The 460,756-nt window shown below is 43.5% G+C and overlaps 17 protein-coding genes and 2 pseudogenes across 47 annotated transcripts; 12 read left to right on the top strand and 7 right to left on the bottom strand.

Annotated features, from left to right (window-relative positions):
* The first annotated feature begins 16,680 nt into the window (after positions 1-16,680).
* LOC124036042 (forkhead box protein N4-like) lies at positions 16,681-36,615 on the top strand. Of its 2 annotated transcripts, none has more exons than XM_046350130.1 (10): positions 16,681-16,882; positions 20,096-20,196; positions 24,661-24,848; positions 28,988-29,100; positions 29,227-29,337; positions 30,234-30,361; positions 30,582-30,678; positions 31,131-31,338; positions 34,694-35,077; positions 35,498-36,615. In XM_046350130.1, the coding sequence occupies exons 2-10, from the start codon at positions 20,117-20,119 to the stop codon at positions 35,752-35,754; spliced, it is 1,566 nt and encodes a 521-aa protein (XP_046206086.1). In that variant the 5' UTR covers positions 16,681-16,882; positions 20,096-20,116; the 3' UTR covers positions 35,755-36,615. The 2 variants fall into 2 exon arrangements, with proteins under 2 accessions (XP_046206086.1, XP_046206085.1); XM_046350129.1 differs by lacking the exon at positions 16,681-16,882 and adding an exon at positions 19,365-19,471.
* A 2,451-nt stretch (positions 36,616-39,066) lies between these two features.
* On the bottom strand, positions 39,067-88,808 carry LOC124036038 (acetyl-CoA carboxylase 2-like). 10 transcript variants are annotated; one of them, XM_046350118.1, is made up of 54 exons: positions 88,716-88,808; positions 83,610-84,267; positions 77,860-77,992; positions 74,842-74,980; positions 74,523-74,632; positions 74,247-74,328; positions 74,002-74,100; positions 67,971-68,080; positions 67,565-67,675; positions 67,139-67,348; positions 66,744-66,914; positions 66,348-66,509; positions 66,077-66,240; positions 65,600-65,750; positions 65,377-65,480; positions 61,167-61,248; positions 60,830-60,975; positions 60,543-60,693; positions 60,157-60,291; positions 59,240-59,386; positions 57,812-58,000; positions 57,017-57,117; positions 56,826-56,914; positions 56,571-56,695; positions 56,115-56,228; positions 55,818-55,931; positions 55,632-55,721; positions 55,431-55,549; positions 54,236-54,259; positions 53,507-53,647; positions 53,008-53,107; positions 52,587-52,694; positions 52,296-52,352; positions 51,764-51,805; positions 51,424-51,639; positions 51,064-51,219; positions 50,551-50,754; positions 50,132-50,287; positions 49,896-50,018; positions 49,468-49,737; positions 48,739-48,836; positions 48,304-48,424; positions 48,019-48,129; positions 46,618-46,761; positions 46,209-46,329; positions 45,899-45,995; positions 44,360-44,456; positions 43,988-44,123; positions 43,483-43,660; positions 43,220-43,344; positions 42,188-42,342; positions 40,888-41,058; positions 40,496-40,632; positions 39,067-40,339 (listed from the first exon to the last, which is right to left on the bottom strand). In XM_046350118.1, the coding sequence occupies exons 2-54, from the start codon at positions 84,245-84,247 to the stop codon at positions 40,213-40,215; spliced, it is 7,401 nt and encodes a 2,466-aa protein (XP_046206074.1). In that variant the 5' UTR covers positions 84,248-84,267; positions 88,716-88,808; the 3' UTR covers positions 39,067-40,212. The 10 variants fall into 10 exon arrangements, with proteins under 10 accessions (XP_046206074.1, XP_046206073.1, XP_046206076.1 ...); XM_046350117.1 differs by lacking the exon at positions 88,716-88,808 and adding an exon at positions 87,815-87,955; XM_046350120.1 differs by lacking the exon at positions 88,716-88,808 and adding an exon at positions 87,815-87,955 and having other exon boundaries at positions 43,232-43,344.
* Positions 75,640-77,457, bottom strand: LOC124036040 (annotated as a pseudogene).
* Positions 78,148-117,096, top strand: pole (polymerase (DNA directed), epsilon). The gene is made up of 48 exons (XM_046350128.1): positions 78,148-78,402; positions 89,259-89,339; positions 91,344-91,479; positions 91,993-92,073; positions 92,180-92,224; positions 92,322-92,414; positions 93,613-93,767; positions 94,124-94,268; positions 94,485-94,565; positions 94,802-94,909; positions 95,930-96,040; positions 96,154-96,239; positions 96,391-96,510; positions 96,723-96,855; positions 97,166-97,279; positions 97,371-97,583; positions 97,681-97,788; positions 98,162-98,290; positions 98,427-98,529; positions 100,127-100,273; positions 100,377-100,522; positions 100,774-100,922; positions 101,086-101,178; positions 102,822-103,124; positions 103,695-103,890; positions 104,131-104,345; positions 104,502-104,604; positions 104,764-104,844; positions 105,055-105,177; positions 105,271-105,699; positions 106,036-106,179; positions 106,427-106,567; positions 106,818-106,971; positions 107,244-107,350; positions 107,546-107,722; positions 108,042-108,265; positions 108,473-108,693; positions 109,845-110,049; positions 110,281-110,454; positions 110,647-110,772; positions 111,189-111,321; positions 111,476-111,674; positions 111,819-111,950; positions 112,272-112,465; positions 112,728-112,928; positions 115,940-116,065; positions 116,306-116,395; positions 116,517-117,096. Exons 2-48 carry the CDS (start codon positions 89,272-89,274, stop codon positions 116,625-116,627), a joined length of 6,873 nt encoding a protein of 2,290 aa, XP_046206084.1. The 5' UTR covers positions 78,148-78,402; positions 89,259-89,271; the 3' UTR covers positions 116,628-117,096.
* Positions 117,097-120,340: 3,244 nt separating this feature from the next.
* p2rx2 (purinergic receptor P2X, ligand-gated ion channel, 2) lies at positions 120,341-124,756 on the bottom strand. The gene is made up of 12 exons (XM_046348568.1): positions 124,617-124,756; positions 123,688-123,823; positions 123,291-123,362; positions 122,936-123,011; positions 122,726-122,822; positions 122,516-122,596; positions 122,247-122,394; positions 121,790-121,920; positions 121,420-121,510; positions 121,221-121,286; positions 121,034-121,111; positions 120,341-120,588 (listed from the first exon to the last, which is right to left on the bottom strand). The coding sequence occupies exons 1-12, from the start codon at positions 124,754-124,756 to the stop codon at positions 120,484-120,486; spliced, it is 1,221 nt and encodes a 406-aa protein (XP_046204524.1). The 3' UTR covers positions 120,341-120,483.
* A 2,837-nt stretch (positions 124,757-127,593) lies between these two features.
* On the top strand, positions 127,594-143,646 carry pes (pescadillo). The gene is made up of 15 exons (XM_046350116.1): positions 127,594-127,752; positions 128,318-128,397; positions 128,652-128,805; positions 128,949-129,058; positions 131,704-131,875; positions 134,423-134,512; positions 137,226-137,342; positions 137,665-137,742; positions 137,942-138,031; positions 138,526-138,656; positions 138,830-138,955; positions 139,713-139,897; positions 141,039-141,181; positions 141,668-141,853; positions 143,071-143,646. Exons 1-15 carry the CDS (start codon positions 127,729-127,731, stop codon positions 143,152-143,154), a joined length of 1,770 nt encoding a protein of 589 aa, XP_046206072.1. The 5' UTR covers positions 127,594-127,728; the 3' UTR covers positions 143,155-143,646.
* A 2,037-nt stretch (positions 143,647-145,683) lies between these two features.
* On the top strand, positions 145,684-163,807 carry gal3st1a (galactose-3-O-sulfotransferase 1a). Of its 3 annotated transcripts, none has more exons than XM_046350115.1 (3): positions 145,684-145,804; positions 159,078-159,225; positions 160,491-163,807. In XM_046350115.1, the coding sequence occupies exons 2-3, from the start codon at positions 159,098-159,100 to the stop codon at positions 161,644-161,646; spliced, it is 1,284 nt and encodes a 427-aa protein (XP_046206071.1). In that variant the 5' UTR covers positions 145,684-145,804; positions 159,078-159,097; the 3' UTR covers positions 161,647-163,807. The 3 variants fall into 3 exon arrangements, with proteins under 3 accessions (XP_046206071.1, XP_046206070.1, XP_046206069.1); XM_046350114.1 differs by lacking the exon at positions 145,684-145,804 and adding an exon at positions 145,836-147,050 and having other exon boundaries at positions 159,082-159,225; XM_046350113.1 differs by lacking the exon at positions 145,684-145,804 and adding an exon at positions 145,838-147,050.
* Positions 163,808-165,854: 2,047 nt separating this feature from the next.
* Positions 165,855-178,498, top strand: lztr1 (leucine-zipper-like transcription regulator 1). The gene is given in 21 exon segments (XM_046350112.1): positions 165,855-166,484; positions 166,628-166,690; positions 166,793-166,849; positions 168,822-168,901; positions 168,992-169,100; positions 169,196-169,279; positions 169,373-169,430; positions 171,204-171,343; positions 171,505-171,706; positions 172,683-172,727; positions 173,501-173,611; positions 173,798-173,890; positions 174,222-174,317; positions 174,733-174,931; positions 175,245-175,414; positions 175,536-175,673; positions 175,675-175,820; positions 176,111-176,260; positions 176,446-176,551; positions 176,665-176,745; positions 177,245-178,498. Coding segments are annotated over 21 exon segments (2,535 nt in total). The 5' UTR covers positions 165,855-166,194; the 3' UTR covers positions 177,362-178,498.
* A 417-nt stretch (positions 178,499-178,915) lies between these two features.
* Positions 178,916-182,788, top strand: LOC124036035 (annotated as a pseudogene).
* A 1,012-nt stretch (positions 182,789-183,800) lies between these two features.
* LOC124036032 (apoptosis-inducing factor 3) lies at positions 183,801-234,280 on the top strand. Of its 9 annotated transcripts, none has more exons than XM_046350108.1 (22): positions 183,801-184,606; positions 184,754-184,816; positions 218,834-218,905; positions 219,114-219,337; positions 224,564-224,780; positions 225,022-225,131; positions 225,267-225,376; positions 225,487-225,531; positions 225,623-225,719; positions 226,944-227,056; positions 227,550-227,636; positions 227,841-227,932; positions 228,071-228,201; positions 228,377-228,492; positions 229,023-229,094; positions 229,580-229,643; positions 229,821-229,897; positions 230,694-230,811; positions 231,204-231,302; positions 231,688-231,763; positions 231,971-232,075; positions 232,640-234,280. In XM_046350108.1, the coding sequence occupies exons 4-22, from the start codon at positions 219,307-219,309 to the stop codon at positions 232,680-232,682; spliced, it is 1,803 nt and encodes a 600-aa protein (XP_046206064.1). In that variant the 5' UTR covers positions 183,801-184,606; positions 184,754-184,816; positions 218,834-218,905; positions 219,114-219,306; the 3' UTR covers positions 232,683-234,280. The 9 variants fall into 9 exon arrangements, with proteins under 9 accessions (XP_046206064.1, XP_046206063.1, XP_046206059.1 ...); XM_046350107.1 differs by having other exon boundaries at positions 184,754-185,088; XM_046350103.1 differs by having other exon boundaries at positions 184,751-184,816.
* Positions 234,281-236,071: 1,791 nt separating this feature from the next.
* On the bottom strand, positions 236,072-253,439 carry si:dkey-98f17.5 (uncharacterized protein LOC569123 homolog). The gene is made up of 12 exons (XM_046350101.1): positions 253,092-253,439; positions 251,688-251,799; positions 251,025-251,118; positions 248,553-248,607; positions 243,735-243,875; positions 243,105-243,265; positions 240,425-240,523; positions 239,277-239,422; positions 238,863-239,034; positions 238,546-238,658; positions 238,319-238,406; positions 236,072-238,170 (listed from the first exon to the last, which is right to left on the bottom strand). Exons 1-12 carry the CDS (start codon positions 253,231-253,233, stop codon positions 238,117-238,119), a joined length of 1,377 nt encoding a protein of 458 aa, XP_046206057.1. The 5' UTR covers positions 253,234-253,439; the 3' UTR covers positions 236,072-238,116.
* Positions 253,440-255,898: 2,459 nt separating this feature from the next.
* Positions 255,899-269,104, top strand: slc2a11b (solute carrier family 2 member 11b). Of its 2 annotated transcripts, none has more exons than XM_046348567.1 (12): positions 255,899-255,999; positions 257,031-257,129; positions 257,970-258,130; positions 258,303-258,427; positions 258,581-258,710; positions 258,824-258,972; positions 259,543-259,730; positions 265,226-265,336; positions 267,370-267,471; positions 268,135-268,210; positions 268,342-268,469; positions 268,887-269,104. In XM_046348567.1, exons 1-12 carry the CDS (start codon positions 255,961-255,963, stop codon positions 269,082-269,084), a joined length of 1,506 nt encoding a protein of 501 aa, XP_046204523.1. In that variant the 5' UTR covers positions 255,899-255,960; the 3' UTR covers positions 269,085-269,104. The 2 variants fall into 2 exon arrangements, with proteins under 2 accessions (XP_046204523.1, XP_046204522.1); XM_046348566.1 differs by lacking the exon at positions 255,899-255,999 and adding an exon at positions 256,227-256,494.
* Positions 269,105-276,102: 6,998 nt separating this feature from the next.
* Positions 276,103-278,681, top strand: gstt2 (glutathione S-transferase theta 2). The gene is made up of 5 exons (XM_046350100.1): positions 276,103-276,294; positions 277,285-277,372; positions 277,466-277,616; positions 277,796-277,972; positions 278,173-278,681. The coding sequence occupies exons 1-5, from the start codon at positions 276,165-276,167 to the stop codon at positions 278,317-278,319; spliced, it is 693 nt and encodes a 230-aa protein (XP_046206056.1). The 5' UTR covers positions 276,103-276,164; the 3' UTR covers positions 278,320-278,681.
* A 222-nt stretch (positions 278,682-278,903) lies between these two features.
* On the bottom strand, positions 278,904-287,534 carry chek2 (checkpoint kinase 2). Of its 3 annotated transcripts, none has more exons than XM_046350096.1 (15): positions 287,437-287,534; positions 285,690-285,935; positions 284,027-284,151; positions 283,781-283,913; positions 283,489-283,579; positions 283,256-283,355; positions 283,120-283,173; positions 282,280-282,344; positions 281,995-282,094; positions 281,713-281,799; positions 281,376-281,539; positions 281,018-281,136; positions 280,753-280,838; positions 280,506-280,607; positions 278,904-280,296 (listed from the first exon to the last, which is right to left on the bottom strand). In XM_046350096.1, exons 2-15 carry the CDS (start codon positions 285,907-285,909, stop codon positions 280,210-280,212), a joined length of 1,533 nt encoding a protein of 510 aa, XP_046206052.1. In that variant the 5' UTR covers positions 285,910-285,935; positions 287,437-287,534; the 3' UTR covers positions 278,904-280,209. The 3 variants fall into 3 exon arrangements, with proteins under 3 accessions (XP_046206052.1, XP_046206054.1, XP_046206055.1); XM_046350098.1 differs by having other exon boundaries at positions 287,331-287,469; XM_046350099.1 differs by lacking the exon at positions 287,437-287,534 and adding an exon at positions 287,191-287,324.
* Positions 287,535-287,555: 21 nt separating this feature from the next.
* On the top strand, positions 287,556-292,205 carry entr1 (endosome associated trafficking regulator 1). The gene is made up of 8 exons (XM_046350095.1): positions 287,556-287,884; positions 288,461-288,582; positions 288,783-289,208; positions 289,313-289,386; positions 291,050-291,161; positions 291,347-291,409; positions 291,499-291,638; positions 291,814-292,205. The coding sequence occupies exons 1-8, from the start codon at positions 287,839-287,841 to the stop codon at positions 291,902-291,904; spliced, it is 1,074 nt and encodes a 357-aa protein (XP_046206051.1). The 5' UTR covers positions 287,556-287,838; the 3' UTR covers positions 291,905-292,205.
* An 8,605-nt stretch (positions 292,206-300,810) lies between these two features.
* Positions 300,811-320,691, top strand: snapc4 (small nuclear RNA activating complex, polypeptide 4). Of its 2 annotated transcripts, none has more exons than XM_046350094.1 (25): positions 300,811-300,972; positions 301,316-301,450; positions 303,597-303,637; positions 303,719-303,824; positions 303,943-303,974; positions 304,097-304,237; positions 304,341-304,466; positions 306,110-306,188; positions 306,315-306,396; positions 308,963-309,064; positions 309,279-309,351; positions 309,445-309,609; positions 309,888-310,038; positions 310,322-310,428; positions 312,197-312,291; positions 312,612-312,703; positions 312,806-312,891; positions 312,981-313,442; positions 313,834-313,923; positions 314,325-314,505; positions 314,648-314,718; positions 316,740-316,796; positions 316,944-316,983; positions 317,464-319,106; positions 319,199-320,691. In XM_046350094.1, exons 2-25 carry the CDS (start codon positions 301,330-301,332, stop codon positions 319,298-319,300), a joined length of 4,245 nt encoding a protein of 1,414 aa, XP_046206050.1. In that variant the 5' UTR covers positions 300,811-300,972; positions 301,316-301,329; the 3' UTR covers positions 319,301-320,691. The 2 variants fall into 2 exon arrangements, with proteins under 2 accessions (XP_046206050.1, XP_046206049.1); XM_046350093.1 differs by having other exon boundaries at positions 313,834-313,935.
* A 2,536-nt stretch (positions 320,692-323,227) lies between these two features.
* On the top strand, positions 323,228-328,874 carry LOC124035146 (caspase recruitment domain-containing protein 9-like). The gene is made up of 11 exons (XM_046348565.1): positions 323,228-323,512; positions 323,752-323,889; positions 324,246-324,571; positions 324,742-324,912; positions 325,285-325,437; positions 325,772-325,897; positions 326,701-326,889; positions 327,248-327,293; positions 327,473-327,582; positions 327,763-327,836; positions 328,003-328,874. The coding sequence occupies exons 1-11, from the start codon at positions 323,341-323,343 to the stop codon at positions 328,100-328,102; spliced, it is 1,605 nt and encodes a 534-aa protein (XP_046204521.1). The 5' UTR covers positions 323,228-323,340; the 3' UTR covers positions 328,103-328,874.
* A 17,198-nt stretch (positions 328,875-346,072) lies between these two features.
* Positions 346,073-363,426, bottom strand: pomt1 (protein-O-mannosyltransferase 1). 3 transcript variants are annotated; one of them, XM_046348564.1, is made up of 20 exons: positions 363,261-363,426; positions 362,648-362,774; positions 362,176-362,282; positions 358,053-358,103; positions 357,791-357,937; positions 357,549-357,657; positions 357,289-357,348; positions 356,998-357,091; positions 356,729-356,884; positions 356,433-356,563; positions 356,209-356,304; positions 356,010-356,102; positions 355,775-355,871; positions 348,131-348,223; positions 347,917-348,037; positions 347,568-347,665; positions 347,358-347,471; positions 347,053-347,179; positions 346,778-346,955; positions 346,073-346,678 (listed from the first exon to the last, which is right to left on the bottom strand). In XM_046348564.1, the coding sequence occupies exons 2-20, from the start codon at positions 362,767-362,769 to the stop codon at positions 346,504-346,506; spliced, it is 2,169 nt and encodes a 722-aa protein (XP_046204520.1). In that variant the 5' UTR covers positions 362,770-362,774; positions 363,261-363,426; the 3' UTR covers positions 346,073-346,503. The 3 variants fall into 3 exon arrangements, with proteins under 3 accessions (XP_046204520.1, XP_046204519.1, XP_046204518.1); XM_046348563.1 differs by having other exon boundaries at positions 362,648-362,799; positions 363,151-363,425; XM_046348562.1 differs by having other exon boundaries at positions 362,648-362,799; positions 363,261-363,425.
* Positions 363,427-370,088: 6,662 nt separating this feature from the next.
* Positions 370,089-417,035, bottom strand: LOC124036026 (rap guanine nucleotide exchange factor 1-like). 5 transcript variants are annotated; one of them, XM_046350086.1, is made up of 26 exons: positions 416,827-417,035; positions 397,694-397,839; positions 397,304-397,482; positions 396,954-397,110; positions 396,670-396,758; positions 396,388-396,543; positions 392,723-392,849; positions 392,421-392,598; positions 390,965-391,519; positions 385,982-386,184; positions 384,045-384,203; positions 382,664-382,918; positions 382,191-382,283; positions 378,432-378,508; positions 378,136-378,241; positions 377,570-377,645; positions 377,113-377,197; positions 376,166-376,258; positions 375,729-375,914; positions 375,435-375,519; positions 375,249-375,343; positions 375,020-375,098; positions 374,795-374,896; positions 374,538-374,635; positions 374,259-374,387; positions 370,089-372,227 (listed from the first exon to the last, which is right to left on the bottom strand). In XM_046350086.1, the coding sequence occupies exons 1-26, from the start codon at positions 416,852-416,854 to the stop codon at positions 372,077-372,079; spliced, it is 3,687 nt and encodes a 1,228-aa protein (XP_046206042.1). In that variant the 5' UTR covers positions 416,855-417,035; the 3' UTR covers positions 370,089-372,076. The 5 variants fall into 5 exon arrangements, with proteins under 5 accessions (XP_046206042.1, XP_046206045.1, XP_046206046.1 ...); XM_046350089.1 differs by having other exon boundaries at positions 382,664-382,804; positions 416,827-417,034; XM_046350090.1 differs by lacking the exons at positions 382,191-382,283; positions 382,664-382,918 and having other exon boundaries at positions 416,827-417,031.
* Between the last annotated feature and the right edge of the window lie 43,721 nt (positions 417,036-460,756).

The raw sequence follows: 460,756 nt of genomic DNA, 5'->3' as shown, positions 1-460,756 counted from the left end.
TGATAATGATTAAAAATTATTTGCCAGTAGATTGTCAACTTGATTCATGATGATGACTGCTAGCTAAGACTTTGAAAGTAAGATGTTGACATGATCAGTCCAATCAAAGCAATCAAAGCTGTGACCAATGACCTTAAGCCTTCTTGGATGGGCACTTGTAATATAATTCTATGGCAGGATCCAAAGGGCTGAAATTTGGGATGCCTACCCTTACAAAGCACTTAAACTTGGTGATGACGTACTGTCCCCATGAGTGACAGAACACTGAGCAAATCACGGCGCAATGCTCCTATTTTTTCCTGGCTCACCCCCCCACCACAACAGAAAGCACTGAGCTAGGCAGAAACACCCTGTATTTTGGAGCTGCCTGACTCAACAAAACAAAAAAGAGACCATGTGTATGCAGCTTTATTAACTGAATTAAATATTTTTTTACATTGTTTGCAAACTGACAGGTGACTTATATTTATTTATTCATTTTTGCAAAAAAGGTGGGGCTCAAAACAGGTGGGGCTACCTGCCCTGAATGACAGGTCACCACTGCATGAGCTATGAGCCACTGTCAAATGTATGAATAGAAACACCATAATATTAATCAATTTAATTAAGCTAAAAATAATCATACATAATAAAGGCCAGTATCATCTTTTTTTGATAAAGAAATTGAATAAATAATCTCAAACTGCAGCGGCAACTGATTTGTGCACAGAAGCAAGCACCAACAAGATTCCTAAACAGAAAAACACACATGTGAAAGCTTAATTACATAAAGGAATATTAGTGGGAAAATACCCAGAATATAAACAGGAGAATGGAATATATTGAAAAGTCTAAAATTAAAAAATACATTGAGATGAAGCTGCCACCATGTGTGGATCGCTAGTTCCAAAATAATCTGATCTTTTTTAGTGTCTATTGTTAAAAAAAAATTTTTGATTTGATTGGCAAATTACAAATTATTACAAACCTTGACATCATCAAAATCATAGCATAACAAGTCACATTTGTAGGAAGTAGGCTATTCATTGCCTTTCTTTCCTATTGGTCCTCTGTAGCTCAGTTGGTAGAGCATGGCGCTTGTAACGCCAGGGTAGTGGGTTCAATCCCGGGACCACCCATACGTAGAATGTATGCACACCTCCGCATATATTATATATATATTATCCCGCTCCTCCCCTCCGATTGCCGGTAAACTCACCAATGGTCCTGGGATCCATCATTACGCACACCTGGCTTCAATCATTATGCAGTACCTGCACATCATCATCAGTCACACCTGGACTCCATTACCTCACTTATTACCTCCCCTATATCTGGCACTCCCTTATGTTCTTTCCCCAGGCAGTATTGACTGTGTGTTTCATGTCTATATGCTACTCGTGTTTGTTATATTGTTCGATGTTCCGTTTATTATTAAACTCACCACCTGCACTTGCTTTCTGACTCCCAGCATATTTGAGTTACACTCGTGTAGTCCCTCACAATTCATAATAAAAACGTGAGTATTATAGTGTTGTATAATAATAATAATATACAATTAAATATATTTAAAATTAAATAGAACATACTTTTCCATAAATGTATATGAGTAGAATGCATGTAAGAGGTGCGAACTGGTGGCAAGGAAGTCAAACGCAGGAGAGCAGAACTTGTTGAATAGCCGGAGCAGTTTAATATATAAAACTAACGGCATACATAACAACAAACACATGGGTACAAATTCCATAGAGCACAAGTAACAGATAGCACAAATACTTACAAATAAACAATTCCCGACAAGGACATGGGGGAAACAGAGGGAAAATATACAACATGTAATTAGGGCATTGAAACCAGGTGAGTGTGAAAACAAGACAAAACAATTGGAACATGAAAAATGGATCGACGTTGGCTAGAAGACCTGTGATGTCGACCGCCAAACAAACAAAGAGAGGAACCGACTTTGGCTGAAGTCGTGACAGTACCCCTCCTTGACACACGGCTCCAGCCGCGCGCCAACACCGGCCTCGGGGAGGAACCGGAGGGCGAGGTGCAGGGCGATCTGGACGGAGATGGTGGAAGTCCCGCAGCATAGAAGGATCCAACACGTCCTCCTCCGGAACCCAGCATCTCTCCTCTGGACCGTACCCCTCCCAGTCCACGAGGTACTGAATGCCCTTCGCCCGACATCTCGAATCCAGGATGGATCAAACGGTGTACGCCGGGGTCCCCTCGATGTGCAGAGGGGGCAGAGGAACCTCCCGCAACTCTGATTCCTGGAGCAGGCCAGCCACCACCGGCCTGAGGAGAGACACATGGAACGAGGGGTTAATGCGGGGGGAAGCTGTAACCTATTACATACCTCATTCACTCTCCTCAGGAATTTAAATGGCCCCACAAACTGCGGACCCAGCTTCCGACAGGGCAGGCAGCGGGGCAGGTTTCTGCTCGAGAGCCAGACCCGGTCCCCCGGTGCAAAAACCGGGGCCTCACTGCGGTGATGGTCTGCGCCAACTTTCTGGAGCAGCACGGCATGCTGAAGAAAGACATGGGCGGCGTCACATGTATCCTCAGGGCGCCAGAACCAGTCATCCACCGTAGGAGCCCCGGTCTAACTCTGATGCTAAGGAGCCAGAACCGGCTGATACCCCAATACACACTGGAAGGGAGAGAGGTTAGTGGAGGAGTGGCAGTGTCATGTTTGTCATTTATTATCATGTCTTGTCCCTGTGCTCCCCATTCTATTCGTTTCCCTCTGCTGGTCTTATTAGGTTCTTTCCCTCTTTCTATCCCTCTCTCTCCCCCTCCCTCTCTCACTCTCTCGCTCTCTCTTCTCTCTATCGTTCCGTTCCTGCTCCCAGCTGTTCCTATTCCCCTAATCATCATTTAGTCTTCCCACACCTGTTCCCGATCCTTTCCCCTGATTAGAGTCCCTATTTCTTCCTTTGTGTTCCGTCCCTGTCCTGTCGGTTCCTTGTTTAGAATTCACCGTGCTGTGATTGTGTATCGCCCTGTCCTGTCGTGTTTTTGCCTTCATCAGATGCTGCGTGTGAACAGGTGTCTCTGTCAGCTACGGCCTGCGCCTACCCGAAGCGACCTGCAGTCTGTGGCCGCTTCTCCTGTTATTCCCCTCTACAGACTAGAGGATTTCTGTTATTCCCTGTTTGGACATTTCCTGTTAAGGATTCAGGATTTGTCGTTTTCTGTTTGGACTTGAATAAACTCTGTTTCTGTTAAGTCGCTTTTGGGTCCTCTTTCACCTGCATGACAGAAGGAACCGACCAAGGAATGGACCCAGCGACTTCAGACGCTCGTTACACTGCCGTCAAGATCCAAGGAGCCATGCTCGGCAGACACGAGCAGGAATTGTCTGCTGCTCGCCATGCCGTGGAGAACCTGGCCGCTCAGGTTTCCGACCTCTCTGGACAGTTCCAGAGTCTACGTCTCGTGCCACCTGTTACTTCCTGGCCTGCCGAGCCTCCAGAACCTAGGGTTAATAACCCACCTTGCTACTCCGGGCAGCCCACTGAGTGCCGCTCCTTTCTCACGCAGTGTGAGATTGTGTTCTCTCTCCAACCCAACACATACTCTAGAGAGAGAGCTCGGGTTGCTTACGTCATTTCACTCCTTACTGGCCGGGCTCGAGAATGGGGCACAGCTATCTGGGAGGCAAGGGCTGATTGCTCTAACAAGTTCCAGAACTTTAAAGAGGAGATGATTCGGGTTTTTGACCGTTCAGTTTTTGGTAGGGAGGCTTCTAGGGCCCTGGCTTCCTTATGCCAAGGTGAACGGTCCATAACGGATTATTCTATTGAGTTTCGCACTCTTGCTGCCTCTAGTGAGTGGAACGAGCCGGCGCTGCTCGCTCGTTTTCTGGAGGGACTCCACGCAGTGGTTAAGGATGAGATTCTCTCCCGGGAGGTTCCTTCAGATGTGGACTCTTTGATTGCTCTCGCCATCCGCATAGAACGACGGGTAGATCTTCGTCACCGGGCTCGTGGAAGAGAGCTCGCATCAACAGTGTTTCCCTGCTCCGCATCGCAACCATCTCCCTCCTCTGGCTTTGAGACTGAGCCCATGCAGCTGGGAGGGATTCGCATCTCGACTAAGGAGAGGGAACGGAGGATCACCAACCGCCTGTGCCTCTATTGCGGAGTTGCTGGACATTTTGTTAATTCATGTCCAGTAAGAGGCCAGAGCCCATCAGTAAGCGGAGGGCTACTGGTGAGCGCTACTACTCAGGTCTCTTCATCTAGATCTTGTACTACTATGTCGGTCCATCTACGCTGGACCGGTTCGGGTGCTACATGCAGTGCCTTGATTGACTCTGGGGCTGAGGGTTGTTTCATGGACGAAGCATGGGTTCGGAAACATAACATTCCTTTCAGACCGTTAGACAAGCCTACGCCCATGTTTGCCTTAGATGGTAGTCATCTTCCCAGTATCAAATTTGAGACACTACCTTTAACTCTCACAGTATCTGGTAACCACAGTGAGACTATTTCTTTTTGATTTTCCGTTCACCGTTTACACCTGTTGTTTTGGGTCATCCCTGGCTAGTATGTCATAATCCTTCTATTAATTGGTCTAGTAATTCTATCCTATCCTGGAACGTTTCTTGTCATGTGAAGTGTTTAATGTCTGCCATCCCTCCCGTTTCTTCTGTCCCTACTTCTCAGGAGGAACCTGGCGATTTGACAGGAGTGCCGGAGGAATATCATGATCTGCGCACGGTCTTCAGTCGGTCCCGAGCCAACTCCCTTCCTCCTCACCGGTCGTATGATTGTAGTATTGATCTCCTTCCGGGGACCACTCCTCCTCGAGGTAGACTATACTCTCTGTCGGCTCCCGAACGTAAGGCTCTCGAGGATTATTTGTCTGTGTCTCTTGACGCCGGTACCATAGTGCCTTCTTCTTCTCCGGCCGGGGCGGGGTTCTTTTTGTTAAGAAGAAGGACGGTACTCTGCGCCCCTGCGTGGATTATCGAGGGCTGAATGACATAACGGTTAAGAATCGTTATCCGCTTCCCCTTATGTCATCAGCCTTCGAGATTCTGCAGGGAGCCAGGTGCTTTACTAAGTTGGACCTTCGTAACGCTTACCATCTCGTGCGCATCAGAGAGGGGGACGAGTGGAAAACGGCGTTTAACACTCCGTTAGGGCATTTTGAGTACCGGGTTCTGCCGTTCGGTCTCGCCAATGCGCCAGCTGTTTTTCAGGCATTAGTTAATGATGTTCTGAGAGACATGCTGAACATCTTTGTTTTTGTCTATCTTGACGATATCCTGATTTTTTCTCCGTCACTCGAGATTCATGTTCAGCACGTTCGACGTGTTCTACAGCGCCTTTTAGAGAATTGTCTCTACGTAAAGGCTGAGAAGTGCTCTTTTCATGTCTCCTCCGTTACTTTTCTCGGTTCCGTTATTTCCGCTGAAGGCATTCAGATGGATTCCGCTAAGGTCCAAGCTGTCAGTGATTGGCCCGTTCCAAGGTCACGTGTCGAGTTGCAGCGCTTTTAGGTTTCGCTAATTTCTATCGGCGTTTCATTCGTAATTTCGGTCAAGTTGCTGCCCCTCTCACAGCTCTTACTTCTGTCAAGACGTGTTTTAAGTGGTCCGGTTCCGCCCAGGGAGCTTTTGATCTTCTAAAAGAACGTTTTACGTCCGCTCCTATCCTCGTTACTCCTGACGTCACTAGACAATTCATTGTCGAGGTTGACGCTTCAGAGGTAGGCGTGGGAGCCATTCTATCCCAGCGCTTCCAGTCTGACGATAAGGTTCATCCTTGCGCTTATTTTTCTCATCGCCTGTCGCCATCTGAGCGCAACTATGATGTGGGTAACCGTGAACTGCTCGCCATCCGCTTAGCCCTAGGCGAATGGCGACAGTGGTTGGAGGGGGCGACCGTTCCTTTTGTCGTTTGGACAGACCATAAGAACCTTGAGTACATCCGTTCTGCCAAACGACTTAATGCCCGTCAAGCTCGTTGGGCGTTGTTTTCGCTCGTTTCGAGTTTGTGATTTCTTACCGTCCGGGTAGCAAGAACACCAAGCCTGATGCCTTATCCCGTCTGTTTAGTTCTTCTGTGGCTTCTACTGATCCCGAGGGGATTCTTCCTTATGGGCGTGTTGTCGGGTTAACAGTCTGGGGAATTGAAAGACAGGTTAAGCAAGCACTCACGCACACTGCGTCGCCGCGCGCTTGTCCTAGTAACCTCCTTTTCGTTCCTGTTTCCACTCGTCTGGCTGTTCTTCAGTGGGCTCACTCTGCCAAGTTAGCTGGTCATCCCGGTGTTCGAGGCACTCTTGCGTCTATTCGCCAGCGCTTTTGGTGGCCGACTCAGGAGCGTGACACGCGCCGTTTCGTGGCCGCTTGTTCGGACTGCGCGCAGACTAAGTCGGGTAACTCTCCTCCTGCCGGTCGTCTCAGACCGCTCCCCATTCCTTCTCGACCATGGTCTCACATCGCCTTAGACTTCATTACCGGTCTGCCTTTGTCTGCGGGGAAGACTGTGAGAGCCGCCAATAAACGCAGGATTAAGAGTCCAAGGTATTGTTGCGGCCAGAGAGTGTGGCTTTCCACTCGCAACCTTCCTCTTACGACAGCTTCTCGTAAGTTGACTCCGCGGTTCATTGGTCCGTTCCGTGTCTCCCAGGTCGTCAATCCTGTCGCTGTGCGACTGCTTCTTCCGCGACATCTTCGTCGCGTCCATCCTGTCTTCCATGTCTCCTGTGTTAAGCCCTTTCTTCGCACCCCCGTTCGTCTTCCCTCCCCCTCCCGTCCTTGTCGAGAGCGCACCTATTTACAAGGTACATAAGATCATGGACATGCGTTCTCGGGGACGGGGTCACCAATACTTAGTGGATTGGGAGGGTTACGGTCCTGAGGAGAGGAGTTGGGTTCCGTCTCGGGACGTGCTGGACCGTTCACTCATCGATGATTTCCTCCGTTGCCGCCAGGATTCCTCCTCGAGTGCGCCAGGAGGCGCTCGGTGAGTGGGGGGTACTGTCATGTTTGTCATTTATTATCATGTCTTGTCCCTGTGCTCCCCATTCTATTCGTTTCCCTCTGCTGGTCTTATTAGGTTCTTTCCCTCTTTCTATCCCTCTCTCTCCCCCTCCCTCTCTCACTCTCTCGCTCTCTCTTCTCTCTATCGTTCCGTTCCTGCTCCCAGCTGTTCCTATTCCCCTAATCATCATTTAGTCTTCCCACACCTGTTCCCGATCCTTTCCCCTGATTAGAGTCCCTATTTCTTCCTTTGTGTTCCATCCCTGTCCTGTCGGTTCCTTGTTTAGAATTCACCGTGCTGTGATTGTGTATCGCCCTGTCCTGTCGTGTTTTTGCCTTCATCAGATGCTGCGTGTGAACAGGTGTCTCTGTCAGCTACGGCCTGCGCCTACCCGAAGCGACCTGCAGTCTGTGGCCGCTTCTCCTGTTATTCCCCTCTACAGACTAGAGGATTTCTGTTATTCCCTGTTTGGACATTTCCTGTTAAGGATTCAGGATTTGTCGTTTTCTGTTTGGACTTGAATAAACTCTGTTTCTGTTAAGTCGCTTTTGGGTCCTCTTTCACCTGCATGACAGGCAGAGCGAGTTCTGGGCCATCTCTGCCCAGGGCACGAACGCCGCCCACTCCCCTGGCCGGTCCTGGAAATAAGACCTCAGAAACCTACTCACATCCTGGTTAGCCACCTGCCCGTTACTCTCAGGGTGAAAACCTGAGGTAAGGCTGACCGAGACAGATGTTCCATGAACGCTCTCCAGACCCTCAACGTGAACTGGGGACCCCGATCAGACACTATATCCTCAGGCACCCCATAGGGCCGGAAGACGCAGTCTGTAGGGCCGTAGGGAGAACGGGCAAAGGGAGGAGACAACAGGACTTAGATAAACGATCCCCAACTACCAGGATCGTGGTGTTACCCTGTGAAGGTGGAAGATTGGTTATGAAATCCACCGACAGGTGCGTTGTGGAATGGGTAAGGGTTGTAACTTACCTCTGGGCAGGTGCCTAGGAGCCTTACACTGGGTGCACACCGAGCAGGAGGAAACATAAACCCTCACATCCTTAGCCAAAGTGGGCCACCAGTACTTCCCACTAAGACAGCGCACCGTCCGACTGATCCCAGGATGACCAGAACAGGGTGACTTGTGGGCCCAATAGATCAGGCGTACAGACGCCCAGCTGGACACTGAGGGGGAGCTGGCTCTGCACTTGACGCCCGCTCAATGTCCGCGTCCAGCTCCCACACTACTGGCACCACCAAGCAAGAGGCGGGGAGTATGGGAGTGGGATCCATGGGCCGCTCCTCTGTGTCATACTGCCGGGACAGTGCTTCTGCCTTAACGTTCTGGGGACCTGGTCTGTACGAAAGGGTGAAAAACATGGTCCACCTTGCCTGGCGAGGGTTCAGTCTCCTTGCTGCCCAGATGTACTCCAGATTGCGGTGGTCAGTCCAGATGAGAAAAGGGTGTTTAGCCCCCTCAAGCCAATGTCTCCACACCTTCAAGGCCTTGACGACAGTCAACAGCTCCTGGTCCCCCACGTCATAGTTTTGCTCCGCCGGGCTGAGCCTCTTCGAGAAGAAGGCACAGGGGCGGAGCTTCGGTTGCGTACCCGAGCGCTGAGAGAGCACCGCTTATATCCCAGCCTCGGACGCGTCCACCTCCACTATGAACGCCAACGAGGGATCTTGATGGGCCAGAATGGGCGCCGAGGTAAACAGAGCCCTTAGTTGCTCAAAAGCCCTGTCTGCCTCAACTGACCACTGCAGACGTACAGGACCACCATTCAGCAGTGAAGTAATGGGAGCAACCACCTGACCAAAACCCCGGATAAACCTCTGGTAGTAATACCTAAAAAAATCGCTGCACCTCCTTTACCGTGGTGGGAGTCGGCCAATTACGGTGCGGTGCGGTCACAAATGCGGTCACTCTCCATCTCCACCCCTGATGTGGAAATGTGATACCCTAGGAAGGAGAAGGCTTGCTGAAAGAACAGGCATTTCTCAGCCTTGACGTACAGGTCATGCTCCAACAGTCGTCCAAGTACCCTGCGCACCAAAGAGACATGCTCGGCGTGTGTAGCGGAGTATATCAGAATGTCATCAATATACACCACTACACCCTGCCCGTGCAGGTCCCTGTAAATCTTGTCTACAAAGGATTGGAAGACTGATGGAACATTCATCAACCCGTACAGCATGACGAGGTACTCATAATGCCCTGAGGTGGTACTAAACGTTGTCTTGCACTCGTCTCCCTTCCGGATACGCACCAGGTGGTATGCGCACCTGAGATCCAGTTTTGTGAAGAAGCGCGCCCCGTGCATTGACCCAATCGCTGTTGCATGAGAGGTAGCGGGTAACTGTACCTCACCGTGATTTGTTTGAGAAGTGGAGTGGAGGCCCGAATGTACCCCTGACGCAGGGATTTGGAGACATATGTCTCCATAGCCACTGTCTCCGCTTGCGACAGGGGATACACGTGACTCCAGGGAAGTGCAGCGTCTACAAGGAGATTTATCTCACAATCCCCCCGTCGATGCGTAAACAAATGAGGCCTAATTAGACAAAATAACAGTTGTGTTTTCAAAAATTACTAAGTCGTTCAAACCAAATACTAAGTTGTTCGAATGAGATATTAAGTCATCCAGATGAGGTACTGTAAGTCCAAGAGTCTATTTTTTTTGTTGTTGCCTTGGGCTTCAGGGTTTCCGTAGCTAACAGATGACTGCCTGTCTTAGAGCAGTTCAAAGTCAAAAGTTTATGGCAGTCGTTAGCTGTCCTCCAGAGCATACCCCAGGAGAACTTCATTGACGGTCCTGAAGGAGTATATCTTTGCTCTCTCTAGACCATTTTAGAACTATACAAAAATATGTGTTTTTATTGTCACATAAACCGGGTAGGTGCAGTGAAATAGTGGTTAGAGCGTTGGACCAGTAACCGGAAGGTTGCAAGTTCAAACCCCCCGAGCTGACAAGGTACAAATCTGTCGTTCTGCCCCTGAACAGGCAGTTAACCCACTGTTCCTAGGCCGTCATTGAAAATAAGAATTTGTTCTTAACTGACTTGCTAGCAAAATAAAGGTTAAAAAACATTTTTTTTAAATAATGTGTTGTTTTACAGGGTCAGGCATTGTAGTAAGGCGCCCCTGGTACATCGACTGATTTTTCACCTTGTCGGTTTGGGTGTTCAAGCCAACGACCTTTCGGTTCTAACCACGAGGTTACCTGCCTCCGCAAAATATAGAGAATATAAAATATAGAATGGATGGACTAGTGGCAGTCACTTTTTTGTAACTCTTTTTGGTGTTTTTGTCTTTTTTATAATGGAGAATGAATATAATTTCAGAATAGCATCTTGTAATGTCTGATTGTCCACAAATGCTTATTTGGGTGTACTGCTGGAGTCTAGAGACCATGTCCGGTTACCCCTCACTTTTTTCACCTTAAATGGTCAGAGCTGACACTGATGTCGACCTACTGGAGTGTTCAGGATTATTAAGAGACTGTCCATACATCAACAAATGTGTAAACTTGTCATGTTTGTCATTTATTGTCATGTCTTGTCCCTGTGCTCCCCATGCTATTCGTTTCCCTCTGCTGGTCTTGTTTGGTTCTATCCCTCTCTCTCCCCCTCCCTCTCTCACTCTCTCGCTCTCTCTTCTCTCTGTCGTTCCGTTCCTGCTCCCAGCTGTTCCTATTCCCCTAATCATCATTTAGTCTTCCCACACCTGTTCCCGATCCTTTCCCCTGATTAGAGTCCCTATTTATTCCTTTATGATCCGTTCCTGTCCCGTCGGTTCCTTGTATTGTATTCACCATGCCGTGATTGCGTTTCGCCCTGTCCTGTCGTGTTTTTGCCGTGATTGTGTATCACCCTGTCCTGTCGTGTTTTGTGCCTTCATCAGATGCTGCGTGTGAGCAGGTGTCTCAGTCGACTACGGCCTGCGCCTACCCGAAGCGACCTGCAGTCTGTGGCCGCTTCTCCAGTTGTTTCCCCTCTACAAGTCTAGAGGAATTCTGTTATTCCGTTTTGGACTTTAATAAACTCTGTTTCTGTTAAGTCGCTTTTGGGTCCTCTTTTACCTGCATGACAGAAGGAACCGACCAAGGAATGGACCCAGCGACTTCAGACGCTCGTTACACTGCCGTCGAGATCCAAGGAGCCATGCTCGGCAGACACGAGCAGGAATTGTCTGCTGCTCGCCATGCCGTGGAGAACCTGGCCGCTCAGGTTTCCGACCTCTCTGGACAGTTCCAGAGTCTACGTCTCGTGCCACCTGTTACTCCCTGGCCTGCCGAGCCTCCAGAACCCAGGGTTAATAACCCACCTTGCTACTCCGGGCAGCCCACTGAGTGCCGCTCCTTTCTCACGCAGTGTGAGATTGTGTTCTCTCTCCAACCCCACACATACTCTAGAGAGAGAGCTCGGGTTGCTTACGTCATTTCACTCCTTACTGGCCGGGCTCGAGAATGGGGCACAGCTATCTGGGAGGCAAGGGCTGATTGCTCTAACAAATTCCAGAACTTTAAAGAGGAGATGATTCGGGTTTTTGACCGTTCAGTTTTTGGTGGGGAGGCTTCTAGGGCCCTGGCTTCCTTATGCCAAGGTGAACGGTCCATAACGGATTATTCCATTGAGTTTCGCACTCTTGCTGCCTCTAGTGAGTGGAACGAGCCGGCGCTGCTCGCTCGTTTTCTGGAGGGACTCCACGCAGTGGTTAAGGATGAGATTCTCTCCCGGGAGGTTCCTTCAGATGTGGACTCTTTGATTGCTCTCGCCATCCGCATAGAACGACGGGTAGATCTTCGTCACCGGGCTCGTGGAAGAGAGCTCGCATCAACGGTGTTTCCCTGCTCCGCATCGCAACCATCTCCCTCCTCTGGCTTTGAGACTGAGCCCATGCAGCTGGGAGGGATTCGCATCTCGAATAAGGAGAGGGAACGGAGGATCACCAACCGCCTGTGCCTCTATTGCGGAGTTGCTGGACATTTTGTTAATTCATGTCCAGTAAGAGGCCAGAGCCCATCAGTAAGCGGAGGGCTACTGGTGAGCGCTACTACTCAGGTCCCTTCATCTAGATCTTGTACTACTATGTCGGTCCATCTACGCTGGACCGGTTCGGGTGCTACATGCAGTGCTTTGATTGACTCTGGGGCTGAGGGTTGTTTCATGGACGAAGCATGGGCTCGGAAACATAACATTCCTTTCAGACCGTTAGACAGGCCTACGCCCATGTTTGCCTTAGATGGTAGTCATCTTCCCAGTATCAAATTTGAGACACTACCTTTAACTCTCACAGTATCTGGTAACCACAGTGAGACTATTTCTTTTTTGATTTTCCGTTCACCGTTTACACCTGTTGTTTTGGGTCACCCCTGGCTTGTATGTCATAATCCTTCTATTAATTGGTCTAGTAATTCTATCCTATCCTGGAACGTTTCTTGTCATGTGAAGTGTTTAATGTCTGCCATCCCTCCCATTTCTTCTGTCCCTACTTCTCAGGAGGAACCTGGCGATTTGACAGGAGTGCCGGAGGAATATCATGATCTGCGCACGGTCTTCAGTCGGTCCCGAGCCAACTCCCTTCCTCCTCACCGGTCGTATGATTGTAGTATTGATCTCCTTCCGGGGACCACTCCTCCTCGAGGTAGACTATACTCTCTGTCGGCTCCCGAACGTAAGGCTCTCGAGGATTATTTGTCTGTGTCTCTTGGCGCCGGTACCATAGTGCCTTCTTCTTCTCCGGCCGGGGCGGGGTTCTTTTTGTTAAAAGAAGGACGGTACTCTGCGCCCCTGCGTGGATTATCGAGGGCTGAATGACATAACGGTTAAGAATCGTTATCCGCTTCCCCTTATGTCATCAGCCTTCGAGATTCTGCAGGGAGCCAGGTGCTTTACTAAGTTGGACCTTCGTAACGCTTACCATCTCGTGCGCATCAGAGAGGGGGACGAGTGGAAAACGGCGTTTAACACTCCGTTAGGGCATTTTGAGTACCGGGTTCTGCCGTTCGGTCTCGCCAATGCGCCAGCTGTTTTTCAGGCATTAGTTAATGATGTTCTGAGAGACATGCTGAACATTTTTGTTTTTGTCTATCTTGACGATATCCTGATTTTTTCTCCGTCACTCGAGATTCATGTTCAGCACGTTCGACGTGTTCTACAGCGCCTTTTAGAGAATTGTCTCTACGTAAAGGCTGAGAAGTGCTCTTTTCATGTCTCCTCCGTTACTTTTCTCGGTTCCGTTATTTCCGCTGAAGGCATTCAGATGGATTCCGCTAAGGTCCAAGCTGTCAGTGATTGGCCCGTTCCAAGGTCACGTGTCGAGTTGCAGCGCTTTTTAGGTTTCGCTAATTTCTATCGGCGTTTCATTCGTAATTTCGGTCAAGTTGCTGCCCCTCTCACAGCTCTTACTTCTGTCAAGACGTGTTTTAAGTGGTCCGGTTCCGCCCAGGGAGCTTTTGATCTTCTAAAAGAACGTTTTACGTCCGCTCCTATCCTCGTTACTCCTGACGTCACTAGACAATTCATTGTCGAGGTTGACGCTTCAGAGGTAGGCGTGGGAGCCATCCTATCCCAGCGCTTCCAGTCTGACGATAAGGTTCATCCTTGCGCTTATTTTTCTCATCGCCTGTCGCCATCTGAGCGCAACTATGATGTGGGTAACCGTGAACTGCTCGCCATCCGCTTAGCCCTAGGCGAATGGCGACAGTGGTTGGAGGGGGCGACCGTTCCTTTTGTCGTTTGGACAGACCATAAGAACCTTGAGTACATCCGTTCTGCCAAACGACTTAATGCCCGTCAAGCTCGTTGGGCGTTGTTTTTCGCTCGTTTCGAGTTTGTGATTTCTTACCGTCCGGGTAGCAAGAACACCAAGCCTGATGCCTTATCCCGTCTGTTTAGTTCTTCTGTGGCTTCTACTGATCCCGAGGGGATTCTTCCTTATGGGCGTGTTGTCGGGTTAACAGTCTGGGGAATTGAAAGACAGGTTAAGCAAGCACTCACGCACACTGCGTCGCCGCGCGCTTGTCCTAGTAACCTCCTTTTCGTTCCTGTTTCCACTCGTCTGGCTGTTCTTCAGTGGGCTCACTCTGCCAAGTTAGCTGGTCATCCCGGTGTTCGAGGCACTCTTGCGTCTATTCGCCAGCGCTTTTGGTGGCCGACTCAGGAGCGTGACACGCGCCGTTTCGTGGCTGCTTGTTCGGACTGCGCGCAGACTAAGTCGGGTAACTCTCCTCCTGCCGGTCGTCTCAGACCGCTCCCCATTCCTTCTCGACCATGGTCTCACATTGCCTTAGACTTCATTACCGGTCTGCCTTTGTCTGCGGGGAAGACTGTGATTCTGACGGTTGTCGATAGGTTCTCTAAGGCGGCACATTTCATTCCCCTCGCTAAACTTCCTTCCGCTAAGGAGACGGCACAAATCATTATTGAGAATGTATTCAGAATTCATGGCCTCCCGTTAGACGCCGTTTCAGACAGAGGCCCGCAATTCACGTCACAGTTTTGGAGGGAGTTCTGTCGTTTGATTGGTGCGTCCGTCAGTCTCTCTTCCGGGTTTCATCCCCAGTCTAACGGTCAAGCAGAGAGGGCCAATCAGACGATTGGTCGCATACTACGCAGCCTTTCTTTCAGAAACCCTGCGTCTTGGGCAGAACAGCTCCCCTGGGCAGAATACGCTCACAATTCGCTTCCTTCGTCTGCTACCGGGTTATCTCCGTTTCAGAGTAGTCTGGGTTACCAGCCTCCTCTGTTCTCATCCCAGCTTGCCGAGTCCAGCGTTCCCTCCGCTCAAGCGTTTGTCCAACGTTGTGAGCGCACCTGGAGGAGGGTGAGGTCTGCACTTTGCCGTTACAGGGCACAGACGGTGAGAGCCGCCAATAAACGCAGGATTAAGAGTCCAAGGTATTGTTGCGGCCAGAGAGTGTGGCTTTCCACTCGCAACCTTCCTCTTACGACAGCTTCTCGTAAGTTGACTCCGCGGTTCATTGGTCCGTTCCGTGTCTCCCAGGTCGTCAATCCTGTCGCTGTGCGACTGCTTCTTCCGCGACATCTTCGTCGCGTCCATCCTGTCTTCCATGTCTCCTGTGTTAAGCCCTTTCTTCGCACCCCCGTTCGTCTTCCCTCCCCCCTCCCGTCCTTGTCGAGCGCACCTATTTACAAGGTACATAAGATTATGGACATGCGTTCTCGGGGACGGGGTCACCAATACCTAGTGGATTGGGAGGGTTACGGTCCTGAGGAGAGGAGTTGGGTTCCGTCTCGGGACGTGCTGGACCGTTCGCTCATCGATGATTTCCTCCGTTGCCGCCAGGATTCCTCCTCGAGTGCGCCAGGAGGCGCTCGGTGAGTGGGGGGTACTGTCATGTTTGTCATTTATTGTCATGTCTTGTCCCTGTGCTCCCCATGCTATTCGTTTCCCTCTGCTGGTCTTGTTTGGTTCTATCCTCTCTCTCCCCCTCCCTCTCTCACTCTCTCGCTCTCTCTTCTCTCTGTCGTTCCGTTCCTGCTCCCAGCTGTTCCTATTCCCCTAATCATCATTTAGTCTTCCCACACCTGTTCCCGATCCTTTCCCCTGATTAGAGTCCCTATTTATTCCTTTATGATCCGTTCCTGTCCCGTCGGTTCCTTGTATTGTATTCACCATGCCGTGATTGCGTTTCGCCCTGTCCTGTCGTGTTTTTGCCGTGATTGTGTATCACCCTGTCCTGTCGTGTTTTGTGCCTTCATCAGATGCTGCGTGTGAGCAGGTGTCTCAGTCGACTACGGCCTGCGCCTACCCGAAGCGACCTGCAGTCTGTGGCCGCTTCTCCAGTTGTTTCCCCTCTACAAGTCTAGAGGAATTCTGTTATTCCGTTTTGGACTTTAATAAACTCTGTTTCTGTTAAGTCGCTTTTGGGTCCTCTTTTACCTGCATGACAAAACTTCCATATGGGTTGGTTCAGTGGTCACTTCTACACTTCTGAAACACCCCTTGAATGAAATAAATCCATGTCCTGATCACCAACTTCTTATTAGGTAGAAATTGGCAGCAACTGCCAAAAGCAACAAGGCCTTTGGTCCGAATGACCCCAAGTCTGAGCACAGCCCATCAGGTCAACCCTGGCCTAATCAGGAACAGAAAGGCTTTGGCTGCATGCTGAACTCTCCTGCTGCACTTTGGTTAAGCACTGCTGACAGCTAGCTTCCTTTTCCTGGCCATGAGGTCACCCTGGGTGATGTGTCATTCCGGGGGACACTCCGGCTCTGGCTCTCTGGCTGGGGCGCCTATTAGAAGTGTCCAAAGGACAGACAGGGGTGTTTTGGTAAGCACTTAGGTGGAAGACAAAAACAGAGCCACCAAACACTGGTTGTTGCTCCTTTTAGAGAGGGAATCCCGTTGTTCCCCCTGTTATTCCTGAGAGAGCGGAATGTCATCACTGTGTTCACTGAACCGCAGGGAGTCGTTTACGGGGACTTCCTTGACTGATGCAAACAGTGGTGACATTACTTGTTTAAGGGGGATCTGGTGATCGGGCCATATTAATAAATCATCTCCGAGCAGGAGAGCTGAACTATGAGAAGGTCCCCCCTTGTCCATGATGCCTACGCTGAGTCTTTATGAATATGGGCCCAAGGCCTCTTTCCCAGTTGTGATGTAACTTAAACATTATGATGATCATGCCAGATACTTCGTTATTTACGAGGGAACTTTTTAAAAAGTGTTTCCCAAACAAGCGCGTAGAGAGAGAACGTTCGTGATGCTAAGTTCATTGTTAGAACATGTGTTGATACTGATAGGATCGAAAGAAAAGCAAGGGCCGAAGATGTAACGTGCATTTCCCAAAACACCACACAGGGAGAAGGTATCGACGTGCGTCGTTGGGACATACAGTATGTGTCGATACTTAAAGGATCGAAAGTGAGTGCTGCTCTTGTAAAATCTTTCTCCATTGAAATCGTAACATTGTAATTGTTTCACAATAGGCCCACTGACGACGGATCAGCTCCTATAGAGATATTACCACCTACTGCTGCAAATATTGAGGCGACTTATTTTAATACTTTCCCTATAATAGTACACTAAATCAATATTTGGCACATCATTGCGCACGTTAGGCTACACATTCGGAAATATATTGAGGCAACAACTTTGACAGTAGCCAAATAACAAAATCAAACTACATTCAAAGAGCATGAAATTGTATTTCAATTTTATTGAAATATACTGTATACACCTATAGCCTATACTGTAGGTAGGCTATTTATCTTGTAAATGCAATCAACTTGTTTTTCATTTTAAGCATATTTATAGCATTCGCTTGTTTGTAACAATTGCAAAGACATTGGCAACTGTGTATTTAAAATGAACTTAGTTGTGAAGTTATCGGCGGTCACAGAGATGAATAAACACTGTGATTCTGTGTTTAGCAGATAACTTTTGTGTAAAAAGTTATGCAAAAAAAACATTTAACGACGGCACTTAGCTATTCTACGAGTGGTTTGAGGCAGGCGTTAGATTGTGAGAGTTTTCAAGTGGGTTAGTTTTCAAGTGCAACAAAACATTGTTAAAAACAATGTTTTTTTGGAAACAGCTCAGCGATTTAATAATGCTCCTACGAAGGTTCTAAAGATGAACTTCGCCTTAAAATGCTATTGGGAAACCGGACACTGGTTGATTGTCTTGGCTGTAGACAGTGTCTGTATGTCACACACTCCAATCCTTTACCAGTATAATTTAACTAATGTAACCACTTGTGAAATCATTTGAGAGTGCAAAGGGCACAGTCAAAAGGACACCAGACTGTATTAAACACACAAGCAGAACTCGAAATATTTAGTTACAATCCCATAGTTTCTCTGTCAACATATTTGTTTCTCTCTCTTAACAGCAACAATATTATAAAATAGAATGTAGTGATAAATAAACCATTATAATTTTACATATCTATGGGAGATCCCTATAAATACAATAGACATGCATGAATCAGTGAAGGGGTTTGTGTTCCTCGGTAAAAAATCTAACTGAAGCCATGTGAAGAATACAGTGGAAGTCCACAGGCTCTAGGACCTAAGCGTTCAGAGTCTTTGATGGTCTTATTTTGTCCGTTACGTTCATGCATGTAATCGTTGATTGTTTCTATTGTGACAGCGCAATTTACCATCTGTGGTGTCCCATGGGGTTGACACTGTCATTGGCTCTATCCCCACAGACTTAGAGGAATTTATGTTAATTTCCCGTTGTGAATTGTACTTTTAGAGGTCTTTCCAATTCTATTTGTGTATGTGAACGTGGTCAACAGATTTTAAATTTGGTAAACCCACAAAATAAGGGAAGTAAAAAAAATTTTTTTTTAAAGTAGCCTATAGGCCTAAACAAGGAAAACTTTTACTCCTTTTCTTAATAACAGTCTTTACTCCATTTCTGGGTGCTTATAGCCCATAAGAGTCTATTGGTACTATTTATTCTCGCTTGAAGACTTGTCGAAATACTGTCTGTGTTCCATAACACAGGTTGACCTCACCAGCGCAAATCTCCTCTGACAACTGTCAACCTTTTCAGCCTTGAGGTTTCCTGGGCTCCTACCTCCCATGCGCGCCTCTCAGGCTATTTTTTCCCGCTTTTGTGCAGAGAAAGACGCGGGTGCAGCGGCGGGGAAACTATTGTCTGCAAACACTCGCCTAAAATGTACATTCATTTAGACGCTCACAAGTAGCGAGACACCATCACAGTCGAGGGTCTCTATTTGTTGGAATACTTAAAAAATGGAACTTATGGAGATGGACTGGACATGAAGTTATAGAAGGAAAATTGTATAGGCTAAAAATAGGCTATAACATTTTACTTGATCAATTATTCCGCTTACTTCTTAGTATAGATATATATATATATATGTGTGTGTGTGTGTGTGTGTGCTTTTTTTTTTTACAATCTAGTGCTGATTTTCAATTAAGGCTTGACAGAGTGATGAAGTGTTTTGTAGCCTATTGTAGTCTAGCGACGCATCTAAAGTGCACCTGCGCATCGGTCATGACCAAAACAATTTATTTTAGCAGACCAACAAAAAGTATCACACATATAGGTTATCATCTGCCATCTTACTATGACAATTGTCAACAATATTGGATAAAGTCTCAGTGGCTGCAGCTATTGAGCGCAATATCTACAGTTTATCCAGGAACTGCGCACAATCACAATAATTAAAGGAAGAACTAGCATATAGGCCTAAATACAAAAAGTAAGCACAGACTGCAGATCTGTTTAGACTGTGCGGATGGTGTGCTTGCTGTCTTCCACGGGACTGTCACAAGTTGTTACATTGGCAGCAGGCCCCTTGAGCAACAATAGGCTCCGTTGAGGTAGACCTACTGCGCATGACAGTCTGCTGGACAGTTCCAGAGAGGGAAATTTAAAAACTGTTTTTGGGAAACAAGTGCAGCACAGTGAAAATACAGTAGGCTACACGGGGCTCATCGCCAGCTCAAATTTGCTGCAGATTATTCTAAACAGGTAAGATTCTCATTTTATTTCTCAGAATTACGAGAACGACTATCAGCAAATAGTTGTAGGCCTAAGACTTTGAGTGAGGGGATAATTTCAATTGGAGGACAATTGATATGTCAGTAAGGGTGGGAAACGCGGCGATATTTTGGGATTGCACATCAAGTATAAATTTTTTAAACAGTCGTTAATAAATAGCCTTGTGAACTGAAATGAAATAAAAAGCCATTATTTGCTAAATCAATCAATTGATTTACACCATCATTTTTACACCAAAAAGGTGTTGTTTTCTATGTTAATATTAAATTGTTATGTTTTTGCCATAAGAGGTGATATGATTGTCATTAGTTTATAACAGTAGGTCCCATCATTAACTGGTCATAATCTGATTCAGATTGTTTTCTATATACATTCATTGTAGCTTGTATGATTAAATAAATACTAGAAAATGCTAATATTTTATTTATCTAAATGCCAGTATAATAACATATATAATGAGTTGCTAAAACAAGGAAACAAAGGAATTCAAATTGTTGTTTCAGTTTTGAAAACAGAAATAGACCCAGGCCTAAATTCAATGAAAGCACTGTAGCCTAGATGTCTTACGCAGTTGCACTTTTTCCCTTGTTGCAGCATTATCAAACATCCCGGGAAATGATAGAAAGTAGAATTACGACCAGCATGTCAGGAATTCTCGAAAATTCAGGTCATCATCCCTCTCCACAAGACTACAGGTAAGACTGGATTTATAACATTCAGTTACTTTAAAGACAGCCTTTGAATGATTTTAACCAGACTAAATCCTAACCACCGATATAAGGTTTTTGATACATCTTGTATTTTGTAAAGTTGGCAACGCTTGAACACTGAAAATATGGTTCAAAATGTTCAGGCATAAGGATAATTCCAAGATGTATTTTCCAAAATATCCCTATATGTTTCATCTAAATGTAGATGGACAGCTCTTTCAGTGAAGGGAGGGGGCTTATGAAAAAGTGGAAAGAAAAAACAACAACCTTAGAATGAACGATTTTCAGTCTGAATGGATCTGTCAGAAAGCATCAGCTCTGTTAACACTCCCGCTGTCTGCACACGGAGAGACTGAGCCTCTTGGCCCGCCGGCTCCGAGGGGGAGATGGGGCTCTCCGGGTGACTACTGCAGAGAAGTGGCTCCCAATTAGGAGGAGGAGGCGGAGGGAATAAGAGGGGGAGCGGGGTGAGCTGCAGTGTTGAACGTGTGCGACTGGTGCTAGATGGGGGACACCATAGCCCAACATGCCTTGCCTCGCTGAACATCCACTTTGTCGTGGGTTAAGTGTGTGGGAGGGAGGAGGGGTCTAGAGATGTTTGTGAGATTTTCAGACAAGCGTTAAGAATGGGACCTCCTTGCACAGTTCTCATTCGTTTAACACGTTAAGAATGGGACCTCCTTGCACAGTTCTCATTCGTTTAACACGTTAAGAATGGGACCTCCTTGCACAGTTCTCATTCGTTTAACACGTTAAGAATGGGACCTCCTTGCACAGTTCTCATTCGTTTAACACGTTAAGAATGGGACCTCCTTGCACAGTTCTCATTCGTTTAACACGTTAAGAATGGGACCTCCTTGCACAGTTCTCATTCGTTTAACACGTTAAGAATGGGACCTCCTTGCACAGTTCTCATTCGTTTAACACGTTAAGAATGGGACCTCCTTGCACAGTTCTCATTCGTTTAACACGTTAAGAATGGGACCTCCTTGCACAGTTCTCATTCGTTTAACACGTTAAGAATGGGACCTCCTTGCACAGTTCTCATTCGTTTAACACGTTAAGAATGGGACCTCCTTGCACAGTTCTCATTCGTTTAACACGTTAAGAATGGGACCTCCTTGCACAGTTCTCATTCGTTTAACACGTTAAGAATGGGACCTCCTTGCACAGTTCTCATTCGTTTAACACGTTAAGAATGGGACCTCCTTGCACAGTTCTCATTCGTTTAACACGTTAAGTATGAGTCATAGGCGAGGACTGTTTCCAATCGAGTTGAAATACTTTGTTCAAATCCCACTAATCGTTAAAGGGATGTTCATGTTTTACTCAAAACACAACCTAACATGATTTTTGTACCTCTTTCATTTGGAAGAAAAAGGTCCAAAACACCTTACAAATCATGTCTGCATTTGATGCATCTCAATGTCATGTCTGCATTTGATGCATCTCAATAACAACATTCAAAAGTAGATTGAACCACCATAAACGTCAGACGTCCTTGAGAGAGGGATACTTGTGTAATATGAGTTGGCTTGGTGTGCTTGTAAGGTGCTTTAGACCTGACTTTATTTCAGAAAGAATTACATTCCTATGTAAATTAAACAAAATACATTTCCCAATAACTGTATTGGGGATCCAACTACAGCCAAGGTAAGTGGAAAAATTCTGTGAAGTTGCATTGAGTTGAAAGAATAAAAAAAGCTTCTTAAATGTATAACCAGTCTTAAATGTATAACCAGTCTTAAATGTATAACCACTCTTAAATGTATAACCACTCTTAAATGTATAACCACTCTTTAATGTATAACCACTCTTAAATGTATAACCACTCTTTAATGTATAACCACTCTTAAATGTATAACCACTCTTAAATGTATAACCACTCTTTAATGTATAACCACTCTTAAATGTATAACCACTCTTAAATGTATAACCACTCTTAAATGTATAACCACTCTTAAATGTATAACCAGTCTTAAATGTATAACCACTCTTAAATGTATAACCACTCTTTAATGTATAACCACTCTTAAATGTATAACCACTCTTTAATGTATAACCACTCTTAAATGTATAACCACTCTTAAATGTATAACCACTCTTAAATGTATAACCACTCTTAAATGTATAACCACTCTTTAATGTATAACCACTCTTAAATGTATAACCACTCTTAAATGTATAACCACTTAAATGTATAACCAGTCTTAAATGTATAACCACTCTTAAATGTATAACCACTCTTTAATGTATAACCACTCTTAAATGTATAACCACTCTTAAATGTATAACCACTCTTAAATGTATAACCACTCTTAAATGTATAACCACTCTTAAATGTATAACCACTCTTTAATGTATAACCACTCTTAAATGTATAACCACTCTTTAATGTATAACCACTCTTAAATGTATAACCACTCTTAAATGTATAACCACTCTTTAATGTATAACCACTCTTAAATGTATAACCACTCTTAAATGTATAACCACTCTTAAATGTATAACCACTCTTAAATGTATAACCACTCTTAAATGTATAACCACTCTTAAATGTATAACCAGTCTTAAATGTATAACCACTCTTAAATGTATAACCAGTCTTAAATGTATAACCACTCTTTAATGTATAACCACTCTTAAATGTATAGACAAACAGAGCTATTGAGGAAAGGACTGATCATCCAAGATATCCAAATTATATTTTCAAGCATCTTTGAGGCTTTACAGTGTTTGTTTACATTTACGATGTTTACAAACAGAGTAAAACAAGCTTATATTTTGTATTCTGATGGGGTACAACAACTGAACTAAACTCATGAGGCATTTTTCTAAGTTATATTCTTCAAGAAACAATTGTTATTGTTATTAATTTGTTGAGAGAGAGAGAGAGAGAGAGAGAGAGAGAGAGAGAGAGAGAGAGAGAGAGAGAGAGAGAGAGAGAGAGAGAGAGAGAGAGAGAGAGAGAGAGAGAATGTATGTGGCGGATGTACATGTGTCTTTGGGGGGGGGGTAGAGGAAGCTCATACTTCAAAGCTCAAGATGAAATAGGTGTTGTCTGTGGTGTAAAGTTTCACAGGAGCTTGTCACTCTGCTTTGAAAGAGACGGTTATTCACAAGCCTTTACTGGCACACGCAGTCAAGGTGTCCAAAGCCCTGGTGAAATGATGTCATTTATTCAGGTGACAGGTTGAGTGAGCAGTGTGGCCTGACCTCCAACCCCTCACCCCCACCTTCCCCCAGGGCCTTGTCTACTGCCCTTCTGGAGGGAGGGGGGCATGGAGGGGAGAGGCTGGAAAGGGACAGGGAAGCAGATGGCATCCTACTTGTCTCTTGTGTGAGAGCTGTCATTCCAACAGATTAATGCAGGGACTGTTTTTTTTTTTAAACGGCAAAGACAATCAAGGAAGGGTCTGGGGGGGAACAATAGAGCCACGTGCCACTGGGCAGAATTGTCGTTTGGGACACAATCACTTTTCAATAGACAAGGCCAACTGTTACAGAGCAACATGTGCCGTTCTCCCATGTTTTCAAATGATCTCATGCGCTGTGTACGTATGATTCAGCCAATGGTTAGAGGGAGACTGTGGTCACCTGACATAGGGGTGATTTTGCTTGCAGTTGGGGTTGGGTTAGGGTCCTACGGTGTCCAGACCCACAAAGAAACTGAATAGTGAGTGTTGTCATAGTGACCCCAATTACTGAACTCTTCTACAGTAAGTGTGTGCAAAGACGACTGGAGAGGATTCAAGAGGATTCATCTCTTTTCTTCCCGCAGAGCCCTACTTTCTTTTAAAGAAATAATGATAAAAAGCTGAGAGGCAGGCCCATGCCCCGATTAAGCAAAAATGATACAGTAAATCCTAATTCATGTCAATGTACGCTGGTAAGGAAATTAATTTTAGACAAGGTTGTGGTTGTGTAGTTAATCTAGTGGGGTTTTTTTGTACAGTATTTCCCAAAACTGGGGAAGTAAACATTAAAATGTCTAATGTTGATGAGGAAGTTCACAAGCAAATTTGAAGAGGGATTAATAATGTTGAGAATCTTGGCTAGTGTCCATAATGTTACTATTGCAGTAATGACCTAATTAAATAGCACTCTATAATCTACTTGTGGTAAATCCCAGATAAAACGATACTCCTGAATAATGACTTGTTCTCACTTCTCCGCCTCCAGTATTGAATGTATTACTTTACAATAACTCGCTGTTCAGTCAGTGTATTTTATATTTGCCCTAGATATAACCAGACCTGGGTTCGAATACTATTTCTAAAATGTTACTTTCTCATTTGTTTAAGAGTTTGCACTTTTGGGACTTTTGGTATTGGTTCCATCGCAACAATGCTTTCAACTAGTATTTGAACCCAGGTCTGGATATAATGAACAGTTGTAATCTAGGCTGTGTATCTGAGTGGTTGTGTTGCTTGTGTCCCGCCTCTGCAGACTTCTGACCACAGACCCCTCCCAGCTCCGAGAGGAGGATCTCCCCGGGGACCTGCAGTCTTTGTCGTGGCTCACCTCTGTAGACGTTCCCCGGCTTCAGCAGATGGCCGATGGTCGCAGTGGTGGCGAAGGAGACTTCAACGGGCCTTCCCAGGGGCTGGGGGCCAGCCTGCTGGAGCAGCAGACAGGTTTATTTTCATATTTTTTTTTTTTCACTTTTATTTAACCAGGTAGGCCCGTTGAGAACAAGTTCTCATTTACAACTGCAACCTGGCCAAGATAAAGCAAAGCAGTGCGACACAAACAACACAGAGTTACACATGGGATAAACAAACATACGGTCAATAACACAATAGAAAAATCTTTATACAGTGTGTGCAAATGTAGTAAGATTAGGGAGGTAAGGCAATAAATAGGCCACAGTGGCAAAGTAATTAAAATGTATCAATTAACACTGGAGTGATAGATGTGCAGAATATGAATGTGCAAGTAGAGATACTGGGGTGCAAAGGAGCAAAAAGAAAATAACAATACGGGGATGAGGTAGTTGGGTGGGCTATTTACAGATGGGCTGTGTACAGGTGCAATGATCGGTAAGCTGGTCTGATAGCTGATGCTTAAAGTTAGTGAGGGAGAAATAAGGCTCCAGCTTCAGTGATTTTTGCAATTTGTTCCAGTCATTGGCAGCAGAGAACTGGAAGGAAAGGCGACCAAAAGAGGAGCTTTGGGGATGACCAGCGAAATTTACCTGCTGGAGCGTGTCCTACGGGTGGGTTCTGCTATGGTGACCAGTGAGCTGAGATAAGGCGGGGATTTACCTAGCAAAGACTTATAGATGACCTGGAGCCATTGGGTTTAGCGAATATGAAGCGAGGGTCAGCCAACGAGAGCATACAGGTCACAGTGGTGGGTGGTATATGGGGCTTTGGTGACAAAACGGATGGCACTGTGATAGACTATATCCAATTTGCTGAGTAGCGTGTTGGAGGCTATTTTGTAAATGACGTCGTTGAAGTCAAGGATTGGTAGGATAGTCAGTTGTACAAGAGTATGTTTGGCAGCATGATTGAAGGATGCTTTGTTGCGAAATAGGAAGCCGATTCTAGATTTAATTTTGGATTGGATATGCTTAATGTGAGTCTGGAAGGAGAGTTTACAGTCTAACCAGACACCTAGGTATTTGTAGCTGTTCACATATTCTAAGTCAGAACTGTCCTGAGTAGTGATGCTAGACGGGCGGGCGGGTGCAGCGAACGGTTGAGGAGCATGCATTCAGTTTTGCTTGCATTTAAGAGCAGTTGGAGGCCACGGAAGGAGCATTGTATGGCGTTGAAGCTCATCTGTAGGTTTGTTGACACAGTGTCCAAAGTGCCAGAAGAATACAGAATGGTGTCGTCTGCGTAGAGGTGGATCAGAGAATCACCAGCAGCGAGAGCGACATCATTGATGTAAACATAGAGAAGAGTCGGCCTGAGAATTGAACCCTGTGGCACCCCCATAGAGACTGCCAGAGGACCGGACAACAGGTCCTCCGATTAGACACACTGAACTCTATCTGAGAAATAGTTGGTGAACCAGGCGAGGCAGTCATTTGAGAAACCAAGGCTGTTGAGTCTGCCGATAAGAATGAGGTGATTGACAGAGTCGAAAGCCTTGGCCAGGTCGATGAAGACGGCTGCACAGTACTGTCTAATATCGATGGCATTTTAATATCGTTTAGGACCTTGAGCGTGGCTGAGGTGCACCCATGACCAGCTCGGAAACCAGATTGCATAGCAGAGAAGGTACGGTCGGATTCTAAATGTTTGGTGATCTGTTTGTTAACTTGGCTTTTGAAGACTTTAGAAAGGCAGGGTAGGATAGATATAGGTCTGTAACTGTTTGGGTTTAGAGTTTCTCCCCCTTTGAAGAGAGGGATGACCGTGGCAGCTTTCTTTAGGGATCTCAGACGATATGAAAGAGAGGTTGAACAGGCTAGTAATAGGGGTTGCAACAATTGCAACAACATGGTTATTTAAGATGGAAAGCACTTTTAAAGAATAACCAGGCATCCTCTACTGACGGAATGAGGTCAATATCCTTCCAGGATACCTGGGCCAAGTTGATTAGAAAGGCCTGCTCGCTGAAGTGTTTTAGGGAGCGTTTGACAGTGATGAGGGGTGGTCGTTTGACCGCGGACCCATTACGGACGCAGACAATGAGGCAGTGATCTCTGAGATCCTGGTTGAAGACAACAGAGGTGTATTTAGAGGGCAGGTTGGTCAGGATGATATCTATGAGGGTATCCCATATCCCAGTTTAGGTCACCTAACAGTACAAACTCTGAAGATAAATGGGGGGGGAATTAATTCACATATGGTGTCCAGGGCAGAGCTGGGGGCTGAGGTGTGGTCTATAACAAGCGTCAACAGTGATATTTCTAGAAAGGTGGATTTTTAAAAGTAGGTCTGTTTGGGCATAGACCTGGATAGCATGACAGAACTCTGCAGGCTATCTCTGCAGTAGACAGAGATACAACTCCCCTTTGGCAGTTCTATCTTGGTGGAAAATGTTGTAGTTGGTGATGGAAATTTCAGAATTTTACGTGGCCTTCCTAAACCAGGATTCGGACACGGCCAGGACATCAGGGTTGGCGGAGTGTGCTAAAGCAGTGAATAAAACAAACTTAGGGAGGAGGCTTCTGATGTTAACATTCTTGAAACCAAGGCTTTTACGGTTACAGAAGTCAACAAATGATAGTGCCTGGGGAATAGGAGTGGGACTGGGGGCTACAGGGCCTGGGTTGACCTCTACAGTTACATTTACATTTAAGTCATTTAGCAGACGCTCTTATCCAGAGGAACAGAGGAGGAGTAGGAAATAGGATTAGGCTATAAGAACTGGTCGTCTAGTGCGTTGGGGACACAGAATAAAAGGAGCAGATTTCTGGGCGTGGTAGAATAGTTTCAGGGCATAATACAGACAATGGTATGGTAAGATGTGAGTACAGTGGAGGTAAACCTAGGCATTGAGTGACGATGATAGAGGTTTCATCTCTGGAGGCACTAGTTAAGCCAGATGAGGTCTCCGCATTTGTGCGGGGTAGGACAAAAGAGCTATCTGAGACATGCTGAGCAGAACTGAGGGCTCTACAGTGAAATAAAACAATAAGAACTAGCCAAGACAGCAGTAGATGAAGCATAATGACATTGAGAGAGAGGTATAAAGCAATCACAGGCATTGATCAGGAGAGCTAAGACAACAACGGGTAAATGGCGATGAATGGGCAGAGCGGGTCAGTTAGGTACATACAGGACCTGAGTTCGAGGCTGGGGCCGACAGGTAAACAAAATGAGGTACCGTGTTATTGAAACAGCCCAAGGGGCATAATAAAGGGTCCAGGCCAATTGGCAAAGGAGGTGTTGTAGCCCTAGAATTAGCTGGTATATGGGCCTAGCTCAAAGCTAGCTGGTGCTTGCTTCGGGACAGAGGTGTTAGCTAACAGTAGCCACTCGTGTGCAGCTAACTAGCTGCGATGATCCGGTATAATGATCCAGAGCGGCAGGAATCCAGTGATGTGGTAGAGAGAAGCAGTCTGATATGCTCTGGGTTGATATCATGTTGTGCAGACTGGCAGGTGTTGTCTGAACTAAGGCTGGCTGGTGACCGAGAAAAAGGTGAAGACCGCTAGCCGTGGCTAACAAAGACTAGTAGCTAGTTAGCTGGCTAGCTCCTGATGGAAGTTCCAGTTAAAAGGAATAAAAAAATAGCAGACCCGTACCACATTGGGTGAGGCGGGTTGCAGGAAAGTATATTTAGTTGGTAGATAGAAAGTGAGATTAAGATATATACGAAAAAGACTGGTTATTGACACGGGATAAGACAAAGACAAACACACACGTCCTGCTGCTATGCTATCTTGGATTCAAGGTGAGGCGCACACACACTCCACGTCGGTGGGGCAGCGCCATTTCAAATCCACACACATACGCTTTGATTGGATAGTTCAGGAGTACAGCTCGGCCCGGATGTTGAGGAGGACAAATTAGCCAAAGACATTACAGTTGGAAACAAGCTATAACTGCCAACCTGGTTAATAAGACTTACAAGACAAATCAAATCGTTAAAGTATAAGGGGGTATAGACTCGGGCCTGTGCTATATCTTGATAGGGCCATGGGCCCTATTTGAATACTTTGCAAATGCATCCTCCTTGAAGTACAATCACAGATCTGAATGGTTGGATTAGTGAAAGGAACTTATCCCATCACCTATATATCTACACAGGGCCGATGTGTGGAGATTGATTGGAGACTGACCTGGATGTTGTACTTCTTCCTTCCTCACAGCTCAGATGAACAACATAACCATGGCAGGGGGACAGGGAGCCATGATCCACCTACAGAGCAACATGCAGCACAGCCCCCTGGGAATTAATGTCATCACCACCCAAAGCGGAAGTGTACGTTTTGCTTCCCCACCAATTATTTATCAACACATTTAAAAAAAAAATCAGTGCTTATACTCTAGGACAATAAAGTATAGGAAAAACTTAATATACTAAACTTGTCCTCGGTTTACTCCACAGATGTCTCCATTCTCCATGAATGGACAGCCCTCCCCAGGGTACCAATGCCCTGCCTCTGTCTACCAACCTACACCCCAACAAGTGTTCACTCTGACCCAGACTAGCCAGCAGGTAACTACATCATCCCTGCAACTGGGCTGTGGATACAGTTTGTTAATTACAGATTAATTGTTACATACACTGAGTGTATAAAGCATTAGAAACACCTGCTTTTTGCATGACATAGACTGATCAGGTGAATCCCAGTGAAAATGATGATCCCTTATTGATGTCGCCTGTTAAATCCACTTCAATCAGTGTAAATGAAGGGAAGGAGACAGGTTAAATAATGATTTTTAAGCCTTGAGACAATTGAGACATGGATTGTGTGTGTGTGCCATACAGAGGATGAATGGGCAAGGCGAAGTGCCTTTGAACGGGGTATGGTAGAAAGTGCCAGGCGCCCCGGTTTGAGTGTGTCAAGAACTGCAACGCTGCTGGGTTCTTCACGCTCAACCGTTTCCCATGTGTATCAAGAATGGTCCAAAGGTCATCCAGACATCTTGACACAACTGTGGGAAGCATCGGAGTCAACATGGGCCAGCATCCCCGTGGAACGCTTTCAACACCTTGTAGAGTCCATGCCCCAACGAATTGAGTCTGTTCTGAGGAGGTGCAAACTCAATATTAGGAAGCTGTGACTAATATTTTGTACACAGAAAAGTTTGAGTATTTAGTGTTACTAAAATAGTTATAAGAGCTGTCCAGTGGATAACTAAGTTACAATGTAAACCTGTTAATATAGTATTGTTACTAGAGTAATTACAGTGTTATTACATGGGTATAAGAGCAACGTTCGTTAGAGATTACTCTACCAGTTTACCGCCTGCTGCTGATTAAGGGTTTGATATTTAGATGCCATTCATTCAAACAACAAGAAATATGTTTTTGAAATAAGTTGAAAATAATACACAATAAAGATTTTCTAGATTGTTCACTAATTTCTCATTGCCCTCTCTCCCTCTCAGTGTACTCCTGCTGGGCTCTATGGAAATGTCTCGTTCAACAACCAAAGCCTGTTCACACAGCCGCGCCTGGCTCCACAAAACCAGGACCTGCAGCCCAAGACTTTCCCCAAGCCCATCTACTCCTACAGGTGAGCTTCCCCCTGGGCCAAGTGGCATTATAGTATTATTGTATTGCCTGAGTCGTGTTCATTAGGGCACACAATGGAAAAAGGACAAATTCAGGTAGTCCTTTCCTGTTTCAGTCAGTTTTCTTCCCTTTGATGCCCAGTGAACACGAACCTGGTCTAATTATCAACAGTATGTGTAGCCTAATGCACTTATTGCCTCGCTACTTTGGTCCATCCTCAGCTGTTTGATCTCTATGGCTCTGAAGAACAGCAAGACAGGCAGTCTCCCAGTCAGCGAGATCTACACCTTCATGAAGGAACATTTCCCCTACTTTAAGGTATGACTCGATCGGATCCTCTCAGGCACGTGTGAAACTCATTCCACAGAGGGCTGAGTGTCTGCGGGTTTTCGCTCCTACCTTGTACTTGATTTATGAATTAAGGTCACTAATTAGTAAGGAACTCCCCACACCTGGTTGTCTAGGGTTTAATTGAAAGGAAAAAACAAAAAACTGCAGACACTAGGCACTCCATGGAATGAGATTGACACCTCAGCTCTAAGGGCTGGTTTCCCAGACTCGGATTAAGCCTAGCGATGGACTAAAAAGCATGCTCAATAAAGAATCTCCATTGAGTATGCTTTTTAGTCCAGGACTAGGCTTAATCTGGGCCTGAGAAACTGGCCTAATATTCAATAGGGATTGGGGAAGCAGATATTTTAGGTAAGCATTGTGCTAAGTCAGTCGTTTAAATGTCTCCTTCCTCTTCCTGGGTTTTCATCCGCCTGAAGACAGCACCAGATGGATGGAAGAACTCAGTCCGACACAACCTGTCGCTAAACAAGTGCTTTGAGAAGGTGGAGAACAAGACGAGTGGGTCGTCTCGTAAGGGCTGCCTCTGGGCCCTGAACCCGGTCAAGATCGACAAGATGGAGGAGGAGATGCAGAAGTGGAAGCGTAAGGACCTCCCAGCGATCCGCCGCAGCATGGCCAACCCAGGTGAGACCACAGGACCAACTGAGGCCCATTCACACATAACCTGGGTCCTGTTCACCAGGCACAAAATGAAAGAAAAGGGAAGGAAACCAGGAGGGACAACCTTTTCCATTGCATAATGTTTAAAAACGTTTTCCTTTGTGTACTAGAATGAACATAGCCCATCAATGAAGAACACTCACCACCACCAATTATGATGATTATGCCCATTCAGATTTATATGTCAGTGTGGCAAAGTGTCATGGCTACAGTTGGCTATGTTACAATTGATGACAACATTCTAATTCAAGAATAAACGAAAGAGGTTATCCATTTGTCACATTTGGTGGACTGCTATAAACAGGGCTGGATTAAGAAATCATAGTCACACCATCATTTTCGGTAAACAAATCTGCACCGAGATGCAATTGGATGCGTGGTAAATTTGATGTTAAAGAACAACAAGAACCCTTACAATAAAGCCATAATAACATCAATTTTAGCAAATGTATAAAACACAAAAACATAAATACCTTATTTACATGACTATTCAGACCCTTTGCTATGAGACTTACATTAGAATTGAGCTCATGTAACAGATGTGAAACGGCTAGCTTAGTTAGCGGTGCGCGCTAAATAGCGTTTCAATCGGTGACGGCACTTGCTCTGAGATCTTGAAGTAGTGGTTCCCCTTGCTCTGCAAGGGCTGCAGCTTTTGTGGAGTGATGGGTAACGATGCTTCGTGGGTGACTGTTGTTGATGTGTGCAGAGGGTCCCTGGTTCGCGCCCGGTTATGGGCGAGGGGACGGTCTAAAGTTATACTGTTACACGCAGGTGCATATTTTTTCCATTGATCATCCTTAAGATGTTTCTACAAATTGATTGGACTCCACCTGTGATAAATTCAATTGATTGGACTTGATTTGGAAAGGCACAAACCTGTCTATTTAAGGTCCCACAGTTGACTGTTCATGTCAGAGCAAAAACCAAGCCATGAGGTCGAAGGAATTATCCTTTGAGCTCCGAGACAGGACTGAGTCGAGGCACAGATCTGGGGAAGGGTACAAAAAAAATGTCTGCAGCATTGAAGGTCCCCAAGAACACAATGGCCTCCATCATTCTTAAACAGAAGAAGTTTGGAACCACAAGGACTCTGGCCGACTCAGCCAAACTGAGCAATTGGGTGAGAAGGGCCTTGGTCAGGGAGGTGACCAAGAACCTGATGGTCACTCTGACAGAGCTCCAGAGTTCCTCTATGGAGATGGGAGAACCTTCTAGAAGGAAGCAGCACTCCACCAATCAGGCCTTTATGGTAGATTGGCCAGACGGAAGCCACTCCTCAGTAAAAGGCACACGCTTGGAGTTGACCAAAAAGGCACCTACTGTAAAGACTCTCAGACCATGAGAAACAAGATTCTCTGGTCTGATTCTTTGGCCTGAATGCCAAGCGTTACGTCTGGAGGAAAACTGGCACCATCCCTACGGTGATGCATGGTGGTGGCAGCATCATGCTGTGGGGATGTTTTTCAGTGGCAAGGACTGGGAGACTTGTCAGGATTGAGGGAAAGATAAATGGAGCAAAGTACAGAGGTATCATAGATGAAAACTTGCTCCAGAGCGCTCAGGACCTCAGACTGGGGTGGGGGTTTACCTTCCAACAGGACAACAACCCTAAGCACACAGCCAAGACAACGTAGGAGTGGCTTCGGGACAAGTCTCTGAATGTCCTTAAGTGGCCCAGCCAGAGCCCGGACTTGAACCCGATCGAACATCTCTGGAGAGACCTGAAAATAGCTTTGCAGCAACGCTCCCCATCCAACCTGACAGAGCTTGATAGGATCTGCAGAAAATAATGGGAGAAACTCCCCAAATACAGGTGTGCCAAGCGTCATACCCAAGAAGACTCGAAGCTGTAATAGTTGCCAAAGGTGCTTTAACAGAGTACTGAGTAAAGGGTCTGAATACTTATGTAAATGTAATATTTCAGTTTTAAAAACCTGTTTTTGCTTTGTCATGATGGGGCACTATATACTGAACAAAAATATAAACACAACATGTAAAGTGTTGGTCCCATGTTTCATGAGCTGAAATAAATGATTCCATTCATTTTCTATACTCACAAAAAGCTTATTTCTCTACAATTTTGTACACAAATTTGTTTACATCCCTGTTAGTGAGCATTTCTCATTTGCCAAGATAATCCATCCACCTGACAGGTGTAGCATATCAAGAAGCTGATTAAACAGAATTATCATTACACGGGGGCATCTTGTGCTTTGGACAATAAAACATCACTCTTAAATGTGCAGTTTTGTCACAAAACACAATGCCACAGATGCCTCAAATTTTAAGGGAGCGTGCAATTGGCAACGTCGTTTAGAGAACTTGGCAGTACGACCAACCGGCTTCACAACCGCAGACCACATGTAACCACGCCAGCCCAGGACCTTCACATCCGGCTTGTTCACTTGCGGGATCGTTTGAGACCAGCCACCCGGAGAGCTGATGAAACTGAGAAGTATTTCTGCCTGTAATAAAGCCCTTTTTGTAGGGCTAGGGTTAGGGTTAGCTGGCCAAATTGTGGCCTTCCCGACTGCAGGCAACCAGTAACTTCCAAAGTAAATGAAACACTTGAGTAAATGAGGGATACAAATAATAAAATGTGGGAGTGGGAAGCATTTTCCTGGCATGGTTTAGGTCCAGTTGTAGAATCGATGCCAAGGTGCAGCTCGTGTTGGCCTTAAGACACCATGTTGGTTTTTCCTTTATTTTGACATTTTACCTGTATTGTATGTGCTTGTGCTAAAATGTAATCCACTGTTATTTTAGAGAAACTATTGATCCTCTGTGGCTAAATGATGCTCTCTGGTGCATCTTGAACATTGAGAGCGGGCTCCTGTAGTTGGATAAACAAATGCAATTATTATTTTTCTTTTGCCTCTTGTGCCCAGCCCCCGACTCACATAATTGACCAGTCACATCAATTTATTATGCAGTTCATTTTTTATTAATCAGTTACCCAATCAAGGCATGTACCCCCCTACCTCCTCTCCTTCCCCCATCTGACAACTGACAATTAGCAGAGCAGCAGCAGGGAGCAGTAGGCTGTCTACTCTCATTGAGAGCGGGCTCCTGAATCCTCCTCTGGTTGACGGTTGTAGTAAAATAATAAAATATATATATATATATGGTAAATATAATCTATACTGTATATATTTACTTTATTATTATTTATTTTTTTTTAAATAGCTGCCTCTTGGGCCCTGGTAAGCCGGCCCTTGTGATAAGCAGCATCACAGAGAAAGAATCTGCTTTGTTTTTTAAATTTTTAAGGGAGTCATCAGTCGCTGAACTGGTCTGCTCCCTCTTTCCCTGTCAGATGAGTTGGACAGGTTGATCACGGACCGGCCGGAGAGTTGCAGACGGAAGCCCATGGACCCTGGGATGACCCGTCTGCCTATCTGTCCATCTGGCCTATCCCTGCCTGTCCCGGGCCAGATGAAACCCCAGCCCATGGTCACCCTGTCTCTGCAGTGCCTGCCCATGCACCAGCACCACCAGCTCCATGCCCAGGCCAGGCTGGCTCCGGTGTCCCCCCCCCCTGCCCAAACGCCCCCGCTCCACACCGTTCCTGACCTCTCCAACAGCCTCCTCTCTATCCAGCATCCCGGCAAGCAGCCGCACGAGTTCTACAGTCTCCATGGTGAGGTCAACGCAGAGGTGGACACACTGGACACCAGCATCATGGACTTCGCCCTACAAGGTGGGCAGCTATAGTACTAGTCACAACAACATTGTATACCGTCTTAAAACTCCAGTGCAATCAAAAATGTGATTTCCTGTGATTTATATACATTTCCACACTGTGAGGTTGGAATAATATTGTGATTTTCTTCTATTATGATAATGCCCTTTTAGTGTAAGATTCGTTTGAAAAGACCACCTGAAAACCAGATGTTTTGGCCTGCCTCACATCACCAGGCAGTAAATTGGTTAATAGAACAACCTGAGTCCCAAACCTCTGCCAATAAAATTACTCTTGCCAAAAAAAACTGTTTCTTTTTCACCATTGGGCCTTTAACAATCTGCATACCAACGTGACTTTGAACGGCAGTTGGGACATTTTCTTGGCTTTCAGAAGCAGTGATGACCAGTGACGTGACACGATTACCTCCTTCCCCAGGTAACCTGTGGGAGATGAAAGACGACAGCTTTAACCTGGAGGCTTTGGGCACCTTCAGTAACTCTCCCCTGCGTTTGTCTGACTGTGACATCGGCACCATGACGGGCAGCCTCCCCCCAGTCTACAGCGGGGTCAGCATGCCCTTCTCAGACCTACAGGTGACGGGCATGTACACCTCCTACGCCGCCCTGGACACCCTCTCCTCCCAATACATGGGCACGCCAGGCAACAGCAAGCCCATCACTGCCCTGCTTTAATGAAAACATCCCCTGCACCACAAGGGGAGAGCTGCAACGAGGCATCACCAACAATACAAACACTTTTTTTATTTGTTGCTATGGCTCTACTTGTCAATCACACTCCTGGCACCAAAAAGCCCCCAACATCCTCCACTGAAAAGCCTGAATCCTCATTGCTTTTCTCTATCCCCGATGACAGAGCAACTTGTGTTGCCATACCTAAAGCCACTACTTCAGATGAGAGAAAGAAGTCTGCTCGGGTGATTTGATCAAAGTCATTGCTTTTTTTACCTGTGTGGTTTTACAATGGGAGTAACCAATGAGGAAAACTGAAATTCGGGAGGAAATTGACTAAAATATAGTGATGTCTCTGGGGGGGGGGGGCTTTGCCAAGCAAAGACCCCAGAGCTGTCCTACACTGTTCATACACAAACCTAGCAGGCAACAGGAACCTTCTCTGCCAGTTTTGTACAATGTTGAGTTCCCTGTGTTTGTAAGCCTTACCATGGCACTGTTAGTTCCCTGTTATTTAGCTATTGTGTGTATTGTGCTAGGCAGTATTACTGTGATGTTTTATTTATTAAATGGCAGCTGGAGAAGGGGAGGAATTTATCGAACACCGTTTACTGTATATTTGTGTTTTAAATCCCTGTGATCTCCACTGAAAAGCTTGTTTCTTAAACAGTATTTATCCATACATTCCAAAACCTGTCTAATAATAGCATTTGTAGACCATTTGACAAATTTCAGCATTTGAAAATATGCTAAAATATGCTAAAGTCCAAATTCATAATATTCATCGAATTATTCACAACTTTTGGGAGGATGTCAGGCTACATGTACTGTTAAATCACAATGGATAAATAAAAAGTTACTTGCTGAAAACAGATTCATTCCATTTATTTACAGATACTATACATTACTCGAATAAGGGGTAAGTACATGGCAGATATTTTACATATATTATTGACAATTTCAAATGGATATCTGGTATTTTGATGAAGGCAACAGCAGCAGAATGGCTTGGGGACCCATTATACCCTTCTCTGCCCCTGTTCACCTGCGTTTAAGCAACAATCAGCATTATATTAAAAACACATATCACAGACAGTCATATCAATGTCAATTTGTTCCAAATCATTACTATACAAATACTATGGGTGTGAATTTATCCACCTGCATTTATATAGGATTATTCACTCAGACTCCAGCATACACCATCACTGACAACAAAAAAACACAAATGAAATGACTCAGGTGTATTTGTTATTCAGTCAAAAAAACATTAATACAAAGAAAGAAATTCAAGGGCACACAAATAAACACTGGTTAATAAAAACTAAACAATATTACCTGACTTTCAAATTGTACAGGTTAGTCTTAAGGGCAATACTGACATATCCCATTTTTGGAGGGGAAAAATTAAATTTTCCTACTAGACCATTGTCACAAATGATTTCAAATTAATTTAATTAAATGTAATTTAATGTCACTGAAATTAAGTCTTTTTTGGGGTCAATATTTTATCTTATCCTTATTTAAACTAGCAAGTCAGTTAAGAACAAATTCTTATTTTCAATGACGGCCTAGGAACATACTGAAGTAAAGGTTACACATCACCCAACCACCAGACAGGCTTGTGTATTGTCTTTGCACTGGCACATAAAAAATAAAGTATTTTACATGGTACACAAATGAGGGCTTTGTTCGGCCCCTGGCTGGCGTACATTCAAAGGTCGGCACACATTCTCCCAGATGTGAACAGAATGATCAACACACCAGAGCAAAAACCCTGGTCACCCCTGTTGTAAAATGCCAGTGTACAGCATTAGCAATGAGAAGCTTGATAGAATACTGATGAAAAGGCACACGGTCCAATCCATTCAATTCATGTTTTTAAATCCTATTGATGAAGTGAATCAGAAATGCTAAAGAGTAGTGGTGGTTCCCTCTGATCATAGCAATGTTAAAACTACATGAAACCAGACCCGAGTTCAAATACTTTGACCATTTACTTGAACCTGCCTGTCGTGTCAGGTGGGCGGGGGGGGGGGGTTGTACTTTTCATAATTAGGTGTGATTAATGAAAATGGTTTACTCTTAAAAAATTTTTTAAATTATTATTATTCCACTGGAACCTGTAGTGCCAAAACCGTAAAAGCTACCAACACCAAAATCAGCCCTTTCCCAATGCATTTCAATGGCGATAGACTAGAATGTTAAAAATGTAGCCTATAACTAGTCTTATACCGTTTAAGATAGAAACACATTTCAAACTTAAAAATATGTAGACCAGTCTGGATTAGGTTGCTTGTTCACAGCTTTTTGATAACTTTTATACTTTTTAAATGTGCATAAAAGCTCCATATGCTTTGATTTGGAAGTATTTGGATTCACCACTGCTCTTGAACCGCTAAAGCTACAATACCACACCAATGTTGACATGTACAGCGCATTCAGAAAGTATTCAGAACCCAAGACTTTTTCCACATTTTGTTACATTAGTCTTATTCTAATATGTATTAAATAAATCTACACACAATACCCCATAATGAAAAAGCGAAAACAGGTTTTTAGACATTTTTGAAAATGTATATAAAAACACCTTATTTACGTAAGTATTCAGACTCTTTGCTATGAGACCCAACATTGAGCTCAGGTGCATCCTGTTTCCATTGATCATGCTTGATATGTTTCTACAACTTAGGAGTCCACCTGTGGTAAATTCAATTGATTGGACATGATTTGGAAATGTACACCTGTCTATTTAAAAAGGTCTCACAGTTGACAGTGCAGGTCAGAGCAAAAACCAAACCATGAGGTCAAAGGAATTGTCCCTTGAGCTCCGAGACAGGATTGTGTCGAAGCACAGATCTGGGAAAGGGTACCAAAACATTTCTGCAGCATTGAAGGTCCCCAAGAACACGGTGGCCATCATTCTTAAACGGAAGAAGTTTGGAACCACCAAGACTCTTCCTACAGCTGGCCGCCCGATCAAACTGAGCAATCAGGGGAGAAAGGCCTTGGTCAGGGAGGTGACCCAAGAGTCACTGACAGAGCTCCAGAGTTCCCCTGTGGAGATGGGAGAACCTTCCAGAAGGGCCACCATCTCTGCAGCCCTCCACCAATCAGGCCTTTATGGTAGAGTGGCCAGACGGAAGCCACTCCTCAGCACAAGGCAAATGACAGCCTGCTTGGAGTTTGCCAAAAGGCACCTAAAGGATGAAACCAAGATTGAACTCTTTGGCCTGAATGCCAAATGTGACATCTGGAAGAAACCTGGCACCATCCCTACGGTAAAGCATGGTGGTGACAGCATCATGCCGTGAGGATGTTTTTTCAGGGACTGGGAGACTAGTCAGGATCGAGGGAAAGATGAACAAAGCAAAGTAACAGAGAGATTCTTGATGAAGTCCTGAGCACTCTGGAGCAGGTTCTCAGACTGGGGTGAAGGTTCCAACAGAGCAAAGACCCTAAGCATATAGCAAAGACAATGCAGGAGTGGCTTCGGGACAAGTCTCTGGATGTCCTTGAGTGGCCCAGGCAGAGCCCGGAATTGAACCCGATCAAACATCTCTGGAGAGACCTGAAAATAGCTGTGCAGCGACGCTCCCAGTCCAACCTGACAGAGCTTGAGATGATCTGCAGAGAAGAATGGGAGAAATCCCAAAATACTGGTGTGCAAAGTTTGGAGCATTTATTTTTGTATAAATTTAGAAAACAATCCCCAAATCTGTTTTTGCTTTGTCATTATGGGGTAGTGTGTGCAGATTGATGAGGGGGAAAAACAAATTAATCCATTTTAGAATAAGGCTGTAACGTAAGAAAATCTGGAAAAAGTCAAGGGGTCTGAATACTTACCGAAACCCCCGGGCGATTTTATTTGGCACCCCAAGCTGAAGATTTAAAAAAATATATTTCATTTGTTGAACATAAGACTAAAATCACTAGGAAATCAGCTAAAAGGGATTTTAATTTAGGGAATCTGTTCCCAAGTATTCCCACGCATAAGTAGAGAGGCATAAGTGATCGTATCCCAGTAAAATCAAGGTTTAAAATTACTGTTTTTGTCAAATACTATGTTTTGGATTCTTGCGGTCAATTTGCAGTGTACAAACAATTTATAACTATGTTCCGGCCCCCCGACCATCCGAGGAAAGAAAAATAAATCTACCCAAAGCAGGGACCCTTGATCTAGTGCATGTGTAGTGTATAGTGCTGCATGGTTATAGCGTATGAGCAGCCCGAACTAGCTCTAACCCTGAGAATTAGACACGTTTTGGCTTCTTTGGCGTCTTAGCTTTATTGTCTCAACTCAACAATAGAAAGTAGGCGGCACCGATGGGGAGATAGTGCATGTGTCCCCCTGCCCTGGGTCCACATCCCACAGACCTACTTATCTATTCTCTCCCCGATGCTAGAACTTCAGGGATTTCCTGTGTAAGGCATTGGGCAGCTCAGCCTCAGATCTCGAGTTTAACTGGGCGCGGTGCCGTCCATCGTGGCCAGCAGGTGGGAGATCTTGGCCCTCTGGGATGGAGTGATGGACTGGCTCATGTGGATGATGCAGTCCATGGTCACCTCAGGGTTGGCCAGCACAATGCTGGGATAACACACACAGTACGTACATTGGATTATATGCACACAGTACTTTCAAGTGTAGCAATGTGTGTGTGTGTGTGTGTGTGTGTGTGTGTGTGTGTGTGTGTGTGTGTGTGTGTGTGTGTGTGTGTGTGTGTGTGTGTGTGTGTGTGTGTACCTGCGGATGTGTTTCACGGCGTGGTCCCTCTTCAGGTACTTGATGTTCTCTCTGATGGCGGATCGTGTGCCGTCCTCTTTGGCCAAATGCTTCTCCAGCCACTCCACCACCGCTTTGTTATTGTCCCAAAGGTACGCCTGGAAATTAAGCACAGAACCGAACTCTAAAAACACTTCTACACACCATGGATTGTAATAGATTGTGTAACCAGTGGGATTCGAACCTGGGTCCCCCACGCAGTAACCCAACATCTTAAACACTGGACCAAAAATAACTAAAATGTTCCGAGGGTGACAATTGGGATTACATGTTTCAGACAGGGGTACTCCATTACAATAGGATAACCTTGCTTGTATCACATGAACAGAGCAATTACGTTGCGACATCCATACCTGGACCGTGCCTTCGGTCTCCACAAACCAGCGCCGCAGCATGGACTGGATGTGTCCGTCACTCAGCTCTGGGTTGGCCTGCAGGACCTCGCACTTCACCACGCCCTCAAGCAGGAGGCGCCGCAGACGCCAGTAGAAGAAGCTCCGCACATTCTTCCAGTCCAGGATGTCCTGCATGTGACCACCAGGTTACATAGACCATAGAGTGAGGGACACTAATGCCCCATGGCAGGTGTGGAGAATGGGACCAGGCATCACATATTCATCTCCTGTCTGCCCATTGAGGTCTCATTGAAATGTATTTTGCTTTCCAGGGTTTGTTCTGGCACCTTCCATTGTTTGATTGACTATCACAACTGGGGGTTGGAACCAGTTCAGGGAACAGAACCAAAAAATATCGGAATCCTTCAAGGAACAGAATCAGAACGAAAGTGATCTACACTGTTCTGGAACAGAACTGTCATTTTAAAAGAATAGCAACCGGTAAATAAAGTTATTTTATGTTCTGGCTTTTTTTTCCAGTACCAAAAAAAAATGCAACAAAACACCTATGCAAAGCCCTCACGCTGTGCCTCAGAAATGTATTCCACTGGTCTGCCTGCCAGATGTGGCTACCTGCCCCTCCCCCTCCGAAGCATAGGCTACTGTAGTCTATCGACATTACAAACGTGATTCAGAAATTAGGGAGAGATTTTTTAATTAGAGAAGAATGGATTAACTTTTTCAATACTAGTTAAGGTTACTATAGTTATCACATTCCACATTGGATTTATTAACATTAAAAAAAGGTTAGGCAGCTAGCCCTGGTCCAACGCTAAGCCAACTCTTGGAAGTTCAAGGACATTCAAAGTTCATTCATAAAAGCCGCTCTTCTGTTGGTATAATTTTGTGTAACTAATTCAGATAATGCATGTCATAACAAGATGCTCAGAGCCTCAAGCCAAGCCTCCCCCACCATCTCGCACTCCCCACCCGCAAAATTTCAGTCGCATCTCGCTATAGTTGCATGTAAACAACTATAGCTTGCCCACTCCATAGCAAGCTGCTCTATCCGCACTGATTGGTGAAGTAATTTTATGTTGAGCTAAATGTTAAAAAATATAACAGACAGGAACGATATAAACCATAACTTTTTTTGTTTTCAAACTGGTTCAGAACTTTATTTTGCTAGTCGGAACAGTGGAAAGGAATTTAAATGTGGGTTCCATTCAGAAAGAAACTATTTGAATTTTTGGGGGTTCCAACCCCAATTATAACACAGTGTTTTTGTGTTTTACAACAAGGGAGGATTTTTTTTTACCGTGATGGCACCCTTCTCGTGCATTCTACCAGGGGTGTCGTGGAGGTCCACAAACTGCACTGCCACTTGGTGGTAGATGGGCAGCAGGAACTCCTCTCTGGCCCTCAGCTTGGCTTCCAGGTCCTTCCGCTGTTTGTCTGTCAGCTCCGGTGTACCTGGCCAGTCAAAAGGATTTATTAACCAATGTCTCCTCTCTGTTCATTAGGACACAGAATTAAAGAGGTTTAAAAACATCTTGCAATAAAAAGCGGAAAATGTGCATTTCTTATTGGCCAAGACCAGGATGTCTTTCCCCGTTTCAGTCCCTGTTCATTAGGACACCGAATTAAAGATGTTTAAAAACATTTTGCAATGGAAAGCAGAAAATTAGCATTAGCAAGTCTTGCCCTGTTCCCTTTCGTTTGGTGCCTAATGAACACGACCCCGCTGTTTTCTGAATGGTTGTCGAACCCCTGCGACTCTAGCACTGGTGGAAAATGTACCCACAGTAAAAGTAAAGATAGCTTCCTTTGACTCAAGTAAAAGTCACCCAGTAAAATACTACTTGAGGAAAAGTCTAAAAGTATTTGATTTTAAATATATCAAGTCACATCCCTTATGTTAAGCAAACCAGCTGCCACGTTTTGGCACCAGTAGAGTAGCTATCTAGCTATATAAACCATGCCACTCTGCAAACACATCTTCTCCGATTTTGGTTACAAGGTGGCACTTATTTAAATTAGGCAAGAGAATATCATGTTATCATTGGTGTATTAAAATGAGAGTTAATGTCACCCTATCCCCTTAATAACCCAAGTGTTTGACATGGGGGAGGGGACCAGTAACTTTATGATCACACTTTATCAATGTAGAAGCAACAGACACTTTTCATATTTTGATCTGGTTTCCTTCAAATATCATAACTTCGCAAACACGATTGACTGTTCATGACCTTTAGATTTTTATTTATTTTTATACAATGCTAACTAAAAAGAAAACACGATGCCTATCGTACATATGGGTGGAACGACAGGTACTGTTGTAAGAGTTTACCAGGCTGTTTACCAAGCTGTTCAGCCAGACCGGCGTAGACCGAGTCGATCCGGCGCATGGTTTTCAACAGGTCCTTCCTGCGATACTTGATCTCCACAGTGCCCTCTGCCTCTAGCACACCACCCCTTGACAGGGAGAGTGGTGGAGATGACAACAGGGAAAGGGGGATGAGCGAGAGAAGAAGAGGGAAAGGAGTAAGAGAGCAGCTCATTCACATTGACTCTGGAGAGAAGCCGCCCTGCCATGTTAAAAAAAAGGCCTACCTGCTCTCTCTGTCTGCGTAGAGCTCCATGCACAGAAGGTTAATGGTGGGATCGATCACCACCCAGGATCCCCCCCTCAGCTCAGCGTGCGGCGGGATGTAGATCAACACAGGCTGGCGGAACTCACGCAGGCCGTCCACGATGTAGGCCCCATACTTCAGCACCTGGTCGTACATGTCTGAGAGAAATAAAAACGGACTTGCAGTTGTGGTAACACCAATATTTACAATATTGTTTAGAGATTTAGAAGAAAACGAGAAAAAAAAACGCTGTGTTCTAGTGGGGGTTTTCCAGTCAGTACCAGACTAGGGTTCAAATACTATTTGAAATTTTTCAAATGCGTTGAGCGTTTGCTTTAGTCTGGCTGGAGTGCCAGGTGAGCGTGACTTGCATTTGAGATGTCCTAGTAGTCTTATTGCAACAGGCAAGCTGAATCCAGCACAGATACAAAAATGATTTGAAATTATTTTGAATAGTATTTGATCCCAGGTTGGCCAGTCAGTACCCTTCATTCCCCCGGAGAAGCCTCTCCAGTTGGCGAACACCATCAGAGGCAGCCGCTCACGGTTGAAGTCACGGATGGCCTGGGCCGTCTTGAAGGCAGAGTCCGGAAACCACACCTGGCCGGCCTGCTGCACCAGCTGAGTGAGTGTGTGAGTGAGAGTGAGAGTGACACACACAGAGGGATGTTAAACTCTTGTTGCAGGTGTCAAATGAGTCTGCATTACCTTGTCAGATCATGTGTCCCCTTTTCGAAAATGAGCAAAGGCATCAAAACTTAATTCATGATGGTTGACTAACATGTCGCCTTGGCATACGGCCCAAGCAGGTCCAATACATAATCACAACATATAATGGAGGACACAAAGCCACTCACTCTGGCCTCAGAATCCAAGTTTGCTGGATCGGCCGGGATAGCCACCTCAACGGTGCGTGTTTCCACAGCGATGACGCCAAGGGGAATCCCTCCTAACCTGTGGTGTTGCGTTACAAATTAGTTGGCAGTCTGCCTTCGGAACTGCTACATCTCAGTGATTCCGTATCCTGCAGGTATAACGCTGAACAAGCTGTTATAATCATCTATGAGCCTTCATAATTGTATATAATAATTAAAATGTTATGTCTCTCTCTCTCCATGTATCAACTGACTTGAAATGACTGATATTTAGTAAGGGTCATTATGAGATGATTATAAGACGTAACGGGGTCAAACATGCTCATGACTACCGTAATTGCTGGACTATAAACGCACCTGAATATAAACCGCACCAACTGATAAAAAAGAAAATGTATTTTGTACATAAATAAGCCGCACATGTCTATAAGACGCAGGTGCCTACCGGTACATTGAAAGAAATTAACTTTACACAGCCTTTAAACGAAACACGGCTTGTAACAAAAATTAAACAGTAGCCTACCAGTAAAGTCATTGGTCACCATCTTCCTCCTCCTGTGCACTGAAACCACTGAAGTCATCTCCTTCGGTGTCGGAGTTGAAAAGCCTCAGAATTGCTTAATCCGATGTTGGATCGTTTTCATTGTTGCTCTCGTCACTTTCATCCGGAGGAAAATACCCCGCTGAGCTCATGCTGCCCCTTCAACACGCAGCAGTCCAGCCTTTTGAAACCCGTTGATGATAGTGGATATTTTGACAATGCTCCACGCTGTCAGGACCCACTGGCAGACTTGACCATAAGTTGCTCTTCGCATGCGGCCCGTTTTAGTGAAGGATTTCTCCCCACTTGTCATCCAAGCCTCCCACTGAACAAGGAGCGCCACCTTAAATGCACAATTTACACTGATGTCGAGTGGCTGCAAATACTTTGGGCCATCTGCTTTTCTTCCCTCTGAAAGGTTTGTTGTCTTATTGCACTGAGTCCGTTCCTCACGCTGCTGTTTACAAAGTCTTATAATCGACTCATTAAGGCCAAGCTCCCAAGCAGGAGCTCTATTTCCTTTTCCAACAGCCAGATCGATCGCCTTCAACTTGAAAGCTGCATCATATGCATTTCTCCGTGTCTTTGCCATGATGAGGGTGACACAATTACTACCGTAATCAGAATGATGGGAAGTTTGAGCGCGCTCGATTTACGTCACATTATGTGACGGTGCTCAGTTCTTTGGCGGCTTGAATCTTGTGAAAGCGGGAGAAATCCATAAATTAGCCGTGTCATTGTATAAACCGCGAGGTTCAAAGTGTGGGAATAAAGTAGCGGCTTATAGTCCGGAAATTACGGTAGTGTTAAAATGCATGAATGTATTAAAACTGTATTGTACCTGCAGCTTTTAAGAAATTGTTACCCATATGTCTTTTGTAATCATTTATATTGCGCGCATGTATGTGTGTGTGTGTGTGTGTGTGTGTGTGTGTGTGTGTGTGTGTGTGTGTGTCTGTCTGTCTATACAGTACACTCACCTGGCTCTGCCCACCACTACTGTCTGGGCCCAAGACCCCATCACTTCCATGAACGAGCCATGGTCACAAAATCCACTCTGCCAGGCTCCTTTTACAGCTAAACACAACACACAAAAATAACCTATGACAGCAATAATGTACAGTGTATTGCAAACTTTTTTTTATGCACTTTAAAAAGTTGGATTTGATCTAATTTAATATTCAGTACACTGCACTGGGTGACATAGCCATGTCTGTCAACTCAGGGGCTGGGAGAAATAGAATCTGGGCAGAGTTAAGAGGGTTATGTATGCTGCAGAGTGTGTCTCACTGGGGTGGGGCCTCCCGGCCAGTAGCCAGCGGGGGTCATAGGGAGCCTTCGTGGGGGTGAACTCGATCTCCCTCTCCACTGGGTCCTTGGGTGGGATCACCGGCACCGGAGAGTGCTTGGTCTGAAATAAGAGTAGAACAATGTGCTGACAACTCCTATCTGGGGGTTGGTCGGCTGAGTTTGACCTCTTACGGGACATCTTCAGCCTGCTCTGAGATCTGTTTGGGCTGTCTTGCCAAATTGGCATCTCAGATTTAAAAAGTGCTGATCTAGGATCCATTTTGTCCATCAGATCATAATGAATATGATTACATGGACAGAGGGGATGTGATCCTAGATCAGCGCTCCTTCTCTGAGAATCTTTATGAATATGGGGTCAGAACTGGTCTTCCTCTTTTTCATAATGTACCTTCGGCATATAGGAGAGCCAGCGCAGGATAGTGAAAACGCCCTCAAAGTCATCGGGCACCGTAGTGTGAGTCACTCCGTTGTTGTGCATGATCTGGACGCCTCCCAGCTGGTTGTTGGAGGTGTACACTTCTCGACCCAGAACCTGTAACGGCAACAGCTTCACTGTCAAGGGCAGTGGAAACGGGTCACATATCCAGACGATTATAGGACATTGCAGTTCTAACGATTTAAAATAGGTTTCACTACTTATGAAATATGAGACTCCTTAACCATCATACAACTGACTGGGGTCATTTTGACACAAGAGTCATATTTTTGATCATAGCCCAAAAGGTGATTTATTCAATTCTTCATGACTTTTGTCAATCAATCTAAATAATTGTTTAGTGTTTCTGTATCAATATGGACTTATTCTTTTATTTTTAGAAGACCTTTGGAGTCATTTTGAACCCCCGGCCAAAAACACCTAATCCGTCGGTAGTCATTTGATAAATAGGATTTTTATTTGAATCTAGCTTTCTCTGGAGACATAATTACAAGTTATCCATAGTTATTCTACGGGAAATATTTTATAAATACCCAAATTCCTATAATATCCTCCAATATTCTATACATGCAACTTTTTAATGGTGTTTTGGTTGCTATAACGTTTGGTTTGAAGTGACTGAGGATTTGGGCATGCTTTTAGAAGCTTCCTGCCATAGGCCCTACCACTCCCATTGTTTCACTAGAAGCGATGCTAATGGCTTTGGGGTAAGTAAATACATAAAATAAAGCCATATTTATGGTAATCGTCTCATGATCAATGGATTAAACACTGTAAATACAATGATGTATATTTACATTTTTGGTGTACCGCCCCTTTAAAATGCAGTCGTTTTATTTTTAGCTCATGTCAAAATGAATATTTACCTCAAAATTCTGAAAAACTAAATGATACTACAATCAAATTATGGTAAATCAGCTTTTTAGTACTAATGTGGTTTGTACTTTGGGAAAAACTATGCACATTAATGAAGGTTAACATGAATATATATATATATTTTTAAATAGAATATGCTAATTAACACATTTTGATAAAATAAGACAGTTTGGTATTTTTTTTAAACTGATTACATGATTTATATATGTCTAAATGAGGTCTTGATAATAATTAAGTTAATATTTTGCTATGATTGTTGCTTGTCAAAATGACCTCAGTTGGTAATCCATGTATATAAAATATGTTGGTAGTATGAGGGTTAGAGGGGTATTTTGGTTGAAAAACACAATTTCATATATTATTTTGAACATACGAGCTCCCATAGTTATCCTAACAGTGGGCCTGTGTATACTTCTTATGTAAGTCTCAGAGTTCTAAAACGCATGAAGAATCCAAGCAGACGGGACAGAGACGTACCTTGTTGAGGGCTCCAGCCCCGGTCAGGATGATGTGGGAGTTCTCCACCTGGATGACCCTCTGCCCCAGACGCACTAGATAAGCCCCGATCCCAATGGCACGGCACGTCACCTGCAGTACCCAGGACATACAGTACCATAGCTTCAACATAACCCAGGTCGTTAAGCATAGCATGCCTCGTGGCTTATCTAACACCAGACAAAGAGATGTGTGTGTGTGTGTGTGTGTGTGTGTGTGTGTGTGTGTGTGTGTGTGTGTGTGTGTGTGTGTGTGTGTCCTCCTGACCATGCTGATGGTGATGATCTCGTCGTAGGCCTGGGAAGACTCCCCGGCGATGGTGCCTGATCCTCTCAGGTTCTCCACCCCAAGACCATCTTCGGTCCCTATGATGTCAGTGATGATGTACCTGGAGTCCGGTCGACAGGATGGGGAGAGAGAGAGAGAGAGAGTCAGTGAACCTCTGAGATACCAGACTGTGTATGTTAGCTGTGCTAGTTGATAAGGGTGACTAGCACCAGAGGGGTATACTACAAAGCAGGTTCAAGGAGTTAGCTGGCTGACCTGCCATAACATTGTGATATTTGAAGATAAGCTTGAAAATGGGTATAGATATGTCTTTTGAGCATTTAAAAAAATATGTAATGTCCCAACAAATCAATAGTTAACTAATTGATCCTGCTTTGTAGTACACCCCTCAGGTGACAGGCGTGCGTGTGCCACCTGGACTCTCCGCCCTCCTCCACGTGGTGGCAGTGGACAGCGTTGGTGGAGCTGATGCGGGTGTAGTCCTGGGGTGTCAGGTACAGGTACTTGAAACCCTACAGGTGATGACAAGCAAACAGTCATCAGTTCCAAGAAAGTGGGCAGACACAGAAACAGTGTAGAGTCTGATAAGAGGTCATCAGGATTACACCTTGCCATTATGCCCCACAGAGAACATCAATCACACCCACTCTTCTGATCACCAGTCAGTTTGCCCGACACATTAGACCATGCCGCCAGCACATGTTAACAAATCAGCTTTGCCAGTGTCACAGACAGAAGGAATAACATTAAGTCAGAAAAATAAAAATCTTAAGAAACATCATTTAATTTGCATTGCCGTGACCTCTGCTGCTGCAAATCTATTAACATTTCCAGAGTGCGTTTTTTCCACCTTTCAAATCAAACTTTATTTGTCACATGTGCCGAATACAACAAGTGTAGACTTTAACCTGAAATGCATACTTACAAGCCCTTAACCGACAGTGCAGTTGAAGAAGAGTTGAGAAAATATTTACCAAATAAAGTACATTGTTGCATGGTATGCCCTTACAAATCAAAACCCTTTTTACAAGGCCACTGAAGACAACTCAGTAGCAGGCGCGCTCAACTGAACAGTCCTTGTAAAGAAAAGGTCTTATGTACACTGTAGAATCTACTGTTATGTAGTGACTGGTGATAAGTCACCTTGTAAGGGTCCTGGGGGTCGGTCCAGGCAACCTGGAACATGTGTCGTATCTCCTCGGCCAGGCCGATGCGCGCCCCACTGTTGGCTGAGATGTAGATGCGTGGAATGCCCTCGGCCCGGGCCATCTCCGACGCCCGCAGGAACAGCTGGTCCTCCTGGGGCCCGAACGAGCCAATCATGTAGGTGATGTCGTTGCAGATGACGATGATGTCGCGGCCCTCGGGATACTCTGGAGTCTTCATCCGCATCCGGAAGGCTACAATTCCCACCTGGGAGAGAGGGATAAAGAGCCAAGTAGAGTATTCGGGATTGCCAGGAGGGTTTCGGGACAACATAAGGGGCTTTAAAAGACAGATGGCCTTGGTCGTCTCTGTAACACTAGAATATGTTGTAGTTCCAATCCACGTGAGCACGCTATGTGCTCTACCTCGTTGTCTCCAGGCAGGCGGTTCATCTGCACCAGTCTGTCATGCGGGTCCAGCACCAGCTCGGTGCACATCAGCACGTCTTTAGGGTAGCTGTCCCCCGGACCCCAAAGCTTAAAGAGGGCCTATGAGACACAAAAGGTTAAAAAAACAGATTAAAAAGAAAAAATGTTTAAGTACCTGCAGTTAAAAAGGGTCAAGTGTCAAAAAGGAGAGAGAAAGAGAGAGGAACCCCCACCTGTCGGAACATCTCTGGGAAGTCATAGACGTAGGTGGTGCCCAAAGTCTGGGCCTGGAAGCGTTTGGACTGCAGCAGGTCCTTGGTGACATAGGGATGGTTGATGAGCATGCCGTGCAGAGGGCCTTGCTTGTCCCCGTACGACTGGAACATGATCTAGAGGTCAGAGGGGAGACTGAGGTCAGTTGTCAGCTGCAGATCATTGCATCGAACGGCTAGAGAAACTGAAATAGAGGTGTTTATAACCGATTTGTTAAGCCTCCATATGGTCTTCAGGAATACCCTGTGAAGCGTTTAGCTAAATGTAGACCCTGTTGCACTGCGAATTCAACACTGACTGTGCATCGTGCACCAATCTGTGCCAGTGAGCTGATCCCAGCCTGCGTGCCGGTTTATAGTGCTCTTCCTGATCGGCCTACCTGTCCCGTTGAGGGGTCTGTGACCTCCTTATACAAGCTGATGTCCAAGTAGTAGCCGGACTCGTTGGTGAGGAACAGACGGATGGGGATGGCGGTCCCAGTGGGCGTCAGCCGGATGTTGATCTTGAGCTCGGCCTGGAGCACCCGGAGCTTCCACAGCCTACTGCCGTAACGCATCACCATGGAGCGCACAGACTCCTCAATCTACAGGACACAAGAGAGGCAACACATACTGTAGTTCATTTACACATCATGATATAACACGGATCACTTTAACTAGCTCATGAAACCCCACAATCCTTTGTGTTAGGCAAACAAGCCTTTCCTCGTGTGTATGGGCAGTTGTGCCCCTTCTGTCCAATAAGCTCATTTCTGGGCAATATTTCTGTCCATTTAAGGAACCCTTTTTGTATCAGGAGCCACATCAGCCCCCTTTAAGACGGACTATTACTAAAATGGGATTGTCGTCAAAATCCCTTGTCTCGGAGGAGCCAACAGCACAGGCACACGGACCTTGGAGGGGTCCATGATGACGGTCGGGACAAAGTTCAGGAAGATGTGGTTGCAGTCGGTGCGCCATTTGGTGTTGCTGAAGGCCACCTCCAGCTCATCCATGGCCTCCAGGAGAAGACGCTCGCCCTCGTTTTGTAGGTACTCAAATGACGCTTCCTGGACAGAGAGAAAGGGGTGCCAGCGTTTTGAGAGAAAAGTCATGTTCCAAGCAAGACACAAATGATTTATTTTCAATACAAGGGAGCAAAATCAATACATCTATTTTTAACTCCTGTTTAGAAGAGAGCTTTTGTAAAGGGAAGGAGGCTTCCACCCCTGCACGCTTGCGCTCGTGTGGCATTTATTCCCCTCCCCCCGTACCTTTGTGATGAGGTCAGAGTGGCGCATGATGGCTCGGATGAAGTAGCGGTAGTCTGTGACCTCAGCGCCCTCCTGCACGCGAGCGGCACCCAGGTACTGGTGCATCTTGCTGTTGGCACAGGGCACGGCCGTCAGGTCAAAGTTACGCATGCGGTTCAGCTCCAGCTGGAAGGCCAGAGCAGGCTCCAGGTTCCTGTAGATACGGTCCTCCTGAAACTGGGAGAGAGACACACACAGGTGGAGAGAGAGTGGGTGGTGTTTTAAAGCTGTTCGTGTATAAAAAATGTCTAGTTATTGTTAAAAATAAATAAAAAAACTGTAGAGAAGTTTTTTTTTTTACCCCGTCTCTGGCTCTGAAAGTGAAGAACTTGGGAAATTCCCTCTGGTAAAAATCAAAGAGGAAAATTAGATTCATCTTGGTCGTATTCATTAGGCACCAAAAGGAAGAAAATTGACGGAAACAGGGAGGGACTACCTGAAGTTGTCCAATAAGAAATGCTCGTTTTCGTTTTCTGTTGCAAAACGCTTTGCTGCGGTGTGCACTAATGGAAACGACCCTGCTTTTATTAGCCATAGTTTAATAGTAAGTTAATATTAAGTTAATAGTATATTAATAGTAAATCCAAAGTAGATTAAAATTAAGTTAATAGTAAGTAAAATCAGATTAATAAGAAGAGATGACGGAGCACTATTAACAGTCGTATTCAACAGCAGCAAAGGGATATTTCAAAATGTAGCCTCGTACGACCATCTCGATCTCGCGAGCTTACAATCCGTTTTGCTACGCGGATTCCGTGCAACAGAACGGAAGCTTGCGAGATCAGGATGGCCGTACGAGGCCATTTCAAAATGGTCTCGTAGAAACATCTTACCCTCTGTGCGACTAAAAACGTGATCCTTCGGATGCCGTGCTCAAAGAGTAAAACCTTCTGTAATAAGAAATCATCATATCAAGTATAATCATAGGAGACACCCAGGATAACAATGAAGAAGGATCCTAACTTCCACTTTCGTTCAAACATTCATTTAATCCTGTGTTGATGTCAACGGGAGACGAAGTTGGAATTCAACGTGAGCAGAATCTAGGATTCACCCCTATGAGGGAAAAAAGCCCCAACATAATTATACCGTGAGAGTTTGGTGGGATGAACCGTGCTGCTGACCTTAGACTGGGCGAAGGCAGCGAAGGCTGTGACCAAGGTATCGTCATCCTCTGTGTCCGCCGACTTGATGGACACATTGATGATGTGGATGGGGTTCTCCTTCATGTTCTGCTGGAGCGCACGGGGAAATAATCACAGCTTAGTGAGAAATGTCAGCCTTTACCTCGTATACCAAAAAAAAAAGAAATCAGATTGTCGCTGTATAGTTCATATGCAAAGATATCAATATTATATGATATCCATTCCTTATCTAATGAAACAAATGTGTTTTAAGCAAAAAAACATATTTTTGTTGTTGTTCTAATGAGGTATTTTCCTCGCCAATATTTCTGTCCATTTAGTAGACCCCTTGTGGCTTGAGAGCAACCCCCAGAAGCAACAATTCCATAAAGCCTCTAACACGATCCCATCACACGGTCACCTTGCAGGTATCCTCCTCGTAGAGGCTGGAGCAGGCCTCGGGGAAAAGTGGGCTCTCCAGGAGCGGGTCAGCAAAACTGGAGATCACCTCGTCAAAGTTCCTGCACACAAACCCAGCAGACGGACACACACCCAATATTCCACTTGTTTTGTGTTAACCGCGACTGTTCGCTAAAGTTAGCTAGCAGTCTGAGAAGATTGTGTGCCGCAAACGTAAATGTCTGTTTCGGGTCTAAACTTCCACTAAAAATAATAAAGTGGCCATGTAGACTTTTAACTATTCCTACTAAATATAGTAGAAATAGTTAAGTCATTTACAGTTTGAATATTGTCGCTAGAAAGCCACAGTAATCCAAAAAAAAGTAGCTGTTTGATGTTTCACTGTAACATTTCGGAATGTTCATTCAGAAGCTGAACTCGCCTCAGGTCAGGACAAGCTTATATTACCAGACATCCAGACAAACCAGACATCCAAGAGTAGTTCTCTGTGGGTTTTTTACCTTTTGAAGTCTTCGAAACACTGGAAGGCCACCATGGCTCCCATGCGCTGACATGGGGGAGAGAACGCCCCATCTAGGAAGAGTTCGCTACCCTGCCGCCTCATCTCAAACTGTCCCACACTGTTCAAAGGCATCGTCAACCTGAGGTAAGGGACGACACACTGGTGACACCTGGGTAGGGTTGGGGTGGGCACTGGGAGCAATGGTATAGCATACTGTACCTGTTCTCTTTCCACAAAGCATAACAGACAGCAACATCTACGTTTACTAGACATGTTTTGTTTGATAATACTTTCAAAATTAACTGACTGATTGTGTATAACTGACTATGGTTGATTGAAAGAGGCAGGGCAGATTACTATAGTGGCCTAAGAGGGGTCAAATCTGCAACTGGAGAATACAGAATGCGCTTTTTGTCACAAAAAGAAAAAAAGGTTTTAAAACAAACATTGCAAACAGTAGGTCAGACAAAGTACATATGCTTCTCAAAAGGTACTTATCTCTATGAAAGTTGAGAAAGGCAATAACATTTTTTTTAAAGGGTATAAACTAAGAAGGAGGTGGTGGAGGAGTCCTTCGGCAGAGGTTTATGTTTTTTTTGTGTTTTGTTTTTTTATAAAGATGGGGAAGGGCAAAACAGCGCATTCAGCCATGCATTGCTAGGAGACATACACAGACGGAGCTAGACACAGTGTGGCAGGCTGCCTGGAAGGAGGAGCTGTACTCTACCTGTTCAGAGTAGGGCTGCTCCCTCTGAAATCAGATCATTGACAGGTGAATGTAAGCAGTGGATGATCAACCTTGACCACAATGCATTCTTATTAGTTTCACTTTACGGCATACTCTAGCTTTGCACATTAATAATGACCATGAAAAACCATTCCGAAGTTAAAATGTTAAAAGTAGCAAATGGGTCATTTTATTTTAACTACTGGGTGTGATTGAGATCCCTTGTGATTTATCAAGTTGCAATTACAAAACCTGACATTAACAAAGCAGGATAGAGTAGAGGGGAAAGCCGAAAGTCAATAATTTGCAATTGGGCCTGACTGTCAGCTAATTGAATTTGTGACATTTTTTTTAAACAAAAAAGGAAGTCAGTTTCCTGGTTTGTGGAATTAGAGCTTTGGCATCTTGAGAGTCCATCCCAATAGTTTACTTCTGCCTGGCGGTTTGCCTCAAAATGGCAGTGGAGAAACAATTACATTGAAGGGCTTGTCCCAAAGGGGAGAGGGTTATGGGGGTGTCGGGGGAGGACAAAGATGACCTACTGCTCTACACAAAAGGAAACAGCACACAGACTGTACCATGACCAGGGTTTTACAGGCCCTATTTGTGCTCTCAGTATAGGGACTGAACCACACGTTCTCAGAGATGCTGAGCATGTAGAGTTGAGTGGACTACGTGTTGGCGCACGCCGAGTGAATCACTCGGGTGAATCTTTTGCGTGTTGATGGGGAGAAATGGGAAACAGGAGCAAATCAATGAGAACCAGAGGAATACTGGACTGCAGAGAGACGGTATAAAGACGGACCAAAATAAAATACGATTGGCTCATTCACTAACAAATATACACACAAAAAAAAGATGTCCATTCACATTGCTTGAGAATGATTCAAATCCTTATGAAAAGTAAATTAGCTAACTATATATAACCAACTTGCTTTACATTAACGACACAGTTAGCATAATGGCACAGTTGTAACTTTAGGTTGTAAACTAAACGTCTTTCCTGTCTATTTCAAATTGCAACCACCCTGTCCCTTCTATCTCAACTCAAGACTTTCTTTTTTTTTTTACCGGGGATAGTTGGCAGCTATGGCAGCCGTGTATTGAAAGTGGCAAATCCAGAGTTGGGCCATTGTAGGTTACGTTTGTTGTAGAGCTGCTTTGTGACTGTGGTAGAGAACTGCTGGCTGGGTACCTGTTGGGGTGGGACGACGGCAACATGAACTGGAAGTCTACGGCACACGTCCCGTCCTGCAACTGGTGATGCTGGAGGCTGTTCAGCTCGTAAGCAATGTAGCCCCTTCGCACGTACACCTACAGGTTGGAAAACATTTTGAGCTCAAATCTACATCAGGATGAAACCATGTCAGGTTTATATGCTGTTCACTATGCTCACCTCCAAGGCAGCCATACACACCACCCGGTTAGAGTGGTAGAAGAAATTGGGCAAGACGTCAAAGATGGAGGTCTCAGACAGGATGAGTTTCTGCCCGAGGAGTAAAGAAATATTATCCTTCGGATCTTACGGAAGTACAAAAAAAAAACACAAAAAAAGCTGTTTTGGAGAAATCGTGACGCTCACCTTCAGGTTCTCTGGACAGAACTGGTGTCCATACATGTCGATGGCAGACAGAAAGATGGACTCCACCTGGTTGTGCCTCAGTTCATAAGAGGGCAGATGGGAAGCGATCAAAACCTGAAGAATACACACGCGTCCATCAATATTCAGAATGTTGTTTTGAAGCTACAAAATGTAGTGCCCATCCAAGTGAATAACATCTACCATCTTACCAGACTGACTGGGGGTCTTAGAATATTGACGAGCGGTACACTCCGCTGTGCGAAAACATCATTCAGTACAAACGGTCGCGAAACGTACCTGTCTGGCACGCAGTGCCACCTTTGAGTTCTCCATCTTGTTGAGCTGTGTGAGCTCGTTCAGGATGACCATCAGCTCGTCTGCTAGGGTGGGGTCCCGCCCACACAGCTGATCCTAAACGTCACCAGGGACACACAGCACACTCCCTATTAGCATTGGAGTCTTGAAACATGTCCCCGTCACCATCAATTGCCGATGAAGGAAAACTGCAGTGTTTACACTGAAGAAAATTACACTATTTTAAAAAGAGTGTGGTTTCATTATCCAGTGAAAGTCAATGAGAAAAACAGTTTGCAGGTTGCGTTGGTTGACCCCTTCAAAACAGCAAAAACATTAGCGCAAATGCAGTTTCCTTAATACTGAATTTATGTTTAAGCTTCATTTCATTGTTCTTCATCAAGTGGATGCGAAGCGGTGGGTGTTTAGCAGAGAGAGAGCGAGAGAGAGTAGCCTTACGATGAGTATGGTGACCAGGACGTTCTTCTTGGAGACCTGAGCGTGAGAGAAGATGCTTTCCAGCACAGGGGTCATATCAGGCTTGTACTGCTCCCTCAGGTTGATCACACACTTGTCGTAGTGAGCTGTTCACAAAAAGGGGAGAACATTATTTTTTTTTTTAAGTGGCCATACAATGCATCACCGCGACATGAAACAAGTCATAAAGAGCAGGATATCGTCTCGATTAGATCCACAGTGAAACACCAAAATCACCTTGCTGGAACTGCATCTCCACCTGAAGGTAACACTTGAGCAGATCCAGCACCACAGACTTCATGTATCCTCGGATTCCACTGCGGTACCTGCGGCAAATTCATCCACCCACTATTACAATCCAACATCCTACCTGAAGTCGTACATGTCATGGAGTGATGATTCAGGTCATGAAATAAGAGAAGTGCGACCTCTGCACCAGCTGGACGATACTCTGAGTGTTCATGAAGAACACTTCCCGGTCGGCCTTCTTCTGAAGGGTGGCTGCGTGGCTGTCCAAGATACAGGCAATCTGAAATGGATGGGAAACCAATTCACCAAGTGTACTGTAGAGCAGACCTGGGCTCAAATCAGGGGTTGGAACCAAACTTATTTTCCAATCGTTTCGTTCCACTGTTCTGACCAGCATAATAAAGTTCTGAACCGGTTTGAAACCAGAAGAAAAAGGGTACCCGTTTATATTGTTCCTTTAACTACAAAAAGCAACCCAGTTTTGACATTTAGAGCATTAAATTACTCCACCAATCAGTGGAGATAGAAAACTGCTCTATAGACCAGGAAAGCTAGTTGTTTATTAGCTTGACTCATACAGACAAGTGCTGGGCGTGAGATGCGACTGAAATTCTGCAGGGTGGGGAGAGAGCGAAAGAGACAGACGGGCATGGAGGAGGCTTGGCTTGGCTTGAAGCGCTGGGCATCATGATATGACTTGCATTATAATGTGTTTAGGATATTAGCAGTAGGCCTAACATTACTTTGCTGAATTCCGTAATTATTTATATTACTACTAGATTCCTATATACTAGCGGCTAATACCGAGGAACCTTGTTCCCGGTTTTGTTTCCGTTCTTCAAAAAAAATATTGTTATTTTCCAGCTTCAGGTTCTGTTCCCTGAACCGGTTCCAACCCCTGAATCAAATAAACACATGTAGAAAAGTTTCAGATACTTTGAGCGTTGGCTATAGCTTAAGGCTTAGTCACCCACCCTCTGGCTGGGGAACTGGCAGAGCACCGAGGTGATGTTGCTGGCGTACTGAGCCATGACCTTGCGGATGGCCTTCTCGACGCTGGGCGGGATGCGGCTGGCCACGCTGGTCATTAACTCCTGGAGCTCCAGCAGGGGCAGCGAGGGGTCCCGCAGGGTCTTCATCAGAGTGTCCACCCACCGCTTTACCTGCAGGCAGGAGGAGGAGGGGCATGCTGTCATCACACACCCCAATATCACACCCCCGTCCCACAGCTTGACCGACATCCCTATTCTACAGTGTGCACAAGCCATGCCATTCTATTGCCTGCGTTCCAGACACGTCTTAATATAAATCTTCCAAGAAGTACATGGTTCCGGAGAACTTAAAACACTTCTTTGGGATGTTGTGAGATCGTCTGCTAATAACGACAAACTGGAATAAAGCAGTAAGCCACTGTACTGTCCTCGGATGGGGCCACAGTGTCTCCTGACCCCTCCTGTCTCAGCCTCCAGTATTTATGCTGCAGTAGTTTGTGTCGGGGGGCTAGGGTCAGTTTGTTATATCTGGAGTACTTCTCCTGTCCTATTCGGTGTCCTGTGTGAATCTAAGTGTGCGTTCTCTAATTCTCTCCTTCCCTCTTTCTTTCTCTCTCTCGGAGGACCTGAGCCCTAGGACCATGCCCCAGGACTACCTGACATGATGACTCCTTGCTGTCCCCAGTCCACCTGGCCATGCTGCTGCTCCAGTTTCAACTGGCCTGGGCCCTAGGACCATGTCCCAGGACTACCTGACATGATGACTCCTTGCTGTCCCCAGTCCACCTGGCCATGCTGCTGCTCCAGTTTCAACTGTTCTGCCTTACTATTATTCAACCATGCTGGTCATTTATGAACATTTGAACATCTTGGCCACGTTCTGTTATAATCTCCACCCAGCACAGCCAGAAGAGGACTGGCCACCCCACATATGCTCTCTCTAATTCTCTCTTTCTTTCTCTCTCTCGGAGGACCTGAGCCCTAGGACCGTGCCCCAGGACTACCTGACATGATGGCTCCTTGCTGTCCCCAGTCCACCTGACTGTGCTGCTGCTCCAGTTTCAACTGTTCTGCCTTATTATTATTAGACCATGCTGGTCATTTATGAACATTTGAACATCTTGGTCATGTTCTGTTATAATCTCTACCCGGCACAGCCAGAAGAGGACTGGCCACCCCACATAGCCCGGTTCCTCTCTAGGTTTCTTCCTAGGTTTTGGCCTTTCTAGGGAGTTTTTCCTAGCCACCGTGCTTTTACACCTGCATTGTTTGCTGTTTGGGGTTTTAGGCTGGGTTTCTGTACAGCACTTTGAGATATCAGCTGATGTACGAAGGGCTATATAAATAACATTTGATTTGATTTGATTTACTGGTAAGCGCTGCACAGCTGCAGTGGGTGGAGGCCCTCACCTTGTTGCTGAAGTAGGGCTCGGTGAGGCAGTAGCCGGCCATGACCTTGACCAGGTTCTCCAGGACCATGTGGAAGACCTGGTGGAGCTTCTCCCCCACGATGGGCAGCGGCTGCTGGGCCGGGAAGGAGGCAGTGTTCAGCTCCACCTAGGAGACCCACAGGAAGATAGGGTTCAGATAAAAACAGCCCTCAAATGTGGTCCTGACCACCAAGCCACCCTGCGATTGACTGACTGAAAGTGTGTGATTTACATGACCTGTTTTAGACGTATAGCATTATTTTATGATTTGGATCGTATTACATGATATTTCTTAAAAAAGGCTGCCTCCTATAATAGCTGTATTAAAAAGGCTGCCTCCTATAATAGCTGTATTAAAAAGGCTGCCTCCTATAATAGCTGTATTAAAAAGGCTGCCTCCTATAATAGCTGTATTAAAAAGGCTGCCTCCTATAATAGCTGTATTAAAAGGCTGCCTCCTATAATAGCTGTATTAAAAAGGCTGCCTCCTATAATAGCTGTATTAAAAAGGCTGCCTCCTATAATAGCTGTATTAAAAAGGCTGCCTCCTATAATAGCTGTATTAAAAAGGCTGCCTCCTATAATAGCTGTATTAAAAAGGCTGCCTCCTATAATAGCTGTATTAAAAAGGCTGCCTCCTATAATAGCTGTATTAAAAAGGCTGCCTCCTATAATAGCTGTATTACAAAGGCTGCCTCCTATAATAGCTGTATTAAAAAGGCTGCCTCCTATAATAGCTGTATTAAAAAGGCTGCCTCCTATAATAGCTGTATGAAAAAGGTTGCACCCAAAACGGAACCCTGTTGCCGATATAGGCCATAGTGCAGTATATAGGGGATAGGTTGCCATTTCAGACGCAGCCAGAGTTGTATAGAAGTTGGTGAATGGGTGACTTGCTGGTTGGATGTTGCTGGGATCATCCAGGTCCAATCTAGCCACCACACAGCCAGGCTCCAGCACCGCCCCGTGCCTCTTCACATAGTGGACACAGCCCGACTCCACCACCGTCAGCGTCATCACCATCTTCATCACCTGCACCCGTAACGCAGGCGTCAGTCCGTGTACACACACACACACACACACACACACACACACACACACACACACACACACACACACACACACACACACACACACACACACACACACACACACACACACACACACACACACACACACACACACACACACACACACACACACACACACACACATACACTAATGAGGATCTAATTGTCATACCCAAACTGGTACAGTATGTTCTCATGGAACCCTCTGCTCACCTCGATCTCCGCATACGAGTTCCCGGCGCAGATATGGCCTCCATCCTCCACCAGGTACTGCAGGAGTTTACCAGCAGAGGACGACCTCAGCACCGTGGGGTCCCTCTCCTTCTCAAACACACACGTCTTGTTGCCAACAGTGATGCGGTAGCTAGAGGGTTACAAACGTGTACGTTCACGATGGAGCATCAACTCCCAAGTGAGACAAATGATGACCATTTTGAAAGTATCGACTTCATGGCCAGTCCATCCATCCATTCAGATTTGAGATGGACAGGAAGTCTCACCTGTCCACTTCCTCCTTCATGTAGGTGGTGTAGCTGCTGCCGTTGTAGGAGAGCAGGAGCCCGCCGTCGCTCAGCCGGTGGACGTCGATCTCGATGTCCGAGCCGTTCATGATGATGACGTACGTAGTTGGGGACTGGCGAGCTACCTGTCAGTCATAAAACACAGTTGGGGGTTGAATTGGTTGATAACTTCCTCTTTAGACACATTTTCACTTAGTCATGCACGGACGTCAATGGACGACTAAGTGAAACCTTGACTGGTTAGGATTTGTCCCAGAGAGAATGAGGAAGTTCAGTCACGACAGAGAATGAGAGGTGTAACATCAGGTCCTCCTACCTTGAGGCAGTATTTGACCCCCTCGTAGATCAGGTCCACATCAACAGTATTCAGCAGACTGGCTGCGGGCAACACCTGGCCTCTACAAGAAGACATTTCACATACTGGATTTAGAAAAGTACATAGCACAAGCATTAGACTAATAAGACGGGCTAGGGAGGCATTGAGATTCTATTGCTGCTTACAGAGGTGTTCCCCCCCCCCCCAAAGATTTAAAAGCATAGGATTGGTGTAAGAAATATGGTAGATAGACACTCGATCTAACTAGCTGGCCTAGTTAGATCGAGGCCTAGGCCTAAAAACAAAAAAGACAACAGTTTTAAAAACACAGTGTGTGTGTAAAATATGTACAGTTGAAGTTGGAAGTTTACATGTGCAACTGCAAACCGTATGGCCGTTTTGGAGCAGTGGCTTCCTCCTTGCTGAGCGGCCTTTCAGGTTGTGTCGATATAGGACGCGTTTTACTGTGGATATAGATACGTTACCTGTCTCCTCCAGCATCTTTACAAGGTTGTTTGCCGTTGTTCTGGGATTGATTTGCACTTTTCGCACCAAAGTACATTCATCTCTAGGAGACAGAACACACCTCCTTCCTGAGCGGTATAACGGCTGCGTGGTCCCATGGTGTTAATACTTGCGTACTATTGTTTGTACAGATGAACGTGGTACCTTCACTAAATTTCTACCAAGGATGAACCAGACTTGTGGAGGTCTACAATTTTTTTCTGAGGTCTTGGCTGATTTCTTTTGATTTTCCCATGATGTCAAGCAAAGAGGCAGTGAGTTTGAACGTAGGCCTTGAAATACATCCACAGGTACACTTCCAACTGACTCAAATTATGTCAATTAGCCTATCAGAAGCTTCTAAAGCATGACAATTTTCTGGAATTTCCCAAGCCGTTTAAAAAAGGCAGTCAACTTAAGTGTATGTAAACTTCTGACCCACTGGAATTGTGATAGTGAAATAATCCGTCTGTAAAGAATTGTTGGAAAAATGACTTGTGTCCTGCACAAAGTAGATGTCCTAACTGACTTGCCAAAACCATAGTTCGTTAACAAGAAATTTGTGCAGTTGTTGAAAAACGAGTTTTAATGACTCCAACCTAAGTCTATGTAAACTTCAACTGTACATATTTTGCGGACACAGTATATTTTAAAATGGTTATCTTTTGTTTTTAGTCCTCCAGCTAGTTAGATCAGCCCAGCAGAGGAGTTCATGATGCCATTCTTACACTCCTCAACATGGCCTATAGACATCTAGAAGGTGCCAAATCCCATGTCAGAGTTCCGTTTGTTGACTTTTCTTCTGCCTGGTTTTATGGCTGTTGGACTTCCTGAGCCAGAGGTCACAGCGGGTCAAAGTAGGTCCCCACGTGTCGGACATACGCACCACCATCAAAGGCTCTCCTCAAGGATGTGTTTTGGCCCCACTCCTGTACATTAATAGTTGGACTAGTTACCATCCTGACAGACACCTCGTTAAGTTCACTGATGCATGATGACGGGAAACACCATGGCCCGGTCCTAAACGACTGTAGAGTAGCGTGACGAATCACACTTGGTCCTCAATACCAACAAGACCAAAGAGATGTGCATAGACTTCAGGAAGCGAGCAACACCTACCTCTGCAACATCTATCAGAGGTCAGAACATAGAAAATATAGAGGAATCGAAATATCTGGGTGTCCCCTTGGACAATAAGCTTCAGTGGAGTAAATGTACAGATCTGATATACAAAGAGAGTCAACAGAGACTGTACTTTCTCAAAAAGCTGGGATCTTTCAATGTAGATGACTATACAGACGGTTTTACAAATCTTTCAATGAGAGGGTTTTAACTGTTTGTTTATTGTTTGTTGGTTTGTTAATGCCACTGTCAGCCAGAGAAATATGCTGCCACAGTAAGCAAGGTACATGGAGTTTAACAGACAGGCCTGCAGGAGATTATTTATTTTATCTTTATTTAACTGATGAAATCTCGCGTCTTGTGACGGCCGGCCGCCCAACAACCTGCCCGCTCGACCCTATCCCCTCCTCTCTTCTCCAGACCATTTCCGGAGACCTTCTCTCTTACCTCACCTCGCTCATCAACTTATCCCTGACCGCTGGCTACGTCCCTTCCGTCTTCAAGAGAGCGAGAGTTGCACCCATTCTGAAAAAACTTACACTCGATCCCTCCGATGTCAACAACTACAGACCAGTATCCCTTCCTACTTTTCTCTCCAAAACTCTTGAACGTGTCGTCCTTGGTCAGCTCTCCCGCTATCTCTCTCAGAATGACCTTCTTGATCCAAATCAGTCAGGTTTCAAGACTAGTCATTCAACTGAGAATGCTCTTCTCTGTATCACGGAGGCGCTCCGCACCGCTAAAGCTAACTCTCTCTCCTCTGCTCTCATCCTTCTAGACCTATCGGCTGCCTTCGATACTGTGAACCATCAGATCCTCCTCTCCACCCTCTCCGAGTTGGGCATCTCCGGCGCGGCCCACGCTTGGATTGCGTCCTACCTGACAGGTCGCTCCTACCAGGTGGCGTGGCAAGAATCTGTCTCCTCACCACGCGCTCTCACCACTGGTGTCCCCCAGGGCTCTGTTCTAGGCCCTCTCCTATTCTCGCTATACACCAAGTCACTTGGCTCTGTCATAACCTCACATGGTCTCTCCTATCATTGCTATGCAGACGACACACAATTAATCTTCTCCTTTCCCCTTCTGATGACCAGGTGGCGAATCGCATCTCTGCATGTCTGGCAGACATATCAGTGTGGATGATGGATCACCACCTCAAGCTGAACTTCGGCAAGACGGAGCTGCTCTTCCTCCCGGGAAGGACTGCCCGTTCCATGATCTCGCCATCACGGTTGACAACTCCATTGTGTCCTCCTCCCAGAGCGCTAAGAACCTTGGCGTGATCCTGGACAACACCCTGTCGTTCTCAACTAACATCAAGGCGGTGGCCCGTTCCTGTAGGTTCATGCTCTACAACATCCGCAGAGTACGACCCTGCCTCACACAGGAAGCGGCGCAGGTCCTAATCCAGGCACTTGTCATCTCCCGTCTGGATTACTGCAACTCACTGTTGGCTGGGCTCCCTGTCTGTGCCATTAAACCCCTACAACTCATCCAGAACGCCGCAGCCCGTCTAGTGTTCAACCTTCCCAAGTTCTCTCACGTCACCCCGCTCCTCCGCTCTCTCCACTGGCTTCCAGTTGAAGCTCGCATCTGCTACAAGACCATGGTGCTTGCCTACGGAGCTGTGAGGGGAACGGCACCTCAGTACCTCCAGGCTCTGATCAGGCCCTACACCCAAAGAAGGGCACTGCGTTCATCCACCTCTGGCCTGCTCGCCTCCCTACCACTGAGGAAGTACAGTTCCCGCTCAGCCCAATCAAAACTGTTCGCTGCTCTGGCTCCCCAATGGTGGAACAAACTCCCTCACGACGCCAGGACAGCGGAGTCACCACCTTCCGGAGACACCTGAAACCCCACCTCTTTAAGGAATACTTAGGATAGGATAAAATAATCCTTCTCACCCCCCCCCCTTAAAATATTTAGATGCACTATTGTAAAGTGGCTGTTCCACTGGATGTCATAAGGTGAATGCACCAATTTGTAAGTCGCTCTGGATAAGAGCGTCTGCTAAATGACTTAAATGTAATGTAAATGTAACTAGGCAAGTCAGTTAAGAACAAATTCTAATTTTCAATGACGGCCTAGGAACAGTGGGTTAACTGCCTGTTCAGGGGCAGAACGACAGATTTTGTACCTTGTCAGCTCGGGGGTTTGAACTTGCAACCTTCCGGTTACGAGTCCAACGCTCTAACCACTAGGCTACCCTGCCGTCAGGGCCCTCCGCAAGGCTCACAAAATCGTCTTGCACCCCTCAGCAAGAAAAGCAGAAATAGACCATTTGTGCCAGGTGTGATATCCCTCCTAAATAGCTGGAGCTAATGTTCCTATCCACTCAGTAAGGCCAGCAGGCTAATGTTCCTATCCACTCAGTAAGGCCAGCAGGCTAATGTTCCTATCCACTCAGTAAAGCCAGCAGGCTAATGTTCCTATCCACTCAGTAAGGCCAGCAGGTTAGTCTCTTTTTATTGGTATGTAACTGTTATGAATGTTGTATTGTCAATTTGTTTTGTATTTAAATGCCACTTTAAACTGCGACAAAGTGTCCCCAAGGGGACAATAAAGTCAGTAAAGTAGTACTCGCCTTTCCAGTGAGTGCAGGAAGTCAGACATGCTCTTCCTGAAGCTGGCGTCCGCCACGTGTAACGACCCACAGACAACGCCCAGCGTGGTGTCTGGCCTCTCTGCCTTCGGGGGAAAACACGCCACACACAAGCACGTTAGAATATTTGTTTTTACCAACTGTTAGATTTACAGGATTGAAATGGTTCAGATTCACATTCATACTTCACAAGGGTGCTCCCTACCTGAACTTTATCAGCGATGAGATTATCCAGCCAGCCAGTGTCGATGTCGTTGTTCCTGAAGCTCTCAGTCTCCAGCAGCTTGATGAGGTACTCCACCGTGGTCCTGAAGTCCCCCCGGATACACAGCTCCTTCATGGCCACCACCATGTTCCTGCACCACCACACAGTAACCACCGCCACTATCACCACCCAGGTACAGCAAGACACCAACACACACCATTAACTCATGCTGCATTCCAAACGGAACCGGGCCTAACCCATACACCCTAGTCGCTCCTGTAGATCTGAGGATTGGAAAAGACTTACGATAATAGCTTCACCATGCCTTCTGATTGGCCGGGTGGAATTGTTGATTCCACCTATCCAATCCTCTCAGGTCTCCAGGAGTGGCTTGGAAGTAGGGGCTAGGGGTCGATAGAACCATCATCGGAAGGACTGATAGCCTAGTCTACGGCAGAAGGTAAGGAAAAAACTCACGAAATGGCCTCCTCTCGGTTCTCCCCCCAGGAGAAACAGTGGCCGAACTGGGAGTCAGCAAACTCATGCAGACCCCCAGCAGCCCCCACGCTGAAGTAGCCCCACACGTTTTTACTGCTGCGGAAATTGAGCTCCTGCACCGTGCCCGAGCTGGGCTTGAAGCCCTGCGAGTTACAAGGAGAGAGGACGGGCCAGTTGTGAGCCTACAGAACCCATGCCATCGCTTGTTTAGAATATGGCCGGCCAGCCCTGTAGAATTAAGAATGCACACCTCGTCTGGGTTCTCGCTGGTGATACGGGCCGCGATGACGTGTCCCCGGGGACTGGGGACACAGTCGGGGGCCTCAAAGTTGATGGTGGTGTCCCCCCAAGGAGTCTCTCCATACAGCACGCGGATATCTTTAATCCTGTGGAGGGGGATCCCCATGGCTATCTACAACAAAGAAAATAGACCATGTTGGGTCTAACTGGGTCAATCTCCAATCAGTCCCTAGGGCTTCCAGAACATAACATCTCAACAAGCACATTAATATGACATAGCAATTCTACTGAGACTGCGGAAAGATATAACCTGGAATGCGACCATTGACGAAGTCAAAGGACCAGAGATTAAACCACGAGGCTGTGATAGCTAGGGTGTGACCCCTGACCTCTGGCTGAAGCGTACCTGGAGCTGGGCGGCGGGCAGGTTGACGTCTCCGATCATCTCTGTGCATGGGTGTTCCACCTGCAGACGGGGGTTGAGCTCCAGGAAGTGGAAGCTCCCGTCCTCAGAGAAGAGGTACTCCACAGTGCCTGCACTCACGTAGCCCACCATCTTAGCCAGCCGCACTGCATACTGACATATAGACATATAGAGAGATAGAGAGCTCATGTTCATTAGGCACCAAACGAAAAACAGACTGAAACAGGGATGGGCATGCCATTGTGAAACATTTTCCATTGCATGCCCTAACACTTTTCGTGTTCAAATGGAATATTAAATTGGAGATGGCAGAGAGAAAGGTATCTAAATGTCAAAGTGGAGAATTTAAAGATGAGGAAAGCCCCTCGGTGTCTCACCTGCTCCATGTGCTCGAAGGTGGTGGCAGATGCTATGGTGGCCGGGGCCTCCTCAATGATCTTCTGATGTCTCCGCTGGATGGAGCAGTCTCTGCCAAACAGGGAGATGGCGTTGCCGTACTGGTCGGCGAGGATCTGGACCTCCAGGTGACGGGCATGCAGGGCCAGCTGCATGACGAAGATGGGCGAGCCGGGCACCTCCGCCTGCACCTGTGGATGGGGATCCGTCGCATGATTTTTGTTAGATAAATTACTAAAAACAAGTTCAAACACACACACAAGCAGATACGCTGCGTTAAACATTGTCGAAGACAACACCAAGTCGCACAATTCATTTCCTGATTGTGGTCCTCGGACACTACGTCCCCCAATGAGCAATGAGAATCAGCATACAGGTGTGTTGTGTAACAGTGTGACGACACAAACCTGTCTAAAGAAGCTGGCAAAGTCCTCAGCGTTGTCCACCTTCCGGATGCCCTTGCCCCCTCCTCCTTCTGACGCTTTTATCACCACCGGGTAGCCAATTCTGTCTGCTCCCTTTAAAGGAGAAAGCACATTGAAAATGAAAGGACATTCAGCAACCCTACCCTTGAAATATAATTTTACTGTATAAAACCAACGCATTTCTTCAGTTTTCTCCACTATTCATGAACCTTGGTTTGTAACCGAATAGCAGCCGTATTTTATTTACTCTGGGAAAAGTACATTGAAATATATTGTTTCAGACATCTTAAAAAAAAGGGGCATTATTTCAAACAGAGGGATTGCCTAGAAAAGGTTGTCTCTGTGGTTTCAGCGTTAGTGAGGCGGGTGATGGCGTGGAGCTGCTTACCGCCAGTCCATCGTCAACGTCGCGCACGCAGCCGTGCACGTAGACCTCCGGAGGCACGCTAATCACGTGGCCCAGCCTCTGGTCGTCCTCTGTCCAGTCTACTCTCAGACCTACAGCATAGGCAAGAGAAAAATACATTTACATTTTTTATTTATTTAAAACTAAGCAAGTCAGTTAAGAACAAATTCTTATTTACAATGACGGTCTACCCCGGCCAAACCCGGATGACGCTGGGCCAATTGTCCGCCGCCCTATGGGACTCCCAATCATGGACGGATGTGATACAGAGAGACCTCGCATTATACAAATACACTAATGACAGAGATAAACAATAGGCTGTGTAGGCACATTAGAATAATCGTCAAAACCATGTAAACACACCGCGACACAAATTTCAAATGCAGTAAAGTTGGTCAACCATGGTTTGCCAGTGCTGTAATAAATTAATTATTTTACTATATCTTATGTGCTAGCTAGCCAGCCAATTTTAGAGACATTATTCCATAATTGTTTTAAATAACTACCAATATACCAACATTCCATTCAAACAATGCAGTCAACCCACAGCCATACACTGGTTGAAAACAGCTGATGATAGGACTTAGACAAGTTGTAAATGCAACAAGTACTGACATTGTAATCACATAATAGCACACACAGCTTTTCAAGAAACCACAAATGTAGGCATGCATGCATGGCTGTTTACATACAGTGCCTTCGGAAAGTATTGAGAGTAGAAGTTGACCGATTATGATTTTTCAACGCTGATACCAATTATTGGCTGAGTTATTTGTAATAATGACAATTACAACGATACTGAATGAACACTTATTTTAAATTAATATAATAATTCAATAAAATCTATTTAGCCTCAAATAAATAATGAAACGTGTTCAATTTGGTTTAAATAATTTGTTTTAAATAAATAAGTGTTGGAGAAGAAAGTAAATGTGCAATATGTGCTATGTAAGAAAGCAAACGTTTAAGTTCCTTGCTCAGAACATGAGAACATATGAAAGCTGGTGGTTTCTTTTAACATGAGTCTTCAATATTCCCAGGTAAGAAGTTTTAGGTTGTAGTTATTATAGGACTATTTCCCTCTATACCATTTGTATTTCATTAACCTTTGACTATTGGATGTTCTTATAGGCACTTTAGTATTGCCAGTGTAACAGTATAGTTTCCGTCCCTCTCCTCGCTCCTCCCTGGGCTCGAACCAGGAACACAACGACAACAGCCACCCTCGAAGCAGCGTTACCCATGCAGAGCAAGGGAAACAACCACCAAGGCTCAGAGCGGTGATGTTTGAAACGCTATTAGCGCGCGCTAACTAGCTAGCCATTTCACTTCGGTTACACCAGCCTCATCTCGGGAGTTGATAGGCTTGAAGTCATAAACAGCGCAATGCTTGACGCACAACAAAGAGCTGCTGGCAAAACGCCCGAAAGTGCTGTTTGAATTAATTTTTACACGCCTGATACTTAGATACTTGTATGCTCAGTCAGATTATATGCAACGCAGGAAACGCTAGATAATATCTAGTAATATCATCAACCATGTGTAGTTAACTAGTGATTATGATTGATTGTTTTTTATAAGATAAGTTTAACTAGCTAGCAACTTACCTTGACTTACTGCATTTGCGTAACAGGCAGTCTCCTTGTGGAGTGCAACGAGAGAGAGGCATGTCGTTATTGCGTTGGACTAGTTAACTGTAATGTTGTAAGACTGGATCCCCCGAGCTGACAAGGTGAAAATCTGTCGTTCTGCCCCTGAACGAGGCAGTTAACCCACCGTTCCTAGGCCATCATTGAAAATAAGAATGTGTTCTTAACTGACTTGCCTAGTTAAATAAAGATTAAATAAAGGTGTAAAAAAAAAAATTCAATAAACATAGACAAAATCTGTGTCCAAAAAACTTGAAAATCGGCCCTAATTAAATCGGCAGTTCCGATTAATCGGTCGACCTCTAATTCAGACCCCTTGACTTTCCACATTTTGTTGTTACTTTACAGCCTTATTCTAAAATGGATAAAATTATAATAAATATTCCGCATTCTACACACAATACCCCATAATGACAAAGCCAAAACAGGTTCAGAAATGTTTACAAATTTATAAAAAACAGAAATACCTCATTTACATAAGTATTTAGACCCTTTGCTATGAGACTCGAAATTGAGCTCAGGTGCATCCCGTTTCTACAACATGATTGGAGTTCACCTGTGGTAAAATCTATTGATTGGACAGGATTTGGAAAGCTACACACTGGTCTATATAATGTCCCACAGTTGATTGTGCATATCAGAGCAAAAACCAAGCCATGAGGTCAAAGGAATTGTCCGTAGAGATCCGAGAGAGGATTGTGTCGAGGCACAGATCTGAGGAAGGGTTCCAAAAAATGTCTGCAGCATTGAAGGTCCCCAATAAATGTGGCATACATCATTCTTAATGGAAGAAGTTTGGAACCACCAAGACTCTTCCTAGAGCTGGCCACTCGGCCAAACTGAGCACAATCGGGGGAGAAGGGCCTTGGTCAGGGAGGTGACCAAGAATAAGATGATCACTCTGACAGAGCTCTAGAGTTCATCAGTAAAGATGGGAGAACCTTCCAGAAGGACAACCATCTCTACAGCACTCCACCAATCAGAACTTTATGGTAGAGTGGCCAGACGGAAGTCACTCCTCAGTAAAAGACTATCAGACCATGAGAAACAAGATTCTCTGGTCTGATGAAACCAAGATTGAACTCTTTACCCTGAAACCTGGCACCATTACTACTGTGAAGCATGGTGGTGGCAGCATCATGCTGAAGGGACTTTTTTCAGTGGCAGGGACTGGAGACTAAACAGGATTGAGGCAAAGATGAACGGAGCAGAGAGGTCCTTGATGAAAACCGGCTCCAGAGCGCTCAGGACCTCAAACCGGGGCGATGGTTCACCTTCCAACAGGACAACGACCCTAAGCACACAGCCAAGACAACACAGGAGTGGCTTCGCGACAAGCTTCCAAATGTTCTTGAGTGGCCCAGCCAGAGCTCGGATTTGAACCTGATCGAACATCTCTGAAGAGACCTGAAAATAGCAGTGCAGCAACGCTCTCCATCAAACATGACAGGGCTTGAGAGGATCTGCAGAGAAGAGTGGGAGAAATTCCCCAAATACAGGTGTGCCAAGCTTGTAGTGTCATACCAAGAAGACTCAATGCTGTAATCGCTGCTAAAGGTGCTTCAACGAAGTACTGAGTAAAAAGTGTATGAATGCTTATGTAAATGTGATTTCAGTTTTTATTTCTACTAAATTAGCAAAAATGTCTAAACCCGTTTTTGCTTTGTCATTATGGGGTATTGTGTGTAGATTTATGAGGGGGGAAAAACATTTTTAGAATAGGGCTATAAAGTAACAAAACATGGAGAAAGTCAATGGGTCTGAATACTTTCTGAAGGCACTATCTCTCAGAGCCTATTTATACAGACTATTTGTATAAACCATGTATTAATTGAAATTATGACAATATTTTAGGTTGACAATAATTATATTACACAATTTCTGATATATCATATGCCTTACTCTACTTTTCTGCGTTAAGTAAAATCAGGATTATGCCTCTTACTTCCAATCAGACAGGTTTATATTTCTCCCGGACCAATATGGCTGCCATTTTCACCCCATTCTGGAACTTTTGAGGGTTGATGGCATAGCCACTAGTAATTGAATAGGACATCTATGGGAGGCTCCCTATTCTACTTCAATGGCTTCACCTCATCCCCCTAATTCAAATTGAGATTACACTGCTGCCACATCGGTCACAGTTGGATAACAAAGGCAGAGGCAAAAAGGCCCACGTTTTGCACAACAACGATGCGCAGAGTGTAGGCCTTGGAATTGAGCAAAGGACCAGGCTACAGTCGAAAGGCACTGAGGTTACCGTGTACAGTCGTGGACAAAAGTTGAGAATGACACAAATATTAATTTCCACAAAGTTTGCTGCTTCAGTGTCTTTAGATATTTTTGTCAGATGTTTCACAAGTGTCAAAGGCTTTTATTGACAATTACATGAAGTTGATGCAAAGAGTCAATATTTGCAGTGTTGACCCTTCTTTTTCAAGACCTCTGCAATCTGCCCTGGCATGCTGTCAATTAACTTCTGGGCCACATCCTGACTGATGGCAGCCCATTCTTGCATAATCAATGCTTGGAGTTTGTGGGTTTTTGTTTGTCCACCCGCCTCTTGAGGATTGACCACAAGTTCTCAATGGGATTAAAGTCTCGGGAGTTTCCTGGCCATGGACCCAAAAAAATGTTTTGTACCCCCGAGCCACGTAGTTATCACTTTTGCCTTATGGCAAGGTGCTCCATCATGCATGTTCGTCACAAAACTGTTCCTGGATGGTTGGGAGAAGTTGCTCTCAGAGGATGTGTTGGTGCCATTCTTTATTCATGGCTGTGTTCTTAGGCAAAATTGTGAGTGAGCCCACTCCCTTCGCTGAGAAGCAACCCCATACATGAATGGTCTCAGGATGCTTTAATGTTGGCATGACACAGGACTGATGGTAGCGCTCACCTTGTCTTCTCCGGACAAGCTTTTTTTCCGGATGCCCCAAATAATCGGAAAGGGGATTCAGAGAAAAATGACTTTACCCCAGTCCTCAGCAGTCCAATCCCTGTACCTTTTGCAGAATATCAGTCTGTCCCTGATGTTTTTCCTGGAGAGAAGTGGCTTCTTTGCTGCCCTTCTTGACACCAGGCCATCCTCCAAAAGTCTTCACCTCACTGTGCGTGCAGATGCACTCACACCTGCCTGCTGCCATTCCTGAGCAAGCTTTGTACTGATGGTGCCCCGATCACGCAGCTGAATCAACTTTAGGAGACGGTCCTGGTGCTTGCTGGACTTTCTTGGGCGCCCTAAAGCCGTCACAACAATTGAACCGCTCTCCTTGAAGTTCTTGATGATCCGATAAATGGCTCATTTAGGTGCAATCTTACTGGCAGCAATATCTTTGCCTGTGAAGCCCTTTTTGTGCAAAGCAATGATGACGGCATGTGTTTCCTTGCAAGTAACCATGGTTGACAGAGGAAGTAAAATGATTCCAAGCACCACCCTCCTTTTGAAGCTTCCAGTCTGTTCTTTGAACTCAATCAGCATGACAGAGTGATCTCCAGCCTTGTCCTCGTCAACACGCACACCTGCGTTAACGAGAGAATCACTGACATGATGTCAGCTGGTTCTTTTGTGCGCAGGGCTGAAATGCAGTGGACATGTTTTGGGGGGGATTCAGTTCATTTGCATGGCAAAGAGGGACTTTGCAATTAATTGCAATTCATCTGATCATTCTTCATAACATTCTGGAGTATATGCAAATTGCCATCATACAAACTGAGGCAGCAGACTTTGTGAAAATGAATGTGTCATTCAAAACTTTTGGCCACGACTGTACTTACTAAACCTTAAATTCTATTTTTCCAAAGGACACAGAGGCTGCATTTACACAGGCAGCCCAATTCTGATATTTTTCCCATGAATTGGTCTTTTGACCAATCACATCAGCTCTTTTTCAGTTATTCACATTATTGTATAGTTCCAGGGAGGGGTTTGACTGTCTACTTGACCTCTGATTGGCTGAGTTTGAGATCAGCCCTTCACATTTGAGTCCAAGTGTGAAAGAAGGTGTGGCTGAGTTAGGTTCTCTTCAAAACAAATTGTCAATAAAAGTCTGTACCTTCTTGGTGCAGTCACAAAACCTGTTATCTGATGATTCTGTGTATTGGTTATTGAACTGCAAAATGTATTCATATTGCTAAAGTATTAGCTTTGATGATGTACCACAGACAAGCCATTCTTTCCCAACTCCTTTCAATTCCGGGCCTCGTAATAACCTGACAGTCCCTTACAATCATTAGTCTCAATATACAACCCACTCAGTAACCCAGTCAGAGTCCTAATACTGTATGTTAGGAGTATTATGTAATAGGGGATAGGGAATGTGGCAGGGTTGTCTGAGGGTAAGGGTGCAGGCAGAGAGGTACATCACCTGATCCACTCCAGGGCAGGGTGGGGATGTCTGCGCTCTGGGCCACGATGGAGGAGGCCACCTTATCTCCCAGAGCCCACATGGCCTTACTGGGCGGCCCTGAGACACACACCAACAAATATCAACAATCGATATCTACATCGCAATGAATGGCGCTTGTGTTGTAATGTCATTAAACCTGAAATGACCCATGGGAAATCATTTACAATCCAATAACCCACAAACGGCTTAATGCAGGGCTGTACCTAAGAAAGAGATTCCGTTCTTGTCCAAGAGCTCAGGTAGTTTGGGGTTCTCAGAGGCGTGACCCCACCCGGCCCAGACCCCCTATGAACAATAGAAAAAGCAGAGATCAGAGTCCCAGCCATAAAAATAGAATTACTTGATAAGACCAAAGCCCTAAGAACATGGGAATTTGACTGGAACACTCATGGCTGCCGGTCCACTTATCATCGAACATTGTGACTTGATTTGGGATTGGGAATGTCTCTGTGGGTGAGAGTGGAGGAACACAGTCTGACCTGTACAGGAATCCTCTTGGCGATGTCTACGATCAGCTCTACGTTGGCATAGTTGTTGTTGTTGGCTCCGCCTGGGACGGGTACATAGTGGTCCGCCATCTTGATATACTCTATAGAAGAGCCACACACAGACAGTCACGCCAGTTATTTTTCCAGAGGTTCCAGGGAAATGATTTAGATATTTCCATGGAGTCATTTAATGAAAATAATTTATGCCGTTTCCCGCTGTAGACTTTATCTCCAGATCTGCTGAGTGGCACAATAAGGAACATCCTTCTGGAGCTGCTGCTGATGACCTGCGAAAACCTGTCTCACTGACCTGCGTTGGCTTTCAGGTCCTCAGGGGTGACCATCACCACAAAACGGATGGTCCTCTCATTACGGAACATCTCGTAGGACCAACGGCGGATGGAACGCATACATTTGACCGCTGCTATGCCATTATTAGCTATCAGCACCTTGATAAAGAGAAATAGGTGGAGAGCAAAAGTTAAATGGAGAGAGAGAAAAGAAAAGAGTTTGAGAATAAACGACAATACTCTAGAACAGGGGTGTCAAAGTCAAATGGACGGAGGGCCAAATAAAAAATGTAGCTACAAGCCGAGGGCCGGACTGTTCGAATGTTCATTGAAAAATTTTTAAATGACGCATATAGTCTAGTGAACCTAATTGAACCTACTGAAAACCTAACAAATATATTCCAATATGATCAGATAAATAAAGCAATATTTTCTTATGGCTCTGTCAGTAATCTTTAATTTTCAACAGACACAAAAGACAAATTTCCTTTATATAAAAATCCCCATAACATGAACATTAAATGAAAGAAACCGGTATTCAAGGCACCATCAGTAGCCTATATTTTCTATTTTAGCAAAGTGGGCTAAATTTACTTAAAAGAAAAAAACAATAATAGCAATTTTCTATCATCCACTCAACTGAAATATTTTTAAAATATAATTGGATTGAAATACAATAAAATAAAGTGCAAAAATCTATTAATCAAAAACAACACTTTGTTTAAGGAGAAGTAACATGCAGTGAAAACAAATATTAAACTTTAACTTTTAAACTTGAACTGAGTAAAAACTCTAAATATGTGATTGCACAGTAATGTTCACTTGTTTGAGGTTGAGGGTGATACTTGGTGGTGTCCCATCTTTTCCACAAGTTCATCAATGTTCGGGGTAAGGCTCTGAGCTGAGGAAATCCTCAGAATTGAGTGGAGGTGTTCAGCAGTAAGTCGACTTCTGTGTGATGTTTTGTTCAAGTTCATCAAAGAAAACAGTTGTTCACACAGGTATGTGCTGCCAAACATAGACAACGTTTGAGCAGCCTGGATGCGCAGCTGGGGCATTGTGTCGGGAGGAAACGGGCGAACTCCGCAGCACCCACTGCCGCATATTTTGCCCTCAGTGCATCATTGCATTGGAGGTCAATCAACTCCATTTGGAGGTTTGGTGGTGAGCTTTCCACGTCAACAGCAAATGGGTTACCGAGCAGTTCCAACCTGCTTTTTTGTGCTTCAAAGTCAGCAAATCGGCGTCGAAAGTCAGCGGCAAGCATACCTATTTTATCAGCCAACTGTGCGCTCGGGAACGCACTGGTAGAGAGCTTCTCTTTCATGGTCTGGCAGCTGGGAAAGTGGCTCAAATTTTCTTTCCGCATCTGCGTCTCCCACAGAGTCAGTTTGGTTTTAAATGCCTTCACTGTACTGTACATATCAGAGATGACACGATCCCGACCCTGCAGCTGCAAGTTCATTGCATTCAGATGACTCGTAATGTCACACAGAAAAGCCATTTCACACAGAAACATTTCGTCTCGGAGTTGTGTTGTGTCTTTCCCTTTGCTGTCCAAGAACAGACAAATCTCCTCACGAAGCTCGAAACATCTTTGAAGCACCTTTCCCTGGCTTAGCCATCGCACCTCTGTGTGATAAGGCAAATCACCATGCTCCGTTTCTAACTCCGTCAGAAATGCCTTGAACTGGCGGTGATTCAAACCTTTGGCTCTGATAAAGTTAACTGTGCGCGTGATGATGCTCATTACATGCTCCATTTTCAAGGCTTTACCGCACAACGCTTCCTGGTGTATGATACAATGATAAGCTGTCAGCTCACCTGTCGCGTTTTCCTCTTGCATCTTTTCCCGTATCTTCGCCACCAGTCCGCTCCTGTGTCCACACATCGCAGGTGCTCCGTCGGTTGTCAAACCCACGAGTTTTTCCCAAGGCAGCTCCATCTCATTTACACATCTTGACACCTCTTCATACAAATCATGCCCCGTAGTTGTGCCATGCATAGGACGTAAAGCCAAAAACTCCTCTGTCACGCTTAGGCTGGAGTCCACTCCGCGGATGAAAATTGACAACTGGGCAATGTCAGAAATGTCGGTGCTCTCATCCACAGCCAAGGAATATGCAATGAAATCTTTTCCCTTTTTCACAAGCTGCTCTTTTAGATTGATGGACAACTGGTCTACTCTCTCGGCAATGGTGTTTCTGCTCAGACTCACATTTAAAAAGAGTTGCCTTTTTCTGGGCAAACTTCGTCACAAACTTTAATCATGCAGTTTTTGATGAAATCCCCCTCCGTAAATGGCCGGGCTGATTTAGCGATCTCTTCTGCCAAAATAAAACTGGCCTTGACAGCAGCCTGGCCTTGTGATTTGGCTTTTTTGAACAGAGCCTGTCGAGATTTGAGGCCTCGTTTTAATTCCTCTGCCTTTTGTAGCCTTTGTTCCATGTCCATATTCTTGTTGTTGTCCGCGTGTTTCGTTTCATAATGTCGTCTCAGATTATACTCTTTCAGTACCGCCACACTTTCTCCACACAGAAGACACACAGGTTTTCCAGCTACCTCCGTGAACAAATACTCCGACTCCCACCTTGTTTGAAACCCCGGTTCTCAGTGTCCACCTTCCGTTTTGCCATTTTTGATGGGTATCTGAAAGTTAATTTTACTGTGATGCTGACAACTGCTGTGCCAATAAATATTGAAATGAAGCAGCCTACTGCTCGGTGCGTCACCGTTGCATTGTGGGAAATGTAGTATTGGTGCGTGTAAAAGATCTGCGGGCTGCCGGCTTGCTGCGGTCTGCGGGCCGGTTCTAATAATAAATCAAGATCATCCCAGGGGCCGTAAAAAACCTTCTCGCGGGCCGGATGTGGCCCGCGGGCCTTGACTCTGACATATGTGCTCTAGAACAACGTTGACGCTGTATTTTGGCTGCTTAGTCTGTTGCACGTAGATTGACGAGGAGTTTAGTAAAAAAATTAAAAGTTACAATTTTGCGACACTCATCCAAAAGGCCCAGACAGACAGGGACGTCTTACCTTATTTATGACCCGGTTGCCACCGAAGCGGGTGACAAACTCGGCTGGCGAGGCCACAGTGAAGTCTCTCTGCAGCTCCATTTTCCGGATCTCGCGAACCTTCTTCACCAGGTGTGGGTGAGACATGCTAGGCCTGGAGAAAAACAGACGAGTTGTTGGCGAAGACCACAAATGTGTCAATGCCTCTCCTTTTTTGTCAACATTTCGTGTTGTAACCTACACTTTCATTTTGGATCCTAGTACCAACTCAAGCGAAACATCAAGCAACCGCTCATTTCTGTGACGTGACAAAACGATAATGTAAAGTATGTCCCGGTAAAATTGGACATAGGACTACTCGAAGAACATTCCCGTCCAGCGCTAGCAAGTTACAATATGCTATAGGCTACTTTAATATCCCCAAGTGGAAAACCATTACCGAACTCAGTGACAAAACCCATAACAAGGAGGAAACAGCAGCATCGGTAATCGATGGACCATTACAGCAGTCAATTGCGGACTCTTCAGCGGGTAGCAGCTGTGCTGTTGTTTCTCAGGTCACAAGTAAGTGCCTTACCTTCTCTGTAAAAATCTTGTCAGCTAGGGCAGGGACGACACCAGTAAAGCAATAGTTTTTTCCATGGCAAAAATGAGAACGCAAAGCAAACTCTTTCGTCTTTTAAAAACCTGCTGTATGTAAAATAGTGTGCAACAACAGCTTGGAAAATAAATACACGTGACTCTGGATGACAACAAATGTTTGTTTGCAACATTAGGGCTAATTTTCCTAAAGAAGTTAAATACGCTTCGTTTTATTTCCTTGCCGCAATACCAACGAGTATCACGATACTGGTATCGTCCCGAACCTATCGTCAGCCATATCCTACGCAAGGTATTCAGTCTACCGTGACAAATGTTTAAACTCTGCTACGATCTGACAGTTGTCAACACAACGCATTGCTAATCCTCTCTTAGCTACCTACAGAGGTGTCTCAAAGATAGTGTGGCTCTGGTAATTCAATTCCTGCACACTGCAAGTACGCACGCATAAACAAGACTTCCCAGGCCACAGAGCCAAGCAAAGGTTAACGTGTTATCAGCAAAAAGGACTTGTGTAACTAGGCTATCATTAGCAGAGAATTGTACCATCTCTCCATCGTGCCAAACCACCAATAATATCCACATGAACCAAGTTCACATGAAAAAGATAATGGAAACAATGACAACTTAGTGAGAATTAACCTGGAAATGGATTTCAAATTCTCAGTTTAACATGATCACTTAAATTAGTAGCCAGACTCATTCATAAGTTCACGACAGAGAAAGAGCCAACACTCACCTCTATAGCCTACCAGGGAAGGGAGTAAGAGGAAGTCTGGCACTTCCACTGAACAGTCCATTTGATAAAGCATAAAGAGTGCTTAGGGAGGAATTTCATGTCGTTATTCCCCATTCCAGTGAAGTAGGTTAAAGTGAGTATACATTACATGTGTTCCCTCTTATATGTCAATGTTGTAACCTACAGTATTTCATTTTGTAACCTAGTACCTACTCAAGCGAAACATCAAGCAACTGGCACTCACAGATGTCTGTGTTGTGACAAATCTACGCATGTAAAGTAGGACATAAGACTACTAGAAGAACATTTCTGTCCAGCGCTAACAAGTTACAATATGCTATAACCTACTTTACTGTCCCAAGGGGAAAGCCCATCATCAGACTTTGCGACAAAACCCATAACAAGGAGAAGGAAACAGCGGCGACATTGTTAAAAATCGATGGACCATTGCAGCAGTCAGAAAAAAATGTAGTCTCTAGGTAGGGTAGCGGCAGCTGTGCCGTTGTTGCTCAGGTCACAAGTTCCTTACCTTCTCTGTAAGCCAAAGATCTCGTCAGCCATATTTTACACAGGGTGCTCAGCCTACCTAGACAGACGAATGTTCCAACTCTGCTACAATCAGACAAGATGTCAATAAAACAAAGTACTAATCCTCTCTGTTACAGTCAGGGAGGTGCGTCAGAGATAGTGTGGCTCTGGTAGTCACAGCACGTATAAACAAGACTTCCCAGACCACAGAGCCAATTAAGAGTTCACGTGTAAATCAGCAAAAATGCATAGTCTAATTACACACGCAAGCCCTGGTAATTTTACAATCTCTCCATTGTGCCAAACCACCAGTAATATTAATATGAACCAAGTTCATATGCAAAAGATATGATACAATAACAGGGTTCAACATGATCACGTGGTGTCTTAATAATTAGCCAGACTCCTTCAGAAACTCTGGCCACTTCATTGAAAGCTGACATGCGACATAAAACAATGTACCAGGGAAGGGTTAAGAGGAAGCCTGCCACTCACTTCCACCATTCCAGTGAAGTTGATTCTAGTGGCTATAAATCATGACGATTCAATTATGGATCACTGAGGAAAACAATGTCAAGACCAGAAAGAAATTTGTACTCAGCAGTCTCCTCAATCCATATACAAATGAGAGTTGAAGCTATAGCTAGGCCTAGGGAAATCAAATATTAGGGACAGTTCACCCAAATTACAAAATGTTTAACATTTAAAACATGTAGGCTAAATGTTTTCAAATGTCCTACACAAATTATCTTAAAAGTAACTTCATTGAGATACACAAATCAGACACTTTGGGATGATTTGGACTTTGTCCAGTGTGTCTTCGCTACAATTCCAGGTCATTGAGAAGGTGGAAGTGTGACCAAGAGGAGGAGACAACTGTAAACTCTGCCATAGATAACTCTTCTTGGTTCATACTTTAGGCACCCTACAACCGTTAGGACTTGAGGATTTTGACGAGGGTCATGTTGTAATTCCGATCATCTTAGCTTCACACACACTGCCTCCCTGGTATTAGGGTGTCCTGTATTCATGACAGCCCTAGTGGCCTGATACTTAAACCCAGAAGTATGGGGCCGGTAGGCATTTTTCTGCTTTGTTGTCCTCTCTGAATGTATGGGTTCCTTATACAAACACCACATTCCCTGCGTACATGTGTTTTGTTCGAGTAGAAATACATCCATAACGTTCCGTTCTATCCTGTATTTCTATCTATTGGCCATTTTGGGTATTTTATATTACCACAGGTGTCTGCAATTACCTCTGGCTCACTGCGTGGCTTAGTCTGTCCCACTGTTTGTGGAGATATCCTCTGAAGGTTTGATCGAAAGCTCAACTAGAATGAATTGCTGTTACTCCGGATGATTTTGGACAAATTTAAAACATGCTATTTCAGCCCTCAGGCAACCAGCCTAGCCAAACTTTTGAAAGACATTACATGTGCCTAAATAACAAGTGCGCGTGCAGTGTAAGTCACAATCCTGGCATGGCCAATGAGTAAAATGTTGACAAACATCACTAATGACACGGGGTAGTGTTCACTGGGCGCAACAGCTCATTCTTCCTCCATCCAATCTAAAATGATCCGGAGGATGGAAAAGTTTGGCATCGCAATTCCATTGCTTGGCTTGCCAATGTTCTATTTCAGTAAGGGCTGAAACGGGGGGGGGGGGGTATTCAGTGAGACAATAGCACTGTAGGATTGCAGGAATTAAAGCCAGAAGTCAAAAGAGATACAGTACTTTGGGGTTTCATATTCCTGTGATGAAAGTGCAATTGTCAAGCTCCAGACATTGTTCGGCTAGTTTTGCAGTCTTTCAACTCATCAGAGCCGACATCTGACTGATAATGGACACGATAAGAGTGACGCTGAGACTTTTCACTTTAAAATATGCCAAGCAAAAACTTGATGGCAACAAACCATACACCTATTTGCAGAAGGCTTCTTGTAACAATTGACACAGAACATTTGACTAACAGGTAACAGAATGACAGTAAAATCTCTCACAGTTTATGAGACCAGGGCAGCAGGTAGCCTTGAAGTTAGAGCCGACAAGGTAAAAAAAATCTACTTTTTTTGACCTTAAGCAGGGCACTTGACCCTGATTGCTCCAGGGTCGCTGTCAATGGCTGATGCCTGCCATGACCCCACTCTCCGAGGGTGTCTCAGGAGGAGTTAGGAAACAGGACAAGAATTAAGATTCAAAGATGTCTGCAATGGGGGGGGGGGGTATTCAACAATGGGAAACATTTACTTTGTCCACTGTTCCGCAAAAATAGTTCCCTTCCTCCATTTGGGCTTTTTAGATGTGGTCACCCCAATTCCACCGGTGAAAACATTGCTACTGCAGCATGTTGAAGCTTGGGGTGCCAAACTCATTCCATGGAGGGCCTAGTGTCTTTTTTTCTTTTCAATTAAGACAACCAGGTGAGGGGAGATCCATACTGAAACCAGGTGAAGCTTCCATCTCCCTCCATGGCAGATTGTTTCTGATATGTGAATAGCAGAGTTCAAATCTGAGACCAAAACAATAAGACCTTCACCAATCCCTTCCTCTCAGCTGATCCACAACCTCCCCTCTCCAGTCACACAGGCAGAGCAAAACATTCTTCACCCACAGACTCACATGGAACGGGAACAGAGCACCGCAGTGTTTGTCTGTTTAGACGCGTTTGACAGTCTTGTCTGATCTCTCTCTCACACACACACACACACACACACACACACACACACACACACACACACACACACACACACACACACACACACACACACACACACACACACACACACACACACACACACACACACACACACACGGTGCATCAATTATCATTAAAGTTAAATACAAGTTGTCCCTTCACAAACCACCAAACTAAAGCTTATCATAACCTTCATGCACATTGTAAACAAAAACCTGAAGGTTAATCCTTTCATGTAGCAATTTTGCAAACTGACTGAAATTGCCAAAACATTGTGTAAGCCTACACAGTAGCATGATGTCAGTCAGTGCTATTCATAGGCCTATGCTACTTCTTAATATTAGGAAAAACAAAAGGCTTATTTACAAAAAAAACACAAGTTCTCAGTAAGTTCTTACCTTTCTCCTCTTTCAGCTTCACCTCCATGGTAATTCCTGCACAAGAGGCTCAAGTCTACAAACAAGTGTTTAGTACTTGGCTCAGAGTGGACTGGGGCGGTCAAAGAAGTAGACTTAGATAAGCTTAGCTGACCAACTACCCCAGATATCCATCACGATATCACCAAAAAAGATAAACAATAGCTCCTCGTGGGCTATACCTTAAGGCCACGTACAGCAAGTCAAATGTATTTGCAGAGACCTTTCAAGGGCGGGATTAAGGTTTGTCTAGCTACCATACAATACGTTGTCGTGTGGCCCTTGGGACTTGGACCCAGGTTCTCAAGGTCAGTCAAGAGACATGTTCCATTAATAGTGCAGAGACGTGAGGCATGCGACAATAATACAGTTCACTGTCAGCGGCATGCTGTGGTCAGGTGATCACAGGCAGGCTGGTTGTTTGGAGACGGAACACAAGGCAGCAATCATACCACAATGTGGTTGGCAAAGTTCCACTCAGGCCTGGCCAACACTTGGTCTCGCCTGTTGGGCAACAACGCACTCTACTGTCAGTGAGAGGCTACTGCACTGACAGGTACCCTCACCTCACTAGTCAATGAGATACAAGCTAATTTGCTCAATGGTCCATGTATTTCTTCATACTGGGTTACTGGAGCAGGCACTTGCATTCACCACCAACACATTCTGAACAAAATACATTTCAGATGTCACCCGACTAGAGAAATTGAGGATGTCTAAACCGGTTCTCAATTATGAAAACAAAGTTAACTTGAACTAAGGGGCAAAACAACATTGCATTGGCCTACCTCATGCCAGGGGAGGTGGTGGTTAACGTTACTGATTGAACTTGCTGTGGGGGGGAGAAGGCGGTTGAGGTTGCTGATGCAGTTTGCCGTACAGTGGAGGCGGTGGCCTCAGAGGAACTCGAACCTGTAGGGGGTTTCATGGTCAAAGGCAGCTCGTCATCTGATGAATTATCCTCCGATGCCCCCAGGATGAACTTGAGACAGGCTCGTCGAACCTCGGGGCCTGAGCTGAGCTTGGGCCTGGTCGTTCTACTGGGAGGCTGAGGAACGACGAAGGGAGATGGTTGGGTCTGTGTGTACTGCTCTGTCATCCGCTCTGAAGAGGCCTGAGGAGGCTGGGAACCCCCTGCCCTGGGTATCATGGGTCCCTCAGAGATGTCAATGTGGGTTTGGGGACCGTTGGCCCCACTGTCTGAGGTAGATGATGCAAGAACCATTGGTGTGGAGTGTTCAACAGGAGCAGGGGTGTGTACAGCTGCGGTGGGTCCATCAGCCGCTTGCATCTCCTCTTGTGCTGCAGCTGCAGGGCTTCCACACCCAGTCGGAGTTTCCCCACCTTGGTCCAGCATCATCTTGTCCTTAATCCTCCAGAGTAGCCACAATACGAGCAGAAATCCCGAGAGTAGAAGTGGGAGCATTCACAGACATCCTCTTGAAACTGCAAATCCATGAAAAGAGAGAATTAACCTAAGTATGATTCCAATCCAAATGTTGTCACTGTACCAACAAGGAAATTAATATTGATTCAAAATGAATGTGACTGCCTCAGATGTAAGGAATTCTATCAAGTGAACAATAATTGTTAGTAGAGGTCGATAATTAGGGCAAGATTTCAAGTTTTCATAACAATCGGAAATCTGTATTTTTGGGCGCTGATTTGCCGATAATATATATATATATATAATTACACCTTTATCTAATCTTTTCAACTAGACAAGTCAGTTAAGAACACATTCTTATTTTCAATGACGGCCTAGGAATGGTGGGTTAACTGCCTCATTCAAGGGCAGAACGACAGATTTTCACCTCGTCAGCTCAGGGGATTCAATCTTGCAACCTTACAGTTAACTAGTCCAACACAATAATGACCTGCCTCTCGTTGCACTCCACAAGGAGACTGCCTGTTACGCAAATGCAGTAAGCTAAGGTATGTTGCTAGCTAGCATTAAACTTATCTTATAAAAACAATCAATCATAATCACTAGTTAACTACACATGGTTGATGATATTACTAGATATTATCTAGCGTGTCCTGTGTTGCATATAATCTGACTAAGCATACAAGTATCTAAGTATCTGACTGACCGGTGGTAGGCAGAAACAGGTGCGTAAGCATTCATTCAAACAGCACTTTCAGGCATTTTGCCAGCAGCTCCTCGTTGTGCGTCAAGCACTGCGCTGTTTATGAATTCAAGCCTATCAACTCCCGAGAGGAGGCTGGCGTAACCGAAGTGAAATGGCTAGCTAGTTAGCGTGCGCTAATAGCATTTCAAACGTCACTCGCTCTGAGCCTTGGGGTGGTTGTTTCCCTTGCTCTGCATGGGTAACGCTGCTTCGAGGGTGGCTGTTGTCGTTGTGTTGCTGGTTCGTGTCCAGGGAGGAGCGAGGAGAGGTACGGAAGCTATACTGTTACACTGGCAATACTAAAGTGCCTATAAGAACATCCAATAGTCAAAGGTTAATGAAATACAAATGGTATGGAGGGAAATAGGTCCTATAATTCCTATAATAACTACAACCTAAAACTTCTTACCTGGGAATATTGAAGACTCATGTTAAAAGCTTTCATATGTTCTCATGTTCTGAACAAGGAACTGAAACGGTAGCTTTCTTACATAGCACATATTGCAATTTTACTTTTTTCTCCAGCACTTTTGTTTTTGCATTATTTAAACCAAATTGAACATGTTTCATTATTTACTTGAAGCTAAATTGATTTTATTGATGTATTAAATATTAAGTTAAAATAAGTGTTAATTCAGTATTGTTGTAATTGTCATTATTACAACTAAATATATTTTTTTATGTTGTATTTTTTTTAAATCAGCCGATTTAATCGGGATCGGCATTGAAAAATCATATTCGGTCGACCTCTAGTTGGAACACTGCTGCAGGGACTTGCTTCCATTCAGCCACAAGAGCATCAGTGAGGTTGGGCGTTTACGCCTGGCTCGCAATTGGCGTTCCAATTCATCCCAAAGGTGCTCGATGGGGTTGAGGTCAGGGCTCTGTGCAGGCCAGTCAAGCGCTTCCACACAGATCTCGACAAACCATTTCTGTATGGACCTCGCTTTGTGCATAGGGGCATTGTCATGCTGAAACAGGAAAGGGCCTTCCCTGAACTGTTGCTACAAAGTTGGAAGCACAGAATTGTAATTGTATGCTGTAGGGTTAACATTTCCCTTCACTGGAACTAAGGGGCATAGCTGAACCATGAAAAACAGCCCCAGACCATTATTCTGCTGCTCGGCCATGGAAACCCATTTCCTGAAGCTCCCGACGAACAGTTATTGTGCTGACCTTGCTTCCAGAGGCAGTATGGAACAAGCCTGTTACAACGGAGGAGACCATTTTTACAGGCTACTCGTTTCAGCACCCGGTGGTCCCGTTCTGTGAGCTTGTGTGGCCTATCACTTCATGTCTGAGCCATTGTTGCTCCTATACCTTTCCACTTCACAATAAGAGCAGTTACAGTTGACCAGGGCAGCTTTATCAGGGCAGAACTTATACGAACTGACTTGTTGGAAAGGTGGCATCCTACGACCGTGCCACATAGAAAGTCGCTGAGCTCTTCAGTAAGGCCATTCTACGGGCAATGTTTGTCTATGGAGATTCCATTACTGTCTGCTCGATTTTATACACCTGTCAGCAACGGGTATGTCTGAAATAGCCAAATCCACTAATTTCAAGGGGTGTGCACATAGTGTACCTAGTAGTGTACCTTGTAGAAAATCAGATATACAATCTGAATAGATTAGCCTTTCTCTCAATGCTTTACCAACATTATACAGAGAACTGACTATGTGGAGGTTGCCCCAACCACTGATCAAGGGTCAGTTATCTTCTTAGGTCTTTATCCTGCTAATTGTCAAGGTCAGGGAGTAATGTAATATGATCCTAGTTCTGTGGTAAAGGGCAACTTCTACCTCATAATGAAAAGGACAGTCTAAAAGCACTAGACACAAATAGGCGGTAAAAAAACAAGCGGACAAATATGCTGTCTTGACAGTGCACGAGGTAGCCTGTAAATTACTGTATAATGAACCCAAATGGAATCATTTGCAGAAAAACCCTTTTGCAGTGTTTTCGGGGACTAGGCTACATGGTACGGCAGAGCGAGGCAGGCTTTTCCTTCACTACTACCTTGTGACCAGTAAACAACCGGTCTCTGGCAGCTGAAGAGAGAGAACCAAGTGGGTTTAATTCACGAGTGGGTTTTATTCACACATGAGCACGGCTGACAGCTGTCCTTGTCCCATATGGGGGAAAGGTCAGCTGTGAGGGAATGGAGTGGGGAGGGAGAGGGACAGACAAGTCATGTAAACAACAGTGGTATAGGATGAAGCACAGGACGAAAGGGCCAAATGATACCATGTCACATAAAAATAAAAAGGCATACTCTTCTCTGACAAGTTTGAACTTCGAAGTGAACAGGCTCCTGACTCAATGTTGGAGGGCCATTTATAATATATGCTTTCCTCTGACATGCTTGAGTAGATTGTTATGTGCTCAATGCTCTGCTTTCTAAGTATGCCCATGCAATAGTTTTAGGTTTATCAAACATCAAATAGACTAGGTCAGAAGTGATACTCATCACATCAATATTTCAGATGGGGTAGTCAACAAAAATACTAACGTTAGGTATCTCGGACATTGATTAGAGTAGAGTAGACTATCAATCTCTGGATTTGGTGCAAAAACACTTTCAGGGCCAATTCTACACAATATCACACAAATGTAGATGGATAATCCTGGATCTCAGGCCTAGGCTACATGTCGCATAAAGTTTCAACTCCAATGCTAAAATAGGCAACAATATATAGTAAACATTACTAACCAAACTGGGCATTGACTAGTTGTGTGGAAGCAAGAATAGCAGCGCTAACTAGCTACTCTCTTTACCGCGTTTTTGAAGGCCAACTATTGTCCGATGACTATGGTTAGTTCAGTACTGTAGCTAGTTAACTAATTAGCTGTAGGCTTACCTCTACCGTCCATTGCAGCTTTATTTGGCGTGTTGATGCTAACAATTGTGATGTCGACTAACCACACACGTGCAACAGATTAACCGTTTACCGTTTCGGAACCAAACGGAAGCAAAACAGAGAAACTGGAACGACCGAACGAAACAGGGCGGGACCTACCTGAATTTGTCCAATTGAACCTCTCGTTTTTGTTACAAAACGTTTTTCGGTTTGAGTAAACGGTGTCAAAGAGTACACATCTTACTGTCTATTATTATTATATCTAGCTACATCGCATGCTCACGTTGGCATGATTCGTGTACTCGACAAGAGTATATTTATTTCTAGTGAGTGGGCTAACGTAGGTTCGGGGTCGCGATTGTTGGCATAGTTACTGAGGGGTTTCGATTATCGTTCAGGTCACCGGCCATAGACGGCGACCTGCGGCTCAACATAATCGAATCCGCAACAGCTCGCTATGTGGTGTTGTGCTGCTAAAAATAGTTTTGGTATGTCGCTAAAATAATCCGTTTTTCATTAGTGACTAAATTAAAACCTTGTAGCTATTATGCCAAACAATATTTCCATCAATCAATGATGCAACCTTATTCTAAAGGGGCAGATGTCTGAAGTTGTCTTCATCTAGTATTGCCTGGATGAAATGCATGGATTTTGTGAATTGATTTCGCTACCTGTAAAAAAACAAACAATGGCCCTATTGTGTGAAAATAATTTGCAGGCAGCACGGTTGCGTTCATTACACAAACACGTAATAGAACAAGGAGTGCTGTACTGAACGACCATTTGAAAAGCAGGGAGGGGTTCAGTTGTGGTTTGAAAATGCACCTCTGCCCTTTAAAAAAATACTTAAATCATTGCTCAAGCCAAACCCCAGCACATCCACCGAATGGTGTAAACGTACCTCAAAGTCTGTTCAAGAACGTTTTTGGGGGAAACGTGTCGTCCAGTAACGTAGCAAACGTCCAAGCGAACTGAACGCACCCGAGCTGCTACGTTTCAAAGGGGCGATGAGAGGGAAGGGCTTGCGAAGTACCACCCCAAAGGGCGGGGCATCCACAGAGACATAGCCTTGACCACTCCCAAGACATTCTCGCGGCAAGAGGAGAGAACGCGCCAAATCCTGACTTGCAAAAGAACAACACCGACGTCTGTCAAAGCCTGCTAGGCTAGCTATTTAATGAGAATTTGAACGAGAAAAAGTTTTAGGGTTTCAGTTGGGTGTACGGAGAGAAGTTATTTGCCATATACAAACGTTTGCGAGCAGTTTTATATTTTGTGTTTTCAACACAGTCCAACAGTTTCGCGTGGCAAATAACGACGTTAGCCAACAGTTATCTAGCTAACGTTAGCTGTAGCTTTCACTTGCGAGGTGGATTTGTATATCTCTCACAAACTACTTGTCACTGAATGCAAGTTACCTTTTTTTCGGCCACGTTACCCACAGAATCCCGTCTAAGATGGTTTTACAAAACAGTGGACGGTACAAGTCGGAGAGAGGACAAGGGGGTGACCAGGACCATCAACAGTAAGTCGCTGCATGCAAGTTTCAATTCACATGTCAACAAAACATCTCTGCTTAGCAGGGCTGGGGTTAGCCCAATATTAGACCTCTGATTAATTACTTACTTAAAGAGACAAGATCTAAGGGCATCTATGGCGACAGCGTGCGAGCCTGTACCTTTATACATTGGGGCAAAAAAGTATTTAGTCAGCGACCAATTGTGCAAGTTCTCACAATTAAAAATATGAGAGGCCTGTAATTTTCATCATAGGTACACTTCAACTATGACAGACAAAATGAGGGGAAAAAATCAGAAAATCATATTGTAGGATTTTTAATGAATTTATTTGCAAATTATGGTGGAAAATAAGTATTTGGTCACCTACAAACAAGCACGATTTCTGGCTCTCACAGACCTGTAACTTCTTCAAGAGGCCCCTCTGTCCTCCACTCGTTACCTGTATTAATGGCACCTGTTTGAACTTGTTATCAGTATAAAAGACACCTGTCCACAACCTCACAGTCACACTGCAAACTCCACTATGTCCAAGACCAAAGAGCTGTCAAAGGACACCAGAAACAAAATTGTAGACCTGCACCAGGCTGGGAAGACTGAATCTGCAATAGGTAAGCAGCTTGGTTTGAATAAATCAACTGTGGGAGCAATTATTAGGAAATGAAAGACATACAAGACTACTGATAATCTCCCTCGATCTGGGGCTCCATGCAAGATCTCACCCCATGGGGTCAAAATGATCACAAGAACGGTGAGCAAAAATCCCAGAACCACACAGGGGGACCTAGTGAATGACCTGCAGAGAGCTGGTCAGATGAAACCATAATATAACTTTTTGGTAAAAACTCAATTCGTTGTGTTTGGAGGACAAAGAATGCTGAGTTGCATCCAAAGAACACCGTACCTACTGTGAAGCATAGGGGTGGAAACGTCATGCTTTGGGGCAGTTTTTCTGCAAAGGGACCAGGACGACTGATCCGTGTAAAGAATGAATGGGGCCATGTATCGTGAGATTTTGAGTGAAAACCTCCTTCCATCAGCAAGGGCATTGAAGATGAAACATGGCTGGGTCTTTCAGCATGACAATGATCCCAAACACACCGCCCGGGCAACGAAGGAGTGGCTTCGTAAGAAGCATTTCAAGGTCCTGGAGTGGCCTAGCCAGTCTCCAGATCTCAACCCCATAGAAAATATTTGGAGGGGAGTTGAAAGTCTGTGTTGCCCAGCAACAGCCCCAAGACATCACTGCTCTAGAGGAGATCTGCATGGAGGAATGGGACAAAATACCAGCAACGGTGTGTGAAAACCTTGTGAAGACTTACAGAAAACGTTTGACCTTTGTCATTGCCAACACAGGGTATATAACAAAGTATTGAGATAAACTTTTGTTATTGACCAAATACTTATTTTCCACCATAATTTGCAAATAAATTCATTAAAAATCCTACAATGTGATTTTCTGGAATTTCTTTTTCTCATTTTGTCTGTCATAGTTGAAGTGTACCTATGATGAAAATTATAGACCTCTCATCTTTTTAAGTTGGAGAACTTGCACAATTAGTGGCTGACAATACCTTTTTTGCCCCACTGTATATATAACAACTGGTACCTGATAGCTAGTTTCATGCTGCTAAAGTTACATTCATAAAATTGTAGACGATTCTGACCGGAGAATCACTGAGCAATGTACAATAAACTATTACATCCTTTTTTTAGATGCTAGGCTGGGGTCCAATTGAAATGCTGGTACTCAGTTCATGAATTAAACTTAAATAACTCAAAATTTGGAAAAAAACAAACATTTAATGACTTCTCAAATAACTTAGGAGTAGAAGTTATGTTGAATTAAAATCCCTTCCTGAGTTGACTGCCTTCAATTTGAAGTAACCCCAGCCCTGCTGCGTGGCTAAATGAATAGTTAACTAGTTAGTTAATTACACATACACAAAACAGTCACACTGTTATGTACGGTATGTAGCAGTATTTCTGATGTTATGTATTCTCCTCTGTAGGGATGACCGGTCATCCATGTCGGCTGCTATCCGGCTGGAGCGCAGCCAGTTCACAGACGAGATGGACACCCGCTTTGGGTTTGAGAGGATGAAGGACCCAGGAGAGAAGACTGGCTGGCTCATCAACATGCACCCTGTAGGTCAACCACACAGACCAGAGTGGGCTCTGGAAAGCAGATGATCAGGATGCCCTTAAGTTGGACCTGCTCTCTTTTAGCTTCATGTATTTCATGTGCTATTTTTATGATAGTTTTATTTGTATATATTTGTTTAACCTTTATTTAACTAGGCAAGTCAGTTAAGAACAAATTCTTATTTACACTGACGGCCTATCGGGGAACGTTCTGCCCCTGCCTTGTTCAGGGGCAGAACAACAGATTTGTACCATGTCAGCTCGGGGATTCGATCCACCAACCTTTCGGTTACTGGCCCAACGCTCTAACCACTGCCGCCCCAAATTGGGGATTGCATTGTGGAAGACTCTTTCTTAGGCTGACATAGACAAATAAGGTCACTGTCCTTTATGACACAGTATTTGTAATACAAGTCTGGTTCTTGTGCCGGAATTGAAGAAATGTTTTAGCAAGGTTTGATCATCTCATCTTAATGTGACTATTGTCAATATCTAATCCTCCTGTTGCCATCTCAGACAGAGATTCTGGACGATGACAAACGGATGGTCAGCGCTGTGGACTATTATTTCATCCAGGAAGATGGCAGCAGGTTCAAGGTGAGGATCTGAGCACCTGATATAAACACTAGTGCAAGACTGATCACAATGGCGATGTTCAGCTGCTGCAATCTCATTCTTCTGTTTCACTTTCCTTTTGTTGTAGGTACCCCTCCCCTTTAAGCCCTATTTCTACATAGCCACTAAAAAGGTAAGTCAGGGATGACCAGGTACTCGGTTTTTAAATGAACAGGCTTTATCTCTTCTCATATGAATGACAACGTCGACCACCCGTGTGCCCCATCCAGAACTGTGAGAGAGAAGTCATCTCATTCTTGTCCAAGAAGTTCCAAGGGAAGGTGGCGAAGCTGGAGATGCTCCCTAAGGAGGACCTGGATCTGGTGAGAAACCAAACCATAGCCCATTTAGAAAAAGAAAAGTCACTGAATATTAGACTTATTCAGTCATTGAGCCTGTGATCATTCTTAAAATGTCAAATTGTCTTAACCCTCTTGAGTCTAACACCATGGCTAAACCGGCCCCGCTCGTGCGTTATCATTTTGTCTATCCCCACCAGACGTCATCATGACACGCGTGTTAAGTACCAAAATCAAGTGTGAATCAATTCTATTAATTTCGGGGCAGGTTGAAACACATATGAAAGATTCATGGACATTTAGCTAGCTAGCAGTTGCTACTTAGTTTGTTCTGGATGAACGTCGGGTTGTTATTTTATTTTGCCTGACGTGCATATGGTCCTCTTTTTAGCTGATTCTCTGTAGAATTTTTAACTAGGGGTCATACAAAATCGTGTCTTTCTCTACTCTGACGATTTAGTCCACAGATAAAAAGGGAAACCTAGTTCGTTTTTAGTTAAAACAGTATTGTGATTGGGTCTCTTCTCGTTTGTCTTTCAAGCATCCTCGTGGGTTTGTATCTTTTTGATCTACATTAAGGAGGGGTCTTGCAGCGCGTCGAGCATCTCAAGTAGAACAAAAAAAAGTTACATGTGTTAGTTACCCTGGTCCCAAAAAGCCTATTCATTTTTTCTTTTTTTCTTTTTTTTTTACTGCTCAGTACCAGGCTTACCTTCAGACGAGTCTTGTGAAGGTTGTGGGGTCGTCGTAGAGCAAAAGGGAGAACGCTTTCGTGTTCGTGAATCTTAGCTTTCGATTTTTATTTTGATATTAGTTGGTAGCTCAAACCGCTCAGGCTATTTGTGAGAAGACCTGTTTGGAGTTGGGACGTCGGCAACTTGAGACAAGTCTTGTAAAGTCTGTGGGCGTCGTAGAACAAAACATAAAATGTGTTTGCATTCGTAAGGGTCCAAATAGTTTCTAGCTCAAACTGTTTGGACTTTTCGCCATCCTGCCATCTGACAAACGCAAGGCGCATGTCTACCACACAGGCTAATGGCTAATACCAGCAGATTCAGTCTGTTACACTGCAGCAGGACGTCTCTAGCGTACACACACTTGGTTTTGTATGATAAAACGTGATGACGTCAACAACGTCTACGCCAGCTCAGACATTGACCTCTGGGAGATGGCATCCAGTATTACTGTAGGAGAACCATGTCAACGTGTGTTTTCTCCGTAGCCCAATCACCTGGTGGGACTAAAGAGGATCTACATCAAGCTTTCATTCAACACTGTGGATGACCTCATGAAGGTCAAACGGGAGATCTCGCCGGCGGTGCGCAAGAATCGGGAGAGGGAGAAGTCCAACGATACCTACACCTCCATGTTATCAAGGTACAGTATCTCAGTGACTCGTAGACTGAATGTGTGATTTTGGTAAACATTTTATTTTACAGCCCTATTGCCACTTTTTTTAAAGCAGTATATATGTGAAAATACTTGGTAAAATGTTGTACTTTCTGGTAATCATCTGAAAGTCTTTAAGAGTTAATAACTTTGTGGTAAAAATGGTGTCCTCCTGATATTTGTTACAATATAGTAATTCTTGGGTGTTCGATATGGTGTTCTCGTGTAGTTTCTCGGTTAAAACCTCACAGGCTGTGGAATGAAGTGTTACTGTGATGTGGAGTGCTGTAGTACAGTGTCATCGTGAAATTCGATCTGTTTTTGACGAGCTCTCTGCTCATCAGTGCGTTGGCAGGAGGCAGTGTCTCTGCAGCGGATGAAGATGGCATGTCCAAGAAAACCTCAGACCAGATGGACAACATAGTGGACATGAGAGAGTACGACGTGCCTTACCACGTGCGCCTGTCCATCGACCTTAAGATCCACGTGGTAAGGGCCTTTGACGTTCCTGCTTGGCCAATGGATAGCCCGGGCTCCCAGATCCTTTTTGTGTTATCTCGCCACAATGACCTTTGGAGTTGGCCAGACGGAACAAACCGATCTGGGACCAGGCTAGGCCGTGGGTGCTCTGTGGAATGATGGGCTTTCTCTCCACAGTAATCCCCTATGAAGACTTACCGTTCACATTCTTTGTTTCTTCCCTAGGCTCACTGGTACAACGTTCGCTACAGGGGTAGTGCATACCCTCCAGAGATCATACTGAGAAGCGACCTGGTGGAACGACCAGTAAGAACATGTTTAAGTTTTTGGTTTTTTAACTTATGCCTGATGGCCATCTATCTGATGTTTTAAAATGATTTCCAGTTGTTTGGGATTATCTTTGAGCCATCTAGGTTTTCTTGTTGTTCAGATACACCGGTCTTTCTCTATCTTCATTTTTATCATTTAATTGACCGAACTCACAATCTGACTGACATTCCGAGCAGTGTTTGTAGTCGTGATTTTGTTTCCCTGTTTTTCAGGACCCCGTTGTGCTGGCCTTTGACATAGAGACCACCAAGCTTCCTCTGAAATTCCCTGATGCAGAAACGGACCAAATTATGATGATATCCTACATGATCGATGGACAGGTATGTTGGACCAGCCTGGTCTCAGGATTTGGCAAGACATTCCAAACCGCTATCTTCAGGGATGCAAACTAGTCACCTTTCGTTTAAATTCGCCGGGGAGAGAGAAATGTTGAGCGTTGGCCAACTTATCCGATTAAATAATTTAGTTTATGGTGTGAAAATGAGCTTGTTAATAAAGTATGGCAGCTAAAATTAGCTAGCTAACGTTGCAACATCAGATGAGCTAACATGAGTAACCTAACCAATTCTTTATAGTATTAACTGGTATATGACTCCTTGCCCTTCCTCAAGTTATAACGCAAATACTATAGTTGCTTACTGGACCCTGGCAATCTGTGTGAAATGTTAACTAGCTAACAAACTGAACTAACAGTAATGTTTTCCCTCTACAGTATGTGGTTAATTTTCAGAATGAGAGAATTAGGTCAAAAAATGAGGCATTGCTTGTGGATTCAGGGATCAAGTGTAGCTGGAGCTGGGCCTGGCTTATGCTGGACGACAGTATGGTGAAAGGAACACAACACAATTAACCTTTTTCTCACCTTTTCAATACAGTGGATATAAAGGGGTGTGCACGCATGTAGGCTTGTGCACTTGAACGATGTCTACTATAGTGGCCACTATAATAGAGCAAAAATAGAATGCCTGTTTGTTTCATTCTATTTCTACTTAAGATTTTTTTTTTTTTTCTAAGTGCAGTATTTAGGTGTGTCTGGTCACAAGCGTTCTATTGTAAAGGCTGTCACGGCTAACAGCAATATTAGTGTATTGTTTTTCTTATTTGCAGTAAAGTTGGATTTCTTTTTTTAAATCTGTGAGTTAGGTTCACATGAACCACTTTTTCTTTGACACACAGAGACGGATCATGTAGATCATATTCTTTGTTGTTTAATTGGTTAAAACCTGCATTCCCACCTAGCAGGGATTTTTTTTGCATGTTTCAATCTGGAGCTCTGGATTTCCTGTCTGTTTCCTGTTTGCTTCTTAACTGATGTCTTAACTGTTCATGATTACTGCCAGGGCTACCTGATCACAAACCGAGAGATTGTCTCTGAGGACATTGAGGACTTTGAGTTCACCCCTAAGCCAGAGTACGAGGGACCCTTCACTGTATTCAATGAGCCGGACGAGGTAAGGAGGGGAGCATCAATAACGAAAGACAAGTAAACGCCTACGGGCATACGTAAATACGTACAATATAAAGACCTACATACTTCACGACATGCTGTGTTCTGTGCTTGTAGGCGGGTCTCATTCAGCGATGGTTCGAGCACGTCCAAGAAACCAAGCCCGAAATCTTTGTCACCTACAATGGAGACTTTTTCGATTGGTGAGGCGGTCTGGGGGACCGATCAACTCTTTGATCAACTGAATTTAGTTTGGTTTACTGTGCTCAACTGCCCCCCCCCCCCCCCCCACTTGCCTCATCACTCTCCCCTCATCCTTCTCTCTTTCCCTCTTCCACTTCTCCGCTCCAAAAGGCCCTTTGTGGAGACCAGGGCTGCCCACCACGGCCTGAACATGTACAGAGAGATTGGCTTCCAGAAGGACAACCAGGGCGAGTACAGGGCTAGCCAGGCCATCCACATGGACGCCTTTAGGTAAGGGCCACCATGCATCTTATAACACAGTGCCTCGCTATCTGTGTGGTGTTGTACCTGCACAAATAATGATACGCGCACACTAACACAAACTGTCTAACCCACCTGTGTGTGTGTGTGTGTGTGTGTGTGTGTGTGTGTGTGTGTGTGTGTGTGTGTGTGTGTGTGTGTGTGTGTGTGTGTGTGTGTGTGTGTGTGTGTGTGTGCGCCAGGTGGGTGAAGCGTGACAGCTACCTGCCGGTGGGCAGTCACAACCTGAAGGCAGCGGCCAAGGCCAAGCTGGGCTATGACCCAGTGGAGCTGGACCCGGAGGAGATGTGCCGCATGGCCACAGAGGAGTCACAGGTCAGCTGGTGCATTCTGGGAGACACAAACACAGGCACCGCTTTTAGAAGTGGTGAAATAGGTCCTATCTCAATGTCTTTCTCTGAGTCCTGATATCCGATCTCCTCGGCGCTTTCTCAATCGTGTTGGAGGAGAAGGTCCAAGGTTCCTCCCCTTTTCGAGCCTCTTCTCCAGTGTATTTTGAGAAGGAGGCGTGTAAGAGAGGTTGCAAGGGATAGAGGAAAGGTGAATTGAGAACGAGTTCAAGTTGTGGGTGTAGATGTGATGCAGGTTGGTTGTCTGACTGGTTCTCCCATGGCTGTGTCCCCAGACTCTGGCCACTTACTCTGTGTCGGATGCCGTGGCCACGTATTATCTTTACATGAAGTACGTCCACCCCTTCATCTTTGCTCTTTGCACCATCATCCCTATGGAGCCGGATGAGGTTTGTCTCTATCAGTTTGTCAGTTGAAACATGGACTGTCGGGTGGTGGGATTGGACTATTGCTCACTGGTGTGTGTGGTTGTGTGTGCAGGTGCTGCGTAAGGGTTCGGGGACCCTGTGTGAGGCGCTGCTCATGGTGCAGGCCTACCATGCCAACATTGTCTTCCCCAACAAGCAGGAGCAGGTGTTCAACAAGCTGACAGGCGATGGTCATGTCATGGACTCTGAGACCTACGTGGGGGGTCACGTGGAGGCCCTGGAGTCCGGCGTGTTCCGCAGTGACATCCCCTGCCGCTTCAAAATGGTGTGGCACTACTCGGGGCCCAGTCCGTTATTTGCCTGTGTGGGTATTTAGTTGACGTGTTTTGTTGACACGGTTTTCTTTCTGGTGTGTTGGACAGAATCCGGCGGCATTCGACTTCCTGCTTCAGCGGGTGGAGGAAACTCTGCGTCACGCCATCGAGGAGGAGGAGAAGATTCCCCTGGAGCAAGTCACCAACTTCAACGAGGTTTGATTTGATTTAACGATTTAAAATACAGTACATAAAGAAGCCACGCCAGGCCAACCAATACATGTACCAAAATTGCCGAGGATTATATAGACAAAAAGTTAGACTTGTTTACATTGTGGCCCGCCTATTATCATGCCATCAACCTACATCTCCTTACATTTAAAAACGATGACATCTATAGCGTTACCAACTTCTCTTGATGTACAATCTCGGGCCACAAAACACCATCCACTCTCATTGTCAAAGTAAAAATGTTCCCCCTAAAGAAAGGGGAACATTGGAATTGACCCCCATAGTGTGCGTGTAAATGGGAAATACCTTCTCTCTCTCTTCTGTACTTTCCATGAATCATCATCTGCCCTGTCTGCAGGTGTGTGACGAGATCAAGAAGAAGCTCCTCTCTTTGAAGGAGGTCCCCAACAGGATCGAGTGTCCACTCATCTACCATCTGGACGTGGCGGCCATGTACCCCAACATCATCCTCACCAACCGCCTGCAGGTAAACTACACTGCTGTGTGTATGCGCGCACGTGTCAGCAATGGATGCTCCCTTTTATTGCGTGCATCATTTCGAAGGGCTCGGTCTGGCAACGCTCCAGAAATCAACACTGTTCTGTTCCCTTTCTCTTCCTCAGCCCTCTGCTATGGTTGACGAGGCCACGTGTGCTGCCTGCGATTTCAACAAGCCGGGGGCCAACTGTCAGAGGAAGATGAGTTGGCAATGGAGGGGGGAGATCAGTAAGTTCCTGTAGTGTGTGTGTGTGTGTTGTTAACTTTAAATGACACAACGACAAGGTTCCAGTTTAACAAAGTTTACTATACTATATGAACACACGACATGGTAGCCATTCCACTCCAGGCCTGGTCCATCAACGTCAAGACTCCCTGTGCAGGCGCACTCTTGACTGAGTGATAGCCCCGTAATAACAGAAATATAGGGATACTTAAAACACGAACTTAACATGTGTTGCGGAGGTCAGCTCTTTTTAGACTGGCTTCTGTTTTCTGCTGCTGTACCAGTGTCACCCTAAGCCCTTGCTTTGCTTTAGAGACGGTCTATTTCAGATATGTAACTTGTCACAATGGTATGGCATTGGCTGAAGCTCAATGTTAAATTCATATCTACCTACCATCGTATCAAAGCCAATATGACACCAATGTTGATTGAAAATTAGCAAATCAACTTGATTGGGGGCGGCAGGTAGCCTAGTGGTTAGAGCGTTGGGCCAGCAACTGAAAGGTTGCTAGATCGAATCCTCAAGCTGACAAGGGTAAAAATCTGTTGTTAGCCCACTGTTCCTAGGCCGTCATTGTAAATAAGAATTTGTTCTTAACTGACTTGACACAACAAAACTTTCATCATTAGCTGTCTGGTCGTTACCAAGACCCACATACTGGAATTTTAACACGGTAGTTTTCAGAAAATCAATTTCCACCCACCTAGCTCAAATTCCAGTTGTCGGATTAAAACGAGACTATAGCGTCCGTAAAGTGACCATTTGACATAAAACATGTTGGATCGACTAAATTTGTAGGTGCAATAGTTTCTCACGGGTTGATAATTTATCACTCTCACGTGCCCATTTCTGTCCATTAAGAACCAACGATGTGCTTCCTTTTTGAAGCATTTCCGTCAATGCTAACATATTTTTCATGTCGACCAATTAGATGGCTAGCTAGCCTTACCTAGCTAACATTAGCGTGCGTACCCAAAGTACAGCAGTTAGTCTGTGTAACTAGCTAACACCAGTTATCTGAAAGATGGCTAACAGTTAGCTAACGAACAGGAAGAAATATATTTGGTTATGGAAGGTTTTTACACAAATTACTTAAGCCATTAGCAGCTAGCTGTTTGAGAAGGTTTGAATCCTAAGCAACCTCCATACACATAGTTTGAAGTACAATAGACCAACATAGCTACTGTAACTACTGTAGGTCAAAGCTGTGTGCTGGAAAACCTTGGTAGAACATGGGTGGAGTAGGCATTTTGGTGCTCCATGTGAATTTCTTCTGTTTTTTGGGGGGTGGGGTGCTTCATGCCAAACCGCTTGTCAGAGAGGAAGAAGTGATCTCTCATCTTTGTTGTTGTGAGTGGCAGGGGGAGGGGCTTTGTGTGCGTGCGTGCGAGTAAATGGGAAGAGGTACGCAGCACAGAAGGAGACGAGACCAAAAGGCAACAAGCGGACATAGGCGCTCATAAAAATAAAATAATGATTGAAAGGCATTTGTAATATCGTGCTCAAAATGTTATTTTGATTAATTCAATATATTGCCCTAATTGTAATTGCCTCTTTCTTCCCTTCTCGCTCACCTGCTTGCTCCGCCCTGTCTGCAGTGCCGGCCAGCCGCAGTGAGTTCCACCGCATCCAGCAGCAGCTGGAATCAGAGAAGTTTCCTCCGCTCTTCCCTAACGGCCGGCCGCGGGCCTTCCATGAGCTCAACCTGGAGGAGCAGGCCCGCCACGAGAAGAAACGCCTGGGCGGTGAGCGAGGGAGAAATCATTTTAGATTGGCCCAGAAGTTGTCGGTGAGTTACTGTTGTGCATTTCACTTCATGACATTCGCACGCTGTCTGTTCTGTCCCAGACTACTGCAGGAGAGCCTATAAGAAGGTCCGCCAGACCAAGCTGGAGGAGCGGGTCACCACCATCTGCCAGAGGGAGAACTCCTTCTACGTGGACACTGTGCGAGCCTTCAGAGACCGTCGCTATGAGTTTAAGGGACTGCACAAGGTACTTGCCAAAGAGCTACCATACTTATTTACTCTTCTCCCACTAGAAACTAGCCCCAAAGATGTCATGCATACAACGCACGGTGTGCATTTGACATGGTGAGGAATACCATTTTTACACTCGTGCCAACCCAAACCGTTGTTGTCGCTACATTCTCTTCTTTTTTTTGTCAGCATGATTCCAGGGACTATGCCTGTCCGCAGCATGTTAAGTGTTTCCCTCTCTCCTCTCCGTCCTCTGTGGTACTGCAGGTGTGGAAGAAGAAACTGTCTGCAGCCCAGGAAAGTGGTGACGCTGCCCTCGTGAAGCGCTGTAAGAACATGGAGATCCTCTACGATTCTCTCCAGCTAGCCCACAAGTGCATCCTCAACTCCTTCTATGGCTACGTCATGAGGAAAGGGTAGGTGCAGCGTCCGTCTGCCCCCCCCCCCCCCCAGAGAGGAATATTTACTTTTATCCAGAGAGAGAAAAATGATCTGGGCTGTGTTCAGTTGGTAGAAAATGTTTTTGAAAACTGTTGACAGTGCTGCTGTGTTTGTGTGGTTGCCATGTCTTTCCACTAGGGCCCGCTGGTACTCCATGGAGATGGCTGGCATAGTGTGCTACACCGGAGCCAACATCATCACCCAGGCCAGAGAGCTCGTGGAACAGATCGGGTAACTTAATAATGTTCATCCTCTTACAGAAGGCCTCTCAAATGCTTTCTTTTTTAGCACTCATGTCATAGAGATTTGTCTTTTTAGAGAGACTTGTGTGTAGTGCTGGGTAGCACACGGATCATGGATGAACAGCACTCTGCTTCACCATGGCTGTACATGGCATGGTCACAGGTATTTTTTTGTTACAGTGAATATACCCTGAACAAAAAATATAAACCCAACATGTAAAGTATTGGTCCCATGTTTCATGAGCTGAAATAAAACATCCCAGAAATTGTCCATGTGAACAAAAAGCTTATTTCTCTCAAATTTGTTTACAGTACTCTTAGTGAGAATTTCTCATTTGCCAATGCAATCCATCCACCTGACAGGTGTGGCATATCAAGAGGCCAATTAAACATCTTGATCATTACACAGGTTCACCTTGTTCTGGGAGACAGTAAAAGGCCACTCTAAAATGTGCTGTTTTGTCACTCAACACAATGCCACAGATGTCTCAAGTTTTGAGGGAGCGTGCAATTGGCATGCTGACTGCAGGAATGTCTACCAGAGCTGTTGCCAGAGAATTGAATGTTTAATTTCTCTACTATAAGCCGCCTTCAACATCGTTTTTGAGAATTTGTCAGTACGTTCAACTGGCCTCGCAACCGCAGACCATGTGTGCGGCGTTGTGTGGATGAGCGGATTGCTGATGTCAACGTTGTGAACAGAGTTATCCATGGTGACGGTGTGGTTATGGTATGGGCAGGCGTAAGTTACAGACAACGAACACAATTGCATTTTATCGATGGCAATTTGAATGCACATGAATACCGTGATGAGATCCTGAGGCCCGTTGTCGTGCCATTCATCTGCCACCAACATCACATGTTTCAGCACGATAATGCACAGCCCCATTTCGTGAGGATCTGTGCGCAAATGTCCCAGTTCTTCCATGGCCTGCATACTCACCAGACGTGTCACCCATTGAGAATGTTTCGGAAGGTCTGGATCGACATGTACGAACGCGTGTTCCAGTTCCCGCCAATATCTAGCAACTTCCCACAGCCATTGAAGATGAGTGGGACAACATTCCACAATCAACAGCATGATCAACTCTATGACAAGGAGATGTCACTCTGCATGAAGCAAATGGTGGTCCCACAAGAATACTGACTGGTTTTCTGATCCACGCCCCTACCTTTTTTTAAGGCATCTATGACCAACAGTCTGTATTCCCAGTCTTGTGAAATCCATAGATTAGAGCCTATTGAATTTATTTCAATTGACTGATTTCCTCATATAAACTGTAACTTGGTCAAATCTTTGAAATTGTTGCATGTTGTGTACCAAGCAAAAAGTTAATTTGGTCGAAAAATTGGTTAATGTCATTTTTGCTCCATTAAATACATGCTTAATCATGTGTCCAAGTATCCTGCCTGTATTGTGTTTTGGAGAAAAAGGGGGGTCGTGTTAGCAGTAACTGTATAAAGTTACTGTGAAACCAAGGTAAATTAAAGCAATTGTTCTCAGTTCCAGGCTATGAGCAGTTACTGCCTTTTTGCTTGGTAGGGCAGCATAGTCCCCCCCCAATATATATTTTCTGTTTTCGATGCAAACTCGACCACTTATGTTACTGTGTTTTGTCTGTGGCACTACAGGAGGCCTCTGGAGCTGGACACGGATGGTATCTGGTGCGTCCTGCCCAACACCTTCCCCGAGAACTTTGTGGTGAAGACGAGCAACGAGAAGAAGCCCAAGGTGACCATCTCCTACCCGGGCGCCATGCTCAACATCATGGTGAAGGAAGGCTTCACCAACGACCAGTACCAGGAGCTGGTGGACCCTGCCTCGCTGACCTACGAGACGCGGGCGGAAAACAGCATCTTCTTCGAGGTGGACGGGCCCTACCTGGCCATGATCCTGCCCGCCTCCAAAGAGGAGGGAAAGAAACTGAAGAAAAGGTACATACTGGCTTACTTGCGGGCCCTTCCCAACAATCAGAGAGAGCGAATCCAGCCAATGACATTGATAATCACATGATTGCGACATTCTCCTGATTACACTGATTGCGTCATTCTCCTGATTACACTGATTGTGACATTCTCCTGATTACACTGATTGCGACATTCTCCTGATTACACTGATTGCGACATTCTCCTGATTACACTGATTGCGACATTCTCCTGATTACACTGATTGCGACATTCTCCTGATTACACTGATTGCGACATTCTCCTGATTACACTGATTGTGACATTCTCCTGATTACACTGATTGTGACATTCTCCTGATTACACTGATTGTGACATTCTCCTGATTACACTGATTGTGACATTCTCCTGATTACACTGATTGTGACATTCTCCTGATTACACTGATTGTGACATTCTCCTGATTACACTGATTGTGACATTCTCCTGATTACACTGATTGTGACATTCTCCTGATTACACTGATTGTGACATTACACTGATTACACTGATTGCGACATTACACTGATAACACTGATTACGACATTGCCCTGTGTCCAGGTACGCTGTGTTCAACGAGGACGGCTCGCTGGCCGAGCTTAAGGGCTTCGAGGTGAAGAGGCGAGGCGAGCTGCAGCTCATCAAGATCTTCCAGTCGTCTGTGTTCGAGGCCTTCCTCAAAGGCACCACTCTAGAGGAGGTGTATGACTCGGTGGCCAAGGTGGCTGACTACTGGCTCGACGTGCTCTACAGCAAGGTAACGTGCTTGTTTCCCGGCGCGTGCCTGTGTGTGATAACTTTACATTTGATCAGTTCTTCTTCGTTCATCCATGTACTAAAAGAGCGATCCAACCTGGGCTGTTGTAATAATATTCCCCATCACTGCTTGCATGTTGACAGCCGGACCCCGTTAAGTCGGAGCTACATGTCAAGAGGGCGTGTTTGTTCGCCGTAATCTATTTATATCTGAGCGTTCTACTATTTGTGTTTTGCCCAGGCTGCAAACATGCCAGACGCGGAGCTGTTTGAGCTCATCTCGGAGAACCGCTCCATGTCGCGGAAGCTGGAGGACTATGGCGAGCAGAAGTCCAACACCATCAGCACGGCCAAGCGGCTGGCCGAGTTCCTGGGTGACCAGATGGTGAAGGACGCCGGGCTGAGCTGCCGCTACATCATCTCCCGCAAGCCAGAGGGCACGCCGGTCACGGAGCGGTGAGGCAGACCGACCCACACTCCACGACCACAGACTGACAGTCATGGCTCCTCACTTCACGTTTTGTCTGCAGCTCATTTTAGCGTAGTGTCGCTTATTGCTAATGACGACAGTGGAGAAGTGTTAATTCCTCTCTCTCGTTCTCTCTCTGACAGGGCCATCCCCCTGGCCATCTTCCAAGCTGAACCCAGTGTTAAGAAGCACTTCCTGCGCAAGTGGCTGAAGATGCCCAGCCTCCACGACCTGGACATCCGCTCTGTAAGTCTGGGCAATTTTCACTTCATGGCGCTTCCATATTGGCACGATACAAAGACTGTTGATGTACTGAATGGGAGATTTTTATAAGAGTGACTCAATTCTTATAGCGTTTTAGCTGAGTCACAGTCACTAACGAGTTTAGCCATGGGCTCTCTCCAGATCCTTGACTGGAGCTACTACATTGAGAGATTGGGTAGTGCCATCCAGAAAATCATCACCATTCCAGCTGCCCTGCAACAGGTAAACACACAGCAGCTCTGATCCGTGGCTCTGAGGTGAAGTTGCTCCTAGGTGTAGATCTAGGATCAGCTGGAGGGGTGCAAAACTGATCCAAGACCAGTGCCTAGGTGCAACTTCACCCTACTCCTGATCCATGTAGATTCTTTCTAGTTGTACCTGCTCCGTGCTCGCTGCTCACCCTATCTGGTCCCGTTGTGATCCGGGCTGTAGGTGAAGAACCCCGTGCCCAGAGTGCGCCACCCGGACTGGCTCCACAAGAAGCTGCTGGAGAAGAACGACATCTACAAACAGAAGAAGATCAGCGAGCTGTTCACCAGCGAGGGCAAGAGACAGGTACAGCCGCCTAGCCAACGGTTAGTGCGACACGCACAGAAAGGCGCACACACCCACTCACGCCACTCCCCCTCTCTTGCCTCCCCCTCTCAGGTGGCCCATCATGCCCTGGAGGCAGGGCAGGCGGCTGACATTGAGGACTTTGGGATGCCTGCCCGACCCCTGCAGCCGGCCATACTGATCAGCACGAAGCGCAAGCGGGTGTCGCAGGGAGAGAACAGCCAGGCCGTGGAGTCCCAGGAGATGGAGCTCACCCAGTCCTGGAGGGAGATCCTCGGCCCTCCACCACCCACTGGGGAAACGCAGGAGGCGCGCCTGGTGTGGCTGCGCTACCACAAGAAGAAGTGGGAGCTGCAGCTGCGGCAGAGAAAGGAGCGCCGGAAGCGCCGGCGCCTGCTGGACGGCGAGGTCCAGGCCATGGGGGGAGGGGTGATCCGGGACGCGGGCCCCGCCACAGGCCTGGGTAACTTCCTCCGCCGCACGGCGCGCAGTATCCTGGACATGCCCTGGCAGATCGTACAGGTGGGTTAAGTTAGGCCTACGGGGGGGGGGTGTCAAATAACATTTAGTTAGGCCGGTTTCCGGGACACAGATCAAGCCTTGTGCTGATCTAAAAAGCATGCTGCTGCTCAATGGGGAATCTGTTTAAAGTCTTTTGTACAGGACTAGGCTTAAACTGTGTCCACGCTGACTAAAACTCTAAATACCGTTTTGTTTCAGAATAGTTCATGGGAACTGTACAGAGCAGAAGGAAGACAACTTGTATATATCTTGTGAATGCTCTTCCTAATAAATAGTATGCTTAAACCCAGAAGTCTGTGTGTGACTGGATGTCCTGTCCCTCTCTCTCTCCCCCAGATTGCAGAGACCAGTCACCCTGGGCTGTATAAGCTGTGGGCTGTGATCGACAGTGACCTGCACTGCATGAAGCTCAACATCCCGCGGGTGTTCTACGTCAACCAGAAGGTCCCCAAGCAGGAGGAGGGAGCCACATACAAGAAGGTACTTGTTACTCCCTCCGCTGACCGCTCAAGCCTCCCGACCCTCTCGGGAGCGTCCGTCTACTCTTGAATGATATGTCGGCGGTTTCAAATTGTCTGGCTTTTTTTTGTGTTTTTTTTTGTGTCGCTTAAAAGCTTGTTGAGTTTTTTTATTTATTTTTTGAAATGAAAAGCACTATAAAAGTAAAATTTCTCATTATTACTGTTATTATTTGATGACTGAGCACTCTGGTTTTTGTTCTGTGCAGGTGAACCGCCTTCTGCCGCGCTCCAACGTCGTCTACTACCTGTACCAGTACTCTGTCCCTGAGGACATGTACCAGGAGCACATCAACGAGATCAACGCTGACCTCTCTGCCCCAGACATAGAGGGGGTCTACGAGACACAGGTATCTACCTACGGGTTAGGATAGGACAAGGTCGTGTTCCTCGTGTTGTACTGTATTCCTGAATCCAGTGTTGTGTGTCTTGATTAGGGTTAACATTTCATAGCTAGGGAAATCTAATCAATGGCTGTGTTTTGAGTGTTAGTCTCTGTGTGTGTAGTACACATTTTTTATAAACAGAAAAAGTTTTAATTTGTTTGGTGCCTAATGAACAACTCTCTCTCTCTCTCTCTCTCTCTCTAATTTCCCCCAGGTCCCTCTGCTGTTCCGGGCCCTGGTACAGCTGGGCTGTATGTGCATGGTCAACAAGCAGTTGGTCCGGGACCTGGGTGGCCGGGAGGCTGAGACGTACGACCTGGAGCACCTGGAGATGAGGTCCCTGGCCCAGTTCAGCTACCTGGAGCCTGGTAGGACTATCTCCCACTGACACTGCAGATTCCCTTCACTGTTTTTCTACTGTGTCGTCCATATATTTAACATCTATTTGTAATCTTTCTTTACCAGTCTTTTTTTAATTAGATTTTTTTAAAGTTATTGTGTTAACTGATTTGACATTTACTATGATGTAAATCAAACTGAACCTGGCATTTCTTCCTTTTGGTGCCTAATGAACACGACCCCTTACATGGAACGTGACGACGGGAGCATTGAATCAGTATCGTTGTGTTGTCTTCCCCAGGGAGCGTCCGACACATCTACCTTTACCACCACAGCCAGGGCCACAAAGCCCTGTTCGGCCTGTTCATCCCCTCACAGCGCAAGGCCAGCATCTTTGTCCTGGACACGGTAAGACCACACCTCATCAACTCTTTACCCAAGCACCCTACACATCAGATTTCCCCTTAAAATAGTTGACTTTTCCCTTGTAATGCTTCATTACACAAATGTGACGAGAGAGTGATTTTAAAGTCATTTCCTAGGAAATTGTTGAAGGAAAAAAGACATCAAGTCCCCTTCGTCTTCCTCCCCTTCCTACCTTAGGTTCGCAGTAACCAGATGCCCAACCTGAACACCCTGTATGGGGCAGAGCGTACAGCTCTGCTGGAGAAGACCAGCGAAGAGCTCCTGCCCCCCGAGAAACACACCTTTGAGGTGCGGGCTGAGAACGACGTGAAGGCCATCCACCGAGCCCTGCAGCGCATACTGCTCAACTACAAGGTACCTCCATCCACTGCACCCCTGTCACCTGCATGGTTCTGCCACTCTATTGCTCTCTCCAGCTTGTTCTCGGATGTTTTGTTTAGGCCTTCTCTGTCTCTAAAGTTTTCAGACTTGCTATTGAAGGTGTAAGGTTATATGCTTATCATAGATGAGTAGGATAGAGCAGTGTCGTTTTGCAACTGAAAACGTAAATGAGCATTTCTTATTGGGCAAGTGCATGTCCTCCCTCTGGGTTTCAGTCTAATTTCTTCCGTTTGGTGCATAATGAACACAGCCCTGGTAACACTATTGACCGTTGTCCTCTCGCTGTATTCAGGGGGAGCGCCGCGGGCCCACCCTGATCGCAGTGCAGTCCAACTGGGAGCTGAGGCGGCTGGTGGCGGGCATGCCGGTGCTAGAGGAGTTCCCGGTGGTGCCGGTGCATGTGGTGGACGAGATCAGCTACAACGTGCTGGACTGGCAGCGCCACGGTGCCCGCCGCATGGTCCGCCACTACCTCAACCTGGACAGCTGCCTGTCGCAGGCTTTTGACATGGCCAGGTAGGTAACACAGCACGAGACTAGGTCTGTCTACTGGCTCTGTACACCTAGCACATTCTAAATGGCACAACTGGAATAAGAACCCTAGGGTCTTATCTTCACACTTTACATATTTAGTCTGGGGTTTCAGTTGTGTAATATCATTGACTTTTATGCTCGTTTTGGGCTACTGTCGCTTACTGTTTCCTCTCCTTCATCCCACCTCAGATACTACCACTTGCCGGTGGGGAACCTGCCCCACGACGTGTCCATCTTTGGTTCTGACCTGTTCCTGGCCAGGCACCTGAGGAAACACAACCACCTGCTGTGGCTGTCCCCCACCGCCAGGCCTGACCTGGGGGGCAAGGAGGCCGACGACAGCAGGCTGGTGATGGAGGCTGATGACCGGGGCTCCATGGAGATCAACGCTCAGGGCTGCTACTCAACAGGTAGCCAGCCTTACTCATTCACACACACCAGAGCTGGGCCGTATAGACAAACGGTCAAATCATGATACATTTAAAATTTTGCTTGATAACAATAAATACAAATAATAAAATAAAAAAATACATGAATACGCAGTTGCTTCCCCATAGCGATTTTTGTATTTTTTTATTTGTAATTTTTTTTTTTCTCTTGTGCCAAGTAAGACAACAGATGTCTCTGATTCAAGAAAAAATGTCCATTTCATCCATCATATCCAGGGGATGCATGATTTGATATTTTGATGTGCAACATTTTAAAAATATGATCCAGAATTATCACATTTCTTTTGGCTCTTTTTCTAGATGAATTTGTCAACCCCCCCAAAAAAATTGCAAACTTATCTAGGTTACATCATTCACTGCCGGAGGAAGTGGGAATCCAAAAACACTTCGCTAGATTGCGCTAATTATGATTTTGTTGCTCGATAGCTATGTCATTTTAATGAATGTCCTACTCAAACTTCCCAGCTCCTAGGTGTGGCCTACTTGATGTGTTCACTGCAAAGGCCACGCTCCGTGTGCACACCAAAACCATACGGCTTAGCCAACTGCCGTCGTAAAGTGGTGCCATTTGCTCCATATTGAGAGTTTAGAAATCGATGAGACACGCACAGGAAGCTGAGACACTCTCCCATCTTTTAATGAAAACGACAGTAGTTGTAATTGCATTTTTGAAAGCTTGCACAACGTCAACGGACTGGGTGATGGAGTGGCTCACTCACACAGCATCGAAACCGGGACAGGCGGATACTTTCAGATGTTGTCATAGCAGGAATTCATATAGTTCACATTACCGATGACCAAATAATGGTTTTAGGGACGTTGTGTAGCATAATCACACAAAAATTACTGACAAATGCAAAATTGTAGAAAGAGGTAGGAAAATGATGTTGCCTGTAATTATTGGGGTTATCATCCCCGCTCGAATACAAACATTATGGACAACACTGACACATTGAAGTAGCCCCAACCATTGTCTTGTAGTTAGGAATTAATCAGCTGTGCATAGCAACCGGTGATGTGCTACATTTTAAAACAACTTCATTGGAACAAATGGAAATATGCTTTCAACTAGTTTTCAACCTTCTTTCCCCTGTCGTTCTACTGTGTTTCAGTGTGTGTGGAGCTGGACCTGCAGAGTTTGGCTGTCAACACCATCCTGCAGTCGCAGCATGTCAACGACATGGAGGGAGGAGCCAGCCTGGGCGTCAGCTTTGACGTCATCCAGCAAGCCTCGCTGGAGGAAATGATGTCGGGGAACCAGGGCGCCAGTGCCGTGGCCAGCTACGACGAGACCGCCCTCTGCTCCAACACCTTCAGGTGACCACTTCGTAATAACATGCCACTGCCGCCGACACCTCGAAACACCCCAGATCCCTCAAGCTACCCGTTTCGCCTCTAAACTAACTAGCCTGCGTGTTTGTTTTTTTTGCTGATTTTAAATTAAATGTTTTTTAAAACGTTTCCTTGCACTGTAGCCCAGCACAGGTTAAAATAATGTGCTTTTATATATCAAGTTTGATTTGATTTGGATGTATTGTCTGCGAGCAGGATCCTGAAGAGCATGGTGGTTGGCTGGGTGCGGGAGATCACGCGGTACCACAACGTCTACGCCGACAACCAGGTGATGCACTTCTACCGCTGGCTACGCTCGCCCAGCTCGCTGCTTTACGACCCGGCGCTGCACCGCACCCTACACAACATGATGAAGAAGGTATTCCTCCAGTAAGTGACACTGCCCAACACGCACAACCCTACAACCCTTGGTTGTTTCCATTGGAGTCAACTGTAGACATTTCAAATGCAGCTTTATCTGGGGGGGGGGTTGTATTAATTTATTCTAATTCTAAACGGTCTGTCGTCATGTATTGACGTTGGATGCCTTGATGAATGGCTCTCTCTGCTCTCCTATCTCAGACTGGTGGCAGAGTTCAAGCGGCTGGGCTCCACCGTGGTGTACGGGAACTTTAACCGCATCCTCCTTTGCACTAAGAAGCGGAGGATTGACGACGCCATCGGCTACGTGGAGTACATCACCAACAGGTTGGGTTAGCTAACCTACCCGTAGGGCAGGCCCGGCGTCGTCCCTGGTTAGGGGAGGGTTTGGCCGTCACTGTAAAATAAGAATTTTGTTCATAACTGACTTGCCTAGTTAAATAAAATGAAGGTTAGATGTACTACAATGCCTCTACACAAGTACTTTTTCATTTTATAACGTATCAATATGCTGTCTATCAAACATTTCTAGACCTAATAAACAAACGTTTAATAAATTCAGAGCTAGATCGCATGGGGTGAAGGTTTGTGGGAATTTTGATTTCATGCAGCCAAGCATACCGTCACCCTGTGGGATCAAGCACTAACCATAAATTAGTAGGCAAGGTTTTGTTTTATGAACTTTTCTTTTTTGTTCAACTTGTTCTGACTGAGTTTTTTTTTTTTTTATGTATCTTCCTCAGCATTCACTCGCGGGAAATCTTCCACTCCCTCTCCATCTCCTTCTCCCGCTGCTGGGAGTTCCTTATGTGGATGGATCTGGCCAACTATGGAGGCGTGAAGGGCAAACTGCCCTCCAGCGTCCTATATGGAGAGGTACCTTCTAGTTCTGCTTCTGCTAAATATGTGTATGCGACCAGTACAATTTCATTTAATATTTAACGGATGTGTGTGTTGTTTTTCCTATGTCTCATAACCAATGAAAATATTTGGGGTTGAAATGACACTCAATACCTACATTGACTTTCAGAACGGGACAGCACAGAAGAAGGGGAAGAAGAATGGAGAGGAGGAGGGCAGCGAGGACGAGGAGGAAGCTGACGAGGAGGAGGAGGATGGAGCCGGAGAGGTGGATGAGGTGGAGGAGCTGATCGAGAGCAGCTGGAACATCATGCAGTATCTGCCTCAGACCGCCTCCTGTCAGAAATACTTCCTCATGATCATCTCCGGTAGGCCAGCGCACTATCGCAAGCATCGTCATCATTAGCATAGCACGTGTAGAGTGTTTGATCCAGAATGAAGTTGGAGGGGGTCGGTGGGCACAGCTCCCTGATTTCTGTCTGTCTTTTACAATGTCTCCTCTTTCCTCTCAGCCTATATTGCTGCCATCTACCACAGCATGCAGGAGGAGCTAAGACGCAACGCCCCGGGAGCCACGCCCATTAAGAGGCGGGGCGGAAGCCAGACTTCCCAGCAGGCAGCAGGAGATTCCACAGCACTTCCCGGTAAGTAACGAGAGAGCGGCACCACAACCATACGCAGACATAAACAAAGTTATTTTGGTGTGAACGAGGAGTGACCACCACAGGTGTCTAAGGTGATCTGGTTTGTGTCTAATCTCCAAATAGCTTTTAGATTGCTGTCCACCACTTACTTCCTGTGACTACTAGACAGCTACATTGTTCGATAGTCTCCCCTTAGCTGGCTTACACTGGAAAACCCAGCAATACCTGACTATTAGCCAGCTCAGCTATAACCTTCAATAGTCTCCCCACATATCCAGTCTAGCAGTCTACAGATGAAAATAAGCCGTCTCTCCTCCACAGGTATGATCTCCTTCTCTCAAGAGTATGTGTCCAGCGAGCTGACCCAGAACTTCTTCACCATCACCCAGAAGATCCAGAAGAAGGTGACAGGCACCCGGAGCGTGACCCAGCCCTCGGAAATGTTCCCCGTCCTGCCTGGCTCCCACCTGCCTCTCAGCAACCCAGCCCTTGAATTCATCAAATACGTCTGCCAGGTCAGTGACTGGGAACCAGGGTCATATTTATTAGTGCACACCGTAGCAAAGCATTTTTGCAATGAAAAATTGTAATTTCTTATTGGGTATGTTCAGGTAGTCCCTCCCAGTTTCAACCCGTTTGCTTCCGTTTTGTGCCTAGTGAATTCACGCCAGAGTTGTATTCATTAGTGCACACCATTTCAAAACGGAAAACAAAAATGAGCATTTCAGTTCTGTTTTCTTCCGTTTGGTGCCTAATGAACACAACCTTCCCCTGTAGGTCCTCTCCCTGGATGCCAACATAGTGAACCAGGTGAACAAGCTGAAGAGGGACCTGTTGCGTCTGGTAGATGTGGGTGAGTTCTCGGAGGAAGCCCAGTTCCGCGACCCCTGCAACTCTTACATCCTGCCCGAGGTCATCTGCCACCACTGCAACTTCTGCCGCGACCTCGACCTTTGCAAGGACCCCTCGGTGGCACAGGTCAGTGCCCCCCCCTACAGCTCATCCAATCCGATTTTATGAATTTTAAACACTGATACTGATTATTGGATGACGGGGAAAAAAGCCGATCCCGAATTATTATTTATTATTTATTTATTTATTACATATATATATTTATTATATATATATTTATTACATATTTATATTTATTACACATATATATTTATTACATATATATGTTATATATGTTCTTCCACTAACCTCATTGCAACTCCCCTCCAAGTCTCCGACCACTACCTTGTATCCTTTTCCCTCTCGCTCTCATCCAACACTTCCCACACTGCCCCTACTCGGATGGTATCGCGCCGTCCCAACCTTCGCTCTCTCTCCCCCGCTACTCTCTCCTCTTCCATCCTATCATCTCTTCCCTCTGCTCAAACCTTCTCCAACCTATCTCCTGATTCTGCCTCCTCAACGCTCCTCTCCTCCCTTTCTGCATCCTTTGACTCTCTATGTCCCCTATCTTCCAGGCCGGCTCGGTCCTCCCTCCCGCTCCGTGGCTTGACGACTCATTGCGAGCTCACAGAACAGGGCTCCGGGCAGCCGAGCGGAAATGGAGGAAAACTCGCCTCCCTGCGGACCTGGCATCCTTTCGCTCCCTCCTCTCTACATTTTCCTCCTCTGTCTCTGCTGCTAAAACCACTTTCTACCACTCTAAATTTCAAGCATCTGCCTCTAACCCTAGGAAGCTCTTTGCCACCTTCTCCTCTCTCCTGAATCCTCCTCCCCCTACCCCCCTCCTCCTCTCTGCAGATGAGTCAACCATTTTGAAAAGAAGGTCGACGACATCCGATCCTCGTTTGCTAAGTCAAACGACACTGCTGGTTCTGCTCACACTGCCCTACCCTGTGCTCTGACCTCTTTCTCCCCTCTCTCTCCAGATGAAATCTCGCGTCTTGTGACGGCCGGCCGCCCAACAACCTGCCCGCTCGACCCTATCCCCTCCTCTCTTCTCCAGACCATTTCCGGAGACCTTCTCCCTTACCTCACCTCGCTCATCAACTTATCCCTGACCGCTGGCTACGTCCCTTCCGTCTTCAATAGAGCGAGAGTTGCACCCCTTCTGAAAAAACCTACACTCGATCCCTCCGATGTTAACAACTACAGACCAGTATCCCTTCTTTCTTTTCTCTCCAAAACTCTTGAACGTGCCGTCCTTGGTCAGCTCTCCCGCTATCTCTCTCAGAATGACCTTCTTGATCCAAATCAGTCAGGTTTCAAGACTAGTCATTCAACTGAGACTGCTCTTCTCTGTATCACGGAGGCGCTCCGCACCGCTAAAGCTAACTCTCTCTCCTCTGCTCTCATCCTTCTAGACCTATCGGCTGCCTTCGATACTGTGAACCATCAGATCCTCCTCTCCACCCTCTCCGAGTTGGGCATCTCTGGCGCGGCCCACGCTTGGATTGCGTCCTACCTGACAGGTCGCTCCTACCAGGTGGCGTGGCGAGAATCTGTCTCCTCACCACGCGCTCTCACCACTGGTGTCCCCCAGGGCTCTGTTCTAGGCCCTCTCCTATTCTCGCTATACACCAAGTCACTTGGCTCTGTCATAACCTCACATGGTCTCTCCTATCATTGCTATGCAGACGACACACAATTAATCTTCTCCTTTCCCCCTTCTGATGACCAGGTGGCGAATCGCATCTCTGCATGTCTAGCAGACATATCAGTGTGGATGACGGATCACCATCTCAAGCTGAACTTCGGCAAGACGGAGCTGCTCTTCCTCCCGGGGAAGGACTGCCCGTTCCATGATCTCGCCATCACGGTTGACAACTCCATTGTGTCCTCCTCCCAGAGTGCTAAGAACCTTGGCGTGATCCTGGACAACACCCTGTCGTTCTCAACTAACATCAAGGCGGTGGCCCGTTCCTGTAGGTTCATGCTCTACAACATCCGCAGAGTACGACCTTGCCTCACACAGGAAGCGGCGCAGGTCCTAATCCAGGCACTTGTCATCTCCCGTCTGGATTACTGCAACTCGCTGTTGGCTGGGCTCCCTGCCTGTGCCATTAAACCCCTACAACTCATCCAGAACGCCGCAGCCCGTCTAGTGTTCAACCTTCCCAAGTTCTCTCACGTCACCCCGCTCCTCCGCTCTCTCCACTGGCTTCCAGTTGAAGCTCGCATCCGCTACAAGACCATGGTGCTTGCCTACGGAGCTGTGAGGGGAACGGCACCTCAGTACCTCCAGGCTCTGATCAGGCCCTACACCCAAATAAGGGCACTGCGTTCATCCACCTCTGGCCTGCTCGTCTCCCTACCACTGAGGAAGTACAGTTCCCGCTCAGCCCAGTCAAAACTGTTATGCTCTGGCTCCCCAATGGTGGAACAAACTTCCTCACGACGCCAGGACAGCGGAGTCAATCACCACCTTCCGGAGACACCTGAAACCCCACCTCTTTAAGGAATACTTAGGATAGGATAAAGTAATCCTTCTCACCCCCTCCCCCCTTAAAATATTTAGATGCACTATTGTAAAGTGGCTGTTCCACTGGATGTCATAAGGTGAATGCACCAATTTGTAAGTCGCTCTGGATAAGAGCGTCTGCTAAATGACTTAAATGTAATGTAAATGTATATATACATATTTATTTATTACATATATAATAAATATATATTTTTTAAATATATATTTTTTTTAATTAAAATATATTTATTTATTACATATATATTTATTTATATATTTATTTATTATTATTTTTTATTATTATTTTTATATATATATATATAGATGTATTATATATACACACACACACACACACATGTATATATATTTATTTATTACATATATACACACACACACGTATGTATGTATGTATGTATGTATGTATGTATGTATGTATGTATGTATGTATGTATGTATGTATGTATGTATGTATGTATGTATGTATGTATGTATGTATGTATGTATGTATGTATGTATGTATGTATGTATGTATGCTCCTTCGTGTTCACTATGTAAATCATCTGTTCTGTGCTCACAGGACGGCTCTGTTTTGCCCCAGTGGTTCTGCTCCAACTGCCAGACCCAGTATGAGACTGAGTCCATTGAGATGGCCCTGGTGGAGGCCTTGCAGAAGAAACTCATGAGCTACACTCTGCAGGACCTGGTGAGGAAACAAAACCTCATATCTGACGCATCCTTTGGGATTCATATGACCTGGGTCGTGTTCATTAAGGAAAGCGACAGAATACGTTTTCAAAAGGAGAAGTTCAGGTTGTCTCTGCCTGTTTCTTCAGTTTGGTGCCTAATGAACACAACCCAGGTTCACTACTTAGTAACTACTGTTTTCAGGAATTGTGACCATGTCTCACTGGGAAGTAAAAACGTGTCTTGCGTTCCCTTGCAGGCTTGTGCCAAGTGTAAAGGAGTGAAGGAGGCCAACATGCCTCTTTACTGCACTTGTGCAGGAGACTTTGAACTCACCTTCCCCACCAAGGTTTGTGCTCCTCCAACCATGTGTCCCTAGCCGTGTTAAAACGATGTGCCACCCACTATAATAAAAGATTATGAACCATTGTGTTTTCTCTGATTTTAAAAGGTCTCTTCTCCATCCACAGAGTTTCTCAGAGCAGATCAAAGTGTTCCGGAACATCGCCGCACACTACAACATGAACTTCCTGGAAGAGACCATTGACTGGTTACTGGTCATGAGTCCACAAATAAGCTAGTCTAGATGATGAGCCACAGTCTGAGTCTGTGAGCTAAAACTGGCTTTTGTGGCTGTATCTGGAGATCCTGTCAGTTACCAGGGTTGTGTTCATTAAAGCACACTGCAGGCTTTTTCTTATTGGACAAATTCACCCAGATGTCACCTGCTGGAGATATTTAAATGCAGAATGGGAATATTGCTCACTTTGAGACAGAGCTTTGATGTGACAATACATTATGATAATGCATCTTTAGTCCTCTATGCTTTTCTATACTGTAGCTGTAAAAACAACATAAACATACATTTCTTGACCACCCAAGTACTGGAAATGTAAATGACTTGTCAAGCTTTCCAGTCTCAATTCTAAATTGTAGATCTGGTGTTTTGACTTTGTATAGGAATGCTTATTGATGAAAGTATAGGCCTCTGGTCAAGGGTTTCATATTGTCTTAATATTTTTGTCAATAAATATTTTTTTGTAATGAGTACACAATGGACAGTTTCTTTCGATGCACATTTTCTGAAGGCAGAGTTTGTGAGATCCTCCATCAGTCCCGTTTATCAGTTTCTGTTTACATGGACACATCTGAAATCAGGCTACCTGATGACGCTGATAAATGCAGGAAATCGGCACTCATAATAAACGTTCTTCCACAGCGAACATGTCTTTTTGGGAAGCATATTTTATTCTTAGTTCGGGCAAAGTTTACGTGAACTACTTCGTATACGTTGTTGTTCCGAACTCATTTCACTCACACTAAAGAGGGATGCTCTCGTCCGGTGCTGGCATATGCGCAGATCAAATATACCGCTGGAACGCCGATTTTTAAGGTGATTACTTGTCCTAATAATTCTAAAGATTGCTCAGAAAACCAGTGTTATAATCATAAATATATGCTTATTTGATTTTGACCTTACGCCGATGTAAAATGTTGACATGACAATGGCATAATTGCAATAATCTGTTCAATATCGAATTAATAGTGCCCATTTAAACACTCATTGAGAGCTGCTGCCCAGATCAGGAAACCCCACCATTCCTAATCTTAACATGGTGACTCTCCTTCCTCTAATTGGATGCTGACTCTCCTTCCTCTAATTGGATGCTAATGTGGCTCAGAGGAATAGTGAGTTTTTACTTAATGGAGATTAAAATACAATTATGTGGGGTGGACACAGGGATTGAACCCCAGTCTTCAGGGTCATAGACAATTAGGGGAGATCCATTAGATGTGAGTTTCAGTGTAACCAGAACACAGAAGGCTATCGGAGCCTTCTGCTCCAATACCAACGTATCATTACTATACTGCTGATATTGTGAGGATGATTTGCCTGGAATTGAAATGCCAGTTTAGTGCAGAAGTGCTTGACTTTAGCATTTGTTGGTTTAGCCTATCTGGAGTGAGGATGATGAGGAAGAGTGCACATTCATCCCCGACTCCCTTTGTTGTCATCTGTAAAGAAAACATCTACTCGTGATGGCATATCCCAGTCTAGATTTAAAAAAATATATGATGTTAAGCCATCTACCTCCATCACGATAACCTCATTGTTCCAGAGAACTCACTTTGCTGATGGGCATCTCTCTCAGACCAGTAATCTAATTTCACATCTACACTGGAGCTGAGTCTCACAATTAGATTGGTTGCATTGGTTTGGTTCCCTGCCGACCGACAGTTTGTTTTTAACGATGGAGTGAAATACAGAGCTCAAGATATTTACGACTTCACTTTTTACGCTTTGTTTTCCTATGGAATGTTGCGGGGGGGGGGGGTGCCAATGCAATTGAACGGAGAAGGGTGTCTACTTTGAATGTTCCAAAATGAAATAAATATAGAACTCTGCATTAAAACAGCATTAATAGCATTGTCTTGCTTTTTCTTGTTGCGTCCATGGTATCTGACTCTGTGTGTTCATATCACCTAGTTCCCAAAGTGCCATTGTGGCTGTCGACAGACAACAGCAATCCATCGACTGCGTAAGACACGGACGGAACCATTAGACCTCAGACGTCAGTCCTTTTCACTATCGATGTTTCTATTACTCTCCACGAGTCCAGATGGATGTCCCACAATCTTGTTATAAGAAACCATTTTGTGGGAAATGTAATCATTGATTACTCTCTCTGAGCTCTGAGTGTAGCTCTCCTCTTGGACCTCTGTGCCTTTTTATTCCCGTATATGCTCAGCATCCGTAATCTACATGAACATTGAAGGAGGCAATATGAGTCCCAGAGAATATTGTCTCCCTGAATATAGTATACTGTGTCATCTTGTTTGATTGATCCAATTATTAAAAGTCATGATTAATTGCAACATTTACCTGGAGCTTAACGCTGCAGATAGCACTGCTGGGTTATTTGAAAAGTCCTAGACAGTCGATCAATATTATAGAAATACTTTTAGCAATGATGTTTATCTTTAATTCGCAATCTGTAGAAACGATAGGAATAAAAAGGTTCTGAACTTTTGTGAAGCATCACAGCACAGTTGGAAAAATATATGGCAAATAGAAATCCAATATGAATGGTGTTAAGAGAGAGAGATGGGAGGAGTTGAATGGAGATGGTTGGGACAAATAAGAAGACAACTCGTGTAAAATATACTGTGTCTGTAAAATGAATATAGGTTCAGAACTTTTGTGAAATAGCAGTTAATAAAAATATATGTCAAAATCAAAAATCAAACTGGATGGACACCAGTAATAGATGTTAGAGGAAGGCCAGGACTAAAAACAAACTAAATATAACTACTGTAAAATAGATTGTGTCCGTAAAATGTATTTAGTATGTATAAGTTGGAAGTAGAAGCTTAAGTGTTCTTGTTTATTAGTTTACTCCAATTAGGGGAGGGGTGGTAGGTTTTGTGGGAAATAATAAAGGAAAATGTATTTTAAAAAGATGTCTGTGTGTGTGTATATATATATATGTGTGTGTGTGTGTGTGTGTGTGTGTGTATATATATATACTAAAATGGTCAGCCTTTTGAAATGCATAGTTCTGTGTTTTCAAACCAGAAAAATCCTGTTTTCGTATTCCTTCCAATCTGACATGTACATGATTGACCAGCAGAAATCACGTTACAAGTTGGTTAGACATTTATTGTTATGTTTGCATATATAGATTACAGTATACAGTTATTGACTTGGTTCGGGTTAGACTGTGGAAAGAGGGTTCTCAGTAAAAATTTACTCCAACATGTTTAGCTGTTTGCTGTAAATGATTTGGTTAATTTTTCTTATGTTCAATTCAAACAATTTGCAATCATTTGAGATTGGGTTTAACAGTATAATTTATGTCCCTGTCAATTGAACTGGACATGGAATTTATTTATTGGTGTATAATTCAATTCCTGAACCAACAGGAATTTACATGGAATTGACACTAACCCATCAAGTCTTGGCTGTCTTTCAGTTCAATTCCGCAGAGGTGGACCCATCAGAGTCCTCTCTGCGGACGTCTGGGACCGATTGGGGGAAAGGCCGTCCTGTCTGTCTGTCTGTCTGTCTGTCTGTCTGTCTGTCTGTCTGTCTGTCTGTCTGTCTGTCTGTCTGTCTGTCTGTCTGTCTGTCTGTCTGTCTGTCTGTCTGTCTGTCTGTCTGTCTGTCTGTCTGTCTGTCTGTCTGTCTGTCTGTCTGTCTGTCTGTCTGTCTGTCTGTCTGTCTGTCTGTCTGTCTGTCTGTCTGTCTGTCTGTCTGTCTGTCTGTCTGTCTGTCTGTCTGTCTGTCTGTCTGTCTGTCTGTCTGTCTGTCTGTCTGTCTGTCTGTCTGTCTGTCTGTCTGTCTGTCTGTCTGTCTGTCTGTCTGTCCAACAGTCAGGTGTCTGAGGAATAGCATCCTCCATGCTTGTGGCCAAATAGCACTGTAGCAGCAGGACATCACAGGGCCACTCCCTCTGACAGGTCTGAGTGGTTGGAGCCATAGCTGATGGTGAATTCTGTGGGAACTGTGAGGAGCTGGCTGGGGCTGGGCACTTTACTGTCCTGAAGAAATATACAGTCAGAATAGCATAACATTACTTTAGACCAGGGTTTCCCAAACTCGATCCTGGGGGCCCCCTGGGTGCATGTTTTGGTTTTTGCCCTAGCACTACACTATTCAAATAATCAAAGCTTGATGATGAGTTGGTTATTTGAATCAGCTGTATAGTGCTGGGGGGAAAAACAAAACGTGCACCCAGGATGGGCCCCAGGACTGAGTTCAGGAAACCACGCTAGAACAATATTAACACACAGGTAGGGACTAAGGCTGAACTATTACAATATTATATGAATACTTTTACACAATAGACATACTTTTACACACTACCATATTATTTGGGAACTAAATGACCTAACTGGGTGTGCAATGATAAGTGCTATAGCAGAAAATGGTTAGCAAAAGAAAATATGATCATGAATGCATGGAATCAACTTGTTATTGTCTTACGTCATCAAACTTTCTGTCACTGTAGATATCGTTCTTGTCAATGAACGTGAGCATGATCCAGTCACAGATAATGGAACACTGGAATGAAGAAAAGTAATATATCAATGAATAACTAGGAGATGGTAGGAAACTGGTACAAACAGACGACATCCACACATACCACGGGAGTGCTGAGAATCAAACTCACTATTCCAACAGATGTCATGGCTGTCACTGTGTTGATGATAGTTGGGATGATGCTGAATCGTCCAGCCTGGAGAGGAATTATTGCAGAAAATGAGATTGACAGAGTCCATATCGCTTTATGTCACCGAGTAATCATTCTTAACAACTGGTTAATGGTTAATTGAGTACTGATGAAGGTAGTTGAAGGAGGAACTTCATACATGTCCATGAACTATGACGTCCAGACGAATCCCGAAGGCCTTGATAAGTGTCCGGAACTCTTCTCCGTCCTTACTGTAATACTTGGCAAACCTAGACCATTTTATAAGTCAAGACCTGTATGCCTCTTCATAACCAAGTTACAGCAGAGATCGTCTTGAACGTTACAGTAGGTCATGTCAATGAGATGGCAATAGTAAAGACATTATCGTATGCACTAGGCACCAAACCGAAGAAAATGGACTAAAACAGAGAGAAACCAACCTGGCGAATAAGACACACGTTTCCTGGTTTCTGTTGCGAAACATTTTGCTATCGTGTGCACTAGTGAATACAACCCAGGGGTTCACAAGATGCTATGAAGAGGCTCACCTGAAGTTGTAGCCAGAGCTGGGCAGGTTCTTCCGAAGATCCAGGCGACGGAAGGAGTATGTGGGGGTACACTCTGAGGGGTCCAGATCAAGGTCACACTTCCAGTTGATGAGCACACCAATCACTCCCCCCTGACAGGACACAATTTATGCGCTATCTAATTGAACCAACACAGCCGCTCTATCCAACACATCTTCTCATTCCTCCTTAATGTGGATTGTTTCTATTAGTTTTGATTGCCATTATCTATTTAGCCACTTATTTCCATGATCTGTAAACACCGTCTGATGTTGAAACATCACACACGCACACATATTGTTAGAGATGCTAGACCGAGATCATGTGTTCTGTCGTTCATGTGAGCCCCGAATAATAAGGGTTCTCTATGCTTAATATGATTTGTAAAATGGGATATACAGTGTCACTGTCTGGATGTAGATTGCGGGTGTAAACGTACAGTCCTGCAGAGCTCGCTGAACTTCTCCCTGGCCTGTTCTGCGATGTAGCCCAGCCGGAAGATGGGGCAGTATGGGTGTTCCTTCTCATTGTAATGACACTTATTCAGATATTTCTGGCCATTTCGTTTGTTTGGTTTGATGTTTCCTCTGCGAAAGAGATAAGAGAGAATTGCTTGCAGAAACAGTTGAGGCTGCATATTAACAGGGAAACAGTTCCCTTTACAGCCGTGCGTGCATGCGTGTGTTGTTGAGGGGGTTCATACTATACCTCAGTACTTTAAATTTGGGGAAATGGATGGCATTCTTGATGTAAACAGTGAAATTGATGGCCTCTGCCAATGCCGGCTCCCTGAAGGCCACAACAACAGATTTCTCTTTATTTTATGATTTTACAAGTGACTTATTCCAGACGAGGCAGACAGTCGTTTTGTTTGTGACTGCCTACTATCTAAAATGTCATATTGATATTGACCCTCACCATATTGCGGCATAGTCCTCAATAGGACACCAGGTCTGAATCTCACAGGTCTTGAAAGTCTGGTTGTAGTAGGGAACACAGCGCCCAGTTCTCTGTCCTACAGGAAACACATCAGACTGAATGCATTAGCTGGACCATCTACTGACAGACAGATTCATAGAAGTGGCTTAGTGGGACTTTTCACTTAGTTTCCTCTTTTTCAGTCCGTACCATTGCCATCAAAGTTCACTTCCCCTGAGGTGCAGTCAGCATCCTTTGAGCAGTTGGCACTGGGAACAGTGAAATGCTAAGAAAAGAGGAAAGTATCATTGTTTAGACATTATCAGCTTTTCCCAGGTGTCCTGCTGTGGGGTGGTAGTGGTAATGATATATCTTCATCACATTATCTTACAGGGCTTTTCCAGGAGACAGTGTGAGTTGCAATAGTAGAGTATGGAGCGAGGCACACAACTTAATTTAAAGCCCTAGAATTGATCCATGTAAAATGACTGCAGTATTTTTATTGAGTTGTTTTTTTTGGTTTCAGGAGAACACATGAGTGTGGACAATGGTTGAGACCTCTCACCTCAGCACACGTGCCTTGCCTCTGATTGTGTGTGACCTCTCGTCTCAGTATTGTGCTGATTACGTCACCGCCCTAGAGGTGAAATGCCACAGGGAAAAAAGTACAGCACACAATGGTAACTAATCACATAGGCTACATGTAGAAAACATACAGTATAGCTACATATTACATCATCTTTTTGACACCTATTTTTACCTATGATCCTTGGTTGATGAATAGAGCCAAACGTGCATGTTCAGGATCGACTGCACTGCAGTCGGTGACCGCAGACGGACTGATCTACAAATCATCGTGTTTCCTGAAGGACTCATTATTATTTGTAAATCAGTCCGTTTTCTTAATCAGTGATCGTGCGACTGAGCAAAATGTGCAGTACCAGTCAAAAGTGTGGGCTCACCTCTGAGGGTCGGACGTATTCCACCATGTCCAGGATGTGGTCCCCCTGCAATGCTGTGCCTTTCATCTTAGTGTAGACTGAGCTCTCTGGCCTCGTCTCACTGTCCTGATAGGCTTTCTGACTGATAAAGACATACCTGTAGAAGGGTGATATGACAGCCACAGAGTACCTTCTGTTCTGTGGACAAATCCAGTCTTTCCAAGTGATTTGAATTGCACTTCAATGCACGCCCACACTTGCGCTTATTCAGACAATAAAGATCTCCGTTCATTTCTTTTGGGCTTCGTGACATGCTGATGACTTTGAGGCATACTTAACAATTTGAACCTTGATTTTAAATGTTGGAAAATGTTTGAAAAAGCTGAGATATGATGTTTATGAGTAGACAGACACAAATCTCCGTCAAGGACCATCAGGAAAATGAAAATCGATGAAAATTGGTCAATTTGGATCACATTACACAATGATGGCCAGCGAGACTACAGCTGTCCGTCTTGACCACAGCAATCGTTATGTGCTTACCATCAATTATGCTGTATATTTGTTTGGAGATTTAATTGCGAGTGAAAGGCATTTCCTCACCACAAAGTGGCTATTCTCAGCAAATGATTCATTTCACATCACAGTGTTATGGGTAGTATAGCTATTGAAAGCAAAAAATATGGGTCCACTGACAGAACATTTGATCTGAGCTTGAAAATCAACCAATGTTTTTGTTTAAGTTATCATTCTTTACTTCTTATGCTTTCCAATACCGGACTTAACATTGCCTTGTTAGGCACAGTATCTGCAATATCCAAGGCAGGTCATAGATAATGCAACATAAATACTCAATCACAACAACAAGAAACAGGATAGTTACACACCAAGACAATACTATTTCAAATTGTATATTTTTATGCATGCATAAACAGGAGGCCAGTACTTACCAGATGAAATAGGTGATCACAAGAAACTGAACCCCCCTATATATGACTCCAAGTTTTTTGTTTTTAACCACCATCACCTTGGGGGTCTCATAGTCCCAGAAACCAAGAAAATAATCCTTAATAAACTCAAGCAGTCCCATTGTGATTTCTGAGTTTATTAGCTGTCTGTTCAGATATGAGGTCCCGAGTGACTTGTTCCCAGATACTTCCAAGTTTATCTAATGAGTCAGAGTCAGTCTCACTCTGTCTCTGTCTCGCATTCTCTCTCTCTTTCTCTCTCTCTCTCTCTCTCTCTCTCTCTCTCTCTCTCTCTCTCTCTCTCTCTCTCTCTCTCTCTCTCTCTCTCTCTCTCTCCCTCTCTCTGCCTCACCCCCTGTAGTACTGTTCTCAATAATACATAGCATAAAATTGATTAGGCAGCACAGTTTTATTCCTGATGGTTTATTTCTGTGTGTGTGTGTGTGTGTGTGTGTGTGTGTGTGTGTGTGTGTGTGTGTGTGTGTGTGTGCGTGCGTGCGTGCGTGCGTGCGTGCGTGCATGCGTGTGCAGTACCAGTCAAAAAAAATTGAAACGCCTACTCATTCGAGGGTTTTTCTTTATTTTTACTATTTTCTACATTGTAGAATAATAGTGAAGACATCAAAACTAGGAAATAACACATATGGAATCAGGTAGTAACCAAAAGTTAAATTTGATTTTACATTTTAGATTCTTCAAGTAGCCACCCTTTGCCTTGATGACAGCTTTGCACACTCTTGGCATTCTGTCAACCAGCTTCACCTGGATTGCTTTTCCAACAGTCTTGAAGGAGTTCCCACATATGCTGAGCACTTGTTGGCGGCTTTTCCTTCACTATGCAGTCCAACTCATCCCAAACCATCTAAATTGGGTTGAGGTTGGGTGATTGTGGAGGCCAGGTCATCTGATGCAGCACTACATCACTCTCTTTCTTGGTCAAATAGCCCTTACACAGCCTGGAGGTGTGTTGGGTCATTGTCCTGTCTAAAAACAAATGATGGTGCCACTAAGCGCAATCCAGATGGGATGGCATATCGCTGCAGAATGCTGTGATAACCATGCTGGTTATGTGTGCCTTGATTTCTAAATATATCACTGTTACCAGCAGAACACCCCACACCATCGCACCTCCTCCTCCATGCTTCACGGTGGGAAACACACATGCAGAGATCATCCATTCACCTACTTTGCATCTCACAAACACGTGGCGGTTGGAACCAAAAATCTAAAATTTGGACTCATCAGACCAAAGGACAAATTTCCACCGGTCTAATGTCCATTGCTTGTGTTTCTTGGCCCAAGCAAGTCTCTTCTTACTATAGGTGTCCTTCATTATTGGTTTCTTTGCAACAATTCGACAATGAAGGCCTGATTCAAGCAGTCTCCTCTGAACAGTTGATGTTGAGATGTGGCTGTTACTTGAACTCTGTTAAGCATTAATTTGGGCTGCAATTTCCGAGGCAGGTAACTATAATGAACTTATCCTCTGCAGTAGAGGTAACTCTTGGTCTTCCTTTCCTGTGGCGGTTTTCATGAGAGCCAGTTTCATCATAGCGCTTGATGGGTTTTACGACTGCACTTGAGGAAAAGTTCTTGAAATGTTCCGTATTGACTGACCTTCATGTCTTAAAATAATAATGGACTGTCATTTCTCATTGCTTATTTGAGCTGTTCTTGCCATAATATGGACTTGGTCTTTTACCAAATAGGGCCACCTTCTGTATACCACCCCTACCTTGTCACAACACAACTGATTGGCTCAAATGCATTAAGGATAGAAATTCTACAAATGAACTTTTAGCAAGGCACACCTGTTAATTGAAATGCATTCACGGTGAATACCTCATGAAGCTGGTTGAGAGATGGTCAAGAGTGTGCAAAGCTGTCATCAAGGCAAAGTGTGGCTACTTTGAAGAATATAAAATATATATTGATTTGTTTAACCCTTTTTTGGGTTATTACATGATTCCATATGCGTTGTTTCATAGTTTTGATGTCTTCACTATTATTCTACAATGTAGAATTGGCGGTGGCCCGTTCCTGTAGGTTCATGCTCTACAACATCCGCAGAGTACGACCCTGCCTCACACAGGAAGCGGCGCAGGTCCTAATCCAGGCACTTATCATCTCCCGCCTGGATTACTGCAACTCGCTGTTGGCTGGGCTCCCTGCCTGTGCCATTAAACCCCTACAACTCATCCAGAACGCCGCAGCCCGTCTAGTGTTCAACCTTCCCAAGTTCTCTCACGTCACCCCGCTCCTCCGCTCTCTCCACTGGCTTCCAGTTGAAGCTCGCATCCACTACAAGACCATGGTGCTTGCCTACGGAGCTGTGAGGGGAACGGCACCTCAGTACCTCCAGGCTCTGATCAGGCCCTACACCCAAATAAGGGCACTGCGTTCATCCACCTCTGGCCTGCTCGCCTCCCTACCACTGAGGAAGTACAGTTCCCGCTCAGCCCAGTCAAAACTGTTCGCTGCTCTGGCTCCCCAATGGTGGAACAAACTCCCTCACGACGCCAGGACAGCGGAGTCAATCACCACCTTCCGGAGACACCTGAAACCCCACCTCTTTAAGGAATACTTAGGATAGGATAAAGTAATCCTTCTCACCCCCCCCTTATAATATTTAGATGCACTATTGTAAAGTGGCTGTTCCACTGGATGTCATAAGGTGAATGCACCAATTTGTAAGTCGCTCTGGATAAGAGCGTCTGCTAAATGACTTAAATGTTAAATGTTAAAATGTTAGAATATAGTAAAAAATAAAGAAAAACACTTTTGACTGGTTGTGTGTATTTGAATGATTATTAATGAATTCTTCAAAATCCAATTTACTTCCAATGAATAGATAGACACACATGGGTCATCTAAATTTGACTGATTTACTTTTATGTTTTGGGGTCTTTTATATTCAGGCCTTAAAATGGACAGCTTGAGGTGTCGGGGTCCTGCGAGTTTATTCCGCGCATGTCACACAACACGTGCATCAGCCACGGTATTTTTTCGTGGTGGTTGTGTTTACATGATTGTCGAGAGAAGTAAAGCCAAAAAAAAGTATTTTATTAGAATAACACGAAAATATCTATTGTAAATGGGGGGTCTACAGAAAAAGAAGGTAAGGTTGTCACTGTCTGTCAAATTAATTGTCCAACGATTTTGCTAGCTACGTAAAGCTAAAGTTGGCTACAGTAGTTTCTGAGCACAGTATTAAATAGCTATGATTTTACTTTAGGCCTAACATGTTTAGGTAGCTGTTACTAGTTAGCTGTAAAACTATAATCTTGCTAATAATAACATTTTTGTAATAGATTGCTTGCATGAAACACGTCTTTTGTACTCAACTATTGTAGTTTACGTCGGTCTAGTCTTGTTATATGCCGTTGATGCCGATTGTTTTCAACACTTCTATACTAGCTAGTTAACGTTGGCCTAGCTGCTAACATTAACGTTAGTACGGTACATCTTCACCTGGTGAATTAAAAAAGACAATAGTACTAAATAGTGATAAAAGATGCGCAGAACATTGTCAGCTTCATGCTTTTTGCGAATTAGTGTGGTTACACGTGTTGTAGTAACCATCTAAGAATGACGTCCTCCCTAAAAATCCAGGTTTCTCCAATACCCCACATCTTTTACTGTCTTCATGTCTTGTGAGTAACTGTAAACCCATTTGTATTCAGTATGAGAGGGGCTCTGCCACCAACTACATCACACGGAACAAAGCCCGCAAGAAGCTGCAGCTAAGCCTGGCAGATTTCAGGTACTGGGTAACGTTACTACTGACCCACCACAACTTGGGTGGTATTCATTAGTACACACTGTCGCAAAAGTTTTACAATGGATAATACGTGTTTTGTGAGTTGTAGGCCCTCCTTATTCCAGTTTGTTTTCTTCCCTATAGTGTCTAGTGTAAATAGCCTTGTACTCTGGTTGTGAATGTAATTCCATGGTTGCCTCTGGTATTAGTTTCTGCTATGCCAAATTGAGTCTGCATCTTTGTCCTGTGTTCCACAGACGCCTGTGTATTCTGAAAGGCATCTACCCTCATGAGCCTAAGCACAAGAAGAAGGTGAACAAGGGTTCCACGGCCCCCCGCACATTCTACCTGTTTAAAGACATCCGGTTCCTCCTGCACGAGCCCATCGTTCGAAAGTTCAGAGAGTACAAGGTATTGTTTTATACAAGTGTTTTGGCTACTACACAGACATCTTTGTTTATTGACATTTTTGTACCAGACTGAATTCAGTCCACTATTTTCAAATCAAGGGGCAAATCTAGTAAGGCTGCCTTGTCCTGTTCTATCTCTGGTAGGTGTTTGTGCGTAAACTGAGGAAGGCATATGGAAAGGCGGAATGGACAGGGGTGGAGAGACTGAGAGAAAACAAGCCTGGCTACAAACTGGACCACATCATCAAGGAGAGGTGACGTTTCAATCCACTGCAGTACCAACTGCAAACAGGAGATGGCAATGTTGAGCATACAATTACACACACTGAATGTTAAAAATATTAGGAACATTTGGCTCTTTCCATGAATCCAGGTATAAGCTCTGATCCCATATTGATGTCACCTGTAAAATCCACTTCAATCGATGTAGATGAAGAGACCGGTTAAAACTGCCATTCAGAGGGTGATTTTTTAAAATTGTATTTTACCTTTATTTAACTAGGCAAGTCAGTTAAGAATAAATTCTTATTTTCAATGATGGCCTAGGAACAGTGGGTTAACTGCCTGTTCAGGGGCAGAACGACAGATTTTGTACCTTGTCAGTTCGGGGGTTTGAACTTGCAACCTTCCGGTTACTAGTCCAACGCTCTAAAGACTAGGCTACCCTGCCGCCCCAATGGGCAATACAAAATATTTAAGTGCCTTTTGAACGGGGCATGGTAAAAGGTGCCAGGTGCACCGGTTTGTGTCAATAACTGACACTTCTGGATTTTTCACGCTCAACAGTTTCCCATGTATATCAAGAATGGTCCACCACCCAAAGGACATCCAGTCAACTTGACACAACTGTTAGAAGCATTGTAATCAATCTGGGCCATTATCCCAGTGGAATGCTTCTGACATCTTGTAGAGTTTGTGTCCCGATGAATCGAGGCTGTTCTGAGGGAAAATGGGGGAGCAACTCAATATTAGGAAGGTGCTCAGGGAATAGAAAATAGGCAGTGACTGCCAATACTCACTTTTTGCTCCCGCCTATCTGGAAGCCTTTTCCTCATAGCTAAGGATCTGGATCATGTTCTGTGCATGTTATTTTACGCACACTATGTAGGGCTGGGCGGTATACCATATTTTACGATATACCGGTATTGATGCATGGACCGTTTTGGGTTTTTACATTACCATCTACATCTCTAGTTGCATGTTATATTTTACTCCGCTACTTGAGTTCTCTCTTCGCTCTCTCTCTCCATGCTACTTACCACACAGAACTTGCCTTGCCCATTGTCACTCAAGGAGTGCCCTTTTTGTTGGTCGAGTACAAGGCACTTGCGTTCAGTTTGCCTGGCCAATGCAGCGATGTTGATGACTACAATGCTTTTTAATACAAATCCATAAGCATCCTATAATTGCACGATTTAAATTATTTATCTGCAAAAAAACGCTAGTTTGTTATTTCTTAGCACATTTTGTCTAAGTCGTGTTAGCTGCTAATCGTTAGTAAGCTGGCTAAATGTACTGAGTCAGACTAAACAGAGCTAGCTATAGAGCCTGATAATACCAGTGACGGTGTAGGCCTAAATCAGCATGTTGATTGTGCAACAGTATCTTCTAAATGAAAAGAGGAGTACGCACAGCATAAACATGTTAGCTACATGAAGTAGTGAAGATACCGTTTTAAGATTATAGGGTCCCCTTGGAAGCACTAACCAACACTTTGGTTCCTACCCTGTCACAATAACTCCGGCATTTTCATTTGTCTTGTCAATTAACACTGTATTCAAAGTGCCCACTTATCTTCTAACTGTATAATTATAATAATCATATTTTTTCCCCATGCTTCCAACAGTTCACCCAAGTGTTTTGATCTAAATCGCAATTGAAACATTTTTTTTGCCCCATATCTTTGCAGCCCTACATGGCATTGTGGAAATGATCTTAAATGAGTGCAGAAATGTATGAAAATGCAGGGAATTATTTTTGGTTGAATTGAACAGTATAAAACGATCAGAATGTAGAAAGACCCATTGAAATCACATAGAATGTATGTGTTGCCACCCTAGGGTCACACACTACTCGTAGAAAATGGTTAACTTTTATTATTCAAAATCATAAATACAGTCATACCGTCAATTTCTTTTTAAATACCGTGATAGGATATTTTGGCAATGTCGCCCAGCCCTTACCATATGTAGCTGCTGCTCATGATGAACTGTCGTTTCTCTTTAAGGGCGCTGTACTGCAGCGCCAGCTGTGCCACCAGGCTCTGTCGTAACCAGCCGCGACCGGGAGGTCCATGGGGCGACGCACAATTGGACTAGCGTCGTCCGGGTTAGGGAGGGTTTGGCCCTTAGGAAAATCCTTGTCTCATCACTCACCAGCGACTCCTGTGGCGGGCCGGGTGCAGTGCGCGCTAACCAAGGTTGCCAGGTGCACAGTGTTTCCTCCGACACATTGGTGCGGCTGGCTTCCGGGTTGGATGGCGCTGTGTTAAGAAGCAGTGCGGCTTGGTTGGGTTGTGTATCGGAGGACGCATGACTTTCAACCTTCGTCTCTCCCGAGCCCGTACGGGAGTTGTAGCGATGAGACAAGATAGTAGCTACTAAACAATTGTATACCATGAAATTGGGGAGAAAAAGGGGTAAAATTCAACAACAAAAAAATGATGGGGAAGCAGCACTGGGAGCACTGAGCAGAAGCTATGAATGCAGCAGAGTGGGCAGCAGCTATGTAACAATAAAAATCCTGCACATGCACAGAGATCGCCATATCAATAGCCATGGCAGGTCATAAGATCTCTATGGTGTTGAGCCCTGTTTACGGCTCATGTCAACACATAACATCTGTAAAGGATGTCCTATAATTCTGCTGAGGGTTATGTTCGGGTCTATTTGTGTGCCAGGTACCCCACTTTCATCGATGCCCTCCGTGACATCGACGACGCCCTCTCTATGTGCTTCCTGTTCTCCACATTTGCCCGCACGGGGAAGTGCCACGTCCAGACCATCACGCTGTGCCGACGCCTCACTGTGGAGTGGATGAACTACATAGTCGCATCTCGCTCTCTCAGGAAGGTAGGAAGGACGAGACTGCAGATGTGTCCTCGCAAACATAAATAGTTGGTCCTCAATAAAAATGAGTGTGGGCATGATACTGACTGTTACATGTACAATAGTCTCTGAAATGGATTTAAGTCATGACAATTGTGTATACAGTGCATTCAAAGTTTTCAGACCCCTTGACTTTGGCAAAACATTTCAGTTACAGCCTTATTCTAAAATTGCTTAAATATTTTTTCCCCCTCATCAATCTACACACAGTACCCCATAATGACACAGCAAAAATATTTTTTATCAAAAAATTAAAAACGGAAATATCACATTCAGACCCCTTACTCAGTACTTTGTTGAAAAACCTTTGGCAGCGATTACAGCCTCGAGTCTTCTTGGGTATGAAACTACAAGCTTGGCACACCAGTATTTGGGGAGTTTCTCCCACTCTTCTCTGCAGATCCTCTCAAGCTCTGTCAGGTTGGATAGGACCGCTATTTTCAGTTGTCTCCAGAGATATTCGATTTGGTTCAAGTCCAGGCTTTGGCTAGGCAACTCGAGGACATTCAGAGACTTGTCCCGAAGCCACTCCTGCATTGTTTTGGCTGTGTGCTTAGGGTCGTTGTCTTGTATGAAGGTGAACCTTCGCCCCCAGTCTGAGGTCCTGTGCGCTCTGGAGCAGGTTTTCATCAGGGATCTCACTGTACTTTGCTCCGTTCATCTTTCCCTCAATCATGACTAGTCTCCCAGTCCCTGCCGCTGAAAAACATCCCCATAGCATGATGCTGCCACCACCATGCTTCACCGTAGGGTTGGTGCCAGGTTTCTTCCAGATGTGATGCTTGGCATTCAGACCAGAGAGTTCAATCTTGGTTTCATCAGACCATATAATCTTGTTTCTCATGGTCTGAGAGTCTTTAGGCACCTTTTGGCAAACTCCAAGCAGGCTGTCATGTTCCTTTTACTGGGGAATGGCTTCAGTCTGGCCACTTTACCATAAAGGCGTGATTTGGTGGAGTGCCGCAGAGATGATAGTCCTTCTGGAAGGTTTTCCTATCTACAGAGGATCTCTGGAGCTCTGTCAGAGTGACCATTGGGTTCTTGGTCACCTCCCTGACCAAGGCCCTTCTCCCCCGATTGCTCAGTTTTGCCGGGCGGCCAGCTCTAGGAATAGTCTTGGTGGTTCCAAACTTCTTTTGTTTAAGAATGATGGAGGCCACTGTGTTCTTGGACTTTCAGTGCTGTAGAATTCTTTGGTGTGTCTTTCCCCAGATTGGTGCCATGACACAGTCCTGTCTCAGATCTCTACAGGTAATTCCTTCAACCTCATGGTTTGTTTTTTTCTCTGACATGCACTGTCAACTGTGGGACCTTATATAGACAGACAGGTGTGTGCCTTTCCAAATCATGTCCAATCAATTGAATTTACCACAGGTGGACTCCAATCAAGTTGTAGAAACATCTCAAGGATGATCAGTGGAAAAAGGATGCACCGGAGCTCAATTTCGAGTCTCATAGCAAAGGGTCTGAATACTTGTATAAATTAGGTATTTCTGTTTTTTATTTTTAATACATTTGCCAAAAAAAAATCCAAAACCTGCTTCTGCTTTGTCATTATGGGGTATTGTGTGTAGATTGAGGAAAACCATTTTTGAATGGGGCTGTAATGTAACAAAATGTAGAAAAATTCAAGGGGTCTGAATACTTTCCGTATGTACTGAACATTAATATAAATGCAACATGCAACAATTTCAAAGATTTTACGGAGTTACAGTTCATATAAGGAAATCAGTCAATTTAAAGAAATGTATTAGGCCTAATCTGTGGATTTAACATGACTGGGCAGGGGTACAGTCATGGGTGGGCCCGGGAGGGCTTAGGCCCACCCAATCAGAATTTTTTACACACAAGGGCTTCATTACATACACACACTCCTCGGGACCTCTCCAACGCCTCCTCAACTGATCCTGCAGGTGAGGAAGCCAGATGTGGAGGTCCTGGGCTCGCGTGCTGACACGTGGTCTGCGGTTGTGACGCTGGTTGCCAAATTCTCTAAAATAATAGTGTCAGCTTATGGTAGAGAAATGAACATTAGGTCATTAGCGCTGGTGGACATTCCTGCAGTCAGCATGCCAATTGCACGCTCCCTCAACTTGAGACATCTATGCCATTGGGTTGGTTGACACAACTGCACATTTTAAAGTGGCCTTTTATTGTCCCGGGCACAAGGTGCACCTGTGTAATAATCATGTTTAGTCAGCTTCTTGATATGCCACACCTGTCAGGTGGCTGGATTATCTTGGCAGAGGAGAAATGCCCACTAATGGCGACGTAAACAAATTTGTGCCCAAAATATTATTTTTTTTAGCTCATGACACATGGGACCAACACTTGCCGTTTATGTTTTTGTTCAGTGCACTTAGCAGTGTTAGAAGCCAATTAAGTGTTGTGAAAGCAGTTTTGGAGTGGTTAGTTCACATTGAATTCGTCTGAATGAGATGCATGCTCTATAGCAAAGAGAATAACTAATATTCCGCAGTACACTTGACATGGTTTTGCTCTCCCTGGCAGGTTTTCCTCTCCATCAAGGGGATTTACTATCAGGCAGAGGTCCTTGGACAGCTCATCACCTGGCTCGTGCCCTACCAGTTTGCCCATGATGTAAGTGCTGAGTCACATCACAGCAGTTCAAAGAGACATTTTGTGTGTTTTTATTTTATTTATATACTTTGAATTTTTATAGATTTTGCCACTATGTACAGAAATTCACCATGGTAAAATGTATACAAAAAAATACATGCAAAAGACCGGGGTTCAGGGATACGTTGTGTACAATATTCACATCAACGTACATACAGGTATGTCATAACCCATGCAACAACCCTGTCGTGTGCCCCTTTGAGTTTAATCTTGTTTGTCAAATTCCCATTCACCTTTTATTCCAGCTTTCGGATTCTGATAAATGACTTTGATTCATAGAAATGTCCTATTCCCACAATCAAACGCCTTCTCTGTAACGTTGTTCGTCTGTTGAATGAAGAGAGTCAGACCGAAATGCAGCGTGTAGGTTACTCATGACTTTAATGAAGATAATCGCGGTACATGAAATAACTGAATAAATACAAAAACAACAAACGGAACGTGAAACCTATTACAGCCTATCTGGTGACTACAACACTAAGACAGGAACAAACACCCACAAAATACAACGCGAAAGTCAGGCTGTCTAAATACGGTTCTCAATCAGAGACAACGACAAGCACCTGACTCTGATTGAGAATCGCCCCAGGCAGCCAAGCCTAACTAGACACACCCCTAATCATACACAATCCCAATTACTACAAACCCCAATACGAAACACAACATATAAACCCATGTCACACCCTGGCTTACCCAAACGTATACCAAAAACACAAAATATAATGACCAGGGTGTGACATTCTCTGCATCTAGGCTAACCAACGCTTCACTTTTCTCCAATTTTTGAATAGCATTGATAAAATGTAAAGTCCTTCTAATATTGTCTTGTTTGACAACCCTTAATTAATCCAGTTTGGTCTTAATCAATCATATCTGGCATGAACTTCTCAAATCTCCTGGATATAATTGAGGTATAGAGTTTATAATATACATTTAAAATTGACACGGCAGTAGCTATTACATAATTTCAAATTTTCCGCAAAGGTTTTGTACCACTCTGATAGGAATATGTCGCTCCCAGAATATGTTGTTTTTAACTCTAACTGCACTCACTAGCCCTTCCTCTATAATGGGTGCAGTGAGTGCATCATTCAGTTTTTTTTCCCAATAAATGGCAAATTTAGAGAATTGAGAAACTACTTCATTATATCCTCATCTGCTGTGGGTGTTTGAGTATACATGTTTTTGTAATAGCCCTCAAATATATATGCGCTATCAAATTGTATTTGGCACATGCACCGAATACAACGGGTGTAGACCTTTCCGTGACTTGCTTACTTACAAACCCTTAACCAACAATGCAGTTCAAGAAATGTTTTAGAAAATATATTTTTTCAATCATAATTTAACACGAGAAAATGACATAACAACAATAACGAGTCTATATACCGAGTCAATGTGCGGGGGTACAGGTTAGTCGAGGTTATGTGTTGGTAGGGGTGAAGTGACTATGCATAGATAATAAGCAGCGAGTAGCAGCAGTGTAAAAACAAAATCAAATCAAATTGTCACATGTGCCGAATACAACACCTTGCGGTGAAATGCTTGCTTACATGTATAACAATGATGGAGCAACAATAAAATAACAGTAGCGAGGCTATTTACAGGGGGTTCCGGTACAATGTGCGGGGGCACCGGTTAGTCGAGGTAATTGAGGTATTATGTACGTGTAGGTAGAGGTAAAGTGACTATGCATGGATAATAAACAGTGTCGCAGCAGTGTAAAAATGGGGGGTGGCGTGGGGACAATGCAATTAGTTCTGGGTAGCCATTTGATTAACTGTTCAATGGCTTGGGGGTAGAAGCTGTTAAGAAGCCTTTTGGACCTAGGCTTGTTACTCCGGTACCGCTTGCCGTGCGGTAGCAGAGAGAACGGTGTATGATTTGGGTGACTGGAGTCTATAAACTAATAATAATTGTGACCTTCCTCTGACACTGCCTGGTCTTGACAAAGCAGTATATCCTTTGCGTCGGACTCGTGGTTATGGTCATGGGTCAGTGTTTTAATTTGTCTACTTTGTGGGTCATGGGTCTTATCTTACCAAATACAAAATATATCTGTGTATTCGTCTATCTAGCAGTCTTGTAGCTTTACGGCCTCCCCTCATGAATTCTGTTTAAATTATTGTTACTAAGAATATAATCTATTTATCTCCTTGTTTCTTTAATTTGTTGTGGATCAATGGTGATCTTTTCTTTTTGTTCCATACCTTTCAACTCCTTAATCAAATTCTGATATATAGCCAATCTAGCTTTCTTCTGGAATGTTGTGAGTCTGATTTTAGTTTCGCACAAATGACAACCTTCACTGCATCCCATAGAATATTAGGATTCAACTTATTGTTTTCCTCTATACATCTCCTTGTTTTTATTTGGTTTACCATTTAATGTGAGAATTTTGAACAAGGCCATCTTAGATGTTTAGATGTATGCCCATATAAATTATATTATGGTCTGATACATCAGATATCCCAAACACACATTCCTTCACACTGTGCCTATAGAAAATAATCAATCTGAGAATGGAGTGAGAGACATTGCTTGATGGCAAATTTAAGTTGATGCTGTTAATTGTGGGTAAATTAGAGGAACTTGATAAGCGTACCTGGCTCTCCTCAACATTGACTCTACAATGCAACCTTTCAGGCTTAATTATCTATCCTTTCTCCCCCAGCACCCGACAGATGTGGACTACAGGGTAATGGCCACCTTCACAGAGATGTACACGACCCTCTTTGGCTTCATTAACTTCCGCCTCTACCAGACCCTCAACCTGGTCTACCCGCCCAAGGTAACCCAGTACCTGGACTTAACTTGCATCGTGTTCATTACACAACAAGCGGAAGAAAACGGAAGGAAATGGGGAGGGGCTACCGGAAGTCGAATAAGAAATGCTTGTTTTTGTTTTCCGTTGCAAAACATTTTGCTACAGTGTGCCCTAATGAATACGATCCTGTAGAACCATTTCAGCCATCTCGCGTCACAAGCGGCGCCTTTTTCGTAACCATGTTCTTTTTGTAGATGAACATTATATTGTCTTGTAGTATACATAGGACATTGGCCTGCTATTTGTTGTCTGTCTGCGCTGTGGCTAACTCTACCCGTCTCTCCAGCTGGACAGCAAAGCTGAGTCGGAGTTGAAGGCAGAGCACGAGGAGGACTACGCTATGGACTCAGAGAGCTACTTGGAGGTGGGCCTTTTCATCACTGTTATGGATTGATACAAATCAATGAGTAAACTAAATATTAACTTGAGGATTCCTGTATATGTCGGACAGTACAGCATCTCTTGATCTGGGCTACCAGCCTGTCCTTGATGGTACTCTATCAGTAGAAATGTGTTTTTAAGCTGTGTGTAAACTGAACCTGTGAGTTTCATGCACTCAACAGAAACTGTCAGCCCTGAGTGCCAGCCTGGCACGGGTGGTCGCCACCGCAGAGGAGGAGGAGAACCAGCTGGACCTTTTCCCTACCGAGGGGGTAAGGAGACACTGAGTAAATTAGCTACCAGGTGGTCAGGAGTGTGTTATGACCAATGTCTCCCATGTTCACCTTTCATTCCTTCCATTTAGAAAGCCCTTTCTTTCCCAGGTCTTTGTGGTTGGAGGAACTATTTGTAGTGCACCCTCGTCATAAATTGATATTTCTGATACAAAAGTCTTCCTCGGTATTTGACGTTGATGTTCTTTCTAAATCACTGTTAGGCAATTTGAAGATGGGATAAAAATAACTGATAGAACTAATTGCTCACAGAAAGGCCACACTCTGAAAATCAGTGGGTCTACAGAGAGAGGCTCACGTTATTCCCCGGTGGATTCACCTCATTAGCAGTGTTAGACTGGGCAGCACTCCTCGATGGCTACAAGCTGTTTTATAAACAACATGATGCAACCAAACCACCCCACTAACTGCCTGTGTACCCTTCTAAAAGCTTTTCCTGTCTCCTTTCACCCACCCCTTCTGTCTTTCTTCAGGAGGACCAGGAGAATATGCAGGCCAGAGAGAAGGAGCAGAAAGAGCAGGAGGCCCAGAAAAAGCTTTTTGAAGGGCTCAAGTTCTTCTTGAACAGGGAAGTTCCCAGAGAGTCACTGGCTTTTATCCTGAGGTGAGAACCGCCACAGACATTATGGCACCCTCCCTGGGAAGTGAAATCAAGCCAAAGCTTTTGGGGATGGTTTCCATGCCAAACCGCACCTCAAAGGGGAGCTTTGATCCACCATGAAGTGAACCATTGTTTTTTAAAGTTAAAAAAAATCTCCATCCCTCTCTGTCTGACAGGTGTTTTGGTGCCGAGGTGTCCTGGGACAAGTCCCTCTGCATCGGTGGCACCTATGAAGTGACCGACGAGACAATCACTCATCAGATTGTAGACAGGCCTGACATGGACAAGCAGTACATTAACAGGTGAAGGGAACCCGACGGTTCATATCACTTTATTTGCACTCATTGCAGTCGTTGCCAATGTCTTGCCATTCATTCACAATCTTTGCATGAATGATCTTTGAAAAAAATAATACAACCCCCGCCCCTCGTTCAAATAACAATTTTATTTCAGCCAGGGCTATTTTACAGACCAAGTGTTTTGTTGCCCGGCTGCTAACTGTTGCTCTGGTTGGGGGGTTTCCTTCTCCTTCAGTCCCCCCTCCGAGATGGGCTCAGCTCATCCCCACAATGTCCCCTTTCAAAGGGCCCTTCCTGCTCTGACTGCTCCAAGGCCCCTGTTATCCAGGGCTTCCAGGGGGTGGAGTCTGTGGGCAGAGCCACGTGTGACAGTTCTTGTCCCCTTTATCGCTCTTCGTAGAGCTTAGCTTTAAACAGGGTACATAAATGCTGACACTATGGGCCTACTAACCCTGTCCAGACCTTTATGTCTTCAGCTGTTGCCAATTCAACTTGCCAATGTGTGAATGGTCTCAAATATTTTTGGAATCTTTAAATGTTACATTCACAGGTGGGTTGGGTTGACTGACTGTAGTCCCAAAGGTGCAAACTCCGCCCATCTGGCACTCCAGACCGTCTGGATCAAACACTTAAAGTATTTGAAAGAAGACTGCTATTATTTGAACCCAGTTTGATCCATATCTGTGTAGAAACCTTGGTCGTAAAGGAGGCAGGCAGGTGTGTAACTAACCTTGTGCCTGGTGGTCTTGTCCTGCTCCAGGTACTACATCCAGCCCCAGTGGGTGTTTGACTCCGTCAACGCCCAGATGCGCCTGCCCGTTGAGGACTACTTCCTGGGGACGACGCTGCCGCCCCACCTCTCGCCCTTCGTGGAGGAGAAAGACGGCGACTACGTGCCCCCGGAGAAGTTAAAGCTCATGGCCCTGCAGCGGGGGGAGAAGCCCGGTAAGAAGCGGGGGGAGAAGCCTAGACTCTGGTCAAAAGTAGTGCACTGTAGAAGGGAATAGGGTGCCATTTTCCTATGCAACTTACAGTTAACCGCTAAAATAAAAGACATTTTAACATAGTGTCTTAATAGGGCTTTGGGCTCATTGCTTCAATACATCTTGGCATAGATTCTCAAAGTATCTGGAACTCTATGGGAGGGGTGCGACGCCGTTCTTCCACAAGAGATTACATCATTTGGTGTTTTGAAGTGGAAACCTGTCTCCGGTGCCGCTCTAGAATCTCCCATAGTTGTTCAATTGGGTTGAGATCTGATGACTGAGGCGGCAATAGCATATGGTTTACATCATTTTCATGCTCCTCAAACAATTCAGTGACTACTCGTAGGGGCCAGATCGAACCCAGATTTTAAAACGGAATAAATTGTTTGAACAAAAAAAAAATCATCTAAAATGTTTTGAACTTATTAGAAAATGGATTAATTTGCCCAATATTATTATCATAAGACATTAACAAAATGCATCAGTGATTTGTATTTTCCTTTCTGAACATTCTGCCCATCTCTCTGTGCGCTTTTGTCTGCCACTTTGTAGCCGTTAGCGATGAGTCTTCATGTAATGACAACAGTCTTCTGGTAGATGGAAAAACCTTCTCAATTAAATGTTTACTACAAAGTAGCGTATGCCTACCTGGCAGAATATGATTATTTGCATCAATTCAGTGGCCATTTGTTTAGCAAACTCTGCAATCACATGAGCGCCACAGAAACACCACTAACCAACGGTCTCTGGCTGGTGCGCATTTTAATCCACATTTCTTCTATTTTTACCCTCGGTGTCCTGATGTGGTTTAAGCATTGTTATGGACTTGGAACATCCAATTTTGTGGATGGGGGCGTTGTCATCCTATAGGGGAATAGCCATGGTGGCCAAAATAATGTCCTGCTGAGCATTTTTATACATTACCCTAAGCATGATGGGATTGTAATTCCTTAATTAACTCAGGAACCACACCTGTGTGGAAGCGCATGCTTTCAATATACTTTGTCTGTCTCTGCTCTCTGCTTCACATGATTCTGCACCTGCATGATGTATGTTGCGTTGAACTAAAATGTTCAACCATTTTTTTCTTTAAATATCAGTACAAGAGGATGAAGAGGAGGAGGATGATGATGAGGAGGAGGAGGAGGAGGATGATGAAGAGGAGGAGGATGATGTGGATGATGAAGAGTTGACCGAGGAGAAGAATCTGAAGAAGATGGAGGGTACGCGAGCCCAGGGCAAGGTGAGAGAATCCTAGCAGTCTCTACACCAGGGTTCCACAACTGGTGGCCCACGGGCCAAATTTGGCCTCGGGTGATTTGATCTGCCCCCTCCCAAGTTTTCAACAAAATATATACATTTAAAGTCCGCTACAAGTGGTTTTAATTTTGAAGAAAACAATAATAAATAGTATTATCTCGCATTATACAGGGGGGTATTTGATTGTATAGAAATTTTAAGCGAGGTTTTGAAATTGTTTTAGTCCAATATTATATCAGTTTGGGTTTCTTCCGGTCAATTTGCAGTCTACAAGTTATTTAGAATTATGTTCCTGACCTTCCGCTCAAGAATCTTCCCGTGGCTGAATCTAGATGACCCTTGCTCTCCAGTTTTACCATCTGAATGGCCTGTTTCATCTAACATAAAACATTATCGTAGGGTGTAGTGCACTATAGAATGCCATTTTGGACACACTCTTAGGCGTCTCTTTTCTCTCCTATCCCCGCAGACTTTGGCGGTGAAGGTGACCCCCGGCAAAGTGAAACCCTGGGAAACTGGTTCCGTGGGGAACAAGGTGCGCCTTGAGCAGGAGGAGAAGGCAGAGGAGAAGCGTCTGGCCATCATGATGATGAAGAAGAAGGAGAAGTACCTGTACGACAAGATCATGTTTGGCAAGAAAAGGACGACCCGAGAGGTGAGTTCCCTCCGCTGCGCACCGGCCAAACCGACAAGGCACATCACATGCCATCACTGCGTCCCATTGCCTGTCGATGGAGATAGATATTTACATAAGATACAGGGCTGTGAAAAAGTATTTCCCCTCTTTCTGAATATTCTCTGTTTTAGTGTAATTTTTTTACCTTGAGTTGTCAGATCTTCAACCAAAACCTAATATTAGATAAACCTGAGGGAATAACACAAAAAACTTAAGTGTTTGTTTTGTTTTAAAGTTAAGCATAACACCTAATGCCCCTGTGTGAAAAAGTAATTGCCCCCTTACACTCAATAACTGGTTGTGCCACCTTTAGCTGCAATGACTCCAACCAAACGCTTCCTCTAGTTGTTGATCAGTCTCTCACGTCGCTGTGGAGGAATTTTGTCCCAGTTTTCCACGCAGAGCTTCTTTCACTCAGTGACATTTGGGGGTTTTTCGAGCATAAACTGCACTTTCAGGTCCTGCCACATCTCAATCAAGACAATGATCCAAAACACACAAGCAAGTCTACATCAGAATGGCTGTAAAGCTACACATTTCAAGTTTGAATGGCCAAGTCAAAGTCCAGACCTAAACCTGATTTTGAGATGTTGTGGCAGGACCTGAAATGAGTAGTTTATGCAACAAAAAAAAACAGATTAACTCCGGAACCACATGTGTAAGGGGGCAATTACCTGTTCACATGGGCATTGGTTCCTTTTAAAATTTGTTTACTAAATAAATCAAATATCACAAGTATCACATTTTGTTATTTGTTCATGTTTCCTATCTAATATTAGGTTTTAGTTGAAGGTCTAACAATTGGTGTCAAAAATGGAAAGTCTGAAAGGGGACAAATACTCTTAACGGCACGATAGATCGACGCAGCACATTACTGTGTTAGACCCATCAGTACATTCGCCCCGGGAACAGCTAGTCTCGCAGCCATATTAATATACATGGAGGTAGAGGATCAGGCCTGACATTTTGGGATAACTGGCAGTGTACTTTCCACTAGGCTGCTATCTTTGTACCTAGTACCTACCTATTGAGCTGTAGGGATAATGATTAACAGGGTTTGAATAGCCAGGCCCCGGAAACCTTGCTCGCTAAAACAATAGCCCTGTTAGAGAGCATGTGACCTTGGTTGCACACCCATGAATTCTCGATTTTACTCCACTGTTCATTAACTCATTAACTCTACTTTCCCCTCGCAGGTTAACAAACTGACGGCCAAGAGAAAGGCCCATGAAGACGCCAGCAAGGCTCAGAAGAAGCAGAAAAAAGCCAAGAAGCAGTAGTCGCTTAACTGTGGATATTCACAGTTATACTGTGGATATACTTTTTTTTTCTGTTGTATGGTCGTCAATCATACACGGTTGAAGTCCCATGAAACTCCATAGGTTTATTCAGAATAGGTTGGTCCCATTGAACATGATGAGTGTTAAAACCATGTGGTCACGCATATTGGCAGGTGGAAAAGCTGGAGGAGTCACATTGTGGTTAAATATTATCCACCCTGCCTCAACCATCGCGAGGTGACTGTTTGCTTTGTTCTTATTTGTGTGAACTCAGATATTCTGGTCAGTACTATACCTGAATCCCCCCTCCAATGATTCACCCTATTTTAATCTATGACGTGTAATTAAATGAATACTTTAGTAGAATAACTTGTTGGTGTCATCAGACAAATTTAAATTTGTATGAAACTTCCCTGTGAGAACAATTTGTATGCTTAAAAAAGGTGACTCTTTGCTTGATATGTACTTCAAATAAATTGTTTATGGACTTTTGTTTTTGGTTCAAATTGGCCCACTTCTTTTAACTTGAGGGCGGTGGGTAAGGTGTGGCAGCAATGCACACGGTAGTGCTTAGTTACCCTTGTCAACCTAGCACTGCCTGTCATTTATGTCCAATCTTTCTTTGCTTTACGCGTTAGGGCATGTTAAGACTTTCCTTCATGAAAGTTTCAGTGGTGCGGTTCCTTTGGATTAAGATTCTTGCATCACTGTCCATTGTAATGAATTACTTACCGTTACTTCTAGTCACTGCCACTGACTGCGAGTCATTCTGCTAGGGTTGGCGGGGCTCGAGTAATTTCTTGGTGCCGTGTGACACTGATGGTTTGTCTAGAATTATGGTTTGTTGACAACCGTAGCATGTTAGCTAAGCCTCACCCAGCTATGGACAGAAGTGACTACATAGCAGCTTAGGGCCTAACCCTTTTCCATTCTATCTAAAGATGTCAGCGTTATTTCCGACGCGACAACTAGATGGCGCTGTACTGGTAGCCACAACCATACAAAGCATCAGTCTCGACAATGACTGTCTATGAATTGGACAAACCCATCGATCACGTGGCCCCATTCATTGCTATGTGAAGATAGTGCCTTTTGAAGGCAAGGATGTCAGTTTTAGCAGCTAAGATGGTGTTTCATGGGATAGATTTTCAAGACAACATGTACCGTCCAGGAAGTGACGTTGCAGGCTAGTTTGGTGCTGGCCTCTCTGAGTATCTCCAGTTGAAGGCTGACCGTGGTGCCGCCAGTAGCAACTGAATAATCCTTAACTTCTGTGTGTTATTTTGAAAGAACTGGTTCAAGGACATCCATCTGGTGTAATAGAAGCAATTATTGGTACCCTGATTTTCTTTTTACATGAAGATATTGACACCCAAAGATTTTTCCCCGTTCACTAGAATGGGGATGCTGTTTTTTTTAAACAATGCCAGCAGTACCGCGGTCCGCCTTGACCTTCATGGCTTCAGTGAGAGCGGAGAGTCGTTCTCCCCTGATCTCGAAAAGTCATCAGTGACATAACACTGTCTGTCTGTAAATAGCAGATGGTAGCCTTCTTGGTTTCAGATGTGCCGTTGGGCCAACTCTGATACCAGAGATGTGGAATCTGATGCCGCCTCATGAGGATCGTGGCGTGGAGGTTGCCATGGTTTCACTGTTCGCTTTTCCACACGCGTGAACCGAGCTACCCATCCACCTTTGCTGCTGGAACTGTGATGTGAAAGCACAGAACACTTTGCCCCCCCCCCCCCCTCCTATTTACCAGCATGCCATATCTGCATTCCACACATGCCCGCCTAGTCCGAGTCTCAGCCTGGCACTCGCCAGGACGCACCCCGTTCAACAAAAGACTGAGTGTTGAGGGGGGGAAGGGTTAGAGGCAGGGTGGGATGATCAGCGTGATCCCTATGCTTTCTCCTGGATTGAAAGGATTTAGTGTGTGGAAAGTGAGGGACAGTGCCCACCTCCCTTTACTGTAATAGTCAGTGCTGTATGACAACATATTGTCACGTCCCGCTTCCCAGAGTAAAATGAACTAATCAATCTTTGGCTCGTATGTCTGGATCATTCTCTATTGACACCGTGATACTGCCGTTAAATGGACGGTAGTGGTACCAAATACAGTTGTCCATATTCTCACGAGTCCAAAGAAGTCGGCAAATCTCCATTGAAAGTGCATTTTGGTCCAGGAATATGCTTAATCTCAGTCCGGTAACACGCCTTTATTATGAAACTGAAAATGCAGAATGAATCAAATCAGCTTTTTACGTAAGATTTCCTTGCTGTTCCTCACAATTAGATTAACTAGGATCCCCATTAGCCGACGCCAATGGGCGACAGCTAGTTTTACTGGGATACCAAGACATTACAGACCAAAGACTACAATTGACATACATTTAAAACATTAACATGTCGTGTGTTTGCATCTATCAGTTACACATATATGTCAGTACATACACACAAGTACTGTAGGTCATGTGTGGGAGAGGTGTTGCTTTATTTGTTTCTTGAAACCAGGGTTTGCTTTTCACTTGCGCTTTATGAGGTGGAAGGGAGTCCATGCACCTATGGCTCTGTATAATACTGTACATTTCTTTGAATTTGTTCTGGACCTGGCGACTGTGAAAAGACCACTGGTGTCATGTCTGGTGGGGTAAGTGCTTGTGTCAGTGCTGTGCGTAAGTTGACTATGCAAACAATTTGGAATTTCCAACAAATGAATGTTTCTTACGAAAACAAGACGTCTTTCCTCAACTCTTAGCCAGGAGAGATTGGAATGCATAGTATTAATATTACCCCTCTTGAGTACAATGAAGAGCAAGACATGCCGCTCTGTTCTGGGCCAGCTGCAGCTTAACTTGGTCTTTCTTATTAATGTATTACATATACCTTTGATTCTTAAGTAATATAACTTACAAACTTAGTACAGAATCCATATATCATAACCCAAACAATGTATAGTTTCAAAATACACATAAGCTGTTGGTCCTTCAGTTGAGAACAGCAGAACATTTCTCAAGCCCATCCCTCAAGTTCAGCTGTTTAGTTGAAAAATGAATTGTGGCTATTGTTCTGTAATGTAACTGGGTTCACCACAAAACAAAGTGTACATGAAATGCAATACCCATGTCTTTTCAGTGTATTTATAACCTATTGTTCAGGTTGTGCCCAAGAACATCCCTTAGCCGTGTGTATTTATGATAATCCATGGGTTCTCATGCCTTATTGCTTAATTCATACTTCATTATGTTATTAATCCTATTTTCATTTTGTTTTCAAATGATCTATATGCACAGCTAGTCTTTAGAACAATACGGTCGTGAAACAGAGCAGGCTTGATCAGTTGGCACAATCGTGGGCTTTGTGCATTGGCTCTCTGCATGTTATTTTTAAACAATTTGCTAGCCCTCCTATCAGCTTGCATCTCAGACTTGACTCCAGTGTCTGCTCTCAATAGCCTTCTGTATAAAGACAGAAAAAAGCCCTTCCCCTGTCCCTCTACCCCCTCACTCTCTCTCTCCCTCTCTCTTTCTCTATGTGCCTCTCTCTTTCACACAGTGTCAAGTCCCCTGACAGGGAGCCTGATCACTTTGAGAGTTGAAAGTGGAGGAGGAGGGTGCCAGAGACATCAGGTTTGCATAATATACAGAGAGAGAGAGCACCTGCCAGGTGAATGGGCTTCGGAGCGTTGGGCTGTCATATGTAAGGAAAGTACTGGACCATGTGGTGGGGTTGTGACATCATGTGCGATCCAACGGGAGCAGGAAAAAGGCACCAGTGGACCGGACAGCTCTACTTATACTCACTGCTATACACTCTGAGGAGAAACAACCGTCCTAGGTTTCAACTTCAGTGGCATTTTTAATCTAACTGCAGTTGCTGGATTTATGCACAAAAGGGTAAGTGTTATTTTTCACAAAGAGAATCACAGATTTGTATATTGAAATGTATACTACAAGACTGATTTATGGTTCTAAACAGTGATGTAAAGTACTTCAGTAAAAATACTACTTAAGTAGTTTTGGGGGGTATCTGTACTTTACTGTTTACATTGTTGACAATTTTACTTTCACTCAACTACATTCAAAAATCAAATATGTACTTTTTATTCTATTACATTTTTCCTGGCACCCAAAAGTACTCGTTACATTTCAAATGCTCAGGCTGGACAGCAAAATGGTCCAATTCACACCTATCAATATAATGCGTTGTCATCTCTACTGCCTCTGATCAGGCAGACTCACTAAACACAAATACTGCATATGTAAAAAATTGTGCCATCTGGTTTGCTTAATATAAGGAATTTGATCAGTAGTATGACAATTGATTACTTTTTTCACAACTGTACATAAGTACTTTTTAAACCAAATACTTTTAGACTTTTACTCAAGTAGTATTTTACTGGGTGACTTTCACTTTTACTTAAATCATTTTCTATTAAAGTGTCTTTACTTTTACTCAAGTATGACAATTTAGTACTTTTTCCACCACTGGTTCTAAATACCTATTTTTTTGTCTTATTCTTTGACATAGGTATAATAGAATGATCATAATGTGCAACTAAAATATCTTATCTCAAGTTTGAGTTCTGAAATTTGGGTTGAATATTTTTTTTTCAAATGATAGAGCAGCCAATATGGCCTGTTACAGAACTGATAATACTGTTACACTATACTCACTGGTTCTAGGGGGCCTAGGCTTGCCTAATTGTTCTGTAACCTGACTACCCAGCAAACATGGCCCTATTGGCCCCATTTAGGTATTTGGTGGGCAGGGTGGGCAGGGGCTTAGCATGGGCTTAACATGGGCTAGCCCACAACAACCCCATCAGCCCAAGATGGGCTAGCCCTGCATGGGCTTTCCCCACACCAAGCCCACACCACACAACACAGGCACCAAGCCCAACCTTTTTCAGTTACTGTTCCAAGTTTAGGAGTTAGAACCCAGAATCCATCAAGGTTTAGGTAAAAATTTATGGATTAACTATCTAATGTTAGCTAAATGTAGTAATTAATAAATTGGCTACGTTTCTTTAAATGGACAATTCTGTGAAATGTCTTGTGCAGGTTTTAAATTGATACAATACCTGTTTAGCGAAGGTGTCCGTTAGAGATGACGTGCAGGAGCTTGCAGTGATTTGATGCCTACTTTGATGCTAATTAGTATTTTTGAATATGAGAGTAAATAGAGCCAAATATATTGATATAAGTCTCCTTGTCCGAGAGAGATTTACATGGTTATCAAAATGTCACGCCAGGGTAAGCCTACACGAAACAAAGCCCTTACTTTAAGTGTTTCTAAAATGGGAAAAATGAATGGTGGAAAACCATTTGGAATCATTTTCCTGTTTGACCGCTCGTTTTGATGGGTATTATGACACCTCCACTGTGGGGCTCTATGGCGACAGCTAATCTTCAAGGATACTAAATCGGCAGAGCAAAATGTACTTGGAATAGGGTTAATTATCAGGTATCCTATTGAAATATTGAGTGCTTAGGTTTAGAGGGTCTACACCAGAAGTTAATGGTTATCTGTAGGAGGAAAGTATATGGTGGGGGCAATTAAGCTTGGAATGTATCGAGTGTAGGGAAAACGATCACGTGGCAGGCATTGATAAAGGGAGAGAGCCATGGATTTGTGATGAAGGGGGTCGAGGTCAGGTCACGTTAAGGGAGAAGGAACAGTTTTTAGCTCGCGTCCCTTAATTTCCAGCCTAGTAACAGAGATGTAGTGTTTGGAGAGAAGGAGATTCCACCTCAAATCATATACCACCGCTATTGTGAACATGTTTTTTTTTCCGGTTCAGCTGTTCGATCCTTTGGGGGACGATAAACTTGCTGTAAGCTTTTGTAGTGTCCGTCGAGTTTTTACTCTGATAATTAGAACCTAACAGCCTCGATTCGGCAATCACGTCCAGATCATCATGGCATTTGTAGTTCTTTACGATAGACAAATTAAGAGCTAATTAGCATTTGGGGGTAAATACAGGTGAATACATTGATAAAAGTCACCTTGTCCTAGAGAGATTTACACAGTTATCACAACTCCATGGTTAGCCTACACGAAACACCGTCCTTATTTTAAGTGTTTCTAAAATCCTTTATGGGAAAATGAATGGTTGAAAATACGATTGGAACCATTTCCCTGTTTGACCGCTAGGTTTTATGGGTATTAAGACTCATACTGTGGTACTCTATACGCATCGGCAAACAGGGATCCTAATAAATCAAATCAAACCCTCTCGTGCATTTTAAGCTGTGGAAAGGCCAAATACCGCCTGATTAGGAACTACTGGCCAAGCGGGAACCAGCCCAACATGGGCCAGGACCCCACCAAATCCAACAAGGGCCAGCCCAAACCAAACAAGGGCAAGGGATAGCCCACACCAAGCCCAGTTACTTCATAATGTAGAGGTGGGGACTCATTAGAATATTTGGGGGCATGGTTTGCAAATACCACAATTCATGTTGTTAAGTTTTAAAAAATGCTGACAGAATACATTCAAACTAAATGAGGGTTTGGAACATTAAAGTCAATTATCTTGGAATAATATTTTTTCAGATAGAACCTTATAGTTCTAAGTTCAGAAGACACAGTTGAAGTCGGAAGTTTACATACACCTTAGCCAAATACATTTAAACTCAGTTTTTCACAATTCCTGACATTTAATCCTAGTACAAATTCCCTGTTTTAGGTCAGTTAGGATCACCACTTTATTTTAAGAATTTTGTTTCTTTCAACACATTCCCAGTGGGTCAGACGTTTACAAATACTCAATTAGTATTTGGTAGCATTGCCTTTAAATTGTTTAACTTCGGTCAAACATTTAGGGTAGCCTTCCACAAGCCTCCCACAATAAGTTGGGTGAATTTTGGCCCATTCCACTTGACGGAGCTGGCGTAACTGAGTCAGGTTTGTAGGCCTCCTTGTTCACACATGCTTTTTCAGTTCTTCCCACAAATATGCTATAGGATTGAGGTCAGGGCTTTGTGATGGCCATTCCAATACCTTGACTTTGTCCTTAAGCCATTTTGCCACAACTTTGGAAGTATGCTTGGGGTCATTGTCCATTTGGAAGACCCATTTGCAACCAAGCTTTAACTTCCTGACTGAGATCTTGAGATGTTGCTTCAATATGTCCACATACTTTTCCATTCTTCATGATGCTATCTATTTTGTGAAATGCACCAGTCCCTCCTGCAGCAAAGCACCCCCACAACATGATGCTGCCACCCCCATGCTTCACGGTTGGGATGGTCTTTTTCCTCCAAACAGTTCTATTTTTGTTTCATCAGACCAGAGGACATTTCTCCTAATAGTACGATCTTTGTCCCCATGTGCAGTTGCAAACCGCAGTCTGGATTTTATATGGCGGTTTTGGAGCAGTGGCTTCTTCCTTGCCGAGTAGGCTTTCAGGTTATGTCGATATAGGACTCGTTTTACTGTAGATACTTTTGTACCCGTTTCCTCCAGCATTTTCATAAGGTCCTTTGCTGTTGTTCTGGGATTGAATTGCACTTTTCGCAACAAAGTACGTTTGTCTCTAGGAGACAGAACGAGTCTCCTTCCTGAGCGGTATGACAGCTGCATGGTCCCATGGTGTTTATACATGTGTACTATTGTTTGTAAAGATAAATGTGGTACCTTTAGGCGTTTGGAATTGCACCCAAGGATGAACCAGACTTGTGGAGGTCTACAATGCTATTTCTGAGGTCTTGGCTGATTTTTTGATTTTCCCATGATGTCAAGCAAAGAGGAACTGAGTTTGAAGGTAGGCCTTGAACTACAGCCACACCTCCAATTGCCTCAAATGTCAATTAGCCTATCAGAAGCTTCTAAAGCCATGACATCATTTTTTGGGAATTTTCCATGCTGTTTAAAGGCACAGTCAAGTTAGTGTATGTAAACTTCTGTCTCACTGGAATTGTGTTACAGTGAATGATAAGTGAAATAATTTGTCTGTAAACCTTTGTTGGAATAATTATTTGTGTCATGCACAAAGCAGATATCCTAACCAACTTGCCAAAACTATAGTTCGTTAACAAGAAATTTGTGGAGTGGTTGTGACACGAACCGGCTCAAAGCCCGTAACAAAAGGGAGACAACTTGGAGATAAGGAGTAACAAAATATATATTTATTAAATACAGTAACTAAGTACAATATACAATGGTGTGTAAGTGAGTGTTTTGCATTAATGAATGTGCTAATGCAGGGTGTTGAAAGATGCTAAAGCAAACAACCAAAAAAAAAACCACCAAGAAACACAACAAAATCCATGAAGGTGTCTGCGTGGAGAGAGTCTCCTCCATGAATGGGGATGGGTGTATTTATCATGGGACACACTGGGCCCAGGTGTTTCCCATGTAGCTGACGACTCTCCCAACTCCGCCCACAGGCACCCTAACAGGGAAAACAAGAGCAAAGAGAGAATACGGCAGACAGAGTGGGAGGGTTGAACGCGTTTTAACGACTCTTACCTAAGTGTATGTAAACCTCCGATTTCAACTGTACTTTTGTGTAACTGTTACTGAGAGTGTCGTTCCAGTTTAAGTGTTCTGTTGTGAAGTCAGCAACATCTTTTAATTTAATAATCTTGTTAAATTATGTACAAAACATTATGTACACCTGCTCTTTCCATTGCATAGACTGACTAGGTGAATCCAGGTTAAAGCTATGATCTCTTATTGATGTCACTTGTTAAATCTACCTCAATCAGTGTAGATCAAGGGGAGGAGACAGGTTAAAGAATGATTTTTAAACCTTGAGACAATTCAGACATGGCCATTCAGAGGGTGAATTGGCAAAAAAAAATATTTAAATGCCTTTGAACGGGGTAAGGTAGTAGGTTCCGGGCACACCGATTTGTGTCAAGAACTGCAAGGCTGATGGGTTTTCAGCCCAAAAGTTTCCAGTGTGTATAAAGAATGGACCACCACCCAAAGGACATCCAGCCAACTTAACACAACTGTGGGAAGCATTTTTTATTTTTTTATTTCACCTTTATTTAACCAAGTTCTCATTTACAATTGCGACCTGGCCAAGATAAAGCAAAGCAGTTCGATATATACAACGACACAGAGTTACACATGGAGTAAAACAAACATACAGTCAATAATACAGAATAAACAAGTCTATATACGATGTGAGCAAATGAGGTGAGATAAGGGAGGTAAAGGCAAAAAAAGGCCATGGTGGCAAAGTAAATACAATATAGCAAGTAAAACACTGGAATGGTAGATTTGCAGTGGAAGAATGTGCAAAGTAGAAATAAAAATAATGGGGTGCAAAGGAGCAAAATAAATAAATAAAATAAATAAATACAGTAGGGAAAGAGGTAGTTGTTTGGGCTAAATTATAGGTGGGTTATGTACAGGTGCAGTAATCTGTGAGCTGCTCTGACAGTTGGTGCTTAAAGCTAGTGAGGGAGATAAGTGTTTCCAGTTTCAGAGATTTTTGTAGTTCGTTCCAGTCATTGGCAGCAGAGAACTGGAAGGAGAGGCGGCCGAAAAAAGAATTGGTTTTTGGGGGTGACCAGAGAGATATACCTGCTGGAGCACGTGCTACAGGTGGGTGATGCTATGTTGACTAGCGAGGTGAGATATGGGGGGACTTTACCTAGCAGGGTCTTGTAGATTACATGGAGCCAGTGGGTTTGGCGACCAATATGAAGCGAGGGCTAGCCAACGAGAGCGTACAGGTCGCAATGTTGGGTAGTATAAGGGGCTTTGGTGACAAAACGGATTCCACTGTGATAGACTGCATCCAATTTGTTGAGTAGGGTATTGGAGGCTATTTTATAAATGACATCGCCGAAGTCGAGGATTGGTAGGATGGTCAGTTTTACAAGGGTATGTTTGGCAGCATGAGTGAAGGATGCTTTGTTGCGAAATAGGAGGCCAATTCTAGATTTAACTTTGGATTGGAGATGTTTGATGTGGGTCTGGAAGGAGAGTTTACAGTCTAACCAGACACCTAGGTATTTGTAGATGTCCACGTATTCTAAGCCCGAGCCGTCCAGAGTAGTGATGTTGGACAGGCGGGTAGGTGCAGGCAGCGATCGGTTGAAGAGCATGCATTTAGTTTTACTTGTATTTAAGAGCTATTGGAGGCCACGGAAGGAGAGTTGTATGGCATTGAAGCTTGCCTGGAGGGTTGTTAACACAGTGTCCAAAGAAGGGCCAGAAGTATACAGAATGGTGTCGTCTGCGTAGAGGTGGATCAGAGACTCACCAGCAGCAAGAGCGACATCATTGATGTATACAGAGAAGAGAGTCGGTCCAAGAATTGAACCCTGTGGCACCCCCATAGAGACTGCCAGAGGTCCGGACAGCAGACCCTCCGATTTGACACACTGAACTCTATCAGAGAAGTAGTTGGTGAACCAGGTGAGGCAATCATTTGAGAAACCAAGGCTGTCGAGGATGTGGTGATTGACAGAGTCGAAAGCCTTGGCCAGATCAATGAATACGGCTGCACAGGAATGTTTCTTATCGATGGCGGTTAAGATATCGTTTAGGACCTTGAGCGTGGCTGAGGTGCACCCATGACCAGCTCTGAAACCAGATTGCATAGCAGAGAAGGTATGGTGAGATTCTAAATGGTCGGTAAGCTGTTTGTTGACTTGGCTTTCGAAGACCTTAGAAAGGCAGGGTAGGATAGATAGGTCTGTAGCAGTTTGGGTCAAGAGTGTCCCCCCCCTTTGATGAGGGGGATGACCGCAGCTGCTTTCCAATCTTTGGGAATCTCAGACGACACGAAAGAGAGGTTGAACAGGCTAGTAATAGGGGTGGCAACAATTTCGGCAGATAATTTTAGAAAGAAAGGGTCCAGATTGTCTAGCCCAGCTGATTTGTAGGGGTCCAGATCTTATTGAAATTCTCAATTATTTGAGTCAACATGGGCCAGCATCCCTGTGTAAAGCTTTTTACACCTTGCAGAGTCCATGCCTTAACAATTCGAGGCTGTTCTGAGGGCAAAGGGAGTGGCTAAGTTCTTTCTTTCTTTCTTTTTACCCTTTTCGTGATATCCAATTGGTAGTTACAGTAATATAATAATAATAATAATAATAATAGTCTTGTCCCATCGCTGCAACTCCCATATGGACTCGGGAGAGGCGAAGTTCGTGAGCCCTGCGTCCGCCGAAACACGACCCTGTCCAGCCACACTGCTTTTTGACACACTGCTGGCTTAATCCGGAAGCCAGCTGCACCAATGTGTTGGAGGATATCCCGTCCAACTGGAGACTGTGTCAGCGTGCATGCGCCCGGCCCACCACAGGAGTCTCTAGAGCGCGATCATTTTTCAACCACTCCACAAATTTCTTGATAATGAACTATAGTTTTGGCAAGACAGTTAGGACATCTACTCTGTCCATGACACAAGTCATTTTTCCAAAAATTGTTTACAGACAGATTATATCACTTACAATTAATTCACTGTATCACAATTCCAGTGGGTCAGAAGTTTACATACACTAAATTGACGGTGCATTTAAAAAGCTTGGAAAATTCCAGAAAATGATGTCATGGCTTTAGAAGCTTCTGATAGGCTAATTGACTTCACTTGAGTCAATTGAAGGTGTATTTGTTGATGTATTTCAAGACCTACCTTCAAACTCAGTGCTTCTTTGTATGACATCATGGGAAAATCCAAAAAAATCAGCCAAGACCTCAGAGAAAAAATTGTAGACCTCCACAAGTCTGGTTCGTCCTTGGGAGCAATTTCCAATCGCCTGAAGGTACCACATTCATCTGTACAAACAATAGTACGCAAGTATAAACACCATGGGACCATGCAGCCGTCATACCACCCAGGAAGGAGATGCATTCTGTCTCCTAGAGATGAACGTACTTTGATGCGAAAAGTGCAAATCAATCCCAGAACAACAGCAAAGGACCTTGTGAAGATGCTGGAGGAAACAGGTACAATCATATCTATATCCACAGTAAAATGAGTCCTATATCGACATAACCTGAAAGGCTGCTCAGCAAGGAAGAAGCCACTGCTCTAAAACTGCCATAAAAAAGCCAGACTAAGATTTGCAACTGCACATTGGGGACAAAGGTCATACTTTTTGGAGAAATGTCCTCTGGTCTTATGAAACAAAAATAGAACTGTTTGGCCATAATGTTTGGAGGAAAAAGTGGGATGCTTGCAAGCCGAAGAACACCATCCCAACCATGAAGCACGGGAGTGGCACCATTATGTTATGGGGGTACTTTGCTGCAGGAGTGACTGGTGCACTTCACAAAATAGATGGCATCATGAGGAATGTAAAAGTATGTGGATATATTGAAGCAACATCTCAAGACCTCAGTCATGAAGTTAAAGCTTGGTCGCACATGGGTCTTCCAAATTGACAATGACCCCAAGCATACTTTCAAAGTGGTTGCAAAATGGCTTAAGGACAACAAAGTCAAGGTATTGGAGTGGTCATCACAAAGCCCTGACCTCAATCCCATAGAAAATTTGTGAGCAGAACTGATAAAGCATGTGCGTGCAAGGAGGCCTACAAATCTGACTCAGCTGCACCAGCTCTGTCAGAAGCAATGGGCCAAAATTCACCCAACTTATTGTGGGAAGCTTGTGGAAGGCTAACCGAAATGCTTGACCAATGTTCAACAATTTAAAGGCAATGCTACCAAATACTAATTGAGTGTATGTAAACGTCTGACCCACTGGGAATGTGATGAAAGAAATAAAAGCTGAAATAAATCTTTCTCTCTACTATTATTCTGACATTTCACATTCTTAAAATAAAGTGGTGATCGTAACTAACCTAAATCAGGGAATTCTTACTAGGATTAAATGTCAGGAATTGTGAAAAACTGAGTTTAAATGTATTTGGCTAAGGTGTATGTAAACTTCTGAATACAACTGTACATTGTGGAAACTGAAGAATTGAACTAAAAAAACATAAACTGTCACGCCAAGAGGCTCTATAGCCACCTCTCTCTCTCAAAGATTGACTAAACTCCTAATTGCCCACACCTGCACACTTTACCAATGCTTGACAGAGCATCTGGACCCGGTTGCTGCTGCCCCCTGGAGTGTGGAAGTGGTTGTGCTAGTGTCTAATCATGCTCCTCAGACCTAACCTACCTAACCTATTCCATAGCAGGTTTCATTCAGACATGAGTTATTTGGGCATTGGCAATGACTGTGATGGTGTGCATAGCAACTTAGCCCTCACATTGAATGTTTTCCTGAATGTCTCTGTTTGGGGTTCATTGCCATGAATGTTTTCATGCACAGTATGTCAATATGTGCTTAGGTGACTGAAGATTATGATACTGCTTATGATACTGCTTATACGATTTGTGGATAGAGTGACTTTTACCATTGCCCTTCACCATACAATTCCATTTGAATGGGGTTGTAGACAAACAGAAAGTATTCACACTCCTTTTCCCACATGCTGTTATTACAAAGTGGGATTGGATGTCATTGTCATTGTTTGTCAACCATCTGCACTAAATACTCTGTAATGTCAAAGTGGAAGAAAAATGTGAACATTTGTTTTTTTTATATCATGAAAAATAAAACACTAATATATTGTGATTAGATATCTTGATTAGGTAAGTACTCAACCCCCTGAGTCAATACCGCGATTACAGGTGTGAGACTTTCTGGGTAAGTCTCTAAGAGCTTTCCACACCTGGATTTTGCAAACATTTGCCAATTATTATCCTGAAAAACTCCCCAGTCCTTAACGATTACAAGCATACCCATAGCATGATGCAGCCACCACTATGCTTGAAGATATGGAGAGTGGTACTCAGTAATGTGCTGCATTGGATTTGACCCAAACATAACACTTTGTATTCAGGGCGATATTTTTCTTCTGTACAGTCTTACTTCCTTTCACTCTGTCAATTAGGTTTGTATTGTGGAGTAACTCCAATGTTGTTGATCCATCTTCAGTTTTCTCCTATCACAGCCATTAAACTCTGTAACTGTTTTAAAGTAATCGTTGGATTTATGGTTTAATCCCTGAGCGGTTTCCTTCCTCTCCTTCAACTGAGTTAGGAAGGATGTCTGTATCTTTGTAGTGACTGGGTGTATTGATACACCAGCCAAATTGTAATTATTAACTGCACCATGCTCAAAGGGATATTCAATGTCTGCTTTTTTTTCTCCCATCTACCAATAGGTGTCCTTCTTTGCGAGGTATTGGATAACTTCCCTGTTTAAAATTCACTGCTAAACTGAGGGACCTTAAAGATAATTGTATGTGTGGGGTACAGAGACGAGTTACTCATAAAAAATCATGTTAAACACTATTATTGCCCACAGAGTCCATGCAACTTATTATGTGACTTGTTAAGCAAATTTTCACTCCTGAATTTATTTAGGCTTGCCATAACAAATTATTGAGTACTTATTGACTCAAGACATTTCAGCTTTTAATTTTTAAATATTTAGTATAAATTCCAACTTTGACATTATGGGGTATTGTGTGTAGGCCAGTTACAAAAACATCTCAATTGAATCCATTTTAAATTCAGGCTGTAACACAACATAACGTAGAAAAAGTCAAGGGGTGTGAATACTTTCTAAAGTCACTGTTACTTCTTAGCTCCTACCCATATCAGACAATACTTGGTAGATACAATATACCACATGTAACATTACACAAAAACAGACACCTGCCCAAAAAAGGTGTGCATCCTTCCCAGAGCCAGAGTAAGAGCTCAGCCTAACGAAGCACACATCTTTACCAAGGTCCATCGGCAGGTTAAACAGCTCCATGAAAAGATCCCTGATTCAGGAGGACGAGCGTTTAAATGTCTCTCATATATCCTAGTGCCTGGGCTGACTCTAAGGGCAGGCAGAATGCCCCCTCACATGTCTCTATAATGGCCCCATCATGGAACTCCCAGACAAAGGAGCAGAAGACAATGGCCCCGTTTTCAACTCCATCACTGAGTGACCAGCAGCCACAGAATGTTTTCTTTTCCACCAAAAAAACAACCATTTATCACACAAATGTCTGCAAAATGGGGATGGTGATTCTAGCTGATGTTAGACCTAATTGTTCACGGAAGATTTCAGTATTGAGGAAACGTCAAACTTCAACAAAGCCGTGGGAGCTTTCTGTCAAATAAAGAGCATTTTGATACAGATTTCCCTTGACTTGGTTTTGTCTTTAGTATAGTTGCTCGAGCACGCTCTAGACTGCAACTGGATGACTCACGTTACGTACTTAATGCTGCCAGCTCGTTCTGGGTCACTGTGCAGTCCGATCTGATTTCAGGCTGCAGGTTGAATGGCTGCAGATCCGTACTGGATCACTTTCCAGCCCCGTGCATTATTCATCTAAGGGACAGATGACACAGAACCACAGGGTATATCAGTCCGTGCTGTTGTGTGGCTACGCCGTGCCCGTGTTCAGAGTAGAGGTGTAGCTGCAGCACTATCAAAAGCATGCAGGTACAACGCTTTATAATTGGAAGAATAGGTGTGATCCCTCACAATGTCTTACAATAAGACTTATACAATGTTAAGCCTGTCTTATGTATCAGAATGTCAACTTAAATGAGGATACATTCTTGAGGACAGGTTTAATGATTTGGTGCTGGGACATGTTTCTTCTTTGGACAATTCCCCATTGCACCTTTTTCAAGGAATTGTATGAAGGATGCAGTGTGTGTGTTCAAATGATCTAGGAATGTACATTTCTTGCCATTCGCTCAACATAAACCTAGTAGTTAAACCTAGTAGCACACAATGTGCTCATTGGAAACAACCATTTGACTGAGCTGAGACGTGTGTTCCCAAACAATTAGGAACAGGAGACAGTGGATCCAAGTGACTAACAGACTCCATGTCAATGAAAAAAAAGGGAGTTTGTTGATTTCAGGACTGTCAGCCTATTGTTTTTGTACACTGTGGATAACTTACACGGCTTTTTTGTTTGTTTCAGATAGCCCTCAATTTGGGACCATGGTTGTCAAACAGGGGAGGCAATGGAGGTCGATGTGCAAAGGCCTTGTCCTGGGTACCCTACTTACCAGCTGTATGATCCTGCTCTACTGCCTTTCTGCTCCACAGGTCCACTTCAACCTGCCCGAGTAAGCCCCTTTTAGACACTTTTTACCCGGGGAAGTTGTTGGGCATCATTTGCAGTAAATATTGCATCAACAACATTCAGTAGCAATATATATGGTATACAGATGATACAGATTGCTTTATTTGCCACATGAATGATGGTAATAGGCTACTATGAGAGGCAAAGTTAGTTTTGGGTCCTCTACGTCATTGCATAATGGTAAATCAGATCATATTTGTGATTTGATGTGTTGTGTTGTACACTATCTGTCAAAAGTTTGGACACACCTACTCGTTCAAGGGTTTTTCTTTATTTTGACTATTTTCTACATTGTAGAATAATAGTGAAGATATCACAACTATGAAATAACACATGTGGAATCATGTAGTAACCAAAAAAGAGTTAAACAAAGCAAAATACATTTTATATTTGAGCTTCTTCAAATTAGCCAACCTTGCTGTGATGACAGCTTTGCACACTCTTGGCATTCTCTCAACCAGCTATTCTGAGCACTTGTTGGCTGCTTTTCCTTAACTCTGCGGTCCAACTCATCCCAAACCATCTCAATTGGTTTGAGGTTCGGGGATTGTGGAGGCCAGGTCATCTGATGCAGCACTCCAACATTCTCCTTCTTGGTAAAATAGCACTTACACAGCTTGGAGGTGTCTTTTGAGTCAGTGTACTGCTAAAAAACAGATGATAGTCCCACTGAGCGCAAACCAGATTGGATGGCGTATAGCTGCAGAATGCTGTGGTAGCCATGCTGGATATGTGTGCCTTGAATTCTAAATAAATCACTGACAGTGTCACCAGCTAAACACACCCACACCATCACAATATTATATTAACTTATCCTTAAAGTCTTAAAGTAATGATGAACTGTTGTTTTTCTTTGCTTATTTGAGCTGTTCTTGCCAAAAATATGGACTTGGTTATTTAAGTCGGAAAGAAATTCCACAAATTAAGTTTTTACAAGTCACACCTGTTAATTGAAATGCCTTCCAGGTGAGTTCCACATGAAGCTGGTTGAGAGAATGCCAAGAGTGTGCAAAGCTATCATCAAGGCAAAGGGTGGCTATTTGAAGAATCGCAAATATAAAATATATTTAGATTTGTTTAACACTTTTTTGGTTACTACATGATTCCATATGTGTTATTTCCTAGTTTTGATGTCTTCACTATTATTCTACAATGTAGAAAATAGTAAAAAATAAAGAAAAACCCTTGAATGAGTAGATGTGTCCAAACTTTTGACTGTTACTGTATGTGTACGCTTGCTCTCCATAGGGTGCCAGTGCCTTACTCCTGCGCTCATCGGCCGGCTCAAGCCCACGCCTCACCACTCAGAAATGGCTCCCAGTATGCCACGGGACAGACGGGCCTCTGCACTCCCAAAGTGGATGTCATGTTCATGAAGACCCACAAGACGGCCAGCAGCACGCTCCTCAACATCCTCTTCCGCTTCGGAGAAAAGCACAGGCTCAAGTTTGCCTTTCCAAACAGCCGTAATGACTTCTTCTACCCATCCTCATTCCAACGCTCCCAGGTCAAGGACTACAGGCCTGGCATGTGCTTCAATATCATATGCAACCACATGCGCTTCAATGCACCGGAGGTGGCCAAGGTGCTCCCCACAGACACCTCCTACATCACCGTCCTCAGAGACCCGGCTGAGCTCTTTGAATCCTCCTTCCATTACTTTGGCCGCCTGGTGCCCATGACCTGGAAAATACCAGGCAAGGACAAGGTGGGGGAGTTCCTGCGTGACCCCCGCCACTACTTTGACCCTGATGGCTTCAACTCCTTCTACCTCAAGAATCTTCTGTTCTTCGACTTCGGGCAGGACAACACTCTGGAGCTGGGCGACCCGAGGGTGGAGGAAGGCATCCGGGCCATCGCAGGCTGCTTCCAGCTGGTCATGCTGGTGGAGCACTTTGAGGAGTCCCTCATCCTGCTCATGGACGCCCTCTGTTGGGAGATGGACGACCTGCTCTTCTTCAAGCTCAACGCCCGGAAGGGCTCCACCGTGTCCAAACTGACCCCAGAGTTGAGGGCCAAGGCCCTGGAGTGGAACGCCGTGGACTGGAGGCTTTACCAACACTTCAATGCCACCTTTTGGAGGAAGGTGGAGGCATACGGGCACCAGCGGATGGCTGACGACGTGGCGGAGCTCCGGAGAAGGAATGCAGAGATGGCGGCCGTCTGTATTGAGGGAGGGCATGCTGTGGATGCAGATAACATCCAGGAGACAGTCATGCAGCCCTGGCAGCCCATCGGGGAGAAGTCCATCATGGGCTACAACCTGAAAAAGAACGTGGACAAGGCCCACCTCAAGCTGTGCCGTAAGATGCTCACACCCGAGCTGCAATACCTGACAGAGCTGGGGGTCAACCTGTGGATCACTAAGCTGTGGGGACATGTGAGAGACATGATCAACTGGTGACTGGTTGACTTGTTTGCCTAAATGGAAAACTCCACCCCAAAACTATCTTTTGGTATTTGTTTCATTAGTCCAATGTTGATATTGTCCCAAAACGTTTTGCATGTATGCAGTCAAGTTTTCAGAATTACAGCTAGTATGATGCATTTTGAATCATATGATGCTGTGTTTTGCAGAATATGATGCAAAATGCATCCTACCAGCTGTATTTCTGTATTTTGAAAGTTATATTTCTTGAAAACTTGATCGCTGACAAGCAAAACATTTTGGGACTATATCAACAATGCAGTGCTTAATTTGTAAATTGGTAGGTGCCAGAACAGTGTGCCAGAGAGGGGGGGTGACTTGCGGGGCTCTGGTGTACCAGAATACATGCAGCATTATCATAGCTTTTGCTACTGGCATAGAGCGGTAGAGAAGAAGCGCTTGCATAAATTCTACATATGGGGGAGGGGGAGGGGGGCTTAGTGTCCGTGAAAAATGTGGCCTTTTATTAAAACAATGAATTAAATTAATTCTACATCATATTAGATTAAAAGCATACTATTTTTAATACCTCACGAGTGATCGAAATGACAGGCTACTTTGACACGGACAAACTGAGAATCTGAGATCACTAGAAATTAGTTTGTCTTGAATTCATCAATAGCCTAGGCCTGTGTGTGCGGGGAGACACATAGTATACAATATGAGGAGGAAATTATAGTCCTAAAAAAGCTTTGCAATTTCACTGACTCTCCCAATGGTGCGCTGCTCACTCCCCGGTGATGGCGGATGCGCTCGTGCCAAAAAGCGTATCGCTCTCTTGCTTTACTTTGTAAAACAATGCTGTTGTCTCAATAGGCCTATTTGGAAGTTGATAACAGGTTAGCCTTCTTTTCAGCAGGATCCATTTTCTTTCCAACCTGTGTTTTCCCGCGATTGTATTTGAAATATTGCGAAATGTCTGTTTTGGCTGCATGCTGTTTGTTCACTGAAAGATTTTCCGCGCGTTCCGGACTGTAGGCATGCCTTGCGGTTCGGCTACACACAATCCACACCTAGCCAGTATTTTTTTTATAATCTATTGATCCTCTGTGGGTGAATTATAGTTTTACTCCTGATGTAGTATACAGAATTGTTTCATTTCTTCCTGAACAGACAGCAGTAATTATTCAGCGTTGGCAAATGTAGGCTATTTCAATCTATCAGTGTTGCTGCGGCACCTCCAGCAACCTTCCTGTGGCTATGATTATATAAGGAAATAAATTATGAAGTGCAAAGCTGGAGAGAAGAGAGTTGAAGGTTCATGTCTATCAGAGTAGAAAGAGGGAGATAGAGAGATCATAGAAAGTGAATATCATTTTAGTTATGTAAAGGATACAGTCGTGCTTCCTTCTCTCACCACAGCAATGGTCACGCGTTGGTATAGGGCACAATGTTGGGCAAACCATAAACCCGGGCCAGTCCAACATGGACACATTCTTAGAATATCAGGCACGTTTTCTCATTACGTTTTTTACGGGGCAGGAGAATTACAGAGGAGTCGAAGTTGAATGAACTCAGATTGCTTTTATTATATTTTTTACATTGTAAACAGTGAAAATAATTGTTCATGCCACAAGATGTACTGGATCCTGCCAAATGGGTTCTGGAACGAAAATGTCAAAAACGGAGAAGTGCCAAACCTGTTCCAACAGGACCCGGCTCAAATTAAGCACTGCAGCAATTGACCAATGAAACAAATACCTACATTTATTTTCCCATAAATAAAGTGCATGTTTATGTTTGCAAAATGTAATGTACCCGGTAGGTGCTTGAGAACGGCAACGTTTTCAGTTACAATCTGAAGATATGCATACCATTGTAAAAAACGTCACTCTCCCGCTTTAAAATGTGTTTTTTGTTTATAGGGGGCAAATGGTCCCTTTTATTTCCCCTCTATTTATTTATGGTGAAATTGAATACTATTGAAAACTGACCCGAACCATTTCCCCATTTGTCTATTTGGTTGGTTTCAATGACAACAAGTTCAGATTCCCCTTCATGAAAGACACATATTCAAGAACATATTGAGGGCAAATTTAGGACAATAAAATGAGAATACTGAAACGTCGGATCTAACCCATCAGCCCTGCCAATTTTAGAAAGTGATACTCTTGTATTTTCGAAATAAAGACCAAATGAAAAAGGTGTTTGTTGTATTGCTTTATTATGAACGTTGTTCCCTATGTTAATATTTCAAAAATTACATCTTGATGTGCAGCATTCTGCTTTTCTTTTCGAACCATTTTATCATCCCTATTTTACATCCACTTTACAGTAAAGTCGTGATAGTAACAACGGCTAATGTGTAAACACACATGCGTGTGTGTCATTTTGTCTGTAAGTGTGTAGCTACACATTAACGTAGTTCAGTGTCTCTTGAGTACAAAGATTTTTCGTGAGCGGTAATCAGTGTGGAATTTACAGTGCCTTCAGAAAGTATTCACACTCCTTGACACCCTGAATTTAAAATGGGTTAAACTGAGATTTCGTGTCACTGGTTTACCCCATAACGTCAAGGTGCAATTATGTTTTTCGAAATAGTTTACAAATTAATTCAAAATGAAAAGCTGGAATGTCTTGAGTCAATACGTTTTCAACCTCTTTGTTATGGCAGGTATAAATACGTTCAGGAGTAAAATGTGCTTATCAAGTCACTTAAGGAATTGCATGGACTCACTCTGTGTGCAATAATAGTGTTTAACATGATTTTTGAATGACCACCTCATCTCTGTACCCCACACATACAATTATCTGTAAGGTCTCTCAGTTGACCAGTGAATTTCAAACACCTGAATCAACCACAAAGACCAGGAAGGTTTTCCAATGCCTCACAAAGAAGGGCACCCATTGGTAGATGGGTACAAATAAAAAATAATCTGACATTAAATATTATTTTTTAAATTATTTATCTCGGCAAGTCAGTTAAGAATTCTTATTTACAATGCCGGCCTACACCGGACAAACCCGGCTGGTTGTGAAACAGCCTGGATTTGAACCGGGGTGTCCTGTAGCACTGAGATGCAGTGCCGTAGATCGCTGCGCCACTCGGGAGCCTATGGTGAGCATGGTGAAGTTATTAATTACACTATGGATGGTGTATCAATACACCCAGTCAATACACAGATACAGGGGTCCTTCCTAACTCGGTTGTCAGAGAAGAAGAATACCTCTCATGGATTTCACCATAAGGCTAAAGAAATGGACTTTATGTCATGAATACAAATCATTATGTTTGGGGCAAATCCAACACAACACATCATTGAGTACCACTCTTTGAATTTTCAAGCATGGTGGTGGCTACATCATGTTATGGGTATGCTTGCAATCGTTAATGTCGAGAGAGTTTTATAGAATAAAAAGAAATGGAATAAAGATAGGCACAAGCAAAATCTTAGAGGAGAACCTGGTTCAGTCTGCTTTCCAACAGACACTGGGAGACATATTCACCTTTCAGCAGGACAATAACCTAAAACACAAGGCCAAATATACACGGTAGTTGCTTACTAAGAAGACATTGAATGTTCCTGAGCAGCCTGGTTACAGTTTTAAATTAGTTACAGCCACATGAAAATGGTTGTTTAGCAATGGTCAACAACCAATTTGACAGAGCTTAAAAAAGAAAAAGGTGCAAATATTGTACAATCCCGGTGTGCAAAGCTCTTAAAGACTTATCCAGAAAGACCCACAGCTGTAATCACTGCCATAGGTGATACTAACATGTATTGACTCGGGGGGGGTTATTTTTGTTCCTTTTAAATACATTTGCAAAAATGTTTTAAAAAACAACATGTTTTTGTCTTTAGGAGGTATTGTGTGTAGATGGGTGAGAAAAACATATATTTAATCATTTTTTAATTCAGGTTGTAACACAACAAAATGTGGAAAAAGTCAAGGGGTAGGAATACTTTCTGAAGGCATAGACCAGAGGAACATACTGTATGTACAGTACAGTACTTGAAAAAAAAAACGTATCATTTTCTGGCGACCACACACGATGATGTGCGGATAAATCGAAGAGAAAAGTGAGCAACTCACTTTCTTACTGTGATTGGCTAAATATTCCCCATTGAGAGCCAATGGATGAGACTCTTTGTTGTTCATGGGAAATGATGTTCTAATACATTTCAAGATATATTGAGAACTATAAGAAACTCTATTGTATAAACTACAACTTCCAGCAACAATTTCAGGGGCGTGGGCGATTTGTGACACTTTTTGTTTTGCAGCAAGAAAAACATTACGATTGTTGTAGCTAGTAAATGCCACTTTTTGGTAACATAGATATTAATGGTATATATATTGTTGGAGTATTCTTTTTTTTTTAGATAGAGGGGAACATATTAAAGATTTATCATCCCGATGTATTTATTTGTAACTAGCTGGCTATTCAGTGGCCGTTAACTAGCTAGCTTAGCTAGCTAGCCGGTTCGGGTAACGTTAGCTAAGTCACATCGCCTATTCTTGGTTGCCCTTTCGCCAGTAAAAAGGACGATTTTAAGATGAAAGGAAAGCTTAGCTAACTGAATGACAAACAGTGTATCTGCAAATTCATCTAGTAACTGTATCAGCATAATCCCAGGGTGGGTGGCTTTTGACCTAGAGGGCACAGTCTTGCTATGGACAGCTAAGAAGAGATTGGTTGGATGTGATGGTCATGTAACCATGTCTTGTAAATCCACCAAAGTTGCACCAAGTGTTGATTTCGACCATAGCTGCTCGGACAGTGTGGAATATTTGACACTTAATTTCGGCCCATTCGAGACTGTCCATCGCTGGAGAAGGCTCCCACCGTGTGATGAGTTTGTCGGTGCCAGGTGAGTTGACAACTAATGTCATTATACATTTCTTTGTAGCTAGTGCTGCGGTGCTGACGACAATGTTGTTAGGCTATTCCTTGTGATTGCTGGTGTGACCATTGTGACAGTTGCACATGTAAAACATATTTTCAATTCTGCAGACGCAGCAAGCACACCGTTGTGGCATACAGGGATGCCATATATGTATTCGGGGGAGATAATGGGTAAGACATGTTTGAGTCACATATTCATGTGGTTGCATTGCAATGTTGAGGTCGTGTGGAAATCCTCAATGATCTAACTAAGCCCCTATTGACATCTGTCAGGAAAAACATGCTGAATGACTTGTTGCGCTTCGATGTGAAGGACTGCTCATGGTGCCGGTAAGAATCACCTTCACAAATTCTTTAAATATACCGCGCCTTCTGAAAGTATTCACACCCCTCCACATTTTGTTGTGATAAATTGAAAATGGTTTGAATTGAGATTTTTTTTGTCAATGGCCTGCACACAATGTATGCGCGCACGACTGTATGTCGTTTTGGATAAAAGCTTTTGCTAAATGCCACTTTATTATGATTTTATATATGTAATGTCAAAGTGGTTTTATGTTTTTAGATTTGTTTTCTCAAATTAATTAAAAATGAAAAGCTTAAATGTCTTGAGTCCAAAAGTATTCAACCCCTTCGTTATGGCAAGCCTAAATACATTTGGGAGATAACATTTGCTTAACAAGTCACATAGGGGGATGGTGCCAACAGAGAGGGCTGCCTTTCTTCCAGCTCTTAGGAAACTTTGCAGTATTCTTTTTTTTCTCCCTTTTATTTCTCACATTATTAGCCCAGAGAATGTTTTGTGTTACTACATACAGCCAGGGCATTTTTACAAGCATTTTGTTACACCTGCAATAACATCTGCTAAGCACAGGTATGTGGCCAATAAAATTTGATTTGATAAGTTGCATGGACTCACTCTTGTGCAATAATAGTGTTTAACATAATTTTTGAATGATTATCTCATCTCTGTACCTTAAACATACAATTATTTTTAAGGTCCGTCGGTCGAGCTGTGAATTTCAAACACAGATTCAACCACAATGAGCTTTTCAAATGCCTCGCAAAGTGCACCTATGGAAAAATATATATATATTCATTTGAGCATGGTGAAGTTATTAATTACACTTCGGATGGTGCATCAATACATCCAGTCACTACAAATAAACATGCGTCCTTCTTAACTCAAGGGAAGGAAACTGCTCAGGGATTTCACCATGAGGCCAATGGTGACTTTAAAACAGTTCCAGAGTTGAATGGCTATGACAGGAGAAAACTGAGGATTGATCAACAACCATGTAGCTACTCCAAAATACTAACCTAATTGACTAACCTAATTGAGTGAAAAGAAGGAAGTCTGTACAGAATACAAATATTTCAAAACATGCGTTCTGTTTGGAACAAGGCACTAAAGTAATACTGCAAAGAATGTGGCAAAGCAATTCACTTTTTGTCCTGAATACAAAGTGTTATGTTTGGGGCAAATCCTGAGTGGCTGAGTAACAGTTTTGACTTAAATCTAGTTGAAAATTTATGGCAAGATGTGAAAATGGTTGAATAGCAATGATCAACAACCAATTGGACAGAGCTTGAAGAATTTTGAAAAGAATAATGGGCAAATGTTGCACAATCCAGGTGTACTCAACAGGATTCAACCTGTCTCTAATTATTCTCTCTTGTTTTGGTCTCTCCACAGTAGATATGCTGCCATTCTGTCAGTTAAACCACCTCAAGTGGTAGTTTAGAATTAAACTTCAATCTAAGTTTATATTTTTCCAAAAATTCTTTTAGCAACAGGCTTAAATTTAATCTAGTTTTAAAATGAAAACTAAACTTAGATTAGAGGAATGATTTAATTTAAAACTAGGTTTAAAATTTGGTGCAACAAGATTAATAGATTAACCTTGATTTAACCCAGTTTAAGTGTTAATCCGTTGGTGCAACGCACCCTTAGAGACTTGCCCAGAAAGACTCACAGCTGTAATCACTGCCAATTGTGCTGCTACAAAGTATTGACTCAGGGATGTGAATACTTAGGTAAATTAGATTTCTGTATTTCATTTTCACAACATTTGCAAACATTTCTAAAACCATGTTTTGACTTTGTCGTTGTAGGGTATTGTGTGTAGATGGGGGGGGGGGTGGATTTAATCCATTTTGAATTCAAGCTGTAACACAACAAATGTGGAATAAGTCAAGGGGTTTGAATACTTTCTGATGGCTCTGTACATGACACTGACAACACTGTTCTATAAGATCCATCATACTTGAACTGAAGGCTGATAAACTGAATGTGTTCCAGAGCCTTCACCACCGGCACGCCACCAGCACCCAGGTATCACCATTCTGCCGTGGTGTATGGCAGCAGCATGTTCGTGTTTGGTGAGTTTTTCTTCAATGCCTGCTAGTTTATGTTCATTTAACTTCATGTGTGGTCCGTAATAGCTTTAATCTTGTATTTTAACTTTTCAGGGGGCTACACTGGCGATATCTACTCAAACTCCAATCTTAAAAACAAAAATGACCTTTTTGAGTACAAGTTTGCAACAGGACAGTGGACGGAGTGGAAAGTGGAGGGCAGGTAATTTGTGATATAGGGAAGTACAATATATACATGTGCTAGTCTGTCATATTGCTTCAAGCAGTGGTATAATCATGTCTTTGTTTTTGTTTCAGTTTGCCTGTGGCCAGGTCAGCACATGGTGCCACAGTGTACAGTGATAAGCTATGGATATTTGCTGGCTACGATGGAAATGCCAGGTAGGTTTGTTTGACAATTGTGTCATATTTATTGACAATGTCCTGATGTTTACATAAAAATATAACTGATTTGATGGTTTGCCCTACCTGCAGGTTAAATGACATGTGGACCATCAGTCTTCAGGACCGAGAGCATGCCTGTTGGGAGGAGGTCATTATGCAGAACCTTCTCTTAACGAAGGGACATACACAGGAGAATCTTCAAGCACACTCAAGTTTATAGACATGCAACCAACCACACATAATGCATATACATACAGTGCCTTTGGAAAGTATTCAGACCCCTTGACTTTTTCCACATTTTGTTACGTTTACAGCCTTACTCTAAAATGTATTAAAACATTTTTTTCCCTCAATCTACACACACATAATGACAAAGCAAGAACAGGTTTTTAGAAATTTTTGATCGTTTATTTATATTTATAAATGATAACATTTATATTATAAATGATCACATTTATATTAGTATTCAGACCCTTTATCAGTACTTTGTTGAAGCACCTTTGGCAGCGATTACAGCATACTCTTCTTGGGTATGACGCTTGGCACACCTGTATTTGGGGGAGTTTCTCCCATTCTACTCTGCAGATCCTCAAGCTCTGTCAGGCTGGATGGGGAGTGTTGCTGCACAGCTATTTTCAGGTCTCTCCAGAGATGTTAGATCGGGTTCATTTCCAGACTCTGGCTTGGCCACTCAAGGACATCCAGAGACTTGTCCTGAAACTACTCCTGCGTTGTCTTGGCTGTGTGCTTAGGGTCGTTGTCCTGTTGGAAGGTGAACCGTCGCCCCAGTCTGAGGCCCTGGGCACTCTGGAGCAGATTTTCATCAAGGATCTCTCTGTACTTTGCTCTGTTCATCTCTCCCTCAAGCCTGACCAGTGTCCCAATCCCTTCCCCTGAAAAACATCCCAATAGCATGATGCTGCCACCACCATGCTTCACCGTAGGGATGGTGCCAGGTTTCCTCCAGACGTGATGCTTGGCATTCAGACCAGAGAGTTCAATCTGGGTTTCATCAGACCATATAATCTTGTTTCTCATGGTCTGAGAGTCTAGGTGCCTTTTGACAAACTCCAAGTGGGCTGTCATGTGCCTCTTTACTGAGGAGAGGCTTCCGTTTGGCCACTCTACCATAATGGCGTGATTTGGTGAAGTGTTGCAGAGATGGTTGTCCTTCTGAAAGGTTCTCACATCTCTATAGAGGAACTCTGGAGCTCTGTGAGAGTGACCTTCAGGTTCTTGGTCACCTCACTGACCAAGGCCCGTTTCCCCCGATTCCTCTGTTTGGCCGGGTGGCCAGCTCCAAGAAGAGTCTTGGTGGTTCGATAATTATTCTATTTAAGAATGATGGTGGCCATTGTGTTCTTGGGGATCTTCAATGCTGCAGAAAATGTTTGGTACCCTTCCCCAGATCTGTGCCTCGACACAATCCTGTCTCTGAGCTCTACGGACACTTTCTTCGACCTCATGGCTTGGTTTTTGCTCTGTCAACTGTGGGACCTTTAAATAGACAGGTGTGTGCCTTTCCAAATCATGTCCAATTTAATTTACCACATGTGGACTGCAATCATGTTGTAGAAACATCAAGGTTGATCAATGGAAACAGGATGCACCTGAGCTCAATGTCAAGTCTCATAGCAAAGGGTCTGAATACTTATGTAAATGAGGTATTTCTGTTTTATATTTTTAATACATTTGCAAAAATGTCGAATAACTTGTTTTCGCTTTGTCTTTATGGGATATTGTGTGTGTGAGGATTTAAAAATATATATATAATCCATTTTAGAATAAGGCTGTAACGTTACAAAATGTGTGAAAAGTCAAGGGGTCTGATTATGTTCCGAAGGCACTGTACATGGCAACAACAACAAAAATGCATAGGAAAGCAAATGCTGATGTCATTTCTGATTTTGTGGTGTCTCAGATTGAACAGAGCGGTGAGATCCCTCCCTCCTGCTGCAACTTCCCTGTAGCCGTGTGCAGGGACAAGATGTTTGTGTTCTCCGGCCAGAGTGGAGCCAAGATCACCAACAACCTCTTCCAGTTTGAGTTCAAGGGCCACATGTAAGTAAGCCAGATCAGACTGAACGTTAATAAAGCCATTCTGAACGAGTAGACACAAAAGAGAGGCATTTAATGACACTACGAAGGGAGTGCTTGTGCTGCTGATGTCCGAGGGTCAGATGACCGAGATTCTGTCTTGTCGATCCTCCCGTCACGCCCAGGTGGACGCGCATCCCGACTGAACACCTGCTGCGGGGCTCCCCCCCGCCCCCCCAGAGGCGCTATGGCCACACCATGGTGGCCTTCGACCGTCACCTGTACGTGTTTGGAGGCGCGGCCGACAACACGCTGCCCAACGAGCTGCACTCCTACGACGTGGACTCCCAGACCTGGGAGGTGATCCAGCCCAGCCTAGACAGCGAGGTATGTGCTCAGCAGGTGTCCAACTGGTCACCGAGTAGGGCCCCTAGTTATTAGTACTGATTAGTCTTAAACCCATTCCCAAATCCACTCCTAGCCTCTACCCCTGTGCAGTTGTAGAGAATGTGATTGGTGTAAGCAATTTGGGATTCGTTCCACTTTGCCCTCTGATAGGGGCTAGGTGGAATTTTCTCCATATTGCTTCAACCTATCAAATAATCTCAGATGCCCAGAAGTGCCTAGGGTGGAAGGGCTTTTGGGTTGTAAATGTATTCTCTATACCTGAAAAGAAGTGAAAACGTGGCATGTTTGCATTGTCATTTGATGTCATAGGTACCCATGTGTCTGTGTTGATCGGGCTGCCAATACTACAGAACATTAGAGAGATGAGTTGCGTAGCAAGCATGAAAAAAGACGGTGGCTTCAATATGCTCCCACAGTGATTTATTGAGACACCTAACATACAACTTTGTGTGCGTCCCAATAAATCACGGTGGGAGTGTATCAGAGTTGCAGACATAGCTTCAGATAATTTTTTTCTTATTTTCATCCAGCACCTTAAAGGGAAATTCCACCCCAACACCATCTTTTGGTATTTGTTTCATTAATTAATTGTTGATATTAGTGAACAAAATGTTTTGTACATCAGCAATCAAGTTTTCAAGATGTATATAACTATCAAAATACAGAAATACAGCCTGTATGATGCAAAACACAGCATCATATTGTGCAAAATGTATCATACTGGCTGTATTTCTCTATATTAAAAGTTATATATCTTGAAAACTTGATTGCTGACATACAAAACATTTTGGTACTATATCAACAATGCATAAATAAAACAAATACCAAAAGATAGGTTTTGGGTGGAGTTTTCCCACTAAGATATGTGCATATTTTTGCATGCGATCCATTACATTTGTGCCATTTGATTTACACGTATATGTTTTGAAGTGCCACTGCTCTCTACCTTTTCCAGGATCCCCTTGGAAACGAGATGACCTCATCTCAAGGGTCAATCCTGGTAAAAAAAAAACATCTTTAATCAAATAGAAAAATGTCTCTCTCTGTTTGCTCTCTCTTTCATCTGGTAAGCTGCCCTCGCCTTAGCTTTTCTTCTCCATACAGTTACAGCTCAAAACAAACACAAAAAAACAACCGCTGTTTGATTTAAGCCAATCTGGGTGGTTCTTCTCCTCCTCGCACATACCCTCCCTTCTGAGTACTACAGAAGCAAACCATCTCCAGAGGAAATAGAAAATAAGCTACAGAGTGCAGCTTTAAGAACATCATTGTGTATTTAGTCAGAATGGAATAGCTCAACAAGCCACTGGTTAGGCATGCGCATAATTGGGGAGCAAAATAATAAGGTATGGCCAAAGACCCCATAGACTAATTGATTGTCCACCTTGGATCTTTGTTTGCCTATAGACCTGTGTCTATGCGGTACGAGCCACTAACTGCTGGGTCATATTCATTAGGGCACATAGTCACAAAAATGCTTTAAAATGTTGTGCACAGGAAGAAAAAAAAATTCAGGTCAGGTAGTCCCTCCTTGTTTCATTTAGTTGTCTTCTGTTTGTTGCCTAATGAACACGACCTAGGGGATTTCTAAAACATGGCTGAGGAGGAAAAAGCCATTGCATCTCTTGCCTCTTGTATCACGAACTGACCTCATCCGCTTTCCTCTCTTTCTAGTCATTTTGAAGGGATCTTCTGCTAAACCAGTGGGGGTCTCGTTTGTCCATGTTGCCCTAATCACTCCCTCTTTCTCTCCCATCCTCTCTCTCCCTCTAGATGCCCAGTGGAAGACTTTTCCACGCGGCCGCTGTGATCCAGGATGCCATGTACATCTTCGGGGGAACGGTGGACAATAATGTGCGCAGCGGGGAGATGTACAGATTCCAGGTGGGTGTCTGTGGGAGTTGAAAGGTCAAAACACACAATCAGCTACCCTACGTGTCACTGTGTTGCTCTGCATGGTGGGAACAATCGACGTATTGATTGAAGAAAATGAAATGGGTTAAATAGGACCATTTAGTCGCTCACTACCCATATTAACCCTTATGAACTTTTGTTATTCTTTTCCATCAGTTTTCTTGCTACCCAAAGTGCACACTCCACGAGGACTATGGCAAGCTGTTTGAGAACCGTCAGTTTTGCGATGTGGAGTTCATCCTGGGAGAGGTGGGTCCTCACAGCGAATCTACGTGCTGCTGGGAGACTGAGCTGAGATTCTGTTTTTAAATAGGCACCAAATACATTTTATTTATTTTTTAAACGGACTGAAACAGGGACTTAAGGGTCTTATAAGAAACGCTCATTTTCGTCTTCCTTTGCTAAACGTTTTAAAACGTTTCCTGTTGCATGCCCTAATGAGCACGACCCTGCGTCGTAGAGGACAAAAGTGGATCAGCTGCCTTTTAATAATTAAGGGATTGTTCAGCATTTTGCTTCCCTTCCTCTTTATTATGACCTCTGCTCTCTTTCACACTCCCTTTTCTTTCTCCGACTGCAGAGGGAGGAGAGAGTCCTTGGTCATATTGCCATCGTGACTGCAAGATGCCAGTGGCTGAGAAAGAAGATCCTGCAGGCCCGGGATAGACAGAGACAGGTAAGTGGAGAGAGCTTGGGTCCTCTTCTCACCTTCGTCACGCTTTAGTCGTCAGTCTCCCATGTATAAATGACGTGGTGGAGCAGAGACACACTTACAGAACTGTTAACATTATTCAGTATAATGTGGTCCGTGCAGGAATCGAACCCACATTGCTGGTTTTGCCAGCACCAGCACCATGCCCTTAACCCACTGACCCAATGGAACGACCATTTCCTTATTATTTGAATGGAACCCACATGGGGCTGGTTTCTGTGACTCAGATTGAGCCTAGCTCTGGACTAAAAAGCCCTTTCAATGGAGAACCTCCATTGAAAGGACTTTTTTTGTTGTCCAGGACTAGGGTTAATAATATGTCTGGGAAACTGGCCCATGAAGTAGTGACTGTTAGTAAGTGTCCTATATCTGTGTGCAGAGGATTAAACAACAGGAGAACAGTGAGGAGGGGGGTGAGGAGGGGGCGGGGGCTGGAGGTCCCAGGGATATCCCAGGGGGCACCAGGGCTTCGGGGAACCAGCCCATGCTGGAGGTGCACATCAGAGAGGCCGAGGCCCAGCCCTTCGAGGTGTTGATGCAGTTCCTGTACACAGACAAGATCCAGTACCCGCGCAGAGGTCAGAGTTCACCAACCTCTTCCTCATACCTATTCATAACCAAATCAACCCTTAGCTCCCAGCCCCCAGGGCACCCCTATCAGAAGGCAAGGTGGATATATTACCATATTGCTTGAACCCAGCCACTCCTCTCAGGTCAACAGGAGTGCACAGGGGGTAAGAGCTAGGGGTTCGATTCGGGAAATATTTACCCCCACACATACTGCATATGAAACCTCTTCAAAAGAGCGCATACATTGTACTTGTCTTTCTTGGATAGTGGCGATTTTTAACTTTTGACTAAAATGTCAATGTTTTTCTGGACTCCCCTCAGGTCACGTCCAGGACGTTCTGCTAATCATGGATGTCTACAAGCTGGCGCTAAGTTTCAAGCTGTCGCGGCTGGAGCAGCTGTGTGTGCAGTACATCGAGGCGTCGGTGGACCTTCAGAACGTTCTGAGCGTGTGCGAACAAGCCAACAAGCTGCAGCTGGATCAGCTCAAGGTAGGACGACCCAAAAGAGGGTTTTTGCTAACTCCAGGTTGTAAAATCAAGCATTAGCAAAAAAAAAAAATGATTCTGTCAATCTATCGCTCACACGACCTGTTCTTCTGTCCCACCATAGGAGCACTGTCTTAACTTTGTGGTGAAGGAGACTCACTTTAACCAGGTGATCATGACCAAGGAGTTTGAGCACCTGTCCACCCCTCTGATCGTGGAGATAGTCCGGCGGAAGCAGCAGCCTCCCCCCCAGGGTGTACTCGGATCAGCCCGTGGACATCGGCACCTCCCTGGTGCAGGACATGAAGGCCTACTTGGAGGGCGGCGGCCTGGACTTCTGTGACATCGTCCTGCTATTGGACGGACACCCGCGGCCCGCCCATAAAGCTATACTAGCCGCCCGCTCAAGGTACTGTCACTACAGGGCTGTGATCATTTGTGAGAAACGTCTTGACATGGATGTCCTAACTGATCCCCCCCCCCCCCACCCATTGCAAAACTTTGTTGCGGTAACGTCTCGTGCCCTACTGAACACGACCCAGGTCTATTTGAATCCCACACGTGAACTACCACAACCTCTTGATCAGAAGTTGGGGTTGATTACTCGTGTTGAGTTACTTTCCCTGACTGCTTGTGTGTCCGTTCTGTATGTGTGCAGGCTTGTATATGGGGTTGATGTGTCTCTCTTTCTCTGGGCAGCTACTTTGAGGCGATGTTCCGTTCCTTCATGCCCGAGGACGGCCAGGTGAACATCTCCATCGGGGAGATGGTACCCAGCAAGCAGGCCTTTGAGTCCATGCTCCGCTATATCTACTACGGCGACGTTAACATGCCTCCCGAAGACTCTCTGTATCCTCCCCACTCGGCCCCATACGTGGCTAGCATCTTCCACATTCATTTGTTATTGGGTCCAATACTATGGGGGAGCCATTTTGTATAATGCTACATGCATATTGGGTCATTAGAAGTGGCAGCACTATCACTTGGCAATACTGATCTTTGCGTGCAATGACAGCCTTGACTCTTGATAACAGCTACCTGTTCGCAGCGCCATATTACTATGGTTTCTCCAACAACAGGCTACAGGCCTACTGCAAGCAGAACCTGGAGATGAATGTGACGGTGGAGAACGTCCTCCAGGTATACTGCACACACCGTTAATCCCCGCTCACGTGTTCTAATCTAGCCTGTAGCTGTATCCTGTTAGTGTGTGCAGCATTCATCCCCCTTCAGTTCCGTGTCCTTCTTTTCAGATCCTGGAGGCGGCGGACAAGACCCAGGCCTGGGACATGAAGAAGCACTGCCTGCACATCATCGTCCACCAGTTCATCAAGGTGGGTGGGCTACTGGTGTCCAGAGCCCTGGGGGGGGGTGTTGCCTCCCTCTCCACAGCTAAACTAAGCCCCTGAGGGGAAACTCTGTGGGGAGTCCCCCCCCCCCCCCCCCCCGTTGCCCAACTGGATTACCCCAGTCTTCCTCTACACAGTGGTTAGAGAAGAGACAGTTTACAGCCAAGCACCTTATCCTTCGTGCTTGTCGGCTCTCCTTACAGTGCCATTCGGGAATATCTTTTTGTCTTAACTAACCAAGCAAAATGCTACGTACCTCTTTTTCTACGCCAGGGGCTCAAACTTGCCACCCTCGAGCCAGATGCGGCCCGCAATTGTCTTGGTAATGTCTTACTTGTCAGGGTTTTCAGTTTTGCACTTTGATCCGCTATTGTTTTTCACTCCCTCTTTTGGCTTTGCTCAACAACTTTGCTCTTCCTGAGTCTTTGTTTGATTGTGACAGTTTTTTATTTATTTGTTGCTTCTCCCCCTCCCCCTTCTGAAGGTGTCCAAGCTCCCCAACCTGAGGTCCCTCAGCCAGCTGCTGCTGCTGGACATCATCGAGTCTCTTGCCTCACACATATCAGACAAGCAGTGTGCAGAGATGGGCTCCGACATCTAGGACCAGGCTGCTCACTTCTCCCTACCACCTACCGAAGCCCTCCGTGTCTGCTCCCTCCCTCTTTAGTCATTCCCTTACACCAGTGGAGGCTGGCGGAAGGAAAAGTGGGGAGGATGGACTCCCCTGCCCTTCCCATTTCTCCTTCCACTAGCAGCCACTGCCTTATACGTTACTGTGGGCCTTACATAGCATTTCTTCATCCTTGTCCTAAATGTCAATTTGTATCTATGCTGGGTTACCTTGAATCAGCTCTCTTATTGGAAAATTATCACCTGAATGTGTACATCTGGGCCAGGCTTGAGAATGCTGACCTTCACGATTGTGCTAGCATGAAGTAACCTTCCGTTCATCCTTGTTCAGTTATCCTGATTTCAGTTAGCATGGTTTATAAGTACCCTTTTTCATCTACTTATTTCCTCATTATATTCATCTTCTAATTTCAGAAATGGTGTAAAAAAAAGAAAGTTGAATTCTCCTGCATAGTAAGAGTACATACCACAGGAGATTGGTGGCACCTTAATTGGGGAGAACGAGCTCGTGGTAATGACTGGAGCGGTATCTAATTCATCAAACATGGATTCCATGTCTTTGATTCAATTCCATTCGCTACGTTCCAGCCATTTATTATGAGCTGTCCTCCCCTTTGCAGCCTCCACTGGTACATACTGCATATGTATCTATCATAGAATAATTATTTATGGTTGCACTATTACAAAATACATTTGACAAAGTATTTAAGACATAGTTGCAGTACGTGGTCATTATTCCGAGGGGATTCGGTTTCCCTTAGCAACTAATTCAGTGTGTTCATTGAATGGCTAAGTATTTCCAACCTCTGCTTCGCGGTCAAGATGGTTTCAGATTAGCTATGGCATGTCTAGTACTTGAGTGGTGTTTATCTAAGCTTGGGAGAACCATGTTTAGTTTAACATTGACATTGGAATTGAATGGATATTTAACATTGGCAAACACAGGACCTATATTTCTAAGTCTGAACCAGCAGCGGCTGTACAGTTTGCAGAAATAAGCCCACTCAAATACTCTGTTTTAGGTATGACGACATGCTGCTAAGTCAAATGTTTGTTCACGTTGGTTGCGTGTACTCAAAGCTTTAATAAATGACCTATATGAAGTTCATCAACTAGTCTATGTATACTTAGCATACACCCCATCTTGTCACCCATAATAGGTTAGCTTTGTTTCAATTGATGTTTTGCTGTGAGGGAGATTATCAGCAAATTTTGTGAAGGCTCCCAAAAACCCAATAAGCAACGGATCTAAAAGAGAACACTTTTTGAAGAAGAACATTTATACAGTTTAACTACTAGGTCTCTCTTTCTCCTGCCGTGTACTGTGTCTACCCGTCCCTGACCCAAAACATAATAGTAGACTGACTTGATTCTAGCACAATGTATCTCTTGCTCACCAGCTGCCAGTAGTGTGCAACCAACATTGCCTTTAGCCCAAAGGGAGATACAGAACCCAAGTGCCCAAAACCCTGTTTTAGCATGGGCAGAGCCATTGAGGACACATCATTTTCAAGTAGTCAACTGGATGGGCCTTCTTATGGGTTAAAGTTCACATGATTCTATCCAGGTCATTAGCCAATTAATTAGACTTATGAGCAAAAATTCCATAACTTCAGGTGGCAGTAAATTGACAAACCAGGCTTTATACCTGTTCAAACAACACACTCCAGGTGGCAGTATTCACCATTCCAGTTTGTTTACCAACTCATAGAGGTAGTAGAAGAAAATAGACTACTTCAGCTTTAGCTGTTGGGCTGCAGCAAGCTGGCGTTTAGAAACTTGAAATATTAGACTTTTTGAAATCCAACAGATATTGAATCAGGGGACCACTTGAGGGCAATGGAGCACACCAATGCTGACGGAGACCTTCAAGTCTGCGCAGGTTAACCCTTGACCTTTGTCTAAACAAATTACCAGTGTGTTCCAGTAGTGTCAGGTTCCAATGATATGTGGAAGATAAGCTTGCACCCCCAAAAACTGTATGACATACTAAATTATATTTTGATATTTCTGTATACCGGTAGTCGACCTTACCGAAGGTTGCGAAGGGAGGGTATATCACATGTAAAATATATTGAATAAGATGATTATAAAATGACAAAACATTATATTCAATATAAACCAACTTAGAGAATACCAATAGTTTTTCAGGGTTTCAGCATGAAATATGTCTTCTTTTTTTACAAACTATGTCAATATGTTTAATGTTTTGGCGTAAAACTGGGAAAGGGGGATACCTAGTCAGTTGTTTCAACTGAATGCCTTCAACTGAATCAGACAGGTGTGGGGGGGCTGCCTTAATCGACATCCACCTCTTCCGCGCCCGGGGAACAGTGGGTTAACTGCCTTGCTCAGGGGCAGAACGACAGATCTTTTTCCTTGTTAGCTCGGGGATTTGATCCAACAACCTTTTGGTGGTGGCATTTGTGAAAAAAGGCAATAGTTGGAAGAGTTGGAGTTAATTGAAAATAATGCCATTGTTGATTTCTTTAATTAGGCTATTTTCTCTTGAACCATATGGTCTATTTCAGGGGTGTCAAACTTATTCCACGGAGGGCCGAGTGTCTGCGGGGTTTTTGTTTTTTCCTTTCACTTAAGACCTAGACAAACAGGTGAAGGAAGTTCCTTACAAATTAGTCATCTTAATTCATTAATTGAGTACAATGATGGAGTGAAAACCCACAGACACTAAGCCCTCTGTGGAATGAGTTTGACATGTGGTCTTTCTACTAGAAACTCATGGACACATTAAATGAATACTAAATATGAATACATTTAAAAAAAAGTTAAGTGTAAATTACCAAAATTATGATAGATTGCCATAGACTTTCTGATATTTACTGAAGATTCTAGTAAATTACCGGTAGCTTTGCAACCTTAACCTTACCATTCATTTTGGATTTTTGGATCTGCGTATAGCTGGGTCTACAAAACATGGCCTAGGATGTGGACTGATTTTGACATAAGGCCACTTTTGAGATCTGAAAACATCTGATAAACTTTGATTGGAGTTTAATATCCGTTTTAAGGCTGCGTTGATTTTCAGTGGAATGTGACTCCTTTTCATCTGTTCTCAATTGATTTCATGTTACATCTAAAATACAACGCTTTCCCTAAAGTCAATGAATGAAAGAGTCGAGGGCTTAGTGGCCAGATAGGATTTCATGTTCCCTGCCAGCTACAAACCCAGAGCTCTAAAACCTAAATGAGGACCTCACCAACTGTTGGGCTCTTGTTTAGCCTAAGTAGTTATACATGAGGCAGCAGTAGCCACTTGGAGTCCATTGAATCTGGACACTCTGGACACCCTTGCGAGAGTTTCTGGCCTTTCCTCTTTGTGTTTGTACCCCCATGCCCAACTTGCTCATGTTTCCTTCCTGTGCACACGCTCCATCCCCAGGATCACACTGGACATATCTGGTTTCATCTCAGAACAGTGCTCATTGTTCCCTACAAGGATATTTATCAATACGACAAAAGAGTATGTCTGTTGTATTGCCTCATGACCTGGGATTATCTCCTGGTTATCAGGTGTATTTTATTAAGATGCTGGATGAGGCGGGCTGGCTGAGTCGGTCCGAGTGCTACCACGGGATAGGGTGTCGGGGTGCCCAGTCGCTCACTGGCTGTTCTTTGGCCAATACAAAGAGAGGGACAGAGAGAGTGTGAGGAGAGTAAGCGACGATGACGACTGACAGAAGATGGTGATCCTGACCGCCAAAATCATGGCAGAGAACTGCGCTCTTTGTCACAGTCGGGGGGTCTGGTCACTACTCTTGTAACCACCTTCATCCCCCTGTGGAAGACCTTGAACTCGGACCTGAACTAAGTGGAGAACTAGTAGTCAGGCCTGTGGCACACCTGCATCTTCACAGAGGAGGTTGGGATATAGCCTTTGAATCCCTCACGGCCCTGCCTTTGGACTTGCTGGTCTCCATGGTGCTCATGCTGTTGTCTGGGCACTAGGGCCCTGACCATGGCGGTGGCCTTCCCAGGCCTGAAGGGAGTGGAGCTGGGCTCTCGGGAGGCAGCAGGGTTTGAAGAGGGGCCTCCTCATTGTCAGCGGTGTGCTGTCCTGGGTGTCGGGGCTCACCACCCTGGCCCGTCTCCCTGGTGGCCTACATGACTGTGGTAGACTTATGGGACGAGAACCTGCCCGATGTGGTTTCATGCTGGGAGTTTGGAGAGGCCATGTTCTCTGGCTGGTTCTCGGGCCTCTTCCTGGTCATTGGAGGCTCCCTCTTCTTTGTGGCTGTGTGCATGGCAGACCACAATCTGCAGCAGCGAGTGGCCAGCCTCCCAAACACCCCCCAGGAGAAGCCAAGGGGACAGCACTACTTAAAGACAGGTTTCATAGTCAAACTTTCAGTTGATCAAGTTATCTTTATTGTCCCAATTGGGAAAATTGTTGTGCAGTTGAGGTTCAACAATAAAAAAATCAAAACAGTGACAACTATACAATCGATATAAACATAACATGAAACAATGAGATGGATAAAAAGGAGTAATAATTGTGCAAAAGTGCAGCAATAGAGAGACATTTCATGTGCAGATTCAGAAAGTTAATGGCCTGTGGGATAAAATAGTTATTGTATGTGTTGCTATTGAATTTGGGAAGTCTGAAGGGAGAAGCGCAAAATTGTCAAGGTGGGGGTGACCAGGACAGTCTAGGATACTGTTAGTTCTCCTCACCATTCGCTTTCTGAACGCCACTGAGCTGTGCCTGTTGCATCCCGCTGAAATTGCTGCCCACTTTAACCACCCTGTACAACCTATTTCTGTTGCAAACATTAAGATTGCCAAACCAGGCCACCTTTGAGAACATCAGTACGGATTCAATAAAACAGTGTCATCATTGTCTTGCTGACGTTAAATGAGTTAATCTTTCTCAGATGGTATGTGTTCTCCTCAAACGTCAACTTGTTGTCCAGCACTGTTCCCAGGTACTTGTAGATACTGACCAGCTCAATGTCATGTCCCATGACCACAGTGGGTGTGGGGTTCAGTGGCAGCCTTCTAAAGTCAATGGCCATATCTTTAGTTTGGGAGACATTCAGTGGGAGGAAGCAGTTCTCACACTATGACACAGAGTCATCTACCACAGGCCCATGCTCAGACTCTCCATCCTGTAGTAGACTGACGACGACAGAGTCATCTACCACAGGCCCATGCTCAGACTCTCCATCCTGTAGTAGACTGACGATGACAGAGTCATCTACCACAGGCCCATGCTCAGACTCTCCATCCTGTAGTAGACTGACGATGACAGAGTCATCTACCACAGGCCCATGCTCAGACTCTCCATCCTGTAGTAGACTGACGATGACAGAGTCATCTACCACAGGCCCATGCTCAGACTCTCCATCCTGTAGTAGACTGACGATGACAGAGTCATCTACCACAGGCCCATGCTCAGACTCTCCATCCTGTAGACTGACGATGACAGAGTCATCTACCACAGGCCCATGACAGACTCTCCATCTACCAGAGTCATCTACCACAGGCCCATGCTCAGACTCTCCATCCTGTAGTAGACTGACGACGACAGAGTCATCTACCACAGGCCCATGCTCAGAATCTCCATCCTGTAGTAGACTGACGATGACAGAGTCATCAGCAAACTTGATGATGTGCCTGTTTTCATATTCGCTACGACAGTCGTTAGTGTATAGTATGTATAGGAGAGGAGAGAAGACACAACCTTACCAACCGGTGGAGGAGCAGAGCTGCTTTGACATGACGCCATTTACTCACACTTGTTGGGGCTGGTCGGTAAGGAAGTCCACTATCCAGCCCACAAGGCTCACATCCAGCTTGATGTGGGAGGAGCTTCTCTGCTAGTATGTGAAGCTGGATAGTATTGAAGGGAGATGAGAAGTCCATGAACAGAAGCCTCAAGTGGGGGTTTTCGGCCCTCCAGGTGCTTGTAGAGGTGGTTGAGTAGTGTTGGAGTGGGGTCCTCCATCCCTCGCTTGGCCCTGTAAGCAAACTGCAGGGGTCCAGGGAATACTCAAGAGTTTAGGCACCTTCTGCAGCTTGAGTGAAAATGTGATGAAAAAAATCCACTGAGTTGTTCTGCACATGACAAAAGTACCTGTCCACCATGTCTGGTCCTGGGCACTTTTTAAAACTTTGGTCTGTTTGAATAGGCTGGTGACACTGGATGCAAAATTCCATTTTGGGAGTAGCAATTGTCCTCATACGCATCTGAGTAATTCCTCCACTAACGTTCCAATTGTCAGATCTGAGATAAAACCATTTAGCTCATCAGCCAGTCCTTTGTGTTTAAACGGTATCATCTTGTTTCCCTTGTCTTGTAGCCCAACCACAGTTCTCATTCCATTCAGGCAGCCCTCAGATTGTTGCTACTCCAGATAGCTTTTATTGGTCCAAACCTTCACTTACCACTTTTGCACTTTCTCACTCTTCAGCCCAGTCCTGTAGAGAGGCAGAAGATGCACTGTGTTGTGGTCAGATGAACTCTCGCTTTTGCACTTTCTCACTCTTCAGCCCAGTCCTGTAGAGAGGCAGAAGATGCACTGTGTTGTGGTCAGATGAACTCTCGCTTTTGCACTTTCTCACTCTTCAGCCCAGTCCTGTAGAGAGGCAGAAGATGCACTGTGTTGTGGTCAGATGAACTCTCGCTGTAGACTTGTAGGCCCCTCTGATGGGGCCATAACATAGGTTCAGGGTCTTGTTGAGGTGTGTTGGGAAGGTGACATATTAATCTGTGTTATTCTGAGTTTTCTTCATGTTACAGCGATTTAAAATGTCCTAAAATAATATTGGGGGCATCAGGAGACAGAGGTTGCATTTTGTGTCACAGTATAAATAAGATTAGCAGCATTCTTCGCATTGGCATTACGGTGAATGTAAACAACCATTATAAATATTTGGGGAAACTCTCTTGGGAGATAGAAAGGTGACAGCAGCTCAATATCAGGTAGACATAGTCTCGTAGGACAGTTACATTGTTGCATCATCGGTGATCTATGCACAAGCAGACTCTGCCCCCGTGATTTCCCAGTCGACCTGCTGTCCCCATCCAGTCGGAACAGACACCCGAATCATTTGATCTCCAAAGACGAGTCAGTCAGCCAAGACTCATTAAAAGCCATAAAACAGGTGCCTCTGCACTCCTGAAGATGATTGACCTTTGCCTGCAACTCGTCTGTTTTATTCCTCAAGGATTGCACATTCGCCAGGATAATATAAGGTAAGGGGATGCGTAGCCTGCCGCTAATGTTTCATCCGTAATCGAACGCCATCTCTCCTCCCCCGTTTACGAACACGGCCATCCTTTCCACGTTTCAGAGCATTAAATCTATTCATCGATTGCCAACACTTTCATGTGTTTCAGAAGAGAGTCCACAGACTTGTTAAGGGGTTTATCCACTGAAGCCGGGCCATTGCAGCAGGAACTCCAGTGAGTATCGTTTTGTTTGTTTTGGGAGTGGCAAGAGTTCCCGAAGGCCAATGGAGAGATTCAGTAACGTTATAATCAACCAAACGAGTGAAAAAAGGTATCTCCGTTTTACGAATGATCTCAAACATTTAGAACATTTGCCACATCTAACTGGACAAAAACAGACTTACTTGGGACTTTACAAACAACATTGTAACAGAAAGTGTAACACAAACACCTGCTATCTGGAGCCGCAGCTTTGAATGCCTGATTTGATTGTTTGAATGAGAATGGTAAGAGAAGCTACAGTTGACTGTGTGAAGTTGACTTCAGACTGTGACTACCTGGGTCTATTTTGAGATATTAAAACTAGGGTTGCAAAGCTACTGGTAATTTACCAATGTTACAGTAATCTTCAGTACATTTGGTAATTAATAGAAAATATATGGCAATCTATCATAATCTATCATGGTAATTTATACGTGAATAGTAAAGAAATAGAATCATTTATATCTGTCTATATTGTCCATTAGCTTCTAGTAGATAGACCATATGGTTCAAGAGAGAATTGCCTAATTAATGAAAAAAGCATCTAATGAACAATGGCATTATTTCAATTAACTCTGCAGCTCCTCCAACTAGTGACTTTTTTTCACAACTGTCACCAGTTTGACCACAGAACGAACATTGACAACAAATACATATAGACCATAGTTCATGATGAAACACAATGGTATTCACTAAACTGAAGTTATTTAGGATAATGTTTATAGCATTGTCATTATATTTTCATTTTATTCAATATGTTTGACGTGATAAAGCCACACAGAAGGTCAGAGATTACTACAGACGCCAGTGATAATCTCAAGTACCCAAAAGGGCCACTTGATGTTTTGTGACAGATTACATCAAATCCTTGGTAGTTTACTGGTACATTCTGAACGTTTCCAGGAATATACCCTCCCTTTGCAACCCTAATTAAAACACATTTTTGAAATGTTTGATAGCCACCATTTGTATATTTTGATATTGTTTGACATGGATAAAGTCCCTGTATTTCTGATGGAAAAGTGCAATGAAAGCTTTTGTCGGTAACCCTAACCTGTTTGCACTCATTTTATTAATTGCATCAGCCTCTGGTCATTGTCATTCATGTGCCTGCTTGGTTTCTGCATGTCTGTTCTCTTGATATGGACAATTCCAGAGTAAACGGGATTACGCTGAGAACGGTTTAAAATATATTCCAAACTAAAACCATTGATTTCGAAGTTGAACATACCATATAATTTAACAAGTAAAAAAAATGGATTGTGCAATATTTGCCGATTTTCTTATTTTCCAAATTCTTCAAGCTCTGTAAAATGTGTCATTGATAAGACAAGCATTTTCAAGTCTTAACTTAGAATTTCAAGCAGATGTAAGTCAAAACTGTAACTCGGCCACTCAGGAACATTCACTGTCTCCTTGGTAAGCCATTCCGGGGTAGATTTTGGCCTTGTGTTTTTAGGTTATTGTCCTGCTGAAAGGTGAATTCATCTCCCAGTGTCTGGTGGAAAGCAGATTGAACCAGGTTTTCCTCTAGGATTTTTCCTGTGCTTAGCTCAATTCTGTTTATTTTTTATCCAGGAAAAACTCCCCAGTCCTTAACAATTACAAACATACCCATAACATGATGCAGACACCACTATACTTGAAAATATGAAGAGTGGTACTCAATCCAATCGAGAATCTGTGGAAAGAACTGAAAACTGCTGTTCACAAATGCTCTCCATCCAACATCACTGAGCTCGAGCTGTTTTGCAAGGAGGAATGGGAAAGAATGTCAGTCTCTTGATGTGCAAAACTGATAGAGATCTACCCCAAGCGACTTACAGCTGTAATCGCAGCAAAAGGTGGCGCTACAAAGTATTAACTTAAGGGGGCTGAATCATTTTGCACGCCCAATTTTTCAGTTTTTGATTTGTTAAAAAAGTTAGAAATATCCAATAAATGTCGTTCCACTTCATGATTGTGTCCCACTTGTTGTTGATTCTTCACAAAAAAATACAGTTTTATATCTTTGTTTGAAGCCTGAAATGTGGCAAAAGGTCGCAAAGTTCAAGGGGGCCGAATACTTTCGCAAGGCACTGTATATATATATACAAAAAAGAAAAGATAAGATGGCTTTGAGAAGTGGTTTTCCTCAATTACCTCAACTAACCGGTGCCACCGCACCGGTGAACCTGTATATAGCCTCGCTATTGTTATTTTACTGCTGCTCTTTAATTATTTTATTTTTTAAATGATCTATTTTTTTAACTTGTTTTTTTTCTTAACTGCATTGTTGGTTAAGGGCTTGTTAGTAAGCATTTCACTGTAACCTGTAACCTGTTGTATTTGGCGCATGTGACAAATAAAATGTCATACAATTTGAAATGGTATCTTATTTTTTAGGTTCCCTGATCAATATTACATAACATAAGGGGGAGCTATTTATTTTCTAATGCAAACTCTGCAGTTATTTCTTTAGTGTAATATATTGAAGATCCCTAACGATCCCTAACGACTTTGGATAGTTGGGGCGGCAGGGTAGCCTAGTGGTTAGAGTGTTGGACTAGTACCCGGAAGGTTGCAAATTCAAACCCCCGAGCTGTCGTTCTGCCCCTGAACAGGCAGTTAACCCACTGTTCCCAGGCTGTCATTGAAAATAAGAATTTGTTCTTAACTGACTTGCCTGGTTAAATAAAGGTTTAAAAAAAGTTACGGCGAAGTTAGGCTAACTTCAGCTACCTAAATATCTATGGGAGTGGTGGGGGTCATGTGGTAGCTGTTAATTTATTTTGTTGCCATCAAGCTAAATGATTGAGTTGATTTGGCCATGCCGCATGCCTCTACTACTCCCATTGATTTTAGCTAGTAGTGGCTAAAGTTAGCTGAAGTTTCTACGGGCTGTTTAAAGACAACCGAACCCTGGATTACAGTTAGTCTGGCCACAAAGACTACTTTCAGCACAAGGGACCGTCTAACAAAAAGTGTTGTAAAATACGGAACTTCCCCTTTAAGTATGGCAATTGCTGAGATTCATTGCTACAGGGAAGATAAATGAATTGTAAGCCTCAATAGATACTTCCAATGTTTTTTTTTTGTGCACTTGGCCACACGAGGCAGTCTGAGTTCTTAATGCACATTTTGGCTCAGAAACAAGGAGCTAGACAAAAAAAAAGTTTGTTTGAGGAAAGACTACGTAGTCTACTGTAAATGTAAAAGGGAGAAAGTTCAAACAATCATTTATCACCAAGTAAAGTAAAATGAGTCACTCTCTGTGTCAAAGTCAGTTAAATCAGATGTTTTTCTGTTTACACAGCCTAGTATTGCCCAGAGAGTGGCAGGGGTTAAGCCTACACTTAAAGCTGCTGACATTAACATTTGGAGATCGTAGCTCGTAAATGAGTCACCCATTTGCTAGCCTGTAGTACTTTAATCTGGGTTTTTGGAGTGTGTGGCTGGCTGTCCCTGGGCAAGTGTGCAGATAGGAGTACTACCAGAAATAAATTAAACGGAGTGATGTACCAGTAATGGCATGTTGTGACCCTCCTCCTGCCTTCGGGTCGAGAGATGATCGGTCATCTTGCTTACCTTATAGTAACAATAACACTTGACAGACACACGTGTGCATGCACACACACACACATTCACACACCCAGTGTTGCTGTTCGTTCTCTATGTGACCAGCAGAGGGTATTTTTTAGCAGAGCAACAATACACAAGAGAGCCCAAGTGATTGCTTGTTTGCAGTGGCTGAGCATTACAGGCAAATCGAAACATTTAATTTGCAACGTTATGGTTCAGGTGTCACCTCTGGGTCCAGGTATTTTAATAGTCTTTGTTTTTAATGACCTATATAATATTTTAAATACTTTTTGTTTACTTTCTAGCATTCAAAATAATAGAAAGCTATCTTTTAATTCCCCAAAATCTGTCAATACAACTCACTGGGACAAGCCAATTTTCTTGCCCTTAGTACTTTAAAGACTAGCAGTATAAAGGACTTGCATAAACAGTTCCATATAAACAAAATCATGTATGATGTGTAATTATTTGTCAATTTTAAGTGTTGTTCATGTTACAAAGAGGCTCAAATGCCTATGCAATTCAAGAATAACCCAGCTGTGTGTTGTTGGTGCAGTATTTCCCTAAAATCAATCACTTTACATGAATTATGATATGAGTCCTTTGCCGTTGTCATAAATGACAGAGGGGATCTGACAATCCCACCTGGATAATAATAAATCATTGTAAATGAACAATTCAATCAGAGAAACCAGCACAGCTATGCCCCCTCCCCCAAGAGCTTGTCGAGGATAACAAGGACTGCTTCAGTGTTCCCTTTTCCCACTCTATCCAGCAAGCAGGGGGAAACTATACTTTTCTGGTTGCAAACTGGTTTTCTGTTGATAAATACATAAGATTTCAACCAAGCAAATATGTCTTTTTCCCTAACGTCTTGGAAATATTTCATATATTGGTTATTAACTGGTCAGATTTACAACCAGTAAGAAATGTCTTCTGGTCGCTTCCTGAACTGAAATATAAACGCAACAGGCAACATTTTCAAAGTTTTTACTGGGTTACAGTTCATATAAGGAAATCAGTCAATTGAAATAAATAAAATGGGGCCCTAATCTGTGGCTTTAACATGACTGGGAATACAGATATGCATCATGTATTTGGTCACAAATACCTTATTTTTTTAAAGTACGTGTGTGACCACCATTTGCCTCATGCTGCGTGACACATCTCCTTCACATAGAGTTGAGCAGGCTGTAGATTGTGTCCCACGCCTCTCCAATGGCTGTGCGAAATTGCTGGATGTTGGCAGGAACTGGAACATGCTATCGTACACATCGATCCAGAGCATCCCAAACATGCTCAATGGGTCACATGTCTGGTGAGTATGCAGGTCATGGAAGAAATGGTACATTTTCAGCTTTAAGGACTTGTGTCTAATGTGCATTCAAATTTCCTTTGATAAAATGCAATTGGGTTCGTTGTCTGTAGCTTATCCCTGCCCATACATAACCCCACCGCCACCATGGGGCACTCTGTTCATAATGTTGACGTCAGTAAACCACTTGCTCACTTTACTGCTCTGCCCGGTACAGTTGAAAGCTGGATTCATCCTTGAAGACCACACTTCTCCAGCATGCCAGTGTTGATTGGGCAAATGCTCACCTTTGATGAAGTCGGTGACGACGCCGAACTGCAGTCAAGTCAAGACTCTGGTGAGCTTGACGAGCATGCAGATGAGCTTCCCTGAGACCGTTTCTGACAATTTGTGCAGAACTTCTTCGGCTGTGCAAACCCACAATTTCAACAACTGTCCAGGAGGCTCGTCTGAGAACACCCCGCAGGTTAAAAAGCCAGATGTGGAGGTCCTGGCGTGGTTACACATGGTCTGCGGTTGTGAGGCCGGTTGGAAGTATTTCCAAATCGTCAAAAATGATGTTGGAGGCTGCTTATGGTAGAGAAAGTAACATTTACATTATCTGGAAACAGCTCTGGTGGACATTCCTGCAGTCAGCATGCAATTGCACGCTCCCTAAACTTGAGACATTAGTGGCATTGTGTTGTGTGACAAAACTGCACGTTTTATAGTGGCCTTTTATTGTCCCCAACACACGGTGCACTTGTGTAATGATGATCATGCTCTTTAATCAGCTTCTTGATATGCCACACCTGGCAGGTGGATGTATTATTTTAGCAAAGTAGAAATGCTCACGAACAGAGATGTAAGCAAATTAGTTTACATTTTTGAGAAATAAGCTTCTTGTGCGTATGAAACATTTCTGGGAAATGTTATTTCAGCTCATGAAACATGGGACCAACACGTTACATGTTGCAGTCAGATAGGTATTTACAGTGGGCAGAACATTTCCACACAGACGGGCATGTAAAGTGTCAAGAAAAAGTATGTGAACCCTTTGGAATTACCTGGATTTCTGCATAAATTGGTTGGTTTTCAAATTGGTTTTCAAATTTGATCTGATCTTCATCTAAGTCAAAACATAGTGTGTTTCAATTAACAACACACAAATTATTGTATTTTTCTTGTCTATATTGAATACATAATTTAAACATTCAGTGTAGGTTGGAAAAAGTACAGTTGAATTCGGAAGTTTACATACACCATAGCCAAATACATTTAAACTCAGTTTTTCACAATTCCTGACATTTAATCCTAGTTAACATTCCCTGTCTTAGGTCAATTAATTTAAGAATGTAAAATGTCCGAATAATAGTAGTGATTTATTTCAGCTTTTCTTTCATCACATTCCCAGTGGGTCAGAAATGTACATACACTCAATTAGTATTTGGTAGCATTGCCTTTAAATTGTTTAACTTGGGTCAAACATTTCGGGTAGACACCCACATTAAGTTGTGTGAATTTTGGCCCATTCCTCTTGACAGAGCTGGTGTAAATGAGTCAGGTTTGTAGGCCTCCTTGTTCACACACGCTTTTTCAGTTCTGCCCACAAATTTTCTATGGGATTGAGGTCAGGGCTTCGATGGCCACTCCAATACCCTGACTTTGTTGTCCTTAAGCCATTTTGCCACAACGTTGGAAGTATGCTTGGGGTCATTGTCCATTTGGATTACCCATTTGAGACCAAGCTTTAACTTCCTGACTGATGTCTTGAGATGTTGCTTCAATATATCCACATTATTGTCCTGCCTCATGATGCCATCTACAGTGCCTTGCGAAATTATTCGGCCCCCTTGAACTTTGCGACCTTTTGCCACATTTCAGGCTTCAAACATAAAGATATAAAACTGTATTTTTTTGTGAAGAATCAACAACAAGTGGGACACAATCATGAAGTGGAACGACATTTATTGGATATTTCTAACTTTTTTAACAAATCAAAAACTGAAAAATTGGGCGTGCAAAATTATTCAGCCCCTTTACTTTCAGTGCAGCAAACTCTCTCCAGAAGTTCAGTGAGGATCTCTGAATGATCCAATGTTGACCTAAATGACTAATGATGATAAATTATGTCAATTAGCTAATCAGAAGCTTCTAAAGCCATGACATCATTTTCTGGAATTTTCTAAGCTGTTTAAAGGCACAGTCAACTTGGTGTGTGTAAACTTCTGACCCACTGGAATAGTGATACAGTAAATTATAAGTGAAATAATCTGTCTGTAAACAAATGTGCGAAAAATTACTTGTGTCATGCACAAAGTAGATGTCCTAACCGACTTGCCAAAACTATAGTTTGTTAACAAGAAATGTGTGGAGTGGTTTGAAAACGAGTTTTAATGACTCCAACCTAAGTGTATTTAAATTCCAACTTCAACTGTATGTGAACCCCTAGGCTAATGACTTCTCCAAAAGCTAATTGGAGTCAGGAGTCAGCTAACCTGGAATCCAATCAACGAGATGAGATTGGATATGTTGGTTAGAGCTGCCATGCCCTAAAGTTGGAAAGGGTTACAAAAGTATCTCTAAAAGCCTTGATGTTCATCAGTCCACAAGTAAGACAAATTGTCTATAAATGAAGAAAGTTCAGCACTGTTGCTACTCTCCTTAGGAGTGGCCGTCCTGCAAAGATGCCTGCAAGAGCACAGCGCAGAATGCTCAATGACGTTAAGAAGAATCCTAGAGTATCAGCTAAAGACTTACAGAAATCTCTGGAACATGCTAACATCTCTGACGAGTCTACGATATGTAAAACACAAAATAAGAATGGTGTTCATGGGAGGACATCACGGAAGAAGCCACTGCTGTCGCAAAAAAAAACATTGCTGCACTTCTGAAGTTTGCAAAAGTGCACCTGGATGTTCCACAGCGCTACTGGCAAAATAGCCTGTGGACAGATGAGACCAAAGTTGAGTTGTTTGGACAACACAACACTGTGTGTGGAGAAGAAAAAGGCACAGCACACCAACATTAACCTCATCCCAACCGTAAAGTATGGTGGAGGCAGCATCATGGTTTGGGGCTGCCTCTTGGCCTGGACAGTTTGCTATCATCAACGGAAAAATGAATTCACATGTTTATCAAGACATTTTGCAGGAAAATGTTAGGCAATCTGTCCACCAATTGAAGCTCAACAGAAGTTGGGTGATGCAACAGGACAACGACCCAAAACTCAGAAGTAAATCAATAATAGAATGGCTTCAACAGAAGAAAATAGGCCTTCTGGAGTGGCCCAGTCAGAGTCCTGACCTCAACCCGATTGAGATGCACGACCTCGAGAGCAGTTCACACCAGACATCCCAAGAATATTGCAGTTTAAACAGATTTGTAAAGAGGAATGGTCCAAAATTCCTCCTGACCGTTGTGCAGGTCTGATCCGCAACGACAGAAAACATTTGGTTGAGGTCATTGCTGCCAAAGGAGGGTCAACCAGTTATTACATCCAAGTGTTCACATACTTTAATCACGCTGCACTGTAAATGTTTACACGGTGTGTTCAACAAAGACATGAAAACGTATAATTGTTTGTCTTATTAGTTTAAGCAGACTGTGTTTGTCTATTGTTGTGTCCTAGATGAAGATCAGATCAAATTTTATGACCAATTTATGGAGAAATCCAGCCATTTACAAAGGGTTCACATACTTTTTCTTGCCACTGTAGGTTAGGGTTACGGTTCGGGGAAGGGTTAGCTAACATGCTAACTAGTTGCTAATAGCTATAATGCTAAAGTTTTCAGTGATGATATTTGAGCACACAACCAACATATCATGCTAGGGCATCCCGAATGGCGCAGTGGTTTAAGGCACTGTATCGCAGTGCTGAGGTGTCACTGCAGATCCAGGTTCGATCCCGGGCTGTGTTGCAGCCGGACGTGACTGGGAGGTGGTGCACAATTTGCCCAGAATCGTCTTGGTTAGGGTAGGATTTGGCCAGTTGGGATGTCCTTGTCCCATCAGGAGGGCCGGGTGCATGCATGCTGACACGGTTGCTAGTTGTACAATGTTTCCTCTGACACATTGGTGCGGCTGTCTTCCAGGTTAAGCGAGCAGTGTGCCAAGAATCAGTGCGGCTTGGCACGGTCATGTTTCGGAGGACGCATGGCTGTCAACCTTTGCCTCTCCCGAGTCCGTATGGGAGTTGCAGTGATGGGACAAGACTATAATTCCAATTTAGATATCACGACAAAGGGGTGAAAAGTTTTTTTTAAATAACAAAAATTCAACATCATGCTCATTTCACTGTCCTGGATTTACATTTACTATGTTATGTTTAGTTTATGAGACCTGTCTGATCAAGCAGGCAGAGCAAGCAGGCAGTGCAGGGGGGAGCCCAGGCAGACCAGCCAGTGCAGGGGGGAGCCCAGCCAGTCTTTAAACAGGCTTAACTGGCAGTCAGGTCTTTAGTATCTGAAGGCGATGCTGAAAGGATCTAAGCAGGAGGGGGAGTGTGTGTGTGTGTCTGCGTGTGTGGGAGAGAGTGAAAGAGGAAGGGGGGGAAGAGAGCCGAGCACTGTGAGAATTTGTGCCATGTTAGCATCCACCCAGCAACTCCGTCAATACTGCATACGGCTTGGAAACTGGCAGAGGTCCCTGGTGCTGCATTCGCAGGCTCCGTCAGTGAGAGAGAGCAGCTTCCACGACCCCCCCCCCCCCCCCCCCAATCACTGTGCTCGAGAGGTTTCTCTCAGTGATAGCACATCCACTAGAGCACCGGCCGTTACTGCTGCAGAGGAGGAAGTGGGGACAGGAGGAGAGCTGAACGGGAGATACGGAGTGGGAATACTCTAGAAGAGCGAGCCAATCCCGGAGGGACAGGATTCTCAGAGGACTGGTTTGATAGTATGCCACCGTGCTCCACAGGGAAGGCTGAACATTGGGACGTTTGACAGACAGGCACTCGATAGTGCACCTGCTCCACACTGGATTGTTGGGTAAAATTATTTCCCTCTTTTACAGTCAGCAAGGGCTGATTATAGGATTGTGCTTGTTACTGCTGATATATCTTAGTGTGGTGCTTAGTATAACAAATGGACTATACTACATTCTGTGTTCAGCATTTGGTACAGCACTATGTCCATTAAGCATTATAGAGCCAAGGAAGTACCTTGTTTCTGGGACAGTTCCACATATTTCTGCAGTCCTGCTTAAAGAAGTGGAGAAATGTGGTGCAGTGATATATCAAATACTCTGACACACACTACACCAATAAACACAAGGCACTTCACAAATATGTACAATTATACAGTGGCAAGTGTGTGTTTATGTTCGGGAAATTACAGGAATATTGCCTCAATTAGGAAGTCTTTCATTGAGGGATATTCTGCCCTCAACACAATGAAAGGTCCACTGAGGTAGATAATAATTGTTTCGTTTCATTTTGATATTGTGTGTGTGTGTGTGCGCTCACGTGAGTGTGTGCAATTCATGTGTACCTAGGTGCTGAATGTGTGAAATGCCTGAGAAATTGGTTGTTTCAATCGTTGTTTCTGACCATGGAAACTGGTCCCCTGCAGGAGTGGACACCCCTCTGTAAAATTCTATTCTGGTTTTCCATGACATCACAACTCCTTTGGCCTAATTTGGAGGCAAATGCTGAAAGTAGCACAAATGCCCTGACACTCCATCTCTATAGTGCCGCTGCCAGCTACTCCGCGTTATATATTTTCATTATTTTTTGTTTATCTGCCAACTTCAAAATCAGACTCAATGTTTATGTGCATGTTTTTTTTTTCCCCAGATAGGGGTCTTTTTTTAAATTGAAGTAAATTCAGTTCAGTTTCAAGTTTGGTGTGAAGTTACATGGTTAACACAACTAATTGTAAGCAGATAGAACTTCTCTGGTACCACGTGGTATTCCTGCCTTATCTCACCAAGTGTACTAATGGTTACCCTCTGATTTCCACAACAAGTTCAACAGCCTGACCTCTGCAGCCTGATCATGGAAAAAACGCATTTCAGAGATCATATGTTACATTCCAGACTTAACAACTTTCAGCATCTATTGAATGGCAACTTAACTGTCTTTTGGGCATAGTATCTCCATGGAACCTTGTTCATCTTGGACATATGCATGATTACATGATTTAACTGTGATGGAGTAAACGTAACTGTACAATTATGAACCTTCTGTTTCCACGGGACTGCCATGACCGAAGACACATTTTGCACGCAAAAAGAAACGTTAGATTTTGATCTGACCTTAAATAACTATAGTTTTTGGACAACAAACTTAAACAAGCATGCCAGCATATGCAAGACAAAGGGTGAATGCACTTAGTCACAAATGTAGGATGGTTTCCCATGCTTCTAGAGCCTCTCATTGGGGAATCTGATTAGCTCCAATGCAATGTTTTATAATACATCCAGTGTAAAACTGGTAGCCTCTGGAAATAAACAAAGTCACTCAAGCTTCTTTCCATCCTTTAGCCTAGAGTCGATGAACACGCCCCCATGGAAATCTAATTAGCATAATACACAAATTCTCATTAAAAAATGGGTCAATTTAAACTAGAGATAGTCACACTAAGTGCAAATCACATGGGATGGCGTAGCGCTGCAGAATACTATAGTAGCCTTGCTGGTTAAGCGTGCCTTGAATTCTAAATGAATCACAGACAGTGTCCCCAGCAAAGCACCCCCACACCATCACACCACCTCCTCCATGCTTCACGGTGGGAAGCACACATGCGGAGATCATCCGAGTGACCTACTCTGCATCTCACAAAGACACGGCTGTTGTCGTGGATAATTGTTTCAGAAATATAATACTCTCAGAAGAACTTTGTGAATTCAATGTAGACTTTAATACAAGGTATTAAGAGCCGTGCTGGTCCGCGGAACAGCCGCCCCTTCTTAGCACTGGCTCTGCTTTTATACATACATAGTATTTGTGTACATCACATATGTAAATAAAGTTACTGCCACCATAGTTCGTCTGCCACCATTAAATTCCTATTCTGAGTTATTTGCTTGTTTACGCCCACTAACGCTCATATCTGCTTTTGGTTAGGTTACAACGATGACAGAACTCTTTCCATGTTCTAAAAATAATGTATGTATTGCATGCTTATGTATTACGTGTTAGTCATCAGTTATCTTGCCTACATCTTTCTTCCTGTATCCTGCTGAGCATTGCACATTCAGCTGTCATAAATGCACGTATGGTCTTGGTTAAGGTATTCTTTCTTAAATATAGTATGGTCTGGGTGTCATATGGCCTAGGTATCATCTTCTCTTAATGTGCATGTCCTTGCTACTTCAGCCCAGCAGCCAAACCTATCTATATGTAAAGCTGAGCTTTCCTTAATGGTTCGCTCCAACACTGTTGGAACCAAAAATCTCAAATCTGGACTCATCAGACCAAAGGACAGATTTCCACCGGTCTAACATCCATTGCTTGTATTTCTTGGCCCAAGCAAGTCTCTTCCTATTGGTGTCCTTTAGTAGTGGTTTCTTTGTAGCAATTCGACCATGAAGGCCTGATTCACGCAGTCTCATCTGAACAGTTGATGTTGAGATGTGTCTGTTACTTGAACTCTGAAGCATTTATTTGGGCTACAATTTCTGAGGCTGGTAACTCTAATGAACTTATCCTCTGCAGCAGAGGTAAGTCTGGGTCTTTCTTTCCTGTGGCGGTTGTCATGAGAGCCAGTTTCGTCATAGTGCTTGATGGTGTGGCTGAACTTGAAGAAACTTTCAAAGTTTTTGAAATTTTCCGGGTTGAATGACCATGTCTTAAAGTAATGATGGTGTCACGTTCTGACCTTAGTTCCTTTTTTATGTCTTTGTGTTAGGTTGGTCAGGGCGTGAGTTGGGGTGGGTAGTCTGTTCCTTTTTCTATGTGTTTGGCCTAGTATGGTTCTCAATCAGAGGCAGGTGTCGTTCGTTGTCTCTGATTGAGAATCATACTTTGGTAGCCTGTTTTCCCCATTTTGGTTGTGGGTGATTGTTGTCTGTTTAGTGTCTGTCACCTTACAGAACTGTTTTGTTTCCATTTAATTTTGTTATTTTGGTTTGTGCGTTCAGTCAATACATTATGACGGACACTTACCACGCTGCATATTGGTCCAATATTTCATACTCGTCGCCAGACGACGAAGAGATCCGTTACAGATGGACTGTCATTTCTCTTTGCTTATTTGAGCTGTTCTTGACATAATATGGACTTGGTCTTTTACCAAATAGGGCTATCTTCTGTTTCCCACCCCTACCTTGTCACAACACAACTGATTGGCTCAGATGCATTAAGAAGGAAATAAATTCCACAAATGAACTTTTAACAAGGCACACCTGTTATATGAAATTCATTCCAGGTGAATACCTCATGAAGCTGGTTGAGAGAATGCCAAGAGTGTGGAAAGCTGTCCTCAAGGCAAAGGGAGGCTATTTGTTTAACTCATTTTTAGGTTACTACATGATTTCATATGTGTTATTTCATAGTTTTGATGTCTTTACTATTACTACAATTTTAAGAAAAACCCTTCTGTTCCAGATAGGAGACCTTATTATTTCATGCGTTTGTATGGGCTAATAAATGTTTCATCAAAACATAAAAAGATTTATTGATTTAAAATAGCTAAATTATCCTTGGTATGACCTTAACAATTCTGTGTAGCTTAGTAGAGTCCCCCTTCCCCGGCTTAGACTGTTATGTGTAAACAATTGTTATTATTTCATCAGCTTAAAAAAAAATGTATCAATCAAAGATGCGCAACAAGCTAAGTATTCGATCAGTCGTGCAGGTTTTATAATATATCAAGAATGTTCAAAATGAGTACTTCACAGGCTTGATTAGGTGAGAGGTGTGGTCAAACATGAAGTGTGGTGTTACTTTGTCATGATCGTCTGCCCTCATCAGCCATGGATGAAAGCGAGAGGCCTAATCTTTAACCAAGGCCTGATTTACCTTTTGTAACAGGTGTTAGATGAATGAAATATTAATATAGTAACCAATTGATATGTTAAATAACCAGTCACCCGCGCTTGGGGGACAATTGATCCTGTTCCTTCATCTACAGCATCGAGAAACCACATCCCTACAGAAGGAAAACATACCGTCGCTGTCTGATGAAAACTATCTCCAAAACCTCATCTTTTCAGGAAATGGAAAAAAATTACATTTTCCTATTAACGAACATACAATTAGGAAACTTCTGAAGCTATTTTGAATAAATGCTCTTGGTCCGAGAGTCATAAAATCTTCAGAATACATTAAGGGGAGTGACTGCATTCAATAAATGTAATATAATGTCATTTTTTATTTTACAAGGTTAGACAACGAGGTTAGACACTCTTGCATAGCAGTCTTTTAAATCTACATTTGCATTTGACATTTTAGTCATTTATCAGTTTTCGGGAAGATGGGCAGGGACCATTGGGATACCAGGACAGAGAAAAGCTTTGACTAGCCTGAGCAGGAGCTGACGTGCTGTAGAGGTGGGACAGCCAAGAGATCAGGCGTGGCAGAACGGAGTGCTCAGAGTTGGGATGTAGGGTTTGAGCATAGCCTGAAGGTGGGAAGGGGCAGTTCGCCTTGCTGCTCTCTAGGCAAGCACCATGGTCTTGTAGTGGATGTGAGCTTCGACTGGAAGCCAGTGGAGTGTACGTAGGAGCGGGGTGACGTGGGAGATCTTGGGAAGGTTGAACAGCAGACGGGCTGCGGAGTTTTGGATAAGTTGCAGGGGTTTAATGGCACAAACAGGGAGCCCAGCCAACAGAGAGTTGCAGTAGGCCAGAAGGAATATGAGGAGTGCCTGGATTAAGATTTACGCTGCTTCCTGTGTGAGGAAAGGTCATACTCTATAGATGTTGTAGAGCTTGAACCTGCAAGAGCGAGTCACTTTTTTGATGTTTGCAGAGAACTGTTCAGGGTCTTTCCTAGGTTCTTTGCTCTCTTTGGGGGGGGGGGCACTGGAGTAGTCAACCGTGATGAGAGGAAGAGCAGCTCCATCTTGTCAAGATGAGCTTGAGGTGGTGGGCCGACATTCAAGCAGAGATGTGTGTCGCCACCTGGGTGTCAGAGGGGAATGATAAAGTAGTTGAGTGTTATCTGCATAGCAATGATAAGAGAGACCATGAGAGGATGTGACTTGGTGTAGAGAGCAAAGGAGCTAGAACCAAGCCCTGGGGGATACCAGTAATGGGAGCACGTATTGCAGACACAGATCCTCTCCACGCCACCTGGTAGGATCAAACTGCCAGGTAGGAGGCAATCCAGCAGTGTGCAGAGCTTGAGATGCCCAGCCCTGAGAGGGTGGAGAGGAGGATCTGATGGTTCATGTTGGCTAAGGCAGCAGATAGATTTTGGAGGCTGAGAATAGATGAGAGAGTCGGCTTTGGCGGAGCGGAGAGCCTCTGTAACACAGAGGAGAGCAGTCTCAGTTGAGTGACCCGTCTTGAAGCCTGACTGGTTGGGCTCAAGAAGATCATTCTCAGAGTGATAACAAGAGAGACAGCATGTTCGAGTGTTTTGTAAAGAAAAGAAAGAAGGGGTAGCGATCTTTTGTTATTTTTGACATCAGAGTTTGAGTTTTGGTTTCTTGAGGAAGGGAGTGATTTTGGATGCAGCCAGTGGTCAGTTGCTGATGGAAGAAGGTCTCCAGAGAGATTCTGAAGAGGGGATGGGGTCGAGTGGGCAGGTTGTCGGGCGGCTGGAAATCACTAGTCGCAGGATTTCATCTGGAGAGCGAGGGGATGAGACTCCTGTGATGAGACGCATGTGGCAGGGACTCCAGTAAATGGCATATATTATTATATATTATTATTATTATTCCGGAGATAAAGGGAAAGCCAGACACGATATGGAGTGTTTACGGACATATTCGATCTCTCCCTATCCCAGTCTGTTGTCCCCACTTGCTTCAAGATGTCCATCATTGTTCATGTACCCAAGAAAGCGAAGGTGACTAAACGAAATGTCTACCGCCTCGTAGCGCTGACTTCTGTAATCATAAAGTGCTTTGAAAGGCTAGTGAAGACCCACTACACTTTGCATATTGCCCCAACAGATCCACGGATGCTTCATTGCCATTGCACTGCCCACTGCCCTATTCCACTTGGACAAGAGGAATACCTATGTGAGAATGCTGTTCATCGACTACAGCTCAGCCTTCAACAACAACATTGCCCTCTAAGCTCATCACTAAGCTCAGGGCCCTCGGCCTGTGCTCCTCCCTGTACAACTGGGTCCAAGACTTCCTGACGGCCAACCCCAGGTGGTGATGGTAGGCAACAACACTTCTGCCACGCTGATCCTCAACATGGGGGTCCCACATGGGTGTGTGTTCAGCCCCCTCTTGTACTCCCTGTTAACCCATGACTGCGTGGCTATGCACATCTCCAACTCAATCATCAAGTTTGCTGACAACACATCAGATGTTGTCCTGACTACCAACAACGACGGGACAGCCTACAGGGAAATGAGAGCCCTGGTGGAATGGTGCCAGGAAAAAAACCTCTACCTCAATGTCAACAAAATGAAGAAGATGATCGGGAACTACAGAAAACAGCAGAGAGAGCACAACCCGACCCACATCGACGGGTCAGAGTGTAGAGGGTCAAAAGCAGTTCCTCAACGTGCAAATCACTAATGACTTGAAATGATCCCTCCACACCGACACTGTGATGGTGGCTAAAGAAGAAATTCAGCTGTGTCCCTAAGACCCTTAGCTTCTATCTCCAGGGCATCAAACTGTTTAGGCTGGGTTACTGTACAGCACTTTGTGACATCAGCTGATGTAAGAAGGGCTTTATAAATAAATTTGATTGATTGAACAGTCATCACTACAAGTCGGCTACCGCCCAGTACTCTACTCTGCACCTTGTACAGTCGTGGCCAAAAGTTTTGAGAATGACACAAATATGATTTTTCCAAAGTCTGCTGCCTCAGTTTGTATGATGGCAATTTGCATATACTCCAGAATGTTATGAAGAGTGATCAGATGAATTGCAATTAATTGCAAAGTCCCTTTTTGCCATGCAAATGAACTGAATCCCCAAAAAACATTTCCACTGCATTTCAGCCCTGCCAAAAAAGGGCCAGCTGACATCACGTCAGTGATTCTCTCGTTAACACAGGTGTGAGTGTTGACTAGGACAAGGCTGGAGATCACTCTGTCATGCTGATTGAGTTCAAAGAACAGACTGGACGCTTCAAAAGAAGGGTTGTACTTGGAATCATTGTACTTCCTCTGTCAACCATGGTTACCTGCAAGGAAACACGTGCCGTCATCTTTTCTTTGCACAAAAAGGGCTTCACAGGTAAGGATATTGCTACCAGTAATATTGCACCTCAATTAACCATTTATTGGATCATCAAGAACTTCAAGGAGAGCTGTTCAATTGTTGTGAAGAAGGCTTCAAGGGCACCCAAGAAAGTCCAGCAAGCTCCAGGGCTGTCTCCTAAAGTTGATTCAGCTGCAGGATCGGGGCACCACCAGTACAGAGCTTGCTCAGGAATGGCAGCAGGCAGGTGTTAATGCATCTGCATGCACAGTGAGGTGAAGACCTTTGGAGGATGGCCTGGTGTCAAGAAGGGCAGCAAAGAAGCCACTTCTCTCCAGAAAAAACATCAGGGACAGACTGATATTCTGCAAAAGGTATGGGGATTGGACTGCTGAGGACTGGGGTAAAGTCTCTGATGAATCCCCTTTCTGATTGTCTGGGGCATCCGAAAAAAAGCTTGTCCGGAGAAGACAAGGTGAGCGCTACCATCAGTCCTGTGTCATGCCAATAGTAAAGCATCCTGAGACCATTCATGTGTGGGGTTGCTTCTCAGCCAAGGGAGTGGGCTCACTCACAATTTTGCCTAAGAACACAGCCATGAATAAAGACCGGTACCAACACATCCTCCAAGAGAAACTTCTCCCAACCATCCTGAAACAGTTTGGTGACGAACAATGCATTTTCCAGCATGATGGAGCACCTTGCCATAAGGCAAAAGTGATAACTAAGTGGCTCGGGGAACAAAACATCGATATTTTGGGTCCATGGCCAGGAAACTCCCGAGACTTTAATCCCATTGAGAACTTGTGGTCAATCCTCGAGGCGGGTGGACAAACAAAAACCCACAAATTCTGACAAACTCCAAGCATTGATTATGCAAGAATGAGCTGCCATCAGTCAGGATGTGGCCCAGAAGTTAATTGACAGCATGCCAGGGCAGATTGCAGAGGTCTTGAAAAAGAAGGGTCAACACTGCAAATATTTACTATTTGCATCAACTTCATGTAATTGTCAATAAAAGCCTTTGACACTTATGAAACACTTGTAATTATACTTCAGGTCTCCATAGTAACATCTGACAAAAATATCTAAAGACACCGAAGCAGCAAACATTGTGGAAATTAACATTTGTCATTCTCAAAACTTTTTGCCACAACTGTAGACTGCTGCCATATGCACAGTATATATACACTGGTCACAAATTGTTTCTGTAGTTAAAAACAGTTAAGATTAGCATTCCTGCAACATTATTTTGTTAATTTTATTTGATATCTGAGAAATTAAGCTTAATTTCTAACTTTATAAACTCAGCAAAAAAATAAATGTCCCTTTTTCATGACCTTGTCTTTCGAAGATAATTCATAAAAATCCAAATAACTTCACAGATCTTCATTGTAAAGGCTTTAAACACTGTTTCCCATGCTTGTTCAATGAACCATAAACAAGTAATGAACATGCACCTGTGGAACGGTTGTTAAGACATTAAGACACTAACCGCTTACAGACAGTAGACAATTAAGGTCACAGTTATGAAAACTTAAGGCACTAAAGAGGCCTTTCTACTGACTCTGAAAATCACCAAAAGAAAGATGCCCAGGGTACCTGCTCATCTGTGTACCCTGGGCATGCTGCAAGGAGGCATGAGGACTGCAGATGTGGCCAGGGCAATAAATTGCAATGTCTGTACTGTGAGATGCCTACGACAGCGCTACAGGGAGTCAGGACGGACAGCTGATCATCCTCGCAGTGGCAAACCACGTGTAACGACACCTGCACAGGATCGCTACATCCAAACATCACACCTGCGGGACAGGTACAGGATGGCAACAACAACTGTTCGTGTTACACCAGGAATGCACAATCCCTCCATCAGTGCTGACTGTCCGCAATAGGCTGAGAGAGGCTGGACTGAGGGATTGGAGGCCTGTTGTAAGGCAGGTCCTCACCAGGCAACAACGTCTCCTATGGCCAAAAACCCACCGTTGCTGGACCAGACAGGACTGGCAAAAAGTGCTCTTCACTGATGAGTTGCGGTTTTGTTTCACCAGGGGTGATGGTCGGATTTGCATTTATTGTTGAAGGAATGAGCGTTACACCAAGGCCTGTACTCTGGAGCGGGATTGATTTGGAGGTGGACTGACTGACTGTTACTTTTGATTTTGACCCCCTTTTTTGTTCAGGGATCCATTATTCCATATCTGTTAGTCACATGTCTGTGGAACTTGTTCAGTTTGTATGCTGTTGAATCTTTTTATGTTCATACAAATATCTACACATGTTAAGTTTGCTGAAAATAAACGCAGTTGACAGTGAGGACATTTCGTTTTTTGCGTTTATGTATTAGGTATTCCCACCCCTTGACTTTTTCCACATTTTGTTGTTACAGCCTGACTTTAGATGAAATTGAGTTTTGGAACTGGCCTGCCCAAAGTGGAATTATAGTTTTTTGAATTTCTTAAAAATGTATAAAAAATGAAAAGCTGAAATGTCTTGAATCAGTAAGTATCCAACCCCTTTGTTATGGCCTAAATAAGTTCAGTCGTAAGAATGTGGTTAACAAGTCACATAGGGTGCGTCGACAATAATAGTGTTTAACATGATTTTTGAATGACTACCTCTTCTCTGTACCCCACACATACAATTATCTGTAAGGTCCCTCAGTCAAGTAGTGAATTTCAAACACAGATTCAACCACAAAGACCAGGGAGGTTTTCCAATGCCTCGCGAAGAAGGGCACCTATTGGGGTAGATGGTTATAAACAGACATTGAATATCCCTTTAAGTATGGTGACATTATTAATTACAGTTTGGATGGTGCATCAATACACATTTACATTACATTTACATTTAAGTCATTTAGCAGACGCTCTTATCCAGAGCGACTTACAAATTGGTGCATTCACCTTATGACATCCAGTGGAACAGTCACTTTACAATAGTGCATCTAAATCTTAAGTGGGGGGGGTGAGAGGGATTACTTATCCTATCCTAGGTATTCCTTAAAGAGGTGGGGTTTCAGGTGTCTCCGGAAGGTGGTGATTGACTCCGCTGTCCTGGCGTCGTGAGGGAGTTTGTTCCACCATTGGGGGGGCCAGAGCAGCGAACAGTTTTGACTGGGCTGAGCGGGAGCTGTACTTCCTCAGTGGTAGGGAGGAGAGCAGGCCAGAGGTGGATGAACGCAGTGCCCTTGTTTGGGTGTAGGGCCTGATCAGAGCCTGGAGGTACTGAGGTGCTGTTCCCCTCACAGCTCCGTAGGCAAGCACCATGGTCTTGTAGCGGATGCGAGCTTCAACTGGAAGCCAGTGGAGAGAACGGAGGAGCGGGGTGACGTGAGAACTTGGGAAGGTTGAACACCAGACGGGCTGCGGCGTTCTGGATGAGTTGAAGGGGTTTAATGGCACAGGCAGGGAGCCCAGCCAACAGCGAGTTGCAGTAATCCAGACGGGAGATGACAAGTGCCTGGATTAGGACCTGCGCCGCTTCCTGTGTGAGGCAGGGTCGTACTCTGCGGATGTTGTAGAGCATGAACCTACAGGAACGGGCCACCGCCTTGATGTTGGTTGAGAACGACAGGGGGTTGTCCAGGATCACGCCAAGGTTCTTGGCGCTCTGGGAGGAGGACACAATGAAGTTGTCAACCGTGATGGCGAGATCATGGAACGGGCAGTCCTTCCCCGGGAGGAAGAGCAGCTCCGTCTTGCCGAGGTTCAGCTTGAGGTGGTGATCCGTCATCCACACTGATATGTCTGCCAGACATGCAGAGATGCGATTCGCCACCTGGTCATCAGAAGGGGGAAAGGAGAAGATTAATTGTGTGTCGTCTGCATAGCAATGATAGGAGAGACCATGTGAGGTTATGACAGAGCCAAGTGACTTGGTGTATAGCGAGAATAGGAGAGGACCAAGAACAGAGCCCTGGGGGACACCAGTGGTGAGAGCGCGTGGTGAGGAGACAGATTCTTGCCACACCACCTGGTAGGAGCGACCTGTCAGGTAGGACGCAATCCAAGCGTGGGCCGCGCCGGAGGGTGGAGAGGAGGATCTGATGGTTCACAGTATCGAAGGCAGCCGATAGATCTAGAAGGATGAGAGCAGAGGAGAGAGAGTTAGCTTTAGCAGTGCGGAGCGCCTCCGTGATACAGAGGAGAGCAGTCTCAGTTGAATGACTAGTCTTGAAACCTGACTGATTTGGATCAAGAAGGTCATTCAGAGAGAGATAGCGGGAGAGCTGGCCAAGGACGGCACGTTCAAGAGTTTTGGAGAGAAAAGAAAGAAGGGATACTGGTCTGTAATTGTTGACATCGGAGGGATCGAGTGTAGGTTTTTTCAGAAGGGGTGCAACTCTCGCTCTCTTGAAGACGGAAGGGACGTAGCCAGCGGTCAGGGATGAGTTGATGAGCGATGTAAGGGAGAAGGTCTCCGGAAATGGTCTGGAGAAGAGAGGAGGGGATAGGGTCAAGCGGGCAGGTTGTTGGGCGGCCGGCCGTCACAAGACGCGAGATTTCATCTGGAGAGAGAGGGGAGAAAGAGGTCAGAGCACAGGGTAGGGCAGTGTGAGCAGAACCAGCGGTGTCGTTTGACTTAGCAAACGAGGATCGGATGTCGTCGACCTTCTTTTCAAAATGGTTGACGAAGTCATCTGCAGAGAGGGAGGAGGGGGGAGGAGGAGGATTCAGGAGGGAGGAGAAGGTGGCAAAGAGCTTCCTAGGGTTAGAGGCAGATGCTTGGAATTTAGCGTGGTAGAAAGTGGCTTTAGCAGCAGAGACAGAGGAGGAAAATGTAGAGAGGAGGGAGTGAAAGGATGCCAGGTCCGCAGGAGGCGAGTTTTCCTCCATTTCCGCTCGGCTGCCCGGAGCCCTGTTCTGTGAGCTCGCAATGAGTCATCGAGCCACGGAGCGGGAGGGGAGGACCGAGCCGGCCTGGAGGATAGGGGACATAGAGAGTCAAAGGATGCAGAGAGGGAGGAGAGGAGGGTTGAGGAGGCAGAATCAGGAGATAGGTTGGAGAAGGTTTGAGCGGAGGGAAGCGATGATAGGATGGAAGAGGAGAGAGTAGCGGGGGAGAGAGAGCGAAGGTTGGGACGGCGCGATACCATCCGAGTAGGGGCAGTGTGGGAGGTGTTGGATGAGAGCGAGAGGGAAAAGGATACAAGGTAGTGGTCGGAGACTTGGAGGGGAGTTGCAATGAGGTTAGTGGAAGAACAGCATCTAGTAAAGATGAGGTCGAGCGTATTGCCTGCCTTGTGAGTAGGGGGGGGGAAGGTGAGAGGGTGAGGTCAAAAGAGGAGAGGAGTGGAAATAAGGAGGCAGAGAGGAAAGAGTCAAAGGTAGACGTGGGGAGGTTAAAGTCGCCCAGAACTGTGAGAGGTGAGCCGTCCTCAGGAAAGGAGCTTATCAAGGCATCAAGCTCATTGATGAACTCTCCGAGGGAACCTGTCACTACAAATATACAGGATTCCTTAACTTAGTTGCCAGAGAGGAAGGAAACCGCTCAGGGATGTCACCATGAAAAGAAGGAAGCCTGTACAGAATAAAAAATATTCCAAAACATGCATCCTGTTTGTAACAAGGTACTAATGTAATACTGCAAAAACAGCGGTAAAGCTGTTAACATTTTGTCCTGAATACAAATGTTTGGAGTAAATCCAATACAACACAACAGAGCTAAGCACAGGCAAAATCCTAGAGGAAAACCTGGTTCAGTCTGCTTTCCACCAGACACTGGTGTTTCATTTTCAATACATTTGCAAAAATGTATAAAAACCTGTTTTCACTTTAATTATGAGATATTTTGTATAGATGGGTGAGGGGGACTTTTTTTGGAATCCATTTTGAATTCAGGCTATAACAACAATGTGGAATAAGTCAAGGGGTTGGAATACTTTCTGAAGGCGCTGTACACACTGTATTCTCGACATAGCTCATCCTACTGAAGTACTGCTGTACATATATTTTCCTACTTATATATTGTCCATACTGTCTATACATATTTATATTCTGGACTCTGACATTGCTCGTTCTGATATTGTTTGTTCTGAATTTTTTATAATTTTGTACATTTGGGGGGTGGGTTGGGATTATTTGTGTATTGGTATTCTACTGTTAGACACTTACTGCACCGCTGGAGCTAGAAACATAAGCTTTTCGCTGCATCCGCTTCAACATCTGCTAATCTGTGTACGCAACGAATACAATTGTTAGGGTAGTTTTGTGTAAGTGGGACCAGTGGACTCCATAGGCTGTGTAAATAAGGAGCTCATGTCGTCAACCTTTTTTTTCCAAAGAGAGGGAGGAGGGGAGGAAAAGACTTGCCCAGGGTTGGAGACAGAGGCTTGGAATTTAGAGTGATAGAAAGCAGCTTTAGCAGCAGATGTAGAGAAGGAGTGGAAGGAGGATAGGTCCTCCGGAAGTTCAGATTTCCTCCATTTTCACTCAGCTTTCCACAGCCCTGTTCTATGAGCACGCAGTGAATCTCAATGTTAAATCATTTTTGGGTAACAATTAAGTACCTTACTGGAATAGTTTTCCTTTTAAAATGTTATAATTTTGCTAGGACTGTCTGGAGGTGGTCTGAGTGAAGGGCCCAATTGGACTGCTATGTAACCTGAAAACTAGCTGTTATTGGCAAAGAGGTTTGGAACTCTCTTTGTTATTGGTCTGTTGAAGTATACCGCCTGGTGATGTCAGCAGGCAAGCCAAAACTCCACCCATGCAAAACCTGCTGTTTAGATGATCCTGTTTCAATTGTAATTTCAACCAGCTGGAAATAGCACTAACATTTTTTTTCTTCTAACTTTTACGGTGTTATTTTCATCCGCTGTTGTACAATATGATACAAAGCACAGGGGAAACTGCATTTTGACTGAACTGGGCCTTTAAGGTGAAAATGGCACCCTACTGTATGGTTGCTTGAGGAACCAAAATAATTTCTGATACAGATTTATTGAAGCTACTGTACATCTGACTCTTGATGTCACTGAATGCCCAAGGCAGTTCAGTGCAGCTATAGTCTGTGTGGAGTTTGTTATTGACTCTTTAGGGAAAAGGGTCACTTACTACCTGGCCTGCTGTATCTGTTTGTGTGTGGGCTTCATCATGACCTGGATGGGTCAACATTCTCCTGGTAGTATAAGGTGGAGGTGCAGGTGTGGGAAGTTGTTATATCTGGGAATCATGTTTTTCGCCCCTTATTTTACCTGTGTGTGTGTGTGTGTGATACCAACCCCTCAGGAGTGCCACATCGGTGATCAAGTAAGGTGCTATTGGCTGTGGTGCAGTTAAATATTCATGCAGTTGAAGTCCTTAACTGGAGTCCATTTAGAAATGAAGTATGTTTACGTGGGCTGCTCAAAAAAAGTAAAGTCCCTTTTCTAAGAAATAGAGGCGGCCATCGATTTGAATTTGGCCCTCTGTTTAACATTATTGTCGATTTAATTAAAATAAAATACAAATCTATATCTTTTTTAATTTGGGGGGGTACTGTCTAAGGTTTGAGCCATAATGGCTTATTACCAGCTACATTCCAGTGAAAAATATTACATTTGTGGGAAGAAGTGAGTGAAACTGACAGCTTGTTTGCAGGAAGGATCATTAGCACTGCTTGGTGACAGGCCCAATGGTGAGTGACTGGGATCTGCATCATGTTGTGAGGACCAAATCTGCTTAACCTACTTTGGGTTAGCACTAAATATCTCGGACTTGCTTGAACCTCACAATAGCAGCCTTTCTGGTGCAGTTTTGATGTTCATAAAATATGAATTTGTATGGAATTATTGATATGGACACATGGAAGATATAGTGCTCTTCCCTTACGCACACACACACACACACACTATTTTTTTGTATGTGTGTATATATATATATATAATATAAAATTGTTGTTGTTGAAATTTCAGGCGTGGTTTTTGGACACCTGTGAAGTTTTCCCTTGTGAAAAAATAAATCCCCATGTGATGTTTATTTTTTCTTACTTCCAGCTACAGCTGGTCTCCCATTGAGGGACCGACCAACTATATAGTGGTTGTTTACATCTACTTTGTTTACAAGCATTGGTGTAAACAAGCTTATATTTTGTGTTCTGATGGGATATGAGTTAAGCTAAGCTCATGAGGCATTTATACGTTGTACACCTCCCATTTTGCCCTCAGAACAACCTGAATTCGTCAGGACATGGACTCTACAAGGTGTCTAAAGCATTCCACAGGGATGCTGGTCCATGTTGACTCCAATGCTTCCCACAGTTATGTCAACTTGGCTGGATGTCCTTTGGGTGGTGGACCGTTTTTTGATACACACGGGAAACTGTTGAGCGTGAAACCTAGCAGCGTTGCAGTTCTTGAGACAAACTGGTACGCTTGGCACCTACTACCATACCCTGTTCAAAAGGCATTTACATTTTTTTGCCTTGCCCATTCCCCCTCGGAATTGCACACATACACAATCCATGTCTTCGTTGTCTCAAAGCTTAAAACTCCCTCATTAACCTGTCTCCTCCCCTTCATCTACACTGATTTGAAGTGGATTTAACAGGTGACATCAATAAGGGATCATCGCTTTCACCTGGATTCACCTGGTCAGTCTATGTCATGGAAAGAGCAGTTGTTCTTAATGTTTTGTATAATCAGTGTATTCTTCAAGAATTTATGGGTTCATATTTAAAAGTCCAAAAACTGATGTAGCAACTAAGGATTTGCCCCTTTTTACACGCAGTGACCTTCAGACAGCAGAACTATGTCGCCATTTGAATGTGATCCATTAACCTGCCCCAAAAACAATTATTTTGTCCACTGTTTTGCAAATGTCTTGCAAAATCGTTCCCTTGTCCTGCATTTGGGCTTTTAAAAATGTGTCACCCTAATTCCACCAGTGGAAACATTGCTACTGCAACATGTGAACACCATCTTTTCACATGTGAGGAGAATAACATTATTTCAACCCCACATGTGAGTCTGCAATTCCACATGTGGAAGTGAGATTTTTACAGTTGGAGTTTTCTAATGTGAAAATGCAAAATTCAAATGTGAAACTGCATTTCACATGTGTGGGGAAAACAACATGTTGTTCTTCTCACATGTGAAAAGGTGGTGTTACCATGTGAACTATAATTTAGTACACGTGACATCTTGTTGTAAGGGTTCAGTCTTAATGCAGTTTTTGACTGTTGTTGATTTCTTCATAGGGAAACATCGTTCTAATACGAAATTACATTTTGAGGTGTGTTTGTTTGTTGGTGTGTCATTGAGAGTGGAAATTATGAACTGTTGCCATGGAGATTTTCACAAATTGTGTAGGGAAAAACAAACGCCCACATTCTTCCCAAAAAGAACCAGGCTTACCCAGTTGTTTATCATGCTCAGCTTGTATATTACCTTTTTTTTTAAAGATGACAAACTGACTCTTGATCATTTAATTACATGCTGCAAAATAAGTGAAATGGAAATATCCTTCAAATCCTTCAACATTTTTTTTGTGATCCTTTTGAGGTGAATGTATTGCGAAGTATATGTGTGCGTAAATACTGTCTTAAACAGTTTGAGAGTGATGACACGGCACAAACTTTTTACTGCGTGAAATGTGTTTTGTCACTCAGAAGAGCGAGCTTTCCACGGCTCACCCGGTCTCTAATACCTTAACCACTGCTCCATTCAACAGGTTCTAGCTTTATTTTTTTATATTTTTTTACCTCATGGACATTAAGCTGTGCTCTGAATATCAAGTACTCCCTTTAGTTGCACCACCCAAAGGATGTTTTTGCTATTGACGATGAATCATACTGTTCTTATGCTTCTTACTGTAGTACCGCACTCGTATTCCTATCAACTGCTGTATTGTTAAGCAACAGCAAGTGGGTTGAAATACCACAAGTCCTGGCAGGGGTGTGTGGGCAGCGTTTGGCAGCAAAACAAAGGTGGTTTTGAAACTCATGGGGCCTCTGCTTCCCTTCGCTACAGAGTGACATTTAAAGTGAATAGGTGCAAAGGCTGTTAATGGTTAACACTTATGTATGCAACATGTCATGTATTAAGTAACAATGTACGTGGAAAAATGTTACCAATTAACACCTATTCCACTTTAAGGGCATTTGGACACACACACACACACACACACACACACACACACACACACACACACACACACACACACACACACACACACACACACACACACACACACACACACACACACACACATTAGCTTCATGGTAGAGAGAGAAGGGTTGAAAACAAGTGACAACCTTTTCTCAGCCTTACATTGTTGCCAAGTGTTGCTGGAGGGCAGAGCACACAGGAATAGTAATAGCTGCTCTATACAACCTCACAGAACCAAGTTTGGGCCTCACAGGACATACTGTATTAATGAAATCGCTAAAATATGGAGTTCTCTTCTCTGATCCAATATATACAGACGGGCAGGTTGACGGACAACTACATACCCTTTCCCTTTCAAACGAGTGGTTGATGAGGCTGTTTTTTGTTGTTGGTGGAAAACAAATGTGTTTTAACAATGCCACTGAGAGGACTGTGGATGGTGTGGTGAATGCTAATGGCTGTTGGTGTTAGGCTAGTCTTAACTACCACAGTGGCCTTTCCAGGACTTTGTTCATGTTTCTCAGCATTACGAATAGCTTGAAAAGTGTATTGGTTCGTTGTAAAAAGGTTGAGCCATGGTTGATATACAGTAAGTATTGTATTTCAATTTCGAAAATGGGCAGTGGTTCACATACATGCAAACACACCACACACTACAGGAGAAGGGCTTGCAAAAACTCTAGGCTACTTACAGGATGCGCCTGGGTGTGTCCATAAGCTCAAAATATCCAATCACACAGCTGTTGGAGACCGACAAGTTGAGTGGCGAATGAGAGCCCCTCTCCATAAAGGGAGCCTTTAACCCGCCAAACTGCATGCCTCTCCTCCTTGCACTCTTGCTCATCTTCCTTGCGATCTCACTCATATTCACATAGAATCGGGGTTACGTAAGTAATCTTGAGTTCTATTTCAAATACTCCTTTTGATGTCTCACTATGGGACAACTCCCATAATGCAGACATGCTCTCCGAAGCCAGTGTAGTTCCAACAGCATCATCCCTCAGATGCCACAAATATGCCACAAGAAAAGGTGCAGAGACATCCAGTTGGTAAAGACCTTATTAAAGTATAAGGGGTGGCTGTACGTGCCAAAATGCAAATCTCCCATAATGAGATGCCATTGAACAGAGCCCAAGAGGTAGCCATACCTCTGGTGTAATGAGCCCTTCCGGGCTGTAGCCTTTGCTATTATATTTTCCAATATAACAGTCTCCACCATCCAAAGATAGCTGTTAACGAGGTAGGGGGGCCTGCCCTTGCAGGGAGGTGCCCAAAAAAATGCAGGGGTCATTGCCACATGCGGTCTCTCCTTCACTGCAGCCGAGGTGAGTAAGACATTTAAACGTGTTAACCCCCGCAAGGCTGCAGGCCCAGACGGCATCCCCAGCTGTGCCCTCAGAGCATGCGCAGACCAGCTGGCCGGTGTGTTTACGGACATATTCAATCAATCCCTATACCAGTCTGCTGTTCCCACATGCTTCAAGAGGGCCACCATTGTTCCTGTTCCCAAGAAAGCTAAGGTAACTGAGCTAAACGACTACCGCCCCGTAGCACTCACTTCCGTCATCATGAAGTGCTTTGAGAGACTAGTCAAGGACCATATCACCTCCACCCTACCTGACACCCTAGACCCACTCCAATTTGCTTACCGCCCAAATAGGTCCACAGACGATGCAATCTCAACCACACTGCACACTGCCCTAACCCATCTGGACAAGAGGAATACCTATGTGAGAATGCTGTTCATCGACTACAGCTCGGCATTCAACACCATAGTACCCTCCAAGCTCGTCATCAAGCTCGAGACCCTGGGTCTCGACCCAGCCCTGTGCAACTGGGTACTGGACTTCCTGACGGGCCGCCCCCAGGTGGTGAGGGTAGGTAACAACATCTCCTCCCCGCTGATCCTCAACACTGGGGCCCCACAAGGGTGCGTTCTGAGCCCTCTCCTGTACTCCCAGTTTACCCACGACTGCGTGGCCACGCACGCCTCCAACTCAATCATCAAGTTTGCGGACGACACAACAGTGGTAGGCTTGATTACAAACAACGAAGAGACGGCCTACAGGGAGGAGGTGAGGGCCCTCGGAGTGTGGTGTCAGGTAAATAACCTCACACTCAACGTCAACAAAACTAAGGAGATGATTGTGGACTTCAGGAAACAGCAGAGGGAACACCCCCCTATCCACATCGATGGAACAGTAGTGGAGAGGGTAGCAAGTTTTAAGTTCCTCGGCATACACATCACAGACAAACTGAATTGGTCCACTCACACAGACAGCATCGTGAAGAAGGTGCAGCAGCGCCTCTTCAACCTCAGGAGGCTGAAGAAATTCGGCTTGTCACCAAAAGCACTCACAAACTTCTGGAGATGCACAATCGAGAGCATCCTGGCGGGCTGTATCACCGCCTGGTACGGCAACTGCTCCGCCCTCAACCGTAAGGCTCTCCAGAGGGTAGTGAGGTCTACACAACGCATCACCGGGGGCAAACTACCTGCCCTCCAGGACACCTACACCACCCGATGTTACAGGAAGGCCATAAAGATTATCAAGGACATCAACCACCCGAGCCACTGCCTGTTCACCCCGCTATCATCCGTATATACTGTACTCTATATCATCGACTGCATCCTTATGTAATACATGTATCACTAGCCACTTTAACTATGCCACTTTGTTTACATACTCATCTCATATGTATATACTGTACTCGATACCATCTACTGTATCTTGCCAATGCTGTTCTGTACCATCACTCATTCATGTATCCTTATGTACATGTTCTTTATCCCCTTACACTGTGTATAAGACAGTAGTTTCGGAATTGTTAGTTAGATTACTTGTTGGTTATTACTGCATTGTCGGAACTAGAAGCACAAGCATTTCGCTACACTCGCATTAACATCTGCTAACCATGTGTATGTGACAAATAAAATTTGATTTGATTTGAGATGGTGGAGACACTCTACTTCCATAAACGGGAAGAGCGGTGGGTGTAACCACAACCTCCAAGGCGCTACAACACAATTGCCACTGGGCCTAGGCATAAAAGAGTGGGTTTGGGTACCCAGGAGGACCCCGGGGCAAACTGAAGGCACGAACGGTCACTTTGCAGCCATAGGGTAGACGGAAAAGCAGGCTAGAAAAAGAAACATGACATTTCCCCGCTTTCCAGCGGCACAACAGGCCACGATGGGAAAGACTCAGGCACAACAGGCCACGATGGGAAAGACTCGAGCACAACATGTCCCATGTAGAGGACCCGAACGGACCCAAGGACAATCAAATTGGATCAGAGTGACAAAAAAGGATGTTTATCAGCAAAGTTGCTCTTCTGGTTAACAAATAGGTCTTTTATATGTTGGCTAAGCCTTTACAAGTCAATAAAGTCACCTTATTAGCGTAAAATAAGTATGCTATAGGCTATGCAGAGCCGTGGTCGGTCCATTCGGGTCCAACCGAGTCTATCAGCTGTAGTTACGTAGATCCGATGACAATCAAACAGGACCCGTCTCGAGTGGTCCCTTGAAGACCTCTAGTCCCATGTGACGGGCTAAATGCTTGACGACTGGTTTTGTGTAAGTGACATGCACCCTCGACTTTGGTGTTACCCTACTGTAAATGTCCAGGCCTGTGTGTCACAGGTGAGATGGCAGTTAACTGGACCTTTAGGAGATCGTCCCTCTGTTTCCAAGGGATGATCTGTGTAGGTCACACCACTTCTCCAAAAACGCCTCTCCTGTTTTACCAGACAGTGGGCGTGTGGGAGGGGCACTGTCACTCTGGTGAAAGGTCTTGACTTGTCGGCTTGTCGCAGGCAAACGCCATTTGGGTCGCGGGAGAGTGATCTCCACCAACCAGGGTATCCTTGGTCATTTGAAGGGCTCGAAGATGAGGGATAAGCCTGTGGCAGGCCTAGGAGAGAGAAAAAGCTTAGGGCATTACCATTGAGAGGCTGTGCCAGTGCTTCCACTCCTACTGGTGCAAAAACACTAAATAGGGACGGGTTCTCCAAAACCCTCCATAGGGTTGTCGCTTTTTACAGTCTGTCTTTCAAGTCAGTCTGGATAGATGCAGAGGGCTGCCTCTCAGGAACTGGTTTAAAGTGCCAGCGAGAGCGTGTCATGCGCACCCAGGACATGATAACATTGCAGGGGAGGGCAGAGTGTGTTCCATTGCTGGGATATCCTCGTAATGCATCCGAGGCATATGGGATTAAGGTTTTATCTGAAACAACATGCCTGATCCTCTTGGACTGTGTCCCTAGCAGGTGGCAATTGGTATGGCTATACCGTGTCACCGAGGTGGGGGTTTTTTGTGCGAGAGAGCAGCCAACGAAATGACACAATGCTTCAACCGGCGTAGTTTAAAGGTGGATGGAGACATGCTTGTAACCCAGATGTCCTAATCCTAAGCAATAGATCAGCTATATGTCTGGTCTGTCTTGGCCCTACCTCGGAGAGGAGGGCTAATTAGAGCAAAACAAATCCCCAAAGGGAGAATAAAGCTGACAAATCCCCGACTGCGTGATCAAGCGCAGGTAGGAACGAGATGAGGGAAAAATGGACTTGGTGTACCAGATTTCCCCGGACCAGAAAATATGAGTAATGGAAAACCTTATTGACTGTCCTATAGCTCGATAGAGTTTTCTATCAATAGAGCTAAGTTGCCATAGGATTTCCCCAAAAAGATCCAGAGAAACCCAATGGTTTAGGGCGATCTTTGATGTGAAACCCGGAAACCTGTTTCCCTGTTTTAGTGTATGGAAACAGGGGAATTGACTGCCACCTCCTGGTGATAGCACTGAGGAGGTACTCGTGAGCCTGTTTAAACCGTGTTTCTGGCGCAATAGACGGTAAGAGGCAAAAATGCCGCAAGGCAAGGGGAGCCGTGGTTATGGCAATCTGTCATTCAGCTCCGTCAGTCAGAAGAGACTGGAGGGAGAGAGGACATGCTGACTGTCGTCCTGGCTTAAAACATGAGAAGGTGCCTAGGGGATAGCGCTTGGGGGTAAGAGTGCACCCCCCCATTTTCCCATGTGAGGGAAGACATTGGCAGTCTGCTGAGTCGCCAGGGGTCTCAGGCCCCCAAAGACGGCGTGTTACCTCCTCCCTGCTGTGAGGCTATGGCGAGTTGCAGTGACCAACGGGTTGCCACGGGGCCTGGGAGACTTCGCCTTCTTTCATACGCATTTCACACATCTGCATGGAGTCAACAGCTGTCTGTTAAGCTGGAAAAGCTTAGCCAACGTGCCCTTTCTTCCAACACCGCCAGGCTTACGGTATGACCACAGCCAGGGATGGCATTACGTGAAGCCCGGAGGTCTAGATCCGTAATCATACAGATCTCATCCCAAGCATCCTTATTCAGGGTCCCTGAATCCAGTTGCTTCCACACATCATTCACTAACTCTGCTTGGAAAGCCAACAATAAAGAGGTCAGGTTAAGTGCCCTGATTGACAAGGCCAGGGCTTTGTACGTCTTATGGAAAATGGAGGCAGAAAAAACGCTCTGTCTTTCTAGGGAGGGAACTTCCAGTAGTGTTGGTTGGAAGTGGCAAGCCAGTGACAGTTCCACCACAGGAGGGTCGGAAAACCCAGATTCTTCCATATTGTTAATGTCCATTCTCGGGAAACCCCTAGCCAGGATATTGCTGGCAAGGGGCTTATCCCATGAGCTCCTAGCCTCTCTGATGCAGGCTGGGAATGCGGAAAGCAGTTGCTTAGGGGGATGGTAGTCTTTTCCCATCGTATTGGTCCCTTCCGGGATCCTGGGCCCCCAAGGGAGCTAGCCACTCGACGTTGTGGTGGGTTGTGGGGAGTTGAGCCTCGGCCGGTGGCTGAGAGTGGGGGGAGGGGGTAGAAATAGTGACGCATTTTAGCCTCCTTTTCAAACACACTCTAGAGAGAAATTGACCATGCTTACAGGACACTGGGTTGTCGAGTGCTTCTTGAGCATGCTCCCTTAACAGACAATTGTTGCATAAAATCCTTCCAACTAGCCACAAGCACAAGAATGTGGTTGTTTGAGTGCTGTGGTAGGCTCGTCTAGGGTTGGGGCAGCAGTGGCCATTGTGTAGAACAGGGCTATGCTGAAAATGCCTGTTGTAAAAACAATGTGTAAGTTCTGGCTTTAGTAAGGCGTAAGATACTTCGTGGAAGCCTTGCTAAAGCTAGCTTGGATGTGCACAGTGGGAACGCTACAGCCGCGAGGCTAGTGCTGCGTTAGCTAGCTAGCAGCTACCCTTGCTAAGGTGCGCTGTAGCAAAGAGAGGCCAGATTGACCAGTTTGGCTACACGGACTATCTGTCTCTATGCACACTCGCAGGGCAATACACACTTACGCACACTGACAATCCAACACACATACTCACTCCATCATTTGCTCACACACACACATAATATGCACATACATTTATACTGACTCTACACACCCACTCACATACAATCATCATATAGAGTACACTGCTGCTACTATGTTTATCTTATACACCTTACATTGATCCAGTATCCCTGCACATTGTAAATATGGTGCTGGAACTGACCCTGTACATAGTATGTTTACTTACATTATCATGTTCTTCTTTTTATCTCATGTGTTTTTGTTCTACCTTGTTATTTTTAGTATGACATGGTTATTGATTACTGCATTGTTGGGGTTAGAGCATGCAAGAAAGACATTTCACTGTACTTGTGCATGTGACATTAAAACTTGAAACTCGAGAGTGGCTCACCTCATTCGCCACTCGACCTGTCTGTCTCCAACAGACGCTATGTGATTGGATACTTCGGGCTTACGGACACGCCTAGGCGCATTCCCATAGTGAGACATCGAAACAGGTATTTGAAATAGAATGACGAGTAGTCATGTGAGAAGCTTTTATAGAGCTGTCTAGTGGTGCGGTCTGATGTTCGGGCTTTTCCAGCGTAGCTGGTGGAGGGATAAATGTGAAGACGGGCTCAATGTGATCAACACATTTTTCTCCCTCCACCAGCCTCCACTGGGCTTTTCAGACACTCTGTTGTTTATCACTCTCCCTCTTCCCAGGTGGTGATGTGGAGGAGCTGAGGTCTACGATGGCTGGCCTGGACCTACACCTGCACGTGCTGATACCCCCATTTCAACGTTGTCATCGTTACCTCCCAACCCAGCAACCAAACCCCAGGATCTGACCCTGTCTCCCCCTCACCTCCCCTGGGCTTCCTCCAGCCAGACCTCCTGGCTCTACCCTGGGCCCATCATGGGAGGATGCCTCTCCAAAAGCAAACCAGGTGCCCACCTTCCCCATCCCGTTTTCCTTCCCTCCTTTAAAATCCTGGAATAATTGGCACTTGTTCTCCAGCTATATATATATAGGTCATACAAACTCCCCTCCCGGCTGCCTTTTGTAGCATGGCATTTTGTGGAGGATGAATTCTTATGCTCTCAATTGCATTGCCTTCAAAAGGATTGCATAGTCAAATATGAGTTTCAAATGTACGGCACAATGTAATAATAAGAGCTTTATTTGTATAATACAAGTAATTAAGTGCTTCACATCATAAAATGAAAAGTACAAACAAATACCGGAGGAAGGAGAATGAAAAAAGATAGCTAGTTAAAATCGTACTTTTAATGTAGGATTTCAAATGCATCTTTATAGAAGTGTGTCTTCAGTAGGGATTTCAAAAGAGATGCTGAATCTGCAAGCCTGATGTCCTCTGGCAGACCATTCCAAAGTCTAGGGCCCCTCATGGCAAATTCCTGGTCTCCTTTCGTTTTCAACCTAGACTTTAGAATGGTCCACAATGCCCTGCCAAGAGGATCTCAGGCTGTGTCCTGGCTCATAGGGAGGTCAAAGATCAGAGTTATAGGAAGGAGCTAAGAGGCCCTGCCAAGAGGATCTCAGGCTGTGTCCTGGCTCGTAGGGAGGTCAAAGATCAGAGTTATAGGAAGGAGCTAATAAAGCCTTAAATTTGATTTTAATACAATTTTAAAATCTATTCTCAAATTCTATATTTTACTAGGCAAGTCAGTTAAGAACAAATTCTTATTTTCAATGACGGCCTAGGAATAGTGGGTTAACTGCCTGTTCAGGGGCAGAACGACAGATTTGTACCTTGTCAGCTCGGGGATTTGAACTTGCAACCTTTCGGTTACTAGTCCAACGCTCTAACCACTAGGCTACCCTGCCGCCCCGGCTACGCTATATCGGTCACCTAGTCTGATGTGGCTGCATTACTGTAGCAGTGAAACTGAAAATGTAGGATTAAGGATGTATGGCTGTTTCAAAGCAAACACATTGCTGTTTAAAAGCAGTCAACTTGTTGGAGGGGGCAGTAAGTGTTGAAAATCAAACACATTACTTTATTATTATTATTATTTGTTTACATCTCTGGTTGTTCTTAAATCTTTGACTTTCAACCGTGCATAAGGAGAGCGATTTTTAATCCGTTTTGGTGTTGTTGTTTTTTAAGCATAATTTTCACAAAAACAACCACCGCAATATATAATGTGTAGGGGATAGGGAACTTGTCTCCAGTACTATAGGGAGATTTTTTTTGAGGGTGGTATGTTGGAATAGATGCCCCTCACTGTGAAAGTCTAATTAGTCCGAGTCTGTAGGAAACAAATGGGCCCCTGAATGGAACCTTGGACACACCAGTAATGAGCACCAGTATGTATAGTCAACTAAATCAGACACTGAACCAGACAAACACAGATTTTACACAGTGTGAGATAAATACATGTTTTCAATCTGTAAAATACAGTATCACACCATCAGGGTAAAACTTTACATTTAGTTCCCTTACACTGTAGTTATTCCTGTATGTACAGATTAACATGTATTGTAATGACTCCTGTATTTATTGTTACACTGTATTTAGGGTTAAACATTCAATCGTGAAGAGGAACATTGAAGATGATGGTGATTCTCTAAGTGTATTGTCATGATGCTGCAAATTCCAGAAAAAAACGTGGGTTTAGTCAAAATATTCCAGAACACAGAGTTTCTGCAGAATCAGTGAAAAGCAGATGTATTAGTGGGAGCTGAGATGTCATGCACGTTGCCCCTCAATTTGGTCCAATAAAATATTTCAGCAACATATTGTAAATGCGGAATTGTTTCTAAAACTGGAAAGTCCATCAGTGCCCACTCAAAAAGATGCAGCACATGATGCTTCTGAATGAAAAGAATAGTAGAAGTGTGTGGGAAAGGGGCATAGAGGAGAGGGATAGGGGAGATTATACTGCATTCTATGTCAATGAGAATGCAGATTATACTGCATTCTTCTCTTCCTTCGATGAGAATGCAGATTATACTGCATTCTATGTCGGAGTATCTCTTCCTTCAATGACAAGCAAGGGTATGTTTGTCCCGAGGTGTACAATTCGCTCAGTTTTCCTCGTTGATGCATTGGAGAATCTCAGTGGAGAGAAAGGTCCCTTAACTAAGCAGGTAGAATCCAAAAACAAAGCAGTTTGCATTGCTAGAAGAAGAGGTCATATATAGAACTGCAAAGCACCCATATTTTTTAAATGACACTTCCTGCATGTTATTTACAGTATGAAAGCAATGGCTTCGTTACACAGCTACACATCATGGGCAGATCGCCAAAGACTCAGTAAGGTAACAGGTTTTAGGACAGAGTCATCTGACATCGTTTGCTAATCTTTGACAAATAAACCCCTGTCCAGGAGAAGATGAGTATAGAGAACCCTAATATACACGTTCTATATGATTTTAATGATGATTTTAAAATATTTTTCAAAATTGCTAATGCACATGAATGGGTTGTGCCGGCTTACATTAGATTGATTTAATGAAATAATGATATAATGATTGAGTTTGTTATTTCATGTTAAATTATGGTGTTACTCTTCATTGTATTTCTATACTGTATAACTCTTATCAAATACATGTGGCAATTACTGGACATTTAAAGATGCATCTGATGTTTTAGGAGAGATTCTGACTTCAGCATGGAGCATATGGTTGAGGATCAACTTATGGATTCAGAATGGTCCTGATCTGTGGATGTGATTTTGTGCTATTAAAAATCAAAAGAAAGATCATCAACAATATATATATCTCTATAGCAAATCTAATGTACAAATTGTGAATTCCTCTTATGTATGATTCTATAATATCTCTCGCAAAAATAAAGATCCCATATTAGTCTGGGGATGGAGCCTCTCCCCTTTCCTCTCCTGCGATTGCAGTCACTCTCATGATTTTCCAGTGGTTTTAATTAAGACTCGCTCAGCAGGTGAACATTCCTGCCAGATTACCATGTAAGAACCGGATGGTCAGCACATTTCTCCAGCCGAAGAGATAAAGCTAGCTGCAGTGAAAACGGGTTACAAAACCATTTCTTCGAATGAAGAAATACAAACCCCAGAGGCAACTGTCATCAAATGCCTCTTGGGCACCTCACAACAAATAAACCCACACATCCACTTAGGCTTGTATGTTATTCAGGAACATATCTAATGCATAGTGTAGTGATCCTAAATATATACTGTATCTGAACTGTCAAAATCATGTTTTTCATGAAATTGGATGATATTTGGATGAAACCAGATCAAAGTATGATGACCAAAGTATGAACAGTGACTGTTGCCTCTACATTTGATAAAGTGTGATCATAAAGTTACTGGTCCCCTCCCCCATGTCCAACACTTGGATTCAGGAGGCGGGATTATTAAGGGGATAGTGACATCACTCTAACTCTTTTTTAAAAAATACACCAATGGTAACATGATATTCTCTTACATAATTTAAATGAGTACAGCCTTTTTTAACCAATGTCAGAGAAGGTGTGTTTGCAGAGAGGTGTGGTTTATATAGCTATCTACAAATATAATGAAAAGTTTACACTATTAGTCTGTGGCAAAGATACTTATGTTTCCTCTTACATCGGTGTCTGGTGTTGGCTAGCTAGGTCTTCAGCCAGCATGGAGCAAAAAGGGGGGGGGGGCAGTCAAAACTCTGACGCAGTTGTCATGTCAACGCAGCCGTCAGTGCTGCTGTGAACCGACCATAACAGACATGCCAAACTGGGGATGTATATAACAAATTGACATCATCGATGCAATTTAAATGTTGTTTGAGTTGCTTTGTGCATCACCAAATTTGCTTGAGATGATTTTACTGCAGCACTGCTCTCTGCTTCCAAGTTGCTTGACATGGAGCTGTCAGTCAAGCGAGCTCATGAATGTAAGCTCTCCTCCCACTCAGCCTGTCTTTTCTGGTAGTACTTCCTGGTAATTAACTATGAGAGAGAGATACATTTTTCTCAAATTTTGAGCATTTCTAATTCCCCAAAAATATGATGGGTGATTCACTACATGGCAAACAGGATGTGGACACCCCTTCAAATGAGTGGATTTGGCTATTTCAGCCACACCCATTGCTGACAGGTGTATAAAATCAAGCATACTACCAAGTGCTGAAGCGCTTAGTGAGTAGAAATCGGCTGTCCTCTGGAAGCAACGTCAGCACAAGAACTGTTTGTCGGGAGCTTCATGAAATGTGTTTCCATGGTCGAGCAGCCGCAGATAAGCCTAAGATCACCATGTGCAATGCCAAGCATCGGCTGGAGTGCTGTAAAGCTTACCACCATTGGACTCTGGAGCGATGAATCCCGCTTCACCTTTTGGCAGATGCCAGGAGAAGCTACCTGGGCTGTTTTTCTCGGTTATGGCTAGGCCCCTTAGTTCCAGTGAAGGGAAATCTTAACACTACAGCATACAATTAAATTCTAGATGATTCTGTGCTTTCAACTTTGTGGCAACAGTTTGGGGAAGGCCCCTTTCCTGTTTCAGCATGACAATGTCCCCATGTACAAAGCGAGGTTCATACAGAAATGTTTTGTCGATTGGTGTGCTTCCAACATGACTGGCCTGCACAGAGCCCTGACCTCAACCCTATCGAACACTTTTGGGATTAATTGGAACGCCGACTGTGAGCCAGGCCTAATCGCCCAACATCGGTGCCCGACCTCACTAATGCTCTTGTGGCCAAATGGAAGCAAGTCCCCGCAGCAATGTTCCAACATCTAATGGAAAGCCTTCCCAGAAGAGTGGAGGCTGTTATGGCAGGGGGGTGTCCAACTCCATTATAATGCTCATGATTTTGCAATGAGCTGTTCGACGAGCAGGTGTCCACATACTTTTGTATGTAGTGCATTTTAGTCACTCAAAAGGGTATTTTTCAGGGAATTCAGAATGACTGTGCTGGACCTTTTGTCACACAGCAGGTTGTCCCACAGCAAAATAATTTTCATGATCAAGTCGGTTTCATTCGATACAGAAACCCTTCTCCATTGGGAGTCTGCTGGGTATGGTAATCAAAGGGAAAATGAACAAGAATATCAGGGGTGGCTGGTGGCTTAAAAGTTGAGGAGGATGTGGGTGAAAATGATGAACTGTACCGTCTGATAAGATTAGAAACAAGTGACTGAGTGAAGATCAGCCTGAAAAGTGTGTCATATTTCTAATGATCTGTCCTGCAGTTGAGGTGAAAGTGGAGCTTACCCTCTTGGAGAAAGACAAGGAAGCAGATGTGATGTCACCCAATGGAAAGGCAAGCCCCTTCTCTGACTGCAGGCCAAACGGAGCGCTGGGACACTGCTCCGACGAGGACGCCGCTGCCGCACCCCTTAGGCTCTACAAACCCCGCGACTACGTGGAGGCCTCAGTGTGTCATGTCAAGGACATGGAAAATGGACAGTAAGGCCAAACAAAAGACAACATATAAGGTCAATCACCTGGAATTGTTATGGCTGCAACCAGTCCTTTTTTTCACTCAGATATTTTCTCTCTTCCTGTGTGTGTGTGTGTGTGTGTGTGTGTGTGTGTGTGTGTGTGTGTGTGTGTGTGTGTGTGTGTGTGTGTGTGTGTGTGTGTGTGTGTGTGTGTGTGTGTGTGTGTGTGTGTGTGTGTGTGTGTGTGTGCTCTTATCCCTGCATAGGATGCGAGAGGTTGATTTGGGAAGTGGCAGAGCGCTGCTCATCAAAGAACATGGAGAGTTTTCTGCCATTGGGCACAAGTGTCCACATTATGGGGCACCGCTGGTCAAAGGTGAGTCCGGTTCTACATTGTTTGCTTGTTTGATGTAATATTGGTATGGTATCTTTTTGCTGTCTTCTGTTACAAACAAGCTCTGAGGTGGATTGGTGTATGATACAGTGGAATACATATCTTTGTGTGTTGCAGGTGTCTTGTCTAAAGGGCACGTGCGTTGCCCCTGGCACGGAGCTTGTTTCAACATCGCTACAGGAGACATTGAGGACTTTCCTGGGCTGGACAGCCTGCCCACCTTCCAGGTGACCTTCCTCGTTCGGTTCGCCGTGCCATTCACATTCCCTGCCTTCACATACTGTCTCTAAGCATCGTCAAAAACCGTGTACACATCGCTCATGTCTGTTTGCTTCAGGTCCGAGTTGAAAAGGACAAGGTGATAATTCGCGCTAATAAACAGGTAAAGATATTTTGGGACGATCTCGAACAGATCATTGTTCTAAATCAACTAATTCCCCTTTGTTGACCTGGCAAACATTTTCATCTTCCAGGATCTTCAGTCACAGAAGAGGTCAAAGGCCATGGCCCGATGTTCAGCAGTCATTAACTCCAGCACTGGCTTCAGCCACATCCTCATCGTTGGATCAGGTGAGTTGGCCATTGAGCATCTCCATGCACTCACACACAGCTGGTGGATAGATGTCTGTTCAAACTGTCGACTAGTACTGGAACCAACAAATACGTATTGACATAGTCAAATAAATACAAGTTTATAATACAATATATAAATGATATTTCATGCTGAAACCCTCATATTAAACACCATTGGTATTCACTAAGTAAATGGTTTATATTTGGGATAATATTTTACAGCTTTGTCATTCTGATTTTTATTTTAAAATCCTCTTGTTAAATGATTTAATAAACTCTGAGTGTACAAAACATTAAGACATCTTTCCATGACTGACCAGGTGAATCCAGGTGAAAGCTATGATCCCTTATTGATGATCCACTTCAATCAGTGTCGATGAAGGGGAGGAGACGGGTTAAAGAAGGATTTTTTAATGACTTGAGACATGGATTGTGTATGTGTGCCATTCAGAGGGTGAATGGGCAAGACAAAATATTGAAGTGCCCTTCAACGAGGTATGGTAGTAGGTGCCAGCCAGGTTTGAGTGTGTCAAGAATTGCAACACAGCTGGGTTTTTCCACACAACAGTTTCCCATGTGTATCAAGAATGGCCCACCACTTAAAGGACATCCAGCCAATTTGGCACAATTGTGGGAATCATTGGAGTCAACATGGGCCAGCATCCCTGTGGAAAGCTTTCGACACCTCCTAGAGTCCATGTCCCGACGAATTGAGGCTGTTCTGAGGGCAAAAGGGGGTGCAACTCAATATTAGGAAGGTGTTCGTAATGTTTTGTGCACTATGTATTTTTTTTTACATGTGATAAGGCCACACAGAGGGACAGAGATAATTACAGAGACTTGTGATAATCTGAAGTACCCAAAAGGGCCACTAGATGTCTTGTGGTAGATTACATGAAATCCTTGAAAAATACCCAAATTCTGGTGGTTTACTGGTAAACGTAGAAAGTTTCCAGTAATATACCCTCCCTTTACAACCCTATTCATGGTGCTCTTTAAAAAACATTTTTTAAACATATTTTACTGAATTCTCTTTGGCCAAGTTGTGTTTGTTTGCACCGCTCTAAGATTGTGTCTGGTATCTAAACTGAATCCACGCTCCGATTCACTATTTTTTTTTTCTCTCCCAAATATTCCTAGTAAATGGAGCATGGGTTCAGTTCGGATAGCAAGGATCTAAGATCCCTACATAGACGTTAAACCAGTGTCTTGTGCCTCCAGGTCCAGCAGGGCTGGTGTGCGCTGAGACGTTGAGACAGGAGGGCTTCACCGATCGCATTGTCATGTGCACCATGGACAAATACCCACCCTACGACAGGCCTAAACTGAGTAAGGTTTGTACAGAGATCCAGAGCACACCACAGAGACTACACAAGGACTATCCCCATGAAGACTTAGTGTCCATGAGGGTTCTTATGGATACAAACATGGTTGAAATTGCTGATCGACGGTCTACCAGTTATGCCCTACTGTGTTTCACAGCAGATTATATATTTTTTCCCAGAGATGTCATGCTCCAAAATACTTACCATTTTGTTATTGCTAGTATTAACCCATCCTGAACCCATCTTTAGCCTGTAATCTTGGGATAATATTGGTCCTGGCCAATGTTGACATTTGGCCGTGATATCTATGGGAAAACGGTTTGCTGACGTTGCGATTTAAATTGGGATAATGCTGAAAGCGAAACCAACCAATTTAACGTTGCGTTAGCATCATAAAAGTGCTATTTCTTCAATGAACTTCACCTATAACATTTCAACTTAGCAAACGTCACCCCATAAAATCCAGTCTGTGGTGTACTGTAACTAACTGTCTCCCCCTCAGTCCTTAGAGAGCACAGCAGAGCAGCTCCGGCTGCGCTCCATAGACTTCCTCCAAGCCCATGACATCGAGCTTCTCACGGAGAAGGAGGTGAGACCTGAAACACGGATTATATGGGCTACATTTGAATCCATGTAAAGTAGGGAGTTTTGAAATGGAGTGGCTACCTGAACATCTTCCAATGAGAAGATATGAGTTTTCCGTTGCAAAACTTTTAGTTCGGTGTCCCTAATGAACACATCCCCTTGGTGACGCCCATGTTCTCTTTCTAACTGTGATGTTTGGATGCCATAGGCTGTGGCAGTGGACGTCAAGATGAAGGCTGTTACTTTTCAAGACGGCTCTAGGATGGAATACAGGAGGCTTTTCATTGCCACGGGAAGCAAGTGAGGAGTGACCGGAAATAGTCTTTGGTTGAATGCAATAAAATGGAATTAAATCCTGTTGTGATTGACATAACCAGTTTTGACATGAGTCATTGTTCTATTGACACGGGTGAACCACTGTTCTTTGTCTTTTGTCAGACCCAAGCCATTGAACTATAAAGGCCAGGACGTTAGGAATGTGTTTCACCTCAGGACCCCTGAAGATGCTAATAACGTAGCCAGGTTGGCCAACAACAAGAATGCTGTGATTGTGGGAACATCCTTTGTTGGTGAGAGAGATGAGACATGCAGTAGATGTAAATTCACACATGTCGAATATTTATAAAGGGTTCATGAAGGCTACGTTAAAGCCTTAAAAATTGTAGCTTGTGGAATCTTTTGTGTTTATAGTAGTACTGTAGCACTTCTATGTGTGAATGAGTAATCATCAGTGTTCTGCGTTAGGTATGGAGGTGGCTGCCGCTCTCACTGACAAGGCCCACTCTGTCTCCATCATTGGGATAGAAGCAGTCCCTTTCCGGAAAGCTCTGGGAGAGAAAGTAGGGAAAGCCATAATGAAGGTAGGGACCCGCCCCTGGGAAAATGGCCCTGATACCTCTAGAACACCCTCATCAGCATTTATACACATAGAAACATATACTATAAATGTGAGTCATGTTCCTTGGGCTCAATGCACCAGGCACCAAAAGGGAATATGTCTAGTACAGTATATTCTTATCGGTGCTCATGCACTTATTTAGACAATCAGGTATATATTGTCCATTTTAATCCTGTTTTTTTTCCAGGGGAGGGTATACCGGGTGTATCCCTGGTGTGTGCATGCATGCACGGCCATGTGTGTGTAGGGCCTCCGTATACCATGTTGTTGATGTAACACTGCATGTTCCCTGCTGATAAGACACAGCAGAGGGAGACTGTGGAAACAGTCATGCCTTGTACCATAATACATAGTGTTAATAATCCGTTATGAAGAGGCTATTTATAGGGAGGTTTGCCGCCTCACCGCCAGTTAAGCTTAACTATTTGAGAAGTAGCTTTGATCTTATGAACCTTAACCCAGTGCTCTCTCTGGCTCTGTCTGTCTTTTCAGCTGTTTGAGACGAACAGGGTGAAGTTCTACATGTTGAATGAAGTGTCGGAGATGGTTGGCCATCATGGACAGGTATTCCGAAAGTGAGAGAAACAGCATGACATTATGCACAGTTGGCTCTCTCCTTCCTTCGCACTGCTGGCCAGTCAAGACCATTCTCAGGCTTCGCCTAGATTCTCTCCCATGGATTTCGCTATGGCGGAAACTCCCTCTTTGCGATTGACACACAAATCTATGAGAGGAAGTGTGCAAGTATACACTTGGGGAGAAGAGGAATCCAGCCATTAAACGCTGATGAATGGGTGTGATTTGACCCGAGTAGACCACAGAGTGCCAACAAGCAAAGGATAGGCAGCCCAGATAACAACCAGTTACAACCTCCATTTGAAGTGTGACTCAGTAAAAGAAGCGTGTGCCAATACTGGTTTTGCAACAAAACAAAGATACTTTGTACTCAAGCAGTAAAGTAGCAGAACTGAGGGTAATCTAGTGGTAATATTACGTGTGTGTTGCCTCACTGTTTTTGTCAATGTTTTGTTTTGTTTTATGTTCCACAGTTGAAAGAGGTGGTTCTGAAGAGTGGGAAAGTACTAAGGGCGGACGTGTGTATTATTGGCACAGGTGAGGTGGCCAGCTCAGAGACACAAACGCTCGTTTTGCGATAGCCTCAACTTTAGCAAACGCTCATTTCAGTGGCCGTGCAGGAGTGTAAATGTAGAGTTCAACAAATTCAACCACTAATGTTACTCTGATTCCCGGTGGTGAATTCATGGCGGTCGATGTCTCTTTAACCTGCAGGGTCAGGCCCAGCCACTGGATTCCTGAAACAGAGCGGAGTTCACATGGACTCCAAGGGTTTCGTCCCCGTCAACAAGGTAGAAACGACAATGATGACGCACAACAATTCTGTTGACGCATAAATACTTTGAATGCACTCATTTCAGTCAAACAATTCCTTTCAGTGCCACTCTATTGCAATGATGCACAAGTGTTGCTGGGTCATTTGTAGCGCTAGAGCCGTGAGTTTTTCATCAGTTGCCTAATTTGTCAGGTGGCTTGTCTAGTACGAGATCCTCCTGATTTCCACATTGGCTCCTGTATTCTTCTGGATAACCCTTGTCGTGGAAATTTCCTCTATTTACCAAATCATGAGATCAAACCACACACAAGTCAGAGTTAGTTATCAAAGTCCATCTTTAATTATTTGAGCTCTATCACAACCCTGTGACTCTCAGATCAATTCAGTGTCTATCAATGAATTCTCTGAGAGTCCCTTCCACATTTCAACTGAGGTCCTTTATAGCAAAGACACACACAGGATAAGACAGCATCGGCATAATTCATCGTTCAGCTTTGTCTCCTTTCTCAAACTCAGAACCATAAACCAATCCTCCATATCAACAGGCATATATCAAATCCATTCTATCTTGACAAGATCACAGAGACACTGGCACACAGACATTGTGGAGCCAAGAGATACACGCTTGATCTCTCCCCTCTCTCCAGCCCAAACAACTTAGTCTTGATATAGAACAGATACTGCAACCCCGCCACAGTATTATACAAACACATTCTGATGAGAAGTAACTTACAAACATATGATGAATATAAAACATCTTACCTATGTTACCAACCAATTCTGATTATTCCCCAACACCCTCTAACCCGCAGACAATGCAGACTAACATTGATGGTGTCTATGCCGGAGGAGACATTGTGACATTTCCTTTTCCGGGGCGGAGCAATAAGAAGGTGAACATCCCACACTGGCAAATGGCCCATGTGCACGGTAAGTGTTCGTTGTTGTGTTAATAAGGTGTTAAAGGAAACAATGCATCATAATGAAACAAATACCAAGAGATTTTGGGGTAGAATTTTCATATTTCCCCCTAAAGCTTGGGTGGGCAACTCCAGTCCTCGAGGGCCTGATTGGTGTCACAGTTTTGCCCCAGCTAACACACCTGACTCCAATAATCACCTAATCATGCTCTTCAGTTTAATCAAATGACATTCTAATCAGCTGTGTTCACTAGGGATGGAGAAGAAGTGTGACACCAATCAGGCCCTGGAGGACTGGAGTTGCCCTGCCCTGAAGGGTCAAACACTCTGCTGCATATATGGGGCTGGATTTGCAGGGGATTGTTTTTATGGGACCTTTTTCTATTTGTTTGTGATTGACAGGGAGAGTGGCTGCGCTCGGCATGATGGGAAGACCCACTGAGATCAAAACTGTGCCCTATTTCTGGTCAGCCATGTTTGGGAAAAGCCTACGCTACGCAGGTAAACAGAGCCTCATTCCACAACCATGGTGTTGCCAGCACCATGCTCAGTCTAACCCACTGAAACGTTGGAAACTTATTTTTTTGTTCTTCACATAGTTATACAGGTGTTGTTCATGCACTGTATTCATTGTTTGGGAAGCGTTACATTGGGACTGAATAGGTGGGGGGGAGTGATCTGCAAATAGTGAGTTGGTAAGACTACTACAAATGCTTTCCTCCAAATGCCTCTGAGATTGTAGCGCCAGTACTGCCACCTAGCTGTGAGGCCAGACACTGAGGCTTTTCAGTCATTTTAGGATTCAGAAGTAGGCCATTTGTGATATGTATGGTGGTGGTGTGGCACTCTGTTTACAAACCTAAAGTGTATCTATTCTATCACCAAGGTTACGGGGAGGGCTTTGACGATGTCGTCATCCAAGGGGACGTGGACGAACTAAAGTTTGTGGCCTTTTACACCAGGTATGTGTCCAAACACCATCGTGGCTGTCTACTGAGATGCTTTCAGCCATCAATCCTGGTTGTTTTGTAAAGTAAATCCTCTGTTTTTTGTTGTTGTTATGTTTAGTTCTTATATAATCCAGTAGAGTTCATCCTTACCATAGAATGAACTCCATTAAACCTAGTTTGTTGTCTAAAAGTTGTTCGGGGTATCTCTCCCACCTATAGGAGTGAGGAAGTGGTTGCTGTTGCCAGCATGAACTATGACCCCATTGTATCCCGTGTGGCAGAGGTCTTAGGGTCCGGAAAGACGATTAGAAAGCGAGATGTGGAGTAAGTGCATGTCTATGCTCCTCTACAAATGTTACCAAATGATGTGTGATAACTGTGAAAGACATTCTCCTATGTTAATAAGCAGAGGAGGGTTTACATACATTTGCCAGTGGGTGTCTGTCCGTTTGAAGATGTGTAATGCAATGCTTTACTGTAAACACTGTCTTACTTTCTCTAATGTTGAACTTTCATTTTTTAATTGTGCACTCACACAAAATGAAGGCTGTTAACCCGACAACGCAAGTACGAAATCTAAGACGCATGCCTTTCTCAATCCCTCCACGAACAATCCCCTCATGTGAAACACTGTTGGAACACACACACATCTGCCTCGGCATGCTTATTCTATACATGCAGTTCAGTTCCAGCCGTACACTCTTGTTTTCTGTTCAGAGCCTAGACTACATTACCCAGGTCATTCTTGTTTAAACTGCATAATATGCACTCTGAGTGATGTTTTCTGTTCAGAGCCTAGACTACATTACCCAGGTCATTCTTGTTTAAACTGCATAATATGCACTCTGAGTGATGTTTTCTGTTGTTTTTGTTTCCTCTACATTGCAGGACAGGGGACATGTCTTGGTTGATAGACAAAGGGTCGCAGTGAGCGAACCTCCATGTCTCAGGCTCTCCGTGCGTCTGGGTTCTGTTGGACACTAGAACATGGACACGTTTGGTGCTGGTGAGATGCCGTGCAGCCATACTGTGGACATACAGCAGCAGACCCCTGTCTGGGACTGTTGGAGTCACTCCCCTTGGAATCGAGACTGAGATGGTTCGACAGAGAACGTCTACGGTGATGGATTACATACTGTATTCTTACCAATAACCTGAGCCATACACGGTTTTAACACGCTTCAATGCCGTAATGGCAGAACTGTGTGCTCATGGCTATGTTCTGCGATTTCACAGTTAAAGCAATCCTGGATGCAGTCTCTGTGCTTCTGCATGATGCATCTACCTGTACACTTTGTTTATAAAGGGCCGGAGAGGGGTATTGCATTTTTTTGTATATGCAACTTTGTATATAGTTCTAATCCTCAATACACTGTAACAAAACCGGGCTGTACAATTTTAAACTGGAGTTTTCTAAGGTTGAGATCAAACTAATTTAGTTGAGTATGCTCATGTGGGCTAAAACTGACCAGGTACAGTATCTGGTAGTTGAAATAATAGGATTTGTTATAGATTGTCCAGCCCCAATTTATAGAAGCAAAGACATTGTTACCTATCGAAGCCACACAAAAACGACGCTTAGATTTGCCAGCGTTGCAATTAGACCTTCAACTGCAATGTTTGCCTCAACCATAAATTGCACATAATGCACATAATCCGTAGTTGCAGTAATTGAATGTCCCTTTCCCCACCTGACGCGTACGCACACGCACACATGAAATCCTCACAATATGATTACAAATCATTTTTTTATGGAATACAATGCATCCCTTCTTATTGGTGGTGACATTTGTTGCCTTGCTCATACAGATGCAGGATCTTAATTTGATACATTTTTAGTTAAGGCAAATCATGTCTGAAACGTTTAAGTGGAAATGTCAAACTTTTAGAAGCCTTTAAAAAAAATGGAATACACTAGCTACAAGTTTGCATTTCCTGCATCGGGGTGATCAAATTAAGATACTACATCTGTGGATTGCACAAACGAGAAATTGAAATGTACTTTAATCTATGTTAATGCTTGCGCAATAGAAAAGGTATGTCTGTGCTTTCTAACAGAACTTAAATGACTGTGGTTCTTTTTAGATATGGTCATGTAATATTTGCTGAAGGCTATGAATGCTCTTTGTTACTAACTCAGGGAACTGAAGTTTGAGGCCTGGTCACATTGGGGTTGGTCCTGTTGCAAAAAAAAATATATTAACTTGTTGCTTTTATTTTCTTACCATATATTGGTTCTGTATTTTGAAGAGGTCTTGTTTATCATTTCCTCAGATATGTAGAGGAAGAAGTATTTCCATCTCCATTTTGGCATGTTGAAGATTCCAAAATACTTCATCCCTGAGGTGAAAAACAAGACCACATTTTAAAAGACATTCTTCATACAGAGAATCTTAAATGGTAGTTTTTTTTTTAAAAAATGGAAACTTTGAAATAAAAGTATTCAATAATGTTTCCTGTTCTGCTATCAGTATGTATTGGCATTAAAGCTATATTATATTTTATTAAAGACAATGACACAAAGCCTTTTACAAGAATTACAAAAGAGGATCTTTTTACACAGCAAATTAGCCAGAGACACCTAGTGCTGATTTTTCAGTGTTGATTCAAGTGTTTCATTCACTCTGTGTGGTGTTAATCCAAAACCATGACCATCATTATATTTCCCAGCATGCTCTATTGCAGGTAAGTACATTTTTTTTATGTACATTTGATTAATTAATTTCATGCTACTTAAATGTTTTTCTAAACTAATCCAATCGGTTACTTGGACTTTTGCAACCGTTACTGAAATGGTTGTTCCTGTTAAGATGGTTTCCTGTTTGGTCGTGGGTTACCTTTAGTCTAATCAACCCATTCATTCTAAATGCAGGTTGTGGGTAATACAAATTCTAAATGTTGCCTATCTCAACTCTGGCTGGATTCCAATAGGAATTACACATCACTTTGCAAGCCAGCATAAAGTGACCTGCAGGGCTGATGTGGCCTGTAAACTTGTGATGTTATGGTTGATACCAGAGCTCCGAGACATGCGTCAAAATTGCTAACGCCTTGATCACACCGACAGTGTCATTGCACAAAAAGGTACGCCGCATCGTCTGGATGTGTAACAAAAGTTAAACATTTACCTTCTGCTACGATTTCTGTCTATGCATACAATTTGACTCATACTTCGATAAATCAAACGAACGCACAGCAGCAAGCCAAATGCAATGTCCCATTGGAAATGAATGTACTTCTGGTGTACCAAATTGCAAGGTCTGTGTGATCGAGGCATTACTTCGAAGAAGCGTGTATCACTTTATCAGAAGTATGTCAATGACATCCGACGCTTCATTTGATCATGTGCTTCTTTAAACCATGTTTTGCACTGATTGGTTCAGGCGCTTAAGAGTCCAAGCTGCTACTGGACACCGTACTTACAAATATAGTTAGGATTTGTTACAAAAATTTAGTGTAGGGAACTATGGAAATTCAGGGATATGATGGTATGAGGTCAGATCCAGGTGAAGGCAAACTTTTGAAAATTGTTTTATGCGAAACACATTCAGCACTTTTTTTAAAAAGTCTTAAACTGGGTAGTTCAAGCCCTGAATGCTGACTGGCTAACAGCCGTGGTATATCAGACTGTATACCACAGATATGACATTTTTACTGCTCTAAATTACATTGCCAACCAGTTTATAATAGCAATAGGGCACCTCGGGAATTTGTAGTATATGGACAATACGCCACGGCTAAGGGCTGTGCCTAAGAACATCCCTTAGTCGTATATTGGCCAAATACCACACCTCCTCGTGCCTTATCGCTTAATTAAGCATCCCAAATAATGCCATCGATATACATTTTTGAAAAATAGGTAACTTGAAGGCAAAAAGGGAAGCATGATGTGAATCTGGTTACAGGCTACTAAAGACAATTTACCACTGCACCAGAGTTTTGATTAAAACAGTGAATATTTTTATTTTTAAAATCACACTGCCATATTGCTGGCCAGATGTCACTAATATGCATTGTGGACAGAGCCTCAGTTTCCCGTCACTCTTTTAGGAAAACTATGCCTTACGAAATACTAAAATTGTTCTAAATTTGCTTAGGATCTCACTTGAAGGCTACAAGACTGAAAATGGATACAGTTATGGGTAGTAACTACACTTCACCCAAAAGGCAAGGCACACTGGGAAATATGCAAATAAGGCTTTACACAAAGCAGTGTGTGAACCTATACAGACACTGGACCATTTTTAAATGCAATGTTCTAGTTCTCAAACTGATCCCTGGTTTGTGATCATGGTAGAAAATACACAACATTACACAGGATTAATCAGAAAACATTTAATTACCTTATATTACATTGTTACAGAGTATAGCTTAATGTATAAGAGACCTACTTTGAGGAAATGCAACACGTAAACTAGGCTTATCAGACGGTTGAACATTCTAGAAGTTATACAAGCAAAAAACAAGATACATTTACATAATTTAAGTATATTATATTGAAAAATAAATAACATCGGAAACACCAGTACACAAGAACCCTAATACATGTAGAAACAGCACCATTTCACAAGAACTTCAGTTGTGATTATTCCCTAAAGCTACATCGAAGACATACCCAAACTTTGTGTTTCCAGTTTGAAACATTATTGCAAACAGCACACAGTGGAGGTATTCTGCATTGTACAAGTATAAATGACCCCAAAACAGGCACCTTATGAGGCCAATAAATATATATATATATTCTATATACTGTATTCATTTTTTTATTTCACCTTTATTTAACCAGGTAGGCTAGTTGAGAACAAGTTCTCATTTGAAGGCATTAAATGGTTATTTTACGTTTCACTGATCCAAAGACTAGCAGTAAGACAAACGGCATACTAATCCATATAATTGAGTATTATAACCAAGTACTACCAAACAAGGAGACATTCAGAAGGTGAAATACACATCAGTGCTTAGTCAGGGCTTCACTTCACAAGTAGGATTATAAACTGGGTGGGCCGAGCCCTGAATGCTGATTGGCTGACAGCCGTGGTATATCAGTCTGTATACCACGGGTATGACAAAACATTTATTTGTGCTGCTCTAATTACATTCGTAACTAGTTTATAATAGCAATAAGGCACCTGGGGGGGTTTGATATAGGGCCAATATACCACAGCTAAGGGCTGTGTCCAGGCACTCCATGTTGCATCGTGCTTAAGAACAGCCCTTAGCCCTGGTATATTGGCAATGTGTCACACCTCAGGCCTTATTGCTTAAATACTTCTCACACCTTTCACTACTACTATACTGTGCTGTGTGAACCATTCTACATTCTGTATTGGGAATCTTTCTCATGAAAGGAAATAGGAGGCAGGAGAAAGCATTGCCCGAACTGACTGTTCTATTTAATTTGCTAACCATGTGGAAGCAGTCTTGCTAAAAAAAGTCTGGCCTTTTAAAATAGAGTTTGTGTGTCTCCATATTGCCATAAAATAGCATTCCCTGCCACACACACAGTGTTCTCACGTCATGATCATCTCTACCTTTGCATTCCCATAGAAAAGATAATAAATCGCTGTCGGGACACTCGTTAATGTTAATCAGCATTATGGAGATTTTTGATTTCTTGTCCAGAATACAGACACTTCTATTGATACTGTAGTTTGTAATACAACATATTCATTACAAAATGTCAAAGGATCCCCCAAGCACGTTCAAACGTTAGAATCTAAGATGTTTCAAAAAGACATCAAGAAACACCTTGCCAGCAAATTGTTTGCTTTTTAGCTTAGAGAGTCATTTAAGAAAGGTAGCCTATAAACAAGTAAACAGTCCCATACATGCTTTCAGATGTAAATACATACACGTCCTGAAAAAGTCACGAGAAATTTCAGATTGAGATACTTCTTAAATCACAGTTTTCCAAATAGAAAAGGCACTTTATATTTCTCTCACAGTTATATACTGTATCCCACAAATTGAGTTCTACACTGAACAGAAATATGAAAGCAAAATGCAACAATTTCAAAGATTTGACTCAGTTATAAGTCAATAGAAATAAATAAATTAGGCCATAATCGACAGAATTCACAGGACTGGGCAGGGGCGCAGCCATGGGTGGGCCTGGGAGGGCATAGGCCCACCCACTGTGGAGCCAGGCCCAGCCAATCAGAATGAGTTTTATTACAGAAAGAAATACTTCTCCCTCTGCCCAGTGGCATATAAATGTACCAGAAAGCTTCCCAAATTGTGCAATCCTAGGCATGTGAGCCCTTGATCAGTGTGATTAGGAAAAGACTTACGATGACGTCCTACAAAACAATTAATCGACGAGAAAGTCCGGCATGTAGATTTCCGATGGATCCGCCCGCCCCTTATCAGAAGTCATATTCAGCAGCACACTGTGCGAGATACTCCTCGTATAGTTTTCCCTGTTGAAATAAGTTGAGAATGGAATACAGATGATATGTACCCAGTAGCGCATTTCATGCCTCAGAAATATATCTAAATCGACACACTTGATATACACAACTTCTTCGACCGAATTGCTGAATGAGAATTATTGCAATGAAATCGCACCTTCTTGGCTTTGACGACATCCTGGACGTAATCGCTGTACTCTGTGAGGCTTCTCTTCTCCTTCTTCGTAAGAGTCCTATTCCCTTGGCTGAGGACACAATCACATGACAACGGCTGTCAATCAAAGTGGGAAATGTTTTTCATGGGGGGGGGGGACTGGAGTAAGCAATGGATTAGTGTGTGTTTTTTGTGCGTGAGAAAAAGAGAGAAACAGTGATTCTGCTTACCGGGCAAAATACTTGGCAAGACAAAAGAAAAAGTAGCAGAGTACACCAAATATGATCACAAACAATATCTGGAAATCCTCTGGTATCCAGGTCCACAGAAAGACAACTACACCCTGTTGAGACGAGCATAACAACAGCAGTATTTAGAACAGTATTTTGAGGCAAACAGGATATTATTCTTATTCTTGGTTGGTCATGCTCATTAGAGCTGCGTCGTAATGCATCTACAGGAGTGCCTAGGGAAGAGGGCTAGGGGGCGATTTGAAATTCAGGGTCTGAATGTTTGAGTCAGGGGTTAGGAGTCAGAGGTTACCTACCATGGAGAGCCCAAGGGCTTTGGCCAGCCCATCTCCCAGCAGCTCCTGCAGCTCCTCTGGAGTTAGGGTGTTGACGACGAAGCTGAGGAGGAAAAGGCACGGCAGTAGGATGCCCAGTGCCCCACACAGGAAGGAGTGCAGACGGACACTGCTGTTGAAACTCACGTCCGCCCTGCAGGAACACAGACAGAGGCCCAGGGGTTAATGGAGCTTTGAGAGGAATAGCCTGGTCCCCTATTTTTGGGGTTCAGTGCCTTGCTCAAGGTTACAAGGGTAGAATGACACCAGCAGCTCTCCAGTGGCCAGTTCAAGCCCTATTTTGTCCGTCACCCGGCCCGGGACTTGAACGAGCAACCTTTCGGTTACTGGTCCACCTCTCAAACCACTAGGATACCTACTGTTTCCTTCTCTTACCTGTCCTGGGACAATTTGCTGTCGATTGTGGAGGAGATGAGGTCACAGTCCTTCTCCAGCTGGTCCAGTGTCTTCTGGACGGCCTGGTTGATGGTCTTCTCTATCGTCTGACACACTCCGTCGATCTGGTTCACACACCGGCTCGGCTGGACAACAGGACAGAGGAATAAGCAGCCAAACTCTTGGTCACACAACATCCTCCTCCATAAAGTACACAATGCATTTTGATCACTTCTGATGTTGATTTACTGTATGTGTTTTGGAGTTTTGAGAAGGAAAGACTGGAAAGTTTGGCCTCCCTCTCTCAGCAGTAATTCATTGGTGCAGGACGAATGCAAAAATCCACCGACCATCCATCGCACAGCCTGACGACCATTGATTATCGGATGAGGGAGCGATTACTCAGGTCTGAAGCTGCTAAAGGTGGCTGATCAGGCCTGGTGGTTTATAACCCCTAGTCCCACTGAGACAGAATGTAACTCTCCCAGCTGTCATAACACAAGTGATTCATCCTGTTCTCAGCGATCCACAGTCATCAGATCTCCTGATCAGGAGGATTTACCTTCCACAGCAAGAGTGCCTTAAATCCATACCTAACCAAACTACGTTCAACAGCTGAAGATCGATTACAGGGAGTAGGCTACACTTGACGGAAATGCTCTGAAACAACTCCATAGCCTCCCTCCAGAGGACAGTGTCATGGGTTTAATATTTTAATAAAACTTTTTTATTTATTCTCATCCCATCCACATGGTTTCAAAATATAATTATTTTGCACATAAAAGCCTCATATATATCCTACTTGCCCTATTAATTATCAGTTCAGTAGAAATGTATAAAAAAAATACCTGGTAAAGTAGTAGCTGAAAAGGAACTCTTCAGCTTTACCACTACTTGATTGACTTTGTCAAATTAACTGTGAGGCAAGCTAAACGGGGCAGAGGGCGGTAGGGCCTAAATATCCTGTGAAAAAACACCAAGACATTTTGTTCTCATTGTACATACACATTGAAATATCAGGAAATGCTTTGAGAATACCTTTCAACCTACATTTGTGACTTTGTGCGGAGTTTTATATTGAACGAGGTCTCTATATCGAACGAGGTCTCTGAGACAGACTTGTCTAGCCTTAGTCCGTGGTGTCTTACCTTCTGGGGGTTAGGGATGTATATGGTGGGCATCTCAAAGCCACACTTGTTCAGCCCCGGTCGGCGACACAGTTCCTGAACTATCTGCATCATGACACGCTGTTCATGGGAAAACAACCAAATGAAAACTCAAATCAAATCACATTTATTTATTTAGCCCTTCTTTCACCAGCTGATATCTCATAGTGCTGTACAGAAACCCAGCCTAAAACCTCAAACAGCAAGCAATGCAGGTGTAGAAGCACGGTGGCTAGGAAAAACTCCCTAGAAAGGCCAAAACCTGGGAAGAAACCTAGAGAGAGGAACCAGGCTATGAGGGGCGGCCTGTCCTCTTCTGGCTGTGCCGGGTGGAGATTATAACAGAACATGGCCAAGATGTTCAAATGTTCATAAATGACCAGCATGGTGAAATAATAATAATCACCGTAGTTGTCGAGGGTGCAGCAAGTCAGCACCTCAGGAGTAAATGTCAGTTGGCTTTCCATAGCCGATCATTAAGAGTATCTCTACCGCTCCTGCTGTCTCTAGAGAGTTGAAAACAGCAGGTCTGGGACAGGGAGCACGTCCGGTGAACAGGTCAGGATTCCATAGCCGCAGGCAGAACAGTTGAAACTGGAGCAGCAGTACGGCCAAAACAAAAGGTATTCTAGAGAGATTTCATGTATGCAATATTCTAAGTTTGGGAAGTAACATGTGCTATAACACATATTATAAGCTGGTTGGTTTGAGCCCTGAATGCTGCTTGGCTGACAGCCGTGGAATACAGTGCATTCGGAAAGTATTCAGACCCCTTGACTTTTTACACATTTTGGTACGTTGCAGCCTTATTCTAAAATGGATTAAATCGTTTTTTTCCCCCCCTCATCAATTTACACACCCCATGATGACAAGGCAAAAACTGAAATATCAGACTTCCTTTACTCAGCACTTTGTTGAAGCACCTTTGGCAGCGATTACAGTCTCGAGTCTTCTTGGGTATGACACTACAAGCTTTGGGGAGTTTGTCCCATTCTTCTCAGCAAATCTTGTCAAGCGCTGTCAGGTTGGATGGGGAGTGTTGCTGCACAGCTATTTTCAGGTCTCTCCAGAAAATGTTTGATCCGGTTCAAGTTCGAGCACAGCCTGGGCCACTCAAAAACATTCAGAGACTTCTCCTGAAGCCACTCCTGAATTGTCTTGGCTGTGTGCTTAGGGTCATTGTCCTGTTGGAAGGTGAACCTTCACCCCAGTCTGAGGTCCTGAGTGCTCTGGAGCAGGTTTTCATTAAGGATCTCTCTTTCCCTCGATCCTGACTAGTCTCCCAGTCCCTCCCGCTGAAAAACATCTCCACAGCATGAAGCTGTGACCACCATGCTTCACCGTAGGGATGGTGCCAGGTTTCCTCCAGACGTGACACTTGGTATTCAAAGAGTTCAATATTGGTTTCATCAGACCAGAAAATCTTGTTTCTCAGAGTCCTTCAGGTGCCTTTTAGCAAACTCCAAACGGGCTGTCATGTGTCTTTTATTGAGGAGTGGCTTCTGTCTTGCCACTCTACCATGAAGGCCCAATTGGTGGAGTGTTGCAGAGATGGTTGTCCTTCTGGAAGGTTCTCCAAAGAGGAACTCTGGAGCTTTGTCAGAGTGACCATCATGCTCTTGGTCACCTCCCGACTAAGGCCCTTCTCCCCCAATTGCTCAGTTTGGCCGGGCAGCCAGCTCTAGAAAGAGTTTTGGTAGTTCAAAACGTTCTCCATTTAAGAATGATGGAGGCCACTGTATTCTTGGGGACCTTCAATGCTGCAGAAATGTTTTGGTACCCTTCCCCAGATCTGTGCCTCGACACAATCTTGTCTCGGAGCTCTACGTTCCTTGGACATCATCGCTTGGTTTTTGCTCTGACATGCACTGTCAACTGTGGGACCTTATATAGTCAAGTTTGTGCCTTTCCAAATCCTGTCCAATCAATTTAATTTACCACAGGTGGACTCCAATCAAGTTGTAGAAACATCTCAAGAATGATCAATGGAAACCGGATGCACCTAAGCTCAAATTTAGAGTCTAATAGCAAACGGTCTGAATACTTATGTATCTTTTTTATTTTGAATAAATGTGCAAACATTTCTAAAATCCTCATTGTGGGGTATTGTGTGTCGATTGATGAGGATTTAAAAATAAATGTAATCCATTTTAGAATAAGGCTGTAACGTAACAAAATGTGGAAAGGGGGAGGGGTCTGAATACTTTTTGAATGCACTGTATCAGATTGTATGCTACGGGTATGACAAAACATTTATTTTTACTGCTTTAATTACATTGGTAACCAGTTTATAATAGCAATAAGGCACCTCAGGGATTTGTGAATATGGCCAATATATCATGGCTAAGGACTGTGTCATAGGCAGAGTGCCTGGACACAGCCCTTAGCCGTTGTATATTGGCCATATTACCACACCTCCTCGGGCCTTATTGCTTAATTTTGATGTGATAAAAATAGATGTAATTAAAATTGCCAAGTTAAATGAAATTGTTATACCATACAGCAACTGCCATAACGTGCTTCAAAATCTAATCCATTCTGAACCAACAAGCATAAACCAACACACATTGTTCTCCACAGACATCGATCCAGTCACTGCATGGACAGCAGAGGGATCTAGATGGAGGTTAAATGGAAAGTACATCGTCAAAGAGTAACTGACCTGTCTGTCCGTCTCCCTCCCGGCTTCATCTGCCTTGCTGAGGTAGAAGCGCAGCTTGTCCGCAACCTTATCGCTCAGCTTCTCCACAATGTTGAGCGTGCGCTTGCACAGCGCCTGGCCCATAGGGTCGAAGAACACAAAGACCAGGTCCGCCTGCTCCCCTGGAAAGAGGGACCCCCAAGTAGAATGCGTTTATAAAAAGATACAATCAAATCCGTCCCAAAGAATATTTGTCACATGCCCCCGAATACAACTGGTGTGTAGACTTTACTGTGAAATGCTTGCTTACGAGCCCTTCTCAACATTGCAGAGTTTAGAAATAGCGACACAAGAGGAATAAAATACACAAAAATGTAGCTATATACAGGGAGTAGCAGTACCAGATCAATATGCAGGGGTAGGAGATATGAGGTCGATATGTACATGAAGGAAGGGTAAAGGGACTAGGCATCAGTGATTACAAAAGATCCTCTTTGTGCTATCCCATCCTCCCCCACGCACCAACATACCAGAATGATTACACAAGATGATGCAGTCCTGCCTATGTGACGGGATCAGGGTGTGTGCGTGGGTGAGAATGTGTGCGTTAGCTGCATATCAAGCCACACCAGCGAAGGGAATGAGTCATACCAAACGAGGTGATCGCGCGGTTGACATCAAAGGGATAGACCATGTCCCCATCCACCAGGCCCGGTGTGTCCACGAACGTCACCAGACTAAACTTCTTCTGCTTGGAGGTGGAGATCTCAGCCGACAGATAGTCCGTAACACCTACAACACACGACGACAAAGTCAGCCGGACCCAATTGGCTCCCGGTCCCTCCCCCTTGGCCCGAACCCTTTAACTTGATCAGATCTGTAAGGTCTGGATAGGTGTAAGCAGTGTAATGGTGGAGCTTCCACCATATTGCTTCTGCCTTCCATATCTGCAAACATTGAACGGGCCAAGAGGAAGAGGAAAGGAGTGAATTGGGACTGTCTGTGTGCATACAGTGCCTTCAGAAAGTATTCCTACCATATTCATACCCATTGACATATTCCACATTTTGTTGGGTTACAGGCTGAATTCAAAATTGATTACATATATTTTTTCCCTCAGCCATCTACACACAATAATGACAAACTGAAAACATTTTTTTATTTTTTTTTAATGTTTGCAAATTAAATACATAAATATCTCATTTACATAATTATTCACTGTGTCAATACTTTGTGGAAGCATCTTTGGCAGCGATTACAGCTGTGAGTCCTTCTGGGTAAGTCTCTAAGAGCTTTCCACACCTGGATTGTGCAAGATTTGTCCATTATTCTTTTAAAAATTCTTCAAGCTCTGTCAAAATGGTTGTTGATCATTGCTGGACAACCATTTTCAGGACTTGCCATAGATTTTCCAAGTAGATTTAAGTCCTCTCTGGTCTTTGCGGTTGAATCTGTGTTTGAAATTCACTGCTCGACTAAGGGACCTTAAAGATAATTTGGGTACAGAGATGAGGTAGTCATTCAAAAATCATGTTAAACACTATTATTGCATGCAGAGTGAGTCCATGCAACTTATTATGTGACTTGTTAAGCACATTTTTACTCCTAACTTATTTAGGCTTGCCAATAACAAAGGGGTTGAACACTTATTGACTCAAGACATTTCAGCTTTTAATTTGTAATTAAGTTGTTTAAAAAAAATGTCAAACATGATTCCACTTTGACATGATGTGGTATTGTGTGAAGACCAGTGACATTATTTGTGTAGACCAGTGACAAAAAAAAAATCTAAATTTAATTAATTTTCAATTCAGGATGTAACATAATAAAATGTGGAAAAGGTCAAAGGGTATGAATACTTTCTGAAGGCGCTGTAAAGGAGGCTGGACTAAAGTACGGCCCTTCTGGAGAACTTGTGGGTGATAAATAAGAAGTGGAGTCCCGTTGAAGGCTGTCGGCACCAAAATCTGTTTTATTTGTTGCCCATAAACTTCAGTGCGGTCAATACTTGGAAAGCTGAGGACGATGCCCGCAGCGCTAGTCTGCAAGAATGCAAGGACTGTCTATTCTACATTTCTCTAAGATTTTGCATACGCCTGCAGAGACAATTAGGATGAACCATTTGTAAACAATTTCAATAACATTTTGATTGGATCCAGAGCAAGTAGTACAGTGCAGTAGGCTACTTCACTAAAAACCCTCTACTCAGACAAAAACAAAACACGGCCTCAGATCAACCCTCAATTTGACTCGTAAGGTCTGAATTATGCCTTTACCATCCCCTTCTGTAGAGAGGTCTGTAGTCATAGTTACCCACAACAGCTCTTCAACTGGCAGCTTTACAGAGGGGAGTAAGACATAAAGCTAGCCAGTGAAGAACGACTGTGAAGCAACGCACAGTGGGGGTTACATGACACACACACAAACACACCATGCACTGCAGCTATGACTGACCCTCCCCCTCCCCCAACCCCTTCCCTCTCAGAATCAGAACAGGATGACTGTTGAGAGACACATAGCCACCTTCCTCCCCCACTTGGGATGACACTGGGGCTTTATCATTGCGAGAGGCAGGTGTTACCAGCCAGTACAAATCACAGCCTTGTGCTTCTCTTGCTGTTGGTGCACATTAGCATTCCCAACATTCTCCTATATCAACGCGGCTGCTCGCTCCCCTAATGCGTCAATCTCCCTAGCGGCTCGAGACGAGATGAGACGTCTCCATAGATTTCCACCCACACGGCCCCGTCTCCAATCACAACACAACCAAGACTCAAGGACAAGGTCCCTTTCACGGCACAACAGAGGGGCATGTCAAACACAGTTAATGAGGTCCAGCACCCATTACTGCGCTCCAGTTGGGTTCGGTTCTAAGACATTAAGGGTGCAGCGCAGACTCCTGTGCCTGTCCCTATAGGGGTTGACAGACAGAAGACAACTTGTGCTTTTACCATTGTCATTATGCAAGAAGAACATCTAAAAATAGCCAAATCAAATAGATTAGATACAGACATGCTGCCCCAGTATGGGATAGATTCCTTCATTGCAAGAGCCCCCCCCCCCCCCGGCATATCCGGTGCACCAGGATAAGGTCAAGGGCTGCAAGACAACGTGACCCTGCGGGGCAGCACAGGGCAGGGGGGGTGTTTATATCAAGTATCTCGAAGTAGAAGTGCCGATTTAGGATCAGTTTTGCCTTTTAGGTCACAATTAATACGATTGTAGGGACAGGGGGCGCTGATCTAGTTTTGATACATGTGGCTCCAGAGCCGCCTGTGTTAAACCCAATCCAGGCAAACTCAAGCACTGTAGTATAGTATACCCGACCAGAGTTGGACCAAACTGACAGCTGTCAAAACGGATAACTTGACATGCCATTTTGATGCTGTACATCAAATTTGAGATCTGAACATGTAACCTCTTGACAAGACTTTGACTAAAGACTGTTGTTCCAAGACTGTGGAAATGACACGAAACATATTACTTGATTAAACACCTGTTCCTCAAGAGCAAGAGCACACACTCTTGTTCTGACAAGAGTATCAAGCAAATAGAGCAATTAGACTTGAAAGACAGTGTAAACCAGCAAACAAATGGCAATAATCACACGGAGGACAGATTTCGATGAGTCATCCTCCACCGCTTAATAACATCTCAACATGTCGTTTGAGTACGGCGTTGGTGTCGGTGGTGATGTGGACATAAATAGCTAGCTGTATCCAGAACAGATCCATGATGATTCTCCAGCGCCTCAGCGGGCGGCCTGTGGCTCCTCAGTCAGTGGCAGTGGCTGCTGCTGGTGCCTTGGCTAATCCATCTCTCACGGCTGTGACATTTCTCAGCAGCTCCTCCTCCTGTCCTTCTGACTCCACCGCACTGCCGTAGATGGGGCGTGTGACTCACAGCGCCATACAGTGCAGTGTGCACTCTGCACCCGGTGAACCCCCCCCCTCTCTCTCTGTGTACACGTCTCGCTGTCAATGTGGAGACACACTGAATCCGCACTGCACAGGCCCTCCCCTGGCCTTAGACACCTTGGACACACCCACCAAGACCGTATCTACATTCATGTTGCCAGCTACCTTGTAGCCATCAAATTGGAGCTCCAACCTACTGCAGCTACTCAACAGGCACTTTTCCTAAGATGACAGCACGACTTTGTCTGATGGTCCTATGTAATCCCAGTCTCATCTCCACCTCCCCGAGATATAAATGACAGTGAGAAGCAACCACACAGAGTCTGCCGCACAGATGAAGTGTTAAACCACACTGATGTCCCAAATGGCACCCTATATAGTGCACTACTTCTGACCAGGGCCCCATAGGGCTCTGGTCAAAAGTCGTTCGCTATATAGGGAACGGGGCTCTCGTCAAAAGTAGTGTGCACTATTATAGACATCGGAGACGCAACCAGACTATGATGACTCAGAATTGAGCGTTAGTCATCAAGACACACCACCTATAAGCTCTAGCTCCTATCAGACAGACACACCTTGTGGAGCGAAGCAAGCAGCAGTATGTTTGAACCAAGACTTCAGTAAGAAATCAATGCATTCCAAGTAGATTTGATGCAATGTTCTGATACCGTGGACAGTCACTTGGATCAGATTTACAACTTTAAGAAAAAAAGGTCCAATGCAGCCATTTTTATCTCAATATCAAATCATTTCTGGGTAACAATTACTGTGATTGTTTTCAATTAAAAGTGTAAAAAAATATTTAAAAATTTCTTAGCAAAAATGCAATTTCTCAAGCAACAATTGTGCTAGGACTATCTGGGAGTGCTCTGAGAGAGGGGCTTAATTGGAGGAGCCAAATGGGAGGGACGTGTCACCTGAAAACTATCTGTTTGTTATTGGTCTATTAAAAAAATATTTTCAAACAGCTCTTATATTAAAAGTTCATTGTCATAATTTTCACAATTTCATAGAATCATTCCATCCTCAGTGTGAAAAGATATAAAACACAGGAAAATCATGTTTTTGACTGCACTGCCCTTTTAAGCCTTTACACCAGCGTAAAGTTTGCATTAATTCAATTAAAACAGTTTACCGTGAAATGTATGTTCTTCTGTATTTACTAACATGTGTGTTTTAGTCCTCCCTGAACAAAATAGATGAAAACTTTAAGTAGCAAAATCTGCTCCAGACTAAACACTTTTCATGGTTCTGAGGGGCACCAAAATGTGCCTACCATAGGAATAATGGACAGAAGAACACAAACGTGCCATTAAGTTACAGGTGTGCAGACTCTCCTGCCGCTGTGAAAACGACAATGGGTTCAAAATAGGAAGACAGCATAAAAAACAACAACTGTGAAATAGACAGAATATAAAGCTGTGGAAGTTAGACGGCAATCAATTTTACGCCGTATTTACTCACGCAAGAGATAAACATAAAATTGTGCCACAAAACGGACTCGTAAACCAGGCACACTGGAAAGGATTTCCGACGACAGGGGAAACCCTACCTTTAAACTCCAGGAGTGGTCGGAAATGGGGGTAGAGATGGAGCGTGGCATTTCCCTGTGGAAGATTAAAAGCAGATAGTGAGAGAGGTGGTAGGAAGAGACAGAAAATGTCTAGCTACGTATAGACTTGTCGGGAGCCCAGCTGGTCAGAAAGATGTCTTCCTCCTGGAGTAGCCAGGCGAGGCGATATTCTTGGTCTCAATGCCAGGGGCTTTGCTGCAGCTCGCGCATGGCTTTAAGCCCTTCCTGTATATAAAGCAGATAATCCTTACAGTCCTGCTCTATAATTACATTATTCATCTTCGTCTCCTTCACCAAGGTAGGGGAGGGAGAGAGAGAGAAAGAAAGAAGCTTGTTGCCTAGCCTGATGATACTGCAAATATGCCTCTCTCCCTCATATATATATATATATATATATATATATATATATATATATGCACCCAGGCACTCTGGGGATGGAGCAGCATGCAGAGTGAGCCATCACCACTATACTACCATTACGTTTACACAGGCATACATGCATTGCTTAAGCAACCAAGAAAAGTGGCCTCTCATTGTAAAACTACACAGAGTTAAAATGATGTCAAAACTAGATTGAATGTGTGAAGCATTATCTGCGTGTTACATGGTACCTGCACGCTTGGTTTTTAAAACTAACCTAACTCACACGAGCGCAATTTCACTGCAGTGACATTTTTCAAGTCATAAAATGAAAGTTTGTTCGATTTTTTTTCAGACCTCAAAAGTAGAGTAATATATCAAGATGCAACCACGTCCCAATGTAATATACAGAATATATCATATGTAATTCAGCAGAAGCTTTTATCCAAAGCGACTTACATTTATACGTGAATACAGTGCTCTCCATAATTATTGGGATAGTGAAGCATCATCCATATCGGGGGGAACGGTTTAGAAATTACAGCACTTTTAATACATAGTCAACTCCATTTTAGGGGACCAAAGGTATTGGGACAAATTCACTTATGTGTATTAAAGTAGTCAAAAGTTTAGTATTTGGTCCCGTATTCCTAGCACACAATGAATACATCAAGCTTGTTAACCTATAAGCTTGTTGGATGAATTTGCTGTTTGTTTTGGTTGTGTTTTAGATTATTTTGTGCCCAATAGAAACGAATTGATAAAAATACACCTTATGGAACAGCGGGGACTGTGAAGAGACACACACAAAGTACAGAAACATTGCATACGCACACAAGCGCTAGCACACGCACGTACATTGTAGTACGGTGGTATTATACATTTTGTATTGTAGATATGTAGTGGTGCAATAATGTTATATGATGTGCTGTTTTATATTTTGTTTTATATGTAAATGTAAGTGCCTTAATGTGTTTGGACCCCAGGAAGAGTAGCTGCTGCCTTGGCAACAGCTAATGGGGATCCCTAATTAATACAAATACAAAAGTCAATAAATACAAATGGTAAATAATGTAGTGTAATTTTCAAGTCACCTTTATTGTAAATAAGAATATAATAGAATATAAGTCCTGAATTAATTGTGAATAACGATAATGAGAAAGACACAAATATCATACCCCCAAAAATGCTAACCTCCCCTGTTATTGTTATGGTGAGTGGTTCGCATTTCTTAACTTTGACATGTCATTATTCACGATTAATTCAGCACTATCCGTAATCATGGTAGCATCCACATCGATGTAGAAGTGTTAAGAAACATATTCTATTCTTATTTACAATAGAAAAGGGAATCCAAAACACAATACATTATTTACCATTAATTTCTATTGGGCACAAAATAGTCTGAAACACAACCAAAACAAACAGCCAATATATCCAACAAGTGTGTAGAGTTACAAGCTTGGTGTAATCATTACATGCTAGGAATGAGACCAAATACTAAACTTTTGACTACTTTAATATATACCGTATAGGTTCATTTGACTTAAATGTAAATGTAAATGTAATACTTTTGGTCCCCTAAAACAGGGGGACTATGTACAAAAAGTGCTGTAATGTAATTTATAAAACAGTTCACCCGGTATGGATGAAAATACTCTCAAATTAAAGCTGACAGTCTTTAACCTCATAGTCATCATATCATTTATACTTGAAAGTGCTGCAGTACAGAGTCAAAACAACAACAAGTGTGTCACTGTCTCAATACTTACGGAGGGCACTGTACATCAACGTGTAGATCCAGCTATATGCCTAAATCCCAAATGAGTGTAAAACGCTGTAAAGATTTCCTGAATATGTACCAGCGGTGACCAACAACAGGCTCCAGTGATCATAGTTATGGCTGCAATGAATGAGATTCATGGCGCCAGCGACAGTAAACCATTGGTAAGCAATTATTAGCATACCACATGGCTTACTGTTATGGTATTCAATCGCCACTGGCTGAAAACGAAGCAAGTTGTTTACGACATGGTTAAAAGAGCTTTGAGAGACATTCACGGCAGCGGTGGCGTGGTGCTACGAACTTACCGTCAGCGATTCTCTTTTCCGACCACTTGTTATAAACGTAAATCCCTGCGTTTCTATGGCAACGCCTGTTTTCTGTATATGTTCTTCCACATACCTGAAATGGCAGCAAGTGAAATTGAGTCAACAATTGTGTGAAATGCACTGCACATTGACAAATTCCACCACTAGGGATTTAAAATATATATATATATTTAAATCACAGAATCAAACTTGACGGTTATTATTAATTTCAAATATATGTGTGACTATGAGATTCATGATATCCTTTAGGATACAGTGTGATAATGAAAACGTTACACAAAGCAAATGCAAAACAAAAACATAAATCTTTACATGTCATATTCATTAAACAGACTCATACATCTACATTGTTAGATATTTCACATCATCACTAAATTGCTAGATTCCTTTCTTTCCATTAGGAAAGGGTCTCGGGTAAATAAATCACCGGATTGTTAGACCACAACGTCTAGGCTAATGCTGTATCTTGAGGCACCTCCAATCCATGTCCCTGTGTGGACATTCGTCAGCCACATTTTAACAAACATATTTGCCTCTTCCTTTCTCTTGCCCTCTTTCCTTCCTTCCTACACTCGACTCGGCTCTTGATTTGTGGCCTAGCCTATGCCGATCCTTAGCAGTGATACTAGGGAGCTATATTACCAATTAATAAACGAGCTTTTTCCAGCAGAGTGGTTCCCCATTATCATCACAATGATCTTCTTCCGTGGAGGAAGGAGCCGGAGACCCAGTCGGCTTGCTATCTTCACCAGCCCTGAACACACACAAACATACACAGGTCAGACGGCTTTCCTTTCTTTCGGACACTACCGTTTCAGTATGGATCAGGTAAGCCGTGCTATCAAATCTAATCAAATTTGATTTTCCACATGCTTCTCTGACAACAGGTGTAGACTAACAGTGAAATGCATACTTATTATGGGTCCTTTTCCAACAATGTTTTTCTAAGACCCCTTTTTCCATCTTTATCCAGATATCACAACATTTACTTATGCCACATTTGAAAGATTTTTTAAATGGTTGAAAAATGTATCTATGCCTTCATTTCCCAAAATGGAACATATGTTATCTAGCTCAGGGAATAGGCCATGAACATAGAGTAGGCCTTAGGCCCTGAGAGCATGATCTGGCCAACAAACTGCAGTGGTGTAAAGTATTTAAGTAAAAATACTTCAAAGTACTACTTACATTGTTTTTAAGGGTATCTGTACTTTACTATTTATATTTTTGCCAACTATTACTTCACTATATTCCTAAAGAAAATAATGTACTTTTAACTCGATACATTTTCCCTGACAACCAACAGTACTCGTTACATTGACAGGAAAATGGTCCAATTAACACACAACGGTCATCCCTACTGCCTTTAATCTGGCGGATTCAATAAACACAAACGCTTAATTTGTAAATTATGTCTGCGTGTTGGATTGTGCCCCTGGCTATTTGCCAATAAATAAATAGAAAATGATGCCGTCTGGTTTGCTTAATATAAGGAATTTGAAATGGTTTACACTTTTACTTTTGATACTTAAGTACATTTTAGCAATTGCATTTACGTTTGACACTTAAGTATATTTAAAACCAAATACTTAGACTTTACTCAAGTAGTGTTTTACTGGGTGACTTTCACTTTTACTCGAGTCATTTTCTATTGAGGTATCTTTACTTTTACTCAAGTATGACAAATGAGTACGTTTTCCACCACTTGACAAACTGTAGGCTATATTTCTTATTTAAAATATGACAAGACTAATATTGTATTTTTTTAATGCCAAATACACACCCAAACACTTGGTTAAAGACCTGGTTAAAAACAACAATACAAATAAGTTTGCCACTGTTAAAGACCCTGTTTGTTTGGGGTGTTTGACATATTAGTAGTGACAGACAACGCTTGATGATCAGAGTAGAATATTCGAGCACTTGTAAACACAGGCATTAACTTTTGAATTAATTGCTACTTTGTTGAACAGCAGGCATGGCGAATATACACGGCTGTTATATTGATCATATAGGCTATGTGTGTAGAAATAGCTTGCTATTTACCGTTTTCGCTGTCGATATATAAATTGTGGCATTCTCTCAAGATTCGTTCACTGGGTGTGGTGATCGCGGATTCCAGAGGGTTTGCCACAGAACGGGGCTTTCTACCGCCCGACATGACAGTTGTAGAACTACCTTCCACCATCTTTAAAATGACAGGGGGAACGTTTACGGTGATGCACAGTGTCTATGATTTGCTCACAGATAGAGCCATTTGCGTTTTATATGAGGTTACGGCTAGATTGAATACAGTTGTCAAATTGACGTCTAAAGTAGATTTGTTTTGTGCGGATTTTAGCTAACTCAACAGTTTTCCAAACCATAATTGAATTATCCTAACCTGCTACGTTAATTATCCTAACCTGCTGCATAAATTCGAACCGACTACGTAAAAAATATATTCTGTGCGAATCTGACATAAACCGTATCCCATCTAGGCTTGACAGCGCCGCCCTGAGACTAAAATGTGGAAGTACAGCTCGAAAGAACAAGGAGGCCATGTCAGTAGCACTGTTTACAGTAGTATTAATTTAGTAGACTATACATCACATAATATAAGTAAATAGAAGGGTCTCTTTTGTCTACAAATTGGGTGAGAATTTAGGCATTTTGACATTCCAAGTCCAATATGTTTGTGTAAACTTGTAAGGTTAGGCTACTATACAGTGGGGCAAAAAAGTATTTAGTCAGCCACCAATTGTGCCAGTTATCCCACTTAAAAAGACGAGAGAGGCCTGTAATTTTCATTATAGGTACACTTCAACTATGACAGACAAAATGAGAAAAAAAATCCAGAAAATCACATTGTAGGATTTTTTTATGAATTTATTTGCAAATTATGGTGGAAAATAAGTATTTGGTCAATAACAAAGTTTATCTCAATACTTTGTTATATACCCTTTGTTGGCAAGGACAAAGATCAAACGTTTTCTGTAAGTCTTCACAAGGTTTTCACACACTGTTGCTGGTATTTTGGCCTATTCCTCCATGCAGATCTCCTCTAGAGCAGTGATGTTTTGGGGCTGTTGCTGGGCAACACGGACTTTCAACTCCCTCCAAAGATTTTCTATGGGTTTGAGATCTGGAGACTGGCTAGGCCACTCCAAGACCTTGAAATGCTTCTTACGAAGCCACTCCTTCGTTTCCCGGGAGGTGTGTTTGGGATCATTGTCATGCTGAAAAACCCAGCCACGTTTCATCTTCAATGCCCTTGCTGATGGAAGGAGGTTTCCACTCAAAATCTCACGATACATGGCCCCATTCATTCTTTCCTTTACACAGATCAGTCATCCTGGTCCCTTTGCAGAAAAACACCCCCAAAGCATGATGTTTCCACCCCCATGCTTCACAGTAGGTATGGTGTTCTTTGGGTGCAACTCAGCATTCTTTGTCCTCCAAACACGACGAGTTGAGTTTTTACCAAAAAGTTATATTTTGGTTTCATCTGACCATATGACATTCTCCCAATCTTCTTCTGGATCATCCAAATGCTCTCTAGCAAACTTCAGACGGGCCTGTACATGTACTGGCTTAAGCAGGGGGACACATCTGGCACTGCAGGATTTGAGTCCCTGGCGGCGTAGTGTGTTACTGATGGTAGGCTTTGTTACTTTGGTCCCAGCTCTCTGCAGGTCATTCACTAGGTCCCCCCGTGTGGTTCTGGAATTTTTGCTCACCGTTCTTGTGATCATTTTGACCCCACGGGGTGAGATCTTGCATGGAGCCACAGATCAAGGGAGATTATCAGTGGTCTTGTATGTCTTTCATTTCCTAATAATTGCTGCCACAGTTGATTTCTTCAAACCAAGCTGCTTACCTATTGCAGATTCAGTCTTCCCAGCCTGGTGCAGATCTACAATTTTGCTTCTGGTGTCCTTTGACAGCTCATAGTGGAGTTTGGAGTGTGACTGTTTGAGGTTGTGGAAAGGTGTCTTCTATACTGATAACAAGTTCAAACAGGTGCCATTAATACAGGTAACGAGTGGAGGACAGAGGACCCTCTTAAAGAAGAAGTTACAGATCTGTGAGAGCCAGAAATCTTGCTTGTTTGTAGGTGACCAAATACTTATTTTCCACCAGAATTTGCAAATTAATAAATTAAAAATCCTACAATGTGATTTTCTGGATTTTTTTTTCTCATTTTGTCTGTCATAGTTGAAGTGTACCTATGATGAAAATTACAGGCCCCTCTCATCTTTTTAAGTGGGAGAACTTGCCCAATTGGTGGCTGACTAAATACTTTTTTGCCCCACTGTATACTGTAGGTCTAGTGAAAGGTCTGTAGTCACTAGGGCTAGCTAGGCTCTATAGGCTATAATCAATAAACTGAAGAAAGAGGTTTCAGGTTTTTTCCATTGTGAAAATTAATGTAGAAATGGAAATCATTTAAATTATAGCAAAGGCATGTAGCCTATCCGGAAACAGTGGAATGACCATTCTGCTGACCAAGAAGGGGCTTATGAGCTTTTCTGGTCACTTGACTTCACAAACAATGAGTTCTTTATAATCAAAAAGGAAAATTGCCACACTGATGACCATAAAATAGGTCAAATCCAATAACTCAATATACCTCTTCTTTGTTTTTGTGCATGGTTTTCAAGTAGGACCTGGGCTATACCTTTGAAATTGCACCTTTCATAGGCCTACTTATAGTACAGAGTAGCCTAAAGGAATGCTGTCAAGTGTTCATCAAACACCTTCATACAAGTGATAATAACACAGCCTAGGCTACAATGGAATCATCACACCTACAACTAGTATGGGTGTGACCAGACCATAAATAGCCTAGGTTTAATCCATAAGTAGGCTGCAGTTGCTTTACTTGAATAAATAGTGCCTTTTTAGTTGTTGGGCTCAATGAACGAAATTCAAAATGGATAGCAATGAAGTGTCTGCAGATTTAAAGAAAGAGGTAGGCCTTTTATTCATGAGAAAGGTAAAAATAGCCTACTGCTTGATGAAGATATCCGCACAAAATGTATTATCTGTAACCGATGTGTGATAGAGAAATGTGTTTCATGGCATATTTAATAGTTACTGTGTCTAAGGAGTGCAGAGTTTCCCACTCGTAAAAAAGAGAGAAGTCTGTAATGCAATGTTATGCTCCGACGAGGGTACACTGGGTCATCCAAGGAACAACTGATCAATTGTATTATCCTCACCATATTTATGGGGCAACCCGACCACATCCTCGAAAGGCACTCCACTTGAGGATGAGTGGTCTACATTAGCCTAGGAGAGAGCAACTTTTGCACTTAGCCTTTGTCTAGACAGAAAAACCTGTGTACAGTCTGAAGTTGGACATACTGTAAGATAAAAACAAAAAGCAGGACTCAAAATGACTAAAGGAGATACGGAATATCAATTTTTGCTTGAAGGCAGCAAAGAAACAAAAGATAAAATTAAGGTATGCATAATAATAATAATAATAATAATAATGAAGAAGAAGAAGTGTTATTGCTATATTAGTAATAATAACAACAGTAATAACACATGTATTGTTATTATTATTATTGGTGTTGTTGTTATTATTGTTGTCATTAGTGTGAATTATAAGTTATATTTAATCAATGATAAATAATAAATACATGGATTATAATGCATATCTTGTTTTAAACTAACTAAGCCCACTGTTTTTGGTGTCCTTCACCTGCAAACAGGGACTCCAATTATTACTCCAAGTTATATAAAGAAACCAATAGCCTATTTCATTGTCTACACTTGGCTATTGTGATTGTTAACCTAAGCTAAAATATATTTGACATGTATTTGTGCCTAATTTGAACGTCTAACAGCTATCTAATAGCAAAATATGACCGTGAAAGGGCTACACCCGTGAAAGTTGTCTTTTTTTGTTCAATGCTGAAAGTTGAAAAGTACAGCACAGAATCTGAACATATCATCTGATGCTAAACCACCAATTATGTGTGTTATTGGTTTCAGCGTCCGAACAAATCCCTTCTACTGGCAGTTTGTGCAGCTTGCATTGGAGGAACCTTTCAATATGGTTATAATATTTCAATCATCAATGCCCCCACCAAGGTAAGACATTATGGTCAATATGTGTCTACTTTTTAAAAAAATGTGGGGGGTCTGAAGTCGCTACATCCACTTTGAGACTTAATTAAGGATATGGACCTACTTATTCCTTAAGAATGTAACTTGTAAATGTCCCCTAGTTCAACTGCTGTACCCCGTCACAACCCAAAATGTGAGATTATTTTATTCCAATGTTTGTAAACAAAGTAAATGTAAACATTGTATAGCCTTAAAACATGATTTAAACTATCATTTGTATGTCGTGGATGGTCAGCCGTTGCATCAATAGCTCTGTCTATGAATTTGAGCTTGGTTACATTTATCCAGACCCCTCCGTCAGCTTTTTACTGAAACAGTGGAGGGGATTACATTTTGTCATTGTTTCAACCGCAGATTGCTCCTTTAAGTTTAATACACTTAGATGGCTAAATAGAACATGTTTTGGTGTTATTGAATACATGAGAAGGTGATACTGACATTGGATAATCATTTGTAGTCTGTCCTCATTGAACCATGTCTGTGTGTTCAGAAAACAGTCCGTCTAAGCAGTCACACACAGCCCTGGAGGCTCCATGTAAATCTTAGGGCACATTTACAAAGGAATCATGACAACAGCAAAAAATAACACTGACAAGTATGTAACATGTAACCCTTTTGAGTAAAAAGAGATTAATTCTACCATGTCATTTCAGTATTGTGCAACTGCTGTGTGTTGGTACATTTCTCACACACAATCAGAGGTATAATACGTTCTTAAGTCATGCAAATTACAATTCCATTTCAGCTGTGAGCAGTGCATCTGCTTTTCAAGGCTATGTTGAGTTAGGGGTGCTTTTTCTCCAGTCTGTGCAGAATTTCATCAACCAAACCTGGCTGGAGCGCTATGATGAGGACATCTCAGAGCAATACCTCACTCTCCTGTGGTCCAACATCGTGTCCATTTTCACAATAGGAGGATTCATTGGAGCAACTATAGGTGGAACACTGGCCATTCGATTTGGGAGGTATAAAGAAGTGTTTTATTAATAGTGGCTTGAATCCTCATTTGGATATTTGTGTTTACACATTGGCTATTACTGTTTTGGCAATAGCCATTAGACTGCATGCATTTTTTCCCCCGCCAAACAAGGCACTTTCAATACAAGTTTAATTAACGGCAATTATTCTGTGTCAAAGAAAGGGGACACTAATGATGAACAACGCATTTGCCTTACTGGCTGCTCTGTTGATGGGCCTGAGTTACCCCACTGGATTATTTGAACTGCTCATCGTTGGACGATTTTTCACAGGAGTAAATGCGGGTAAATATGTCAGTCAAGGGAAGTGTTGACATCAGCAGTTTGGAGTCTTTATTTCTTAGCTGGATGTGTTGAAAAATGTATATTTATTGAAGGTTTTGTCTTGTCTGTAAGTTAATGTGCCACACTTTGTTCTAATAATATGCTGATTGCCAGGTATCGGCATATGCGTTCAGCCACTGTATCTGGGGGAAATCGCCCCAAGGGCACTTCGTGGTGCCATGGCAATGGGGACTTCTATTTTCATCACCGGGGGCATCCTTACTGGACAGGTGATTGGGCTTAAGTAAGTTTAGATCATCCTGGACTATTGCCTACTAACTTCCAGAGTACTTTGAAATGAAGACTGCGCATAACGTCTTGTGTGCGTTCCTATAATGAGTGTCTATGATCCTGCAGGGAGCTCCTCGGTAAAGAAGAACACTGGCCCATCCTGCTCTCCACCACCTGTATCCCAGCGTTCCTGCAGCTCCTCATACTGCCCTGGTTCCCAGAGAGCCCTCGCTACCTGTTGATCGACAGAGGGGATGACGTTGGATGTCGAAAAGGTATGTTCCAATCACATGTCAAAATATCTACCATAATATCTACCACATAAGGACTGACAACAGTCATCATGCTGAAAACTATTGGGACAGAAAACAGTTGTTTTAGAGAAAAGGCAGGATCCAAGTCTGCAAACCGAAATCGTAACGTAACCTACGATCATTCATCTAAAAAAAGAGAGCCGACCTGTGTCACTCCGTACCTGAACATTGATTTGACATGATGGAAAGTTTGGAGGGGGTGATGATTCTTCCTTTATCTGAGATCAGAAGGGTCAGGAAACATAAATTAAACAAATCTTTCCCCTTGAGAGACATACTGGGTCAAGCACATGACTGCAGTGCATACTGTAACAGCAAGTTACACTGCGAATAGGCAATGTCTCTCATTAGTCACACAATCCTTGCTAATCAAATAAATACCTCTGTGTATCCCACTGTGTCTGTCTGGTTTGGTTTTGTTTCGCTGGCTGGGTGAACGAGTCGATTCCTGTTATGAGTGTGAGGGATAATAAATGAAGCGTGGAGTGGAAAGAGACCATGTGAGCTGTGTCTTGTGTTTCCTGTGGACAGCGATGAAGCAACTCCACGGCACAGATAACTTTGATCGCGAGCGGGAGGACATGGAGAGGGAGAGGGTCAGCGCCATTGGCATTAAACCCAAGAAGCCCTGGCAGCTGTTCATGGACCGCAGCCTCCGCTGGCAAGTCCTCACCATCATCCTGCTCAACACTGCCCAGCAGCTCAACGGCATCAACGCTGTATGTTAGCAACAGACCACATTTCCACACATGACCCTATGTCCCCTCGGGGGTGCAACGTTTATCAGTATGAACTCAAATCAGAAGAAGTTGGTTTAAATGTACAATATTCCATTCACAGAACTCTCATGTTAAATGAATATACATGCAGGACATACAGATTGTTATAGGGCATACACGGTGTTTGATCTAGCTTGTATGGCTATCTGGGCTATCCTTTTATTCTCTGTTCTGAACGTACTAGACAACCAGTTCTTTTAGCCTTTAGCCGTACCCTTATCCTACTCCTCCTCTGTTCTTTGGGTGATGTGTAGGTTAATCCAGGCCCTGCGGTGCCTAGCTCCACTTCCATTCCCCAGGCGCTCTCATTTGTTGACTTCTGTAACCGTAAAAGCCTTGGTTTCATGCATGTTAACATTAGAAGCCTCCTCCCTAAGTTTGTTTTATTCACTGCCCTAGCACACTCTGCCAACCCGGATGTCCTAGACGTGTCTGAATCCTGGTTTAGGAAGACCACCAAAAACCCTGAACTTTCCATCCCTAACTATAAAATTTTCTGACAAGATAGAACTGCCAAAGGGGGCGAAGTTGCAAGTTCTGTCTTACTATCCAGGTCTGTGCCCAAACAATTTGAGCTTCTACTTTTAAAAGTCCACCTCTCCAGAAACAAGTCTCTTACCGTTGCCGCTTGCTATAGGCCACCTGCCCCCAGCTGTGCCCTGGACACCATATATAAATTGATTGCCCCCCATCTATCTTCAGTGCTCGTGCTGTTAGGTGACCTAAACTAGGACATGCTTAACACTCCGACCATCCTACAATCTAAGCTTGATGCTCTCAATCTCACACAAATGATCAATGAACCCACCAGGTACAACCCCAAATCTGTAAACACGGGCACCCTCATAGATATCATCCTAACCAACCTGCCCTCCAAATACACCCCTGCTGTCTTCAACCAGGATCTCAGCGATCACTGCCTCATTGCCTGCGTCCGTAATGGGTCTGCGGTCAAGCAAACGTTCCCTAAAACACTTCAGAGAGCAGGCCTTTCTAATCAACCTGGCCCGGGTATCCTGGAAGGATATAGACCTCATTCCGTCAGTAGAGGATGCTTGGTTATTATTTAAAAGTGCTTTCCTCACCATCTTAAACAAGCATGCCCCGTTCAAAAAATGTAGAACCAGGAACAGATATAGCCCTTGTTTCACTCCAGACCTGACTGCCCTTGACCAGCACAAAAAATCCTGTGGCGTACTGCAGTAGCATCGAATAGCCCCCGAGATATGCAACTTTTCAGGAAAGTTAGGAACCAATATACACAGGCAGTTAGGAAAGCAAAAGCTAGCTTTATCAAACAGAAATTTGCATCCTGAGGCACTAACTCCAAAAATGTATGGGACACTAAAGTCCATGGAGAATAAGAGCACCTCCTCCCAGCTGCCCACTGCACTGAGGCTAGGAAACACTGTCACCAACGATAAATCCGTTATAATTGAGAATTTCAATAAGTATTTTTCCACGGCTGGCCATGCTTTCCACCTGGCTACCCAACCCCGGTCAACAGCCCTGCACCACTCACTGCAACTTGCCCAAGCCTCCCCCATTTCTCCTTCACCCAAAACCAGATAGCTGATGTTCTGATAGAGCTGCAAAATCTGGACCCCTACAAATCAGCAGGGCTAGACAATCTGGACCCTCCTTCCTAAAATTATAAGCCGAAATTGTTGCAATCCCTATTACTAGCTTGTTCAACCTCTCTTTTGTATTGTCTGAGATCCCCAAAGATTGGAAAGCTGCCACGGTCATCCCCCTCTACAAAGGGGGAGACCTTCTAGACCCAACCTGCTACAGACCTATATCTATCCTACTCTGCCTTTCTAAGGTCTTCGAAAGCAGACAGTTCACCGACCATTTAGAATCGACACTGTACCTTCTCCTCTATGCAATCTGCTTTCCGAGCTGGTCATGGGTGCACCTCAGCCACGCTCAAGGTCCTAAACGATATCATAACCACCAAGAGACAATACTGTGCAGCTGTATTCATCGACCTGGCCAAGGCTTTCGACTCTGTCAATTACCACATTCTTATCGGCAGACTCAACAGCCTTGGTTTCTCAAATGACTGCCTCGCCTGGTTCACCAACTACCTCTCTGACAGAGTTCAGTGTGTCAAATCGGAGGGCCTGTTGTCCGGACCTCTGGCAGTCTCTATGGGGGTGCCACAGGGTTCAATTATCAGACCAACTCTTTTCTCTGTATACATCAATGATGTCGCTCTCGCTGCTGGTGATTCTCTGATCCACCTCTACGCAGACGACACCACTCTTTATACTTCTGGCCCTTCTTTGGACATTGTGTTAACTAACTAGGATAGGATAAAGTAATCCTTCTACCCCCCTTAAAAGATTTAGATGCACTATTGTAAAGTGGCTGTTCCACTGGATGTCATAAGGTGAATGCACCAATTTGTAAGTCGCTCTGGATAAGAGTGTCTGCTAAATGACTTAAATGTAATGTAAATGTAAATGTAAGCTCCAGACGAGCTTCAATGCCATACAACTCTCCTTCCGTGGCCTCCAACTGCTCTTAAATGCAAGCAAAACTAAATGTATGCTCTTCAACCGATCACTGCCCACACCTACCCAGCCATCCAGCATCACTACTCTGGACGGTTCTGACTTAGAATATGTAGACAACTACAAATATCTAGGTGTCTGGTTAGACTGTAAACTCTCCCTCCAGACTCACATTAAGCATCTCCAATCCAAAATTAAATCTAGAACCAGCTTCCTATTTCGCAACAAAGCATCCTTCACTCATGCTGCCAAACATACCCTCGTAAAACTGACCATCCTACCGATCCTCAACTTCGGCGATGTCATTTACAAAATAGCCTCCAACAATCTACTCAGTAAATTGGATGCAGTCTATCACAGTGCCATCCGTATTGTCACCAAAGCCCCATATACTACCCACCACTGCGACCTGTATGCTCTCGTTTGCTGGCCCTTGCTTCATATCCGTCGCCAAACCCACTGGCTCCAGGTCATCTATAAGTCGTTGCTAGGTAAAGCCCTGTCTTATCTCAGCTCACTGGTCACCATAGCAGCACCCAACCGCAGCACGCGCTCCAGCAGGTATAATTCCCTGGTCACCCCCAAAGCCAATTCCTCCTTCGGCCACCTTTCCTTCCAGTTCTCTGATGCCAATGACTGGAACGAACTACAAAAATCATTGAAGCTGGAGACATATGTCTAGCTGTCTAGCTTTAAGCACCAACTGCCAGAGCAGCTCACAGATCACTGCACCTGTACATAGCCAATCCATCACCATAGTGCTTCGACACCTGCATTGCTTGCTGCTGGGGTTTTAGGCTGGGTTTCTGTACAGCACTTTGAGATATCAGCTGATGTAAGAAGGTCTATAAAATACATTTGATTTGATATTGTTATATATTTCATTTATTTTGCTCCTTTGCGCCCCAGTACCGCTACTTGCACACTCATCTTCTGCACATCTATCACCCCAGTGTTTCATTTGCCATACTGTAATAATTTTGCCACTATGGCCTATTTATTGCCTCACTCATCTCATTTGCACACACTGTATATAGACTTTCTCTATTCTATTATTGACTGTATGTTTGTTTATTCCATGTGTAACCCTGTGTTGTTGTTTGTGTCGCGCTGATTTGCTTTATCTTGGCCAGGTCACAGTTGTAAATGAGAACCTGTTCTCAACTAGGCTACCTGGTTAAAATAAAGGTGAAATTAAATAAATAAATTACATTTAAAAAGTTGGTTAGGACGTCTACTTTGTGCATGACACACAAAGTAGATGTCACACAAAGTAGATTATGACGCACAAAGTAGATTATTTCACTTAATTTTTTCACATCATTCACTCTATCACAATTCCAGTGGGTCAGAAGTTTACATACACTAAGTTGACTGTGACATTAAACTGCTTGGAAAATTCCAGAAAATTATGTCATGGCTTTAGAAGCTTCTGATAGGCTAATTGACATCATTTGAGTCAATTGGAGGAGTATATGTGTATATATTTCAAAGCCTACCTTCAATCTCAGTGCCTCTTTGCTTGAAATCATGGGAAAATCAAAAGAAATCAGCCAAGACCTCAGAAAAAAATTGTAGACCTCCACAAGTCTGGTTCATCCTTAGTTCTGTCTCCTAGAGATGAACGTACTTTGGTGCGAAAAGTGCAAATCAATCTTAGAACAACAGCAAAGGACCTTGTGAAGATGCTGGAGGAAACAGGTACAAAAGTATCTATATCCACAGTAAAATGAGTCCTATATCGACATAACCTGATAGGCTGCTCAGCAAAAAAGCAGCAAAAAAGGCTGCTCCAAAATGGCCATAAAAAAACAGGCTATGGTTTGCATCTGCGCATGTGGACAAAGATCATGATCTTTGGTGAAATGTCCTCTGGTCTGATGAAACAAAAATAGAAGAGTTTGGCCATAATGATCATCGCTATGTTTGGAGGAAAAAGGGGGAGGCTTGCAAGCCGAAGAATACCATCCCAACCGTGAAGCACGGCGGTGGCAGCATCATGTTGTGGTGGTGCTTTGCTGCAGGAGGGACTGGTGCACTTCACAAAATAGATGACATCATGAGGAATGGAAAATGATGTGGATATATTGAAGAAACATCTCAAGACATCAGTCAGGAAGTTAAAGCTTGGTCGCAAATGGGTCTTCCAAATGGACAATGACCCCAAGCGTACTTCCAAAGCTGTGGCAAAATGGCTTAAGGACAACAAAGTCAAGGTATTGGAGTGGCCATCACAAAGCCCTGACCTCAATCCTATAGAAAATTTGTGGGCAGAACTGAAAAAGCATGTGCGAGCAAGGAGGCCTACAAACCTGATTCAGTTACACCAGCTCTGTCAAGAGGAATGGGCCAAAAATCACCCAACTTATTGTGGGAAATTGTGGAAGGCTACCCGAAACATTTGACCCAAGTTGAACAATTTAAAGGCAATGCTACAAAATACTAATTGACTGTATGTAAACTTCTTGACCCGCTGGGAATGTGATGAAAGACATAAAAGCTGAAAAAAAAACATTCTCTCTACTATTATTCTGACATTTCACATTCTTAATATAAAGTGGTGATCCTAACTGACCTAAAACAGGGACTTTTTACTAGGATTAAATGTCAGGAATTGTGAAAAACTGAGTTTAAATGTAGTTGGCTAAGGTGTATGTAAACTTCCGACTTCAACTGTGGTATGATATGGTATACACCAGGTATAGGCAACTGGCTGCCCCCCTTTTGTAGGCTTGCGGATCAACTCCCCCTAACAAAATTTTACTTAGGGCCCCAAAAGGCTAGGGCTCGTTCTGACTGCATGATGAGTTCAGATTTCAGCTCACCCCCATCAAAGTTGTCCATCCCTGTTATACACTATAGGGTATAGTGTGAAGGACCGGTGTTTAATTTGTTTTCTATCACTCTCTCTTGCAGATTTATTTTTATACAGATTATGTGTTTGAGGAGGCCGGAATTCCAGATGTCAACATACCCTACGTAACTGTGGGCACAGGAGCCTGTGAATGCCTCACTGCCCTTACCTGTGTGAGTGTCAACTATTGGTCATAGTACATACAGTACCATTCAACAGTAGGTCGTTTTTCATCGTTTTTATTTATTTTTACTATTTTCTACATTGTGTTATAATAGTGAAGACATCAAAACTATGAAAGAACACATATGGAATCATGTAGTAACCAAAAAAGTGGTAAACAAATCAAAATATATTTGGGATTTTAGATTCTTCACAGTTGCCACCTTTTGCCTTGATTGCAGCTTTGCACACTCTTTGCATTCTCTCAACCAGTTTGATGAGGTATTCACCTGGAATGCTTTTCCAACAGTCTTGAAGGAGTTCCCACATGCTGAGCACTTGTTGGCTGCTTTTAATTCACTCTGCGGTCCAACTCATCCCAAACCATCTCAATTGGGTTGAGGTTGGGTGATTGTGGAGACCAGGTCATCTGATACAGCACTCCATCACTCTCCTTCTTGGTCAAATAGCCCTTACACAGCCTGGAGGTGTGTTGGGTCATTGTCCTGTTGAAAAACAAATGATAGTCCAACTAAGCGCAAACCAGATTGGATGGTGTAACGCTGCAGAATGCTGTGGTAGCCTTGCTGGTTTTGTGTGCCTTGAATTCTAAATAAATCACAGACAGTGTCACCTGCAAAGCGCACCCACACCATCACACCTCCTCCTCCATGCTTCATGGTGGAAGCACACATGCAGAGATCATCCGTTCACCGACTTTGCGTCTCAGAAAGACACGGCAGTTGGAACCAAAAAATCTCAAATTTGGACTCATCAGACCAAAGGACAAATTTCCACCGATCTAATGTCCATTGCTTGTGTTTCTTGGCCCGAGCAAGTCTCTTCTCATTATTGGTGTCCTTTAGTAGTGGTTTCTTTGCAGAAAGTCAACCATGAAGGCCTGATTCACACAGTCTCCACTGAACAGTTGATGTTGAGATGTGTCTGTTACTTGAACTCTGTGAAGCATTTATTTGGGCTGCAATTTCAGAGACTGGTAACTCTATTGAACTTATCCTCTGGGTCTTCCTTTCCTGTGGTGGTCCGCATGAGAGCCAGTTTCATCATAGCGCTAACTTCTGTATACCACCCCTACCGTGTCACAACTGATTGGCTCAAACACATTACTTAATTCACTTTTAAACAAGGCACACCTGTTAATTTAAATGCATTCCAGGTGACTACTTGTCACATATACTGTCACCATCGTTACACTCTCAGCGCACTCGTTACACTACCTCATGAAGCTGGTTGAGAGAATGTCAAGTGTGCAAAGCTGTCATCAAGGCAAAGGGTGTCTACTTTGAAGAGTTTCAAATATAACATATATTTAGATTTGTTTAACACTTTTTTTTGGTTATTACATGATTCCATATGTGTTATTTCATAGTTTTGATGTCTTCACTACTATTCTACAACGTAGAAAATAGTCAAAATAAAGAAGAATCCTGGAATAAGTAGGTGTGTCAAATTTTGACTGGTACTGTATATTTCCAAGTATTTAGTAGCATGCATGGAGTCCATCGTAGAGCGGAAATGTCATACAACCCCATGCCTCTTTGCATGGATTTACGAGTCTTTTAGAATCTTTGTTTAATGACTGATCGCTAATTTCATCATGTTATGCTGGTATGACAGTATTGTTCCCATTGAATGCTCTGCTATGATTTACGTTACTATTCATCGAGTGGATTAACATATTTAAGATGTGTTGACTACAGCTGTAGGATCTTAATCCTGCAGCGACAGGAAATGTGAATTGTGTGGATTTATAATTAATGGACATTTTTGTAGGAGTTGATACATATTTCGTAAGGTAAAAAAATCTAGTTTGAAATTGTAAAGTCGAAATTACCACCTTCAGAAGCCTTTTTAACCCTCAAATACACTACGTTTTAAAAATCCTGCATTAAAGGAAAATTCTCTTGCAACAGGTTAATCAAATTAATATCCTACATCTGTAGGTTATTTTAACTCCGATCTTATATTTCTCCACGATCTTATTCTTCTGCTGGTATGCCATATGAGATGCTGTGTATTTCAGGGCATGCTGATCGAAACTCTGGGACGAAAAGTGCTTATCATCGGAGGGTACACCCTAATGGCTTTCTGGTGCATTTGCTTCACTCTGACCCTCACCTTCCAAGTAAAGTATCTTTGATCTAACAATTCCATTTCAGTCTCTTATTAATCAGAATAAGAGACCCGTGTTGCACTTAAGTTATGGTTGATTAAACCAACCCTTAAAAAGGTCCAATGTCGCCATTTGTATCTCAATATCAAATCATTTCTGGGTAACAAGCCCCAGTGCAGTCAAAAATGTGATTTTCCTGTGTTTTATATATTTCCACACCATGAGGTTGGAATAATACGGTGACATTTGAAAAATGAGGATAATGAATGTCCTTTTGGTGTAAGAGTCGTTTGAAAAGACCGCCTGAAATGTTAGGCTGTTTTGGTGGGATGGAGTTTACGCCTGGTCACATCACCCGGCAGTAAATTAGTTAATAAACCAATAAAAAAGAAAGTTCAAAACCTCTCTGCCAATAACAGATAGTTTTCAGTTTTCCACTCCACACTCTCAGACAGTCCTAGCAAAATTCTTGCTTTAGAAATTGCTCTATGCTAAGAAGCTATTTCTGTTTCTTTTTGACAATTGTAATTGAAAACAATCACAGTAAGGTACTTAATTGTTACCCATAAATGATTTGATATTGAGATAAAAATGGCTGCACTGGGCCTTTGGCTGGCCACTTTGAGAACACTAGTTTTCTATGATCGAATTGTTGTCTTCTTTCGTTGAACGCAGGGAGCAGGCGTATGGATGCCTTATCTTAGCATGGGATGCGTCTTTGCTTTCATACTCAGCTTTGGCTTGGGGCCAGGTAACCGACAGAACTTACTTATCGCTCATTTATGCCATTATTGCCAAACTTTGTGTGATCTGGCAACAATATTATTATCTGATTATAAATGTATTTGAAACTAACACTATACCTTCGCTTTGTCCTTGGAGGTGGGGTGACAAACATCTTGACCACAGAGTTATTCACACAAACCAGTCGGCCTGCCGCGTACATGATCGGAGGGTCCGTGAACTGGCTCAGCTTCTTCGTCATTGGCATGGTGTTTCCATTTATTGTGGTAGGTTCCAAGTGTTTACATCCGTGGTACTTAACCTTTAAATGAAGGAGTATGGTTAGTGTCGCAGCGGTCTAAGGCACTGCATCTCAGTGCAAGAGACGTCACTACAGTCCCTGGTTCGAATCCAGGCTGTATCACACCCGGCCATGATTAGGAGTCCCATAGGGCGGCGCACTATTGGCCCAGCGTCATCCGGGTATGGCCAGGGTAGGCTGTCATTGTAAATAAGAATTTGTTCTTAACTGACTTGCCTAGTTAAATAAAGGTTAAATAAAAAATTTAAATAAATTGTGTAACAGTAGGTTATACAATACTAGAGTAGTTTGATCCGTACTGTCGATTGATGTAAAATTAGGAGAGATGGCTGTTTTGAGAGCTGGTTCTAGATGGGTTTGGTCTACTCTTTTACCTCCACAGACTAAGTTGCAGCAGTACTGTTTCCTGGTGTTCTTGGTGATATCTGTCTTGGTGGCTGTATACATATTCCTGGTAGTCCCTGAGACCAAGAACAAAACCTTCCTGGAGATCCATACCGAGTTCCAGTCCGGAGATAAGAGGAAGGCTTCAAAAGCAGATGACGGCCCAAGGACAACATTGTTGTCAACCCCTCTGTGAAACACAGCTCCAGTGTTTGCTGAAAGGACTTGTCAAACCTCTACCACATTACTTATTATTCAACAACTGGCAGTGCTATGAATATCTCATTGTCATATTGATACAAAGTTCCAGAATGTGTGTTCTTTGTCAGGGATTGTGAAGTGTAGACATTATAGTAATTGGAACACAGGAAACAACTAAATGAACTAGGTACTGTTAAAGGGATACTCTGGGATGTTGGCAATGAGGCCGTTTATCTACTTCCCCAGAGTCAGATGAACTCGGGGATACCATTTTTATGTGTCTGTGTGCAGTTTAACAGAAATTGCTAACTAGTGCTCGCGTAATTGCTAAATAACGTTAGCGCAATGACTTAATGTCTATGGGTATCTGCTAGCAGATACCATAGACTTACATACATTATGCTAATCCAGACATTATGCTAATCTGACTCTGGGGAAGTAGATAAAAGGTCTCAAAGCCAAAATCCTTAAGTATCCCTTTAATGTTGCTGATAAGTCCAGATCAATGATTTATATACAGTGGGGCAAAAAAGTATTTAGTCAGCCACCAATTGTGCAAGTTCTCCAACTTAAAAAGATGAGAGAGGCCTGTAATTGTCATCATAGGTACACTTCAACTATGACAGACAAAATGAGAAAAGAAATCCAGAATATCACATTGTGGGATTTTTTATGAATTTATTTGCAAATTATGGTGGAAAATAAGTATTTGGTCACCTACAAACAAGCAAGATTTCTGGCTCTCACAGACCTGTAACTTCTTCTTTAAGAGGCTCCTCTGTCCTCCACTCGTTACCTGTATTAATGGCACCTGTTTGAACTTGTTATCAGTATAAAATACACCTGTCCACAACCTCACAGTCACACTCCAAACTCCACTATGGCCAAGACAAAAGAGCTGTCAAAGGACATCAGAAACAAAATTGTAGACCTGCACCAGGCTGGGAAGACTGAATCTGCAATAGGTAAGCAGCTTGGTTTGAATAAATCAACTGTGGAAGCAATTATTAGTAAATGGAAGACATACAAGACCACTGATAACCTCCCTCGATCTGGGGCTCCACGCAAGATCTCACCCCGTGGGGTCAAAATGATCACAAGAACGGTGAGTAAAAATCCCAGAACCACACAGGGGGACCTAGTGAATGACCTGCAGAGAGCTGGGACCAAAGTAACAAAGCCTACCATCAGTAACACACTACGCCACCAGGGACTCAAATCCTGCAGTGCCAGACGTGTCCCCCTGCTTAAGCCAGTATATGTCCAGGCCCGTCTGAAGTTTGCTAGAGAGCATTTGGATGATCCAGAAGAAGATTGGGAGAATGTCATATGGTCAGATGATACCAAAATATACCTTTTTGGTAAAAACTCAACCTGTCGTGTTTGGAGGACAAAGAATGCTGAGTTGCATCCAAAGAACACCATACCTACTGTGAAGCATAAGGGAAGCATGAGCATCATGCTTTGGGGCTGTTTTTCTGCAAAGGGACCAGGACGACTGATCCGTGTAAAGGAAAGAATGAATGGGGCCATCTATCGTGAGATTTTGAGTGAAAACCTCCTTCCATCAGCAAGGGCATTGAAGATGAAACATGGCTGGGTCTTTCAGCATGACAATGATCCCAAACACACCGCCCGGGAAACGAAGGAGTGGCTTCGTAAGAAGCATTTCAAGGTCCTGGAGTGGCCTAGCCAGTCTTCAGATCTCAACCCCATAGAAAATCTTTGAAGGGAGTTGAAAGTCTGTGTTGTCCAGCAACAGCCCCAAAACATCACCGCTCTAGAGGAGATCTGCATGGAGGAATGGGCCAAAATACCAGCAAAAGTATGTGAAAACCTTGTGAAGACTTACAGAAAACGTTTGACCTCTGTCATTGCCAACAAAGGGTATATAACAAAGTATTGAGAAACTTTTGTTGTTGACCAAATACTTATTTTCCACCATAATTTGCAAATAAATTCATAAAAAATCCTACAATGTGATTTCCTGGATTTTTTTCTTCTCATTTTGTCTGTCATAGTTGAAGTGTACCTATGATGAAAATGACAGGCCTCTCTCATCTTTTTAAGTGGGAGAACTTGCACAATTGGTGGCTGACTAAATACTGTTTTGCCCCACTGTATGCATGAGATTTACATTTGACATTTTATTTATTTAGTGGACACTCTTGTTCAGAGAGACTTACAGTTAGTGTATTTTCCTCAATAATGTAGCTATCAGCAAAGTCAGAGCTAGTAAGGGGGAAAAAAGTAAAGTGTAAGTATTTGTTCACAAAAGGCTGTTTTTTTGGGGGGGGGGTGTTGGGGTGAGAGGGTCGGTGCTGTAGGATTATTTAAGATATTCTTCGAAGAGGTAGGGTTTTAGATGTTTTCTAAAGACAGAGACTCTGCTGTCATAGCTTGGGGGGAAGCTGGTTCCACCTTTGGGGTGCCAAGACAGAGAAGAGTAGAATGGTCTTGTAGTGGATGCGAGCTTCGACTGGAAGCCAGTGGAGTCTGCGGAGGAAGTTGAACACCAGGCGGGCTGCAGCGTTCTGGATAAGTTGCAGGGGTTTGATGGCACAAGCAGGGAGCCAACCAACAGCTAGTTGCAGTAGTCCAGATGGGAGATGACAAGTGCCTGGATTAGGACCTGCGCCACTTCCTGTGTGAAGTAGGGTCGTACTCTATGGCCGTTATAGAGCATGAATCTACAGGAGTGAGTCACTGCTTTGATGTTTGCAGAGAACGAAAGGGTGTTGTCCAGTGTCCCGCCAAGGTTCTTTGCACTCTTGGAGGGAGCCAACCGTGATGGAGAGGACTTGGAGCGGGCAGGCCATCCCCGGGAGGAAGAGCAGCTCCATCTTGTCGAGGTTGAGCTTGAGGTGGTGGGCCAACATTCAAGCTGAGATATCGGCCAGGCTTGCAGATGCGTGTCGCCACCTGGGTGTCATGAGAAGGAGAGTAGTAGCTCAGTGTCATCTGCATAGCAATGATAGAGAGACCATTTGAGGATATGACAGAGCCGAGTTACTTAGTTTATAGTGAGAAAAGGAAAGGGCCTAGAACCGAGTCCTTTGGACACCAGTCGTGAGAGTATGTGGTGCAGACACAGATCCTCTCCACGTCACCTGGTTGGAGCGGCCATTCGGGTAGGATGCAATTCAAGAGTGTGCAGAGCCTGAGACATCCAGACCTGAGACGGTGGAGAGGAGGATCTGATGGTTCACGGTATCGAATGCAGCAGATAGATCTAGGAGGATGAGAACAGAGGGAGAGAGTCAGCTTTGGCAGTGCGGAGAGCCTTCGTGACACAGAGATCAGCAGTCTCAGTTGAGTGACCTGTCTTGAAGCCTGACTGGTTAGGGTCAACAAGATCGTTCTGAGAGAGATAGTGAGAGTTGGTCAGAGACAGCACGCTAAAGTGTTTTGTAAAGAAAAGATAGAAGGGATACTGATCTGTAGTTTTTGACATCCAATGAGTTGAGTGTTGGTTTCTTGAGGAGGGGAGCTACTCGAGTCATTTTGAAGTCAAAGGGGATACAGCCAGTGGTCAGGGATGAGTTGATCAGGGAAGTGAGGAATGGGAAAAGGTCTCCAGGGATGGGGTCAAGCGGGCAGGTTGTTGGGCGGTGAAGGGAGGAAAGAAAGCGGTCAAGGTGTAGGGTAGCTCTATATGTGTGGGACCATTGGACTCAATAGGCTGAGTAAATGAGGAGTGGATGTCGTCAACCTTCTTTTCAAAGTGGTTAACAAAGTCGTCCGCAGAGAGGGAGGAAGAAGGGGGAGGGGTGGAGGATTAAGGAGGGAGGAGAAGGTGGAAAGTAGTTTCCCCTAGTGTTAGAGGCAAAAGCTTGAAATTTAGAGTGATAGAAAGTGGCTTTCGCAGCGGGTACAGAGGAAGAGAAGGTAGAAAAGAGGGAATGAAAGGATGATAGGTCCTCCAGAAGTTTAATTTCCCTCCATTTCTGCTCAGCTGCCCACAGCCCTGTTCTATAAGCTCGCAATGAGTTACTCAGTTACTCATCCTCTCTTTCCTTCCTCGAATAACTCTGAAGATGAACTCGGCAGAACCATCTTAGTTTTGCGACGTGACCACCGCTGACACAACCATCGCTGTCACACCCGCCACTGACACGACTGCCGCTGAGGAAACAAATGACTAATAGGGGACGCTGTTTTGAAGCCAACTCCATCTTGGCACTCCCCCACCATTGTATAAAATATTTTAGAGGCTATATAAATGCATTTATTCATGTCTACATTTGTTTATGCCATGTTTATTCTATTAGGCCCAGTAGTCGAAAACGTGATTTTCCTGTGTTTTACATATTTTTCCACACTATGATGTTCGAATAACTCAGGGTGAAGATGAAGGAAAATGCCATAACGGGTATAGATACAAATAAAATAAGATACTACAGAAATTGAGGGATCAATTTTTTTATATTGAAAACACAGATGGGAGATATATATTCCATGTGAATCGACACTGATTGAAGTGGATTTAACAAGTGACATCAATAAGGGATCATAGTTTTCACCTGGTCAGTCTATGTCATGTTTAATGTTTTGTAAACAGGGTAGCGTAGTGGGGTAGCAGGGTAGCCTAGTGGTTAGAGCTTTGGACTATAACCGGAAGGTTGCGAGTTCAAATCCCCAAGGTACAAATCTGTCGTTCTGCCCCTGAACGGGCAGTTAACCCACTGTTCCTAGGCCGTCATTGGAAATAAGAATGTGTTCTTAACTGAATTGCCTGGTTAAATAAAGGTACAATTTACAAAAATGGTTTCTTGTTCAATTAAAACAAGAAACTGATTCAGCCTGTGCTTGCTGCTATATATACAGACATTTGCAAAGCTGTGATCTCAACTGATATCTCACAAACTAATGGCCAATTTTCGTAAAAGTACATTCTGAGAATGAGCTCCGTCCTGTTCATGCATACCTATCGCACTGACAAAAGTCAACCTGCGAGTACGTCACAGCTAAAGCACAAGCTGAATGACTACCAGTCGGCCATGTGCCCGGAAACTCTCTCCTAGGTCGTTCCTGGAAAAAACTTAGTTCTCATTTAGAAGCCTAGTAATCACGCCTTTGTAATATTCGCATGGCGTTATCACGTAAATTCATTATCTAGGTTAAAGTAAATATACAATTTTAACTCACGGTGTATAACTTTAAGAATGTTGTTGTTTTTACAGCCATATTGTAAACTTTAAAAAACGGAGCATGAACTACAAAAATTTACTTACAAAATAGATTTTAAGCGTTCTTTTATACTAGAAAAAATGTCTTAAATCCTAAGCTAAAATGTAAAAAGAGTTGTGGGAAATCTGCCGCTCGACCATCCATTGATCACGCCCTGCACGACTTTTGTTTTGACTCAGTTGGTGACTATGTAGCCTAAAGACCGTTCTCAAAGCAACAGAATATTGTGCTGGTAGCACGATCGCGGTTGTTTCTTTTCAAAACAACAGTACCCTGCAAAGACACACTAAATTGGGAATATCTATTTTTTTTGCAGTCGAGTGCAGTAGAACTGTTTTTGAACAGCACTGCAACCACCTTTGAAAAATATATAATTTGACGTATTTTATTGTTTAATGGATTATTTATACAATCATTTATTTTGAAAGTTTACACATACTGATATGTTGAAAGCTACTGTGTAGACTACACAGAGTTTACAATACATTAAACATGACATAGACTGACCAGGTGAAAGCTATGATCCCTTATTGATGTCACTTGTTAAATCCACTTCAATCAGTGTAGATGAAAGGGAGGAGACAGGATAAAGAAGGATTTTAAGCCTTGAGACCATTGAGACATGGATTATGTATGTGTGCCATTCAGAGGGTGAATGGGCAAGACAAAATATTTAAGTGCCTTTGAGGTATGGTAGTAGATGCCAGGTGCACCGGTTTGTGTCAAATACTGCAACGCTGCTGAGTTTTTCATACTCAACAGTTTCCCGTGTGCATCAAGAATGGTCCACCACCCAAACATCCAGCCAACGTGACACAACTGTCGGAAGCATTGGAGTTCATTCATGTGGAACGTTTTCGACACCTCGTAGAGTCCAGGTCCTGACGAATTGAGGCTGTTCTGGGGGGAAAAGGGGGTGCAACTCAATACTAGGAATGTGTCCTTAATGTTTTGTACACTCAGTGTATATTTAAAGAAATACACTTTAATCAAATACTAATATGTGTTGTTGGAATTACTCAATAGAGTCTGCAAGACTTAAATGAGTCAATTGTGCTGGGAAACAGGTTTAATACAGAGTACTGGTGACTCCTAACTCCACCCACTCCATTTACTGCAATGCAATACACGGTATATGGGATACTTGGCTTGTAGAGAGACATTGTTTCTCCCTGTCTCAGCTAAAGTAAGGTGGGAAATACTCAGTAGGGTCTTTACTAACCAAATATGGTTTGTTTTGGAGGGGGACACATATTTGTTTAGTAGAGACCCTACTGACTATTTCCCACCTTACTTTAACTGAGACAGGAAGAACAGTTCTTTCTACAAGCCAGTATGTATCCCATGTACAGCATTGCATTGGGAGCTATGGACGGGCAGAGTGAAAAGCCAGCAGCAGGCCGTTTGACACAGTCCCCATCCAAAAGCTGAGACAGGTAGAAAAGTTATCTCGCTACAGCCCAATATTCTGGACATTTTTACATGACACTCTTATCCAGAGTGACTTACAAGACCAACTAGCGTTAAGTGCCTTACTCAAGGGCACAACGACAGATGTTGTACCTAGTCGGCTTGGGGACTCGGACCAGCAACCTTTTGGTTACTGGCCTAACGCTCTTAACCGCTAGGCTGCCTGCCGCCACATTTTTTATTTGTTTTCATAAATTACTTATTGCATTTTCATGTTGACACAATTAAAGTGGCCATTGATTAAAATTCAATACAATTTGAATTAGTTATCCACATGGCAATGGTTTGAAACGGGGGCTTTTACTTGGAAGGTTTCGTCATTACCCTACAAAGTGACATAATTTGTGCTGCTGGCAAAATACTAGTAGTCTACAGTGCCTAGCGAACGTTGGCAAGCAATACACATACGTTTATCATGGCTGGTAGAAAGGCCGTAGAACTAGAAGTGTATTTAGATTTATTGTCTCAACCATGTAGAGCAATACATATATTTCTTAACTGCAATAAAATTCCACACAAGGTGAAAACAGTTGCAATACGAAAAGGTGAGTTTCAAGCGGGCTAGGCAAACGTTAGCTAACAACATCATCTAGCTAACGTTAAACATGCAATCAATATATCTATCGTTTTGGTTGCTACTAAAGCAAGATTGTTCATGTTAATTGGAAATGCATATATAGGTTTGATATATTGATAAAGAGACTGAGCGCGACATTGTTTAAAAAGTTAAATGTATCTGCTCTGTCCTGCATTGAACTTAGATCTACTGTACCTTGAACTTTGTCCTACTCTGCACAGCAAAATGCGTGTTTTTGTTGATAGTTGTCCCGAATGTGTACTAACTAGCGAACTATCTATTCAGAATGACAACAGTATGCTATTATTTCACAATCGTCCATGTCTTCAAATTTGGACAAATACACTGAACAAAAATAGAAACCCAACATGTAAAGTGTTGGTCCCATGTTTCATGAGCTGAAATAGAAATCCCAGAAATGTTCCATATGCACAAAAAGCTTATTTCTCTCAAATTTTGTGCACACATTTGTTTACATCCCTGTTAGTGAGTGTTTCTCCAAAATAATCCATACACTTGATAGGTGTGGCATGTCAAAAGTGGATTAAAGGGCACGCTCATTACACAGGTGCACCTTGTGCTGGGACAATAACAGACCACTTTACAATGTTTAGATTTTGTCACACAACACAATGCCACATGTGTCTCAAGTTGAAAGAACATGTAATTGGCATGCTTACTGCAGGAATGTCCACCAGAGCTGTTGCCAGAGAATTGAATGTTAATTTCTCTACTATAAACTGCATCCGTCATTTTAGAGAATTTGGCAGTACGTCTAACCCGCCTCACAGACCATGCGTAACGACACCAGCCCAGGACCTCCAATTCCGGCTTCTTAAAAACGTTGCAATTGTTGCATATTGCATTTATTTTTGTTCAATATTGCTCCATGCATAAACCAATACCTCAAAGAAATGTAATTAACATACTGTATCTCAATACCTTTCTTTATATATAGGGGAGAATAGGACACCAGAGTATACAAAACTCAATCCCATGCAGAAGGTCCCTGTGATGGTCGACAATGACTTTGTTCTGACTGAGAGGTAACACTCTTCATTCACTCTGTAGTTTAACATTTTTTTGTTGAAAATGAAAATAAATAAAAGGGGCATTTCCCCTCCCTCATCTTGTTACAGTGATGCCATATTAAAATACCTGGCCACCAAATATGATGTCCCAGGTAACTGGTACCCACGCCACCCAGAGAGGAGGGCGAGAGTGGATGAATACACAGCCTGGCACCATACCAACACCCGGCCACATGCGGCCAAGGTCTTTCTCATGGAGGTACGGCTTGCTCATGGAGCACTACTGTCACTTGGCAGGTGAAATATAGTCTAGCCCCACAGCCATATTTTTGCAGGGTATTACACATTTATGCAATATAATTGTACTGTTATGGAACATGTCATATCTCATGTTCTGTGGTTGTTGTTGATGGCACGCATCGCTGCTTTGTGCTGTAGGTTTTACTGCCCCATATGACAGGGCAGCCAGCAGACCCACTGAAGGTGGAGCGGGCGTTGGCAGACCTGAGTGACACTCTGGAGAAGCTGGAGAACATGTTCCTCAAGAGACAGCCCTTCCTCTGTGGAGATGACATCAGCCTGGCTGACCTGCTGGCCATGTGTGAACTCATGCAGGTGAGGAGCAGTGGGTCAACTGGTCTATCAGAGCTTAGCCACTGGGTGAACCAGCCACCTCTGCTGAGAAAATGGTCCTACAATGTAGTCAGGAATATGTCAAACTGTCAGACTGTCTGTTTGACCACTTACAATACATTTTGATGTATGGGTTGCTACCCATTTCAGCCTACTAAATGAATTGACTGCTTTGCTCTCAGCCCCTAGGTGGCGGCAGAGACATCCTGAAGGATCGTCCCAAGTTGTTGAGCTGGAAAAGTCGTGTCCAGTCTGCGCTGGGTGATTCCTTTGGCAAGGCACACACAGTGCTGTACAGTCTCCGGGACAGGTCCAAAGCAAAGCTATGAAATAATCTCAATATGATTTGATATAAAAGCTTGCACGATGCTTGAAAGCAACACTACTACCAGATGTCTTTACTGATTATGTTTGTGCTGTCCATGTTGACCTCGAGATTGAGGTTGTTTATAGGCTCAATGGGAGAGTGATCCGTGCCTTACATTAACCTCTGTGTGATATGCTACAAAATTACTAGCTAGATGGTTCAGCATTATGAACCTTGATCTGGAGTGGAGATGGGAAATGTTGAAGAGAGTAAGATAATATAAAATATTATCTAGAAGAGTAATATATTTTCAATGACATACAACTGCCTAGAATGAATGGATGCATAACAATAAAAACCAGTGGAAAATGTTTGTTTATTCAACAGTAGCTGTACAAAGACAATTATTTACAAAACAGGAGGACATTTCCAGTAGACATTGCTTAGTATGTGCCCACAAGTTGGAAATCAACATGTACACTGAACAAAAATATAAAACGCAACATGTAAAGTGTTGGTCCCATGTTTCATGAGCTGAAATAAAAGATCACAGAAATGTTCCATACGCACAAAAATATTATTTCCCTCAAATGTGTTGATAATCCATCCACCTGACAGTTGTGGCATATCAAGAAGCTGATTAAACAGCATGATCATTACACAGGTGTACCTTGTTCTGGGGACAATAAAAGGCCACTCCAAAATGTGCAGTTTTGTCACACAACACAATGCCGTTGAGGGAGCGCACAATTAGCATGGTGACTGCAGGAATGTATACCAGAGCTGTTGCCAGAGAATTGAATATGAATTTCTCTACCAAAAGCCACCTCCGTTTTAGACAATTTAGCAGTACGTCCAACCGGCCTCAAACGCAGACCACGTGTATGGCGTCGTCTGGGCGAGCAGTTGTGAACAGTGCCCCATGGTGGCGGTGGGGTTATGGTATGTGCAGATATAAGCTACGGACAACAAACAAAATAAAATTGTATTGATAGCAATTTGAATGCGCAGAGACACTGTGACGAGATCCTGAGGTCCATATTTCTAAAGGTATCTGTGACCAACCTCTATTCCCAGTCATGTGAAATCCATAGATTAGAACCTCATTTCAATTGACTGATTTCCTTATATGAACTATAACTCAGTAAAATCAAATGGTTGCGTTTATATTTGTGTTCAGTGTATAGTAACGTTAATCAAGTACATTTCAGATGATTGCACCATGATGTAATGGAAACGGCAGCTATAGATGACATCTTTTTTATCTCTTTCGACGGGTGGATTTGACGTTTCTCGAACTTGATGGAAAAGTTGTTTTCGAATAAATGACGATTCCCGAATTTGGAAGCTCCACTTCACATTTAATTCTAAATGCCTACTGCTTGCTCAATCTGTTTTTCAACTATAAAAATAATGTTTCTTTGCAGGACAATTGTCTGTACTTTCAAGAAAGCCTGAATTGCTTCGCTATTCTGGTTAGCTGGATGCAAGTTTCACCATGGTGATATGTTGGCACATGAGAATTATTAAAATATGGCAATTCCTGCATTCTATCCATGCTGGCCTTTGCGGGCTACCTGAGACATAAAACATATAGGTGGGAGGGCATACAGGCTGTGGCCAATTTATTAATGGAAACACTTCACCTAATTTTTATTATAAACGTTTTTTGTGTTTTTTTGCAAAAAAAAAAAGTATGTGTGACCATTACATATAGCTGTTTCTATAGTCAAAAGAGTTCAATGAAAACGCACCGCAGCAGGCAATTGCCGCATCTATTTTTCTATTCGAACGTTCTAAAATCATTTGACAAGTTAATGGAAATGTAGCTATAGAAGTGTGATAAAATACAATATACCGGTAGATTTCCAGGGGGCCAAATTGCCGGTGGAAAACTACCTGGGGGGGGGTCTCATGTTGCCTCTGTGGATGGGCCTGGTCTCCTCTTTGCCGGCTGCTGCTCGTCATCATCTTCTCTTGACCTCTTTGTAGTTGAAGCCTAAAGTAACAAGAGACATAGTTCAATTTTGTTAGCAACACCCCTCTCTCTCTGTGTGTGTGTGTGTTCTAGTCCTACACGGAATCACCAAGAACCTTGTTAAATCAGCTGTGTCAGTGCAGGGCTACAACAAAAATATGAACTGTCTAGTGGTCCCCCCAGGAGAGGGATGGGAAACACTGCTGCAGTAGAATGACATTGTTTCTCACTACTGTGGTGTCTACGGAGTCTGCTGTGGCATCAGCTGCTGTGGCATCTCCGGAGTCCTTGGGGTACATGATGCATTCAGCAGTCTCCTTCATGGCCTCATCCTGAGACGGACATTGATGGGACCAGAAATTATTCACTGTTGCCACTTACAACACTGCCTAGCCCCAAATACCCCTCCATCCAGTAAAGGTACCCGCCTTGATGGCAGTAGGACCAGGCAATGAGAGACGGCAATAAAGCTCTTACCATCATCCAGGGATGGTGTAAAGCCTCCTCAATGGTGAGGCGGGCATTGGGGTCCACTACAAGCAGCCTCTTCACGACATCTTTCGCTAGACATGATTGGATAAGTAAAATAACTATTGGGACAGCATTTAAGGAATTATCAATACGACTGTAGTAAAGTACCCAAAGTTCTTTCCCAACCTGAGACAGGAAGAATCTGTTTTCGAATTTCTATGTGCTCTAACACACATGACAGAGCCAAACAGGATTGACAGTAGTCTCTTACCATCATCCGAGATGCCGTCCCATTTGGATGGAATAAATGTATAAATTCCCTGCGTGATCTGATCCCTGACTGACAAACCAGTTTGTACATTAGGGTGGAACGGGGGATAGCCTGCCAAGCTGTGAGGGAGACAGGAAGTAAGCTCCAGTTTAATAAATTATGTGAATCTGTGAACAGGAAAACCTTGCGTGCTGTTGAACAGTAATCTTGGCCCAAGTTATTTGCAAATTAATTTAAATAGTTGCATTACAATTCCCTTTAAATGTTGACAGAAACAAGTTACATGGCACTTCCTACTAGTCAGAGCACGCGGCACTGTCGTTTATGTTACCCTGCCATCAGTAGTATGGATCCCTACCACACAAACAGGACGACCCCTAAACTCCAGGCGTCTACGGCTCTGCTGTAGCCCACGGTGACTGCGTCGGTGAACACCTCAGGTGCAAGGTATGTGGGTGTTCCACAAAGGGTCCTCATCAGGGCAGACTCCTCCAGTATCTTGGACTGATTAAAGTCTGTGATCTGTCACATAGAGAGAGAGAGGCCTGTCACTCTTCAACCAAGCTTTCATTCCCCCCCACTTCAGGAAGACAATGAGTTTCCAGGTGGATAACTATCTACCCTCACTTACACTTCATCTACCATGTTCAATTATTGTGGGAAAATTACCCACATGATGACTTGACAAATCTTACCTTGATGACACAAACATCATCCTGAGACGAAAGCAGCACATTTTCAGGTTTGAGGTCTCTGTGGATGATGCCATTGTTGTGAAGATACTAGTGGAAGGAATGTGAAATAAACCAGCATAAGGAAGCAGTGTAAAACTACTCAAGTGACAGTAACTATCTCCAGTATAAAACAAGATAGTTATGGCGTATTTTGACATCACAGCAGAGCCTATTTAATAAAGCCTACCACTCTTCTAGAAATTCAAATGGGAAAAAAATTGAGAAATACATCAATCCACCCACCTCTACTGCTTTCAACATCTGGTAGAAATAGAGCTTGGCAATTGACTCCTCTATCTGGTTCTTGCTTTTGACCCTGTCAAAGAGTTCCCCACCCTCCATGCTGAAAAACATACATGCGCTCAGTTGAAACAGAATAAATCGAAGGGGAAAGGAGATACGATGCTTGTGAAAATTGTACTTCTGAGATGGGCTACAGAAAATATTACACGCAATGTAATGATACTGGTTTGCCATTGATACACATATATATAAAAAGTGTCGGCTTGAATTAAATACTAAACTCACAGCTCTAAAACAATGTAGTATGAGTCGTCTGTTTGGAAGAAGTCTTCTGTTTTGATCAGACATGGCTGGAATAGACAGAAGGAAAGTTACACAGACAAATACTACAGGTGTTTTTGATACATAGTGGTTGAATACATATATATTTTTAAAGTGTTATGACTGTGGCTTTGTCCAGTAGAAAACACAAGTTGAAAATGACTACTTTTATGGTATTTGACTACCCCCCCCCTCCCCCTAAAAAAAACATTTACTAGGCTCCTTTCCTTGGCAGTCAGTACAGCATAATACATTATAGATGTACACTGAGTGTAAAAAGCATTATGAAGACCTTCCTAATATTGAGTTGCACCCCACCTTTTGCCCTCAGAACAGCCTCAATTCGTCAGGGAGTATACTCTACAAGAGTTCCACAGGGATGTTGGCCCATGTTGACTCCAATGCTTCCCACAGTTGTGTCAATTTGGCTGGATGTCCTTTGGGTGGTGGACCATTCTCGATACACACAAGAAACTGTTGACGGTGAAAAACCCAGCAGCGTTGCAGTTCTTGACACTTACTACCATACCCCGTTCAACAGCACTTAAATATTTTGTCTCGCCCATTTACCCTCCGAATGGCACACGTACACAATCCACGTCTCAAGGCTTAAAATTAAAAATCCTTCCCTAACCCATCTCCTCCATCGACACTGATTGAAGTGGATTTAACAGGTGACACCAAGGGATCAAGGCATTCACCTGGATTTACCCGATCAGTCATGGAAAGAGCAGGTGCTCATAATGTTTGGTACAACTCGGTGTATAAACAGGCTATTAAAAATGACAATGATTACTTACTTACATGGTCTATCCTTTGGAGGATCTGGATCTCTCGTTCCGCATTCCGTGTGGCAGTCTAGAATTGCACGAAGAAGAGTTCCTTTTATTGCAGTAACATTCATCAACTAGAAAACGGGGAAAATGGCGAAAAGACTTACGCCGACAGATGCTGGGAAGTCCTTCTTGTTGATGGTCTTCACAGCCACCTTTTTGCAAGTGGCCCTCTCAAAGGCCAGCTTCACTTCCCCGCACACACCACTGGTACAACAACTCGTTATCAGCCACGTTTACACACATTGATCATACTAGAATGTCACTCTGTAATTCAAAACGAAAATCTGGATTTTTGCAGAAAATACACAAGTTGAAATGAATCAAAATGCTCACTTACGCTCCAATCTTTCTGGTAATCAGGTATTTCTCACTGAACTCTTTGGGGAGGTTGGACTGTTCATCCGCCATGAGATCAATGAACACAAACACTAATGAGGGAAGAAACTATCAATCTCATGGATTGTAAATGCAAAAACTAAAACCGGCATCACCAAGAAGGGAATGATGCTGCTCTATACTTAATGTTGAGAGCGACAGGGAATAAATATAGTGGAATGCTAAGACTTTTGAGTATCAGTGACCTAAAACAGAATTGACTTAAAAATAAAAAAACTCTGTAACAAGGTTACCTTTATGGCGTTCCTCAGCTAGGGACAGCACCGCATTGTTTGCTAGAGGCAAAGTTTTTCCTTTCCCAAGAATTGTACCGTCAACAAACGTGCCATTGCCGCTGTTGTCAAAGACATAGACAATGTTCTGCTCCTGCAAGGTAACGATCTGACCGTCATCACTTGAGCAAACATTGGGAACAAAACTATTTTACTACTGTTAAACAAAACATGAAATACATCATTTTGTCAAATGAATAGACCTACTCGGAATATTCTGAAGTGTTTTTTGCTGTACGTAGCAAATCTGGGCGATTTCTTCAGTATGGGGTCATCAAAGCAATAGTTACATTTACTGTCCCGGCCAAACCAAGTGTCGTCCTCAACACAGTCTGAAAAAAAATGTCAAACACCATCACTTCAATAGAGAAGAGAATACACAGATGCAAATGCTGCGAGTTGAGAAATACAAAGAATCTCACACAAACAAAGCAAACTGCACGCAGGCGCACACAGTTCCCACGTGGACCGCGTTCAGCAGGACACAACGTTGTTCAATTGAACGGAAACAGTGCTGTTCTAGAATGACCAGTTGAAGAACATTTTTGATGACGGCGGCTCAGAGGGCGATTTTGTACAGTGTGCTGCAGCAGTAGTTTGACATTTCAAAAATGGTCACACCCATATTGAGCAGATCCCACCCCGCCACACCCAAACGGGGTCAAATATACCTCAGAATGTTGAGGAATGGTGCGCACCGTGGTGGGAAAACATTTTGTTCAGTACAAACTGTAGCAAAACGTTCAATAGCTAAAACGTGCCCCTGTATTCACTGCCTAAAGTAGCGTCGGAATTGTAACGCGATATGCGACTGCTCCATATCTAGGTTGACAGCTTAGCTAATAGAAAACACTGCTACATGTTGTTTTTTTGTACCTAGTTTTGTTGATACACTTCTCTTCTAAATCAATAACTAAGAAAGTATCTTAGAAATGTCCGTGTCCAGTTGCAAGTGGTTCTTCAAAAAAACAGAGAAAATTCAGAAAGATTTTAAAAATCCATGTTTTGTATCGAGTGAAAAATGGCATGCGTGTAGATCTTTGTTTTGGCTGCACTGTGTGACGCACGGTCATCTACTTCTACACGTTGGCCGCATAGAACCGACTAGCGCAAAGATGCTGGGAAACGCTAGATGTGCAGCGGCTAACCTCCTCGCACAGTACAAAAACATGGATTTTTACAGCTTCCAGAATTTCCCCGTTTTTTTGTTTGTTGGTAAAACCACCTGTAACTAGACACCTTTCTTCTGAATCAAAATGAAGAAAGTACTTCCAAGACCAGGTTAGTTTAAAAATGTGGAGCAGCATTTTCCAGAAGCTAAGCCATAACGCCAGATAGATATGGAGCCATCACATATCGTTTTACAATTCCATAGCTAATCCTGAAGGTAAGGCTGGCACGATCACTGTATAACCGACGGTTATGGATGAAGACCTCAATGAAAATAAAAGAACAGTCATAATGGCTTAAAAAAAAAATTACCAGCCGAACATTTGTGCAGTTGAGTCCGTTTCTGCTGTAACATGGACTCTACAACGTGATCAAACCTAGTTGCCCCTTGCTGAAACCATAGAATTAGGAATTAGAATGGATGTCTATGGCTGAAACAGCAAGGTGTCGTCACAAACAGTCTTCGGGTTTCCTTGGGCTACGCACCCATCCCTACTGCTGCAGTAGCACATACAGTCAGGAACAGAGCAGAGGCGAAAATGTGCGTCTATTCTTTTGGCTATTCAAACGATTAAAACGGTGACCCCGATCATTTGGCTGACCCAATATCGGTCATCCAAAATTCCATGACTGTCACAGGATACCTTCAGTTTGGGCTATCTACCCAGAAAACCAGGGCATGTCTTGTGGTTGCACTCACCGTGGGCTCTGAAGCCTCTCTGCATAGGCAGCAGGCGACCCCATGGCTGTGGCTCAGGCTCTTCTGGTATGGAGCCAAGATCCCGAACAGGGATGGTGTCCACTGAGCTGACAGTGCCTGACCCAGAGGAGGAGCTGGAGCCACTCTGGGACTGAGTCTGGGACTGAGTCTGAGGCTGCGACTGTGTCTGGCTGCCAGCATCTGGCTTCTCCTGGGACATGGTCAATATTTCTCCTCAGTCTGAGTCTATTAAAGTAAATAATAACACATCATTCAGGTTATCATGACATCTTTCAATTTTCCACATCCGTAAACTAAGCAATGTCCTCATGTATAACTTGCATCGGAGAATCCTAGCCTCCCCCCGTGCATTATGAATATGAATGAAAGATTGATTGATTGATATGAATGATCTGCCCATGTATTCATCATGCGGCAGGGTAGCCTAGTGGTTAGAGCGTTGGACTACAGGCAGTTAATCCACTGTTCCTAGGCCGTCATTGAAAATAAGAATTTGTTCTTAACTGACTTGCCTTGTTAAATAAAGGTCAAATAAAATTTCAAAAACGCACAGAGTCTGGAAAATCCATAATCGTGGCAACTCTTGTAGCTAGCCAGAATATTCTAACCCTATGCCACTGTCCTCCAAATTGTACCTTTATCCAAACTGATACATAGAGAATAATATATATATATTTTTTAAACCTTTATTTAACTAGGCAAGTAAGTTATTTTTTTTAACCTTTATTTAACTAGGCAAGTAAGTTAAGAACAAATTCTTATTTTCAATGACGACCTAGGAATAGTGGGTTAACTGCCTTGTTCAGGGGCAGAACTACAGATTTTTTACCTTGTCAGCTCGGGGATTTGATCTTGCAACCTTTCGGGCGAGCGTTGGACTAGTAACCGAAAGGTTGCAAGATCAAATCCCCGAGCTGACAAGGTAAAAAAAAATCTAAATAAAAATAAAATCGCTCTAGGCTACCTGCCACCCCAGATAGATATTTCTAGTTTTTACAGAAAAGAGTGTCATTTTTGTCCTCATGCCAGCTAGTAGCCACTACAACCATCTTGGAATGGCAGTTTCAGCCAGTCAGCTCCTTTGTTGTTCAAGGTGACATGCCATTCCATAATGGCTGCTGTGGCTACTGTTAGCTAGCTTGAAGATGATAAAGGTCAGTTTTCCAGAAAAACTAGCAGTATTTCAATCTTCTCTAAGTATCAGTTTGGACAAAGGTCCAATTGGGAGTACATTGGCATATCCAACCCCTGCATTGAAATACATTTTCCGAAAATATCTCGCACCAGCTCTGTAATGTCTTACTCATAACCATGATGGCGTTCAGACCTCAGTAGTGCAGCTAAGTGTAAACAAGCATAAATGAAGGGTTAGAATATTCTGGCTACCTAGCTAGCTGTGTGTAATTCATTCAACATGCTCCATCTATTTACAAATACGTCTATCGTTTCTTGCCAACAGTGCGTAGTGTTATTGACTAACCTGTCATGCGAGTTAACTGTATTTTTATCCTCACCAAGCCCAAATAAAGCAAATCAAAATCAGTTTCACAAGTGCCCTAATAATTTCCGTTGTAGCTAGCTAGCTAGCACGACGGCGAAATTAAGTGGTTGTTTACTAACCGAATAAAGGTGACGACTCGCCGACTATGACGTGTGCAACTGATCAGGGCAATATTTGAAACATGTATGAGAATGACAATTTAATCAAATACACTTTTACACTTACCGGGATTTCGAATGAATCGCGGCACGTGTAAAATTTGCCGGGAAATCGGATCGACTCCTGGGAAATGTTGTTTATTTTCCCTAAAACGTCATCTGAATCGTACCCAGTGAGAAGTTTAGGATTGTCCACGTGATTTTCAGCAGCTAGCAAACCTTTGGCGCATCGACGCACACAGCTGACGAACAACAACCACATCTAAAATATGTCATTTTGATCAATTATCTTTGGTATGACAAGTCATTTCGTCTACATCCAGTAATTTGCTAGTACATTATTTCATTGTTTTCAGCAAGCTAGCTAGATAACGTAAACGGTCCCTGTTATCTAGCTAACAACGCGTTAGCCGCTGAAGTTAGCTGACAACCGCTCATACCATCACCGATTGACTGGTTCACTGTCAACATGGCAAAGCATAAAACCTCTGAAAAAAACAATACAATCGAAGTTGGTAAGTTGTTACTTCCACAGCAAATCCATCTGTCCAATATTCAGTTCTAGGTTATAGACTAGCTATATCTAGCTGATCCAGTATTCAAATGACATGATGCATGCAACCATAGACATAGGCTACTTGATATTCACATCATTGGATGCAATAACACACATCTCATCATCTACCTGAGACAGGGGCACATCTGTTCAGCACCATCGAAGAGTGATCAGCAAGTGATGGTGCAATGGTTCATTAATTTGTGTTACAAGTGTCTAGTGCTGGGTTTGGCATGGTTGGTACCAGGATCAGAGTTATTTCTGCTGGCATGGTGTTGGAGGGCCATTAGTGAGGCACTCTTACCTCTGGTCTAAGAACTCCATGACCCAGGCACCCTGCCCTGGCACAGTGCTGCCCTTTAGTGAGACAATCTGGATTTACAAATTCCATGGCACTTGTTGCTGGAGTAGGATGGGGTATTGGCCCCTACACATCCACAACAAAATCCAACTCGTGTATTTCTCCAATAATGTCAGCCAGACAGTTTGAAAATAACTATCATCCAAATATTTACCAACATGTCTTGTTTCATAGATGAAGTCAGAGAAGATGGAGAGGAGATGAATCCTTTCTCCTTCAAAGAGTTCATCCGCAGTAAAAACCAGTACCCAGATATGAAAGGGGATCCAGATGAGAAGAATTACTCAACGCGAAAGGTGCTGAACATTTCAAATGAACCAGTCTTACATTAAACCCCAGAGATTAACTGTTACAAAGCCTATGCATGAAATGTGTTATGTCCTTGGGAAAAGTCACAGCATGATATACAAGGCCTGGTCAGACTGTTAAGAATATTACTTTTGGTGGAATGTTGGTGTGAATGTGACTTACCTTACTGCTGCTTCTTGTGTTGTAGAAGGCATATGGGAGCACATTCCTGGCAGAGGGGGCATATACTGCCCCGAAGAGCTTCGATCAAGACTTCCAGGGTCAGTTTTACATGGACCACACACCGTTTCCTCAATTTCTGGAAAATGACACTAAGGAGGAGTGGGCTGGGAGTTACCAGCCATCAGCCATTGAGGAGGCACATGAGTTTGGACTGTGTGGCACTGCAGCAGCAGACAGCAGCACGTACTCTGGTCAGTCCTCCCTGTGCACAGAGGAAGAAGAGGAGACTTCATCCTCCCTATGGCAGGTGGATGAAGAATTCTCACCAGAGGCCCATCAGTCCAAACGGGCCCCAGTGAATTATGAGGGAGATGACGAGACATCAATGGCAGAGCTCACCTACAAGACCAAGAAGAGTAGTACCGAGAATGGCAATAGGGATCAACAAAAGGTAATTTTCCTCTCTCAAGGCTTTGCTTACCGATGTGTGATTGGATATCACGTGGGATTAGTCACAAGTCCTTTATTTTGATCATTTCTGTTTCTCTTTTTAAGCTGAGGGAGGAAAATGCGCAGCTCAGGAAGCACATTAAAGATCTTGTGAAAAAGTCTGAGTATGATGATCGAAGGTGGGTGGATAGAATTGCCAGTTGATATGGTCTGCAGAGTACAGACCTACCCGGTGCATGAGAAGTGTTGAAGGGACGGTGTTAAAGCCTATATTATGTTATGGCATGCGAGTAATGCTTTGAATATAACTTTTTAGATGTACATTTAAGATGTCAACTGTACACATACAGTCTAAAGTTTGGACACACCTACTCATTCCAGGGATTTTCTTTATTTGTACTATTTTCTACATTGTAGAATAATAGTGGAGACATCAAAACTATGAAATAACACATGGAAACATGTCGAACAAATCAACATATTTTATATTTGAGTTTCTTCAAAGTAGCTACCCTTTGCCTTGATGACAGCTTTTACGCTCTTGGCATTCTCTCAACCAGCTTCATGAGGTGGTCACCTGGAATGCATTTTAATTAACAGGTTTGCCTTGTTAATTTGTTGAATTTCTTTCCTTAGTGCATTTGAACCAATCAGTTGTGTTGTGACAAGGTAGTGGTGGTATACAGAAGATAGCCCTATTTGGTAAAAGATCAAGTCCATATTATGGCAAGCACAGCCCAAATAAGCAAAGAGAAACGACGGTCCATCATTACTTTAAGACATGAAGGTCAGTTGATATGGAAAATTTCAATAACTGTGAGTGCAGTCACAAATAAGTGCAGTCACAAAAACCATAAAGCGCTATGATGAAACTGGCTCTCATGAGGACCGCCACAGGAAAGGAAGACCCAGAAATCCCAGACCTCAGAAATTGCAGCCCAAATAAAAGCTTCAGATACATCTCAACATCACCTCTTCAGAGGAGACTACGTGAATCAGGCCTTCATGGTCAAATTGCTGCAAAGAAACGACTACTAAAGGACACCAATAAGAAGAAAATACGTGCTTGGGCCAAGAGACACGAGCTATGGACATTAGAAATCTGTCCTTTGGTCTGATGAGTCCAAATTTGAGATTTTTGGTTCCAACAGCCGTGTCTTCGTGAGACGCAGAGTAGGTGAACGGATGATCGCCGCATGTGTGGTTCCCACCATGAAGCCTGGAGTAGGAGGTGTGGGGGTGCTTTGCTGGTGACACCATCCCATCTGGTTTGGGCTTAGTGGGACTATCATTTGTTTTTCAACAGGACAATGACCCAAAACACACTTCCAGGCTGTGTAAGGGCTATTTGACCAAGAAGGAGAGTGATGAGTGCTGCATCAGATGACCTGGCCTCCACCATCACCTGACCCCCACCCAATTGAGATGGTTTGGGATGAGTTGGACCGCAGAGTGAAGGAAAAGCAGCCAACAAGTGCTCAGCATGTGGGAACTCCTTCAAGACTGTTGAAAATCATTCCAGGTGAAGCTGGTTGAGAGAATGCCAAGCGTGTGCAAAGTTGTCATCAAGGCAAGGGGTGGCTACTTTAAAGAATCTAAAATATAAACTATATTTTGATTTAACACTTTTTTGGAGGGGGTTACTACATGATTCCATATGTGTTATTTCATCGTTTCGATGTCTTCACTTTTATTCTACAATGTAGAAAATAGTTTTAAAAAGTTAAGAATAACCCTTGAGTGTTTAGGTGTGTCCAAACCTTTGACTGGTACCGTATGTTAATGCTGTTTAAAGAGTGTTTAACCTATGCTCATCGTCATGTGTCTCTGACTGCCCCATAGAATTCGCCACGTCACAGATGAGTTGCACAAGAGAAGAGTACAGGAGGAGAGGGAGGCTCAGGCTTTAGAGACCATGGTCCACTCCGTCGAGCAGAACCTGCAGTTAATGACCGTGCGCACCTGTCCCTTTCTCCTAGTTCATCCGTTCGACAAAGATGAAGAATGATTTATGTTCACTGATTATCTGAAATATGTCTCAATAGGATTTCAAGCAAATTGTCATGATCGGTTACTAAATAGAAGTGTGTTGAGATATGAAGTCTTAATTTGTGATTTTTACCTTTTTCTTCTTGACAGAAACGAGCAGTTAAGGCTGAAAATATTGTATCAAAACTCAAACAGGAGCTGCATCAATTACAGGTTTGACCTTTACTGGTGTTGCTGGTGTTACTGGGATGGTGAGCTTCAGTGACATATGATTGCATAATGTGACCCTCTTTATATTGCAGGGCCAAGTAGAGGGGTACCGGTATGAGAATGAGAGACTTCGAGCCGGAGAGACAGCTGCCTTAAATACAATGAAACATAATGCGCAAGTGGCCTCAGAGTACCTCAACAAAGCAGCACTCAATGCAGAGACTTCCATCAAGTGAGTTCTCTCTCCCATAGTGTCATCTACATACAGGCGGGATAAAAACAGTCCCTCATATTGATTGTGTGGGTATTGGGTAATGTGCAATTTCATAGTGTTTTCTACATAACCCCTAATTAAACATTGTGGTATTTGCTCCAAGTTCAGTCTATCCGTTTGATTCTGTCCACAGGCAATTACTTACAAGTGCAGAGAGTCTTTGTCTAGTATCTCAACTGCTGCAGTCCATCGACAACCTATCTGAGATTCATAATGAAGGCTGATGGCGTTTAAAGGACACTAGAGATTTCAGATCTAGTACCATCCAGCAACAAGGAACTGGAAAGCAATTATGGTGTGTCACACAACACTCAAACAAGAATTTTAAGTTGTGGTGGGTGCACTGATTTGTGACCCCCCCCCCCCCAAAAAATAGTGCACATCTTTTTTTTTACTTGTACATCATAAAATGTTTAGTTTTAAATCACTTTAACAGGTGATTTGAAAACAATATATACTAACAGATGTATTTACCACTGAGGCAAATATGACTCAAATATTGTGATTAATAAACATGTGACTAGATATCCTTCAAAGTTGGTCATTTTTATGTTGTGAGCATTTTACACTGCATTTGTTCCACAAACTGCTTGAACATAGCCATTCTATGCGAGCAGAGATCGTGTGTAGCTAGCTCAATTACTGGCCAAGTTTTCCGACCTCTGATCCCCTTTTAATGTATTTCTATTTCATCCAGTTTTTCCTGAGACTGTCAGAAAGTCTGGTTAGTAATGAGCGTATTTGCGATGAGTGACTTTGATACTGAAACCCTACGAGGTCCGGATCCTGCTGGTTAGAGTTGAATACTGCTGCTCTAAACCATCTCTGTTATCATGTATTATTTTAACCACTGGAGGGAGGCAGAGAGCAAAACAAGAAAAGGTCATACATCTCAATCCTCGATCTTATTACTGTAGCTCTGTGACCCTCCACCCCCTACACATATACAGAGGAGGCTGGTGGGAGGAGCTATAGGAGGACAGGCTCATTGTAATGGCTGGAATGGTATCAAATCTCCACCCACCAGCCTCCTCTGGTGATTTCTTCCCATTTCCACCCCTGAATACAACTATACCAATTTGGTTAGCTTATGACTGAACTGTGCATTGAAATCTTGGTAGGTTAGTCTTGCTATGGAATCGCCTATAACCCATGTTACCCAGTAAGTTAGCCTACCCACGTTACCATTTATTGTATATTCGTAAAAAGTAGCCCAAGAATAAGAACTTACAGATTTTGTAGCCTACTATGGACGGCACATGTCCTTGTTTTGTTTTGCCCACATTTGACTTAAAGCTACAATGCTTATTTCAGCCAAAGGTCACGGGAGCCCCAGCACACTTTTTTGTTTTTTTGCTGTAACAGGAATTGGACTGCGCTTGAGAGGGCCGCTGTCCTCTGCACTGTGGTGCTGAAAGTCAGATCGTGACACGCTGATTCAGTCGCTGTCCGGTAGAATGGTGCTGAATCTGATCGTGGCTATTTGTTGTTGCATCTAACTTTTAAGCATAGTCCTGTGACAAAGTCACCACACAGGTCTTCAAAATAATGCATGGACATGGATGAAGACAGAATGTACAAAATGGTGAGTGAGGAATAGCAGAAGTCTTTAAAAAAAATCTATGACAAAGTTTAACTTTTAAGAATAGGTTGACTTGCGAGTGATGAAGGAAATATTGTCACATAGGCCTAACTGTGTAGAACCAGTTATTGGGCCTATGCCTACAACAGGTTGAGTTGTTACAACATTATTAGGCTAATTTAATGGGACATGGTTGCATGCATGCAAGTTCCTGTCAATTGTCCACTATGACAATGTCCACTATGACATCAATCATTATGATATATATATATATATATGCCATTTAGCAGACGCTTTTATCCAAAGCGACTTACAGTCATGTGTGCATACATTCCCATGTTGACCTTGATGTCAAGGTCAACATGGGTTTATCCTTAGGCTACTTTGGTTTCTGCCGTTCAGACCCTCTGCTGTGTCCACGGTATATCCAGCACATGTTTAGCTGGACTAGCACTAGCACACATCTGCACTTGTTGGTTTTGTTTTATAAACGTGATTTAATGTCAGACGAAAAAGAAGGTAGGTCTTTTGGCAGCTTGGAGTTCGTGTTTTCAACAAAAATGGTCTACAATGTCTACAAACATTGTAAAAAAAAAAGCTTCATTTTGTATAGGCTATGATGATGATTGTAAAAACACTTGATTATAACAGGACTTGGAAGATAGTCACCAGGAGAAACAGATGGAGAAGGAGGTAAAGTAAAAAGAGCCAGTTGCTCAGCTTAGATAAGAGAAGAAGGAGCAGCCTGGGAAGGTAAGATTGGTTTTCTGGTCATTTGGGTTATTTGCTAGGTTTTAATCTATCTGTCTACGGATTTGCTGAATAATGGGCTGCTTTGACTTGATGTTACTCTGTTTAGTATGATTAGTGTGCCATTTCTTATGCAGATTCAGTATTTCAATCAAAACCACTTAAAAGTCACACAATCAATTCAAAGGAAGATGAATTTGATAAAAGGGCAGGTGGCTTTCATTAATGCAATTAATATCCTATTTTAGCCAATGACAAAAATGTCAAATTGATTTGGTCTAGTAGTAGTGAGAGTATTGAGATCATGGTTAACTTTGTATAGGTATTTAGATTAGACCTCAGTCATTTTGCTTGTTGACCTTTAGGTCCCCATGTAGTATTCTGTTCATCCAGAGCTCAGTCTTCAGATCAATACCAAAACAGAGTGACAGTAATTTAACTCTTAGAGGAGGAATTACGCAAGAGTCAAAATCTTTCAGTACAATGCATTCTATATACAACCTGGCTCATCACGACAAAACAACGGAACATGTTTACTTTTGTTTTCTTTATCAGGCAGTGGAAGGTGATTCAAGAGGGCATGAGAGATCGGGTAAGTTTATCCGTGATAATTTCATAGAAAGTTGGACAAAGTGTATCACGTTGATTACTAAGCACTTGACACCACAATCTCAAAAATAAATATGTTTTATATTGAAACAGATGACCAAAGTACACCTTACCAAAATGTGATAGCGAACATGGTTTCCCATATGGTGATTGAGATCCTCATTACCTTGCACACATATTAAAGATTGACGCCGCTAAGCAAGCGGCATCAAGGGCTATCTTTTTGGATCAGAGTGCTGCACCATTACAAGCATTCAGGAACGTGTGGTGAGGTTTAATGAAGAAGGTCTACCAAAGAGGCTTGGCAATGAAAAGTCTCTGTGCTGCCAATGGGTCAAGACTCCCTACCCCTCCACCACTCACTTTAAGCAGTCACGCATGGTGAAGTTTAATGGCAAAGATCTACCCACAAGGCCTAGCAGTGGAAAGTCTGTGCAGTCAAGGGATCAAGACTCCCCACTCCTCATCCACTCACTTGAAGCAGTCACGCATGGTGACGTTTAATGACAAAGCTCTACCCACAAGGCCTAGCAGTGGAAAGTTTCTGTGCAGTCAAGAGATCAAGACTCCCTACTCCTCATCCACTGAATTTGAACAGAGCTTGGTGTTGATCCGCAAACACAGTTACCACAGCAAAGAATTGAGGAAGGGCAGCAGCGGCAGACATTATTTTAGCTCCCACACACCCACCCAACATTCTTCTTCTAGAAGGGACTGTATGTTCACCAACCACACCTCGACGGTGTGCCTGACCCAAATGGGCGGCAGGTAACCTAATGGTTAGAGCGTTGGGGCCAGTAATCGAAAGGTAAAAATCTGTCGTTCTGCCCCTAAGCAGAGCAGTTAACCCACTGTTCCCCGGGCGCTGAAGACGTGGATGTTGATTAAAGCAGCCCCCTGCACCTCTCTGATTCAGAGGGGTTGGGTTAAATGCAGAAGACACATTTCAGTTGAAGGCATTCAGTTGTACAACTGACTAGGTATCCCCCTTTCCCCAGTACTCCATTCAGGTTAACTTTTTCACACATTCCACAGCATTTGACAGTTAAGGTTACAAAGCGAAGAAACTAAAATGTTTATTGTAAAGAATGCAGACACCACATACACCGAGTATACCAAACATTAGGAACACCTTCCTAATATTGAGTTGCATCTCCCCTTTTGCCTTCAGCACAGCCTCAAATCATCGGGGCATGGACTCTACAAGGTGTCAAACGCATTCTACAGGGATGCTGGCCCATGTGGACTCCAACGCTTTCCACAGTTGTGTCAAGTTGACTGGATGTCCTTTGGGTGGTGGACCATTCTTGATAAACATGGGAAACTGTTGAGTGTGAAGAACCCAGCAGCGTTGCAGTTGTTGACACAATCTGGTGCGTCTGGCACCTACTACCATACCCCGTTCAAAGACACTTAAATATTTTGTCTTGCCCTTTTACCCTCTGAATGGCACACAATCCATGTCTCAATTGTCTCAAGACTTAAAAATCCTTCTTTAACCTGTCTCTTCCTCTTCATCTACACTGACTGAAGGGGATTTAACACATAACATCAATAAGGGATCATAGCTTTCACCTGGTCACTCAATGTCATGGAGAGAACAGGTGTTCTTAATGTTTTTTACACTCCGTGTATAAACACTTGAGAACAAACTATTACATATTGGTTAGATAATGAAGTATTGGTTAATTCAAAGTAACAATTGTTAGAGATCAATATGTAAACATCAGACAAGACTGATCAAGTTCCCAGACCTCGTTGCAGAGGGTACATGGAGGAGAGGCTCCCCTGGCAAATCCTTTGAATGCCCTCTTTGGGATCACCGAGGACACAATTATTCAGGCACTGGGTGATCAATCCAGCTCTTCTGGCTCACCTGGATTGTCCAGAACTGTGGACAGAGATGTCGTGGGTCAGGTTAACTTTGACATCTCACTGATCATCTCCTGTTCCAGCTCAGGTAAATCAAGCCCTGTGTGTTGTGACCCTGGGAGGCGATATGCCATACAAGCCACTGAAAAGATGGCGTCTCTTGTCTCTGTGGCAGTTTGAAGTCACTGGCCAGACTGCACCTCAAACCAAGATCACTGCATCTAAAGAGGATAGGGACATTGAGGCCTGCCTTGCACCATTGACAGGGGAAGTCATTACTGCCATTTTGGACTCAGGAGAATTCCAGGGAAGAGAGCAAGGAACAATGGATGGGTTTCATGATTCGCACACACATTTATTTTAGCATCAAGAGATTGTGTTGGTGGTCTTAATCTGGTAGACTCTGCATCAGAGAAAAACATCTTCGAAAAGAGACAGTATCCTCTGGTAGCATGGTGAGTCTAAACATGCTCATACCTTCACCCTCTGACACAAGGATTGGATGTCTTTTATATAAGGGCACAAGGTGAGACCCAGATGCAGACACAGGAGGCAGATGGTTAGAGTCCAAGATGTTTATTAACAATCCAAAAGAGGTAGGCAAGAGAATGGTCGTGGACAGGCAAAAGGTCAAAACCAGTTCAGAGGTACAGAATGGCAGGCAGGCTCGAGGTCAGGGCAGGCAAAATGGTCAGGCAGGCGGGAATGCAGTCCAGAAAAACAGGCAAATGTCAAAACCGGGAGGACTAGTAAAAGCGAATAGAAACGCAGGCGCACAGGGAAAAACACGCTGGTTGACTTGAACATACAAGACAAACTGGCACAGAGAGGCAGGAAACACAGCGATAAATACACTGGGGAAAATAAGTGACACCTGGGGGGACGTGATCAGGACGTGACACTGTAATGTCAACCATTAAGAAACTCTAGTGTTGACCTGAAGTCAGAAGCAATTATCAAGGTGCTCATTAGGTCTAGCAGATGTCTACCTGCACAAATTTCTGCGAGCACACCTGAGCCTCCTACAAGTAATCTGGCCAGTTATGCCAGAGGAACATTTTTTTTATTTTTTTATTTTTACCTTTATTTTACTAGGCAGGTCAGTTAAGAACAAATGCTTATTTTCAATGATGGCCTAGGAACAGTGGGTTAACTGCCTGTTCAGGGGCAGAACGACAGATTTGTACCTTGTCAGCTCAGGGATTTGAACTCGCAACCTTCCGGTTACTAGTCCAACGCTCTAACCACTAGGCTACCCTACCGCCCCAAACTAGTACAGTTAATGTGGGTTCTGAAGCCTCTGACATTATGGATTCCTTTGTGAGCCATATGAAGTGTATCGCACAATCAGTTTTTATAAAAGCGAAATCTCTACCCTTAGGCTTGCTAAAAGGTCACAGAATGTGCTGAGGGAATTTACTCTCAACTTTTGGACACCACAAGCAGACATCTTCATGATTTTCCATCCAGAGCATCAAGCCGCTGTAGCTCAAGTTTCACTACCTCTCAAGTGACTGTGATGGTAGTAGCTCTCTAGTGTCTGGCAGTTTCTCGCAGATTTACAATAATACCGTGATCTGTTCACAAGGGCGATCTGTCACTGACAGAAAACATATCTGGGACCTCTAGTCCCACAATGGAGGCCGAACACCATGGAAAAGTGACTTTCCCAGCTGAAGTTCTTACAGTTAAAATGGCTGACAACATCCTTGACAGAGAGGCATTTGTCATAGCCACTGAGTCTGAGGAGCAGGCCTGGAGTGATTCCACGTCTCCACAGGCAGTGAAACAAGGCAAAGGGAGGTTCAGATTTCTATCAAAGATCACCACTTTCAGAATCAACCTCAAGGTACACCAGAAATGCTTCTGGTTTAAGTTTCATTATTAAGTATTGTTGAAGGTAGGCCTATTTATTATCTTGCTCCACACTATGAAACTTATCAAACTTTGTACTAGTTTTCAATGAACAACCCTTTGAATTGTTGTTGAAAAAGTTATGGTGTTTTAAGAATTCAATTTGTGATTATTTACATTGTTTTTCTTTTGAAACAATTAGTGCTTCAAGTCGAGCAACATAAAGGGAGGTCCAGCCATGAACAGGAAACACAGGACCACATTATGGTTCCCTGTGAGGAGGAGCATTGCACACATAAAAGTCTATCAGCTAATCAATAATGTTGTCACTTTTATATATTTTCCAGTGCCTCAACATTGAAATGTTTGAGAAAAATGTTTGATGAACACGAAACATAAAAACATTAAATCTTTGTAGGCCTACAGAAGTACCTGATAATTTTCTGTATCTAGCAGGCCAAATAGTGCCAAAAGCTGTCACGGCTCCACTTGAGGAGAGTATTCCGTCCACCACACAACCTGAGAAAAATAAACAAAAAAACTCCATCTTTGTCAGGATGTTCTCGGCCATTACAGCAAAGGCCTTCGCAAAACATTAAAAAGTTAATCCAACGTCATACAACAATACACAAGATCTGTGTATCGACACAATCTTGTCTCGGAGCAGTACATACAATTCCTTCGACCTCATGGCTTGGTTTTTGCTCTGAAATGCACTCAACTGTGGGACCTTATATTGACAGGTGTTTGCCTTTCCAAAACATTTACCACAGGTGGACTCCAATCAAGTTGTAGAAACATCTCAAGGATGATCAATGGAAACAGGGTGCACATGAGCTCAATTTTGAGTCTCATAGCGAAGGGTCTGAATACTTATGTAAATAAGGTATATATATCCAAATATGTTGTTGTTTTTTAGGTGCAAAAATGTCTTAACTGGTTTTTGCTTTGTCATTATAGGGTATTGTGTGGAGAAAGTTGAGTTAACATCGCTATAGCGATGTTTTCATTTAATCCATTTTAGAATAAGGCTGTAACATAACAAAATGTGGAAAAAGTCAAGGGGGTCTGAATACTTTCCGAAGGCACTGCACCACGACTAAGGGCTGTTCCTTGTACGACACAACGCGGAGTACCTGGACACAGCCCTTAGTCGTGGTATGTTGGCCATATATCACGAACCCCTGAGGTGCATTATTGCTATTATAAACTGGTTAGCAACGTAATTAGAGCAGTTAAACTAAAAGTTTTGTCATACCTGTGGTATACGATCTGATATACCACGGCTGTCAGCCAATCAGCATTCAGGCCTCGAACCCCCCCAGTTGACAATGATAAGCATAGCGCATAAGGGAAGCACCAAAACACTTCTATATAGGGGAGGCGTATGCAAGCAGATGAGGAATTTGGCTAGATTGGAAGAAATGGTATAGTAAAAACTGCAAAAGAGTGAATGTAAACCAGGAAAAAAACACACTACCCTCCCCCTGTTCCCAATAAGGTTGAACTGCTCCAGGAATTTGTCACAATCATGTGGTGGCTTTGATAAATTTGTGCTGCAACAGAGAGGAAGAGAGAGGCTGTCTCCCTCTAGCATGTGGCGTTTTTTCCGCGTTTCGCCCACCGAAGCATTCGTTTTTATTTTTTTATTTTATTGAATATCCAAAACATACAATATACTTGCAGTGAAGCCGCTCAACAACTACACCACACCAGTCATCCAACAGACTCCCATTCAGAACGACACATAGAAACATTTCCGGTCAATGTCTTGCTCAAGGGCACGTCGACAGATCTCCCACAAGGCAGAACACTCCCAAGATTCTTGTATGGAGGCCAACGAGAGTCGAATTGGTCAACAAAGTAATGAATGGCTTATTTGCTACATGAGGTTTACTTGCAGTAATAGAAGTTTCATAATGCTTACGTTATGAGTTTACTGACATAAGTAGGACACGTGATATCCCGGCAACTTTGAGGAAAAAAACATTTATATTCGAGTTGTCTATGTGTATTCATGGATTGAGGCTAGTAGCATACTAGCATCTCTCCCATTGAATTACATGCGTCAACAACCGTTATCGAATAATCAAGAAGTGATTACAATAATGAGATGTGTTCACCAATCAAAATCAAGGATAGGCGGGAGCTCTGTGCCTCTGTGGACAACGACTCCCATTGTTAGAGCGAAGAGACATGTGATCTTGTCAGTATATCGATAATCTTTGTCTTCAACAACGGAGCGACTCTGTACAAGGCTGTGACGTTTACTGTGATATCCGCGTTGCATTGTGGGTATTTGAATATTGCAACGTACCATTTGATTATTTTAATCAAGTAATAGTATTTGAGTAGGAATATTCGGTGAATATGTGTCTACATTGTTTATGCATGATAAACAATAATATAATTTTTAAAACAACATAAACGTTGATTCTTTCACAGTTGCATTCTGGGAAATATGTTAATATTCCAGCAGTGTCGTTTGTAGCACGTAGAGATCTTAAGTGAAACAGGATGTCAGACAATTTCATTGGGACTTAGCAAGTTAAATATATTTGTTTCTACATAATATTTTATGTATAACATAAGAAGACACATCTGTTAACTTGGATGACAGTCTTGGTAAGAAGCGTTTAGCAAGCTTTCAGATGCTCCTCATGGTCAAGACTGCATGGCTAGCTAGCTAGCTACATTAGAACACTTTTGACTGCTGAAGTTGAGGGACGTTGCTTTTTTGGCACGTTGGGTTTAGTTCAGGTGTTGTTTGCTAGTTACTAAGTTACGTTAGCTACCTGCAAATGTTGTGTTGCTGCTCGCGCATGGGTTTGGATTCCAGCACGCTCCCCCTGCTTGCTTTCAATGTTGTCAGCTAGCTACTGTAACGTCCTGTATTTTCAATGCATATTGTCCTATAATAAATTGATCCCTGGTTTTATCATTCATTTTACATTGTTTTTTTAAAAAGGTGTCTCATCCATTATGTCCTCGGATGACCTTCTTGCACAGAGGGAGAAAGTCGAACGCCAGATTTTGGTGCTCGAGCGCAGCCTTGGTCCCGAAAGCAACTCCATTGAACTATCTTCAGACAGTTGTTCATCTGGTGGGTATCTGAAGTATATTAAAGCAGTAAGTTAGGGGTGCTTGTGTAAAATCATTAAGGAAGCCATATTACAGCCCATGTGTTGTGATAACTGCATTGTTTGCTCTATAACCCAGTTAATTCATATGCCTTGCGACCATGATATATATAGCTATACACACACACACACACCAATGTAATGAAACAGGCAGGGAGCAGGTCTCGAACCCTCGACCTTCTAGCCCGAAGTCCAGTGCGGATATCAACTCTGCCGCTCGAGCATGCTTTTGTGGCACAGTTGATAGCTCACTGGGCTAGAAGGTTGAGTGAGGGTTGGAGTTCTGCCCCCTGCCTGTTTCATTATATTGGTGTCAGAAGTGATCGGACCTTGCATCCACGACAGTGGGTGTGCTTGGCCGGTGAGCGCGTTCCTGTAAGACTTAGTCGCAAGCTAAGTTAATATTCCAGCAGTGTCGTTTGTAGCACGTAGAGATCTTAAGTGAAATAGAATGTCCTTTGAAAGGAGGGAGTAGTGTAAGGACCCTGGGTTTATAAGTGCTGGACTTCGGGCTATAGCTTGCTGGACTTCGGGCTAGAAGGTTGAGGGTTAGAGACCTGCTTCCTGCTGTTTCATTACAATATCTAGTAATGAAACAGGTAGGGAGCAGGTCTCGTTCCCTCAACCTTCTATCCCGAAGTCCAGCAAGCTATCGACTGTGCCCCAAAATAATGCTCAAGCGGCGGAGTCGATATCCAAGCTTATAAACCCAGGGTCGTTACAATATATATAGGGCCCGGCGAGACTATATGTAGACAGTTGCAGAATAAATTCAACCACACCTTGATTTATTACAAAACCGGTAGCCACCTCTGTCCTGTGAAGTCCACACAGCATATTGACAGTTACATGACCTAGCAAGTTAATGTTAACAAAATCTTCAGACCACTAAATAACTATTGATTTACAACCACCGAGGTACCGCAAGTCGCAAATTTCAACATCATAAAATCTCCTCTGCTTAGTCTAATACAGTGACTATTTAGTCCAATTAATGTCAGCTAAATATGATGTGTACTTGTGGAGAAAGGCCAATTACCTTTTTTTCATGTTGACAAAAAGTTCTATCACTGTCATACAGTACATGCTTATGTTATTTTGTTGTCCTAGGCTACCTGGCTAAAATGCTTGCTCACTAGCCTAACTTCTATTGATGGGCAACGTTAGCTAGTTAACATTAGCCTTCTACAGATTGAACTTACATCCTCTAAGGCCAGGGCAACAACAATGTATGAATTAATGGTTGGATCCGAATCGCCATTATAATCATTGACCAGTACGAATAATTAAGTAAAACCACAAGTCCAAATCCCTATCCGCATGGCTAATTTAGGAAAGGGTCAATTCTAGCCAGCTAGCCACCGGTGCACAACAACACAATGATGCAACTATTCATGGTTTTCTGTCAATGAGTTATGCTCTCAATGGGATTTGATAGGAGTGATGCCAAATCCAAGCGGGCTTCCCTTGACACTTTTTTGGTGTGCCAGGACCATTCACTGTTGAGCTCGCTCAGATTAGCTCAACACTGATTGGCACATTTTGTAATACATTTTTGGTCAAGGGAGGCCAGATGCTCGCTGGCTTCCCATGCCTTCAATGTTAAGGGCGACAGCAATGTCATACTCGTTTGGACCAGACCGTATCAGATAGATGACTTCCACGTAGAGAGACAGAGGGGCGCTTTTTCACTCGCTTGGATGCTTTTTCTTGTGAAGTACATTCAGCCTCTTGCGAATTGAAGGAAAATGATGGAACACAGAACTATTATGTTTATTCATTATTTTTTGGGGAGGGGGGTTGTTTCTGCGTTGTTGTTGCAGTGAGTTTGTAGCGAGAGACCCTGACCCCCAGTTTTTCAGAAGTTATCAATCTAGGTTTCGTCTATGGGTAGTATTAAATGTATAGCAATTACAAATCATTGACATGAATGGGAACTTCCATTCTATGAATTCTATTTCTGTGCTTTTAATCCTATCGATAACCTGAAAAACTGGACCTTAGTCTAATCATAGAATGCAATTTAGTCTCCACAACTCCTTGGCTGTGTTTGCTTGGCTAAGGGCTTCCTAAATGTACTTTAACATTTTTATTTTTTACTGTTGTCAGATGATGGATCAGACGATAATGCATCTCAACCAGAAGATTTGGTAAGACTCATTGACATCACCAATAGTACCTCGTGATTTATCTCAGATGAATTGAGAAATAATGTTAAACTGCTCTTCTAGGGTCCTCCAGGGGACCTGGAGGCAGAGCGGGAGCAAATACAGAGAGAGATTGAAGAGTTGGAGTGCACTCTTGGCCCAAATGCATCTAATGCTGAGATTCTGTCAGGTAGCCATTGCACTTGCCTTGTGTTTTTTAAACAGGTTATGCATTGTTTCATGAATAGGTTTTCCTGCTAATATGCATTTCTACCACATGTGACTTATTTTATAATGTGTTGAAACAGATGAGGATGTCCAAGGAAGTGAAACAGAATCGGTTCGTATTGATTACCATTTTCACTATTCTATGACTCCAGTTTTCAGTTTATCACATGATGTAAATAATACAGTATGTAAAGTAAGGTGTCTGTAAAATGCCTGCCCTCCCACATCTGGTAGAGCAAAGAGGACAGTGCTGAGGAGCTGGATCTACCCCAGAACACAGATACATGTCTGCAAATGAACCTTGTTTACCAGGAAGTGTTGAAAGAGAAATTAGAGGAGCTGGAGCGACTGTTATCAGACAATCAACACCAACAAGTAAGAGGCCAACAACTAAAAGCATACAGCTATTCTTAAAGGTGCCGTATGGAATCTGTTAAATGAAGTTGTGCGATGTAATAATGTCTGTCTTTCCCTACAGAAAGAGATTATGACTCAGCTGTCTGCCACAGGTACTCCCCAGGCTACCACATCTGGACAACCCACACTGAAGCTTTTCTTGGGGAGCTTTCTGAAGCCCTATTTCAGAGATAAAGTCACATGTCTGGTAGGTATCAGACTGCAGATTCAATACAATATGAGCAGGGTCAGGCGGATATAGCCTTGGTCAAAGATACAGTACCAGTCAAAGGTTTGGACACCTATTCATTGAAGGGTATTTCTTTTCTTTTTGACTATTTTCTATATTGTATTATAATAGTGAAGACATAAAAACTATGAAATAACACATGGAATCATGTAGTAACCAAAAAAGTGTTAAAGAAATCAAAATATATATTTATATTTCAGATTCTTCAAAGTAGCCACCCTTTGCCTTGATGACAGCTTTGCACACTATTGGCATTCTCTCAACCAGCTTCATGAGGTAGTCACCTGGAATGCATTTTATTTAACAGGTGTGCCTTGTTAAAAGTTAATTTGTCAAATTTCTTTCCTTAATGTGTTTGAGCCAATCAGTTGTGACAAGATAGTCCTAATTTGTAAAAGACCACATCCATATTATGGCAAGCACAGCTCAAATAAGCAAAGACAAAAGTCCACCATTATTTAAAGACATGAAGGTCAGTCAATCTGGAACAATTCAGGAACTTTGAAAGTTTCTTTAAGTGCAGTCGCAAAAACCATCAAGCGCTATGAAGAAACTGGCTCTCATGACGACCGCCACAGGAAAAGAAGAACCAGAGTTACGTCTGCTGCAGAGGATAAGTTCATTGGCGTTACCAGCCTCAGAAATTCCAGCCCAAATAAATGCTTTTCAGTGTTCAAGTAACAGACACATCTTCACATCAACTGTTCAGAGGAGACTGTGACTTAAGCATTCATGATCGAATTGCTACAAAGAAACCACTACTAAACGACACCAATAAGAAGAAGAGACTTGCTTGGGCCAAAAAACACGAGCAATGGACATTAAACCGGTGGAAATCTATCCTTTGGTCTGATGAGTCCAAATCAGAGATTTTTGGCTCCAACAGTCGTGTGTTTGTGAGATGCAGAGTAGGTGAACGGATGTTCGCCGCATGTGTGATTCCCACCATGGAAGTGTGGGGTGCTTTGCTGGTGACCCTGTCAGTGATTTATTTAGAATTCAAGGCACACCTAACCAGCATGGCTACCACATCATTGTGCAGTGTTACACCATCCCATCTGGTTTGCGCTGAGTCCCACTATCATTTGTTTTTCAACAGGACAATTACCAAACACACCTCCAGGCTGTGTAATGGCCATTTGACCAAGAAGGAGAGTGATGAGTGCTATATCAGATGACCTGGCCTTCACAATCACCGGACTGCAACCCAATTGAGATGGTTTGGGATGAGTTGGTCTGCAGAATGAAGGAAAAGCAGCCAGCAAGTGCTCAGCATATGTGGGAACTCCTTCAACTGTTGGAAAAGCATTCCAGGTGAAGCTGGTTGAGAGAATGCCAAATGTGCAAAGCTGTCATCAAGGCAAAGGGTGGCTACTTTGAAGAATCTCAAATATAAACTGTGTTTTGATTTGTTTAACACAATTTTTTTGTTTACAACAATGATTCCATATGTGTTATTTCATAGTTGTGATGTATTCACTATTATTCTACAGTGTAGAAAATAGTAAAAATATAGAAAATCCAGGAATGAGTAGGTGTGTCAACTTTTGACTGGTACTGTATATCTCCATGTTTTTACATTGCCTCTCCGATTCCCACAGGGCCCACCTGCTAATCCAGAAGCCAGAGAGAAGATGAGTAAAAGGATCGGACCTACTGACGACGTCAAGATGAAAAGATGTGAGTACAAAAATAATAATTGTTCGACCTTCGTGCTTCTTGCACCCTTGTTATGTGACATCACCACTATCAGAATGTGACGTGGCGTCTTGATTACTTTTTAAATTGCTGGTTTTGTGTTTTCAGGGGAAGGCTGGCAGAAGACTCTGCTGATAAATGCTGTCATGAAAGACAGCACGAAACGCATGATACAGCCCAAGCTGTCCAAGTAAGTAAAGAGTAAAGGGTTGTTTTCCCCTGTAGAAAGTCTACACCCACTTGAGCCTATGGAAGCAGAGTCGATAACACAAATTTCAACTGCAACATTTGAACATTTTTCACATTTTGTTGCTTTTTAAAGTCGGATTGAAATAGATGTGATTTTCTTTTTTTGGGGCATTGATCTATATAAAACACACCATAGTGTCAAAGCCAAAAGAAAATGCATTTTCTTTTTAAACATGAATAACTCCAACCACAATAACTCCAACTAACCAACTAATATCAAGGCGGTGGCCCGTTCCTGTAGGTTCATGCTCTACAACATCCGCAGAGTACGACCCTGCCCTGCGCAGGTCCTAATCCAGGCACTTGTCATCTCCCGTCTGGATTACTGCAACTCGCTGTTGGCTGGGCTCCCTGCCTGTGCCATTAAACCCCTACAACTCATCCAGAACGCCGCAGCCCGTCTAGTGTTCAACCTTCCCAAGTTCTCTCACGTCACCCCGCTCCTCCGCTCTCTCCACTGGCTTCCAGTTGAAGCTCACATCCGCTACAAGACCATGGTGCTTGCCTACGGAGCTGTGAGGGGAACGGCACCTCAGTACCTCCAGGCTCTGATCAGGCCCTACACCCAAATAAGGGCACTGCGTTCATCCACCTCTGGCCTGCTCGCCTCCCTACCACTGAGGAAGTACAGTTCCCGCTCAGCTCAGTCAAAACTGTTCGCTGCTCTGGCTCCCCAATGGTGGAACAAACTCCCTCACGACGCCAGGACAGCGGAGTCAATCACCACCTTCCGGAGACACCTGAAACCCCACCTCTTTAAGGAATACCTAGGATAGGATAAAGTAATCCTTCTCACCCCCCCCTTAAAATATTTAGATGCACTATTGTAAAGTGGTTGTTCCACTGGATGTCATAAGGTGAATGCACCAATTTGTAAGTCGCTCTGGATAAGAGCGTCTGCTAAATGACTTAAATGTAATGTAAATGTAACTCAAGTATAGTTGTTGTTTAAGTATCACCCATCTTGTTTAGGCAAGACTAAATTAGTTCAGAAGTCAAATTTGGCTTAAATCACAAAAGTTATATGGATTCTGTGTGAAATAATAGGGATTAACATGATTTTTGAATGACTACCTCTGTCCTCCATAAATCCAACATCTGTAAGGTCCCTCAGTCAAGTATTGAGTTTCAAGCACAGATTCAACTACAAAGACCAGGGAGATTTGCGAAAGCCTCATAAAGAACGGCAGTGATTGGTAGATGGGTAACAATAACAAATCAGACATTTGAATATATCTTTAAGCATGGTCAAGTTAATAATAATGATGTTGTGGATGATATATTAAACCACCCAGACACATACAGTTCTTCTGAACTGAGCTTCAGGACAGGAAGGACATTTCTTAGGGATGTCACCCATGAGGCAATTAGGTGATTTTAAAAAGGCTACAGATTGTGGCTGTGATGGGAGAATTGAGGATGGATCAACAACATTGTAGTGACTCAAAAATAATGACCTAAAATACAAAAAGAAAAATATGCAGAATTAAAAAAATATTCCAAAACACGAATGTGTATTTAACGAGGCACAAAATAACGCTTTGCCTAAATGCAAAGCGTTATATGTTTAGGGAATGGTGGTGGCTGCATCATGGTATGGGTATGCTTGACCTCAACAAAGACAGGCAAAAATCCTAAAGGAAAACCTGCTTCAGTCTGCTTTACCCCAGACACTGGGAGAGGAATTCACCTTTCAGCAGGACGATAAACTACAACACAAAGCCAAACCTACACTGGACTTGCTTACCAAGAAGACAGTGAATGTTCCTGAGTGGCTAAGTTACAGTTTTGACTTAAATCTTGAAAATCTATAGCAAGACTGGAAAATGTACATCAAGTCATGATCCCCAACATCTTGACAGAGCTTGAAGAATTTAGAAAATAATAATCGGCAAATATTGCACAATACAGGTGTGCACGAGCTTTGCACACTTGCTAAAGGTTTTTCTAACATGTATTGACTCTGGGTGAATACTTATCTATTACATTTACATTTTAGTCATTTAGCAGACGCTCTTATCCAGAGCGACTTCACGCTATATTAGTGTTTAAGTTTACATTCATCTTTAAAATTCATTTTTTTTTTCTTCTACTGAGTATTTTATGTAGGTCATTGACAAAAGATTACAATTAAATCGATTTCAATCTTCCTTTGTAAAAGCAACAAAATGCATTTTGAAATGGTCATGTGTTATTCGCTCCTGTGCTTTTCAAAATGTAGCAAAACTTCTGATTTTTACACAGGGTGTATGAAATGTAGCTTTGCATTTATTGAGGATTGGTGTCGGCCCATCTGGAGGCTTTAACAACTGAAAACGTTCTACTCTGGTGGAAAATAGTAGTGTAGACCTACTATGATAGCTGTTGTATTTTTATTTCTCTTTGTTTTGTGTTTTCAAGCACTTTGAGATTATTTCTGTAAAGAAAAGCACTGTAGAAGTTGAATAGATTAGGATTATTAACCAAATGGCCTTCATGAATGACATGAAGTTTCTTTTGTCTCATAGGGTGGAATACCTTACACAGAAAATGGTCAGCTCTGAAAATGTGGAAAAGCAAATCCTGCGGAAACAAATCACTGAAATTGAAAAGGACATTGAGGCCATCAGGTGATTACCGTCATAACTCTGTAATGGGAAATAAGGACCTAGCCTATTAAATCAAATAAGCGTCAGGTTATCTTGTCAGACAGGTCTGTTTTGTTCTCACTTAACGCGAAGCGGTTAAATGGATTTGAACTGTTTAATCAATATGTATTGTCACGTTCATTCCTGAGTCAAACCATTGCTGTATGACTGTTTCCGGATCTGCTTTACCTTGCAGTGCACTGAAGGAGGATGAGCTGATGGGTGGCCGCTATGATGACCATGATTGGCAAAAGATTTCCAATATTGATGTGGGTTGAGTGACTTCGGTCATCCCCCCCCCGTTTGTGTTCCTATTGTTAAAAAGGCTTAAGTGTTGACTCTGAAATCGTATTCCTATCCAGTTTGAAGGCATCCGTGAAGCTGAACACATAAAAAGCTTTTGGCAGAACTACCTGCATCCCTCCATTAACAAAGCCAGTTGGAAGGAAAACGAAATTGAGATGCTGAAGAAAGTCGCTCTAAAACATGGGCACCACAACTGGGATCTGATTGCTGATAAACTTGGGGTAAGAGCAGACGTATAGTATTGGCCAATCATGACTCATGGTCATTACCCCTTCCTATCAGTGGGATCCAGAGGCGTGATTTCCAGTCCTGATTTGCACAGTTTGATTGGGCTTTGCTTAGAGATAAGTGCCTGACTGAACGGTTAAAGTTTCTCGGTAGTAGGTAGATCAAGTGTAATTCCCCGAACGTCTTAACACAAACCATTTCTTTGAATGTGTAAACGATTCGGCGTTATCCATTCTGAACTCGTGTCCCCCCCCCCGTCTGTCACACACAGACCAACAGGACAGCCTTCATGTGTCTCCAGACGTACCAGCGCTACATCTGTACCGACTTCAGGAGGAGGAGGTGGGGCAGCGTGGAGGACGAGATCCTTCGAGAGCTGGTGGAGAAGATGCGTATCGGGAACTACATCCCGTACACCCAGAGTAAGTTCCCGCCTCCCAGTGTACACCCTGGGGTTTTACGCATGAACATGTTTTTATTGTTTGTACACATCGATGACAGTTGTTGTTATTGATGTCCACTTTACTGTTATGATCCAGTGGGGCGAAAAGCTCTCGGGATACTACTTACTGTCCACTCCTCTAGTCTACTAACTAGTTTCTCTAGACAAAGTGCTTGTTCAAAAAAAGATACTGTAGCTTGTCGTTGTAGTGCGTCGTGTGTTGGGTTCTGGAAATTTCACTTGCTTTTTCTGTTTTACTCCAGTCTCCTATTTCATGGAGGGCCGGGATTCATGCCAGCTGATGTATCGGTGGACTCAGGTTCTGGACCCCACCCTCAAAAAAGGCTATTGGTCTAAAGAAGAAGATGAGGTATGGTCAGGAGGGTTTGTGGATTTTTTTTGTAGGGAAATTGATTTGATTCATCAAATCTGTTACAAGGGCAGTTTGAGATGTGCCGATATGTACACTACCGTTCAAATGTTTTTGGGCCACTTAGAAATGTCCTTGTTTTCCATGAAAACATACATGAAAGGAGTTGCAAAATGAATAGGAAATATAGTCAAGATGTTGACAAGGTTATAAATAATGTGTTTTTTAAATTGAAATAATAATTGTGTCCTTCAAACTTTGCTTTCTTCAAAGAATCCTCCATTAGCAGCAATTACAGCCATGCCAACCTTTTGGAATTCTAGTTGTCTATTTGTTGAGGTATGCTTCCTGAAGCACCTCCCACAAGTTGGATTGGCTTTATGGGCACTTCTTACATACCATATGGTCAAGCTGCTGTCAAGCTCCCACAACAGCTCAATAGGGTTGAGATCCGGTGACTGTGCTGACCACTCCATTATAGACAGAATAACAGCTGACTGCTTCATCCCTAAATAGTTATTGCATAGTTTGGAGCTGTGCTTTGGGTCATTGTCCTGTTGTAGGAGGAAATTGGCTCCAATTTAAGCGCCGTCCACAGGGTATGGCGTTACAAAATGGAGTGATAGCCTTCCTTCTTCAAGATCCTTTTTGCCCTGTACAAATCTCCCACTTTACCACCACCAAAGCACCCCCAGACCATCACATTGCCTGGTTAAATAAAGGTAAAATAAAAAATCATTGCCTCCATGCTTGACAGATGGCGTTAAACACTCCTCCAGCATCTTTTCATTTTTTCTGCATCTCACGAATGTTCTTCTTTGTGATCCGAACACCTCAAACTTAGATTTGTTTGTTCATAACACCTTTTTCCAATCTTCCTGTGTCTGTGTTCTTTTGCCCATCTTAATCTTTTCTTTTTATTGGCCAGTCTGAGATATGGCTTTTTCTTTGCAACTCTGCCTAGAAGGCCAGCATCCCGGAGTCGCCTCTTCACTGTTGACGTTGAGACTGGTGTTTTTTGCGGATACTATTTAATGAAGCTGCCAGTTGAGTACTTGTGAGGCGTCTGTTTCTCAAATTAGACACTAATGTACTTGTCCTCTTGCTCAGTTGTGCACCGGGGCCTCCTCCCGCTCCTCTTTCTATCCTGGTTAGGGCCAGTTTGCGCTGTTCTATGAAGGGAGTAGTACACAGCATTGTATGAGATCTTCAGTTTCTTAGCAATGTTCTTGGCATTTCTCAGAACAAGAATAGACTGACAAGTTTCAGAAGAAAGTTATTTGTTTCTGGCCATTTTGAGTCTGTAATCGAACTCACAAATGCTGATGCTCCAGATACTCAACTAGTCTAAAGAAGGCCAGTTTTATTGCTTCTTTAATCAGGGCAACAGTTTTTAGCTATGCTAACATAATTGCAAAAGGGTTTTCTAATGATCAATTAGCCTTTTAAAATGATAAACTTGGATTAGCTACTAACACAACGTGCCATTAGAACGCAAGTGTGATTGTTGCTGATAATGGACCTCTGTACACCTATGAAGATATTCCATAAAAAATCTGCCGTTTCCTGCAACAATAGTAATTTACAACATTAATGTCTACACTGTATTTCTGATCAATTTGATGTTATTTTAATGGACAATTTGATGTTATTTGAATGTGCTTTTCTTTCAAAAACAAGGACGTTTCTATGTGACGCCTAAACTTTTGAACGGTGGTGTATAGTTATTTGATAATATAAGTTGTGCTCCGATTTTTGGTTGTTGCAGATGCTGCTGAGCGCAGTGGCTAAACACGGGGCGGGGAACTGGTGGAAGATCCGTCAGGACGTGCCTGGCAGAAATGATGGCCAGTGTCGGGACAGGTGAGGACTAATGTGGTCCTTCTGTAGCTCAGTTGGTAGAGCATGGCGCTTGTAACGCCAGGGTAGTGGGTTCGATCCCCGGGACCACCCATACGTAGAATGTATGCACACATGACTGTAAGTCGCTTTGGATAAAAGCGTCTGCTAAATGGCATATATTATTATTATTATAATATGGACTGATCGATAGAGCTAATACATTGACCAAACTCTCACCACATTCCCTGACCATTTCCCTGTTGGCCAACCCATTTTAGTTAACTCAAACTTAAAAAGTGTTAGAACATACTGTCACTGACAAACTCTGTTTTACCCTGTAGGTACGTGGACGTCCTGGTTGGGAATGTGAAGAAGGGGCCCTTTGACGAGATGGAAAAGGCACAGCTCAGACAATTGGTGGAGAAATATGGACGTAGGAACAGTTATAGAAAGCTGACTCGCACAGAAACTATATCAAAATAATCCATCGTCTTGATAATAATCGTCTAACGGTTCATTTTGTCCTTTTTTATAGGTAAATGGTCTAAGATAGCTGCCGAGATTCCCAACAGAATTGACTGCCAGGTCCTTCAACAGTGGAGGAGAATGACCGGGTACAAGGTCAGTGTTGACTATGTAGCGTTCATGTCTCTCTCAACTCAATCTGTGCCACTGGACACAGTTAATTCTTCTCTTGTTTTTGTAAACAGCCCAGAGAGAGGGACAAAAGTAAAAGAGCATTGCAGCGAAGGAGAAAGATCGCGGCTGTGAGGAGCATCAAGAGTAAGCTGATGAGGCGAGACGATGATGAGCACTCAAGCTCCGACGAGGAGGAGAACGTCGAGATTGAGTTTATGGACAGTGACGACGAGAAGCAACAGAAGTTCATTGAACCGCACTGGTCTGATCAGGAAAGTGACATTATCAAAGACTACACCCAACCAGACATGGAGCAATGGATCCCCGTGCTAGAGAAGGAGTTTGAAGGGCTGGGGAAGGTGAGGAGCATGATGGTTGAAAGGCCCAGCAAGAACACAACGCAAGAGCAGGCAACGACGGACAGCCAGGATGCGGCACGCAAGGTCATAGTGGTACGTTCCACTATCCTGGACCGCTTCGGCAAGCCTGCTGCCACTGTCATCGGACAAAACCCCCCAATCCTAGCAAAGAAGGTACCAGCATTTGTTTATTTCTAAACAATCATGTGTTGCACCATTATGTGTTTACCTTAAGCACATTTTCAACACCTGTCCCTATTGTAATTTTGTTCCTAAATAGCACTCATCATAACGCATACTGTGGACCTGCATCGGTAACCATAAATATTTACTTAATCAGTGTATCACAGAACAGGATCATTTAAGATAGGCAGTTAACGTTAATCAGCGGTTTGGAGTTTGGCATCAATTACACCGTGCTCATTTTGAAGTGGGTGTCACTGTTTATGACCTGAAATATGATGATGATTTTAGAATATGTTGGAAAGTTAGCAAGCTAACCCATTGAGCCGGCTTTGTGACATAAAGTAGCATGTGACGTTCTCTGTATGTGTTCCTTCTAAAGGATTACAACAGTGACCTGGCCATGCTGAAGGTGTGCTACGGAGAGGTGAAAAACCTGATCGCTTGGAAGAAAACCAATGCCAGAAAACATGTAAGTCGCCAGGTGACACTCTCCTTGTGTTGAAACAGGCATTTCAATTGCTTTTAAAAAATCCAAAACAAAGTTGTTTCCAGTGGGTACATTTTTATTAATTTGTCTGTATACATTATAATAAAAATATGTATTATTATTATTATTATTATTATTATTATTACAATCCATCAATGCATCTGACCGTTTCATACAAATACGTAGATATAAACTGTTGAATCAAGGTTAGAAGGGAGTGAACAAAATATGTTGTCATAGTTGTGTGCTCAACGCTTTAGTTGCATGGCCCATCCAGCTCAATCTATGACACAGATTGAGCTTTGTTAATACAGAGGTCTTCTCCTTGTGAAGTTTGTGATTACAGGTCTTCTGTTTTCTATCCCATGCATTTGTCTCTGCAGAAAAACAGTGGACCTATCAGCGGTGACCAGGGGACAGCCCACAAGTCCTCAAGACAAAAGGAGTCCTCTGCCAACAGTGAAACCTGCGTCACTCTCAACTATTCCCTTCAGTTGGCAGTCACTCCCTGGGTGGGCAATGTGCTTATGCCCCCACCACCCTCTTCAAACAAGCGCCGTGAAGGTACTTTACATGATGTCAAGGCAATAAGTCACAACTTCTCTCTCACTTGTAGAAAACGACAATTTGCATTTTGGTGGTTTCATAATGGTTCTTTCAGGACTGAACCGATGACTTGATCCTATGATCTCTTGTTGTTTTTTAGCGGACATGGTGCGAGAGAGAGCAGAGAGCATTGGACTCACCAATAGCCCAGTGTTCTTGTTCTTTCTGCAGGTAGGGAATGAACCCACAAATATAACACTTTCTATGAATGGACACAATTATGTCATTTCATATTATGCCAGTCAGGTTTTACTTAAGGATGCAAGCTCCTAGGCCAGCGTTTCCCAAACCAGGGGTCGAGATTGCCTGATTTGAAAATGGATATAAATAAAATAATAAATCAATAAAATTGTGCTTGGTTCATAGAACCGGGGCTATGTCAGTGGTTGTGGTTGTAATAAACGGGGGGGGGGGGTTGTTATGTTTTCTTCCTACAAATGTGGCTCTATCTTTTGAACCGTTTAAGCTACAAAATATTATGACCTCAACATTGAAAGACTTTCAGGAACACATTCACTGAGTGTACAAAACATTAAGGACACCTGCTCTATCCATGATATAGACTGACCATGTGGAAACTGATCCCTTATAGATGTCACTTGTTAAATCCACTTCAATCAGTGTAGATGAAGGAGCGAAGATAGGTTAAAGAAGGATTTTTAATCCTTGAAACAATTGTTGACATGGATTGTGTATGTGCGCCATTCGACACCTTGTAGAGTCCATGCCCCGACAAATTGAGGCTGTTCTGAGGGCAAAAAAAGAAGGGGGGTGGGGTGCAATTCAAATATTAGGAAGGTGTCCTTAGTGTTTTTTTGTACACAGTGTATATTTACCCACAAGCCAAGCAGGACTCATTAGGACAGAGTGAACAGACCAGGCACTAACTCGGACTGGGGGGAAAAATAACATCAATGATGTTCTTTTCTACACAAAAGATCATTATAAATTCTTGCCTGATGATCGTCTGTAATTCCCAATACCTTTCTGATGCATTTCAGTCATTTAAACCATACTACCTTCGTATTGAAATACTGTACTGTCAAAAGTAGTGTCAGACTGATTTGTAATAGACTGAATAGAATTCAAAAGTAAACTTTGGCTGTTGATTACATTCACTTTTTTATATTCAAATGGTGTCGTGGGCCAAAAAGGTTTGCGATCCCCTGATGTAGGCCTATGCAGATATTCTGGCCAGTATAGTAACATACACTACCGTTCAACAGTTTGGGGTCGCTTAGAAATGTCCTTGTTTTTGAGAAAGACGCCTCACAAGTCTTCAACTGGCAGCTTCATTAAATAGTACCCGCAAAACACCAGTCTCAATGTCAACAGTGAAGAGGCTACTCCGGGATGCCAGCCTTCTCCCAACCATCCAGGAACAGTTTGGTGACGAACAATTCCTTTTCCAGCATGATGGAGCACCTTGCCATAAGGCAAAAGTGATAACCAAGTGTTTCTCGGCGAACTAAACATCTATTTTGGGTCCATGGCCAGGACACTCCCCAGACCTTAATCCCATTAAGAATTTGTGGTCAATCCTCAAGAGGCGGGTGGACAAACAGAAACCCACAAATTCTGACAAACTCCAAGCATTGATTATGCAAGAATGGGCTGCCATCAGTCATAATGTGGCCCAGAAGTTAATTGACAGCATGCCAGGGTGGATTGCAGATGTCTTGAAAAAGAGGGGTCAACACTGCAAATATTGACTCTTTGCATCAACTTAAAAACATTTGACACTTTGAAATGCTTGTAATTATACTCCAGTATTCCATAGTAACATCTGACAAAAATATCTAAAGACACTGAAGCAGCAAACTTTGGAAATTCATATTTGTGTCATTCTCAAAACTTTTGGCCATGAGTGTACACTGTATTTCTAATCAATTTGATGTTATTTTAATGGACAAAAAATGTGCTTTTCTCTCAAAAACGAGGATATTTCTTCGTGACCCCAAACTTTTGAAAGGTAGTGTACAGGAAAGATTTTCTTTTTTTCTTTATTGGCATATCAAGAGCACATGACTAGTTATTATGGTACACAATTAATGCGTCATAACATCAGCCCAGAATATCTGAAAAAGGTTAACTGATTATAATACCATATTTTGACGCCGTTGTCAGCGATCCTGATAGTATGACCAATATATAATGCATTGCTCATTTTCTAATGTTTTGATCTGAAACAGGTCCTCCGTTTAGATGCAGAAGGCTGTAAGCAGATCATTAAAATGCGTAACAACCAAGTGAGTATAATTTAATATAAACAAAAAGTTCTCCTACTTTACAACCTTCATACGGTTTTAAATTTTTGCATCTAAAGTCATTTCTACTTATAATCAATTTGAACAGGGCTTATTGTAACAATTGTGACATCAATTTATCTGTTTCAGGCTGTACACCTGGAAAACAAATCTTGGGAAGCGAAACAGGGTAACATTATATTTGTATATGGCCTTGAATATGTCATACCCTGTGAAAGTGACGGTCACTTCCGCTGTACTTCCGTATCGTTTACCATGCTGTTTTGAATTGGCTTCGTGATTGTGTAATGAAATACATGTTAACGCTGTCAGTTATAAAATAGTGTGTGTTTGTAGAGGAACTTACTTCTACAAGATGCCTTTTATGAAGTTATGTGCTTGAAGACCAGTGCGCTACGTCTTTGGGCATTGAAGACCATTAAAACAGTATTTTTTTTTAACTACAGTGCTGAGGGGCAGTCACTTCCTGGTTACTTTCAGTGTATTTATACCACCCAAAATAACTTATACATTAGCTAAGAGACTCAGTACTCAGATCAGTGATGGTCAACTGCACAGTATTTTTAAATTTGTTTTAAATACATCTATTCATCGATATTACATTTGATGTGAGTTTAATGTAAATACCTGTTTTATTTACTTTTTCTAGCTTCATTGAAAACCCAAACGCAACGCCATGGTCCCAGAACAGTGGCCAGTATGCTAAACCAGAAGGGAAACGAGCAGCAGAAGAGGAAGCAGAACAGTCAACTTGTGATGATGATCCCTCAGACCTTTGTCATTGCACCGCCTGTAGTACAGTCCATCCCACATCCTGCGGTCCCCTCCACTCCAACTTCCAGACAACAACTCATGCCTTCCGCACTTACCCAACTCAGACCCTCTACCCCCAGCCGACCTATACTCTCCACACATGGTCAACCTGTACTCTCTACCCCCAGCCTACCCATACCCTCCACACCTGGTCAACTTATACCCTCGACCCCCAACCGACCTATACTCCCTGCTCCCCTTTCCATCCAATCCTCAACTACAATAGACCGGGTGAATGAGGAGGCTAATAAGAATCATTCAGGGAAAAAACGCAATCGTAAACCTACTGAGAAAGCACAGGCCCTCAAGGATGCTGCGATTGCTAAAAAGTCAGTGGAAGAGTCACCCAAACGCAAGAAAGCCCGTACCAAAGAGAGTCTAGTTGTCCAGCCTTCTAACGTGGTTATGTCCCCTCCACAAACTGCTTGGGTCCTGACACCCATTGGACTTGTGCCAATTAGGGGCATTGGCATCCAGATGACACCTCAGAATCTACCACGAAATGCTCTTGCACCTGCTTGTCCATCTCCTATTATTATCAACCAGCAAGTCCCTCTAACACTAAATGCTGCTGCAACACAAGCCTCTCCCAATATGACCTGTGTCTTCCCATCTCCCTCTACCCCTAAAGACCCATCTGCCCTCATGCTATCTCCTGCCTCATCTGTAGCACAGGGAACTGCCTCCCCATCTGTAAACTCTCTCTCCACCTCCATTACCATCACAAGCAACACTGCTCTAAGAATGACCAACCCAGTAAAACGCATGAGAATAACTAACCCAGTCATGCAGGCTGTGGCAACCACTTGTCCTCAGCTCAATGCCGTTTCACCTGTTCCCATGAACACGGTCATCTCGGCTCCCATCAGACCGCAGACTGGCCCTCCACAGGCTTTAGTCCTCAACGTCCCTCCAGGCTCCCTTCCAGCCTCATTCCCACAGGGAGCCCTCCGAATCGTGCAGCTTAACCACCCTAAAAGTGTCCCTCCACCCCGCAATCCGGAGCTAATGCAGTTTGATCCCAACCTGATGTTCATGGAGGACCCGGCACAAGTGAGAGAGTGGTTGAGCGGCAAGCGAGGCGTTGCGCTTCCGGATTTGGGCGTCACTCTGCCCTACTTACCCCCTTTTGTCAGCAGTCTTAATACCCTATCAGGTCTCCTGAAATGTAAAAAGACATTGGCAGTTCGTGCAATGCAGCTCCTACCCCCAGAGGAGAAAGAGAACCAGGAAGAACAGCAACAGGTAGCTGCAGTGCGGAGCTTTGTGGCAGAGCGCTTCAGCCATAACCCAGGCTACCTGCTCCTGAAGGCTCGCTTCTTGTCCTGTTTCACCATGCCTGCTCTTTTGGCTACTATCAATCCGGTGAAACTCTCCAAGTCCCCCACCCCGGACCACGGTGATGTGGAGGAGGAACCTTTCAGGAACCGTCCAGTGGAACAGACGGATACCGGGTATGAACAGCCAACAACACTCCAGGTGAGTTCAGTCTCAAACCATGTGTTCGTAAACACTGCCATGCCGTCCTCCTCTCACTGAACCGCTGCGCTTGTGTTATGCTCTTTTCTCAGGCCCCTCTGCTAAGCACAGACGGAAAAGGACCTCCTGCCACCTCCTTCTCTGGAATCACCACAAGAAATAAAAGTCGCTACCTCAACACGGCCACAGAGTAAATGGAGTCGTTTTGGAGTGACGTGTGGTCTTACGGGTTAACCAGGTTTTGTGTTTGAAAGTTCTTGCCAATTTTGTGATGTTACTGGAATTGATAGAAGATGGCAGTGGATAGCTGTATTCTATGTCACTCAGTACAGAATAGTTCAGACTAATTTTAAGCTGTCGAATTTGCACTAAACCAGTGGTCACCAACCTGTTCTGAGTCAAGGTCACTGAGTCCAAATGCAAGCCCATCTACCGCTCATATTTTAAATAAACGTGACTTAAGAAATGTAAGCCTACGCAACATTAGCCAGTTAAAAACAGATCTGTAGCCATGAAGTTAGTGCAGTAGGCTATACGCCCAAATACATTATCACTGCATATTTGTTCTGCTTGAATTTCCCTGGCAATGTTCTTCTCAGACCATTTTGAAAATAAATAAATATATATAAAACACACATTTGCTATATAATCACACTGGTAATAGATCATTTGTTTGTGAGGCACAGCTGAGTGAGCAAAATTTGCAGTTATTTTTTTACTGGACTGATGGCCTGCATCCGATGGTCAATCTGAGGAGAAGGAGCAGCTCTTGAGGCTTCCTCTCACCCGACTCGCCATCCCTCCGCTCACCTGCCCTCTGCTGAGAAAAGGGACACAGTCTTCCAGCTGATGGCAAAAGTCAAGTTGCACTGCATTATTTCTGCCTCGTGCACAAATTAATGTTACTCATATGACCAGAGAAAGTGAAATATTCCTCAATATTAAAGACAAGCAGCTAATAATAACACAAGCTTATCGGAATGCTTTTCTATACTCGTTCATTGCAGCTGCAGTGCTGATTGTGGGGAGATTGGAAGTAGGGGGAATGTGCATTCTATGATGGCTTATAAAAGTGTTGACAGGGCTGAATAACTTGAACATGAACTTATAAAAACGGCAGCTCTTTGCTGTACTCGTTGAGTCTCTAGTCATGGTTTTTAAATCTGACCGTACCGTACTTTGCTGTGAGTTCAAGGCTTCTTTACAGTCTAAGGCACAAGGACACTGCAGACATGGTCAGAGCTATGATTGGTCAGTGGCAGGCCTATCGGTCCACTTGATTTGCTCTACCTTCAGACACATGAAATTGTTAAAAATGGGAACACAGTCTTCCCTGTGCTAGGGCTGCTGAATCAAGTGCACCTACTGTCAACAGTGGGGGGAAAAAACAAATAACATGGCTTAGTTAACAATCGACCTGTTGGTGACCACTGCACTAAACTAATGGTTCATATTTGTACTTGTTTTTGATCATAATTGCATTTTTTTCTTATATTGTGAAAAGAGAAAGTTATGTTGACCTGTACATATTTTGTAATAAATCATTCTGCTTGTTTAAAAATAAATGTCTGGATGGATCTTCAGAGCACTTGGCTCAGGTTGACCGTCAATGTATTTGCAGATCACAGTCCATTTACCCATTTTGGTCCATAATATACTGAACAAAAATAAACGCAACATGCAAAAAGGTCAAAGTTCATATAAGGAAATGGTGTAAATTTACATTTATTAGGCTCTAATCTATGTATTTCACATAACTTTCAAAGAAAGTAGGGGCGTGGATCAGAAAACCAGTCAGTATCTGGTGTGACCACCATTTGCCTCATGCAGCGTGACACATCTCCTTCGCATAGAGTTGATTGTGGAATGTCCCACTCCTCTACAATTGCTATGCCAAATTGCTGGATATTGGCGGGAACTGAAACACGCGGTCGTACACGTCGATCTAGAGCATCTCAAACATGCTGAGTTTGTCTGAGTATGGAGGCCATGGAAAAACTAGGACATTTTCAGCTTCCCGGAATTGTGTATAGATCCTTACGACATGGGGCCGTGCATTGTCGTGAAACACGAGGTGATGGCGGCGGATGGATGTGCCCATACTATAACCCCACCGCCACCATGGGGCAACCTGTTGAAAACGTTATCAGCAAACCACTAGCCCACGCGGCGCAATACACATGGTCTGCGGTTGTGAGGCCTGTTGGACTTAATGGCAAATTCTCTAAAATGACGTTGGAGGCGGATTGTTGTTGAGAAATTAACATTCGATTCTCTGGCAACAGCTCTGGTGGACATTCCTGCAGTCAGCATGCCAATTGCACACACCTTCAAAACTTGAAACATCTATGGCATTGTGTGACAAAACTGCACATTTTAGTGTGGCCTTTTATTGTCCCCAGCACAAGGTGCACTTGTGTAATGATCATGCGATTTAATCAGCTTCTTGATATGCCACACCTGTCAGGTGGATGGATTATCTTGGCAAAGCAGATATGCACGCTAACAGGGATTTAAACACAATATTTGGCAGAAATAAGCTTTTTGAATGTATGGAACATATCTGGGATCTTTTATTTCAGCTCATGAAACATGGGCCAACACTTTACATGTTGCATTCATATTTTTGTTCAGTGTTGTACAAGTCTGCAAAAAAGACTTTCATTAAGCAATAAGGCCCGAACAGGTGTGGTGTGTATATATATGACCAATATACCACGGATAAGTCCTGTTCCTGGGCACAATGCAACCCAAAGTACCTGGATTCAGCCCTTATCCATGGTACTGTAGACAGGTGTGCACCTTTACAAATCATGTCCAATCAATTGAATTTACCACAGGTGGACTCCAATCAAGTTGTAGAAACATCTCAAAGATGATCAATGAAAATAGGATGCACCAAAGATACATTTCCAGTTTCATAGCAAAGGGTCTGAACACTCAGACTGGAAATGTGTCTCCGGTGCATCCTGTTTCCATTGATCAAACAGGTTGTTAGACATTTTTTTCAACAAAAATACCTTATTTACAATGGAAATGTATCTCAGGTGCATCCTATTTCCATTGATCATCTCTGAGATGTTTCTACAACTTGATTGGAGTCCACTTGTGGTAAATTCAATTGATTGGGCAGGTACTTTGCGTTGCTGAGGATTTTTCAAATGTAAAACATTTTAGAATAAGGCTGTAACGTAACAAAATTTGGAAAAGTTAAGGGGTCTGAACACTTTCTGAATGCACTGAACATTGGCCATGTACCACAATCCCCCCCCCCCCAAGGTGCCTTATTGCTATTATAAACTGGTTACCATTGTAATTAGACCAGTAAATAGTAATTGTTTGCCACACCCATTATATGGTCTGAAATAATACGGCATTCAGCCAATCTACATTCAGGGCTCAAATCACCTGATTTATAACACTCATTATAATCTGGCAGGTTGGTTTAATTGTGGTCAAAGTTTGGCCAGAAATGTCCTCAAAGGGGCACACCTCTGCCTGTGAACAATTTATTTTATTTTATCCAGGATGCAAAAGTTTATTAGCCCAAAACTAACAATTGTGCGGTTTCATGAGCTAATAGTGATGCAAAATTTCCCAAAAATCCTGGCTGAAATATTCCCAGGATAAGGAGGGAATAAGCAGGAAATCTGACATTCTCTATTCAGGATTTCTGAGAAAACCTGGGAATTTTGTAATCCTAGTTAATAAATGTATTAATATTATATTGTGTGTGTGTATATAAACTAGACAATACTTAATGAGGAACTTGTTTTGAATATCATTTGCATTGAAGAAAATCCATGTTTTTACCTTAACTTCCAAAACTAGTGTAATTAAGTCGTTTTATCACCAGAACTGATTTAGCAACAAACAAGATGGAAGAAAAGGATTGAGGGAGTCAAGTCAGCCATTGCCTCAAAGTCATTAAAGAAGAGAGTGAGTAACTGCAGATGTCCGTATTATTTTCACTATTAAACATTTTCTTGAAGAGTTTGTCTCAGCACAAATACTTTTGAAATGGGGGAAATGGAAAAACTGAAATAACTCCTACAAATAAAGGAACTTGACTCTTGCATCATAAAACATCAGTTCCACATAACAGTTCCACATTTGGATTGTAGCCACTTTAACAACTAGAGTTCGCTCCAAGTTGATAAACCCTCAGTGAAGGAGTTATTAGACCAGCAGGGACCCACAGACAATTGGGACTGACAGTCAGAGTGTGTCAGATATGGAGGATGATGAGTGCTGGGTCCAGCTGGAGGAATACAGACTGCTGCTGACAAAGACCATTGAGCCGTCGCAAATTACTCCCTACCTGCGGCAGTGCAAGGTGCTAAGCTGTGATGATGAGGAGCAGATATTCAATGACCCCAATCTGGTCGTCCGCCGACGCAAAGTAGGTAAGGCACTCTCTTCTATTTCAGGTTATTGAGAAAACGGTCAAGTGTTCCACTTTTTACTTTGAACTACAAGAATTAAGTTGCATTCCAGGTCATCCTTATTGCAATTGCACTGCGCATCTCAAAAGATTGCTATATATATCAATTCAGCCATTGAGAGATGTGATAATCTGCTAAATAACGATGACCTGAAATGAATGTCCATACCTTACTTTTAAACCTCAGATTCATGCTCACAGGTGCACTATTGGATATTCTTCAAAGAACTGGACACAAAGGCTATGTGGCATTCCTCGAGAGTTTGGAGCTGGACTATCCTCGACTGTATCACAAAATTACTGGCAAAGAACCTGCCCGGGTCTTCTCCATACTAGTTGGTGAGTAGCTATGAACCATCTTTCTGTAGAATAGTTGTGTTTCCCATTCAAGCTTTTATGCATTTTTTAAAGTTACGAGTTAAATGTATTGCTAAGATCCTTCAATGTGCCAATGTCTGACTGTGACAATGGATTTGTCCATAATATAACATAACAAGAGGTTGGTGGCGCCTTAATTGGGGAGGACGGACTCGTGGTAGTGGCTGGAGCAGAATGGTATCAAACACATCATACGCATGGTTTCCATGGTTTCCATGTGTTTGATGACATTCCATTTACTCCTTTCCAGCCATTATTATGAGCCGTTCTCCCTTCAGCAGCCTCCACTGCATAACATACTCTCTCTGACATCATAGACACGGTGGGTGAGTCAGGACTGACTCAGTTCTTGATGAATGAGGTCACGCGTCTGCAGAAGGGACTGCAGGAGGAACGCCGGCGCAGACAAGAGGCCGCTGCGGCTGCAGCCACGCAGGAGGACACTGTCCGCCAGCACCAGGTTAGGGAGAGGGAGCTGCGGAAGCAGCAGGAGCGTGTACATCGTATGCGGGAAGAGAAGGACCGGCTGTGGGAGGAGGTACGCCACCTGAAGGACGAGAACTACAGCCTGATGCACGATGTTACCAAGCTGAGCGAAGAGAAGAACAGTGCCCTCATGTCCAACCGTGATCTGCAGCTGGAGGTGAGATAGGGAGGGGGGGGGGGGGGGGTTACAGCTCTGGCAAACCCAAACACAACAACTTATAAAAAGACCTCTGCAGTCATACATGTTGACACATTTTGTTAGAGGACAGCGCACACTCAATCAGCAACAGAGAATACAGCTTCTATGGGATTTTTATTGATCAATAGATAGAGAAGCTGAAGCACTGCCTGATGAACGCGGAGAGCGACTCGAAAATCAGAACTGTGAAACTGAAGAACGCCATGGAGCATAGACCCAGCCAGGACAGGATGTTGCAGCTCCAGAGACACAATCATCTGCTCGCAGCGCGCATCCAGGAACTGGAGGCGTCTGCTCAGGTACGTTTGATCCCTCCTCAGTCAGTTTCAGTGATCATTTCTCAACAAATGTTTGGATATGCAGTGAAATAAAAAGGACAATGCGCCGTTTTGTGCACCGCAAGAAAAATGTATTTGCAAATAAAGTACATGTGATTTTTCAGATGCACAAGTGTTCCCTTTTCGCACTTCTGAGCCAAGTCGTGCTGAGCTGAGCAGAGCTGTACTGTGCTGGCTTGGTTACACATCCACTATACTTTGAGGGAACTCTGCTGAAAAGGACAAAATGAAAAGAAAATATCTGAATCTGCACAGTGTGATTCAGGCCGGTACAGTAGTGTGGTAAAAGTATTGTCTTGAGTAGTGTGACAGGATTCATCTATGTTCCAACAGGGGACAGCTCCAGCCCCCTTGGATCAAGAGAGGCTGAGCGCTGAAAGTCTGGAGGACTACAAGCAGCACTCTCAGGCTCAGCACCAGGAGCTGGTCAACAACATCTACACTCTGCGTAAAGATCTGCACGATGCTGAGGCACTGCGGGATAGGGTATACATCACAGCCTGATATTTTCCACAACAATGAGCACTGTTTAGGGTTAGTTGTAGAGAAGACTACTGATTATATTAGCATCTTTAAAATATAAGTTATTCAACTGATTTTTCAACGCAGGTGCAAAATGTATATCACAAATCACGTTATTTCCTCGGAATGCTGATCCTCAGCATCTGAATTCATAAATGTCCTTATTTTTTTGTCATCTGCCCGGCTTGTTCCTCATTCATTGGAATAGCTGTGTTAAATTGTGCAAGTTGGGTTTTCCCGTGATGGAGCAAGCTCTGTTGTTCCAATTGTAACAAGTAGGTTCGATTTATTCTTGCAGTACTTGGAGGCGAACGAGGTTCTCGACTTGAAATGCACGACATTGAAGAAGGATGCCAAAATGTATCGTGACCGAATGGAGGGTATCCTGAAACAGATGGATGAGGTTATCAGGGAGAGAGACAAGGTGAACATGGTTGTGATTCTCGGACCGTGTCATATGAGGACTTCACTGACTTGGTGGCAAATCCTAACTTCCCCTTTCACTTTGTCTCCCATTGGCATCAATGCAAGACTAAGTGAACATTCAAGTGACGGTTAAGATTTGTCCCATGCCTCCCAGGTGGCGCTGTACTGCAGCGCCAGCTGTGCCACCAGAGACTCTGGGTTCGCGCCCAGGCTCTGTCGTAACCAGCGGCGACTGGGAGGTCTGTGGGGCGACGCACAATTGGCCTAGCGTCGTCCGGGTAAGGGATTGTTTGGCCGGTAGGGATATCCTTGTCTCATCGCACACCAGCGACTCCTGTGGCGGGCCGGGCGCAGTGCACGCTAACCAAGGTTGCCAGGTGCACGGTGTTTCCTCCGACACATTGGTGCGGCTGGCTTCCGGGTTGGATGCGCGCTGTGTTAAGAAGCAGTGTGGCTTGGTTGGGTTGTGTATCGGAGGACGCATGACGCATGACTTTCGACCTTCGTCTCTCCCGAGCCCGTACGGGAGTTGTACTGATGAGACAAGATAATAGCTACTAAACAATTGGGGAGAAAAGGGGGTAAAAAAAAATAAATAAAAAAGATTTGTCCCATAGTGCTTATTTTAATTTGATCCGGAAAGGAGTTTACTTCTATTTTGATCAAAATGAAAGAATTGAACTATCTGTGTTGGTTGTGATCAGATGTTTATCCAACCGCACTTGCCATCTGTTTCATATAAACCGCTACAGTAAAGCAAACCAAAGCCCCTGTTTTGTCTTTCATCTATTGTTGCGGTAGGCCATCGCCTCACGAGAGGAGTACCACCAGGAGAATTGCCGGGGCCTCCAGGAGAAGGACCAGTACCGGAAACAGATTCGGGAGCTGGGTGAGCGCTGTGATGAGCTGCAGGTCCAGTTGTTCCGGACAGAGGGAGAGGTTATTGCGCTACAGACCAGGCTTCACAGACACACCTGCTCCCAACATGATGTGAGAATGGGTTCCACCAAACCGCTTCCATTCAGATCTGTTTTAATTCAAAACATAGAATGTTACTGGATTCACTGAATTGCAAGCTTCTCAGATTCTCTCTTCGTTTAGTTGTTTCCATAAAAAGTTTTTGGGAAAGGATAGCCTCGGTTAGCATTTTGATTTTGGAAACATATTTACATGAAATAACGTCTTTCGATCTCAGACGTCAGACTTTGAGGATGGTTCCTTGCAGAGACTAAATGTAATGCGCTGATTTATAACAATGTGGCATTATTACTTTTGAACTCTGTTTTCCTGTCTCTGCAACCCACTTTAGATTGAGTGTGTTTTTCCCCCTGTGTGTTCTCTGCCACAGAAAAGCCAGACCAGTGAGGAAGACTGCAAAGATAAATTAACCAAAGGCAAGAAATCTATGACAAGTGACAAATAACCATCACAGCACAAAAAAAGATCTTCAACAACAGTCTAGTTCTAGTTATTGTGCTCTGGCTAATCATGACCTTAGCGAAAGATGTGCTTTTTTTGAAATCCTAGCATTCTATGTTAGCTATTTTTTTAAATATATATTTTTTTATCACAGCTAGTAGCGTGGAGCTGCAAAGTCCGACATCAGGGGAGTATGATGTGTGCATTGCTTCGCAAGACCACCAGTTGTGTGCAGGAGGGCCCAGGGAGGAGAATATCTCAGCAGTAAGTACCTTCAATTGTTTATCTGTTGACGAGTTGAGGACTTGACCACTTATCAGTAGTCGTGCCAACTGAACTCACTTCTCTCCATCTGGATGGAACACATGTCAAATGTTGTTTCAGTTTAAAAGGAAACCGATGTGAAGTTAATGTGTATTGTAAATGTATTTTTCTTCGTGCCAGGAAAGAGCTCCATCAGTGGATGAGGTCTTAGGTTGTAGCAAGCCCAGATCGAGGTGTAACATCTACTACAGAAGGTTGGCAAGTTCATATGTTTTAGAGAACATTTGTTTGAAATCTGTATTTTGTCATAGTCTCCATAGGGGTTATCCGTGGGAGTGATTTTGGTATGGCGAAGAGGCTTGTTTTATGCTGCTTGTTTTTTAGAATTTTTAAAATAATAATTGAATTCTTCAACAACAGGAAACGTGTCCTTAGGTCAAAGCCCACATGGAAGGAACACACACCTTGTCACCTGGACAACAGCAGTGGAAGTGACAACACTGACACGGATGGGATGTGACTGAGAGAGGGGGAACAGAGGAGGGGCTGGGTGACATGGCAAGGACCTTGAGACACAGGCTAGTTTACATTCTTAAACAAAACATGTTTCATTATTAAATCAATTGAAATAATCATTTTGTTGATATCATGAATATGTTTAATCGTTATATTTTTCCAATAATATTTGTATATTTTGAACCGTGATTGCATGATGAATGTGTTTCTGTATTCAAGTTATTTGTACGAGAGACGGTATCAACACCTTCCTCTGATGTCTTTGCTTGTATCTCTTCGTGCAAAAGCAGAGGAAAGTGGGGATAATGAATGGCAAAGAAAAGTAAAGATACAATTTGTGTAGAAATCTTTGATAAAGGCACACTTGCACTTTGTCCACAAAATGCAGACACTGTTTGGAATTTATGGACACAAGAAGTTACAATCTTTGCATTTTGTGTCACGGAATAAAATGTTTTCACAAAATGTTACATGTTGCAAATGGATAACTTGGAGCAGGGATGAGCAACTTTGATGGGGGTAGGGGCTGAACTCACCATGAGGGGCTGCAGTGGCTCGTGGGTCTGCGAACCCACATCCATACCCACACATATGCAGTCAGAGCTGGCACTAGCCATTTAGGGGCCCAAATAATTTTGTTGCCCAATCCATTTTAGTGGTTCATTTCCTGCAATTCTACAGTCGTGGCCAAAAGTTTTGAGAATGACAAATATTAATTTTCACAAAGTCTACTGCCTGAGTTTGTATGATGGCAATTTGCATTTACTCCAGAATGTTATGAAGAATGATCAGATGAATTACAATTAATTGCAAAGTCCCTCTTTGCCATGCAAATTAACTGAATCCCCCAAAAACATTTCCACTGCATTTTAGCCCTGACACAAAAGGACCAGCTGACATGTCAGTGATTCTCTCGTTAACACAGGTGTGAGTGTTGATGAGGACAAGGCTGGAGATCACTCTGTCATGCTGATTGAGTTCAAATAACAGACTGGGAGCTTCAAAAGGAGGGTGGTGCTTGAAATCATTGTTCTTCCTCTGTCAGCCATGGTTACCTGCAAGGAAACACATGCCGTCATCATTGCTTTGTCAAGAAGGGCAGCAAAGAAGCCACTTCTCTCCAGGAAAAACATCAGGGACAGACTGATATTCTGCAAAAGGTACAGGGATTGGACTGCTGAGGACTGGGGTAAAGTCATTTTCTCTGATGAATCCCCTTTCCGATTGTTTGGGGCATCCGGAAAAAAAGCTTGTCCGGAGAAGACAAGGTGAGCGCTACCATCAGTCCTATGTCATGCCAACAGTGAAGCGTACTGAGACCATTCATGTGTGGGGTTTCTTCTCAGTCAAGGGAGTGGGCTCACTCACAAAGTCACAGCCTAAGAACATTTTCACAAAGTCTGCTGCCTGAGTTAGTATGATGGCAATTTGCATTTACTCCAGAATGTTTATTGCAATTAATTGAGTGGCCCAGTCAAAGCCCGGACTTGAACCCGATCGAACATCTTTGGAGTGACCTGAAAATAGCTGTGCAACGACGCTCCCCATGCAACCTGACAGAGCTTGAGAGGATTTGCAGAGAGAAACTTTCCAGCTACAGTTATGCCAAGCCTGTAGTGTCATACCCACAAAGACTCGAGGCTGTAATCACTGCCAACGATGCTTCAACAAAGTACTAAGTAAAGGTACTGAATACTTATGTAAATATGATATTTCAGTTTTTTATTTTTAATAGATTTGCAAAAATGTCTAAAAAGCTGTTTTTGCTCTTTCATTATGGGCTATTTTGTGTAGATTGACGAGGGGAATTTTTTGTCATCCATTTTAGAATAAGGCGTAACAAAATGTGAAAAAAGTCAAGGGGTCTGAATACTTTCCGAAAACACTGTATATACAGAATACTATATGGTGTCATTATTAAAAATGTGTTTAACCTTTTATTTAACTAGGCAAGTCAGTTAACAACAAATTCTTATTTACAATGACGGCCTACCCTGGACAAACCCTAACCTGGACACGGCTGGACCGATTGTGCGCCTCCCTATGGGACTCTCAATCACGGCCGATTATGATACCGCCTGGAATCGAACCAGGGTCTGTATTGACGCCTCTAGCACTGAGATCCACTGCCTCACATACTGACCACACCGCTCGCGTCGTGTGTGCGAGCGTTGCAAAATAAAGTTAAACATACATGTTGTTAAGTTATTACACCCACACTGTTCGCGCATGCCAACGAGCGTCTGCGTTGTCAAGGGCTAAAATAGAAGTCCGTTCTATTTGTGACACTGATCGCGATGCAAGTCCTGCCTTTCCCATCTCCTCATTGGTTTATAGAAGCTAATACCCACGCGCCATCTCCTCATCTCCTCATTGGTTACATGGGTGATTGAAAGACGAACTGAGGTCGGTCGTGGTCAAGGTAATACTATTAGATGCCAATCGCCATATAAAGTCCAGAGAAGAAAAATCCTGAAAGGAGGAGTGATGACTAGAAACGATTCGGTTGGCTCTTTTATGTGTGGATTAATTGTCCGAGTAGAGGACCTTGTGCATTTCAGGTAAAATAACAACTCAATGTTTATATCCCAGGACAAATTAGCTAGCAACAGCAAGCTAGCTAAATAAGACAAATTGGCCAGCAACTGCAAGCTAGCTAGCTATATTGCCATAATTGTTTAATGCTTTTCGACCTGTCTCCAAATTAATATAATTGGTTCAGAGTTTGTTTCGATATTTCACTACAGAAAATCTGCTAACCAAACAACAGTGCAGGGCATGCTCACTGAATTATAAGGCAACTACACTCAAAAATCGAAGTTTCTTCGATTTTTCACAGACCTCAAAAGTCATCCCATGATATGGTTTCACAGACCTCAAAAGTCATCCCTTGATGTGGTTTAAGCATTTTTCTATAGAGAAAAGTGTGAAAAAATTTGATAACCCAGAACAAAATGGGGGACATCTGAAACCTGGAAAAATGAAGAAAATTGAATTTGGGAAGAAAACATAATAAGGCAACAAAGAAAAGGATGTTTTTTGCTGTGCCTGACTGCACTTTAGAATGTGTGTCATCTTGCAGGACAACATTTTGGGGCAAGTTGAGGGCCAATATTGAATATGCACCCAAGAGTGAAGAGAGGTTGGGCCATCCTAGAAATGTTTTAGTGACATGCAATATAATATATACAATTTAGTAGACACTTTTATCCAAAGCATTTTTACTTATGCCTGGGAATCGGACCCAATATCCTGGCAATGCAATGAAAGATGGTTAGAGCGTTGGACTAATGGTTAGAGCGTTGGCCTAATAACCGAAAAGGTTGCAAGTTCGAATCCCCTAGCTGACAAGGTACAAATCTGTCGTTCTGCCCCTGAACAGGCAGTTAACCCACTGTTCCTAGGCCGTCATTGAAAATAAGAATTTGTTCTTAATTGACTTGCCTAGTTAAACAAAGGTAAAATTGAAATTAAATTATAAATGCTTTGTGAAGCATCAATTTAGTATTATTTATATGGCCTTTATTAAGAGGTGCTTATGCCATCCTTTATAAAGCACAGGTTTAAGTTATATTTGACATAGTGGGTTGTCACATGTGACATTGGTAGATATGTCACACAGTTATGCCAGATTTATGAACCTTTTATAAACCATGACATATGGTTATAGATTTATAACACATTTATGTAGTGTTTATGAAGGCTTTATGAGCTGCATGTCATTTAAAGTGGGATATTACCTTAATTAAACATCCTGTGTGGTGTGCTTATTCTTTTACCAGGTACAGCAGGAATATCTATCAATGGCGTGCACATCTTTTTGCGATGAATTACACTGTTCACTCAAAACAACACAGTATAAATAGCACTCACTTTGTGATTAGGGACTGCAAAAACTACCAACACAAATCTAGGGTTGCTACCCATGCCGTCTGGTCGTTCATTCTATCGGTTCGGTTGCCAGAGATGCGACCCATTCGCTGTCTTTTTTGTTGTTGCTAAATCTATGGACGTTTTATTGTAAAACATGATGACTTGCATTTAATAAAAAGCATTAGCACTGTATTTAAAGTCTAATAGATGGCTATTCGCTTGTGTGTTCTAAAAGTCAATCTAACAACTTCTTAAACTATTGCAAGTTAGTGCCTGTCATATGTGTTCCCCTGAATTCCCCCTTCCCTAATTAGTTAGCCTACTATTTCATATAAAATACAGCCAAAATATTAACTGGCATCAGTAGGCTTAATCTGTGCCATTGTGTGTGTCTTTCTCTGTTTTCTCCAGGGACGCAGCTTTCACTTGGGACATTCTGAAATTGCATTTTTGTCCCCCATAGTTTTATTATTATAATGTGATACAAACCAAGGCAGCGGTGTGCTTTAGTTTCTCTAACCATGTAGTCAACTGTCCCTCGGGTTGTTTGAAGTTACTCAGCCACCTCAGTGAGCTTGGATCAGTTCTCAGTAGAAATATCCTCTCCAGCAAAAAGTGTGGAGAGGAAGAAATGCTACCACAGCAAGAAGCTCCTTCTTGGTAGTTCAATACTTCCTCTTCTGTTTTGACAGTGCCCGACTAGCATATGCTACTACTCTCTATGCCTGTATCACATGCCTCAGTATCTATTATGAAATCTAGATTTGGGTCCGGAAAGCAAGGATGGGGGATGTGGTAAGCTTAGACTTTAAGTGATTTAAAGCCCCTTCACACGCTGCTTTCCACTCAAAAATGTTCCCCTTATCTGTCAATCTGTACAACGGCCCCCCGCCATGGCTGCAAAATCTGGTGTGAACCACCTGTATTATGACGCCAGGCCTAAAAAGCTTCTTGCCTCTGTGAGTGACTCGACGCTAGGCCATGACCTGACTGTCTCTGTTTTCATGGGGTCAGTGGACCCTCCCTCAGCCCGAGATGATGTGTCCCAGGTAGCTCACCTGCGACCTGAACAAACGGCACTTAGATGGCTTCACCTGAAGTCCCGCCTGCTCCAATCCGCTGAAAACCTCGTCTAAACACTTCACATGCTCTAGGAATGTACGGCCAAACACTATGATGTCGTCTAAGTACACCAAACATGTTGTGTAACTTCTGTAACCTAGCGTTTTATAGTGTCTAATACATGCATTACCATTAATTGAAAGGTTGGTTATCCTCCCACAATGCACGGAAGAAATGTCAAGCTATCAGTGGCGATTTTAGCATGTAAATCTTGGTGGGGCCAAAAAAATACAGAATATGATTATGCATGCCAGCAAAGCCACAACACAAAAAAATACATTTAATTGCACTATAACGGTGCCCACAAACTGTGCCCACAAACTGCTAGAGCCTACATAAAGTCCCAGCAGCATCCCCAACACCTTACCACTGTTACACCTGGCTTTCTGTGGAGCCTTGTCTGGCAGCGAAACATATAATTCAGCCTCATTTTACTGCCTTTAAAAAAAACATAGCTGATATGGCTGACTTATTTAAACAAATGTGGTTTCTAATGACAATTGAATGTACAAACTATGGCATAAGGGAACGACGAGCGGATAAGAGGCAATCCGTAATTTTGATAAGACGTTAATGAGCGAGCTAGGACGGACGTATCCTCGGCCGTTCTAACAGTATTCTCCCTGTACACTGTCATAACTCTTCCGTGACGATCTGAAGGATCAGGTTACAGTGGGTCCATTCTACAGCGTGCTCTCTCTCTTTTGTACAGGGGGCAGAGCGGGAAGTCTGTTGTTTTATGGGCGGTCGTAAAAGACGCTGCCTCTATGCTCTGTAGTGTTCGAGATTGGAAGGTAAACTGTGGAACACAGAGAGACCATTGGACATCAAAAGTTTGAATAATTAAACAGTATTTCTATTATTGAGAATGTGGGAGTGGTCCGTGGACACTTAAAGGGACAGTCATGTCGAGTGTGTTTCATTTGGCGATCTCATGAAGGACAGGAAACACACATTACAACATCTCTGGTTGTGTCCACTTCTCAATTATGGGGTTTACATCTAAATGCTATGAAAAGTATATGATTACATGTGAAACTATTTGTGAAAAGATTAAATGTGATGTGCCTTCTAAATGAGAGTATGGATTTTCATATAAAGTTTAACAAGTCAGTGACCACGCCCCCGTGAGTACAGACATTTTCATCGAAAGCCCCCTTTAAAAACCACTCGTGACAAAATTGACATTTTATGCCAAAGAGACCCACGGTAAGCCCGACATCTTAAATGGTTAAATAGATCAGAAACCATGAAGCGTTGAAATGGCTAAGGAATCGACAAACTAAAGAACAATTATTCAGACTGCAGCTGTTTAAATACTTTAGTCTGGTAAATGCAGTCGATCTAAGAACATTTACAAATGGTATTCTGAAGTATCCATTATAACAACTAAAACCATGAAAGACATTAGGACTTAAGGGGAACGCAACCAGAGACTCTCTGATGAACTACTATCCAGCAGACGGACCTGCGACCACAGAGAGGGACAACAAAGTTTATGGCCGATGAGCACCGATGCGTTTTATCTATAATTTCTCTTCATTATTTCTCATCATATGACAAGGATTGAAAAGGATTTGCCAGTAGATTGTCGACATGATTATGATTGCTAGCTAAGATTTTGAAAGTAAGATGTTGATATGATCAGTTCAATCAAAGCTACTGTACATATAACGTGATTTGACATCATTTTATCTGTGGCCAATGACCTTGAGCCTTCTTGGATGGGCACTTCTAATGTATCTCTATGTCAATACCCAAAGGACTCAAATTCTCACGGTCACCCCTTAGACTTCGTGGTGACATTGTTTCCCCATGACTGACAGAACACTGAGCCAATCACGGTGCAACCCTGTATTTTCTGCTGGCTTGCCCCACCACCACAGAAAGTACTGAGCTAGGCTGAAACACCTTCATTTTGAGGCTGCCTTACTCAAGAAAATAAGAGACATGTTTGTATGCGGCTTTATTTACTCAATGATATATATATTTTTTAACATTGTTTGCAAACTGATATGTGACACCTATTAATGCCAAAATAACATGCAAAACAGGCAAGCCCCCCCATTTTTAAAAAACCAGGCCGCCAGGTGCACGGTGTTTCCTCCGACACATTGGTGTGGCTGGCTTCCGGGTTGGATGCGCTGTGTTAAGAAGCAGTGCGGCTTGGTTGAGTTGTGTTTCGGAGGACGCATGGCTTTCGACCTTCGTCTCTCCCGAGCCCGTACGGGTGTTGTAGCGATGAGACAAGATAGTAACTACTAACAATCGGATACCACGAAATTGGGGAGAAAATAGGGGGTATATATATATATATTTTAAACAAAAATAAAATCACTCCCTGTACCTGCTCATCTCCAGCGTCAGTTCTTACACCAAAGTTATTTTATATAACATTTCACAGTCTTTTTGTTGTTGTTCTTAATTATACATATTCATCATTGTCATGTCTAAATGTCCACATATACCTTGATGATACTCAGAAACATGTATTTAACATGACTTTTGAAATTATCTTAAGAACAATATAAGGTGCACATGTGAAAAATCATTAATATCAATTAGAATTTAATACACCTTTGCCTCAAAAATATGTACCGTGACAGCAATGACTAAGCATTGTGGTAATAACTGAGTGTGGTGGAAATTACATTTATATAAAACTGATTAAAAATATCTTTAAACATTTTGTCACAGTTGACATGTTTAATTTGATTAAAGATCTAGAACAGACCATTTGTTCCTATTCATCCCAAAGGTGTTCGATGGGGTTGAGGTCAGGGCTCTCTATGCAGGCCAGTCAACAACTTCCACACCTGTAACGTATACGCTGGGAGTTGGAATGCAAGTGCAGGTGGTGAGTTTAATCCTAAACAGACCAATACAACAAACATGAGTAGTGTGTAGACGTAAAACACATAGTTCCATTCCCCAGGCAGTATTGACTAAGGGAGTGACAGATATAGGGGAGGTAATCAGTGAAGTGATGGAGTACAGGTGTGCCTAATGATGAATGCCAGGACCGGTGGTTAGTAAACCTGCGATGTCAAAAGCTGGAGGGGAGGAGTGAGAGTAGATGTGATAACACCGATCTCAACAAACCATTTCTGTATGGACCTCGCTTTTTGCACAGGGGCATTGTCATGTTGAAACAGAAAAGGGCCTTCCTCAAACTGTTGCCACAAAGTTGGAAGCACAGAATCATCTAGAATGTCATTATATGCTGTAGTGTGAAGCTTTCCCTTCACTGGAACTAAGGGGCCTAGCCTGAACCATGAAAAGCAGCCCCAGACCATTATTCCTCCTCCACCAAACTTTATAGTTGGCACTATGCATTGCGGCAGGTAGGGTTCTCCTGTCATCCGCCAAACCCAGATTCGTCGGTCGGACTGCCAGATGGTGAAGCGTGATTCATCACTCCAGAGAATGCGTTACCACTACTCCAGAGTCCAATGGCGGCTAGCTTTACACCACTCATTGTGCATGGTGATTTTATGCTTGTGTTCGGCCATGGAAACCCATTTCATAAAGCTCCCGACTTACAGTTATTTACCTGACGTTGCTTCCAGGGGCAGTTTGGAACTCGGTAGTGAGTGTTACAACGTAGGACAGACAATTTTTTTCAGGTCTTAAGGTAAGTAAAAATGTATGAACTAGTACATTTTGTCATTAACCATCACATTCTGCCTTTACATCACAGCTCATTATGTGGTGGTAATGACATCTGGTGGGAATAATATTTTAACAGTATTTGGTCATAAATAGCAGGGATTCTAGCGTGCCAACTCCAGTTGAAGGGCTAGCATACAATGTATCCTAAAATACACATAATTAAAACATAATTTCAAAAATCTAAAATTATAGCCTATTTGCCAATCACATACAATAAAAATATGATGTTCTCAAGTCATATTTACCTTTATATTTCTATAATGTCCTGGCATCAAAATTGGAATTCCCCTCATGACATCCATGTGCTCCACTGTCACTATTCATTCCATGGTAACCAAGTAAAAAAACTTGAAAAAAGATTATCGTGTAATTTACTATTATTCTGACATTTCACATTCTTAAAATAAACTGGTGATCCTAACTGACCTAAGGCAGGGAATTGTTACTAGGATTAAATGTCAGGAATTATAAATGTATTTGGCTAAGGTGTATGTAAAACTTCCGACTTCAACTGTATATATATATATATTATTTTTTATTACATCCCCCACCACTTCTAAAACCGAAGTTGCGCCCCTGATTTTCTCCCTACCTCGACTGCACCGTTTTCTACAGCAGCTGCTGATCTGTCGGTGCTAAGCCTAGCATCATTTCTTCAGCACAGTCACATCACTTGGACCAGCAGAACCAGAACTTTTACCAAAGGAGTTGGTTAATTTCACACACTTAGCAGCATTGGTATCAAGATCCTTTGTTTTTGTCTCTAACCATTTTGGTACCACCTTTTCAGTTTTTTTACGATCCTTGATCTGGGTTGACTGATGACATTGAGGCAATGCAGGTCTGTTTGCTGATGCGTGTTTGAATGTGAATGTGAATTTTTGCACAACCTCAGCCAATCAGAAAACGGGACCGGCCGTTGTCCACTGATCAGGCAAACGTTGAAATATACAATGAACTCGAAAGTATTGGGACAGTCACATTTTTTTTCTCTCTTTGAAATGATAGACTGCGGTCAAAATGCTGACTCAGCTTTAATCTGAGTGTATTTTCATCCATATCTTGTGAACGGTTTAGAAATGACAGCCATTTGTGTACAAAGTCCCCCCCCCCAATTTATATGACCAAAAGTATTGGGACAAAATTCACTTGTGTATTAATTAAAGTAGTCAAAAGTTAAGAATTTGTTCCCATATTTATAGCACGCAATGATTACATCAAGCTTTTGACTACACATTTGTTGGTTGTATTTAAATGTGAATAATAAGTGAGAAAGTTACAGATGCACAAATAGCATACCCCCCCCCCCAAAAAAAATGCTAACCTCCCATGTCTGCTTCTAACTTTCTCCCTATTGTATTCATTGGATTATGATGATGGGTTAAAAGCATGTCTTGGGGGTATGATATTTGTGCTTCTAACTTTCTCCCTCATTGTTATTCCCGATTCATTCAGGATTATCCGTAATGATGGTATGATATAAAATGCTAACCTCCCCTGTTATTGTAATGGTGAGAGGTTAGCATGTCTTGGTGGTATGATATAAAATGCTAACCTCCCCTGTTATTGTAATGGTGAGAGGTTAGCGTGTCTTGGGGGTATGATATTTGTGCGTCTAACTTTCTCCCTCATTGTTATTCCCGATTCATTCAGGATGATCCGTAATGATGGTATCATCCACATTAATTAGTGTTTAGAAACACTTCTTATTTACAATAAAAAGGCCTCCAATGACACAATTCATTATTTACCTTTCAATAATCGGAAACAACCACAACAAACAGCAAATGCATCCAACACATTTGTAGAGTGACTACATCAAGCTTGTTGATTGTGTGCTTTAAATATGGGACCAAATACTTGACTTCTTACAAATTTGTCCCAATACTGTTGGTCCCATAAAATGGGGAGACTATGTACAAAAGGGGCTGCAATTTCTAAACAGTTCACCCGATATGGATGAAAATACCCTTCAATTATAGCTGACAGTCTGCGCTAACCACAGTCATTGTATCATTTCAAATTCAAAGTGCTGGGGTAACAGAGCCCAAACAACAAAACATTTGTCACTGTGACAATACTTTCGGATCGGTACATAATGACAAAAGAGAAAAAAATGTTTTTGGGAATAGATTTTTTGTTGTTGTCAATTTTGACCAGCCAACACAACAAAATGATGGTTGGGCACATCTGCCAGTTGCCAGAATTGCCTGATGGCCAGTCTGCCCACCCATGATAATTGCTGACCAACTTCTAAATCACATGAACCTTTTGACATTAGAGATTTCCTGGGAAGCCTTCCAATCCAATGTCTCAAGGATGTACAAGCTACTCTGGACAACATGTGCCGCTCAGCAATCTTTTCAAGAATGAAGCTTCAGAATTTCTTCAGTTGATTTCCCCTATTGTGTGACAAGTCAGGGTGTCACATTTAGTTAGGGATACATTACAGTATTGATATGTTTGGGTTTATCTGTAGTACCTTGATACATCCAAGATGCAATAAGGCTCTTATCACTGTTATAACTCTCATCTGTCAATGAGTAAATTGGTGAGCAAATGCACGTTCTATACTGTTTCTTACTATTCTTACTATTATACTGTTCTGTTCTTGTACAGCGTTTTACATTTCTATGTTTCCTCAGATTGTATGCACATTGATTCAATGATTCAGCTCTGTAACTGAAACCCAAGGAGTAGTCACATTACTTGATTTTGTTTTGACCGAGATTAATTATTTCAGTGTTGCATATTTGTGCTGAGTGTTGCAACAGGGAGCAAAATTGGTATGGCATTTCCCCCTTAGGCGAAGGATGTGAAACATTGTTGAAGGAGAAATTTCAGTCGAATTTAGGTTTCTGGATAAAATCCAAACAATGCTCACAAATACACAGGTTCAGATGAAAACAGAGGTACATTAATATATCTGGTCAGCCTGAATCTCATGATGGTTCTCTTGCATGCCCCTCTTGCCATTGCTCATATCTTAATTTGCACCCACAGATCAAAATGTGCCTGTCTACAGGCAACAAAGAGCAACATGCACAAGAGAAACCAACAGCCTCCTGACGAGTTAAAAAGTATAGTAGATATTTGTGCCAGAAGCAATCCAGAAAAGGTTATAAACTCAATCCACATGAAGTTCATTCATTTCCCCTCTCGTAGACAGCGACGACAGATTATATTTTCACTTTTACATGATCTATACTCGCCCAATTGGGGGCACAATGACATTACCTTGAATGCTTTTTGGTAAGTCTGTTGCAGTGGATTTAAACACTCTCTTCTATATAAACATACAGACAGACAGACCTGAACAACTTACCCAAAAATAATGAGATATTTTTGAGTGCCGCCACTTCACACTTTTTTTGTTTCTTGCTTTTATGGGTTTTATGCAGCAAACAAACTTTTGAGAGAGAGATGGACCTCTTTTGATTACTGGTGAGACCTACATATTGTATGATAAATGGACTGTAGTCGATTTTACTATGTTGATCATTTGTTTTTAGGGTTGCATTGACGATGACTGAAGTTCAGCTGGGGTTCAATGCAGCGGGTTTTGTTTGCAGGACCCTTCCATGGCAGTCTCTAGGGGTCTTTCGCAGTAGCAGCGTGTCCCAAGTCCCGCAAACAGGACAAGACGGGCAGACCGGCCACAGACAGTCTGCTTCAGCCTAGCCGCATGTGGGTGCCCTTCATGAATGACGTGGCTGTGCGGGTCATCAGGGGATTGCTGAGGTCAGTGAGAAACTCTGATAATGCAATCCATAACTCTGTTTATATGGCCATAGATAATCTTGTTCATACATTATCCATTATATGATATTAGTTGTCAGAACTCCCTGGTCAAAGAGGAGATTTATTCTGTAGAAGTCCAACAATAATGACTAACCTTTAACTTGATAAATGGAGTAAAAAGTAGAACTGATATTCTCTGATTCCTCAGGTTAAGCAAGCCTAAAATTGCTCAGACCCATTCAGTCAACAGACAGGTGCTCACCGGCAGTCAGTTACCAGTCGTGTTGTCTTACAATAATTTCATCCACTTCAGAAGAAAACAGAATTCAATCTAGCCTATTAGGACCAGTGCTGTAAAGTACTTAAGTAAAAACACTTTAGTACTACTTAAGTTGTTTTTTTGGGGGGGGGTATCTGTACTTTACTTTAGTGTTTCTATTTTTGACAACTTTTACTTCACTACATTCCTAAAGAAAATATTGTACTTTTACTTGACAACTCAAAGTACTCATTACATTTGGGAATGCTTAGCACGACAGGGTGAAATTCACACACTTATCAAGATAACATGTGGTCATTCCTACTGCCTATGGTCTGGCGGACTCACGAAATACAAAGACCTTATTTACAAGATTCATGAGGGTTGAAGTGTGCCCCTGGCTATCCATACATTTTAAAATTAAGAAAAGGGTGCCGTCTGCTTTGCTTAATATAAGTAATTTGAAATTATTTATACTTTTACTTTTGATACTTAAGTATATTTAAAACCAAATACTTTTAGACTTTTACTCAAATACTATTTTACTGGGTGACTTTCACCTTTACTTGAGTAACTTTCTATTAAAGGTATCTATACTTTTACTCAAGTATGACAATTGTGTACTTTTTCCACCACTGATCAGGACTCGCCTGGTGCTCAGTCTCTGAGCCATTTTGCGGTTTGTTCTTAGCTAAGCTAACATACCATGTGATCTGTCTGGCTCCCAGGCTAGCCAAGAACAAATGCAAGAAAATCTTGTGCTGGCTCCAGTAAGATGTAGTGTTTTGTCTGTCTGTGCTCTCTGTACTTAAATTGTAATTTCCTATTGGGAAAAAGTCAGAGAAGAGCCCATCTGCTGAATCTGTCAGTGCGCAAAGGTCAGAGGACACCTTTTATTATCTTTATCAGTGGCGCACAATCACGCAGACATCACTTGTAGTAACAGTAGAGTTACTGCATAGCTTATGAATAGATTAGTACTGCTTTGAAGTTTTCCAAACCCACTCGCTTTGACAAGAGATTCCAGCGGTTTGGTCCCAAACCAGAGGAGCAGGGTGTGAGTACCCCCTTATAGAACCCTTAACAGCACAAAAAACAGCCTTACTGAGATCAATGATTTGCCTATCAATACTGATTTCAATTCTCTGTGAAGCCAACTTTAGCATGTTTTATTGATTTCCAGAAAGCTTTTGATTGTTTAAATAGGGATATTTTAGCCTGTAGTTTGTTAAAGACACTTCTCTTACTTTTCTTTGATATGAAATTTGATCACCCAATCCAGTCTCTTTACAAAGTACCAATTGCTTGAGTGCGTGTTAATGAATATCGTATAGATTGGTTTCCGACACCCTCGGGTGTAAAACAAGGACACCTTATCACCGACTTTGTTTGCTTTGTTTATGAATGATCTGGCAAAATCATTTAAACAGTTAAATATTGGCGTAAAATAGGATGACGAAATAAGTATCTAAGTATCATTTTATATGCGGATTATATTATTTTGATGGTATAAACTGAACAAGATCTGCAGAACATGTTATCATGTGCTGTCAATTGGTGTAAAAGATGGAGACACATCATCAACTAGACAAGAACACAGATAATGCATTTTTAGAAAACCAGCTACTAAGAGAAGTGGTTTTCAGTTTTGTTTTGGTGAAGACATTCTTGAGTTTACTAGCAAATATAAAACTGGGGGTATTTTTATTGAACATATTACCGTTCTATACTGAAAATCTGCCCTGGCCGACTCAGCAAGTAGAGCTCTTGAAGGAGTTATAAGGGAAAACAAAAACACTCAAAGATATTGGTTTTGCTACGTATTCCAAACTTTATCAGACGTGCATGTCCTGTTCTGGACGATTCAGCAGGAGTGTGGGGTACTAAGAGGTATTTTAAAGACGAACATGTCCATAACGGAGCAGTACGTTACTTTTTAGGTGTCCACAAGTTTGCACTTATAATTGCAATAACTGGGGATATGGGCTGGGAGCCTGTGAGGTGAGATGGAAGGCATGTCTGGTGAGACTTTGGAATAGACTGTTGGAAATGCCAACTGACAGAATAGCTAGTCAAGTTTTGACGGGGAGCCTGGACAACTGAAATGTCCTACTTTTTTCAAGAGTCTGACTGAACTTAATCCCATAAGGGATGAGTTGCCAATTGGTGATTTGACACAAAAATAATATTTCTTTCATTCCCTCTGACTGCAAGATAAGTTCTGTCATTCTTTCAGGACTGCCTTCCAAAGTTTGATATCCAGCATTCTGTGGAAGACCAATGGTATTCTTCTCCTGGTTCCTGAGGTAACAGCTTCTTATTTCTGATCTGCAGTTAAACCCAATATTGTGATGTGCCATTTGATCATATATTATTTGTAGTAAAGTCTAATATTCACAATTTTCAAAATCTTTCCAAAGTAATTGCCAGTAACACTAGTTTGAATGTGTGTGATGAGCAGGAGTTCTATAAGTTATATCACAAGGCCTCAGTACCTCCCAGAAAACATTTGAACAATGTGCAGATGAGATGAACAAAAGGCTGCTCAGCTACCAAAGCCAAGCTCAGGACTACCACAACTGTCAGCAAGGTTAGCATGAACTTTTGTAGCACTTTGTCAAGTTTGACTTTTTCAATGCATTTCCATTGATGGGTAACGGTTGAGGCATATTTTGTATTTTGAGGCACATTTTCTTCTCATTATCTGTCCCTTCCTCTCTGTCCTGTTCTTTGACTTTGGAAATAATTCCAACAGCAGCTGAATGACTTGAGTGTCTTTCCAAAGGTGCCAGAGGTGCTCATCTCTAACCTGGGAGAACAACACCCTTCAACAGCAAGGCATCACTTTGCAGGAGAGTGAGGCGAGAAAGTCACTGGGCCCTATTTGAATACTTTACTATGCACACGCCCTTCTGTCTTTTCTAGAGCAAACCACTGATCTGATAAGCTAAGATTGCTTTCACCAATGGAGTGGAAACCATGTCTTCATCTATCCACTCATATATCACCCCTTATCTCAAGGGAGTAACGATGCATTATAAAGTTATTCGAACAGGTCCAGTGAAAGCACACTGCCAAGCCTAATGCTGGTAGGACTAGGTGGGAGTCAGTCACGCTAGTAAATTTCCTTGTGTGCAAGGAACCATCCCGCTTTTGAGAGAGAGCTGTTGGCCTTGAATCATGCTGAAGACTAGAGACGATGAGAGCTGTGAGGGCATTTTGAAGTAAAAACCTTACTAATGCTTGTGTACTAAAACATCTGTCTTTAAGCCTAGGTATTGGGTTTGAGTGTCACATGAACTCATATAGGACAGAAAAGTGTGTGTGTGCGTGCAGTAATAGAGGCCTGTTCTGACTGTTTGTGTGTGAAGAATGACCCCGTGATATCTGGGCGCTCAGCCAAGAGCTGACAGAAACTAACTGGTTCCTCGTCGCTTAACTGGAGGGAAGTGTTATATTCTGCACACCAGTGATAGAGCTGTTTGGAGCCTGTTTCTGGGCGAAAAATTCATGTTTTGTGTGTGTGACCAGTACGACCATACATCATCTGGGCTGATAGTCAAAGGCGCTTTCTTGCCAAACTTGGGGGAACCGTTGAGCCTCTGTTAGAGGAAGTATGACATCCTGTCATTCTGGCCCCTGTTGTCCTCACTCAGTTGTGACAGACTGAGGCAACCTTTTCACCCAGTTGTCTCCCCTCACACACACAGGGTCACGAGTAGTTTGACTATATCGCAAAACACCAGTCTCAATGTCAACAGTGACGAGGCTACTTTGGGATGCTGGCCTTCTAGGCAGAGATGGGATGCTGGCCTTCTAGGCAGATGGGATGCTGGCCTTCTAGGCAGAGATGCAAAGAAAAACCCATATCTCAGACTGGACAAAAAATAATAATAATTAAGATGGGCAAAATGACACTGGACAAAGGAACTCTGCCTACAAGACCAGCATCCCGGAGTCACCTCTTCACTGTTGACGTTGAGACTGGCGTTTTGCGGGTACTATTTAATGAAGGACTTGTGAAGCGTCTGTTTTATCAAACTAGACACTCTAATGTACTTGTCCTCTTGCTCAGTTGTGCACCGGGGCCTCCCACTCTTTCTGTTCTGGTTAGAGCCCGTTTAAGCTGTTCTGTGAAGGGAGTAGTACACAGTGTTGTACGAGAGCTTCAGATTCTTGGCAATTTCCAGCATGGAATAGCCTTCATTTCTCAGAACAAGAATAGACTGACGAGTTTCAGAAAAGTCTTTGTTTCTGGCCATTTTGAGCCTGTAATCGAACCCACAAACACTGATGCTCCAGCTACTCAACTAGTCTAAAGAAGGCCAGTTTTATTGCTTCTTTAATCAGAACAGTTTTCAGCTGTGCTAACAATTGCAAAATGGTTTTCTAATGATGAGTTAGCCTTTCAAAATGATAAACTTGGATTTGCTAAAACAAAGTGCCATTGAAACACAGGAAAGATGGTTGCTGATAATGGGCCTCTCTAGGTTTTCCTTTAAAAATCTGCCGTTTCCAGCTGCAATAGTTATTTACAATATAAACTATGTCTACACTATATTTCTGATCAATTTGATATTTTAAATGGACACATTTGCTTTTTCAAAAACAAGGACATTTCTAAGTGACCCAAAACTGTTGAACGGTTGTGTGTGTGGATATGTAAATATGTGTTTAATAATTTGCGTACAGGGAGGGAGTCGGGACCAGGAAATCTGGTCTCAATGCAGACAGTGGACCGATCAGAGACACATTAATACCAATAGCTATGCCCACGTATTAATCAGGACAAAGGATGCATAGCACCAGGTACTGTATAAACGGGGATAGAGGCTGACTGTAATTCATGTTGGTTTGGGGCCCACAGCACTATTAGCAGCGGTACAGGGAGGAGCTGGCCCGGGCTGTGCAGGAGAGCCAGGCCCAGACGAGGGAGGGACAGTGCTGGAGATACTTACTGAACATTCTGACCCAGCACCAAGACACCTTTTTTTTCTGCAGCAATAGACTAGATTAAAATGAGATTTCAAAGACAGATTCATGGTTTGCATTTTCCATTCTCTTGCTGCTACGACGGGATTGAGAATACTGCTTCGGCAAAATTGTGTGTGTGACTAATAGATGTTATGGTTGGCTCTATAACAATGTTCAATACAGACAGCGTAGATTTGTTTCTGCCCGCGATTCAATCCGATCACGGGTTGTAGGCTATACTTTAACAGTAAAATGCTGTACATAAAATCTGACCTTAAAACTATTGTCTGCTGTCCAGCGTGCTGAGCTACGGACATAATCCCGGGCTAATTCTTTACAATGAATGCAACGTTGTGGTTTATTCATTTTTAAAAATTTCAATTGTTATGCAGCCTTAAATTCCACATAGAGAAACTGTTTTTAAAAAAGTGGTTCATCACAGTGACATTTTTGGGTAAACATTCCCTTTTGATCTGTAAATGATACTGAAAAATACATGTAAACATTTCATGGTTTTCACATTGACCGGAGCTGTAGCTGAAGTGAGAGATTTTAAATAGGTCCCTCAAAGATTTAAACCGTTTCTGGACCCAAAGTTCTCTGATCCCATGTAGATGCACTCACTAATAAAATTAAAGTAATGCACTCTACAAAACATGTTTTTAAAAAGGCCTTCCTTTGGAACGGTTCCCTTAGGCGCTACCTGCCCTGAGCAAATGTACGGCTTCGCCTCTCCCCAGTCAGCGGGGGTGTACGGTTAAGACTTAACGTCTGCGAAACAAGATGTCCCAACTGTCCCTCCAGCGCAATGAAGCCAGCTGCTCAGCGCTCAGTTCTGGCTGACCATAGGTGAGAGGACTGAAGGTCCGAAAGGACAGATATACTGAGGACAACCCCGCCAATACGACTCCATGAAGAGCACGCCGGAGAGAAGCACACCTAGAGAGGAGGAGAATGGAACGATTATGACCGGTCATGAGAAAGGCAACCGCGTGACCTGATTCAATCCACAACCCGAGACGAGTCATTGGTGCCCACCTCAACATGTGTGTGTGCAGGTGCTCCAAAACCACAGGGATCAGCAGGATCTGGAAGGTGAGAGCTGGCAGGTAGTGATACAGGAACAGCGTCTTCTCCATCATGAAGAAGGGCAGGTAGTTGACGGCCCAGCCACCAGCACACACTACTCCTGCCTGAAGCAGCTGGCACCAGGTGGCTGGACAACAAAGTCAAACATTACATGACTGCTTTTTGCCATGCCACTTTGCATCATGTCAGCGTTTACATATCGTATGTCCGAAAGGCGAGTGTACCTTCCGGAATGTCTTCAATTTTCCGCCGCCTCCTTAATAGGTACGATAGGAAAAGAATGACGTACACCGCAAGGGCGAGGTTTGCCAGGGTCCAAGTGACAAAGTTCCCAATCAGGTGGATCTGGGCCTGAAACAGAGGGTCAAGGCTCATCAAGCTAACACGTGGTTGCGCCATTCCATTTCAATGTAAAAATTCATTAATACACACAACTGTTCAAATCTTGGCTGGAGTACAGTAGAGATATTGCAATATAAAACACAGCACACTTGAGTGAATGACTGACAAAAGGTTGAAGCAAACCTACATTGCTTGCAGGGTGGAGCCAGTACGCAATGTTGGTATTCATAGTGATCCATTCTAGAGGTGAAGAGCTGTACTTGTGTTCAGAATCCTCATGCTTCACCGTCAGCATCTTCCACTGTCAGACCAACACAAAAGGAGAGAACGTGAAGTCCACCAATGAAACAGCCTAAAAAGGAATCACGTGCTCATAGATATGCCATCCTATTCTTACCTGTAGCTCCAGGAATTTTGCAATGAAGGTGAGGTTGCGGTTGATGTCAATGTGTGTGGGGGAGTGTAGCTCCAGCTCTCTCTCCCTCTGCTCCAGACCTAAAAAATAAAAGGCATTCTCTCATCATAACACCCATAACACAGTAACAATTACACAAAGTGTAGCGATTCGGTTAAGAAGCCTGATGAATGAGTTGAATAAATGTGATATGAAGGTTGTAATGAATGACACAGCAAACACTCAAAATATGTTATGACTGGTTTCATAAAGGTTTTATGAATGCCTCATGTATAGCTCCTGTAAGTAAAGTGTTACTGAACGTAGATGATGATGTGTTAGGAAAGCTTACTTCTGCCGTAGCGGTGCTCCTCTACATTCCACACACCGCTGGGCTGGTAGCCCTTGTAGATCTTATCCCCCACCACTTCCAGCTGCCTGTAGCCCCACTCTGGAAGGGAGGAACCGCTCAGCTGCACGTCGACAACATCAGAAAGAGGATGTTAAAACAGATAAAACAGTAAAGACAAACAGTTTGAGAAATCCCCCGGGCTCCCTGAGCGTACCTTGAGCACAGCCGAGGTGTTGATGTGAATCAAACGTACTTCAGAGAGAATAGTCTTCCAGACATCTTGTTCCGCCTCCCTGTTCGCAATGTCCTACAGAACAGAGTTAAGAACAATGTCAGTATATACTGTATATGTACACTCAGTGGCCAATTTATATAGTTAAAAAAATTATTGGATTTGGAAAATTCAGCCACACCCATTGTTGACAGGTGTATAAAAATCAGGCACACGACCATGCAATCCCTGTAGCCAAACATTGGCAGTAGAATGCCCATACTGAAGAGCTCAGTGACTTTGAACGTGGCAGTCATAGGATGCCACTTTCCAACAAGTCAGTGCCTTCTGCCCTGTTAGAGCTAGAGCTGCCCCAGTCAACTCTATGTGCTGTTACTGTGAAGTGGAAACGTCTAGGAGCAACAACGGCTGAGCCACAAAATGGTAGGCCACGCAAGCTCCCAGAATGGGTCCGCCTAGTGCTGACTCACGTAGCGTGTAAAAATCATCTGTCCTCGGTTGTAACACTCACTACAGAGTCCCAAACTGCCTCTGGAAGCAATGTCAGCACAATAACTGTTCGTCGAGAGCTTTATGAAATGGGTTTCCATGGCTGAGCAGCCACACACAGGAGCCTAAAGTCACCATGCGCAATGCCAAGCGTCGGCTGGAGTGGGGTGTTAAGCTCGTCGCCATTGGACTCTGGAGCGGTGGAAACACCTTCTCTGGCGGGATGAATCATCCGTTACCATCTGGCAGTCCAAAGGACGAATCTGGGTTTGGCGGATGCCAGGAGAACGTTACCTGCCCCAATGCATAGTGCCAACTTTAAAGTTTGGTGGAGGAGGAATACTTGACTGGGGCTGTTTTTCATGGTTCAGGCTAGGCCCCTTAGTTCCAGTGAAGGGAAAGCTTAACACTACAGCATACAATGACATTCTAAAAGATTCTGTGCTTCCCCAAACTGTTGCCAAAGTTGGAAGGCCCATTCCTGTTTCAGCATGACAATGCCCGTGTACAAAGCGAGGTCCATACAGAACTGGCTTGTCGAGATCATTGTGGAAGAACTTAACTGGCCTGCACTGAGCCCTGACCTCAACCCCATCGAACACCTTTGGGATTAATTGGCATGCTGACTGAGAGCCAGGCCTAATCGCGCGACCTCACAAATACTCGTGACGGAATGGAAGCAACTCCCTGCAGTAATGTTCCAACATCTAGTGGAATGCCTTCCAAATATAGTAAAGGCTGTTATAGCAGCAAAGTGGCACCAACTCCATATTAATGCCCATGATTTTGGAATGAATGATGTTCAACGAGCAGGTTCACATACTTTTGCTCATGTAGTGAATATACATATACAGTTGAAGTCGGAAGTTTACATACACCTTAGCTAAATACATTTACTCAGTTTCACAATTCCTGACATTTAATCCTAGTAAAAAAATCCCTGTATTAGGTCAGTTAAGAGCACCACTTTATTTGAAGAATGTGAAATGTCAGAATAATAGTAGTTGAGAGAATTATTTATTTCAGATTTTACTTTCATCACATTCCCAGTGAGTTAGAAGTTTACATACACTCAACAAGTAGTTGGTAGCATTGCCTTTAAAATTGTTTAACTTGGGTCAAACGTTTTGGGTAGCCTTCCACAAGTTTCCCACAATAAGTTGGGTGAATTTTGGCCCATCCCTCCTGACAGAGCTGGTGTAACTGAATCAGGTTTGTCGGCATCCTTGCTCACACTTTTTCAGTTCTGTCCACAACATTTCTATGGGATTGAGGTCAGGGCTTTGTGATGGCCACTCCAATACCTTGACTTTGTTGTCCTTCAGCCATTTTGCCACAACTTTGGAAGTATGCTTTGGGTCATTACCCATTTGCGACCAAGCATTAACTTCCCGACTGATGTCTTGAGATGTTGCTTCATTATAGCCACATCATTTTCCATCCTCATGATGCCATCTATTTTATGAAGTGCACATGATGAAACTGGCACTCATGAGAACTGCCACAGGAAGAGGATAAGTTCATTAGAGCTACCAGCCTCAGAAATTGCAGCACGTAACAGACGCATCTCAACATCAACTGTTCAGAGGAGACTGCCAATAAGAAGAGACTTGCATGGGCCAAGAAACACGAGCAATGGACATTAGACCAGTGAAAATCTGTCCTTTGGTCTGATAATCCAAATTTGAGATTTTTGGTTCCAATCGCTGTGTCTTTGTGAGACGCAGAGTAGTTGAACAGATGACTTCGGCACGTGTGGTTCCCACTGTGATGCATGGAGGTGGTGTGATGGTGCTTTGCTGATGACACTGTCGTTGATTTATTTAGAATTCAAGGCACACTTAACCAGATTGGCTACCACGGGATTCTGAAGCGATACACCATCCCATCTGGTTTGTGCTTAGTGGGACTATTATTTGTTTTTCAACGGGACAATGAACCCACATATCTCCAGGCTGTGTAAGGGCTATTTGTTCAAGAAGGAGAGTAATTGAGTGCCGCATCAGATGACCTGGCCTCCTCAATCACCCGGCTGCAATCCAATTATAGTAAGTATAGCTGAGAGTTTTCAGCTATACTATTCGTGGCTGTTTATTTACCACCACAGATATCTGCTGGCACTAAGACTGCACTCAGTCAGCTGTATAAGGAAATAAGCAAACAGGAAACCACTCATCCAGAGGTGGAGCTCCTAGTGGCCGGAGACTTTAATGTAGGGAAACTTAAATCAGTTCTACCAAATTTCCATCAACATGTTAAATGTGCAACCAGAGGGGAAAAAAAATTCTAGATCACCTGTACTCCACACACAGATGCATACAAAGCTCTCCCTCACCCTACATTTGGTAAATCCGACCACAACTCTATCCTCCTGATACCTGCTTACAAGCCAAAATGAAAGCAGGAAGCACCAGTGACTCGGTCTATAAAAGACGTGTTCAGATGAAGCAGATGCTAAACTACAGGACTGTTTTGCTATCACAGACTGGAACATGTTCCTGGATTCTTCCGATGGCATTGAGGAGTACACCACATCAGTCACTGGCTTTATCAATAGGTACGCCGAGGACATTATCCCCATAGTGACTGTGCGTACATACCCCAACCAGAAGCCATGGATTACAGGCAACATTCGCACAGAGCTAAAAGGGTAGAGCTGCCGCTTTCAAGCTGCGGGACTCTAACCCGGAAGCTTACAAGAAATCCTGCTATGCCCCATGACGAACCATCAAACAGGCAAAGCGTCAATACAGGGCTAAGATTGAATCATACTACACAGTCTCCGACGCTCGTCTTATGTGGCAGGGCTTGCAAACTATTACAGACTACAAAGGGAAGCACAGCCATGAGCTGCCCAGTGACATGAGCCTACCAGACTAGCTAAATCACTTCTATGCAAGAAACACTGATGTATGCATGAGCATCAGCTGTTCCAGACGACTATGCGAACACGTTCTCCGTAGCCAACGTGAGTAAGACCTTTAAACAGTTCAACATACACAAGGCTGCGGGGCCAGACAGATTACCAGAATAGTCCCTGTGCCCAAGAACACAAAGGCAACCTGCCTAAATGACTACAGACCCGTAGCACTCAAGTCCATAGCCATGAAGTGCTTTGAAAGGCTGGTAACGGCTCACATCAACACCATTATCCCAGAAACCCTAGACCCACTTCAATTTGCATACTGGACAAAAGGAACACTCATGTGAGAATGATATTCATTGACAACAGCTCAGCAGTCAACACCACAGTACCCTCAGAGCTCATCACTAAGCTAAGGATCCTGGGACTAAACACCTCCCTCTGTAACTGGATCCTGGACTTCCTGTCAGGCCGCCCCCAGGTGGTGAGGGTAGGTAGCAACACATCTACCACGCTGATCCTCAACACTGGAGCTCCCCAGGGGTGGGTGATCAGTCGCCTCCTGTACTCCCTGTTCACCCACGACTGCATGGCCAGGCACGACTCCAACACCATCATTAAGTTAGCAGACGACACAACAGTGCTAGGCCTGATCACCGACAACGACGAGACAGCCTATAGGGAGAAGGTCAGAGACCTGGCCGTATGGTGCCAGAATAACAACCTATCCCTCAATGTAGCCAAGACTAAGGAGAGGATTGTGGACTACAGGAAAAGGAGGACCGAGCACGCCCCTATTCTCATTGATGGGGATTTAGTGGAGCAGGTTGAGAGCTTCAAGTTCCTTGGTGTCCACATAAAAAAACGAACTAGAATGATCCAAACACACCAAGACAGTTGTGAAGAGGGCACAACAAAGTTTATTCCCCCTCCTTCTGTAGCTCAGTTGGTAGAGCATGGCGCTTGTAACGCCAGGGTAGTGGGTTCGATCCCCGGGACCACCCATACGTAGAATGTATGCACACATGACTGTAAGTCGCTTTGGATAAAAGCGTCTGCTAAATGGCATATATTATTATTTTATATATAAAATAATTTGGCATGGGTCCTAAGATCCTCAAAAGATTCTACAGCTGCAACAGAGAGCATCCTGACTGGTTGCATCACTGCCTGGTACGGCAATTGCTCGGCCTCCGACCGCAAGGCACTACAGAGGGTAGTGCGTACGGCCCAGTATATCACTGGGGCTAAGCTGCCTGCCATCCAGGACCTCTACACCAGGCGGTGTCAGAGGAAGGCCCTAAAAATGGTCAAAGACCCCAGCCACCCCAGTCATATTCTGTTCTCTCTACTACCGCATGGCAAGTGGTACCGGAGTGCCAAGTCTAGGACAAAAAGGCTTCTCAACAGTTTTTACCCCCAAGCCATAAGACTCCTGAACAGGTAACCAATTGGTTACCTGGACTATTTGCATTGTGTGCCTCCCCCAACCCCTCTTTTACACTGCTGCTACTCTCTGTGTAGCTTATATGCATAGTCATTTTAACTATACATTCATGTACATACTACCTCAATTGGGCCGACCAACCAGTGCTCCCGCACATTGGCTAAACGGGCTATCTGCATTGTGTTCCGCCAACCCCTTTTATGCTACTCTATGTTCATCATAAAAACATAGTCACTTTAACCATATCCACATACTACCTCAAAATCAGCCTGACTACTGTTGTTTTATTTCTTTACTTACCCATTGTTCACCTAATACCTTTTTTGCACTATTGGTTAGAGCCTGTAAGTAAGCATTTCACTGTAAGGTGAATACACCTGTTGTATTCGGCAAACGTGAAAAATAAACTTTGATTTGAGATTGTTTGGGATGAGTTGGACCGCAGAGTGAAGGAAAAACAGCCAACAAGTACTCAGCATGTGGGAACTCCTTCAAGACTGTTGGAAAAGCATTCCAGGTGAAGCTGGTTGAGAGAATTGGATTGCGTCCTACCTGACAGGTCGCTCCTACCAGGTGGCGTGGCGAGAATCTGTCTCCTCACCACGCGCTCTCACCACTGGTGTCCCCCAGGGCTCTGTTCTAGGCCCTCTCCTATTCTCGCTATACACCAAGTCACTTGGCTCTGTCATAACCTCACATGGTCTCTCCTATCATTGCTATGCAGACGACACACAACTAATCTTCTCCTTTCCCCCTTCTGATGACCAGGTGGCGAATCGCATCTCTGCATGTCTGGCAGACAGATCAGTGTGGATGACTGATCACCACCTCAAGCTGAACTTCGGCAAGACGGAGCTGCTCTTCCTCCCGGGGAAGGACTGCCCGTTCCATGATCTCGCCATCACGGTTGACAACTCCATTGTGTCCTCCTCCCAGAGCGTTAAGAACCTTGGCGTGATCCTGGACAACACCCTGTCGTTCTCAACTAACATCAAGGCGGTGGCCCGTTCCTGTAGGTTCATGCTCTAAAACATCCGCAGAGTACGACCCTGCCTCACACAGGAAGCGGCGCAGGTCCTAATCCAGGCACTTGTCATCTCCCGTCTGGATTACTGCAACTCGCTGTTGGCTGGGCTCCCTGCCTGTGCCATTAAACCCCTACAACTCATCCAGAACGCCGCAGCCCGTCTGGTGTTCAACCTTCCTAAGTTCTCTCACGTCACCCCGCTCCTCCGCTCTCTCCACTGGCTTCCAGTTGAAGCTCGCATCCGCTACAAGACCATGGTGCTTGCCTACGGAGCTGTGAGGGGAACGGCACCTCAGTACCTCCAGGCTCTGATCAGGCCCTACACCCAAACAAGGGCACTGCGTTCATCCACCTCTGGCCTGCTCGCCTCCCTACCACTGAGGAAGTACAGTTCCCGCTCAGCCCAGTCAAAACTGTTCGCTGCTCTGGCCCCCCCAATGGTGGAACAAACTCCCTCACGACGCCAGGACAGCGGAGTCAATCACCACCTTCCGGAGACACCTGAAACCCCACCTCTTTAAGGAATACCTAGGATAGGATAAGTAATCCTTCTCACCCCCCTCCCCCCTTTAAGATTTAGATGCACTATTGTAAAGTGACTGTTCTACTGGATGTCATAAGGTGAATGCACCAATTTGTAAGTCGCTCTGGATAAGAGCGTCTGCTAAACGACTTAAATGTAAATGTAGAATGCCAAGAGTGTGCAAAGCTGTCAAAGCAAATGGTGGCTACTTTGAACAATCTAAAATATATATTTTGATTTGTTTAACACTTCTTTGGTTACTAAATGATTCCATGTGGTATTTCATAGTTGTCATGTCTTATTATTCTACAATGTAGAAAACAGTAAAAAATAAAAATCCTTGTATATAACTAGGCAAGTCAGTTAAATAACAAATTCTTATTTTCAATGTAGGCCTAGGAACAGTGGGTTAACTGCCTTGTTCAGGAGCAGAACAACATATTTTCACCTTGTCAACTCAGGGATTCAATCTTGTAACATTTTGGTTACTAGTCCAACGCTCTAACTACTAGGCTACCTGCCGCCCCAGAGGTGTCTATGAGTAGATGTGTCCAAACTTGACACACACGCGAATTGGTTCCAGTATCTCAGAAACAGGTGGCTTCCTGGGCTTTTCACGCACAACAGTGTCTAGGGTTTATCGAGAATGTCAGCGGCAGTCCTGTGGGTGAAAACAACGACTTCATCAGCAAGATGGAGAATGGCAAGAATCGCGCAAGCTAACAGACGGGCCACAAACAAGCAAATAACTGCGCTGTTCAACAGTGGTGTGCAGAACAGCACCTCAGAACGCATAACTCGTCGTTCCTTGTTACGGATGGGCGGCTCCAGTGGGCACGCCATCACCAACACTGGACAATTGAGGAGTGGGAAAAAGTTGCCTGGTCCGACGAATCCCGGTTCCTGTTGCATCATTCTGATGGCTGTCAGGATTTGGCATAAGCAGCACAAGTCCACGGCCCCATCCTGTCTGGTGTCGGTGGTGTAATGTTTTTTGAACACATTAGGTCCCTTGATACCAATTGAGCAACATTTCCATGCCCTGAAGAATTCAGGCTGTTCTGGAGGTAAAGAAATGGTCCAACCCGGTACTAGATATGTGTAACTAATAATGTGTAAGTCTTTTGTGGACATTGGAAAGAATCACAAAACAATGATCATAAAATGAGTGTATAAGTCATTGTGATTAAATACATGTCAAACAAAAAAGGTGCAGTATGAGGTGGTGGGAGGGGTGTGTGTGTGTGTGTGTGTGTGTGTGTGCACGTATGTCTCACCACTTTCCAGAGATTCTGGGCTGGCATTGACACATTGAAGTCAATGTAGCCAGACACCTCCTGTGCGTGAGGACTCATGGGAGCTGCAACGTCGTGCCTGAAAGACCATAAATAATACTAATGATGAGGTTAGGCAGTAGCTAAGCACAGTAACATGACTAATATATTGGTTACAGATAAATTGACTGGGGCGCAGACGGAAAAGGCGGTGTGCAGAACCGTGGCTATACAGTACGTGTTGAGGAGGCGGGAGGTCATGCCGTGAAGAAGCTGGACAACGTCACCATGGCGAACAGGGCGGGGAGGGCTGCTCACAACAAGGTCTTGTCTGGAAGAGAATCAGATAAACAACATGGCAACCGTTTAGTGGATAAACACTGCACCACAATGTGGGGGTGTTCTAGGCATCCAAATTAAAGCTGGCCTGCACAAACCTGCCTGGATCTTTGATTATCCACCAATTGTTGACATCTTTGAATGGATAACAGGTCACTTGCTGCTGGTGAGAGCTACCACGCCCATTTTCATACCTTCAGAGCACCAAAAAAATAAGAAACTGGTCATGCTGCAAGAACACAAATGCACTACATACTAGTGTTGTGTCACGTGCATGGTCCAGATCTGATAAAATAATGGAGAACCAGAAACACCCCCTCACCTGATGGGATAGTTTGCCTTATGGGAGTGTAGCCAGCAGGGTATGGGTTTACTGGAGACACTGCGGAGGGTCACCTGAGAGCCATAAGCCACCTCTAGAGGCTGACCTTGAGTGATCCTGGCCAATCCTCCCTGAATACAGCCAAACACACTAGATATAACCCCAAATGACATGCAGCAGAGCAGCGCCACTACCCAATGTCAAGTCTTATAAAAACACTTCATAAATCCAATAGATAATTCTGGTGGGTTGCTTGCCATCTCAAATGAGTCTCAGAGAGAGGGAGGGATGCTGACCTCTAGGCTGGCCTGGAAGGCACTGCTCATCATCTGGTCGTGTGGGCCACTGCGGTAGAGCAGATTCAAATGCACATAGAAGAAGCCCAGGTAGAGCAGTAGGGGTAGGACCACGAGGGCCAGGAAGCGGGTCACTACCTGCATCAGCACCACACCCTGCACGGTTGGGAGACACTTCAAACTTTAGCAGTATGCTACTGTGAAGTCAAGCTGTCCATTTGAATTAATGGATATATTCAGAAACAAAAAAACAAACCTAATGAACTCACATTGCTCAGTGCTCTGTCCCCAATAAGCTGCCACGTGTGCACGGCCGCCAAGCCCAGCAGCAGAAAGTAGGTGAACAGGCCCATGTACTTTACTCTGATGAATGAGAGAAGCAGACCGTTTAGACATGCATGCAAACAAACCCAAACCTTTATGGAGTTAGACCTAAAGAGGTAAAACACCCACAATCACAAACATGACCATGGGATGATTGTGAAAAACTGTTTAAACTTCAGTTTTTAATACATTCATTTCCATCCAATTAGTTTTAAAATGTGGCTGATTGAACTAACCCCACAGCACAGGCACATGTGACTCCAGTCAGCACCAGCCACGCCAATCTGACTGGTGAGCTAAAAAGGACAAAGAGAAACATTAGCTGGCTCGGACACAGGCTGAGAGCACGCCGAGCGGACACTACACATCAACCAAAATCAAGGAGTGGGGTACATTTCTGCTATGTACCCCACTTGTACTGTGTGTGTTAAGATGTGTTGGTGATCATGGAATGACAATCCCTTCCTAGTAGGTACAGAGGAATTGCAACACTCACCCGCTTTGTGCATTGTGAAATCTGAGGTAGGATACGACAGCGAGCAGAAGGAAGAAGATAAGCACAGATTCCAGCAGCATGAAGCGGGACTGAACAATCAAGGAATTCTCTGTTTCACAAAAACACATAGTTCATCTTACTACACTCAATGGAGATGGCAAACAATGAGCAACAATCGAGTCAAAAATCTAATATACAAATCCAAATTTGACTGTATAGGAGGAAGTACAGGACAACATTACCCATGAGGAAGAGCAATGCAGCCCCCAGCGCTGTGAGGTGCGAGTACCCGAGTTCCACAACCAGAAGGTAACACAGGGGTACACACAGTGACCCGGCCAGGGCCGGTATCAGTCTTAAACTCCATACAGGTACATTACTGGAGTACTCTGCAATGAATCGTAAGAAACAACTTGATTAAACAACTTAAGAAAAGCACATACATCCAGATGTTGGGAATTAGATCTAAAGATGCATTGGCAATGTAGTAATGAGATTTCCTACCTGCTCCAATCCTGTTCCAGATAAAGTTACCATCAAATCCACCAAGATAAGCTGTATAAATGAGAGAAACAACAATGAGCATTACTCTAAGTCTGTTATTCCCAAACTGGGTTAAGCAACAAAAAAAAGGTGATTCACATTTTCAAACAGCCCATTTAGATTTTCCAACAGGGCTACACATTTGGATGATGTTTCTCTCTCGCCTGAGTAGCCTTGTTTCACTGCCCCAAAAAATTAGATTAAACCATCTAGCGTTCATAGAAATAACACAATGTCAATTACAGGTAAGCCTAGTCAAATAATTAACATCCAGTCACATTAACAGTCCGTATGTAGCTGCTGCTCATTCCGTTTGTTCAACGGAAAAACAACAGATACCATTAATAAGAAGGGGCTAGAAGAGTCTTATATGGTGAGCTACCGAGTGTCTAGGACACATACTATTGTAGAGGTCTTCATTCTTTCTGCTGCCGCGGATATGGCTGGGACAATGCTGGGGAAAAAGGGCCAAAAAAACTATACAGACAATGCCTTCATCAAACACTGTTTCACAACACACCAGTGACATGGCAAGAGAGGTTCTGAAATGTTTACTGCTTTGCATACAAGCCAGTGAATTCTATAAGTTACAGCTGGAGGAGTCAACAATTGTGGCAGGCCTGGCACAGCTCCCGGTGTATGTCCGTTACGTTTATGGGATGTCAATTAAGGAAGACATCCTCTTCTGTAAACCACTGGAAAACAGGACAGGATATTTTTAAAGTACTGGACAGCTTTGTGCCATTAAATGGACTTTGGTGGTCAAGATGTGTTGGTATCTGTACTGATGGCGCAAAAGCCATGGCAGAGAGACATAGTGGAGTGGTAATGTACGTGCAAGCAGTTGCTCCCGACGCCACTTGGGTACACTGCACGGACGACATAAACAACTGGATTCGTTATCCCTTTCATACCCTGCAACAAGCGATTCTGTGAAAATTAAATTCAGAAGCCACTGCCAGATTTCTTGATAGGACTATACTCACGAGTACCCTGCCTTGGCAAATTGCACTGTTAAGACACTGATGACCTTTGCAACCACGTACTTATGTGAGAGTGTATTCTCGGCCCTCACTAGCATGCCAACTATACAAAGCAAATCAAATCAAATTTTATTTGTCACATACACATGGTTAGCAGATGTTAATGCGAGTGTAGCGAAATGCTTGTGCTTCTAGTTCCGACAATGCAGTGATAACCAACAAGTAATCTAACTAACAATTCCAAAACTACTGTCTTATACACAGTGTAAGGGGATAAGGAACATGTACATAAGGATATATGAATGAGTGATGGTACAGAGCAGCATACAGTAGATGGTATCGAGTACAGTATATACATATGAGATGAGTGTGTAGACAAAGTAAACAAAGTGGCATAGTTAAAGTGGCTAGTGATACATGTGTTACATAAGGATGCAGTCGATGTTGTAGAGTACAGTATATACATATGCATATGAGATGAATAATGTAGGGTAAGTAACATTATATAAGGTAGCATTGTTTAAAGTGGCTAGTGATATATTTACATCATTTCCCATCAATTCCCATTATTAAAATGGCTGGAGTTGGGTCAGTGTCAATGACAGTGTGTTGGCAGCAGCCACTCAATGTTAGTGGTGACTATTTAACAGTCTGATGGCCTTGAGATAGAAGCTGTTTTTCAGTCTCTCGGTCCCAGCTTTGATGCACCTGTACTGACCTCGCCTTCTGGATGATAGCGGGGTGAACAGGCAGTGGTTCGGGTGGTTGATGTCCTTGATGATCTTTATGGCCTTCCTGTAACAACGGGTGGTGTAGGGGGGTGTTCCCTCTGCTGTTTCCTGAAGTCCACAATCATCTCCTTAGTTTTGTTGACGTTGAGTGTGAGGTTATTTTCCTGACACCACACTCCAAGGGCCCTCACCTCCTCCCTGTAGGCCGTCTCGTCGTTGTTGGTAATCAAGCCTACCACTGTTGTGTCGTCCGCAAACTTGATGATTGAGTTGGAGGCGTGCGTGGCCACGCAGTCGTGGGTGAACAGGGAGTACAGGAGAGGGCTCAGAACGCACCCTTGTGGGGCCCCCGTGTTGAGGATCAGCGGGGAGGAGATGTTGTTGCCTACCCTCACCACCTGGGGGCGGCCCGTCAGGAAGTCCAGTACCCAGTTGCACAGGGCGGGGTCGAGACCCAGGGTCTCGAGCTTGATGACGAGCTTGGAGGGTACTATGGTGTTGAATGCCGAGCTGTAGTCGATGAACAGCATTCTCACATAGGTATTCCTCTTGTCCAGGTGGGTTAGGGCAGTGTGCAGTGTGGTTGAGATTGCATCGTCTGTGGACCTATTTGGGCGGTAAGCAAATTGGAGTGGGTCTAGGGTGTCAGGTAGGGTGGAGGTGATATGGTCCTTGACTAGTCTCTCAAAGCACTTCATGATGACGGAAGTGAGTGCTACGGGGCGGTAGCACTCACTTCCACACACAGGCTGTGTGTGGAAAATGATTTAAGACTGAGAACCTTTAAAGCACACCTTTCTAATTAACCTGTGGTGAGTTATTCACAATTTGATGAAGAAATAAGGTTTTATACATAAAATAAGGTTTTATATATATTATTATTATTGTGTCCTGGTCCTATAAGAGATCTTTGCCACTTCCCACATGCCGGGTTGTGACAAAAACTCACTGTGTGAGTGGCAGGCTTACCATGATGGCAGAAAACAACATTTAAGAGTGCGCTGACCCTGGTGCTAGAGGGGATACGCAGATGGAGGTTGAATGGGTACAGGACTAAACCATTTTTGGGAACCGCTGTTTTAAGTGAAGGGATTAAAGGTTAATCACAAAATTAATTTCCATGTAAATGCTAAATAGAATACACTATATATAAAAAAGTATGTGGACCTTCAGATTAGTGTGTGGACCTTCAGATTAGTGGATTTGTATTTTTCAGCCACATCCATTGTTGACAGGTGTATAAAATTGAGCACAGAGCCATGCAACCTCCATAGACAAGCATTGGTAGTAGAATTGCCTTACTGAAGAGCTCAGTGACTTTCAATGTGGTACAGTCTTCGATGCCACCTTTCCAACAAGTCAGTTGTTCAAATTTCTGCCCTGCTACAGCTGCCACGGTCAACTGTAAGTACTGTTATTGTTAAGTGGAAACACCTAGGAGCAACAACGGCTGAGCCACAAAGTGGTAGGCCACACAACTCACAGAACGGGACCGCCGAGTGCTGAAGCACGTAGCGTGTAAAAACAGTCTGTCCTCCTTTGTAACACTCACTACCGAGTTCCAAACTACCTCTGGAAGCAACATCAGCACATGAACTGTTCGTCGGGAGCTTTATGAAATGGGTTTCCATGGCCGAGCAGTCACGCACAAGCCTAAGATCACCATGCGCAATGCCAAGCGTCCGCTGGAGTGTTGTAAAACTCACCACCATTGGACTCTGGAGCAGTGGAAACGTGTTCTCTGGAGCAATGAATCACGATTCACCATTTGGCAGTCCGACGGAAAAATCTGGGTTTGGTGGATGCCAGGAGAACGTTACCTGCCCTAATGCATAGTGCCAACAGTAAAGTTTGGTGGAGGATGAATAATGGTCTGGGCTGTTTTTCATGGTTCAGGCTAAGCCCCTTAGTTCCAGTGAAGGGAAATCTTAACGCTACAGCAAATAATGACATTCTAGACAATTCTGTGCTTCCAACTTTGTGGCAACAGTTTGGGGAAGGCCCTTTCCTGTTTCAGCATGACAATGCCCCCGTGCACAAAGCAAGGTCCATACAGAAATGGTTTGTCAAGATTAGTGTGGAAGAACAGAGCCATGACCTCAATCTTTGGGATGAATTGTAACGCCGACTGAGAGCAAGGCCTAATCGCACATCATCAGTGCCTGACCTCTCTAATGCTCTTGTACCTGAATGGAAGCAAGTGCCCACAGCAATGTTCAAACTAGATGTGGAAAGCCTTCTCAGAAGATTGGAGCCTGTTATAGGAGGGGGGGTCCCATGCCCATGATTTTGAAATAAGATGTTCCACGAGCAGGTGTCCATACAAAACTTTTGGCCATGTAGTGTATGTTGTAAGGGTTCAGTACTTACCTCCAAATGCTAGAATCATGTGACCAAGAGGTGGACCACTCTCATCAATAAAGAAGACCTGCTTTGTGTAGAGAGATACAAACTGTCCATAGTACACCTCATCAAACCTGCAAAACATCAAAGGGGGTGTCAGGGCAAACTACTGTCTTGCTAAATATTTAAATAAACAATATCTTATTAAAAGAAACTATATTGGCCTTATCTACCAAGGGCAGTCCAGTAGCTGTGACAGTTAGGGGACAGTGTAGTATGGGCTACTGTTGTTTAATGTGGGCCCTTCAACGCCAGGATTTGTAGACTTTTGTTCCAGTACAGTTCTAGACACACAGATCGAGCCACTGAATAGTTGAATAGTTGAATCAATCAGGTTTGTTCTGTGTTTCACACTGGGTTGGAACAAAAGCCTGCACACCCTATTGGATCCGGACCAGGAGTGAATTACATAGAGGTTGGATATACAGTAGCTACTTACACTACAGCTTTAGGGAAGTTAATTCCATACAGTCTGGACAAAAGTCCAAGGGCTGTCACCACCACCAAAACCAAATTGATTTCGGCTCTGATCACAATAGGCAACTTGATAGACGTCAGCATGGCTCCTGTGTGCCCAGTTGTCAGCATTAACTACAAGGATTAAATCATAACCAATGACAAAATCAGACAATTGTTCCCACATTACAATCTACTTAGCTAGTTAACACTCGAATAAAAGACGAGACTAGAGACTGAGTGGATCCATGATGCTTGCATGGCCAAGTGTCTGTACAAAATGTAGCCAGCTACTGCTTGCTAACATATGGAGCAAAGAACATCACCTATAGGCAAATAGGCTACTCATTGAATTACATACCGAACAATTTAGGATATCTTGGCTACCTCTGTTGTAAACACATAATTCAGACTGATTCCATGTGTTTTCCCCTAACTAGCTAAACTAATTATAGCTAGCTAACCGAATGGCTAACCTTTACGCACCTCATTCCATCCACTCTTAGCAAGCTAACCTTAGCCTTTAATCTTCTAGCAAAATTTGAGGTCGCGAATGTATATTATTAACTAGCTAGGTACAATGGCCATACAACTACCTTTAATTTGGCACTGTTTCGGAATGTCTCAACATTTCGATGCCAGCACCGCTTTCCATCAGTGAGACCATCAATCGGTAATCGACTCGAGGGCCTGCTGCAGTGGAGACGATGGCCGCGTTCAGACGTTGCATGCATCAACCAATGCTTGCGTGTTACCTCATCGCCTGTGTCTATAATTAATACCGCGTTCAAACAGTGTTACATCTTTTTTGGCAACGTATTCAAGTAAGGAATCTGTGGCAAGATATCAGTAGGTTTATAATTGAACACATTTCTGACGAGTTTACACTATTGTGGAGAGATATACTGCTTGAAATCTTTACTTACGATATAAATAAGTTGAAACAATTTTATGGAATTCATTAAATTATTATTTTGGCCAAATGTCATATTCACAAATGTAAATTTACAAACAAAACACCACGTTTTATTACCTTACAAAAATACATGTAACTATATTTTAAGACAATTAAATACCCAATTTTTTAAAATAAAAAAAACATTAAAAAAACAAAATAATGCCGCGTTCAAAACAACTGGGAACACCTCCATAGTCTCATTACACTCCAGTTTGGAATTCCGAGATGGATGACCGTTCAAAACGATTTTCCCAGTCTGAGCTGTTTTTTTTGTTAGAGTTCCCAGTTGTAATGAACTCGGTAATAGGGGAACCGCATGTTTATTTAATTTAACATGTCCCAGATTGTGCGGGGTAGTTACATATGTTGGCCCTTTGTCCCGCAACCAAACACTCAAGACGCTTTCAGTCAGACTTCATATTGATGAGAATTTACATTCCAACCTATTTATTTTGCAATCACGTTGCGCTTATGACAACTATGCAACTCAGTGGCCAGTAGTGATGGGTCGTTCGCGAAAGAGTCGCCTCTAAATTGAACGTTGGGAGCCGGCTCGCATATCAGAAGAGCCTAATCTATTTATACAAATATTTTAATATATGAATATTCAATTTTTTTAATTAATAGAATTAACTAATTCAACGAACGAAAAATAAAATAATATAGGTCTAAATGCTCAAATGTACACTCTGGATAAGAGCGTCTGCTAAATGACTTAAATGTAATGTAATGTAAATGTATATATCACTAGCCACTTTAAACAATGCTACCTTATATAATGTTACTTACCCTACATTATTCATCTCATATGCATATGTATATACTGTACTCTACATCATCGACTGCATCCTTATGTAATACATGTATCACTAGCCACTTTAACTATGCCACTTTGTTTACTTTGTCTACACACTCATCTCATATGTACATTTACATTTAAGTCATTTAGCAGACGCTCTTATCCAGAGCGACTTACTGTATGCTGCTCTGTACCATCACTCATTCATATATCCTTATGTACATATTCCTTATCCCCTTACACTGTGTATAAGACAGTAGTTTTGGAATTGTTAGTTAGATTACTTGTTGGTTATCACTGCATTGTCGGAACTAGAAGCACAAGCATTTCGCTACACTCACATTAACATCTGCTAACCATGTGTATGTGACAAATAAAATTAGATTTGATTTGATTTTGATTTGATATTCGTTCTGACTGTCTGCTCAGACTAACAGCCTCACCTGTTGTTCTTGTCAATCAGACACGCAGTGTCAACCAATGAACCAAAGATGCGTGAGGGAGGGCTGAGCCAACTCCCTCACAGTCACACACTTTGCATCCGAGGAGAGAGAGGTAGGATAGCCGTGAAAACAACAGCAACGCAGTCTCTCTTCTATGTACCAGTTTATGGCAAAGTCTATGTTCGTAGCAAAACAAGGCCAAATTGATATTGCATTGGCTAAAAGGATTGCCACCAATTTCCAGCCGTGGAGGACAGAGGTTTTAGAAATTATAGCAATAGTCTATATGTATAAAATTTCAAGTAGGAAAACCCTTTTAAAATCACTTATTCCACAACTGTAGACTGAGAGCACACAGGCTTAAGTGCGGGAAAGAGTCCAAAAAGCTACTGCAGTTTGCCTTATTACTGACTGCTGGACATCAAGCCCTCAGCCCTCAGCAGTCCAATCCCTGTACCTTTTGCGGAATATCAGACTGTCCCTGATGTTTTTCCTGGAGAGAAGAGGCTTCTTTGCTGCCCTTCTTGACACCAGGCATCCTCCAAAAGTCTTCGCCTCACTGTGCGTGCAGATGCACTCACACTTGCTGCCATTCCTGAACAAGCGCTGTACTGGTGGTGCCCCGATCCCGCAGCTGAACCCTTCATCACAACAATTGAACCGCTTTCCTTGAAATTCTTGATGATCCGATAAAGAGTTGATTTAGGTGCAATCTTACTGGCAGCAATATCCTTGCCTGTGAAGCCGTTTTTGTGCAAAGCAATGATGACGGCACATGTTTCCTTGCAGGTAACCATGGCTGACAGAGGAAGAACAATGATTCCAAACACCACCCTCCTATTGAAGCTTTCAGTTTGTTATTCGAACTCAATCAGCATGACAGAGTGATCTCCAGCCTTGTCCTCATCAACACTCACACCTGTGATAACAAGAGAATCTCTGACATGATGTCAGCTGGTCCTTTTGTGGCAGGGCTAAAATGCAGTGGATTTTTTGGGGGGGGGATTCAGTTAATTTGCATGGCAAAGAGGGACTTTGAAATTAATTGCAATTCATCTGATCACTCTTCATAACATTCTGGAGTATATACAAATTGCCATCATACAAACTGAGGCAGCAGACTTTGTTAAAATTAATGTGTCATTCTCAAAACTTTAGGCCACGACTGTACAGTATATATATTTTTCACTTTAGTTTATTTAGTAAATATTTTCTTAACTCTATTTCTTGAACTGCATTGTTTGTTAAGGGCTTGTAAGTAAGCATTTCAAGGTAAGGTCTGCAACTGTTGTATTCAGGCGCATGTGACAAATCAAATTTGATTTGTTCAAGTAGGCTATCCATCCCCATTTTTAAAGATCGCCCTACATCCGACTACCAAAGACACGCTCCAGGCCTGCGTAAGGACAGTGCAATGGAACGGGATAAATGAATTACATCATCATGCTTCTGACCCGATCCTATTTAAAACAAGTTGTTCTGTTTTTATTAGAATTATATAATACATTGTTTTAGACCTTATCAAACCCTAGTGGATTTAATCTTAATTATTGACTGTTTGGCATGTCCATGTTCAGAACGCAATTTACAGCAGGCCTAGCCGCTATATCAGTGTGAATGTTATAGCCTGTTTAACAATGCATTTCTATATTGAAGCAATGCAATTAGAACAAATGTGAACTGCAAACATTTAACATATTTAGCAAATATGGGGCAGACTATATAACGAACTAGGCTATAAACTGAATAACATTCAAAGTGAAGTTGATGACAACATAATACATAAAATACCATAAATACACAACTTGAAGCAACCACATATTTAGCCATGGAGCACGTTCTGATTGGTCAAGCCTTGACAAAGCAACAACTTATTTATTCATCGAAACCCAGCCCTTTCGCGCCACCGCCAGCTACTGCACCCATAATTCCAGTTGTGAAAATAGCAACAATATTGGACACCTCGAATCGCTAAAGCTACTGCCAGCTCTAGAGGGTGCAATCAATTCAAGACTCAAAAAGCTCACTTCAATGAAGTGAGTAGAAAAATGGTCCAATGTAGCAGAACATATTATTTCCCCGATGTTCCGACTGAGCTTCTGACTGTCATATTTAAGGCCGATTAGAAATACAGTACCAGTCAAAAGTTGGGACACACCTACTCATTCCAGGGGTTTTCTTTATTTTTTATATTTTTACATGGTAGAATAATAGTTAAGACATCAAAACTATGAAATAACACATATGGAATTATGTAGTAACCAAAAAAAAGTGTTAAACAAATCAAAATATATTTTATATTTGAGATTCTTCAAAGTAGCTACCCTTTGCCTTGATGACAGCTTTGCACACCCTTGGCATTCTCTCAAGCAGCTTCAGCTTAGTCACCTGGAATGCATTTCAATTAACAGGTGTGCCTTGTTAAAAGTTCATTTGTGGAATTTATTTCCTTCTTAATGTGTTTGAGCCAATCAGTTGTGTTGTGACAAGGTAAGGGTGGTATAGAGAAGACAGCCCTATTTGGTAAAAGACCAAGTCCATATTATGGCAAGAACAGCTCAAAACAGCAAAGAGAAACGACAGTCCATCAGTATTCTCCTTGGACAAATAGCCCTGACACAGCCTGGAGGTGTGTTGGGTCAATATCCCGTTGAAAAACAAAATGATAGTTCCACTAAGTGCAACCCAGATGGGATGACGTATCCCTGCAGAATGCTGTGGTAGCCATGCTGGTTAAGAAGACATGAAGGTCAGTCAATCGGGACAATTTCAAGAACTTTTAAAGTTTCTTCAAGTGCAGTCGCAAAAACCATCAAATGCTATGATGAAACTGGCTCTCTCATAAGCAGAGGATAAGTTCATTAGTTAATTGCACCTCAGACTGCAGCCCAAATAAATGCTTCACAGAGTTCAAGTAAGACATCTCAACACCAACTTTTCAGAGGAGACTGCGTGAATCAGGCATTCATGGTTGAATTTCTGCAAAGAAACCACTACTAAAAGGACACCAATAAGGAGAAGAGACTTGCTTAGGCCAAGAAACACAAGCAATGGACAGATCGGTGGAAATCTGTCCTTTGGTCTGATAATTCCAAATTTGAGATGTTTGGTTCCAACCGCTGTCTTTGTGAGATGCAGAGTAGGTGAATGGATGATCTCTGCATACGTGGTTCCCACTGTGCAGATTGGAGGTGTGATGGTGCTTTGCTGGTGACAACGTCTGTGATTTATTTAGAATTCAAGGCATATTTAACCAGCATGGCTACCACAGCATTCTGCAGCGATACATCATCCCATCTGGTTTGGGCTTAGTGGGACTATCATTAGTTGTCAACAGGACAATGACCCAACATACCTCCAGGCTGTGTAAGGGCTATTTGACCAAGAAGGAGAGTGATGGATTGCTGCATCAGAAGACATGGCCTCCACAATCCCCTGTCCTCAACTCAATTGAGATGGTTTGGGATGAGTTGGACCGTAGAGCGAAGGAAAAGCAGCCAAGACTGTTGGAAAAGTATTGATGATGATGCTGGTTGAGAGAATGCCAAGAGTGTGCAAAGCTGTCATTAAGGCAAAGGGTGGCTACTTTGAATAATCTCATATATATTTTGATTTGTTTAACACTTTTTTGGTTACTACATGATTCCATATGTGTTATTTCATAGTTTTGACATTCACTATTATTCTACAATGAGAAAATAGTCAAGTAAAGAAACTCTTGAATGAGTTGACTGGGACTGTATGTTTTTTTCATAAGGAAAACCTCCATTGACCTTCCATTCATTCTATGCTTACTTGATAACATGCAAGTGCAGACTGCATGGTATGACTGTGGCAGGGAGAATAAATAATACCAACAGAGCATGAAGATATACTGCAGGTTTTATTTATTTGCACAGGGATTTGTGTGGTCTGGTAGGGTTGATTACGTCAAGGGATAATGGTGCTAATGTGCCATCTTGTAATTGCGATATACACTGAAGAAAAATATCAAATGCAACATGAAACAATTTCAAAAAGATTTTACAGAGTTACAGTTTAAATAAGGAAAGCAGACAAACAAAATAGGTAGGGGCGTTGATCAGAAAACCAGTTAATAATACTTGGTGTGCAGCGAGGCACATCTCCTTTGCATAGTGTTGATCAGGCTGTTGCTTGTGGCCTGTGGAATGTTGTCCCACTCAATGGCTGTGCGAAGTTACTGGATATTGGCGGGAACTGGAAAACATTGTCATAAACAGATCCAGAGCATCTCAAACGTGCTCAATGGGTGACATATCTGGTGAGTATCCAGGCCATGGAAGAACTGGGACATTTTCAGCTTTAAGGAATTGTGAACAGATCCTTGTGACATGGGGCCAGTGCATAATCATGCTGAAACATGAGGTGATGGCAGATGATGAAAGGCACCACAATGGGTCTCAGGGTCTTGTCACGGTATCTCTATGCATTGAAATTGCCATTGATAAAATGCAATTGTGTTCCTTGTCCGTAGCTTATACCTGCCCATACCATAACCCCACCGCCACCATGGGGCACTCTGTTCACAACCGCTCGCCCACACAACGCCATCTGCCCGGTACAGTTGAAACGGGGATGCATCCATGAAGAGCACGCTTCTCCAACATGCTAGTGGCCATTGAAGGTGAGCATTTGTCTACTGAAATTGGTTATGACGCCAAACTGCAGTCAGGACAAGACCCTGGTGAGGATGACGAGCACACAGGTGAGCTTCCCTGGGACAGTTTATGGTTGTGCAAACCTACAGTTTCATCAGCTGTCTACTGGTTGGTCTCAGATGATCCCGCAGGTGAAGAAGCTGGATGTGGAGGTCCTGGGCTGACGAGGCTGCACATGGTCTGCGGTTGTGAGTCCGGTTGGAAGTACTGCCAAATTCTCTAAAACAACATTGTGGCTTGTGGTAGAGAAATGGATATTAAATTCTGGCAACAGCTCTGGTGGACATTCCTGCAGTCAGTATGCCAATTGCACGCTCCCTCAATCTTTAACCATCTGTGGTGACAAAACTGTACATTTTAGAGTGGCCTTTTATTGTCCCTAACACAAGGTATACCTGTGTAATGATCATACTGTTTAATCAGCTCTTGATTTACCACACATATCAGGTAGATGGATCATCTTGGCAAAGGAGAAATGCTCACTAAAAGGTATGTAAACAAATGTGTGCACAAAATTTGAGAGAAATAAGCTTTTTGTGCGTATGGAAAATTTCTGGGATCTTTTATTTCAGCTCATGAAACCAACACTTTACATGTTGCGTTTATATTTTTGTTCTGTATAAAAGGCCTTCATTCACCATCCAGATTAAACAGTAGAGGGATGGTGACCAGGTCCACTTCTGATTGCTGTAATGTTTCTAATGTTCACTGCTATGACACATACATCACATCACTTTTTTTGTTCATTTCATTTTTAAGTGCAAGTACAGTGGAGTCTGGAATTATTGGATCCCTTGATAAAGATATGCAAAAAAGACTGTAAAAATGCAAAAATAAATATGATTTTATACTAATACAATTTTTCAGAGAAAGATTGTTTAAAATAAATAAAATAAATAAAAAAAGGATAAAATGTATTGGATCCCGTTTCCAATTCTCCAGCAACCCTCCCCTAGCCAGGATAACGACAAAGCCTTTTTCTAAAATGTTTTATGAGATTGGAGAACACATTCGGAGGGATCTTAGATTATTCCTCCATACAGAATGTTTCCAGGTGCTTGATATCCTTCATCTGTGCTTATAGACTGTCCCCTTCAATTCAAGCCACAGGTTTTCAATGAGGTTCAAAATGTTGATTTTATGGTCAATTAAAAAATCATCCAAAAAGAAATGGTTAACATATGCTTTGGGGTTATTGTTTTGCTGGAAGATTCACCCGTGGAAAAGTTTCAGCCTTCTGGCAGAGGCAACCAGGTTTTTTGGCTAAAATGTCCTGGTACTTGGTAAAGTTAATGACGCCGTTGACCTTAACAAGGGCGTCGGGACTAGTGGAAGCAAAATAGCCCCGTGTCATTTAAAAATACACCACCATATCTTACAGTAGGGATGAGTTTTTTTTCTTCTGCATATGCATTGCTCTTTTGAAGGCCAAACCCAAGGAGCTCTATTTTCGTGTCCTATGACCATAGCACTGGCTCCAATCCAAGTGCCAATGCCGTTTAGCAAACTCCTGGCGCTGCTATGGTCAGATGACATGAAAATAGAGCTCATTGGCCATGCACATCAATGGTGAGTTTGGCTTTCAAAAGAAAAATGCATAGGCACTACTGTAAAATATGGTGGTAGATATTTGATATTATGGGGCTATTATGCTTCCACTGGTCCTGGAGCCCTTGTTAAAGGTCAATGGCATTACCAAGTACCAGGACAATTTATACACAATATATTTATTTACAATATAGTTCAGCATTTGTATTGTTTATTTTATACAGTCTTCTTTGCTCATCTTTATCAAGGGATCCAATAATTCCGGACCTCAGTGTATATGAACTTCATGTATCACTTCTCCGCATTTCTGAAGTATAATTTTCACATCCTTTTAAAGAACAAAACAAAAACTGCATTGCATCAGTCAGACAGTATCAGACATACAACACATCCTTGAAAAAAAACCATGTTTTTTTAACGACAAAATTATGTCTTATGTGTACCAGTAATATATATTTTTCCACCAGTCTAGAAGCAGACCCAGGTGATTTGAGTGTCTTTGCTCAAAGTTCTGCACCACCCATAGCAGTTCAGGCGATACAGCGTCACAGTTTGTGGCAGCAAAAAAAGGGGTCTGGAGTCCCGTATAAAAAAAGTCTAAACTGAGTGACATTGGGCAGTGTTTCCCATGGCCCACATCAGTATGATAAGGTTTTAGTCAGGGCAATGCCTTGGGTTGTGAGAGGAAAGCCCCTAGCGTATCCTGTAATGCTTGGACCATACCCATAATATGGCATCAGGTGGATGAGGTTGGTGTCAACGGTGAACATGAGCAATCTTTTTGCGAGCCTTCCAACACTGCACAGTGTCTCTCTCACTGGCTTTACTCACACACAGACAGAGAATCCCAAGTCTGAGAGGTCCAGTAAAAAACATAAAATCATCCAGTCTTTTAGCTGCCTTCACAGTTCTACTTGTTTGTAGTCTCCTGTAATTCCATGATTTTGTAAAATGACCAAAAGGTCCAATACAGCGGGACAAGTTCCTATGTCTTCTCTTCGCGCTCTGTTTTGCGCCGCGTAATGTTCCGAGGTTTGATCTTTAGAGACAGCTCCCACAGAGCCTCCTCTGCCAGGTGGTCGCTGAAGTCATTGAAAAAGGAGACGATGTCGTCGTTGTGTTTCAGATCATAATGCCTGGGAGAGAGGGAAAACACCATCTAAACATTGCAAAGGTGGGAAAAGTCAAAGGAAAATATCATAAAATTCCAAAACATTTTTCAGGGGAGAAAGAAAAGTGCATTGAACATAAATCTGTATGACAGCAACGGACAGATTGGCCACCAGACCTGGGCAGAAAATAGTTATATTTTGTAGTTTATTTGAAAATATCAACTTTTCAAATACTTAAGGTAGTCACATATAGTTTATATAAAGTTTCAACTATTTTCTTGGATTTTCAAATAAATACAGGTCTCAGAAAACTAAATATTTGAAGGTATTTGTATATAAATATATTTATTTGATGGCTGACAAATATTTGATGAACAACAAAATACTACAAGTTAGTTGAATTAGTCTAAATATATGATCATAAGCACATTGTTTGAGGGCTCTTAGATATGAATCTTAATATAGCCTATAGACTAGAATTAAAATAATCTCAACGATAAGAGTAGATCACCTTTGCAGCTTCAAAATTACTAACAAATATATTTTCATAAAGAGTGATACATAAGTAGCACTTGTTATCAAGTTATAATGCATGTGTAGTAACTCTGTGATTATTACAAATTATTACAATAGCAACATTGTTATTCAAATTTTTTTTTTGCTAAGCATCCAACTTGCTGTTTGCAAATGGCTTTTAATTATAAAATGAATTGCTGCTTTCAACCTTGTCAGTGGCGTGTTCAAAGAGTCATGCAGTAGTTGAGCGTCACAACTTATTTATACTTATCTGTATAAAATAGAATTAGTCAATTGGTTTGACTTGATTACGTACACATTGGGCAATGGACATTCAGGAGAATGGACATTCAGAAAATGTATTGTGTAGATTGAAATATGACTGTCAGATAAACTGGAATAGTTTAGGAGATTGTGCCCTCTATTAATTCTATTTCTTTCTTCTTAGTGATAGGGGGCAGTATTTTCACATCCTGTAAAGTAAACTGCCCAAAGTAAACTGCCTGTACCTCAGGTCCAGAAGCTAGGATATGCATATAATTGGTAGATTTGGATAGAACACACGCTAACGTTTCCAAAACCGATAAAATAACGGTTAAATAACTGATTTGGCAGGCAAAACCCAGAGGTCAAACCATCCAAGGGGGATTTTTTTTTATAGGTCATAGTATTTCCCATTGGTTTTCTATTGAAAACCATATTTAATAGGAACCTGGTTGCAGTTCCTATGGCTTCCACTAGATGTCAACAGTCTTTAGAAATTGGTTGATGTTTTTCTTTTGAGAAATTAAGTACGGTTCTTCTTTGTAAGTGTCACTCCAGATGGATTCTACATTTTGGGGATATAAAGAAGGACATTATCAAACAAAAGGACCATTTGTGATGTTTCTGGGACATTTTGGTGTGCCAACAGAAGAAGATCTTCAAAGGTAAGGCATTTATTATATCGTTATTTCTGACTTTTGTGTAGCCACCTGCCTGGTTGAAAATGATTCTCATGTGTTGGTATGCAGGGTGCTGTCCTCAGATAATCGCATGGTCTGCTTTCGCTGTAAAGCCTTTTTGAAATCTGACACTGCGGCTGGATTAACAAGAAGTTACGCTTTATTTTGATGTATTACACTTATATTTTCATGAATCTCAAATATTGATATTTCTGTAGTTTGAATTTGGCGCTCTGCAATTTCACTGGATGTTGTCAAATTGATCCCGCTAATGGGATTGGCTCGGGAAGGGATCACTAACAGGTTAACATGCCATCCAGATACAGCCATGTCATTAGTTGAAAGCAGCCAATCCAACAGTTTCAGAAAAGTAGTCACTTCCTGAGATCTGTTTTCAAATAGTTTTGAAAAGTAGTTACTTCCTGAGATCTGTATACAAATAGTTTGAAAATGTAATACTTTTTTGGGATCTGTATTCAAATAGTTGTAGTCACCTCCAAAGTAAATATTTGTTCTCCTGGAAAAAAGTATTACTTTCCACAAGGAATAGTTCAAAATAGAGTTCTCCCAGATCTGTTGGCCACTATATACATACACTTGCTGGAAGCGCCTCATGCTGTCCAGGATATTGAACTGCTGCCAGCGCTTTGAGAAGTTGACCTTCCCGTTGATGAGGTCGGGGTTGCCCAGATGGACAAAGGTTAAGTCCTGGAGGATAAGTCCCCTATGTGTCGTGTGGGAAATAACCAAAAGAAGAAACAGTCAGTACAATAAAGACGAGAAATACACAGTAAGCAATACATATCGGAGACGTGCAAATACATTTGTGTCACAACAAAGTGCATACACCTTGCAACCCAGCAGTTTGACTTACAGATATGGTATACATGGGGGCTCCACGTCGGCCAGTGCCGCTCGGTAGGCCCGGAACGACGAGGAGCTGTCTATCAACGTGCAGTATTCCTCTAGGCCCTGTAAACAGAACAGAACAGTGACAGCCATGTTAACCTCAAACACAACACATGTAGAGATTTCATCTAAGAATAAAGTGCTGCGAAGGAAAGATGAACAATTAACCAAAGGTTTCAGAGCAATCTTTGGACATCTATTAGACAACACAGTCCAACTCGCCTCGGAGGTCGTTTTCTGCCATTCCAGTCTTCGGATGGGAGCCGAATCCAAGGCAGATAATATTGCCAAATACGAGTTGAAATTATTTAGCTTCCGTAAGTGCTGCAAGACAGTGAAGGGAAACCACCTTAAAACGCACTTGAGAATTTGTTGCTTTTTTCAACAAACCCTCCCCAATACCACTGTTTGCCCATTCTTAAGTATCCACATTTCAAACAGGTATACCTTCATTATTTTGATGAATTTAAGGAGGAGCTTTTCTCGGTCCTGGGCTTTCTCCTGCAGAATGATTATGGAGCGTACCCTGAGGGAGACACGAAGGAGGAGAGATGCATCAGTTTGTCATCACGTTCTCCAGACCTGGCTGCTTTCCTCTCGGAGAGGGCAGTGAAGTGCTGCAGGGACGAAGAGAAGCACTGTGGTGACTAAGTTCAGATTTGGGGCTCAGGCTTACCAGTAGGACATGTTGTTAAAGTGCTCTGTGAATTGTGTGAGGTTAGGACTCTTTTCCTCGTTCTGCTCCTTAGCCCAAAGCAACACCTCAGGGATCTGTGTAGAGGGAGACAGAGTGACGCGAATAAGGACTTTTTAGAGAGGGGCAGCAAATGCAAGAGGAGAAGGACATGCTTGGATGAGTTACCTCAATTTTGTAGAAGAGCTCCGCGTCCAGGAGAGTTAGCTGGTCAGCAATCTCGTGACTGCGGAAATCATGCAGGGTCCCCGGTCTAAAGACGACAACGAAAAAAGTAAATATGGCCAGAGTTCGAACTAGACACTGTGATACATTGATGTTCAGAAAGCAACAAAGAATTCTGTTACTGTTGCGGCGCCGAACATTTCTAAATGGTAACTTTCTCGGAAACAATACAAAATGCAAGGTTTTAGCGGTCACAGTATTCTCCTTCGCTAATTGTGGGCGGGCAGGTGGGCCTACCTGGCAGCGACACCTCGCGCGGCCAGTGGTTTAAGGGAGTTGGTGTAGCGCAGCAGCTTCCTCTGCTCCACCTTGTCCAGGATGTTCTTGCGGAGCACGCGGGCCAGGCTCAGCTCACCGTTACACACCAGCCTGAACACCAGGTCCATCAGCTGCTTCAGGATGTCCTCCGTCATCTCCACCAAACTGACACACACACAGTTCCAAAGCCGAGAGAACGGAGGGATGAGAGAGGGGTATGAGAGCGGTGGGTGAAGAAAAAAAAGACAGGAAAAAGACACGAGGCGTTTAATTGAAAATGAATCATGACCAGTTAAGCCCCCCCGCCTTTTCGCAAAAGGAAATGCGAATAAGAATCAGGACATGAAAATGGTCTTTGCAGAGTATAGGTTTTTGATAGACAGTTTTCTAGTCAAATGACAGCCCAGGGAACTCACCATAGCTCGTCCACCACACGGACCAGAACGAAGAAGGTGTTTTTGCTGACTCTCTTCTTGAAGGTGTCTGGGCTGTGACTAAATCTGGTGTATGTGTGGAGGAGTTAAGCAAAACAAACAGTCTCCAATCTTACAGTATTCAGTGTTTACGTCTATCATAAGGATTTTGCTTCCCATTCCCTATTGTCTCAACCAAGCAGGCTTTGTTGAAGGAAGCTCTCTCTGTCCACATTAGTCAAGGGCAAGCCACCAAAAATCGGTTTCTTTTCTACGTAGATCATTTCATGAATATGAACGATGTGGTTCAAAACATGTCAAAGTTGCACATTTATTTGTTCATCCTTGCATAAGGTCAAGCAACACGTTACAGGTCCATCACTGATCCAGGTGAACCCTCTAAATTAGAACATGTGTTTTAAGCATGTACAGTATAAGATGTTTTAGCAGCTGTATTTAGCATAACAAGGGCCATCATTGCTATTGACTGCTAGCTAAACTAAAGACCGCACAACGTTTGCTAGGTAACACAGCTCTCAAAACATTCAAGGTCCTGACAGCTACATAAAGCGCTGTTCTGGCATCGGAGAAAACTCTATTTAGCACCTTTGAACAGCTTCTTATCTCATATTATTTCGGAATTTCTCCAGTCCAGTACACAAGTTGCTTTCTGCAAGCATGAACAACGGAACATGTGTAACAATTGTAACCAAGCTGTAACATGGCAACCTCAAATGAGGGGAAATGACCCAAAATGTGCTGATTTCAAAAAACTGTACCTTTTATTTATAATATGTAATTAACGTGCAACTTTTACAAGTTTTAACACACAGTGTTCATATTCATAAAATGATCTACGTTTCCTGGGCCACAGAATACTTTTCTCTGAAGCCTTTTTTGGTGGGTGACCCTTGTGACTACATGTGAGATGTGAAGCATGGAAAGGATATCTGTAGTGCAGCTTTTTGATGAGGTCCTCGGGGGTTATAAATGTTCTGTACGTCGTCAGGAAAGCCTCACAGTACAAGACAAGATCTGGAAAAGAAGACCCCACAGGAGATCACTAAATATCCTCTCGTTTGTCAAGAGCTCCCATCTGAGGGAAGGAACGTCTGGGTCTATTAGGGAAAAAGACGTATTACTGACAGTAACACATTCAACCTCGGATAAGTCATCACAAAATAAACATTTTAAAAAACTACTTTGTTTTATATGCAAAACATTGGCATACAGAAGCCACGACATATAGTGCTGTTGAGTCCAGTAATTATGAGGTATTGAAGTAGGAGTGTGGGGAGAGACCCGCCCTACTGAGTGAACACAGACCACATGTACTAGTCTCCTCTGGGGGATGTGTGTGTCTGTCTGTGTGTGTGTTTGTGCGCTACGGAGGTCATACATACACACCTTTGCGGTCCGTTTCTGTGGCGTGGACTAATAAAATATCCCCCGATCCGGCTCGGACATCTGGACCGTCGTCGCTCTGGTATCACACGGACAGATGAAAAAGTTGTACGGGGAGAAAGGATTAGCCTAAGCGTTGACTTCGTGATGAGTCCCAGTGTAGCGCTACGAGTAACTATCCTGATTAAACCGTACCGACAATATGGAAAAAATATGTTTCGAAAAGCCAGACTTGTTAGCCGTGAGAGGGTTATCTATAAGGAGATATGCGCTACTAAAGCCGGTCTGACCTTGCCATGCCAACTCTAGCTTTTCGCCGATAATCACATACTTATCTACTGTGAGATTGTAACATTGAGTTACAGAGTCATAGGGTAGCAGAGGACAGGCTCCCTGTAAGCAGCTTTGGGGTGGAGGCTTATTTAGTATTATGAGTATCCTTCTTGTAGATTCCTATGAAGTATCTCATAGAAAGAGGCCTTCCCTGTGATTATAAACAGATTGAGCTCAAAGAGCCTCGAGGTCAAACGGACTGACCCGCAATAGTAGAAACTAAGAAGCACGTTTACCTCCTGCTTTAGTGTTATCCGAGACATGATCTCCATGTGATCGATGAGGGAAAGTTCATCCGTCTCCTCGCTACTCGGCCCTTCTTCTGAGGACTTTTGCCTTCGGCTGAGAGAGAGAGAGAGAAAAAGAGATTATAGCGAAAAGGTGGAGGGGGTAGAGGGTGATTTAAGATATCAAAATCATTATAGGTTCACTTGTTAAATCGTCAAATCCTTCCTATTGTCAATCGAGAGTAGGAACAATGGAGAATGATGAACTAACCGAAGGCACAGTCCGTCATGGCATGGGCACTTACCTGTCATTGCACGTGTCCTCGCACAGTGGGTTCTCTGAGGCAGTGTCCTCCAGTGAGTCATCTATGGCGGATGAGTCCTGACAATGACACACAACTTAGTTAGGACAGGGACAGGTCTCGCACCAAATCCAGCAGCCTAAGTTCATGTTCATTAGGGCACGCAATGGAAAACATTTGGAAATGGTTCTGAAGTGGAAAACTAAAAATGTGAGATTCTTATTGGACATTTCTATCCCTGTTTCAGTACATGTTCTTTTGTTTGGTGCCTAATGAACATGACCCCGAGGTCATGTTAAAAGGTGAAAAATGCCTTTTTAGTTAAGGTCGATGTGATCGTACGTTACGCTGTTTAAGCAACTTAGTATTCAGTGAGTTGTTCAGTCAGGATTGAGTAAAACAGGCAAATGGTAGTTCACACACACACTATCATTATCAAATGCTGTATGCATACATGCATAACTCCAGCCTTACTTCTCTAGCGCAAGTGTAACAGTAAATATACAGATAAGAGAAATGGTTTGAATCGTTTTTTTCTCCACCTTTTATTTTTCTGATCGGGGATTATAGAAACACATCAAATGTTAGTTTTTTTGGGGGTGTACTGTAGGCTTACCCTGGCATGACGTTTTGATAACTGTAAATCTCTCTAGGACAAGGTGACTTTTATCAATATATTCACCTGTATTTACTCCCCAAAAATGAAATGCTAAGAGAGATTGACATGGTTACCAGAACGTCACGCCAGGGTAAGCCTACATGAAACACAGCCCTTATTTTAAGTGTTTCTTAAATTCCCTATCGGAAAAACGATTGGTGGAAAAAAAATTGGAACCATTTCCTAGTTTGACTGCTAGGTTTTACGGGTATTATGACACCTCCACTGTGGGGCTCTATGCAGCAACTTCAGAAAGCATTCACAGCCCTAGACCTTTTCCAAATTTAGTTGTGTTACAAAGTGGGATTAAAATGGGTTTAAATTGCATTTGTTTGTCAATGATCTACACAAAATACTCTAATGGCAAAGTGGAAGAAACATTTTTTTTTACAAATGTTAGAATTTATGAAAAATAAAAACACTAATATATCTTTGTTGGATAAGTATTCAACCCCGAGTCAATACATTAGAATAGCTCCATTCTGTTTATTTTTATCCTGAAAAGCTCCCCAGTCCTTAACAATTACAAGCTTACTCATAACATGATGCAGCTACCTCTATGCTTGACAATATGGAGTGGTATTCAGTAATGTGTTGTATTGGATTTGCCCTAAACATAACACTTTGTATTCAGGTCAAAAAGTGAATTACTTTGCCACATTTTTGCAGTATTACTTTTAGTGTCTTGTTGTAAACTTGTTGAAGTATTTTTTCTTCAATGTTGTTGATCCATCCTCAGTTCTCCTATTACAGCCATTAAACTCTTAACTGTTTTAAAGTCACAATTGGCCTCATGGTGAAATCCCTGAGCGGTTTCCTTCCTCTCTGGTAACGGAGTTAGGAAGGACTCCTGTATTGTTGGAGTGACGGTCGTATTGTTGGAGTGACGGTCTATTGATACACCATCCAAAGTGTAACTTAACCATGATCAAACGGATATTCAATATAGGTTTTTATTTTTTAACCCCTCTAACAATAGGTGCCCTTCTTTGCGAGGAATTGGAAAACTTCCCTGGTCTTTGTGCTTTAATCTGTGTTTGAAATTCACTGCTCGACTGAAGGAAATTACAGATAATTGTGTGTTTGGGGTACAGAGATTCAAAATCATGTTAAACACCATTATTGCACACAGTGAGTCCATGCAACTTACACTATATATACAAAAGTATGTGGACACCCCTCAAATTCTGTTATTTCAGCCACACTCATTGCTGACAGGGGTTCATTATCCAGCCCATAGCCATGGAATCTACATAGACAAAACAGTTGCAGTAGAATGGCCTTACTGAAGAGCTCAGTGATAGGATGCCACCTTTACAACAAAGTTAATTCTGCCTTGCTGGAGCTGAGAGCTAGAGCTTTCCCGGTCAACTGTAAGTGCTGTTATTGTGAAGTGGAAACGTCAACGACATCTCAGTCACAAAATGATAGGCCACACAAGCTCACAGAACGGGACAGCTGAAGCCCGTAGCGCGTAAAAATCATCTGTCCTCGGTTGCAACACAAGCCTAAAATCACCATGCATAATGTCAAGTGTCGGTTGGAGTGGTGTAAAGCTCGCCCCCAATGGACTCTGGAGCAGTGGAGACGCGTTCTCTGGAGGGATGAATCAAATCACATTTCACCATCTGGCAATCCAATGGACGAATCTGGGTTTGGCGGATGCCAGGAGAACGTTACCTGCCCGAATGCATAGTGCTAACTGTAGTTTTTTGGAAACGTTTGATGGTCTGGGGCTGTTTCATGGCTCAGGCTAGACCCCTTAGTTCCAGTGAAGGGAAATCTTAATGCTACAGCATACAGGGACATTCTAGACAATTATGTGCTTCCAACTTTGTGGCAACAGTTTGTGGAAGGCCTTTTCCCGTTTCCACTGTGCAGAGGTCCATACATAAATGGTTTGTCGAGATCGGTGTGGAACTTGACTGACCTGCACAAAGTCCTGACCTCAACCCCATCGAACACCTTTGGGACGAATTAGAACGCAGACTGCGAGCCAGGCCTAATCGCCCAACATCAGTGCCCGACCTCACTAATGCTCTTGTGGCTGAATGGAAACAAGTCCCAGCACCAATGTTCCAACATCTAGTAGAAAGCCTTCCCAGAAGAGTAGAGGCTGTTATAGGGGGACCAACTCCATATTAACGGCCATGATGTTCGACGAGCAGGTGTCCACATACTTTTGGTCATGTTGTGTATTATGAGAACATTTTTACTCCGGAATGTATTTAGTCTTGCCATAACAATAAGGGGTTGAATACTTACTGACTCAAGACATTGCAGCTTTTCTTTTTGAATGACTTAATGAATTTCCAAACATTTGGAAAAAACATGATTCCACTCTGACATTATGGGGAATTGTGTTTAGGCCAGTGACGAAATCTGAATTTAATACATTTTAAATTCACGCTGTAACACAACAAAATGTGGAAAAAGTCAAGGGGTGTGAATCATTTCTGAAGGCCCTGTACATACACCCATCTCCACCCCAAAAGCAGATGCGCTAATAGGCCAGTGTTTTTTTTTAATGTGGGGAGAACTGAGTGATAATGATTTAAGAAATAAACTGGGCGATTAGTCATTTTATTGGATTATATCATCCCTGATAAAAGGCCCGATGGAAGAAGTGAAGCACAGGGACTAAACACAAAGCCATTAATGCTTCCAGTTGAAATTAGTTACTACGATCTGGACCTGACCCAACGGTCGGAGACAACCACCGGTGGCTTTATCGGCCAAATGTCAAGTATGAGAACGTGGTAAAATGTCTCACTGTGACTTGGAGACAAACCCTCATTCAGACAATGACAGGAGGTGACTTTGGAGTCCTTTGAGGTTATAGTAGGACATGGGGACAGTCCAGTGGCAGGGGGGTTTGGAAAAGGAGGACAACCCATGGTAATGTACAGACAAGTCAGCGAAGCAGGGCATGCCAAGCGGTCGAAGAGACGGTGAACCCTGAGAAGTCAGGTCGAGTTCAAAATGGGGTTAGATTGTGAGGTCCGCTGTCAGTCATGGTGCACTGTGTTTGTGAAAGCACCCCGCTCTCTCCGCTCTCTTCTTTTTCTCATGCCGCCTCTCTCTGCTAAGGCTACGCTACTTACTCGGCGGGAGAGCGGCCCGTCTCCTTTGGCTTGGCTGGATGAGTACAGATTGACGTACTCTCCCTCCCCGACTTCCTCATTAGCGCTTTCACTCTACGGAGGAAAAAGGAGGACAGCAAAAGAGAATGACAGATGCCAGGAAAAAGCAAATGTGTAAAAACAAAAAAAGAAAAAAAAGAAGTATACTGCGAATGAGAAAGCTGTTCGCAGTAAGCCGGTTAAAACAAACAAGTAGCTATATCATCTCAAGTGAAACCACTAAGAACCAACTGTTCCAATCACCACAGCATACATAGGCTACAGCCTGTTTTTTTAACTTAAGGCTGGGCCTATTTTCAAGGATAAGAACATCACAGTCCTGACATTGAAACAATGTTTAGAACCTACTCCAGATCTGCCCCCCCCCCCAAATTGAACGCTTCATAGACAATCCCATTGTCAAACACTTGTCACAACACACAGCTAGGGCTCACCAAAGAGGTTTGACGAGTGTCAGAGAAAGAAGAGTCAGTGGGAAGGCAGACTGCAAGAGAGCCACCAGAGCTGTCCAGTGAGCCGTTGGCCACCAGCACAGGGTCAGGGCCGCCAGTGCCCGGGGCAGCTAGGTCCATGCTCTGCGATTGGTGGACAATGGGAGAGTGGGAAGAGACAGATGAGAGGAGATATGGAATGGAAGACTGGCAGAGAGGCGCAAAGTCCTGAGAATAGGACCTGAGAATTGTCTTATGCTGAGTGAGCGAGGGCGAGAAAAGAGGGAAAGAGAAAGAGAGATTAAGTTCAAACCTACCTAGATGTTTTAAAGAGTAAAAATGCAAAGAAATAAATAAATAATTGAAGTAAGAAGCATTGGCCTTCCTGCCATCAGAAAACAATATGACTGTAGGCTATATTGTTTATTTGACTGGTTAGTCAGTGGCTAGAATTCCTATTCCAACTCAAGTCTCTTCAAAATGACATTTTCACAAAATGTGCTTGTGGTAATAAGTCTGTTGTAATATCTGTTGAATATCCCATGCATATGGGTTTAATTGCAACAGGGATAAACCGTTCTTCAGCAAGACCAAGTCAATCATCCTCATCATTGCTCCAAAATTACATCATTAGGCAGAAAATAATAGTGAACATGCATTTTGATAGGCTTGTATACTTTAATAATCCCGGATGGGATTCAAGAGCCAGATTTAAAAGGAATGACATCGGTTGATTCAAATAACTGCAATACTCATATTGGTCTGTATCATCTTTGATCTGTATCCTTTGCATGTGCCACATTTCACAAACGCTGGATGAAAAAACACATGTTAAAGTGCACCCTTTCTCTCTGACGATTGTCATTAGGAGTGTGTAAACATAGAGAGGTCTGGCAGAGAGTGAAGAATGAAAGTTGGTTTGTCAGTGTGTGCGCATGTTGTTGCCCCAGATACTCCCTTATTAGTAGCCGAACACGCCGTGTACAACGGCTAATAAATGAACTCGCTGGATTATTAGTTCTAAAGCCGGAGCGGAGCCTGAAGCGGAGCAGACCAGGGTTCAACTAGTATTGGTTTTTCTGCACTCGATCCAGGTTGCCTGGGAGCAGTGGGACAAGTGGAGTACACCACAAGCTGCAAAAAAAAAAAAACGCCCATCTGGCTCTCCAAGGGGGCACAGAGCCAGATCATGTAGAGAGAGAGTCTCTACACTAAACAGGCTCAATGAAGCTTCCCCTTTCTTTTTTATTTAGCCCCGACTTGCCTGGTTAAATAAAGTTCAAATATAGAAAGTTCTAGAAATAAAAAAACTATTTGAAGCCAAGTCTGCTGTAGAGAGTGAGCAGATGTAGAGAGACAGACAGGCCCATTGAGGGTCACTCACCATGGGGGTGGTCAGGGAGGACTGGCGGCTCAGGAAGGAGTTAGAGACGGACATGCTGAGCGCAGACCCCACCTCCTCCACTACCGCAGCCTGCGACTGCTGGAGGTGGCAGGAGAGAGAGGATGAGGACGAGGAAGAGGGAGACGCAGAGTGGGAGGCCTGGAAGAGGGGGGGGGGTGTCGTAGGGGAAGAAAGTAGAGAGGGAGAGAGCGAGAGAGAGGAGCAGAGATAAAAGTGCAGTGGGAGATGTTAGTCAGCGGAAGAAGATGTAGGTTTAGGCAGATAGTTAAGCACACAATAGAAGCAGCAGGAAAGAAGAGGCTTGATGGACTAAAATAATGTTACAGCAGACAAAGGGTTAAAGTAGAGAGTCACACTAGTCCTAAGCGTTCTCTAATATTCTACGGTTACCTCGGTATTACGAATCGCTCTGATGGAGAGTGGGCTTTCCAGAAAGACAAAAAGGAATGAGATTTGATGAGTGCAATGGAAAATAAGCAACAACATAAGACGGAAGAGATTGGACAGTAAATCAAATGCAAAATTTGAACACAACGTCGTGGCAAAAGGGAAAACGTAGAAACGTTCTCCATCTCATACATGACAATTGCAGTGAGTTAGGGAGGGAATGGACATTTCAGACCCGAGACCACATGTAGCTGACAGTGAGCAACACCACATGCTTTACCAGAGTGAGCTAGGCCTGAATGAGATTCATCGACCACACAATTTTCAAACTCGGCTGGGTACTCGACAGCAATTTAAAATACTTTAGCTCGGATTCCATATCCTATATGTTGTGTACCTAATTTACAAACTAATTACTGATGCAGTTCGAGCTATGCCTACATACTGTGCAAAGCAGGTGACTGGCCTAAACGTATGTAACTAGTTACTTTCTCAGCTTTGGACCAGTGGTAGGTGGACTTTCTGCTCAGGGAAGAAGTCTATTCATTCCAGGAATCAGAAAGTACACCCAGTGGACATGACTTATCAACAGCCAGCTCAGAAACAACTTTTTGATTACATGAAACACAAAACACCCTTTCCTCGCCCTCCCTACATTTATAGCTTCAAACCAATCCTTGTTTTCTTTCCGTGCTCCAGAGAGAATTCTGCGATGTGACTCGTCTTAATCTACACCCAATATGTACTCGGATGCAGTAATCCCCAAGACCAAACAACAGAACGTGCAGAAATGTTTCTCACATTTTGATCTGCTTTAGATATAGCGTGTAAAAAATATTTGTAAATCGTGGATAAATCTTGAGCACGGATTTCCTCATTTATATCAATTACTTTGTCTGGTTACGGAGATAACAACATTCAATTGAACTACTACAGCCTTGCAGAGGTCTCAAACAATCACAACAATAGCAAAAGTGATGAAATCAATGGCAAGCCTTGTGGTGGGATTTAAGATGGGACGTCGTGGAGGGTGTTGAACTAGTCTGTACAAAAGGCCAATCGTCTTATGCCACCGGGTACTTTCCCCCCTCTTCCTGTGACAGAAATTGTAGCAATTTAAAATCTACCATAGAACTGGATTGTAAATCTGATGCTGAAAAAGCATTTAAATTGATTTTTATGTATAGAAGTAGTGTTGGGAGATGTGTTACCACTACCAAGGGCTCTGCAGCATCGCCTGCCATTTGGATGTTCAGGACTTTCAATTCACCCTGCTTTTCTTCCTCCATTATGTATGCATGGGATAAAACATTATGGACTCACTCGCCACTCAATCTTACAGACTTGGAACAATATATCATGAGAAAATGAGTTACTTTAAATGTATATGCATTGGGCCAAAAGGCATAGTAAGCGATGGATGTGCATGTACAGGGTGGGCTGCTGTACAATACGCTGTGCTACTGGTGGGTGTGAGGCCTCGGTGTGGGCGTCAGTGTGTGAGGTGGAGCTGTTGGGCTGTAACTCACCAGCTGCCTCTGTTTGGGTGGCAGTGCCGGGGGTGGGAGAGGCTCGTGAACAGAGTCATTGCTGCTATACGAGTCATTGAAGCTGTAGACTTCCTGGAAGCGCTTGTTGCGTTGCTCGTAGATGCTCTCGCTCTGCGGTGTCTGGTAGAAGAGTGAGGGCTGGGGCTCCGAGTAGTCCTCCACAAACTGCATGTACTTCAGTACTGTGGGGGCAAGATGTGTGCACACACAAAAGAACAAAACAAATCATGACAAAACGTTAGCAGATGACAATGACAGTATTTTTTAATCTACATGTCAAATGGTTTAAAACTGAGAATTTCTCTCTATCCCGTAAATTCTAACATTGGAAATTGAAAGTCGAATGAAGAATGTTCATTAAGTGAATTCAAACCAGCTCCACTTAAAAACAAGAAAAACATATTTTGGGGGAAATGAGGGCAGTCCCCGACCCCCAAAAAATCTTGGTCGACCGAGAGGCGTCCTGTTCTTTCGACCAATAGATTTTCAACATTCTGACCACTTATTTACATTTACATTACATTTAAGTCATTTAGCAGACGCTCTTATCCAGAGCGACTTAATATTTTTCCATACACAGACAAACAAACCCTATGTGTTTGAATAAAATCAACTACATATGCATAGAGCTTGTCTGATGCTTTAGGCACACTGTTTTATTAAATAATTAAGACACAAAAAATTACCCAAGAAAGACCATGTTGGTCACACTGTGTTAAAAAAAATGACAGCAAGGGCCTGTGTGACTGGTGCATGTTGTCTCACTCACCTGCCTTTCCCTATTCCCTCAACCCTTGCTCTCTTTATATGTCACCAATAGGGCCTGACCTATAGCCTATCATAATTAGATCAATAAATTGTTTAACAAATTCTGAACACAGTAACACCTGACAGCAAAATGGGAGGAATGCGGAGGAAATGCGGAGGAAGTGAAAAAGAAACTTGAAATGGGTGAATGTTTACTGGTTGCTCAGGAGGGAAAGGGAAGTCAGATCAATGAAAGACATATTACTTAGTTGTGGAAACTACAGGAGATTCAGAAAAATGAGGGTATAGGAGCGACAGCTGCGGCATTATACGTGCGACAAACAGGTGCTGTTGGATTACAATATCATTTTTCTGCCTGTTTGGAACAGTGTAAACAACACTAATTTAAAGTAATAGACTTTAACAAAAATATTTTTGTAAAGCCTTTATTACAGCAGACAAATCTGTGAAATTGCAGTTCCTATGACTTCCACTAGATGTCAACAGTCTTTAGAAAATGTTTCAGACTTGTATTCAGAAAAATGAGGGAGTAAGAGTCGGAATGAGTGGACACTGCCATTTCAGAGCTTTTTCATGCGTGCGACCGAGAGAGTGCCTTTCTTGTTTACCTTTTATATTGACAACGTTATTGTCCGGTTGAAATGTTATCGATTATTTAGGCTAAAAACAATTTGAGGATTTATTATAAACATCGTTTGACATGTTTCTTTGAACTTTACGGATACAATTAGGATTTTTTGGTCTGCCTGTTTTGACTGCGTTTGAGCCTGTGGATTACTGAAGAAAATGCACAAACAGGTTTTTGGATATAAAGAGACTATCGAACAAAATAAATATTTATTGAGTAAATTAATGTCTTCTGAGTGCAACCATATGAAGGTCATCAAAGGTAAGGGATTAATTTTATCTCTATTTCTGACTTGTGGAACTCTTCTACTTGGCTGGTTACGGTTTGTAATGATTTGTCTGCTGGGCTGTTCTCAAATAATCGTAAGGTATGCTTTCGCCATAAAGCATTTTAAAAATCTGACACAGTGGTTGGATTCACAAGAAGTTAATCTTTAAACCTATGTAAAAATATATTTTGTTTTCTGAATTTTTATAATGAGTATTTCTGTATTGGAATTTGGCACTCTGCAATCTCACTGGATGTTGGCCACATACCCTAGAGAGGGTAAACACTCAAAAAGGCAACGGAAGCTAGATCTGCCTTATTTCTGTAGACATACAGTGCCTTTCGGAAAGTATACAGCCCTTTACTTTTTCCAGTTTGTTACGTTAAAGCCTTTTTCTAAAATGGGTTAAATACAACAACAAAAAACCCTCAGCAATCTACACGCAATACCTCAATGACAAAACGAAAAAGGTGATTTACATTTTTTTTTTTACGTTTGCACATTTCTTAAAAATTAAAAACAAAAAGAGCTAATTTACATAAGTATTTAGACCCTCCTGTTCATATTGATCATGCTCGAGATGATCTACAACTTGATTGGAGTCAACCTGTGGTAAATTCAATTGATTGGACATGATTTGGAAAGGCACACACCTGTCTATTTATTTTACCTTTAACGAGGCATGTCTATTTAAGGTCCCACAGTTGACTGTGCATGCCAGAGCAAAAACCAAGCAATGAGGTCGAAGGAATTGTCTATAGAGCTCTAAGACAGCATTGTGTCGAGGCACAGATCTGGGGAAGGGTACCAAAAAATGCCTGCATCATTGAAGGTCCCCAAGAACACAGTGTCCTTCATCATTCTTAAATGGAAGAAGTTTGGAACCGCAAAGACATTTCCTAGAGCTGGCCACTTGGCCAAACTGAGCAATCATGGGAGAAGGGCCTTGGTCAGGGAGGTGATCAAGAACATGATGGTCACTCTGACAGAGCTCTGGAGTTCCTCTGTGGAGATGGGAGAACCTTCTAGAAGGAAAACCATCTCTGCAGCACTCCATCAATCAGGCCTTTATGGTAGAGTGGCCAGACAGAAGCCACTCTTCAGTAAAAGGCACATGACAGCCCACTTGGAGTTTGCCAAAAGGCACCCAGAGACTCTCAGACCACGAGAAAGAATATTCTCTGGTCTGATGAAACCAAGAATGAACTATTTGGCCTGAATGCCAAGCATAACATTTGGAAGAAACCTGCATGGTGGCAGAATCTTGCTGTGGGGATATTTTTCAGTGGCAGGGACTGGGAGACCAGTCAGGATCGAGGCAAAGATGAACAGAGCAAAGTACAGAGAGATCCTTGGTGAAAACCTGCTCCAGAGCTCTCTCAGACCAGGAGAAACAATATTCTCTGGTCTGAATGAATTCTTTGGCCTGAGTGGCAAGTGTCACTTCTGGAGGTAACCTGGCACCATCCCTACGGTGAAGCATTGTGGTGGTGGCAGCATCATGCTGTGGGGATGTTTTTCAGCGGCAGGGACTAGTCCAGACCGAGGGAAAGCTGAACAGAGCAAAGTACAGAAAGATCCTTGGTGAAAACTTGCTCCAGAGCACTCAGGACCTCAGACTGGGGCGAAGGTTCACCTTCCAACAGGACAACAACCCTAAGCACACAGCCAAGACAATGCAGGAGTGGCTTCGGGACAAGTCTCTGAATGTCCTTGAGTGGCCCAGCCAGAGCCCAGACATCTCTGGAGAAACCTGAGAATAGCTGTGCGCAACACTCCCCATCCAACCTGACAGAACTTGAGAGAATCTGCAGAGAAGAATGGGAAACACCCCCCAAATACAGAGGTGCCATACTGAATCACTGCAAAAGGTGCTTCAAAAAAGGCTCTGAAGAGTTATGTACATTTCAGATTTCAGATTTTTTTGTATAAATTAGCAACAATTTCTAAAAACCTGTTTTTGCTTTGTCATTACAGGGTAATGTCTGTAAATAGAAGAGGGGAAAAAACAATTTAATCAATTTTAGAATACGGCTGTAACGTAACAGTCAACTAAATGGGGTTAGCTCTAGCAGAAACCCTGACCATTTAGTTATTAGAATAGTGCTCAGCTGTTGGAAATCTAAATAAACAGGGGAATCACAAGTGCAGCACAATCATGCTGGTCCTGGCTGTAAGCTCTTTATATAGTGACGCTCCATATGGGGAATGGGCTGATTATCATAATGGCCATCCCACCCCTCAACACCTCCGCTGAGAGGGTCAATCAGAACATGCTCATTTTCTGCACGGCCAGGAGAGTCCACTCCTCTACTCACCCACACAATCCATCAACAAATGTATTATTCCATGTGAGCTCAAAGGGCTGACATCGGTGATTCCCTCCAGGTCTGTGTGTGTGTGGTGTGTGTGTGCGCACACACAGATGGCAGGAGTCTCAGATGTGGACTCATCCACACACATGCACAGAGCCCGAGGGCCAGCCTGCAGCACAAACATGAAGAGCATAGAACTCCCAACTGATCTCCATTCAGCAACATGTCCTGTCCAACATGGCTGACCCATTGTGATGGTCTAGCTAGCAGCATGTCCTGTCCAACATGGCTGACCCATTATGATGGTCTAGCTAGCAGCAGCAGCATGTCCTGTCCAACATGGCTGACCCATTGTGATGGTCTAGCTAGCAGCAGCAGCATGTCCTGTCCAACATGGCTGACCCATTGTGATGGTCTAGCTAGCAGCAGCAGCATGTCCTGTCCAACATGGCTGACCCATTGTGATGGTCTAGCTAGCAGCAGCAGCATGTCCTGTCCAACATGGCTGACCCATTGTGATGGTCTAGCTAGCAGCATGTCCTGTCCAACATGGCTGACCCATTGTGATGGTCTAGCTAGCAGCATGTCCTGTCCAACATGGCTGACCCATTATGATGGTCTAGCTAGCAGCAGACGGAGGGTTGAGAGCAAGGTGGAACAACCAAATCCTACTGGAACATAAGTATGGCAGAAATGCCAGGGATTACAAACATGTATCAGACAGACACACCAGGCGAATAAGGTCCCTAGTCTGAACCCAGCCACACCTTATATGTTACAGAGAGAGAGAAAATATATATACATTTTGTTTAATACTATGGTTTTATCATTCCATTACAGCAGGAGGCACGCATGTGTATTTCAGACTTAACTAAGGGACCCAGTCCGGTGTATTTGGGGCTACACCCTGGGTTTCTTAATTCTGGTATCAGCAGAGTGTGTGTAATACTTGCTATGTCCTCCCCTTGGCGTCAGATACTCACTGTGGCGGCTCTTCTTCTCGGGGAGTGGGGGTGGACTCTGGGGGACGTCTGCCATCTCGCTGGCACAGAACTCAGACACAAACCCATCGCCGGAGTGGCACAGGGTCATGGGCGACACGCCAGGCGTGAACAGGGGAAAGGGGGGCACAGGCGGCATGTCCTCCTCCATGAGGTTGTCATACTGGGACGGGTGACGCTCGAAGGAGACACGCCAGGAGGAGCCCGAGTAGGAGCCGTCGGAGATGCCCGAGCTGGCCCCGCTGCGGCGCTTCTTTTCTGGCAGGGCGGGGGGCGGCAATGCCGGAGTCATGCGGGAGTAGAGGGGGGACGTGGAGGAGCCCTGGAGGGACGGCTGGGGGGAGGGGTAGGCAGGGGTGAAGTGGGGTTGGGCCAGTGGTGGGCCGGGGCCAGGGCACGGAGAAGGGGAGGAGGACTCGCTGTGGGATTCGGGCAGGGGGCTGAGGCACCCCCCCACCGGCAGGGGAGGCATCTGTTCCAGGCTGGACAGGTCCTGGTGCAGGAAGTCGTAGTCCGGGTCGTAGTGGTCTGTGGTGTCTGTGGTGAGAGAGAAAAGACAGGGAGGGACAGGCGAGTCACTGTTTAAGAGCACTGAAAACAAACCTCACTGTCACTTCGGCATAAAAAGCACATTTCTCTACAAACCCCACTCTAAACAACAAGAACACAACTAAGGCATTGGCGAAAACCAAATTCATTGGAGGGAGAGTTAGGATTTCACGAAAGGTTTTGAGGTGCGAGCACCGTGTGTGAAATTGATCCGTGGCACATGTCAGTTGATCACAATGGAGAAGGCACACCACGGCTCGCTTCTCCTTCATCTGAGAAAAGCACCACCGGATGACTTGGTGCAACGTTGGTATCCCCAACCCTCACTGCTTGTCCCTGGTTCCACAATGTGACAGCCATGGTTTTACAGCTTAAGACTTTGAGGCTGCGCCTCAATAGCGTCACCTCTCATCGTCTCTGGACGGCTAAAACTAGGCACATTCTCAGCGGCCATCCACCATATTGCTTTCCCCTCTGCTATCCTATGTTTTCAGACCAGTGCAGATGAAGGAGAGGAGGCAGTTTAAAGACTATTGAGATGCAGTCTCTGTGTCTGGTCTCTTTGCTCACAGGATGGTAGTCACAGGTAGTGAGCCTCGCTCTGTGCTGCTGGAGGCGGTAGGAACAGGAAGCCCCCTGCCTGCATGCATCTATTTGGTTCACGCATCTGCAGCAGCTCGTTTCCACTGTCGTAGTGGTCTGTGAGCCACATTACGACAACCTGTGGTGACCCTGTGGCGACCGAGGTAAACACACACCGTATCAAAAAGAGACAGGCCTCTCATGCTGGGCTCATGGTGGCTCCTCTCTAACCATCTGTGAAGTGCGTTTGTTGTTTCGTGTGTCCGTGTATGTGTTTCATGTGTGTGTGTGTGTGTCAGACTCTCACCCAGAGTCTCACAGCTGGTGTTGCGTGAGCACTGTCCACTGTCCACTGTCCAGGATAGCTGCTCGTCCGACTTGCTCAGCTTGCCCATGCTGTTGCAGGGCGACAGGCGCGGCGACTCCCCTCCGTACGAATGGCTGCCCCCTGAGAAGCGCCGCTGCAACGCATCCACCTCGTACTCCTGTCGACCAGAGCGGGAACAGAACAGTTATTAGCCACGGCGTTTGTCAAGACGTTTGTCAGAGCATTTGGTCAAAAGACACAATGGCACAAAATAAGTTAACAGTGCAACAAAGCTACTCTACCTGCTTGTGGAGGCTGGTGCCCATGGGAAGACCGGAGCCACTGGTGGCGTGGCTCATGGGGGCCACCACTGCCACCCGAGTGGGGGAGGGCGCCGACTGGCGCTTCTTTGGAGGGAGAGCTGGAGGACTAGAGGGGGAAGAGAAGGGGGCATCATTTCAATATGAGGCAGTGTGCAACATTCCCACTGTCCAGTATCCAATAGCCAAGCATGCAGCTCGAGCCACAGTACAATGACTGATCCACTTCTTCTGTGTGTATGTACTGCATGTATGGTGAAGGGAGGTGGGGAAAAGACTGCACTGGAGTGGAGGGGGGGGTTGAGAGACAGGAGGACAATAGCTGACACACTCCGAGAGCCTTCTGTAGTAGCAGCACAATGGAAAAGTGTGTCCTGCATGTGTCACTGCCTGGCTGCTTTCCCCCCTCCGCAAACATATAGCGGTGGGGAGAGCAGCAGCTACTGAACTGTTTCCACACCGCAGTGTACACAGATGGCCCAATGACAAGAGGGCATGTGGAGAATGCAGGCAGGCAGCTGTGGTGGTGAGGAGGTGGAAAATGAGGAGGATATCCTATCTGTCAGTAAGGCACGGGTCAATGACAGCCCCCAGGAAAGTGGATAAAAATAAATTATGTCACAAAAAAATAAAATCTGCAGTGTGGCGCTGCGTAAGACACAGAGACTGGTGCAGAGCACCTTCTGCTGGCAAGGTGAAATTCAGAGAATTAGTGTTTGTATGATCGGAACACAAGGAAAGGCAGAGAGCCTTTTGTATTTAGGGAAAGGGGGATACCTAGTCAGTTGTTCAACAAAGCATTCAACTGAAATGTGTCTCCCGCATTTAACCCAACCCCAAATGTATAAGCGTCTGGATGTGCTGCTGTGTGTGGTAGGCTCTAGAATCTAATGTGGTCCCTTTCCATCCGTTGTCGTGTCTCTCTGGCTGTGAGCTCACCAGCCTCTGCCGAGCCCAGTTTCTCAGAAAATAAATTTGCCTCAGAAACAGTGCTGCACAAGCGGAAGTTTAATTTCTGACACCTCTCTTCACTACACCCTTCAAAGACCATAAAGCCTTCTAAAGAATTAAGACTATTTATAGCCCAGTTACCCAGCTACCACTCTTGCTTTCTTGTAAAGACATGAGCGACAAGCACGTTGGCCTGTAATCAAAGCGCATCAAACGTTATGAGCGGTAAACAGTGCCTTCAGAAAGTATTCACACCCCTTGACTTTTTCCACATTTTGTTGTGTTACAGCCTGAATTTAAAATGCATTACATTGAGATTTTGTGTCACTGGCCTATCATGTAAAAGTGGAATTATGTTTTTAGAATTTTTTACAAATAAAAAATGAAAATCTGAAATATCTTGAGTCAATAAGTATTCAACCCCTTTGTTATGGCAAACCTAAATTACTTCAGGATTAAAAATGTGCCTTACAAGTCACATAATAAATTGCATGGACTAACTGTGTGATATAATGCTGTTTAATATGATTTCTTTCTGAATACACCACATATGTACCCCCCCCACACACACAATTATCTGGAAAGTCCTTCAGTCAAACAGATTCAACCACAAAGACCAGGGTTGTTTTCAGATACCTCACAAATTAGGGCACTTAATGGATGACAAAAAAAAGAAGCAGACATTAAATATCATTTTGAGCATGGTAAAGTTATTATTTACATTTGTGGATGGTGTATCAACAGACCCAGTCATTACAAAGATACAGGCGTCCTTCCTAATTCAGTTGCTGGAGAGGAAGGAAACCACTCAGGGATTTCACCATGAGGCCAATGGTGACTTTAAGACAGTTATAAAGTTTAATGGCTGTGACAGGAGACAACTGAGGATGGATCAACAACAGTGTAGTTACTCCACAACACTAACCTAAATGACAGAGTGAAAAGAATAAAGCCTGTCCAGAATAAATATATTCCAAAACATGCAACCTGTTTGCAATAAGGAACTAAAGTAATACTGGACAAGCATTATGTTTGGGGCAAATCCAGCACATCACCGAATACCACTCTTCATATTTTCAAACATGGCGGTGGCTGCATCATGTTATGGATATGCTTGTCATTGGCAAGAACTAGGGAGTTTTTTAGGATAAGAAGAAAAGGCATAGAACTAAGCACATGCTAGGTCCTGAAGGAAAACCTGGTTCAGTCTGCTTTCCAACAGACACTGGGAGACAAAATCCACCTTTCAGCAGGACAATAACCTAAAACACAAGGCGAATTATAGGCTGGAGTTACTTATTAAGATGACATTGAATGTTCCTGACCTATTTACAATTAACTTAAATCGGCTTGAACAGTTTTATTTAACTAGGCAAGTCAGTTAAGAACAAATTCTTATTTACAATGACGGCCTACCCCAACGACACCGGGCCAAATTGTGCGCCGCCCTATGGGACTCCCAATCATGGCCGGATGTGATATAGTCTGGATTGGAACAAGGGACTGTATTGACGCGTCTTGCACTGAGAAGCAGTGTCTTAGACCGCTGCTCCACTCAGGAGCCCATTTATGGCAAGACTAGAAAATGGCTGTCTAACAATGATCAACAACCAACTACACAGAGCTTGAAGAATAAATTAAAAAAATGGGCAAATATGGTACAATCCAAGTTTGCGAATCCCTTAGAGCAGGGCTCTCCAACACTGTTCCTGGAGAGCTACAGTCCTGTTGGTTTTCACTCCAACCTAATCTAGCACACCTGACTAATAATTAGCTGATTGATAAGCTGAACCAGGTTAGTTACAACTATGGTTGGAGTGAAAACCTACAGGAAGGTAGCTCTCCAGGAACAGGGTTGGAGAGCCCAGTCTTAGAGACTTACCCCAAAAAAGACTCACAGCTGTAATTGTTGCCTAAAGGGAATCCAACATGACTCCGGGGGTTGAATACTTATCTAAACATATTAGTGTTTTATTTTACATTTAAAAAAGTTAGCATTTTTCTTCATATTTGACAGAGTATTTTGTGTAGATCGTAAAATAAAAAATAACAACCCAATTTTAAATCCCACTTTGTAACACAACAACATTTGGAAAAAGTCAAGGGGTGTAAATACTTCCTGAAGGCACTGAACATTCTTTTGTGATGTTGGTGGAGGCTACAAGAGAGCTGTGTGCTCAGCTCTCTGCAGGCCTAACGAGTATACAGATGGAGACCTGAGTCAGTGTCTAAACAGTGAATGGTGACGTGGCTAGAACTCTGCATTCACTTCAGTTCAGACTTGACTCTGACTTGTGCTGTGACATCAAATGTTCTGAGAGTTATCAATGACTGAACGAAAAGGTAGTTATTATCACAAACTGCTCTTAGGAAGGGTTAAACCCCCCCAACACAAATTCCCTTGGTGGCAAAGGTCTGGATGAATAGTAATTTATCGGCGTAGTAACAACCCCCACCTCACGACCCGTGTAACCTCATACTGATGCACCACCCAATTTCAAAATGGCACCTTATGCATTCTATTACAACTTTCAAGAGTAAGTTCTAAGGCCAACGGAGTTCATAAAAATACAAAATAAAGGACTTTCAACTTACTCACCCCACCGACCCAGGCGCACCCCACAGTTTTGGATCCACTGAACTACTGTTTGTTAGAGCTATGAAAGGGACACCATCTCTATGAAATGAGCTCTTACTTGTGTTCAGCCATCTTTACGCCAGGGAGAGGGGGTTTCGGAGGGGCCACCTCCTCTGCTTCCTCCTCGGTGGGTTCAGTCAAAACTTCCGTAGATTGGGTTGTGGCTGAACTCTTGTCCAGACTCTCCTTCTCTTTGGCAGGTGGCTCTGCAGCGCTGTGGGTATACGAGTTGTATACAGGTGTTGTTCACATTGTGTACAATTTCCTCACAGTGTAAGACGTGTTCAGTACAGGTTAAAGTGGAGGAGTGTGATTGATATCCTCTGTGGCTCACTCTCACCTCTCAGTCAGGGCGGCCGGTGGCACTGGTTTGACAGGAGACGTAGGGGAGGGATGCTCCTGTTTCTCGATGGTCAGTTTCACCAGCTCCTGTGGACAATCACCGTGTGCAGTTATTAAATGTGAGCCAACTTCAACCCCTTTCAACATCTCTTCCCCAAAGAGTAACAAGTACTCGACTAGCTACCGTTTCCCCAAAAAACATAACATGCATTAATTGTTACCATTCATTTGTGACATCGCATATTTCATGTTCGTTCGTTTTTTTTGGTATGCCAACTTTACCTTAACACCGTCGAGCACTGCCTTGATCACAGTGGTGACGGTAACGATGGTTTCTTTATCTTCCAGGTTGACCCCCTCCAGCATAACTTGGTCAGACCAGCGAATGAGATTGCCCAGACTCTGGTACACACGGTTAAGACAAGATGACACCGCTGAACTGGGAACAACCAAGAGGAAAGATTAGGCTAACAGACGGTTGAAGGTTTCTTACGATTGCAACCCTACAAAACAAATAAAATCGTCAACCTTAAATGACATTTGGCTGCACCTCGTCTCATGTCAACTGAAGCCTCGTCTTAAAACACACAATGGAAGAGCTCCAGATATACATCCTCGTGGGCCAGACTCACCTGTGTTGGATCCTTGGTTCCACTTGGACTAAAGGCAGGATGGCCTCTAGGACCTTACTGGCAGAGCCTGGTAACATCTCCAGCACCTTCTTGTCCACCGCCATCTTGTCAATGATCGTCTTGAAGTAACGCAAGGCACTGACCACGTCTTTCTCATGCTCCTCTAACCGACTCAAACCCTACAAAAGCAAGCCAACATGAGAGCAATCTTGAACATGGTGGTGCATCTTGGTTACGTGATTATTGCATAATGTGAGGCTTTTTCGCTCTGCAGTCACAGTCTCATTCGCTGTTCTTGTAGGATATAAATGAACAACTAATTGCCCTTATGAGATGGACAAAGCAAAAGCTTGCGGCCTATGTAGAGGGAGAAACAGACATTTAACCAACCTTGTTAGCAGGTTTCTCCGCAGTCTTGACGCTATGTTCTAAAGGTGGCTTACTGACTTTCTTCGAGGGTGTCCTTTTGATTTTGGGAGAGTGGAACTTGTCCATAAGCTTCATGGTGAAGGAAGACAAATGGGAGCGTTGGGAGTCTGAGGAGGGAGGGAAAGCGAGAGGGAGAATTAAGAGAATAACCTTTCATTATCTACAGAGAGTGTGAATTGAGAGAACCCTTGTTAGAAATTCACTTTCGGATACCTCACACATACGGAAGTTTCATCTAATGTTACATGATTTCAGACTTAAACACAACCTCTCACAATTGCTCAGATATAAGAAATAAGCAAGCAAAAATGTGTTGTCAGAGTGAGATAATAGAAAACTCATGAACACTAATTAGTCTAAACCGCATTATACGAATGAGAGCCTTGTAGATCTGTCTTCATTTAAAAAACCATGTACTGTTCTTCAACTGTATGAAAATAATGGTTACCCACAAAACCTGAAATTAATTGTAGGCAAAATTGACCGTTTTTCCAGGTCAACTGCATCAAAAGGCCCAAATGAACTCCTTTAGCAACTCGTACAGACCCAGGCGCTGGGACACACTAGGCAGGTTTCCATTGACCCAGGTTTATTCAACAAAAGCAATGTTGCAACAACATTGCGACATGGGTAATGCAAACAGCAACTTCAGGAGAGATGTTATCGGTTCAACAGGGGTGCATTTTTCTTTGTCAGACTTTCTATATTATGACAAATGATTAACAGTTTAAAAAAAATAATAATTAGGATCGCCCAAAAATGCGGTGATGTCATCATGTAACTATTAGGGCCAGGACAATACCAGTATCACTATACCCGTTTAGTATCATGGCAAGGAAACAAAACACGAAGAGGATGTAACTTTTTTTTTAGGAAAACAGCCCTGGAAACAAATATCATTATGGTGTCATCCAGAGTTACATTTATTTTCCAAGCATTAGCACTGAATATTTTACATCCAGCAGGTTTTTAAAAGGACCAAAGAGTTTGGACTGCTTCGTATTTCCATTTTTGCCATTAAAAAAAATATTGCAGTACTGGTATCGTCAGACTTAGTAATTATAAAGCTCCACTCCAAAATGTATTCTAAATGCCTACGGATTGATATATATATATATTTTTTAAACTATAAAAAATAAATATTTCAAATTAATTGGTTGCATGCACATATTTAGCAGATATTATCGCAGGTGTAGCAAAAATACTTACGTTCCTAGCGCAGTAATACCTGACAATATCAAACAATACACACAAATCCCCAAAATGTAAAGAAAGGACTTAAGAAACATTGAAATATTAGAACGAGCAATGCCAGAGTCGAGAATATAAATCTACAATGCATTCAGAAAGTATTCAGACCCCATGACTTTTAACACAATTTGTTAAGTTACGGCTTTATTCTAAAATTGATTAAAACGCCCCCCCCCCCCCCTCCCCCTTCAAGGGCTTTTCTTTATTTCTACATTGTAGAATAATAGTGAAGACATCAAAACTATGAAATAACACATATGGAATCATGTAGTACCCCCCCCCAAAAAGTGTTAAAATACTCAAAAATATATTTTAGATTCTTCAAAGCAGCCACTCTTTGCCTTGACAGCTTTGCACACTCTTGGCATTCTCTCAACCAGCTTCACCTGGAATGCTTTTCCAACAGTCTTGAAGGAGTTTCCACATATGCTGAGCACTTGTTGGCTGCTTTTCCTTCACTCTGCAGTCCAAGTCATCCCAAACATCTCATTTGAGTTGAGGTCTGGTGATTGTGGAGGCCAAGTCATCTGAATGCAGCACTCCATTACTCTCCTTCTTGGTCAAATAGCCCATACACAGCCTGGAGTTATGTTAGGTCATTGTCCTGTTTAAAAACAAAATAATAGTCTCACTAAGAGCAAACCAGATGGGATGGCGTATGGCTGCAGAATGTTGTGGTAGCCATGCTGGTTAAGTGTACATTGAATTCTAAATAAAATACTGACAGTGTCACTAGTAAAGCACACCCACACCACCTCCAACATGCTTCACGGTGGGAAACACACATGCAGAGATCATCAGTTCACCTACTCTGCGTCAGACCAAAGGACAGGATTTCCACCGGTCTAATGTCCAGTGCTTGTGTTTCTTGGATGAAGCAATTGTCTTCTTAATTGGTGTCCTTTAGTAGTGGTTCCTTCAACCATGAAGGCCAGATTCACGCAGTTTCCTGTGAACAGTTGGTGTTGAGATGTGTCTGTTACTTGAACTCTGAAGCATTTATTTGGGCTGCAATCTAAGGTGCAGTTAACTCTAATAAACATCCTCTGCAGCAGAGGTAACTCTGGGTCTTCCTTTCCTGTGGCGGTCCTCATGAGAGCCAGTATCATAGCGACTGCACTTGAAGAAACTTTTCAAGTTCTTGAAATGTTTCGGATTGACTGACATTCATGTCTTAAAGTAACGATGGACTGTCGTTTCTCATTGCTTATTTGAGCTGTTCTTGCCATAATTTGGACTTGATATTTTACCAAATAGGGCTATCTTCTGTATACCACCTCTACCTTGTCACAACACAACTGATTGGCTTAAGGAAAGAAATTCCATAAATTAACTTAACAAGGCATACCTGTTAATTGAAAAGCATTCCAGGTGACTACCTCATGAAGATTTGAGAGAATTCCAAGAGTGTGCAAAGCTGGCTACTTTGAAGAACTTCAAATAAAATGTATTTTGATTTGTTTAACACATTTTGGATTACTACATGATTCCATAGGTGTTATTTCATAGTTTTGATGTCTTCACTATTACTCTATAATGTAGAAAATAGTAAACTAAAGAAAAACCCTTGAATGAGTAGGTGTGTCCAAACTTTTTGACTGGCACTGTAAGTATTGCTCCGTTCACCTTTGCCTCGACCTGAATAGTCTCCCAGTCCCTGCATCACGCTCCCATAACCCACAGCATGATGCTACCACCACCATTCTTCACCATAGGGAGGGTGACAGGTTTCTTCTAGATGTGATGCTTGGCATTCAGGCCAAAGAGTTCAATCTTGGTTTCATCAGACCAGAGAATCTTGTTTCTCATGGTCTGAGAGACCTTCAGGTGCCTTTTGGCAAACTCCAAGCAGGCTGGCATGTTCGTTTTACTGAGGAGTGGCTTACATCTGGCCACTGTACCATGAAAGGTGGAGTGCTGCAGAGATGTTGTCCTTATTGAAAGTTCTCCCATCTCCACAGAGGAACTCTAGAGCTCTGTCAGAGTGACCATTGGGTTCTTGGCCACCTCCCTGACCAAGGCCCTTCTCCCCGGATTGTTCAGTTTGGCCAGGCTACCAGCTCTTGGTGGTTCCAAACTTCTTCCATTTAAGAATGATGGAACCACTGTGTTCTTGGGGTCCTTCAATGCTGCAGCAGAAATGTTTTGGTACCCTTCCCCAGATCTGTGCATCGATACAATCCTGTATCGGGGCTCTACGGACAATTCCTTCGACCTCATGGCTTGGTATTTTCTCTGACATGCATTGTCAACTGTGGGACCTTATATAGAAAGGTGTGTGCATTTCCATATCATCTCCAATCAATTGAATTTACCACAGGTGGACTCCAATCAAGTTGTAGAAACATCTCAAAGATGATTAATGAAAACAGAATGCACCGGAGCTCAATTTCAAGTCTCATAGCAAAGGGTCTGAATACTTATGTAAATAAAGTATTTCAGTATTTTTTGTTAATTTCTAAAAATCTGTCTTTGCTTTATCATTATGGGGTAATGTGTGTATATTGCTGACACTTCTTTTTATTTAATACATTTTCGAATAAGGCTGTAACGTAACAAAATGTAGAAAAGTCAAGAATCTGAAATAAAATAAAAACATTCAACATATTAATATTTCAACACGTTTTTGATTTATCTTATTTTTAGACATGGACTGTAACAATATACTCTTCAAACATGTCACATTTCCAGAATAGGCTCTGGTAGTTTTGATACTATTTCCCTTTAAAACCAGACTATTTAATTAAACAGAAATAAAATATTGTTTGACTACAGACTAAATTGATCAGAGGGACTTAAGTTTCAAGTTAAGGTCACATGCACAAGTACGGTGAAATGCCTTTCTTTGCAAGCTCTAACCCCAACAATGCAGTAATCAATAACCAAACTAAAAACTAAAAATAACAAGGTAGAACAAAAACACACGAGATATAAAAAGAAGAACACAATAACATAAGTAAGCACACTATGTACAGGGTCAGTTCCAGCACCATATTTACAATGTGCAGGGATACTGGATCAATAGAGGTAGATATGCATAGGGGTAAGGTAACTAGGCATCAGGATATATGATAAACAGAGTAGCAGAAGCACATATGATGATTGTATGTGGGTGTGTATGTGTGTGTGTGTGTATATATAGAATTAATATAAAATGTACGTTAATATTATGCATCTGTGAGCAAATCATGGAATGAGTGTTTGTATGCGTGTTGGAGTATCAGTGTGCATAGTGTGAGTATACAGAAATATGAATAAAATACAAAGGTCAACTCTGATAGTCCGTGTAGCCATTTAGTTAGCTATTTAGTTAGCTATTTAGCAGTCTTATGGCATGGGGATAGAAGCTGTTCAGGAGACTGTTGGTGTCAGACTTGATGCACCGGTAACGGCTTAACGTGCGGAAGCAGAGAGCACAGTCTATGGCTTGGGTGGTTGGAGTCTAACTATTTTCCGGGCCTTTATTTAACAACGCCTGACACAGAGGTTCTGGATGGCAGGGAGCTCGGCCTCAGTGATGTACTGGGATGTCTGCACCAGCCTCTGTAGTGCCATTCGATCAAGGGCGGTGCGATTGCAATAGCAAGCAGCGATGCAGCCAGTCAAGATGCTCTCAACGGTACAGCTGTCGCGCCTTCACGGACTGTGTCCGTGTGTGTGGAACTTTTTAAATTATTTGTGATTTGACTTTCTTGCATGCTCTAACCCCAACAATGCAGTAATCAATAACAATGTAATACTAAAAATAACAAGGTAGAAACAAAAACACACAAGATATAAAAAGAAGAACAAAGCCAAGGAACTTGAAGCTCTCGACCCGCTCCACTGCAGCCCCATCAAAGTGGATTGGGGTGTGCTCTCCCCCGTTTCCTATAGTCCAAAATCAGTTCCTTGATCTTGGTTACGTTGAGCTTGTTGTTCCAGCCCCACACTGCCAGGTCACTGACCTCCGCCCTGTAGGCTGTCTCATCATCACAGGTGATCAGGCCAACCACCATTGTGTCGTCAGCAAACTTGATGATGATGTTGGGGTCGTGCATGGCCACGCAGTCGTTGGTGAACAGGGAGTACAGGAGGTGACTAAGCACACACCCCTGTGGGGCCCCCGTGTTAGGGGTCAGCGTGGCGGAGGTGATGTTGCCTACCCTCACCACCTGGGGTTGGTCCGTAAGGAAGTCCAGGATCTAGTTGCAGAGGGAGGTGTTCAGTCCCAGGGTCCAAAGCTTGGTGATGCGCTTGGGGAGGATAATGGTGTAGAACGCTGAGCTATCTGTACTCAATGAACAAATATACTCACATAAGTAGGTGAGGGCAGTGTGGAGTGCAATTGAGATGGTGTCATCTATGGTTCTGTTGGGGGGAATGTAAATTGAGGTGTCTGGGATGTTAGAGTTGCTGTGTGCCATAACCAGCCTCTCAAAGCACTTCATGATTACAGATGTGAGTGCTACGGGGCGGTAGTCATTGGAGCATGAAGCCGTATAATGATTGGGAACAGGAATGACGGTGGCCATCTTGAACTACAGTGGAGCAAAAAAGTCAGCCACCAATTGTGCAAGTTCTCCCACTTAAAAAGATGAGGCCTGTAAATTTCATCATAGGTAGACTTCAACTATGACAGACAAAATGAGGGAAGAAAATACCCAAAAATCACATTTTTAATGAATGTATTTGCAAATTATGGTGGAAAATAAGTATTTGGTCACGTACAAACAAGCAAGATTTCTGGCTCTCACAGACCGGTAACTTCTTCTTTAAGAGGTTCCTCTGTCCTCCACTCGTTACCTGTATTAATGGCACCTGTTTGAACTTGTTATCAGTATAAAAGACACCTGTCCACAACCTCAAACAGTCACACTCCAAACTCCACTATGGCCAAGACCAAAGAGCTGTCAAAGGACACCAGAAACAAAATTGAAGACCTGCACCAGGCTGGGAAGACTGAATCTGCAATAGGTAAGCAGCTTGGTTTGAAGAAATCAACTGTGGGAGCAATTATTAGGAAATGGAAGACATACAAGACCACTGATAATCTCCCTCGATCTGGGGCTCCACGCAAGATCTCACCCCGTGAGGTCAAAATGATCACAAGAACGGTGAGCAAAAATCCCAGGACCACACAGGGGGACCTAGTGAATGACCTGCAGAGAGCTGGGACCAAAGTAACAGAGCCTACCATCAGCAAGGGCATTGAAGATGAAACGTGGCTGGGTCTTTCAGCATGACAATGATCCCAAACACACCGCGCGGGCGACGAAGGAGTGGCTTCGTAAGAAGCATTTCAAGGTCCTGGAGTGGCCTAGCCAGTCTCCAGATCTCAACCCCATATAAAATCTTTGGAGGGAGTTGAAAGTCCATGTTGCCTAGCAACAGACCCAAAACATTACTGCTCTAGAGGAGATCTGCATGGAGGAATGGGCCAAAATGCCAGCAACAGTGTGTGAAAACCTTGTCAAGCGTGTTCTGTAAGTCTTCACTTCTGTCATTGCCAATAAAGGGTATATAACAAAGTATTGAGATAAACTTTTGTTATTGACCAAATACTTTTTTTTGCCCCACTGTATGTGGGGATTACAGACTGGGACAAGGAGAGGTTGATTGTCACTGGGTGTGTTGTCTCCGGCTAATTTCATATACACTTGTCACGTAGCAATATAAAAACTAGGCATATGCATTTTATGATTCCCTTTTCCTGTGCAGTGCTTCCCAATGTGCAGTGGTTTCCACTAAAGCTCTATTAGTTCCACCTCAGTGCAGACCGTGTGGAGAGATGCTCACCACACACTGCAACAGTCTTCCCCTGGAGACGCCCGTGGCAACAGCTTGACTGCTCAACTCAGTCTTGCCTGAGCAGCAGTGGCCTTACATACACCGGAGTCCGGACACGTGTCCAATGGTAGCCAGGCATCATGCGTTAAGGACAACATAGTGAACCTTGCAAATGGACACTGGGACCCCAAAACAAATCAATGAAATACATTGGTGTCATATGATTTCTGAATCTAGCACTGCATTCAGTGATAAAGAGTATTCATCCTCAGTATTCAGGACACAAGAGTGGGTGTGAATATAGGCTACTCCCAGTCCCACTAAAATAACTTTACTAAATGCTGAGTGATTTCAGTTTTTAAATAACTAGTTGACCACATCGGTTCAATTAGTACATTTCAATTCCATTTAGTTCAGACGTTTTTCTGTCCTTCAACATGCTGTTTGTGCCATTTCTCTAGAGAGATCTCTTCTGGGACATGTCCAACTCATAATAGTTAAGTGCAGAAAACGTGATAATGAACTACAATGACCAGAATCCATTGTGCCTACAGCTGCCTGTTCTCATTGGTTCTTGCCAGGCAAGCCTGGAGGCCGGCAGACACGGAGAGGAAGGGTGATAGAGACATGAAAATGTATTTTTATTTAACTAGGCAAGTCAATCTTATTTACAAAGATAGCCTACCAAGGGGCAAAAAGGTCTCAGGGGCTGGGATTCAAAATAGGTGTGTTGGGTCAATGTCCTGTTGAAAAACAAATGATATTCCCACTAAGTGCAACCCAGATGGGATGACGTATCCCTGCAGAATGCTGTGGTAGCCATGCTGGTTAAGTGTGCCTTGAATTATAAATAAAATCACAGATAGTGTCACCAACAAAGCACCCCCCAAACCATCAGACCTCCACCGCCATGCTTCACGGTGGGAACCACACATGCAGAGGTCATCCATTCACCTTTTCTATGTCTTAAAGACACGCCGGTTTGAACCAAAAATCACACATTTGGACTCAGACCAAAGGACATATTTCCACCGGTCTAATTATATCCATTGCTTGTGTTTCTAGGCCCAAGAGTTCAAGTAACATACACATCTAAATATCTAAACTGGGTCTTCCTTTCCTGTAGTGGTCCTCATGAGAGGCAGTTTTATCATAGCGCTTGATGGTTTTTGCGACTGCACTTAAATAAACTTTAAAAGTTCGTAACATTTTCCAGATTAACTGACCTTCATGTCTTCAAGTAATGATGGACTGTCATTTCTCTTTGATTATTTGAGCTGTTCTTGCCATAAAATGGACTTGGTCTTTTACAAAATAGGGCTATCTTCTATATAACACTCCTACCTTGTTACAACACAACTGATTATCTCAAACGCATTAAGGAGGAAAGAAATTACACAAATGAACTTTTAACAAGGCATACCTGTTAATTGAAATTGCATTCCAGGTGACAACCTCATAAAGCTGGTTTAGAGAATGCCAAGGGTGTGCAAAGCTGTAATCAAGGCAAAGGGTGGCTACTTTGAAGAATCTAACATATAAAACATATTTTAACACTTTTTTGGTTACTACATGATTCCATGTGTTATTTCATATGTTGATGTCTTTACTATTATTCTACAATGTAGAAAATTGTAAAAACCTGGAATGAGTAGGTGTCCAAACTTTTCACTGGTACTGTGTGTGTGTGTGGCTAAATATTTTATTTAGGTAATATGAATAAATTATGGTTAGAGCCTAATAAGTGATAGTAATGGGCAGTCACTACAATCAAATGTTTAATTCTGTATTGTTACCGCATTGAACCTACATAATGTAGGTATATAATTTTTGAAAACATAAACCAACCTGAAACCAAACCAACCTGAAAAAGCACAAATCACTCAGCACTAAAGTGTACACTATTATTTCAGTCAAGACTTTCAAACGATACATCTTTTAAAAAAAGGCTTATACACCTGGCCTAAACATTGACTTGCTCAGTGAATTAAGTGGTGTAGACAGGTTGAAGAAAAACAAAAAAGCCATCGTTTGGAGCTCGTATCTAGGCTACACCCAGCATTGCTGACGGCACGGCACACCCAGTGATCAAATAATACAGAGGCCATTACAAAGAGTGGTAAGAAACACCTCAATAGACCAAGTCATTAAACAGCAAGCAGGGCACAAAAACAATGGCGAACGTGCATAAAGATGGCACAATTCAGATATGACGTCATTGTTTTAACACTGTATACAAAGTTTTTATACTTTGGCGCGCGATATGGTTCAATGTGCCAATAAATCAGTACAATCTACTTTAGGTTGTTCACATTTCTGGTGTCTTGAAGCTAAAATTGGGATAGTGTATACTTTGCTAATGAGCATACAAGAACATAGTAAATGGAGAGCAATGTACAATACGGTGAACTTAGCAAAACAAGGAATTAGCACCTCCGCTATTGAGCAGTGCTCAAGTTGATAAAAATGTGTAGTCTACATCGATCATGTGCGACAGAATTAATCCATCTAGGCCTAGACATTGAACAATAAATGAGGCTGTGTGTGTGTGTGTGTGTGTGTGTGTGTGTGTGTGTGTGTGTGTGTGTGTGTGTGTGTGTGTGTGTGTGTGTGTGTGTGTGTGTGTGTGTGTGTGTGTGTGTGTGTGTGTGTGTGTGTGTGTGTGTGTGTGTGTGTGTGTGTGTTCTGACGGCACTCCTTGCCGGAAGCTGGCTGTTGCCGCTCAATAGGATGTTAACAGCTGGCTACTGTGGATGACAGGCTATTTCCTGCTGTTCTGCAAGCTATGACAGGTCACTTTTCTCTCAGGTCAACATGCACACCGACTATTAAACCAAAAGATAAACTAAATGGCTGAGGCATCGGTCTCCAACATCGTGTGAGGGCTGAACCATTTGCCTTCCTGTACTAGATACATTCAGACAACAGCCTACATAGCCCGTTTTAGAGTCAGGGTTCTCCTCACTACTTCCTATTACATTTCAAATCTAATTGAACTGAAACACCGTACTACTGGGAGTTAACTCTTTTGAAAATAAGGCATGATTGCCATGCATCCATTTGCAACAGCCAGTCCAGCTAGCTTGAGAAGAAAAGTAACATAAGCAAGAGGGTACAGTAAACTCGCCTGTTTACTCGGTCTCTGTGTGAGGGTGGAAATCACTTCACCGAGAGGGAGGTTTCTCCACAATGGTTGTAAACAAAGGAGAGGCCAGAACAGCCATGACTGAGGCAGTGTTCTCACCATGTTAGTAGGTCTCAGCCTCTCCACATTTAAATAAACCCCGAAACAACCACAGAAGTAGGTCACGCATAAAAACGTATCTGGTCTCTCAACCAAGAAAAACTGCAGAGAACAACTGAAGATGAAGGTTAATTTTAGAGATGCAGCCACAACAAAAAGACATTGCATCTATAGCTCTCTCCCCATGGGAGGAAGTGTCTGCCTAAAATACACCTACTGCTAGTATTAAGCAACATCACTTCAAGAGAGAGCACATACAATGAAATGTAGGGCCTCAGACTGTGTTCAATACGGATCTGTCAGCTCTGGAAAGATTTTGTCTGCAAAACATAAACATACTTAAAGTAACTGAGTGAAAATATCACATATGCTGTGAACTCACACCCAAATAATGTTGCTGACTTATTTGTGGCCAAAGCATAAATTGGGTGGGGGAAACACTTCATACGTGTATCTCAAACAGACGGCTTTAAAAATGCTTGTCATTTCCTCATGAAGTATGATATGAGCTGGCCAATCAGCGTTCTACTCGCATGCATATTTTTAAATAACCAGCATACACTCACACCATTTTGTTGTTGGTGTAAGCCTAACACCATTATAAAACAGAAAACCTGCTTTCTAACATACTTAATTACCATTTTTTGTAAGGAAAACTATTTAACTCATATTGTAAGTAATTATAGGTCATATTTAATAGAAATCTGGAAACGATTAACCATTACTTTAAAATAAAACACAGTAAAGTGTATGACTGGGCGATAAAGCCAAAATATCACTACGATATTTTTTACATTTCAGACGGTCTGATTGTATTTTATGTTTTTGAATAATAAAAGTTCAACAATTTGCTTTATGAGTAGTGCATGACCCTCGGGCGGCAACACACATTCTAAGTGATTTCAATGGGTCTTTCTCCATTATGATCGTTTTATACTGTTCAATTAAAACTTCAACCCCCCCCCCAAAGTATACATTTTCATTAATTTCTGCCTTTCCTGCACTCATTTGAGATCATTTCCACACTGCCACGTAGGGCTGCACGATATGGGCAAACAAATGTAGGTCATATTTGAATACAGCGTTTGACATGACAATTAAAGAAATGCCAGGGAGGAGTTCTTTTCAAACAAAGTGTTGGTCAGTGTTTCCTAGGGGACCCTATAATTTTTTAATAGATTAAACGTTCTCTTAGTTACTTAATGTACCTAACATATTCATGCTTTGCCTATTCCTCTTTGATTTAGAAGGTACTGTTGCACAAACAACATGATCATTTAGGCATATACCATCACTGGTATCTGGCTGTACAGCTAGCTACATTTGCTCTGACTCAATACATTTATTAGCTAGCTAGCCAGCTATTTAGCATTAGCGGATAACATGAACTAGCGATTAGTATTAATGCGAACACGATTTAAAAAGACAAACTAGATGTTTGCGGATGTAAGAAACAAACAGTGTAATTATAGAGCGCTTGTGGATTTATATTAAGCAAAGTGGAAATAACATTGTTGTCGTCAACATTGTTGCAAGACCATGCAGACTGAACTGGGAGCGGGGCTAGGTCTGTGTGCAAAGCGGCGTGGAGAGAGACAACTCAAGTAGTGAAGTAAACTATTAAAATGGACGTTACACACAGTGTATCACACCTAACAAGCCAAACAGTGAAATACCGTTATAGAAGGTAAAAACCCAAACCAGTCCGTGCATCAATACTGGTACATAGTAAAATACGGTATACTGCTCAGCCCTAGTTTCAATTTGTAAGTCGCTCTGGATAAGAGCGTCTGCTAAATGACTTAAATGTAATGTACAGTAAATCTAATTCCCCCCAACTTTGTAGCCTAGCTGATGTGGAATCACTAGCTAGTTAGCAGTGCGCTAGTAGCATCCCTTGTGCAAGTGACACCACTCCCCCTGAGACTTGAAGTAGGCTAGTTGTTTCCCTTGCTCCACAAAGAGATATGGCTTTTGTGGAGTGATAGGTAATGCTGCTTCATGACTGCAAAGTGTTGCTGTGCAGAAGATCACTGGTCCCTGGAAGCTCCAAACGGGCTCTGCATAGCCAACACTAATTTTTCCTGAAACACTAGTAGTAGAGCATTTCCATCTAAAAGGACCCACGAGCATCAACATGTGAAGTTCATAAGAACATATCAAATTGGAGGGTTAAATGATAGCTAAGTGTCTATATTTTGGGGAAATGAAGGCAGACACATTTCAGCTTCCTACTTCGCAACAAAGCATCCTTCACTCATGCTTTCTAATAAACTCAGTCACCGTATCAGTATATTCGTCAATGTTATTCTCGGGAGCTACCCGGAACATATCCCAGTCCGCGTGATCAAAACAATAATGAAGCATGGATTCTGATTGATTAGACCAGCATTGAATAGTCCTTAGAATGGGTACTTCCTGTTAAGAGTTTCTGCCTATAGGAAGGGAGGAACAAAATGGAGTCATGGTCAGAGAGGACCTTGTAGGCATCCCGGAAGTTGGAGTAGCAGTGGTTGAAGTGTTTTAGCACCGTAAGTACTACAGTGGATGTGTTGATAGAACTTCGGCAGCCTTTTTCTCAAATTTGCTTTGTTAAAATCTCCAGCTACAATAAACACGGCCTCAGGATGTGGTTTCCAGTTTGCATAAAGTCCAGTGAAGTTCTTTGAGGGCCATTGTGGTATACACGGCATATACACGGCAGTTACTATAACTGAAGAGAATTCTCTAGTTAGCTAATTCGACCAGCATTTGATTGTGGGGTATTCTAGGTTGGGTAAACAAAAGGACTTGAGTTCCTTTATGTTATCACAATCACACCATGAGTCATTAATCATGAAACATACACCCTCGTCCTTCTTCTTCCTGGAGAGATATGTATTATTGTTTGCACGATGAACTGAGAACCCAGCTGGCTGGATGGACGCAGACAGTATATCCCGAGAGAGCCATGTGTCCGTGAAACAGAGTATGTTACAATCCCTGATGTCTCTCTGGAAAGAAATCCTTGGCCTGAGCTCGTCCACTTTATTATCAATAGACTGAACGTTAGCGAGGAATATACTCGGAAGCGGTGGGTGGTACACGCCTCCTACATCGGAAGACCTCTCCAAGTACCTCTTCTCCGATGCCGGTGTTTTGGGTTGGCCTCTGAATCAGTTCAATTGCCCTGGGGGGTTCGAACAAAGGATCCGCTTCGGGAAAGCCATATTCCTGGTTGTAATGCTGGTATTGCTGGTGAGGTACCGCCGCTCTGATACACAAAAGTTCTTCCCAGCTGTATGTAATTGCACAAAACAATTTCTGGGCTAATAAAAGTACGAATAATACATAAAAAAGCAAAATACTGCAAAGTCTCCTAAGAGCTAGAAGCACGGCAGCCCTATCCGTCAGCGCCATTGTCACCCAGGTTCAGTGTATAATAAAATCAGCTGTCAAGTTCTGCTTGAATGCAGAGGATGATGTCTTGTTTCTTTGCGTTTACGTCTTGCTCCAGGATACTGGGATGATGTTGGTGTAAATGTGTCAACATATTTGAGGTGTTGGCGGCTGCATATGCTATTCTCGTTGAGCATGGTGACATACGGTTAACATTGTATCCACAACTCTCTGTTCATCGCCGTTGTAATCTACTGGGAAGCCAAAATGATGGAGGATACTCCAATTCTGGTTTATTGACCGTCACACAGAACTAGTTCCCAGCTGTGCCTCACAAAAGGACGTTTGAAATGCACCAATTCAAATTTTGATTACAATGTGCACCCTAATTGTTTTCATGGAATAGCCTGGAAATAGATTTACTCAAAGGGCGTAGGCATAACCTAGCCTAGTGTTTTTATTTTGTAAATATATATATTTTTTAATGTATTCATTCAGGTTCACAGAGCGGACCAAACCGGTTCGAATATGTTACACGGTCCTCCCTTCCACTGGCATACTGTTCTTTAGCTAATAACATTTTTCTTTGTCTTTCTGTTGTCTGGTTGTCAAACCAAGAGTGTTAAAACAGTCCGAGTCTGGACAACGCCTCCCCCTCTGTCCATCTCTCCCTCTGCCTCGCTTTCTCTCCAGTTAATGTTACTTCTCCCAGTTCTTACTGACACCTACCCATGAGCCCCCTCAGTTCTTACTGACACCTACCCATGAGCCCCCTCTTGTTCCATTTATTGTAACCAGCATCCTCACCCACTGAGCACCGACCAACACTAGATATCCATGAACGTTGAAAAGTAGTTCAAATTTGGTCAGTCCACCCTGGCCTTGGATGTTAATGTCCAAAGATGGGATCAGATTTAGTCCGGTCCATCATAGATGTGTGTTTCACAAGTTTGGACAGTAGAGTATAATACAGTATATTGTACTATACTCTACCATACGCTACTGGACTGTACAAACCGCTACCTTACTCTGCTCTTCTTTGCTGTGCATTAGATTCATAATAATGCATTTCTGTGTAGTACAGATCAGGGACCCATGATATAATTCAGTTATCATAATTCCGTCACCGGGTGTAAATCCACTTCCCTTGCTGTAGTTCAATAAACCAAATATTTGTTTTCCCAATCTCAAGGTGCTATGTCGTAGTTGACAAGCCATACTTTCTACAGACTTCTTTGAATCTTAATTTGGAACAGATACACGACGCACACAAAGAATGTGGACACCCATTCAAATGAATGGATTTGGCTATTTCAGCCACACCCGTTGCTGACAGGTGTATGAAAATCGAGCACACAGCCACGCAACCTCCATAGGACAACATTGGTAGTAGAATGGCCTTACTGAAGAGCTGTCACTTTCAACATGGCACAGCATACAATGACATTCTAGACGATTCTGTGCTTCCAACTTTGTGGCTACAGTTTGGGGAAGGCCCTTTCGTACTTCAGCATGACAATGCTCCTGTTCACAAAGCGAGGTCCATAGAGAAATGATGTGTCAAGATTGGTGTGGAATTTGACTGGCCTGCACAGTTCCCTGACCTCAACCTCATTGAACACCTTTGGGGTTAATTGGAACGGCGACTGCGTGCCAGGCCTAATCCCCCAACATCAGTGCCCGACCTCACCAATGCTCGTCGCTGAATGGAAGCCTTCCCAGAAGAGTGGAGGGTGTTGTGGCGGCAAAGAGGGGACCAACTCCATATTAATGCCCATGATTTGGGAATGAGATTTTTTTTCCCCAGACGAGCAGGTGTCCACATACTTTTGGTAAGTAGTATATTTAACAGAGTTATTGGAAAATGTGGCCACATAAAAATCTGTGGGAGATTTTACAGTAATTATATCAAAGTATGCATCTGCACAGTTCTTTCACCAACTTAGTTTTTGTACATTTTTTAGCAGAAATTGTTAAAAGTAATCCTTGTGCATAGAGTTGTATGGTTTGTTAAACTTTGAAATCCTGTTTTTTTTGTTTTTTGGTATACATTTGGTATACATTTTAGAGTGGAAAAAAACTAGGAACGCGTGATTCCGTTACTGTGAAATGTTCCAGTAGTACACACAGTAGCAAATACAATAGCATCTTGTAGGGTAGCCAGCAGATCCGACCCGCTTGCTTACAGCTGCACTGGGGTTGGACAGGCTTCTTGGGTAGATTACGGAAACGCGGAGCCAGCGCAAGATATGGCTCAGAAAAAAACATACATCAATCCAGGGATGAGACAATGCTAGCTACCATTAATCCTCATGCTAGCTGGGGCGGCAGCGTAGCCTAGTGGTTAGAGTGTTGGACTAGTAACCGAAAGGTTGCGAGTTCAAACCCCCGAGCCGACAAGGTACAAATCTGTCGTTCTGCCCCTGAACAGTTAACCCACTGTTCCCAGGCCGTCATTGAAAATAAGAACGTGTTCTTAACTGACTTGTTAAATTAAAAAAATATATTAAAAAAAACAGCTAGCAGTAGCCACAGCAGCCATTATGGAATGTCATTGAACAACAAAGAAACTGAATGGCCCACACTGCCATTCCAAAAATGGCTATTGTGGCTTCTGCTACCTAGCATGAGGATTAATGGCCATTTCTCATTCCTGGATAAAGGTGTGTTTTCCGAACCATATCTTGGGACGCTTCCGGGGGGGGGGGGGGGGCTGTCCGACCTTAGTGGAGCTCTAAGCATGTGGGTCGGATCTGCTGGCTACTTGTAGGGGAGAAAAGACACGTGCTGCTCCACTTGCTTGCACTAGCCTAAACCTTTTCCCATGGCTCATGAGTTACAACCGCCATTGGGCAAAAACTGGTCCCACAGTTGACTTTGCACCTCAGAGCAAAAACCATAACATGAGGTCAAAGGAATTGTCCATAGAGCTCCCAGACAGAATTGTGTCAAGGCACAGATCTGGGGAAGGGTACCAAAAAAATGTCTGCAGCATTGAAGGTCCCCAAGAATACAGTGGCCTCCATCATTCTTAAACGGGAGAAGTTTGGAACCACCTAGCTGACCGCCTGGACAAACTGAGCAATCAGGGGAGAAGGGCCTTGGTCAGGGAGGTGACCAAGAACCTGATGGTTACTCTGACAGAGCTCCAGAGTTCCTTTGTGGAGATGGGAGAACCTTCCAGATGGACAACCATCTCTGCAGCACTCCACCAATCAGAGTAGCCAGACGGAAGCATTAAAAGAAGGCACATAACAGCCCGCTTGGAGTTTTCCAAAAGGCACCTAAAGAACTCTCTGACCATGAGAAAAAAGATTCTTTGGTCTGATAAAACCAAGGTTGAACTCTTTGGCCTGAATGCCAAGCTTCACGCCTGGAGGAAACCTGGCACCATCCCTACTGTGAAGCATTGTGGTGGCAGTATCATGCTGTGGGGGAGTTTTTCAGCAGCAGGGACTGGGAGACTAGTCAGGATAGAGGGAAAAATTAACAGAGCAAAGTACAGAGAGATCCTTGATGAAAACATTCTCCAAAGCTGGGGCCAATGTTCACCTAACAGGACAACAACCCTAAGCACACAGCCAAGACAATGCAGGAGTGACCTAGGGACAAGTCTCTGAATGCCCTTGAGTGACCTTTTATTTATTTAACTAGGCAAGTCAGTTAAGAACAAATTCTTATTTTCAATGACGGCCTAGGAACAGTGGGTTAACTGCATGTTCAGGGGCAGAACGACAGATTTGTACCTTGTCAGCTCGGGGGTTTGAACTTGCAACCTTCCGGTTACTAGTCCAACACTAACCACTAGGCTACCCTGCCGCCCCAAAGCCCGGACCTAGCCAAAGCCCGGACTTGAACCCGATCGAACAACTCTGGAAAAACCAGAAAATAGCTGTCCTATTCAAACCTGACAGTGCTTGAGAGGATCTGCAGATAAGAATGGGATAAACTCCCCAAATACAGGTGTGCCAAGCTTATATCATCATATCCAAGACGACACAAGGCTGTAATCACTGGCAAAGGTGCTTCAAAGTACTGAGTAAAGGGTCTGAATACTTATGTGAATGATATTTCAAAAATATTTCCATACATGTGAAAAAATGTCTAATAACCTGTTTTTTTTGTCATTATGAGGTATTGAGTGTAGATTGAGGGTTAAAAAAAACAAATCAATTTTAGAATAAGGCTATAACTTAACAAATATGGGGAAAAGTCAAGGGGTCTGAATACTTTTCGAATACACTCGGGTATGAGTAATAAACATACCAAATTCATTCCAAGGTTGCAAAAAAGATAGGTTGGCTTGACTCCCGTCCATAGCAGTCTCAACTAGCTCTCCAGTGACAACTCACAAAATACATAGAACACATACATGGTACAAGTGGCAACAGATGGGGACACTTGACTGAAGAGGAAGAGACTCTCCAGTCAAAGGAGCTTTTCAGTGTTCCGTGATATAGAGAACTAGCCATGACTCATAATAGTTCGAGAACCCAAGCTAAGGGGGAAACTCAAACACAGTGAATTAAACAAAGTACTTGTCGTTCTCCTCGAATAGCTAGTGCCTGATTAGTAAAGTCAGTGCTACTGAGGTACTGTAATATTACCAACCCAGATTAGTACGTTACCATTATTGCCTATAAAAAACATAGTCATGAAAAAAAAAACACTTAAGGTTACTGTACTAACGTTAGTCTACTAATTTACAGTACCTAGCTAGACCCCACCACGTACCCTAGAATGAATGACGACTACTGTCACTGTGCATCTTAAAAGTAAAATGGATTAGCAAACTAGGTTAGGATGTAGCGAAAGTATTTAGCTACTTAACGATAGTTTAGTACCGTTACGGTCAAGACAACATTCTATTCGGGCTACAGCTGACTGTACTGTAGCTACCTACAGTAGCTTGTCATATTCCATAACGTTAAATTCGTCACCGTCTTTTCAGGGAAAAAAGGCAGCTAACGTTAGCTAGCTAACTTGACTAATATAACCCGAATATAGCTAGCTATATTGCAACATTGTAGCTAGCTAGAACACACGTTATGAAAATCGCTAGCTAACGTGTCAGTTATCTAGCTACCTAATGTTTTCAATTCTAATTACGTTAGCTAGCTAGCCTAGCATGTAGATAGAACATCTATCCAATTCTAGCGTACTCTAGCTAGAAATCAAATATTATCTGGCTCGCTAACTAATAACAACTCGCTAGGTAGTCAAACACTGATTGAATGTTTAGCAAATATTGACTATGTAGTAGATAGCCTGCTAGCTCCTGTTACGGCAAAAATGTGGACGTTTGGTGTTAGAATCGGCCTTTGATCCACAGCTAGACCAAACCACACTGGCTGGCCGCATTTCTGGCTACAAGACGAGGCAGACAAACCCCAGACTAACAGCTAGCTACCGTTAGCTATTTATCTACCTAGTCCAGTCTAGACGAGCTTACCTTGCTTACTCTCTATTTTCCCCGACATTTCGAAGCAGAGACGGTAACGTTAAACAAATTAAAATCAGTGAGGTATGTTGTCCGTTTATTCTCTTTTAATCCCACATCCTTTAGCCAAAGCACTTTTTTAGCTCGGACCGTTCCGACGCAAATACAACAGCCAGCCAGACCCCGATGATGATGATGATGATGATGATAGGCAGACTAGCAGCAGACAACTCGGCTCTGTATCACAATCAACACCTCCCTCTTGCGGCTGGAATTGAGAAATGTGAGCGCACCGTACGGAAAGATGTGCCTTCAGGTGATGGATTTAGCTAGACTAATCAGATTCAAGAGAGAGAGGGACAGACGTTATTGACTCTCTTTTTTACTTATACATGGTTCAGTATAGGAAATAAGAGAGAAAATAAAAATAGTACATATTATGGTTTTAGTGGAGTATGCAGCTCATATTATTCCAAATTGAAATCAAAAACAGTAGCTAATTGCAGTGGTATGTATTCATGGATGCCAAGGGTTGCCAGGCCTCCCCAAAAACAAAAAAATACATGTATAAAATCATTTATCTTTGGTCTCTGTGTTTTCATAAGTTTCCTTCAATTTGCATGAGGCTGAATGTATCTCACTGGAAAAAGCATCAAACCAAGCGAAACAACGCTCCTCTGTTTCTGTATGTGTAGACCATCTATCTGATGCTGTCTGGTCATAAACAGTATGGTATTGTCGCCGCCAATAGCATTGAATGCAAGGGAAGCCAGTGAGCATTTGGCCTCCCTTGAGAAAAAAGTATAAAGTAATAGCCAATCAGCATTGAGCTAAAATGATTCAGTCAACTGTGTAAAGGAACGGTAGTTTGGATTAGGCTTCACTCCATCACATCGCATCAAGAGGAATATGTCATTGACAGAAACAACTTCAATTGTTGCATCTTGTTGTATTGTCCTACGGTGGCTAACTAGCAAGCTAAAATGGTCTGTTTCCTAAATTAGCCATGAATGGAGATAGGGATTTGGACTTGTGGTTTTACTTATCTCCGTACTGGCCAATGATTATAATGGCGATTCTGATCCAACCATAAATTCATACTTTCTGCCCCTGGACAGAGAGGATGTAGAAGTCTAATGTTAACTAGCTAACATTGTCCATGAAATGAAGTTAGGCTTGCAATCGAGCATTTTAGCCAGGTAGCCTAGGACAACAAAAAATAAAAGTGTGTACTGTCATGTTTTGTCTTAGATTGTCTTGTCATTATGCTTTCCCTTCTGTTCGTTTCCCCCTGCTGGTCTTATTAGGTTCGTTCCCTTTTTCTATCCCTCTCTCTCCCCCTCCCTCTCTCTCCTCTCTCTATCGTTCCGTTCCTGCTCCCAGCTGTTCCTATTCCCCTAATCATCATTTAGTCTTCCCACACCTGTTCCTTATCTTTTCCCCTGATTAGAGTCCCTATTTCTTCCCTTGTTTTCCGTTCCTGTCCTGTCGGATCCTTGTCTATTGTTCACCGTGCTGTGTCTATGTATTGCCCTGTCGTGTCGTGTTTCCCTCAGATGCTGCGTGGAGAGCAGGTGTCTGAGTCTGCTAGGTTCAAGTGCCTTCCCGAGGCAACCTGCAGTTCTTGATCAAGTCTCCAGTCTGTTCTCGTCATTACGAGTAGTATTATGCCTTTTGTTTGTAAAGTAACTTTACTGGATTAAAAACTCTGTTTTCGCCAAGTCGCTTTTGGGTCCTCATTCACCTGCATAACAGAAGGATCCGACCAAGGAATGGACCCAGCGACTACAGATGCTCGTAACACTGCCGTCGAGATCCAAGGAGCCATGCTCGGCAGACACGAGCAGGAATTGTCTGCTGCTCGCCATGCCGTGGAGAACCTGGCCGCTCAGGTTTCCGACCTCTCTGGACAGTTCCAGAGTCTTCGTCTCGTGCCACCTGTTACTTCCTGGCCTGCCGAGCCTCCGGAACCTAGGGTTAATAACCCACCTTGCTACTCCGGGCAGCCCACGGAGTGCCGCTCCTTTCTCACCCAGTGTGATATTGTGTTCTCTCTCCAACCCAACACATACTCTAGCGAGAGAGCTCGGGTTGCTCACGTCATTTCACTCCTTACTGGCCGGGCTCGAGAGTGGGGCACAGCTATCTGGGAGGCAAGGGCTGATTGTTCTAACAAGTACCAGAACTTTAAAGAGGAGATGATTCGGGTTTTTGACCGTTCAGTTTTTGGTAGGGAGGCTTCTAGGGCCCTGGCTTCCCTATGCCAAGGTGATCGATCCATAACGGATTACTCTATAGAGTTTCGCACTCTTGCTGCCTCTAGTGACTGGAACGAGCCGGCGCTGCTCGCTCGTTTTCTGGAGGGACTCCACGCAGTGGTCAAGGATGAGATTCTCTCTCGGGAGGTTCCTTCCAGTGTGGACTCTTTGATTGCTCTCGCCATCCGCATAGAACGACGGGTAGATCTTCGTCACCAAGCTCGTGGAAGAGAGCTCGCGTCAACGGTGTTTCCCTGCTCCGCATCGCAACCATCTCCCTCCTCTGGCTCAGAGACTGAGCCCATGCAGCTGGGAGGTATTCGCATCTCGACCAAGGAGAGGGAACGGAGGATCACCAACCGCCTGTGCCTCTATTGCAGATTTGATGGACATTTTGTCAATTCATGTCCAGTAAAGGCCAGAGCTCATCAGTAAGCGGAGGGCTACTGGTGAGCGCTACTACTCAGGTCTCTTCATCTAGATCCTGTACTACTATGTCGGTCCATCTACGCTGGACCGGTTCGGGTGCTACATGCAGTGCCTTGATTGACTCTGGGGCTGAGGGTTGTTTCATGGACGAAGCATGGGCTCGGAAACATGACATTCCTTTCAGACAGTTAGACAAGCCTACGCCCATGTTTGCCTTAGATGGTAGTCATCTTCCCAGTATCAGATTTGAGACACTACCTTTAACTCTCACAGTATCTGGTAACCACAGTGAGACTATTTCTTTTTTGATTTTTCGTTCACCTTTTACACCTGTTGTTTTGGGTCATCCCTGGCTAGTATGTCATAATCCTTCTATTAATTGGTCTAGTAATTCTATCCTATCCTGGAACGTTTCTTGTCATGTGAAGTGTTTAATGTCTGCCATCCCTCCCATTTCTTCTGTCCCCACTTCTCAGGAGGAACCTGGCGATTTGACAGGAGTGCCGGAGGAATATCATGATCTGCGCACGGTCTTCAGTCGGTCCCGAGCCAACTCCCTTCCTCCTCACCGGTCGTATGATTGTAGTATTGATCTCCTTCCGGGGACCACTCCTCCTCGGGGTAGACTATACTCTCTGTCGGCTCCCGAACGTAAGGCTCTCGAGGATTATTTATCTGTGTCTCTTGACGCCGGTATGTCTCCTGTGTCAAGCCCTTTCTTCGCACCCCCGTTCGTCTTCCCTCCCCCCCTCCCGTCCTTGTCGAGAGCGCACCTATTTACAAGGTACGTAAGATCATGGACATGCGTTCTCGGGGACGGGGTCACCAATACTTAGTGGATTGGGAGGGTTACGGTCCTGAGGAGAGGAGTTGGGTTCCGTCTCGGGACGTGCTGGACCGTTCACTTATTGATGATTTCCTCCGTTGCCGCCAGGATTACTCCTCGAGTGCGCCAGGAGGCGCTCGGTGAGTGGGGGGGTACTGTCATGTTTTGTCTTAGATTGTCTTGTCATTATGCTTTCCCTTCTGTTCGTTTCCCCTGCTGGTCTTATTAGGTTCGTTCCCTTTTTCTATCCCTCTCTCTCCCCCTCCCTCTCTCTCCTCTCTCTATCGTTCCGTTCCTGCTCCCAGCTGTTCCTATTCCCCTAATCATCATTTAGTCTTCCCACACCTGTTCCTTATCTTTTCCCCTGATTAGAGTCCCTATTTCTTCCCTTGTTTTCCGTTCCTGTCCTGTCGGATCCTTGTCTATTGTTCACCGTGCTGTGTCTATGTATTGCCCTGTCGTGTCGTGTTTCCCTCAGATGCTGCGTGGAGAGCAGGTGTCTGAGTCTGCTAGGTTCAAGTGCCTTCCCGAGGCAACCTGCAGTTCTTGATCAAGTCTCCAGTCTGTTCTCGTCATTACGAGTAGTATTATGCCTTTTGTTTGTAAAGTAACTTTACTGGATTAAAAACTCTGTTTTCGCCAAGTCGCTTTTGGGTCCTCATTCACCTGCATAACATGTACTGTATGACAGTCATAGACCATTTAATCAACATAATATATGTCACTTCGCAGATGCTTTTATCCAAAGCAACTTACAGTCATATGGGCATACATTTTACATATGGGTGGCTCCGGGAATCAAATACGCTACCCTGGCATTCATTACAAACACCATGCTCTACCAACACACACACACAAATCAGAACCATGGACAGCCGCATCATATTTAGCTTACGTTGATTGGACTAAATTGTTTTTGGTATCTTTTAGTTGTAACTGTATTAGACTAAGCATAGGTGATTTGATGCTGTTGAAGTGTTGTAGTTAAAATTGTGTTGGAATATTGGATGCAGCTCCTGTTTTCTTTGCGACTTGCTGTAACTCTTTAGTAGTCTGAAAATGTCGGAACCAGTAACTTGCATGACTGTTGGTCATGTAACTGTTTGTTACATGCAATATGCTTCGTGGACTTCATCGGACAGACATTGCACTCCGGTTTTGTAGTGAAACAAAGGTGTATATCAAGGTTGCAAGGCATATGAACTAACAGGTTATAGAGCAAACAAAGCAATTGTCACAATAGTGATTTTACCCATGTACCGCTACTGGCTAGATGTTGCAGTGGACCCCTTGCCTCCTTAATGAAGTATGTAGTGAACATACACTGAGTTTACAAAACATGATCTTCCCATGACATGTAGTAGATTGACCAGGTGAATCCCTTATTGAATCCCTTATTGATGTCACCTGTTAAATCCACTTCAATCATTGTCGATGAAGGGTAGGAGACAGGATAAATAATTATTTTTTAAGCCTTGAGACACGGATTATGAATGCGCAAGACAAACGGGCAAAAGGGGGTTAAACTCTAATGTCTTGTACACTCAGTGTAGAGCAGCAGAAGTATTCTGTTTGAGTTGTCAGGCAAGTCGACCCTAATCGATAAAATGACAAATTACTAAATATTAATTGATATTTAAGAGACAAGAGCAATTAGTGTTAAAATCTGGGTTATGTCCTGCTCTTCAATGATCATTTCAATTGATGATATTGTTGTGACCTTTGTACAACAGCTAGCAACCTTGTCCAATGGTTCAGACCTCTTGGTGTAATGGTTAAGGTGTTGGGCTGACAGCAGCAGTAACAAACTCAAGGCCGGAGCTATCCCTAAACTTGCTACATTGGTGTCTGAAGTGGCATGGCACCCTGGTGAAGCCATCGAGAGTGTGAGGGTCTCAAGAGTGTGGGATGCACTCTCCAAAGGAAGGGGTAGAGCAGCGACCTTGGTACAAAACCTAGCAACCTCATCAAGAGGTTATGACCTCTTGGGTTAACTGACAGCCACAGGGACATATGAAGTAAAAAATTAACAACGGATTAAGATGAATTCAACTGCGGCCAAAGTTGGATTAATAATACATTTGGATTAATAAAGTATTGTATTGTATTTGCGCTCCTACCTGTGCTGCTGCTTTTTAGCAGCATTAAACTATGAGAAAATGAACTCCATTGTAACCCCATTATTCTTTATCATCAAATTCCTACAGGCCCTACAGAAGAGGTGACTAATAAGTATAGAAATCTGTTTTGTGAAATTTTTGTGATAAAAAAAGCTTTAAAAAATCACGGGGCATATTATTAACTGAAATGCGCTGACCAACTGGCAAGTGTCTTCACTGACATTTTCAACCTCTCCCTGTCTGAGTTTGTAATACCAACATGTTTCAAGCAGACCGCCATAGTCCCTGTGCTCAAGAACACTAAGGTAACCTGCCTAAATTACTACCAACCCGTAGCACTCACGTCTGTAGCCATGAAATGCTTTGAAAGGCTGGTCATGGCTCACATCAACACCATTTTCCCAGAAACCCTAGACCCACTCCAATTTGCATACCACACCAACAGATCTACAGATGATGCAATCTGTAATGCACTCCACACTGCTCTTTCACACCTGGACAATAGGAACACCTATGTGAGAATGATATTCATTGACTACAGCTCAGCGTTCAACACCATAGTGCCCTCAAAGCTCATCACTAAGCTAAGGACCCTGGGACTTAACACCTCCCTCTGCAACTGGATCCTGGACTTCCTGACGGGCCTCCACCAGGTGGTAAGGGTAGGTAGCAACACATCCGCCACGCTGATCCTCAACACGGGGGCCCCTCAGGGGTGTGTGCTCAGTCCCATCCTGTACTCCCGGTTCACTCAAGACTGCACGGCCAGGCACGACTCCAACACCATACTTAAGTTTGTTGATGACAACAGTGGAAGGCCTGATCACAGACAACGATGAGACAGCATATAGGGAGAATGTCAGAGACCTGACCGTGTGGTGCAAGGACAACAACGTCTCCCTCAACGCAATCAAGACAAAGGAGATGATTGTGGACTACAGGAAAAGGAGAACCGAGCATGCCCCCATTCTCATTGATGGGGCTGTAGTGGAGCAGGTTGAGAGCTTCAAGTTCTTTGGCGTCCACATCACCAACAAACTAACATGGTCAAAGCACACCAAGACAGTAGTGAAGAGGGCACAACAGAACCTATTCCCCCTCAGGAGACTGAAAAGATTCGGCATGGGTCCTCAGATTTTCAAAAGCTTTTACAGCTTCCCTATCGAGACAGGTTGCATCACTGCCTGGTATGGCAACTGCTCGGCATCCAACCTCAAAGCACTACAGAGGGTAGTGCATACGGCCCAGTACATCACCGAGGCCAAGCTTCCTGCCATCCAGGACCTCTATACCAGGTGGTGTCAGAGGAAGGCCCTAAAAATGATCAAAGACTCCAGCCACCCGAGTCATAGAGTGTTCTCTCTGCTACCGCACGGCAAGCGGTACCGGAGTGCCAAGTCTAGGTCCAAGAGGTTCCTAAATAGCTTGTACCCCCAAGCCATAAGACTCCTGAACAGCTAATCAAATGGCTACGCAGACTATTTTCATTGCCCCCCCCTCTACCTACATAACTCTACCTACATGTACATATTACTATCAGGAATCAAGGTAAGACCCAGATGCAGACTGTCGAAGTTACACTGTTTATTGTGGTAACAGGGGCAGGCAAAGACAGGTCAAGGCAGGCAGGGGTCGAAAAGCCAGGGTACGGCAAAGGTACAGGACGGCAGGTGGACTCAGGGTCAGGCGGGCGGGTACAGGGTCAAGACAGGCAAAGGTAAAAAAAAAAAAAAACAGGAGGACGAGGAAAGAGAAGCTGGGAAACGATAGGAGCTGACAGGACACAACACTGGCTAGCTTGAACGAATAAGGCGAACTGGCAACAAACAGACAGAGAACACAGGTATAAAAACACAGGGGAATAATAGGGAAGATGGGCGAAACCTGGAGGGGGTGGAGACAAGCACAAGGACAGGTGAAACAGATCAGGCCGTTACCTCAATTACCTCGACACCTGTATATAGCCCCGCTATTGTTATTTACTGCTGCTCTTTAATTATTTGTTATTCTTATCTCTTAATTTTATTTTTGATTTACATTTCCATAGGTATTTTCTTAAAACTGCATTGCTGGTTAAGGGCTTGTAAGTAAAGCATTTCACTGTAGTGTCTACAGCTGTTCAGCGCATGTGACAAATAACATTTGTTTTGATTTGATTTCAAATGAAGTCAGCAGAAAATCTGACAGATTGTGCCTTTCACTAAAGTTCATTCTTGAAGAGACTTCAGGATGGTTGGGCAGGGATGCACTAATATAATAATAATAATAATAATAATATATGCCATTTAGCAGACGCTTTTATCCAAAGCGACTTACAGTCATGTGTGCATACATTCTACGTATGGGTGGTCCCGGGGGATCGAACCCACTAGCATGGCTGACGCAACCCAAGTGCCTCACAATGCAGGGAGAGCTGTGACCACACTGGTCTGGAAAGGAGGCTGTTTCTAAATGCAATATTCACTGAGAAATTGTGCGACGAGTTTGATTGGTTTCTCAAATGTTTTTTTTTTCCCTTTTGGGGGTTGAGACCTCTCATTGTTTGGATTTGAAAATACGACCATTGTAATGGAAGGGAGTGGCGCTCGGGGGCTGAGTGTGGCTATGTATGTTGGTGTTTGAGTGAGAAAGATACAGAAGAGAATCAACTAAGTAAAAGCACAGCCTCTTCATCATCAACGCATTGTGCCAACATCAAAGAGCCATTCCAGACTCTGAAGTCAGGAGGACTTCAAGAGTTAGGTGTTAGCTAGACTACCTCGGCTCAGGGAAACATACAGTTGAAGTCGGAGGTTTACATACACCTTAGCCAAATACATTTAAACTCAGTTTCACATTTCCTGACATTTAATAGTGGTAAAAATTCCCTGTTTTAGGTCAAGTAGGATCACCAGATCCTAGAATGTGAAATGTCAGAATAATAATAGTGGAGAGAATTATTTATTTCAGCTTTTATTTCTTTCATCACATTTCCAGTGGGTAAGAAGTTTACATACACTCAATTAGTATTTGGTAGCATTGCCTTTAAATTGTTTAACTTGGGTCAAACGTTTCAGGTAGCCTTCCTCAAGCTTCCCACAATAAGTTGGGTGAATTTTGGCCCATTCCTCCTAACAGAGCTGCTGTAACTGAATCAGGTTTGTAGGCCTCCTTGCTCACACACGCTTTTCAGTTCTGTCCACAAATGTTCTATAGTATTGAGGTCAGGGCTTGGTGATGGCCACTCCAATACCTTGACATTATTGTCCTTAAGCCATTTTGCCACAACATTGGAAGTATGGTTGGGGTCATTGTCCATTTGGAAGACCCATTTGCGACCAAGCTTTAACTTCCTGACTGATGCCTTGAGATGTTGCTTCAATATATCCACATACTTTTCCATCCTCATGAAGCCATCTATTTTGTGAAGTGCACCAGTCCCTCCTGCAGAAAAGAACCCCCACAACATGATGCTGCCACCCCAGTGCTTCACGGTTGGGATGGTGTTCTTCGACTTGCAAGCCTCCCCCTTTTTCATCCGAACATAACGATGGTCATTATGGCAAACAGTTCTATTTTTGTTTCATCAGACCAGAGGACATTTCTCCAAAAAGTACGATCTTTGTCCCCATGTGCAGTTACAAACCGTAGTCTGGCTATTTTATGGCGGTTTTGGAGTAGTGGCTTCTTCCTTGCTGAGCGGCCTTTCAGGTTATTTCCTCTAATTTTCCCATGATGTCAAGCAAAGAGGCACTGAGTTTGAAGGTAGGCCTTGAAATACATCCACATGTACACCTCCAATTGACTCAAATTATGTCAATTAGCCTATCAGAAGCTTCTAAAGCCATGACATCATTTTCTGGAATTTTCCAAGCTGTTTATTGGCACAGTCAACTTAGTGTATGTAAACTTCTGACTTCAACTGTATGTACTGTATCTTTTATGCCCATTTGAAGTTATCTCCAAAAGCAACTCTACCACAACCTATTAATATTCCTTTTGTTATAGCCATCTGGTTTATTGGTGGCCACTAGATGGCCATCTATCTCTATTATCTTTCATCAACTAGTTGCTCAACAAGGTGATTGATTTGATGCTTAGGAGCAGGTGAGTTTTCACTTCAAGATTGACATTCTCTTTAAGTGAACCCTTGTCAAGAAAAGCAGCATATAAATGCACAATGCCTTTAAAGCCCTTAGATTGTACTCCATTATGTACATCTTAAAATGTGACCAATAATAACTTATTGGTCATTTATCATGCATTGACTTGACAAAATATTTTCTCTTTTAATTATGTGACTCTTACTGTTCATTATTGTAGTAAATATACACTACCTCAGTAGGCTTGAAAGGCTAAGGGTGACGTAACAGTTTTAATTGATTGATGAGGACATTTCCTTTTTCAATAATTAATATTACAATACTTATGTAAACTCTGCTGCTTCTGGTTATGAGTAGTCTAGCCTTCCCATTGGTTTATCTTATATTTCTGTTGTAATGATTACAACTATACTGAACAGAAATATAAATGCAACATGCAGCAATTACAGTTCATAGAAGGAAATCTTTAAATAGATAAATTAGGCCCGAATCTATGGATTTCACATGAATGGGCAGGGGTGTAGCCATGGGTGGGCCTGGGTGGGCATAGGTCCACCCACTGGAGAGCCAGGCCCAGCCAATCAGAATGAGTTTTCCCCACAAAAGGGCTTTATTACAGACATAAATACTCCCCAGACCCTCCTCAGATGATCCCGCAGGTGAAGAAGCTGGATGTGGAGGTCCTGGGCTGGCATGGTAACACGTGTCTGCGGTTGTGAGGCCGGTTGGACGTACTGCCAAATTGTCTAAAACAACATTGGCCATGGCTTATGGTAGAGAAAAGAACATTCAATTCTCTGGCAACAACTCTGTTGGACATTCCTGCACTCAGCATGCCAATTGCACGCTCCTTCAAAACTTTAGACATCTGTGGCATTGTGTTGTGTGACAAAACTGCACATTTTAGAGTGGCATTTTATTGTCCCCAGCACAAATCAAATCAAATCAAATTTATTTATATAGCCCTTCGTACATCAGCTGATATCTCAAAGTGCTGTACAGAAACCCAGCCTAAAACCCCAAACAGCAAACAATGCAGGTGTAAAAGCACGGTGGCTAGGAAAAACTCAAGGTGCTGTAATGATCATGCTGTTTAAACAGTTTCTTGATATGTCACACCTGTCCAGTGGATTAATTATCTTGGCAAAAGAGAAATGCTCACTAAGAGGGATGTAAACAAATTTGTGCACAACAGTTGAGAGAAAAAAACTTTTTGTGTATATGGAACATTTCTGTGTTCTTTTATATCAGCACATGAAACATGGGACCAACACTTTACATTTTGTGTATATATTTTTGTTCACTATACATTTTGGTAGATGGGTTGTGAACAGCATTCCTACATACTGCAGAGAAGGCTAGTTTAAATGTATTGATCTGTTTTAGAGGGAGGTACTGTATCTGCCATAGGGTGTAGTTGCTAATTAGGCCCAACCGCTGGCAATGAGTTACTGGACGGGGTAAAACACAAAACCTAAAGACCCACACATCAAAGTGGGTTTGCCGTGTCTCCATATCCACCTCATCAGTAAAACTACAGCAACAGTTTTGAAATTTTAGCACACTAGTATCACAATTTGTTTAGGAGCCCAGGAGGTTGCCTAAGATATAAGTAATTCATTATTCATCTCAATTATTTTTTTTTCAGTTGCAGTTTTGTCTGCTGTTCTACTTTTTTCTTTCCCATATTTTTTAAATGAAAAGTCCCCTGGTTACCATTAAGTTTATGGGCAATTAGTTAACAGCAAAAAAAGGCACACAAAAAGCCATACCCAGCACTAAGCGAGTGGTCTAATTCATTAACAGTTTCTCTATTAGCTCTGTGAAGGATAAACACTATCATACCCTCTTCATCATCCCCTGTGAACAAATACAGTCAGCATCAGGCACTCAGTATCTGTTGTATGTGTTCAGCTGAAAATCAAATAGTACTATACTCAGTCTATGCACTTCTCACTGCCTCAGTGTGTGAGAGAGAGAGAGAGAGAGAGAGAGGGGGGGCATGTTTAATGTAAACCCAACCTGCTACGCCGTGGTGTGTGTATCAACGGTGTCTTTGCACACTCCTTTCACCTCAAGACATAATAACAGAAACACTGTCAGCCATTCCCATATGAATGACATGATGATAAGGTCATGCATCTTCATGTTACCTATACATTGACACATTACCCGCCAATATCCTCTGCCATACCACATGAATAATCTCAGTTGGATCATTTAGGCTGGGATTACTATATTCAAGTTGTTTCAGTAGGACACTCTTAGGGTGTTTTCACATATAGTCCTCTTTAAAATAACTGATCTCAGTCCTCTTTAATTAAAGAGAACTCTGGGGTAAAAAGGCAAAATAACCCAGTTCTCTTTGTTTTCACACCACCCTTGCCTTTGAACGAGGACTCGACTCTTTTGCCAGTTTACTTCATCTATTTTGTGATCCGAGTCCTCCTTGAATTCACGTTGCTATTTTTGTAAAAGAACCAAGATCTTTTTCCAACATTCACTCAATGCACTCTGGGTTTTTACAAAGTGCAGGACAAGCCATTCCATTAGAACATGTTATCAGACAGCTAGATACTGTACCTACAGTACTTACATTTTGAACTAGAATAGATTTGGTACCTTATGTTGTGATTCTCACCAAATATGTTGTTTTCTTCTCACACTATTCAAACACCTCAATCTATTAAACAGCATATGAAGCTCTCTTAGCCAATAAACCACATTATGAAAAGACACAATCTGAATTGAAAACTCCACACATATTTTGGAATTTCTGTGCATCCTTGGCAAACGCTACACAATATCCAAAAACAGCACAACTTTTTTGCTCCGAACCTGCACATCATCATCTTCTCTCATTTGTAGCACCAATGTGAGGGGTTATGGCATAGGAAACGGTGTTATAGTAGTCTAGTATGTGGTGCGGGAATAACGACAAGTGAAACCGGGGAGCTTTGTGTTCATATTGCCCTAAAAAAGGGAACTGGACTGCTGAATTGAAGCGAACTGAACTCAGACCACCTCTTGAGATGGTCTCAGTTTGGGGGCTCTATTCCGGGGTCTGAGTTCCATTAAGCGTACCTCACTGAGTTAGAAAAAATTGTCTGAAAGGAGCTATCGAGATCCTAAAAGTGTTCTTCGGCTGTCCCAGTAGGAGAACCCTTTGAAGAAACCCTTTTGGGCTCAATGTAGGACCCTTTCCAAAAGGGTTCTATGTGGAACCAAAAATGGTTATCCCTGGAACCAAAAAGGGTTCTCCTATGGGGAGAGCCAAAGGAACCTTTTGGAACCCTTTTTTCTAAGAGTGTAGTTGTTCAATGGAAAAGTGACATTAGCTGTGCTACTGCAAGAGGTTTGAAAAAGATGCCCGCTCTTCCATCCTCGGCAAAGGTCACTACCAACACACTGCAGTGGGACTATGGCTGTCGAAGTACATAGACAGCTGGGACAAACCACTCATCCATCACGAGCTGCCACACACCCCAATAACAGGGGAATTAAGAACAAGTCCAGAGATCAATACATTATTGAGGAGGCAGCATGCAGATTAGTGATGAAAATCAATGAGTATCCCCCACCTCTCTCTCATTCTCTGCCTCACTCTCGCTTACCCGTCTCTCTTTCTGCTCCTCTTCCCCTTTTCTCTGTCTCTTCGTCTCTCTCTCATTCTCTATTTCCCTGTCTCTCGTGCTCTCACCCCACACACACAATGCACATGGTGATTGCTGACAAATTTTGCTTAAAAAAATCTGTAAAATGTAAAACCACACCCAGGCCTGAGAGCTGCATCGTTCTCATCTATTATCAATACAGGCCTTGACAAGTGTTCCATAAAAGTGAAGAGGGAGGAAGAAGGCATCTCCTCCCAGGCACCTGTTAGCGTTCACAGTCACATTGTTATATTCCAGGTGATAGGCCTTGTGATTGAATAAATACTTCATGATGGTGATCTCTGGTCTCTGAGCTGCTATCCCCTCCACATCTTTGATCTCTGGTCTCTGAGCGGATATCCCCTCCACATCTCTGATCTCTGGTCTCTGAGCTGCTATCCCCTCCACATCTTTGATCTCTGGTCTCTGAGCGGCTATCCCCTCCACATCTCTGATCTCTGGTCTCTGAGCGGATATCCCCTCCACATCTCTGATCTCTGGTCTCTGAGCTGCTATCCCCTCCACATCTCTGATCTCTGGTCTCTGAGCTGATATCCCCTCTACATCTTTGATCTCTGGTCTCTGAGCGGATATCCCCTCCACATCTCTGATCTCTGGTCTCTGAGCTGCTATCCCCTCCACATCTTTGATCTCTGGTCTCTGAGCTGCTATCCCCTCCACATCATTGATCTCTGGTCTCTGAGCTGCTATCCCCTCTACATCTTTGATCTCTGGTCTCTGAGCGGATATCCCCTCCACATCTCTGATCTCTGGTCTCTGAGCTGCTATCCCCTCCACATCTTTGATCTCTGGTCTCTGAGCGGATATCCCCTCCACATCTTTGATCTCTGGTCTCTGAGCTGCTATCCCCTCCACATCTCTGATCTCTGGTCTCTGAGCTGCTATCCCCTCCACATCTCTGATCTCTGGTCTCTGAGCGGATATCCCCTCCACATCTTTGATCTCTGGTCTCTGAGCTAGCTATCCCCTCCACATCTCTGATCTCTGGTCTCTGAGCTGCTATCCCCTCCACATCTCTGATCTCTGGTCTCTGAGCGGATATCCCCTCCACATCTTTGATCTCTGGTCTCTGAGCTGCTATCCCCTCTACATCTCTGGTCTCTGAGCTGCTACCCCCCCCCCAACACACATGCACACGCACACACACACACACACCTTTTACATTGTGCATTGTATAACGGTGCAGTGAATTTGACATGGTTTTGATTCTTCAGGTTGCTGGTCCATTCCCGAAACAATTATCTGCCTATTGCCTACCCTCACGTTGGTGCTTCCATCTGTATGCACTTTGACTGTGTACCCTTGAGGAAAGGCAGTCTGTCCTGGAACAAGAAGAACACATCACTCATTACTGTAGTCTGCAGGGAAGGACGTGCAGCGGTTGTCTCTCCGTGACCTTGTCCAAGCAAACAGTAGAGGCCGCGGTTCTAAACAGGCTTACGCCCCCCGAGGTAAAGGAAAAGATAAAAGACAGTGTGCTTAAACAGTGATTAAATAGTGTTCGATAGGCAAAGTGGAGCAGGTCCTGTTAGCGATACAGGAGAAAGATGGAAGCAGTGTGACAGGGACATGGGAGTAGCACTTCTGCAATTCAGGGTGAGCCATGTGGAGCTGGAGTGTGGCGTGGTGTTCAAAGGCAGCTCTTTCATTTTGTGGGGGGCTCCTGATAAATTGATCATAACGAAGGCCTTTGAGGGAGGCCCCATTAGAGATCCATTATTTATCCATGTCCATATTACAAGCAGAATGTATCCCTACACTTAAAAAAAACATGCCTTACATCACACATTATTTGGATTGTTGTACTGTCATAGTAGAGCAGACTTATTTTAAGAATGAAGAACTTGATGAGACATGATCTGGTGAATGGTGAGGGATGTCTACAGTGCAGTAGAGGCAGCAGGTGATTTAAAAAGTAGTGGAGGACGATGGAGACACTTATGCAACAAGGGATAAAGGAGCTATTTAGAGGCTGAAAAGCCATGGGTTTATATGCTTGGTCAATTTTCTCAACAGTAATACAATATAATAACAAGTTAACAAACTAGTTATGATAACATACTTATGAATGGAGAGATACTACGAGTGTAGGCTACTTGCAGTAACAACCAGCCATACCTGGCTGATAAAGTATACACTCAAAGTCATAGAATTGTATGAATTGATTCATTTCAAGATGACTGAAAGCTTGTGTGGACGATTCACCTTATTTCTTATTTTAGCACTTTGATTATTTCTTAAACGTTTCCTTGAGGATAATTAGAAATTGCTTGGGAATATTTCACAATAATATTTAGAACGTCCCAAACTACCTTTGGTAGTATATGGCAGTACTGATGTTGAAAATATATTGTGTGAGGTATCTTTTAAAGAAAAACAGCTTGAAAGATATTCAAATAGATTTCCCTTCAAAAGGAATTTTTATTCCTACCTCATTGGAATGCATGGTGCGATGCACTGTATTTTCTCTCTGCGTACATATTTAGTGGGAATATGACAGCTAGCACATTGCTCCCAAACTAATGAGAAAAGCCGGGATAAATATTCACACATTTAAAAAAATATGATGAAGCATTTTCCTCCAAACGAATTTAGATGCATATGTTCTTACATAAACTCAAATCAACTGGGTGGTATCAGAAATTAGCAGTGTTGACATTTATTTCATCGCTCTAGTTTAAATGGTTTCATACCCCAAGGTATTGAATTGATAATGATCCAAAGTTATAAACTTTTCCTTAATGCTTAATGATGTGCGAACCTTCAGGACATCGAAACTTTCATGGCAATCTTGCTCCTCTTTGAACAGAGGTCAATCCATGTGTTTTGTGAACAGGCACATTCAGTGGGCTACTTTATGGCACGTTGCTACTATTCTGGTCATGCAGTTCCCCCACTTTTGGTATGGGGCCTTCAAACAGCAGAGAAATCTCAAATCAAACACATTTAGGCATCATTAAAGAACGGCTCCTGGAGTGATCTGCTCATCTCTAATGAAGGTTAGACTTTCATGCAAATGAAAGAAGCTATGCTCCTGTTAGAAGAGCTAGATCAGAAATAAATCGCACCAACGAGACACCATAAGTTCCCTGCTCTGAGTTCAAATTGCAGAATGCAACATTGTAAAAACACATCTTTATAATTGGCTGTCCATCTGTTGTTCAGTAAATAACCGCCTCTTATAAACGACTCTGTTTTATAAATATGAAAATCACAGTATTACAACCATGTTGAATTATAATTTACCACTACATCCAAACAAGTGTCATGTGATTGTGCTTCATATTAGATTGGTTTCAGAAACAGCAAGCATTCTTAAGAAGACATTGATTGACTGAAATTGTGTCTGCATCACAAAACCAAATGCATATAAAAATGAATACTGCAGGAGAACTTCTGGTTCCGGTGACATGCATTGAAACGCGTGGCTTTCTCGTGGCTCTCTTTGGTTAAATAGCTATGAAACAGACTTCAAATAATTGTCAACATATAACACCACATGAATGTGTGTGACATTCACTGTATTACAAGGAACAACTAGCAGATCTATTTTTCTCCAGCAGCTAGCATAATCTGTCCGTTCACAATTGACCCGTGGGAGGCCTCTCAACACCCGACAACAGAAAGAGTTGGCCGCTACTACCCAAGAGATTGTTTGTGAGGAAATTACCTTAAAATCCAACGCATTACTTGAAATGTGCACAGGCTTTATGATGGGGGAAAAAAGCATATGGTTCTTAAACACTAAAAGAGATTGTCAGCAGATGTGGTTTTCAAAACAGCAGAGTTACATTTAAAAAATAAATAAAATCTAATTGAATATATAGAGAGGGACTTGGTTGGAGAGGCCTATGCTGCCACCTACTGTACCAACAGCAAAGGTGTAGGAATCCTGATAAATAAGAATAAACCCTTTCACCTTATATCCAAGCACAAAGACCAAGAAGGCCATTTATTAAGAAAGCCACCTTACAATTCAAAAATGGTGAAAAGTACACATTAATTGCATTGCATGTCCTACCAGGGGTAAATCTGGTGTTTTCAGATAGAATTCAAGCTATATTAGATCAAATACAAACAGGAACTGTAATCTTGGCAGTTGACCTAAATCATACATTCGAATAGATTGACAAACGCAGCAATTAAAAAGGCAAATTAAAAGGAACTGTCACACACTGATCTGTTTCACTTATCTTTGTGCTTGTCTCCACCCCCCTCCAGGCATTACCCATCTTCCCCATTATCCCCAATGTATTTATACCTGTGTTCTCTGTTTGTCTGTTGCCAGTTTGTTTGGTTCGTCAAGCCTACCAGCATTTTCCACTTTCACCTGTCTTTTCTAGTTCTAGACTTCTAGTTTTCCCATTTTTTTTTACAATTTCTGCCTGCCCTGACCTTGAGCCTGCCTGCCGTTCTGTACCTCATGGGCTCTGATCTGGATTACTGACCTCTGCCTACCCTTGACTTGTCGTGTTGCCTGCCCCCTGTTCTTGTAATAAACGTTTGTTACTTCGATACTGTCTGCACCTGGGTCTTCTCCTGAAACTTGATAGGAACCTCTAAAGAGGCTGAAAGATTTTCATCTCTACAAATAGTCTACAGGATGCCTACAAAAGACAAAACAATGTCTCTCAAAGTAAGAAAAGCTATTAAAGAGTTGACAACATTTTTATTTGCAAAAATACACTCAACAATTTATTGGGTTAAAAAATCCATGACATAGTGATATCGGATCATTCTCCGGTATCATGCTTAATTACAACAACAGAAAATACACTTAGTGTCATGTTTGTCATTTATTATCATGTCTTGTCCCTGTGCTCCCCATGCTATTCGTTTCCCTCTGCTGGTCTTATTTGGTTCTTTCCCTCCTTCTATCCCTCTCTCTCCCCCTCCCTCTCTCACTCTCTCGCTCTCTCTTCTCTCTATCGTTCCGTTCCTGCTCCCAGCTGTTCCTATTCCCCTAATCATCATTTAGTCTTCCCACACCTGTTCCCGATCCTTTCCCCTGATTAGAGTCCCTATTTATTCCTTTGTGATCCGTTCCTGTCCCGTCGGTTCCTTGTATTGTATTCACCATGCTGTGATTGCGTTTCGCCCTGTCCTGTCGTGTTTTTGCTGTGATTGTGTATCGCCCTGTCCTGTCGTGTTTTTTTGCCTTCATCAGATGCTGCGTGTGAGCAGGTGTCTCTGTCGACTACGGCCTGCGCCTACCCGAAGCGACCTGCAGTCTGTGGCCGCTTCTCCAGTTATTTCCCCTCTACAAGTCTAGAGGATTTCTGTTATTCCCTGTTTGGACTTAAATAAACTCTGTTTCTGTTAAGTCGCTTTTGGGTCCTCTTTCACCTGCATGACAGAAGGAACCGACCAAGGAATGGACCCAGCGACTACAGACGCTCGTTACACTGCCGTCAGGATCCAAGGAGCCATGCTCGGCAGACACGAGCAGGAATTGTCTGCTGCTCGCCATGCCGTGGAGAACCTGGCCGCTCAGGTTTCCGACCTCTCTGGACAGTTCCAGAGTCTACGTCTCGTGCCACCTGTTACTTCCTGGCCTGCCGAGCCTCCAGAACCTAGGGTTAATAACCCACCTTGCTACTCCGGGCAGCCCACTGAGTGTCGCTCCTTTCTCACGCAGTGTGAGATTGTGTTCTCTCTCCAACCCAACACATACTCTAGAGAGAGAGCTCGGGTTGCTTACGTCATTTCACTCCTTACTGGCCGGGCTCGAGAATGGGGCACAGCTATCTGGGAGGCAAGGGCTGATTGCTCTAACAAATTCCAGAACTTTAAAGAGGAGATGATTCGGGTTTTTGACCGTTCAGTTTTTGGTAGGGAGGCTTCTAGGGCCCTGGCTTCCTTATGCCAAGGTGAACGGTCCATAACGGATTATTCTATTGAGTTTCGCACTCTTGCTGCCTCTAGTGAGTGGAACGAGCCGGCGCTGCTCGCTCGTTTTCTGGAGGGACTCCACGCAGTGGTTAAGGATGAGATTCTCTCCCGGGAGGTTCCATCAGATGTGGATTCTTTGATTGCTCTCGCCATCCGCATAGAACGACGGGTAGATCTTCGTCACCGGGCTCGTGGAAGAGAGCTCGCATCAAACATCGCAACCATCTCCCTCCTCTGGCTTTGAGACTGAGCCCATGCAGCTGGGAGGGATTCGCATCTCGAATAAGGAGAGGGAATGGAGGATCACCAACCGCCTGTGCCTCTATTGCGGAGTTGCTGGACATTTTGTTAATTCATGTCCAGTAGGAGGCCAGAGCCCATCAGTAAGCGGAGGGCTACTGGTGAGCGCTACTACTCAGGTCCCTTCATCTAGATCTTGTACTACTATGTCGGTCCATCTACGCTGGACCGGTTCGGGTGCTACATGCAGTGCTTTGATTGACTCTGGGGCTGAGGGTTGTTTCATGGACGAAGCATGGGCTCGGAAACATAACATTCCTTTCAGACCGTTAGACAGGCCTACGCCCATGTTTGCCTTAGATGGTAGTCATCTTCCCAGTATCAAATTTGAGACACTACCTTTAACTCTCACAGTATCTGGTAACCACAGTGAGACTATTTCTTTTTGATTTTCCGTTCACCGTTTACACCTGTTGTTTTGGGTCATCCCTGGCTTGTATGTCATAATCCTTCTATTAATTGGTCTAGTAATTCTATCCTATCCTGGAACGTTTCTTGTCATGTGAAGTGTTTAATGTCTGCCATCCCTCCCGTTTCTTCTGTCCCTACTTCTCAGGAGGAACCTGGCGATTTGACAGGAGTGCCGGAGGAATATCATGATCTGCGCACGGTCTTCAGTCGGTCCCGAGCCAACTCCCTTCCTCCTCACCGGTCGTATGATTGTAGTATTGATCTCCTTCCGGGGACCACTCCTCCTCGAGGTAGACTATACTCTCTGTCGGCTCCCGAACGTAAGGCTCTCGAGGATTATTTGTCTGTGTCTCTTGACGCCGGTACCATAGTGCCTTCTTCTTCTCCGGCCGGGGCGGGGTTCTTTTTGTTAAAAAGAAGGACGGTACTCTGCGCCCCTGCGTGGATTATCGAGGGCTGAATGACATAACGGTTAAGAATCGTTATCCGCTTCCCCTTATGTCATCAGCCTTCGAGATTCTGCAGGGAGCCAGGTGCTTTACTAAGTTGGACCTTCGTAACGCTTACCATCTCGTGCGCATCAGAGAGGGGGACGAGTGGAAAACGGCGTTTAACACTCCGTTAGGCATTTTGAGTACCGGGTTCTGCCGTTCGGTCTCGCCAATGCGCCAGCTGTTTTTCAGGCATTAGTTAATGATGTTCTGAGAGACATGCTGAACATTTTTGTTTTTGTCTATCTTGACGATATCCTGATTTTTTCTCCGTCACTCGAGATTCATGTTCAGCACGTTCGACGTGTTCTACAGCGCCTTTTAGAGAATTGTCTCTACGTAAAGGCTGAGAAGTGCTCTTTCATGTCTCCTCCGTTACTTTTCTCGGTTCCGTTATTTCCGCTGAAGGCATTCAGATGGATTCCGCTAAGGTCCAAGCTGTCAGTGATTGGCCCGTTCCAAGGTCACGTGTCGAGTTGCAGCGCTTTTTTCTAATTTCTATCGGCGTTTCATTCGTAATTTCGGTCAAGTTGCTGCCCCTCTCACAGCTCTTACTTCTGTCAAGACGTGTTTTAAGTGGTCCGGTTCCGCCCAGGGAGCTTTTGATCTTCTAAAAGAACGTTTTACGTCCGCTCCTATCCTCGTTACTCCTGACGTCACTAGACAATTCATTGTCGAGGTTGACGCTTCAGAGGTAGGCGTGGGAGCCATCCTATCCCAGCGCTTCCAGTCTGACGATAAGGTTCATCCTTGCGCTTATTTTTCTCATCGCCTGTCGCCATCTGAGCGCAACTATGATGTGGGTAACCGTGAACTGCTCGCCATCCGCTTAGCCCTAGGCGAATGGCGACAGTGGTTGGAGGGGGCGACCGTTCCTTTTGTCGTTTGGACAGACCATAAGAACCTTGAGTACATCCGTTCTGCCAAACGACTTAATGCCCGTCAAGCTCGTTGGGCGTTGTTTTTCGCTCGTTTCGAGTTTGTGATTTCTTACCGTCCGGGTAGCAAGAACACCAAGCCTGATGCCTTATCCCGTCTGTTTAGTTCTTCTGTGGCTTCTACTGATCCCGAGGGATTCTTCCTTATGGGCGTGTTGTCGGGTTAACAGTCTGGGGAATTGAAAGACAGGTTAAGCAAGCACTCACGCACACTGCGTCGCCGCGCGCTTGTCCTAGTAACCTCCTTTTCGTTCCTGTTTCCACTCGTCTGGCTGTTCTTCAGTGGGCTCACTCTGCCAAGTTAGCTGGTCATCCCGGTGTTCGAGGCACTCTTGCGTCTATTCGCCAGCGCTTTTGGTGGCCGACTCAGGAGCGTGACACGCGCCGTTTCGTGGCTGCTTGTTCGGACTGCGCGCAGACTAAGTCGGGTAACTCTCCTCCTGCCGGTCGTCTCAGACCGCTCCCCATTCCTTCTCGACCATGGTCTCACATTGCCTTAGACTTCATTACCGGTCTGCCTTTGTCTGCGGGGAAGACTGTGATTCTGACGGTTGTCGATAGGTTCTCTAAGGCGGCACATTTCATTCCCCTCGCTAAACTTCCTTCCGCTAAGGAGACGGCACAAATCATTATTGAGAATGTATTCAGAATTCATGGCCTCCCGTTAGACGCCGTTTCAGACAGAGGCCCGCAATTCACGTCACAGTTTTGGAGGGAGTTCTGTCGTTTGATTGGTGCGTCCGTCAGTCTCTCTTCCGGGTTTCATCCCCAGTCTAACGGTCAAGCAGAGAGGGCCAATCAGACGATTGGTCGCATACTACGCAGCCTTTCTTTCAGAAACCCTGCGTCTTGGGCAGAACAGCTCCCTGGGCAGAATACGCTCACAATTCGCTTCCTTCGTCTGCTACCGGGTTATCTCCGTTTCAGAGTAGTCTGGGTTACCAGCCTCCTCTGTTCTCATCCCAGCTTGCCGAGTCCAGCGTTCCCTCCGCTCAAGCGTTTGTCCAACGTTGTGAGCGCACCTGGAGGAGGGTGAGGTCTGCACTTTGCCGTTACAGGGCACAGACGGTGAGAGCCGCCAATAAACGCAGGATTAAGAGTCCAAGGTATTGTTGCGGCCAGAGAGTGTGGCTTTCCACTCGCAACCTTCCTCTTACGACAGCTTCTCGTAAGTTGACTCCGCGGTTTTGCTTCTTCCGCGACATCTTCGTCTTCCCGTCCATCCTGTCTTCCATGTCTCCTGTGTTAAGCCCTTTCTTCGCACCCCGTTCGTCTTCCCTCCCCCTCCCGTCCTTGTCGAGAGCGCACCTATTTACAAGGTACATAAGATCATGGACATGCGTTCTCGGGGACGGGGTCACCAATACCTAGTGGATTGGGAGGGTTACGGTCCTGAGGAGAGGAGTTGGGTTCCGTCTCGGGACGTGCTGGACCGTTCACTCATCGATGATTTCCTCCGTTGCCGCCAGGATTCCTCCTCGAGTGCGCCAGGAGGCGCTCGGTGAGTGGGGGGTACTGTCATGTTTGTCATTTATTATCATGTCTTGTCCCTGTGCTCCCCATGCTATTCGTTTCCCTCTGCTGGTCTTATTTGGTTCTTTCCCTCCTTCTATCCCTCTCTCTCCCCCTCCCTCTCTCACTCTCTCGCTCTCTCTTCTCTCTATCGTTCCGTTCCTGCTCCCAGCTGTTCCTATTCCCCTAATCATCATTTAGTCTTCCCACACCTGTTCCCGATCCTTTCCCCTGATTAGAGTCCCTATTTATTCCTTTGTGATCCGTTCCTGTCCCGTCGGTTCCTTGTATTGTATTCACCATGCTGTGATTGCGTTTCGCCCTGTCCTGTCGTGTTTTTGCTGTGATTGTGTATCGCCCTGTCCTGTCGTGTTTTTTTGCCTTCATCAGATGCTGCGTGTGAGCAGGTGTCTCTGTCGACTACGGCCTGCGCCTACCCGAAGCGACCTGCAGTCTGTGGCCGCTTCTCCAGTTATTTCCCCTCTACAAGTCTAGAGGATTTCTGTTATTCCCTGTTTGGACTTAAATAAACTCTGTTTCTGTTAAGTCGCTTTTGGGTCCTCTTTCACCTGCATGACACTTAGCTACAGAATATGGAGAATGAACAGAGAGCATCTTCAAGATGCCAAATGTATTAAATATGTAAATTAAAAAATAAAATTAAAATTAAAATGTAGACATTGAGGATAGAGAAAAGCCGACCCCTGATTTAATTTGATTTTAAGGCGTGCATTAGGGGAATGATAATCTCACACTTTGCAAATGTTAAATCTGAGTTAGAAATAAATATTTCACAAAAATATATCACTATCTTAGAAAAAGGCAACAAAAAATGTTAAGGTAAAGAAGAACATTTTATTTCTAAACTTAAGCAGGAATATGATTTTTTACTTTTGAAGAGAACCAACAACTACAGGTTAAACTGAAATAAACTACACGACTTAATGACAAATGACCTGGTAAGCATCTCTCAGCCTTCACAAAACGAATACACGCCAAACCAGTTATAATCTTAAAAGATACCAATGCATTGATTAGAAACAACAACGGGATTAATGATCATTTTAAAAGCTTCTATGAAAATCTATATAAATCTGAATTAAACAACAGTGGGACTGATCCTACAGCCTTCTTAAACCCAACAACCCTGAAGCAATTATCAGCAGACAAAAATATAATCACAAAATAAATATCAGACAGGAACGGACAGCTTTCCCACAGAATTCTATTGAACATTTTGGGACAAAGTAACGCCCCTATTTACACAAAAGACAGCCCACAGGTCACTCAATTCAGTGCTTCCTAGTTCCATGTATCAAACAGTTATTTCAGGTATATTAAAACCAGGAAAACCTGGAGAGTCACCTGCTGATTACAGACCCATACGTTTAATAAATTGCAACAATAAAATAATAACATAGCTCATAAGCAATAGAATAGCAAAAGTTTTACCAGACTTGATAAATATCAAACGGGGTTTATTAAAAATAAACACTTACAGACACATACAAGAACATGTTTCAGTTTAATAGAACACGCAAATAAAAAATAAAAAGATTTATAAATAATGTCTGTTGATGCTGAAAATACCAAGGCACAAGGCGAGACCCAAATGCAGACAAGCAGGAGAACGGGAAGACTGCTGGTTGACTTGGAAACATACAAGGCAAACTGGCACAGAGGGACAGGAAACACAGGGATAAAAAAACTGGGGAAAATAAGTGACACCTGGAGGGGTGGAGACAATCACAAGGACAGGTGAAACAGATCAGGGCGTGACAGAAAATACTTTCAACCATCTTTCTATTAAAAACTTTGGAAGCTTTAAACATTCCAGCTGAAATAATACATTTTAATAAAGACACTATATATACATCCTAAAGCAAATATATACACAAATAATACATTATTAGATTGAATTGCTTTAGAAAGGGGCACAAGACTGGGATGTCCTCTCTCCCCCGACCTGTTTGCACTGGCAATTGAACTGCTTGCAAAAAGAATTAGACAGGACCCAAACATCACAGCTATAAGTATTGGTAAACATGAATATAAACAAAACTTATTTACAGCTGATCTCCTGATATACCTGAACAATACTGAAAACTCAGTGCCCCCCCTGTTAAAAATATTTTCAGAATAGTTGTGGAAAAATACCGTAATGACAATAGGAAAAAGAATAACTCATGATATACAGCAATCCTTTACGTGGACTTAGGATGCTTAATAAGTGACAACAAACAACAAATATACTGTATTAAAATATCAAATCAAATCAGGTCAACTTTTATTTGTCACATGCACCGAATACAACAAGTGTAGACTTTACTGTGAAATGCTTACTAACAAGCCCTTAACCAACAGTGCAGTTCAGGAAGAAATAAATATTTACCAAGTAGACTAAAATAAAAGTAACACAATAAGAATAACAATAACAAGGCTATATACATGGTGCACAGGTACGGAGTCAGTGTGCGGGGGTACAGGCTAGTTGAGGTAATCTGTACATGTAGGTGGGGGCAAAGTGACTATGCATAGGTGACAAACAAACAGCGAGTGTAGAAAAGGGGGGGGTCAATGTAAATAGTCCGGTGGAAATTTTATGATTTGTTCAGCAGTCTTATGGCTTGGGGGTAGAAGCTGTTGAGGAGCCTTTTGGTCCTAGACTTGGCCGCTACCGCTTGCAGTGCGGTAGCAGAGAAAACAGTCTATAGACTGGGATGTCCTTTCTCCCCCCTCCTGTTTGCACTGGCAAACCCTCCTGGGTGACTGGAGTCTCTGACAATTTTATGGGCCTTCCTCTGACACCGCCTAGTATATAGATCCTGGATGTCAGGAAGCTTGGACCCAGTGATGTACTGGGACGTACGCACTACCCTCTGTAGCGCCTTACGGTCAGATGTCGAGCAGTTACCATACCAGGCGGTGATGCAACTGGTCAGGATGCTCGCAATGGTGCAGCTGTAGAACCTTTTGAGGATCTGGGGACCCATGCCAAATCCCAAGTTTCCTGAGGGGGAAAAGGTGTTGTCGTGCCCTCTTCAACACTGTCATTCTCTTAAATTCAATATGTGGGTCACAGGACCAGAAACTGGTGTTAAAGAGGCAACCCAACTTCCTTCATGAGCAATCTTTTCTATTAACTATTTGGGCAAAAGTAGCTGGGTCCCATGCTGACATATCTAGGCGCAACTATCACGTTGCAGGTAAGACCCAGATGCAGACAGTGTTGAAGTAACAAAAGTTTATTACTAGTACAGGGGCAGGCAAAACGAAAAGGCAAGGGCAGGCAGAGCAGTATCGCACAAAGTCCAGTGTCCGCCGGGCGCCCGGGTGGCAGTCAAGCCTGGAGGAGTGGGCCCACTCCAGGACCGAGGACTGGATCTTGTCAGGACCGAATGTCCGGTTATCTGGGACCCAGATATATTTAGCCTACTTTTTAAAAATGTCTTCATTCACTACCCACCCTAACTCATCAAGTCCGCTAACTAAACTGTAAAGGTCTGAAAATGGTCTGGAAATGGTTGCTTATTTTATGTTTTACTTTATTTTTGATTAGCTTAAAGACCTAAAAAATATGCTGCTTTATAAGAGACTCCAAGTGTAAGGCCGCCACTTGTCATTATGCTGCAACCCTGCAGGGTGTCCTGGGGGCTATAGAAGGGGGTGGGGGGGAGTTAAGGAAGGGGGGAAAGGAAAGGGGTGACTGTGTCATGTTTTGTCATTGGTTATCATGTCTTGTCTCTGTGCTTCCCTTCTATTCGTTTCCCTCTGCTGGTCTTATTAGGTTCTTTCCCTCTTTCTATCCCTCTCTTCCCCTCCCTCTCTCCCTCTCTCGCTCTCTCTCCCTATCGTTCCGTTCCTGCTCCCAGCTGTTCCTCATTCTTCTACTACCTCATTTACTCTTTTCACACCTGTCCCCTATTTTGCCCTCTGATTAGAGCCACTATTTCTCCCTCTGTTTTCCGCTTCTGTCCTTGTCGGATCCTTGTATGATGTTCGCTGTTCTGTGTCCTTGTCTCGCCCTGTCGTGTTTTACCTTCTTCAGATGCTGCGTGTGAGCAGGTGTCTTAGTCTGCTACGGTCGGTGCCTTCCCGAAGCAACCTGCAGTCTACGGTCGAGTCTCCAGTCAGTCCTCGCTACTGACGAGTGGATTTCAGTTTTCCTGTTTTGTTTTCTCCTTGATATATCCAGGATTATTACTTTTGTCATATACTGGAATAAAGACTCTGTTTTCGTTAAGTCGCTTTTGGGTCCTCATTCACCAGCATAACAGACTGGTTTATAGGGAAGGTTTTCTGGGTGTGGAATGACCAATGGGTGGGTTTCCTTGTGGGTCCTGCTTTTTGCTACACATCCATGGGCTCATCAACAAATCAAATCAAAATAAAATTGTATTTATCACATACACGTGTTTAGCAGATGTTTTGTGGGTGTAGCAAAATGCTTGTGCTTCTAGCTCCAACAGTGCAGTAATATTTAAGAAGTAATATCTAACAATACACACCAAAGTATAGGAATGGAATTAAGAATATATAAATATTTGGATGAGAAATGTCAGAGCGGCATAGACTAAGATACAGTAGAATAGGATAGAATACAGTTTATACATATGGGATGAGTAATGCAAAATATGTCAACATTATTAAAGTGACTAGTGTTCCATTAAGAGATCTTCTGTTGAATCTGACAATTAATCTTAATGGTTGTACAGTCGTCTCAAATAAAACTGTGAAGGACCCTGGCGTTACTCTGGACCCTGATCTCTCTTTTGAAGAACATCTACGTAACATTGCAAAAATCAGAAACTTTCTGTCCAAAAATGATGCAGAAAAATTAATCCATGCTTTTGTTACTTCTAGGTTAGAGCACTAAATAAACTTCAGTTGGTGCTAAATACGGCTGCTAGAATCCTGACTAGAACCAAAATATTTGATCATATTACTCCAGTGCTAGCCTCTCTACACTGGCTTCCTGTCAAAGCAAGGGCTGATTTCAAGGTTTTACTGCTAACCTACAAAGCATTACATGGGCTTGCTCCTACCTATCTCTCTGATTTGGTCCTGCCGTACATACCTACACGTACGCTACGGTCACAAGACGCAGGCCTCCTAATTGTCCCTAGAATTTCTAAGCAAACAGCTGGAGGCAGGGCTTTCTCCTATAGAGCTCCATTTTTATGGAACGGTCTGCCTACCCATGTCAGAGACGCAAACTCGGTCTCAACCTTTAAGTCTTTACTGAAGACTCATCTCTTCAGTCTGGCCCAGGAGTGGGAAGGTGAACGGAAAGGCTCTGGAGCAACGAACCGCCCTTGCTGTCTCTGCCTGGCCGGTTCCCCTCTTTCCACTGGGATTCTCTGCCTCTAACCCTATTACAGGGGCTGAGTCACTGGCTTATTGGGGCTCTCTCATGCCATCCCTGGAAGGGGTGCGCCCCCCCTTGGGTTGTGCCATGGCGGAGATCTTTGTGGGCTATACTCAGCCTTGTCTCAGGATGGTAATTTGGTGGTTGAAGATGTCCCTCTAGTGGTGTGGGGGCTGTGCTTTGGCAAAGTGGGTGGGGTTATATCCTTCCTGTTTGGCCCTGTCCGGGGGTGTCCTCGGATGGGGCCACAGTGTCTCCTGACCCCTCCTGTCTCAGCCTCCAGTATTTATGCTGCAGTAGTTTATGTGTCGGGGGGCTAGGGTCGGTTTGTTATATCTGGAGTACTTCTCCTGTCCTATTCGGTGTCCTGTGTGAATCTATGTGTGCGTTCTCTAATTCTCTCCTTCTCTCTTTCTTTCTCTCTCTCGGAGGACCTGAGCCATAGGACCATGCCCCAGGACTACCTGACATGATGACTCCTTGCTGTCCCCAGTCCACCTGGCCGTGCTGCTGCTCCAGTTTCAACTGACCTGAGCCCTAGGACCATGCCCCGGACTACCTGACATGATGACTCCTTGCTGTCCGCAGTCCACCTGCCTGTGCTGCTGCTCCAGTTTCAAATGTTCTGCCTTATTATTATTCGACCATGCTGGTCATTTATGAACATTTTAACATCTTGGCCATGTTCTGTTATAATCTCCACCCAGCACAGCCAGAATAGGACTGGCCACCCCACATATGCTCTGTCTAATTCTCTCTTTCTTTCTCTCTCTCGGAGGACCTGAGCCCTACGACCATGCCCCTGGACTACCTGACATGATGACTCCTTGCTGTCTCCAGTCCACCTGACCGTGCTGCTACTCCAGTTTCAACTGTTCTGCCTTATTATTATACGACCATGCTGGTCATTTATGAGCATTTGAACATCTTGGCCATGTTCTGTTATAATCTCCACCTGGCACAGCCAGAAGAGGACTGGCCACCCCACATAGCCTGGTTCCTCTCTAGGTTTCTTCCTAGGTTTTGGCCTTTCTAGGGAGTTTTTCCTAGCCACTGTGCTTGTACACCTGCATTGCTTGCTGTTTGGGGTTTTAGGCTGGGTTTCTGTACAGCACTTTGAGATATCAGCTGATGTACGAAGGGCTAAATAAATCAATTTGATTTGATTTGATTAATAAAGTGGCTAATGATTTCAAGTCTATGTACATAGGGCAGCAGCCACTAATGTGCTCGTGGTGGCTATTTAACAGTCTCTCGGTCCCATTTTTGACACATCTGTACTGACCTCGCCTTCTGGATGATAGCGGGGGGACAGGCAGTGGCTCGGGTGGTTGTTGTCCTTAATGATCTTTTTGGCCTTCCTGTGACATCGGGGGCTGTAGGTGTCCTGGAGGACAGGTAGTTTGCCCCCTGTGATGCGTTGTGCAGACCGCACCACCCTCTGCAGAGCCTTGCGTTTGCGGATGGTGTAGTTGCCGTACAAGGCTGTGACACAGCCCGACAGGATGCTCTCCATTGTGCATCTGTAAATGTTTGTCAGGGTTTTAGGTGCCAAACCATCTTTTTTCAGCCTCCTGAGGTTGAAGAGGCGCTGTTGCGCCTTCTTCACCACACTGTCTGTATGGGTGGGCCATTTCAGTTTGTCTGTGATGTGTACGCCGAGGAACTTGAAGCTATCCGCCGTCTCCACTGCGGTAACGTTGATGTGGATAGGGGGGTGCTCCCTCTGCTGTCCACTGAAGTCCACGATCAGCTCCTTTGTTTTGTTGACGTTAGGTGAGAGGTTGTTTTCCTGGCACCACACTCCCAGGGCCCTCACCTCCTCCCTGTAGGCTTTCTCGTCATTGTTGGTAATTAGGCCTACTACTGCTGGGTCGTCTGCAAACTTGATGATTGAGTTTGAGGTGTGCATAGTTGTGGGGCCCCAGTGTTGAGGATCAGCAAAGTGAAGGTGTGGTTTCCTACCTTCGCCCTCTGGGGGCGGCCCGTCAGGAAGTCCAGGACCGAGTTACACAGGGCGGGGTTCAGACCCAGGGCCTCAAGCTTAATGATGATCTAGGAGGGTGCTATGGTGTTGAATACTGAGCTGTAGTCAATGAACAGCATTCTTACATAGGTATTTATCTTATCCAGATGGGATAGGGCAGTGAGCAGTGTGATGGCGATTGCATTGTCTGTGGATGCATGCTAAATGCATGCTCTTCAAACTAAATATATGCTCTTCAACCGATCGCTGCATGCACCTGCCCGCCCGTCCAGCTCTGGACGGTTCTGACTTAGAATATGTGGACAACTACAAATACCTAGGTGTCTGGTTAAACTGTAAACTCTCCTTCCAGACATCCATCAAACATCTCCAATACAAGTTAAATCTAGAATTGGCTTCCTATTTTGCAACAAAGCATCCTTCACCCATGCTGCCAAACATACCCTCGTAAAACTGACCATCCTACCGATCCTTCGACTTCGGCGATGTAATTTACAAAATAGCCTCCAATACCCTACTCAATAAATTGGATGAAGTCTATCACAGTGCCATCCGTTTTGTCACCAAAGCCCCATATGCTACCCACCACTGCGACCTGTATGCTCTCATTGGCTGGCCCTCGCTTCATACTCGTCGCCAAACCCACTGGCTCCAGGTCATCTACAAGACCCTGCTAGGTAAAGTCCCCCCTTTTCTCAGCTCGCTGGTCACCATAGCAGCACCCACCTGTAGCACACGCTCCAGCAGGTATATCTCTCTGGTCACCCCCAAAACCAATTCTTCCTTTGGCCGTCTCTCCTTCCAGTTCTCTGCTGCCAATGACTGGAACAAACTACAAAAATCTCTGAAACTGGAAACACTTATCTCCCTCACGAGCTATAAGCACCAGCTGTCAGAGCAACTCACAGATTACTGCACCTGTACATAGCCCATCTATAATTTAGCCCAAACAACTACCTCTTCCCCTACTTTATTTATTTATTTATTTTGCTCCTTTGCACCCCATTATTTTTATTTCTACTTTGCACATTCTTCCATGGCAAATCTACCATTCCAGTGTTTTACTTGCTATATTGTATTTACTTCTCCAACCTAGCCTTTTTTGCCTTTACCTCCCTTATCTCACCTCATTTGCTCACATCGTATATAGACTTGTTTATACTGTATTATTGACTGTATGTTTGTTTTACTCCATGTGTAACTCTGTGTTGTTATATGTGTCGAACTGCTTTGCTTTATCTTCGTCAGGTCGCAATTGTAAATTAGAACTTGTTCTCAACTTGCCTACCTGGTTAAATAAAGGTGAAATAAAAATAAATATAATTGTCTATGGATCTATTGGGGCGGTAAGCAAATTGATGTGGGTCTATGGTGCCAGGTAAGGTAGAGGTGAAATGATCCTTGACTAGTCTCTCAAAGCACTCCATGACAACAGAAGTGAGTGCTACGGGGCAATTTAGTTCATTTAGTTCAGTTACCTTTACATTAGGAACAATGGTGGACATCTAGAAGCATGTGGGGACAACAGAATGGATAGGGAGAGATTGAATTTGTCCATAAACACTCCGATCAGCTGGTTTGCGCATGCTCTGAGGACGCGGCTAGGGATGCCGTCTGGGCCAGCAGCCTTGTGAGGTTTAACATGGTTAAATATCTTACTCATGTCGGCCACAGAGAAGGAGATTCCACTGTCCTTGGTAGTGAAAGCGGACAAAGAAGGTGTTAAGCTTGTCTGAAAGCAAGACGTCGGTGTCTGCGATGTGGCTGGTTTTTACTTTGTAGTCCGTGAAAACAATGTTGATTGTTTGAGTTTCTGCCTATAGTAAGCAAAATTGAGTCGTGATCAGATTTGCACAAAAGGAATGCTGGGGAGGGCCTTGTAGTAGCATTGGTCGAGTATTTTAGCAGCGCGAGATCTACAGTCAATGTGTTGCTACAACTTCTGTAATGTTTTCCTCAAATTTGCTTCATTAAAATCCCCATCTACAATAAATGCGGCCTCAGGATATATGGTTTCCAGTTTGCATAAAGTCCAGGGAAGTTCTTTGAGGGCCATCGTGGTATCGGCTTGAGGGGGAATATACACGGCTGTGACTATAACTGAAGAGAATTCTCTTGGGAGGTAATACGGTCAGCATTTTATTGAGGTATTCTAGGTCGGGTGAACAAAAATACTTGAATTCCTGTATGTTATCACAATCACATCATGAGTAAACACACACCCCCGTCTTTCTTCTTCCCAGAGAGATATTTATTCCTGTTTGTGCAATGAACTAAGAACCCAACTGGCTGAATGGACTCAGACATTATATCCAGAGAGAGCCGTGTTTCCATGAAACAGAGTATGTTAAATCCCTGATGACAGGAAATCCTTACCCTGAGCTCATCAACTTTATTATCCAGAGACTGAACATTAGCGAGTAATATACTTGGAAGCGGTAGGTGGTGTGCGCGCCTCCTCAGTCGGACTAAAATGCAGCGCCGAGTACCTCTTTTCTGCTAGCTGAATTTTGGAACAGCCTCTGGGATCAGTTCAATTGCACTGCAAGGTACAAACAAAGGATCCGGTTCGAGAAAGTCATATTCCTGGTCGTAATGCTGGTGAGTTGCCGCTGCTCTGATATACAAAAGTTATTCTCGGCTGTTGTAATAACACAAATAATTTGGCCCGTGGGCCGCCAGATTGGGTACCAAGGCCAAAATGTTCCTATCAAACGTTCCGGCTGTCTTGATATCCTAGCAAGAAACTATATTGATAGCAATGCTCCAAAAAACACACCTGCTCCAAAAGGATGCACATAGAATGCAGAACCATTTGTGGTTGCTTTTTCATCAGCCCCAAGCAAAGCTAAAGATGTATTCATAATGATACATAAAAACTCAAAATCACCATCTTGGATAAAGGCAAAGAACAAAAAGGCGGAATCCCTTTCCTTTCATGTATACAAAATGGAAAGAAAATTAAATTCATATGATCCTACATTTTTTGACTGTCTGAACAGTATATTGTTAGAATTAACTGAATTCCAACTGGTTATTAGGACAGGTATGAATGCCATTTTGGACATGCAAGACAAATCTAGTAAGACCAACTACAGTCCACATGCAACAAGGCTCTCCAACATACACTTTCTGATGACAACCTCATTGATGCTGTCACGTCTACTCCCCCTCTCCGGTGCTCAACGTCACCAGTTTACTCATTAGTACGCACACCTGCCACCATCGTTATGCACACCTGTGCCTCCTGAAACTCACCTGGACTCCATCACCTTCCTGATTACCTCCCCTATATATGTCACTCTCTTTGGATCTTTTCCAAGCATTATTGTTCCTGTGCTTCCCGACTCCTAGCGTAAACGTTACAGAATAACGCCTCACCAAAGGGAAGCAACAGGGGTTTTATTTTTTTGCTAGAGACGTCGGCTCCAAATGTAACTGTCGAAGCAACAGGGGATGCCTCAGCTGGCTCGTCATGCCTCAGCTGACTCGACTGGTTCACGAGCCTCGGTTGGCTCTACAGGTGCCTTCGCCTCAGCAGAAGTGACTGGCCCACTCCTGGTCCCCAGGACCGTCCCTCTGGTTGGCGTCCTGTGGCTGGAGGCCCGCGTCAGGGAGGGGGTACCCCTCTCCGGTTGGTCAGGGTCATCCTGCTGCTGGAGATGCTCGTCAGGGAAGGGTGGTACCGTCATGTCTACTCCCCCGCTGGCGCTAAACGTCGCCAGTTTACTCATTTTTACGCACGCCTGCCACCATCGTTACGCGCACCTGCTCTGCATGAGACTCACCTGGATTCCATCACCTTCCGGATTACCTCTCCTATATCTGTCACTCTCTTTGGATCTTTTCCGAGGCGCTATTTCTTGTTTTCCATGTTTCAATTATTGGTGAAGCAGGCCCACCTCTTGGTGTTAATTTTACATACCAATTTCACTATTATAAAATCCTATTCGATCAATATGATAATTTCTCTATGAATTTCTTACTTTTGTTTTTCTTTTGAGTGTCAGCCCACGGGTAGATGTTATATGAAATGATAATATGAATTTAAATGAATATTGTATCTGTAAACCCCCCCAGCAAAAAAAAATCTGAATACCGCATAGTAATACCGGTAAGCAAGTCTTTATGATCAAAATTAATGTGATAATAGGTTGTCACATCTTACTTAATGATGCTGACAGATTTAATCATTTTGATTTGTTTCGAAATTTATACATCTTCATTTCTAGTCATTGTAAAATGTATGTGAGTAAATATGCTTTTTTTGACAAATCAACGAAGTACAACGTTTTAGTGAACATCCTCTCTGGTCAGAGAAACTAACAGTAATACAGCGAAAAAGTAATAGAATTTGATAATGAGCCTCAAATAAACATTGAATGCATTATTCATTTTGAGTAAAGGTTATACATGATCTTGCTCAATGAATACGATTTCATCAAGTTAAATTATTGAATTCCATGAACTCTATCAGACCTTTTAGTGTCCCATCATATCCATCCCATTAGGATAAGAGGGGGCAGAGTAGGGCAGAGCAGTTTCGCCATGTCCATTGAAACTGTACACATTAAGATGTTTGACGTCTCTAGCGTCATACGCCACATTTGAAGGGGTAGTGATGGCCAAATTCAACCTTTTGAATATATACATAAAACAAAGAATATATTCAACATTTTTAGTGTACAAGTGGATACATCTGAGGGGTGTGTTGCTGTGGCCCTCAGTTTTAACAGGCACCATGCCCCTGTGAGGACAAGTCTATGTGCTATGGCTCAGGGACTGCACCTGTGGAGCTCATTCCCAGTCCACCCACCATCTGTGGATGTGATCTGAGGGTTTATATGTGGCAGGTTCAATGTGAGCTGAGCTCCACCTGTCCATGTCTTTGTATAGGAGAACCAGCTGACTCAGCAGATGTTCCCTGAATGTGTTTGAAGAGTCCAGCACCCACTTGCCCTGCGAGACACAGATGGTCTTGGGGATACAGATTAGTCCGTAATGTGGACCGAGTGGCCCTCTCCCCAGCTATGATTTCATCCAACAGGGCCACACGACTTTCATTTAAAGAGAGAAAGGACGCGCCAGGTACAGTTGCCTGGCAGCCAGCGCCGGTTATTGCTTGGTTGTTTTTATTTGGGATCTTTCTCCAAGATTAATTCCTCGCCTCCCACTTCCTGCCTGTCAGTTCGGGGATTAAAGCCATTCTTTCTAACAGATCTGTGCTCTCTGGTATCAGGCCGTGGTGTGGAAAACAAGATTGAGTAACACTATTCTTCTGAGTTTTCAAAAAGTACGAATGTATTGCCCTGAAACTATCAATGTGTGTCTGAGAGTAATGCACTTGGCAAACCCAAAAGCCCTGAGAAGAAATGTTTAAAGCCATAGTTTGTAATTTATGCAGCATTTAAAAAATATATATAATATATCCCTTGATTTAGCATGTTATCTAATGCCATGGTAAATTTACCACATGAAAACTGGTCAATGAAACCCACTTGAAATGAAGAATATTTGCAAGTATAATGTATCTTGGATTATCTGATATGAATTCCACTGTCTATATTTGATTTGATTTATTAGCATCCTCATTAGCTGACGCCAATGGCGACAGCTAGTCTTACTGAGGTCCGACACGTAACGGAACGTATTAAAATTAGTTATTTTGTTGGAATGGGAACAGAGATACAGGCCCGGCACTAGAGGGTGGGTAACTGGGAGGTTTTGAACCTGGGGCCAGCCTCACAGTTTCTCACAGCACTGCTAGCTTCCTGGGCTACAGCAGGCTGCCAGCTGCAGCATGCATTGATTGGCTTATAAAGCAGAATGTATTAGCCGGCTCTCATTAGCATCCCGCTAGTGATGACCAATACCTACTGAGCCCCATTACGATCTGACTCCAATGGATTAACATGCACAAAAATTCTGCCAGGGACAGAAAATCAGTTAACACTTGTCAGAGAGCCCAAAATCAATACAATTCGCATCATTAACCCCTTATGGACCCCGTAGAAGCACTTTCAAGCTGCAACTCTGATACAAACATCTATTTTCATATTTGCATTTAATTACACTATCAATCAGTCTTCTGACCTCAGTGACCTTCTGCTAATCTACAATCCAGAATTCAAGATGCGTTTACCACCGGGGGCTGTAGCTGCCCTGACTGTGCTGCCTTTAATGCTCTGCCACTCCGGATATTGATACTGTAGCTGAATTCACTTTAGAGGCTTTGATCAGTCACAAAATGCCTGTTCCCAGAAGGAAGAGAATGGGGGAATAATGTATTGCACATTGATTGTAGTACTTTGTTGATGCTATTCTAGTTTCCTTGTTTGTTTAGTCGGAACTAGAAGGAACAACACATATACTGAACAAAAATGCAACATGCAACAATTTCAACGATTTTACTGAGCTACAGTTCATATAAGGAAACCAGTCAACTAAAATAAATTCATTAGGCCCTAATCTATGGATTTCACATGACTGGGCAAGGGTGCAGCCATAGGTGGGCCTGGGAGGGCATAGGCCCACTCACTTGGGAACCAGGCCTCCCCACTGGGGAGCAAGGCCCAGCCAATCAAAATATGTTTTTCCCCAAGGGCTTTATTACAGACATAAATACTCCTCAGTTTCATCAGGTGTCCGGGTGGCTGGTCTCAGATGACCCAGCAGGTGAAGAAGTCGGATTTGGAGGTGCTGGGCTAGGCTGGCGTGGTTACATATGGTCTGCGCTTGTGAGGATGGTTGGACGTACTGGCAAATTCTTTAAAATGACATTTGAGGTGGCTTATGGTTCATTGACTACAGCTCAGCATTCAACACCAAAGTACCCTCCAAGCTCATCATAAAGCTGGAGGGCCTGGGTCTCAACCCCATCCTGTGCAATTGGGTCCTGGACTTTCCAACGGGCCGCCCCCAGGTGGGGAAGGTAGGAAAAAACATTCCCACTTTGCTGACCCTCAACACTGGGGCCCCACAAGGGTGCGTGCTCAGCCCCCTCCTGTACACCTGTTTACCCACGACTGCATGGCCATGCACGCCTCCAATTCAATCATCAAGTTTGCAGGTGACACAACAGTAGTGGGCTTGATTACCAACAATGACGAGACAGCCTACAGGGAAGAGGTGAGGGAACATGAAGTGTGGTGTCAGGAAAACAACCTCTCACTCAATGTCAACAAAACAAAGGAGATGATCGTGGACTTCAGGAAACAGCAGAGGGACCAGCCCCTTATCCACATCGAAGGGACAGCAGTGGCCAAAGTGGAAAGTTTCAAGTTCCGGCGTACACATCACAGACGAACTGAAATGGTCCACCCACACAGACAGTGTGGTGAAGAAGGCGCAACAGCACCTCTTCAATCTCAGGAGGCTGAAGAAATTTGGCTTGCCACCCAAAACCCTGACAAACTTTTACAGATGCCCAATGGGCTGTATCACAGCCTGGTAGGCAACTGCACCTCTCTCAACCGCAAGGCTCTCCAGAGGGTGGTGTGGTCTGCACAACGCATCACTGGGGGAAAACTACCTACCCTCCAGGACACCTACAGCACCCGATGTCGCAGCAAGGCCAAAAAGATCAACATGGACATCAACCACCCGAGCCACTGCCTGTTCACACCGCTATCATCCAGAAGGCGAGGTTAGTACAGCTGCATCAATGCCTTCAGACTGCTAAACAGCCATCACTAACTCAGACAGGCTACTGCCTACATTAAGACCCAATCACTGACCACTTTAATAAATGGATCACTCATCACTCTATACAACAACACTCTAAATAATGGCACTTCAATAATGTTTACATATCTTACATTACTCATATCACATGTACAGTATATACTGTATTTTATACCATCTATTGCTCCTTGCCTATGCCGCTTGGCGATCGCTCATCCATATACTTACATGTACATATTCTCATTCACCCCTTTAAATTTGTGTGTATTAGGTAGTTGTTGGGGAATTGTTCGATTACTTGTTAGATATTACCACACCGTTGGAACTAGAAGCACAAGCATTTCGCAACACTCACATTAACATCTGCTAACCATGTGTATGTGACAAATAACATTTGATTTGGTTTGATGGTAGATAAACAAACATTCAATTATCTGGCAACACCTCTGGTGGATATTCCTGCAGGCAGGCAGCATGCCAATTGCACTCTCCCTCAAAACTTGAGACATCTGTGGCATTGTGTTGTGTGACAAAACGGCCCGTTTTAGAGTGGTCTTTTATTGTCCCCAGCACAAGGTGCACCTGTGTAAAGTTCATGCTGTTGAATCAGCTTGATATGTGACACCTGTCAGGTGGATGGATTATCTTGGCAAAGGAGAAACACTGACTAACAGGGATGTAAATACATTTATGCACAAAATTTGAGAGAAATATGTTTTTTTTTTGTGCATAGAACATTTCAATTCATGAAGCATTAGACCAACGCTTTACAGTACATGTTGCGTTTATATTTTCGTTCAGTATTGTATTAAATTATCACAATAGGGCCCCGAATTTCATTCCTCCAAATCTGTAAGCCTTTGTGTATTTGCCTTAATTTACTGAACTGATGACGACTCTAAGAAAACTCAATTATCAATGAATTAGAAGACTGGTGCACACTAAACATTTCTCGGAATAAAGCATTATTCTCTGGAGCAATTTCAATTCTGTTAAATATCACATTAAAGCACTGCCACCAAATAAAGAAACGGACATTAAAATGCTGTAATTCAGCATTATGAAAAGCTCAAGCACTTATTTATAACAGTACATTTGCATAGATATAATAAAATGACATCATTGAATGAACAATGCCCTGGAGTTGATATTTCATTGGATGACTATCATGAATATTTTAATATGTGTGGTTCATCAAGGTAGTACATCTCTTAGTGTTTATTGCAAACTTGTTCTGTGATAATCCTGTCTAATCATATCATTGTGCTTTACTTTTCTCACTCTCAGCCCTCCAAGTTAATCATAGGCATAACATTTACACTGTTTTCCAGGGAGTCCTGGGTCCCATAGACTCAATAAAAACATACACATCACGTAAAAGTCAACGTGATTGTAAGGCCACCACCCGATTGGCTGCTGCAAACTTCTGGGTTCGATTTGATCACAGTCTGCCTTTCTCCCTAATACTGTGCATCTTGTACTTGACTTTTGTCAATGTATGTTTCACCATATGTTATGGAATGGGATACAATTCTACAGTATTTCTGTCCAGGAGCCAGTAGAGCATCTGATTTAGAGAGCTTTCAGGGCTGTTGTGTCACCACCTCTGGTGCTTGGCTATTCCCCGGCCAAAAGCACGATTCCCCCGAAATTGTCATTCAGTAGCACGAAAGCCAACTGAGAGCCAGTGATATGTACTGCTTGCTTATGTTCCTCAATCTGGCGTACCAGGATTTTGAATGCCCTACAAATGTGTCGCTGTATCTTTCTATTTAAACATGGTGATACACAATCATTACGGTGGTGTGGTTCGGGCAGGTTCACGGTTCGAAACGTGATCATTCCGCGACCAGAGAGAGGGAAGGAATCAGGTGTGATGATGCGAGCCCGGAGTACTGTTGATAACACAGTGCTTAGTTGGGGGATCTGGTGGCGATGCTGAGGAACAGATGGGACGTGGATGTGGCCTCTGCTGAGGCCGATCCCGGTGTACGCACCTCCTACATACGCCTAGGGCTGTGTGAACGGAGCCCGTCCAAAAAACTCCTGGCACCAAGAGGAACTCATCACCATCTGTCTCCCGGGACAACAACCGACCTCCCTTAAGCAGAACTTCTCCTTCTATCTTCCACCACCCGTCTCTCTCTACTCAGTAATGCAGGCAGAATGGGAGACCACGGGAAAAACGCCTCCACTGTAATTAAGAAATGTCAGGGTGTCTGTTCAATAGGTTTATGACAACCTTTAACATAGGCTTAGCCTTTCTTTTATTATGCTGTCAGTTTCCATTTTCATGACGAAGGAGAACTTTATTCAACAAGGAGGGAAAGCGCCTTGTCGGTATGTCCACTGCTTTTTCTTACTTAATAACACACATTTCAATCGACGTGTATTTGGATGGTGAATCCTTGGATTGTAAGGAGAATTGAGTAGTCTTAACTTCCAGTGTGGGGACTGAAATCTGTGCAGGCCCCAATCTGTCTAACTTTGCATCAACCCAGTGTCATACAGCACCGATGCCAGCTACACACCTCAAGCCCTGCTCTGGTTCTTCTTTCTGACTCACAGTGGTTCGAGGGCAGGGCAACACCAGCACTTGTTATCAATAATAAGCAGTGTTTGGGAGCAGTAATTAGGTGTTCCGAAGGGAACATGTCTGAGATGGGGGGGCCTGGGGGTAACGAGATGGGCTGGGGGTGGGTGAGATAATGATGACACAGTCCTTGGGAGGAGTAGGAGGCGGGCACAGCAGGTGGGGTGGGGGCATACAGGAGGGGGAAAGAGTGGGAAGGGCTAAAACGAGGAGGAAATGCAGTCCAAGTGTCTATCCATTATGACGTTTACAATTCCCTCACTGGAATAAAAATATTGGGCAGGTAATTTTGCTACCATGTCTATGTCAATAATGGAAACACTTGAGTAAATGAAGGATACAAAGTACATTGAAAACAGTTGCTTCAACACAGGTTTGGTTCCCGAATTAATTAAGTAATTAACATCCCATCATGCTTAGGGTCATGTATAAAAATATTGGGCAGGCCATTATTTTGGCAAACATGTCTACGCACCCATAGGATAACAATGCCCCCATCCACAGGGCACGAGTGGACACTGAATGGTTTGATTAAAACGATGTAAACCATATGCCATAGCCGTCTCAGTCACCAGATCTCAACCCAATTGAACGCTTATGGTGAGATTCTGGAGCGGCGCCTGAGGCAGCGTTTTCCACCGCCATCAACAAAACATCAAATGATGGAGTTACTCGCGGAGTCAATCACCACCTTCCGGAGACACCTGAAACCCCACCTCTTTAAGGAATACCTAGGATAGGATAAAGTAATCCTTCTCACCCCCCCCCCCCCTTAAAAGATTTAGATGCACTATTGTAAAGTGGCTGCTCCACTGGATGTCATAAGGTGAACGCACCAATTTGTAAGTCGCTCTGGATAAGAGCGTCTGCTAAATGACTTAAATGTAAATGTAAACAATGGTGTCGCATCCCTCTAATAGAGTTCCAGACACTTGTAGAATCTATGCCGAGATGCATTGAAGCTGTTCTGGCTCGTGGAGGCCCAACATCCTATTAAGACACTTTATGTTGGGGTTCCTTTATTTTGGCAGTTAACTGTATATATTTAGCTTTAGGTACCACTACAGGTACCACTACAGGTACCACTACAGGTACCACCATCTATGAAAACACGTACTTCTCCGCTAAGGTTTATTTTTTTCCACTATGGCGGGTGGGATGAAGAGAGTCTGTTTCCCAAACACTGAGTAAAGTTATATCTATGTTGCTAATCACTTTAGGTCATTCTGTTGAATGACGACACAAACTAATCATACTATTTGGTTATTTGAGTGGAAGTGAAACAGTTCTAAATGAAAAGTTTCTGGGGAACTGGGAACCTAGGTAAAACATTGGAAATTAATTGTTAGCTTTTAGAGTTCTCTCATTACAAAGAGGGGCAGAAGTCAGAATGGGGGCAGGTAAACATCCTGAATAATTCATTTGTTTGAATACTCCGGTTGGGAGCAGATTGTGACATGGGATTTGCAGAAATAACACACACAAATTCATCATAAGCAAAGAGTTAAGACAAAATAAACACAATATTCCTCTGTGCAGTTTAGCGGAATAGAACATAACGCTAAGAAATTATTGTTGTTACTTTCAGTTTTTTTTAACAGAGTTACCAAAAGAGTTCAGATTCACTGGAAAAGTATTCTTCTGGTGTTCAATCAGACAAGTCAGATTGCAACGCCAGTTAGTGCAAACTATCATAATACACTGTACCATTTTATGTTTCCATGATTCATTATTAGGAGTGAGTCTGTTATCCAAAAGTAAAATGACATTCACAAGCCCGTGTCTTTCAACTGTAGCTACCCAGCGTGCCAGACTCTGGTCTAATGGTAACGTTGGGATTTTATCCCCAGGTCCTCCGCTTGCCACTTTTCTCTGTGCATCACACTCATCTCTCCATCTAGTTCTGGTCTTTCTTAAAAGGACCAGTGCAATCAACACTATGAGGTTGGAATAATCATTTAAAATTGTGAAAATGCCCTTTCGGTTTAAGAGCTGTTTGAAAACACTGCCTGAAATTTCTGCCTGTTTTGGTGGGATGGAGATTTGGCCTGCCTGGTGACATCACCAGTATAGAAATAACACACATAGAATATATCTACCGTTCTTAGACTTGCTTTCAATGAGAATGAAAAAAGTGACATATTTCAACTTTAATAGACTAATAAGAAAGAGTTCCAAACTGCTCTGCCAATAACGGTGGTTTTTCCCTCCCAACTTAGACCTCTCCCAGACAGTCCTATCAAAATTATTGCTTGAAAAATTGCTCTTTGCGAAGAAGCAATTTGTATTTGTTTTTTGGCGATTTTTATGGAATACAATTACAGTAAGCTACTTCATTGTTACCCAAATGGATATTTATCATGATGAATAGCCCCTGGCTCAAAACAGAAATAACATCAACAACATGCATGCCAGTCTTTCCTGGTTGGGTTCACAAGAGATTAACTGCTTCTCTTCTAGTTTTTATGATATATTCATATTACTGTGATGAAAATTCCAGATTGTCTGTATAATCAAATAACATTCAGCTCAGACACCCATACATACCCCACAAGACATGCCACCAGGGGACTCTGGAAAAACGAAATCACGTTAATGCATTTTCATACAAAGTCATGATCGTGTTGAACTCCCATCTCCAATTACTCAAGCATCAATTCATGGAACAGTGGGGAATGTGAGGGGACACACAAACACAATATTTCTTAGTTGTATTATTTGTATATGGTTGTATTTTAAACGTGTGTGACTGTCTTTGTCTATCAGTGTTTTGTTGCTGGTCATGTTTTGTGTTTTTTTTGTAAACCCTAGGAAGAGCAGCTGCTGCTTCTACAGAAGCTAATGGGGATCCAAATAAACACAACTTATAGCAACCACACATTTAGACGTGGAGCACGTTATGATTGGCCAGTAAGGGGTCAAGCCTCGACACATTTACAACTTGTTCATTAATCATTACCCAGCCCTGGTTGTGAAAATATCCTAAACATTTTGGACACAACCACAAACCTATAGTGCTACGATTTACCATTGCTTTAGGTCTGTTATAGAGCCTATTGAGTACTAGGTGTACTTGACTGATGTCATTGACAGAATCAAATATTTTACATTCACTAAGATTGTGACTAAACGTGCACCCCGTGCAGACTACAAGTTGAATGTGTAAGAATGCTAAGATAATTGAGAGAGATAATAAGAACAAGTGGGCTACACTGGGCTTGACTGTACACGCGACTAGAGGGAATGAATCAGCTGGGCTTTCTTTAGCCACCGGCCCTGGTACATTTCTCTTTTCCCCACATCGCCCTACTCTGCCAATCAATCACACTATTACACTCTGATGAAGGCTCTGTGGCTACTTCACACAGCAAATCAATT

This window comes from Oncorhynchus gorbuscha, linkage group LG05, assembly GCF_021184085.1.
Source record: "Oncorhynchus gorbuscha isolate QuinsamMale2020 ecotype Even-year linkage group LG05, OgorEven_v1.0, whole genome shotgun sequence".
Classification (NCBI taxonomy): Eukaryota; Metazoa; Chordata; class Actinopteri; order Salmoniformes; family Salmonidae; genus Oncorhynchus; species Oncorhynchus gorbuscha.
This window is presented reverse-complemented; position numbering and strand designations above follow the sequence as displayed.

Coding starts and splice junctions, on each gene's coding strand:
- pomt1 (XM_046348562.1), bottom strand. CDS start 363,398: ATGCATGCAACGTCTGAACGCGGCCATCGTCTCCACTGCAGCAGGCCC. Junction 357,938..358,052: donor CTGGAACAGGATTGGAGCAG/GTAGGAAATCTC, acceptor GATTCATTGCAG/AGTACTCCAGTAATGTACCT. Junction 356,564..356,728: donor CCTTCCAGGCCAGCCTAGAG/GTCAGCATCCCT, acceptor GGCTGTATTCAG/GGAGGATTGGCCAGGATCAC.
- chek2 (XM_046350096.1), bottom strand. CDS start 285,909: ATGTCCCAGGAGAAGCCAGATGCTGGCAGCCAGACACAGTCGCAGCCT. Junction 281,540..281,712: donor ATGATGTTTGTGTCATCAAG/GTAAGATTTGTC, acceptor TCTATGTGACAG/ATCACAGACTTTAATCAGTC. Junction 280,839..281,017: donor GGACGGCATCTCGGATGATG/GTAAGAGACTAC, acceptor AATCATGTCTAG/CGAAAGATGTCGTGAAGAGG.
- gstt2 (XM_046350100.1), top strand. CDS start 276,165: ATGGCTGGTAGAAAGGCCGTAGAACTAGAAGTGTATTTAGATTTATTG. Junction 276,295..277,284: donor AACAGTTGCAATACGAAAAG/GTGAGTTTCAAG, acceptor CTTTATATATAG/GGGAGAATAGGACACCAGAG. Junction 277,973..278,172: donor CCATGTGTGAACTCATGCAG/GTGAGGAGCAGT, acceptor CTTTGCTCTCAG/CCCCTAGGTGGCGGCAGAGA.
- gal3st1a (XM_046350115.1), top strand. CDS start 159,098: ATGGTTGTCAAACAGGGGAGGCAATGGAGGTCGATGTGCAAAGGCCTT. Junction 159,226..160,490: donor GTCCACTTCAACCTGCCCGA/GTAAGCCCCTTT, acceptor TGCTCTCCATAG/GGTGCCAGTGCCTTACTCCT.
- LOC124036038 (XM_046350118.1), bottom strand. CDS start 84,247: ATGCTCCCACTTCTACTCTCGGGATTTCTGCTCGTATTGTGGCTACTC. Junction 66,510..66,743: donor TGCCCGCCGCCCAGCTCCAG/GTACGCTTCAGC, acceptor TCTTTGTTGTAG/ATAGCCATGGGGATCCCCCT. Junction 46,762..48,018: donor GGGCTGGAGCCCTCAACAAG/GTACGTCTCTGT, acceptor TTGCCGTTACAG/GTTCTGGGTCGAGAAGTGTA.
- LOC124036042 (XM_046350130.1), top strand. CDS start 20,117: ATGATAGAAAGTAGAATTACGACCAGCATGTCAGGAATTCTCGAAAAT. Junction 24,849..28,987: donor CCTGCTGGAGCAGCAGACAG/GTTTATTTTCAT, acceptor CCTTCCTCACAG/CTCAGATGAACAACATAACC. Junction 35,078..35,497: donor CATGGACTTCGCCCTACAAG/GTGGGCAGCTAT, acceptor CTCCTTCCCCAG/GTAACCTGTGGGAGATGAAA.
- LOC124036032 (XM_046350108.1), top strand. CDS start 219,307: ATGGGAGGATGCCTCTCCAAAAGCAAACCAG. Junction 219,338..224,563: donor CCTCTCCAAAAGCAAACCAG/GTGCCCACCTTC, acceptor TCTGTCCTGCAG/TTGAGGTGAAAGTGGAGCTT. Junction 227,057..227,549: donor ACAGGCCTAAACTGAGTAAG/GTTTGTACAGAG, acceptor TCTCCCCCTCAG/TCCTTAGAGAGCACAGCAGA.
- snapc4 (XM_046350093.1), top strand. CDS start 301,330: ATGTCCTCGGATGACCTTCTTGCACAGAGGGAGAAAGTCGAACGCCAG. Junction 304,467..306,109: donor GAGATAAAGTCACATGTCTG/GTAGGTATCAGA, acceptor CGATTCCCACAG/GGCCCACCTGCTAATCCAGA. Junction 309,352..309,444: donor AAAAGATTTCCAATATTGAT/GTGGGTTGAGTG, acceptor ATTCCTATCCAG/TTTGAAGGCATCCGTGAAGC.
- slc2a11b (XM_046348566.1), top strand. CDS start 256,426: ATGACTAAAGGAGATACGGAATATCAATTTTTGCTTGAAGGCAGCAAA. Junction 256,495..257,030: donor AAACAAAAGATAAAATTAAG/GTATGCATAATA, acceptor TATTGGTTTCAG/CGTCCGAACAAATCCCTTCT. Junction 258,711..258,823: donor GGACAGGTGATTGGGCTTAA/GTAAGTTTAGAT, acceptor ATGATCCTGCAG/GGAGCTCCTCGGTAAAGAAG.
- pes (XM_046350116.1), top strand. CDS start 127,729: ATGGGGGGTCTACAGAAAAAGAAG. Junction 129,059..131,703: donor GACCACATCATCAAGGAGAG/GTGACGTTTCAA, acceptor TTTGTGTGCCAG/GTACCCCACTTTCATCGATG. Junction 138,956..139,712: donor GACAAGCAGTACATTAACAG/GTGAAGGGAACC, acceptor GTCCTGCTCCAG/GTACTACATCCAGCCCCAGT.
- si:dkey-98f17.5 (XM_046350101.1), bottom strand. CDS start 253,233: ATGGTGGAAGGTAGTTCTACAACTGTCATGTCGGGCGGTAGAAAGCCC. Junction 251,119..251,687: donor AAAAGCTCGTTTATTAATTG/GTAATATAGCTC, acceptor CTGCCATTTCAG/GTATGTGGAAGAACATATAC. Junction 248,608..251,024: donor GGAAAAGAGAATCGCTGACG/GTAAGTTCGTAG, acceptor AATCTTCCACAG/GGAAATGCCACGCTCCATCT.
- entr1 (XM_046350095.1), top strand. CDS start 287,839: ATGGCAAAGCATAAAACCTCTGAAAAAAACAATACAATCGAAGTTG. Junction 291,410..291,498: donor AGGAGCTGCATCAATTACAG/GTTTGACCTTTA, acceptor TTTATATTGCAG/GGCCAAGTAGAGGGGTACCG. Junction 291,639..291,813: donor AATGCAGAGACTTCCATCAA/GTGAGTTCTCTC, acceptor TTCTGTCCACAG/GCAATTACTTACAAGTGCAG.
- LOC124035146 (XM_046348565.1), top strand. CDS start 323,341: ATGGAGGATGATGAGTGCTGGGTCCAGCTGGAGGAATACAGACTGCTG. Junction 323,890..324,245: donor GGTCTTCTCCATACTAGTTG/GTGAGTAGCTAT, acceptor CTGACATCATAG/ACACGGTGGGTGAGTCAGGA. Junction 324,913..325,284: donor AACTGGAGGCGTCTGCTCAG/GTACGTTTGATC, acceptor ATGTTCCAACAG/GGGACAGCTCCAGCCCCCTT.
- LOC124036026 (XM_046350086.1), bottom strand. CDS start 416,854: ATGTCGGGGAAAATAGAGAGTAAGCAAG. Junction 392,850..396,387: donor GTAAAGATGGCTGAACACAA/GTAAGAGCTCAT, acceptor TTCCCCCTCTAG/TCCTCCAGCTCTCCCTCCAA. Junction 375,099..375,248: donor TTTAACAACATGTCCTACTG/GTAAGCCTGAGC, acceptor TGTCTCCCTCAG/GGTACGCTCCATAATCATTC.
- pole (XM_046350128.1), top strand. CDS start 89,272: ATGGTTTTACAAAACAGTGGACGGTACAAGTCGGAGAGAGGACAAGGG. Junction 96,041..96,153: donor TATTCAATGAGCCGGACGAG/GTAAGGAGGGGA, acceptor CTGTGCTTGTAG/GCGGGTCTCATTCAGCGATG. Junction 106,568..106,817: donor AGGGGGTCTACGAGACACAG/GTATCTACCTAC, acceptor AATTTCCCCCAG/GTCCCTCTGCTGTTCCGGGC.
- p2rx2 (XM_046348568.1), bottom strand. CDS start 124,756: ATGGGACTGCTTGAGTTTATTAAGGATTATTTTCTTGGTTTCTGGGAC. Junction 123,363..123,687: donor AATACGTCCGACCCTCAGAG/GTGAGCCCACAC, acceptor TTTCACCTCTAG/GGCGGTGACGTAATCAGCAC. Junction 122,823..122,935: donor AGTGAACTTTGATGGCAATG/GTACGGACTGAA, acceptor TGTTTCCTGTAG/GACAGAGAACTGGGCGCTGT.